General features: G+C 47.3%; 8 protein-coding genes across 45 annotated transcripts in view; 6 read left to right on the plus strand and 2 right to left on the minus strand.

The window, feature by feature from the left end:
- LOC102935850 (leukemia inhibitory factor) overlaps positions 1-799 on the plus strand; it is a 7,239-nt gene extending 6,440 nt beyond the window's left edge. The window contains exon 3 of the mRNA XM_007068540.4: positions 1-799. This exon is cut by the window's left edge and continues 1,086 nt beyond it. The gene's annotated coding sequence lies outside the window, so the exon portion shown is untranslated.
- A 53,084-nt stretch (positions 800-53,883) lies between these two features.
- On the minus strand, positions 53,884-116,396 carry HORMAD2 (HORMA domain containing 2). The gene is made up of 11 exons (XM_043529936.1): positions 116,325-116,396; positions 99,240-99,328; positions 97,776-97,920; positions 96,001-96,064; positions 94,355-94,391; positions 91,471-91,491; positions 89,970-89,996; positions 88,562-88,629; positions 83,716-83,867; positions 82,474-82,724; positions 53,884-55,629 (listed from the first exon to the last, which is right to left on the minus strand). The coding sequence occupies exons 2-11, from the start codon at positions 99,288-99,290 to the stop codon at positions 55,525-55,527; spliced, it is 921 nt and encodes a 306-aa protein (XP_043385871.1). The 5' UTR covers positions 99,291-99,328; positions 116,325-116,396; the 3' UTR covers positions 53,884-55,524.
- Positions 116,397-116,946: 550 nt separating this feature from the next.
- Positions 116,947-165,275, plus strand: LOC102938571 (acyl-CoA dehydrogenase family member 11). Of its 10 annotated transcripts, none has more exons than XM_037878731.2 (15): positions 116,947-117,650; positions 118,126-118,417; positions 124,513-124,745; positions 125,477-125,576; positions 128,145-128,262; positions 129,234-129,376; positions 129,518-129,667; positions 130,122-130,216; positions 133,735-133,834; positions 135,142-135,282; positions 137,553-137,645; positions 138,574-138,681; positions 144,289-144,460; positions 144,765-144,831; positions 145,160-148,298. In XM_037878731.2, the coding sequence occupies exons 2-15, from the start codon at positions 118,238-118,240 to the stop codon at positions 145,284-145,286; spliced, it is 1,827 nt and encodes a 608-aa protein (XP_037734659.1). In that variant the 5' UTR covers positions 116,947-117,650; positions 118,126-118,237; the 3' UTR covers positions 145,287-148,298. The 10 variants fall into 10 exon arrangements, 8 of the variants coding, with proteins under 8 accessions (XP_037734659.1, XP_043385869.1, XP_043385868.1 ...); XR_006286084.1 differs by lacking the exon at positions 116,947-117,650 and adding an exon at positions 140,866-140,947 and having other exon boundaries at positions 117,671-118,417; positions 144,289-144,651; positions 145,160-145,223; XM_043529934.1 differs by lacking the exons at positions 116,947-117,650; positions 145,160-148,298 and adding exons at positions 140,866-140,947; positions 165,224-165,275 and having other exon boundaries at positions 117,671-118,417.
- A 5,971-nt stretch (positions 165,276-171,246) lies between these two features.
- Positions 171,247-187,356, plus strand: LOC119563799 (HORMA domain-containing protein 2-like; the record flags this gene model as incomplete). Its single annotated transcript, XM_037878993.1, has 5 exons — positions 171,247-171,318; positions 172,659-172,726; positions 177,421-177,572; positions 178,564-178,814; positions 186,187-187,356. Coding segments are annotated over 5 exons (627 nt in total), but the record flags the coding sequence as incomplete, so codon positions are not given.
- A 16,217-nt stretch (positions 187,357-203,573) lies between these two features.
- Positions 203,574-457,576, plus strand: MTMR3 (myotubularin related protein 3). 9 transcript variants are annotated; one of them, XM_043529927.1, is made up of 22 exons: positions 203,591-203,726; positions 266,642-266,704; positions 283,300-283,380; positions 321,244-321,324; positions 323,058-323,147; positions 337,579-337,695; positions 363,315-363,397; positions 366,336-366,502; positions 399,690-399,786; positions 402,926-403,039; positions 426,494-426,699; positions 426,927-427,058; positions 431,266-431,377; positions 432,183-432,378; positions 432,736-432,921; positions 434,552-434,722; positions 436,024-436,169; positions 436,943-438,365; positions 446,860-446,970; positions 447,523-447,611; positions 452,009-452,035; positions 455,032-457,576. In XM_043529927.1, exons 4-22 carry the CDS (start codon positions 321,322-321,324, stop codon positions 455,201-455,203), a joined length of 3,642 nt encoding a protein of 1,213 aa, XP_043385862.1. In that variant the 5' UTR covers positions 203,591-203,726; positions 266,642-266,704; positions 283,300-283,380; positions 321,244-321,321; the 3' UTR covers positions 455,204-457,576. The 9 variants fall into 9 exon arrangements, with proteins under 9 accessions (XP_043385865.1, XP_043385866.1, XP_043385860.1 ...); XM_043529926.1 differs by lacking the exon at positions 266,642-266,704 and having other exon boundaries at positions 203,656-203,726; XM_043529929.1 differs by lacking the exons at positions 203,591-203,726; positions 266,642-266,704 and adding an exon at positions 256,839-256,862.
- A 27,648-nt stretch (positions 457,577-485,224) lies between these two features.
- Positions 485,225-531,928, plus strand: ASCC2 (activating signal cointegrator 1 complex subunit 2). 15 transcript variants are annotated; one of them, XR_005222362.2, is made up of 20 exons: positions 485,225-485,358; positions 486,632-486,681; positions 488,445-488,544; positions 489,418-489,576; positions 489,943-490,113; positions 492,923-493,052; positions 496,301-496,368; positions 497,605-497,715; positions 502,285-502,397; positions 504,094-504,168; positions 506,382-506,489; positions 512,193-512,261; positions 513,276-513,350; positions 513,617-513,803; positions 514,410-514,624; positions 516,337-516,456; positions 526,607-526,831; positions 529,268-529,370; positions 530,175-530,372; positions 531,189-531,325. XR_005222362.2 is itself a non-coding variant. In XM_037878633.2 (20 exons), exons 3-20 carry the CDS (start codon positions 488,464-488,466, stop codon positions 531,358-531,360), a joined length of 2,262 nt encoding a protein of 753 aa, XP_037734561.1. In that variant the 5' UTR covers positions 485,233-485,358; positions 486,632-486,681; positions 488,449-488,463; the 3' UTR covers positions 531,361-531,928. The 15 variants fall into 15 exon arrangements, 14 of the variants coding, with proteins under 14 accessions (XP_037734564.1, XP_043385879.1, XP_037734561.1 ...); XM_037878633.2 differs by having other exon boundaries at positions 485,233-485,358; positions 488,449-488,544; positions 530,175-530,254; positions 531,189-531,928; XM_037878631.2 differs by having other exon boundaries at positions 485,235-485,395; positions 530,175-530,254; positions 531,189-531,928.
- A 3,279-nt stretch (positions 531,929-535,207) lies between these two features.
- LOC119563759 (cytochrome b-c1 complex subunit 9) lies at positions 535,208-538,004 on the minus strand. Its single transcript, XM_037878492.2, has 2 exons — positions 537,801-538,004; positions 535,208-535,477 (listed from the first exon to the last, which is right to left on the minus strand). The coding sequence occupies exons 1-2, from the start codon at positions 537,939-537,941 to the stop codon at positions 535,430-535,432; spliced, it is 189 nt and encodes a 62-aa protein (XP_037734420.1). The 5' UTR covers positions 537,942-538,004; the 3' UTR covers positions 535,208-535,429.
- A 241-nt stretch (positions 538,005-538,245) lies between these two features.
- ZMAT5 (zinc finger matrin-type 5) lies at positions 538,246-564,713 on the plus strand. 7 transcript variants are annotated; one of them, XM_037878487.2, is made up of 8 exons: positions 538,326-538,463; positions 539,335-539,506; positions 541,832-541,879; positions 544,399-544,560; positions 546,072-546,134; positions 547,636-547,716; positions 558,454-558,556; positions 564,435-564,713. In XM_037878487.2, exons 4-8 carry the CDS (start codon positions 544,434-544,436, stop codon positions 564,562-564,564), a joined length of 504 nt encoding a protein of 167 aa, XP_037734415.1. In that variant the 5' UTR covers positions 538,326-538,463; positions 539,335-539,506; positions 541,832-541,879; positions 544,399-544,433; the 3' UTR covers positions 564,565-564,713. The 7 variants fall into 7 exon arrangements, 6 of the variants coding, with proteins under 6 accessions (XP_037734416.1, XP_037734415.1, XP_037734417.1 ...); XR_006286075.1 differs by lacking the exon at positions 538,326-538,463 and adding an exon at positions 563,522-563,686 and having other exon boundaries at positions 539,125-539,506; positions 564,435-564,499; XM_037878488.2 differs by lacking the exon at positions 539,335-539,506 and having other exon boundaries at positions 538,246-538,339.
- The last annotated feature ends 12,003 nt before the right edge of the window (positions 564,714-576,716 follow it).

The raw sequence follows: 576,716 nt of genomic DNA on the forward strand, positions 1-576,716 counted from the left end.
AGAGCAGTCTGGCAATGGCCCTCATGGACGCACCATTGCTTGGGTTGCCAAAAAGCAGGATGGGGAAAGCAAGAGGGAAGGACGTTGCCCTGGCCCCAGCGAGATGGACTGGGTAGCTCTTGTCCATCTTTGGGCCACCCTTTCCTCTGACTTCAAAGGGAAGCGAGCAGAGAGTTTGGTCCTTTGATTCTAGGAGGTTCTGCACTGCAGCTGGGAGTTGGGTTTCACTGCTTCTTCTTTGTCCCTCTCTAGCCCCCTCCCCCCCCGGGGCCTTTTTAAATCTTGATTAGAAACAAAGCTTTGGAACTGCTGGAGCACCAGGCCTGTCGCAGGAGCCCGGTGCTCCGTGAGACACACCTCCCGTACGCGTATAAAATCGCCAGTGGCAAGGATTTACGAACAGGGTCTGCTCAGCTGAGTCCAGGTTCTGCAGTAATGGGCGCCCTACAAGTTCTCCATTTCAGCCTAGAACCTGACTCTTTGGAGGGTGTCCCATGGGTTGGGCAAACTGTGGCATGCCCTTCTGTGAACCTGAGCGGAGGTCACACAGCCGCTGCAAAGTCCACACCTTCAGGGCTGATGTTAGGGGGTAGCAAGCAGGGCAATGGCCCAGGGCCCTATTCCACAGGGGGCCCCACATGGGGCAGCTCAGGCTTCAGCTTCTGAAATGTTGCAGAAATCCAGTGTGTGAGCAGGTAAGGAAGTGGGGTGGGAACCCACTCCTGAGTTTCTGCCCTGGGCCCCAGTGAGTCTAACACCATCCCTGCACACATTGTCTTTGTGAACGCCAGCATGAGACTCAGCCTTGCTCAGAGTTAACAAAGGAGAATGTCTCAGAGAGCAGGTCCAAAGCCCACTGAAATCCATAGGAATCTTTAATGGCTTCAGCTCATGCCAGGAGGCTGAGATTTTCCAGATTGCCTAAGGACTATGGACACCAATGGATGGTTTTGATAATCTCCTCCTGGCCTCTCCAGTCACACAGGCTTCCCCTTGCGCCCACACGGAAAGGGAACACCCCTCAGATCTCTCTGCCCTGGCTCCCCCTTGTGCACTATGCACCACATGGCAAATACAGTCTTGCAGGTGCCTGAATTCCTTCCTGGCTTATTTTCAAAGCGGCAACCTTTCTATCATGGGGCTGAACCATTTGGGGGCAGGCCTTGGGGTGCTTTTAAATCCAGTGAGTGAGTTTTCTCACAAAATTTCACTTAAAACAGAAACCAAAACTCCCTATCAAACTCAGTACCAACTTCCACCATGGCAGATGCTTGGTTTTTGAGATGCTTTTCCTCTTTGTGGAGGAAGAGGGTCTGTTTCTAAAGGAAGATATCAAGAGATGGGTTACTGGAAAACCAGAACCATTTAGCTCATTCTCCCCATCACACTCCTCCAAAAAAAGTGTCTGGGATCAGATAAAATGAGACCTGGATTTGAACTACCAGGATCTTGACAAAACCTACAGCAGCCCTAGTTTTGCCTGTCTCTGTAAGATAGTCAGAGCATCTGGAAGGAGCTAAAGGACACAGCTGACCTGTGTGATCTTCAGCTCAAGATTGGGTGTCCTTTTAAAAGATCTCCTCTAGTTCAACCTCAAGGAATTGGAGTCAATGCTGGATGAATCAGCTGGCTTGTGTTAGGCAGGAGGTCAGATAAGATGATCGTAACAGTCTCTTCTAGCCTTAAAATTTAATACAGTGAATTTCTTATTTATGGCCCATAACAATTAGAAGTGGGGAGTTGGACAGAACCATTGCACTACCTGAGCAATCTTGTAAACTCCCATCTATTTGTATTTCCTTGTTGTTACTTGCACACCGTATTAAGGCACTTGTCAGGTGAGTGAAAGGTGTGGTTACTTTGAAACAGACAGACTCTCTCTTCTGCACTGACATCTTCCACGCAGCTGGCTCTGCAAACTTGACTATTTACTGTGCATGGCTTGGGCTGTCAAACCAGAATGATGAGAAAGGCACTCCAATCGAAGGGCAGTTGCAAGGGGTGGAGGTGGGGGAGGGTGGGTCTTGAGGTGCTGGTTGGCCACCTACCATTTTGGATCATTCTCCCCAAACCCCAAGCAGCTGGGGGAGGGAACCCATAGTTTAGAAGGCTCAAATATCACTGATTTTGTTAAATCTTCACTTACATTTTCAGTGACTTCACCCCTGTAGTGAGGAAAAGGGCCTTTCTCATCATGAAGGGGCTCAGGCCACTGTGAATGTAATTAATAGTCCTTATAAAGGGCTCTGTGTCATGTCTAGATGAGCTGTTGGAACGTCGCAAGGGGAAGACAATAGTGCTGGTTCTCTCGAGGCAGCCGGGCTCTGGTGTCCTTATCACAAGCGCCTTCCTCCAGTGGGTCAGTGACCCCCTTGTAGAGTTAGGAGCTGACCAGCGCGGGTAAATCTGGCAGCCTTGGTTCCCCTTTTACTCTAGTGTAAATCAGCAGTGACACCAGTTCAAGCAGGGCAAGCGGGAGGGAACCAGGTCTATTAGCTAACGGACCCTCATGGTCTCCCAGCGGCAGACAAGGTTTGTTTATTCTCATTCACCTCATTTTACAGGTGATGAAACTGAGGCAGCACAATTTCAGCCTCTGCTTTTGGGAGTCCGACTTGAGACACCGAGAACCTGGTTTTCAGAGGTACTGGAACACGAGTGCAACTGCAGGTGAAGTCAGGGGATTTCCAGCACCTCTGAAAATCAGGGCTGGGTGCCTCCGGCTAGGCACAAATATCTTTCATTCTAACCCCCTCCATCAAAGTGCACTTTAAAGGCTGTATCACAAGTATTCTTACACTGACAGATGAATTCTGTATCCAGACCACAGAATTAGCTGTCTAGTAGATTCAGCCCAGAGCTGGGAGTAAAGAGCCCAAGTGCTAATCCCAACTGGACTGATCTGCACGACCGAGTTGCTGTAGCTCTGTGGACTCTGTTTCCCCTGTTCCTTACATTCGTGCAAATCACAGTTTGCACCTCTGCAGCGGGCTCAGACTCCATATGGCTTTGCTGTGCAAGAGGCCATACCTCACAGGGCTGGTGTGAGGCTATTTAATATTTGGTGACATGAGTGCTAATGATGATGACATACAAAACTATTGATGTGCTCCATTGTGACAGGGTAGTCTGTGTGTGTCATGGCGTCTGTGTGTCTGTAAAGCCTTATGGGAAGGTATGCCCCAGGCCACATATTTGACAGGACTTTTAATAAATAATAATAAATAATAATAATAATAATAAAATAATAATAATATATTGTATGATATTTAAATATTTATTTTTATACTTTTTAGAATGTCTTTTTTACAATAAATATTTTGAAACAGTCTCTTTTTTCCCCTGTGTTTTTCTTAGCACTCCCCTGTTGTGTTACATTTGTTACCTCTGGTCTTTCCCCAAACTGCAGTAATTGTAGAGCTGCGAATGCATCTCCTGCAATGTTGCATCTCAGCAATGCTGGATCAGTTTCTCTGGAAGCCATTTCATTATGATCTCGAGCCGAAGGCCACCGAAGTCCATGGGCATCTTTCTAGCCTTTGGAGCAGGTCCTCGGAGTCAGATTTTCAAGTGTTCAGCACCCACAATTGGGGCAGAATTTAAAAAGTGCTCAACATGGGGGAATATTCCCCATGGCCTGGCCCCTGAATAGGGCTGTAAAAGTTTCACATCCTCCCGCAGATGGGCACATGCTGGGGGCAGGGCAGAGGCTGGAGGGGGCATGCACTAGGTCATTCTTGGCAGCACCAGTGACCTTGGGCAGCCTGGGGGAGGCTTAGAACTGCTCCAGTTGCCTAAATTTAGTTGGGGATTGGTCCTGCTTTGAGCAGGGGGTTGGACTAGATGACCTCCTGAGGTCCCTTCCAACCCTGATATTCTGTGATTCTATGAAATTACACCAGGAGCTCTTGCAGACCCTGAAGCAGCTGGAAACCCAAGGGTCCAAGTGGCATAAAGCCACCTTTACCCTCCCTGTGTATCCAAGGGTTGGCAGGATCAGGCCCTTATCAGCTCTTCAGGAATGGGACCATGGGGCTGAAATCACTGGGGGCAGAGCTGAGCTTGGCACAGGAGCTGGCTGTTAGACAGCTGGCCATATGCCACCTCTGCACCACTATGTTGGGGGCCATGTCATCCCTCAGTGAGATTAGAACAGCCAGAGTTGCTGCCCTAACCTATGTCCAGTTGCTCACAGTCCAACAGACCTTTGCAACAGCTGGAAATAGCTGGAGAGTAGCTCTGGCCACACCCCCTTTCCTCTAGGACCACCCCTGTGCCAGAAGCTGCAGCAGTGGGTTGCAGAGTTGCCTGCCACTCTATGCCTGCCAGGACTCCCCCAGGCTGGGCAACCCCCCAGAGGGCACCGAATGGATTATGGCAGCTTTGCAGCTTCTTTACGCCATCAGAGGCAGTGTAAGCACTCCGGGACACCGAGGAGATTCAGGGCAGGAAGCAGCTAGCGTACTGCTGGCATTTCACAAATAATGCTGGTGCCAAAGGGTGGCTGCACAGCCGGGGAGGCCACAGGTGTTACAAAGCCCACAGGCCAGTGAGGAGAAACAAACCAAATCAGATTTAAAAAAAAATAAAAAATAACCACCTCAAAGGCTCCAGTCCCACCCTTGGAGAGGTTCATAAAAGTCTAACTAAACCCAGACCACCTAACTTTCAGACAGAACAATGATCCTGTGCTGGCCAATAAAATGGGATTGTATCACTTAACAAGAGGGTGATTATGAGCACAGTTGAGCAGGGTGATGAAACCCTCCTCCAGAGCCCATGCGGCTCCAGCCAAGCCTCCCAGGCATGAGACAAAGCGGATGAGCTAACATCCTGTTTGATCATCCCTCATGTCTCGGAGGAGCACAAAATCTCTCTCTCTTAATAACATGCCCCTTCAGGTTGTTCAGCCCAGGCTTTACAATCATAATTGCTCAGGCACACATCTGTACAGGCTGCCATCCGACCCAGAGCAATGCGAAGTCATTTATTCTTTGGCAGCCTCTGCAACTTCATCAATGCCCCGTGGCTCTCTTGCTGTTCTCAGAGAGCTGGCTGCTCTGTGTTACTACCAGCCTCTGTGGGTGGCAAGAAGCAACTCCCCTCTGTGCCATAGCACGAGCCGGCCACAGCTGGGGATTTTGGGATGCAGGGAATTTTGGCATTTATGAATTTGCTTTGAAACCAATTTGAAACCAAAGCAAATTTACCAATGTTTTCCAGTAAGCCGGAGATCCCCAAAAATGTTTCAGAAACACCAAAATATAGGTTCTTGAAACAAAATATGATACTGACATTCTAGTTAGCAGCCATGAAACTGACAAGAATGTCAATTTCACTTAGCAGCTCTGAGGCAGCTGGGACTTTCTGGGCTGGCAGGCTCCCCACTGGGGCTCCCAGGGCTGCTACCATGGAGTGCGGAGCCTGCCGGCCCCCAGAGTTCTGGCTCCAGTTGGGGTCCAGGGGCTGGCAGGTGTGGACCCTAAAACACTGGTGGGTTTCCATAAAGCTGCCTGTATTTGGCAAACTTTTTATCAAATATGTAATAGATCCAGCAAAATATTTTGCTAGAACAGAATTTTCCCAATGACACCATATTTCATCAGAAAATTTCCAACCTGTTCTAGTTATAGACCCTTTACCACAAATAACCACTGGAGATTCTCCTTTCTGGTGGTTGGGACCTATGCTTTGGTAGCTGGGGAGATCCGAGTCTACTTCTTCAGTCCCCATGAAGCCTAGTGATGCTTGTAAATTCCTAGATAGCCATGGATTAGTTACTATATGAAGGAGGAGAGGAAGGATGGACTCATGGTGAGCGCTCTGTCTTGAGCCCAGGTCTCTCAAGTCCCTGCTCTGCTGCAGACTTCCGTGCAGTCTCAGGGAAATCACTTACCCTATCCGTGCCTCAGTTTCCCAGCTGTAAAATGCACATAATAACCATGCCATTGTGGGGGAAAGGGGTTGTAAAGATAGACACACAAAAGATTATGGGTGCTCAGAGGGGACAAAAAGATAAAAAGAAAGAGGGGGCTACCAAACAGAAACTTACTTTGTATTTGGTTTTACGTTTACAAAGAGATGCCCCAGCCCAGGCTCTAGACCTAAGCAGCAGTCAGCAGACTGCTCACCACACTTAGCTTCCAAAGGAGAAGTGGTTCAGTTTTCCTGTCTTCCAGCACAAATTTCTGATTCAATCTTAATGCGCAGCAGTGGCCTAGGCAGCCACTGGATCCCTATAAAGAACAGGAGGACTTGTGGCACCTTAGAGACTAACCAATTTATTTGAGCATAAGCTTTCGTGAGCTACAGCCCACTTCATCGGACACATTCAGTGGAAAATACAGTGAGGAGATTTATGTACATAGAGAACATGAAACAATGGGTGTCACCATACACACTGTAAGGAGAGGGATCACTTTAAAGATGAGCTATTACCAGCAGGAGAGCGGGGGGGCGGGGGAGGGGGGAGCTTTTTGTACTGATAATCACTAAAAAGGTTTCCCTCCCGCCCCACCCCCGCCCCTGCTGGTAGTAGCTCATCTTTAGTGATCTCTCTTCTTACAGTAAAAAGAAAAGGAGCTTATCTAAAGTGATCACTCTCCTTACAGTGTGTATGATAATCAAGGTGGGCCATTTCCAGCACAAATCCAGGGTTTAACAATTCTTACAACTACAGTACCCACCTGCTGAAGAGAAGGAACAGATTGACAGAGCCAGAAGAGTACCCAGAAGTCACCTACTACAGGACAGGCCCAACAAAGAAAATAACAGAACACCACTAGCCGTCACCTTCAGCCCCCAACTAAAACCTCTCCAACGCATTATTAAGGATCTACAACCTATCCTGAAGGATGACCCATCACTCTCACAGATCTTGGGAGACAGGCCAGTCCTTGCCTACAGACAGCCCCCCAACCTGAAGCAAATACTCACCAGCAACCACATACCAGTAGTGCTAGGCAGAGACGGGCTCCACCTAACGAAGAGAGGGAACAGCATCTTTGGAAGCAGGCTGACTAACCTAGTGAGGAGGGCTTTAAACTAGGTTCACCGGGGGAAGGAGACCAAAGCCCTGAGAAAAGTGGCGAAGTGGGATACCGGGAGGAGGCACGAGCAGGAGCGCGTGAGAGGGGAGGGCTCCTGCCTCACACTGAGAAAGAGGGGCAATCAGCAGGTTACCTCAAGTGCCTATATACAAATGCAAGAAGCCTGGGAAACAAGCAGGGAGAACTGGAAGTCCTGGCACAGTCAAGGAATTATGATGTGATTGGAATAACAGAGACTTGGTGGGATAACTCACATGACTGGAGTACTGTCATAAATGGATATAAGCTGTTCAGGAAGGACAGGCAGGGCAGAAAAGGTGGGGGAGTTGCACTGTATGTAAGAAGAAAAGGAGGACTTGTGGCACCTTAGAGACTAACCAATTTATTTGAGCATGAGCTTTCGTGAGCCACAGCTCACTTCATCGGATGCATACTGTGGAAATTGCAGAAGACACCATGGTGTCTGTGTATATAATGTCTTCTGCAATTTCCACAAGTCCTCCTTTTCTTTTTGTGAATACGGACTAACACGGCTGTTACTCTGAAAACTGTATGTAAGGGAGCAGTATGACTGCTCAGAGCTCAAGTATGAAACTGCAGAAAAACCTGAGAGTCTCTGGATTAAGTTTAGAAGTGTGAGCAACAAGGGTGATGTCGTGGTGGGAGTCTGCTATAGACCATGGACCAGGGGGATGAGGTGGACAAGGCTTTCTTCCGGCAACTCGCAGAACTTACTAGATCGCAGGCCCTGGTTCTCATGGGAGACTTCAATCACCCTGATATCTGCTGGGAGAGCAATACAGCGGTGCACAGACAATCCAGGAAGTTTTTGGAAAATGTAGGGGACAATTTCCTGGTGCAAGTGCTGGAGGAACCAACTAGGGGCAGAGCTCTTCTTGACCTGCTGCTCACAAACTGGGAAGAATTAGTAGGGGAAGCAAAAGTGGATGGGAACCTGGGAGGCAGTGACCATGAAATGGTCGAGTTCAGGATCCTAACACAAGGAAGAAAGGAGAGCAGCAGAATACGGACCCTGGACTTCAGAAAAGCAGACTTTGACTCCCTCAGGGAACTGATGGGCAAGATCCCCTGGGAGAATAACATGAGGGGGAAAGGAGTCCAGGAGAGCTGGCTGTATTTTAAAGAATCCTTATTGAGGTTACAGGGACAAAACATCCCGATGTGTAGAAAGAATAGTAAATATGGCAGGCGACCAGCTTGGCTTAACAGAGAAATCCTTGCTGATCTTAAACACAAAAAAGAAACTTACAAGAAGTGGAAGATTGGACAAATGACCAGGGAGGAGTATAAAAATATTGATCGGGCTCGCAGGAGTGAAATCAGGAAGGCCAAATCACACCTGGAGTTGCAGCTAGCAAGAGATGTTAAGAGTAACAAGAAGGGTTTCTTCAGGTATGTTAGCAACAAGAAGAAAGTCAACGAAAGTGTGGGCCCCTTACTGAATGAGGGAGGCAACCTAGTGACAGAGGATGTGGAAAAAGCTAATGTACTCAATGCTTTTTTTGCCTCTGTCTTCACGAACAAGGCCAGCTCCCAGACTACTGCACTGGGCACCACAGCAAGGGGAGAAGGTGACCAGCCCTCTGTGGAGAAAGAAGTGGTTCGGGAATATTTAGAAAAGCTGAACGAGCACAAGTCCATGGGGCCGGATGCGTTGCATCCGAGAGTGCTAAAGGAGTTGGCGGATGTGATTGCAGAGCCATTGGCCATTATCTTTGAAAACTCATGGTTATCGGGGGAGGTCCCAGATGACTGGAAAAAGGCTAATGTAGTGCCCATCTTTAAAAAAGGGAAGAAGGAGGATCCTGGGAACTACAGGCCAGTCAGCCTCACCCCAGTCCCTGGAAAAAGCATGGAGCAGGTCCTCAAGGAATCAATTCTGAAGCACTTAGAGGAGAGGAAAGTGATCAGGAACAGTCAGCATGGATTCACCAAGGGCAAGTCATGCCTGACTAATCTAATTGCCTTCTATGACGAGATAACTGGCTCTGTGGATGAAGGGAAAGCGGTGGACGTGTTGTTCCTTGACTTTAGCAAAGCTTTTGACACGGTCTCCCACAGTATTCTTGCCAGCAAGTTAAAGAAGTATGGGCTGGATGAATGGACTATAAGGTGGATAGAAAGCTGGCTAGATTGTCGGGCTCAACAGGTAGTGATCAATGGCTCCATGTCTAGTTGGCAGCTGGTATCAAGTGGAGTGCCCCAGGGGCCAGTCCTGGGGCCGGTTTTGTTCAATATCTTCATAAATGATCTGGAGGATGGTGTGGATTGCACTCTCAGCAAGTTTGCAGAGGAGGAGTGGTAGATACGCTGGAGGGTAGGGATAGGATACAGAGGGCCCTAGACAAATTGGAGGATGGGGCCAAAAGAAATCTGATGAGGTTCAACAAGGACAAGTGCAGAGTCTTAGGACGGAAGAATCCCATGCACCACTACAGACTAGGGACCGAATGGCTCGGCAGCAGTTCTGCGGAAAAGGACCTAGGGGTTACAGTAGATGAGAAGTTGGATATGAGTCAACAGTGTGCCCTTGTTGCCAAGAAGGCCAGTGGCATTTTGGGATGTATAAGTAGGGTCATTGCCAGCAGATCGAGGGATGTGATCGTTCCCCTCTATTCGACATTGGTGAGGCCTCATCTGGAGTACTGTGTCCAGTTTTGGGCCCCACAGTACAAGAAGGACGTGGAAAAATTGGAAAGCGTCCAGCGGAGGGCAACAAAAATGATTAGGGGACTGGGACACATGACTTATGAGGAGAGGCTGAGGGAACTGGGGATGTTTAGTCTTCAGAAGAGAAGAAAGAGGGGGGATTTGATAGCTGCTTTCAACTACCTGAAAGGGGGTTCCAAAGAGGATGGCTCTAGACTGTTCTCAGTGGTAGCTGATGACAGAACGAGGAGTAATGGTCTCAAGTTGCAGTGGGGTAGATTTAGGTTGGATATTAGGAAAAACTTTTTCACTATGAGGGTGGTGAAGCACTGGAATGCGTTACCTAGGGAGGTGGTGGAATCTCCTTCCCTAGAAGTTTTTAAGGTCAGGCTTGACAAAGCCCTGGCAGGGATGATTTAGTCGGGGATCAGTCCTGCTTTGAGCAGGGGGTTGGACTAGATGACCTCCTGAGGTCCCTTCCAACCCTGATATTCTATGATATGATACCACACAACAGAACCACTAACCCAGGAACCTATCCTTGCAACAAAGCCCGATGCCAACTGTGCCCACATATCTATTCAGGGGACACCATCACAGGGCCTAATAACATCAGCCACACTATCAGAGGCTCGTTCACCTGCACATCTACCAATGTGATATATGCCATCATGTGCCAGCAATGTCCCTCTGCCATGTACATTGGTCAAACTGGACAGTCTCTACGTAAAAGAATAAATGGACACAAATCAGATGTCAAGAATTATAACATTCATAAACCAGTCGGAGAACACTTCAATCTCTCTGGTCACGCGATTACAGACATGAAAGTTGCGATATTACAACAGAAAAACTTCAAAACCAGAGTCCAGCGAGAGACTGCTGAATTGGAATTCATTTGCAAATTGGATACAATTAACTTAGGCTTGAATAGAGACTGGGAGTGGTTATGCATTATGCAAGGAAACCTATTTCCCCTTGTTTTTTCCTACCTTCCCCCCCGCCCCTCCACTGTTCCTCAGACGTTCTTGTTAAACCCTGGATTTGTGCTGGAAATGGCCCATCTTGATTATCATACACATTGTAAGGAGAGTGATCACTTTAGATAAGCTATTACCAGCAGGAGAGTAGGGTGGGGGGAGAGAAAACCTTTTGAAGTGATGAACACCCATTTTTTCATGGTCTGTGTGTATAAAACATCCTCACTGCATTTTCCACCGAATGCATCCGATGAAGTGAGCTGTAGCTCACGAAAGCTTATGCTCAAATAAATTGGTTATTCTCTAAGGTGTCACAAGTCATAGAATCATAGAATATCAGGGTTGGAAGGGACCTCAGGAGGTCATCTAGTCCAACCCCCTGCTCAAAGCAGGACCAATCCCCAATTAAATCATCCCAGCCAAGGCTTTGTCAAGCCTGACCTTAAAAACTTCCAAGGAAGGAGATTCTACCACCTCCCTAGGTAACGCATTCCAGTGTTTCACCACCCTCCTAGTGAAAAGGTTTTTCCTAATATCCAACCTAAACCTCCCCCACTGCAACTTGAGACCATTACTCCTTGTCCTGTCCTCTTCTACCACTGAGAATAGTCTAGAACCATCCTCTCTGGAACCACCTCTCAGGTAGTTGAAAGCAGCTATCAAATCCCCCCTCATTCTTCTCTTCTGCAGACTAAACAATCCCAGTTCCCTCAGCCTCTCCTCATAAGTCATGTGTTCCAGACCCCTAATCATTTTTGTTGCCCTTCGCTGGACTCTCTCCAATTTATCCACGTCCTTCTTGTAGTGTGGGGCCCAAAACTGGACACAGTACTCCAGATGAGGCCTCACCAATGTCGAATAGAGGGGAACGATCACGTCCCTCGATCTGCTCGCTATGCCCCTACTTATACATCCCAAAATGCCATTGGCCTTCTTGGCAACAAGGGCACACTGCTGACTCATATCCAGCTTCTCGTCCACTGTAACCCCTAGGTCCTTTTCCGCAGAACTGCTGCCTAGCCATTCGGTCCCTAGTCTGTAGCGGTGCATTGGGTTCTTCCGTCCTAAGTGCAGGACCCTGCACTTATCCTTATTGAACCGGATCAGGTTTCTTTTGGCCCAATCCTCCAATTTGTCTAGGTCCCTCTGTATCCTATCCCTGCCCTCCAGCGTATCTACCACTCCTAGTTTAGTATCAGCTGCAAATTTGCTGAGAGTGCAATCCACACCATCCTCCAGGTCATTTATGAAGATATTGAACAAAACCGGCCCCAGGACCGACCCCTGGGGCACTCCACTTGACACCGGCTGCCAACTAGACATGGAGCCATTGATCACTACCCGTTGAGCCCGACAATCTAGCCAGTTTTCTACCCACCTTATAGTGCATTCATCCAGCCCATACTTCTTTAACTTGCTGACAAGAATACTGTGGGAGACCGTGTCAAAAGCTTTGCTAAAGTCAAGAAACAATACATCCACTGCTTTCCCTTCATCCACAGAATCAGTAATCTCATCATAGAAGGCTATTAGATTAGTCAGGCATGACCTACCCTTGGTGAATCCATGCTGACTGTTCCTGATCACTTTCCTCTCGTGTAAGTGCTTCAGGATTGATTCTTTGAGGACCTGCTCCATGATTTTTCCGGGGACTGAGGTGAGGCTGACTGGCCTGTAGTTCCCAGGATCCTCCTTCTTCCCTTTTTTAAAGATTGGCACTACATTAGCCTTTTTCCAGTCATCTGGGACTTCCCCCGTTCGCCACAAGTTTTCAAAGATAATGGCCAATGGCTCTGCAATCACAAAGAAAAGTCCTCCTTTTCTTTTTGCGAATACAGACTAACACGGCTGCTACTCTGAAATCTGGATCCCTATAGAAACTCGTGCTTCCTAAAGGACTCAGGCCTGCAGACTGAACTCAGCATGACTCGCAGGACTCAAGCCCAGGCATATCCGGGCCCAGCTCCTCAGCCTAGTTTCAGTTCATCATTTTAGAAACACTGAGTCAGCCAAAAGCAGATAACAACATTTTATGATCCTACTGAAAGATAAAGCAGCACTAATCAGTGTGGCAAAACTTCCTGGTGCAAAGCAGAAGCAGGAGTCCTGGCCTTCCATGGTCACCCCGGTGACCTGCTCTCTCCTCATCACGCTGCAGAGGCAAATTGATGGCAGAAGGAAATATGTCTCCTGCCATGCCGCAAGCATGTTGGGCCAGCTCCGCCCCTAATACCGATGGATCCTGGACCTGACCCAAAGGCCTTATAGTCAATGGGAGTCCTTCCACTGACATCAAATAGTTTTAGATCTGGCTCAGAAAGTCACTTACTGTTGAAACATGAGATTTTCTTCAAGGGTTCACCAAACCTGGGAAACACTCACCATGGAATAGGCCACTGAGTGGGTCAAAGCATCAGACACAAGTGGAATGACTTAGCCCCAGAGAGAAGGAGTTCCAGTTTAAATAATCGACTTGCCCTTTACTGTGGTTAAAGAAATTCCTATAGTCCACAGGTGCTGCTAAGCGGAAGTTACCCAGAAGAGAGGAGCAGGAGCTTTTGAAAGATGTGATGTCAGATATGTGATGTCTGCCTGCAGAGAGGGCAATTATCCACTGGAGCCTCCTCCCCTACAGTGGGAGCAACTAGCCATTGGAACAACTCACCAAGGGATGTGGCTGGTCGCCTGCAGTCTCTGCAATGTTACTGGCTGCCTTCTGAAACAACATGCTGTGTCTAGTTCACCCACAAGGTATTGGGCTTGATAATGTCACTTATCGAGTAGGTGAGAGCAATTCCCCAAGCTACAGGAGTCACTGAGTACAATTCTCTGGCCTGTGCTATACAGGAAGTCAGGCTAGATGATCCCTTCTGGCCTCACCATCTATGAATCCATACATGGGATTCTTCAGGCTTGGGTGGAGTTTTAGGGTCTTTCTTCCAGAGAGCCTGGCTCAAGCCAGAATCTGGCTTAAAACATGCCTGGGCTGTGGTGAGAATTAGATCTGGAACTGATCTCCAAAACTTGGGGCGGTCTTTAAGGGAATTTAAACCAGATCCCTGAATCTAAGCACCCACCACTGCTGGAAGGTTCTGATTTGAAAGAGATCATGGATCTGAAATTCACATAGCCAAGGACAAGAAAACAAGATCTTAGTATTTTAGAAATTCACCTGTTCCAGAGATATTATTAATTAATTATTATTAATTATTATTATTATAGAGACCTCCAAATCAGTGGTCATAGTCCTCTCCTGGAAGAAAGTGGACTGCTCTCTTCAGGTGATGGGGGAGTAGCTGCCTTTCGTAGATGAGTTCAAGTATCTAGAGGTCTTGCTCACAAGTGATGGCAAGCGGGAGCGCAAAATAACTGGTGGATTGGGGTGACGGCAGCGGTAATGCGGGTGCTGTACCGATCTGTGGTGGTGAAGTGGGAGCTGAGTTCTTGGACAAAGCTCTCGGTTTACAGGTCGCTCTATGTCCCCATCCTCACCTATGGTCATGAACTTTGGGTAATGACCGAAGGACGAGATGATGGGTACGAGTGGTAGAAATGAGGTTTCTCCGCAGGGTGGCTGGGCTTGCTCTCCGAGACAGGGTGAGGAGCTCGGCTATTGGGGAGGGCCTCGGAGTAGAGCTGCTACTCCTCCGGATCAAGAGGAGCCAACAGAGGTGGTTCAGGCACCTGATAAGGATGCTCCTGGGGAGGCTTCCATTGGAATTGTACCAGGCATGTCCCACTGGGCATAGGCCCCAGGCTGACCCAGGACCCCCTGAAGGGATTACATCTCCGGGCTGGCCTGGGATCGCTGGGGAATCCCTCTGGAGGAGCTGGAATCTGTTTGCGGAGGAAAAGGAGGTCTGGACCTCCCTACTCTCCACGCTGCCGCCGTGACCCTCAGCAGGAAAAGTGGCGTAAAGGGAAAAGAAGAAGAAGATTATTATAGAGACAAGATGGGTGAGGCAAGATCTTTTACTGGACCAATTTCAGGTCAGACCAGAAGCAGAGCTCTGTGTAGCTTGAAAGCTCGTCTCTCTCACCAACAGAAATTGGTCCAATAAAACACATTACCTCCCCCACCTTGTGTCTCCAATATCCCAGGACAGCATGGCTACCACAAGACTATATAGGTCTTATTAGTACAGAAATTCCTCGAGACCCCAACCACGTCGGCGCCCCATTGTTCTGGGTGTGGAACACACATTTAGTGAGAGATGGGCCTCGCCCCACAGAACTTACAATCTTAAGTAAAGACACGACATAACTGGCAAGCGAAACAAATAAATGGGCCTGAGGAGGAAGTGAGGGCAGAGCCTCAGTAATTCAGCATGTTTTACTCAGACTAGCTACATCTTAAGCATTTATTCTATCACAAAGAAGGGGACAGGACATCAGGAGTTGAAGAGAAATGTAGAAAACATGGGCTGGATTCTGCCCTTGTACAGGGGTTAATCAGGAGTAATTCCATCAAAGATAAAGACAGATGTAACACTCATTGTGAGATCAGAAACAAGCCCTTTGGACTCATCCGAGATCGGTGTACAAAGCTTTCACAAGCGAGTGTTTAGACTCTTTGTAACGGAGACGGGCCTCAAAGCAATGACAGCAAGCAGCAGTGGGTAACACTCAGCGAGAGTGCTGAAAACAGAGAGGGACCACAGCTTCCAGTCCCTTTCCACAGAGATTACCTAAGGGCCTGGAAGGCGCAGAGGGCTGGAAGTGAGTTATGGAGCCTGTCATTGCTTTGTCATCTTAGAACTGGCAAAGAGTGCGGCTCTCACAGCACTTTGTGACCCCTTTGAAAGGGAACATCTACATGTCAAAGACCACCCTGCAAAAACCTGGCAGCAAGCCTCTGAGCCTGGGGCTACAGACCCGGGCTCACGCTGCAGCATTGCAAAAAGCAGTGGAGATGCTCCGGCTTGGGCTGGAGTTCGGGCTCAGAAACGAACCCACCTTACCGGGCTCCAGAGCCGGAGCTCTGCCCGACACTGGAACGTCTCCATCGCTATTTTTAGTGCTGCAGCATCAGCCCCACAAGCCTGAGCTGTAGGCCCATCATGGGTGGCAGCTGTCATAGGCTGGGGGAGGCTGTGCCTCCCCAAACAGCCTGGCATGGCCCTGCCCATGCTCCGCTCCCAGGCCTCCTACTGCAGTTCCCAGCACTCTTCCATGGCCCAGGCTGGCTGGGGCGGGCGGCCTGCCGCCGGGACTCGGGGTGACTGGTGCTGGGGCCTGGGCCGTGCTCGGACCACTCAGCACTCCAGGGCTGGGGGCGCGGCTGCCACGCTGTCTGGCGCTCCGGGGCTGGAGGTGTTGGGACTGTGCTGCCTGGTGCTCCAGGGCTGGGACGCTCAGGGGGCCCAGGGCTGGGGGCCGCAGTGGGGGTGCTCTGGACTCTTTTGGGGGAGGGAGAGGGCCTTGGGCAGAAGGGGAGGTACCGGGGCCTAGCCTCCCTCAATGTCCGGGTTCCCAGTGGCCACCCATGAGGACCAGTTCTGAGACTTGCTGCCAGGGGTTTTGACGTGTAATTGTACCCTTACAGGCCTAAGTCCAGCTTCTGGAAGGCAGATGCCCACATCCCACCTGACATTAAATTGATCCTTGTTGCTAGTTTTGCAGGTGAGATTAGGAATGAACGTGTCCCAGAGACTCAGCGATCAGACGCTTTGGTGCTGAATACAAACCCAGACAGACAGAACTCACCCCCAGCCCCTACAGATCATTCCCCAGATTAGGGTTGAGCCCGATTGTTGCATTGTGACTATACCTGCTCAGTGAAGGAGAAAAGGATTTCCAGTGGTGTCAATTCAGCTATTTCTTGGGGTGAGGGAGAGATTCCACTCCCTGTTTCCATGCCCTGCCCCACTGGGAACCCTGTCCTGTCCTCACTTGTGCCCCTCTCCTGCTGCAGGGACACGAGTCTCCCCTCTCTTCCCGACATAGTGCTAGCATGGGGGTGCTGCCAGGAGGAGCTGGGTTCTCGGCAGACTCCCCTGCACTCTGCTGCACAGAACAGACTCCCTGTGTGCTAATTACAGCTCCGTTTGGCCCCGCCAGCCCTCTCTCTGGGCAGAGGGGCAGCCCGCCAAATCTGAGTGTTGCTGCAACCCTGTGCACCAGGTCACAATGCCACTTGCTGAAATTTGGCCTTGCCACCCACTGTCTGTACGGAGGGGCAGCTAGGTCAAATTCCAGTGGCATTGCGACCATGCAGCCAGAGCCACGTTCCAGACAGCTCCAGCAGCGGCTGCATTTAAAAGTGTTCACGCCGTGGGCCGGCCCCCTGGTTCTGTGGCCTGTGAAACTTTGAGCAATTGCAAAAACCGGGGGGGAGGAGGGAGGGTGTGTGGATTCACCCTCCCCATCCCCCAAGATTACCACCCCTGCTTTGGTCCCGCAAGTGGCCTGTCTGCTACCTTTCACCATCACTAAAGTTCACTCCTCCTTAAAAAGGAAATCAGATGTGTGTGTGAGGTTGGGGACAAATGGGGCCAACTCTGCGAACAGAACATTCTGCTTCATCTTATGCCCTGAGTCAGCAACAATATCCTACGTTATCATCATCAACGGCAGCACCACAATCAGATAAAGTATCTGATCACAGCATGCAGTTATCTTGGCCTTGGCTGAAAAGAGAAAATGTAGAAACTTCTGCTACTGTCTCGGTAGCTTTTTGCCTCTGATGGGGTAGCATTAATAAGAACCGACTTTGCACAGAGGCTCTCAGCTATGCTGCATTTGAAGAGCAGGCCCTAGAAAGAGCAGAAGAGATCCAGAATGATCAAACGCACAGCAATAGCCCCAATTTTACTCATTAACAAGGTCTTAACGTGATTGGCCTAAGGTCACCCAGCAGGTCATTGGCTGAGCTGAGAAGAGAATTAAGGTCTCCTGAGTCCCAGTCCACTCTAGCTACTATGCCACAGTGAAACCTCACGCAACTTTCTCTGGCATAAAATCTGTCTTAAATGCATCCGATGAAGTGAGCAGTAGCTCACGAAAGCTTATGCTCAAATAAATTGGTTAGTCTCTAAGGTGCCACAAGTCCTCCTTTTCTTTTTGCTTAAAAACTGTAGCCCAAAATGCACCACACAGTTAAATGAAACAGCTACAAAGTTGGAACTGCTCACTGTGTAAAGTTAATCATGCTTAAGGCTGTGCAAGCCCTTTGCACGGCCTTAAATGTGACTTGCAAGGGAGAAAATAAGGGTGTTTTATCCTATTTTTCTTCCACATCATGGTGAAAGAAGGCCTGAATTAGTTTTTAATTTTTTTCTGCTTGGTTTTTACCTTAAAAAATCTCTGGAATTTCTACTCTAATTTTCTCTGTTTGCATTGGAGGTCTCCGTGGATAACTAGAGAACTTGAGTGGGTGCTTTCTCAGGGCAAAGATACTGAATCTTTCACCGAGTTCTTTTCTCCCAGCTGTTTGCCAGGTGTACGAGTTAAAAAGGTGTTAACAAAAAACAAAACAAACAGAAAACAAATTGTAAACTGTCTGATACCAAGGCCCATATTTTCAAAGGTATCTAGGTGCCCAAATCCCATGCGACCAAGGATCGGAGCCCAAATCTCTTCCCCCTCCTAATGAACCAAGTTTAACTTCGCTGGGATTGTGGTGTCATAATCCCTACTGATTTTTCATCCTTCCATAGAATCTGTCAAGGGAAAGCAGGAAGAGACAAGACCTGAACTGATACTAGCAAAAACAACGAGGAGTCCTTGTGGCGACCTTAGAGACTAACAAATGTATTTGGGCATAAGCTTTCGTGGGCTAAAACCCATTTCTATCAGATGCATGGAGTGGAAAATACAGTTAGCAGTATATATATAAAAAGATGGGAGTTGCCTTACAGAAAGTAATTTTCCCTCTGCTAGGTTTCAGAGTAACAGCCGTGTTAGTCTGTATTCGTAAAAAGAAAAGGAGTACTTGTGGCACCTTAGAGACTAACCAGTTTATTTGAGCATGAGCTTTCGTGAGCTACAGCTCACTTCATCGGATGCATAGCATATCGTGGAAACTGCTGATACTCACACCTTCTTGTCAACTGTTGGAAATGGCCGACGTCCACCTTGATTGCATTGGCCTCATTAGCACTACAAAAGTAATCAACTGTTGAGAACAGGCCACTTCCACCTTAATTGAATTGGCCTCATTAGCACTGACCCCCCACTCGGTAAGGCAACTCCCATTTTTTCCATATACATACTGCTTACCGACAGGTTTCAGAGTAGCAGCTGTGTTAGTCTGTATTCACAAAAAGAAAAGGAGTCCTTGTAGCACCTCAGAGACTAACCAATTTATTTGAGCATCCGATGAAGTGAGCTGTAGCTCACGAAAGCTTACGCTCAAATACATTGGTTAGTCTCTAAGGTGCCACAAGGACTCCTCGTTGTTTTTGCTGATACAGACTAACACGGCTGCCACTCTGAACTGATACTGTGACAAAACAAGATCAAACAACCAAAGCCAACTTTCCAGGCTTTCTGTATCAATCATAAAGAAGCAAAGAAAGAGGAGAGAGAAAAATGATGAGTCATTTCAGAAGAGGTTTGAAAACAGCAGCAAAGTCAAGATGCTTGAGAGCAGACGCCAAGAGCAGCGGCTGTGATGACGGCATGGAAGGTCAGAGAGAAGGTCAGTGCTAGACCAGTGAAAGGGAGTAAAGTGAAAATATGGATTTGATTCAACTCTTACTTACTCAGGTGTAAATGAGGAGTAACCCCACCACTGTCAAATTCACAATGGTGCAGCCCTTTGTGTGGACTTGCCTATTCTGGTTTAAGGGCAATGTGACCAGGTTTGCCTCTGCAGCGCCCCCTTGTGACCTATTTTGGCATGACTCAGCCAGCCGCAGGTCTCTGCTGGTAGGGTCTCTTGCAAGGCCCAGTGCAGCATTGTTTGAGCCCTCCAGCCCAGTCCCTTCTGGAGTATTAATGTCCACAGAAATCAGGACAAACCGCCTCTCAAACAGGGTCTTCGAAGGAACTTTTGGCAGGACCCCCCCTTCTAGAAGAGCTTTACAGAACCAGTACTTTGACTGGCTGCCAGAGTCTGGGTCAATCCCTGCTGGGGACAAGCCTCCTGGGGAAAACGGTCACAGCCTCTGTGCAAACAGGCTTCTGCAGAGCTCTGTTCTCATCCCTGCTTCACCCTGAACTGGGCTAGGTCTCGTCCTTCGCTGCAGGTGTAGCAGGGTGGGTCCTCAGGCTCTCATTAACCCTCTCCGTGCCAGTGTGGAGCCCTGACTGCCCCATCACACGCAATTTAAGTTTAGCTTAAACATGTTCCCAGTGGATTTAAGTTAAACTGAACTAAGTCTGGTTTTAGAGAAATAAGAGCATCATAGAATCATAGAATCTCAGGGGGTCATCTAGTCCCACCCGCTGCTCAAAGCAGGACCAATCCCCAATTTTTGCCCCAGACCCCTAAATGTCCCCCTCAAGGATTGAACTCACAAGCCTGGGTTTCACAAGCCAATGCTCAAACCACCAAGCTATCCCACCCTTGTCTCCACACAGCCCTTTGTATTGGTTTCATTATGTTAGTTTTAAACACACTCCGGTGGTTAAGCTGGCACCCTGTCATGTGGGCAAGCCCTTTGCATCATTTTCTAGCCCTACCAAGGAACACAGTCAGAAAATTAGCTGGGAAGGTGAAGGCTTCAAGAGCAAGAAAGAAAAGAAAGTGGAGGTAAGAAGTCTCTTTCTAGAGACAAAGGCGATGAAATAGTCATGGCCAAGATCTAATCTCCTTTTTGGCATTTTTCATACAATTTCATTTCTGTAAAGTCTCCATCTGCCTTTGCTGTGATCACTGATGCTGATACACAAAGTTTGCAGCAGAGTGGCATATCAAGGGTAGCGATGGAGGAACCAGCTGCTGGAGTTCCATCTTCCTTTGAAGCAGACTGGGACTTTGAAGCTGGAGGAAGAGTTCACCTGGTACAAAGATTGGCTTTCATCTACAAGTCAGAGTTCAGGTACCCTTCTCACAACCTGTCAACTCCTTACCCTGTAGATTTCCCATTCCATGCTACTGGCTCCGAGCTTCATTGCAAACCAAGCGCAAGGCCTTGTCTGCACTAACAAATAGAAATGTTTGTAGTCAAACCAAACTGGTCTAAGCACCAATAGTTAAGTGCATTCACACCAGCCATGCTGAATCAGTGTCAGTTTTGAGCCTTGCCATGCTGGTGGTATCCAGAATCGCTTCAGCTGCAATCTGGGTACCTGTCCCACCAGTTTCCCAGCCAATCTCCCAGAAGCAATGCATTATGGGAGATTTCAAAAGGCCTGGTGTGCCTGGAGAGGATGAATTGAACCATATCAGCTTGTCTGTGTCTGCACTAGCTCTACATTAGTTCAGACTGAAGCAGCTCAGCTTTAACTGGCTATTGAAAGATCTTTTGGCATATATTTGTGGGTTCTAGGGGCTTCACTGGATTCATTTTTTTAGGGTAGACCAGGCCCAAGGGTTGGACCTTTAATTTCCACTAGTAAAATCCTATTCAGTTATTTTCATAATAGACAAAGTTCTTTTCCCACATATTTTTCAACAGTTAAATTTAGCCCAGATGGTTTCTTCTGCTCAGTTCTTAGGCTGGTGTTTCCACAGGACAGCAGGTGTCTAATGAATACAATGTGTGACCATCTGGGAGCAAGGCAAAGCCATGGTGGGAGCAGAGATGAAGCAGGGATTGGGCCAAATCCATCCCTTTCTTGACTTCATCAGTGTTACACCCAAGGTGAATTTGGACCACTGTTTCCCTCCAGAAGGAGCTATTATTACAGATACTGTGGGCCACCCTGCCTTGTTAGAGATGAAGTCGCAGAACATTCTGGGCTTCAGGCTGCGTTAGGTCAGCCCAGCTTTGTAACTAGGCCATTTACAATGTGAGGAGGTTTTGACTGTTCATTTCCTTGCCTGGACATTCTGCCAACCCTGCACTCAGAACATGACGACACAGATCCTGGGACCAGCTGGAAACTGGGCCAGTCCCCAAAGTAAATTAGAGCAGCCTCAGAGCTGTTCTAATTTACCCCAGCTACCAATAGCCCTGAAGGGGTCACTCTGGGGATCACAGGGAATAGGGACATCCTGGCCTTACCCCTGCACTGGAGACAAGAGGGTGAAAAACAATAAAAGAAAATGCAGATATGGCAGAAGTGCTAAATTACATTTTTGTTTTAGTTTTCACCAAAAAGATTAGTAGCGACTGGACGTCTAACATAGTGAATATCAATGAAAATGAGGTGGGATCAGAGGCAAAAATAAGGAAAGAGCAAGTTAAAAATTAGTTAGACAAGTTAGATGTCTTCAAGTCCCCAGGGCCTGATGAAAAGCATCCTAGAATACTCAAGGAGCTGACTGAGGAGATCTCCGCCATTAGCGATTATCTTCAAAAAGTCATGGAAGACGAGAGAGATTCCAGAGGACTACAAAGGGCAACTATAGTGCCAATCTATAAATAGGGAAATAAGGACAATCCAGGGAATTACCGACCACAGAATCATAAAATATCAGGGTTGGAAGGGACCTCAGGAGGTCATCTAGTCCAAACCCCTGCTCAAAGCAGAACCAATCCCCAACTAAATCATCCCAGCCAGGGCTTTGTCAAGCCTGACCTTAAAAACCTCTAAGGAAGGAGATTCCACCACCTCCCTGGGTAACCCATTCCAGTGCTTCACCACCCTCCTAGTGAAATAGTGTTTCCTAATATCCCACCTAAACCTCCCCCACTGCAACTTGAGACCATTACTCCTTGTAATGTCATCAGCTACCACTGAGAACAGTCTAGATCCATCCTCTTTGGAACCCCCTTTCAGGTAGTTGAAAGCAGCTATCAAATCCCCCCTCATTCTTCTCTTCCGCAGACTAAATAATCCCAGTTGCCTCAGCCTCCCCTCATAAGTCATGTGTTTCAGCCCCCTAATCATTTTTGTTGCCCACCGCTGGACTCTTTCCAATTTTTCCACATCCTTCTTGTATTGTGGGGCCCAAAACTGGACACAGTACTCCAGGTCGAACAGAGGGGAACGATCACGTCCATAGATCTGCTGGCAATGCTCCTACTTATACAGCCCAGAATGCCGTTAGCCTTCTTGGCAACAAGGGCACACTGTTGACTCATATCCAACTTCTCGTCCAGTGTAACCCCTAGGTCCTTTTCTGCACAACTGCTGCCTACCCACTTGGTCCCTAGACTGTAGCAGTGCATGGGATTCTTCCGTCATAAGCGTAGGACTCTGCACTTGTCCTTGTTGAACCTCATCAGATTTCTTTTGGCCCAATCCTCTAATTTGTCTAGGTCCCTCTGTATCCTATCCCTACCCTCCAGCGTATCTACCACTCCTCCCAGTTTAGTATCATCTGCAAACTTGCTGAGGGTGCAATCCACACCATCCTCCAGATCATTTATGAAGATATTGAACAAAACCGGCCCCAGGACCGACCCTTGGGGCACTCCACTTGATACCAGCTGCCAACTAGACATGGAGCCATTGATCACTACCCGTTGAGCCCGACAATCTAGCCAGCTTTCTATCCACCTTATAGTCCATTCATCCAGCCCATACTTCTTTAACTTGCTGGCAAGAATACTGTGGGAGACCATATCAAAAGCTTTGCTAAAGTCAAGGAATAACATGTCCACTGCTTTCCCCTCATCCACAGAGCCAGTTATCTCATCATAGAAGGCAATTAGGTTAGTCAGGCATGACTTTCCCTTGGTGAATCCATGCTGACTGTTCCTGATCACTTTCCTCTCCTCTAAGTGCTTCAGAATTGATTCCTTGAGGACCTGCTCCATGCTTTTTCCAGGGACTGAGGTGAGGCTGACTGGCCTGTAGTTCCCAGGATCCTCCTCCTTCCCTTTTTTAAAAATGGGCACTACATTAGCCTTTTTCCAGTCGTCCAGGACTTCCCCCGATCGCCATGAGTTTTCAAAGATAATGGCCAATGGCTCTGCAATCACATCCGCCAACTCCTTTAGCACTCTCGGATGCAACGCATCCGGCCCCATGGACTTGTGCTCGTTCAGCTTTTCTAAATATTCCCGAACCACTTCTTTCTCCACAGAGGGCTGGTCACCTACTCCCCATGCTGTGCTGCTCAGTGCAGTTGTCTGGGAGCTGACCTTGTTCGTGAAGACAGAGGCAAAAAAAGCATTGAGTACATTAGCTTTTTCCACATCCTCTGTCACTAGGTTGCCTCTCTCATTCAGTAAGGGGCCCACACTTTCCTTGACTTTCTTCTTGTTGCTAACATACCTGAAGAAACCCTTCTTGTTACTCTTAACATCCCTTGCTAGCTATAACTCCAGGTGTGATTTGGCCTTCCTGATTTCACTCCTGCATACCTGAGCAATATTTTTATACTCCTCCCTGGTTATTTGTCCAAGCTTCCACTTCTTGTAAGCTTCTTTTCTGTGTTTAAGATCAGCAAGGATTTCACTGTTAAGCCAAGCTGGTCACCTGCCATATTTACTTTTCTTTCTACACATCCGGATGGTTTGTCCCTGTAACCTCAATAAGGATTCTTTAAAATACAGCCAGCTCTCCTGGACTCCTTTCCCACTCATGTTGTTCTGCCAGGGGATCCTGCCCATCAGTTTCCTGAGGGAGTCAAAGTCTAAGTCCAGGGTCCATATTCTGCTGCTCTTTCTTCCTTGTGTCAGGATCCTGAACTCGACCATCTCATGGTCACTGCCTCCCAGGTTCCCATCCACTTTTGCTTCCCCTACTAATTCTTCCTGGTTTGTGAGCAGCAGGTCAAGAAGAGCTCTGCCCCTAGTTGGTTCCTCCAGCACTTGCATCAGGAAATTGACTGTACACTTTCCAAAAAGTTCCTGGATTGTCTGTGCACCGCTGTATTGCTCTCCCAGCAGATATCGGGGTGACTGACGTCCCCCATGAGAACCAGGGCCGGTCATCTAGTAACTTCTGTTAGTTGCCCGAAGAAAGCCTTGTCCGCCTCATCCCCCTGGTCCGGTGGTCTATAGTAGACTCCCACCATGACATCACCCTTGTTGCTCACGTTTCTAAACTTAATCCAGAGACTCTCAGGTTTTTCTGCAGTTTCATACTTGAGCTCTGAGAGGTCATACTGCTCCCTTACATACAGTGCAACTCCCCCACCTTTTCTGCCCTGCCTGTCCTTCCTGAACAGTTTATAACCATCCATGACAGTACTCCAGTCATGTGAGTTATCCCACCAAGTCTCTGTTATTCCAATCACTTCATAATTCCTTGACTGTGCCAGGGCTTCCAGTTCTCCCTGCTTATTTCCCAGGCTTCTTGCATTTGTGTATAGGCACTTAAGATAACTTGCTGATCATCCTGCTTTCTCAGGAAAGCTTAACTCTGTACCAGTCAGCTTAACTTCTGTATCCGGAAAGATAATGGAGCAAATAACTAAGCAACCAGTTTGCAGACACCTAGAAGATAAGGTAATGAGTAACAGTCTGCATGGATTTGTCAAGAACAAATCATGTGAAAGCAACCTGATAGCTTGTGAATAGGGGGGATGTGGTATATCTTGACTTCAGTAAGCCTTGTGATACTGTCTCGCGTGACCTTCTCATAAAGAAACTAGGGAAATACAACCTAGACGGAGCTACTATAAGGTGGCCGCATAACTGGTTGGAAAACTGTTCCCAGAGATTTCAGAGTAGCAACCGTGTTAGTCTGCATCCGCAAAAAGAAAAGGAGGACTTGTGGCACCTTGGAGACTAACAAATTTATTTGAGCACAAGCTTTCTTGAGCTACAACTCACTTCATCGGATGCAGCCGTAGCTCACGAAAGCTTATGCTCAGATAAATTTGTTAGTCTCTAAGGTGCCACAAGTCCTCCTTTTCTTGTTCCCAGAGAGGTTCCCAGAGAGTTATCAGTGGTTCACAGTCATGCTGGAAGGGCATAACGAGTGAGGTCCCACAGAGATCGGTTTTGGGTCTGGTTCTGTTCAATATCTTCATCAATGATTTAGATAATGGCATAGAGAGTACACTTATAAAGTTTGTGGATGATACCAAGCTGGGAGGGATTGAAAATGCTTTGGATGATAGGATTAAAATTCAAAATGATCTGGACAAACTGAAGAAATAGTCTGAAGTAAATAGGCTGAAATTCAATAAGGACAAATGCAAAGTACTCCACTTAGGAAGGAACAAATCAGTTGCATGCATACAAAATGGGAAATGACTGCCTAGGAAGGAGTACTGCGGAAAGAGATCTGGGGCTCACAAGGTAAATATGAGTCTATATAATGAGCATTAGGGACTGGGGGGGAGGTGGGGGGAAGAGCTTGATTCACAGCCCAGAGCAGCTAGTAACAGCATCCTTTCAACGATGACCTCTTGCTGCGCAGTGAAGTCATGACCTCACTGAAGTCGATGGGAGTGGTTCTACTGGACTTCAGCGTGGCCAGGGTTGCACCCAACACTGAAACATTACAGCTAGTGCGACACTACAGGACTGTGCGGTTCCATCTGGGACTCTTGGAGCGGCTGGCAAACAAGGATCCACACAGGCTCCCCTTGGAAGTGGCAAAGCAGATGCCTCATTTCACAGCTGGCAATATTATGGCACCTCTCACTCCTAGCTAGAACTGCTCACCATTCAATGAGGCTCTTTCATTAATAATTTTCAAAACTGTGCATTTTTTGGCCATTTTTCCACAACAAATTCCAAAATAGTCCCGTTTTTCAATGCAAAAAAATGAATCCCCCTTTTTTCTCATTCCCCCCCATCCTTCTGACTTTTCCCCTACTTTTTTGCCTCTTTCCAGTGGAAAAGTGAAAAAAGGGAGAAATGGGTGGGGCAAAAAATCATGGAGCAGGTCCTCAAAGAATCAATCCTGAAGCACTTACATGAGAGGAAAGTGATCAGGAACAGTCAGCATGGATTCACCAAGGGTAGGTCATGCCTAACTAATCTAATCACCTTCTATGATGAGATTACTGGTTCTGTGGATGAAGGGAAAGCAGTGGATGTATTGTTTCTTGACTTTAGCAAAGCTTTTGACACGGTCTCCCACAGTATTCTTGTCAGCAAGTTAAAGAAGTATGGGCTGGATGAATGCACTATAAGGTGGGTAGAAAGTTGGCTAGATTGTCGGGCTCAACGGGTAGTGATCAATGGCTCCATGTCTAGTTGGCAGCCGGTGTCAAGTGGAGTGCCCCAAGGGTCGGTCCTGGGGCCGGTTTTGTTCAATATCTTCATAAATGATCTGGAGGATGGTGTGGATTGCACCCTCAGCAAATTTGCGGATGATACTAAACTAGGAGGAGTGGTAGATACGCTGGAGGTCAGGGATAGGATACAGAGGAACCTAGACAAATTGGAGGATTGGGCCAAAAGAAATCTGATGAGGTTCAATAAAGATAAGTGCAGGGTCCTGCACTTAGGACGGAAGAACCCAATGCACCGCTACAGACTAGGGACCGAATGGCTAGGCAGCAGTTCTGCGGAAAAGGACCTAGGGGTGACAGTGGACGAGAAGCTGGATATGAGTCAGCAGTGTGCCCTTGTTGCCAAGAAGGCCAATGGCATTTTGGGATGTATAAGTAGGGGCATAGCGAGCAGATCGAGGGACGTGATCGTTCCCCTCTATTCGATATTGGTGAGGCCTCATCTGGAGTACTGTGTCCAGTTTTGGGCCCCACACTACAAGAAGGATGTGGAAAAATTGGAGAGAGTCCAGCGAAGGGCAACAAAAATGATTAGGGGTCTGGAACACATGACTTATGAGGAGAGGCTGAGGGAACTGGGATTGTTTAGTCTGCAGAAGAGAAGAATGAGGGGGGATTTGATAGCTACTTTCAACTACCTGAGAGGTGGTTCCAGAGAGGATGGTTCTAGACTATTCTCAGTGGTAGAAGAGGACAGGACAAGGAGTAATGGTCTCAAGTTGCAGTGGGGGAGGTTTAGGTTGGATATTAGGAAAAACTTTTTCACTAGGAGGGTGGTGAAGCACTGGAATGGGTTACCTAGGGAGGTGGTAGAATCTCCTTCCTTAGAAGTTTTTAAGGTCAGGCTTGACAAAGCCCTGGCTGGGATGATTTAATTGGGGATTGGTCCTGCTTTGAGCAGGGGGTTGGACTAGATGACCTCCTGAGGTCCCTTCCAACCCTGATATTCTATGATTCTATGAAAGAACCCCAGAAAAAATTTTCACGTTTGATTTTTTGGGGGTCAAAATAGCAGAAAATTTTAACAGGACAATTTTTCATTTTTGTAAAAAGGTTGGGTTTTTTGTTGACAAAAGTTTCAAACACAAAATTGATCAGTTGCGCTCCTAGCGAACCATCCATCAAGACTGGGAGGCTCCAAAGAGAAGTGGGGGGTGTCCCTCCACACCTAGAGGGGAGAAAAGACTGAGTGATCCCAAAAGGGCTACCCACATCCAAATTATAGTACAGAATCACAGAATATCAGGGTTGGAAGAGACCTCAGGAGGTCATCTAGTCCAACCCCCTGCTCAAAGCAGGACCAATCCCCAACTAAATCATCCCAGCCAGGGCTTTGTCAAGCCTGACCTTAAAAACCTCTAAGGAAGGAGATTCCACCACCTCCCTAGGTAACCCATTCCAGTGCTTCACCACCCTCCTAGTGAAATAGTGTTTCCTAATATCCAACCTAAACCTCCCCCACTGCAACTTGAGACCATTACTCCTTGTCCTATCATCTGCCACCACTGAGAACAGCTGAGCTCCATCCTCTCTGGACTCCCCCCCCCACCCCCGGTACCCCACACCCTTCAGGAAATTGAAGGCTGCTATCAAATCCCCCCTCACTCTTCTTTTCTGCAGACTAAATAAGCCCAGTTCCCTCAGCCTCTCCTCGTAAGTCATGTGCCCCAGCCCCCTGATCATTTTTGTTTCCCTCTGCTGGACTCTCTCCAATTTGTCCACATCCCTTCTGTAGTGGGGGGCCCAAAACTGGACACAGTACTCCAGATTGTAGTAGAAACACTGAAGCAAAGAAAACCTTGGACCAACGAGCCATGTTTAATTTCAATCACAAAAGGGAAAAATGTGAGTTTGAATATGCTGACAGCATTTCTCAGACCCATGAAGGAATAATCATTTATGCTGTCTGTGCATGTTTCTTTGTGTGTACACGCGTGTGGGCATGGGCATCTGCATATGTTTGTGTGCATGCATAGGTGTTTGCATGTCAATGCATGTATGGATCTGTGTGCATGTGTGTGCCTGCCTGTGTGTACACATTGTTGTGTGCGTGTTTCTAGGTGGACATGTCTATGGTTGCATGTTTCTGTGTGTATTTGTGCGTGCAGGTGTCCCCGCACTTCAGAGTTTTGACTATTGCTTTTGATTTCTAAGAGGCAGAGGAGATGTTTGGCAGCTGTTTCTTGACACCTGCCCTCAGTGCAGCCTCCAGCCAGACAGTAACCATAACCCTGATGATCTAGCAGACACACTTCCCTCAGGGCTTTCCAATTGGGTTGCTAGTTTCTTAGAAACAAATGATATATTGACAGTAATAAATGTCACAAGAGCAACAACTGGCTTTACATGTGTCTGGGAAAACTCCCCCTCCAGAGGCATTTTCAGGAGAGGATGTTTATAAGCAATGTGCCAACATGCGGGGGAAGCCGACAAAAGGGAAAGGTGGTGCAGACACAGGAACAATGCACAATAGAAATGGGCCAAATCCCATGGTAAAGTTTGGCCAGGCACTCGCAGCAATTTAGGTGGGTAGTGGCAGAATGGGGCAGTCGCTGGCACAAATCTGGGAGAGCGTTGGGTGGACACTGGCAGAGACTCAGGCCAGCAATAGCCAAGTAGATCACACCTTTATTACAGCAGAGGATCCATGTGAGCAGAGACGAAAGGAAAGGAATCAATCAACTTCCAGTATTCCAACACAGGGCCATAACCAGCAGCGCCTGCCTTAATCTGTGAGAAAGCCAGTGTTGCAGGTGCTGGTGCTACGAGCAAGGGCTAGAGAAGCTAATCATTCTTTTGGCCATTGACTTGAAAATGTCTGCTCATGACAACAAAGGAGGAAGGCAGCCAGGGAGACAAACATACAGAGGGTGTGTCATTGGAAATGACAAAATTTTGTTTCAAAGCACAATCTGAATCTAATCTATCATCCATACCCCTCTATTCCCCCCCCCCCCCCCACTCATCTAGATTCATAGATACTAAGATCATAATGGTCCCTTCTGACCATCTAGTCTGACCTCCTGCACAATGCAGGCCACAGAATCTCACCCACCCACTCCTGCAAAAAACCTCTCACCTATGTCTGAGCTACTGAAGTCCTCAAATCATGGTTTAAAAGTGCCGAGAATCCTCCAGCAAGTGACCCATGCCCCATGCTACAGAGGAAGGGGAAAAACCTCCAGGGCCTCTTCCAATCTGCCCTGGAGGAAAATTCCTTCCCGACCCCAAATATGGCGATCAGCTAAACCCTGAGCATATGGGCAAGATTCACCAGCCAGATACCCAGGAAAGAATTTTCTGTAGTAATTCAGATCCCACCCCATCCCAATTATCTGGTCATTCCTCATGCTGCTTCCTCCCACATCCGTGCAGATGAGATTCCCTGATCTTTGTACTCCTCTGGGCCACTGGAAGAACCTATGATGCGAGCTCCTTGAGCACAAATGAGATACTTTGTATGTTGAGGCTCTATCCTTCAACACTGTAGTACGTGAGCACCTCCGGTTAAAATTAAACAGTCCCCTCTCTCTTTCCTGCCAGCAAGATACAGGCCTATGGCTTTAAATCAGTGAGAATGGGGACACTATTAAGCAAAAGCTTGGCAAATAAGTAGGTTTCAACCCTTGCAATATGAAATTGGGGAAGGCTGTAGACCTCATTGTGTATGTCTACACTGCAAAAAAACAACAAACCACCACCCAAAACACAATCCCCCCACAAGACCACAGCAGAGTCTCAGAGGCAGGTTGACTAACTGGAGCTTGCAGGGCTCACACTACTAGTCAGGGATTTCTTAGCAGCATCCAGAGGGGCCTGGCTCCATCAGTGGCAGCCCGCACGCGGACCAGCATGGTGCTTGGCACAGCTCCTTACCTGAAGGCAAAGTAGGGAAAACGAGAGAGCAGGGCACATTTTAGTTCCTACCCCTGACTCACTCCCATTCGATCGATCAGCAATTTGCCTAAAGCTTCCTCCCCTCACCCACTCTCTGTGCCACAGGGTCACCCCTGGGTGTGGATGTGGAGCTGCAGGTTCCTTGCCTCGGAGAAAAAGGGGACAGAAACATAGTTGCTGGGCTCTCAGCAGGGTGCGTGGCTGAGAGTAGCTCTGCCCCCGCTGGGAGGAAGTGCCGATAGCCTAGTCTAGAGGGACTTTAATGGAGCAGAAAGGGTGTAAGGGACAGGATGGTCTGGCCCCCTATGTGTAGCAGAATTGTTTTTTGACCACAGCCTCAGAAACCCCCAGTGGTTGAATGCTCCTTCTGGATAGTCACAGGAAGGCCTTGCATGTTCTTTGCGCAAACATGCACAGTGGTGTCAAGTTTGTTTCAGAGTCGCAGCCGGGTTAGTCTGTATCCGCAAAAAGAAAAGGAGGACTTGTGGCACCTGAGAGACTAACAAATTTATTTGAGCATAAGCTTTTGTGAGCTACAGCTCACTTCAGCGGATGCATGCAGTGGAAAATACACAGTGGGGAGATTTTATATACAGAGAACATGAAACAATGGGTGTTACCATACAGACTGTAAGGAGAGTGATCAGGTAAGGTGAGCTATTACCAGCAGGAGAGGAAAAAAACCTTTTGTAGTGATAATCAGGGTGGGCCATTTCCAGCAGTTGACAAGAATGTCTGAGGAACAGTGAGGGGTGTGTGTGTGCGAAGAATAAACATGGAGAAATAGTTTTACTTTGTGTAATGACACATCCACTCCCAGTCTCTATTCAAGCCTAAGTTAATTGTATCCAGTTTGCAAATTAATTCCAATTCAGCAGTCTCTCGCTGGAGTCTGTTTTTGAAGTTTTTTTGTTGAAGAATTGCTACTTTTAGGTCTGTAATCGAGTGACCAAAGAGATTGAAGTGTTCTCCAACTAGTTTTTGAATGTTAGAATTCTTGACGTCTGATTTGTGTCCATGTATTCCAGTTTAAGTTTATTTCAGACTCTGAAGTAGCCAGTGGGGTCCGACAGTGAGTCTTACACTGAAGCATAGTGCATCCAGGTCAAGTTACCAGCACCTTCCTGAGACTGGAGGTTTTTAAATACAGGTTGGACAAACCCGTCTCAGGTTACAAGGTCCTGCCTCGATGTAGGGGGGGTGGGACTCTATGACCTTGCAGGGTTCCTTCCAGGCTGATGTTTCTATGATATAGAGTGATGCCTCTATCGGAGCGGTCCAGCTGGAAGTCTTTTTGCTTCCAGCAATGTGATTCGTACACCAATACCATAGAACAGCTCTACTGGCTGGATTCTTCCCCCCCGAGCAAACGGTTTGGTTTTGGCAGTGCTGGATGGTTCCCGGGCTCCTGAGAACAATTTTTTGGGAAGAGATATTAAACTGCCTGCTCGAGGGCTTAAGCTGATCTCTAACTATTAGAGCTCAGGGTGAAACCAAGCGTGGAGGCAGATTACCCCACATCTGCTACTGTGGGGTTCCTCTGGCAGATTTGGTACTGGCCACTGTCAGGGTCAGACTAATGGACCTTGGATTGGATCCACCCCAGCAGTTCCTATATTCCCTTTTTTATTTCCTAACTGGCCTCAGAGGAAAATTTCCTCCAAGAACAGACTTGCCTTGCCGAATCCAGCATCCTTCCCCTGCTTTAGAATTTACTCTTACTCAGCAGTTATCAAGACTTCCTTGTCTTCTAAATAGCGCTTTGTCTCACAGCAGAGCCCAGAGCTAGCTGGGCCTCACTCCCCTCCCACAAGGAGTTGTGCTCTTTGCAAAGAGTTGCCTAGTCATGTCCTTTCTTTGATTGCAGCCGAGGTGCGTTCCTTGGGTCTGGGAACAGGCGAAATAGCTGGCGGGTCCTTGGAGGTCAAGGAGCCTTTCCCCCCGCCCCTCCTTCTCCTGTCCAAGTAGGCCAGTCCAGCTCCTTCATATTTTATACCTAGCAGTCTAAATTCTGGTCCCACTGAAGTCAATCACAACACTCTCATCTGGCTTCAATCAAACCAGAAGTGTATTACAACGCTGCTGCGAGCAGGTCTTGGAAAAAAAAAGTTACCAGATACCCACAGACCTAGCTAAAGGAGTAGCCCTGCTAGCCAGCAGTTGATAGGAAAGAAGAAGCTGGGAACCGAACAAGGTCCGGGGCAATGCTAATGAAATGCCCACGCTCAGTTGCTGAGAAGGTGCTGGGATTCCTGCGAAGGCACTGTCTTTTGCATCAGCCTCTGATGTCAGATAAGTTTGATGCCCCCACTCCTGTTGGCCAGTGCTAATGAAAGAAAGAGGAGCTAAGCCAGGTTGGGAGAAAAAAAAATTACCACAGAAAATTTGAAGTTTTTGTTGAAAAATCCCAAACCAATAGATGTAAGATTCTGATATGTCACTATGGTGCCTCACGGGAGTTGTAGTTCAGATGTCTCATGTCCCCATTCTCCTCTATGATCTCAACTCCTTGGTTGGACTGCATTGTCCATGATGCATCACGGTCTCCTCTGTTGGTGGGGGGAAGCATTGCATCATGGCAGTGCTGTATAATGGGAGATGTTGTGTGAATGGGAAGCCCTGCCATAACGGAGAATGGGAATCATGCGACAACTATAACGCCCATGAGGATCTGGGATGACATATCACATTCTAAATATTTTGGGCTTCAGTTCTTCTAAAAAAAAAAAAATATTCACAACCTGCCTCTTCCCAGTATCTAAGGCAGCCTGGGGGTCATGGGAAGCATCATTCCCCCCCGCCCTCCCCAAAGTCTGGGGCACAAAGCTGGGAGTTATGGGACTTGCAGCTGGGTGGGGACTGCTGCAGGGGTGGAGCATTCAGCCTCTAACGCAGTGTTTTTCAATCAGTGTTTTGCAGAGCCTTCAGGCTTAGGCAGCCATGAAGGTCACACAGTAAGTGAATGCCAGGCCAGTTACAAGCCCTGTCTCCGTCCTAGTTTCTAGCCACTGATGCCTCCCTGCACTGTCCATGTACCTGATTAATCCTTTTCTACCACACTTCGCTTGCAAAGCTCTTCATACCATACAAAGTTTTTTCAACACACACGTTCACTTGTTCCTCATTATATTATGTGCCAAGTGGGATCTTTTCTCAACTCCCCAGCAGTTCTTTCCCACACTCAGAGCTCTCAAGGCAACTGTGAAACAGGTAAGTTGCTTTATTTCTGGGGCTAGGCAGAGAGATGGTGGCCTATCCGTACTCCATGTGGAATGCTGTATGTATTGAGGGAGGTATATGGATCAACTCTCTAAGCTCCACTCTTATGAAACCCAAAGAAAATACCCTCTGTTTCTCAAAGGACTGCAGAAGTACTGAGTGTCAGCAAAATTTTCATCTCCAGTGAGATTAGCTAGTGATGCATAAACATTTGTTTGACTTCTGGTCTATCTACTCCAGTATCCCATCTCCAACAGTGGCCAGCACCAGAAGCTTCAGAGAAAAGATACAAGCAGCTCACAGGAAAACATGGGCTAATCTGCACCACATTTAGGTCCCTGCGGCTCTTGCAAATATATAAGATAGAGTGCACTGATAGAGAAAGGTGTGGATATTAAAATAGCATGGCCTAGTGGTTAGGGTGGAAGACTAGGACTCAGGAAACAATAGTTCAATTCCTGGTTCTAACTCCAGTTTGTTGAGTGACTTTGGGCAAGTCCCTTCCCCACGCCTTAGTTTCCCCTTCTGCAAAATGAGACAATGAGAGAGACCTCTTAGACAAAGTGCTTTGAAAACTACAGATGATATAGGGGCTAGATATTATTATTATTATTATTATTATTACAAAAGCTCTGCAGCAGGAATTCCTTGTGCATATTCTGCAACTGTTTTGTCACTCTTTGCGACAGGTCCAGATTTGAAATGCAGCCAGAATATACAACAGAGATTCAGACTAAAGATAAGAGACAGTGCAGACCAGAATTGTGCCCTATAAATAGAAATGCTGCCTTCAAAGAAAGGAATATCATCTTCCCAGAGCCCATTTCACAAGGCTCTTCTGGTATTTTAATGGTAGATTAAATTCTAAACAGGGTTATGTTAGTACAAACTCCAGACAAGTTTCCAACAGAACACTAAAGATTGGGGTTCTATTCTTGGGCCCATCACTGATGGGATGCCTGGTTCAGTGTCTCAGTTTCTCCATTTGTAAAATGGGGATGATACTTACCCTCCTGTACAAAGTACTTTGAGACCTATAGATGAAAAGGGAAGTGTTAAGGATTATAATGATCAGACAGGAGAGGAAATATCAAAGAATTAAAAGCCTGTGAAAATTCCAAATTTACACAGAAACAAAACTTCCTGACATCAAAAAGCATGAAGCATCAAAGTATGACTGAGCAAAGACCCTGGATGTAATGAATCTGAATCACTCAGCAATGGGCTGTCTGCATGTTGCTCTAAGATCACTACATGCCCTAGCAAGGCCTGAAGTTTTCTGCCAACAACAACAGCCACAACCACACGCAACAGACCACTGGAGTTTCCTTAGTGCTGAAGGAAACTGAACAGCAAACAGTTCACAGACAGACACTTCAAAGGCATCCTTGCATCAGCAAACCCACCCTTTACATTTCCGTCTAGATGTATTGCAGGTTTATGGAGTTTCACACTCTACTTGAGAAGCAAAGCATTTGAGTCATGAGATGTCTCATTGACCGTTACTCCCTTTGTCCAATAGGGAAGATTGCCAGGGGCAGAAATATCTTTGCAAGTGCCGACTCTGGCACACACTGGCACCACTGAAACATTCTCACTCGAGTCCATAATCAGGGCTTACATTATGCTCCCGTTGCTAGGCTCTGGGGAGCGTGTGTCTGGGACCCTTGACGTGATCTTTTTCAGACTGAAAATCCTGACTCATGAAGCCATGACGTGGAAGAGCTTGCTGTGTAAGCATGATCGAATTAGTAACATGACACCGGCTTGCTCCCAGGAAGCTGGAGGAAAGTAAATTTGTGTTTTGAGACATTTGTGAGACCCGAGTATTTTTTTTTACTGCTCTTAAGTGAAAGGGGAAGAACAGAACCCTCCACAATGCCTCAGTAGTAAATATCACCCCATTACAGACAATGTCTCCCTGTTTAGAGCAAAATGAAGCGAAAGGAGAACTGGAAAATGTGTTTTCCCTTTTGTGTTGCAATCAGTGGCTAATCTGCTCATCCTCCTCTCTGATGAGCAGCTGCCAATTTAACAGAGAAATGAGGACTTCCCATTGCTGGGAGCCAAATATATTGGCTCCTAAGGTCAGCCTAGGAAAGAGAATGCAGGCCAGCTACCCATGTGATTCCTGTTAAAGCAGCAGGTACCTAAACTTTGAGACTGCAACTTGCCACTGGGCCAAAAATTTCCTGTGAGTTGACATTCTTTAAAACCAAAAATAGATGCACAGAAGTAGAATGCTTCTGCCTTCCTTCCCAGAGATACTGCCTGCTGATTGCGGGTCAGATGTTCAAGAACGCCTGAGGGACTTCAGAGCCTCCCACCCAGAGTTCATCGGCAGCAAGCACTGATGGATGACCTCTCTTAGGCTCACCCAGCAGTTGCAGAATGGCTGGAGGACTGACCATGTTTGGTCCTCAGAACCTATTTCGGACACTTCTGCCCCAGAGTCACTGGCAAAACCTTCATGGAGTACTTTGAAAATGGAGAAGTGCGTGGTCCAGGATGTCAGGCCAAGTTCTGTTCTCAATTACCCTAGTGCAATCCCATTGCACCTCCAGTAAAGAAACCTGGGTAACGGGAAGAGAACACGACATGGAATGTTTGTGAAGGGAACAGTGATGTTGTGCTCACAGACCACTACACTTTGACTATACATAGTTCTTTCAGGATCTTTTCTGGGGCAGAACTTGGGCCTGATTCTCTCCAGTTTTACACTGGAACACCACCATTGGCATCCATGGAGATACCCCAGATTTACACCAGGGTAAATAGGAGCAGAATTTGGATTGTTGACCGTGTTCCTGGGCCACACTGCAGTCTCCATGTACTGCTCTGTGGGCAAAAAGTGTCTCCAGTTTCAGTTGATCTAGCCTCCCTTGCATAGGGGAATCTTCAGGTAGCATACAGATGTTGTATGCCACCCATCTCCCAGCTCTGTGCAGGGAGCATGGTCAGGGCTTTCCTATGCCCTGGGGATCCCTTAGTGCAATAGCCCCATGGAGATGACCATTAGCCACTGGCACATGTTAGAGCAGCCTTCATTTATTAATTTGCAGTCAGTTACACTTTTGCTAACCCAGTGAAGATAATGGGACTGAAAAGGAGTCACCGAGAGAAGGGTGTGATCTGCATAACTTTTACTCTTTTGCCATCGAGATGCTAAAGGAGCACTCAAAGGCTACAAGGCCATTGCGGAGAAACTAAATGAATTCTTTGCATTGGTCTTCATGGTTGAGGATGTGAGGGAGATTCCCAAACCTGAGCCATTCTTTTCAGGTGACAAATCTGAGGAACTGTCCCAGATTGAGGTGTCATTAGGGGAGGTTTTGGAACAAACTGATTAACTAAACAGTTATAAGTCACCAGGACCAGACGGTGTTCACCCAAGAGTTCTGAAGGAACTCAAAATGTGAAATTACAAGACTACTAAGTGTAGTTTGTAACCTATCATTTAAATCAGCTTCTGTACCAAATGACTGGAGGATAGCTAATGTGACACCAATTTTTTTTAAAAAGGGGCTCCAGAAGTGATCCTGGCAATTATAGGCCTGAATACGGTACCGGGCAAACTATTTGAAACTATAGTAAAGAACAAAATGATCAGACACAGAGATAGACATGATTTGTTGGGGAAGAGTCAACATATTTTTTGTTAAGGGAAATCCTGCCTCACCAATCTGCTAGAATTCTTGAGGGGGTCCATAAGCACGTGGACAAGGGGGATCCAGGGGATATAGCGACTTAGCTTTTCAGAAAGTCTTTGACAAGTTTCCTCACCAAAGGCTCTTAAGCGAAGTAAGTTGCCATGGGATAAGAGAGAAGGTCCTTGCATGGATTAGTAACTGGTTAAAAGATAGGAAACAAAGGATAGGAATAAATGGTCAGTTTTCAGACTGGAGAGGTAAATAGTGGTGTCCCCCAGGGATCTGTACTGGGCCCAGTCCTATTCAACATATTCATAAATGATCTGGAAAAAGGGGTAAACAGTGAGGTGACAAAATTTGCAGATGATACTAAACTTCTCAAGATAGTTAAATCCCAGGCAGACTGCAAAGAACTATAAAAGAATCTCTCAAAACTCAGTGACCGGGCAACAAAATGGCAGAGGACATTCAATGTTGATAAATGCAAAGTAATGCACATTGGAAACAATCCCAATATACATATAAAATGATGGGGTCTAAATTAGCTGTTACCACTCAAGAAAGATCTTGGAGTCATTGTGGATAGTTCTCTGAAAACATCCAGTCAATGTGCAGCAGCAGTAAAAAAAGCCAACAGAATGCTGGGAATCATTAAGAAAGGGATAGATAATAAGATAGAAAATATCATATTGCCTCTATATAAATCCATGGTAGTCCACAGCTTGAATGGTACATGCAGATGTGGTCGCCCCATCTCAAAAGAGATATATTGGAACTGGAAAAAGATTCAGAAAAGGGAACAAAAATAATTAGGGGTATGGAATGGCTTCCATAGGAGGAGAGCTTAATAAGACTGGGACTTTTCAGCTTGGAAAAGAGATGACTAAGGGTGAATATAAAATCATGACTGGTGTGGAGAAAGTAAATAAGGAAGTGTTATTTACTCCTCATAACAAGAACTAGGTGTCACCCAATGAAATTAATAGGCAGCAGGTTTAAAAAAAATGGAAGTATTTCTTCACAATGCATAGTCAACCTGTGGAACTCCTTGCCAGAGGATGTTGTGAAGGCCAAGACCATAACAGGGTTCAAATAAGAACTAGATAAATTTATAGAGGATAGGTCCATCAATGGCTAATAGCCAGGATGGGCAGGGATGGTGTCACTAGCCTCTGTTTGCCAGAAGCTGGGAATGGGCGACAGGGGGTGGATCACTTGATGATTACCTGTTCTGTTCATTCCCTCTGGGGCACCTGGCATTGGCCACTGCTAGAAGACAAGATATTTGGCTAGATGGACCTTTGGTCTGACCCAGCATGGCCATTCTTAAGTTCTTATGTACTAGAGTTGATGATTTGAGAAGTTAAGAGCCCAGCTCAATTCTCAAAGCCCACAGAGACTAGGTAAGGGGGAAGAATCAGTTGCTCCCCCCATTGTGTGTGAGATTATATATAAACTGAGCTCATTTGCTCTGGAATCATTGCTAAACATGGAAACCTATGATGTCATTTTATCATCATCAATATTGAGGTAGCTCCTAGAGGCCTCAGTGAAGATCAAAGTCTCATTATGCTAGGCACCTGTAGCAGGGTGACTACCCTGCTCCTGCCCTGAAGGGGTTAAAGCATCCCAGGAGAGGGCTGAGAGTGGGAAAAGCAGGCCGATTGGGAAAACAGTCACAGCTGTGGCCAGCTTAATCAGGGTCCACCTGGCCCTTTAAGAGGGCTGTGGGCCAGAAGTGAAGACAGACACTCTCTCTAGCTTCTGAGAGAGAGAGAGAGAGACAGACCGACCGACCAACCAACCAACCAACCAACCAGGCTGCTTGGGAAGCTAAGAAGGGTTCCTAGGGTGGAGCAGTGCTGGGGAAGGGCAGAGGGAGCTGGGGAGCTCTGGCCTAGCAAAGGCCCAGGCTGCAGGCCTAGTGAAAGGCTTATAAAAGGTACTGGGGCTGCAGAGGGGCAGCCCAGAGCCACGCAGAGGCAGCTGGTCCAACCCCCCTTGCCGATGAGGAGTGGTTCCTAGACTGCAGTCTGCCCCGGGGAGTGGGGGCTAGATGTGGCAGTGGCAGGTGAGGGTTGGGGGTTCCCCTGGGTGGGGAGACTCAGACTGTGGGTTACTGCTGGGGCGGAACCCTGATGAGGAGGGCACCGGGGTCCAGGAGGGACATGGGGGCCAGCAGCAGGCGAGACACCAGCCTGCCGAGAGTGCTCCTGGCCAGAAGAGCTAATTCCCAGGATGATGGACAGGAGGCGCCGCACTGGTGAGTTGTTGCCCAGAAACAGCACCACACAAACACGTGGTGGCAGATGGTTCCCTGCCCCAAAGAGCCTGCAGTGTAAATAGGCGCAACAGCCAAAGCATGAGAGTGGAAGTGATTCACTTGAGGTCACTGCAATGGGGTGCACTCACCTCGTGAGCACCCCCGTTTCAGTGCCTGCACTCTCTCGCTCCTTATGTGGTGGGTCTTTGGCAACTCAGCCCTCCAGCTGACTCTCACACAGTCTGTCTGAGATAAAAGCAAAGCAAACCCCTTCCAGGGTACAAGTCCAACTAGGACCTCTCACTGCCATATGTCTCCCTCAAGCTGTCCCTGCTCAGTGGTGCCCAGGTTTGCCTCCCTGGAGGCAATGTCTTTGCCCTCTCATGGCCTTTCTGGCTGCAGCTCTCCAACTGGACCGCTACAGTTAAGTTTCCCTTTTGAGGTGTCTCCATGTTCAGGCCACTTTCCCAGTGGCTGCTGGGGGGGACCCAGACCCACCCTCTACTCTGGGCCACACTGGGGTTCCAAAACTGTATGGAGGGCTAGGTAGGGAAGGCTGTGCCTCCTCAAAGAGCCTACCCCCCCATCCACCCCCTGACTGCCCCCCCTTAGAACTCATCACCCATCCAAACCCCTCTGCTCCTTGTCCCGACTGCCCCCTCCAAGGACCCCCTGCCCCAACCACCCTCCCAGGACCCCACCCACTACCCCCTGCTCAGTCTTCCCGCCCCCATCCACACCGCTGCCAGGTCCTCTGGGACTACCACACCTATCTAACCCCTGATTTCCCATCCCCTGACCGCCCCCCCACAACCTCCACCCCATCCAACCGCCCCATCCCCTGACTGCTCCCCTGCCCCTTATCCAACCCCTGTACTCCCCCCCCTTACCATGCTGCTCAGAGCAGCATGTCTGGCAGCCGTGCCGCCTGGCTGGAGCCAACCATGCCGCTGTGCTGCCCGGCAGGAGCTTGCAACCCCGCTGCCCAGGGTGCTGCAGCACAGCAAGCTTGTGGGAGAAGGGACAGCAGGGTAGGGGCCGGGGGCTAGCCTCCCCAGCCAGGAGGCCAAGGGCCAGGCAGGGTGGTCCCACAGGCTGGATGTGGCCTGCGGGCCATAGTTTGCTCACCTCTGCTTTAAATACACTGCACTACTGCTACCATTCCCTGGGCCACTTCCCTGTAGCTCCAGCACATTCTTCACCCTTACCTGAGGGCCGTGTCCTGGTGGCGTTCCAGCAACCAGCCTGGAGCACCATCCACTCTTCTCCAGCTCTAGCGAGGAACTGAGCTCACTCTGGCCCTGCAGCTCTTCTTATACTGACCTGCTGGGCCCTGATTGGCTGCTTCCCACACAGCTGCTTCAGGCAGCCAGGGGACCCCTCTACTGCCCCTTTCTGGGGAGGGTGTGGCAGGGCCACAAGGCCTCCAACAGGGGCCTCAGGGCCTAGTCCACTATCACACCCCTCCTCTTTCAGACAAGATTGAGGGGATGCTCTTGCAGATACGGTCTCTGCTTACCCAGTCTTTTGCCCTAGTTTAGCAGGGTATTTACTCTCTCCAACCTTTCCTGTCGGGAGAGTTCCTTTGCACATGGCCCCATTTGTCAGGGCTCTCCCTTCCTGGCCTCTCTTACCCAGGGAGCTTTAGTAGTCCTTGCCCTGGTTTCCCTGCTAGGCCTCTCTGCCTGGAGAGATTTGGCACTCTCACCCCAGTGGATCAGGGTCTTCTCCTCAGGCCTTTCTACCTGGAGATCTTTTATAATCATTGCCCCTTTTTGATCAGGGTTCCCACCAGGCCTCTCTTACCTGAAGAGATTTTCAAGTTCAGGCTCCTTTCTTAAGTAGCCCTGGGACAGGTCTTCTACTAATTTTGCCTTGCTTCCTCAGGGTACTTCTCTCCCAGGTCTCTCTACCTGGAGAGCTTTTAACCGTCCCCTTGCTGCAGTTAGTCAGGGTTCCTCTCAGACCTCTTTGTCTGAAGAGGTTTTCATTGTTCAGGCTCCCTGGTAGCTCCTTCTATTCAGGGCCAACCTATCTCAAAGTGGGCTCAATCAAAGTTACCGTTTGGCCATGTACCTCAGCCAAGGGAGGTGGTCTTTTTTGTCTGACATTAGGAAGTCCACCAGGTCAATATGAAGTGATCACAGCCTGGGGTCCCCATTTTTGTAGGTAGCCCAAATGGTGCATATAACCCTCCATAGTCACTGGATCTCACGGTGCTCAATTTACAAAGTCAATTCTTGAGGGAAGACCTGCCCTGTTAAACAAAATTACACAAGGAAAACATCTTTTCAGCAGCAGCTCCCTGGCTCCCCTGAGGGTTCTCATGGCTAAGGTATTAGATCTTTAATTTAGTACCACTGGCTCTGGATGCTTGAGCAAACTGGACATTCATGGATCGGATACCAGTCACAGGTCTAAGCAGATAATAGCTGAATACCAAATTTCCTATTGATACTATTTTCCTCTGAGCATTTTCAGCTGTCTTAGCCTGGGTATATCAGTGAAAGAGTGTGTGAGATCTGAGGCCGCTTCATTATATCAAGGACTTTGATTTCCTGTTGACAAGCCTAAACTTTCATCAGCACAAATAACCCCTCCCTGAGCCTCCCATAAAACACCTGAGTATCAAGAAGAGAACATGTCATGAAATGTTTGTGAAGGAAACAACCACGTTGCACTTATAAACCACAGCGGTCTGACCTTATGTGAGTCTGGCCTTTGGGGCAGATCCTGTGTTGTAAAGAGTGGTAATAAATGTTAACTCTAGTGACTATATATTTACGGGTGCATGCTCTCAGAGGCACCTCATCCAGGAAAGAATCCATTAAATACAAGAGGTGTTTTAACTGCATTAGCTGGGCAGACGGAAGTGTGTTCAGAACACAGGCCTTGGAGAGCAGAGAAAGCATTCTCCCTTTCCAAGAGAAGCCAGGGTTAACTGTACCATGAGTGCATCCTTATTATATATTATGATTTGTGTTACAGTAGCACTTAGAGTACACTACTGCAATTGTACTAAGTCAATGGAAAATTTTGTATATGACAAGATTGCCCTAAGTCTTTATTTAGCATGAAAGCAATGTGCCTCATTAAAGGCTATTTAGAAAACACCATGTTATGTTTGCTGGACTCTAAATTAGCTCCATAGGAAGTTATTGATGCCCAGGGAAATAATTTATTTATATATACATATACATACACACACTGTCGTATACATTCAAGGTGAGATTTTAAATGGGCATCCAAATCCATTACATGACTTTAAAAATTTTAGCCCATTTAAAGGAAGGGCACTTGACATGAATCAGCCTTGTAAACAGGTCATGGAAAAAGTACCATCTAAGATGCAAAACCCACTCCTGACCTGTACCATGACAGTGAGAAATCTAACGTTACTTTGCTTACCCTCCAAAAAACATGTATTCACTTTAGTCAAGGGTGTGTGTGTGGGCTTTTGATAGGGTAACTATGCTTCGCTGTAGGAGACCTTGATCCTAAAACTTCAAGAATGCCAACCCAGTCGGGCATGACTCAGGGATGCAGTATACAGCAGCAGGCCACAACTGTCTATATTAACTGCTGATTGGAAAGGAAAGATGAAGGGCACTGGAAATTAAAGTACCATTCAAAATACAGAGATGGACAAGGAACATAGTTCTTGAGACACAATTTTATCAGTTGAACTGTACGGATGAAAAACATAGGGGGAATTCTGATCTCATTTACATTCGTGCAAATCTAGAGGAATTGCTAGATATCCTCTAGATGTTCACCAATGGAAAGGAGAGCAGAGTTTAGTCCTTGATTAATTACTCAGGCACTATGGTGATCTGGTTTGTACTGCCACCTATGATAGTACTGTGCTTGGTAATAAAGAGCTCTGTCAAGTTCCCATTGAAATCAATGGCAAAGCTCTCATTCTCCTGTTCACTTCAATGAGAGCAGGATCTAAGTCTAAAGCATCAGCTTCTCTTACTTACAGGAGGTTAAATTTCATTTCTTCTTGCTAGTCTATTTTGAAAGCCTGAAGTGATCAGATTAGAGAAGCTTTTTTTTTTCCTTCCTTCTTTTCCAGACTAGCTCCCATGGAGCTGTGGAAATCCCTAAAAATTATTCAGTTTTCTTCAGTTGAAAACCACACATTTATACCTGCTGTATTTCTACTCTGTGATGCTGCAAGTAGGTGTATTTTGTTACTGAGTGCTAACTGTGCGTTATGATTAGCAGGGTCTCAAACCACATCCTTACACATTCAGCTTGACTTCCTGGCTAAGTCACACAAAGACGGTATTCTTCTTGTTAAATGCTACCCGAATTAGAGAGTGATTTTTAGAATCACCGAGGACTCAGACGTGGCTCCCACAGGTGAAGGATTTCCACACACACTTGGTTAAAAGGCCTGTGGTCATGACAGACCAAAAAGGGTTACCACTACTCACCAACTTTCTGAAAACCCTGTAGGAAACAGTCACTTTCGCCCTACTGCACTTTCCCAATACATTGGTTTTCTAAAATAACTGGTTTGTAACATTCACTAGAATTTGTAGCCCTTTGACAAATCAAAGGGAGGATGTTATCTCTGATTCTCTGTATTACTCATAGGGTTACTAGCATGGAAGTTACCCCATAAGCCAAAATACCAGAAAATGTACTAGTCTCCTCTCACTGCACACACAGCTGCTTTTAGCATTCATGGGGTTTATTAAATGCTGCCTAGGAGAGAAGAGACCCTTTGAAGCAAACTGTTACAGGGTAGTTTAGTTCACGAAGAGTCATGGACCTGGTACTACTAAGGAACTAGTTTTATGTTGGGGTGTAACACAGTTGATGACGACTAACATAGCATATTAAAATCAGTGATGGATCATTTAACTAGAAATGTGGTTGAAACAAGCACAAGAGAAGAGAGGTTTTAGCTTTAACGGGCATGACAAACTTTCTAATGAATAAAAATATATACATTGAATCACAAAGTTCCAAGCCTGTATTGGTGGGTCCCGCGCTTCTGGGCAGATTCAGTGGCCTCAAACTCGATAAGACCCCAGTGTGGCCTCCCTTTCTCAGTGTAGCAGCAAGAGTCACAGCCCCTTGAGTTACCTTCATGACCAGCCAGCATAGGAGATGGGAAGGGGGAATATCCCACAGTCTCTGTTGCTCCTTAGAGCTCAGGGAGTGCAGTTCAGCCTCCTGCCTGGACTGAAAGGGGAAACAGGACTCAAGGGGATCTCTTGAAAGTATGGGAGGGAGGGAAACCCAGACTCACCCTCTACTCTGGGCTCCAGCCCAGGGACCTGAATGGTAGTAGCTGTTGGTGGCTTTCCCTTCACCACTGACACTGCTTTGATTCCCTGGGCCACTTCCCCAGGGAATCAAAGGTCTCCTTTTCCTGTCTTCACCCTTACCTCAGGATTCAGCAATGTTTCTTCTCCTCCAGCTCCTTTCACCTGAGCTCTGGAGAGAGAGAGCACAGTGGAAAGAAAAGCTTTTAAGCAGTATGAGTGGGACTGAAATTGGTTCCAGCTGTCTCCATTAACCTAAGGGCCTTAACTGACCCTTTGCCAGTTAACTGGGGTCAGGTGCTGGCATTAGCCTAATGACCTGAACTGGTTAATTGGTGTCAGCTGTCTTGATTGGCTATCCAGGGACCTGCTCCTACCCTGGCTGCTCTCCCTGCTTTCCCCTCTGGCCTGCAGAAAGGGAGGTAGGAGGCCCCTGCTCCTTGCTGGGCCCTCCCTGTTGCTCCTCCCTCTCTGCTACCTGGTTGCTGGCTGGTGGATGCCCCCCCCCCTCCCCCCTTCAGGTTATGGCTGCTCCTGCTGCAGCCCTTTGTGGGGTGGGGGCTGCTGGCCCACTCCCTGGGAGAGGGGAGTGAGGGATCCCAGCCCCAGCTGGTGCTGCTGCTGTGGACACCGACACCAACACCACCCCCTGCGGAGGGTCCCTCATGCCTGGCCACCGGGCTGCCTGCTGGAGCCACGGCTGCTGGGCTTGCTGCCGGAACCTCAAGCTGGGGAAGAAGAGGATTGTTCGCCCCTTTCCCCTCCTCCCGCTGGCGTTTTCCCCTCCATCGCTGCTCACTATGGCTGCGAACAAGGCGGGTGCATTACTCTACAGGGGAGGCCTGGTGCTACCTCTGCCGGGCGATGAGGTACGTCCGGAGGGACTGCCCCCTGGCCTGGCATGGAGGAACGTCCAGGAGCTTGCTGGAGGATGTGGGCTTTGTGGCATCCTTCCAGGAGTTTTGGCTGGCCTGGCGCAGGCAGAGACGGGCCTTTCCCTCAGTGCAATGGTGGTGGGATGCGGGGAAGGTTCACGGCCGACTCTGCCATTGCTACACCCAGGGCGCCAGCCAGCAGAGGGATGTGGCGATAGAGCAGTTCAAACGGGAGGTCTTAGAGCTGGAGAGGCATCTGGCTGCCAGCCCTGGGGATCCATCCCTCTGTGGTGCTTGCTGGGAGAAGCGGGAGAAGCTCCAGGCCCTTGACGAATTCCGGGGCCCGGGATGCCTTTGTTCGATCTCACATCCATCTCCTGCGGCAGATGGATCGCGGCTCCTGCTTCTTCTACGCCCTGGAGAGAGAGGGGGGCGAAAAACCACATCCTCTGCCTTTTGGTACTCCCCTCGCGGATCCAGTGGAGATGCCAAAAGGGCCAGGGCCAGGGACTTTTATGCTGGTCTTTTCTCCTCGGATCCAACCAAAGCCGATGTCTGTGGGGTGCTTTGGGATGAACTCCCAGCAGTCAGCGCAGGCAAGCGGGACGGCTAGAGCTGCCTCTCACTCTGGCAGAGTTCTCGGAAGCCCTCCGCCACGTGCCCATGAACAAATCCCCAGGCATGGACAGGCTGACCATGGAGTTCTACAGTGCGTTCTGGGCCGTCCTCGGCCTGGACCTTGCCATCGTCTGGGCCGAGTCCTTGGGGAGCAGGGTCCTCCCTCTGCCATGCAGGCAAGTAGTGCTCGCCCTGCTTCCAAAGAAGTGGGACCTCTGCGACCTTAGGCATTGGAGTCCTGTCCCGCTCATCAGCACGGACTATAAGGTCGTGGCGAAGGCCATCTCGCTGCGACTGGGGTCCATGCTGTCAGATGTGGTCCATCCTGACCAGACCTACGCCATCCTGGGCCATACCATTTTCAAAAATCTTTATTTGGTCCGGTATCTCCTTGAGCTTGGGTGTAGGGATGGTCTGTCGTTCACCCTCCTTTCCCTGGATCAGGAGAAGGCGTTGGACCGGATGGACCACGGGTATCTCCTGGGCACTCTGCAGGCAGTCGGCTTCGGGCCCTGTTTCATGGGTTTTCTCCAGGTGCTGTATGCTTCCACGGAGTGCTTGGTCAGGCTCAACTGGAGCCTGACTGCACCTGTCAGCTTCGGGCAAGGAGTGCGTCAAGGCTGTCCGCTGTCAGGCCAATTGTATACTCTGGCCATTGAGCCCTTCCTCCGGAAGAGGTTGACGGGGTTGGTGCTCCGTGAGCCAGGGATGTGGCTGGTCCTGTCAGTGTACGCTGATGACATGCTCCTTGTGGTGCAGGACCCAGGCGACCTGGTGCAGGTGGAGGCATGCCAAGCTGTGTACTCGGCAGCCTCCTCTGCCCGGGTCAAGAGCTCTGGGCTGATGGTTGGGGCTGGGTGGCAGGCGAGCTCTCTCCCACCAGCGCTTCAGGCCATTCAGTGGCGCATGGGTCCAGTGCTGTATCTTGGTGTTTATCTTTCTGCCATGCATTCGTCTCTGCCGGAACTGGCACGATTTGGAGGGCAGGGTGGTTGAGCAGCTGCAGAGATAGGCAGAACTGCTCTGGTGCCTCTCCCTTCAGGGGAGGGCACTGGTGCTTAATCAGCTAGTCGAGCCAGGGGCATGGACAGAACACCCTGTGCCCAGCCCCGGGATTCCTGGCCCGGCTCCAGATTTTGGGCCGGGGCTGCACTGGGTCTCTGCGGGGATTTTGCATCCTCCTCTGGAGAAGGGAGGACAGGGCCTGACGTGCTTGTGCACACAGGTCCACGTCTTTCACCTCCAGGCCCTGCAGAGACTCCTTTATGGTGCAGGTGGCTTGGAGTACGTTGGCACACACCTTCCTCCGCCGCCTCAGAGGGCTCCGATATGACCGACAACTCCTTTATCTCCATCCGAGAGGTCTTCCGCGAGACCTCTCCGGGCTGCCGGTCTTCTACCAGGACCTCCTCCGGACCTGGAAGCTGGTCTCGGCGACCAGGTCCATGGTGGCCACTGGGGGGGGGGGGGGGAACCTCCTCACGGAGCCCCTGCTACACAATCCCCAACTCCGTGTGCAGGTGGCGGAGTCCCCCTCGGTGTGATAGAGGTTGGTCCTGGCGGAAGCTACCAGGATCGGAGACCTCCTGCACTACAACCTGGGGGGACTGGGTGGCTCCCTATGCGCTCGGTAGATGCATGGGCCTCTCCACCCTTAGCACCCCGGCACTTACTTCAGGAGGTGGAGGCAGCCTTATTGCCCACTTCTCGGTTTTTCTTTGAGCGGGTCCTGCGAGAGGGTATCCCCCGCCCGCCGGATCTCTTCATCGGGCCTCTGCCCCATGAGCCTTCAAGACCCCAACCCCTTTGTACCCGAGCTGGCTGCGCGATTTGCAGCCTGTTCATTTCCGAATGGCACCACAGGACCATCTCTATACGCTCGTGCTCCATGTTCTTCATTTCCCCACCTTCGTGTTCCACCCCGCTACTATGTGGTGGGACTTTTTACTAGCTGCAGGTGGTGAGGGACCCCAGTGGGCCAGCCTGTGTTCCACCTTGGTTCCACGGCCCACCAGGGACATTTGGCAGTTTCTTCATGGAGCTGTGAGCACTGGCGTATACCTGGCACGGTTCACCCCCCTTCCCGACGCCCTTTTTGCGGTGTGCAGGAGACCTTGACACATGTCTATCTACAGTGAGTCAGGTTGCAGCTCCTCTTCCGGCCCTTCCAGAACCTCTTGTTGAGGTTCTGGCTGCACTTTTCCCCGCACCTTTTTCTATATGCGGACCCCATCCATGGCCCACAAAGTCGCAGGACCACTTCGTCAACCTCCTCCTAGCCAGGGCCAAAGTGGCCATTTATAACACCAGGGAGAGGAGGTCGGCTGAGGGGGGTGGCCTGCGACTGTGGGGCCTGTTTTCATTCTTTGATCAGTTCCCTAGTTATGGCTCTTCGGCCCCCACACCCATCCTGTTTTCTTCCTTCGTTGTCTCACAACTCTAGCTGAGGTCTGGGCTCAGTAGAATCTTAGAATATCAGGGTTGGAAAGGACCTCAGGAGGTCATCTAGTCCAACCCCCTGCTCAAAGCAGGGCCGATCCCCAACTAAATCATCCCAGCCAGGGCTTTGTCAAGCCTGACCTTGAAAACCTCTAAGGAAGGAGATTCCACCACCTCCCTAGGTCACCCATTCCCTTCACCACCCTCCTAGTGAAACAGTTTTTCCTAACATCCAACCTAAACCTTCCCCACTGCAACTTGAGACCATTACTCCTCGTTCTGTCATCAGCTACCACTGAGAACAGTCTAGAGCCATCCTCTTTGGAACCCCCTTTCAGGTAGTTGAAAGCAGCTATCAAATCCCCCCTCTTTCTTCTCTTCTGAAGACTAAACAATCCCAGTTCCCTCAGCTTCTCCTCATAAGTCATGTGTTTCAGCCCCCTAATCATTTTTGTTGCCCTCTGCTGGACTCTTTCCAATTTTTCCACACCCTTCTTTTAGTGTGGGGCCCAAAACTGGACACAGTACTCCAGAAGAGGCCACCCCAATGTTGAATAGAGGGGAATGGGGCCTTTAACTGTGCCCACCCATTTCCCAGTACTCAATAGGACTACTCTTATATATATTGTGATGGACTCAGAGCAGAAGGATATAAGTGGCTTGGATAACTGCAACTTGCAGTAGAAAGTCATTGTTCTCGAATTTGATGGTAATCAGTGGTTTGTGGGGGAAAAAGAGAATCAGATAATACTGTGGAAATTAATCAAGAGACACATTATTTCTTATCTAGCCTAGATCAGCAGGGACCAAAAGTCATTACCATGTAATAACTGATTAGGGACCAATGTGAAGTGAGTCAGTGAGTCTCAGTTCAAGTTTGTTGTGGTCAAGTCTCCACATCACAAAAGCACAGCCCCATAACTGCTCCCTGGGCTGACAAGGAGGCCAAGGACTGAATAGAGAAGGAGGGTGATGAATTCTACTGACTTTAGTGTCAAAACTTCCAGGTTGACACATTGGTGGAACCCATGTTATAATTGCCCTGTGGAGAAATGAAGGACTCCAGTTAAAGAGTGTGTGTGTTTGGTTAGTGGGTGTGACGAGTTGGATCACAGAAACCCCCTTTGGGACTGCCACCTGATGTGTTGAGACTACCTCTGAGCCTGTCTTCCCTGGCACCTTGGGACTTCAGTGTTGTGCCAGACACGCTAGCCTGGTTGTGCCAGACATGCTAGCCTGGTACCCAGGTCTGACCCACGTCTTCCAAAAGCTGCAGACTTAACTGAAAACAGCTTAAGAAGTGCTCCTGTCTCCAGCACTCAGATACCCAACTCCCAATAGGGTCCAAAACCCAAATAAATCCATTTTACCCTGTATAAAGCTTATACAGGGTAAACTCATAAATTGTTCGCCCTCTATAACACTGTGACGAGGTTGGGACTCACCACCACAGCGCCTCCTGCTGTTCACTCTGGGAATTAGCTCAGTTCATGCAGAGTGCCCTCTGCCGGTGGCATCCCATCCATCTCTCACCCTAGATTGGGGTATCGACCCGCGTTGCTCCCAGCTTGTGGCGTCCTCTTCAGGACACTGCCCTCCAGCAGTGCCCACTGCTCTGGTCTCACCCCATTCCGGGGGGTTTGGTGTTATCAGCAGTCCTTCTCTTCACCCCAGCCACAATGGCCAACCACACCCCAAAGTCTAACCCCTTTTGGCAGGGGTCTGGTGAAGTCTGTGATGGCCACTCCTAACGGCCAGGTGGAAGTGCAAGGGGGAAGCAGGGGGATCCAGGCCCACCCTCTACTCTGGGTCCCAACCCAGGGACCCTTTGGTGGCCTTCCTGCCTGCCCTCCTCCTCTCCCTTTGTCCATCTCTCTCCCTGGGCCGTTTCCCCTTCGGCCCCTTTGCACCAGCTAGGCCCTTTTTCTCTGGGCCCGCAGCCCAGCAGGTACCAGGCAGGAGTTCCCTTCTGCTCTGCCTGCCTGCCTGCCGGCCTGGCCCTGGCCCTGGCCCTGGCCCTGGCGCTAGTCTCCTCATACAGGAGACTAACCTTCACCTTCTGAAGGCCTGGGCGAGACTGCCTGCTCCCTTCCTGGGCAGCCTTTATATAGGCCTAGCCTAGCCCTGATTGGCTCTCTAACAGGCCCTCTCTGATTGGCTGCTGCCTTGCGCAGCCGCTCTGGCCTGTTGTAGGCCAATCTGGCATGGGGGTGGGGCACCGCCCCACCACAAACACCAATAGAGAGATATGCACAGCTGTTTGCCCCCCCCCCCAGTATTAATACATACTCTGGGTTAATTAATGAGTAAAAAGTGATTTTATTAAATATAAAAAGTAGCATTTAAGTGGTTCTAAGTAATAACAGACAAAGTAAATCACCAAGTAAAATAAAACACGGAAGTCTAAGCCTAATACAGTAAGAAAACTGAATACAGATAGAAGCTTATTGAAACATCTCTGAGGGTAAGATTTTATCACAGACTGGATGCCTTCCTAGTCTGGGCCCAGTCCTTTTCCCCGGTACAATTCTTGTTCCAGCTCAGGTGGTAGCTAGGGAATTTTTCATGACTGCAGCCCCCTTTGTTCTGTTCCACCCTCTTGTATATCTTTTGCACAAAGCAGGAATCCTTTGTCCTTCTCTGGGTTCCCACCCCTCCTTCTCAATGGAAAAGCACCAGGTTAAAGATGGATTCCAGTTCAGGTAACATGATCACATGGAACTGGAGGACTTCATTACCCACTAGCCAGCACACAGGTACACAGGAAGACTTACAAATAAATAGAGCCATCTACAGTCAATTGTCCTGGTTAATGGGATCCATCAAAATTCCAAGCCACAATTAACAATGGCCCACACTTTGCATCGTTGCAATAGGACCTCAGAGTTATATTTCATATTTCTAGTTTCAGATACAAGAATGATACATACATACAAATAGGATGACCACACTCAGTAGCTTATAAGCTTTGTAATGATACCTTACAAGAGACCTTTTGCATGAAGCATATTCCAGTTACATTATATTCACACTCATTAGCATGTTTTCATTAAATCACATAGAGTGCAACGTCACAGTGGGCAAATCAGCTAATTACAAACAAGTGCAAAGTTATAGCCACAATACTGAAGGCCAGACAAAAATTTAGGTCCTTCAGATTTCTATGGTGGCATGTCTCTTGGATTAGGCATCAGTCAGTAAAACCCAGTTGGATGCTGGTGCAGGTTCAGCAATGCCTGGTATCAGCAGGCTTCTCTGTAGTCCACCTACCTTGTACAGAAGCAAGTGGAAAGAGGGATGTGATACCGTCCTGTTTGTAATGCATGACTCAGCTAGCTGTGGAGATGAGTTCAGTGGAGTACTCAGTGTTGTTCAATTTCAGATGCCCTTCTACTCCAGTCTGTACATTCCAGTCTAGCTTCTGGCTCTTCTCGGGGATATACTGGTCAGGCCACGCAAGATATCTTGCTGGCTTTAAATGAGGGTCAGCTGGCCAGTTTGGGCAGACTGGATTTCCCAGCAGATTTGTATATGACCAATCAAAGGTTGCTTTGGCAATTAAAAGAGGTTGCTGGATGTTTGGAACAGCTCGCAGTGGTTCCAGCAGTAGAGTCAGTTGATGGTGATGGACAATTGTGTGTCTTTGGCGAGGGAGTGGATAGGTGAGGTCCCTCACACATATGTCCCTTCTCCACTGGTCAACATACAGAAGGATGACTTCTAAACACTATGGACCAGATCCTCAGCTAGTGTAAACTGGAGTAGCACCACTGACTTTCGTGGAGCCACACTTATTTACACAAGCTGAGAAATGAGCCCTGTTGCCCTGGATTTGAGGGGTATATATACCCCAGAATGTGATCCAGCCAATTGCAACCATATTATGTGCACTCAGCCACTAAACGTTAATAAAATAAAACACCACATAGTTACAAGTTAATTTAAAAACAGGCTTTCGAAAGCAAGGTCACAACTATTAGCAGTTTTGCTAATCAATATTAAAAAAAAACCCCTAAAAATAAAAAAAAACTATAAATAAATAGCCTCAAGTCTAAATGCTTCTAATAAACATTTATTTAAAATTAATAAAGTAATAATTTAATAAAAATTGTTATAACCCATGTGTTTAATAAAAATTAATGATAAAAAGTTTAAATAATAAAGTGTACTTAAGCAGATCTCAGAAGCTATCCTGGCAAAGACGTTTTCCTAACATCTTTACTCCCTGGCAAGGAGGCGTTTGGCCAGCGCTAACCTGTCGTTAATTACTCAATACCCTGTCAAAATATAGGTAAATATCTAAAATGTTCTCAACCAGGGGTCTCAAACTCAAATGACCACAAGGACCACATGAGGACTAGTGCATTGGCCCGAGGGCCGCATCACTGGCATGCCCCCCCTTGCTGCCCTCCGGCCCCGCCCCCACTCCACCCCTTCCATGAGGCCCCACCCCTGCCCAGCCTCTTCCCACCCCTTCCCTGCCCTCATTCCAACCCCTTCCCTGAAGTCCCCACCCTAACTCTGCCCCCTCCCTGCCCCCAGGGGGTGCAGGAGGGTGCAGGGTGTGGTGGGGGCTCAGGGCAGGGAGTTGAGGTGCAGGAGGTGTGCAGGGTATGGCAGGGGGCTCAGGGCAGGGAGTTGGGTGTGGGGTGCAGGAGGGGGCTCAGGGCAGGGAGTGCAGGAGGTGTGCAGGGTGTGGCAGGGGGCTCAGGGCAGGGAGTTGGGGTGTGGGGTGCAGGAGGGGGCTCAGGGCAGGGAGTGCAGGAGGTGTGCAGGGTGTGGCAGGGGGCTCAGGGCAGGGAGTTGGGGTGCAGGGTGCAGGAGGGGTGTGGGGTGCACACCGCAGGGACATGGTTCCAGCCGCTTCAGGGAGCAGCGCGGGGCTCGCGGCACAACGGGATAGGCAGGGGGGAGCGTGGGGGGGGTGCACGGGGAGCTTGGCGGGCCGCACGAAAGAACCCCACGGGCCATGTGTTTGAGACCTCTGTTCTAAACCTATTGCTTATGTCTATGTATGCTTAAATCTAATACACTGCAGTGTTAAACAAGAGCATGCTTACTTGCATTACTCCTTAATCAGACAAAATCGCTAAGTTCCTCTTAATTTATTCCTTACACTGCCTAAAGTAAAATAGTTAAGTTGCCCCTGTTGGGGGTTCTGACAACCCCGGGTAACAGCTCTACATTCGAGACCTCACCCTCCCCTGATAGCTGAAAGGCAGGTGGGGTGTGAGCTATCCTACTTTGACTGGCATTAGACTGTGCTCATCACCATGGTATCTGAGCCGTTAAGTGGAATCTTTGCTGTGGTGGGTCCTTGGTTCTTGTCTCCATTGCTATCCATCCTAGTCTCTCTTGCTCCCCACCATGATAATAAACTGATTTAAAACCTTTTCCCCAGAGGGTTTTTTTTTTTTAATCGGTATGATCAGGACTGACCTCCGCTATTACATTCCCCCCCCCCCCGCATTATCTATTCATAGATTCCAGCACCAGAAGGGACCATTGTGATCATCCTAGACTGACCTGTTGTATAACACAGGCCAGAGAACATCCCTAAATTAATGTTCAGCATTGACAATGAACTCAGGGCTGTACAAGACACAAAATACAGATTCCTTACCCCAAAGAGCACAGAAACCACTTTGTATTGCTTTGGATCCTCTTACATTTGATTTGAATTGTAACCAGGGAGGCTTTTTATCATAGGAATGTTTTAAGTGTGCTATATTTCAAAATGGTTTACATCACACAACAGCCTAAGCTTCTTGGTATGAGGTGGGGTGATGCTTTAGAAATAAATTGATCATATAACTATAGCAACACTATTTGCAGAGTCAGAAGAAATTACTCAGTGGCATAAAATGTCTAGATAATTTATTTCCACAGATAATACAGATAGATAAAAACCCTCTTTTGAAAAACAAACCAGAACTATTCTCCGGAAATGGCAGGTTTGATGCAGTTAGATACAAACACTGAACCATATGACTTGTGCTACTTGCAGACACTGGCACCTTAGAGAGATCATCCTGAAATACTGCCATTGATGCTGGGGGCCAGGTTAGAGAGTGAGAAGGAACGCAGTCAGTGTGGGAATGAAACCCAGAGAAGCTGCCCAGGAGAGATCACTGGTCCTCAGCTTTAGAGCATCCAACAAGTATCTCTAATCTACAGCGCTCTGACAGTAACTTTTTTGTTATCTCTATTCAATAAAAGGTTTAAAACCAGAAGAGAGAGAGATAATCTATGTAAAAATAGAAATATGTACACTGTCTAGAGAGTTAAATATGAAGAGAAAAGATCAGCCATCTCTAAAAGAATGCATAAGGTGTGTTATAATCCAAACCAGCACATTCTAAAATATCCTATGCGCCACAGAAGCCATCAGTTCCTGCCTGCTGGAAGCAGCTGCACTGGCTCACTGACCTTCCTCTTCTTCCTTGGCCCCATCATCTCTTCCTGGCTAAATGCAAGGTCCAGGGTGTATGTCTGCAAGAACCACCAGAGAAGGAGGTCATGCTCATAGCACAGACTGCTGGGTGGTTTCTAAGCACAATATGAGACAAGAAAACCAAACTTCAAATCCCACATCTTACTTCAGGGATCCTTTTGGTTTGACTAGTTCAGCCTTGCTCTCTAGAAAGGAAATCGGGCAGGGAATCAAAACTAGTGTCCTGAACAACCTGGGCTGGTCGCTTTGTGAAGGCAGGAGGCTCAGCCTCACAGAGAGGGAACACATCTGGTAGCTCCTAGGAGCAGCATCCATTCCTCACTGCTGAAAGAAGATACAGGTACCAGAGAACTTTTCAGGGAGCTGGTTAGCGTTTGGGGTAAAAACTCTTGTCACCAAATTCATCTAGCCATTCAAACAAAGAGCAGAAGGATGCAGGGCCAGTGCAAGGATGTTTTGCGCCCTAGGCAAAACTTCCACTTTGCGCCCGCCCCCGCCCCCCAGCCCTGCAGCAGCTTTCCACCCCCCCTCGCCCTGAGGCGCTCCCCTGCAGCAGCTCCACGCCCCCCGCTCTGCCCTGGGGCGCCCCCCCTGCGGCAGCTCCCCGCCATCCCCTCCCTTGGCCCGGGGAGCTGCGTGCGGCAACTCCCCGCCCCAGCTCACCTCTGCTCCGCCTCCTCCCTGAGCATGCTGCTGCTCCTCCCACCTCCCAGGCTTGCGGCGCCAATCAGCTGTTTGGCGTGCACTCCTGGGAGGGAGAGAAGCAGAGCGTGGTGGCGTGCTCGGGGAGGATGCAGAGCAGAGGTGAGCTGGGGCAGGGAGCAGTTCTCCTGTGCGCCCCCCCCACCCCCGTTACTTGCTGTAGGTGGCCCTCCCCGCGCCTCCTGCCCCAGCTCACCTCCGCTCCACCGCCTCCCCAGAGCGCGCTTTTGGCCGCCCCCAACCACTTGGTGCCCTAGGCGACTGCCTAGTTCGCCTAGTGGTTGCACCAGCCCTGGAAGGATGGTATTCTTTATGTCTGCATGGACTAAACAAAAGGCAGCTAGAAACTGGTTCTTAGCAGGAGACATAGGGTATGTCTACATTGCAGTTAAACACCTGGCGGCTAGCCCGTGTCAGCTGACTTGGGCTCGTGGGGCTCAGACTGCAGGGCTATTATACTTCAGTGTAGACATTTGGAAGGACACTGAGGATACCTAGATACCATACCATATCAAAATACCATAGGGATTGGTGTAGACAGACAGACAGACCAAAAACTTCCTTACTCGTTTTCAGTTGCACTAGACACTTCAGTTGTACTTTTCAAAATAATGATCTCGCTTTGCACTCTCAGCTGCTTATGTAATTGTCCCTTATTGCCGATGTAAAGTGCACTCTTTAGTAATCTAGCCCTTACTGCTAGGAACTGAAGAGATGCTCCCAATACAACACATATTCAAGGCCACTAGTTGGCATGATGTGGTCATTGCAGAATTTCTCAGTCATATCATCAAGACTTTCTATCTAGCCCATGTGGCTTTGGAACAGAAATTCGTAACATGTAGGTATCTATGGTCTTTCAAACACGTGAAATACACAGATTACAGGTAGCATAAAATAGTCCAAACTTTCCCCCACTCCATGATTCACTCAATTTTTAACTGGTTTCAGAGTAACAGCCATGTTAGTCTGTATTCGCAAAAAGAAAAGGAGGACTTGTGGCACCTTAGAGACTAACCAATTTATTTGAGCATAAGCTTTCGTGAGCTACAGCTCACTTCATCGGTTTTTAACTTGTTTCTCTTTCCTCCTCTTCATTACCTAGCAAAGCAGAGACACACTTGCTAACAACTTCCTTTCTTAATTCAAGAATGGAAAAAACCAGAACCACAAAGTGAGGCAGGCATGCTCTAGGCCAGCAAAACTTCCACTGAAATCAAAAGGAAGTTTTTGCATAAGAAGGCAGCAATGATAGTGTTGCGAAGTTTGGTTGGAGGTATTCCTGGAGGTTTCATCAAATGACATAATCTTTAATTCCTGGAGACTCCAGGACAATCCTGGAGGCTTGGCAACTACAAGCAATGAACAGATCTCTAGGTCAGAGCCCCCAAGTTGAGAATGGCTTCTCAAATGGTCACTTCAAGCAGGTATTTATGCTCCTCCCCATGGAATCACTTTGTCCCATCTGCTTCCTTATCCCACACAAAAGGCACACTGTCAGGGTTCCTTCCCCACTCTGAACTCTGGGGTACAGATGTGGGGACCCGCATGCAAGACCCCCTAAGCTTATTTTTACCAGCTTAGGTTAAAAACTTCCCCAAGGCACAAATTGCACCTTGTCCTTGAACAGTACGCTGCCACCACCAAGTGATTTAGACAAAGAATCAGGGAAAGGACAACTTGGAGTTTCTATTCCCCCAAAATATTCTCCCAAGCCCTTACACCCCCTTTCCTGGGGAGGCTTGCGAATAATATCCTAACCAACTGGTTACAAAGTGAACACAGACCCAAACCCCTGGATCTTTGGACACTTACAAAAAAAAAATCAATCAGTTCTTAAAAGAAGAATTTTATTTAAAAAAAAAGGTAAAAATCCCCTCTGTAAAATCAGGTTGGAAGATAACTTTACAGGGTAACAAAAGATGCACAAAACACAGAGGAACCCCCTCTAGCCTTAGTTTCAAAGTTACAAAAAACAGGGATAAACCTCCCTCCAGCAAAGGGAAAATTCACAAGTTGAGAAAACAAAGATAAACTAATACGCCTTGCCTGGCTGTACTTACAATTTCTGTAACATGAGAGATGGGTTCAGAAGGGTTTGGAGGACATGGATTGATGTCCGGTCCCTCTTAGTCCCAAGAGCGAAGGAACACAGAAACAAAGAACCCAAAACAAAGCGTCCCCCCCCCCTCAAATTTGAAAGTATCTTTTGTTCCCATTGGTTCCTTTAGTCAGGTGCCAACCAGGTTATTTGAGCTTCTTAACCCCTTACAGGTAAAGAGGAATTTTAGGCTACCCTTATGGTTATGACAGGTACAGAGGGAAACTATTGGGTTAGTACATTCTCCCACTAGCCAGATGATGAATCAAAGGCGAGATTCCCAGTCAGCGGTGTAGGGAGACCCTCCGTCTGTGCTGCTCTTGCCATGGCAGGAGTAGGAGTCACATCACTGCTGACTGGTAGATCACAAGCGTGTTGTATTCCCTTCAGCAGAACCACAAAGCATTCAGGGGGAGTCAAGTTACTTCACCCAACATCAACTCTCTGCCGATCTCTGTTGCATCTGAAGAAGTGGTTTTTTACCCATAAAAGCTTATGCCCAAATAAATCTGTTAGTCTTTAAGGTGCCACAGGACTCCTTGTTGTCTCTGCCGATCTGCGCATCTTCTTGTGGGTCCTGAGGCAGAGCAAGCTAGTTAGTGAAACTCTTCCCACTTCTCTGATCCCACCTAGATTTCCCATGTCCCCTGGACTATTTTTAGGTGGAAGACAATGGACTGGGAGAGGAGTGTCCATGGGAGAATCCCAATGACTCCATGCAGCTGATTTTGTCTTTGCAGAGACCAGTGCAGCTTTGTTCCCCTTCACAACAGATAGCATGGGCAGCATAAGGATCTGAGTATGGAACTATAAAGATCTTTGCAACACCCCCAGAAGACAGACAAGTATTAACCCCATCCTTTAAAATGTGGAAATTAAATCCTAGTAAGGAAAATAGAAAGGAGCATAAACTCTGGAAAATGAAGTGTAAAAATATAATTAGAAAGGCCAAAAAGAATTTGAAGAACAGCTAGCCAAAAACTCAAAAAATAATAGCAAATTTTTTTTAAAATACATCAGAAGCAGGAAACCTGCTAAACAACCAGTGGGGCCACTGGACGATCGAGATGCTAAAGGAGCACTCAAAGACGATAAGGCCATTGTGGAGAAACTAAATGAATTCTTTGCATTGGTCTTCACGGCTCAGGATGTGACGGAGAGTCCCAAATCTGAGCCATTCTTTTTAGGTGACAAATCTGAGGAACTGTCCCAGATTGAGGTGTCATTAGAGACGGTTTTGGAACAAACTGATAAATTAAACAGTAATAAGTCACCAGGACCAGATGGTATCATCCAAGAGTTCTGAAGGAACTCAAATATGAAATTGCAGGACTACTAACTGTGATATGTAACGTATCATTTAAATCAGCTTCTGTACCAAATGACTGGAAGATAGCTAATGTGACGCCAATTTTTTACAAGGGCTCCAGAGCTGATCCCAGCAATTACAGGCCGGTAAGCCTGACTTCAGTACCAACCAAACTGGTTGAAACTATAGTAAAGAACAAAATTGTCAGACACATAGATAAACATAATTTGTTGGGGAAGAGTAAACATAGTTTTTGTAAAGGGAAATCATGCCTCACCAATGTACTAGAATCCTTTGAGGGGATCAACAAGCATGTGGGCAAGTGGGATCCAGGGGATATAGTGTTCTAAGATTTTCAGAAAGCCTTTGACAAGGTCCCCCACCAAAGGCTCTTAAGCAAAGTAAGCTGTCATGGGATAAGAGGGAAGGTCCTCTCATGGAACTCTTTGCCAGAGGATGTTGTGAAGGCCAAGACTATAACAGGGTTCAAAAAAGAACTAGATAAATTCATGGAGGATAGGTCCATCAGTGGCTATTAGCCAGGATGGTGTCTCTAGCCTTTGTTTGCCAGAAGCTGGGAATGAGCGACAGGGAAAGGATCACTTGATGATTACCTGTTCTGTTCATTCCCTCTGGGGCACCTGGCATTGACCACTGTCAGAAGACAGGATACTGGGCTAGATGGACCTTTGATCTGACCCAGTATGGCTGTTCTTATGTTCATTTTCCAGAGGAGGTTAAGAGTAAGATCTTGGAAAGTGCTGTGAATCTGTTGCTCACATGGGACACTATGGGGCTGAGCTGCTTCCACTAGTCCTAAGCCACTTATTCAAGTTCGCAAAAAGAAAAGGAATACTTTGGCACCTTAGAGACTAACCAATTTATTTGAGCATAAGCTTTCGTGAGCTACAGCTCACTTCATCGGATGCATACTGTGGAAAGTATAGAAGCATGCTTTGTGTGTATAAAAAGATCTTCTATACTTTCCACAGTATACATCCGATGAAGTGAGCTGTAGCTCACGAAAGCTTATGCTCAAATAAATTGGTTAGTCTCTAAGGTGCCACAAGTACTCCTTTTCTTTTTGCGAATACAGACTAACACAGCTGTTACTCTGAAACCTGTCATTATTCAAGTTCATGCAGCTGGGGATAGACCCCAAGTTTCCCAATCTCCAGATCCTAGCCTTACTACATGTCTATGCTTCTTCCCCAGAACAGTGCTCTCTCAGGGCCTAAACAGTTTAATGCAGATCCTACATAAAAGTATTTTTCTTTAACTAAAAAGTACACTGCTCTAATAGTACGGTGAAGAGCAGGAAAGCACTACCAATGAGAAAACAAACAGATCAAATCCTTCTGTAGCTGCTTAGTTTTAATTATTCAGATGTCTTGGAATGCATGCACTGGAACACCTGATGGGAAAGTCAGGGATATATGAATGTTATTATTTGTATTACAGCAGCTTACAGAGGCCCCAAGCTTGGTCCCACTGTGCTAGGTGCTGTATAAACTGAAGAGTGAGAGCCTGTCCCTGCCCCCATAAACTTACAATAGAAATAGACATGACAGAAAACGGGTGGAAAGGGAAAGACTTGTTCAGCAGCAGAGCTAGGACAGAACAGAGGTCTCTAGACTCTTAGTCCAGAGTCTTATCCACTAGATCATACCACCTCCTTGAACGTAAACAAAGGCACTACTATGTATTAACCTGCAGAATGCAATGCATTTCAGCACTGTACTGCGTGACAAGGTGCAATATTTCTTAGTGGAATTTTTTTGTGTAGAACTGCAGCTAAAATATGAATCATGACATTACTAATTTCAGGCATAAAATAGGGCAGCTGGATGTAGTCTGGGAAAAGGTATTATGTGAAAAATAGACTAGGGCCAGATTAAAGCCTTGTTAAAGTCAGGGGGGGCAGGGAGGATCTGGCAGCTGAGTAGCTGTGATCTGAACTACCATGCAGAGACCAGGATTGGGGCGCCATCCCCAGCCACACGCTGCAAAATGAGAGTCCAGTTCTCTACAGAACTGGTAGCATTATATCATCTTTGCCCCCCTCATATTCTAGGGTAGTCACAGACCTGCCAAGCCCTCAATGTAAGTTAAAGGTAACCTAGGGCTCCTCTAACTTATTTTCTGCTTCCCATAGCCCCCTGTGGATTATGGGAAGGAGAAAATAACTAGAGAACAGCAACATTCAGCCACACCCCCTCTTTTCCCTGGCCTGCCTGCATGCTAGGGGCTGAGAGTGGGGCTGGCACAGAGCCACCCTGTTTCATGCCAGCAGGGAAGTCCCTTACCCCGGAGTCCCAAAGTGTTCAAATCCAGGGAAGTGACTTACAGTCATCCCCTGGTAAATTAAAGAGCATTTCAGTGGATGCTAAGGAGAGTCATGCCCCATCACCTAAGCCTGGAGGACAGCGTCTACAGCACAGGTCCCGGAAGGTGTAGAACAGCAGAATGATCCTCAGGGATCTGTCATAACAGCAGATAATTTTCAAGGGGGGAAATAATCTCAAAAGTCCTTTAATTAAAGTAAGCTGGTCAAAGTGCTATACATTCTGTGTAATCAGCCGCAATTTATCCTGATTCACTGGAGCTGGAGTGCTCAGCCCTTCTGAAAATCAGGCCCAAGGCTCTTCAAACTGAGCCCAAAACCCAAGGAACCCAAAATCAATGGCCATTTTAATCTCTCTCACTACCTCACCTCTACAACGGGGGTAATTCTTATCTGCCTCACAGACAGGGATTAATCCATGCTTGCAAAGTGCAGTAAGAACGCTGGCTGGAAGATGCTACGGAAGCAAAAAGTGGTATTGCAAGGCTCAGTTCTGATCTATACCAGTTTACCCTGATGTGTCTTCACTGTCTTAGGTACTCCTGACTTATACCAGCATGGATGGAGACTCAGGCTTATTAGTTTTTTAAACCTATTCATGCAAGGGAGAGGCGGAAGAATGAAAGCCTGTCATTGCAGCGTTCCTATGGAAACTTGCCATCCTCGTGTCCCCAGTAAATTATGCCAAGACGTCACTGTCTAGAAGTGACTCTTCTTTTTTCCCTTGCTCATTGTGGTGAAAACACTATCATGAAAAACGAGTTCCTCTTCCACAGGCTGGGAAGCTCACAGACCTTATCTCTACCTTGAGGTTTCTCTTGTGCCTTTTAAGGGACTAAGGAACAGAATGTTCAAATGTAAAAAAGAAAAACAGGTTCAGAAGAAAAAAGTTCCAGATCCTCTCTACTCCCTCACCCAAGCCCTGATGGGTCTCCCAAAGGCAAATGGGGCTGCATTAATAATAATACCTACCTCTTATTTACCATTGTTGTTTGCAGTGGTATTGTAGCCATGTTGGTCCCAATATATCAGAGCCTAACAGAACTGAAGAAGAGCTCTGTACAGCTCTAAACGAAAGCTTCTCTCTTTCACCAGCAGAAGTTGGTCCAATAAAAGATTACCTCACCCACCTTGTGTCTCCGGCTCTTACCTAACATTTTTCATCTGTAGATCATTAGTACATCTGATTGCAAGATTGGGGCCCAGCTTTATGGCATTGTCCCCTCTTAGAACCATAGAAGATTAGGACTGGAAGAGACCTCAGGAGATCATCTAGTCCAACCCCCTGCTCAAAGCAGGACCAACACCAACTAAATCTTATCAAACTTCCATGCTGACCCACTGATGAACATTCTTCATGGCAACTTCCCTACTCAGCCCACAGGGGATATTAAAGTTAATGCTGAATCAGTCATTCTTAACTTTTGAGGGTTCCTCCAGAGGGGGTTTGGGAGCCAGTGGCCAGCATGTATATCATGAACATCTTGTGGAGACAGTGCTGCTGACAGCCAGTGGCAGAAGCTCTGCGCATCCATGTAGATGTCCTTCTGGCAGATCTCAGGAGATCTGAAGGTATCAGATCTAAATCCCACCAGCTCTACCTGGGAGCAAACCTCACTTCCCATTGTACAGATCACTAGGACACTCTTTCTTGCACCCTAGACAGGAATAATTAAGGTTAAGATTCTGTCATGGGTATATTAGTAGAAGTCAGGGTCAGGTCACAGGAAATAAACAAAAATTCACAGATGCCTGCAACCTGTCCCTGGTATTTACTAAAAATACCATGGGGAGTGGGGGGGGACAAATAGAGCCCTGCCAGGGACTTGCAGCTGCTCCAGCCCCACCACTGCTCCTGCAGTAGGAGCTGACTTAACCCTGGCTGCTGGTCTTGCAGGCTGCCAGCCACTGTTCTGGTGGTCCAGGGTGATGGTCAGCTGTTCCGGTGGCCCTGGGGACAGCTGCTCCTGCTCCGGCCGCACTGGGGCTGGCTGCCAGCAGCGGCTCTAGCCATCAGCTCATGCCCCAGGGGCTGACAGCCACTGCTCCAGTCCCAGTGGTGCTGACTCAACCCCAGCCACTGCTTCAGCCCTGCCCCAGAGGTCCCAGAAAGTCACAGAATCCATGCCCTCCATGACAGAATCCTATCCTTAGGAATAACTCATGCAGGGAATTAATGGACCTATCCAAGACACAGCTAAGAATCTGATGAGAACCAAGAGAAGCAGCCAGGAATTTCCTGACCTCACAGTGTTGTCTCGTTCCTCCCAGAATGGCCTAAGTTAACAGGAAGGGAAGAGGCAAACTCAGCTTTGAATTTCTCTTTGCACTGATTGGGTGCATGTAACCCCAGCTGTATTGGAAGAGAGATGTTCTGGGAAGTTCTCATCAGATACAGTATTGTGTTGATAAGGGGACTAGAGATAAGCTTTTTTTGCAAATGTTTAAGATAATGACGTTACTACAAAAAAAATGTTCTTCCATCACTCAGCTGAGATGCTGCAGCAGGAAATTTTCACCTTGCAATGGCTTTCTGTCCCCCACCTCTTTAAAAATTGTTTTCGGTGGGAAGATCATAGGACACAGACATCAAGGACATTATACAAGCCCGATCCAGGCAAAGGCCCATCTGTATTAGTGGGACTCACCATAAGCACAAAAATCTGCTTTCACAGATATAACTGTAAGATCACAGCCTTAGTCACTAACAGGATGCTGTCATTCTGTCTGATGGACATGGATGCTCCTTGTTATACTGTCCCCTCAATGAAAGGCTGCATTCCCACTGGCTTCAATAAGGGGTTAGTCCCTCAGGCAATCAGAAACAAGTGAATTTGAAATTAAAAGTTGAATAGTTTTCAAATTACAAAGGCACAGTGCAATTTTAAAATTAACCTATTTTTGTTTGCCCAAGTTTGTATTTGATTTGTTACTCCCCTTTTAACTGTTAGCAGAGACTTCCCAGAAACAGCAGCCTCCACTGTCTGCTGGAAAACGGAAAGATTTCTTAAGACTAGGTGGCAGAATTAAACAACGTTTAAAAAAATTAGGCCTTCATTTTGTTTGCTAAAACTCCTCGGGTCACTAGGAACCATTCCAAGGCCCCAAGGCACAGCTTGCCATATGAGAGAAAAACATGTGGAGATGTACACTCGGCTACCTTGTACTCACCTTCTAATGAGATCTCAGTCCAAGTGGTAGATGTATATTTGGTTGGATGGCTCTGATCTATCCTGCAAAAAGTTTGCTAGGGCCTTATTAGTAGTAGATTACAGTAGGGCTTTGTCAGGGTTCCCTCCACACTCTGAACTCTAGGGTACAGATGTGGGGACCCGCATGAAAGACCCCCTAAGCTTATTTCTACCAGCTTAGGTTAAAAACTTCCCTAAGGCACAAATCCTTCCTTGTCCTTGGATGAGTACTGCTGCCACCACCAAGTGAGTTAGACAAAGATTCAGAAAAAGGACCACTTGGAGTTCCTGTTTCCCCAAAAATATTTCCCCAAGCCCATTCACCCTTTCCTGGGGAGGCTTGAGAATAATCTACCAACCAGATAGGTAAACAAGGCGAGCACAGACCAGACCCTTGGGTTTTTAGGACACTAAAAACCAATCAGGTTCTTAAAAACAGAACTTTATTATAAAAACAAAATAAAAGCAGCACCTCTGTAAAATCAGGATGGAAGGTAATTTTACTGGGTAATCAGATTCAAAACAGAGGATTCCCCTCTAGACAAAACTTCAACGTTACAAAAAACAGGGATAAACCTCCCTCTTAGCACAGGGAAAATTCACAAGCTAAAACAAAAGATAATCTAATGCATTTCCTTGCTATTACTTACTATTTCTGTAAGTTTAGATGTATCATTCAGTAGGAGCTGGATTACTTGCTTGGTCTCTCTCTTTGTCTCCGGAGAGAACACACAAGCCCAAAACAAAAACAATCCCCCACAGATTTGAAAGCACCTTCTCCCCTTATTGGTTCTTTTGGTCAGGTGCCAACCAGGTTATTTGAGCTTCTTAACCCTTTACAAGTAAAGGAGGGATTTTATGCTACCTTAGCTGTATGTTTATGACAGGCTTCGATGAAGCAAACAAGATCAGGGCCTCATTGTGCTAGGCACTGTACATCCACATTGTAAGAGACAGTCTCTGCCTCACAGAGTTTACAATATAAATAAACAAGATGGAAAAAGCATGGAATGGGAAACAGTGGCATAGAGAGCTGACGCGACGCGCTCAGGTCACACAGCAGGCCTGGAACAGCAACCAGGCCTTGAGTCCCTGTCCAGTGCCCTAACTGTTAGGACAGTGGTTCTCAAACAATGGGGCGGGCCTCCAAAGGGAGGTGCGGGAATGTGTCAAAGGAGATGCCAGCTGTGTGCCCTTTTTTTTTTCTTAAGAGCTCCAGCTGTGAGTCCTGGGTGGCTGGGGCTTGTACAGAAGGACTGTGCAAACCAGGAAGGTGGGGATAAAGAGGACAGCTGGAGCCCTGCCATCCGGCTTGGGCTTTCCTTCCCCTCCCTCAGTCCCTCACTGGGAGGTGGTGGGGCTCCGGCTTTCCTGGGTTGGCAGCGGCAGCAGCGCAGAAATAAGGGTGGCAATGGGGCACTAAATCTGCTGTGAAAAGCGATACTGACAAATATCACTTTTCACATTGCCACTCTTACTTCTGTGCTGCTGCTGGCACATGCTGCCTTCAGAGCTGGGTGCCCGGCCAGCAGCTGCTGTTCCACTCTGCCTTCAGAGCTGGGGGTTGGTATCTGTCCTTGTGGGGGTTGGAGGGTAAACAACTGTAGACACAAAGAAGGGGGCCCCGATGAAATATTTTGAGAACCACTGAGTTAGGGTATACCTACACTGAAATAAAAGACCTGCAGACCAGCTGTGGCTGGCCTGGGTCAGCTGACTCAAGCTTGCGGGGTTCAGGCTGCAGGGCTATAAAATTGCTGTATAGACATTCAGGCTCAGACTGGAAGCTCTGAGACCCTCCCTACTCATGGGGCCTCAGAACCCAGGCTCCAGCCCAAGCCTGAATATCTACATTGCTATTTTTAGCCCCAGAGCCCAAGCCCTGTGAGACTCAGTTCCACAGTTTTACAGCAACAGAAACATACCCTAACGGCCTGATCTGCTGAATGCCTCTTAAAAGCTGTTGAGCACTCTGTTGGAATTGAAAGTACCAAGCATTTTTCAGGATGAAGCCCTCAGTCTCCACAAAAGACACAAACAATCAGACAGAGCCTTGAACTTTCTGAACTTCCATTCAAGAAAGATTAGGTGTTAAACATTTAATATCAAACACACAAATGTTTCTGTCGTAATATCTTTATCTTCCTACCCCAAGATATTGCCACCAATATGCTCTATGGATAAAAAACTTCAAAGAAACACGAGCACAGAGAGCAGTCTACTAAAATCTTCAAAAACACACCTTAATTTAACTGCAAGACCCCATTTCCATTAGCAGGTGTCCATATATGAAAACACTAGGTAGAAACTCTATTTCTTACCCCTCTCAAAGGTTGGTATCTACTAGAGCAGCAGTGGAGAGGAGCATGATATCAAAATATAGCATTGTGGACTAGATCCTCAGCTGATGAAAGTCAGCATAGCTCTATTAAAGTCAACGGAACTAGGCTAACATACACCCGGTGAGGATATGGTCCCATTTGTCTAACGCTAGAGGGTTAAGTAGGAAGAGAAGCTTTGGTTGGAAGCAGCAAGTTCTCGTTTAAATCCAAGCCTGTTCAATCATTGAAAAATAAAGAAGTAGTATGAAAAGTAAGTGAAGGGGCTTCTGCTTTAGATTCAATATGTGTAAAAGTCCTTCTGTAAGCGTATCCCTAAGGCCTTTATTAAAAAGTGTATTTATAGTCAGAAAAGTCCATCTTTTTGCTCTGTGTTTGTACAGCACCTAGCACAATGGGATCCTGGTCAACAACTGGGGCTCCTAGAGATTATCATAATGCAAATAATAAATAAAACAAAACAAAAATAATTAATAATAACAATGGCCTTTTCTTTTTCGACAGATCTGCACCCTGTATGTCTCCCTATGGACAAAAGTAAGACTTTAATACTTTTTAATCCTGCTTTCCCTTTACAGCTATGGGAGGGGGAGCTGGAATCCATCCCTATGAAGAGCTCATCTACAGATCAATGAATTCAGCTTTCAGTACTTCTCACTTGCTTTTTATGAGCCCAATTTAAGCCTTAATAGGGCAGCTCAATTGCACATTGTTACTTGTATGTGAATGTCCACTTTTCAATTGCACAAGCTTTTGACTTGGTGATGATGCACAAGACAGACAGAATGAAGCAGCTCGACTCAGATCCCAGGGTGAATTTGTAGGACTGGCAGTTAAAAAAATAACAGCACTCTGGCCAAGATTTTCAAAAGCAACTGGTGATTTTGGGAACCTCTATTTTTGGGTTTTCAACTTGTGACATTTTAAAGAGGCCTCATCTACTAAGGATGGGTGCTCAGCACTTTTTGAATACCCAGTCCTTACAAGATGTCTCAAGTTGGACACCCAAATATTGAGGTTTCCAGAATCATGTCAGTCACTTTTGAAAATCTTGGTCTCAACTTTTAGCTTGTAAAATTTGATCTGCAGTCACTGAGGGAAATCAGGAACCCTACAATACCATGTTTATGGTCACATTTATGGGCCTGGTTTATACTAAAACCCCCTCTGCACCATTCTGGCAGTGTCCTTAAGGAAGGTGTACATTATATTTATAGGCCCCTTTGCATTCTCAGAGCAGTGTAAAGGGGTATTAATGTAAATGAGAATCAGGTCATCAGAGAATAACCACAATAAAGACCTCAGGATTTCTTCTACAAGAGAACTCATCTGAAAACATTTACCTGACTGCAAAAAATAATCTGTAATAAGAGACTACTAATTCTAGGAAGCTGTCTACAAAACAGGATGCCTTCATTCACTCACCAATCATTATGTCTGATAAAATGATTGTGTCTGCTCATATCACCTACACTTGACCACATCTGGCAATTCTTAACCCACAAACTTCACTCAATACTCTGGCTTCCTGATTCAAGTGGAATCTATACTGGTCATTTGGTTTGCTTCCTTTCTACTCACACATTAAGAAGGGAAAGTCCCTTTGGTATGGAAAATAATGATGAATTCAAATTAGCAATGACTTTATCAGGACAATCTGCTTCTTCTGACTAGTGACCTGATTTCATTTTCCCCGAAATTGACCTAAAAACAAAAAATTGGCCAACTTCTAATCTTCCATGATGAATTTTTTGCCAATAAAAATGGTACTGAAGAGTCAATAAAGTGAAGAAACCCTTTGTTAAGCAGATTAGTGCAGTGCAGGTGGATTTGAGGGGTGAATATTCTTTAGACGTGTTCAATAGGTAGAGTGATTCCTCTGTTTTTTCAGTCACCAACGTTGTGGTTCCGAGCACCACCTTCACAATTCCTCGTCAACACCATTGCATGCAGACTAAAGTTCATCACACTGCATGAGGTATGTGTCTGATGCTATGAATAGAACATGATGTCACACTAAGGATGTCAGAGCATGATTCAGTAGGACAAAATGAGTTACCAACAAGAAGGCTCCTGTTTTCACACTGATGATGGAATAAACAACAATCAGAAGGAAACTGGAGGCTGTACTTCAGAGAAAGATGTGGTTAAAGTTTGATAAAGATAAACCTGGGCAGAGATCTTCATCTTTGAGAGACAAACAGATGGCAAATGTTTCAGACAGGGACAGTTTAGCTGCTGAAAGGCAAAGCTCTCTTGGTAGCACATTCTTATCTCTGAGTTAGAGAGTCATGGGTTCAAATTCCCACCCTTTGAATGAGATGTTAAGCTGAGGTCTCCACTTGATGTGTGGGTGAAAGATAGACATCCCATGGTCCATTATGATGAGAATATGCTCGTGGAGCACTTTTTGTATCACTCAAACTAACTCACTGTGTAAGGGCTTGGTCCTGCACCATTCAAGTCAATGGGAGTTTTTCCATTGACTTGAATTGGGGCAGGATCAAGCCCTAAGTTGTTTGGAGACTGATTGTTCAGTGGCTGGCACTCGTTTACCAACCGCGTTCGTCCCATGGTATCTGAGACATTGAACAGGAAAAATATTAGTTTCTTAGACATTCTGGTGAGTGAATATTGATTTTTCAATGGAGACCAGTGTACAGATCCCTAAGTATGAAATGTGATGTATAAAATCAAATTCTAGGCTCCTGATCAATGTTCAAATAAATGGGCTTTGTAAAGAAGTTTTCTGCAGTGCTTTGACAAACCTGTTATCTAAGAGACAAAGAACCAACAGAGCCTGTGGCCCACGCACTCCTTCTTGGGGTGGGGATGGGAGATCCAATTTTGGCCAGTAGATCCAAATAATCCTCAAACACCACTTGTGGTGGTGCATACATTCTTTGAGGAATGCTGCTCCACGATGCCCAGAGGGAATGAAACCAGGTTAGGCTAATGACCCCATCCAGTGTGGTATTCTTTCTCCACAATGGCCAATACTGGATGCTGTTAAGGAAAAGTTAGCACATGTGACTCCATTTTGGTTTGGGGCCCACCATTGTTTAAATGCCAGCACATCATACACCAGGAGGAGTGATCCTTAGATACTGAATCCCTGTGAAAATCCTCCTCCTTGTCTCCAGCCTGCCTTGACTCCCAGTATCTGGTTTTTGTCAGTCTCTAACTCCCTGTCTCTTGGCCTTGATGTGAGGCCTCCCATCCTGATAATAAAAGTTACCGATGCATGGCTTTAGGACCATGCTGTGTAATTAACATACTGGTATAGCACGAGGAATGCACCAAGCAGGGATAGGTGGTAGATAAGACAAGGGTTTGTTTATTGGCTAAGGTTTCCGATGCACGAGGGCAACATGCTTTGCTAAAAAGTATATAACCTTTGTATAATCTGTATTCAGGGTCCCCTCCTGGCTAGCAGGGGGCACCACGCTCGAGCGTAATAAACTTAGTGTCTTTTGGGAACTCTGCAGTTGTGGACTTTGTTTATGTGCCTCAGCCTAGATTCGAACTGTGCGTGTCCTATCAGGTGTAATTCGCAGCATTTGTGTGCGTGTCCTACCAGGTGTAATTCGTAGCATTTGTGTGCGTGTCCTACCAGGTATAATTCGTAACAATGCTCCAGAGAAATGTGCAAAAACTCTTGTAGAAGACAGTTATGGAATAAACTGCCAATGCGAAGTTTCTTTCATTGTTGTGTGCAGACCTGAAGAAGAGGTCTGTTTAGCTCGAACACTTGTCTCTTTCACTAACAGAAGTTGGTCCAATAAAAGATGTTACCTTACCCACTTTGTCTTTGTAAACCCCATCAGTCAGGGTTTATGCCCTGGGCCATGAGAGTTTATGTCCTTTACAAACTTCTATCCTATTTAATAAAATTGTTGATATTCTTAATCATATTTATGTTTCATTCTTCTTTAAAAACAATCCTACTAAGCTCCCAGGCAAAATAAAAGGACTCGGTAGTGAATTCCAGTTCTCCAGGAGTTTCTTAATGCTAACCACAAGCAAGCCAGAGTGATGCTCACCTGCTGAGAAGCCTTAGTGCAGAGTAGGCTGTCTGCCCCCTTCACTCCCATGTCTTCTTTTTTACCTAAAACGTAAACATTATAATGTCAGACGTGTCAACTTTAAAGACATTGTCCAGCAGCGTGACTGGATTTGATAGATCAAAATCTCATGGTGGCTTTGAAGTTGCACTTTGTTTTCAGACGGTGCTAACATTTCTTTCTCAGAAACAAACACACTCTGGTATATTCTCATCTCAATAAGAAAAGGAGTACTTGTGGCACTTTAGAGACTAACAAATTTATTAGATCATAAGCTTTCGTGGGCTACAGTCCACTTCATCGGATGCACAGAATGGAACATATAGTAAGAAGATATATATATATACACACGTACAGAGAAGGTGGAAGTTGCCATACAAACCGTAAGAGGCTAATTAATTAAGATGCGCTATTATGAGCAGGAGAAAAAAACTTTTGTCGTGATAATCAAGATGGCACATTTCAGACAGTTGACAAGAAGGTGTGAGGATACTTAACAGGGGGAAATAGATTCAATTTGTGTAATGACCCAGCCACTCCCAGTCTCTATTCAAACCCGAGTTAATGGTATCTAGTTTGCATATTAATTCAAGCTCAGCAGTTTCTCGTTGGAGTTTGTTTTTGAAGCTTTTCTGTTGCAAAATTGCCACCCTTAAGTCTTTTACTGAGTTGCCAAAGAGGCTGAAGTGTTCTCCTATTGGTTTTTGAATGTTATGATTCCTGATGTCAGATTTGTGTCCATTTATTCTTTTGCATAGAGACTGTCCGGTTTGGCCAATGTACATGGCAGAGGGGCATTGCTGGCACATGATGGCATATATCACATTGGTAGATGTGCAGGTGAACGAGCCCCTGATGGTGTGGCTAATGTGATTAGGTCCTATGATGGTGTCACTTGACTAGATATGTGGTCAGAGTTGGCATCGGGCTTTGATTCAAGGATAGGTTCCTGGGTTAGTGTTTTTGTTGTGTGGTTGCTGGTGAGTATTTGCTTCAGGTTGGGGGGCTGTCTGTAAGTGAGGACTGGTCTGTCTCCCAAGATCTGTGAGAGTGAGGGATCGTTTTTTAGGATAGGTTGTAGATCTTTGATGATGAGCTGGAGAGGTTTTAGTTGGGGGCTGAAGGTGATGGCTAGTGGCGTTCTGTTATTTTCTTTGTTGGGCCTGTCCTATAGTAGGTGACTTCTGGGTACTCTTCTGGCTCTGTCAGTCTGTTTCTTCACTTCAGCAGCTGGGTATTGTAGTTGTAAGAACGCTTGATAGAGATCTTGTAGGTGTTTGTCTCTGTCTGAGGGATTGGAGCAAATGCGGTTGTATCATAGAGCTTGGCTGTAGACAATGGATCGTGTGGTGTGTCCTGGATGGAAGCTGGAGGCATGTAGGTAAGTACAGCGGTCAGTAGGTTTCCGGTATAGGGTGGTGTTTTTGTGACTATCGTTTATTAGCACAGTAGTGTCCAGAAAATGGACACTCTGACAACAGTACATCAGAGAGTGCACTACAGAGCTTTTAATGTGCGGTAGCAGGGTCCACATGGCCAGTTAGATTTACACCCCATCTTGCCATTCACTAAGTCTCCATATAGACAAGCACTAAGAAATAAAACCTTACCCACAAGAACTACTCAGACTGAAGACAGGGTGGATAAAAATAAATGATTTTAAAAAATAAATAAATAAAACTGGATTTTTATTTAAATTGGATTTTTTTAATAAAATGCTTTTTGAGGAAAAAACCTATTAAAGATAGTTTTAACTAAGATACATTATAGCTCAAAGAGATCTCATCATAGAATAGGGATTATAAATTCTAATTCTATAATATGAGACAATATATTCATGTAATGTTTAAGAAAAGTTTTGTAAATGAGTTCCAATCGTTCATGGATTAGGTACTCAATCTTATGGAATGCTAGGGGCTTCTGTGTAGATTATTTAGGTTAATCTTTCTATCTACCCAATGGAACTCAGTGCTCAGTCTAGAAGATACCATCAGAGATGCTTAGTTTTTCAGTTCTCAAACGGTGGATTTGTGTCTCCAGAGATAACATGCTTGTTAACAGCAAAAATGTTTTAAAATAAAATAATAATATACAGAGTTGAGAAATAACAGACCTCAACCCTATTATCCCACTGCAAATTTGTGTACAGAGAGTCAATCCCTTACCTCTCTCTAAAAGTCCAAAGTTTCAAAAAGTTCAATGAATAGAAGATTGTTGAGGGCAGAATAGATCTGGAGAAGGAGAAGTCTGGATATAAATGTGAGAAGGGAGGGACAGGCAGTAGAAACAAAAGTGAAACTATTTGAGCAGCATATTCCAGAAGTCTTGAGATCTTTCTGAGTGTAGCCTTCATTGATTTGAGATCTATCATACTATTCTCTCACTAGAAGGGAAAACCTATAATGGCAGCAGGAACCATAAAAGAGACCCAGTTTGGGAATATTTTAATGAAGTTCCTCTACCTGTGGGTAAGACAGGCATGCATGCAAAATGCAAACAGTGCAACAAAGAAATGCAAGGCCAGGTTGCCGGAATGAAACAATATAATGAGAAGTGTTCCTTCTCAAGAGGAAGCTGCGTTGAAGATGATGAAAGGAACATGTCAGAACATGCAGGATCTTCAGGTTGGTAAACTTTTTTATTTCATACTTCTTTCTTAAGGACTGCCTGCCTTCCTTCTGGACTATTCTTGAATTCTCATGTTCGAGCAAAAAATATAGTTGTTACTCTATGGTATTATCATTTTAGATACAGTTGTGATAAAAAATAAATAGCTGAAATAGGCAGATCTTCCTTTTACAATTTCACCTTTAAAGTAGTACTGAGTGTCAGTGAATGCAATGAGTAATACTAAATGAGCAGTATGGTAATAATAATTAAACAACTGCATTGACTTATTTTGTTTAGGAGAATCCATCCTCAACATACACGATTCTGAAGACTATCCACCTTCAAGATAACCATCATTTTCTATAGTTTCAGAGTTATCTGCCAATGATCGTGTTTCAGTCACATCATGTATGTCACATAGCCACAGTATATCACCTGTAGCAAAAAGAAAAAAAAATCTCCATCATCCAGAAACAATCATAGATAAGTTTGTGATACGAACCAGCAGATTACAAAAAGACGTAATTGATGAAAAAAATGCCCAGTTTGTTTATACAACAAACTCTCCTTTCCCTATGATTGAGAACCCACACTTCATTAACATGGTTCAGTCATTAGGACCAGGATACAGTCCATCCAACAGAGCAGATGTCGCAGGCAAATTTCTGGATAAAGTGTATGAAAGAGAAATTGAGCAGTGTGCAAAAGGTCTGGAGGGTAAAATTGTTAACCTGAGTCTTGATGGGTGGAATAATGTCCACAATGATCCTGTTGTATGTGCTTGTGTGACAATAGAAGAAGGGAATGTCTTCCTTACAGAAACAATTGATACATCAGGAAATGCACACACAGCAGAATACTTACAAGAAGTAGCAGTAAAAGCTATAACAAACTGTGAAAAAAAAATTCAAATGTCTAGTATGCATCTTGGTCACAGACAATGCTGCAAATGTATCCAAGATGAGAAGAAATTATTTAGAAGAGAGTCCCAAGCTCATAACATAGGTTGCAGTGCTTATTTGATGCACCTCCTAGCCAAAGACTTTTGCAAAATACTTCAGTAACAACCACTTTGCAGCAGCTGCTCTGCAAAAAGCGGGAGGAACCAAGATAACTCCCCCACAGGACGTGCGATGGAACTCAGCAGTGGACTGTTCTGAGCACTAGATCAAGAACTGGCCTAATCTGATGACAGTTTGTGAACAAAATCGTGAAAAAAATAGATGGCCCTGTCACAGCCAAAGTTCCCAACATTAGGCTTCAGAGAAATGTTGAACATGTGCTGAGTACCTTGAAGCCTATTTCTGTAGCCTTGCACAAAATGCAGGGAAATCGCTGTTTTATTGATGACGCTACTGAAATTTGGAAGGAACTGAGTGAGATCTTAAAAAGAGAAATATGCAATGACAGAGTTAAATTACAAGCATTAAAAAAATGACAAGCACTATCTCTAGCTCATTTTCTTGCAGATGTAAACAGAGTCAGAATGAGCTCTACCCTGAGATCTGGTGGTGAGCTGTGGAAAAGGACTTCAGGGTCTGATCTCGTTTGCATGGGCACACCCACCCTGCCTAGCATGATGGACTGCTTGCCCAAATGGTCACTTTGGCTGCTGTGGGATCCTCCGTCTCTTTGTTTTTGGGGCAGGAGTAATAAAGTGTTGTTGTCCTGGTTACGTGACGTAAGTAGAACTGTACTTGGCATTTTATGACAGAGGGACTTGCCCTCAACTAAGTAGCACTTGCTAGGCGAGGGACATGGGTTCCAAAACCCAGTGAATTGAGAGAGGCTGGGGATAGGTATGTGTACCTGGTAGTGTGGGCCCCCAAATACTACTTTGACCCCTCCTCTCTCCACTGTGTAATAACAGAGCTAATTTTGGCTCCATTAGGAGTCTTGTTACATGCTGCAGAGCTGAAATCACTGATAACTAGGTCTAAGCATTAGACCTACTTTGAGCTAGTGGTGCACCAGCACTGAGGCTTCCCTACTACCAGCTAAAAATCACTGAGAGCTGAAATTGTTGAGAGCTGTGTTAAGTAGGGGGAGGGGCCTGAAGCCAAGTTGTGAGAGGCCACAGGACGGCTAGCACTGAGAGCAGAGTGGAGCAGACAGCAGGGCAGTGGCGGAGAGGCGCAGCTGGCGGCGAAGAATGCAGCAGAACCCATGGAGAGGAGTGGCATTTGGCTGTTTACCCCGAGCAGTGAGCATATAAGATGCCCCCCATACCTTCCTCCACTTCAACCCACGCTGGGAGGTAAACTGTGCATATGAACTTCTGAACTCTGGAGGGCTGCACTAACCAAGGACAGAAACTGGGGGGGGGGGGGGGGGGGAGTGTGACAATTGGTTTTTTGGACTTAAGATCCTGAGGGGAAAAGGACACTACCAAACTTACTTGGGGGTGGGACTTTTGCTCATGGTTGGTGTTATGAATCTTGTTTGTGGTGTTTCCCCAACGTAATGCCGCATTGTTTCCCTCCTTTATTAAAAGGCTTTTGCTACACTCAGACTCCATGCTTGCAAGAGGGGAAGTATTGCCTCTTAGAGGCACCCAGGGGGGTGGTATGTAATTGTCCCAGGTCACTGGGTGGGGGCTCGAGCCAATTCTGCATTGTGTTATAGAAACGGAACCCCTAGATACTGAACCCGGCCCTTGTTGCTGCCAACTCTGACCGGCAGAAGGGTTATACAAATTTTCTCAATACTTGGTACCAGAGTCAAACTTTAACTGCTGAAGAAGAAGAGTTGCTATGACATGGACATCCAGCAATCATCCCTCCATAATGCCAACTATAATAAACTTCAGAGCTAAGGGTGATGATGTTGGAAAGAAAGTCACACCAGTGAACTGGTGGAAATCACTTAAGCACTTGGATTCAGAGACTATTGAAGTGATAATCTCACTTTTAACAGCAGGAGCTTCTTCTGCCAGTGTAGAAAGAATATTTTCTTCCTTTGGACTAATTCATTCCAAACTGAGAAATCATTTGGGACCTGAAAAAGCAGGAAAGGTTGTTTTTCTTTTCCAGATTATGAACAAACAGGAAAATGAAGGTAAAGACGACTGAGTTAGCTGCAGAAGCCAATATTTAAAAAAAAGGAGTACTTGTGGCACCTTAGAGACTAACCAATTTATTTGAGCATAAGCTTTTGTGAGCTACAGCTCACTTCATCGGATGCATTCAGTGGAAAATACAGTGAGGACATTTATATACACACAGAACATGAAAAAATGGGTGTTATCATACACACTGTAAGGAGAGTGATCACTTAACCCACACACCACACAACAGAACCACTAACCCAGGAACCTATCCTTGCAACAAAGCCCGTTGCCAACTGTGTCCACATATCTATTCAGGGGACACCATCATAGGGCCTAATCACATCAGCCACACTATCAGAGGCTTGTTCACCTGCACATCTACCAATGTGATATATGCCATCATGTGCCAGCAATGCCCCTCTGCCATGTACATTGGTCAAACTGGACAGTCTCTACGTAAAAGAATCAATGGACACAAATCAGATGTCAAGAATTATAACGTTCAAAAACCAGTCGGAGAACACTTCAATCTCTCTGGTCACTCGATCACAGACCTAAAAGTGGCAATTCTTCAACAAAAAGACTTCAAAAACAGACTCCAACGAGAGACTGCTGAATTGGAATTAATTTGCAAACTGGATACAATTAACTCAGGCTTGAATAGAGACTGGGAGTGGATGGGTCATTACACAAAGTAAAACTATTTCCCCATGTTTATTTCCCATGCCTCCCCCTCACCCCCCCACTGTTCCTCAGACATTCCTGTTAACTGCTGGAAATGGCCCACCTTGATTATCACTACAAAAGGTTTTCTTTCCCCCCCCCCCGCTGGTAATAGCTCATCTTAAGTGATCACTCTCCTTACAGTGTGTATGGTAACACCCATTGTTTCATGTTCTCTATGTATATAAATCTCCTCACTGTATTTTCCACTGAATGCATCCGATGAAGTGAGCTGTAGCTCACGAAAGCTTATGCTCAAATAAATTGGTTAGTCTCTAAGGTGCCACAAGTCCTCCTTTTCTTCTTGCGAATACAGACTAACACGGCTGCTACTCTGAAACCAATATTTTAAGTTTCTCATGTTGACCTGGCTGACATAGTCTATTTAATTTTTGGTTTTTGTTTTTAAATATTTCATTTAACTATTTTAGTTAAAAACAACATTAACAAAAACAAACCTCATTTTAAAAACTTGAATGTTTAACTAAATTCACAAAAAGAAAAGGAGTGAGCTGTAGCTCACGAAAGCTTATGCTCAAATAAATTTGTTAGTCTCTAAGGTGGATACAGACTAACACGGTTGCTACTCTGAAACCTAACTAAATTCAAAATTCATATGCTTGTTTTGTTAAAATATTATATGTTTGCTATTGAAGAAAAAAATCCAGAATACATAATGTTGTTGTTTTAGTTAAATAAAGCAATTTAAATATCTGTTTGGTGATGTTCTCCTCCTAATACAGCATGGCAAGAAAATCCTTCAAATATTAATGATTAACCTGTTGAATTGGAGATAGTCCACCTCCCAATGACTTCATAAATATCTCCTTCAATTACCTTTGGTAAATGAAATAACCAAACAATCATTCATTTTCTGATATAGCTGTAAAACTAATCTGAAAAGTTTTCAAAATAAATCACTGTTTAAAAATGTATAGTGTGTACCTTCTAAAAATGAAACCTACATCTATTTCTGATTTGTGAAGAATATGTATTAAGGTTATAACAATCAACAAGAATGCACTTTTATGTAGAAATCCATGATTAAATCAAGTCTTCCTGACTAGTGATGTAAATCAATTTGATTTAAATCAAATCCACCCTGATTGAAGATCACTCATTCTGAACTTAAATGCTTTCAGTGCTTTCCCAATCCCACTTGCCCATCCTCAACTACATGCCCTGCGTGGAAATGTAACAAAGGGAAGATTTTCAAAAGAGGTCAGGGCCAGGTTTTTAAGAGGTCAGCACCAAAAGCTGGGGCCAGATTTTCAAAATTGCTCAGCTGCCAACAGCTCCCACCGTGACATTCAGAGGCAGATTTTCAGATCAACGTGCACTGAACTGTGACAGATTTGAGACGTGGGAAGTGTACGGAGTTCAACCAGTGATGCTGGAATGTGCCAGATGGGCATGGACTTTTGGGACAATAAGCTGTTTGAGTTCCCTGGGAATCCTTGGGGAATGGTTAGTGCAAATTCCACAACTGCATTTATGTAAAAACTCAGCCTTTTGAAGCTATGCCCTTTTGAAGCTATGACTGGTGACTACCTGTTCCTAGAGATCAAAGGCCTGAGCTGTATAAATAAGCTGCTGAACTGTCCAGGTGGGTCTGGTTCCTGATCTAAAAACTGACAAACATGTAACCAAAGGGGTAAACTCAGCGTAGGATTTGAAAGACTGACACATACCAGAGCCCTGTGTTGGAGCTGGGGGTGACCTCTGATAAGCTTTTAGAATGCATGTAGGTTCTTAAATTGTTTTTTATGTTTTCTCTGTAATGCTTTTTGCCCTAAGAATAAATGCAGTTTGTTTTGTGAAGGCTGGTTGGTGACTGGTGAACACTGTTATGGTCCCTAAAGAATGAGTAAACCACAGGTGCTGGACCCCAGTTAGACCTGCAAAAAACCACAGTGAGGTGCAACAAGACTGCAAGCCCAAACCCCCATCTGAAGGGAGAGAGTGGCAGGTCTCTCCCCAAGGAGAGGTGATGACTGGGTGCCCTCAAAAAAGACCAGGGGTGGCTAGGTGGGTGGGGGACAAAGGTGCAGTTAACCCAGAAAACTGTGACACCATACATATTTTGATTTGACATGAGGCTTCATAACTTTGAAAAGGTAATTATTTGTACACATTGGCCTCTCTCTTGTTTTAGGCCTTTGGAAGCGGAACAACTATACCAGAATAAAGTCACTTTTATTTCAGAATCCAGTAACCATACAGGGAGTTATTCCAGAATAGCTACAGGGGAATAACTATTAGCTATGTTGGCCAATAGCCCTGTGTAGACAAGCCCTTGTATTTGGACTGCAGACACTCTGGGGCAGGGACTGTCGCTTCTTAGGTGTTTATACAGCAACTAGCACAGTGGGTCCCTGCTCTATGTTTGAGGCTTCTAAATGCTATGTGGCAAATTGCTGGCGCGATTATGATGGGTCCCACGCTTCTTGTTCTTGTGAAGGGGGGTTCAGGGCGCAGTTTCCTGCCCCTGAACTAGGGTATCTACTGTCCCACTAGTAACCCAGAGAAGGGTAGTGGAGAGAGAGGGACCCGGGCCCGCCCTCTACTCCAGGTCCCAGCCCAGGGGCCCTAGGGATAGTGGCAAACCACTTGAATTAGTGCTTCCTTCCCCGGGCTAATTCCCCCTCCTGCTCTTCAGCTTCTGGGGTTCCTGCCCTCTCTCTGCACAAGCCGGGTGTCTCTTTACCTAGGGTCTTGGTCTTCTAGCCAGCCATGGCACTTCTCCAAACTCTCCTCTTCTTCAACTCCTCCAAACTGCACTCTGCTCCAACTCCTTCCCCCGGCTGATTGAAGCAGGGGGGTTTTATCAGGTGACTGGCTTCAGGTGCTCTAATTGGCTTCAGGTGCTTTTAATTAATCTATAGAAACCTTTCTTCCCTCTACAGGGAATAAGGCTTCTCCTCATCCTGGGACTTACATATCTCTCCTATATCACTCTCCTGCTGCCTTCTGGCCATGCTGAATCACAGCTACCAGAATAAAAATAATAACAATTATGTTTGTGACACGGTTAGGTCTGAGCTGTACAAGACACTAACGTGGAGAGAGAGACTCTCCCAGAAGATCTCATGATCTAGAAGACAGACGTGGGAGAAGTAAGGACACACTGGGAAATACAAAGAAGAGAACACTTTTTAAAAACACCACCACCACCAACTAGCTTTTATATTGCACTTTTCATCTGTAGATCTAAAAGCACTGAACAAAAGAAGTGATCATCATTATCCCCATTTCAGAAATGAGAGAGCCAAGGCACAGGGAGGTGAAATGACTTGCCCAAGATCACGCAGCAATCCAGTGGCAGAGCTGGGCATCGAAGAGCAAGTCTCCTGAATCCCAGTTGAGTGCTCTACCCACAGTAATGAGATGGAGAAGAAAATTATGTTATTTACCCAAGGAATTAAGGTTTCTCAAATTCTAAAGAAACAGGAGGTCAGTGGAAGAAGTAGAGACTAACGAAAACCAGGCCAAAATCTATTCTCAGTTATGCACATGCAATCCCACTGGCACTGGGCTCAAGAGAGGTAATTTAATGCCAGAAAAGGTACATGAGACAATTCTGATATGATAGCATTTTCATGTCCACTTTGCACTGATGGAAACGATGCCACAAGGTTCAGAGTAACGGAGATTCAGATCCCATGGATTTTAAAAAAAGATTTTTCAATCTGTTTACGGAAGGGGGTGAAGACAATCCAGAAAAGCTAGATTACTCGGCTAAAAACAATTAGCTCCTTGAACTGATCTCCTTCACAGATTCTCATGCTCAGATTGTGCACTCAGAACAAAAACCTGGTACAACTTACAAATCAACGTCAGGTCACTTACTACTGGGAAAATTTTAAAACACTGGTCCACACCTAGACCCAATGGACAAGAAGAACCAGGATGGGTCTATGGAGAAGTCACATTCAGAGACCATAAATTACAACTATGTAACCCAGTTCCCCATCATTCTGCCTTCCTTCCTACACTGCCAGCATGCAATCCTAGGAGTTGTACCAGTGATTTCAATGAGGCCATGATTTCACCCCCAGTGTTCAAGACTAGAGACATTATTACGACGTCCAAACCAAGAGTTTTAGCATCAGCAGCCGTTGTACAGGTTTTCACCCATAGATTGTAAAGCTCTTTACAAGGGTGGGTTGGTGTCTTTAGCCTCGTTTTGCAGATGGGGCAAATGAGATACAGAGAGAGGATGTGACTTGCCCGGTGAGTCAGTGCAATGTTGGGAAAAAAACGTTAGGTCTACGGACGTCTAGCACCCTGCTCATGGCACTACAGCACTGCTGCCATACCTCAGAATACTGCTAAGCAAGAACAGGTTAAAGCTGGAATTCTTAGAAAACGTCTCTCTTTTCAGGGGAGACTATAAAGGCAGAGCCCACTCCCCATAGTAACTGCTGGTGACTTGGAGCCATTTCCTTACCTTGGTAATACCCTCTTCTTCTTCGTCACAATCCAGCCCTTGATGGGAGATCTCAGTAGGGCCATTCTCCTGCATCAGGCTGCTTCCCAATGTCCTCATCCTCCTGCTCTCAGTTGTCACTCTTACTTTCAGGATATGAAACCCAGTGGATATGGACCCAACTTTCAGGTTGACAGGATCTCCATCAAACAACAGGTTATCTGGGCTGCTGTCTTCCTTAAAGCCAGGGGGCTGGTAATCATCAGGAGTTACTGCGCAGGAAAGAGGGTCCTCGGTTGATAGAGAGACTAAATTCTAAGCCACTTTAATCTGCAATAATGGACAAATCCAGAACCTAGCCCAAGTAATTAGACGCGGCTCTGGATAGATTCAATTGGGGTGTGAAGTGCAAAGGAAACATCGTCCCCAGGACATCAAAGCTTCTGCAGCCCAATGGCGAGAGAAGCCTCCACAAGTCTTTCTGCAGCCCCCTGTTGCCCAGATATACGTGGGTAACCCCACTATCTTCATATTCTCCCCTCATTTACATCATCTAACCCAGCTGAAGGCAGTGAGGTTGAAGAGGTGCAACTGGGCAGCATTTGCTCTACAGAATCTTTATTATTAGTGAAGATACACAAGAAAGAAAGAGACCAGTTTAATGTCAGATCGAAGTTTGCGGGGCTGGCACCTAGGAGGAAAAAATATCTTTTTATGCGTAAACTTGCAGTGGCTTGGTGGTCTAGTGGAAACCTCCTGCTTTGTATGCAAATTCAAATCCTGGCTAATCTCTTACAGAAGTGATAAAAATTCTGTCCTATGATCTATTATGCAAGATGTCAGACTAGATTATCATAACAGTCCTTTCTGGCTTCAAAGTCTATTAACAGAGCACATCTGATCCAGAGTCACTCAGAGATAATAAACTTGGGCCTCTGTGTTGCCATTTATACACTCACTTTCTGGAGAAATACCAGAAGTATTTTTGCTCCTCATACTGAGGTAAAGGGAAAGGATGTGTCCCTTTTCCATTGCCCAGCTGTATTTCTTACACCGTTTGTGACTATTTCCTTAAAAAGCAGGTGCCACATTTTTATGCACTGAATGGCACTATTCTGTTTTGCATGCTGTCTCATCACAACAGCTTTCTGGGTCCAGATTTCACCTTTCTAGCCTTTGTTCCCTTTTACGGTGGCATGCGTTGCTCATGGGAGCTAACAGGAGGGGAAATCAGCTCGACGGGGCAGACTGTTTTCCACTTACCATCACTGTAGTAGAAGAGTTTCATGGTGAGGATAATGTCATTGGGAAGGGGCCCGAGGTTCTGCATTAAGAGGTACAGCTTACGGATCAGCAGGATGCTACCTTTCTTAATCTCTTCACTGCTCACCCCCTTTGCAAAGCTCATTTTGGTGCTGTAGCCAAAATAAAAGAGCAACTGAATCATTAATGTCCAAACCCCAATTAAAAATATTCAGCTCCCACTGGTTTGTCTTCCACTACAGTAACAGAGCTTCAGTGCTTTCATGTAGGCCTAGCATGAATAGGGAAGTGACGCAGACCTTCAACAGTGGGAGATGGCATGAAGGAACACAATAGTCCAGAGTTAAGAATCGTGTAATTGACAAGTGAACAGATATTGTAACTGGGGCAATAAACTTCATTACACAAGCGTCATGATTCACTTGTTAGTACATGACTAAACTGGGCACAAGCAGCCACAATGCAAGTGCCTTTCACCTACTTGACTAGCTTCTAAATAATTTTCCTCTAAGGGATGGAGGGAATTGGGTGAGAATCACATGTACAACAAACTCAAAGAGGTTATGTTCAAGTCCGTCCTGTTCTAATTGAAGTGTGTTGAATGCCCTAACTTCAGTCCTAACATGACATGCTAGTCCAGGGATAAAATTTTCAAGCGTGCCTAAGAGACACAGGACCCTAACTCCATTGATTCTCAGTGAGACTTAGGCTCCTACATGTAGTTTATTCAAAGAACAGGACATTTTAATGAGGCCTGTAACCCATTTAGAAAGTCTTTGAGAGCATACAGGCTTGCTACCACAAGTTACAAAAAGTTGAGATGATTTAAGAAAAGGCTTTTTTCTGGAAAGATAAAAGGACGTAGCCCTAAGTATGTCTAGTGAGTAGAGTTTAGTGTCTGTAGGAGAATCTTGAAGCTTACGAAAACATATTGGTAAGGCAATAAATTATATGGAAGACCAAAAATGCTTTTGGTAAAAAATCTGGATGATGCCTTAGGAAACAAAGTATACAGAGAATGAACCATCAAATCTTGAATTTTGGTTATCCTGCCAGCCAAGGTGATGACTACCAAACACACAGTTTTAACAGAGAAGTAAAAATAGGAGCTGCGGGAACGGCGAACCGTTGACACTGGGAGCTGCGGGGAGCCGTGCCTGCGGACGGTCAACATAAACAAAATGTCTCGCAGCCCACCAGGGGATTACCCTGACGGGCCGCGTGCCAAAGGTTGCCGACCCCTGTTTTAGTGACTGCAGCAGTCATTGAACATACTGCAGCGTCAGACATCCAGTGAGGCTTGCAGAGCTGTCTTGGCCACCAACTGGCCTTCTGTAGCCACTGCCTTCCGTTCATCTATGGTCTCCTGAGGAGGTTTTTCAGACAGATGTAAAACCTTTCCCCTGAAGAAAATTGTTGTCAGCCAATAAGGCTTGATTATCAGCTATGCGAGTCTGCAAACTAGCAGATGAGTAAACTTTTCTCCCCAGAAGATCCATCTGCTTCGGCTCCTTGTTCCTGGGTTTAGTTTAGGGGGCCCAGGCAGCTTAGAGCTTTCCTAAGCTATCACTACAACCAAAGACCCATGGCCTGGCTGTGTGACAAAGTAGTCAAACGCCTCAAAAAGTACAAATGATCTGCCCTCTTAGATGGCAAACTCGAGAATGCCTTTCATTAATAGGCATGGTCCAACAACCCTGGGATACCGGGTGCAGGATGTCAATAAGTTATGTGACCTCTCCTGGACATTCTCCAGGAGAATCTCTAAAGTACCCACCATTCTTTTAAGGGGGTCCTTAAACGCCCTGACATTGCGTATTGTGGACATATCAGACAGAGTCATGGTCTTGTCAGATGGCCAGGGAACAGGTTGGTCCTCATAGTCCTCCATGAGGACTTCCTCACCAATTTTCAGGAGTTCCTGATGAGATGAATGAGACTCCCTAAAAGAATCCCTAAGGGAAAAGGGCAATTTTACTCTGGATCTCGATGAATCTCTTGAAATCCTGGGAGCGGGTTGGCTTCTCAAGGCCTCTCCCTTAGCCTAAAGGGAGGAGCCAATAAACCCAGGGTTCACGTAAAAGCAGGGGATAGCAAATGATTAAACAGGAATGGGAGTGAGGGTCACAGGGTCAAAAGCAGGAAGCCAGAGCGGGACGCTGAGCAGAGAACCCCAGACAAGGCCCACTGCTCCTCGAAGGTGACCAGGGAGCCAGTGGATGCGGCCAAGAGGAACTCTATGTGGATATGTGAGCAAAGCAAGAAGCGGAAGAACCCCACAGTCACAGAGCACTTCCCTGTCCAGCATCCTCCTCCTGGTATGGTGGATGGCCACTTTGGCCAGCGCCAGGAAGAAGATGACCAGGAGGTCTTGCAACTTCATGGGGCCACGGATAGGGTGTGCAGACATCAGAAGGTCCGGGGAAAAGTGCAGCCAGAAGCTGAGGAGAAGGTTCTGGAGGAGGAGCCAGAAAAGGGGCTGCAGCCTGATGCATTTGAGATAGATGTGCACCAGGATCTCCCTCATGCCACAGAAGGGGAAAGTGTCAGGAAGGGGGCTGTACTGCACCAAGTACATGCCTGTGCACACGGTTCTATGAAGGAGCCACCAACTAATATTCCCGGCGGGCCATGGAACCAAAGTGGCCCAGCAGGGCTCCTCACCCTCCACAGGTGGTAAGAGGCCCTGCCATTTGGTGTCGGGGCAGGAGACGAGGGTGAGGAAATTAAAAGTATGGAGCATGAGCATGTACAGCTGTGTCCTAGGCATGGTTCAGTAACGCAGAGGGGGCGGCAGGAGCTCGCAGGGGCAGGCACCGATGACAAGGTCCAGAGGGTCAGGGGCAGGCGGGAAGCATCCTCCCACAGGCTGGTTCTTGACACACATAAATAAGCAGTCAATGGAAGAGGCTGAGGTCTCCACAGAGACCAAGAGGGCCAGGTTTACAAACCACATGGGAAAGGCATATGATACTACAAATGTGGAAACCAGGGCATGAGACCTCTCTGAAGCACTCCTTCCAAGGCCATTCACATGTTGCTAGGTGAGGTGGAGACTTCCTAGAAGGGCTCCTGATGCCATGCAAAGATGAGGATGCAAATGTATAAAATTCCTTTCACAGAGGTGCTGATTCCTGAGGTGTAGAAGAGGAAGAGCCTCACATCTGACAGCATAAGAGATAGTCACCAACACCACAGAGGCTGGACACGGAAAAAATTTCATCTTCGGAACATTCGGCTGTGGTACCAAAAGAGTCCTGCATACTAGAGAAAAAGGACAGAAATCTAGCAGTGGGGACTCCTGTTCCAAAGTGATAGAAGGTGATGTCAAAGCCACTTTAGTGGATGAAGAAGGAAGCACCCATGACTCCAAGATATATGGTACTGATGCCCACAGTACCGAGATAATGTTGCCAGTCACCGAAGGTATAGGATGCAGTACCATAGCTAAGGAACATGATCCTCCCAGTCTTTGAAGGCTCACAATACCAGTGTGGTTTCAAAGGAGCCATTTTAGACAAGTCCTCTTCTTTGTTGGTACCAGGGATGGCAATCGATGCTGAGCCCTGTCTGGAGATCTTTCTTCTTTTCTGGCTCCGGCAGCAGGAACTACTGATTGACCTGAGGAGGACTGACAAGAAGACTCAGAGTGCTTGACAGCAGCATGAAGTCTTCTGAGGACAAAGATCTGTCTCCCAGAGAGATGTCTCTTACAGCTGAAGCACTCATTGAAACTGGTTTCAAAGTCAGAAGAGACTGTTCCCAAGGGGGTACCTCAGAGTCAGACACACTCCACGTAGATCTTTCCATTAAAAATAATTTTAAACCGGCATCATGAGCCCTCTGTATGTGCTTAGAAAGAGTTATAAATTGCACACTAGCTAGGGATATGAGACTCCCCTAAACACTTTCTAGATGCATCATGGGCAGGCAGAACAGTCCTGCAGGCAGGGCAGATTTTAAAGCTCAGAGACCTGTTCTCTGCCATCAGACTTATTCCTTGGTACTGAGGAAAGACTCATGGAAAGCAAAATTGCTTTAATTTATGTTTGTTTGTTTTAGCAGCAAGCTTAACTAAAACTTATCAAGAAAATACACTAACTCCAAGCTAACTACCTACAACCGTAAACTACTAAAATGCTAAGAGGAAGCAGGAGGACACTGTGGGCTGTGACTTGCTACCATGGGCAGTGAGAAAGAACTGAGTAGCTGTTGGGGCTGCCCCTCCTTTTACACCCTGCCGTAGGGGGCAGATGGGGCACATGTACAGCCCCAGCAGACACTGGCAGCTAAAAGATTCCAGGCTCACGCACACAGGGCACACGCACCTACAGTGGGAGCCGAACAAATGTTTGAAGAAGAACAATCCCCATGGTGTCGATATTATGCTGCACGCCAGGGTGGGTCATTGGCAGCCAGAGATCGAACGAGGGACCTCTGAATTTCAAAGCACGACACTCCTGCCTAAAGTACAACCCCCTGCTCAGTTAGCCAAGGCTGTAGTAGGCTCATCAAACTCTACGTGTGGCCCAGCCGCCACCAGCAGAGTGCTACCCAGAGTGGGTGTGGGATACATCGATCTTGTCCTTAATTCAGCTCTGCTGCATCGAGATGTTACAGCACATGTACTGTGATATGTAAGCTCATCAGCGCAGGAATTCAGATCCTGCAGGATGCTGAGTGCCCTTAATTTCCACTGAGTTCAATAGCAGATGAAGCCATTCAGCCCCTCGTGATATTGGAGGGGTGCATGATACAATCACAAGGGACAGTTTTCACTTTAAAAATGTTTTGATGAAGCAAATTTATCACTGTGTATTTTTCAGAAATAAAACAGAGCCATTACCTGAGGATGTCCATCTGGGGCCCGTCCTTTGTATACTTGAATTTGAACTGATACAGCTCAGTCACCCTCTAGACATTCACAAAGGGAGCAGAAAAAAACAAGTCTTTCAGCAACATGCTGCCAAAGAAAGCCCAAAAGATTGTGGAGGAAACTCTCTGGTGTCCATGCTTCCTCATTCCTACGCCTGTCTAGCAGCATCAAATTATTGACTAGGCTCCATTTTGATCTCAAAAATCATCTGCAGATTTTCTTAAAAGAAGCAAATACAAACCCACTTCTGGGCTGAGAAGAAACATGAGAAACTCCAACTCAAAAGGAAGTTGGAGGAGAAAAAGCAGGAGCCACTTAAAACAGGAGGCCATAACGCAAACGGCATGCGAACCAGAGCGTACACCAGTGACGCTATGGTTCGGGCTGGTCGAAAATTCCGCATCCAAATGGGTTTCCGATGGAACACTGGGTTTCTGACTAAATAATTTTTTGTCAAAATTTTTTGCCTGAGCACAGAAAAATGTCGATTTTGAAATGCTGCTGCAGGGTCTCATGGGAGCTGCAGTCCAGGTGCCTCTTGCTCCCATTTTCCTCAAGGGCCAGGCTCCCCAGCCAGACTACATCTGCGTGATGCACCCGGGCCACGCAACTGCCATTGCCAAGAGGGACCTGTGGTGCCCCCTGGCCACGCCCTTCCCTTGCCAAGAGGGGGCCTGTGGTGCATCATGGGAGATGCAGTCCTTCCAGGGAACTCGTAGAGGTGAATGGGAGCGCGAGGCGTTGGAACTACAACTCCTGTGGGACAGCGGCAGCAGATCAGAATGAAAATATTTCCGTTTTCGATATTTTGCTGAAAACTCAACATTTTCTGGGGAAAATAAGAAACCATCAACAGCTCTGGCTATAACACATTTAAAGGGCGTTTCGGTAAGGTTTTGGAGGGGGATAATAATCCCAGCCTTGGTAGCCAAGTATATGGAGTAAATTCTTGCTCTTCTTCCATGAGCCGCATTGCGGGGCAGTGGAACAGGAGTGGATGGGCAGAGGTCCCGTCTTTACAGGACAGATGACGACATAAGGAACAGTGTGCATTATCCCCAGCTCCTGCTTCTGGTCTTCAGCAGAAGGGAGCAAGGTCCTACCTATGCCCCTGAGCTACCCAACAAGCATCACTAGGTGCAACAGACAGGCCCACAGCCTAGTGCTCAACAGGGGCACTGGATCACCACTCTGCCTGGCATCCGAGTTGGTCTGCTGGGGTGAAGGAACAAGAGAAAGATGTAGCTTATGTCTCCTCGCTCAACCATGCATACCTGTCAAATCAAGGCAGAATTTAACCCTATGAGCCCATTCCAAATATAGTACAACTCACCCCTGCAATTGATTTCCCCCTAAGTAGAGCTTGACTACTCCTTACCTGTGGCTCCTTGGGATTGGTGTAAATCTGTTTTAAGAAAGTACAGTGAATGCATCTTTCTCTCTGATAAAATGCAGAGGTGAGACGTAATCAAACAACTGAATCTCTATCATGCCCTAAGAACACGGGGTATGTCTAGACTGCAATCATGGGTTGTGATTAGGGTGACCACCCATCCCTTCGCTTAAGCGATGTCTCCTGACCATTTTAAACATTAAAGTGATGCTTATCATAATTGCATTGTATACTGGAGGGCAGCAGAAATCTACACGTGATACGCTAAGGTAAATCGTGTTTCCCTAAAATGTCCCTTAAAATAAAGCGCTGTCCCTTATTTTTCGTGTGGCTTTCCCTTATTTCCATCCAACAAAGGTGGTCGCCCTAGCTGTGACTGCAGCTTGAGCTGATATACCCAACCTAGCTTTAATCTCGCTAGCTTGGGTATGGGAACAGTGAAGCTGCTGGTTTGGGACTGAGTTGTATAGCCCAGGCCAATGCTTGCAATGACGCAACTTCACTGCTCCGGGGGCAAGCTCTCCATAAAAGATCAAACCATAGGACCGTCTATACAATAGCCTTCCTCTGGCAGCAGCCAATACCTGTTGTTGCAGAGTAAGAAGGAAAAAACATCCATGATGTGAAATTTTGCAGGGCTCAGGGGAGATCCTGACCCTCACCAGCGATCAATGAATGCCCTCATGCATGAGGATTAGTTACCCGGATCTTCGCTACGGTGTCTAGAATACCTACAAGTGCTTTACAAAGGTATGTGTCAGAGGCTGGCCGTGCACAACCTCTGCAACACCAAGGGTGCCAATGGCAACTTGCCAGAAACCTGAGGGCTAAAGGGTTTGTCCCATCAATGGTAACAAGGAGGCAACTGAAGAGAGTGCTCATTGAGATGGGAAGGGAAGGAGGCAGTTGCCCATTTCTGTCTGGGGCATAGGCGGAAGGTAGCAGCAATGTGAAGCACATGGCAGTGCTTGTAATCAGTATCCTAGACCTGGGCTCTGATTACGCTACAGACTTCTGCTGGCACAGGTACATCAGCCGGGGGTGTAAAGAAGTCTCTACAGCAGATGCAAATATACCAGCAAAGCTGTGCTTTTACTGGGATAGCTTGCTTTGCTTGTGGGGGGTTGTTTTACTTTAGCTGGATCCACACTAGGAGCACTTTGCCAGTATTATATACTGGTGTTCCTATACCAGTAAACTGTTCCTAGTGTGGACATGGCCGTAGTGATTTAAGGATGAATATTCTGCACCACTGATGGAGGCAAAAGCTGCATCCAGCTAATGTTCCCATGCAACCTAAGACATTAACATTTATCTTGTGAAGAGAGAAGCTATTGCTCCAAACTGAGGCTAACTCCATTGCCATGAGCTCTTTAACGCTCCCTAAGTACGGACAGAGATGGGCAGAAGGGCCCTTGGCTTAACGTCTCATCCAACCACCGTGGAGGAAGGAAAACACCTTGCATTCATTTAACGGACGACTTACTGCCAGGACAGCCATATGTAACTGGAAGAGAAGATAAAAACCTAGTCAAAATCTAAGTGCCTCGAGTAATGAAGGACTAAATACATTCAATGGTTTGCAAGTCAGGGCTTTTCATACATTCCCTTGCTAATTCAGATGCACTTGGGTGCAACATCAGTGACACCCTGTGGCCAGTTTTATTAACTACATCAGGAGTCGGCAACCTTCGACACAAGGCCTACCAGGGTAATCCGCTGGCGGCCGCGAGACATTTTCTTTATGTTGACCATCTGCAGGCACGGCCCCCTGCAGCTACCAGTGGCCGCAGTTTGCCATTCCCGGCCAATGGGAGCTGCGGGAAGCGGCGGCCAGCACATCCCTGCAGCCCGCCGCTTTCCGCAGCTCCCATTGGTCAGGAATGGGAGCTGCGGGGGGCCGCATCAACGTAGACAAAACATCTCGCGGCCCGCCAGCGGATTACCCTGGTGGGCCGCGTGCTGAAGGTAGCCGACCCCGAACAACAATCACATTTTTCGAAAGATCTATAAATAAGGCCCTACCAAATTAACGGCCATGAAAAACACATCACAGACCGTGAAATTTGTCTCCCCCAGTGAAATCTGGTCTTTTGTGTGCTTTTACCCTATACTATACCGATTTCAAGGGGGGAGACCAGCATTTCTCAGATTGGAGGTACCTACCCAAAAGGGAGTTGTGTGGGGGTCACAAGATTATTTTAGGGGGGGAGTCATCGTATTGCCACCCTTACTTCTATGCTGCCTTCAGAGCTGGGCGGCCAGAGAGTGGCGGCTGCTGGCTGAAGGCCCAGCTCCGCAGGCAGCAGCGCCCAGGAGTGGCAATCCCAGACCAGGCCATCCTTCCTTCTGCGCTGCTGCTGGGGGCGGCTCTGTCTTCAGAGCTGGGCTCCTGGCCAGCAGCCGCCGCTCTCCAGCTGCCCAGCTCTGAAGGCAGCACTGCTGTCTGCAGCAGTAAGCTTAGCAGTACAGCACCACCCCCTACAGTAACCTTGCGACCCTCCCCTCACCTCCTTTTTGGGTCAGGACCCCTACAATTACAACACAGGGAAATTTCAGATTTAAATAGCTGAAATCATGAAATTTACTATTTTTTAAATCCCATGACCATGAAATTGACCAAAATGGATCAATCTGTGAATTTGGTAGGGCCCTATCTATAAAATAGCTGTACATCCAGTCTTGCCTCACAGTGTTCTCGCTTAACAGATTCCTTCTATTTAAAGCTACTTGATACTGGCACCCTTCTCTATTCAAGTCCAATGTAAGATCCCTTTTTTATTATGAATCTCACTGTTTTTACCCCACCTGCCATTAGCTACGAGGTTTCAGTCTTTGATCTCTGATATGGACTTCATCACAGACACCTAACACCTTGTTCACCTATGGACTGCACTATGGCAAGGAACTGTACTTGACACTAGCCTTGTAAACCACTTGAAAGCGTTGGCTAGAGAAAGCATTAGTTCACTTGCTGACTGAAACAAAGGAGCTGCCTCAGTAGATCAAACCAGTGACCCACCTGGCCTAGTACCATCTCCATGACGCTGACTAGCACCAGGTGCTTCAAAGGAATGTGCAAAAAACCTGGGAGTGGATAATTATGGAATAACTGCTCACAGGAGTTTTTTCCTAATCCCTATCAGTTAGAAGTTGATTTATGTGCTGAAGTATGAGGGTTTGAATCTCTTCTAAATGGTGGAGACCATTATCTATTTAAAGCTGACTGTTTGATTTGTCGGTAAGCAAGTATTTGAGTTCAGAACATTTCACATCATTTCATCTACGACAACAGTAGAATTGACATAGACAAGCGTCAGTCTGATCAGCAGTGCAGATATTGACAAGAATCCATCTGATTTAGGTAAGAGTCATTCAGATATAGATGACAGTCTGATGAACAACGCTGATACGCAGAGAGCAATCAGCACTTTGTATTTACAGGTCAGATTTTCCTCAGATTGCGTAAGTGAGGGCTGGGATTACTTAAAAATGTGCATTTACTCTGAAACCAGGTACTCAAGCCTTGTATTTGAAAGAATACAAAAAGGAAAGGAAATCTAAACTCAGGGCAGGTCTACACTTAAAAACGTTGCATTGGCACAGCCACACGCCGCCGTAGTGTTTAAGTCAAGACGCTCTTAGGTCTTCCGTTGGCAGAGCTAATCCACCTCCCTGAGAGGCAGTAGCTCTATCAATCGGAGAAGCTTTTCTTTCAGCATAGCGCTGTCTGTCTACATGGGGTGGGGGGTGGTTGGTTAGTATAACGATGTCGCTCAGGGGTATGGATTTTTCACACCCCTGAGCAATGTAGTTACACCGATATAAGTCTGAGGTGTAGACCTGGCCTCTGTATGGAAAACAGAGATGACAACAAAATGAAGAAAAAGGAAAGAGGAAAGAAAGGCAAGGAGACGGTAAAAGAAGGGGTGAAGGAAAGAGGGAGCAGAGAAGAATATGGCAAAGAACAAAGGCAGGGAGAGAGATTTGCTTTGACTGACAGAATCTGCATCCATCCATTAAAGGATGTGAATGTAGAACAGAGAATGCAGGGGAGAACCCTGCAGCCTGCAAATTAGTGTGGAAACCATTCACAACAAGCAGGTCTAGACACTAATAATGGTTACTACGCTACGCTACCCAAAGGAGTAAGAGTCCACGTCACAAACACACAGAGCAGCTTTCCTTCCTTCCCTGTGGCACAGATCTCTATTGTGTACTTGTTCTGTATGTACAGTTTCCACTGGGATCACTGGCGAATATATAGCAGAGATGCCCCCTGCAGGAATGCACAAGGAAAACTAGAGCGGAATTTTGCCCATTGTTAGTGAAGAAAGATTATATTACCAAAATATCAAACAAAAACTTACATAGTTCTTTTCCAAAGCATCAAAACAGCCCTGAATCCTGCCAGGAAAGAAATGTTAGTAACTAGTCATGCCAGTCTAGCAGCAGGAAATCCTCACTTATTAGATGGAGTTTAGAGTGCACATTTACAAGCGTTAAGCAGTACGGAGCTGACAGCATTTTTAGCTTGTAACGCCCTCTTCAGGTCACTCAGCAATTAAGGGTCTCTTCTCCCCTCCATATGTGTGCACAGTTTATACACTAAGGCTCTGGTCCTGTGAACACTTCTTACCAGGCGTCCTGGGACTACTCAGAATAGTAAGCCCTAGACTGGGTAGTAATGGCCAGATCGTTGGCCCCATTCTGGCCTCTTTGTGCTGATGGATCCAGCCAGCTGGGTGTTCCTTTGGCATAGCTCTGAGGAAGGAGGCATGGCTGGAGTGCTGCTGCAGTCATGATTTTAGGCTGCTCTAAACTATCCTGAGACAGTGCAGAACTGGCCCCAGGACTGGAGAACTGCATATGGCTCCTCTGCAGCCTCCTCATCTGAGCCTGGTGTTTACAGGACACAGCAGATAGCTGAGCCATAAGTATTTGCAGGATTGGGCTCTTACAGTATTGAAGCAACACAGAAGTGCTGAAGTGAGCTGTAGCTCACGAAAGCTTATGCTCAAATAAATGTGTTAGTCTCTAAGGTGCCACAAGTCCTCCTTTTCTTTTTACAGAAGTGCTACACTCCCTATAACAACTCCCTCTCCAGATAGGAAGGAGTAATGCCATGTTTCTGAAACCTGAAGAAGAGCTCTGTATACGCTTGAAAGCTTGTCTCTCTCACCAACAGAAGTTGGTCCAACACAAGATATTACCTCACCCACCTTTCTCTCTCTGTTTCTGAAATGCATTTATTAACGAGAACTCTAGAAAGCTAAGGGCCTAGTTATGCCCCCAGAAACAGACACAACTTCCACTGAAGAGAAAAAACGGCACATACTAGTTAAAAATCAATCAAGCATAAAAATCACTGAAAAACTAGAAATAGCAAATACGTAACCTATGGAAACAAGTAACCTCACAACTTTGTTTAGAGTGAGCCTCATTCCTCCCTTACCTGCTTTGTTTGTTCAGTTGAGGGCCTGACCCCGCTCTCATTGAGGTCAATAAGATCACATTTACATTGGAAGCTCGTTGGCGAGGGACCATGTCTTCATTATATACGGTGCCAAGCACACACAGCTTTTATAATAAATCAGTGGGCACTGCTTTGGCAAATCCAGTATCATTGGCCCTGAAGGATTTCAAATTTAGGAAGTAAAGGCCTGTGGTACAATGCCATATTGCTGTTCAGCATAATCTTATCATAGGACTTGTCTACACGAACAGTTAGACTGCGGAAAACTGAGATTAAATCAACCCCACGTAAGCTTGCTGCAGTCTAACTGCCTGAGTGCACCCTGCTGACGTGGGTTAACAGCTCTTTAATGCACCTTGAGCTCGTCCCATTTCAAAGAAGACTAGATCAAAGGGCTCCAGCAAACCGTCAATGCGTACCAGCAGGGTGCACACGGACATTGGAGTGCAGCAGACTAGTCCAGGATAGATTCATACCCCAGCTTGTCGTGGTCTAATTGTTCATGTAGGCAAGCCCTAAGTTTCACTGTTATTCACTTACCACTTGACTATCTGCAGTGACCCCAGGCAGCTCTTATCTTCCCGAAGGATTTTTAGACAGAGATCTGCAAAACAAAAGTTAGCATCTAGTTACAAAGCGTATCTGGAGCCACTGGGCAAACACTGAAATCAAGTCAGTCATCAACGTATGAAGTATTTTATCTGGAAACACTTCCTGAGCTGGAAGAATGGTTTTAACAGCATCCCAGGTGGGCTGACACAGGCTCACTGCTGTAGTTTACAATGCCAAAGACCTTTGCTGAAATACACTGAACTCTTCCAGGAAAAAGTACTGGGGTTACGGATTTACTGAGGGTGGCTTCATTTAGAAATGCCAGCAACTTCCTTTCTCCTCAATCCCCATTCTCATCTTATTCTGGCACTTCCCAACAGCACCCTCTAGTTCTGCACTCTAGTGTTCACTAACACACAAATAAGCTAAACAACTGTGCTCAAAATAAGCTAACGCTGTGACGTTTCCCCACCGGGCTCCTGTGGCCCTTTTGTCCTCCAAGTTTAGGAGTTAGGATCCACAAGCAGAAAACTCCTAAAGTTGAAGCCAATGCTGATAGGCCAACCACAAAGGTGAATTAATGCCTTGGGGCCCAATCCTGCAGATCTCTAAGGAATGAGTGGGTCAAATGTCAAGATTCTTGCGCAGAAAGGCACTTGAAGATCTGAAATCTGACCAGAAAGACTGATGACCTTTCGGATGGAAAAATCAAAAGTCAAATTTGGGATTTCCTCTTCCGTCCTCAGCAGGCCATAATGAACAAGTGACCAGATTTCAAGATACTAGCTCTACGAGCACACGGAAATGAACTGTACCCCATTTCACGCATAAATCAAGGATGATAAATCTATGAAGCTGGAAAATATGGAGTCACTCCCTCTCCCCACCTTCAGATCCTAACTTAATATAAAGATGCGGATGACTTAAAGTTTCATCATATGGTGTGACCTTGCCACAAGTCTCACAATACCTTGTGTTTTTCTTAAAGCCTCATCTCTGAAGCCACGTGATTATGTGAGAATCTCAGTTTTCATTTACAAAATCTCCAGATTATGGAGAAAAGCTTGAAAATCTGACCCCTGAGGCTCAAAAAACAGAAGGCAACAATAAAAAAAACACCTGACATTTATTATTTTTAAAAATCTAATGATTTTGAAGCCAGTCTCGTGATTCTGGGGGAGCCTGACACATGGTTTTGGAATGCTTGGGATTGGCAATATTGATGAAATTGCTGAGTAATGAATGCAACTGGAAAACAAAACAAACGCTGAGAGAAACAGCTGATGGTTGCCACTAGCTCTAAGGGTATGTCTACACTACCAAATTCGGTCAATTTTATAGAAGTCGATTTTTAGAAATCAATTTTATACAGTCGATTGTCTATGTCCCTACTAAGTGCATTAAGTTGGCGTAATGCATCCTCAATACCATGGCTAGCATCGATTTACAGAGAGGTGCACTGTGGGTAGCTACTTTTATTTTTAAAAATCTAATGAATTTTTAAGCCAGTCTCGTGATTTAAGCCAGTCTCTGTATCAGGGCTGCTGGATAAGGCCCATAGGCTCACATCCTGAAAGATATTTAGGTGCCTAATTCCCATTGATTTCAATAGAAATCTGGCACCTACATACCACGCACTGAGGATTTGGGCCACGGTCAGCAATGTTCCTACGAAAGACTGAACTTGTCAAATATGTGAACAGCACTGGACTAATCTGTACTGGGCAAAGATAATGCATAGAAACATGCATTGAAAACATTACCATCTAAATAGCGAGTTCCATATGAGCTCTCTGGGAAGAGCCCTCTTAGGTACGTTATACAGGAGACAGAGATGGCCAAAAGCCTTTTCACCAGCACCATGGACTGCTGGTCAGTGGCAATTTTGTGTGGAAACAACACTGATTCCTGAAAAAAGACAAAGACAAAAATATTATTGGTTTTAGACCCGTGCAAAGGCCCAGCGCTAGAGGGGAGAATCAGCAGGTTTAGAGGTAGTCTAAATTGGGGTAATTTTACCCTTTCTTTTGGTTTCCATAGTGTGTATGCCACTCACTTACACGTTGGTGGACTAAGTATAACTAGCTCAAGGAGCATCTAACACACTTAGCCCAAAGTTTATTGCTACACAAAAGCTTTCGCTGACAGTATTAATACATTGTCATACAGGCAGAGAACTATTGCCACAGTTCCACAGGGCTGGTGTCACCGAATTCCAGTGACAAAAAAGGGCTCTGAGGTCTACACACTGGAAAAGAAGCACTATTCCGGGGGCGGGGGGCGCTTCTCAACTGCTCAGATATTTTGACTCCAGAAGGCAGACACAGCCTGCAGAAAGGCTTCCAACAAAACCAGAGGTTATAGGCAAATCCGGTTTCTAAAAGAATGTGGGATTCTGCTTAGTAAGAGCTAAGCACTCATACACTTTTCCATGCCTAGGACTCTGTTTATTATGAATAAGTCTAAGATTTTGCCATGGGCAATAAATAAAAATTCATGGGGCCCGTGACTTTTCCTAAAAATAACCACACACGCCACGGCAGAGACGCACAGCCCCAGCTGCAGCCCCCACTGCGGGGCAGGGGCACACGGCCCCAGCAGCAGCCCCCGCCGCAAGCCGCGGGGCAGGAGCATATGGCTCCAATGGCAGCTCCCACCGCGAGGCTATGTGGGGAGCATAGCCCCGGCTCCAGCCCCAGCCACAGCTCCAGCTGCTGACAGCTTAAGAAGTCACGAAGGTCCGGTAAAGCCACGGAATCTGTGACTGCCGTGACCTCCATGACTAAATCGTAGCCTTAATTATGAATACTAAACATCAAGTAATGGTGACGATCTAGCGGTCCCTTCTGATCTTCATGACACCTGGTATTAACATGCAAAATCTCTGTGAAAAGGAGTCTCACTACCAGTTCATTGTCTTTTTCTCCTCTAGGGCGGCTCTGCATGCCCTAGGACTTTTACGTAGCCAAGCACCAGTATCCAGCACCTCAGCACCAATTCGCCTACAAATCCTCAGGCTGCTTAGCCAGCATCTTCTTGGCTACCCTGGTCTGGAGACAACTGCTTTCAAAACCCAACAAAGACACAGTGTAATCAGCACTGAGCACACTGCCTGCCCTGGGAGCAAGGGATGGGAACGGTAATCAAAGCTAGGTTTCCAGCTCTGCAGGGCTGAGTACTACTGGGCCAGCATGTTGATTAGTAACATTAAGTCCTAAATCCTGTACCTTGGAGGTTTTATGCTTCTGCCCAGTGTGTGAGAGCTGAGCCATGGCCATAGCATCTCAAAGTGCTGCCTTCCACATGCAATTAGAACCTGCAGAGAAATAGACATTAACCACTTGGCAAATACAGGATTCCTGAAATTTCTCATCTTCCTGAGCATAAGAACCAGACTGCATAAGAACTCTCCCCAGGACTGAAAGCCAAACTCTTGCCAGGACAGCTGAATGGTGTCAGATTGACGTCACTCTGTGCCACAGTTCGGAAGTTCACATGGCAGGAAGAACACCTCATTATCTATAAACAAACTGTCAATAGTACTGGAAATTCAGGGCCAGATCCACAGCTGGTGGAAATTGTTGTGGCTCCAGAGACTTCAATGGAGCTAGGCCAATTTACATCAACTGAGGATCTGGCTCTCTATCTCTTTGACAGAGGTGCTTTTGATCCTCATGCTGGTGCACAGAACAGTGCTACTGCTCAGAAATGCTGAGCCGACTCCCAGACAGCTGTTTTAACAATCCAAAGAGCATTGTGCTTTTAAAAGAGCACTGTTGAGCTGAAAGGAAAATATTAATCTTGACCCATTTTAAGCCTCTATCTGAAACATCCCACACATTTTTAAAATAATAGTAATCTCCATTTATCTTCCATAGAAATATAGCGATTTAATCCCCTTTTAAGTGAAAATTTTATCGGAGCCTTCCTACTGAGCCACTATAGATGTCTTCATAATATAGCATTTTTTACCTTCAAAATTCTTGACGAACATTAACAAACTAACGCTCACTACATTCCCCAAAGGAAGAGAGGCATCATAGAATCATAGAAGTGGAAGGGACCTCGAGAAGTCATCTAGTCCAGTCCGCTGCACTCAAGGCAGGACTAAGTATGATCTAGACCATCCCTGATAGGTCTTTCTCCAACCTGCTCTTAAGAGTCCCCAATGATGGAGATTCCACAACCTCCCTAGGGAATTTATTCCAGTGCTTAACCACTCTAACAGTTAGGAATTTTTTCCTACTGTCCAACCTAAACCGTCCTTGCTGCAATTTAAGCCCATTGCTTCTTGTCCTATCCTCAGAGGTTAAGGAAAACAATTTTTCTCCCTCTTCCTTGTAACAACCTTTTATGTACTTGAAAACTTTTATCATGTCCCCTCTCAGTCTTCTCTTCTCCAGGCTAAACAAACCCAATTTTTTAAACCTTCCCTCATAGGTCATGTTTTCTAGACTTTTAATCACTTTTGTTGTTCTTCTCTGGACTTTCTCCAATTTGTCCACATCTTTCCTGAAATGTGGAGCCCAGAACTGGACACAATACTCCAGTTGAGGCCTAATCAGTGCAGAGTAGAACGGAAGAATTACTTCTCGTGTCTTGCTTACAATACTCCTGCTTAGACATCCCAGAATGATGTTTGCTTTTTTTGCAACAACGTTACACTGTTGACTCATATTTAGCTTGTGATCCACTATGACCCCCAGATCCCTTTCCGCAGTGCTCCTTCCGAGGCCGTCTTTTCCCATTTTGTATGCGTGCAACTGATTGTTCCTTCCTAAGTGCAGCACTTTGCATTTGTCCTTATTGAATTTCATCCTATTTACTTCAGACCATTTCTCCAGTTTGTCCAGATCATTTTGCATTTTAACCAAAGAACCATAGAATATCAGGGTTGGAAGAGACCTCAGGAGGTCATCTAGTCCAATCCCCTGCTCAAAGCAGGACCAACACCAACTAAATCATCCCAGCCAAGGCTTTGTCAAGCCAGGCCTTAAAAACCTCTTAGGATGGAGATTCCACCACTTCCCTATGTAACTCATTCCAGTGCTTCACCACCGTCCTTGTGAAACAGTGTTTCCTAATATCCAAGCTAGATCTCCCCCAATGCAACTTGAGACCATTGCTTCTTGTTCTGTCATCTGCCACCACTGAGAACAGCCTAGCTCCATCCTCTTTGCAACCCACCTTGAGATAATTGAAGGCTGCTATCAAATTCCGCCCCTCAGTCTTCTCTTCTGCAGACTAAATAACCCCAGTTCCCTCAGCCTCTCCTCGTAAGTCATGTGCCCCAATCCCCTAATCATTTTCATTGCTCTCCGCTGGACTCTCTCTAATTTTTCCACATCCCTTCTGTAGTGGGGGGACCAAAACTGCATGCAATACTCCAGGTGTGGCCTCACCAGTGCCGATTAGAGAGGAATAATCACTTCCCTCAATCTGCTGGCAGTGCTTCTACTGTGACAGTTCACCCCATAAGGCTTTATGGAAATATGCTTATGAATGTATATATGACATAACTGGAATATGTTTTGTGCTACTTATGCCATGTAACATATCTCTGTAAAGGTTATGATCTACTGAATCTATTAATCCTGTTTGTATGCAGGTATCATTTTTGTATTCAAAGTTATGAATATTGGCTGTGTACTTGCTTGATTTTTAAGTAGCCTTAGTAAAGCATTTGGTCAGCTTCTTGAGAAAGGAATGTGCGAATTAAGTGCCCAACCAAGAAACACTTAATGAACAATGGATCTTGGAAGGCTCCAATCCACATAAAAAGTCTTCTGGAGACATTCAAGATAGCATGTGGGCAACGGCTGCTGCCTGTAAAAACTGAGTCATGCATGGACATGTGACTTGCCCAGGTGACTCCAAAACTCCATCTTGGAGCTGGACTTTGCATAGGAGAGAGGAGGGGGATCTCCACCCACAAGAGAAAGTCTATTTAAGCCCATGGGAGACCCCTCCATTTGGTCTTCAGCTGGCTCAAGAGAGAGCCTCTCCACCCCCAAGGATACCTGTGAGAAACTGGAACAAAGGACAGTAACTACTGGGGGTGTGAGTGATTGCTGGACCCAGACTAGAAGGAGACTAGTCTGTAAAAGGAAGCTTACTGGAACACCTCTGAGGGTGAGGTATTCAGTTTTCTCACTGTATTAGGCATTGGCTTGCATGTTTTATTTTATTTTGCTTGGTAATTCACTTTGTTCTGTCTGTTACTACTTGGAACCACTTAAATTCTACTCTCTGTATTTAATAAAATCACTTTTTACTTATTAATTAACCCAGAGTATGTATTAATACTGGGTGGGGGGGGGGAACAGCTGTGCATCTCTCTCTATCAGAGTTATAGAGGGCAAACAATTTATGAATTTACCCTGTATAAGCTTGATATGAGGTGTCAAGTTTCCTTCCCCACTCTGAACTCTAGGGTACAGATGTGGGGACCTGCATGAAAGACCCCCTAAGCTTATTTTTACCAGCTTAGGTTAAAAACTTCCCTAAGGTACAAACTTTGCCTTGTCCTTGAACCGTGTGCTGCCACCACCAAGCGTGTTAAACAAAGAACAGGGAATGAGCCTGCTTGGAGACGTCTTCCCCCCAAAATATCCCCCCAAGCCTTACACCCCCTTTCCTGGTGAAGGCTTGATAAAAATCATCACCAATTTGCATTGGTGAACACAGACCCAAACTCTTGGCCCTTAAGAACAAGGAAAAAGCAATCAGGTTCTTAAAAGAGAATTTTAATTAAAGAAAAAGTAAAAGAAAAACCTCTGTAAAATCAGGATGGTAGATATCTTACAGAGTAGTCAGATTCAAAACGTAGAGAATCCCTCTAGGCAAAACCTTAAGTTACAAAAAGACACAAAAACAGGAATATACATTCCCTCCAGCACAGCTTATCTTACCAGCCATTAAACAAAAGAAAATCTAACGCACTTTCTAGCTAGATTACTTACTAACTTAACAGGAGTTGGAAGGCTTGCATTTCTGATCTGTTCCCAGCAAAAGCATCACACAGACAGACAAAAGCCTTTTCCCCCCTCCAGATTTGAAAGTATCTCATCCCCTCATTGGTCATTTTGTGCCAGGTGCCAGCGAGGTTATCTTAGCTTCTTAACGCTTTATAGGTGAAAGGGTTTTGCCTCTGGCCAGGAGCGATTTTATAGCACTGTATACAGAAAGATGGTTACCCTTCCCTTTATATTTATGACATGGGGTAAAATGGATTTATTTGGGGTTTGGACCCCATTGGGAGTTGGGCATCTGAGTGTTAAAGACAGGAACACTTCTGAAGCTGCTTTCAATTCAGCCTACAGCTGTTCGGGGATGTGATTCAGACCTGTGTCTGGGTTTGCAGCAGGCTACTGGGTCTGGCTCAAACCAGGCAGGGCACTGAAGTCCCAAGCTGCTAGGGCAGGAAAGCAGGGGCAGAAGTAGTCTTGGCACATCAGCTGGCAGCCCCAAAGGGGTTCCTATCATTCAACCCGTCACACCTACTAATACAGCCCAATATGCCATTGGCCTTCTTAGCAACAAGGGCACACGGCTGACTCATATCCAGCTTCTTGTCCACTGTAATCCCCAGGTCCTTTTCTGCAGAATTTCCGCTTAGCCAGTCAGTCCCCAGCCTGTAGCGGTGCATGGGATTCTTCCTTCCTAAGTGTAGGACTCTGCACTTGTCCCTGTTGAACCTCATCAGATTTCTTTTGGCCCAAACCTCCAATTTATCTAAGTCACTCTGGACCCTATCCCTACCCTCCAGCGTATCTACCTCTCCCCCCAGTTTAGTGTCATCTGCGAACTTGCTGAGAGTGCAATTCATCCTATCATCCAGATCATTAATAAAGATGTTGAACAAAACCGCCCCCAGGACTGACCCTCTGGGGTACTCTGCTTGATACCAGCTGCCACCTAGACACTGAGCCGTTGATCACCACCTGTTGAGTCCGACAATCTAGCCAGCTTTTTATCCACCTTATAGTCATCCAATCCATACTTTTTTAACTTTTTTAACTGCTTCTCCACGTGGGCATCAATGATACTGCCAAGAATGACCTTGAGTGGATCACTGCAGACTACGTAGCTCTGGGAAGAAGGATAAAGGAGCTTGAGGCGGAAGTGGTGTTCTCGTCCATCCTGCCCGTGGAAGGAAAAGGCCTGGGTAGAGACTGTCGAATCGTGGAAGTCAACGAATGGCTACGCAGGTGGTGTCGGAGAGAACGCTTTGGATTCTTTGAACATAGGATGGTGTTCCAAGAAGGAGGAGTGCTAGGCAGAGACGGGCTCCACCTAACGAAGAGAGGGAAGAGCATCTTCGTAAGCAGGCTGGCTAACCTAGTGAGGAGGGCTTTAAACTAGGTTCACCGGGGGAAGGAGACCAAAGCCCTGAGATAAGTGGGGAAGTGGGATACCGGGAGGAAGCACGAGCAGGAGCGCGTGAGAGGGGAGGGCTCCTGCCTCATACTGAGAAAGAGGGGCGATCAGCGGGTTATCTCAAGTGCCTATACACAAATGCAGGAAGCCTGAGAAACAAGCAGGGAGAACTGGAAGTTCTGGCAAAGTCAAGGAAGTATGATGTGATTGGAATAACAGAGACTTGGTGGGATAACTCACATGACTGGAGTACTGTCATAGATGGATATAAGCTGTTCAGGAAGGACAGGCAGGGCAGAAAAGGTGGGGGAGCTTGTCACGGAGTCCCTGGGCGATACTCTGGAACTGCTCCCCATGAAGCCAGTCAGGACTCTGGGGCAGTCGCCTTTCTGTGAGCAGCCTGTCTTCATGACACACAGCTCACACAGCTTCCACCTTCCTGGGTCTGACCTCGGAGCATTCAGCATCCTCTGCCCCTCCGTGCGCTTCCCCCAGCGAGTCCGCTCAGGCAGGGCTCCTGGGGAAGTCAGAGGGTCCTGCACCCCAACTTCGCAGTCAGACGTGACTCTCAGCCAGCCAGTAAAACAGAGGTTTATTAGATGACAGGAACATGGTCTAAAACAGAGCTTGCAGGTGCAGAGAACAGGACCCCTCAGCTGGGTCCATTTTGGGGGGGGGGGGGGGGGGGGGCAGTGAGCCAGACAACCACGTCTGCACTTCACTCCATGTCCCAGCCAGCCCCAAACTGAAAGTCCCTCCAGCCCCTCCTCCTCTGGGCTTTGTTCCTTTCCCGGGCCAGGAGGTCACCTGATTCCTTTGTTCTCCAACCCTTTAGCTCTCACCTTGCAGGGCGGAAGAGCTCAGGCCATCAGTTGCCAGGAAACAGGGTGTTGGCAATTCTGTGTGTCCAGACTCCTGCACACACCTGCCCTCTAGGGCTCTGCAATGATCGTACACCCTTACCCCACCCCCTAGATACTTAAGAACTTCATAGGGGAACTGAGTCACCCCCACACTATTCAGAGGAAACATTAAGAACAGTCCCACTTCGTCACATCTCTCCCCCCTTCGAGATCGAACTGAGCGGGGTCACTTTAGCCAGTGACCTGGGGAAGTTCAAAGCCACCAACGTTCCCATGGATGCCCCAGCATCTCTCCCATTCCTTGGTAGGAGTTACACCAGGCCCTTCCAGTTTCACGCCCTCCCTTAGGTCGGGGGTGGTCAATAGCACTCACAGGCCGCATGTGGGAAGGTTTATGCTGCCCGTGCCCTTTGGCCACCCCAAAACCCCAGGGGGTCAAACTGGGATTGGGTCTTCTCCCCATCAAGCTGGCCAAACACAGCCACTTGGTTATAGGACGGTTTAACTTTCTTAACAGCTTTCACTTCATCTGAGACCTTCTCAAGGCTCTCCACACTGGATCTTTCAACAGGACAGTCAGTGGATCCATTCACAACAGAAAATTTCTGGCTGTTAGGAACTGAAACTGTCTTGATTAAATCACTTTCACACCCTTCAGTGGCAGTAAACTGCTTGCAAAGTCTCCATGAGGATTCCTTTCCCTAGGGCTTTTCTATGCAACAATTCACCCCTCCCAGAAATTCTGCTCTTACCCTCTTCACCTAGGGCTTGCTCTAGAGGAACACTTTCCTGAGCAAGAACAGACTCTTTCTGGGTCTCCCTTACATCCAGAATTACCTCTGGCCCATCCGGCGGATTCCTACACAATCCCCTTTCAGGCAAACTGACAGACTTCCTAGAGAAAAGGTCAGAAGCATTCTCCTTCCCTTTGCCACACACAAGTTCAGGAATCTTTTCCTTCTTGCTACAGGTTTCCACACCCTCAGTAGGTAACACAATCACACACCTTCATGCTCTCCTTGTGCCCTGGCTCGGATCTCACCCTGACTAGACAGAGTTGCGACACCCTTTCCCAACAAAACACTAGCAACAGGCAAAATACAAGCACCAGAATTGTCTGGGCTCTGGGATTTTACATAGACACTAACTGGATGCGACCTAGTTACAGGGCCATTCTCCTGAGCAGACCCAAACTTAGGACCCTTCCCTTCCTGGGCTTTAGCTGAATCCAGAACCAACTCTGAGACAACTGCACTATCCTCAACCATCACAGGCTGAAAGGCCCCTTCTGTCTGCTCCACAGACAAAGAAGAGCCGGACACACTTTCTCCTTTCCTAGACACACAGCTTGGGATCTCATTCCCCTTGTCCCAGCACACAAGGCTGGTCACAGACAACTGCTTGGAGATCAGGGTAGCTCCCTCCATAGGCAAGTCAATACCCCTGACAGACACAGGCACATTTCCTTCCCTGTCCCAATTCTCCACCCAGCTAACAGGTAAGGTCCAGGGACACTCATCTTCCACTCTCCTCGCCTTCCCACCCTGCTGACTAGACACAGCCATCGGCTCACAAGGCTGCCTAGGCTCATCCAGACTTTCCTTACCAACACCTTGCCACTCCCCACAGATCCCCTGCCCTGCCTGTGTCTCCCCCCACTCAGCTGGGGTCTTATCTTCCCCCTTTCTCAGCACTGCCCTTGCTGTCCCAGTGAGGGTAGGCAGCGAGCTCGCTGCTTTCCTCACAGCATCAGAGCCAGCGTGAGCCCCTTCTCCAGTGTGCAAGGGCGCAGGGAGCATCTCTCTGTCCCACCCAGCCCCAGGGGTCTGGTTACAGGCAGGCAGGTAGCCTGAGCCTAGCCGCTCCTCCCTGCTGCCAGCCAGGTCATCTGCATTTTCACTGACCATTTCCCTCTCCACCGATTGGTTCCCTGGATTCAAATTCAAACCCTTGGCAGTTACAGGAGCAGGGTCTGGATCCTGTCCCAAAGAGACACAGTCACCCCACAACAGGGTCTCGCAGCCGATATCCCGGAGAACCCCAACAACCAGCCAGCCTGACCCCTCCTGGGTCTGCACAGGGATCTGGGCAGTAGGCAGGGCGAGGGGCTTCATCCCTGGGACCCTTACCCAGCTCACACAGCCCCTCAGCATCTGAGGCTGCACCACCCAGGGCCTGACAACAGTTCTCTCTGTCCCAGGATCTCGCCACCCCAGGAATGTCTCCCCATTGACCATCACCTTCCGCTCCCCCTGGGGGTCCGAGGGGCCCGACCCCAGGAAACTCCACACAGACATATAGGTTGGGACCAGGAGTGGGAGCCCGTCCACCTCCCAACCCATCTGGCTGACGGAGTCTACGGCCTTGGGACCCAGCGAGGGAGCTAGACACCGGGGCTTTTCCGCAGGATCCCCCTGGTTCAAATCTCCAGCCTGCTCAAAGGCAGTGAGGTGGGCATCCACATCCCCCCCCTCCTTAACCAGGGGCAGCAATTTAGTCTCGAGGTTCCCTGCGGAGCTGGCCCCCCGGGGTCTATCCCCACTCACACCTGGGAGGTCCCCTAGGCCTCTCCGCTCCCCCACCGGCAGTTCATGCTGCTGCTGCTTCTGCAGCTCTTTCTCGGGCTCTCGCTGTCTCTCACAGTCCTCTTGCTCTCTCGGACTCAGCTCCAATCCCGTCCGTCTCCGATCCCCGGATGGGGAACCCGATCGTGAAGACCCTCGTCTAGTCAGGGACAGGAGTCTTGGCGATGCCTGGCTCCCACTCCAGCTCCTCCCAGATCCTGCTATAGCCCCATTTGGGTCAGGAATCTGTCCCTTAGAGCGGTCATCCTCCTCCAGCTGCACGATTAACTCTGCTTTGTTGAACTTTCCAATGTACAACCCTCTCTTTCTGCACAGGGTTACAATGTCCTTCTTAAGGAGATGGTGACAGGCCATCACTCTGCTCTTCCCAAGTTGTTGTGGACTCACGGGCCTATGTGCTCTCAGCTCCCCACGGTTTCCAGGGAGAACCCCTAGTGTGCCAGCCCTTCTCAAGGTCACCACCTCTTTGCCAGGGTCGAGCTGCAGACTCCTCCGCCCCTGGGACCGCTCGCTGCAATCCCCCGGGGGACCCTGTTACTGCAAAAGTCCTCCTCTCTGGTCACACACTTCCAGGAGTTAACCACCCCCTGAAACCGTCTCTCTCTGAATCTTCAGCACGCCTGGTCCCCGTCAATCCCCCTTCGTTTTACTGTTCCCCAGTCACTTACTGCAGGAAGCGCCGTCCACGGGGTGCAGTATATCCCACCGCTGCCACCAGTTGTCACGGAGTCCCTGGGCGATACTCTGGAACTGCTCCCCATGAAGCCAGTCAGGACTCTGGGGCAGTCGCCTTTCTGTGAGCAGCCTGTCTTCAGGACACACAGCTCACACAGCTTCCACCTTCCTGGGTCTGACCTCGGAGCATTCAGCATCCTCTGCCCCTCCGTGCGCTTCCCCCAGCGAGTCCGCTCAGGCATGGCTCCTGGGGAAGTCAGAGGGTCCTGCACCCCAACTTCGCAGTCAGACGTGACTCTCAGCCAGCCAGTAAAACAGAGGTTTATTAGATGACAGGAACATGGTCTAAAACAGAGCTTGCAGGTGCAGAGAACAGGACCCCTCAGCTGGGTCCATTTTGGGGGGGGGTGGCAGTGAGCCAGACAACCACGTCTGCACTTCACTCCATGTCCCAGCCAGCCCCAAACTGAAAGTCCCTCCAGCCCCTCCTCCTCTGGGCTTTGTTCCTTTCCCGGGCCAGGAGGTCACCTGATTCCTTTGTTCTCCAACCCTTTAGCTCTCACCTTGCAGGGCGAAAGAGCTCAGGCCATCAGTTGCCAGGAAACAGGGTGTTGGCAATTCTGTGTGTCCAGACTCCTGCACACACCTGCCCTCTAGGGCTCTGCAATGATCGTACACCCTTACCCCACCCCCTAGATACTTAAGAACTTCATAGGGGAACTGAGTCACCCCCACACTATTCAGAGGAAACATTAAGAACAGTCCCACTTCGTCACAGAGCTGCACTGTATGTAAGAGAGCAGTATGACTGCTCAGAGCTCAAGTATGAAACTGCAGAAAAACCTGAGTGTCTCTGGATTAAGTTTAGAAGTGTGAGCAACAAGGGTGATGTCGTGGTGGGAGTCTACTATAGACCACCGGACCAGGGGGATGAGGTGGACGAGGCTTTCTTCTGGCAACTCGCAGAAGTTACTAGATCACACGCCCTGGTTCTCATGGGAGACTTCAATCACCCTGATATCTGCTGGGAGAGCAAGACAGCGGTGCACAGACAATCCAGGAACTTTTTGGAAAATGTAGGGGACAATTTCCTGGTGCAAGTACTGGAGGAACCAACTAGGGGCAGAGCTCTTCTTGACCTGCTGCTCACAAACCAGGAAAAATTAGTAGGGGAAGCAAAAGTGGATGGGAACCTGGGAGGCAGTGACCATGAGATGGTCAAGTTCAGGATCCTGACACAAGGAAGAAAAGAAAGCAGCAGGATACGGACCCTGGACTTCAGAAAAGCAGACTTTGACTCCCTCAGGAAGCTGATGGGCAAGATCCCCTGGGAGAGTAACATGAGGGGGAAAGGAGTCCAGGAGAGCTGGCTGTATTTTAAAGAATCCTTATTGAGGTTACAGGGACAAACCATCCCGATGTGTAGAAAGAATAGTAAATATGGCAGGCGACCAGCTTGGCTTAACAGTGAAATCCTTGCTGATCTTAAATACAAAAAAGAAGCTTACAAGAAGTGGAAGATTGGACAAATGACCAGGGAGGAGTACAAAAATATTGCTCGGGCATGCAGGAGTGAAATCAGGAAGGCCAAATCACACCTGGAGTTGCAGCTAGCAAGAGATGTTAAGAGTAACAAGAAGGGTTTCTTCAGGTATGTTAGGAACAAGAAGAAAGTCAAGGAAAGTGTGGGCCCCTTACTGAATGAGGGAGGCAACCTAGTGACAGAGGATGTGGAAAAAGCTAACATACTCAATGCTTTTTTTGCCTCTGTCTTCACGAACAAGGTCAGCTCCCAGACTACTGCACTGGGCAGCACAGCATGGCGGGGAGGTGACCAGCCCTCTGTGGAGAAAGAAGTGGTTCGGGACTATTTAGAAAAGCTGGACGTGCACAAGTCCAGGAGGCCGAATGCGTTGCATCCGAGAGTGCTAAAGGAGTTGGCGGATGTGATTGCAGAGCCCTTGGCCATTATCTTTGGAAAATCATGGCGATCGGGGGAAGTCCCGGACGACTGGAAAAAGGCTAATGTAGTACCCATCTTTAAAAAAGGGAAAAAGGAGGATCCTGGGAACTACAGGCCAGTCAGCCTCACCTCAGTCCCTGGAAAAAGCAAGGAGCAGGTCCTCAAGGAATCAATTCTGAAGCACTTAGAGGAGAGGAAAGTGATCAGGAACAGTCAGCATGGATTCACCAAGGGCAAGTCATGCCTGACTAATTTAATTGCCTTCTATGACGAGATAACTGGCTCTGTGGATGAAGGGAAAGCGGTGGATGTGTTGTTCCTTGACTTTAGCAAAGCTTTTGACACGGTCTCCCACAGTATTCTTGCCAGCAACTTAAAGAAGTATGGGCTGGATGAATGGACTATAAGGTGGATAGAAAACTGGCTAGATTGTCGGGCTCAACGGGTAGTGATCAATGGCTCCATGTCTAGTTGGCAGCCGGTATCAAGTGGAGTGCCCCAAGGGTCGGTCCTGGGGCCGGTTTTGTTCAATACCTTCATAAATGATCTGGAGGATGGTGTGGATTGCACCCTCAGCAAGTTTGCAGATGACACTGAACTGGGAGGAGAGGTAGATACGCTGGAGGGTAGGGATAGGATACAGAGGGACCTAGACAAATTGGAGGATTGGGCCAAAAGAAATCTGATGAGGTTCAACAAGGACAAGTGCAGAGTCCTGCACTTAGGACGGAAGAATCAATGCACAGCTACAGACTAGGGACCGAATGGCTCGGCAGCAGATCTGCAGAAAAGGACCTAGGGGTTACAGTGGACGAGAAGCTGGATAGGAGTCAACAGTGTGCCCTTGTTGCCAAGGCCAATGGCATTTTGGGATGTATAAGTAGGGGCATTGACAGCAGATCGAGCGACGTGATCGTTCCCCTCTATTCGACACTGGTGAGTCCTCATCTGGAGTACTGTGTCCAGTTTTGGGCCCCACACTACAAGAAGGATGTGGAAAAATTGGAAAGCGTCCAGCGGAGGGCAACAAAAATGATTAGGGGACTAGAACACATGAGTTATGAGGAGAGGCTGAGGGAACTGGGGATGTTTAGTCTACGGAAGAGAAGAATGAGGGGGAATTTGATAGCTGCTTTCAACTACCTGAAAGGGGTTTCCAAAGAGGATGGCTCTAGACTGTTCTCAGTGGTAGCAGATGACAGAACAAGGAGTAATGGTCTCAAGTTGCAGTGGGGGAGATTTAGGTTGGATATGAGGAAAAACTTTTTCACCAGGAGGGTGGTGAAACACTGGAATGCGTTACCTAGGGAGATGGTGGAATCTCCTTCCTTAGAAGTTTTTAAGGTCAGGCTTGACAAAGCCCTGGCTGGGATGATTTAATTGGGGATCGGTCCTGCTTTGAGCAGGGGGTTGGACTAGATGACCTCCTGAGGTCCCTTCTAACCCTGATATTCTATGTTCTATGATAACTTCCTGGCAAGAATACTGTGGGAGACCCTATCAAAAGCTTTGCTAAAATCAAGATATATCACATCCACTGCTTTCCCCATATCCACAGAGCCAGTTATCTCGTCATCGAAGGCAATTAAATTAGTCAGGCTTGACTTGCCCTTGGTGAATCCATGCTGACTGTTCCTGATCACCTTCCTCTCGTCCAAGTGCTTCAAATGGATTCCTTGAGGACCTGCTCCACGATTTTGCCGGGGACTGAAGTGAGGTCTGTAGTTCCCCGGGTTCTCTTTTTTCCATTTTTTAAATATGGGCACTATATTTGCCTTTTTCCAATCGTCCAGGACCTCCCCAGATTGCCACAAATTTTCATAGATAATGGCCAATGGCTCTGCAATCACAACAGCCAACTCCCTCAGCACCCTTGGATGCCTTAGATCTGGACCCATGGACTTAACCTGTTCTTTCACCACTGAGGGCTGCTCACCTACTCCCCATGCTGTGTTGCCCACTGCAGCAGTCTGGGAGCTGACCTTGTCTGTGAAAACGGAGGCAAAAAAAGCATTGAGTACTTCAGCTTTTTCCACATCATCTGTCACTAGGTTGCCTCCCCCATTCAGTAAGGGTCCTACACTTTCCCTGACCTCCTTCTTGTTGCTAACATATCTGTAGAAACCCTTCTTGCTACCCTTCACATCCCTTGCTAGCTGCAAGTCCAATTGTGCCTAGGCCTTCCTGATTACATCCCTGCATGCTCTGGCAATATTTTTATACTCCTCCCTAGTCACCTGTCCAAATTTCCACTTCTTGTAAGCTTCTTTTTTCAGTTTAAACTCACCGAAGATTTCACTGTTAAGCTAAGCTGGTTGCCTGCCATATTTGCTATTCTTTCTGGACTTCGGGATGGTTTGTTCCTGTGCCCTCAATAAGGCTTCTTTAAAATACAGCCAGCTCTCCTGGACTCTTTGCCCCCTCATGTTAGCCTCCCAGGGGATCCTGCCTATCATTTCCATAAGGGAGTCTAAGTCTGCTTTTCGGAAGTCCAGGGTCCGTATTTTGCTACTCTCCTTTCTTCCTTTTTTCAGGATCCTGAACTCAACCATCTCATGGTCACTGCTGCCTACGTTGCCACCCAATTCTACTTCCCTGACCAATTCTTCCCTGTTTGTAACCAGCAGGTCAAGAGGAGCACAGCCGCAGCTGGTTCCTCCAGCACTTGTACCAGGAAGTTGTCCCCAACACTCCCCAAAAATTTCCTGGATTGTCTGGATCCTATCTTCCAAAGCACTTTCAACCCCTCCCAGCTTGGTATCATCCGCAAACTTTGTAAGTGTGCTCTCTATGCCATTATCTAAATCATTGATGAAGATATTGAACCAAACCAGACCCAGAACTGATCCCTGCAGGACTCCACTCATTATGCCCTTCCAGCTTGACTGTGAACCACTGATAACTACTCTCTGGGAATGATTTTCCAACCAGTTATGCACCCACCTTATAGTAGCTCCATCTAGGTTGTATTTCCCTAGTTTCTTTATGAGGTCATGCAAGACAGTATCAAAAGCCTTACTAAAGTCAAGATATACCACATCTACCACTTCCCCCCATACACAAGGCTTGTTACCCTGTCAAAGAAAGAATCATAGAATCTCAGGGTTGGAAGGGACCTCAGGAGGTCATCTAGTCCAACCCCCTACTCAAAGCAGGACCAATCCCCAATTTTTGCCCCAGATGCCTAAATGTCCCCCTCAAGGATTGAACTCACAACCCTGGGTTTAGGGGGCCAATGTTGAAACCATTGAGCTATCCTTCCCCCACAAGCCAGAAGATTGGTTTGACACAATTTGTTCTTGACAAATCCATGCTGACTGTTCTTTATCACCTTATTATCTGCTAGGTGTTTACAAATTGACTGCTTAATTACTTGCTCCATTATCTTTCTGGGTAAAGAAATTAAGCTGACTGGTCTGTAATTCCCCGGGTTGTCCTTATTTCCCTTTTTATAGATGGGCACTATGTTTGTCCTTTTCTAGTCTACTGGAATGTCTCCCGTCTTCCATGACTTTTCAAAGATAATTGCTAATGGTTCAGATATCTCCTCAGTCAGCTCCTTGAGTATTCTAGGATGCATTTCATCAGGCCCTGGTGATTTGAAGACATCTAACTTGTCTAAGTAATTTTTGACTTGTTCTTTCCTTATTTTAGACTCTGCTCCTACCTCATTTTCACTGGCATTCGCTATTTTAGATGTCCAATCGCCACCACCCTTCTTGGTGAAAACCGAAACAAAGAAGTCATTAAGCACCTCTGCCACTTCCACATTTTTTGTTATGGTCTTTCCCAGCTCATTGAGTAACGGGCCTACTCTGTTCTTGGTCTTCCTTTTGCCTCTAATGTATTTGTAGAATGTTTTCTTGTTTCCTTTTATATCCCTAGCTAGTTTGATCTCATTTTGTGCCTGGGTTTTTCCATTTTTGTCCATACATACTTGTGTTATTTGTTTATATTCATCCTTTGTAATTTGATCGAGTTTCTACTTTTCGTAGGACTCTTTTTTGAATTTTAGATCATTGAAGATTTCCTGGGTAAGCCAGGGCGGTGTCTTGCCATACTTCCTATCTTTCCTACGCGCAATTCCCAGATTGTGCCTCAGTTTCCCTGAGCGGTTAAGCCAACACCTTCCAACTTGGGGATGCCTACACTTACTCACCTAAGCCCATAATTAGATACCTGAGTAAGTGACCTGGCGCCTGATTCTGATCTCAGTTCACCATGAAATTTCCAGAGTCACTCACTGTAATCAATAGAGTTATTCCCAATTTACACTGGTATAAATAAAATCAGAATCTGGCTCCTGATTTTTAGTGCATTTTGATTTACTGTGGGGATGTCTTAGGTGTCTCAAATTGAGACAGTATACTGGCTACTTTTGAAAAGTGACATACCCAGGCCACAAATAGAGTCAATTACAGAGCCAGGATCAGAACCCCAGAGTTGCTGGGTCTCAGCCTTAGCTTTTCACCACTTTTTCAAAAGTTATCATTCCCAGCTCCAGATACACAGAGGAAAAGGCACATAGGGATTTCTGCGAAACACACGCTGGATCATATTGCCAATGGAACTAATCCTGATTACATCAGTAATGTGAGAGGAGAAGCCCAGTAAATGAGGCACATGCTCTTGGACCACAGGCTGATGTAGATTTTCTTTTACAGGGGGTAATTATTGGGCTTGGATGATCTGTGTAAAGTACGGGGCATAAAGGCACATGGCCAGATTCTGCTCTGTCACAACACTTGGCCCACAGGCAACACATGTTGGGAGGGCTTGAAAATTTGGAATCAATCCTTTAAATATTCAACTATGAAGTTCTTCCGATTGTCAAGGCCAAGTATTAAAGCAGGAAGGACTATTAGGCTACCTATTAACGCAGCAAGGATTAACCATGTGTCCACAGAGAGCATATGGAGAGGGACAAAAGGGGCTCCAAGTAGAGCTCCCATCCAACATATAGGTGTGTGTGCAGATGGGGAGCTGGGAGAACACTGCCCCCTCACGGAGTGCAGTAGAGTGGGACGGGTGCGGATCTAAGGGGGAATATCACCCCCCTCTGGGTGTGTTTGGGGGCCATAGGGATCCGGGGGATGCCGCCCCCTCAGAGCGTGGGGGGGGGCTGAGGGGGATCCGGGGGATGCCGCCCCCTCAGAGCGTGGGGGGGGGGCTGAGGGGGATCCGGGGGATGACGCCCCCTCAGAGCATGGGGGGGGGGCTGAGGGGGATCCGGGGGATGCCGCCCCCTCACAGTGGGGGGGGGCTGAGGGTGATGCCGCCCCCTCACAGTGGGGGGGGGCTGAGGGGGATCCGGGGGATGCCGCCCCCTCACAGTGGGGGGGGCTGAAGGGGATCCGGGGGATGCCGCCCCCTCACAATGTGGGGGGGGGCTGACGGGGATCCGGGGGACGCCGCCCCCTCAGAGCGTGGGGTGGGACTGATGGGGATCCGGGGGATGCCGCCCCCTCACAGTGTGGGGGGGCCTGAGGGGGATCCAGGGGATGCCGCCCCCTCACAGTGGGGGGGGCTGAAGGGGATCCGGGGGATGCCGCCCCCTCAGAGCGTGGGGTGGGACTGATGGGGATCCGGGGGATGCCGCCCCCTCACAGTGTGGGGGGGGGCTGCGGGGATCCGGGGGACGCCGCCCCCTCAGAGCGTGGGGTGGGACTGATGGGGATCCGGGGGATGCCGCCCCCTCAGAGTGGGGGGGGACTGATGGGGATCCGGGGGATGCCGCCCCCTCAGAGTGGGGCGGGGGGCTGAGGGGGATCCGGGGGACGCCGCCCCCTCAGGCTGTGTGTGGGGGGGTCTCGATGGCCCGGGCCCCTCCCGCAGCCGGTAGCTCACCAGGGACTCAGGAGCCTGGCGCCGCCCCGCGATCGACCGAGCGAGAGCGGAGCCCGCCCGGCCCCACACCCCGCCTCCAGGCCCCGTGCTCAGACCCCGCCCTCCAAGGCCCGCGCTCAGGCCCCGCCCCCTCCAGAGCCCCGCGCTCAGGCCCCGCCCCCTCCAGAGCCCCGCGCTCAGGCCCCGCCCTCCCCCGCCCCGCGCTTAGACCCCGCCCCCTCACCCTCCAGGCCCCGTGCTCAGACCCCGCCCTCCAAGGCCCGCGCTCAGACCCCGCCCCCTCCCCCGCCCCGCGCTCAGACCCCGCCCCCTCCCCCTCTCCGCGCTCAGGCCCCGGCCCCCAGAGCCCCGCGCTTAGACCCCGCCCCCTCACCCTCCAGGCCCCGTGCTCAGACCCCGCCCTCCAAGGCCCGCGCTCAGGCCCCGCCCCCTCCCCCTCTCCGCGCTCAGGCCCCGCCCCCTCCCCCGCCCCCTCCCTCGCCCCGCGCTCAGACCCCGCCCCCTCCCTCGCCCCGCGCTCAGGCCCCGCCCCCCAGAGCCCCGCGCTCAGACCTCGCCCCCTCCCCCGCCCCGCGCTCAGGCCCCGTCCCCTCACCCTCCAGCGCCCCGCGCTCAGGCCCCCAGCGCCCGCGCTCGGTCTCGGTTTCCCGCCCACCAGGGTTGCCTCTTCCGCTGAGTTCCGTGGGTCCCCCCCGGCCGGCAGGCAGCGGGCCCGGGCCGGGGGCGCGGGCAGAAGCAGCCTCCCAGGGCTCCCGCTCCGGGCGCCGCGCTGCCTCGGAGCCCAGGGCGCCCCTTAGTCCGCGTGCGGTTCCTTGCCCGCACCCCGCCACAAAGGGGTGAAATGGGGGAGGGTTCGACCCTGGCCACAGGCCTCCGCCCCGTCTCCCCAGCACCCCGGAGCAGGGGCTGCGGCCCGGGGCCCTGGGGCCTGGCCTGGGAAGCGCTGGGACGGGCTGGGTGCGGCGCCCTTGGGCCCAGCTTCTTCCCTCACCCTCTGCTCCGGTGGCCGCGGGCTCTGGCCGCTCGCCTGCCCTCGCGGAGCCCGGCCGTGACTTCGAGCCCGGGCGCGGGGCTGGAGCCGCCGACGCCACCGTCCAGGCACGTTGCTGCTGTCCTGTTTCCTGGCTGACCCGTCCAGACCCTGGGCCGGAGGACGGGTAAAGGGGGAAGGCGCTCGAGGCCTTTCCCTGCGGCCTGAAGTCCGGGCGGGCTCATCAGCTTCATGCCCAGCTGCGCAACTGGCCCCGGGAAAGACGCAAACGCCCGGGCGCCCGCCACAGCCCCGAGAAACAGGCCAACGAGCCTGGGAACGCGTTCACGCTGAGGGTGGGTTTTTGGTTCAGTACGTTGGTGGTGGTGCTGGTATTTCCCCTCCTCGTCTCTCTAATTGTGTGCACTTTGCGTTATTATCTGCAGACTATCACATCACATACTGTTCTCCCTAGTCCCCAGCTCTGAGAACTTCACCTGGCTTCCCCAGCTCTGGGAGTGTCACAAAGAGGCGGGTTCAAATCAGTGGTTTGACAGACAGGCAAGAAGAGCCAGCATAAATGTTGCCCACATGCACCCTTATTGGTGCTTCTCTCTCCTCCCTCTCCCTGACCTTTCCTCCACTCGGCAGCCAGTAGCTGCTGGAACCTCAACCCCAGAGGGAGGGGAAACAAGAAGAGTTCCTTAAGTTGCTTCCTGAGCTACTGAAGGGCTCCTGCGATTAAACGCAGACACAGTCCTGGACTGAGGACTGAACCCAGGGCAGTTCTGAACGCCAGCAATTGGACTAACCCCCTGTCATGTTCTGCAGGGTCAGGCGTGTCAGTCATTTATCTACGTGGAGCCCTGGCACCAATCACAAGCGGTGGAAGCTGGGCTGCCTCCTGCCTCGGTGCCCAAAGCTGAGCTGTAGAGGAGCCAAGATGTCGGCGGGTCACAGTCAGAAAGTTGAGACCTGGGACAAATGCACCTTGCAAGAGGTGAAGGTGCCATTTGCCAGGACTGAAATTGGGACCTTTTTCCAAGAGCAGCCCAGGATTGGAAACCAGTACCTAGAAGATGCTTTCCTTCAGCATTACTTGAAAACACGCCTGCCACCCCAGGTTTGACCTGTGTGTGTATGCGTTGTGTGCGCAGCACAACCCCCTGTTGCTGAGATTGTGGACAGCTTTTCAGGCTCTCGGTATCGTCGCAGAGTATAGGTGCTGGAATTAGCAGTGCTGGGGGTGCTGCTCCACCCACTGGCTTGAAGTGGTTTCCGTTATATTCAGGGTTTACAGTTTGGTTCAATAGCTTTCACACCCCCACTATACACATTTTTCCAGCTTTCCTGCTCAGGATACTTAACATGGGGAAATAGATTCAATTTGTGTAATAACCCAGCCACTCCCAGTCTCTATTCAAGCCTAAATTAATTGTATCCAGTTTGCAAATTTATTCCAATTCAGCAGTCTCTCGTTGGAGTCTGTTTTTGAAGTTTTTTTGTTGAAGAATTGCAACTTTTAGGTCTGTGATCGACTGACCAGAGAGATTGAAGTGTTCTCCAACTGGTTTTTGAATGTTATAATTCTTGACGTCTGATTTATGTCCATTTATTCTTTTACGTAGAGACTGTCCAGTTTGACCAATGTACATGGCAGAGGGGCATTGCTGGCACATGATGGCATATATCACCTTGATAGATGCGCAGGTGAATGAGCCTCTGATAGTGTGGCTGATGTGATTTGGCCCTATGATGGTGTCCCCTGAATAGATATGTGGACACAGTTGGCAACGGGCTTTGTTGCAAGGATAGGTTCCTGGGTTAGTGGTTCTGTTGTGTGGTGTGTGGTTGCTGGTGAGTATTTGCTTCAGGTTGGGGGAACTGTCTGTAAGCGAGGACTGGCCTGTCTCCCAAGATCTGTGAGAGTGTTGGGTCATCCTTCAGGATAGGTTGTAGATCCTTGATGATGCGTTGGAGAGGTTTTCACTGGGGGCTGAAGGTGATGGCTAGTGGCATTCTGTTATTTTCTTTGCTGGGCCTGTTCTGTAGTAGGTAACTTCTGGGTACTCTTCCGGCTCTGCCACTCCTGTGTTCCTATGTGTGGTTATTGTTGGTGCTGGGGGAGCCCATCTCCCTCTAGGGAAGCGTCTTCTGTTTCTAGTGGTGGAAACAGATCTGACTGTAGAAGTGATAATACAGATTTGTGAACACTTGGTTTCTGCATTGCTGATCTTCCCCATCACTGAAAGAGATGGAACTCCTCCATCTCTCTGTAAAATGCCCTGTAGTGTAAGGGATCATCTCTCTATCATCTCTGTGTTAAAACATTTCTAACACACCGGCCACTGGGCTATCCGAGCACTGAATACGGTTAAGCACTGAATGAGGCTGCATGGCAGTTAGCAAATTCTGCTTTGGACTAGATGGTTCGTGGATGATCCTAGTGGAAGAGACCATTAAAATGCTGCTGGGATGTTATGTTCTGTGGTCACAAACGCAGGGACAGTGATCTCTTTCTACCAGGTGGTAGGCAACACGCCTATTAGAACTCTTGGGCAACATCCTGAATTACAAAGGTAATTGTGGCAGGTCCGTTTGGAGTGCGTGTGAATTACCAGGCAGGTTGCCAATCTCTCCCCTCCTGGAGGGTGGGGACACTTTGCTTGGAGGTGAACAAAGCACAGCACTCTGGGTTTGCTGCAAGCTCATGATCATGTTTTACCTCTGTAACCCTTCTGCCCGTCAGAGTTGGTAGCAACAAGGGCCGGGTTCAGTATCCAGGGGTTCCATTCCAATAACACAATGCAAAACTGGCTCGAGCCCTCACCCAGTGACCTGGGACAAATATATACCACCCCTGCTGGTCACCTCCAGGAGGCAATACTTTCCCTCTTGCAAGCACAGAGTCTGAGTGTAGCAAAGCCTTTTAATAACAGAGACAAACAATGTGGCATTATGTTGGGGAAACACCACCAACAGGATTCATAACACAACCCATGAGCAAAAAACCCACCCCAAGCAAATTGGGGTGTGACCTTTCCCTTGGGTTCTTGAGTCCAGCAACCCAAAGTCCCAAAAGTCCAACACCCCAAAAGTCTCTGTCCCTGGTCAGTGCAGCACCAGAGTTTGAAAGTTTAACTGCAGAGTTTTACCTCCCAACCTGGGTGGAGGGGGGGTTTAGGGGCACCTTACGTGGTCCAAAGCCGATTGCCCCACCTCTCCATGGGGCTCTGCTCCGCTCTACCAGCCGTTCCACGAATTGCTCCTCTCTGCCAGCCACCCCCATGAGCTGCTCCAGGCATCCCACAAACTGCTCCTCTCCACCAGCCGTTCTGCTCTGCCAGCCGTCTCACAAACTGCTCCGCAATATATCTTCAGGCTCCCCCACTACTTAACACAACACTCAGTGATTTCACCTCTTAGTAAGTTTAGCTCTTTTATGATTTCAGCTTGTAGTAGGGGAGCCTCAGTGCTGATGCACCATTAGCCCAAAGTGAATTCAGCTCAGCAGCCTATAACTAGACTCCTAATAGAATCAAAATTAGCTCTGATATTCTACAGTGGAGATAGTGCAATTAGCATGTAAGACCCTCACTATGAGGCCCATATCACCAGGTATTAATACTTATCCCCAACCTCTCTCTATTCACTGGGTTTTGGAACCCATGACCCTTGCCTAGCGAGTGCTCCATTGTTGATGGTGAGTCCCTCCATCATAACAAAAGGCCAAGTACAGTTCCACTGTCCTTGATTCACATAATCAGGATAATAACTGTTTATTCCTGCCCCAATAACAGAGAAACTGGGGCTCCTACAGCAGCCAAACTGACCATCTAGGCAGGGTGGGTGTGCCTATGCAAATGAGATCAGCCCCTAAAGTTCTTTTCCACAACCCACCATGACTCACCACCAGATGTCAGGGTAGAGCTCATCCTGACTCTGCTTACACTTCCAAAGTCCCTGCCTAGTTAGACGCCTGGCACCGTTTGGAGACTTACCTACTGAGGTCATGCTCTGCTTCTTGACTGAGATTAACAGGTCGGGAGGCCCCAGGGCTCTTGCATTTTCAGGGAAAATTCCAGAACAGTTAAGCACATGCAACTTGGACTCTTAGACTGTGCCTGTAAGGCACAGGCCTGTTTTGGGGTCATGGAAGCCACCTGGCCCTACGAGGCCCTTGTCAGGGGCTGCCTGGGTGCCCCAAGCTGGCAGTACCACCTAGTGGCAAGTGTCCAGGGCCACTCTGCCTAGTGGCTATAGTCCCCGTTAGCATTGCCAAAAGGCAAGAGTCAAAATCCGCTCTGCCTAGCGGCCATAGTCCCAAGGCAGGGGGCTAGGGGAACCCAGGCTCACCCTACTCCACTGGGTTCTAACGTAGACCATATCCGTGGCCTAGGGTCTGGTACCCTTATTTACACCTGCAAGTTACTTCCTATCCCTGATCTCTGTACTTCCATTGGGGTCACAGTGTCTTGGGATCTCTCCTGGCTTCCTCTCTGGTTCATCTCTGGAGCCCCTTCCCCTGGTGATAGCGAGTTGTCACCCTTGGCTCCTACAGCTGATGGGCTTCCAGCGACTTGGCTAGGAGGCTCCATCCCAGCGGCTTCTCAGCAGGAGGTTGCTGCACCCGGCTGCTCTCCTCCTTGGTCCGGCGAGACGGAACGGAGTTGCTCCTTTTCGAATGCTCCCGCCCCTGGGAGCCTGCCCAGCCGAGCCAAGGGGGCGTGACTTCCAGTGTCCAGAGCAGCTCCTTAACCCTTGCCTCACCAGTGTGGGATTGATACACAGACCTCCAGGAGGTGTTAGCTCTCCCCTGATCCCCCGGGCACACAGCTTGATCCTTTAGGATGGGGTAGCCTGGGAGAAAACTGGTTGATATGAAGGATGGAGTATTCAAAGAGTTAACTGGAAAATATAGTATCCTGGTTATCCAGTTTGAAAGGAAAAATGAGAAAGAAGGTGATCATATAGGTGTGTTTTAATGAAAAGACAATATGTACTTTGGTACCAAGGAAAGGAAAAATGTAATGTTTGTATTTCATCAACATCCAATGCGAGGATGTCTTATTATTTCTCTACTCCGGCCCAGCAACTAAAGTCAGGTCTACGCTGTAAAGTTTTGTCACCTTAGTGATGTTGGGCAGGGATGTTTAACACCCTCCCCTCTCCCCCAGCTGATATAACTCTGCTTACAAAACCCCATTGTAGACACATCTGTGCTGACATAGCTAATGTTGTTCAGAGAGATGGTGCTGGCAGAACTCTTCCTTCTGTCAGCATACACAGCATCTGCACTAGGGAGCCCTGCTGTTACGGTGGCTGCTGTGACCGGATGCCCGGGGGAGCCAGCCGAGGTCACTATTAGGGTGAACTGCAAAGAATGGGGCAGAGAACTCCAAAGCTGGTGGAAATCTTAATACTTAGATTTACCAAGCCAGCACTAAACAGCTTCTGTTATACCTTTCTGGTAACTCAAAGTCCAAAACACAGTTCCCTTAAAGTGACCCAGCCTCAGGCCTCCACCTAGTTACCCAAGTCAGATAGGATGAAAATTGATGAAAATCTTATTTCGTCATATAAAAAGGTTCTACCAATCCCAAAGGATCGGACACATTATCTCCCAGATTAATGAATATTCCAGATCTTATCCAAATACACGCTTACAGCCAATTCTTATTAACTAAACTAAAATTTATTAAAAAAGGAAAGAGAGAGAGAGTGTTGGTTAAAAGATCAATATAACATACAGACATGAGTTCATTTCTTGAGGTTCAGATTTATAGCAGGGATGGTGAGCTTTGTAGTTGCAAAGAGTTCTTTTAGAATTTAGTCCATAGGTTATAGTCCAATGTCCAATATCATATCCAGGGTGTACCAGCATAACTGGGATCTCATCTTGCGACTCAAACTTCCCCTGATGAAGTTTAAGCAGATCTGAGATAAAAAGGATTGGGACGCAAGGATATTTTATACAATTTCAAGCTGCCTTTGACAGGTTGGAGTCCCTCGGGGAACAATAGGCCCTCATGTCCTAAGCATCGTCGTTAATTATTCACACAGATTAACATAAGGCAATTGCCCGTTTTTTCCACCATTCACTGATGATTTGCTATAAACTTTGAAGAGAGATGAATACAGCGATTTCCTATGTTTACAATTCATTTAAATGCTAGGATTTTCTTTTGATCTCTGAATTAACAGAATACAGCATAGACAGGGACTGTTGATTATATTGTTGACCACTACCTCATATATGTGTAAATATACAGAACCACAAACATTCTCTTCCCATATGGCTTTAAGTGTTGCATTTGAGTCATTTATTTTGCAGGACGTTTAACCCTTTCTGGCCATGCGTCACAGCAGCAGAGCCTGTGTAGTGTCAGGCCTCAGGAACTTCATCTCCATAACTATGTCCCTTCTGATAAAAGAGCCTTGCCCCATATTGGAGGGAAGAGAGATCCCTGCAAGGGCAGTGTCCGATGTCATACTGGTTAGGAGTACAGAAAAGATCAGCTCTTAGCAGGAAGAAGTCTTAGCTACTTCTATGGCCCCTGTTACCCTAGTACCAGCGTGTCTCACAAGCTTGGCAGTACTTAGCCTCACAACACTTCTGGGAGATAGGGCATCCTGATCCCCATGTTATAGAGAGGAACTGAGGCCCAGAGAGAAGTGACTTGTCCAGGTCCACACAGGGAATCGCTGGCAGAGCAGAGAATGGACCCTAGGGTCCCCAAGTCCCAGGCTAGGGCCCAAACTACTGAGCCATCTTCCTTTCCTCATCGAACAGAGCGGTCACTGCTCCTTCCTCTCCAGATGGCTCTGGCAGACTCTCCCGCTAGTGTCCCTGTTATCAGTAAATGAGTGCCTGTGTGCTGCTTTCTCAGGGCCTGGTGGACGTTAAATCTTTGTTGCCGTCTGGAAAATCCAGAGGGGCGGCCATGGGTGATTTGCTTTGCAAAAGGAGGGGAGAATGTGGAGGCAGTGTGACAGCGGAGTGACCCTCTGATCCCAGGCTAAGGGAGAGGCTGCTGTCCCAACTCATAAGAGATGCCACCGAAGGAGCAGCCCAGAGGGGACAGGGTGGGCAAAGAGATGGTTAGTGCCATCCAGGAACAGGGTCCATCATTTGCCTTGATGGACATTTCAGGGACTGCCTGCAGGTTCCTCACCCCACCGAGTGTGTTCTGAGGTCTCCTTGGGGCTGCCTTGCAGGTGCTGGAGAAGGTGAGTCTGGATCTGGAGAGGTTTGGGGCCCGTGTGGCAGCCGAGATTGACTCTCTGGGGCATGAGTGCGAGTTGAATCCTCCTGCACTGCAGCACTATGATGCTTGGGGGCGGCGTGTGGACCACATTGTCACTTGCCCAGCCTGGAAGAGGATGAAGGAGATTGCAGCAGAGGAGGGGCTGATCGCTGAGGCCTACGAGAGGAGATACTCCAACTGGAGGTAACCACATGGGTATCAAAACCACTACACAGGCTCAGGCATGTGCATCTTCCAGGGCCCAATCCTGTGCATGGTGCAGGTTAAGCCTCAAAAGTTGATGTTCAGCACATCACGGGATTGGGTCCCCCGTTTTCTCATGGGTAATAAATGCTGTATAGGCAGACTCACCCCTACCCCACTGGAAAGAACAGCAGTGTTTCTGCCCACTGTAACACACCACATCATCATTAATCAGTCCTTACTGCCTATAATTTTTCATAATCTTCTAACATGTCACCATGCTCCTTCATCAGTCTGGGGGCCTAACTCACCCACACACTCCAGCTTGTCACACACATACACTGCACGGAATACCCTGACATAAAACTGGAATAACACAGGGCTGGATCTGGCTCACCAGCAATTTTGAGGAGCTCCAGCCCCAAGAGAGAGCTCTCAGTTATTACCGTGCTCTAGAACTGCACTCCCTGCATGCTGCCTACCAGGGCACAAGCCTGGGGCTCATTTGTGTCCTGGTTCTACTAGCCCTTGGGCCAGGACTCCGGTTCCTACCCTGCCATAGACTGGTTTGGATTGGAGACTGTTCCTCTTCTACTCACAGAGCTGGGTGGTCCTGATACTCTCCAGTTTTTATGGCTGCACCCACTTCTCTCTCCAAACCGGGAACCTTCCTCCTCACTACGGCTGAATTGCTGTGCGGCACATTCATTCCTGATCTCTTTCTTTGGTAGCCGTGTGTACCAGGTTGCCAAGCTGTACTTATACGCGCCCTCCGCTGGCCTCTTTACCTGCCCACTGGCCATGACTGATGGAGCAGCTAAAGTCATTGAGGTAAGACCACAGCCAGTCGCTCATCAGCACAGGCTACTTCATTGCAGGTGTCTACATTTGTTGCAGAGGCAGCATGGCATCATGGCTAGGGTGCTGGACGAGATCCAGAAGAGCCGGGTTCTGTTCCTGGCTCTGCCACAGACCTGCTCGGTGGTTCTGAGTAAGTCAGTTCCCTGTTCTGTGCCTCAGCCCTGGTCTACACTACAAAGGGCCACTGGTGTCCCCACGTCCCTCATGGGCGTGACTAATCCCCCCGCGTGCTGTAGTTACACTGACCTGCGCCCCAGTGTGGGCAGGGCATGTCCCTGGGAGAGCTTCGGCAGCAGTGCAGCTGCACTGATGCAAGTTTCTTGTGTGGACAAGTCATTGGTGTCCTGTCTACTGAGATTTCAAGCTCGTTGTGCCAAGAAGTGCCCGTACTACGTTTGAATTCAGCACGGAGCACAGTGGGGTTCTGCTCTCCGACGAAGCCTCTAGCTCAGTGGTCTCCAACCTTTTTATGCCCAAGATCACTTTTGGAATTTAAGGGCAACCCAGAATCTACCCCGCCCCTTCCCTGAGGCCCCACCCCTTCCCCAAAGCCCCGCCCCATGCACTCCATTCCCCCCCTCCCCGTCACTCACTCTCCCCCACTTTCACCGGGCTGGGGTAAGGGTTTGGGAGGGGGTGCGGGCTCTGGGCCGGCGGCCTAGGGATTCACAGTGTGGAAGGGGGCTCTGGGCTGAACCTGGGGCAGGGGGTTGAGGTGCAGGAGGGGATCAGGGGTGCAAGCTCTGGGAGGGAGTTTGGGTGCAGGAGAGGGCTCTGGGCTGGGGAGAGTGTTGGGGTGCAATAGGGGGTACAGGGTGCTCTGGGAGGGGGGTCAGGGCTGGGGTTTGGGGTGCAGGAAGGAGTTTGGGGTGCAGGAGAGGGCTTGGGGTGCTGGCTCCAGGAGGGGGCTCAGGGCTGGAGGTTGGGGCGCAGCCTCCTGCTGGGCAGCATTTACCTCCAGCAGTGCAGCAAGGCTAAGTCAGGCTCTCTCCCTACCCCGGCCCCACGTCGCTCCCGGAAGGGGCCAACACGCCCCTGTGGCCCCTGGGAGGGGGCAGGCGGCACATGGCTCCACGCACTGCCCCCCTCTGCAAGCACCGCCACCACAGCTCCCCATTCCAGCCAATGGGAGCTACAGGGGCGGTGCTGGCAGGCAGGAGTAGCATGCTGAGGGAGACACCCCCCACCCCCAGCTCCCAGGGCTGCGGGGCACGCTGGCCGCTTCCGGGAGCGGTGTGGGGCCTGGGACCCACACTGTTCTAGCTGTTACTGTAATGCAAATAATAAATAATTACAATAAATGGCCTTCCAGGTACTTTCACTTCAAGGCCACAAGTCCCTGATTCTCCATTTCCTTGCACCTTGTTCAGTCACTTACACTTGTGCAAAGTGGGTGCTAAACGCCATGGCCAGATCCTCAACTGGTGTAATTAGCTGAGCTCCATTGACTTCCCAGGGCTGAGGATTTGGCCAGGTTTGCACAGGTGTCTGTGCCTACACAAGCTACAGAGCAGGGGAGAATCAGGCCCTGAGCCCACCAGCATAGCTTGGCCTTTGTACAGTGAGCAAATAATCCTAAGGGCCTTGTACTCCCTCCAGCTTGCTGTGCACTGGTGATGTACATTGCATCCTGGTGCATAGGCTGCTGCGGAAACTCTTGGGCCAAATCTCTAGAGGTGCTGAAGTCAGGGGGAGCTGAGGGTGCTCAGCACCTCCCAGGACATGTACCTGTGTAATGGAGTCTGGATCTTATCTCTTTACAATGCTACTCTCAGCCCTCTCCCATGGACATGCTGGGCCATTTCTGAGACTCTGCAGCAGTCACCAGACACTCAGGGACTCAGGACATTGAAAGATTCCCTGCCCTGTCTAGAGTTTGCCTATTCTGACCCAGAGACAGGTTCCTGGATGACCCTCTGCAGCTTGTGAAGACAATTGTTTCGCAGCGTTTAGGGCCAGAAGGGACCATTAGATCATCTAGTCTGACCTCCTGTATGTCCCAGGCTGCCACCACCACCCAGAGACGCCTCTATGGAGACTTTACTTAGACTAAAGCATTTCAGTCCTAAATTGTGTGTCACAGTGAGAGAACTGAAGACACGGAGGTGCCACCAGTGCCCAAGGCTCTGCAATGGCAGGAAATTGATTAGGTGGGATATGCCTGGGTGGTCCCAGCAGGTGATCCATGTGCCATGCTGCAGAAGGAGGTGGGAAAAAACCCATGGCCCTTGCCCATCTCACCTGGGGAAAAACTCCTTTCTAACCCCAAATCTGGATATCAGTGTGACCTTGAGCACATGAGCAAGACCCACCAGCCAGGAATCTGGAAAGAGGATTCTCTGTACCACCTCAGAGTGCTGGTCCGCCTGTTTGGTGTCCTGTCTCTAGCTGTGGCTGATCTCTGATGCCTCAGAGGAAGGTGGAATCCTCTCCCCGTTGACTCCATGAACGTTGTCAGTGAAATGTGTAGCTGGCCTTTCTGGATCTTTCTCTCAAGAAATTCTTGGTTTCCTCTCCCCCTCCCACTCCTGCCCCCAGTCTCTGGGTATTTCAGGGCCTCTAGCGAAAGCTTTTGGCCACCTGACATCACGCGACCCCAGGAAGTTCTGGACCTCTGGCCAGTGGATGACGGAACGCAAAGGAGGCTCTGATGTCGGTAGGTGTCACAGGTTGAAAGCATCTCCAGTGGCAGTGATCTGTATGGCCACATTTCTTTGATAACCGACAAGGCCAATAAGACCAGAGTGGGTTGTGTTAACAAGAACGTAAAACAACTGGGGCTGTTTTCAAAACCATGTAGTGGCTTAAAACCAAGGGAAACCATACATCTCCTCCCCCCCACCCCACCCCACAGATGGTCTGACAATCTGTCCTGTTGCCACAAACACACAACAAAACAGATCTTCCAGGCCACTACCACACACCCACTCAGCTGTCTAGAGCCATGGACCCTCCACAGAGAATGCCCTGCGCCCACCTCTGGAAGTTCAGCCCTGAACACGGGCAGCAGAGGTGTTCCAGCCAGCATCTGTTGTGATGGGACAGAGAACTCTGGAAGACGCTGTTTCAAGTGCTAGTCCCCCGCTCTTGTTCCCGTGCAAATGTTGGCGATATGGGGGGTTTAAGCATGCAGGGAAATCTCAACACGGCATATTGGAGACAGAGGACTCTGGGAGGGGAGTGTTCCCCTCAGCAGGATCCTGGAAGGCGAGGTGTAATTCCCTGTTGGGAGAAATTAAAGGGCCACCTGAAGAGTGAATGCTGTTGGGTGAGGCAAGACTGCAGGGCTCCTGGGTACAGAGCGCCCCTTGCCATTCTTGGTGGAATGGGAGCCCTGATGGCGTTGCATCACTGTGCCTATAAGTCATGCTGCATTCCTCTCCTGTCAGTGCTGCCAGTGTTTGCTATGGGCTGCTCACACTCTAGCTGGGCTCCTTTTCTAGGGAGGCGTGGGTATTCTACCCGGCTTGCACTTCACCCAAGGACAGTGAAGGGGATTAGTTGCTGATCCGTGTTTCATCTTGACAGCGTAGAGCAATCTGAGGAGGTGCTGCTTAAGCCACGAGCCAGCATTGCCTGTCACAGATGCTTCCCCTAAAGTCAAGATCTTGTGCTCTTTTTTTGCAGCTAGCGGCACAGAGTCAGTGGCCAGAGAGCAGCCAGATGGCACATATTGCCTCTACGGTTTTAAATGGTTTACATCAGCCACTGATTCAGACATGACGCTGACCCTGGCAAGGATCATGGATGCTCAGGGACGTGTAGAACAGGTCAGTTTCCCAGTGGAGCCCGGGGAGGTGGCAGATAAATTGTTTTCCTCCCCTTCCATTCTTCATCACAGCCAAATGCTCCTCCTTCAGCCTGTGTAGAACTCCCTGCAGTGAAGGGATCTTACATGTGCTTCTGTGCAGGGCTCCAGAGGCCTGTCCCTGTTCTTCTTGGAGGTGCGAGATAAGGAGGGGAAGCTGAACGGCATTGAGGTGCAAAGGCTAAAGGAGAAGCTGGGGACGAGGCAGGTGCCAACAGCTGAGCTGCTGCTGGATGGAGCCCAGGCACACCGGGTATGCCAGGGCAGCAGTGGGCAGATCACAATCCACGAGATAGGTGGCTCTCCCCTGCTCAGTGCGCTGAGCTGGCAGACACACACACGGTAACATGGGGGGGAGTTCCAGGCAAGAAGTCAGATTTTTCAGGTGACTGAGCCAGATTGGGGGGAGGGACAGCTCAGTGTGGGGGGACGGATAGATCAGTGGTTTGAACATTGGCCTGCTAAACCCAGGCTTGTGAGTTCAGTCCTTGAGGGGGCCACTTAGGGATCTGGGGCAAAAAATTGGGGATTGGTCCTGCTTTGAGCAGGGGTTTGGACTAGATGACCTCTTGAGGTCCCTTCCAACCCTGAGATTCTGTGATTGAGATGGAGGGAAGAGTCCATTTCCACCAGCCCATGGACACACTCCGCTCCCAAGGAGATTCATTGTGGGATTTATTCTAGCCTTTGTTCCTTGATGCTTTCAGATCTCTGCAGAGGGTCGGGGTGTGGCTTCCATTGCCAACATGTTGACCATAACTAGGATCCACAATGTCATCTCAGCAGTGGCTGGCATGAGGAGGTGAAGCCCACATGGATCTCCAGGCCCCTGGGGGAGCAGCCAGGCGGACAAAGGGGCTACGCTTTGCCTTGCTGCTATGAGCCACACTGGGCTGTGGTGTGGCTGCATCTGGGAGCTAAGTGCTGCCGGGAAGTGGGAGGAGAAGGTTGTTTCTATCTCACAACATCTTGGCTTTCAAACTTCCTGTTTGCAGTTTTTGTTTCAAGTAGGACTTCCTAATTTTGGCTCAGCTTGTGAGCTGCTCTGGGCAGCGTCCGCCCCTTAGCTCTGTGTTTGTAAGTGCCTAGCAGAGGGGGGTCCTAGGCACTACAGTAGGGCAGATAATAATTTCAGCAGAGCCTATGCAAAAAGAAAAGGAGTACTAGTGGCACCTTAGAGACTAATCAATTTATTTCAGCATAAGCTTTCGTGAGCTACAGCTCACTTCATCGGATGCATTCAGTGGAAAATACAGTGAGGAGATTTATATACACACACAACATGAAAAAATGGGTGTTGCCATACACACTGTAACAAGAGTGATCAGGTAAGGTGAGCTATTACCAGCAGGAGAGCGGGGGGGAGAAAACCTTTTGTAGTGATAATCAAGGTGGGCCATTTCCAGCAGTTAACAGGAACGTCCGAGGAGCGGTGGGGGGGGGGAGGAAATAAATATGGGGAAATAGTTTTACTTTGTGTAATGACCCATCCACTCCCAGTCTCTATTCAAGCCTAAGTTAATTGTATCCAGTTTGCAAATTAATTCCAATTCAGCAGTCTCTTGTTGGAGTCTGTTTTTGAAGTTTTTTTATTGTAATATTGTGACCTTTAGGGCTGAGATTGAGTGACCAGAGAGATTGAAGTGTTCTCCGACTGGTTTATGAATGTTATAATTCTTGACATCTGATTTGTGTCCATTTATTCTTTTATGTAGAGACTGTCCAGTTTGGCCAATGTACATGGCAGAGGGGCATTGCTGGCACATGATGGCATATATCACGTTGGTAGATGTGCAGGTGAACGAGCCTCTGATAGTGTGGCTGATGTGATTAGGCCCGGTGATGGTGTCCCCTGATGCATCCGATGAAGTGAGCTGTAGCTCACGAAAGCTTATGCTCAAATAAACTGGTTAGTCTCTAAGGTGCCACAAGTCCTCCTTTTCTTTTTGCGAATACAGACTAACACGGCTGCCACTCTGAAAAGTGCCTATGCAAGAGGCCACACTTGCTGGGCAACCTCCTGTCTTAAGAGTCGCAAAGAATGCCCCCAAATGTACGTTGTTCCCCTCAATAGCTCTCCAGGTGAAGAAATGTAAATTGACAAAGCTCCATTGACCTTCCTCCCGTAGGGGCTCTGAAGTGTTCCTCTGGCAGCTGCTCCCCCTCCCAATTCAGCAGGACATGTGGTGGCTCAAGCTAGATCCTGAGCCACTCTGGCTACTGTTGGTGTTATAGCAGCGCCCCGGGGCCCCAGTCAGAGATTGACGAGCATCCAGCACAACAGGGCACCAGCCACCTATGAATACGTGAGCCCGGCTGGATCCAAATGGGGGGATAGTGGAGGTTCCACTCCTGTCCCCACAGCTGGGGAATGGTGGAGAGAAGATGCTGCTGTCACCACGAGCTCAGGGGTGAGGCTGGGAAGGGAGGAGCGCAGCAGCACCAGGGACGAATGTGGCATGTGTATGCGGGTGTGGGGAGCCAGCAGTGGCTCAGGGACTGGCTGTTTCTCCTAGTGGTGTTGCTGGGGCAGCCAGGGAGTGCAAGAGAAGGGTTTGTCGCTGCTGCCCCTCTGAGTGGGATGGGGGAGGCGCGTCAGCATCCACTCAGGGTAGGAGCTCAGGAGGTAGTGGGAAGGTGTGAACTAGCAGGGGTAGAGGGAAAGACCATGACAAACTCCCCAGGGACCTGAGGGATGGTTGCAGCAGTAACTGAACTCAAGCCCTTCGTTCGTCCTCCTTGAGGATCATGCCAGCATCACATGGGCAATTCTTGCCTGAGCTGGCATTGAGACCGACATGGCAGAGCCATGTTAGACCCTCCCAAAGCATCCACTGGGGCAGGACTGGGGGCCAGAAACATCCTACAGAGAAACTTTGTGCTAGGACCCAGGCGGTGCCTCCCCCCACCCCTGCCATGTGGCCTTGGGGAGAAGACAGCCAGCCAGAGACTCCAGTGGGCATGGGCAGAAGCCGCCACGGCAGGCACCTCTGCACATTCCAGTTAACTCTGTAGGACCTTTACTGACTTTCTCTGCTTGGTGCTGATTGGTTGTTTGCTCCAGCCCTCCTCTTCCCCTCCCTCACCATCTCTTCCCCGTAGCGGCACTCCATGCCTACTTCTTACTCTCCTTCCCCTGCCCTGCCCCCTCCCTTTCACGGCACTAACACGCCATGTGCCACTGACGTGTTCTGCCTCCCCCCAGCCCACGTCTGTCTGGTCTACTGAGACTGGACGCAGTTCAGGGCAGGGACTGTCCACGACTCAGGACAGCGCCTAGCACAAGGGGCCCCCCTTCGTAGCTGGGCCTTTGGCAATACCGCCCTAAACATGATCACGAATAATAACTGGGAGCTAGGCGGTGTAACAGAGAGAGAGCCTGGAGCGCTGCGCCTAGTGCCAGACTTGAGGCCTGAACCGAAGGCTGTAAACCAAAGTAGGCCTGGCCTTGGCAAAAGAATAACACACTAAATATTTACGCAAATACCTTTCAGAAGGCTAGTACGGATACACCCCAATCTTGCACAAGCGCCGATGGTTTAACAGAACAATGAATAGGGATGTTGTGTCTGAGATATCAGGCACAAGGGGAGGTAACAAACATGTCATGAAACTGGCAGGGTGGTAGGTGAGTTGTTTGTCTCAGGCTGTAAATGCCAGGGTCCCTCGCCTGAGCCCTTCGTGTGGCCTAGGGGACAGCAGAGACTCTTGCTGTTGACTGAGCCACTCCTTGCCACATTTCCGAGCAGCAGCCGTGTCCGTCTGTATCCGCAAAGAGAACAGGGGGACTTGGGGCACCTTAGAGACTAACCAGTTTATTTGAGCATGAGCTTTCGTGAGCTACAGCTCACTTCATACTGGTGTTAGCATTCCTGTAACCATGGAGCCAGGGTGCTAGGACTGCAACTTGAGGGCAATACGCCAGGCCGAGTGCCTCTGTCACCGCAAGCCTCTCTTTATAAGTGACATCGAGGTCTGCTCAATTAGCAGGCTGCATTAGCTGCTAGTCCAAGGACAGATGCACTGAGCAGCCTAAACAGTATTACCAAGGCAACAGCATTCCAGCCTTCAGCACTTGACAACAGGCGGGTGAGCGGGAAGAGGTTTGCTGGGGTGATGGGGAAAAGTGAGCACTGCTGCGGGTTAGCTGTCTCCTAGGCTGACAATACAGTGTCACTTCCATCTGCCATGGCGGGGTTATTCTGCATCCCCAAGCTGTGAATGGCTCAAAGGGGAAGTTAGGAAATGCGTTTAATATATATGGGAATGTAAAGGCTGCAGCCACTAACCCTCCTTGCCTGACTGCCCTTTTGTCCCTAGGATGATTAACCTGGCCAGAGAGTATGCCAGCAAGCGGGTCGTCTTTGGGAAGCTCATCAAGGACCATCCCTTGCACATGCAGACCGTGGCCCGGCTGGAGGTAAGGCTTCCTCGCGCTCATCTGGCTCACCACTCACTCATACACAAGGCAAAGGTTCACCAGTGCTGCGGGGAGCTGTTAATCAGCAAGGCCAGCCTGCCACTGGTGTTCATAACCAGACTGCTCAGAGCTCTGTGGAGTTTTGTTACTGCTGCTCTCAAAGCTAGGGTGACCAGACAGCAAGTATGAAAAATCGGGACGGGGGGGGGGGGGGGTGTGTAATAGGAGCCTATATAAGAAAAAGACCACAAAATCGGGACTGTCCCTATAAAATCGGGATATCTGGTCACCCTACTCAAACCTGCTTAGGCCTAAGGGCTGCCAGAACTGGCTAATATCGATCCATGGCATATTAGACAGGGATGTAACACGTACTCCAGCAGGGTTTGAGCTGAGCAGGAATCCAGCCTCTCTACAGGAGCCTGGATTTACGCAGGCAGCAGGCAGGTGCAGCGCTGTTCCTCACAGAAGTGCATGGATGCCCATGTAACCTCAGTGCAGGCTATACCTTGCCTTAGGGCACGTAATGGAGCCTGGGACCTCTGGATCTCAAAGCATGAGCCTCAGCGGCCTGAGCTAAGAGGCTCAGCTCCATTAGCCAAGGCCATAGCTGGCTCATGAACTTTGACAGGAGACCCAGCCACCAGCAGAGGTGGACAGAGCACCCCCGAGTGGGTTTCAGCCATGTCCAAAATGGTCCCTGAGCAATTTGTGGGATCCCTGGTGCAGTACATGGTGCTGTATTATTTAAACTCTATGGGGACTGTAAGCACTTCAGAGGGTGGGTGCCTCCCACTCTGTGCAGCACCTGGCACAATGGGGCCCTGATCCTGCTCAGGAGCTCTAGGCCCTGCTGTAATAAAAATAAATAATAACAATACACAGACAAACAGGACTGAGGATCTGGAAGCGAGCTGGGTGCGAACCTGCACTCTGGCTCTGATGGCTCAGTCGAGCTGTGGAAGGGGTTTCAAACCTGGGTCTGGATTTAGCCGCTTGGTCCTTCTCTGCTTTACAGACATTAGAGGAGAAAATATTGTTTGTTATGGCAAATCACCAAAAAACAACATGCAGCAACGTATGGCCCTGCTCACTTCCCCAAACCCAACCAAACCTTCTGTTCCCTTCTTGCCCCGAGCAACGTAACATCATTCAAATGCTTGTCGCCGTGATGGGACAAGTTTCTCTTTCAGGGGCTTGGTAGTGATTCAGGGTAATTCTCCTGGTACAAGGTCAGTTGTGGTCGATGCATGCCTGTGCCCATAGGGATTGCACATGATTGCTCCCTGCTTCCCTTTTCCCTGTAGGTGGAAACTCGAGGGGCCTTTCTCATGCTCATGGAGATAGCCAGGCTGCTGGGATTAGAGGAGACCAAGATGGCCAGTGAGCAGGACCTGCATCTTCTCAGGCTGCTGACACCAGTCGCTAAGCTCTACACTGGGAAACAGGTATTGGGTGGCCACATTCGATCAGCCTGGGATGGGCTCTGTGCAGCATGTCACTGACCCCGGCCTGGACGGAGGAATGAGTTACAGGGAGAATACAAATTGCAGCCGCAATTCAGTGTCCAGCGCTTGGGGTAGAAAGAGGAAAACCTGCTTCTGCAAGGCTAGCAGAACAATAAAATGATTACTGCCATTTAGAGCAGGTGAGTTAATTAGCTGCTCTGCTGGGGGGAGTGGAGGTCAGCTATAGGGCAGGGGAGAGGCATGTTTCAGTCAGTGATTGGTGAATGAGGCACGTCACATTTCTGATCAGAACAGATGGAACAGTGGTGTGGGTTTTTTTTAAAGTGTGTGTACACCTGGCTGAAAAGATTTTGCTAAAATTAAAAAAGAGAATTCTCCTTTGGGCAGAGACCAAGCAAAGACAATTCATTCCCCAGAGGAATTTGTTTCTTGCAGTTATGAGCAATTGAAGAAGGGGCTTGGGTTTGTGTAGAAGTTCAGTTTCAACCTTAACTCTAGAGGTCTCTCCCGCTATTTCTCTCTCTCTCTAAATGTGTGCAGAAATTTGAATGGATCCACTTATCCAGGCAGGGAAGGAGGGAGGAAGGTAATTGTGTTTGTCTTGAAACAAATTTCTTTACTTCCAGGCACTATTTTTTGTATTATTTATTAATGGAGCATGGGGATTACTGTCTGCTTCTCAGGGCAACTTGCTGACCTCACACTGTTGACACTATAAGCTGCTGAACTTCAAGATTTTGACCAAGTGGCCCTTTGAGTAGGTGCCTTTCCCAACCTGCTCTACACACAGATCATTTCATGTACCATGTAAAACCCAAACTTGTCTCCTCCCAGGGGTTTGGCTTTATTAACACAGAAACCCTCAATAAGATCTTATGAGAATCCTATCAAGCCTACTCCCCAGGTCTGACTGCTCAGCCTACACCCTAGATCAGTGGCTCTCAACCTTTCCCGACCATTGTCCCCCTTCATAGAATCATAGAATATCAGGGTTGGAAGGGACCTCAGGAGGTCATCTAGTCCAACCCCCTGCTCAAAGCAGGACCAATCCCCAACTAAATCATCCCAGCCAGGGCTTTGTCAAGCCTGACCTTAAAAACCTCTAAGGAAGGAGATTCCATCACCTGCCTAGGTAACACATTCCAGTGCTTCACCACCCTCCTAGTGAAAAAGTTTTTCCTAATATCCAACCTAAACCTCCCCCACTGCAACTTGAGACCATTACTCCTTGTTCTGTTATCCGCTACCACTGAGAACAGTCTAGATCCATCCTCTTTGGAACCCCCTTTCAGGTAGTTGAAAGCAGCTATCAAATCCCCCCTCATTCTTCTCTTCTGCAGACTAAACAATCCCAGTTCCCTCAGCCTCTCCTCATAACTCATGTGTTCCAGACCCCTAATCATTTTTGTTGCCCTCCGCTGGACGCTTTCCAATTTTTCCACATCCTTCTTGTAGTGTGGGGCCCAAAACTGGACACAGTACTCCAGATGAGGCCTCACCAATGTCGAATAGAGGGGAACAATCACGTCCCTCGATCTGCTGGCAATGCCCCTACTTATACATCCCAAAATGCCATTGGCCTTCTTGGCAACAAGGGCACACTGTTGACTCATATCCAGCTTCTCGTCCACTGTAACCCCTAGGTCCTTTTCTGCAGAGGGTTTCTTTCAAGGGTCTGATTTGTCTTGCATACCCCAAGTTTCACCTCACTTAAAAACTACTTGTTTACAAAATCAGACATAAAATACAAAAGCGTCACAGCCACACTATTACTGAAAATTTACTTTTTCATTTTTACCATAATTATAAAATCAATGGGAATATAAATATTGTACTTACATTTCAGTGTATAGTATATAGAGCAGTATAAACAAGTAACTGTAGGAAATTTTAGTTTGTACTGACAATGCTAGTGCTTTTTATGTAGCCTGTTGTAAAACTAGGCAAATATCTAGATGAGTTGATGTTTCCCCCCGGGGGCACACAAAGCCCTGATTGAGAACCACTGCGGCCTAGATCCTCTCCCCAGAGAGTCCCTCCAAATCCCTTTATGTCCATGTAGGGTAACGAGTCACCTGCCTCACTGAGTCAGTATAACCCATTTAACCCCTTCCCCGCAGGATCAGCACCCAAAACTGTTTGGATGCAACGTGGTAATTAGCATGGAGGACAGCATGAGCAATTTCTCCTTCTGGGTCATTTGGATCTTGTAGTTCAAATCCTGGAGTCTTGTACTTTCTGTTCTGCAGGCAATTGCTGTTATTTCTGAGGGACTGGAGTGTTTTGGAGGGCAGGGCTACATGGAGGACACAGGCTTGCCAGTTGCACTTCGAGATGCCCAGGTAAGAAAACACGAACAAAGCATGACAGTTCTTCTCCATAGCTCCTCACTTGGTGCCCCTCAGGCATTCCCTCTGCAGCGCTGCACCACTGTCTGGCTCTCTGCCAAAGACAGATTTCCAAATGTATATGCTCATGCAGCTAGGCCTTCACTACCTGCCTAATGTCATGGCTCTTCTCTGCCCATTTGCCAGCCCCTGTCGGGCTCCCCTCAGCCTTGCTGTTGGACCCCACATCACCACAGAGCTCTAACACTGTGATAAAACAGACCAGTCTGTCATTGTTCTTCTCGCCTGATGGGCCATTCCCTGTCCTGTCACTCGTGATTGACTTCTGCTCAGGGGCGCTATTGAGCTGTCGGCCACATACTGACTTCCACTCGTATGGGTTCACCCCTCCCTTAGAGAACCGACCCCTCCTGCTTCACACCCCCTCCCCCCCGGGCTGCTCCCATAAACTTGCCCTCCCCCTCTCACCTCCCCTACAAGCCCTCCTCACCTCCCTTCACAGTTCATTCCCTCTTCTGCGTCTCCTCTTTGGGCTTTGCCATGCCACCCTCCCATACCCCATTCAACCTCAGCCTCATCTGCTCCTCACAGCTCTCTTCTCTCCCTCCCTTCCACTCTCACAGCACTGCATCTGCCTAGCCACCAGCCTTTAGCCCCGTCCTCCTTCCCCAGCCTTTAACCTCGTGTTCTGCAAGCACTGTGAAGCTCTGGCTTGTTCTCTCCCCCCCAGCCCCGCACATCTGCTCTTTCTGGCTCAGCAGTTCCACTTCTCCTTGCTCATCCACTCCCCTGACTCCATGCCTGGCAGCTCTACCCTTCGGTCCCTATGGGATGTGTGGAGGAGACCAGTCTGAGAGCTCCTGTCATTGGTAAGAAATCCAGATAACGGCTGCTTTTCCTGCCTGTCCCTCCCCCTTCACAGGTGCTGACCATCTGGGAGGGAACGACAAATATCCTCTCACTTGACGTGCTGCGCTCTCTCACCAAAAGCCAAGGCCAGGTGCTAGCTGCATTCTGCTCTGGAGTGCAGGTGTGTTCACTCGAAGCAACATTGATCATCCAGAGGTACCACCTCCCTGGACCCTCATTCTTGGCTTCTTGCTCCTACAGCAAGACCTGCCGGGAACACCACTGGCTTCAGAGTGCTGAGTTGATAGCATCCAACCAGGCATCTCCCCGACTCTCACTCAGTGCTGAGGCTGCTGCCGCCTGGCATCCCATGTTCCTTTCTTATGGCTGTGATTTGGGAAGGGGAAGACCCTGGGGGGATTTGACAGCTCTCCAATTAAGGCTCTTGGTTTCAACAACCGTGCACTACTTTATCCGTTGCATCCTTGAGCTGTAGGTGGTGAAAAAGGTTTGACTTACTGAACCAATTCTCCTGTCAACATTCCCCATGCCTGCATAGCCATCCCACAGAAGAGCCTCAACAAACAATGTGAAAAATGCCCCTAAGCTTTCTCTGGAGTGGACTGAAGCCCTTAAAAAGCCCACCCAGCTTTGCATTTCATTTGACACTATTCCAGTAGGTTTGAGTGACACCAAGCAAAGCATGGCTAAATGGCTGTCTTATTGCATCTCTCCATGCTGCAGCCAGCTGGGCCTGTCGAGGCTTATTCCACTTGGGGCTTCCAAGCTCAGATCTGTCTAGTCAGGAGACAGCAGGTCTTCTCTGCATCCAGGTACCAAGCACTATTGCATAGACTGGACTTCTAGCCTGGTTTGACATATGGGTGTTACACAACCTGTTTCTGAGCTGCCAGTGCCCCAACTCTCCTGGCCTCTAGAAATTGGGTTTATTTTGGGTTGTCTTTATATTACCCACTGTTTCCACTCACTGTCATACCACTCCCTGGCATCAGACTGTGGGGCTGCAGGAATCTTCACCTTTCATGCCACCTGTGGACTACCACTTTGGCCTGTGATGGCCTGTTTCTGTCTTCATCTTCCATGGCCTAGCCCTCCAACCAGGTCACCTCTTAGGGTCAGTCCCCTTCCAAGGTAATGAAAGTCCAAGTGAAAATTCCAATAAACATCCAAACAAAGATTCTTCTGCCCCTCCTGGGCTCTGCTGCAGTTCCCTGCTCCGGGGCCCTGTGCACTTCTTCAGCAGAGCACAGCCTCCCCTCCCACAGTGCTTCCCCTGCAGGTGCTGCTTCTCAGCAGGATTCCACACTGCCTCCCTTCCTGGGGACCCCGGCAACTTCTGCTAGGGACCTCCCTACTTCCAGACTGTCACTTCAGCCTGCCTTCCCCAGGGCCTTCCCAGGGAGAGGGAGCTCCTTCCTCTGCAGTCCACTCTGACCTTTTCACAGCAGGGGTCACTAGTTGTAATGAAGTTCCCAGATCAGAATCAGCTGGGCGATAACTTCTACCTCACAGGCAAGGCTGAAGACGTCTGTTAAAGGGCCAGCCAGCATGTGACACCCGCCTTTCAGGGAGATAGTTTAGCCCTCCATAAAAGTAATGGATTGTTACCATTCTAGGCACGAGTCTTGTTCCCTATTTTTACTGCCTCTCTTACTAGCCGGTACCATTTGGTTTAGCTCCATCCCTCATGTAGTTGTCTATAGGAGTTGGAATCCACTGCGAGTGGCATCTCTGGAGGAAGGAATATTGCTGGGAATCAGAGTAGCAGCCATGTTAGTCTGTAGCCGTAAAAAGAAAAGGAGTACTTCGGGCACCTTAGAGACTAACAAATTTATTAGAGCATAAGCTTTCGTGAGCTACAGCTCACTTCATCGGATGCCTTCAGTGGAAAATACAGTGGGGAGATTTTATATACACAGAAAACATGAAACAATGGGTGTTACCATACAGACTGTAACAAGAGTGATCAGGAAAGGTGAGCTATTACCAGCAGGAGAGCGGGCGGGCAGGGGGAACCTTTTGTAGTGATAATCAAGGTGGGCCATTTCCAGCAGTTGACAAGAACAGTAGGAGGGAAAATAAACAAGGGGAAATAGTTTTACTTTGTGTAATGACACATCCACTCCCAGTCTTTATTCAAGCCTAAATTAATTGCATCCAGTTTGCAAATTAATTCCAATTCAGCAGTCTCTCATTGGAGTCTGTTTCTGAAGTTTTTTTGTTGACGAATTGCCACTTTTAGGTCTGTAATCGAGTGACCAGAGAGATTGAAGTGTTCTCCAACTGGTTTTTGAACGTTATAATTCTTGACGTCTGATTTGTGTCCATTTATTCTTTTACGTAGAGACTGTCCAGTTTGACCAATGTACATGGCAGAGGGGCATTGCTGGCACATGATGGCATATATCACCTTGATAGATGCGCAGGTAAACGAGCCTCTGATAGTGTGGCTGATGTGATTAGGCCCTATGATGGTGTCCCCTGAATAGACATCTGGACACAGTTGGCAATGGGCTTTCTTGCAAGGATAGGTTCCTGGGTTAGAGTTTTTGTTGTATGGTGTGTGGTTGCTGGTGAGTATTTGCTTCAGGTTGGGGGGCTGTCTGTAAGCAAGGACTGGCCTGTCTCCCAAGATCTGTGAGAGTGATGCGTCATCCTTCAGGATAGGTTGTAGATCCTTGATGATGTGTTGGAGAGGTTTTTGTTGGGGGCTGAAGGTGACGGCTAGTGGCGTTCTGTTATTTTCTTTGTTGGGCCTGTCCTGTAGTAGGTAACTCTGGGTACTCTTCTGGCTCTCTCAATCTGAAGAAACTATACCATCTGCTCAAGAAACTCCCTGAAAAAGCACAAGAACAAATCCGCACAGACATACCCCTAGAACTCCGACCAGGGGCATTCTATCTGCTACCCAAGATCCATAAACCTGGAAATCCTCGATGCCCCATCATCTCAGGCATTGGCACCCTGACAGCAGGATTGTCTGGCTATGTAGACTCCCTCCTCAGGCCCTATGCTACCAGCACTTCCAGCTATCTTAGAGACACCACTGACTTCCTGAGGAAACTACAATCCGTCGGTGATCTTCCTGAAAACACCATCCTGGCCACTGTGGATTTTTTTTCTCTCCTTCTGGTAATAGCTCACCTTACCTGATCACTCTCATTACAGTGTGTATGGTAACACCCATTGTTTCATGTTTTCTGTGTATATAAAATCTCCCCACTGTATTTTCCACTGAATGCATCCAATGAAGTGAGCTGTAGCAAAAAGAGTGGCAGCTTAAACAGTTTTATGATGGATTCAGAAATACTTCGTTTCTAAAGGTCATTCCCTGCTTGACTACATCAGTCAGAAAAGTGACGGTAAAAATGGCCCTGTTGATGCTGCCCTCCTGTCAGTTATACTCTTATGGATTTAGAACAGGTAGGCAGGGAGGAAAGCAAAGCTGGAGTTGTTTCTGCCGTTGACATAATCACTGAAGCTGCTGGCTGAGTTCTCATTCTAGAATTTTTTTTCTCCTTATAACAGAAGAAGTGGAAAAAACACAGTTTGATTTTCCTGTACGTTGAACTTATACTGCTGGCAGTTAGAATAAAAATATCACCTGTAAAAAATTAGCAAATTAGAGATGAAAGGATTTGATGCAGAACACATATAGAATACAATCTGTGACTTTTCTGACCAGAACCATGCTTTGAAGCTGATCAGATTTTGGATCTACAGTACCTGGGTCCCTTTAAACACAAAACAGCATGACAGTTTAGGCGAGGGGTTGGCAACCATCAGGGTAATCCACTGGCGGGCTGCGAGATATTTTGTTTATGTTGACCGTCCGCAGGCACGGCCCCCCGCAGCTCCAAGTGGCCACAGTTTGCCATTCCTGGCCAATGGGAGCTGCAGGAAGCGGCGGTCAGCACATCCCTTCCCGCAGTGATATATTCCATCATGTGCCAGAAATGTCCCTCGGCCATGTACTTTGGCCAAACCAGACAGTCTTTACGCAAAAGAATAAATGGACATAAATCTGACATCAGGAATTATAACATTCAAAAACCAAAAAGAAAAGGAGTACTTGTGGCACCTTAGAGACTAACCAATTTATTTGAGCATAAGCTTTCGTGAGCTACAGCTCACCAGTAGGAGAACACTTCAATCTCCCTGGTCACTCAATAACAGACTTAAAAGTGGCAATTCTTCAACAAAAAAACTTCAAAAACAGATTCCAATGTGAAACTGCAGAACTGGAATTAATTTGCAAACTGGACACCATCAAATTAGGCCTGAATAAAGACTGGGAGTGGATGGGTCATTACAAAAACTAATTTCCCCATACTAATTTCCCCCTACTGTTACTCACACCTTCTTGTCAACTGTTTGAAATGGGCCACCCTCATTACCACTACAAAAGTGATTTTTCCTCCCTTGGTATTCTACGGTTAATTGAATCGTCTTGTTAGACTGACCCCCCACTTGGTAAGGCAACTCCCATCTTTTCATGTACTATGTATATGCTACTGTATTTTCCAGTCCATGCATCTGATGAAGTGGGTTCTAGCCCATGAACACTTATGCCCAAATAAATTTGTTAGGCTCTAAGGTGCCACAAGGACTCCTCGTTGTTTTTGCTTCTACAAAATGCTACTCTAAAATACCGGCTCCTCTTTGCATATCTAACCATTGTAACCCTTCGGTCATATTGTACTACAGCAGAAAAGCACAAATTGCAGAACTACTGGGGTAAAGATGTACAGTTCTGTAAAACATAGCACCCCAGACGCTTGGGCCGAGACCCAGTGTGAAATCCTGGCTTCACTAAGGTCCGTATCAAATCACCCATTGACTTCAAAGAGGCCGGGATTTCACACACACACACTGCAAGTTTTTCAACCCAATGACAATGGAAATGCAGATCGAAACTCAGTATCAGTAATATGGCGTAGTGATGTTCTAATGACATTTATATATTGGATACAAATACTTGTAACGTGAATCAAGAGCCCTTCTGAGAGCTCACCATGCGAGAGCATGGGAAACCCAGATTAAAGGCTACACTCGATCTCACACACCTAGGCAGCAATGAGCACACTGTATTATTAACAGGAAGCCAGTGTAGAGTGGTATTAGGCTCTCACCGCTGACCTTCCGTCATGATTTCCACAATACAGCTAGGCCACTGGGGAAATATCAGCTTAATCAGAGGAGCCAGCAAAGTCCCTTGGAAAAACCAGAGCTCTGCCGTCCATGCTCAGGGAGTTGAGCACAGGCCAGCTGCTTTGGGCTTTCCCACATATATGTGACTCGTAAGGGATGGATTCTTCAAACCTGCCTTTTAGCTCAAGGGGAGCTGTAGCTGCAGTCACACTCTGAACACAGCTCTAACATCTTCATGAAAGTGGAAATATTTGGATGTAAAACAGATCAAATGCAGTGGTGATCGGCATGTATAATTTCTGCCTGATACAGATATGTAATTACAGGGTAGCGTGTACATGAGTTGGTCTCCACATCTTGCTGGAATGCCAGCATGGTGGATCTGGCTCACCGTGTTTTTCAGTTATTAAACTAATGCTGCAAGTTTCCTTCAAACAATGTTCTCCTGAGTGCAGCTGAGCAGCGTTCTGTCAATGTTGGCTGGCGTGGTATTAGCTTCCCTGTGGCAGCCTCAGCGAGAATTGCAGTGGTTTGATCTCTTTCATTAGGATTTCAGCAGCTATGTTTCCCTACAGGAGGCACTCGATAACTTTTCCTGTAACTCCTTTCTTTGCAGGGGAAGCTGGAGCTGGCTTCCAGCATTTCAGAACTGGAATCTTCTGTGCAGCTACTTCAGGATGCTCTCAACAGGCTTGGCCAGTTCACTCAAAGAGTTGGCTCCAAGGGGGCAGCTGCAATGGAGCTAGCAGCAAGAGACTTTGCCTACACTCTGGCAAGGATCTACACAGGTAATGGAGAGAACTGACAAACAATCCCCTGCAGAGACTCCAAAATGACTCTGAATTAGTCCTGGGATGTTCAGTTTCACGGATGCTGGGGTAGGTTTCAGCTGGAGGAGATTGGTTTTCAAATGTTGTTGAACAGTGGTGGTGTAAAGAATGCTGGTTACTGCCTCCTTTTCGAGCAGAAGCAGATTCAGGTATGAACCAGCAAGATGCTGTGCTGGAGTAAGGAACACCTGACCCTTCCATTACACTTTGCTATTGGGATGGGAGTCTGGAAACATTTATACCTGATGTGTACTTTTTGTAGGGGCTCTCTTACTCGAACACGCAGCCGGGCCTGACGCCTCCTCCACAGACACCTACGCAGCTCAGAGGTAAGGAGAACCCCTTTCTCCAGCCCCTTTCTTCCAAGTAGATCCCCTAGGTATATTCAGCAGGCTAATGTGATCCGATCCCTTTCTAGTAGTCAGTCACCCCTTGTACGGAGACAGACCCAGAGCTCAACATCCGCTGCTGATGGAGACAAGTAACAGTCCTGCTGTGGTATCAGTGAAATCTGATCAATCCACTCCATGATGTTCCTGGGAATTGTCTGTCCACAGCATGCCTTTCTAGAGATTGTAACACTACTAGGGGCTAGGTTGCAACAGGTATTGTCTGTACAATGGCTTTGGTTAAAAGTTATTTGCATCCCCTACTCAGGTGGTGCAAACAGGATCTTTGCCCAGTAGACTCAGAAGAAAAAGCTGGCTGTTATGATGCTGAGGCAGCTTCCCGGGATACCTCCTTGGTTTATGAGAGAAGCCCAGTTTTGAAAGGAAAGCTATGACTTCACTGAAGCTAACTGAGAAAAACCGTGCCTCACTTTGGAAGAGAAATTGGATTACAATCCTGGCCAGTGCCTGGGGCATCCAGTACAAATTGCATTTGCTTATAGTATGCTTAATATTTAGGGTTATGCTAAACAAATTGACTATGACCATCTGAGTATCACCGATAGTCTCTTTCAGGAGGAGTTGAAAAGAAACGTGCTTAGAATGTTTTAGGCAAACACCTGGTGGTCAAATGCAGATCATGAATTTAATAAGCAGACTCTGAAGTGCTAATGAGTATTCTTTTCAACACTGAGACAAAGAAAAAAACCAAAGCTACATCTGAAGGTCTCAAACACAGAAGTCGCAAAAGTTTATAAAATGGGATTTTAGCTTTGCAACACGACTTCCCCACCCCCTCTCTCTGAGCCAACACCCTACATCTGCAATGCTGCCTCTAGCAGCTTTGTGTCAGTGAAGAGTTCCCCTCCACAAAGGCATTCTCCACTGGCCACTTTAGCCACACGAATCTGGCTCCAAGGCTGTAGCATAACTTGAGAACATAAGTCCCATCTACACTGTGATGTAACTAGGTTTCTCAACTCAGCAATTTTCATCTTAATATATGATATGGTCCTTTGTAATAGGTCCTGATTGCAGCTGGGTAGGACAAAGGACCATATCATATATTAAGATGAAAACTTTATATTATCCTGTAACTGAACCTAGAGCCAAGCTAGCTAACCATTGTGTAGTATTTCGGCTAGCTGTGCTTGTGATTTCCTCTTTAATTTCTTCCTTGTTACAAATAATTTTTGCTTTAACTTAAGATAATTGGATTTAAGATAACATGGAGACTTTAAGCTGGGAATGCCTCTTGTTGGGGGCCTTGGAAAATAGGACACTGACCTCTGAGGAAGCTGAGTCTGGAGTAGACATAATGGTTTGAGCATCTGGCCAGATGAGGAAAGATGAGATCCTCTTTCTCAGGCAATGCCAAAAAGAGACAGATATCGGTCAGCATGGTTATAGGAGGGTGCTTGGCAGAGTTCCAGTCACCCTGTGGATAGGTCTGAAAGAAATGGTTACATTTTATTAGTGAGGAAGTGTACACAAGGAATTGTTAAATAGAAACTTGATGCTATTGAGACATGCATGTCACAAGACAGCCTCATGCAGAGAAGTACCTTCGGGTAAGTCTACTCTACAAAATTAAGTTGACCTAAGTTATGTCGACGTACAGCCACCGCAGTAATTGTGTCTGTTTTACATGTCCACATGACGCTCCTTGTGTCGGCAGTGCACATCCTCACCTGGAGTGCTTGCACCAATTTAACTGCCAGTGTGGGACACTGTGGGACAGTTCCTGACAGGCAGTAACAGTCAATGTAAGCAACGCAGTGTCTACAATGTCACTGCGTCAACCTAACTATGTGACGGGTTGGATCACAGAAACCCCCTTGGGACTACCACCTAATGTGCCAAGACTACTTCTGCTCCTGCTTTCCCTGCCAGGTTGGGACTCCAGCACCCTGTCTTGCTGAGCCAGACAAGCCAGTCTGCTCCAACACAGACCCAGGGTCTGAACCATGTGCCCCAAAGCTGCAGACTTAACTGAAAGCAGCTTAAGAAATGTTCCTGTCTTTAACACTCAGATGCCCAACTCCCAATGAGGTCCAAACCCCAAATAAATCTGCTTATAAAGCTTATACAGGGTAAACTCATAAATTGTTCGCCCTCTATAACACTGATAGAGAGATATGCACAGCTGTTTGCCCCCCCCCCCCCCCGGGTATTAATACATACTCTGGGTTAATTAATAAGTAAAAAGTGATTTTATTAAATACAGAAAGTAGGATTTAAGTGGTTCCAAGTAGTAACTGACAGAACAAAGTGAATTACAAAGCAAAATAAAATAGAACATGCAAGTCTATGTCTAGAAAACTGAATACAGATAAAACCTCACCAATTCCAGTAAGCGTCCTTTTACAGACTAGTCTCCTTCTAGTCTGGGTCCAGCAATCACTCACGCCCCCTGAAGTTACTGTCCTTTTTTCCAGTTTCTCTCAGGTATCCTTGGGGGTGGAGAGGCTCTCTCTTGAGCCAGCTGAAGACAAAATGGAGGGGTCTCCCAGGGGTTTTAATAGACTTTCTCCTCTAAGTGGACACCCCTCCCTCCCCCTGTGTAGAATCCAGCTCCAAAATGGAGTTGTGGAGTCACATGGGCCAGTCACATGTCTATGCATGACTTAGAACTTACAGGTAGCAGCCATGGATCACATGCTATCTTGAACATCCTCAAGTAGACTTCTTATGTGGATTGGAGCATTCCAAGATCCATTGTCCCTTAAGTGCTTCTTGATTGGGCACTTAATTTGCACATACCTTTCTCAAGAAGCTGACCAAATGCTTTACAAAGGCTACTTAAAAATCAAGCCAGGACACACCCAATATTCATAACTTCGAACACAAAAATGATACCTGCATACAAATAGGATTAATAGATTCAGCAGATCATAACCTTTACAGAGATATGTTACATGGCATATGTAGCATAAAACATATTCTAGTTATGTCATATATACATTCATAAGTATATTTCCATAAAGCCTTTTGGGGGGCACCGGTCAAACTACATTGATTTAAGCGCTACGCCTCTTGTGAAAGTGGAATTATTAAGTCGCTGTAGTGGGCGAGTTACATCGGTGCAAGCTACATTGTAGCTTAGTAGATTACAGAGTTGGGTCGACGTAAGCTGCCTCTGTAGTGTAGACCAGGGCTTAGTGTATTAGAAGTTGAATTGTTAAGGTACAGTACTGAGCCAAACTTATCTCTATATGCTATTAAAAAATCCATCTTCGGTGAGATCAAATACATAAGGTAGCTGATAAAATTGCTTAGATCTTACATTTCAGTTGTAATTTTTTTTATAATCAGTGCAAGCAACTTAAAATGTGAAACCATTTCTTTGAACAAGATGGTTGAGTGATTTGGCTATTCTGCAATAAAGGAATTGGGAAAAAGTTAAAGACACATGCATTTGTCTTTTTAAAGTACATCTAGTGCTCAACATTTAAATGAGACAGAGCAGGTCCCCTCTCCATACCAGGTAAGTGGAACTCCCTGTTGAACTGAACTTCAACTTATAAAGAGGGCAGATGTGGGGAAGGAATCATAAATACACTGCCACTACGATAGCCTTTTCCCCCCACCCAAAAATTACAGTGACATGCAGTATGCTCATTGCCTTACCCAGCCCAGTGACTGTACCGCTAAATACAGTTAACTATTGTTACCAAAGACATGCTATTCCTTCGACAATGACATAGGTAACAACAAACTGTAGCCAGGAGGGTTCTATGCCTTCTGTGATAGTCACTTGTTGCTGAGTTATTCAAAGCCTCAGAAGGGCACCAACACTAATGTCAGTCTAGTTCCAGGAAGCTACTCTACAAAAGCGACTGCATAAAAAGCTACTGTGGGATGAGACAAGTTACTTCAATATGAATCTTGCTCCAGGCTCCCAGAATGAGAAAGATGCTTCCTACTGGTAAAGGAAAATAATCTTTGCCCTCATTAGAGCTCATTCATTTCCCTTGCACATGTGCCTTAATGGTACTGCAGTACACAGGACATAAGGTTTCCAGTTTTAGGTTAAAAATCAGTAAAACACCATCAAAGCAGACACGTAAGTGTCGTTACTGTGGAAAACAAGGGAAATAGCTGTATTATTTTGTATGAATATATGTACTGCAGTTTATCTGCTTGATATTCTGTCTGACTACACAGAGTCAAATGAAAGGGGTTGTTATAAGTAGCCAACAGGAAATGAAAGAATGGTGGAGATCAGACATCTGGGGTAAACACCTTCAAGGGAGTTAAGGTAACACGGGTTAGTTTATTTATTGGGAAGATCTTTTCTGGGCACCAGCAAATTCATACAGTTGTTTTGCCAAGGCCACAGCCTAGACCTCAAGAAGGACCGTAAACAGTTAAGAACCTTGTCTTAGAGAGGAAGGGGGATGGGGAGCAGGGAGACACACAGAGAACGCTGCAGGGGCTGTCGGGCTGTCTGTCCCAGGCCAGGAGAAGGGGTGTCTGGGCTAAGAAAAAAGAATAAATTTAGGTAAGACCCAGACATTTAGGTCTTTTGTTATTTTACCTTTTCTCTGCTTGCTATCTGCCTTTGGCCGAACAGATAATACTGTTTTGAAGAACCCGTTTTTCAGTCACTTCAGCCAGCTGTTGTCACAGGCTCCTAGAGGCTCGCATATGCCAAACAGAAGGGACGGTTGTGCTACAGTTGTAGCCAGAGGGGCTGACGCCCACACCCACTCGTGAGGCACGTCTACACTGCGAGCAGGGGTGTGTGATTGGGGCAGACGTCGGCCGTACCTGAGCTGCCTCGTGTCTCGGCAGCTCGGGGACTAGCATCGGCGAAGCTGAGGCAGCATAGGCTGTACAAGCGCAGTCAGGATCCTGGGTACGCCCGTGGGGTGTGTCCACACGACCCGCCGGATGGGCGGGCAGCGATCGCTCCAGCGGAGGTCGATTTAGCGCATCTAGTCTAGACGCAATAAATCGACCCCCGTGCGCTCACCCGTCGACTCCTGTACCCCACCCCCGCGAGAGGCGCAGGCAGAGTTGACGGGGCAGCGGCAGCCGTCGACTCAGCGTAGTGAAGACACCGCGGCGAGTAGGTCTACATACCTCGACTTCAGCTCCGTTGTTCACGTGGCTGAAGTTGCGTAGCTTAGATCGACCCCCAGGGTCGACCAGGCCTTGGACAGTCTGCACGTGCTGAACCCTGGGCTGCTACTGCTACCCCGGTTAGCTAGAGTCAGGCTGGCTCAGGTATGGCTACCCGTGCTGCAGTCACACCTCTGACCTCCGTGTAGCTCTGCCCACATGGTGCCATGCAGAGCGGGGTGAAAGTTCTGAAACCCGTCACCAGAGAGGTGTGCTTGGGAAGGACTCTAAGGGGGCTAAAGCACAGCTCACCCTGTACTCTGTGTGCCAGATCCAATATAAAATGACCCACATTTAACTTCTAGTGTTCTAGGAGTTCTTTACAGAGGTGGTTAACAGACCACCAAGATCCTGATGCTTGCTAGGGGGCCAGTCTCCTGGAGTGCAGGGCTTTGACAATCCATGTTAACTGGGAGCTTTGGCCTTCTTTTCCTTTTCTTTTTTTCGTGTGGCAGGGTTGGGGGTGAGGGAGGAGAGGGATTTTTAAACATAAATAAATAAAAGTTTAAGCCCTGCATATACACTGAGTTACAAAACACAAGGGACTGTACAATTGTCACTGTGTATGTAAATGACAAATTTATTAATATCTAAATAGTCACTTGGAGGTGACAGCAGAATAAATGGTGTTACAAACAAGTAATCCGTATGCTCTAACAATTTATACTGCCGCTAAGTCGCTCTCGGGTCTCAGATTTGCATGTGTTAAAATACGTAATGTTCTTAAAGCAACTGATCAGATTTCAGATGCTATTTAAATAAAAATTCCACTCCAAATGTATAATCAAATGCATCACCTATGACCACTGCAAGACAATTAATTTAATAATATAACCCTGGGAATTAGGTAAAAAAACATATTTCTTAAATAGTAAGATAAAATTTGAGCAGCATTTCAAAAATTTGAAAGTCCAGAGGGTGTGCTGACCTTAAAACCCCAAAAGCAACAATCTCTCAGCCCCGGAGCCTGTACTGCGAGCATAAAATGAAAGGATGGAGATCATTCTTTACCTCTCCCTAATGGGATGTTTGTACACTGTACAGTTATCCAGACAAATGTTGAGACTCAGGGTTATAATTCATCTTTTCCAAAAATAACTCACTAAGCAGCACTGACAAACATCCCCTGCTGGGTCACATCAATCAATGGAATCTAGCTAAAGATAACATTGGAGACAATGTAAATCTTGCTCTGGATCCTGAATGTGAACCAAACGCTCCAGAAACTGAATTTCATATAGCAGTGGTTGCAGCAGTTCCTGTACATCATCATCATTATCATCATGTTCCTATTACACCTCTGGCGTTTAGGGCAGTGATGAAGCTCCTCCACTCCTGTCTGTTTCTGGCAAGTCTTTCAATGGTTCCTCAGCTGTGCCCCTAGGTTTTTCAGCTTGGCTTCCACAGCTCTTCACCATGTTGTTTGATGGTGCTCAGATCCTCTTGGCTGAACCGTGTCAATAGATCTTTGTTTGAGATTGTTCTGGGCCAAAAGATATGGAGGATTTTCTGAGGCAGGTTGTATGGAATGAAGACAGTTTGGACATATCATACTTTCTCATTCCCCAGCATTCTACACTCTAAAGTAGTGTTGAAAGTCCGCAGCTCTGATAAATCTGAAGTTTGGTTTTGGCGTAGTATTTTGATGATCTCCAGCGTGTATTTAAGCTCCCGGAGGTGTTTCTGGCTTTATTGATTTTGTTCCAGATGTCCTGGCTTGTTCCACCATCCTCGCTGATGGTGCTGCCCAAGTATGTGAATGTTTCTACATTGGTGAGAACATAATCCTCTATCCGTACCGGTGATTGTGAGGCAATATTAAAGGTGATGATATCTGTCTTATTGCGGGTTTCAGATTAGCAGCCGTGTTAGTCTGTATCTGCAAAAAGAAAAGGAGGGCTTGTGGCACCTTAGAGACTAACCAATTTATTTGAGCATAAGCTTTCGTGAGCTACAGCTCACTTCATTGGAAAGCTTATGCTCAAATAAATTGGTTAGTCTCTAAGGTGCCACAAGCCCTCCTTTTCTTTTTGTCTTATTGCGGTTGATTTTCAGTCCAGTTTGCTGGCTGAATGCATTGAGTTGAGTTCTTTTTTCTTGTATATGACGTTGGGTATGTGACAGGAGAGTGAGATCATCTGCAAAGTCCAGGTCTTCAAGGGACAAGAAGAGTGTCCATTTAATGCCTCTTGGCATGTCTTCTGTTGTACACCGCATTACCCAGTCAATGGCAATGTTGAAGACGATTGCAGACATGACACACCCCTGACATACTCCTGTTTTGACTTCAAAACTGAGCTCACTGTGATCAACACTACATGTAAAATTGAAATAGAAGCTTTTGATGACGTTGATGATATGGAGAGGGATTCCATATGCCCGCAGAATGCGCCATAGGCTGGTCCTGTGAATGCTGTCAACAGCCTTCTCAACGTCTATGAAATTTATGTAGAGTTGCCGTTGCCATTCTAAGCAAAGTTCTATTATGTTTCGTAGAGTGAAGATCTGGTCTGTGCATCCACGCCCTTTCCGAAAACCAACTTGCTCTTTTCTGGGAACGCTATCAACTGCCTCTGATATACACTGGACTATGATCTTACACAGTACTTTGCTTGGCACAGATAAAAGTGTGATACCACACCAGCTATTACAATCACTGAGAGTTTCTTTCTTTGGTATCTTCATTATAACCCCATTGGTCCACTCATCTGGCACTTTTTCCCTTTCCCAGACTGATGTAAATAGAGGGGCCAGGATAGATGCTACTAATTTATGATTTACCTTGAACAATTCTGCATTCAAGTTATCCTTGCCAGGAGCTTTCCCATTTTTTAAGGATTTGATGGCTTGAATGATCTCTTCCTTTGTTGGGGTGTTTGTGTTGAGATCAAGATCTTCTTCTGCCTCCTGGATGTTTGCTTCCTCTTTAGGTGGCTCCCTGTTCAGCAATTCTTTTAAATACTCTGTCCAGTGCATTTCCTGTTCTTTTTCGGTAGTTAGTAGGTGTCCTTGTTTGTTCCTGATGAGAGTGTTTGTTGATGTCTGCCATTTACCACTGATAAGTCGCGTCATTTTGTAGACGGTTCCTTGTTCACCACAAGCAGCTGCATCCTCTGCTTGTATTACCAAATTATCAATATAATGTCGGTGTGCCTTGCTATACTGCTCGTGGTATTTGTCCTTTAGCTTCTGGGATTTTGTGTCTAAAACTTTTGTCTTCAGGGCTCATCTGGTTTCTATGGCATTCCATGTGCTGGGAGTAATCCACTCTTTCCTTCTCTTCTGCCTGTAGCCTAGACAGGCTTCCCTGCTCTGTTTATAAATTGCTGTTACTTTGTCCCACTTCTTGCTGTTCTCATCTGCATTCCCCTCCTCTTCATCAAGGTCTGCAAGTGCTTGAAACCTGTTCTTTAACTGCAGAATGAAGGCTTTCTGTATTTCAAGGGACTTTAACTTGTCAATATCATAACGCCTATGGCCCTTGTTTGGTGGACCCACACTTCTCAGTTTTAGCTTGATGGAGGCTGTCACAAGGTGGTGGTCACTGTCAACATCTGCCCCCCTTCTCACTTTCACATCTGTCAGTGAGCGTCGTCATTTGTCATTGATCATGATATGGTCAATCTGGTTCTTATCTCTGCCATTTGGAGAACACCATGTCAGCTTGTGAATTTCACGATGCTGAAATAGAGTTCCGCCAATGACTAGGTCATTCATATTATAGAAATCAACAAGCCTTTCTCCGTTTTCATTCATGGTGCCACACCCTTGTCTTTCCATTGCTCTGTCATTGTTTGTGTTCATAGAATCATAGAATATCAGGGTTGAAAGGGACCTCAGGAGGTCATCTAGTCCAACCCCCTGCTCAAAGCAGGACCAATCCCCAACTAAATCATCCCAGCCAGGGCTTTGTCAAGCCTGACCTTAAAAATATCTAAGGAAGGAGATTCCACCACCTCCCTAGGGAACCCATTCCAGTGCTTCACCAGCCTCCTAGTGAAAAAGTTTTTCCTAATATCCAACCTAAACCTCCCCCACTGCAACTTGAGACCATTACTCTTTGTCCTGTCATCAGCTACCACTGAGAACAGTCTAGATCCATCCTCTTTGGAACCCCCTTTCAGGTAGTTGAAAGCAGCTATCAAATCCCCCCTCATTCTTCTCTTCCGCAGACTCAACAATCCCAGTTCCCTCAGCCTCTCCTCATAAGTCATGTGTTCCAGTCCCCCTAATCATTTTTGTTGCCCTCCGCTGGACGTTTTCCAATTTTTCCACATCCTTCTTGTAGTGTGGGGCCCAAAACTGGACACAGTACTCCAGATGAGGCCTCACCAATGTCGAATAGAGGGGAACGATCACGTCCCTCGATCTGCTGGCAATGCCCCTACATATACATCCCAAAATGCCATTGGCCTTCTTGGCAACAAGGGCACACTGTTGACTCATATCCAGCTTCTCGTCCACTGTAACCCCTAGGTCCTTTCTGCAGAACTGCTGCCGAGCAGTTGTCCTTACCGACCTTGGCATTCAGATATCCCATAACGATAGGTCGTGGCGTGGTACTCTCTCTAACTCCGCCTGTAGTGTAAGCTAGAATTTGTCCTCTTTTCTTCATCGCTGTCATTTGTCAGAGCATAGCACTGAATCAGGGTGACATTATTATGTTTCCCTTTCAGTCTGGCTCTCATAAGTCTGCTGCTGATGGATTTCCATTCAAGCAGAGAATGCTCCACTCCCTTCTTCAAAAGAATGGCAACACCCTCATGGTGTTGCCCATCATGCCATCCAGAAAACAGCAAAGTTTCTCCCAAGGCTGTTGTTAATCTTCCTGATCCCATCCATCTGCTCTCTCTGACACCCAGGATGTGTAAGCTATAGCATCTCTTCTCTGCTGTGACATGAGCTAGCTTCCCTGTATCGTACATTGTCCGTATGTTCCAAAAACCAAGTTTGTTTCTCTCCCCCTCCAGCTTTTGAAAGTATCTTGTCTCCTCATTGGTCATTTTGGTCAGGTGCCAGCGAGGTTATCCTAGCTTCTTAACCCTTTACAGGTGAAAGGGTTTTTCCCCTGGCCAGGAGGGATTTTAAAGGTGTTTGCCCTTCCCTTTATATTCCCTTTATATTGATGACACCAGGGGTTCTCACAACAAATTTATTGGTGGCCTCAAAGTGCAGCCACCAACTCTCACTGGTGGCCGCACTAATATTTTCCTAAAATAATTAATTTTAGAAAAAACAATTAAATATGCACAGATTCACATCCCAATCATTGTAATGTATATTTGTAGGGTTTTTTGGCAGACTCAATAACAAAAATAATTCTGCCTCGCCCTTCACCCCACCCCCACCCCATCCAGGGCTTCGTGGGTCCTGGGGCTTGCTGTGGAAAATGATATTTGTATCTTTGTTAATATCACAGCACACTGAGTGGCTACCTGGGAGGCTATGAAACCTGATAAGTGATATTAACAAACATGCAAGTATCACTTTTCACAGATAGCTAGTAAATCTGCTGTGAAAAGTGAGACTTGCTTGTTTGTTAAATCACTTTTCTCAGTATGCCCCAAGACCCATTAAGCCCCGGCTGGGGGAGCTGAAGGGGGAGGCAGCGGGGGCCTGGGGCAATGGTGGGATGGATGCACGGCCAGGAAAGCAGCGAGGTCCTGGGAGGGGGGGATGGATACATGGCTGTGGGAGGCAGCAGGGGCCAGGGGCGATGGGGGTGGGTGGTGAGCCTGACTGTTGCGTGGCCAGAGCCAGGGCCTGGTGTCTGCTGCCATGCAGCCAGGGCCAGGGCTCAGTGCCCGCGGCCAGAACCCGGAGCTGGGGACGGGAACTGCGTGGCTGGAGCCAGGGATCAGAGCCTGCAGCCAGGCAGACGAAGCTGTGGGTCAGCACCCAGTGCTAGTGCCTGCCGCCGCACAGCCAGAACCCGGAGCTGGGGACGGGAACTGCGTGGCTGAAGCCAGGGATCGGAGCCTGCGGCCAGGCAGACGAAGCTGGGGGTCAGCACCCAGGGCTAGTGCCTGCCGCCACACGGCCAGAGCCCAGAGCTGTGTGCCGGAGCCCAGGTACGCGTGGCTGGAGCCAGGAGTCAGCGCTCACTGCTGCATGGCCAGGGCCAGGGTCGGCACCACGTGGCCAGAGCCTGGGAACAGAGCTGTGGGTCGGTGCCGGCTGCTGTGCAGTGGGGCAGGGGATCAGCACCAGAGGCTAGGCAGGAGTGGCTGGAGACCGGGGCCAGCGCTCACCACCGAACGGCCGCAACTGGGGGCCAGAGGCCGACTGAAGCTCTGCAGCCAGGGGTCAGTACCTGCTGCCCTGCAGCCAGAGCCAGGGGTTGGCGCCCAAAGGCCCATGCTTGGAGCCTGCTCCTGTGCAGCTGGGCTGGGGGTCGGCGCCTGTGGACAGCGCCTGCCATTGCGCAGACGGAGCTCGGGACTGGAGCCGGGAGCCAGCACCTGATGCCACACAACTGGAACCCGGGGCCAGAGGCTGAAGCCCTGCAGCTGGAGCCTGCCACCCAACTCCCATCCGCATTTGAGAAACGTTGCCTTAGAGTACATGGAATCAACAGATCTTCCACCACCACCCTAAGAGACGCATCTTTGTTAATCACCTCTGAACACAGCTGCATGGGGAGTCAGGCTCCAGTGTGGTATTTGCTTGGATGGGACACGCAGAGCTTCACACACTCCTGTACAATTTCCTGTCTCATGCAGCAATCACCAGACCCCTGTTGCGATGCGTTACGTAAGGGGTCTTGAGGCTTGGATCTTCCCTTTCAGTGGTGGGACAACACTGCCCCTCTGTGGCCAAATATGTAACTGTATGAAATATCCTGCAACGATTTGCTGGACACTGTCCCAGCCACTTTCTCTCTTCAAAGAAGAGCTCTCACACCAGGGGACACGCATCAGAATGAACGCATGGGTCCATCCGCTCTTCAGGGGGCTGGAAACTATTCTTGCCACAGGTGCCAGTTAAGAAGGTCTTCATGTTTAACCAGGGCATCCTCCGTCTCAGGCCCTGTTCGTTCAGCTGATCTGGCAGCAAGGTTGCAATGCTGTCATTGTGACACCTCATCCTTCTCTTTAGCAACAGGCACAGCTGTTAAAAAAGCAGGTCCCCAAAGCAGCCATTGCAGTGTTACAGACATAGGACTATGGTTTTATGGCAGGGTTGAGCGAAAGAAGAGACCTAACAGTGACAGAAAGAGCTTCAGTTCAATCACTGAGGGCCAGATTCTGCACCCTTTTCACCCTGAGTAATACCTAGCTTTAGAAGCAGTAGGATGACTTGGAACAAGTCACAGAGTCAGGTGCTACTCAGCATGGATAACAATGGAAGGATCTGGCACCCAAAGCTGAAAACCTGCAGTAGCCTGTGGAGCCAGTGCATGCCCCCATTCAGAGGGGAGTACAGCGGATGGAATAAGCCACACCCCCATTCCTTCTCTGTCCCATCCCCAGACTCCACTGGGGTTTCCTACAGAGCTGAGCTCCATGGCACAAAGAGAACATCAATTATCCTGCACAGGGTCTGCAAATTCAGCCCCCCTCTGCAGTGACCCCATACAATGCCAAGCTCTGGCCTTATTGTCCAAGGGCCAACACAAAGCCTAGTGACTGATATTGCAGGAGGGCAGACACAAGAACTCCTGATCTTTCATTCCAGTGGCAGACTGAAATGGATACATTCTTCTTCCTGAGGGGAACTTCTTTAAATGCCCTGCTCGCAAAGTGTAGTTAAATTAAGAGCAAGAGAAACAGAATGTCTTAGCAGAGTTTGCAGGCATCTCAGTGCATTCTCTATTCTCCTGGAAATTTTCACTTCAATGCAGACTTAACTCAGGCCCAGCTGTGGATTTTCCCCTTAACATTCTCTGTGTTCACACATATGCACTCCTCTGTCAGTCCTACACAGTGAGGTAGCCACCGCTCCCTGAGCCATACAGCAGCAATCATAGGACTGGAAGGGACCTCGATAGGTCACCTAGTCCTGTCCTCTGCACTCATGGCAGAACTAAGTATTATCTACTTGTATTACTACCCTGAGGTAACCACAGTGACAACACAGTCATAACAATCAAGACATGATGGTCCTCCAATCCCTTCCCATAAGTCCCGTGACCAGAACTCCATCTGCCTTTGCTTCACTACCTCGTCTCCTCTGCTCAGTGCCCTGCTTGTCGTTTCTTCAGCTTCGCACAACTCTGGTGTTTGATACAGCACAACAATGTCCACTACCATGCCTGTGCAACAGCCTGCAGCTACCAGAGCAGGCAGACAAGTTGTCCCACAACACCCTGCAAATGTGAGCTGTGACAGGGCAAGGCCAGAAGGCTATAGAAAAGTAGTGGGAGATAGATATATTAGCTCCAGGCTAAACAAATCCCTGGTACCAGGATAAGTGAAATGGCAGCTGCTCCAGGTCAATTAAGACACCTGGGGCCAATTAAGAACTTTCCAGAAAGCAGGGAGAAGGCTAGGTTGATTGGGACACCTGAAGCCAATCAGGGGCTGGCTGAAACTAGTTAAAAGCCTCCCAGTCGGTCAGGTGGGTGTGCATGTCAGGAGCTGTGGGAGGAAGTTGCGCTGTTGGAGAGACTGAGCAGTACACACCATATCAGGCACAAGGAAGGAGGCCCTGAGGAAAGGGTGAAGTGGAGCTTGAGGAAGTGAGGGCTGCTGTGGGGGAAGTAGCCCAGGGAATTGTACATGTCATGTTTCTAAAAGGTCAGCTACCATAGTTGATACTACTAGGGTCTTTGGGCTGGAGCCTGGAGTAGAGAGTGGGCCCGGGCTCCCCGCACCCCCACCTTTGCCCCCAATTAATCACTGAGACTGGGAGACAACAGAGACTGTGCAAGGAAGGATAATGTCTCCTCACCTCCCTTGCTGGCTTATGATGAAAATGGCTCAGTGGACTGTGACCCTTGTCTCTAGAGAGAGAAGGGTTACGTGCAGGGTCACGGTGAGCCTCTGAGGCTAGCGAAATCCGCCAGGAAATGCGGGACCCACGGAGGCAAGGACAGAGCTTTGTCACAGAGCGCACAGAGAGATGTGGTGCTGTGGACCGGGGATAGATGCCCAGATAGCTGCATTGTTTGTCATAGCCAGATGCAGGGCCAGTGCTGTTGGGGGGCATGACAACACAGCAATGTGGTCACCCTGTTGCAGGTTAGGCTACCATGGGTTAATTTAGCCCCTGATTGTTTACTCCATGCTTGGCATGCAGTGAAGGCATTGATAGCCTAACAGAACATAGGAGTCATGTCTTACACTAACCTACACACAAGACTCAAGGTACTGCTATGGGTACCCGCATAGCCCTACAATATGCCAACATTTTTATGGCTGACTTAGAACAACGCTTCCTCAGCTCTCGTCCCCTAACGCCCCTACTCTACTTACACTACATTGATGACATCTTCATCATCTAGACCCATGGAAAAGAAGCCCTTGAGGAATTCCACCATGATTTCAACAATTTCCATCCCACCATCAACCTCAGCCTGGACCAATCCACACAAGCGGTCCATTTCCTGGTCACATAAACACCACCCTATACCGGAAACCTACTGACCGCTATCCTTACCTACATTCCTGCAGCTTCCATCCAGGACACACCACATGATCCATTGTCTACAGCCAAGCTCTATGATACCACCGCATTTGCTCCAACCCCTCAGACAGAGACAAACACCTACAAGATCTCTATCACGCATTCTTAAAACTACAATACCCATCTGCTGAAGTGAAAAACAGATTGACAGAGCCAGAAGAGTACCAAGAAGTCACCTACTACAGGACAGGCTCAATAAAGAAAATAACAGAACGCCACTAGCCGTCACCTTCAGCCCCCAACTAAAACCTCTCCAACGCATCATCAAGGATCTACAACCTATCCTGAAGGACGACCCAACACTCTCACAGATCTTGGGAGACAGACCAGTCCTCGCTTACAGACAGCCCTCCAACCTGAAGCAAATACTCACCAGCAACCACACACCACACAACAAAAACACTAACCCAGGAACCTATCCTTGCAAGAAAGCCCGATGCCAACTCTGTCCACATATCTATTCAAGTGACACCATCATAGGACCTAATCACATCACCCACGCCATCAGAGTCTCGTTCATCTGCACATCTACCAGTGTGATATATGCCATCATGTGCCAGCAATGCCCCTCTGCCATGTACATTGGCCAAACCAGACAGTCTCTACATCAAAGAATAAATGGATACAAATCTGGCATCAGGAATCATAACATTCAAAAACCAGTAGGAGAACACTTCAAGCCTCTCTGGTCACTCAGTAACAGACTTAAAAGTGGCAATTTTGCAACAGAAAAGCTTCAAAAACAGACCCCAACGAGAAACCGCTGAACTGGAATTAATTTGCAAACTAGATACCATTAATTTGGGCTTGAATGGAGACTGAGAGTGGCTGGGTCATTACACAAATTGAATCTATTTCAATCTATTTCCCCATGTTAAGTATCCTCACACCTTCTTGTCAACTGTCTGAAATGGGCCATCTTGATTATCACTACAAGATTATCCTGCTGATAATAGCTCATCTTAATTAATTAGCCTCTTAGAGTTGGTATGGCAACTTCCACCTTTTCATGTTCTCTGTGTGTATATATATCTTCTTACTATATGTTCCATTCTATGCATCTGATGAAGTGGGCAGTAGCTCACGAAAGCTTATGCTCAAATAAATTTGTTAGTTTCTAAGGTGCCACAAGTATTACTGTTCTTTTTGTTAAACCCCTTTCACTTTTGCTGGAACATGCTCATGTCCCATCACCATTTTCCATCACAACTTCAAGACAAATGAATGCATAGTCAGGAAGCACCAGTAATGCACCTGTGCTTGATATATGGTTCAGCAATAAAGGAGCCTTGGGTTCAGTGATATACAGGGTTTTCACTCTGCAGCAGGAGAGCCGGAGAAATTTGTATAGTCGGGGGTTGAGAGCCATTGAACCAAACTGTAAACCCTGAATATAATGGAAACCATTTCAAGCCAGTGGGTGGAGCAGCACCCCCAGCACTGCTAATTCCAGCACCTATACTCTGCGACGATACTGATAACCTGAAAAGGTGTCCACAATCTCAGCAACAGGGGGTTGTACTGCGCACACAACCCATACACACACAGGTCAAATCTGGGGTGGCAGGTGTGTTTTCAAGTAACGCTGAAGGAAAGCATCTTCTAGCTCAGGGGTGGGCAAATTTTTTGGCCTGAGGGCCACATCTCGGTAAGAAAATTGTATGGCGGGCCATGAATGCTCATGAAATTGGGGGTTGGGGTGCAGGGGGGCAGCTGAGGGCTTTGGCTGGGGGGTGGGGCCAGAAATGAGGAGTTCAGGATGCGTGAGGGGGCTCCAGACTGGGGCAGGGGGGGTGTATGAGAACTCCATTTGGGGGTGTGGGCTGTGGGGTAGGGCTGGGGATGAAGGGTTGGGGTGCAGGAGGGTGCTCCGGGCTGGGACTGAGGAGTTCGGAGGGCAGGAAGGGGATCAGGGCTGGAACATGGGGTTAGGGAATCAGGGGTGCAGGCTCCGACTGGCGCTTTCCTCAAGCAGCTCCCAGAAGCAGCGGTATATCCCTCCTCCAGCTTTTATGTGGAGGCATAACCAGGCAGCTCTGTGTGCTGCCCTGACCGCAGGCACTGCCCTGCAGCTTCCATTGGCTGTGCTTCCGGGCCAATGTGCGCTGCGGGGGGAGCACTTGGGGCAGGGGTATGTGCGGAGCCCCGTGGCTGCCCCTATGCATAGGAGCTGGAGGGGGCACATGCTGCTGCTTCCTGGAGCTGCGCAGAGTGGGGCAAGCTCCTGACCCTGCTCCCCAGTGGGAGCTCGAGGTCTGGATTAAAATGTCTGGAGGGTGAGATGCAGCCCCTGGGCCGTAGTTTACCCACCCCTGGTCTATGTACTGCATTTAGAAAAACCGGACGTGCATAAGTCCATGGGGCCAGATGCGTTGCATCCGAGAGTGCTAAAGGAGTTGGAGGAAGTGATTGCAGAGCCATTGGCCATTATCTTTGGAAAATCATGGCGATCAGGGGAAGTCCCAGAAGATTGGAAAAAAGCTAATGTAGTGCCCATCTTTAAAAATAGGAAGAAGGATGATCCTGGGAACTACAGGCTGGTGAGCCTCACCTCAGTCCATGGAAAAATCATGGAGCATGTCCTCAAGGAATCAATTCTGAAGCACTTAGACGAGGGGAAAGTGATCAGGAACAGTCAGCATGGATTCACCAAGGGAAAGTCATGCCTGACTAATCTAACTGCCTTCAATGATGAGATAACTGGTTCTGTGGATGAAGGGAAAGCAGTGGATGTGTTATTCCTCGACTTTAGCAAAGCTTTTGACATGGTCTCCCACAGTATTCTTGTCAGCAAGTTAAAGAAGTATGGGCTGGATGGATGCACTACAAGGTGGGTAGAAAGTTGGCTGGATTGTCGGGCTCAACGGGTAGTGATCAATGGCTCCATGTCTAGTTGGCAGCCGGTATCTAGCAGAGTGCCCCAAGGGTCGTTCCTGGGGCCAGTTTTGTTCAATATCTTCATTAATGATCTGGAGGATGGTGTGGATTGCACCCTCAGCAAGTTTGCGGATGACACTAAACTGGGAGGAGTGGTAGATATGCTGGAGGGTAGGGACAGGATACAGAGGGACCTAGACAAATTGGAGGATTGAGCCAAAAGAAATCTGATGAGGTTCAACAAGGACAAGTGCAGAGTCCTGCACTTAGGATGGAAGAATCCAATGCACCGCTACAGACTAGGGACCGAAAGGCTCGGCAGCAGTTCTACAGAGAAGGACCTAGGGGTTACAGAGGACGAGAAGCTGGATATGAGTCAACAGTGTGCCCTTGTTGCCAAGAAGGCCAATGGCATTTTGGGATGTATAAGTAGGGGCATTACCAGCAGATCGAGGGACGTGATCGTTCCCCTCTATTCGACATTGGTGAGGCCTCATCTGGAGTACTGTGTCCAGTTTTGGGCCCCACACTGCAAGAAGGATGTGGAAAAATTGGAGAGAGTCCAGTGAAGGGCAACAAAAATGATTAGGGGTCTGGAACACATGACTTATGAGGAGAGGCTGAGGGAGCTGGGATTGTTTAGTCTACAGAAGAGAAGAATGAGGGGGGATTTGATAGCTGCTTTTAACTACCTGAAAGGTGGATCCAAAGAGGATGGATCTAGACTATTCTCAGTGATAGCAGATGACAGGACAAGGAGTAATGGTCTCAAGTTGCAGTGGGGGAGGTTTAGGTTGGATATTAAGAAAAACTTTTTCACTAGGAGGGTGGTGAAACACTGGAATGCGTTACCTAGGGAGGTGGTGGGATCCCCTTCCTTAGAAGTTTTTAAGGTCAGGCTTGACAAAGCCCTGGCTGGGATGATTTAGCTGGGATTGGTCCTGTTCTGGGCAGGGGGTTGGACTAGATGGCCTCCAGAGGTCCCTTCCAACTCTGTTATTCTATTATTCTATGATTCCAATCCTGGGCTGCTCTTGGAAAAAGGTCCCAATTTCAGTCCTGGCAAACGGCACCTTCAGCTCTTGCGAGGTGCATTTGTCCCAGGTCTCAACTTTCTGACTGTGACCCACTGACATCTTGGCTCCTCTACAGCTCAGCTTTGGGCACCGAGGCAGGAGGCAGCCCAGCTTCCACCGCTTGTGATTGGTGCCAGGGCTCCACGTAGATAAATGACTGACACGCCTGACCCTGCAGAACATGACAGGGGGTTAGTCCAATTGCTGGCGTTCAGAACTGCCCTGGGTTCAGTCCTCAGTCCAGGACTGTGTCTGCGTTTAATCGCAGGAGCCCTTCAGTAGCTCAGGAAGCAACTTAAGGAACTCTTCTTGTTTCCCCTCCCTCTGGGGTTGAGGTTCCAGCAGCTACTGGCTGCCGAGTGGAGGAAAGGTCAGGGAGAGGGAGGAGAGAGAAGCACCAATAAGGGTGCATGTGGGCAACATTTATGCTGGCTCTTCTTGCCTGTCTGTCAAACCACTGATTTGAACCCGCCTCTTTGTGACACTCCCAGAGCTGGGGAAGCCAGGTGAAGTTCTCAGAGCTGGGGACTAGGGAGAACAGTATGTGATGTGATAGTCTGCAGATAATAACGCAAAGTGCACACAATTAGAGAGACGAGGAGGGGAAATACCAGCACCACCACCAACGTACTGAACCAAAAACCCACCCTCAGCGTGAACGCGTTCCCAGGCTCGTTGGCCTGTTTCTCGGGGCTGTGGCGGGCGCCCGGGCGTGAGACTTGTGGCAAGGTCACACCATATGATGAAACTTTAAGTCATCCGCATCTTTATATTAAGTTAGGATCTGAAGGTGGGGAGAGGGAGTGACTCCATATTTTCCAGCTTCATAGATTTATCATCCTTGATTTATGCGTGAAATGGGGTACAGTTCATTTCCGTGTGCTCGTAGAGCTAGTATCTTGAAATCTGGTCACTTGTTCATTATGGCCTGCTGAGGACGGAAGAGGAAATCCCAAATTTGACTTTTGATTTTTCCATCCGAAAGGTCATCAGTCTTTCTGGTCAGATTTCAGATCTTCAAGTGCCTTTCTGCGCAAGAATCTTGACATTTGACCCACTCATTCCTTAGAGATCTGCAGGATTGGGCCCCAAGGCATTAATTCACCTTTGTGGTTGGCCTATCAGCATTGGCTTCAACTTTAGGAGTTTTCTGCTTGTGGATCCTAACTCCTAAACTTGGAGGACGAAAGGGCCACAGGAGGCCGGTGGGGAAACGTCTCAGCGTTAGCTTATTTTGAGCACAGTTGTTTAGCTTATTTGTGTGTTAGTGAACACTAGAGTGCAGAACTAGAGGGTGCTGTTGGGAAGTGCCAGAATAAGATGAGAATGGGGATTGAGGGGAAAGGAAGTTGCTGGCATTTCTAAAAGAAGCCACACTCAGTAAATCCGTAATCCCAGTACTTTTTCCTGGAAGAGTTCAGTGTATTTCAGCAAAGGTCTTTGGCACTGTAAACTACAGCAGTGAGCCTGTGTCAGCCCACCTGGGATGCTGTTAAAACCATTCTTCCAGCTCAGGAAGTGTTTCCAGATAAAATACTTCATACGTTGATGACTGACTTGATTTCAGTGTTTGCCCAGTGGCTCCAGATACGCTTTGTAACTAGATGCTAACTTTTGTTTTGCAGATCTCTGTCTAAAAATCCTTCGGGAAGATAAGAGCTGCCTGGGGTCAGTGCAGATAGTCAAGTGGTAAGTGAATAACAGTGAAACTTAGGGCTTGCCTACACGAACAATTAGACCACGACAAGCTGGGGTATGAATCTATCCTGGACTAGTCTGCTGCACTCCAATGTCCGTGTGCACCCTGCTGGTACGCATGGACGGTTTGCTGGAGCGCTTCGATCTAGTCTTCTTTGAAATGGTACGAATTCAAGGTGCATTAAAGAGCTGTTAACCCACGTCAGCAGGGTGCACTCAGGCAGTTAGACTGCAGCAAGCTTACGTGGGGTTGATTTAATCTCAGTTTTCCGCAGTGTAACTGTTCGTGTAGACAAGTCCTATGATAAGATTATGCTGAACAGCAATATGGCATTGTACCATAGGCCTTTACTTCCTAAATTTGAAATCCTTCAGGGCCAATGATACTGGATTTGCCAAAGCAGTGCCCACTGATTTATTATAAAAGCTGTGTGTGCTTGGCACCGTATATAATGAAGACATGGTCCCTCGCCAACGAGCTTCCAATGTAAATGTGATCTTATTGACCTCAATGAGAGCGGGGTCAGGCCCTCAACTGAACAAACAAAGCAGGTAAGGGAGGAATGAGGCTCACTCTAAACAAAGTTGTGAGGTTACTTGTTTCCATAGGTTACGTATTTGCTATTTCTAGTTTTTCAGTGATTTTTATGCTTGATTGATTTTTAACTAGTATGTGCCGTTTTTTCTCTTCAGTGGAAGTTGTGTCTGTTTCTGGGGGCATAACTAGGCCCTTAGCTTTCTAGAGTTCTCGTTAATAAATGCATTTCAGAAACAGAGAGAGAAAGGTGGGTGAGGTAATATCTTGTGTTGGACCAACTTCTGTTGGTGAGAGAGACAAGCTTTCAAGCGTATACAGAGCTCTTCTTCAGGTTTCAGAAACATGGCATTACTCCTTCCTATCTGGAGAGGGAGTTGTTATAGGGAGTGTAGCACTTCTGTAAAAAGAAAAGGAGGACTTGTGGCACCTTAGAGACTAACACATTTATTTGAGCATAAGCTTTCGTGAGCTACAGCTCACTTCAGCACTTCTGTGTTGCTTCAATACTGTAAGAGCCCAATCCTGCAAATACTTATGGCTCAGCTATCTGCTGTGTCCTGTAAACACCAGGCTCAGATGAGGAGGCTGCAGAGGAGCCATATGCAGTTCTCCAGTCCTGGGGCCAGTTCTGCACTGTCTCAGGATAGTTTAGAGCAGCCTAAAATCATGACTGCAGCAGCACTCCAGCCATGCCTCCTTCCTCAGAGCTATGCCAAAGGAACACCCAGCTGGCTGGATCCATCAGCACAAAGAGGCCAGAATGGGGCCAACGATCTGGCCATTACTACCCAGTCTAGGGCTTACTATTCTGAGTAGTCCCAGGACGCCTGGTAAGAAGTGTTCACAGGACCAGAGCCTTAGTGTATAAACTGTGCACACATATGGAGGGGAGAAGAGACCCTTAATTGCTGAGTGACCTGAAGAGGGCGTTACAAGCTAAAAATGCTGTCAGCTCCGTACTGCTTAACGCTTGTAAATGTGCACTCTAAACTCCATCTAATAAGTGAGGATTTCCTGCTGCTAGACTGGCATGACTAGTTACTAACATTTCTTTCCTGGCAGGATTCAGGGCTGTTTTGATGCTTTGGAAAAGAACTATGTAAGTTTTTGTTTGATATTTTGGTAATATAATCTTTCTTCACTAACAATGGGCAAAATTCCGCTCTAGTTTTCCTTGTGCATTCCTGCAGGGGGCATCTCTGCTATATATTCGCCAGTGATCCCAGTGGAAACTGTACATACAGAACAAGTACACAATAGAGATCTGTGCCACAGGGAAGGAAGGAAAGCTGCTCTGTGTGTTTGTGACGTGGACTCTTACTCCTTTGGGTAGCGTAGCGTAGTAACCATTATTAGTGTCTAGACCTGCTTGTTGTGAATGGTTTCCACACTAATTTGCAGGCTGCAGGGTTCTCCCCTGCATTCTCTGTTCTACATTCACATCCTTTAATGGATGGATGCAGATTCTGTCAGTCAGAGCAAATCTCTCTCCCTGCCTTTGTTCTTTGCCATATTCTTCTCTGCTCCCTCTTTCCTTCACCCCTTCTTTTACCGTCTCCTTGCCTTTCTTTCCTCTTTCCTTTTTCTTCATTTTGTTGTCATCTCTGTTTTCCATACAGAGGCCAGGTCTACACCTCAGACTTATATCGGTGTAACTACATTGCTCAGGGGTGTGAAAAATCCATACCCCTGAGCGACATCGTTATACTAACCAACCACCCCCCACCCCATGTAGACAGACAGCGCTATGCTGAAAGAAAAGCTTCTCCGATTGATAGAGCTACTGCCTCTCAGGGAGGTGGATTAGCTCTGCCAACGGAAGACCTAAGAGCGTCTTGACTTAAACACTACGGCGGCGTGTGGCTGTGCCAATGCAACGTTTTTAAGTGTAGACCTGCCCTGAGTTTAGATTTCCTTTCCTTTTTGTATTCTTTCAAATACAAGGCTTGAGTACCTGGTTTCAGAGTAAATGCACATTTTTAAGTAATCCCAGCCCTCACTTACGCAATCTGAGGAAAATCTGACCTGTAAATACAAAGTGCTGATTGCTCTCTGCGTATCAGCGTTGTTCATCAGACTGTCATCTATATCTGAATGACTCTTACCTAAATCAGATGGATTCTTGTCAATATCTGCACTGCTGATCAGACTGACGCTTGTCTATGTCAATTCTACTGTTGTCGTAGATGAAATGATGTGAAATGTTCTGAACTCAAATACTTGCTTACCGACAAATCAAACAGTCAGCTTTAAATAGATAATGGTCTCCACCATTTAGAAGAGATTCAAACCCTCATACTTCAGCACATAAATCAACTTCTAACTGATAGGGATTAGGAAAAAACTCCTGTGAGCAGTTATTCCATAATTATCCACTCCCAGGTTTTTTGCACATTCCTTTGAAGCACCTGGTGCTAGTCAGCGTCATGGAGATGGTACTAGGCCAGGTGGGTCACTGGTTTGATCTACTGAGGCAGCTCCTTTGTTTCAGTCGGCAAGTGAACTAATGCTTTCTCTAGCCAACGCTTTCAAGTGGTTTACAAGGCTAGTGTCAAGTACAGTTCCTTGCCATAGTGCAGTCCATAGGTGAACAAGGTGTTAGGTGTCTGTGATGAAGTCCATATCAGAGATCAAAGACTGAAACCTCGTAGCTAATGGCAGGTGGGGTAAAAACAGTGAGATTCATAATAAAAAAGGGATCTTACATTGGACTTGAATAGAGAAGGGTGCCAGTATCAAGTAGCTTTAAATAGAAGGAATCTGTTAAGCGAGAACACTGTGAGGCAAGACTGGATGTACAGCTATTTTATAGATAGGGCCCTACCAAATTCACAGATTGATCCATTTTGGTCAATTTCATGGTCATGGGATTTAAAAAATAGTAAATTTCATGATTTCAGCTATTTAAATCTGAAATTTCCCTGTGTTGTAATTGTAGGGGTCCTGACCCAAAAAGGAGGTGAGGGGAGGGTCGCAAGGTTACTGTAGGGGGTGGTGCTGTACTGCTAAGCTTACTGCTGCAGACAGCAGTGCTGCCTTCAGAGCTGGGCAGCTGGAGAGCGGCGGCTGCTGGCCAGGAGCCCAGCTCTGAAGACAGAGCCGCCCCCAGCAGCAGCGCAGAAGGAAGGATGGCCTGGTCTGGGATTGCCACTCCTGGGCGCTGCTGCCTGCGGAGCTGGGCCTTCAGCCAGCAGCCGCCACTCTCTGGCCGCCCAGCTCTGAAGGCAGCATAGAAGTAAGGGTGGCAATACGATGACTCCCCCCCTAAAATAATCTTGTGACCCCCACACAACTCCCTTTTGGGTAGGTACCTCCAATCTGAGAAATGCTGGTCTCCCCCCTTGAAATCGGTATAGTATAGGGTAAAAGCACACAAAAGACCAGATTTCACTGGGGGAGACAAATTTCACGGTCTGTGATGTGTTTTTCATGGCCGTTAATTTGGTAGGGCCTTATTTATAGATCTTTCGAAAAATGTGATTGTTGTTCGGGGTCGGCTACCTTCAGCACGCGGCCCACCAGGGTAATCCGCTGGCGGGCCGCGAGATGTTTTGTCTACGTTGATGCGGCCCCCCGCAGCTCCCATTCCTGACCAATGGGAGCTGCGGAAAGCGGCGGGCTGCAGGGATGTGCTGGCCGCCGCTTCCCGCAGCTCCCATTGGCCGGGAATGGCAAACCGCGGCCACTGGTAGCTGCAGGGGGCCGTGCCTGCAGATGGTCAACATAAAGAAAATGTCTCGCGGCCGCCAGCGGATTACCCTGGTAGGCCTTGTGTCGAAGATTGCCGACTCCTGATGTAGTTAATAAAACTGGCCACAGGGTGTCACTGATGTTGCACCCAAGTGCATCTGAATTAGCAAGGGAATGTATGAAAAGCCCTGACTTGCAAACCATTGAATGTATTTAGTCCTTCATTACTCGAGGCACTTAGATTTTGACTAGGTTTTTATCTTCTCTTCCAGTTACATATGGCTGTCCTGGCAGTAAGTCGTCCGTTAAATGAATGCAAGGTGTTTTCCTTCCTCCACTGTGGTTGGATGAGACGTTAAGCCAAGGGCCCTTCTGCCCATCTCTGTCCGTACTTAGGGAGCGTTAAAGAGCTCATGGCAATGGAGTTAGCCTCAGTTTGGAGCAATAGCTTCTCTCTTCACAAGATAAATGTTAATGTCTTAGGTTGCATGGGAACATTAGCTGGATGCAGCTTTCGCCTCCATCAGTGGTGCAGAATATTCATCCTTAAATCACTACGGCCACGTCCACACTAGGAACAGTTTACTGGTATAGGAACACCAGTATATAATACTGGCAAAGTGCTCCTAGTGTGGATCCAGCTAAAGTAAAACAACCCCCCACAAGCAAAGCAAGCTATCCCAGTAAAAGCACAGCTTTGCTGGTATATTTGCATCTGCTGTAGAGACTTCTTTACACCCCCGGCTGATGTACCTGTGCCAGCAGAAGTCTGTAGCGTAATCAGAGCCCAGGTCTAGGATACTGATTACAAGCACTGCCATGTGCTTCACATTGCTGCTACCTTCCGCCTATGCCCCAGACAGAAATGGGCAACTGCCTCCTTCCCTTCCCATCTCAATGAGCACTCTCTTCAGTTGCCTCCTTGTTACCATTGATGGGACAAACCCTTTAGCCCTCAGGTTTCTGGCAAGTTGCCATTGGCACCCTTGGTGTTGCAGAGGTTGTGCACGGCCAGCCTCTGACACATACCTTTGTAAAGCACTTGTAGGTATTCTAGACACCGTAGCGAAGATCCGGGTAACTAATCCTCATGCATGAGGGCATTCATTGATCGCTGGTGAGGGTCAGGATCTCCCCTGAGCCCTGCAAAATTTCACATCATGGATGTTTTTTCCTTCTTACTCTGCAACAACAGGTATTGGCTGCTGCCAGAGGAAGGCTATTGTATAGACGGTCCTATGGTTTGATCTTTTATGGAGAGCTTGCCCCCGGAGCAGTGAAGTTGCGTCATTGCAAGCATTGGCCTGGGCTATACAACTCAGTCCCAAACCAGCAGCTTCACTGTTCCCATACCCAAGCTAGCGAGATTAAAGCTAGGTTGGGTATATCAGCTCAAGCTGCAGTCACAGCTAGGGCGACCACCTTTGTTGGATGGAAATAAGGGAAAGCCACAAGAAAAATAAGGGACAGCGCTTTATTTTAAGGGACATTTTAGGGAAACACGATTTACCTTAGCGTATCACGTGTAGATTTCTGCTGCCCTCCAGTATACAATGCAATTATGATAAGCATCACTTTAATGTTTAAAATGGTCAGGAGACATCGCTTAAGCGAAGGGATGGGTGGTCACCCTAATCACAACCCATGATTGCAGTCTAGACATACCCCGTGTTCTTAGGGCATGATAGAGATTCAGTTGTTTGATTACGTCTCACCTCTGCATTTTATCAGAGAGAAAGATGCATTCACTGTACTTTCTTAAAACAGATTTACACCAATCCCAAGGAGCCACAGGTAAGGAGTAGTCAAGCTCTACTTAGGGGGAAATCAATTGCAGGGGTGAGTTGTACTATATTTGGAATGGGCTCATAGGGTTAAATTCTGCCTTGATTTGACAGGTATGCATGGTTGAGCGAGGAGACATAAGCTACATCTTTCTCTTGTTCCTTCACCCCAGCAGACCAACTCGGATGCCAGGCAGAGTGGTGATCCAGTGCCCCTGTTGAGCACTAGGCTGTGGGCCTGTCTGTTGCACCTGGTGATGCTTGTTGGGTAGCTCAGGGGCATAGGTAGGACCTTGCTCCCTTCTGCTGAAGACCAGAAGCAGGAGCTGGGGATAATGCACACTGTTCCTTATGTCGTCATCTGTCCTGTAAAGACGGGACCTCTGCCCATCCACTCCTGTTCCACTGCCCCGCAATGCGGCTCATGGAAGAAGAGCAAGAATTTACTCCATATACTTAGCTACCAAGGCTGGGATTATTATCCCCCTCCAAAACCTTACCGAAACGCCCTTTAAATGTGTTATAGCCAGAGCTGTTGATGGTTTCTTATTTTCCCCAGAAAATGTTGAGTTTTCAGCAAAATATCGAAAACGGAAATATTTTCATTCTGATCTGCTGCCGCTGTCCCACAGGAGTTGTAGTTCCAACGCCTCGCGCTCCCATTCACCTCTACGAGTTCCCTGGAAGGACTGCATCTCCCATGATGCACCACAGGCCCCCTCTTGGCAAGGGAAGGGCGTGGCCAGGGGGCACCACAGGTCCCTCTTGGCAATGGCAGTTGCGTGGCCCGGGTGCATCACGCAGATGTAGTCTGGCTGGGGAGCCTGGCCCTTGAGGAAAATGGGAGCAAGAGGCACCTGGACTGCAGCTCCCATGAGACCCTGCAGCAGCATTTCAAAATCGACATTTTTCTGTGCTCAGGCAAAAAATTTTGACAAAAAATTATTTAGTCAGAAACCCAGTGTTCCATCGGAAACCCATTTGGATGCGGAATTTTCGACCAGCCCGAACCATAGCGTCACTGGTGTACGCTCTGGTTCGCATGCCGTTTGCATTATGGCCTCCTGTTTTAAGTGGCTCCTGCTTTTTCTCCTCCAACTTCCTTTTGAGTTGGAGTTTCTCATGTTTCTTCTCAGCCCAGAAGTGGGTTTGTATTTGCTTCTTTTAAGAAAATCTGCAGATGATTTTTGAGATCAAAATGGAGCCTAGTCAATAATTTGATGCTGCTAGACAGGCGTAGGAATGAGGAAGCATGGACACCAGAGAGTTTCCTCCACAATCTTTTGGGCTTTCTTTGGCAGCATGTTGCTGAAAGACTTGTTTTTTTCTGCTCCCTTTGTGAATGTCTAGAGGGTGACTGAGCTGTATCAGTTCAAATTCAAGTATACAAAGGACGGGCCCCAGATGGACATCCTCAGGTAATGGCTCTGTTTTATTTCTGAAAAATACACAGTGATAAATTTGCTTCATCAAAACATTTTTAAAGTGAAAACTGTCCCTTGTGATTGTATCATGCACCCCTCCAATATCACGAGGGGCTGAATGGCTTCATCTGCTATTGAACTCAGTGGAAATTAAGGGCACTCAGCATCCTGCAGGATCTGAATTCCTGCGCTGATGAGCTTACATATCACAGTACATGTGCTGTAACATCTCGATGCAGCAGAGCTGAATTAAGGACAAGATCGATGTATCCCACACCCACTCTGGGTAGCACTCTGCTGGTGGCGGCTGGGCCACACGTAGAGTTTGATGAGCCTACTACAGCCTTGGCTAACTGAGCAGGGGGTTGTACTTTAGGCAGGAGTGTCGTGCTTTGAAATTCAGAGGTCCCTCGTTCGATCTCTGGCTGCCAATGACCCACCCTGGCGTGCAGCATAATATCGACACCATGGGGATTGTTCTTCTTCAAACATTTGTTCGGCTCCCACTGTAGGTGCGTGTGCCCTGTGTGCGTGAGCCTGGAATCTTTTAGCTGCCAGTGTCTGCTGGGGCTGTACATGTGCCCCATCTGCCCCCTACGGCAGGGTGTAAAAGGAGGGGCAGCCCCAACAGCTACTCAGTTCTTTCTCACTGCCCATGGTAGCAAGTCACAGCCCACAGTGTCCTCCTGCTTCCTCTTAGCATTTTAGTAGTTTACGGTTGTAGGTAGTTAGCTTGGAGTTAGTGTATTTTCTTGATAAGTTTTAGTTAAGCTTGCTGCTAAAACAAACAAACATAAATTAAAGCAATTTTGCTTTCCATGAGTCTTTCCTCAGTACCAAGGAGTAAGTCTGATGGCAGAGAACAGGTCTCTGAGCTTTAAAATCTGCCCTGCCTGCAAGACTGTTCTGCCTGCCCATGATGCATCTAGAAAGTGTTTAGGGGAGTCTCATATCCCTAGCTAGTGTGCAATTTATAACTCTTTCTAAGCACATACAGAGGGCTCATGATGCCGGTTTAAAATTATTTTTAATGGAAAGATCTACGTGGAGTGTGTCTGACTCTGAGGTACCCCCTTGGGAACAGTCTCTTCTGACTTTGAAACCAGTTTCAATGAGTGCTTCAGCTGTAAGAGACATCTCTCTGGGAGACAGATCTTTGTCCTCAGAAGACTTCATGCTGCTGTCAAGCACTCTGAGTCTTCTTGTCAGTCCTCCTCAGGTCAATCAGTAGTTCCTGCTGCCGGAGCCAGAAAAGAAGAAAGATCTCCAGACAGGGCTCAGCATCGATTGCCATCCCTGGTACCAACAAAGAAGAGGACTTGTCTAAAATGGCTCCTTTGAAACCACACTGGTATTGTGAGCCTTCAAAGACTGGGAGGATCATGTTCCTTAGCTATGGTACTGCATCCTATACCTTCGGTGACTGGCAACATTATCTCGGTACTGTGGGCATCAGTACCATATATCTTGGAGTCATGGGTGCTTCCTTCTTCATCCACTAAAGTGGCTTTGACATCACCTTCTATCACTTTGGAACAGGAGTCCCCACTGCTAGATTTCTGTCCTTTTTCTCTAGTATGCAGGACTCTTTTGGTACCACAGCCGAATGTTCCGAAGATGAAATTTTTTCCGTGTCCAGCCTCTGTGGTGTTGGTGACTATCTCTTATGCTGTCAGATGTGAGGCTCTTCCTCTTCTACACCTCAGGAATCAGCACCTCTGTGAAAGGAATTTTATACATTTGCATCCTCATCTTTGCATGGCATCAGGAGCCCTTCTAGGAAGTCTCCACCTCACCTAGCAACATGTGAATGGCCTTGGAAGGAGTGCTTCAGAGAGGTCTCATGCCCTGGTTTCCACATTTGTAGTATCATATGCCTTTCCCATGTGGTTTGTAAACCTGGCCCTCTTGGTCTCTGTGGAGACCTCAGCCTCTTCCATTGACTGCTTATTTATGTGTGTCAAGAACCAGCCTGTGGGAGGATGCTTCCCGCCTGCCCCTGACCCTCTGGACCTTGTCATCGGTGCCTGCCCCTGCGAGCTCCTGCCGCCCCCTCTGCGTTACTGAACCATGCCTAGGACACAGCTGTACATGCTCATGCTCCATACTTTTAATTTCCTCACCCTCGTCTCCTGCCCCGACACCAAATGGCAGGGCCTCTTACCACCTGTGGAGGGTGAGGAGCCCTGCTGGGCCACTTTGGTTCCATGGCCCGCCGGGAATATTAGTTGGTGGCTCCTTCATAGAACCGTGTGCACAGGCATGTACTTGGTGCAGTACAGCCCCCTTCCTGACACTTTCCCCTTCTGTGGCATGAGGGAGATCCTGGTGCACATCTATCTCAAATGCATCAGGCTGCAGCCCCTTTTCTGGCTCCTCCTCCAGAACCTTCTCCTCAGCTTCTGGCTGCACTTTTCCCCGGACCTTCTGATGTCTGCACACCCTATCCGTGGCCCCATGAAGTTGCAAGACCTCCTGGTCATCTTCTTCCTGGCGCTGGCCAAAGTGGCCATCCACCATACCAGGAGGAGGATGCTGGACAGGGAAGTGCTCTGTGACTGTGGGGTTCTTCCGCTTCTTGCTTTGCTCACATATCCACATAGAGTTCCTCTTGGCCGCATCCACTGGCTCCCTGGTCACCTTCGAGGAGCAGTGGGCCTTATCTGGGGTTCTCTGCTCAGCGTCCCGCTCTGGCTTCCTGCTTTTGACCCTGTGACCCTCACTCCCATTCCTGTTTAATCATTTGCTATCCCCTGCTTTTACGTGAACCCTGGGTTTATTGGCTCCTCCCTTTAGGCTAAGGGAGAGGCCTTGAGAAGCCAACCCGCTCCCAGGATTTCAAGAGATTCATCGAGATCCAGAGTAAAATTGCCCTTTTCCCTTAGGGATTCTTTTAGGGAGTCTCATTCATCTCATCAGGAACTCCTGAAAATTGGTGAGGAAGTCCTCATGGAGGACTATGAGGACCAACCTGTTCCCTGGCCATCTGACAAGACCATGACTCTGTCTGATATGTCCACAATACGCAATGTCAGGGCGTTTAAGGACCCCCTTAAAAGAATGGTGGGTACTTTAGAGATTCTCCTGGAGAATGTCCAGGAGAGGTCACATAACTTATTGACATCCTGCACCCGGTATCCCAGGGTTGTTGGACCATGCCTATTAATGAAAGGCATTCTCGAGTTTGCCATCTAAGAGGGCAGATCATTTGTACTTTTTGAGGCGTTTGACTACTTTGTCACACAGCCAGGCCATGGGTCTTTGGTTGTAGTGATAGCTTAGGAAAGCTCTAAGCTGCCTGGGCCCCCTAAACTAAACCCAGGAACAAGGAGCCGAAGCAGATGGATCTTCTGGGGAGAAAAGTTTACTCATCTGCTAGTTTGCAGACTCGCATAGCTGATAATCAAGCCTTATTGGCTGACAACAATTTTCTTCAGGGGAAAGGTTTTACATCTGTCTGAAAAACCTCCTCAGGAGACCATAGATGAACGGAAGGCAGTGGCTACAGAAGGCCAGTTGGTGGCCAAGACAGCTCTGCAAGCCTCACTGGATGTCTGACGCTGCAGTATGTTCAATGACTGCTGCAGTCACTAAAACAGGGGTCGGCAACCTTTGGCACGCGGCCCGTCAGGGTAATCCCCTGGTGGGCTGCGAGACATTTTGTTTATGTTGACCGTCCGCAGGCACGGCTCCCCGCAGCTCCCAGTGTCAACGGTTCGCCGTTCCCGCAGCTCCTATTTTTACTTCTCTGTTAAAACTGTGTGTTTGGTAGTCATCACCTTGGCTGGCAGGATAACCAAAATTCAAGATTTGATGGTTCATTCTCTGTATACTTTGTTTCCTAAGGCATCATCCAGATTTTTTACCAAAAGCATTTTTGGTCTTCCATATAATTTATTGCCTTACCAATATGTTTTCGTAAGCTTCAAGATTCTCCTACAGACACTAAACTCTACTCACTAGACATACTTAGGGCTACGTCCTTTTATCTTTCCAGAAAAAAGCCTTTTCTTAAATCATCTCAACTTTTTGTAACTTGTGGTAGCAAGCCTGTATGCTCTCAAAGACTTTCTAAATGGGTTACAGGCCTCATTAAAATGTCCTGTTCTTTGAATAAACTACATGTAGGAGCCTAAGTCTCACTGAGAATCAATGGAGTTAGGGTCCTGTGTCTCTTAGGCACGCTTGAAAATTTTATCCCTGGACTAGCATGTCATGTTAGGACTGAAGTTAGGGCATTCAACACACTTCAATTAGAACAGGACGGACTTGAACATAACCTCTTTGAGTTTGTTGTACATGTGATTCTCACCCAATTCCCTCCATCCCTTAGAGGAAAATTATTTAGAAGCTAGTCAAGTAGGTGAAAGGCACTTGCATTGTGGCTGCTTGTGCCCAGTTTAGTCATGTACTAACAAGTGAATCATGACGCTTGTGTAATGAAGTTTATTGCCCCAGTTACAATATCTGTTCACTTGTCAATTACACGATTCTTAACTCTGGACTATTGTGTTCCTTCATGCCATCTCCCACTGTTGAAGGTCTGCGTCACTTCCCTATTCATGCTAGGCCTACATGAAAGCACTGAAGCTCTGTTACTGTAGTGGAAGACAAACCAGTGGGAGCTGAATATTTTTAATTGGGGTTTGGACATTAATGATTCAGTTGCTCTTTTATTTTGGCTACAGCACCAAAATGAGCTTTGCAAAGGGGGTGAGCAGTGAAGAGATTAAGAAAGGTAGCATCCTGCTGATCCGTAAGCTGTACCTCTTAATGCAGAACCTCGGGCCCCTTCCCAATGACATTATCCTCACCATGAAACTCTTCTACTACAGTGATGGTAAGTGGAAAACAGTCTGCCCCGTCGAGCTGATTTCCCCTCCTGTTAGCTCCCATGAGCAACGCATGCCACCGTAAAAGGGAACAAAGGCTAGAAAGGTGAAATCTGGACCCAGAAAGCTGTTGTGATGAGACAGCATGCAAAACAGAATAGTGCCATTCAGTGCATAAAAATGTGGCACCTGCTTTTTAAGGAAATAGTCACAAACGGTGTAAGAAATACAGCTGGGCAATGGAAAAGGGACACATCCTTTCCCTTTACCTCAGTATGAGGAGCAAAAATACTTCTGGTATTTCTCCAGAAAGTGAGTGTATAAATGGCAACACAGAGGCCCAAGTTTATTATCTCTGAGTGACTCTGGATCAGATGTGCTCTGTTAATAGACTTTGAAGCCAGAAAGGACTGTTATGATAATCTAGTCTGACATCTTGCATAATAGATCATAGGACAGAATTTTTATCACTTCTGTAAGAGATTAGCCAGGATTTGAATTTGCATACAAAGCAGGAGGTTTCCACTAGACCACCAAGCCACTGCAAGTTTACGCATAAAAAGATATTTTTTCCTCCTAGGTGCCAGCCCCGCAAACTTCGATCTGACATTAAACTGGTCTCTTTCTTTCTTGTGTATCTTCACTAATAATAAAGATTCTGTAGAGCAAATGCTGCCCAGTTGCACCTCTTCAACCTCACTGCCTTCAGCTGGGTTAGATGATGTAAATGAGGGGAGAATATGAAGATAGTGGGGTTACCCACGTATATCTGGGCAACAGGGGGCTGCAGAAAGACTTGTGGAGGCTTCTCTCGCCATTGGGCTGCAGAAGCTTTGATGTCCTGGGGACGATGTTTCCTTTGCACTTCACACCCCAATTGAATCTATCCAGAGCCGCGTCTAATTACTTGGGCTAGGTTCTGGATTTGTCCATTATTGCAGATTAAAGTGGCTTAGAATTTAGTCTCTCTATCAACCGAGGACCCTCTTTCCTGCGCAGTAACTCCTGATGATTACCAGCCCCCTGGCTTTAAGGAAGACAGCAGCCCAGATAACCTGTTGTTTGATGGAGATCCTGTCAACCTGAAAGTTGGGTCCATATCCACTGGGTTTCATATCCTGAAAGTAAGAGTGACAACTGAGAGCAGGAGGATGAGGACATTGGGAAGCAGCCTGATGCAGGAGAACGGCCCTACTGAGATCTCCCATCAAGGGCTGGATTGTGACGAAGAAGAAGAGGGTATTACCAAGGTAAGGAAATGGCTCCAAGTCACCAGCAGTTACTATGGGGAGTGGGCTCTGCCTTTATAGTCTCCCCTGAAAAGAGAGACGTTTTCTAAGAATTCCAGCTTTAACCTGTTCTTGCTTAGCAGTATTCTGAGGTATGGCAGCAGTGCTGTAGTGCCATGAGCAGGGTGCTAGACGTCAGTAGACCTAACGTTTTTTTCCCAACATTGCACTGACTCACCGGGCAAGTCACATCCTCTCTCTGTATCTCATTTGCCCCATCTGCAAAACGAGGCTAAAGACACCAACCCACCCTTGTAAAGAGCTTTACAATCTATGGGTGAAAACCTGTACAACGGCTGCTGGTGCTAAAACTCTTGGTTTGGACGTCGTAATAATGTCTCTAGTCTTGAACACTGGGGGTGAAATCATGGCCTCATTGAAATCACTGGTACAACTCCTAGGATTGCATACTGGCAGTGTAGGAAGGAAGGCAGAATGATGGGGAACTGGGTTACATAGTTGTAATTTATGGTCTCTGAATGTGACTTCTCCATAGACCCATCCTGGTTCTTCTTGTCCATTGGGTCTAGGTGTGGACCAGTGTTTTAAAATTTTCCCAGTAGTAAGTGACCTGACGTTGATTTGTAAGTTGTACCAGGTTTTTGTTCTGAGTGCACAATCTGAGCATGAGAATCTGTGAAGGAGATTGTCAAGGTTCCTTCCCCACTCTGAACTCTAGGGTACAGATGTGGGGACCTGCATGAAAGACCCACTAAGATTATCCTTACCAGCTTAGGTTAAAACTTCCCCAAGGTACAAACTTTTACCTTTTGTCCTTGGACCTTATGCTGCCACTACCAAGCGTGTTAAACAAAGAACAGGGAAAGAGCCTACTTAGAGATGTATTCCCCCCAAAATATCCCCCAAAGCCCTCCACCCCCTTTCCTGGGGAAGGCTTGATAAAAATCCTCACCAATTTGCATAGGTGAACACAGACCCAAACCTTTGGCTCTTAAGAACAAGGAAAAAGCAATCAGGTTCTTAAAAGAGAATTTTTAATTGAAGAAAAAGTAAAAGAAAAACCTCTGGAAAACAGGAAGGGAAATACCTTACAGAGTAGTCAGATTCAAAACATAGAGAATCCCTCTAGGCAAAACCTTAAGTTACAAAAAGACACAAAAACAGGAATATACATTCCATCCAGCACAGCTTATGTTACCAGCCATTAAACAAAACAGAATCTAACACATATCTAACTAGATTGCTTACTAACTCTTTACAGGAGTTCTGACCTGCATTCCTGCTCTGGTCCCGGCAAAAGCATCACACAGACAGAGAGAGAGAACACTTTGTTTCCCCCCTCCAGCTTTGAAAGTATCTTGTCTCGTCATTGGTCAGGTGCCAGCGAGGTTATCCTAGCTTCTTAACCCTTTACAGGTGAAAGGGTTTTTCCTCTGGTCAGGAAGGATTTAAAGGTGGTTAGCCTTCCCTTTCTATTTATGACAGAGATCAATTCAGGGAGCCAATTGTTTGTAGCCGAGTAATCCAGCTTTTCTGGATTGTCCCTCTGCCCCCAGCCACCCTCACCTCCCCGACCCACCCCCCACCCGGCTGGTCCCTGCGCGCTGACCGGCGGCTCCGGCCCGTTACCGGCCAGTCCGGCTCTGACAGCTCCGCCCCGCCTCCCCCGGCCGGGCACTTCCGGGGTCAAAGGGCGCTTCCGCCACCAGCAGGAAAGGCGGCCCCGGCGGAGTCCTCCTCACTCCCTCAGGGCCACGGCCCCTCCGCCAGCCCCGGGCCTGGCCCCCGCCGGAGCCCGGCCGCCCTGCGCTCTCCCCGGCGGGGTGGCGCTAGCGGGGCGGAGGGGCAGCCACCCCGTCCCTGAGTGCCGGGTCTCTGAAGAGGGTCCCCTGGATCCCACCTGGCCCAGGGCCGCTGTGGGCGAAGGCTGACGATGCCCCGCGGGACGGGAGAGGCCAGGCGGCTGGAGATGGCGCCGTGTGCAGCCTCCATTCGCTGGGCTTCCCTCTGACGATGAGGCTGCTGCATGTCCCACCTCACCCACGGCAGGCTCAGCCCGTCCCTGGCCCATCGCCAGCAGGGCCCTTTGGCGAACCTTAGAGTCCTAGTAGTAGTATCCTAGAAGATCAGGGCTGGCAGGGACCTCAGGAGATCATCTAGTCCCACCCCCTGCTCAAAGCAGGACCGATCCCCAAGTTCTGCCCCAGATCCCGAAATGGTCCCCTCAAGTGTTGAACTTACAACCCTGGGTTTCACAGGCCACTGCTCAAACCACTGAGCTATCCCCCCCGACCACTGCGCCGCTTGACGGATGCTGCAAAGGGAACACAGCCCGGAACGCAATGGCTGCCGTTCACCTGACTCACAGACGGACCCAGCAGGGCCTGGATGGGCGCTTTGCCTCCATAGTCCTCATCCCTCAGATGCCCGCAACCCACAGGGTTTGCCGACATCGATAGCAGATATCGGAGGGGGAGCCATGTTTGTCTGTATCCACAAAGACACTCCACGCATCTGAAGAAGTGTGGTTTTTACCCACGAAAGCTTATGCCCAAAGAAATCTGTTAGTCTTTAAGGTGCCACCAGGCTCCTCGTTGTTTCAGGAGCAGATGTCTCTCTAGAATGACATGATTAGCTGAGCTTTCAATAGCCAGTCAATCATTAAGGGGCTTGATTCAGTGCCCAGGGAAGTCGATGGGACGTTTGTGTTTTTTCCTTGTGCGCCAGGGTGGTAGCACTTTCCCATATCTGTCATAGGCGCTGACTCTGTGGGTGCTCTGGGGCTGGAGCACCCATGGGGAAAAATTGGTGGGTGCTCTGCACCCACCGTCAGCTCCCCGCCCCGCCCCCCGCAGCCCCAGCTCACCTCCGCCTCCTCCCCTGAGCATGCCACGTGCCGCTTTTTCCCCCTTGCTCCCAGCACTTAGGCCGCGAAACAGCTGGGAGGGAGTGGGGAGGAGGGGGAACTCGGCGCACTCGGGGAAGAGGCAGGGATTTGGGGAAGGGGTCCAATAGGGGCAGGGTGGGGGCAGAGTTGGGGCGCGGACTTTGGGGAAGGGGTTGGAATGGGGGCGGGGAAAGGGTGGAGTCAGGGCGGGGGGGGGGGCGCAAGCGCCCACCAGCGCCTGGGAAAGTTGGCACCTATGATAGCTGTACCACCTCACTGAATGAAATAAAATCTCCAGCACCATGCTAGCCGCATGAGTAATGCTACCTAACTTCAGAGGCTTAACTGCTTCACTGCTGCTGAATATGCCTGGTATGTGAGCAAAATCCACGGCTGCAATTGTCCTCGTGTACTAAATGCTTCATGGTGTTGTGGTGTCTTTTCAGTCCCAGGTTAGAATGACAGCGGAAAGGGGATGCAGGAATGGAGCATCAGCTGCAAAGTGGATGAGACGTTACGTAATATAATAAAAAGAGATTTTTACAAAAAAAGGACGGTTAGATTTTTTTTTTCCTGTGGAAGATGACAATGCAGCCTGTTACTTATCCTTCTGAGTCTTTTCCAGTTCACTGGCAATGGGAAGGCTCTGAGTATAGCAATAATTTGTACATGTATAGTGCTTTCCACCTGAGGATCTCAAAGTACTTTGCAAACTTAAATAAGTTAAGCTTCCCAGCCCACATGTGGTGGGGGAGGCAAGTATCACAATTTGCAGATGGAATAAATGAGGCCCAGAAAATATGTGATTTGTCTAAGTTCACACAAAAGTCCGTGCCAGAGTAGGGAATACAGCTTAGACCTTCCATGTGACCTTTGTGTCTAAGAGCTTATGAACATGGGAAAGTTATACCAGTATAAGGTAAGGTGTGAATATAAACCAGTGTAGTTATACTGCTATAACACCTTGTGTGTAATATCAGAGGGCTGCCTTTGCTATAGCTTTTGTTGGAAGGATTTTAAACTAAACCAAATCAAGCCACTCTTATTCTGGAATAACTGGGCATATAGGAGTGTGTACTGGTATCACGATATTGGCTCAATTATGCCAGTGTAAGTATACTGGTATAACTGGCAAAACTCTCCTGTGTGGACGAGCCCAAAGGCAGAGAGAAACATCCAAAAGTTACTCAGCTTTCAGTTTCAGCAGTGTAGTTCTTTTGGGTGCAAAAAGCAAAAGGACAATTCTGGCTACAGCAGAAATCTGTAAGGATCTGATCCCACGCCCAATTTTAAAATAAAACTCCTTCCACTGTGGCAGACAATTGGAATATGACTTTTTCTCCCAAGTGTTTGTATCATGCAGATCGTAAGCCTGCGGCTGTGCTAGTACAAAGCAGACTTCGTCTTCGAAGCACTTTTGCAAACAATTAATTAAAGCTCCCAACCCTATTGTGAGGGAGGTATTATTTTACAGATGAATAAACAGGAACAGAGAGGTAAGTGTGGGAGCCATGAAAGTACTTAGGTGCCTAAAGCCTGTTTTTAGGCATAACTGTTATCGAGAAAAGTCCAACATGACTGCCGTTTAACCCTGTTGCAACTAAAGTCACTTTCCACCTAAGTTTTTGCAGTAAAAGTTTCCTAGGTGCCTACATTTCTGCCTCTGAGCAACCACACTTGCTGCCTCATTCCAGGCACCTAGCTCCTGCCTAAGCCCCAGAGTGATCCAGGCACCGGGGACCGATAGGTGTTTGGCCACCTAAGTTGCATCGAGGGCCTAATCCAGTAGGCGTGCTTGGAGGCCACCTGGCTCCACACAAAAGAACTGGAAAGAGGAGGTCATTCTAGCTCTTTCTCTGTCCCAATTCATATTAAATTAAAGTGGAACAGTTTCAATAGGAGATTGAGGGATGCCCCCCACATCAGCATCTTCCATAGCCTAGTGGTGGCAAATCCCTGTTCAAATCTTTTCTCCCACTCTGGCAGAGGAGGGACTTGAAGGGGGTGTCTTCTATAGTCTGACTGAGTACCCTAACTCCTGGGCTGAAGGTTACAAAGGGGGGCTGCCTCTTTCCCCGCACTCACGGCTGTTTCGTATGGAGTTAAGCAGCCGCTGATGGACCCCACACACCACGTGGTTGGGCGGCAGAATGCTTCTCTTCTCCAGGTTCACGAGTCGCAAGCAGAGCGAGGTGCCTCTTTGAAACCTGGACTGAGATGCCCAACTCAGAGGGGGGGGGACTCAGCACACACCCCTTTTGTCTGCATCCCCTATCGGCTAACTTAGGTGTTTGTATGGGAGCCTAGGCGCCTGCCTCAAGTTTGGTGGATCTCAGTGCTGTTCCTGTGATTTTCTAGGCACCCAGAAATTAGGTGCTGTGACGTTCAGTATTGCAGTCCCTGGGACCCCTTGTGATCATGGCCTAAGTGACTTTCTCTAGACCATAGAGGGAATTTGTGTTCAAGCCAGAACCAAAATGTTCTTGGTTGCCAGGCCTGTGCTCAGGGCCACCAGGCCACACTGTAAATTCCACCCTATTCAAATTATGACCTAATACTTGGTGATGGTGTTTAGATGGTTTTGTTTATCGTTCACGATTTTGGTTTGTAAAGAACAAATAGGCCGCCATGTTGGACAGCCTTTTTATTCCCTTCAGGAAAAAAAGGCGGGAAATCTAGTGGCTAGTTGCTAGACAATGAAAGGATTATCTAGGCTGGGAAAGAGCGGGAAGGCGTTGCTTCTCCTTTTGCTCTTACCTTGGAAAGAAGGGAAGCGGTCAGACACCAGTTATCCACCTAGATAACAGCTCACCTCGGAAGGGAAAATATGTAGATTATTGTTCGGGTTTATTATTTGAAGGGAAGCATCCATCCATGCACAGGGTTTTACCTTGAGTGGTTAGGGCTCTCACCTGCAGACAGGGCGTCGCAAAGGGGTTAGGGTGGAAGTTAGTTAGGCCTCTCACCTGAATCATTGTTGTTCATTGCCATTCTCTGCTGCGGTAGCTATTCCAATGGTGATCGTGGTCCGGAGAGTCGTCATCATCTATCGAGTCCCGGTCTCAGCAGCAGCTTCTGGACAGGGTAGAGAGAGCAGTTATCATAGAATCATAGAATATCAGAGTTGGAAGGGACCTCAGGAGGTCATCTAGTCCAACCCCCTGCTCAAAGCAGGGCCAATCCTCAACTAAATCATCCCAGCCAGGGCTTTGTCAAGCCTGACCTTAAAAACTTCTAAGGAAGAAGATTCTACCACCTCCCTAGGTAACGAATTCCAGTGTTTCACCACCCTCCTAGTGAAAATTTTTTTCCTAATATTCAACCTAAACCTCCCCCACTGCAACTTGAGACCATTACTCCTTGTCCTGTCCTCTTCTACCACTGAGAATAGTCTAGAACCATCCTCTCTGGAGCCACCTCTCAGATAGTTAAAAGCAGCTATCAAATCCCCCCTCATTCTTCTCTTCTGTAGACTAAACAATCCCAGTTCCCTCAGCCTCTCCTCATAAGTGATGTGTTCCAGACCCCTAATCATTTTTGTTGCCCTTCGCTGGACTCTCTCCAATTTATCCACATCCTTCTTGTAGTGTGGGGCCCAAAACTGGACACAGTACTCCAGATGAGGCCTCACCAATGTCGAATAGAGGGGGACAATCACGTCCCTCGATCTGCTCGCTATGCCCCTACTTATACATCCCAAAATGCCACTGGCCTTCTTGGCAACAAGGGCACACTGTTGACTCATATCCAGCTTCTTGTCCACTGTCACCCCTAGGTCCTTTTCCGCAGAACTGCTGCCTAGCCATTCGGTCCCTAGTCTGTAGCAGTGCATTGGGTTCTTCTGTCCTAAGTGCAGGACCCTGCACTTATCCTTACTGAACCTCATCAGATTTCTTTTGGCCCAATCCTCCAATTTGTCTAGGTCCCTCTGTATCCTATCCCTGCCCTCCAGCGTATCTACCACTCCTCCTCGTTTAGTATCATCCGCAAATTTGCTGAGAGTGCAATCCACACCATCCTCCAGATTATTTATGAAGATATTGAACAAAAATGATTATCACTCGTCCCGTGGTAATTCCTATGTGAAAGAGTGCATGCCCTCCTCTCATTCCTTTGTTCATCCCATTCCTTTTTCGGTTGTTTCAGTGGTGGTTTTCTGTAATTATTTTATATAAGCTCTGATAGATGGGCTATGCTGAGGGAATCTTGGGAGACTTCTGTTGGCTCCCCACAGGTTTCTGAAAGTAGGGTCCTGAAATAAATGACAAAATAATTTTCTCTAGACCGTAGAGGGAATTCATGTCCAAGCCAGAACCAAAATGTTCCTGGATGCCAGGCCTGTGCCCAGGGCCACCAGGCCACACTTCCCTAACATCTGTTTTCACAATAACCCTTTCATTGTAAAAGGGTGACACAAATGTTCACGTGGTATGAAAATAGAGCTGGTGTAAAATACAAAAATAAATGTCTCCTATTCTGTTACAGGAGAGCCACGGGGATCTGGTTACCAGAATGACAGCCAGTGCCTGTCACAATCAGATATCTGCAGTTAAACTTTCCACCCACTGATTTCTTAAGCTCTGTTTTCTCTCGGGTATTTGAGGCGATTCCTGTACAATACAAGCCTGACACTGCAGGACAAGTACCATTCTTGTCAATTAACACAGGCCCAACTGAAGTCAAAGAACAGGTTAGGCTTGTCAAGCTTATAAATGCACACTAAACCCAGAGGAATCAGACATTCCAGAACGAACCTTAACATTGGGGAACCTGTTACAAGCAGCCTTCTGGAGAGCAAAATATTTCCATTTCTGAAAGCTGGATTGTTGGCAGGTCCAATACACGTTTTTTAACCAGACACACGATTCTACTGTATTTGTGGAATTTCAACAAGTACTGTTGCAACTGGTGGTGTGAGGAGGAAGAAGAGAGATCTGATGGTGATGACTGGGTGCTGGTGGATGCTGCAGATAAAAACGTTGGGTTGCTGTTGGCATTCACAGAGCATCTCCATGGGGATTGGCGCTTCTGGGGCGGAGAAAAGAGCACTGACTGGTGGGCTGCATCGTAATGCAGGTTTGGGACGATGCAGAACTTTCGCATGCACAAGGCCATATTCCTGGATCTGTGTGCCGAGCTCATCCCAGCGCATGAACACCAAAAGAGAGCTGCAAGGACAGTGGAGAAGCAAGTGGCGATCACACCTTGGAAGCTTGCAACACCAGATTGCTAAGAGTCAGTGAGCAGTCAGTCCAGAAAATCCACAGTGAGGGCCAGTCTCATCCAAGTGTGCAAAGCCATTAAGCATCTCCTGCTCCACAGTACACAACAGCTGTTAGAAGAGCCAACCATGGAGCTGTATAGCTAAGGGAGGCCTAAAAAGAGCATTTAACAGTCAGCTATAGTGGTGTTGTGTGATACTTTTATGAATTAGTGAGCCTGGTGTGTAAAGATCTTAAATATGTCAAGGTTATTGACTCCCATAATCAACTTTGTAATGGCTCATTTATGCTTAGTATAAACTAATAAATATTCTCAGAGTTTCCAAAAATATAATTTTATTGTGTGCAAAGAGACAGGAAACAAAGTGCAAATATACAAGTTAAAAACAGTTTAGCAGCACTGTAAAAATATGACTAAGGCTACGATTTTATGACGGAGGTCGCAGAAGTCACAGACTTCCGAAGACCTCCATGACTTTACCTGCTGGCGGTTGGAAGCTACAGGGTACCCCTGCCACCCAAGGCAGTCGGGCGGACCCGGAAGCTCCCAGCCACTGTGGGCAGCAGGAGGGACCCCGCAGCTTCTTGCTGCTGCCGGTGCCAGAGGGCTCTGAGCAGCCAGGGGCAAGGGGGAACTCCACAGCTCCTGGCTGGCCCCTGCAGCTCCTGGCCTCTGGTGGTGGGGGACACCGCAGCTCAGGGCTGAGAGAGAGGGGGAACCTGGAGCTCCAAGCCCTCATGGTGCTGGGGGACCCCGGAGCTCCCTGCCAGGCCCCCACAGCTGCTCAGTGGCTCCCCATTTTGTGATGGATCTTTTTAGTAAAAGTCAGGGGCAGGTCACGGGCAATAAAGAAAAATTCACCGAAGCCGATGACCTGTCCCTGACTTTTACCAGAAAGATCCATGACAAAATCTTAGCCTTAAGTATGACCCATGCTTATAAAAATTATAAATATGGAAACAATAAACCTACAGGATGGCATATTAAATACATATAACAGTATTTCATTCCTGTTACAAAACATGTAGCACAAAGTGCGTGGTGGCTAACGCTGTGGCTATCACAGAGTGGCGTAGTCATGGTTCTCTTTGTTTTCCCCTGGCGTGGAGGGGTAGGGGGAAGAGTTCATGGCACATTGCCACATTGATGGGCATAGGGAGCAATGACCATGGAGTCTTCTCTGGATTGGAAAGGCTGCTGTGTCCAGGGTCTTTGGGCATGTTGCTCAGTAATGTCCCTGATCTGATCCAGGTTGAACTTTGGGGTGGTAAACAAGGTCATTCCAGCAGATCTCATGTGCCTTGGTAAGTGACACGAGGCAAAAGACAGCTGCAGAGAAGTTAAGTGACATGCCCAAAGTCACTCGGCCAATCAGTGTCAGGGTGAGACTAGAACTGAAAGGTTCTGGCTCCCAGGCCCTAACTCCAGACCACTAGACAATACTACCCATGAGAGCTGAGAAATACACTGTCTGCCTTCTACCCTTCAGCAAATTAAGAACCTGAGGTCACTTGAGTACTGGTCTGAAATTTGTTTTCCTCGGTGTACATGTCCTGTGTCCCCTCCATTGTATAGGCATAGGAAGGAGAGGATGGTGTAGGGTTAAATATCTGCATGATTTGTGTCAGGACATTAGGAAAAGCTGATGGTTTTATTAGCATTTGTAATGTTTCCATATTTAACATTTAATTATTAACATGCCAACATTTTCTTCCTGGAAAGTGTGGCTAGAGGAAACTCTTGGAAGGTTCAGTCGACTTCCCCTTCAAATAAGGCGACAGGTTGTTTGGAAAGCTGCAATCTTAGCAGCACTTTTGTCACACCGGTTAAATTATGGATTTTCAAACACGAATGATCAATCTTTAATATTATTTGGCAAACACCATGTGCACAAGCGTAAAATAAGTTCAGGCCAACTGAGGCTGGGCTTCCTCCACTCCCATAACTTGAGAGGGTTATCCTATCAGAGGTCTAGTGAATGAATATGCAAGAATCCAAATGTGGTTAAGATTTTGAAGATTAAGCTAATATTTGGCAACTGCAACATGATTCTTTGCAGCAACTTCTGGTTGCTTCAGTTTCTCTGTCAGAGCCTGTTCCGGACACCACTGAAGGCAATGGAATGTCTGCTGTTAACTCAGTGGGTTTCAGAGGAGGCCCAGAGGGCATGTCCACACTGCAATTAAAAACCCATGGCTGGCCTGTGCTGCCCACTGGCTCAGGCTAAGGGGGCTGTTTAACTGGAGAGTAGACATCTGTGCTTGGGCTGGAGCCCAGACTCTAGGTCCCTGAGAGGTGGGAGGGTCCCAGAGGTGGCAAACTCAAATGTCTACACCACAATTAAACCGCCCCTTAGTCTGAGTCAGTTAGCATGGGCCAGCCAGAGGTGTCCAGTTTCAGTGTAGGCGTACCCTGAATGTCCATTTTGATTCTTTTTCTTATCTGGTCATCTGTGTACTATGTGTTTGTCTTTCAATGGTGTTCTGAACTATTGAAGCTTCCCTTCAAATGCGTATGAATATTACAGGTAAATATATAGAATCATAGAATATCAGGGTTGGAAGGGACCTCAGGAGGTCATCTAGTCCAACCCCCTGCCCAAAGCAGGACCAATCCCCAATTTTTGCCCCAGATCCCTAAATGGCCCCCTCAAGGATTGAACTCACAACCCTGGGTTTAGCAGGCCAGTGCTCAAACCACTGAGCTTTCCCTCCATGTATGAGTTCTACTAATTGAATTGAATTCAATTTTATAAATGAATAGAATTCAAGCAATTCTACAAACAAACAAAAATACATTTGTTTACTTTGGTCTTTAATGCCTCATGATGTTGAAGCCATAGATCAAATCTAAGACATTATTGCATATCTAGGGAAAATCACCTTTCCAGTGATATAGGACAACCCTTAAATCCTGACAGTCCAAGGTGAATCTATGTGCAGCCACTGGCCCCAGTTTGTCTGTCTATCTATCTATGACAAAAGATTAAAAACAGCTCACAGACTGCTGAGGTCCACAGAAAAATTCCTTTCTAAGGGACTGATCCGAAGCCCACTGAAGTCATTGGGATCAGTGGGGTTTGGCTCAGACCCTAAGCGGAGAACTTCTTCAAACTATTGAACTTTGGAAAAAAAGGCTTTTATCAAAAGGGATCTTTCTTCTGAGATGATTCATAGGTGGATGGAAATTATTCAGGACTGAATGTAACCATTGAGATTATCAAGATGTCACAAGTCAAACCAGGGGAAGAGAGCCCTGGTTTCAGTAGCACAGTTAGGTTTTTGACAGATATATACCACTAATCTCCTAGACTCCAACTGAGCATTAAAAACACTCCTGGCTTGGCTGGTGATGAGGCACAAAAGCAGCATTTTCATTTCAAGAAATGTGACAAGCTCCAAGAGGAGGCTTGAAATACCGGACCTTCTCCAGGAATGCAACTACTTGAGGTCAGTCTCTTTCTGTCTCTGTGTCTCTCATGTGAGTTACAGTATGATGTTCTGTTTCTTGAAAGGAATGAAGTTTTCCAAAGTTTCTGCTTTGTCTCAAAGTCCAACTGAAGCTCCCAAATGACAACGCTGGTGCTGTTTAAAAGACAAGCCTCATTTATGTACATTCCCTGAAGAGATCTGTTAATGTGCTTTTCCTTAACTCATACTATCTTTAGTTGTGGGCCACGTGACCTTCCTCCTTGCATGTAAACATGGCAACTGTGTACTTGTCATCCCCTCTTTTTCAAAGGGAAACAATGGAGTGTTTGCAGAACTCGGCTGGACTTGTGCTGGTTATGGTTAGGTCAGAGAACCTCGGGAGTAGGAACCGGATGTTAGGTATAAACAAATTGAAAATGTAGCATATAAATGAGAAACTCAGGGGTTATAAAATGACTAAAGAAAAATTGCAGTGTAATCTCAAAAAGATTCTAACCCTGACATTAAATTACAAAGTAGTGAGAATTGGTCATCAAATTTTTTAAGCTGCTGAAACATAATGATAATAATTATAACAAATTGTTGCAGCCCAAGGCCTCACCATTTTTAACCTTCGCCCTACTTTTTCCTTTTTGGTCTTTATGTTAATGGTACATTTCTAAATAGGTTATAAAGGGTTAATAGATGTTCCAAGATGTTACAGTTTTTAATAGTATGTTATTGATTGTTATAAGCACATTGGTAGAAGGTGCTGTGACCAGATGCCTGGATGGGCCACACTGAGAATGCCACACTCAGGTCAGCCAGCAAGAAACAAGGCAGGCAATCTCCCAAAACTGGTGGTTTATTCTGTAATTACAGTCACCAAACCAGTATCAAAAGAGCTTCTGTACTATCACATTCGTTAACGAGTAGCCAAACACAGTCTCCTTTAGGCATTCCAGTCCTTAGCTCCTATCTAAGCAAAAAGGTCTAATGTAGTCAGAGGTTATTGAAAACCAAATTCACCATATGAGACATTCACTAATCCAAAGGATCACACACTTATCCCCAGGTCCATATGTATAGCAGATCTTACCCAAATATCATGCTGTCAGTCAATCCTTAGTAAACTAAAGATTTATTAGTAAAATAAAAGAAGAGTGTTATTGAATGGTTAAAAGATTATATACATTACAAATGCTTGCAAGGTCTTATATCAGATTTGTAGCCATGATGGATCAGTCTGCAAGCTTGCAAAAGTCTCTCTGGAATCATCCCAAAAGATTAGAACCAAATGCAGTTTAGATATAAAGCCTGATGGAGTCTTTCCATGCCCTTTCTAGGGTATTCCAAATTAATAACTACTTGGAAGATCTCAGTGCCACAGCTTAAGTTTTCCCTATTTACAGTTCAGCAGACTAGAGATGCAGGATCAGGACTGAGGTTTCACCTTTATAGCTGAAGCAGGCTGTTAAGAGTTTTCAGAACAGCATGTGACTCGGGATTCTTCTTTGTTGTGCGCACACTGACCCACCACTTTGAAGTTAACATTCAATTTCCTGTGCATACACAGGGATGCATTCGATGCAGTGAGCTGTCGCTCACGAAAGCTTATGCTCAAATGAATTTGTTAGTCTCTAAGGTGCCACAAGTCCTCCTTTTCTTTTTGCGGATACAGACTAACATGGCTGCTACTCTGAAACAGGTAATCTAGTTACACAATAAAACAACACCCGGGTATTCATTATAACAGAAACAGATAAGCTGAAGACAATGTAGATAATATTATTAGTTTCTTGCAGTATCTCACATTTTTTATCTTAAGGTTAACTGAACACAGGCGCATACATAATGTAAGGCAATTAAGACATGAAAAGGATTTAGCACTTAAAAGCTTTACGTTGGTAAACTTCTAACAGGATACAGATACACAGCCAAACACATTTAGCATCTACCCCTGACTTCTTTTACTACAAATGAATGGGTTAATGATTGCTGGTCTAGTAATGCCTCTGGTTAAGTTGTTCTGGGTCATACACAGGTTGGCTGGTCTGCCAGTGTCACAGGTGTTATAGGTGATAACATTTTCATCATTTTGTTATGACTTACGGGGTGCATATATGCATATAGCACTTCGGGATTCTCAGGTAGAAGGTACTATAGAATGTCTAAAGAAGTATAACCTTACAAACTCCAATCTTATGAACGACAGGTTATATGAACCAACGGGAAAAAATAAATCACATAACAAAAGTGATATGTCTTGTGTTTTGATTTTGTTCGTGGGGAGGGATAGCTCAGTGGTCTGAGCATTGGCCTGCTAAATCCAGGATTGTGAGTTCAATCCTTGCAGGGGTCATTTAGGGATCTGGGGCAAAGATTGGGGATTGGTCCTGCTTTGAGCTGGGGGCTGGACTAGATGATCTCCTGAGGTCCCTTCCATCCCTGATATTCTATGATATCAATGAAGAACAAGACAACATCCCTTCACGTTCCGATGCCTTCAGTGATTTGAAAGACACATGGAAAGTGATACAATGCAACTTATGCACCATGCCAACTGTAATTTTGAGATATTAAATTTTACAAACTTTTTGATTTTTATTAATTTCTTAATCCTCAATTAGTTCATACAATAGTTCTAGTCCAACCCCCTGCTCAAAGCAGAACCAATCCCCAACTAAATCATCCCAGCCAGGGCTTGTCAAGCCTGACCTTAAAAACTTCTAAGGAAGGAGATTCCACCACCTCCCTAGGTAACGCACTCCAGTGTTTCACGACCCTCCTACTGAAAAAGTTTTTCCTAATATCCAACCTAAACCTCCCCCACTGCAACTTGAGACCATTACTCCTCGTTCTGTCATCTGCCACCACTGAGAACAATCTAGATCCATCCTCTTTGGAACCCCCTTTCAGGTAGTTGAAAGCAGCTATCAAATCCCCCCTCATTCTTCTCTTATGCAGACTAAACAATCCCAGTTCCCTCAGCCTCTCCTCATAAGTCATGTGTTCCAGTCCCCTAATGATTTTTGTTGCCCTCCGCTGGACACTTTCCAATTTTTCCACATCCTTCTTGTAGTGTGGGGCCCAAAACTGGACGCAGTACTCCAGATGAGGCCTCACCAATGCCTAATAGAGGGGAACGATCACGTCCCTCAATCTGCTGGCAATGCCCCTACTTATACACCCCAAAATGCCATTGGCCTTCTTGGCAACAAGGGCACACTGTTGACTCATATCCAGCTTCTCGTCCACTGTAACCCCTAGGTCCTTTTCTGCAGAACTGCTGCCGAGCCATTCAGTCCCTAGTCTGTAGCGGTTCATGAGACTCTTCTGTCCTAAGTGCAGGACTCTGCACTTGTCCTTGTTGAACCTCATCAGATTTCTTTTGGCTCAATCCTCTAATTTGTCTAGGTCCCTCTTTATCTTATCCCTACCCTCCAGCATATCTACCACTCCTCCCAGTTTAGTGTCATCTGCAAACTTGCTGAGGGTGCAATCCACACCATCCTCCAGATCATTTATGAAGATATTGAACAAAACCGGCCCCAGGACCGACCCCTGGGGCACTCCACTTGAGACCGGCTGCCAACTAGACATGCAGCCATTGATCGCTACCTGTTGAGCCCGACAATCTAGCCAGCTTTCTATCCACCTTATCGTCCATTCATCCAGCCCATACTTCTTTAACTTGCTGGCAAGAATACTGTGGGAGACCGTGTCAAAAGCTTTGCTGAAGTCAAGGAACAATACGTCCACTGCTTTCCCCTCATCCACAGAGCCAGTTATCTCGTCATAGAAGGCAATTAGATTAGTCAGGCATGACTTGCCCTTGGTGAATCCATGCTGACTGTTCCTGATCACTTTCCTCTCCTCTAAGTGCTTCAGAATTGATTCCTTGAGGACCTGCTCCATGATTTTTCCAGGGACTGAGGTGAGGCTGACTGGCCTGTAATTCCCAGGATCCTCCTTCTTCCCTTTTTTAAAGATGGGCACTACATTAGCCTTTTTCCAGTCGTCTGGGACCTCCCCCGATCGCCATGATTTTTCAAAGATAATGGCCAATGGCTCTGCAATCACATCCGCCAACTCCTTTAGCACTCTCGGATGCAGCGCATCCGGCCCCATGGACTTGTGCTCGTCCAGCTTTTCTAAATAGTCCCGAAACACTTCTTTCTTCACAGAGGGCTGGTCACCTCCTCCCCACGCTGTGCTGCCCAGTGCAGTAGTCTGGGAGCTGACCTTGTTCGTGAAGACAGAGGCAAAGCATTGAGTACATTAGCTTTTTCCACATCCTCTGTCACTAGGTTGCCTCCCTCATTCAGTAAGGGGCCCACACTTTCCTTGACTTTCTTCTTGTTGCTAACATACCTGAAGAAACCCTTCTTGTTACTCTTAACATCTCTTGCTAGCTGCACCTCCAGGTGTGATTTGGCCCTCCTGATTTCACTCCTGCATGCCCGAGCAATATTTTTATACTCTTCCCTGGTCATTTGTCCAGTCTTCCACTTCTTGTAAGCCTCTTTTTTTTTTAAAGATCAGCAAGGATTTCATTGTTAAGCCAAGCTGGTCGCCTGCCATATTTACTATTCTTTCTACACATCGGGATGGTTTGTCCCTGTAACGTCAATAAGGATTCTTTTAAGGATTTCATAGGGTATGTCTACACAGCCGATGTTAAAATGCTGCCATGGCTGTGTAGTCGTGGCTCCAGCACTGGGAGAGAGCTCTCCCAGCACTGTAAGAAAACCACCTCTGTGAGGGGAATAGCTACCAGCCCTGGGAGCGTGGTTCCCAGCACTGTAGCACTGTCTACACTGCCACTTTACAGCACTGAAACTTGCATTGCTCAGGGGGGTATTTTTTCACCCCCGTGAGCGAAGAAAGTTTCAGCGCTGTAAGTGGCAGTGTAGACAAGGCCTCAGGTCATAGCCTCAACCGAATAGGTATTTCATTCAGCGACAAACTCTGTGATTTTACCTGGGAACAACCCAAGACTCAAATGGTATAGTTACAACCCAGATAAGAACAGGGTGTGAAAGTCACACTGACTCTTTCTCTTCTGTTTCAGTCTAATGCATTTAATCTTGTCAACAATTAAGCTAGGTAGGGACAATTTGTGCTGTCACCTCTCTCCCAGTGCCACACTGCCACAGCTGCAATCAGCAGAGATGCCTTGGCTGGTTCCCGTTCGATATAAAAGAGAGAGGGCGGCTGTGAAGCTCTGTACCTCGGGGGAATACCCAACCCCCATGTTCATCTTCATAAAATGATTGTGTGGTATCCATCTTCATCATCTGGACCCATGGAAAAGAAGCCCTTGAGGAATTCCACCATGATTTCAACAATTTCCATCCCACCATCAACCTCAGCCTGGTCCAGTCCACACAAGAGATCCACTTCTTGGACACTACAGTGCTAATAAACGATGGTCACAAACACCACCCTATACCGGAAACCTACTGACCGCTATTCCTACCTACATGCCTCCAGCCTTCACCCTGACCACACCACACAATCCATCGTCTACAGCCAAGCTCTGAGATACAACCGCATTTGCTCCAACCCCTCAGACAGAGACAAACACCTACAAGATCTCTATCAAGCATTCTTACAGCTACAATACCCACCTGCGGAAGTGAAGAAACAGATTGATGGAGCCAGAAGAGTTCCCAGAAGTCACCTACTACAGGACAGGCCTAACAAAGAAAATAACAGAACGCCACTAGCCGTCACCTTCAGCCCCCAATTGAAACCCCTCCAACGCATTATTAAGGATCTACAACCTATCCGGAAGGATGACCCAACACTCTCACAAATCCTGGGAGACAGGCCAATCCTTGCCTACAGACAGCTCCCCAACCTGAAGCAAATACTCACCAGCAACCACACACCACACAACAGAACCACTAACCCAGGAACCTATCCTTGCAACAAAGCCCGTTGCCAACTGTGCCCACATATCTATTCGGGGACACCATCACAGGGCCTAATAACATCAGCCACACTATCAGAGGCTCGTTCACCTGCACATCCACCAATGTGATATATGCCATCATGTGCCAGCAATGCCCCTCTGCCATGTACATTGGTCAAACTGGACAGTCTCTACGTAAAAGAATCAATGGACACAAATCAGATGTCAAGAATTATAACATTCATAAACCAGTCAGAGAACACTTCAATCTCTCTGGTCACGCGATTAAAGACATGAAAGTTGCAATTCCTCAACAAAAAAACTTCAAATCCAGACTCCAGCGAGAAACTGTTGAATTGGAATTCATTTGCAAATTGGATATAATTAACTTAGGCTTGAATAGAGACTGGGAGTGGCTAAGTCATTATGCAAGGTAACCTCTTTCCCCTTGTTTTTTCCTAATCCCCCCCCCACCCCCCCCCCACCCCCGACGTTCTTGTTAAACCCTGGATTTGTGCTGGAAATGGCCCACCTTGATTATCATACACATTGTAAGGAGAGTGGTCACTTCAGATAAGCTATTACCAGCAGGAGAGTGGGTTTGTGTGTGTGTGGGGGGGGGGGGGGGGTGAGAAAACCTGGATTTATGCTGGAAATGGCCCAGCTTGATTATCATACACATTGTAAGGAGAGTGATCACTTTAGATAAGCTATAGCCAGCAGGAGAGTGGGGTGGGGGGAGGTATTTTTTCATGCTTTGTGTGCATAAAAGTTCTTCTACACTTTCCACAGTATGCATCCGATGAAGTGAGCTGTAGCTCACGAAAGCTCATGCTCAAATAAATTGGTTAGTCTCTAAGGTGCCACAAGTACTCCTTTTCTTTTTGCGAATACAGACTAACACGGCTGTTACTCTGAAATTTGTCATGTTGGGTATCTTTGGAAGGCTCATAGAATATCAGGGTTAAAAGGGACCTCAGGAGGTCATCTAGTCCAACCCTCTGCTCAAAGCAGGACCAATCTCCAATTTTTGCCCGAGATCCCTAAATGGACCCCTCAAGGATTGAGCTCACAACCCTGGGTTTACCAGGCCAATGCTCAAACCACTGAGCTATCCCCCCATCCCTCCCTCATGATATACTGAGCATTGTTATAGTGATGTTATAGGTTGTAAAATTTTTTGTATATAGTTAGGAGGCTGAAAATGTGTCCTCATGGCTTAAAACAGGCCCAGGCAAAAACTCTCCAGGAGCAGAGAGGCAGTTCTCACCTCATCAGGACATGTATCTGACAAACTCAGCCCAGCCCCACAGGAACAAAGGATGCTGGCCTAGGCAACAACAAAAGGATCTGCTGAACTCTGAGTGAGTCACCCCCCTTCCTTTGGTCACTTTGGGATTGCAGTGAGGTAATGCTCACCTCACTCTGAAGCGGGGGGAAGGGAGCAAGCCAAGAGGGAAGAATGGACATGATAAAGGGAGAGAAGTTTGAAGTTTGACATGCTCTTCCTCTCTCTTCCAACTACATCTACAGACACCACACCAAGCGACTGAAGCGCTGATCAAAGGGGAGAGCCTGGCTGAAGGGCAACCAGCCAACCTGTGGTGAGAAGCATCTAAGTTTGTAAGGTTGTTGAAAGTGTTAAGATCAGCTTAGAATGCGTTTCGCTTTTATTTCATTTGACCAAATCTGACTTGTTATGTTTTGACTTATAATAACTTAAAATCTAGCTTTATAGTTAATAAATCTGTTTGTTTATTCTACCTGAAGCAGTGAGTTTGGTTGGAAGCACGTCAGAGACTCCCCTTGGGATAACAAGCCTGGTACATATCAATTTCTTTGTTAAATTGATGAACTCACATAAGTTTGCAGTGTCCAATGGGCATAACTGAGCACTGCAAGATGGAGGTTCCTAGGGCTGTGTCTGGGACCAGAGATATTGGCAACACATTCAGTTGCACAATCCAAGGAGCAGCTTACATGCCAGAGGCTGTGCGTGAACAGCCTAGAAGTGGGGGTTCTCACAGCAGAGCAGGGTAAGGCTGGCTCCCAGAGTCAAGGATTGGAGTGACCTAGCAGATCACCGGTCCAGATAGCACCAGAGGGGAACATCACAGCGGCAGATAGGGCGATCTCTGCAAAGGCTCTGGTGCTTGTTCCCCTCCTTGGTCTGACATAGCCCAGATTTGGTGACCTTCCAATCACACATCAAAAGACACCTGTTTGATAGGGTTTTTGGAGACAGCTTAGGGTATGCCTCCCAAAATGATGAAGTGGAGAAAGGAATTTTTTTAATAGGTGGCCAACTGGCTGAATTCTTGTTTGAGCAATGATTTTAATGCTGCTGGGATTATGTAGTTTTACTAATTTTGTGATAGGGTGCCTAAAGTATTTAAATATAAATGCATATTGTACTCCTTCCTGGGTAACCTATGAATGAGACAGCCTTGCCCCAACAGGTACCTGTCACCTTTCTTCCTCTCTTATCCTCCCTCCCAGCCCTGGTTTCATGTTCAGGTTTCTTTGATGTAGCTGACTTGTTATAATACCAAACATCTTCCCCACTCCCATACACAGTGATGCATGCAGGTATCTCTGCAGCAGAGGATAGTATCATTTTCCTTTTTATGCCCCGTCCATTGCATATTTTTTTAAAGTCATTTGCTGTTATAATCATTGCATTTGGGTATAAACAGGTTTAAGAGGCTGGTTTTTCCTCCTGTTACCTGTGTTCCTTTGAAAGTATATGGCTGACTTACAAATAACATTTGCATTCCCCACCCTCTAGACAATGGTTTATTGTTGGAAGAATCCCTTTAAAGATGGGTTTCAGAGTGGTAGCTGTTTTAGTCTGTATGAGCAAAAAAAACGAGGAGTGCTTGTGGCACCTTAGAGACTAACAAATTTATTTGGGCATAAGCTTTCGTGGGCTAAAACCCACTTCATCGGATGCATGCAGTGGAAAATACAGTAGGAAGATATATATACACAAAGAACATGAAACAATGGGTGTTGCCATACACACTGTAACGAGACCAATCAATTAAGGTGTGCTATTATCAGCAGGAGAAAAAAAACGTTTGTAGTGATAATCAGGATGGCCCATTTCAAACAGTTGACAAGAAGGTGTGAGTAACAGTAGGGGAAAAATTAGCATGGGGAAATAGTTTTTACTAATTTAATGGTGTGCAGTTTGCAAATTATTTCCAATTCTGCCGTTTCTCATTCCAACAAAAACCCCTCAAAACCAGACTCCAACGAGAAACTGCAGAATTGGAATTAATTTGCAAACTGCACACCGTTAAATTAGGCTTGAATAAAGACTGGGAGTGGATGGGTCATTACACAAAGTAAAAACTATTTCCCCATGCTATTTTCCCCCTCCTGTTATTCACACCTTCCTGTCAACTGTTTGAAATGGGCCATCCTGATTATGACTACAAAAGTTTTTTTTCTCCTGCTGGTAATAGTCCACCTTAATGGATTAGTCTCATTACAGTTGGTATGGCAACACCCATTTTTTCATGTTCTCTGTGTGTATATATCTTCCTACTGTATTCTCCACTGCATGCATCCGATGAAGTGGGTTTTAGCCCACGAAAGCTTATGCCCAAATAAATTTGTTAGTCTCTAAAATGCCACAAGTCCTCCTTTAACGATGCTAATTAACCTCCTTTCAAATGTTTACTATCCCTGAGCAAAGGCCCTAACCTAGAAAACCATTTCACTGCATGCCTTGCATCTCAGTTCATAGATTCCAAGGCCAGAAAGGACCATTGTGATGGAGGTTCTCAAACTTCATTGCATTGCAACCCCCCTTCTGAGAACAAAAAATTAGTACATGACCCTGGGGAGGGGGGGCCGGAGCTTGAGCCCTATTGCGCCAGGTTGAAATCCTCAGGCTTTGGCTTCAGCCTCTGGCTCCAGCAAATCTAACACTGGCCTTGGTGACCCCATGAAAATGGGGTCCCGACCCACAGTTTGAGAACCGCTGTAGGTCTGACCTCCTGTATCACATAGACTGTAGCATTTCTCCAAAATAATTCGTAGAGCAGATCTTTTAGAAAAACATCCAATCTTGTTTTTTAAAATTGTCAGTAGGAGACAATTGGAATGTGGATAGATGGAGAATCCACCACAACCCTTGGTAAGTTGTTCCAATGGTTAATTACCATCACTGTTAAAAATTTACATCTTATTTCCTGTCTGAATTTGTCCAGCTTCAACTTCCAGCCATTAGCTCTTCTTTGCTACATTAAAGGACCCATAGTGACACAGAAGCATTTAGGCAAAGGGTCTCCTGTCCTTTGCAAACAACTGTCACCTCAGACCTGACAAACTCACTACACCAAACACATGTCTTACAGGATATTTATCTGTAAAGAGTAATATGTAAGGTATCTACAGAAAGTTCATAATTTGTCAAGATTCATAATCATTGTGATATGTATGTATGGGTAATATTTAAGGAATAATGTATTTATATTGAAAGTAGGCTTTAGGGACTGTCTGGGAGTAAAAATTAGTCACCAGGGGATAATGTGTCTCGATGACAGCCCATTCAGGCAGGAGGGAGTTGTCACCTGGCCCTCTTTACCAAGTAATGCAATGTAAGGCTCAATTGTTTAGCCTTTCTCAATCCCAAGATTTTCAATGGAAAACCAGAAACAACTGCAAATAGTTGAAAGCTCTTGAAGGTAGACATGTTTCAGAGTAGCAGCCATGTTAGTCTGTATTCGCAAAAAGAAAAGGAGTACTAGTGGCACCTTAGAGACTAACCAATTTATTTGAGCACAAGCTTTCGTGAGCTACAGCTCACTTCATCGGATGCATATGCTTATGCTCAAATAAATTGGTTAGTCTCTAAGGTGCCACTAGTACTCCTTTTCTTGAAGGTAGAAAATAATCTTTACAAAAAGGCGGGGGTTTACTCTGTCTACGAATAGAAACAAAAATCTGTTTCAATGTAAGAGAGGAGGGAGAAAGATCCTCTGCAAGGAATGAGGTGTTAAAAATTGCATCCTGGTTACGTACAGCGCTGCAGCGCTTCTGGTGAAGACGCTCTATGCCGACAGGGGAGAAGCTGTCCTGCCGACATAGCATTGTGCACACGTGCACTTATGTCGGAGTAACTTATGTCGCTCAGGGGGGTGGTTTATTCACACCCCTGAGTGACACAAGTTAGCCGACATAGGCTGTAGTGTAGAAATAGCCTAACTGAGCTTTTCGGGGGAAATCTACTTTATTAGTCAGGAAAGGAAATGATTGATAAGTGTAGATCCAGGTTTGCATTTGATGTGTTTTGCCTTGTAGCCATTTATTTCCATCACTCTCTCTTGTTTCTAGTACTTCTTTCTTAAATAAACCTTTCCCCATGTAGACAAGGCCTATGATTCTATTCTGGGAGGCAAGGGTTAATAAGCAAAGATCAAAATCAGCTGGAGTCCATTAACCTTCCAGGAGACCACCCTGGTGGTTCTAAAAGGAGGAAGGGGAAATTAATTGCTTGGCTGGTGAGTCAAACAGCTCCTGTGATGGGGAAAGGGTCTCTGAAGCAACTACTTCATTTGTTCACTTTAATCCCAGAGGAAAGGGACTTTGGGATTTTGTAGCCTTAATCCTGAAGAAAGGATGAATACAGGTTTCTCCTTCTCCCCCTCCCACCCATAAGGAAAGGAAAGGAAACGAAAGGGGTGGGGGGGTTAAGTTGCCTGAACCTTTTCCTTAGAGGAAAGGTGATTTTGAAATTGCTTGTCTGGTCCTGGAAGAGGGAACTTTAGAAGTGTTTTCAACCAGCCTAAGAAGAACCTGTTTATTTTAGTTCCATAGGTTGCCTGTAATTCTTTTTGGTTGAAGGACTTTTTGGAAATGGGCTCATAGGACTACAGTCTGGTATGTGTAGTATGAGTACCTTTGGTGGGGATTTAATGGCTTGGGAATCAACACTGGTTTCAGTCAAGAGCCTTAACAAAGTTCTAATTCAAATCTGGTTTAATTGAAGGTCATTACTATCTGCTCTTTGTTCATTATTTATCATCCTCTGTGAAATGTGGGTCTCAGTTTATGTCTTGGATAGGTGTCTATATTACAAAACCACAAACACAAATAACCCCTTCTTTAGAGTTCTGTAGAGAAGGAAAGGCTTGAACTAAGCTGTGGAAACAGAATTCCTCTTTCTACCTTGGAGGGGGGAGGACTAAATAGGGCAAGTTAAGGGAAGGCCGTCAATTGAGTAGGCAGGTTCCAAAGCTCTTGGTCCAGCACCTTCCACCAGCAAGCAGTTACTTCTAAACTTTGTATTTAGCAATCTATAGTTAACTTTATTTTATTTGTATCCATGTCTTGCAGATTGTTCAGAGGCAGAGATTTTGTTTAATATGCTGGGGAAATTGATAAAATCCCTAGCCTCTTCTCACAATAGCCATCACTTATTTGTAGAGCTGATAATACTAGGCACTTATACAAACATAAGACCCTCTATCCTGAAGCATTTATGTAAGCTAGCAGGTAGAGACCAGAAAGCAATGAGCTGGTAACTGGTCAGCATGATGGGTAGTGGCTATAGCGCACCAGTTGGCTGACTATTATTGCGGGGTTTTGTAGGCCTCATGGCAAAGGAGACTGTTTTAACTGGTTTGTAATGTGTGTGTGTCCGTCCGTCCGTCCAGTGGTGTTGGAAAAGTTATGGAGACAGAACGATAGGACTGATGTTATATGGCAGTGGTTCTCAAACTTTTGTACTGGGGACCCCTTTCACATAGCAAGCTTCTGAGTGCGACCCCCTTATCTAAAAAAGTGTTAATTTATATTTTACACCATTATAGATGCTGGAGGCAAAGCAGGTTTGGGGTAGAGGCTGACAGCTGGTGACTTTCCCATGTAATAACCTGGCGACCCCCAGTTTGAGAACGCCTGCTTTGTGGAATACACTACAGTTGGGAGAAGAGAGACCATCTTGCAAACTTGTAGTGACTCTTGGACAGGTTTCTCCCACGCAGGGATTCGGGGTGCTCGGGAACCAGGGGAGGAGACGTCACGCGAAGCGCCCCGGCCGCAGAGGGCGCGCGGCGAGCGAGGGCCCCGCCCGGCTCCTGAGGAGACCGGCCTCCGTCCCGCTCGGCGCCGGAGCCCCTGCTTTCCCCTCCCGCCGCGAACGCCGCTCGCCGCAGCAGCTCCGCCGGGGGAGCGCGGGGCCCAGCCGCCGGCGCCTGACGCGCCGCTGCGCGGGACCGGGACGGGGCCGCCGGCCAGGGCGGGGAGAGCGCGGGGCGCAAACAGCGCGCGCGCCGCCGCCGGCCCCGCCCCTCGCCCTGGCCGCGCGCGCCCGTGCCCGCGCGCTGTGCGGCCGCCATGTTGTTGTGGTTGTGAGGAGGCGCTGGCCGCGCAGAGGAGCCAGGCGACCCGGACCCGTCGCTCCCGCCTCAGGCAGGCGGCCGTGCCCCGGGGCGCTCCGCGCCATGCCCCGTCGCACGGTAAGGAGACACGCGGCTGGGACAGCGCGGGGCCTCCACCGCCTGGCGGCCGCCGGGCCGGGCCTGGCAGGGGAGGGAGCTTCCCGGGCTGTCAGCGGCGGCGGAGCGGGCTCCTCGCGGGGGCCGGGAGCTGCGGGCCAGGCTCGGGCCCTCGCTTCTTCGTCCGTCCCTCACGCCACTCCGCGGGGCCCTGGGCTCCCGCCCTTCCCCCTCTCGTGCCCGGAGTGCGAGCCAGGCTGCCGCTCGCCCCGGCCCGGGCACGCCCCTCCCCGCGTCTCGGCTCGCACAGGCGGCTCGGGCTTCCTCTCCGCGCCGCGGGCAGAGCTGCCCCTCGGAGGGGCGCGGGGCTCGGGAGAGAGGCTGCCTCGGGCAGAGCCTTCTCCTCTGCCGCCGCGAGCCTCTTCTGAGGGGAGGTTGGCGGAGCGGGGAGGCACGGGCCGGCCGCCCGCCCAGCCGCGTCCCTTCAGCAGCGGCCCTGGGGTCCCTTAAAACCCACCGGGGTTCTCCGCGCCTGGCTTTCCCCGTGCTCTGCGAGCTCCTGCGTCCTGTGTGCGCGCCTGCGCTGGGGTCGGAGGGCTTCTCCTTCCCCCGGGTGCAGAGGTGGGTGGTGTCCAGGCTTCCTTCCCTCCCACGTGGCAGAGACACGCCTGTGCCTCCTCCAGAGCAGAGTCTCTCCCAGCCTTTTCAGACTACTGTACCCCTTTCTGGAGGCTGATTTGTCTTACCTGCCCCCAACTTTCACCTCACTTAAAAAACTACTTGCTTACAAAATCAGACTAAAAATACAAACGTCTCACAGCACACTGTTACTAAAAAAAAATGCTTACTTTCTCATTTAACCATATAATTATAAAATAAATTGGAATATTAATATTGTACCTACAGTTCAGTGCATGGTATAATGTAGAGCAGTATAAACAAGTCACTTTATGAAATTTTAGCTTGTACTGACAATGCTAGTTCTTTTTATGCAGCCTGTTGTAAAACTAGGCAAATATCTAGATGAGTTGATGTTCCCCCAGAAGACCTTTGCATACCAATAGGGGTACATGTATCCCTGGTTGAAAACCCCTGCTTTTGAGGGAGATTGGTGTGTGCCTCTTTATGCATTGGGCCTGTTTCTCCCCCCTTTGCTTCCCCACTGTACCACGGATCCAGGCTCAAGTGGGGATTGCTCAGGTTTTTATTGCCTACTGTGTGTGGAGCCCTGACTGCCTCTCCCACTGACCTGAACAGAGGTAACTGTTCCCATGTGTCAGGGGAATCTAAGCAGGCACTTCCTGCACTGTGTGGGGAGCCTGAGTGAACTGTGGAGCCTGAGCTTCTCCTGTATCAGAGATGTCCCTTCTCCCATCCTCTTCCTTGAGGGAGCCAGGACTTGGCTTCCCTTCCCTTCCCTCCCCGCAAGAGACCTCCCATACTTTCCCATCAAATGTCCGAGTTCCCCACATGATAGATGCCACTCTGGTGAGAGGAGAAGTCAGGTTCCTCAACCCTTTCACTTAAGACATCACCTTTGTGTCGATTTGCCTCTTCCTGACAAGACATGATTTCCCTTCATTCCTTCCACCCCACCTCCGCAGATATCCCTCTTTTCCCCTTGTTTGGTAAGCCTGTGATCCATGCACACGTGGTAGGGATGCAGGTTTTGGTTCAGAAGAAAGAACGGACCTCCTGCTTGTCTTCCTGAATCAGATCAAGGAGTGTTGATGTGGTGAGGTGTGTGGCACAGCTTGGTTCTGATGGTGTAGATGAGGGAATATTTGGGAGTGGCTGGGAAAAAGTATTAGCAGAGTACAGGAATATAAGTGCAGAACTATGCTATTTTATGGGGTGCTATTGTGAGGGGCCATTTGGGGTGGAAAGGAGAGAATGCTTCTAGAATTTTATATGAGGCGCAGGATTGTGGCCCACTGCTTGTTCCTGAGGCAAGTGCTAAATTACTGTGGTGTTTGGAAGGGCAATGCTCTGTTTTCTTGGGAGGTTGGGTTTGAAAGGGGACACTTCCAGATTGAGTCTTGAGAGGTAGCTGTGGCATCTCAGTGGTGAGAGTATCATCTGATCCACATGGATTTTGGGAGAGGCAGTGACAGAGAGGTTGGCTTTGAATTATAAACACTGGGGCCTCCTGCAGATTATCCTTAGTTCAGGTAATAGAGAAGATTGGGGAGGGGGAGAACCTCTAAAATAGTTCATGTCAAATATTACAATATGCGTCATGTTGGTTTAGCATTTTAACATAAAGCTCTAGTATTTCTGTATGTTATGGAGCTTCTCTAGCAGTTGCTATGTAGTCCCCCTTCCTACATTCTCTAAAGGGATTTAGTTCTTTAGCTTGCTTATTTTTCCTGAAAACATAAGCCTAGATTTCTCTCTCTCTCTCTCTCTCTCAAGTGTTGATGTATGATCCTACCCTGGAGCTCCCATCTGCATTGTTACACTGCTTTAAAGATTCAAAGACCAGTGTTTAAGTGGTTTTCTCTTATGCAAGGAATTATGTTGTGCAGACTGAAAAGGAGTAATTGTGGCACCTTAGAGACTAACCAATTTATTTGAGCATAAGCTTTCGAGAGCTACAGCTCACTTCATCAGATGCATGTAGTGGAAAATACAGTGGGGAGATGTTATGTACACAGAGAACATGAAACAATGGGTGTTACCATACACACTGTAACAAGAGCGATCAGGTAAGGTGAGCTATCACCAGCAGGAGATTGGGGTGGGGGGGGAAACCTTTTGTAGTGATGATCAAGGTGGGCCATTTCCAGCAGTTGACAAAAACATCTGAGGAACAGCTCTCCTGCTGGTAATAACTCCCCTTACCTATCACTCTTGTTACAGTGTGTGTGGTAACACCCATTGTTTCATGCTCTCTATGTATATAAAATCTCCCCACTGCATTTTCCACTACACGCATCCGATGAAGTGAGCTGCAGCCCACGAAAGTCCATGCTCAAATAAATCTGTTAGTCTCTAAGGTGCCACAAGCGCTCCCCCTCTTTTTACCCATCTTCAATTACACATCTTCTGGACCCCGTCCCCAGGAAGTGTGCCCCACGCTTTAGGAAATGCTAACTTAATTCATGACTTGTCAAACTGAAGACCTTGGCTATGAAGTGTTCTCTCCTTGTTCCTCCTAATGCAAATTCTTTAAACAAGTTTAAGCCGGTGTACTTTTCAAGAGAAGATGTGTAATTGAAGATGGGTAAAAAGAGGGGGAGTGCTTGTGGCACCTTAGAGACTAACAGATTTATTTGAGCATGGACTTTCGTGGGCTGCAGCTCACTTCATCGGATGCGTATAGTGGAAAATGCAGTGGGGAGATTTTATATACATAGAGAGCATGAAACAATGGGTGTTACCATACACACTGTAACAAGAGTGATCAGGTAAGGTGAGTTATTACCAGCAGGAGAGCTGTTCCTCAGATGTTCTTGTCAACTGGTGGAAATGGCCCACCTTGATCATCACTACAAAAGGTCCCGCCCCCCCCCCCCCCCCCCCCCGCCCTGCTCTCCTGCTGGTGATAGCTCACCTTATCTGATTGCTCTTGTTACAGTGTGTATGGTAACACCCATTGTTTCATGTTCTCTGTGTATATAACATCTCCCCACTGTATTTTCCACTACATGCATCTGATGAAGTGAGCTGTAGCTCTCGAAAGCTTATGCTCAAATAAATTGGTTAGTCTCTAAAGTGCCACAAGTACTCCTTTTCTTTTTGCAAATACAGACTAACATGGCTGTTACTCTGAAACCTGTCGTTGTGCAGACTGTGAATGATGTGTAATATTCCTCATGGATTGTATTTTCTAAATGGACAACCAACCTAATTCTCAAATTACTGAGGGACAATCTCCACTCATTGATATATTTTGCTTTGCACAACCAAATCTCTGTACAAACTTTTCATGATTGATATACCTGAGTATTTGGATTCTAATTTCCAAACTGTTAAATCTGTTCACCTAGATTTGGGTTATTGCTGATTATGTACTCTATGTAGCATATGACATTTAAAAAACTAACGTTGTATTTGTGGATAATCTAACTACTATACCCAGATGTACAGACACTCTTCCCAACCTATGTACTATGTCATTTTTTTAAGCATTAGCTTTAATAAAATTTTTAAGTTTGCTGATGGTGGTTGCAGCTTGATAGAAGTCCATTTAGATGGGTTTGAAAACAGCAGTATCTCATTCCAGAAGATTGGGTATCTCCAAGTTGCTGAAGGTAGAGGTAAAATGCCAAATTATCACAGTATCATCTTTTATGTCATTGAGGGTGGTGGAGAGAGGCACCTCTCCAAGAGTCTAAGGAGACTGGAGGGAACAGTGCTGTGTGGTGGTTTGCCAGGTTTTTGCTGTGAAGGGGGCAGTGCCAGGGTATGGTGCTCCTATTTCTATGTTACCAGAGTTAGATAGGGAAGATCAGTAAGTGCTGTGCCATTTCATGTGCTGGTAAACAAGGTATTTCTGTTACTAGGGGGATGGAAAGGGTGGAGCATTTTAAAAAGCTCTACAGGGTGTATAGGGAGGGATGCAAAGCTGAGGAGGAATGCAAAACTGATACTATTGTGTTTTCAGAGCAAAATTGCAGTTAGGTTTATGGGATCACCTTATCAGGTATGAAGAAGAGACATGACATCTCTTCTCTTGATAGTTTAAATTACAGACCCTGTATTCCAGGGCATGTGACTCCAACTGGTACAATATTGCTGATTATATCAGAAGAGATGGTATTTTAAGCGAGACCTGAAGGTTCTTATGAGTCCTTGTAGATATGCACTGATTTCTTCTTAATTTTGTCTGTAGTTATCTTAGTTAATAAAGTGTTACTTTGGTTCAGAAACAAATTTTGATTTAAGTATCCATGTTTATATCACCCACATGTTCTTTACTATACTTGTCTACACTTATTACAAAACAAGTCATAAAAATTCAGCATTTGAATTTTATTTTGTGCCAAACGTTTATATTTTGCTAGCTGCTTTGTTTAGATTGTGTGAAGAGTTGGAGGCTGACAAGTATTGATTTCAGAAAAATGTATTTTGTTTGAGAGTCAGCTGTAGCTTTACCCCTTTAGAAAATAGCCTGACCAGTGATCCCCGGAAAACTGTAAATATAACTTTGTATTGCTCTGGAAACTGCAATGGGGTATGCATTGAACTGAGGAAATATGCTTCTATCTCTGTAATTCCCTGTGTGGTGAAATCAAATACTGTTAGTTATCGAGAACTTGATATCTTTGGTGTGATGCCACAAAATTACTGGTAGGTTGAGGGTAGTTGCCAACAGACACAAGGGTTGTTTTGTACTAATTCAAACACTTGAAAAATTAACTTGGCAGTGAAAGGCTTTTCATGGCAAGTATGGGTCTGAAGACATCAGAATTCAAGGTTTAACTTCTTTGGGGTGGGGTGGAAAATTTCCTGCCCTTATGCTGGCAAAATATACCTTCCAAATGCAAACTGAATATAGACTGGCACAGTGATCTGCCTGAGACTGCAGAAAGCCCCAGGACCTCTGCTTGTAGTTCTGGCAAAGAACAGTAAAGTGAGAAGAAAAGGAGTACTTGTGGCACCTTAGAGACTAACCAATTTATTTGAGCATAAGCTTTGAAGTGAGCTGTAGCTCACGAAAGCTTATGCTCTAATAAATTGGTTAGTCTCTAAGGTGCCACAAGTACTCCTTTTCTTTTTGCGAATACAGACTAACATGGCTGCTACTCTGAAACCAGTAAAGTGTACTTTATTCATACTGTTGTGGGTAGCAGCTGGGAAACTGTCAAGAATAATTTTTTTGTGCTCCAGCTGCTCAGGAAAGCTATGAGTAGCACAGCACTTGGCAATGGAGGCTGGAGGAAGTGTAGAGTAACAGAGATTTGTTTCCTTTTACTGTTAATAGGGTCTGGTGGAGGTTTAGAGTGGTGGAGACTCATGTAGCAGTCAGGGAAGTTCTACAAGAAAATAACTCATTCTCCCTTCCGGTTGCCGGGCTAGCAGTGTGGAGGCCTTAAAATGTCCCACCTACTGGCCAGAAGCTGAGATGAAAGGCAGAGTCACCTAAGTAGGATCCAGGGGACAGTAACTTGATAGGAATCCCTCATCATCCTTCAGCTTAGTCTCTGGGAGAAGTCTGCACATTTTTCTTGCCATTTCTTGGCAAGTTTCTTGTGTGCTGGGACCTGGAATCGTCATTTTGGAAGCTATGGTGTTGGGGAGAGGAGGGCTAGATCTTAATTAGCCTTTTTGAGTCTTAATTAGTTTTTGTTACTCTCTTCCCTTAGTTGCCTCTCTTAGAAGGCTGACGTTTCACTGTTCCAAGAACAGAGCTGTTTCCTTTCGTTTTTATTTCCGTTCTATTAAAAACAATTACAGGTGTAATTTGCCTGTAACGAAACATAATCCAGTATACAAAAATCTAACGTATAGATGCCACATCAATTCTTGGAAAAAGGTACTTCAAAATCTGTGACCTGCAGAATTTGAGGTTAATAGCAGATGGGTTGGCACATAAATCTAGCAACAGTGGGTCAGGTTGTTGACTGGAACCATATAAATCCCGCTTCAGTGTTCTCTCAGAATTAATATTTATTTGGATAACAATACTGAAGAGCAATAACTAATTTAAACAAATCCTGTTTTATCAAACATATGGAAATTAACAAAGTTAGTCTCCACAGAACCTGGCTTTGGCGCTCTGATAGTCTCTAAAGGTTCAGTGAACATGTATATGTACTTCAATGAGACTCTGAAACTATGCTGTCACTAACCTCATATTTATAATGGATAATATAGCATTGAGTTTGTGGATTCATTCAAACTGTTTGACAAGAGATTCTTTGAACATGATTTAGTTTTATAAAAGCTCTTGGAAGAGGATGGGCAAGCAGAACCAGACCATAAATGACTATTAACTAATTGCCTATGTTTAAAGCTGTACAGTTGAGTTTGAATTTAAATTTGATACAGCTTGGGATTGAAAAGTATAGTAACAGGACACTTGGTGGGGGATATCTCAGTGGTTTGAGCACTGGCCTGCTAAACCCAGGGTTGTAAGTTCAATCCTTGAAGGAGCCATTTAGGGATCTGGGGCAAAAATTGGGGATTGGTCCTGCTTTGAGCAGGGGGTTGGACTAGATGACCTCCTGAGGTCCCTTCCAACCCTGAGAGTCTATGATACTTACTTACAAAATGAAAAAATGTTGAAGTGGTTGTTGGAGTTTATCAGAGTATTAGATATTAGTGGAACTGGGAATAGAGAAATTTGTGTGCAGTATGTGTTTGGGGTTGGCCTTTTTACACAGGAGTAGGGGAGAGTAAAATATTATAGAAGTAAGAAAAATATAATTGTAAAACACTGTAGGGGAGTTCAGAGGCAAAGGATGGTACCTCAAACTACTTAACTAATATTTTTTTTACATTGATATGTCCCTTTAGCGGTAATGAAACATGCCTCTGAAAAGAGATTTATCACTGTGATGTTCTGTACCTAAGGGGAACCCCCTGAACCCCCATGTTCATCATCCTTATAATATGATTTTGTGGTATCCAATGCAAACGTCTTCGGAAGGCTCATGAAGAGCTGAGCATTGTTATAGTAATGTCATAGGTTGTAATTTAATGTATATAATTACGAGGCTGAAAATGTGTCCTCACGGGGATTGGTCCTGCTTTGAGCAGGGGGTTGGACTAGATGACCTTCTGAGGTCCCTTCCAACCCTGATATTCTATGATTCTATGGTTTAAAACAAGCCCAGGCAGTTCACACCTCATCAGGGCATGTATGGGATAAGCCCAGCTCAGCCTCATAGGAACAAAGGATGCTGGCCTAGGCAACAACAAAAGGATCTGGTAGTCTGAGTGAGTCACCCCCCCTTCCTTTGGTCATTTTGGGATTGCAATGAGGTAATGCTCACCTAACTCTGAAAGGTGGGGAGCAAAGCCAAGAGATTCATAGATTCATAGATTCATAGATATTTAGGTCAGAAGGGACCATTATGATCATCTAGTCTGACCTCCTGCACAACGCAGGCCACAGAATTTCACCCACCACTCCCACAAAAAAAAACCTCACACCTATATCTGTGCTATTGAAGTCCTCAAATTGTAGTTTAAAGACCTCAAGGAGCAGAGAATCCTCCAGCAAGTGATCCGTGCCCCATGCTACAGAGGAAGGCGAAAAACCTCCAGGGCCTTCCAATCTGCCCAGGAGGAAAATTCCTTCCCGACCCCAAATATGGCGATCAGCTAAACCCTGAGCATATGGGCAAGATTCATCAGCCAGATACTACAGAAAATTCTTTCCCGGGTAACTTGGATCTTACCCCATCTAAAACCCATCACAGGCCATTGGGCCTATTTACCATGAATATTTAATTACCAAAGCCATGTTATCCCATCATACCATCTCCTCCATAAACTTATCGAGTTTAATCTTAAAGCAAGATAGATCTTTTGCCCCCACTACTTCCCTCGGAAGGCTATTCCAAAACTTCACTCCTCTGATGGTTAGAAACCTTCGTCTAATTTCTAATCTAAATTTCCTAGTGGCCAGTTTATATCCATTTGTTCTTGTGTCCACATTGGTACTGAGTTTAAATAATTCCTCTCCCTCTCTGGTATTTATCCCTCTGATATATTTATAGAGAGCAATCATATCTCCCCTCAACCTTCTTTTAGTTAGGCTAAACAAGCCAAGCTCCCTGAGTCTCCTTTCATAAGACAAGTTTTCCATTCCCAAGAGGGAAGAAGGGACATGATAAAAGGAAGAGATGTTTGCCATGCTCTTCCTCTCTTCCACCTACATCTACAGACACCACACCAGCGCTGATCAAAGGGGCAAGCCTGACTGAAGGGCAACCAGCCAGCCTGTGGTGAGAAGCATCTAAGTTTGTAAGGATGTTGAAAGTGTTAAAAGCAAAACACATTCTAAGCTGATCTTATTTCATTTGACCAAATCTGACTTGTTGTGCTGTAAGTGTTTGTTTATATCTATTGTAGTTAATAAATTTGTTTGTTCTACCCTGAAGCAGTGAGTTTGGTTGGAAGCGTGTCAGAGACTCCCCTTGGGATAACAAGCCTCATACATTGACAAATTCATATAAGCTTGCAGCGTCCAGAAGGAACAACTGGACACTGCAGGATGGAGGTTCTTAGGGTTGTGTCTGGGAGTGGAGATATTGGCTAGTGTAATTAGGTTGCACAGTCCAAGCAGTGGCTGGCCAAAAGTGCTCACTCAAGTAGCTGTGAGCAGCTTACATGCTAGAGCAGACAGCTAGGAGGGCAAACTATGGCCTGGGGGCCGAATCCAGCCCCTCAGGGCTTTGGATCTGGCCCACGGAATTGCCATGCCCGTGGCGCCACGGGCCCTGCGCCACTCTCAGAAGTGGCCGGCACCATGTCCCTGGGGGAGCGGGGCAGAGGGCTCCATGTACTGCCCTTGCCTGTGGATACCTCCCCCGAAGCTCCCGTTGGCCAGGAACGGGGAACCGCAGCCACTGGGAGCTTCGGGGGAGGTACTCACAGGCAAGGGCAGCACGCTCAGCCCTCTTCCCCCCGTCCCCCAGGAGCTGCAGGGATGTGCTGCTGGCTGCTTTGTGGAGCGGCGCGGGGCCAGGGCAGGCAGGCAGGGAGCCTGCCCTGGCCCTGGTGCACGCCTCTGCTACCCCGAAGCCGCTCCAGGTAAGTGGCGCCGGGCTGGAGTCCTAACCCCTTCTGCATCAGCACCTCAACTCCCTGCCTTGAGCCTCTGCCTGCACCTCAACCCCCTGCTGCACCCTGCACTCCTCCTGCACCCCAACCTCTGCCCTGAGCCCCCTGCCGCCCCCTGCACTCCCGCCCTCAGCTCCCTCCCGCACTGTGCATTTCCTCCTGCACCCCAATCCCCTTGCCCTGACCGCCTTCCTGCACACCGCACTCCCTCCCACACCCCGCACTCCCTCCTGCACCTCAACCCCCTGACCCAGCCCTACATTCATGGTCCTGCAAGCAATTTCCCCACCCAGATGTGGCCCTTGGGCCAAAAAGTTTGTCCACCACTGAGATAGAGGTTGTGAATGAACAGCCTGGGAGTGGGGGTTCTCGCAGCAGAGCAGGGTAAGGGTGCCTCCCAGAGTCAAGGATTGGAGTGGCCTAACAGATCACCGGTCCGAATAACACCAGGGGAACGTCACAATCACTGAGCAATAAAAAGAAATGTGTACAGTGTTGTTGTCTTGACTCAAAATCAAATGAAATTGTTATAGGGTAAAATAGAAAATAGACTCCTGGTTTCAATTTCTACTTTAAAATATAAATATCAATTAAAATGTTTCGTGAGTTTGCTCCTATGCTGCCAATTGAAATCTTCACAGGTTCGCAAAAATACCTGTAAAATTGTAACTAGAAAGCAGTAAGGAATCATGAAGTCAAGGGACCTAGATCTAAAGGAGACTTTCAGGCTCTAGTACAGAAACAATCAGCAGGTAAACTTGGAAGAAAATATCTAATTTGGCTTTCTTGCTTGCTTGTCCATCATGTGTTGCTGTGGTTTTCAGTGCTCTCGCCCACCTTTTTAAAAAAGAGATTTCTCTGTCATTACTCTCTTTTAACTTCTGTAGCTCTGCAGACTGCCTTGTGTTATGTTTATCTTTAAAACAGTGTGAGTAGTCATGAACTTCCTTACTGGTGATGCTGGTGTAGTCTTCCTGTTTCTTCTGTGATATTTTCTTCAGATTGTCTTCCGATGTATATGAATAGTGCGATATTGACTTGTTGGGGATGTGCATCAGATTCTGTTTAGAGGGATTAGGAGACTAGTCTCAAAACACAAGCTTTAGTATAACTTTTTGTCAAATAAAAGTAGTCCTATGTTGCTACTGCAGTTTAGAGGCAAAGTGCTGAGAGATCCATGTTCATATAGTTCTAGATTGTTTTGGACCATCACTGGGGACAGAACTGGAAAATGAGATTTTTATTTGGGGAACTGGTATGCAGAATTAAGTGAACATCTGAAATTATGCACACAGATGGGTGAATGCTACTTTGAGATCAGAAAATAATCCCCAATTTTGTAGAGGTACATCCTAGTTTGAGGGCTTAGTGTACTTCTGCTCTTGTTCCTCTATTCTGTTGCCACAGCTTTATTGTTGACTAAATGATTAATATATCTAAAAAATGAAGCTATTCACAAGTTTGTCTGAATTCCCTACTTCTCCTTAAACAAATCCTTACCTTTTGTTTTCATAAACATCCATTTTTTTTAATGGCTTGGGCTTTTCATTCATTTAGAAATGTTTGATAAACCATTACATCTGATTTCTGGTGTGTCTTGGAATTTTAATTAGCCATCCAGTGAATCAATGTACATATTAACTGCTACAGGAAAAGGCTTGTCTTGAAGAAATGTCATTAATGAGCTGTGTGCAACAGCTTCTGAATTTGTAAGAAGACTATATACCAGAATACTCGTGCTTTGTTTCAGCAACTTTTTTCTTGATGAAGCTTTGTGAGTAATCTATACATCATACAGTGCCACGAGCAGGGGTTGAAATTTTTTTACCCAGTACTTACTGGATGGGGGGCAAACTGTCATCCTGTTCACAATTTTATTATTTTAAATTGTATACATTCAGGTTTTAAGTTCTCATTTCTTGCTGTGCATCATTATCAAAATCCCCCCCTTTTGTCTCTCCCTGCTGCATAACTTTGTCCATGCTGTCTCTAGCTTTATTTGTATTGCAGTAGCACCTAGGGACCCTAATGAGACCAGGGTCCTACTGTGCTAAGCACTTTACAAACCAAAGATTGTGAGATCCTCTGATCAGGAACTATCTAGGCTTAAATGCCACTACTAGGCTTTCTCTCTCCTTCCATATTTTTTCCAGCCCATCAATCTGAATCCTTTCAAAGGCTTCTACCATCCACTGAGTTAGGTTCAAGTTCCTGGTCTTCCCCTACAAGGTCCTAAGTAATGTTGACCTTGCATAAATATGACCTCTTCTCTCCCACATTTTTGCCTTTGCCTCTTGTATTGTACAATCACATTCACCTTGAACAACCTCTTCTGTTGAAATCCTTCTGCCCTGACCTTGTTTATATCTGTTCCACTTTCTCCCCCTACCTCAGTGCCATCTTTCTCTTTCCCAAAGAATGATTTGAAGTCCTTTTCTCCTTTGTAAGGCTTACATAACTTGCACTATAATAGGAAAAAACTAACTTTTAGTTAGATTTTTTTTTTTTTTTGGTTTGGGGATTCCAACTATCTTCCAAGCCTATTTGTAACTTAGCTAATAACGGACACTGTAGAGTATGTCCCTTTTGTGGGCTGTGTACCCTGGGAGTGAGAGAACGTAGTGTTGGACTAATTAATACTCGGGGTTCCTTTATGAATTTAGTGAAAAAATTGAATATTTTCATCGTTTGTACATTGGTGAAGTGGTCACAATTCATAATGCGAGGAAAACTAATGGACCCCCATCTTGAAATAGTGGAGAAACATAACCGAGGCCAGAAGAGATTGATGTAAAAAGGCTAACAAAATCATTTGTCTGAATGGAGTCCTGCTAGGCATCTCTTCTAATCCATCTGATTCTGAGATGAAACCTGGAGTGGTGTACACACATTTGGACATATTAGAGAAGATATCAAAGTGAAACAGTAACAGAAAAGGGCAATGAGGATAATAGCTGCAGGAGCTGTAACTGAGAGTTTGGGAAATCAGATGTATATTAGTGGCATTAATTTTATACTTAAGTGGGATTGCAAAATTTTAGGAAGGAATAAAAATATTCCCTCTTCTGTGTGTAGTGAGGATGATTAGACCCTTGGCCTCTAAATGCTTTTCCTTTCCCCAGCTGGTATTGAATAGCTCCCTCAACCACTATATGTGGCCTTAGTCATAGAAGTGCTCCTTACCAGCCATGTGGAGAGGACAGAACTGTCTTGCAGAGGAGTGGGGGGAAGAATTTAAAACTGAAGAATCTGTAATATTGAGTTATGGAGGGGAATAGGGATAAATTTTCTGCGGAAAAGGACCTAGGGGTGACAGTGGACGAGAAGCTGGATATGAGTCAGCAGTGTGCCCTTGTTGCCAAGAAGGCCAATGGCATTTTGGGATGTATAAGTAGGGGCATAGCGAGCAGATCGAGGGACGTGATCGTTCCCCTCTATTCGACACTGGTGAGGCCTCATCTGGAGTACTGTGTCCAGTTTTGGGCCCCACACTACAAGAAGGATGTGGATAAATTGGAAAGAGTCCAGCGAAGGGCAACAAAAATGATTAGGGGTCTAGAGCACATGACTTATGAAGAGAGGCTGAGGGAGCTGGGATTGTTTAGTCTGCAGAAGAGAAGAATGAGGGGGGATTTGATAGCTGCTTTCAACTACCTGAAAGGGGGTTCCAAAGAGGATGGCTCTAGACTGTTCTCAATGGTAGCAGATGACAGAACGAGGAGTAATGGTCTCAAGTTGCAATGGGGGAGGTTTAGATTGGATATTAGGAAAAACTTTTTCACTAAGAGGGTGGTGAAACACTGGAATGCGTTACCTAGGGAGGTGGTAGAATCTCCTTCCTTACAGGTTTTTAAGGTCAGGCTTGACAAAGCCCTGGCTGGGATGATTTAACTGGGACTTGGTCCTGCTTTGAGCAGGGGGTTGGACTAGATGACCTTCTGGGGTCCCTTCCAACCCTGATATTCTATGATTCTATGATTCTATGAAATGATAGTTTTCCAAGCTATCCTTGTAGAGTGGAAGGGAGGGATGAAAGTCACCATGCAGCACACTGGAGTTCCTCTTATGTGACCATTAATACCAAAATTGCATGAGGCTGTATGTCTTAAATTCCTCTTCAGAGTTCCAGGCAGCAGAGAGTTCATGAGCTGAGATCAGCTCCCAGCAAACTGTCTGCTGGTTTAGCCTTGTCTGTCCTATCCTACAGACTGGGATTCTTTCCTGGGGCTTCTGCACAACTGCAAGCAAGGCTCTGAAGTGTCACTTTCCCCACAATCATGCACTCTACTTAAAACCCCAATAGGAAAAGAGGAGATCAAAACCTTAATGACTGAGGTGTTCATCAAGTGGCTAACATGAAGCTATATTCAAAAGGGTAATATGAACAAAACTAAGAGCATGAACTGACAATACAGTAACAAAGGACAGGGCATGAAGGGAGTTTAAGAGCAGTTTATTTGCACAGAAGATAATTGTGTAGAACAAACTATTCATGATTGCTGTTCCTGTTGTGACCTTTAATATATTTTAAAAACAGACAAATACAGGTTCATCTGCACAGTACATAGATGGGCTGATCATAGTTTCATTTTTATCCTCAGATACTGACATTAAATTAACGGTAACTTTTCAGATTGTAGTTTTGGATGCACAGAGGGAGTAAGCAACTGTCTTCACCAATTGATCCACTGTCCAAATGACTTTAATTTGATGGGTAACAATCGCCTTTTAGCACTTTAACTTGAGTATGGAACTGGGGCCCAGTTGTGGCATCCTCCAGCTTTGGTAGCAGATCCTGGAGAAATAGTTGTTTTTTCTCTAGGGTGTGCTGGTGTGTGCGGACTGGGATCCTCACTTCCAGCAGACTTCCTCATGCTCTCAGAAGTGGTTCCTGGAAGAAGAGGCCCATAGCAGCTTGATCACTTCCTTTAATCTCTTGTGGCAGCACTGGATCTAGGAGAGTGTGCCAATGGCATCTCTGTTCATTGAATTTGAATTGGCAAATGTGTTGAAACTTATACCAAAAACAGATGTGGGATGCCACATAGCTCTGCCAGCCTGGTTATAATAAATAATTTAGGGCATTTATCTGGTCAAGTGTATGATGATTGAGACCTCTGCATTCACATATGGTCAACACTGATTTGTTACAGCTAATCAAATTAGCTACAGTGTAGTATGTGTAGAGCACATGCTGTTCTCTTTTGAATACTTTCAATGCCATTACACTATTAATGAACTGCGAATCTTCAAAATAACCTACTTAAAGTTTATAAGGAGGACTAGAGGTGACTTTCATGAAAATCCATTTCTCCAAAGATGGAGACTACTGGGTTCAGCTGCACGCACTGTGTCCCAAAGGCAGCTTTGCTGAAAAGTTTTTCCTTGACCTGTATCAGAAGGGGAAGATTCTCCGAGCAGTAGCAGGGTTTCTTGGCTGAGCAATAGATCTACAACAGAGCAGGACTGTTATACTAAGCCCTGGTCTGTCTACACTACGAGTTTAGGTTGAATTTAGCAGCGTTAGATCGAGTTAATCTTGCACCCGTCCACATGACGAAGCCATTTACTTCGACTTAAAGGGCTCTTAAAATCGATTTCTGTACTCCTCCCCCAACGAGGGGATTAGCGCTGAAATCGACCTTGCCAGGTCGAATTTGGTGTACTGTTGTCGCAATTCGACGGTACTGGCCTCCGGGAGCTATCCCAGAGTGCTCCATTGCACTGCTCTGGACAGCACTCTCAACTCGGATGCACTGGCCAAGTAGACAGGAAAAGGCCTGTGAACTTTTGAATCTCATTTCCTGTTTGGTCAGCGTGGCAAGCTGCAGGTGAGTGCAGATCTCATCAGCAGAGGTGACCATGATGGAGTCCCAGAATTGCAAAAGAGCTCCAGCATGGACCGAACGGGAGGAACGGGATCTGATCGCTGTATGGGGAGACGAATCTGTGCTATCAGAACTCTGTTCCAAAAGACGAGATGCCCAAACGTTTGAAAAAATCACCAAGGGCATGAAGGACTGAGGCTATAACAGGGACCTGCAGCAGTGCCATGTAAACTTAAGGAGCTCAGGCAAGCCTACCGAAAAACCAGAGAGGCAAACGGCTGCTCAGAGTCAGAGCCCGAGCCCCATACATGTGCATTCTAGGGGGTGCAGCCACCACTACCCCCCCCCCCCCCCCCCCCGTGCTTTGACTCCGTCAGTGGATTATCATGCAACAGGGATGCACATTTTGGGGACAAGGAAGATGATAGCGCACAGCAAGCAAGCAGAGAAACTGTTTTCCCCGAGAGCCAGGAACTGTTTCTCACCCTGGACCTGGAGCCAGTGCCCCCCGGACCCGTCAGGTGGAGAAGGGACCTCTGGTGAGTGTAGCTTTGTAAATATAATACATGATTTAAAAGCAAGCGTGTCTAATGATTAATTTGCAGCCAGTACAGCTACTGGAAAAGTCTGTTAACATGTCTGGGGACGGAGCGGAAATCCTCCAGGGACATCTCCATAAAGCTCTCCTGGATGTACTCCCAAAGCCTTTGCAAAAGGTTTCTGGGGAGGGCAGCCTTATTCCATCCTCCAGTGTAGGACATTTTACTACCCCAGGCCGGTAGCACGTAGTCTGGAGTCATTGCATAACAAAGCATGGCAGTGTATGGTCCCGGTGTTTGCTGGCATTCAAGCAACATCCATTCTTTATCTCTCTGTGTTATCCTCAGGAGAGTGATATCATTCATGGTCACCCGGTTTAAATAGGGGAATTTTATTAAGGGGATATTCAGAGGTGGCCGTTCCTGCTGGGCTGTTTGTCTGTGGCTAAACAGAAATCTTCTCCGCTGTTAGCCACGCGGTGGGGGGAGGGGTGAAGCGATCATCCCAGAGAATTGGTTGTGTGTGGGGGGGTTTAGTTGGGTTTGTGCTGCATGTTTACTCGAAAATCGCAGCCCCTCCTTTTAAATTGCCAGCCCATTTTAAATGGCCAATCCAATGGCTGTTTGGTATGGGAAATGAGGACGCTGCTGTTTGAAACCATTCCCACATGTTATGAAGGTTAAAGAAGCCAAAAGACTGTGGCTTACCATGGCTGTCTGCAAGCCGAATTCAGTTGCCCGCCTGCCCTGCGTGTGTGATATCTCACACCAAACCGGCAGACCCTCAATATAAGAGGCAAAATGTGACCTTGTACTGAATACACATATGCTATGTAATGTTAACAGGAAGGTTCATCCTGAAAGAGTCTACCCATTGTTCTCTAAAATTTATTTTTTTAACTACTACTTTCCTTTTTTTTTTCCCCTCCCGCAGCTGCAAATGTTTCAACGCTCCCCCTATCACTTCCGTCCCAGAGGCTAGCGAAGATTAGAAGGTGAAAAAAAACACACTCGCGATGGGATGTTCTCTGAGCTCATGCAGTCCTCCCACACTGAAGGAGCCCAGCGGAATGCATGGAGGCAGACTATGTTAGAGTCCAGGACAGCACAATATGAACGCGAGGACAAGTGGCAGGCTGAAGATAATAAGTGGTGGGTTGAAGATGATAGGTAGTGTCAGCTTGCAGACAGAAGGCAGGAGTCAATGCTGAGGCGACTGGAGGGTCAAACTGATATGCTCTGGCGTATGGCTGAGGTGCAGGAAAGGCAGCATGAGCACAGACTGCCGCTATAGCCCCTGCATAACCAACCGCCCTCCTCCCCAAGTTCCATAGCCTCCTCACCCAGATGCCCAAGAACATGATGGGAGGGCCTCCGGGCACCCAACCACTCCACCCCAGAGAACTGCCCAAGCAACAGAAAGCTGGCATTCAATAAGTTTTGAAGTGCAGTGTGGCCTTGTTCTTCCCTCCTCCCCCACCCTTCCCGGGCTATTTTGGCAGTTATCCCCCTATTTGTGTGATGAATTAAGAAAGAATGCATGAATTTGAAGCAACAATGACTTTATCGCCTCTGCAAGCGGTGATTGAAGGGGGGAGGGGAGGGTGGTTTGCTTATGGGGAAGTAGAGTGAACCAAGGGGCCGGGGTTTTCATCAAGGAAAAACAAACAGAACACAAAGTAAAACTATTTCCCCATGTTTATCCCCACCTCCCACTGTTCCTCAGATGTTCTTGTCAACTGCTGGAAATGGCCCACCTTGATTATCACTAAAAAAGGTGTCCTTCTCCTCAACCCCCCCCCCCCCCGGTAATAGCTCACCTTAAGTGATTGCTCTGGTTACAGTGTGTATGGTAACACCCATTGTTTCATGTTCTCTATGTATATAAATCTCCCCACTGTATTTTCCACTGAATGCATCCGATGAAGTGAGCTGTAGCTCTCGAAAGCTTATGCTCAAATAGATGTCATAGAATCATAGAATAACAGAGTTGGAAGGGACATCTGGAGGCCATCTAGTCCAACCCCCTCCCCAGAGCAAGACCAATCCCAGTTAAATCATCCCAGCCAGGGCTTTGTCAAGCCTGACCTTAAAAACTTCTAAGGGAGGGGATTCCACCACCTCCCTAGGTCACGCATTCCAGTGTTTCACCACCCTCCTAATGAAAAAGTTTTTCCTAATATCCAACCTAAACCTCCCCCACTGCAACTTGAGACCATTACTCCTTGTCCTGTCATCTGCTATCACTGAGAATAGTCTAGATCCATCCTCTTTGGATCCACGTTTCAGGTAGTTAAAAGCAGCTATCAAATCCCCCCTCATTCTTCTCTTCCGTAGACTAAACAATCCCAGTTCCCTCAGCCTCTCCTCATAAGTCGTGTTCCAGTCCCCTAATCATTTTTGTTGCCCTTCGCTGGACCCTCTCCAGTTTATCCACATCCTTCTTCTAGTGTGGGGCCCAAAACTGGACACAGTACTCCAGATGAGGCCTCACCAATGTCAAATAGAGGGGAACGATCACGTCCCTCGATCTGCTGGCAATGCCCCTACTTATACACCCCAAAATGCCATTGCTCTTCCCTCTCTTCGTTAGGTGGAGCCCATCTCTGCCTAGCACTCCTCCTTCTTGGAACACCATCCCATGGTCGAAGAATCCAAAGCCTTTTCTCCGACACCACCTGCGTAGCCATTCATTGACTTCCACGATTCGACGATCCCTACCCCGGCCTTTTCCTTCCACGGGGAGGATGGACGAGAACACCACTTGCACCTCATACTACTTTATCCTCCTTCCCAGAGCCACGTAGTCTGCAGTGATCCGCTCAAGGCCATTCTTGGCAGTATCATTGGTGCCCACGTGGAAAAGCAGGAAGGGGTAGCGGTCCGAGGGCTTGATGAGTCTTGGCAGACTGTCCCTCACATCGCGAATCTTAGCCACTGGAAAGCAGCAGACTTCTCTGTTTTCCCGGTCAGGGCGGCAGATAGATGACTCAGTCCCCCTGAGGAGAGAGTCTCCGACCATCACCACCCGCCTCCTTCTCTTGGGAGTGGTGGTTGTGGAACCCCCAACCTTAGGACAGTGCATCTCATGCCTTCCAATCGGCGGAGTCTCCTTCTGCTCCCTTCCCTTAGATGTATCATCTGGGCCACTCCCAGCAATGGTACCTGTGGAGAGAACATGAAAACGGTTACTTACCCGTATCTGCGTTGCTGGTACATGGACGTTCCCCCTTCTTCTTCTGGAGGTCACATGTTGCCAGATTTCTTCACCATCCTCCTGTCTGCGCTGCGCAGCCTGCTCTGAATCTTCAGAACCTTGTGCCTGTAGAAGCATATCCTGACGTCTGTCCAGGAAATCTTCAGTTTCTCTTACGCAACGCAGGGTCGATACCTGTTGTTCCAGACCTTGAACCTTCTCTTCCAATATGGAGACCAGCTTGCACTTTGTACGCACAAAGTCGCTTCTGTCCTCTGGAAGAAAGACAAACATGGCACATCCAGTGCAGGTCACAACAGTTGAACACCCCCCATCCATATTACCTTCCTTCTATGAGCTTCCTCAGGAGATGCAGTAATTACTCAGAGAAGTCGTTAGGGTGTAAGCCTCAGTGGGCTCACTCCAGGCAAACTCCCAGGCAAACTCCTGCTGTTTGCTGTTCTGCTGTCACCCGCTGCTCAGCTGGTTCCCCGCCGCTCAGCTGGTTCGCAGAGCGCCGGCTTTTTTAAACAACCAGGCTCACCTGAAACAAACGCTCACAACTCCCGCCCTTTTCAGCCAACCAATCAAGCACTCACTCAAACTTTCAAGTTTGAGTTAGTCTCTAAGGTGCCACAAGTCCTCCTTTTCTTTTTGCGAATACAGACTAACACGGCTGCTACTCAGAAACAGAACTGTAACATCGTAGCTTGGCCAGTCATGAAACTGGTTTTCAAAGCTTCTCTGATGCACAGCGCACCCTCCTGTACTCTTCTAACAGCCCTGGTGTCTGGCTGCGCGTAATCAGCGGCCAGGCAATTTGCCTCACCCTCCAACCCTGCCATAAACATCTGTTCCTTACTCTCTCAGATATTGTGGAGCACACAGCAAGCAGTAATAACAATGGGAATATTTCAGAGTAACAGCCGTGTTAGTCTGTATTCGCAAAAAGAAAAGGAGTACTTGTGGCACCTCAGAGACTAACCAATTTATTTGAGCATAAGCTTTCGTGAGCTACATCCGATGAAGTGAGCTGTAGCTCACGAAAGCTTATGCTCAAATGAATTGGTTAGTCTCTAATGGGAATATTGGTTTCGCTGAGGTCTAACCGAGTCAGTAAACTGCGCAGGCATGCTTTTAAACATCCAAATGCACATTCTACCACCATTCTGCACTTGCTCAGCCTATAGTTGAACAGCTCCTGAATACTGTCCAGGCTGCCTCTGTATGGCTTCATGAGCCATGGCATTAAGGGGTAGGCTGGGTCACCAAGGATAACTGTAGGCATTTCAACATCCCCAACGTTTATTTTCTGGTCTGGGAAGAAAGTCCCTTGCTGCAGCTGTTGAAACAGACCAGCATTCCTGAAGATGTGAGCGTCATGTACCTTTCCCGGCCATCCCCCGTAGATGTTAGTGAAACTTCCCTTGTGATCCACCAGTGCTTGCAGCACCATTGAAAAAGTACCCCTTTCGTTTTATGTACTGGCTGCCTTGGTGCTCCGGTGCCAAGATAGGGATATGGGTTCCGTCTATTGCCCCACTACAGTTAGGGAATCCCATTGCAGCAAAGCCATCCTCTATGACCTGCACGTTTCCCAGAGTCACTACCCTTGATAGCAGCAGTTAAGTGATTGTGTTGGCTACTTGGATCACAGCAGCCCCCACAGTAGATTTGCCCACGCCAAATTGATTCCTGACCGACCAGTAGCTGTCTGGCATTGCAAGCTTCCAGAGGGTTGTCGCCACTCGCTTGTGAACTGTGAGGGCTGCTCTCATCTTGGTATTCTTGCACTTCAGGTCACGGGAAAGCAAGTCACAAAGTTCCAGGAAAGTGCCCTTATGCATGTGAAAGTTTCGCAGCCATTGGTAATCGTCCCAGACCTGCCAACACTATGTTGTCCCACCAGTCTGTGCTTGTTTCCAGGGCCCAGAATCAGCGTTCCATGGCATGAACTTGACCCATTGCCACCATGGTATCCACATTGCTGGGGCCCATACTTTGAGAGAAGTCTGTGTCCATGTCATCATCACTCTCCTCACTGCACTGCCGTCGCCTGCTTTTGCAGGTTCTGGTTCTGCATATACTGCTGGATAGTGCGTGTGGTGTTTAGAACGGTCATAACTGCCGCGGTGATCTGAGCGGGCTCCATGCAGGAGAATAGAGTGGCAGCGGAAGTGGCGGATGGATGATGATGCTGACAGCAGTATGGCGCCTGCACTGAAAAAGTCATAAAACGATTGTTGGCCATTTCTTTCACGGGAGGGGGGAACAAGGGGTAGGCTGGCAGCAGATGGTGCAGTACAACTGCTAGCTGTCATAGTCTCCTGGGTGCTCGCAGTGATGCTGGCTGGGAGAGCAGCCTGAGGCAGAATGGCCCCCTCAAGGATTGAGGTCACAACCCTGGGTTTTGCAGGCCAATGGTCAAACCACTGAGCTATCCCTCTGCCAATATTCCAGGCAGGACGGAATCTCCATTAGACAAAACTTAAAGAAGAGAATGACCTGAGTCACTCCCATTTATGTCCAGGCACCCCTGATCGACCTCACCGAGGCTGGCCCAGAGCATCCAGGCGACGACGAGGACCGCTACCAGTCATAATGCACCATCTGCTGCCACAAGGGAATGAGCTGCTGCTGTGTAGCAATGCAGTCCCACGTCTGCCAGCACCCAGGAGACGTATGGTGACGTTGAGCTGAGCAGGCTCCATGCTTGCTGTGGTATGGCGTCTGCACGGGTAACCCAGGAAAAAAGGCGTGAAACGATTGTCTACCGTTGCTTTCTCGGAGGGAGGGAGGAGGGGCCTGACGACATGTACCCAGAACCACCAGCGACAATGTTTTTTGCCCCATCAGGCATTGGGATCTCAACCCAGAATTCCAATGGTCGGCGGAGACTGCGGGAACTGTGGGTTAGCTACCCACAGTGCAAGGCTCCGGAAGTCGACGCTTGCCTCGTTACTGTGGACGCAGTCCGCTGACTTAATGGTCTTAAGTGGGGACACACACAATCAACACTAAAATCGATTTCTAAAAAATCAACTTCTATAAATTTGACCTAATTTCATAGTGTAGACATAGCTTAAGACGAGTAATTTAACTTTACTAAGGCTGGCTGATCCTGTTGTGTTTAAAATGTTTTGATTTACATCCCCACCACATGTGAAGGTAAACAATCATGCGTCCTTGTTGGATGTTAAATGAACATATTTGTAGCTGCAGAATTTTTGGCTTTTTTCATCATTCCCATGTAACCTATTAAGCAGCCTTTTGGCATTTTCTAAAGAATGGATAAATCTAACTGCACTACATGAGTGAATATTCCGTGTAATGATCAGAAAGGCAAACTCTCTGAAATCTCTGAGCATATTGGGTTTTTGTCTTTCAATTATGTGGTGGAATGTGGATCTGTTAGTCATGAGTCTAAGCAAATAGCATATTTGGGGAAAGTTCAAGTACTGAATTTTCTCAGTCACCACTGCTGTTCATACTGCTGGTGACAGCAAATTCCAGTCAATGGGTCATTACGTTCTGGTTGGATACCCATTATAATTAAATCATTCTCTTTGTCTATGTTCAGTGAACCTTCTTTATTAGACTAACTCTCACAGGAAGATAATGTACCTTTTCATTTTGGAGAGAGTCCTAGTGGTGTCTCTTTGGCGGGGCAAGGTAAACATTTTGATGTCTGTGTTCTGCCCACTGACATTCCTTGTAGATTTTGGTTTGTGGATTATAGTTTGGGTACATGGTGCTGCATTGTACAGTACAGTAGTTTGTTTGTGTGGGTGTTTTTGCTTTGGACTGGAATCTTGGTTAATCCCTTCATACTCCAATGCGAGCATCATATGATTTGGAGGTGTTTGTTTAGTTCACACAATGCTGCAGAGCTTCTCCTTTTCCTCTAGTTTTGATCTATTTGAAAAAACTGAAAATCTGGGAATCTTCAGTCATGGAAATATCCACATCTGTTGAATTCTTAAGAAGTTCTCAGTGATTCATGTTGCTTTGGGGTTTCACTCATGTTTCAGATCTCTCCTGTTTGTAAAAACCTGCATCTCATACAATCATCTGTGATGCTAACTTTCTTAGCATTGCAAAACTAGAGTCTCCTCAGTAAAAACATCTAAACTGGACTTAAAGGGGAAATTTAATTGAAGTCTGGCTCCGTTCATATGTCACAAATTTGTAGTATTTCACGGTTCAAAAAAATTTCCCTTTTCCAGAAAAAGAAGCAGACCTGCCAGGTGAAAGGAATATTAAAAAAAAAATGTAGTAAAGAGGTGTGATAAATATTATGTGACACCTTTAAAATCCTGTTGCCATAAATAGGTTTGCACAGATGTAACTGAGTGAAACTTGGTAAACAAGTATGATGCATAAGGGAATACAATCCAGCTCTTGTGTTGGCTCTGGAGTTCTAGGAAGAGTAAGGCCATGTAGCAAGCTTACACAGCTGTATGCTATAAGATCACTTGTGTAGCCACTCTCTGCCGACGGGAGAGAGCGCTCCTGTCAATATAAAACCACATCAATGAGCAGCAGTAGTGATGTCGGCGGGAGAAGCACTCCCACCACGCTGTGCACACTACCACTTATGCCGGTAAAACTTACATTGCTTGGGGTATATGTGTATTTTCACACCCCTGAGTGACAAAAGTTTTGCCGACATAAGTGGTAGTGTAGACATAGAATCATAGAATATTGGGGTTGGAAGGGACCTCAGGAGGTCATCTAGTCCAACCCACTGCTCAAAGCAGGACCAATCCCCAACTAAATCATCCCAGCCAGGGCTTTGTCAAGCCTGACCTTAAAAACCTCTAAGGAAGGAGATTCCACACCTCCCTAAGTAACCCATTCCAGTGCCTCACCACCCTCCTAGTGAAATAGTTTTTCCTAATATCCAACCTAAACCTCCCCCACTGCAACTTGAGACCATTACTCCTTGTCCTATCGTCTGCTACCACTGAGAACAGTCCAGATCCATCCTCTTTGGAACCCCCTTTCAGGTAGTTGAAAGCATCTGTCAAATCCTCCCTCATTCTTCTCTTCTGCAGACTAAATAATCTCAGTTCCTTCAGCCTCTCCTCATAAGTCATGTGCTCCAGCCCCCTATTCATTTTTGTTGCCCTCTGCTGGACTCTTTCCAATTTTTCCACATCCTTGTAGTGTGGGGCCAAAAATTGGACACAGTACTCCAGATGAGGCCTCACCAATGCTGAATAGAGGGGAATGATCACGTCCCTCATCTGCTGGCAATGCTCCTACTTATACAGCCCAAAATGCTGTTAGCCTTCTTGGCAACAATGGCACACTTCATTGACGTAGCCTAACTTTGCTTGGAGTACCTTCAATAGTGGGTTCAACTCCTAGGACATCTCTGAACACTGAGGCTGCTTTTTTTCTATTTTTGTGTGTGTTTAAAGTGTAATTAGAGTATGGCTCTTAAACTGAAGTAAATGCAGATCTTGGTGGGAGACTCTAGTCCATGTGCTTTGTACCTTGCTCGCTATGCCAACTGGAGAATCTCTTGCCTTTCCAACCAATGTTTCATTACAGGGCAATTTAAGAGGAGTTTTTCAGGTTTCAACCACTCTGCTATTCTGACCGCCCTCCAGTGTTTGCATTATTGTATAGACAATTTTTCTGTGAGCAGTTGGGAAGGTTTACAGTAGAGAACTGTTCTATGCAGTCCATCCATTCACCTCCTGCCCCAAAAAAGGAACCATTCCAAACTCTGATCTTTGCTTACTCTGTCATAATACTATTTGTAGTAGCAAGCTGACCCTGAAACTCCTGTTAGCCTGGTTCATTATGTTGCTGTCTTTCTCCTCTCTGAGCCTTGCATTAAGGAAATGCCTAAGTTGATATTTTAAACTGAATAAAACTTTTTACTGTTAAACTCCTGAATCCCTTTTTTAAATAGTATATATTCAGCAAAACAAGATTTATAGTTGTAAAAGACTTTTGGCTCTGCTCAGTCTGTTTATCCTTCATTCTTCTATATCTTTAATGACAGCATGGTTTTGTGGCACAGACTCTAGTGTTTTCTGCGTTTCATTTTCAATGTGAGTTTTACTCTCATTTTGTGTCTCTTGGTTTAATATGTATTGTTGATGTACAGATGGAAGTTCATGTATTGGTTGGCATAATAGTAGTGTTATTCCATCAGCTCATTGCTTGTTTGCCTTTCTGACAAATGTAAACCTTGGAGAATTGTCACTTATGTGGCGATAATCATGTTGTCCTATCTTTGTCTCTAAATTTACAGCTTTATAGAGAAATAGGGCTGTTCTCATCTCACAAGTACTTGGCTATGATTAAAGGAGACCATTCTCTGAGTTGTGTAGAATTCTGACACCACCAAGATCTGGTCTACACACCAATTTTGTACTGATGCAACTATTTCTATTTCAGAGTAACAGCCGTGTTAGTCTGTATTCGCAAAAAGAAAAGGAGTACTTGTGGCACCTTAGAGACTAACCAATTTATTTGAGCACAAGCTTTCGTGAGCTACATCATGCATCCGATGAAGTGAGCTGTAGCTCACGAAAGCTTGTGCTCAAATAAATTGGTTAGTCTCTAAGGTGCTACAAGTCCTCCTTTTCTTTTTGCGAACTATTTCTATTGGTGTTTTTTAAAAAAACAAAACAGCAATATAACTACAGTCCTTAGTGTGCAGTTATATTGGGGTAAAGATACCTTATACGATTATAATGGTCCCCCCCACCTTTTTTTTTTTTTTTACAACAATAGCTATACTGGTATAAAGCACTTTTTAAAATGATATAACTGCATCCACACTGGGAGGGTGATTGTGACCTAAAACTAGAGTAGTAATGTAGAACAAATTAGTTGTGTGGGACTGAAAATACTAGAAATATACGAAGTGAAGTAGGTGGCAAAATGCATCAGCTACAGAAGTTGATGGGACAGCAAAGAATACATAATTAGTGGGTCAATTCACTTATAACATTTAGCTGTCCCAAAATGCTGTCATGTTAGCAGCAAATTTGAACAAAAAGCAACTTGTTTTGACATGTAGATATGTCTAACAGCATTCCAAATGTCTTTTGCTTCACATGTTCATATGAAAACTGCTCTCCCGAGAGCCAGATAAGGAGCTAAATAGCCTAGTAGGGTTAAAAGCGGCAAAGAGTCCTGTGGCACCTTATAGACTAACAGACGTATTGGAGCATAAGCTTTCGTGGGTGAATACCCACTTCATCGGATGCATGTAGTGGAAATTTCCAGAGGCAGGTATAAATATGCAGGCAAGAATCAGGCTAGGGATAACGAGGTTAGTTCAATCAGGGAGGATGAGGCCCTCTTCTAGCAGTTGATATGTGAACACCGAGGGAGGAGAAACTGCTTTTGTCATTGGCTAGCCATTCACAGTCTTTGTTTAATCCTGAGCTAATGGTGTCAAATTTGCAAATGAACTGAAGCTCAGCAGTTTCTCTTTGAAGTCTGGTCCTGAAGTTTTTGTGCTGCAGGATGGCTGCCTTTAAATCTGCTATTGTGTGTCTAGGGAGGTTGAAGTGTTCTCCTACAGGTTTTTGTATATTGCTATTCCTAATATCTGATTTGTGTCAGATATTACGTAAAAGGATAAATGGACACAAATCAAATCCCCGGGGCCAGCTGCACTGGCCGCTGCTCAGGCGGCCCCGGGGCGAACCACCCTGGCAGTTGCAGAAGTCACAGAGGTCAGGGAAAGTCATGGAATCCGTGACCTCCGTGACAAGACATGGAGCCCTTGTTATGATGGGGGAGGAAATAACTTGTTGTAAAGCCACCTAAATACATACCACGTGCAATCTAAAGGAATAAGTTGTGTACTGTTGTGCCCTGTATTTAATTGTAACACGTTGCCCAGCTTTCTAATATCTTAAAAATGCTATGTTTCAGAGTAACAGCCGTGTTAGTCTGTATTCGTAAAAAGAAAAGGAGTACTTGTGGCACCTTAGAGACTAACCAGTTTATTTGAGCATGAGCTTTCGTGAGCTACAGCTCACTTCATCGGATGCATCCGATGCATCCGATGAAGTGAGCTGTAGCTCACGAAAGCTCATGCTCAAATAAACTGGTTAGTCTCTAAGGTGCCACAAGTACTCCTTTTCTTTTTAAAAATGCTATGCTATTCTAGCCTGTCCCAGCAGCTTGAATGTGTGACTGCCACCAGAGCCGTGGTATCCAGTGCTGTTAACAGGTGGCTTCGCAGACCCAATACCTCACAATAATCATGATAGTCTCATTCCTTGAGGTAAAGCTATTTAGAGCTATTGGACAGAGCAGAAGTTGAAGTTACAGATAGCGCTCCGAGTCTCAAAACAGAATTCAATCCCTACTATAAAAGCAGGCATTCCTTTCAAAGCTACCATGCTTTCCACTTTGAGATACCCACTGTAACAAAGAGCAAAGAAACAGATCTAGGGGCATTGGATAGCTACAGTGTAGCCAGATAATCCCCAATTCTAAAATGATGGCTGACTTCCACCTACACTATCTGTCTGATGGCTTGGTTCCCCAGAAGTTGATTTTTAATCTCCATTTTATTAAAATAAATAGCAGTCAGGACTTTGCTGGGCCTTGTGTCCCTGAACATGTCAGGACCCCAAAAGTTAAGATGACAATCCTGAAGTTCACCTTGATAGTCTTTCACAAGGTTGATCAGAGACAGACCTGGAGAAAGTTATCTTCACCGTTGCTTTGGTACACTCAAGAAATGCCTCATGTTTTCCCACGGTCAGAATTACTCCCAGTATGTAGCTGTAGCTTTCAGCCTCACTAAATCAAACAATTAACAAAATCTTAGCTGCTGTATTCGTTGCTCTCAGAGAGGGATCCACGTTCACCCATTATTTGCTGATTTTTTTCAGAAGATCACTGTTATGGATACAGACCTTCTAAGACACACGTTGCTGTTTTTTTTTTTTTTTTTTTTTCCAGACTGTGGCTTCTTGATCAGTTTTCAAGTTACCTTACTTGTTTTCAAATAATTTAGCACCCTAGGATGCTCATCTTGGAGAGATGTCTCAAGATACTGTTAACAATTCATCAGCTATGCTTCCAACAATGATCCACTGTAAAAGCATAGAATCTCCTTTCCCCAGCTATTTGGGCTCACCTCTCCTTCAAACTATCAACTGCTTCCCACCCTTAGCTCACATAATGGAAAATAAGTTTTTTGGGTAGGTGCCCCATCAAGCCTTTGAAAACCTCACTGTGATGGATGAAAGTCTGAGGACGTATGTCCATGTAGTCCAGAAACCATTGTCACCCTAGAGAAGACTTCAGGAAGCTCAGCTGGCTAATGGGCTGAGCAATGAGCTTCTCTGTACAGAGGTACCAACACACTAATCATGGTGAATACCATGGTGACGGCATTGTGGATCACCAAATATGACTGCCTTATATAAGATAGGAAGCAACTGTTTTTTAATTGATGAAGAGAAGCCATTCCAGAGCTGGCTGGCTGGCTGATCAGACAGTAGGTTGACGAAGACTGTGAGGAGCACTTTGAGACTCATGAAAGCAAGCAGGCCTAAGAAACTTTGACATCTAAAATCTGTTCCTGTCCCTCCTTACACAAGAGCTAGGTGAATTGGCTTAGCAGTTGACTTTGAATTCATTTTCTTTTGTCATATTCTGGGAGGGGGAGAACGATGAGGATGGGTGTCTGGGCAAGTTTCTCTAGCATGAAAGTGCTAGTTTGCTCACAAAATAAAGCTCTTTCCAAAACATTAATGTAAACAAAAGATGGTTGTTTGAATGTTTGTTTGTGTGGGGCAAAATTGACACTAGTATAAAATGTTCAGATGGAATTGCAATTCAGGAGTAACTAACCAGCTTATGAATAAACTGTTCACAATTTTTCCAGCTCCACTTTAGGGGAGAGGGTGGGGCTGGGCTACATTTTATATAACAGCCTAGTAAAAATATCCTTGAGTTGAAAAAGTGATAGTTTGGGACAGTAGTGTGCTCACTTATATTATTTTTACTGGTCACTTGAAACCACTCTTTTGAGGCTTACTTTAATAAAAGTTAATATTTAGATGTCTGCCATGCTCAGTGAAAATATGCTATCTGAACATTTTATCTATTTGTCAGAATGTTAAATGTGAAATGGACAAGCTGTGCTTTCATTTTTTAGTTACTGCTTACACAAATGAAGAGTAAAACTTCTTGTCCACGGACCCTATATTAACAGTCTAAGTGAATGTTTATTGATGGACAACATGCAGGGACTTCTGTAATTGCATTCACGCTCTCTTGCAGTGTGAGGTGAAACCCTGTCCCACCACTAGGAAATGTAACTAAGGATAACCATCTAATATCTGGGCATACTAAGGTACTAAAAATAAGGTTACCCTCCCTGCTATATCTACCCTTTTATGAATAGGACCTAGAGACCTTAAGAGCTGTGAATCTCTATGCTAATGGTTTCTGTATAAATTATTTTTTATTCTGTTTGAGGCCATTTAGCAGTATTTATAGATTTGGCCTGCTAAGAGATAAGGCTGTCACACTGTTCTCTTGATATCCTGGAAGGGACTTGAGTATGCTTTTTGGCCTCTGTTCAGAAACATGCTACAGAGCATAGACAATGAATGCAAAGTGTTGATAATCCAAACTTGTTTCCTTAAGCAGTGGGGAAGGTCACCAGGCCTAAGAAAATCTGGTCTGAGCCAGTCTTGTGGGACTCTTGACACAGTTTCTTTTTCTTTTGGTGTTTATAGTAATAGTTCTGCTACTGTTGGTCCTATTTTGTGAGAGAGAGAGCATGCAGTAGAAATGTCATACCAAGCCGCTGTCTTCCTACCATACTGCTCTTCTTTGGGGTTCCTCAGTCTGTAAGGAGTTTTGCTGTGTTGTCCAGTATAATGCTGTGAAAAGAGATCCTGTCTGCTTTTTAAGTCTGTCTTATCTTCTATCTTAATTTTTTGTAGGCAACAGAGAAAATGGATTGGTTAGTTCTAAAATCAGTCAAAATATAACTAAATCCCAGTCTTTTCCTCTAATTACTATTGGCATAATCCTCTTCAAGGTTTTAAAAACCATCAACAAAAAAATCCTCTGATGGTAGTCAGAGATAGGCTTGAAAGACTGGATAGGGCAGGTGCACCCAGGAGCACAACAGGATCAATCTACATTCAGTTCACATTTGGAAGGCTTCTTTCATAACGAAAAGAGATGGAAACCTAAACTTAAAAAAAAATAAAAATTTAAATCTTAATTCTGCAGAAACTGATAGTTTAGCACCCGGTATGGAATGTTTCCCTCTGACTACTGGTGAGTGTCTTTTTTCCAAACCTAGCTCTTTACATGTGAATTTTTTTATATGTAACTTGGATGCTGGCAGGCTTTTTCCAGTAAATATCTTCCACAGAAAAGGTTGGCTGCATCAGAAAAAACATTGCTGTTAATACTCAGCTTCTATTTGGGCTGGCTTTGCAAAAGGTATGTCTTCAGAATTGAAACAGATATAAAAGCAAGAACAGACTGTAGCTAAAAAACACTTTAAAATTTATTACAAAAGCATGTTTAGTAAGAATAATGACAGGTTTCAGAGTAACAGCCGTGTTAGTCTGTATTTGCAAAAAGAAAAGGAGGACTTGTGGCACCTTAGAGACTAACCAATTTATTTGAGCATGAGCTTTCGTGAGCTACAGCTCACTTCATCGGATGCATACTGTGGAAATTGCAGAAGACATTGTATACACAGACACCATGAAACAATACCTCCTCCCACCCCACACATCAAAGTGATGATCACTTTAGATAAGCTATTACCAGCAGGAGAGTGGGGTGGGAGGAGGTATTGTTTCATGGTGTCTGTGTATATAATGTCTTCTGCAATTTCCACAGTATGCATCCGATGAAGTGAGCTGTAGCTCACGAAAGCTCATGCTCAAATAAATTGGTTAGTCTTTAAGGTGCTACAAGTCCTCCTTTTCTTTTTAGTAAGAATGTCATAACCCAGTCCAACAAATAGGAAGAGTCAACTTCAAGAATAAAGTGTATTGTGGACCGAGGCTTCACACCAGGAATACAGGTTAAGGGAATGCTTTCAGGTAGCATAAGTCCCCCAGATCTAGCTTTTTGGAAACAAGTTAAACTTACAAAACCTAAACTATTTAAAAATAGTGAATTAAATGTTTACATTCCAAACACTGCAGCAGCATTTTATTTCACATGAGCACCCGAAAGTGAAATTTACTAGTCTTTTTTCATCCAAGCTGAGGGAGAATACAAAATATATAAACAGCATAGTCAGCAAAATAAGTTAAATGTTTAAAGCTTTCAGTTTTAACTGGGAATTGTAAACATCTGTGGCTTTGTTATGGGAACTTTTTGCTTCGCACTGTAGCTTTAACTTGAAATGGCCTTTATCTTTTAAAATTCTTTTACACCTCATAGTACACACAATAAATTCTGATCAGTTTCTCAAAACCTGTAACTGTTTAAAAAGTTAGCTTTTTTGCACTTCTGTTTGTGGATCTCAAAGCACTGCAGCTCTGGTGAGGTAGGTAAGAGTTACTGCTCTGAACAGATTAGCAAACGTGTACTGATACTCTGTCCAAAGTCTGTCAGTCTGTGGCAGATCTGGGAATAGGAACCAAATCTCTCAGCTTTAATCATGATCGATCCTTCCTTCCTCTTCACTACTTAGTTTTGTTCCTGCTTACTATTTCACTTTTTTTCTCACCCCTCTCAATTTTGTCCATTTATGTTTTGGAGACTTGTTCAGACATCTGTGGCATGGTTTGGTGGCCATTCTCTTTCTTCAGATGGGTTGATATCTGTGAACAATCAAGGAGATTCCTTCAGTGTCTCCAACAACAAGTTAGACAGAACACCACTTCACATCTTCTCTGCTTAAACATCTGTTTCAGTTAGAAACTCTATTTCTGACTTCAATTTGTTGAGCAGTTTTGCTTCCACCTAGGGTTAGCTGTGAAATTTCCTGAGTTATACTAATAGCACCGGCGTGGCTGCATCAGCACTGGTTCATCTGGTTCACCTCGCTTCTGGAAATGTCCATAGTGGCCCCTCTCACCTTACCGCTGGTTCCCAACCTGATCACACAGGACCAGGGCCGACTCCAGCACCCGAATCTGGAATCGCTCCACCTTACAGCCTGGATGCTCCATGGCTAAGTGCCGCAGAGCTGTCTTGTTTGGACCAGGTCAGACAAGTCCTCCTGGGTAGTAGAAAGCCCTCCACCAGGGCTACATACCTGGCCAAGTGGAAAAGGTTCTCCATCTGGGCAGAGCAACGCAGTCAGTCGCTGCTCCTCGCCCCCATACCGTTTATACTGGACTACCTCCTTCACCTAAAAAAACATCAAGACCTGTCCCGGTCATCAATAAGGGTCCACTTAACTGCTATCTCCGCCTACCATCCGGGGGCAGATGGTCTCTCGGTCTTTGCAAACCCTATAGTCAGTCATTTTCTCAAGGGTTTGGACAGGCTCTTCCCGCACACGCGTCAGCCTGTCCCTGCCTGGGACCTCAATTTAGTCCTCTCCAGGCTTACAGGCGCTCCATTCGAACCTCTGGCCACCTGCTCCTTGTTATATCTTTCGTTCAAGGTCGCGTTCCTCGTGGCAATTACCTTGGCTCGACGGGTCTTGGAGCTCAGGGCCCTCACGTCTGAGCCCCTTACACAGCTTTTCATAAGGATAAGGTCCAACTCAGGCCTCATCCGGCTTTTCTCCCGAAGGTCATCTCCCATTTTCACATTACCCAGGACATCTTCCTCCCAGTGTTTTATCCCGGGCCACACTCCTCCAATAGGGAGCGCAGGCTACACTCACTGGATGTGCGTAGGGCCTTAGCCTTCTACGTAGAGAGAACTAAGTCATTCCGGAAGTCCATCCAACTCTTTGTAGCCGTGGCGGACAGAATGAAAGGCCTCCCGGTATTCTCTCAGCGCATATCGTCGTAAGTCACGTCCTGCATTAGGGAGTGCTACACCCTGGCAAAGGAGCCCGCTCCGCAGATAACCCCCCTCCTCTGCGGCGTTCCTGGCGCAAGTCCCTATTCAGGAAATTTGCAGGGCAGCTACGTGGTCCTCGGTACAAACATTTACGTCGCACTATGCAATTACACAACAGTCCAGGGACAATGCGGCTTTTGGGCGAGCTGTGCTCCATTCTGTGGATAACTCCAACCCCACCTCCTGAGCTGTAGCTTGTGAATCACCTGCTTGGAATGGACATGAACAATCACTCAAAGAAAAAACGGTTACTCACTTTCTCATAACTGTTGTTCTTTGAGATGTGTTGTTCACGTCCATTCCAATACCCACCCTCCTACCCGTCTGTCGGAATAGTCGGCAAGAAGGAACTGAGGGGTTGGGGGTTGGCAGGCCCCTATACTAGGCGCCATGAAGGCGCCACTCCAGGGGGCACCCAGGCCGACCCTACACACACTGCTAGGGGAAAATCTTCCAGTTGGCGTGCATGCGGCACGCACACACCTGCTTGGAATGGACATGAATAACACATCTCGAAGAACAACAGTTATGAGAAAGTGAGTAACCGTTTTTTCTGCGTATGTTCAGCTTGCGCTTCAGTGTAATAAGGAGTGGTGTGTGGGTTTTTTTGTTTTTTTGTTTTTGTTTGTTTTAATTTTATTATTTAATGAATAGCAACCTTGCATTAGACTTGTGCTTTGCATGCTTTATGGAGGAAAGCTTGGCCTTTAGTGCATTCTCCACACTGGTGGATAGGCTTTTGCAAATTAGAAGGTGGAAAAGTCATGGAAGAATTCTTCTGTCATCCTAGCACTGTCGGAACCAGTGTTTAGGTCAGCTTAACATCTCTCAGCAGTGTGGGTTTTTCACATCCACAAGAGACATAGCTATGACAGCTTTTCAGTGTAGACCAGCCACAAGGTTAGTATTTGGGTTAATTCCATGTTAGGTAAGGTCAGGTCTACACTATAAACTTGTTTTTTAAAACTGGTATAGCAGTGTGTTAGGGGTGTGACTTTTTATTTGTGATACTTATATTTGTAGAAGTAGTTATACCAGCATAAAAATGATTTTGCTGGTATCAGCTTATTTTGCTCACGGAACCAGTAACGGTATAATTGCAGAAGCATTCTTTTTTATTTGTATAAGCTGCATCGATGCAAGGGAAGGTTTTTGTTGGTATAGCTTACTCCTGGGGGAATTCTGTGCCAAAAAAATTGTCTGTGCACAATATTTTAAAATTCTGCATTTTTTTTGGAAAAATAACTACATAATCATGCCAGTTTCATGGTAATTTCAAAATACTTACCAGCAAGCATGTCCGTAACAATACACACACACAATTTTTTCCCCCAGGAGTAGACTATTAAAGAAACCCCTATGACAAACTAGTTCCAATACACCCGAACCCCCCCCCCCCCCCCCCCCCCCGAGCCTAGCTGCAGGGCCCCTCCAACCTAGAGCCCAGCTCCTGCCTGCCCCCCAGCCCAGACACCTGTGTGCTCCCCCACCTTCCGAGCCCAGCCACCCTATCTCCCAGAGGCCAGGGATCCAGAGGGAGAAACAGCCTGATGCTTGGTTCCAAGCTTCTATGGAGTTTCCTGCATGCCACTGTCTCATTCCCTCAGGGCTTGTGGGGAATTGCAGCTGCTAGAAACCCTCTAGGTCCCCCCAGCAGTGTCTTCTATGTGCAAGCTGAGCTCTACTGGGTCCAGCAGCCCTTAGTGGTGGCCAGCAGCACTGCAGCTCATTTCTGTTCAAGAAAGGAAATTCTGTGCTCACATGAATTTCTGCAAAATTCTGCATTGCGCACTGGCACAGAATTCCCCCAGGAGTTGTAGCTGTACCAACAAAACTACTAAGTGTAGATTAGGCCAGATTAATGGAGTGGTTCCATAGTATCTGACTGGTTCAGTCACAGAGCCCTTGGGGGCTGTCACCTGACGTACTGAGATTACTTCTAAGCCTGTTTTCCCTGCCAGCTTGGGACTTCCAGAACCCTTGTCTTGTTGAGCCAGGCATGCTAGCCTGCTGCAGCACAGACCCAGCTCTGGTCCACTCCCCCACAGCTACAGACTTTAACCAAAAACTTCTCAGCAGGTCACCTATCTCCAGCACCCAGACACCCAGCTCCCAATGGGATCCAAACCCCAAATAAATCGATTTTACTCTGTATAAAGCTTATACAGGGTAAACTCATAAATTGTTTGCCCTCTATAACATTGATAGAGAGAGATGCACCCCAGGTATTAATCACTTACTCTGAGTTCAATAATAAACAAAAGTGATTTTATTAAGAATAAAAAGTAGGATTTAAGTGGTTTCAAGTAATAACAGACAGAACAAAGTAAGTCACCCAGCAAAATAGAGCAAAGACATGCAAGTATAAGCCTAATACGTTAAGAAACTGATTACAGGTAATATCTTACCCTCAGAGATATTCCAATAAGCTTTTTTCACAGACTAGACTCTTTCCTAGCCCGGGCCCAGTCCTTTCCCCGGTACAGTCCTTGTTAGTTCCAGCATACATCTTAGGTGGAAACTAGGGATGTTCTCATGACTGGCAGCCCCTTTTGTTCTGTTCCACCCCCTTTTACAGCTTTGCCACAAGGCGGGAATCTTTTGTCTCTCTGGGTCCCCACCCCTCCTTCTAAATGGAAAAGCACCAGGTTTAAAATGGATTTCCGTATCAGGTGACACGTTCCCGTGTCCTGTGAGCAATGTTCCCTCTAATTTTTGGCAGGCCATGTGCGCAAAAAATTTCTTCTGTGCAAATTTTTGAAGCAGAGTTCGAATTTGTGCGCCATGAGGCAAATGCGTCCAAGCGAGTAAAATGTTTATACATTATATGTATATATTATATATGTGGAATCTGGCTGTGTTGATAGATGGCGAGCGAGCAATGTCAAAAGTCGTCCGTAAATGATATTTCGGCCTCGCTCCGATGTATTTCATTTTTTGTGTGTGCGGGGTTTAGGATCTGTGTGCGCACGCACACGCGCACAGCTTAGAGGGAACAGTGCCTGTGAGACCCCAGCCTCCATTCTTCCAGGGCTGGCCCGTACATACCCAGGAAGATTTGCAAGTAAACAAAGCCATTTACAACCAATTGTCCGAGTTAGTGGGAGCTATCAAGATTCCAAACCACCATTAATGGCCCCCACTTTGCATAAAGCATATTCCAGTTACATCATATTCACACTCATAAGCATATTTCCACAAAACATTATGGAATACACCATCACAGTATCTTCAGACTGAAAGGTGGAATTGTTTTTTGCAGACTGCTTAGAAGTTTTGTTTCGGGGTGGTCCAGGAAAGGTGTGCTGGTTGCCAGAAAGTAACGTAACATTGGGCTGGAGAGGTTAGATAAGGAATTACTCTAATTATTGAAGCCACTAGCAATGGCACTTGATTCTGTACAGGAGAACTTATATTCATTTTCAGAAGCTGTTGAAGTGTAGAAGATAAAAACTTTTGAAAAGTGACCTGTAGTTACATACTGATGATGATTTAGTTGGGGATTGTTCCTGCTTTGAGCAGGGGGTTGGACTAAATGACTTCCTGAGGTCCCTTCTAACCCTGATATTCTATGATTCTATGTTAATAACAGCGTTCTGAAAGTGTTCTCACCAGGCTTTTAAAACTTATAATTTTTCAGTAAATATGACAGGTTTCAGAGTAACAGCCGTATTAGTCTGTATTCGCAAAAAGAAAAGGAGTACTTGTGGCACCTTAGAGACTAACCCAATTTATTTGAGCATAAGCTTTCGTGAGCTACAGCTCACTTCATCGGATGCATCTCTAAGTCTCTAAGGTGCCACAAGTACTCCTTTTCTTTTTTTCAGTAAATATGATCTTCACATGTGCCAATTTCTACTCAAACAGAAAAAGCCATACTTCTTGAGATGTAGAAGAGATTTATGTTGAAAATGGGCTTCTTTCAACAGTAATTCAACTGCAAGTGAAGTCTCCCTTCATTTCAAGTAATAGTCTCAATGAAATATTGAAAAATTAACAGATATTTAGTGGTGCATGAGTAAATGTTCTTGGAGAAAAGGAGGTTGTGATTGTATAAGTACTGTCTCAGTCAGTCACTGCTTCAGCTTGTTCTGCTGTTTGAATGAATCTTTTAATTGTTTGTCCCTAGTATTGAAAGATTAAAAGTTTAATGGGAACTGTTATGTAGATTGTAAGCTCTTTGATGCGGGGGCCATCAGTTTGCTTTCTGTTTGTACAGCAGAAAGCATAATGGGGTTCTAGTCCTTGACTAGGACTCCTAGGTAATACAAATAAAGTTACAAAGTTGGCTTTCCTTAAATATATAAGTGTGAAAATCTTGAAAGCATTCTCTGATTTTGAATTGTATATGGTGAGAACTGACTTTTATTATGGACTGTAATTATGTATTGTATTGCATTAAATAGATGTTGATGTCTTACACTGAATAAAATGTTACATTTTTAGACTTGTGCTGATTGAAACTCTAAGGAATTTTTCAGTGTTAACATAAGTAATTGTTCCCTTTGCCTCTACAAATCCTGAAATTGATGGTGCAGGTGGACTGTTAGTTGTAGGCCTGGGGCTAAAAGCCTTTTTATGTTACTTCAGATGTATAAGAAGTTTTGAATAAAATTACACTTTATAGGTCCAGGTTCTAAAACACTCACTCATGTAAGTAGTCCCATAAAGCGACTTCAAAGATGCTATTGTAAAAATAAACCATAGACCAAAATGCTCCACTTCCCAGACTTCTCCCCTTGCAGACAGGATGCAAACACAGATAACACAACACAGATGTAAATTATGTTGCTTAATGCACAACTGGAAGGTGATCATATACAAAAGTAATGAGGATGTAAGGCATTTGACTTGGTACTGCATGACATTTTGATTTAGAAACCACCAAGCCATATAAAATTGCCTAAAGGAAGTTTTGCTGTGTTTTTCAGTCTTTTGTTACCCTGTAACGTTATTTTTCCATCCTGATTTTACAGAGGTGATTTTTACCTTTTAAAAATAAATAAATAAATAAAATCCTTGTTTTAAGAACCTGACTGATTTCTCTATTGTCCTGAGACCCAGGGGTTTGGGTCTGTGATCACTTTGTAACCAGTTGGTTAGGATATTATTCTCAAGCCTCCCTAGGAAAGGGGGTGTGAGGGCTTGGGGAGATATTTTGGGAGAATAGGAACTCCAAGTGGTCCTTTCCCTGATCCTTTGTTAAATCACTTGGTGGTGACAGCATACCCTCCAAGGGCAAAGAATTTGTGCGTTGAGGAAGTTTTAACCTAAGCTGGTAGAAATAAGCTTAGGGGGTCTTTCATGTGGGTCCCCACATCTGTACCCTAGAGTTCAGAGTTGGGAGGGAACCCTGACAAGCTCTAAATCTACCACTATTTATCTTAACAAAGAAAAGCTTAAAAGGGTGGTGTGATTAGTCTTATAAGTATTCTTCCCCGGGGAACCAATAACTAACAATGGGCTCTTCAGTCTAGCAGCAGGAGGTATATAACATGATCCGATTGCTGGCAGTTGAAGCTAGACAAATTCAATTGGAAATATGATGTAAATTTTTAATGGTGAGAGTAATTAACCATTGGAACAGTTTACCAAGGCTCATAGTGGATTCTGCATCAATGACAATTTTTAAATCCTGATCAGGTGTTTTTCTAAAAGAACTGCTCTGGAAATTATTTGGGGGAAGTTTATAGCAGGGGTTCTCAAACTTCTTGCAGGCATGATATGATCCTTTTTTAATTAACTATTTCCTCCAGGAACCCCAGACAGCATAGAGGATGCCATTTTTGAAGAGAAAAATGGTATCCTCAGTACAGTGTGACTTTGCACGCACCCTATGTATGAGGTTACACTGCATGGACCTTGTATGTATGGTGCATGCAAGGTCATGCTGTGTAGAGCAAAATGGCATCTGCTGTGCCCTAGATAGCACCATGACCCCATTTGGGGTCACAACCCAGTTTGCAAAAAGAAAAGGAGTACTTGTGGCACCTTAGAGACTAACCAATTTATTTGAGCATGAGCTTTCGTGAGCTACAGCTCACTTCATCGGATGCATGTTTGGAAACTGCTCTTCTATGGACAGTGTTATGCAGGAGGTTGAAAAAGATGTCTGGCCTTTGAATCTATGAAAAATCAAATAGAACTTCAAAAGTTCTTTTGTAAAGCCTTTTTCTTCAAAGCATGTATCTTGCTTTTTCTTGTCTGTAATACTACATTTCTGGCCTACTGTTTTAGAAAATGTTTGTATTTTGATTGTTCCTGTCTTGGAGACTTAACTTCACCAAGGTCTCTTAGCACTTGTCTACTGCTTTCTTATCTTATCTTGGTAATGGACAGATGTCAGGATAACTGTAACCAAGCAAGAGTGTGCAAAGGCTTTTAAATCTTTTATAAGCAAGAATATCTTCTATAACCAAGGATCTATTAGAAGCTGAGAAACTGGGAACAATAAAATAGTTTTCTCTGTTGTCTGTACAAATGGGATGCTCTTGTAGATGTTCAGCAGCAACCATCTGCAAAAGCTTATCACTGATTCTTCCTCCTAAAATGGATACATTTTAGAGTTTAAAAAAATGAAACCCTCAGACTTAAGTTCACTCACTGTTAATAGGTGAGTCAGTATGGCTAGTCTTCTGGGCCACGAGAGAGCTCAGTGCGCTCTGCTACCTACCTACTATTCCATTATGGGTGAAGGGAGTAGGTTACACAAGTAGTGGATTCTGTAATAGTAGCTGGTGCATTAGACCCTTGTAAGCCAGCATAATGACAAATTTCAACCTTTATGTACTGGACTAAATTTTTTTGTGCTGAATTTTTTTTTGTCAGAGTCTCATCAAGCTCTGTATGAACTGTTACTGTGGCAACATGGTCATAACATTTTTATGTATATAAAGTACATGTAAATATGTACATAACATATTTATGTATATAAAGGTGACAAAAATGGTGGTTTAACATGAGTTGGTCACCCTTGTGTAAAACATATACTTTCTCAAATAAACACATTTTAGTTTAGAGTATGAGCTGAGCTAACCAGGCTCCTGGATATCCGGTTCTGAGAGGAAAAACTTACATTAAGAAAGATCACAATCCTTGATGTAGGCCTGGTTTATATCACTAGTTAGTTACAGCTGCTGTTGAACTGTGCTTTAATACAGTTCATATCTTAGAGCTTGTCTATATTTGAAATGCTACAGTTGCACAGCTGTAATGTGCTATAGCATTTCAGAGTGGATGCTGCCTTTGCCAATAGTAGGAGTTCTGTTGGTGTAGGTAATCCCATCTCCCTGAGAGGCAGTAGCTAGGTTGATAGAAGAATTCTTCTGTCAACCTAATGCTGTCTATATTAGGGATTAGGTTGGTTTAACTACGTCACTCAGGGGTATGGGTTTTTCACATCCCTGAATGATGTGGGTGGGTGACCTAACTTTTTAGTGTAGATCAGGTCTCATCTAGAGGGATCCTTAATGGTGCAAGTGACCATTACATGTGTAACAGCAACCCCTTGGAGACTGATAGTTGAATAATTTGGATTTGGGTTCTGTTCTCCAGTCCTAGCCTGATGGGGTGTGCTACAGGTTAACCTGACTCGGAAAATGAATCTTATGTTGGCAAATTAGTAAACTTCATCCAGACTTCGGCTGTCATATAGGTGGCAGTGGGGGGTCACATTTCCTGTATGCTCTCTGATTCTGAAAGTACCACAAAAGTTATGACAGTTAACAGCCAAGATGCTAGGGACCTGCTAAAGTCCCCTCAAAACTACAGACAAAAGGGAGCTTATGCTACCCTATGAGTCCGCTATACTAGCTGGGACCTTAACCTTGTTATGTAGTCAGGCTAAAGTCTGGAACAGGTTTAGGCCTTCAGCACAGTTATAGGGAGCTCTGGAACTAAGTTGTAAGCAGGTCCCTGAAACATTAGCAATGCTGGAAAATAAATTCAAACTTCCTTAGGACAGGCAAAGCTTAACTGTTCAGTGCTGAGTCTGCCATCTTTTCAGGACCATCCTAGCTACTTCTGGTCAGTCGCTCTCTTGTATGCAGATGTTAGCAATTGAGGTCCAGGTTCCTTAACCAGAGAATGGCTTTTATATCAACCGAGGCTATGTGTTGGATACTGCCCTCCAGATGTCAGGTTGGGCACTCTTCCATACTTGATCTATGGTCTGCAATGCTGTCCTACAAGTCATAGTGTGGGGAGGAAACCATGCCAAGCCAATGCATGACTGTGACAACTCTGATTGAGCAAGAGAGTAGTCTTGTGAGCCTGGTTCAGGATCTACCTCTGCTTTGCCCCTAGTTGTTATCAGGGGCTCTTAAGACCCAGTTGCATGCCCAGCCTTCACTGAAGGAAGATGTTGCAGGGAATTACTTGTTCATCTTAAGGTTTGGAGAAAAGAAAAATAAATCTTCAGCACTATTTTATCCTTTTGAAGCTTCAGAAATGAGTCTGCTACCCCATGCAGTGTACTGAACATGAGCTGAACACGTGAATGGTCTGCTCTCTGCCCCCCCCGCCCCCCCCCCCCAGCCTTGGTTTTGGAAATGAAATAAGGCATTTTCATACAAAAGTTCAAACAGGATGAGAAAAGTGATTCCAGTGTTAAATGTAGCCTCCACTGGAGTACTGTCGAACTGAGCCCCGTAAACATTAGTTGAATTGACTTTAGGTAATAGTAAAAAGAAAAGGAGTACTTGTGGCACCTTAGAGACTAACCAATTTATTTGAGCATAAGCTTTCATGAGCTACAGCTCACTTCATCGGATGCATACTGTGGAAAGTATAGAAGATCTTTTTATACACACAAAGCATGAAAAAATGGGTGTTTACCTGTAGCTCACGAAAGCTTATGCTCAGATAAATTGGTTAGTCTCTAAGGTGCCACAAGTACTCCTTTTCTTTTTGCGAATACAGACTAATACGGCTGTTACTCTGAAACCTTTAGGTAATAGAAAGTAGACCATGCAAAAAGATGCCTTTGACTCCCTCTGTGCTCCTCCCCACTCTAAATGCAAATCTGTCAGGGCCCTTCATTCCCGATTCTGATCTAATCCCACTTGTAAAAATCACAGGCTGTGGGAAACATTGTAAACATTATTCCTCTCTAATTAAATATATTTGGTTGCACACAGCCTTAGGGGGGAAAAAGCCACTAAATTCTATAGCAAATAGGCGCATGACTGCTTTCTGAATTCAGCATTGTGCTGAAGACTTTAGTTCTTACATTTCTTCTCTCAACTATAAATGTGTGGAGGAAACAAAATCCAGAATCCTCTACTTTTTGAAAGTATGGTTTTTGGTCTGTGTTCTCCTCAGTGGTCATGATGTAGACGGGGAAGGAGTAGAGAAAATCAGTGGCGGCTAGGAATCCACGACTAATCCTGGTCTAAACCCCAGGGATCTCTGGGCATATTTTTAGTGGGGTTCTCTCCTACACTAGCAGCACAGCCATCACCTCACCAGAGTTATCTGCTGCCTCTGATGGGTGTCAGAGTACAGAAGGAGTATTAGTGTTTGTTAATGGGGAATCCTGAAACCACTGACCATGTGCAACTTGACTTCAGTGTAATAAGGGGTGGCCTTGCTGAGTGAAGTAATAACAAGTATATTAGATTCTGGAAAGTATAGATTAGGGAATTAAGAAATCTAGTGAGTATGGGGTCAGGAAGAGGAAATATTAAAATAGGTACATGTGGAAGGAAGCTTGGAAAATCGCACTGTAATTAATTGATATTAGGACAGGTGAAGAGAATCAGAATGACTCTGTAGTCTGGTGATTAGAACATGCACCTAGGATGTGGGAGACCCAGTTAAAGCCCCTGCTTGAAGTGGGGCTCCAACATCAGGCGACTGTGCTACCACTGGGTTATGCTGTTGTGGGTCTCTCTCCATTTTAAGTAGGAGAGAGAGAAAAAGACCCACACCAGCATAACCCAGTGGTAGAACACTCTCCTGCAGTGTTGGAGCCCCAGTTCAAATCCTTTCTATATTTGGGGTGGGGAATTGAACTTGAGTCACCTCCATCTCAGGTGAGTGCACTAATGACTGGGTTAAAGCTTTCAAGGGAGATACCATCTCTTGCTCTTCCAACTATTTTTGTCAAAAAGCCTTGAAATCTAAAAAAAAAAAATTTAATAGGGTCAAAACTAAATGTTTCAATTTGACTCAACTATTTTTACTTACTATAGATTGCCCCTCCTGTGCCCCTAACCTCTGCACTGTGCCTCCTGTGCCCCAGTCCCTGCACCCCCTTCACTCTTACCCTCTGAACCTTCCTGTTAGGGGCTTATTCCTTCACCCACTTACTTCCCTGGTCCTTCTCGCATGAACAGAGAGCAACAATACCCGAAGTCCAAAGGTGCAAACAATTCAATGTTTATTGGGGTGAACTTCCAGCAAGCATGATTCCAGTTTCCTTCCTTCCCAGCTCTGACACCACAGAGCCTTACACCTGTGGCCCTGTTCCCATTCCTGCTGTTAGCCAAACATGATTCCAATTCCCCCCCCATTCCCTGTTCCCATTTCCCCCTTTAGCGAAACATGATTCCAATTTCCCCACCCCCATTCCCTGTTCCCATTCCCCCACACACACCTACTCACTTCCTGATTGATTGCAGACTATATAGTAAAACTTGAGTTCTGCTTAGCTATCCCTTAACCAGTCATTTTCCTGAAATTTAACTAACCAATCCTAACATATTGTAACATGATTATTTAACCAGTTATATCCCACCACCTTAATTAGTTTACACCCAGCAAAATTAATTATACAGCAGACAGGAACAATCACAGAACCAGGCAGAGATTATACAGACAAACAATGGCAAAGTGGGAACTATAATGACAAAACAATACAGAAGTGAGAATTTCACATCCCAGCTATTGATAAGTGAGTTCTTGCCAGACAGGATGCTATCAAACTAAGTTTCCTTTTACATCTTCTAGGCACTTCCCTTTCTTTGGAGGCAATAGGCATTATCAGGACAGGATTGTATCTTAACAGCCCAATAGCACCTTATTTCAATGTGACTAGGTTGGAATGTTAGGAGGTGACCTGTCGCTTCCCAGCTTATGGCTGCCTCTGTTGCTTAGCCAAAGGCCTTAGCCTAAGAACAGGGCCTCAGACTGTCACAGTAAGAGAAGGACATTACACCAGCAGACAGTGATTTTGATTCTTTCTTTTATACCTCTATAACTAGCCAAGTGATAAGAATGCACCTAGATTCTTAGAGTATAGGCCTTTACAGACAGGCCTGAATATCTATATCCTAACAAAAAGAAAAGGAGCCACAAGTACTCCTTTTCTTTTTGCGAATGCAGACTAACACGGCTGTTACTCTGAAATATATCCTAACACTCCCTCCTGTACCCCTAACCCTTGCACTGTGCCCCCACCCCTGCACTGTGCCCCCTTCACCCGTAACCCCTGAACCTCCCTCCTACGCCCCTAATCCCTGTATTGTGCCCCATTTACCCCAACCCCTGCCCCCATCCTGCACTCCTAACCCCTGCACTGTTTCCCCTGCACCCCAACCTCTGCATCTCCCTACTGCACCCACGCGGGGAAACTGGCCTGGATTCTCGGAGCCGCTGGCATTGTTGCTCATTCCCTGCTTGGACTGCTGCTCCTCCACCCTGCAGACCCCTAAGGGACTTGGGTAGGGGGAGCAAGGAGCTATGTCAGGGCTCCCTGCATCAGGGTCACTTTCCCCGCCTGGGCTGCATAAGGAGCGGGCAGGAGAGCAGCAGCTCCTGATGCCTCACAGCACAGCCCAGGTGGGGAAAGTGACCTGGATGCAGGGAGCCCTGGTGGTGAGTGTGTGTGGGTGTAGGTGTAGGAGCACGCTTTAAGAAAGCCGTCAGGGTCTGGAGCCTGAAGTCTTGTTCAGACACAAGTTGCTGCCAGCAGCTCTGGACCCAGAGAAGCAACAGCACACACAGATTCCCCCTGTCCCATCACTCCAGCTCAGTGGAGACTGGGTACATGGGGAGGGGGACACCCTGACATTAACCCCCTCCCCCACTGCACAGTAGACAGGAGGATGCTTCCAGTCCAGAGTGGCCTGGGGCGGCTCCAAGGGAGGCCGGGGAAGGAGCAGAGGTGGCTGCACATGGCAGTGGAGTGGGGTGTGTCGGGGCCGGGGGGGGGGGGGGGGAGCATGGCACCTCTGCTCCGGAGAAGTCACCTGGCTCAGCTGGTCGTCCAACTGGCCCCTGCAGCTTGGTTCCCTCCCCCCACTCCAGATGCTGCTGCCTCCGCCTGCCTGCTTGCTGCCTCGCAGGTCAGGTAGGAATCAGACAAATCCTGCGCATGGTGGCTGCCCTGGGCCACTGCCTGGACTGCCCACCCCCAGGGCTGGCCCTGCGAAAAATCCGTTATGCATCCAACTCTTGTAAAATGGTTTTCTCTGAGTTCTTTTGTATCAGTTAGAGAACCCTTCCATTGAGTTTTGAAAGCTTTTAACCAAAGTTTGTGCATTTGTTCTTTCTTATTACTGCAGTTAGTTTGGAGTATTCCTAAAGCTCATTTTGATTAATTCCAAAGCAATGAGAAAAGGTACAGGATTTCCTGTACAGTTTTTGATCTGTCTCCATGTTGTGTTAAGTGGTTTTTAACCCTGTTGGCCCGCACTGATTCATTTTATTTAGATTTTTTTTCAGAAGCCTTTATCAAGGTAAAGAGGAACTGCCAGGGAAACCTATATTGTATTCATATGAAAAAACAGAAACCGCTAATTCTGAGGACCCCAGGCTTTTCACTCTTCGTATGAATTGAGTTAATTTTGTATGTTGTCTTCTATAACAATAGTATTTCTGAAACACATTTAAAATTAAAAGAATTAAAACAGGACAGCAGTTATTAAATTACATAAAAACAACAAGAAAAGGCGTACTTGTGGCACCTTAGAGACTAACAAATTTATTTGAGCATAAGCTTTCGTGAGCTACAGCTCACTTCATCAGATGCTCAAATTTGTTAGTCTGTAAGGTGCCACAAGTACTTGTTTTCTTTTTGCGAATACAGACTAATATGGCTGCTACTCTGAAACCTGTAAAAACAACAGTGATATTGTTAACCTTTTGACTCGGTGGTTAAATTTAACAGCAACATGAAATTAGGAAGCAGACCTAGTTACCAGAATAATCCCAGTGCCATTCTAAATATACCTCAATGTAAACAATGCCACTACCTCACCAAAATAATTAATTATGAAACAAGAACTTGACTGTAGAAAACAAGTACATCATTACATGAATATTAGCAGTGTGATGCTCTTGCAGAAAAGGCAGGTATCATTCTGTGATGAATTAACACGAGTGTTGTATGTAAGATACGGAAGGTAATTGTTCCACTCTACTCAGCATTGGTGGAGCCTCAGCTAGAGTACTGTGTCCAGTTTTGGGTACCAGACTTTGTGAACAAATTGGAGAGATTCCAGAGGAGAGCAACAAAAAAGATAAGAATTTTAGAAAACATGACATATGAGAAAAGGTTGAAAGAGTTTGGCATGTTTAATCTAGAGAAGAGAGGCTCTTGGGGAGGGAGAGGGAGAACACAGGCTTCAGATATTTCAGAAGTTGTTATAAAGAGGATGGTGATCAATCGTTCTCCATATCCAGTGAGGGTAGGACAAGAAGGAATCTATTTAGTTTGCAGCAAGGGAGGTTTAGGTTGGATATTAAGGAAAAATTTCTAACTATGCAGATAATAAAGCACTGGAACAGGTTATTTAGGGAGGCTGTAGATTAGATTCCTGTCCTTGGAGGTTTTGAAGAACAGGTTAAACAAACATCTGTCAGGGATGGTCTAGATATAAGTAATCCTGCCTAAGTGTGGGGGGATGGACTAGATCAGTGCTACTCAAAGTGGTGGTCCGTGGACTGGCACCAGACCGCAAGCCATCTGCTGCTGGTCTGCGTGCACATTGGAAAAAAAAAATTGCCGGTCCCCCACATCAGATAGCTTGAGAAGCACTGGACTAGATGACCTCTTGAGATCCCTTCCAGCTCTACAGTTCTGTGGTTCTTTTCCTCAGGTCTGTAGGAAAATCAGTGATGATATTTTTCTACAAAACAGTACAGGTGACTTAGCTATGTACAAGATTTGAAGTTCTGTTGCATTCCATCTGTCTTACACTTGGTGGTATACAAAGTGTTTTTTCTTTGGTTTTAAAGCCAGTTTCTTCAACTTCAACAGTACTTGACAATATGTTAATTTAAAGACTCCTTTTTAAGTACAGGCAACCAGAAACACCAGCATTTTTACAAAGAACATATGTGGATTTGTGTCCTAGGGTCATGCAGGAGACTGAAAATTAAGTTTTCACTTTCAGAGTTTCCTTCAGAGTCTTCCTTGGAGATGGTGTGATGGTAGCAGGGATGCTGTACCACAAAAAGACTTGATCTGTGTGGATTTCAGAGGTGCAGAAGGTGGCCATCTCCCTGTAAAACTATCTGGCTCCACCATTGGCAATTTCCTTCAGAACCAGATCCTTCTTGCATTCTTCTTCCCCCCACCCATCCTCCCAAAAAATGGTCAACAGTACCAACAGTATCGAGGAGAACAGCTGGCAAGCTAATATTGAACGGATCCTTTTAATTTACTCACTGAAGTCCTATGGGTTTGGTTGGCCTATTTTTATCTCCCTAATTGTGGCTCTCATCCCCCTTAGAGTGACTTCCCCTTCATACCACTGCTATCTTTATTCACCTGCATTTTATCTGCTTTATCCACGCAGTGGACAGTGTGGTGTGATTTTTTGTTTTTCTTCCCCAAAGGTTTCAGTATATATATCCTGAAATAACTTTTTAGGAAGGATGGATTTTCAGAGTCAGTATGAAATTATCAGTGACTGTTCTTTTAGAAAAAAGAAAAGGATGACTTGTGGCACCTTAGAGACTAACAATTTATTTGAGCATAAGCTTTCGTGAGCTACAGTTCACTTCATCGGATGCATTCAGTGGAAAATACAGTGGGGAGATTTATATACACAGAGGACATGAAACAATGGGTGTTACCATACACACTGGAAGGAGAATGATCAGGTAAGGTGAGCTATTACCGGGGGGGGATGGGGGGGACCGACCTTTTGTAGTGATAATCAAGGTGGGGCATTTCCAGCCGTTGACAAGAAGGTCTGAGGAACAGCGGTGGGGGGGAACATGGGGAAATAGTTTTACTTTGTGTAATGACACATCCACTTCCAGTCTTTATTCAAGCCTAAGTTAATTGTATCCAGTTTGCAAATTAATTCCAATTCAGCAGTCTCTCATTGGAGTCTGTTTTGAAGTTGTTTTGTTGAAGGATTGCCACTTTTAGGTCTGTAATCGAGTGACCAAAAAGATTGAAGTGTTCTCCGACTGGTTTATGAATGTTATAATTCTTGACATCTGATTTGTGTCCATTTATTCTTTTACGTAGAGACTGTCCAGTTTGGCCAATGTACATGGCAGAGGGGCATTGCTGGCACATGATGGCGTATATCACCTTGGTAGATGTGCAGGTGAACGAGCCTCTGATAGTGTGGCTGATGTGATTAAGCCCTATGATGGTGTCCCCTGAATAGATATGTGGACACAGTTGGCAACGGGCTTTGTTGCAAGGATAGGTTCGTGGGTTAGTGGTTCTGTTGTGTGGTGTGTGGTTGCTGGTGAGTATTTGCTTCAGGTTGGGGGGTTGTCTGTAAGCAAGGACTGGCCTGTCTCCCAAGATCTGTGAGAGTGATGAGTCGTCCTTCAGGATACGTTGTAGATCCCTGATGATGTGTTGGAGAGGTTTTAGTTGGGGGCTGAAGGTGATGGCTAGTGGCGTTCTGTTACTTTCTTTGTTGGGCCTGTCCTGTAGTAGGTGACTTCTGGGTACTCTTCTGGCTCTGTCAGTCTGTTTCTTCACTTCAGCAGGTGGGTATTGTAGTTGGAAGAATGCTTGATAGAGATCTTGTAGGTGTTTGTCTCTGTCTGAGGGGTTGGAGCAAATGCGGTTGTATCGTAGAGCTTGGCTGTAGACAATGGATCGTGTGGTGCGTCCTGGATGGAAGCTGGAGGAATGTAGGTTAGTATAGCGGTCAGTAGGTTTCTGGTAGAGGGTGGTGTTTATGTGACCATCGCTTATTAGCACCGCAGTGTCCCGGAATTGGATCTCTTGTGTGGACTGGGCCAGGCTGAGGTTGATGGTGGGATGGAAATTGTTGAAATCATGGTGGAATTCCTCAAGGGCTTCTTTTCCATGGGTCCAGATGATGAAGATGTCATCAATGTAGCGCAAGGTAGAGTAGGGGCATTAGGGGACGAGAACTGAGGAAGCATTGTTCTAAGTCAGCCATAAAAATGTTGGCATAATTTGGGGCCATGTGGGTACCCATAGCAGTGCTGCTGATTTGAAGGTATACATTGTCCCCAAATGTGAAATAGTTATGGGTGAGGACAAAGTCACAAAGTTCAGCCACCAGGTTTGCCGTGACATGATCAGGGATACTGTTCCTGATGGCTTGTAGTCCATCTTTGTGTGGACTGTTGGTGTAGACGGCTTCTACATCCATAGTGGCCAGGATGGTGTTTTCAGGAAGGTCACCGATGGATTGTAGTTTCCTCAGGAAGTCAGTGGTGTCTCTAAGATAGCTGGGAGTGCTGGTAGCGTAGGGCCTGAGGAGGGAGTCTACATAGCCAGACAATCCTGCTGTCAGGGTGCCAATGCCTGAGATGATGGGGCGTCCAGGATTTCCAGATTTATGGATCTTGGGTAGCAGATAGAATACCCCAGGTCGGGGTTCCAGGGGTGTGTCTGTGCGGATTTGTTCTTGTGCTTTTTCAGGTTCACTTGTGCTTTTTTTTTATATCTGTTAAATACTCACTCTGTTTTTTTCTTGTTTTCTAATTAACCTTTTTTTAAAAAAAACCTCAGCTTCCTTAGCTCGGTTGGTCTGAGACACAAGGTTTTGACTTGTACAAAAGTCAGTAATTCATGGTGGTATTCTGGTTCCTAGTCCTTTGCTGAAAGCATTAGTACTTAGCCAACACTAGCTATCAGGTAATCCCCACAACTATTTCAACTGTTACTCTGAAGGTCTTGCACCAAAGTGAGATGAGCTGGAAAGTCATAGTACTACTGCCATGCTTTTTTAAAAAGAAAAAGCTCTTGGTACAATAGTCAGGGTTTTTTTCCTGAATGATCACAGGCTGGAAAGGAACAGCTTTTCATTCTGCAGGTCCACCAACCTGACAGTGAGAAATGAAACTTGCATGTGGATATATGTGTCCATATCATTTTTAAGGGAAAGGTAGCAGATTTGTTAGTCTCTGAGGTGCCACTAGTACTCCTTTTCTTTTTGCGAATACAGACTAACACGGCTGCTACTCTGAAACGTAGCAGATCACGTATCCAGAATAAACTACAGTGATCCCATTTGTTCTAAGTTTATTTGTACATAAAATGAATGGTGTTACACTGAATAAATACAAAATGAAATTTACACATTTAGCCAAAAGACATCACTAGCTAGTGGGAGTCAGATCACCCACCCTCTCAGAAGGACTGACTGGATCAGAGATTTCCAACAGGTACTTCCTGTACATAAAACTACCTACAGATTAGGAGGGCAGATTAGAAGAATTTAATGTACTCTGGGATCTCTTCATTGCATTAACTATTGTAAAAAGGTAGTTCTGACTCTCTCATGACTGACCTGCAACTTTGAAGAAAAACTGGCTCGTTTCATTCTTTTGAACTTAAAGTATTGAAATTTCATACTTAGTGTGACAGATGTGGAATTGCTATGTATTAATGTATGAATACTGATATAATTTTGTGAACATTGTATGTGACCTGATCAGTGAGGTAAAATTACTGTATAACTGTGGTGGATTATTGGAATATCCTATATGAATGTATTGATCTGTCTTAATGGGTCTGTGGTAAGAAGAAAGGAACACAATAGAGCTAAATAAGGACACCCCAGTACACACTTGAAAAACAATGGGACAAACTGTTAGTTTCAAGGTGCCAGTCTCCATCAATATGCATGCCTTGTTTGGCAAAGCTAGGAGCCTGGAGATCAAAAGAAAACACTTTTATAAAGTCCTTCACAGAGTAGGGAGGGTGTCACTTGCCAGAAGCTGTCTAGGGAGATAAGCTGCCAGAGTGAGAGAGAAAGGGAGGGACTCTGCTGAGAGAGTCTAAAGCAGTTCGGCCTTCCTGGATCCAAGGAATGGTAACCCTTAAGATAAAGCTAGATATGTTTTATTGTTTTAAGATTTCTTTTTTTCTGAACTGTTTTTGTTCTAAACAAATACTGTACTTTAAGGAGGCTGCCTGGTCGCTGTATAAACAACTGTCAAGAATTTCAGGGTATCAGCCTGTTAGGCGTGCTAAGGAGATCATAGGTTAGTACCAGGAGTCTACTACCTAGAACAGTGGTCCCCAAATTGTGGGATGCGCCCCCACAGGGAGACATGGAGGAATGTTAGGGTAGGTATGGCAGGGCCCTGGCTAGCCCCCACGGGGAGTGGGGAGGGAGGACCACCCAGCCCTGTTCTGCCCCAAGGCTGCCCCACTTCCAGCCCCAGCTGCAGCTCTAGCCACTGCCTCGGCTCCTGGCCCCGGACCTTCGCCTCAGATCTCGACCCTAACCTCGGCCCTGCTCCTGGCTCTGGCCCCATCTGGAGCTCCGGGCCCCTGAGGTCCTAGCCTCCGGCTCTGACCACTGCCCACATCTGGCTCTGACTGCAGCTCCTGACCCTGGCCCTGCTCCCAGTCCTGGCTCCCAGGCAGGGAGGGCGGGGGGAGAGACAGATATATTTTGTTACGGGTAAGGGGAGACGTGACAGAAAAAGTTTGGGGACCATGATCTAGAAGCTGGTCTGAGAATTGGGAGAATTCCATCCAGAGCTAGATGATGACTGGAGCCCTGAGACCAGAAGGAGGGGAGGGTGCTCTCAAAGAAACCAGGAGGGGTCAGAGGTGCAATTAGGTTGGTAACTGTGATTCTTGGTATTACTATTTTTGTAGTACTATACCAAGTTTCAAGTGATTTAAGATACTCAGAGCTATAATGTTACACGGATTCTTAATTTTACCTCTGTGCTTTTTTAATATTTTGCTATGTGTTGGGGCAAGAGAATGACAGAGTTTGATTTTAGCCTGGGATTTTAAAAGCGCTTTACTTCAGTGATATTTGGGGAATCTAACTCCCTCAGTCTCCTTTGAAAGTTCAAGTCTTAAACACTAATTCTGGAATGTGCCTTTCGTTTAAAACTCTGCAATGAAACTCAATAAAAATAAATAATAAAAATCCCTAGGTAGAGTCAATGTACCTTGTTAAAGAAATCCTGCAACTTTTGTTCTGTTTTTGAAATAAAGGATTGTAACTCTGCATTCAAGTGAACAATAAGTTTGTGTATCTGTAAAAAGAAAAGGAGTACTTGTGGCACCTTAGAGACTAACCAATTTATTTGAGCATAAGCTTTCGTGAGCTACAGCTCAGCCTGCATTCACACATTCAGTGGATCTGAATGCATCCGATGAAGTGAGCTGTTTGTGAGAGAGAGGAGGGGAAGTCAATAAGAAAACAAGTTATTTTAAAAAAATGACTTCGTGTTAGGACTACAGTGGGTGCTTTTATAAAATAAAACATTAACAAGCTTCAGTGGACTGCTTTGTAAACACTTTAACCTTTCATAAATACCAAGTAATTGGGCTACATGCAGAAATGATGGTGGTTTGAGGTAATTCACCCTCCACCACAAGAGTATATGATATATGTGTTTAGGCCGGTTTAGTGATTACAGACCCTGTTGATGTAGTTAGATGAGGATCCCTATGCCTGCCTCCAGGCTTTTCACACCAGCCTATGTGGGTATACAGCCACACCCGTTTTTCATAGCCATGCAGTCTGCTGCTCCCCCATACAGCCCCAGTCCAGGGTTTAAGCAGTATGAAGGGCCTTCACTTGGTCTTTTGCACCACAAATGAATTTTAGCTGTGGAGAAATTTAAAATACCTTAACAGTATCCATATTAAAAAAACTAATTTTTAATCCAGTAAATGTTTGTCATTGAAGTGTAGTATATGATTTGATACCTGCACTATCCTTGAAACATGTGAGTAACAAGAATATAGTTTGCCATAGTTGCCCTGGATTTTAATCCTTTTTTATTTTAGGGCTTGTGTATGCGGTGTGGCAATGTGTATGACGGGTCTGATTTCTAAAGTGCACTAAAATGTACATTAATTGATCGGTGTAGACCCTGCTGATGTGCACTAAAAATTCCTTAGTGTGTTTTAATGTAGCAATAGACAAGCCCTCATTAATTGACTGTCAAAAATCTCATGTATGTTCATCCCCCTAAAGTGTCATTCATGATCTTCTTAGAAGCCACTGAATGAAATGCAAGTTAATGAATAACACAATAGAAATTGTTTCATTATACCCATGATGGAAAAGAGCCATCTAATTCATGGACGTGATGTCAGACTTGAGAGTCAGCCAGTTAGAAACTTATTCATGTTTCCACTGCTCAAACAGCTGCCTCTCTGGTGGCATTCCCAGGGCAAGCTACTCAGCCTGCATTGACAGTTCAACCCAGGCTGCTAGAGTGTTAGCACAAAGCTGCTCTGGTGTCAGTTTTAAGAAGAGCTAAGAGGAATGCACAGAAGTATTGTTCAGAAGCTTGAAGGAAGTTGGCATTGAAGAGAGGGAATGGAGCCATCTGTAGTGGAACAGGGAGGGTTGTAGAAGAAGGTCATGTCTGTGACAGTTTTAACATGGATCAAGCAAGAATAATGCCACTTTTTTCAATTATTAGTTATTCCATCATGATTTTTATAGTGTTAGGAGGCAAAGATAAAAAGCTGTCCCACAAATCCACCCTCAAAATGTTCCATCTTTTTCATAATAGTACAACCTTTCTATATACTTTTTTCACCAGTCGTCAAAGATAGACCCTTTTATCTCAAATAAGTTTTTAAAGAGGTGAGAAGCTTGAAGTATGTGTTTTCTCATCAGACTCTAACTTGAAACAGATATTATAGGTGGATTCGGTAGCAACACACATTGTTGACTAACATTTTCCATTATAAGACCCTGTTTTTACTTGCTTACAACTTGTCAGAACTTGAGTTGTTCAGGCTGAAATTTTCAAAGTTGGGTGACTGCCTCAGGCTGATTATATATGTAAAATAAGGGTTCAGCAAAAGTGGTCTAGCCATTCTGAGAATGAAGTTAGGGAAAAATGTTACAAAATTCTTATAATTGTGTTGAGACACTCTAGCTTAGTGCCCCTGTGCTTGGGAGCAGAGATTCAAAATTTGGCAGAGAACCGCCTTTTGTCATTCCTGAGAAAATCCACCCAAATTTGTCTGAATTGTTAGCCTCTGAAAATTTTCATTTGCGTGTGCTCAGTAGATGTTTGTTTGAGACTAGCAGCAAAACTGTCCAAATGTTCCATCTCCACTGAGCATGTCTCACCCCCAAAGAGGTTACTGGACATGCCCCAGCCTGGGGCTGAGCAGAACATTTCCTGCAAATGCTCATCCTGGATGAGGGGGCACACTGTGCTGCCAGGCACCAGAACTGAGAGCAAGGAGACTGTATCTCCTGTCCTGTCAGTACTTCCACTGCTAGTGCTCATGCTGTGTTTGAGGAGAAGAAGGATGCAGTCTGATTGTCGTGCAGGAGTGGAGAGGGGACAGATTGGTTGTGGGACAGGAATAGCAGTGGGTGGGAATAAGGATGGGGACAGGAGCTGAAACAGAACAGATCTGGCTGGGGGACATAGAAGCAAAGGAGGATAGATACAGGGAAAGGGAGGTAGGAACAAACGGGATATGAAGGGGCGAGAGGATTTATATAAACTCTCTTCACCAGAATCTGGAATAGAACACAGGGTACTTGAGTCTCAGTATTCCTCTGCTGTCCGCAAATATTTGTGAAACCCACTGGCAAAGTATAAGTCTGATCGTCCTTTAGTGGCTGATGCACAAGGAGGATATCAACCTCCTCCTCCTCCTATGGCTTATGTGTTAGTTGCCTGTGCTGTAAATCTGAAGGTTTTTACCATACTGATGAGTTGTGTGAGGTTGTTGTGATTCCATATGAGATGGTTTTTGTTAAAAAAAAAACTTGGTAAATTCATTTTAAAAAACTACATTAAAAGCATATTAAAGTTGCAAAATCAAGCATTCAAAAGTTAGGAATTTCAGAATTATAGTTGCTCGTACAAATTTAATTTCAGTCCCCTTGTGTGCTTGCATTATAATACAGCTGTTAATTACATGACCTGTTTACATGTTTTTCCACAGGACCTCTGCCTTTTTGAGTGGTGTTCAGAGATTGAATCAGGGTCATGTAGTGAATGAGGCTGTTGTCTGTAAGACCACTGCCTTATTTTTTGTGGAAACAGGAAAGTATGAAGTGATTGGTGGAGGCAACGGGGAGAGAGGTGGTCTTGTCTCATGGTTAAAACATGTGATTGTCATCCTGGAGAACTGGAATCTATCCTTGCCTCTGCCATGAAGTTCCTATATGATGCTGGCTGTAGTGCGGTGGTCACCCTGCTCCTGATGTAAGAAGAGTGAGAACAGCTGGGGGAAGCTGAGTGAGTAGCTGACCACAGCTGTGGCCAGCTCAATCAGGGCCCAGCTGGCCCTTATAAGATGGCTGGGGGCCAGGTGCTGGAGGAGCTGTCTCTCTTTAGTCCTGGAGGGAGAGGGCCTAGCTGTTGGGGAACATATGGTACCTGAAACTGGAGCAGTGCTGGGGAATAGGGTAGGGGAGCTGGGGAGCTCCAGCCTGGTAAACCCCCAGGCTGCAGACCTTGGTGAAGGTCTATACAGGTACTGGGGTTGCAGAGGTGCAGCCCGGGGTTAGACAGAGGCAGCTGGCCGAACCTCCTTGCCAATGATGAGTGGTCATGACAGACTGCAGTTTGCTCCAATGAGCGGGGGCTAGATGATGATGGCAGTAGTCAAGGTGGGTGAGAGAGTTGGGGTTTCCCTGAAAGGGGAAACCCAGAGCGTGATAGGGTACTGCTAGGGCAGCACCCCAAGGTAAAAAGCACCGGGGTCCGGAAGGGACACAGGGGGCCAGCGGCAGGCGAGACATCGGCCAGTAGGAGGCGCTCCGTACGCTGGAGAGCTAATTCCCAAGATGACCAGCAGGAGGCGCCGCACTGGTGAGTCGTTGCTTCGCTACACTGGCCTAATCATTTAAATCAAAATTTTCCACAGATGACCACTGAGTGTTCCTCATTTTCTGGGTGCCCAACTAGAGACATGATTTGTTGAAGTACTGAGCACTCAGACCTATGGGAGCTATGCTTTGAACATATAAAGAGCTGTAAAAAATGTGAGGTACTCTGAAAAACCTAAATATCTTGATTTGGGCACCGAAAATTAGTGGACAGTTGAGACAGTTATTCTCTGTCTTAGTTTCTTGTCTTTAAAATGGGGATAGCACCATCACTTTACCTCACAGAGACGTTGCAAAGATAAATTCATAAACATTTTTTAAGCACAATTGGGCTAAGGTAATGAACATCAGATGAAGCCCATGAGGAAATATCTTTATTCAGTGCAGAGTATCAATAGTGTGAAGTAATTAAGGCATGGGTTCACACATTGAATGATGAAGATAGAAAGAAATAGCTTCCCGTTCAGTTGAGCACTGTCCATCCAGGGCATTGAGTGAGGCAAGGGTCCTGTGGAAAGAATGGTATGTGATCATTAAATACTTTAGGCATACACACAAGAGGGCTGAATTAAAAGTTGTACAGGCAACCTTAATTTCTGGCATTCCTAACTTTTTGAGAGCTTGACTTCATAACTTTAGTATTCTTTAATTTTTTTTAGTGTATGTAAAACAGAAATTGAATTATTCAGAAAATGTGTATTATGGTGAGTCGTTGCAGTCTCATTAATATACAGATCTCATAGACTTTTCATGCAGCTTTGTGCCTCTGTGTATATTTGCTTCTATTAAGAACATGTTGTGATAGTACCCATAACAACACTAACTTGTAGTACAAAAACGCATCACAAAAGCATGTCCACCCAGTCCTGGATCCTTTCCTGTGCAGCAGGTTCTACAAGTTAGTGTTCAGATATGTTAAGATATGTTCAGATATTGTGTAACAGGAAGTGAAATCTGGAAGCAGTGAGTAGGTCTCTGTGTTCATGTCTTTCCCAGTAGGTCTGATATCCTTGGTGCTGAAATGGTAGCTGGAAGAAATGAATACATTCAGTTTACTAATTTTAATGCTGTATTGAGATTGACCATAGAAATTGCTGGTAGCAGAAGTGCTAGTCTATGATTTAAACAATTATATGAATGGAGGTTGTACTTTGAGAGAAAAAGACAAGATTGTGGAAAAATGCAGTTGTACAGGTATCACAATTTCAGATCCAGTTGACAAAAGTATACTTCTAGGTTAATGGAAAAGAGATACAGTCCATAATGGAAAAGAAATGCAGTCCATGTGGTATTTTAAGAGCTAATCTGTTCATTGATTCTAATTTGGTTTACAGTCTACTTAGAAGAATTTTCATCCAGGACCATTACTTGGCATGCTTTAGAACAGTGGTTCTCAAACTGTGGGTCGGGATCCCAAAGTGGGTCTTGAGCCCATTTTAATGGGGTCACCAGGGCCAGCGTTAGAGTGACTGGGACTGAACCTGAAGCCTCAGTGCTTTAGCCCCAGGCAGTGGGGCTTGGGCTTGGGCTTGGGCTTGGGCTCTGTCTGTGCTCATCCCCGCACTACCTCCGTCCCCTGGTCATGTAGTAATTTTTGTTGTCGGAAGTGGGTCGTGGTTCAATGAAATTTGAGAACTGATACTTTAGAATATAATATTTGGGTGGCAGATTGTTCCCAGGGCAATACTGTACAAGCATTGTTGGTTTCTGATGTAGATCCAGAAATAAGTGTACTAAATTTATATAGAAAAATGTAAAACCAGGGCTAAGAAATTAAGTAATCCTTTTAGTGTATTATTGGATGTGTTTCTGCAGTGCTGTTTTGCTTATATATAATAGAAGCAATTTTTCTTAAAATTCTGATATACTATAGGTTTCAGATGGGTAGCCGTGTTAGTCTGTATCAGTACACCCTAATTGAATTGGCTTTGTTATGACCCCCCTGCCCCCCCTTGGTAAGGCAACTCCCATCTTTTCATGAGTTATTTATTTATTCCTGCTTACTGTATTTTCCACTCCATGCATCTGATGAAGTGGGTTATATCCCACGAAATCTTATGCTCAAATAAATTGGTTAGTCTCTGAGGTGCCACAAGGACTCCTCGTTGTTTTTACTGATATACTGTACTCCCTCTGGAACCCGCTGGATTACTTTCACTTAGAGATGGGTCTGCAAGTTCATATGCCAATCAAAATAAAAGGCTATTGGACTATGCAGTCTGAGTTGCTATTCTTCTTTATTCTTCATTTATGTCAATGGAATTTGAAGGATTCCTTGTAAGTCAGAAAAGATCCTAACAGGTTACTTAGAAAACCCTAGTTCTGTGACCTTTCTTTTCTGCTTTTTGTCTGTGGATTTATAAGAGAGGAGGTTGATAGTTTTAATAACTTGTTGCTGAAATGTAATCCTACAAACTAGGCAAATAATGTAGGCAAAATAATAAAGGAGTCTGGTTTTCAGTTTAAATCAATTTTCACCAGAAAATAAAATGTATACCATACACTTGGAAATAAAGGCAGCCATTTTGTAAATTAAAATCTTTCTCAAAAAAAGTGCCGGATGCCTTTTTCTTGTGTGGGGTGGCCTACGTCATTTTGTTGTACTGCATCTCCCAATGCAAGGTTGTGGCAATGTCTCACTGTATGATCTTTAAACAGGGACTTCTCGTCATTATTTCATATAAACAGGGTCTGAATTTGGTTTCCAGTGCCATGTCCATATCATTCAATAACCAGGATGAACTACAAGATGTCACATTGCAAATGCATATAAAACATAACAAGACCAAATGCTGCTGACTAAGGGTCTTATGCTGCCACCAGTGAAGTCAGTAGTTCACTGTTGTCTTCACCAGCAGCAAACCATTAATTGTAATACCACTTTTTGTCAGTTTTATACCCAAAAATGGAATAAAGTTGATGAACTTCTGCAGTTGGGATCAGCATGCTGAAAAATATCTGTAAATGTTTAATCTGTAGCATCAATATATAGAGAATTCTCATTTTGAGTTCTCTTATGATGAATATAAGAATGGCCATACTGGGTCAGATCAAAGGTCCATCCAGCCCAGTATCCTGTCTACCGACAGTGGCCAATGCCAGGTGCCCCAGAGGGAGTGAACCTAACAGGTAATGATCAAGTGATCTCTCTCCTGCCATCCATCTTCGCTCTCTGACAAACAGAGGCTAGGGACACCATTCCTTGCCCATCCTGGCTAATAGCCATTAATGGATTTAACCTCCATGAATTTGTCCAGTTCGCTTTTAAACCTTGTTATAGTCCTAGCCTTCACAAAGCATGATGAGTGCCTGCCCGAAAGGAGGGAGAGGCTATGTATTGTGCCCTAAAGAGTGGTCTCTGTTGGACTAGTGAGGGAATTTGATTACATGGCTGAGGATCTTCCACTTATAAAGCTTTGCCTTGAGTCTCAGATACTTAAATCTAAGCATTTTAAAGTTATCCTAGACTAATTTTAGCTGCCATGATAATACATGGTGGGGTGAAGTGGAGAGGTCATTTCTCAAATAGTCGTGACTTAAATCATAGTTTTGCAGATAAAAATCAACACCTTGATTGCACCCGTAAGTGAATAAGAATCCACTTATTAAGAATAAGAATCCAGTCTTAGGAGTTGGAAGATTCATGTAATATGCTGTCTGTGGATAACAAGCAGCCACATTCTGCACTTTAAAAAATATTTTATCAGAAAAATAAACCTCACTGTTTCTTGATCCATGTTAATCTTTAAAATGTACACAGTCAACTTAAATTTGGACCAGAATTTCTTTGGTTTAATAAAAAAACCCCAAAATCCAAAAGAAATATTTTCAATTAAAAAATAAACAAATATATCATTCTCTTGCAATGTTGGTAACAAACACTGAAGCACTAAGAACCTGAGAGTTAAATTCACTGTGAACAGTGAAACTGACTTCATTGATTTTCATTGTTCAAAGTGAGTGGCAAAAGTACACAAAGAACATAAATAGTGAAAAGTAAATTGGATTTTAAAACTATGTTCACTTTTAAGTATCTGAGGTGTTGCATAGGTAAAGAGAGTGTCAATTTAAAAATCATATATTGTAAAACAGTGACCCTTTAAAGTGACCTTCAGTATAAGCTTGGCGTTATGGCCAGACCTGCACTATTTTGCTGGTATTCTATTCCATGTAGCTGATATTGGTTTCCACAGCCTTGCTCTAAAATTAATATACACATTAATATACTACTAGCCATGGGTCAATAGGCATATGAAGGGTGGATCCCAACCGGTGAGGACCAGAGACTGTCCTCGTGAGAAGCCAGATCTTCAACTGCTGTGGTGAGCAGTGGGATTCTTACTAGAAGGGCTTGTAACATTTATCGGACACTTATAAACTGAGAGATACAAAGATGAGGATGGATGCAGTGCTTCAGCAACAAGATTCAGCATTTGACACCATAGTGAATAGCTCAGTTACCCTGCCACCATTTACTGGGAAATGGGAAAGGGGCTATGATTTCTACTGTGATGCTGTCCCTGGGCCCTAACTGTGGACTCTCTTTCATCTAACCCTTTGGCTGGTAGATGTCTGAAATCTAAGTCTTCCCTCCCTCCCTCACTTTCCTTTTTATCTGCCGACTCAGGTAGACAAGATGGCATGGGTCACCCTCTACTCATATTTGTGAAGTATTCTTCACAACCATAAGGGTTAGAAGCTTAATTTTTGTTTTGAAAGAAATGATAAATTCTAAACACATAGATGGTAGGCAGGTCCCAGCCATTCTCCAAAGAAAGTGGTTATTCAGACTTTGTCTGCCAAGGTGTTGTTCCTAGGCTGGGTATTTCCATACCAGCCTTTTGCTGGTAGGTTTCTGAAACTTGAGTTCCTCTTTCTGCCCTAGTCCTCCTGGCTGATGGAATGGAGAAGGGTGTTTTTTTATTTTTTTTTCCTTAAACCCCCTCCTCCTTTCTACACACTCCAGAGTTTCCTGTCTTATAGGGGAGAGGGTCTTCTGCTAGTCTAGCTCTTTATTTTCTTGTTGAGGACAATTTTAAAAAAAATGCTGGAAAAACATGCTGTACCTAAATAGGCTGGCCTGAATATGCATTATATGCCCATTATTGGCCAGCCAGCCGTATTTGCTCAAAGGTTTAGATCCATCAAGGGTAGCAGCATCCTCACCTTGTCAACCCCAATGAAGTGCTAACGTCATTTATATTAAGAAACCAGAAACATAGATGTGAATTATTCAACTTAAATTTTTCCTCTATATCAAAAGTGGTCTTTATTTATTTCTTTTTTGTTAAAAACATATGCAGTTATGTAGGGAAAGTAAAAATGGACAGATGTTTCCTTAGCTATCCTTTGCTGGACTTCTGCAATTCATGTTTCCTGTAAATTTCATAGTAATGTTTAACTACACATATAGCACATTCCCTAAATTCAGAATTACATGATAAATCATGGTTCTTAACCAGTGGGTTGTGACACCAAGGATGGCTATGAGCAGATTTCAGGGAGTCACGAACATCCTTCCTTTCTTTATTGCTAGGTGAGAGGGGAGTCCCAAAACGTATGGAAGGGACGGAGGTTCCAAATCTTTTCTGTTGTAACATGAAGGTCACAGAAAGGATAAAGTTGAGACCCACTGGACTTAATGTTCCACAAAAAGCTAATTTGATTTATTACATAGGGCTGTAAGAGCACTTGACAATATTTAATTGATAAATATTACAGTTTATCAAAGTTAAATAATTCAGTCAGTATCTTTAAAGTCTCTAAATGCATATTTACTTAGCCCTAATTGCTCAAGTAAATAATGGGTCTTCAAGAATCACTTAAAGTGAATCCATGAATGTAAATTTGAGTACATAAATATGCATTTTACAAAGGTGCCCTAAACACACTTTTTAAAAGTACCATTGGAAGGTTTGGAAACTTACATTAATTCCATTCCCACAGAAATTGGACAGACATACAAACTGTTTAAATAGTAAAGGTTTGATTAAGCTTTCTGAATCCAGGAAATTTAGATTTTACACTGATCCTCTGGTCAGTCTAAATTTCTGACTTTGTTAATTTAGCTCAGTTTACAGATGTTTGTATATTGGTACAGATTTCCCCTTTCTCCCTACTGTTGTCATAGGGTCCCTTGTATATTTGAATTGTTGACTGCTGGTAACTGTTTTGTTTTTTACCTGCAGTACCTACTGAACGTGTATTTTAGTTGAAGAATTCCACATTCAGATTTGTTGTTTAAAAATGATATAGTCAGTTTGTCACACTTGCATCTGAAAATATTGTACTTTTTCCCATTGCAAGTAAACTGTAAGATTACTGTAACTAAAAGAGATGGGAAAGAAAGAAAATCCACTTATTTTTCTTTTTTCAGTTTGCTTCCATTGTGCATTTTGTGTATAGTAAGTTTAACTAATGATGGAGCATGCCTTTCTTTCAGCCTGCAAGAGGGTGTTTACCAGTGATAGCAGCAGCAGAGTTTAAACTGAAGCTGTAGTGACAGGTAAGCCGCAGGCAGCTTTGTGCACAGAGAGAAAAGAAAACTGGTTAGCCCTAGCACAATTAACTTGAGCTGGTGTTGCTCTCAGATCTGCCTTAAAGATCTTTCAAACACAAGCAGAGGAGCAGAAAAACTGTGTATAACAGGGTTAAAAAAATAATTAGGACAGTGTTTAAAGAGTGCTATATCAGAAAAAAAAAAAAAAAGTTGACACTGTGTCTTTATGAAAAACTTTTCCTTGTACGCTTATATATGACACGGTCACATGCATACATTTCTGTTTAAAGGAGATAACAGATACCTATGGTTAAAAGAAATGTTCCTGCAGCGCTTTTAGAATTGAAGCAGGTCAAGCAACTGATGATGGACTCTTGGCCTTTTTATTGTAAGCTCACAAAAGCTTATGCTCAGATAAATTTGTTAGTCTCTAAGGTGCCGCAAGTACTCCTTTTCTTCTTACTATGGAGCAGGTATTTGGACTGATTTCTAGCAAACAGAACTGTCTTAGGGATCTTAATAGAACCAGCCTGTTGCTTGGTTAATTTCCAAAATGCAAAATTTAACTACTAAGTTAATCAGGCTAGTAGATGCTCTTGTGATTTCACACTTACTGGCTGTTTGTACCAACTTTTTCCCTGTGAAAGTGACTCTTGACTAATGCAAGGGAAGAGAGAATTTTTGTTTTTAAATTTTATGAAAAGAGAATCCAAATTTGTTTTCATTTCTTAGCTCTTGACTGTTTTTCATCCAGCTTTCTTGTCTGTACATTTTGACTAAAACGATGTAAATGCACAGTAGTATGTAAATACTTTGTAGTGGCTTTGTCCAGGCCAAGCATACTTTTTCATCTATGCTTACATACAGTGGCAACCTTTTCTTTCTGTTATGGTCCTTGTTCCAGTTAGATGCCTTTGTCATCCCCAAGTTGCATTACTGAAATGTGCTGTTGATGGGGCTGGCTGTACCTGAAGACAACCTAGAAGATTTTGCTCTTACAAAAGACAGCTCTGTACTTTCGTAACCGTTCCATGCAGGGAGCAGGAGGTCTATGGATTGTGCTGGCATCCAATTTGTTTCTGAGTGTAATTCAGGATGTTGATCTTGAACTATAAATCCTGCTATGGTTTGGGTATTGGGGTGCAGATCCTCAGCTGGTATAAGTGAATTTATACCAGCTGAGTGTCTGCACCGGGTACCTGAAATACTGCCCTTCTCTCTCCTTGTTTTATCTTGACATTTTGCAGCAGTTGTCATACTCAAAGTACCTGTCCGCAGATTTGTACTACACAGAGTGATAGGGCAGGACATTCTTAGTAGTGGACCTTCAGTTGTGGAACTTCTCTTTCACTAAGCAGCACCGCAGTCTGACACAGCCAGCTTAATTTTCAGGTCATGCTCAACTGTTTGTTCAAGCTTCTTCAGGGAAGTGTTGAGAAAGTATTCTTTAATTTGATCGATGGTACAAGTTTTCACAGAAGTCCACTACGAAAATTAATTAGAAAAATAGTAAGGAAAATACTACACTAGGAAAGTGCAGTAATGAATTTCATTATCCTAGAAAATATTTTTACAGTATTTCTTAGCATGTCTGAATATTTAAAAACTAGCAGTATTAGTTCCCACTTTAAAAAGAGATCAGATTGTTTCATTTCATTAAGAGGGCCAGAGTTGGTAAATCAAGATATTATTAGTTCTTAGAGGAAGCTTTTCCTTACTGGAAACCTGGCTGTGTCCTTATTTAAAAAGAATAATTAGAATGTGCTAGAAGAGGACTCAAAATACATACTTCTATTGTGTATACATCATGAGTTATAGGGTGATTACTTACTTCACAGTTTGTAGAACAGCTCTAGGAAGCTGAGTTACTTTGAGCACTGGATGTCCCTACCAGTAACTTTGACTGTACAATTAAATTATTATGCATCTTCTGTAAATACCCTTGCGATGTTTTAGCATGTTATTTATTGATCAACTTATAGGTGCAATGTACCATGCAAACACACTAAACAAATTGCAAGGATTCACTAAATCTTAACAGTTAGACCCTTTTTGAAATTAGAAAGGGACAGTGCAAGCAACATCCAGAGTGATTGACAGCTTTATAAAGTGCCGGTGCTTAGTCAGTCACATCGCTTGAAATGATTAACATTTCTGACCCTCTAATTTAGAAGAGTGTGCCTTATCCATTGAGTAAAGTAAGTAATAGACTGAGATTGTACCACTGTAAAAATGGGTGCCAAAATGGGAGCTATGGGTTGTTCAGCATTTGTGAAAATCAGGCCACTTATTTAGGTGCCTGAATATGCATTTGTAAGCCCCTTACTGTAGGCATCCATTTTTTAAAAACTTGGCCTAAGCCCATCCTCCTAAAAATAGCTTTATGAGGAAAGCTCCTACAGGCAACCTAGGACTAGGTACTGACAAAGTCCAGAGGACTCCTCAGAACAAAGTGGCTTCAGGGGCCCAGAATTCTTAATTTAGTTCATTTTCAGATGTATCATATTGGGTTACTTTAGTCCCACTTCTGTGCTGCAGTGGGTTCAAGTGAAATAAAAGCTACAGGAAGTCTGCTCTGGTGTGCGCTGCATGCTGCTACTGCAGAGAGAAGCATTTTAGTAAATCTCTCTGTTCAGTTCACAGAACAGAAGAGGACACAGAGTGGTATTGGAGAGATGGAAAAGACAGTTACTTGTGGGCCTGCAGGTAGCAAGCTGTTCCTCCCCGATCCTCCTCTATAGGTTGATCATCTTTTTAGAGAGAGAAGGTGAGACACCGTGGTTGGGGGCAGAGATGGCACAGGGAACTACTTTGGTGGGGAATGAGGGAGGTTGGTGGAGAAGTGGGAAGAAAAAGGGGTATCTTCTTTCCTCTCTGCCTTCCTTCCCCTCTCAGAATGCAAATCTGGGACACTTCACAGTAAAGGTCAGGGTGGGAGAAAGTGTTTGTTCCTCTTTCCACTCCTTTACTTTTCTCTCATACTTTTACCCCTCTCCCTTCATCTTAGCTGTACCCGGCTTTGTCTCTTAATTGTTTCTGTCGGTACCTCCCCCGTCCCCCCACCAATCACCAATTGACTCCAGTTGCCCCTATTTAACCCATCCTATCCTCTTCTCACCTTAGAGCCTTCCCAAGCCCCTTCAGTTCCCTCCAACCTAATCGCCATCTGCTCAAAAACGTCCCCCAATTTATATACCTATACACTAAGATCAGATCCCCTCTTCTCCTGTCTACAGCTTAGAACTACCCACACAGCTCTGAAACTTTTCCTACCTGACATCCCCAGGCACAGAATGCCAGCACAGTGTGAAGGGAGCAGAGAGGGAAAACACAGACTAGAGGACAAGGGAAAAGGAGAAATAACAGAATAGATTAATAAAGAGTAAATTAGACCTCCAATGCCCTGTGGATATGCAGTTCGTGTCAGGGAAATTATATCCGACTTTGTACACAAATGCTCACATTTACAATACAATATTCTGTTGGCTTTTAAAATGTTGGATGAATGAAAACAGCAAATCAGAAGAGAGGATGTGAAATTTCAGAGGGGAAGTGAATTGGGTGGATTTGATTTAAATCAAATTGAAGTCAGGAAGACTCTATTTAATCATGGTTTTCTACATAAAAGTGCATTCTTGTTGTTTTTTATAACCATAATACATATTCTTCACAACTCAGAAATAGATGTAGGTTTCATTTTTAGAAGGTACACACTATACACTTTTAAACAGATTTATTCTGAAAACTTTTCAGATTAGTTTTACAGCTATATCAAAAAATGAATGATTGTTTGGTTATTTCATTTACCAAAGGTAATTGAAGCAGATATTTATGAAGTGAGTGGGAGGTGAACTATCTTCAATTCAACAGGTTAATCATTAATGTTTGGAGGATTTTCTTGCCATGCTGTATTAAGAGGAGAACATCACCAGACAGACAAATAAAACAGGTTTCAGAGTAACAGCCGTGTTAGTCTGTATTTGCAAAAAGAAAAGGAGTACTTGTGGCACCTTAGAGACTAACCAATTTATTTGAGCATAAGCTTTCGTGAGCTACAGCTCACTTCATCGATGCATCCGATGAAGTGAGTTGTAGCTCACGAAAGCTTATGCTCAAATAAATTGGTTAGTCTCTAAGGTACCACAAGTACTCCTTTTCTTTTTACAAATAAAACAGTTTAACTAAAACAACAACGTTAAGTAGTCTGGATTTTTTTATTCAACAGCAAACATGATATTTTAGCAAAAAAAGCATATGTCCCTCCCTTCTCACATTTTTCTCCAGACTTCTTCTCCTTGTCCAGTTCTGTTCCACCCCCCCGGAATCTTCTATTCATTGATCTTTTTGAAACTTTGTACTTTTAGAGAGAGGTAAGGGATTGACTCTGTGTACACAAATTTGCATGGGGACAATAGAGTTGAGGTCTTATTTCTCCCCTCTATATATTTATTTAAAAACATTTTTACTGTTAACAAGCATGTTGCCTCTGGAGACACAAATCCACAGTTCGAGAACTGCAAAACTAAGTATCTCTGATGGCATCTTTTAGACGGAGCACTGAGTCCCATTTGGTAGATAGAAAGATTAACCTGTATAATCTATAGAGAAGCCTGTGGAACCCCGTAAGACTGGGTCCCTAATCCATGACACTCATTTACAAAACTTTTCTTAAACATGACATGAATATATTGTTTCATACTATAGAATTTATAATCCCTATTCCATGATGAGATGTCTTTGAGCTATAATGTATCTTAATTAAAACTGTCTGTAGATGGGTTTTTTCCCTCAAAGCATTTTATAAAAAAAAATCCTATTTAAATAAAAAAAAATCATTGATTTGTATTCACCCTGGAAGTGAAGGATTCTTCCATTTTTCTGCCCTAATGGAAGCTTGAAGGTATTGGGGTGTCTTTCCCCAGTGTTGAGGAGGATGCAGGAGAATCCTGGTACACGGGGTCTTAACTCGAAATAGAGATTTTTCTCTAAAATATCAAAGTAAAGTGGATCTTAGTGTAATCCCATTTAAGGTTGAAATAATTGTTTATCATGTGATTATTTGTAGGAAATAATAAATTTGGAAAAAGTATAGATCCCTTCTAATGCAGGATTCTGCCTTTGCTCTCCCTTTCCATTGCAATGGTAAATTTCAAACTGCATCTAGCTGTTAGGTAATATGATAGTAGTGGTCTGGGCTGTGCTTTTGTCTGACTCTTCTCTCATTTGAATCTTTTCTTGCTGCCTGAGACTTGAGAATTTTCTCCATTGGCAGTTGCTTCTGAATTCCATTTCTTAGGGGGATGTGAGAGGTAATCTCAAATTTCAACCAGCGTGCAAAGATAAATGAAGATAATCAGATTAATCAAATGACATTTTTCTAAAATGTGGATTAATGCCCAACCCTAACTAGGGATTGGGGGGAGTGAAGGAAACTATCATATCCCCATTTTCACAGAGTTCTACAGAGAGCCAAATCAGTCACCACTAATGCTTTGAGATTAGCAATGCCTGGATTTAATCTTGAGTAACTGTTGAGAGGGACTTCACCAAAAGAAAAGCTGGATGAGCAAGCATTTTAGAGAGGTGTTTAAGAAAAAGCAGAAAGCCTACAAAGAGTGGAAGATGGGAGGGATTAGCAAGGTAGCTTTCCTTGCTAATCCCTATTGAGGTCAGAACTTGTAGGGATAAAGTGAGAGGCCAAAAGCCATGTAGAGTTGGACCTTGCAGAGGGAATTAAAACCAATAGTAAAAAGTTCTATAGCCATATAAATAAGAAGAAAACAAAGAAAGAAGAAGTGGGACCACTAAACACTGAGGATGGAGAGGAGGTTAAGGATAATCTAGGCATGGCCCAATATCTAAACAAATACTTTGCCTCAGTGTTTAATGAGGAGCTTAGGGATAATGTAGGATGACAAATGGGAAGGAGGATATGGAGGTAAATATTACCACATCCGAGGTAGAAACCAAACTTGAACATCTTAATGGGACTAAATCGGGGGGCCCAGGTAATCTTCATCTGAGAATATTAAAGCCCATTAGCAAACATTTTTAATGAATCTGTAAACTCAGGGGTTGTACCGTATGACTGGAGAATTGACAACATAGATCTTATTTTTAAGAAGGGGGGGCGGGGAAGCGATCTGGGTAACTACAGGCCTGTTAGTTTGACATCTGTAGTATGCAAGGTCTTGGAAAAAATTTTGAAGGAGAAAGTTAAGGACATTGAGGTCAATGGTAATTGGGACAAAATACAATGGTTTTACAAAAGGAAGATTGTGTCAAACCAACCTGATCTCCTTCTTTGAGAAGGTAACAGATATATATATATATATATTTTTTAGACAAAGAAAACGCAGTGGATCTAATTTACCTTGATTTCAGTAAGCCATTTGATACAGTTCCACCTGGGGAATTATTAGCTAAATTGGAAAAGATGGGGATCAGTATGAAAATTGAAAGGTGGATAAGGAACTGGTTAAAGGGGTAACTACAACAGGTCATACTGAAAGCTGAACTGGAAGGAGGTTACTAGTGGAGTTCCTCAGGGATCGGTTTTGGGACCAATCTTCTTTAATCTTTTTATTACTGACCTTGGCACAAAGCTGGACTCTGCTAATAAAGTTTGAGGATGACACAAAACTGGGAGGTATTGCCAATACAGAGAAGGACCGGGATATCATACAGGAAGATCTGGATGACCTTGTAAACTGGAGTAATAGTGATAGGATGAAATTTAATAGTGAAAAGTGCAAGGTCATGCATTTAGGGATTAATAACAAGAATTTCTATTATAAACTGGGGACACGTTACGTGGAAGTAACAGAGAAGGAGGAGGACCTCAGAGTACTGGTCGGTCACGGGATGACGGTGAGCCGTTAAAAAAGCAAATGCGGTCTTGGGATGCATCAGGCGAGGTATTTCCAGTAGAGATAAGGAGGTGTTAGTACTGTTATACAAGGCACTGGTGAGACCTCATCTGGAATATTATATGCAGTTCTGGTCTCCGATGTTTAAGAAAGATGAATTCAAACTGGAACAGATACAGAAAAGGGCTACTAGGATGATCTGAGGAATAGAAAACCTGTCTTAGAATCATAGAATCATAGAATATCAGGGTTCGAAGGGACCTCAGAAGGTCATCTAGTCCAACCCCCTGCTCGAAGCAGGACCAAGTCCCAGTTAAATCATCCCAGCCAGGGCTTTGTCAAGCCTGACCTTAAAAACCTCTAAGGAAGGAGATTCTACCACCTCCCTAGGTAACGCATTCCAGTGTTTCACCACCCTCTTAGTGAAAAAGTTTTTCCTAATATCCAATCTAAACCTCCCCCACTGCAACTTGAGACCATTACTCCTCGTTCTGTCATCTGCTACCACTGAGAACAGTCTAGAGCCATCCTCTTTGGAACCCCCTTTCAGGTAGTTGAAAGCAGCTATCAAATCCCCCCTCATTCTTCTCTTCTGTAGACTAAACAATCCCAGCTCCCTCAGCCTCTCCTCATAAGTCATGTGTTCTAGACCCCTAATCATTTTTGTTGCCCTTCGCTAGACTCTCTCCAATTTATCCACATCCTTCTTGTAGTGTGGGGCCCAAAACTGGACACAGTACTCCAGATGAGGCCTCACCAATGTCGAATAGAGGGGAACGATCACGTCCCTCGATCTGCTCGCTATGCCCCTACTTATACATCCCAAAATGCCATTGGCCTTCTTGGCAACAAGGGCACACTGCTGACTCATATCCAGCTTGTCGTCCACTGTCACCCCTAGATCCTTTTCCGCAGAACTGCTGCCTAGCCATTCAGTCCCTAGTCTGTAGCGGTGCATTGGATTCTTCCGTCCTCAGTGCAGGACCCTGCACTTACCCTTATTGAACCTCATCAGATTTCTTTTGGCCCAATCCTCCAATTTGTCTAGGTCCTTCTGTATCCTATCCCTCCCCTCCAGCGTATCTACCACTCCTCCCAGTTTAGTATCATCCGCAAATTTGCTGAGAGTGCAATCCACACCATCCTCCAGATCATTTATGAAGATATTGAACAAAACCGGCCCCAGGACCGACCCCTGGGGCACTCCACTTGACACCGGCTGCCAACTAGACATGGAGCCATTGATCACTACCCGTTGAGCCCGACAATCTAGCCAACTTTCTACCCACCTTATAGTGCATTCATCCAGCCCATACTTCCTTAACTTGCTGACAAGAATACTGTGGGAAACCGTGTCAAAAGCTTTGCTAAAGTCAAGAAACAATACATCCACTGCTTTCCCTTCAGCCACAGAACCAGTAATCTCATCATAAAAGGCGATTAGATTAGTCAGGCATGACCTTCCCTTGGTGAATCCATGCTGGCTGTTCCTGATCACTTTCCTCTCATGCAAGTGCTTCAGGATTGATTCTTTGAGGACCTGCTCCATGATTTTTCCAGGGAGTGAGGTGAGGCTGACTGGCCTGTAGTTCCCAGGATCCTCCTTCTTCCCTTTTTAAAGATTGGCACTACATTAGCCTTTTTCCAGTCATCTGGGACTTCCCCCGTTCGCCACGAGTTTTCAAAGATAATGGCCAAGGGCTCTGCAATCACAGCCGCCAATTCCTTCAGCACTCTCGGATGCAACTCGTCCGGCCCCATGGACTTGTGCACGTCCAGCTTTTCTAAATAGTCCCTAACCACCTCTGTCTCCACAGAGGGCTGGCCATCTCTTCCCCATTTTGTGATGCCCAGCGCAGCAGTCTGGGAGCTGACCTTGTTAGTGAAGACAGAGGCAAAAAAAAGCATTGAGTACATTAGCTTTTTCCACATCCTCTGTCACTAGGTTGCCTCTCTCATTCAGTAAGGGGCCCACACTTTCCTTGACTTTCTTCTTGTTGCCTAACATACCTGAAGAAACCCTTCTTGTTACTCTTGACATCTCTTGCTAGCTGCGGCTCCAGGTGCGATTTGGCCCCTCCTGATATCATTCCTACATGCTCCGAGCAATATTTTTATACTCTTCCCTGGTCATAGTGTCCAACCTTCCACTTCTTGTAAGCTTCTTTTTTATGTTTAAGATCCGCTAGGATTTCATCGTTAAGCCAAGCTGGGTCGCCTGCCATATTTACTATTCTTTCGACTCATCGGGATGGTCTTGTCCCTGTAACCTCAACAGGGATTCCTTGAAATACAGCCAGCTCTCCCTGACTCCCTTTTCCCCTTCATGTTAGTCCCCCAGGGGGATCCTACCCATCCGTTCCCTGAGGGAGTCGAAGTCTGCTTTCCTGAAGTCCAGGGTCCGTATCCTCTGGCTTACCTTTCTTCCCTGCGTCAGGATCCTGAACTCAACCAAACTCATGGTCACTGCCTCCCAGATTCCCATCCACTTTTGCTTTCCCCCACTAATTCTACCCGGTGTTGTGAGCAGGAGGTCAAGAAAAGCGCCCCCCCTAGTTGGCTCCTCTAGCACTTGCGCCAGGAAAATTGTCCCCTACGCTTTCCAAAAACTTCCTGGATTGTCTATGCACCGCTGTGTTGCTCTCCCAGCAGATATCAGGAAAATTAAAGTCACCCATGAGAATCAGGGCATGCGATCTAGTAGCTTCCGTGAGCTGCCGGAAGAAAGCCTCATCTACCTCATCCCCCTGGTCCGGTGGTCTATAGCAGACTCCCACCACTACATCACTCTTGTTGCACACACTTCTAAACTTAATCCAGAGACACTCAGGTTTTTCTACAGTTTCGTACCGGAGCTCTGAGCAGTCATACTGCTCCCTTACATACAGTGCTACTCCCCCACCTTTTCTGCCCTGCCTGTCCTTCCTGAACAGTTTATAACCATCCATGACAGTACTCCAGTCATGTGAGTTTCCCACCAAGTCTCTGTTATTCCGATCACGTCATAGTTCCTTGACATCACCAGGACCTCCAGTTCTCCCTGCTTGTTTCCAAGGCTTTGTGCATTCGTATATAAGCACTTGAGATAACCTGTTGATCGCCCCTCATTCCCAGTATGAGGCAGGAGCCCTCCCCTCACAGACATTCCTGCCTGTGCTTCCTCCCGGTATCCCGCTTTCCCACTTACCTCAGGGCTTTGGTCTCCTTCCCCCAGTGAACCTAGTTTAAAGCCCTCCTCACTAGGTTAGCCAGCCTGCTGGCAAAGATGCTCTTCCCTCTCTTCGTAAGGTGGAGCCCGTCTCTGCCCAGCACTCCTCCTTCATGGAACACCATCCCATGGTCAAAGAATCCAAAGCCTTCTCTCCGACACCAGCTGCGTAGCCATTCATTGACTTCCACGATTCGACGGTCCCTACCCAGGCCTTTTCCTTCCACAGGGAGGATGGACGAGAACACCACTTGCGCCTCCAACTCCTTTATCCTTCTTCCCAGAGCCACGTAGTCCGCAGTGGTCTGCTCAAGGTCATTCTTGGCAGTATCATTGGTGCCCACGTGGAGAAGCAGGAAGGGGTAGCAATCCGAGGGCTTGATGAGTCTCGGCAGTCTCTCCGTCACATTGCGAATCTTAGCCCCTGGCAAGCAGCAGACTTCTCGGTTTTCCCGGTCAGGGCGGCAGATAGATGACTCAGTCCCCCGGAGGAGAGAGTCCCGGACCACCACCACCCGCCTCCTCCTCTTGGGAGTGGTGGTCGTGGAACCCCCAACCTCAGGACATGGCATCTCATGCCTTCCAACCAGCGGAGTCTCCTTCTGCTTTCTCCCCCCAGGCATATCATCTGGTCCACTCTCCGCAATGGTACCTGTGGAGAGAACATGAAAGCGGTTAGTTACCTGTGTCTGTGTTACTGGAACCCGGACATTCCGCTTTCTTCCTCTGGAGGTCACATGTTGCCAAGCTTCTTCACTGGCCTCTTGGCTCCTCTGTGCAACCTGCTCTATATCTTTAGAGCTTTGTGCCCCTAGAAGCATATCCTGAGTTTTGTCCAGAAAATCCTCAGTTTCTCGTATGCAACGCAGGGTCGTTATCTGTTGCTCCAGACCTTCAATCTTCTCTTCCAATATGGAGACCAGCTTGCACTTTGTACAGACAAAGTCGCTTCTGTCCTGTGGAAGAAAGACAAACATGGCACATCCAGTGCAGGTCACAACAGCTGAACCCCCCCCTTCCATATCACCTACCTACTATGAGCTTCCTCAGAGCAGTTGGCAAGATGTAAGCCTCACTGGGCTCACTCCAGGCTAACTCCCAGGCAAACTCCTGCTGTGAGCTGCTCTGCTGTCCCCCGCCGCTCAGCTGGTTCGCCGCCGCTCAGCTGGTTCGCCGCCGCTCAGCTGGTTCGCGAAGCTCTGGCTCCTGTCTTCTGAAAGGAGACTCAAAGAGCTTGGCTTGTTTAGCCTAATCAAAAGAAGGCTGAGAGGAAATATGATTGCTCTCTCTAAATATATCAGAGGCGTAAATACCACGGATGGAGTAGAATTATTTAAGCTCAGTATCAATGTGGACACAAGAACAAATGGATATAAATTGGCCATCAGGAAGTTTAGACTTGAAATTAGATGAAGGTTTCTAACCATCAGAGGAGTGAAGTTCTGGAACAGCCTTCCAAGGGAAGCAGTGGGGGCAAAAGACATACCTGGCTTCAAGACTAAAGCTTGATAAGTTTATGGAAGGGATGATATGATGGGATAGACTAATTTTGGCAATTAATTGATCTTCAACTATTAGCAGTGGATATGCCCAATGGCCTGTGATGAGATGTTAGATGGGGTGGGATCTGAGTTACTACAGAGAATTCTTTCCTGGGTGCCTGGCTGGTAAGTCTTGCCCACATGCTCAGGGTTTTGCTGATCGCCCTATTTGGGGTCGGGAAGGAATTTTCCTCCAGGGCGGATTAGCAGAGGCCCTGGGGGTTTTTCACCTTCCTCTGCAGCGTGGGGCACTGGTCAGTTGCTGGAGAATTCTCTGCACCTTGAAGTCTTTAAACCATGATTTGAGGACTTCAATAGCTCAGACATAAGTTAGGGGTTTGTTACAGGAGTGGGTGGATGAGATTTTGTGGCCTGCGTAGTTCAGGAGGTCAGACTAGACTATCATAATGGTCCCTTCTGACCTTAAAGTCTATGATTCTATGATAAAACCTTGTAAAAGCTCTTGAATTTGTAGACCTAAAATATATATTTTTTTTTCTTGGTGAAGCTGCTCATCTAGGGAATTTTGTAGAAAGGCAGGAATCCAAGTGAAGTAAAAGGCTCTTTAGGTAGTATCTGAGTTACAGAAATCGCCTAAAACCTGAGTTTGGAGGAAGGAAAATCAGTGTGGCTGAATGCTCTTTGTTCATTCAGCCCATTTGTTCACAGGTATATGTCTAGCTACTGGCCCAATGGATGCTATTTTCTAAACTGGGAAACTAACTCCCTAACTAATCCAGGGAGGTGTATCACAGAGAAGAACAGTGCTAGAATAAAACAGTGCGGGAATAAAACAGCAACTATTTCCTGAAAGCCTCCTGCTTTCCCTCCCTATCTGTGTTTTAGGATTTTCTTTAGATAGCAGCCTCGATATATACAGTTGCAGGAGAAACTCTTGGGTATAGGCCTGCAGATTCAAGGGTCTCTAATCTGCTCCTGTGGTTTTCAGCTCAGCCACGAGACCACATGGCGCCCAATCCCAGAGCTTTCAGCACTCCAAGGAATATGTAGCCCTCTGATGTTTTGAGGACTAGGAATAAGAAGCTGTGAGACGAATAGGAGTAAAAGGAAACAAGCGCAGGGGAGAAATAAACAGAAAAGAAGGAAAGTTGAGAGTAAGGAAAACAAAGTGGACAAATAAAGGAGAGAAAGTTGCAGGTGCCATGGACAAAAAGAAAGGGGGGAGGTGCCAATTTACCACACTGCCAATGGGTGTGTGTGTGTGTGAGCCACTCCATTAAAGTATTTAAAAATAAAGAACTACTCATATGAAACCATATTTACATAACATTAAGTTGCGACATAACATGGCACAGTCAAAGCAGAAATGCTATACTTGAGCAAGCAAAAAAAACCCAAACCCTTTCTTAAAGATGATTGTCAAAGAAAGAAACAAAATTGTGCGTTGTCTTTTTTGCTGAAGGCTAAAAAAGATTTGGATTTGTGTGGGGGTTTTTTTTTTTTTTTCTTTTTTCCTTCCTCCTTTCCAAAAGCTCTTCCCCTCACTCTGTCTTGCCTTGTAAATATTAGGAATGTAAAATTTTGCCTTTTGAGGTTTTTGCTGGAGGTTTCTTTGGAGGTTCAGAGAAGTGGATTGGGAGCTTCCCGGGCCTTTAATTGACAGGGCAGATGTGTTTAAATTTTTAACTAAGAGATGTTTTCTCCCAGCAGTTTGTCAGAATTTGAGTTAAATAGATGTTAAAGGAAAGATTAACTAAAAATTCCATCTCTTCATAATTCACTGCCATGGTATTTGTGATGTCACAATGCTACTATTTCTTCTGTTTTTCATAGAGTCTTCCAGGAACAATGGGGTAAACAAGACCTAAACTTCTACTTGTAATAAACAACTAGAATAAAAACAGTTTGGCAGGTGGGTGAGGGTGACTCTTTCGTAACTTCTTTATACATCTCAAAGAAGAAAAACAAAGAGATACAAACTTACTACTTTTCCTTTACAAGTCATCTTTAACTTCTTAGGGCTCAATCCTATGCACTCTTACTCATATGAACAATCCCACTGAAGCCAATGACAGTACTTGTTGAAGCTGGACTTCTGCCGGAGAATAAGGTTTTGTACAGTCATGCCCCTTTTTTATGCACTCAATTGTGCCTATGTATTGCAGATAGCAAGAGACTGTCTCTGAAGTTTTTAGCCTCATGATCATTAAATTAATCATATATTTTAAGTACGTCATCTAGCCAGAGTGTGCATATAGGAAATTAACACATCCCCATTTTTAACACAGTTAAGACATATCAATCAATAGTAGTGTACTATACATTATCACAGTATTATAGACTAGAGTATCAAATGAGATATGGCTTCTTTATCCCACTCTGGTGGGGCAAAAAGGCCAGAATCTGAACACAAATTGCTAGCAGAAAATTCTCTTGGTGGCATGAAGCGGACCCAGCTGGCTCCTGTGCCATCTGCCCTTTACTCCATTGTAGAGGCATATCATAGATGATAGGGAAGCATCAGGGGAGGGTAAGTAGTGGAGTTATGCCTATTCTCCACTGCTATAGTGTCCTTAATGGTATAATTTAAAGCAGCTATGTAGCAGCTCTAACTCTCGGGGTGGGACCAGCACAGACACCCCTTTAGAATTTGGGAGCTGTAACTAGTTTTCTGGCCCTTTTATCTCATGGGTCAAATGGAACTTGCGTGCCAGAGATAATCTGTCAGTATTAACTTTAACTTTATTATGTTAAAAATAAATCACCAGCTGCACAGCTAGTCACTCTCATACATCAGAAACTGAGACTGTTACCCTCTCTGCTGGTTGGTATTTGTAAGATAGCTTAATTCAGAGTGGTGTTTCTTGGTATAGCCTGTTGTTTTTTGGCCCAAGTTGCTGACTTAGGAAGTGATAATATTTTAGCTGCTTATCTGTGACCAGCAGCCTTACAGAGGAATGCTAATGAATCTGTCATGAGGTAGTTTCCAAACACTGCCAGAAATAAATTTCTGTAACAAACTTGATTGGTCTCCATTGTGCAACTGAGCAACTGTAGAACTGAGCAAAAAGAAAAGGAGTACTTGTGGCACCTTAGAGACTAACCAATTTATTTGAGCATAAGCTTTCATGAGCTACAGCTCACTTCATCGGATGCATACTGTGGAAAGTATAGAAGCATGCTTTGTGTGTATAAAAAGATCTTCTATACTTTCCACAGTATGCATCGGATGAAGTGAGTTGTAGCTCACGAAAGCTTATGCTCAGATAAATTGGTTAGTCTCTAAGGTGCCACAAGTACTCCTTTTCTTTTTGCGAATACAGACTAACACGGCTGTTATTCTGAAACCTGTAGAACTGAGCTTTGTGCAGTAAGCTTGACTTGCTAATCAGGCTGTGTTACCTCTGCTTCATATGTCACTGCTAACCATCATCAATCATAAAGACCCTAGAATTGGAAATTAACCTGCAGTTTTGCTCCATTGTGCAAGGCATAATAAAATACAGTTTCTCAGTATCCTACTTTAACCTGTGTGTTTTAACAATTGTGATTATTAGTGGCACATTTATCCTCTTTTATCTACTATCAAGATAAAACATTGATACTGCAAGATTTTTTTTATTGTAGCTAAAAGTTAATGTAAGTCTGTGTTCTTCTCTAAAGTGCATTGACTACGTACTGTTTTAAAAATCCTTGTGCTTGATAGATTTTGCTCCTATGTTTGTCTTTTTATTTTTGTTTTTCAGTTTTCTCTCCTCCCAGCACCTCAGACCTAAAATTAGATATCCCTGTTTTTTGTGAACTGAAAGTATTTTCTTTTTTTATTCTTTCCTGTTCAAACCACTAACTAATTTAGACAATGCATATATAAGAAAATAGAGATTTTTAGCTAGAATCTAATTGAGGGGTATATCTCCATTGATAGAATGTCGCATTGATAGACTGTTACCATTGGTAGAATGGTATTTTTGTTTAATTTTGATTTTCCTTGCTCATAGGCCCCTGGCATGCCATTAGGGTGGTTTCCAAGTTATTGTAAAGAACACAAGCAGTTCACTGGGTGCATGGAAGTGGTATTCCATCTGTTTGGTACTTGCATACTTCTAGAAATGGCTGGTTTGAGACAGGAGTTTTAATTTTGGGGTTCTAGTATTCAATTTAGCATACAGTTTTTTAGCCTCATGTGATTTCAGTTGTCAGAGTAGTCATTCAAATGTGATGAAAGATGCGTGTGGATCCTAGGTGAAGTCATTGCCTCATTCCTATGTAGATTAGACCTTTCATCCCTATAAAGGCTGGGCTTTTGCATAAGTGGGGCAGAAATATTTTACATTCAAAGCTATCTGTTTGCACAGCTTTAGGTAACTTAAAAAAATTGGGATTAGGAAGAAACTTCTTATATGGACGTAATTGGCCACTTTGGGGTTTCTTACACTCTCTAACGCATCTGGTACTAGGCATGGTCAAAGAGAAGAAAACAGATTAATTGGCTACCCATCTGATGCAGTACGTCCTCTCCCATTAATAGTTTTTGTTTTTTAATTTTTTGGTAAAAAGCCAAATCTATTGTAAGATTTCTGTACAAAGAGAGGTTGGGTCTGGTGTAGATATTAGCTTTCCTAAAGCCTGTTGCTGAATAATATCTTCTGATACTTCCCTGTTGGGAAGAGGGTTGAAAAACAGTTGAGAAACCTTATGGGCAGCTTTTCTGACTCATTCCCTTCCAAGAGTCAGACTTTAACCGGAACTCTGTGTGCTTCATAAATCTATATGACCCCTTCAAAGCTTGTTGCTTTCACCAATAGAAGTTGGTCCAGTAAAGATATTACCTCAACCACCTTCAGGTATATTGAGATCTGGCTAGTTATGAAGTTTCATCCAGTAGCTAGCAGTTGTTGACTTTTTCATTTTTAAACTGGGAAGATTTGTGTGGTAACTGAGTTTGTTTTAATAGCCTATTTTTGAAATAAAAAATGCTTTTTTGATTGAAGACTTCTAAAGCACTGTCTTTGATTTTTGCAGCTTTCAAGGTGAAGTGTCAGAAAAACAACATCTGAAACTTGCTGGGACAAAGAACACTCATTTGTTACCTATCACTATTTGGTAAGTTTATAGATTTTTATCTAGACAAGTTTTGCTGCTGTTTTGCACAGCTATGATTGATTAGTCTGTTCAAGAAATAAGAGGCAAACTAAGGTCAACATCCTAAGACATTGGGCAGGATCCAGTAGTAGTGGGTTTTTTTTTTTTTTTTTTTTCCTGTTTGTTTGGTTTCTTTTTTTGCAACTGTGGAACTTACCACAGAATTGTGCTCCAGAATCTTCCACTTTAAAAAAAAGTTTTCTAGCCCTTTTGGCTGTGAAAAAAATCTTCCAAATGTGAACCAGTATAGTTTTCCTGAGTCTTTATTAACAGAGAAATCTAAAGATGGCAACATAAATGTCAGTAGTGCTAACCACTTCACTGCTGAACAGTTTTGCAGAATCATTCAGCGAATTTTAGATGCAGTGGTAGACATCAGGGAGAGGGCAGTAGGACAGTTACTGGTAAGGGTTGCTGGGAGGGGAAACGGGAAATTCAAGCCCCTCTCAAAAATAATTTCAAGCCATCTCTGCACTCATGTAAAAGAGGGTAAAAAAGATTTATTCTCTACCCAGTGTCAGTTGTCTCACCTGCCTCTTAGGCCATGTCTACACTACCACTTATGTCGACAAAACTTATGTCGCTCATCTGTGCGGGGGAAAAAACCCACCCCCCTGAGTGACATAAGTTTTGCCAGCATAAGGGGTAGTATGCACAGTGCTATGTTGGTGGGAGAGGTTCTCATCGGTACAGCTGTGCCATTGTAAGCTTGCTAGTGTAGACATGGCATTAAATAAAACCCAGACCATCTCCTGGAGTGCTTAACGTGCCCACCTTGCCACTTTTTTTTTTTTTTAATCAAAACCTTCAGTTTCCTACCTGCAACTTCTACAGTACACTTACAGGTTGTTAGAACAAAAATATGCATCACACTGGAAATTTTGTGGGTAGTACAAAATCTATTAATATCAAAATAATGAAATTCAGGTGCAGGGAAGGAAGGGAAAGAGTATTAAATACTGGGGTCTCTGTCCCTTTTTCTTTCTCTCTTACTTTCCTTTGCTCTCAACACTAAGCAGATATCTTTTAAATATGAGAGTATAAACTTTACTAGGCATCTTGCTCTTTCAGCTAGGACATGCGGATGGAGAAGGTAACAGGAGAAACATAAACACCTTACTTCGTCAGAAACATAGTTACAGTAGAATGGATAGCCCCATACTTTGAAAACTTTATATCCTTTTGATTGTCAGAACTGGTGAGCCACAGAATGAAGTTTTATTTTTAACAACAAGGATTAGTTTTACTAGCAACCAGCTGTCTAGGAATAGGGATTTGAATTTGAGAGTCAAGTTTTCTTGAACAGTCAGGACCTAAACTATATTGGAGAATTTTCATCTGATTTGGGGGAAATGTTATTAACGCACAGTAAACTACTGGAGATTTGCTAGCTGTAGTTAAACTAGACTGGAACTTTTACTCCATTCAGTTACTAATCAGGGAAGATTAACTCTGGTCCTGTGTGAAAGGTGGTCTTGAGAATGGATTTCTTTGAACGGTTTGTGCTAATCTCATTCTGTACTGAATTGCCCTGGAATGTGGCATGATGTGTGGATTGACATCAGTGAAATCCAACAAAGCTGCCTGTTGAGAGAGGACTAAAGTTCACAGAAACAAGGTTTCATTTTCAGAGTATTGCTGATAATTTTTACAGCCAAATCTTTTTCAGCTATTTATTTTACAGTTCAGGATCCTACTTCTAGTGTCTAGAAATATCTTGCTTGTTTCCAGGCATATGACACTTTATTGAAAACCTGCTCACTGTTTAATTCATCTGATCTTTAGCGGTGAGAACTGCTAAATCAATTCTGATCATAGTGATTTAACACAGTTTTCTGTAACCTGGATCTGTAAACTACTAGTGTTCAGATTTTTCAGCCAGAGGGTCAATCATATTAATTCAGAAAGGTCAAGGGGCCACAGTCAATACTTTTGGACAGATTCTCTGGCCCACTTTTCTCCATTTGCATCCCTCAGATGGTACAAAGGAAGCTGAACCCACCCCACCATTCCCCACAAGTTTTCCGCTGGTGATTCACCTAATGGGATGGCATTCCCAGAGGGTGTAGTGCCTGCATATTTGTTTCCCTCCTTGTCTCTTGGGGACTGTCGCAGAGCAGGTGTGCCCAGTCCGCTTTTGGGATGGGGTAAGAGTTGTTGTAGCCCCACAGCTGAGTCTGCGTGATCACTCTGGGTCTCGGGGTAGTGGGGCTAATGGCCAAAGTGAATATGGTTGCCCTCTTCTTCCAGGCAGTGTGACCCCATGGCCAAAGTCTAAATGGTTGTCCTCAGGTGCGGGCTGCGTGGCCAAATGGCCAGAGTCTATATATAAGACTACAATTTAGTCATGGGTGTTTTTAGTAAAAGTCATGGACAGGTCACGGGCAATAAACAAAAATTTGCAACCCATGAGCTGTCCATGATTTATACTAGAAATACTTGTGATTAAATCTTGGGGGGAGGTGTGGGGGGCTGCTGCTGGGTGCGGGGCATCCAGGGAGCTGCTGCTGGGGGCGGGACAGCCAGGAGGGACCGCTGCTTGGGGGAACCCGGGGACAGCGACACCAGCTTCTGGGGACCGTGGACAGCAGCTGCTCCAGCCAGCGACTGTGGCTGCTCTGGCTGTCCGGGGACCGCTGCCAAGGCCAGCGAACCGCGGCTGCTCCAGCTGGCCGGAGTCAATACAGCCAGCCTCCCTATCGGGATAGAGTGACCTTCTGTCTGGAGTCAATATCTCTTTGTGGCCTAGCAGCCAAAGTCGATATGGCTGCCCTCTTCAGCAGGGCTGAGTGGCCTAGTGCCCTGTTGGGGGAGTGGGCCACCACCTAGGGGGGTGGTGGTAGCCAGGGTAGGGGGATCTGGGCTCTCCCTGCTCCACCAGGTACCAGCTCAGGGCCCTGGCAGGGGGGAATATAACCAAAGCACGCTAATGCCACCCAGCACAATGAGTAGTCCCCCTGAGCTACTTCCTACCCTGTCCCTGGTACAGTGGTCCAGATATTGTCAGGGTCTGTGGGCTCCGTCAGCTTGTGCAGCTCTCAGCAACTCCGACACTCTTTGGGTGTCCGCCTGGGTTTTGGCACCTCGGCATCTGTCACCGGGGCCTCTGCAGTTTTCAGGCTGGAGCCTGCAATGTGCATCCTCCCTTCTCAGCAGTCCACCCAGAATGAGCTGGGCTGCTCCCTTTTATACCTGGTCTCCAGCTGGAGCATGCCCCTCAGGGCTGAGGGGGCATGGCCTCCTTGTCCCAAAGGGAGGAGTTAACCCCTGCAGTACCAGTGCGGGGCAGGCATGTTCCGTCACAGGGACCATAGCCAGCTGTTCTAAATTAGAACAGATCCCAGGCTGCTCTGACTTGTGCCAGAACTGACACAAAAAATCAAGGTGTTGTTTCTCAGCGTCTCTTTTTCTCTTTCCATGTGCTGCCCTGCTTTACTGTAGTTTGTGTTGGGAAGGTGGAGCCATCCTTTGCTAGTAGCTCCCATAGGATCAGTGAGAACTATCCTGCTCTCTCTGGGGGCACTCACAGATTGGCAAGAATCAGGCAATGGAACCACCTGCACTCTCCTGCAGTGCAGCTCGTGGGCCTTCAGGGAAGCTGATGAGGTGCTGCAACAGGAAGGAAACAGTAGTTTGTGAGTGCTTCAGCCCACGTGCACCAGAGCTGCTGCTGGGGTTATGTGTGAGAGGCAGTTAAGGAAATGGTGCCACCATCCTCCTCTCCATAGAGGCTGATTTAAACACTGTAGTTCAAAAATCACAGGACACAGCTCAAGGAGCACATTTCAAGTTGCTTTCAAATACATATTTTCTTCTGAACTTCTTTTGGGTAACGATTTAGTCACAAGGGCCACATGTAGGACAACCACTACTGTAGACTACATGATGACCCAGGCTCAGCAGCCCTCTAGGTGTACAATTTTGAAAGACCATCTTAGATTAGCCAAGAGGATCAGCATCTCTTCCACTTAACACAACTGTTAAAGGAAATCTCAAAACAAAAATAAATTCCTTAGCCAGAGACAATTCTTTAAGGGAATAAAAGAAGCACACTGTTTTTGAAGTAAATATATAAGATCAGGACAGCTACAGACATGTTAACCATTCATTAATACATTAACAAATCTACTCTTACAGCCCCTGTGTGAGGAAAGTCAATATCAGCTCTGTTTAGGATTTTCAACAGTGCTGAACATGGGCCAAGCACTACTTCCATTGAATATTTGGGAGTTTTACTATTGGCTTTAATGGTAGAGTTAGACCAGTGCTGAGTGCTTTTGAAAATACCACTCTGAGTGTTGAAGTGCCTGCTCGAGAGGCCTTGGAGTGTAATGGACTAGGCATGGGTCTGTAGATATACACTCTTTGGGGCAGGGACCATCTTTGTGGTCTGTGTTTGGACAGCGCCTACGACAATGGGGGCTGGGGTGGCCTTTGGAAAAGTCAGTTAACATCTATGAGCCTCCTTTCTCTCATATGTAAAACAGAGGTAATGCTGTTTACCTATTCCATAGGGTTGTTGTGAAGTATAACTATGTCTACATAATGCAAGTGTTAAGGCCAGTTAGTGGCATGGGGGGTGGGGGGGGAGACACAGCTTGGCTGTTGGCCTCTAAAAGAAGCATTCTTTCTCAAAATGGGGGTCACAGCTCTGAGGAGGTTTGTAAACAGGTATCAGGCGGCCACAACCACCCTGAGATTTTCAGACTACTAAATGGAAGAGTGGTCCCAGGTACAGGGGTTGAGGGGAGGAGGAGAAGTTGATATAGAGAGAAGATTGAAAATGGAGCTGGGGATGAGGGGGTTGGGGTGTGGGCTGGGGGTTCAGGCTCTGGGGTGGGCTGGGGATGAGGAATTTGGGGTGCAGGAGGGGCTCTGGGTTTGGGGGACTCAGGGCTGCAGCATAGAATTGGGTACAGGAGGGGGTCAGGGCTCTGGGCTGGGGGTGCAGGCTGTGGGGTGGGGCTGGGGATGAGGGGGTTGGGGTATGCGGGGCTCAGGGCTGGGGGCAGGGGATTGGGTGCAGGCTTACTCTGGGCGCTCCCCGGTCAGCGGTGCCGCGGGGGTGCTAAGACAGGCTGCAGCAAGTCTGGTTCCAAGGTGAAGGCGTGCCAGCGGCTCTGTCCTGCAGGCACCGCGCATCCCCCTCCCCCCAGCTCCCATTGATCGGGGTGTGTTTGGGGGCCATTGTTCTAAGGCCATGTCTACACTTACAAGCTTACAGCGGTATAGCTGTACCAATGCAGCTGTACTGCTGTAAGAGCGCTCCTGTAGCTGCATTATGCTGACGGGAGAGAGAGGTCTTCCATCAACCTAATAAAACAAGCTCAATGGAGTGGCAGTAGGTATGTCCACGGAAGAGCATCTGCCACTGACATAGCGCTGTGGACATGAGCACTTATGCCAGCAAAACTTACGTTGCTCAGGGGTGTGTTTTTTCACACCCCCTGAGCAACAAAAGTTTTGCCGACATAAGTGCCAGTGCAGACATGGCCTAAGTACCTTTCCCAGACCTGAGGAAGAGCTCGTGTAGCTCAAAAGCTTTGTGTCTCTCACTGACAGAAGTTGATCCAATAAAAGATATTACCTCACCCACAGGGAAGTTGTTTGTAGCCTATAGCGATTGCTAAGTTCAACCAGTATAATTGCTACAGTTGGACTGTGAGGGAATTTGCTTTTAGTGATAGCTGAAGTAATTTCAGACTAATAGCTCACTCTGGATTTTAGGACCATAATAGTTAGCGATGAAAAAGAGTTATTAGATCACATTTTTCTTCATATAAATAATTTAATTTGGTAGGTTTTTAAAAATAAATGGGGTGAACCACACCAAGTACACGACCGTTCTCAAGGCTCCATGAAGGAGCTGCCAACTGATATCCCCGGCAGGCCTCAGGACCAAGGTGGAATATAGGCTGGCCCACCGGGGCTCCTCACCCCCCAGAGGTGGCAGGAAATCCCGCCATTTTGTATCGGGGCGGGACGCGAGGATGAGGACGTGAAGGGTGTGGAGCATGAACGTGTATAGATGTTTCCTTGGTGCAGTCTGGAAGCAGACGGGCTGCAGCTCGTGCAGCTGGCTCACGGTGAAGGGCAGGGGGGGTCGGTTGGGTCCACGGGGCAGGGGGCCTGATGAAAAGGTCTGGTGGGCCTGGGGTGGAGGGTGGGCGGGGCTTGCCCTCGTGCAGGACCCAGTCGAGGTAAACCTGAGCAGCGGGCGGCAGACCGACCCTCACCTCCTGAAGTACGTGCTGGGGAGTACGAGGTCTGGAGAGCCCCATGCGCTGAGCGAGCGTCTGGGGATCCAGCCAGTCTCCCTGGTTGTAGTCCAGGAGGTCTCCGACTCTGGTAACTTCTGCCAGGACCAACCTCTGGTGCACCGAGGGGAACTCCGCCACCTGCACACGGAGCTGGCGATTGTGTAGCAGGGGCTCCGCGAGGAGATCTGCCTCCTTGGTGGCCGCCATGGACCTGGTCGTTGAAAGCAGTTTCCAAGTCCGGAGGAGGTCCTGGTAGAAGACCGGCAGCCCGGAGAGGTCTCGCGGAACACCTCTCGGATGGAGATAAAGGAGCTGCGAGTTGTATCAGAGCCCTCGGAAGCGGCGCAGGAAGGCGTGCACCAGTATGCTCCACGCCGGACTACATGCACCATAAAGGAGCTTTTGCAGGGCCTGGAGGCGGAAGACATGGACCTGAGTGTGCAGACACTTCAGGCCCTGCCCTCCCTCCTCCAGGGGTAGAAGGAGAACCCCTGCAGAGACTCAGTGCAGTCCTGACCAGAAGAACTCCAGAATCTATGTCCACAGGTTGGCCAGGAAACCCGGGGCCAGGACCAGGGTGTTGAGGCGGTACCCAGAGCAATGGACAGGACTAGTTGATTAAGCACCAGCGCTCTCCCTCGAAGGGAGAGGCACCGGAGTAGTCCCTGTCCATTTCCAGAGCCACTCTATCACCCTGCCTCTAAATTTTCCGAGTTTTCTGGCAGAGAGGGATGCGTGGCAGAAAGGTAAACGCCGAGATAGAGCAGCGGACCCGCGTTCCACCGGATGGCCTGAAACGTGGGTGAGGAGGGAGCTCGCCTGCCACCCCATCCCCAACCACCAGGCCAGAGCTCTTGACCCAGTTGACCCGGGCAGAGGAGGCTGCCGAATAGATGGCCTGGGAAGCCTCCAACCCGTGCCAAGTCACCCGGGTCCTGGACCACAAGGAGCACATTGTCGGCATACACTGATAGGACCAGCCGCAGCTTCTGGCTCCCGTAGCACCAACCCTGTCAACCTCCTGCGGAGGAGACAGAGGAAGGGTTCGATCGCCAGAGCGTACAGTTTGGCCCGAGAGGGGGCACCTGTGCTGTACTCCTCGCCCGAAGCTGAACGGTTTTGGTCAGGGTCCAGTTGAGCCTGACCAGACACTCTGTGGAGGCTTACAGTACCCGGAGAAAACCCACAAACTGGAGTCCGAAGCCAAACGCTCACAGAGTGCTCAGGAGATACCCGTTGTCCACCCTGTCGAACGCCTTCTCCTGATCCAAGGACAGGAGGGCGAATGGCAGACCATCCTTATGCCCAAGTTCCAAGAGGTCCTGGACCAGATACAGGTTGTCAAGGATGCTGCGGCCCAGGCTGGTTTAGGTCTGGTTTGGGTGGACCACATCCGTCAGCAGGGACCTTAGCCGCAGTGAGATGGCTTTTGGTACGACTTTGTAGTCCATGCTGAGGAGCGAGATGGGATGCCAGTTTCTTAAATCACGGAGGTCCCCCTTCTTCGGCAATAAGGTGAGCACAGCTCGCCTGCATGAAAGAGGGAGGACCCTGCTCGGCAAAGACTCGGCCCAGACGGTGACTAGGTCTGGGCCGAGGATGTCCCAGAACACGCAGTAGAACTCCCCGGTCAGCCCGTCCATGCCCGGAGATTTATTGGTGGGCATGCGGCGGAGGGCTTCCGAGAACTCGGCCAGAGTGAGAGGCAGCTCTAGCCGGTCTCGGTCGTCTGCGCTGACCATAGGGGGGTCGTCCGAGAGCACTCTGCAAGCGTTAGGATCAGTCGGATCCAGGGAGAAAAGACTTGTGTAGAAGGCCCTGGCCCTCCCGCACATCTCCACTGCATCCATGAGGGGGGTGCTGTTCTCTGCAGAAGGCAGGTGACATGTTTCTTGGCCCCCTCTCCCTTCTCCAGGGCATAGAAGAAGCGGGAGCCGCGATCCATCTCCCGAAGGAGACGGATGCAGATCAAACAAAGGCGCCCCTGGCCAGATGATCTTTGAGGGCCCGGAGCTCCTCCCGCTTCCTTCCCCGTCACGCTCCTCAGAGGGGTGTATCCTCGTGGCTGGTGGCCAGACACCTCTACAGCTCTAGACCTCCCATCCAAATGCTTCGATTGCCACATCCTTCTGTCGGCTGGCGCCCCCGGGTGTAGTAACGCAGAAGAGCCGGGCGCGCACCGTCCACAGGCCCACCACCGCCGCACCGAAGGAAAGGCACGCCGCTGCCCTCGCCAGGCCAGCCAGAACTCGTGGAAGGCCGCCACGGAGCGCACATCCTCCAAAAAGCTGTTGTTGAAATGCCAATAGGCCGGCCCCAGCCTCTCTGCTCAGAGAGAGGCCGTCATGGTGGCTAGATGATGATCAGAAAACGGGGCCGGCCGGATACTGGAGGAGTGGACCTGTGAAAGGTGGAAACGTTAAATAAATGCGGTCCAACCGGGAGTGGTGCCACCGATGGGCTTCCACCCGGACAAAGGTGAACGTGGAGATGTCGTCCAGGTGGTGGTCGCGCCAGACGTCACCAGGAAGTGATGTTCAGCTATCTCCCGGAGGACGTCTGTGGCTGCTGGGCACTGCTCGGTCCTTGAGCGGTCCCGCTCCTCGAGGGTGGTGTTAAAGTCCCCGCCCAGGACAAGGCACTCGCAAGGATCCAAGGTGCCGAGGAAGGCTGACGCCTGCTAGTAGAATTGCAACCACTCCGGGCCCGATGTCGGGGCATAGACAGAAGGCTCAGCATCGGTGCCCCCCTTTCTGGTTTTCCGGGGGGCCTCCGCATCGGTGGGAAGGAGCGGAGCTCGAGCCTTCCGCTTCCCTGTACTAGGGCCCAGCCCTCCATGGCATCACCCTGGGGGCTGGTTAGCAGGGGGTTGGGGCAGGGGCGATGACTCAGGGACTCGGGGAGGTAGCGGTGGGGCAGCACTGGGAAGGGAAGATTCCCCCTGGGGCAGGCCCTCTCCCATGACCGGCGGTATCCCTGCTGCACTCTCCTCCACAGGCCCTGCCAGATTTCAAGCAGTGGAGGCGGGGCTCTCCCACTCATCTGGGCATAGCGGGGGAGGTGCCCCTTGGGCCCGAGCGGGAGCAGTGGTGGGCTGGAAAGGAGGAGGAGTGGCTTCAGGTGCCGGACAGCCAGGGGCGCCGGCGATTATGGGGCAGGCGCCCTGCCAGGGCTCAGGGGTCCCAGATGCCCCTCCTTGCTGGGCCAAGGGGCAGTCCCCCTGGACATGTCCCATATCCTGGCAGAAGTAGTACCGGGCCTCCCCCCTAGAGTAGTGCACCTGGTGATGTCTGGCCTCGCCACGGGAGCAGCTGTAGCAGCAGGGAGAGCCCAGGCCTAGCAGCAGCAGGAGTAGGAGCAGCAGACCTCTCCCTCCTTGCCAGATGGCTACAGGAGAGTAATTTTTTTTTTTTTTGAGTCAAAAGATTGTTTTTTTTATTTGCATAACACACTTACAAAGTAAAAACAGCAGCATATGCAATGTGTAACATAGCAACCAATTACAATTGTTTTCTCATTAGCTTCAGGGGTGGGAAGTGTTCAAGCTTGCCTGGGCCCAGAGCGGGGGGCTTCCTCGACTCTTGTGGTCTTCCACCCTTCCGAGTTACCTGGTGGCCCAGAGCGAGGGGGCTTCATCGACTCTCGTGGTCTTCCACCCCTTCGAGTTACCTGGTGCCACGCCCGAGTGTCATGAACAATTCCCTTCTCTGAAAGCACCCAACAAGAGGGGCAGGCTGAGGGGTGGACAATCCGGGGGGGGTGGGGCACGTGCACCCACGTGTGAAAGGACCCCCTCCAAGGTCGTGGTGTCTGCAGCAGCTGGGGCTGGGGTCCCTTACTCTCTCCCCCAATCAAAGGGTCAGACAAAGGGACCCGGACGGGGACACCGAGCAGAGAACCTCGGACAGCGCCCACCGCTCCTTAAAAGCATCAAGGGAGTCGGTGGACGCCACCCAGAGGAACTCCGCCCGGATACATGAACGGACCAAGGATCGGAAAACGCCCCCACAGTCACAGGAATCTCCATTGGCCAACCTCCTCTCTCTGGTTTTATAGATGGCTGTTTTAGCCAGGCCCAGGAGGAGGTTAACTAGGAGATCCCGCGACTTTGTGAGGCCATGGATGGGGAGTGCATAGATAAAAAGGTGAGGGGAAAAATGCAACCAAAAACGTAATAGGAGATTTGTGAGGAGCTGGAACAGGGTCGCAGCTTGGCCCACTCCAAATATACGTGCGCCAGGGTTTCCCTCACATCACAAAAGGGACAAGTATCTGGGACGGGGGTGAACTGCGCCAAGTATGTGCCCGTGCTCAGCTCCACGAAGGAGCCGCCAACTGATGTCCCCGACAGGCCTCGGAACCAAGGTGAAATATAGGCTGGCGCACCGGGGCTGCTCACTCTCCAAAGGTGGCAGAAGGTCTCGCCATTTTGTGTCAGGGCGGGCCACTAGGGTGAGGGTGTGGAGCATGAGCGTGTATAGATATTTCCTTGGCGCGGTTTGGAAGCGTACCGGCTGCAGTTCATACAGCCGGCTCGCAGTGAAGAGGTGAGGGGGTCAATTGGGTCTGCGGGGCAGGGGTCCAATTAAAAGGTCTGGCGGGCCTGGGGTAGAGGGTGGGCGGGGCGTGCCCATGAGAAGGACCTGGTCGAGGTAAGCTTGAGCAGTGGGCGGCAAAGCGGCCTTCGCTTCCTGAAGTACGCGCCGGGGGGTGCGAGGTCTGGAGAGCCCCATGCGCCGGGCGAGCATCAGGGTATCCAGCCAGTCTCCCCGGTCGTAGTCCAGGAGGTCTCGGACTCTCATGACTTCTGCCAGGATCAAGCTCTGGCGCACCGAGCGGGACTCTGCCACCTGCACACGGAGCTGGGGGTTGTGTATCAGGGGCTCTGCGAGGAGATCTACCCCCTCGGTGGCCGCCACGGACCTGGTCGTTAAAAACAGTTTCCAAGTCCGGAGGAGGTCCTGGTAGAAGACTGGCAGCCCGGAGAGGTCTCGCGGAAGACCTCCCAGACAGAGATAAAAGAGCTGCCGGTCATATCGGAGCCCTCGGGTGCGGCGCAGGATGGCGTGCGCCAGTGTGCTCCACGCCGAACTGCCTGCACCAGGAGCCTCTGTAGGGCCTGGAGGCGGAAGACACAGACCTGAGTGTGTAGACGCTTCAGGCCCTGTCCGCCTTCCTTCAGGGGTAGACAAAGAACCCCTACAGGGGCCCAGTGCGTTCCTGACCAAAAGAACCCCAGAATTGATGTCCGGAGGTTGGTCAGGAAACCCGGGGCCGGGACCAGGGTGTTGAGGCGGTACCAGAGCATGGACAAGACTAGTTGATTAAGCACCAGCGCTCTCCCTCGGAGGGAGAGACATCGGAGTAGTCCCGTCCATTTCCGGAGCCGCTCTATCACCCTGCCCTCTAAATTTTCCGAGTTTTCCGGCAGAGAGGGATGCGTGGCAGAAAGGTAAACGCCGAGGTAGAGCAGCGGACCCGCGCTCCACCGGATGGTCTGAAGCACGGGTGGGAGGGAGCTCGCCTGCCGCCAGTCTCCTACCGCCAAGCCAGAGCTCTTGACCCAGTTGACTCGGGCAGAGGAGGCTGCCGAATAGATGGCCTGGCAAGCCTCCACCCGTGCCAAGTCGCCCGGGTCCTGGACCACGAGGAGCACGTCATCGGCGTATGCCGACAGGACCAGCTGCAGCTCTGGCTCCCGCAGCACCAACCCTGTCAACCTCCTGCGGAGGAGACAGAGGAAGGGTTCGATCGCCAGAGCGTACAGTTGGCCCGAGAGGGGAAACTCGTGCCGTACTCCTCGCCCGAAGCTGACCGGTTTGGTCAGGGTGCAGTTGAGCTTAACCAGACACTCTGCGGAAGTGTCCAGCACCCGGAGAAAACCCACAAACTGGGGTCCGAAGCCAAATGCCTGCAGAGTGCTCAGGAGGTGCCCATGGTCCACCCTATCGAACGCCTTCTCCTGATCTAGGGTCAGGAGGGCGAATGACACACTGTCTCTACGCCCGAGTTCCAAAATGTCCGGAACCATAAATAGGTTATCAAAGATACTGAGGTCCGGTATGGTGTAGGTCTGGTCTGGGTGGATCGCGTCCGCCAGCACAGACCCTAGCCGCAGCGAGATTGCTTTCGCTATGATTTTGTAGTCCGTGCTGAGGAGCGAGACGGGATGCCAATTTCGTAAATCGCAGAGGTCCCCCTTCTTCGGCAATAAGGCAAGCACAGCTCGCCTGCACGAAAGAGGGAGGACCCCGCTCTGCAGAGACTCGGCCCAGACGGTGACTAGTTCTGGGCCGAGGACGTCCCAAAACATGCAGTAGAACTCCACGGTCAGCTCGTCCATGCCTGGAGCCTTATTAGTGGGCATATGATGGAGGGCTTCCGAGAACTCGGTCAGAGTGAGAGGCAATTGTAGCAGGTCTCGGTCGCTCGCGCTGACCGTAGGTAGCTCCTCCCAAAGCACTCTGCAAGCGCTAGGGTCGGTCGGATCTGGGGAGAAAAGACTTGCGTAAAAGGCTTGGGCCCTCCCGCACATCTCCGCCGGTTCCGTGAGGGGGGTGCCTTCTTCTGCCAGGAGGCAGGTGACGTGTTTCTTGGCCCCCCTCGTTTTCTCCAGGCATAGAAGAAGCGGGAGCCGCGATCCATCTCCCAAAGGAGGCGGATGCGGGATGGAACAAAGGCGCCCCGGGCCCGATGGTCCTCGAGGGCCTGGAGCTCCTCCTGCTTCTCACGGCACGCTCAGCAGAGGAGCGGGTCTTCGGGGCTGGCGGCCAAATGCCTCTCCAGCTCTAAGACCTCCCATTCCAACTGCTCTTATCGCCGCATTTCTCCATCGGCTGGTGCCTCGGGTGTAGTCGTGGCAGAAAAGCTGGGCACGCACCTTCCCCAGATCCCACCATCACCCCGCCGAGGGAAAGGCACGCCGCTGCCCTCACCAGGCTAGCCAGAATTCCCGGAAGGAAGTCACGAAGCCTTCATCCTCCAACAGGCTGTAGTTAAAATGCCAATGGGCCGGCCCGGGCTCTCCGCACAGAGAGAGGCTGTCACGGTGGCTAGGTGATGATCAGAAAATGGGGCCAGCCGAATGCTGGAGGAGTGGGTTCGTGAGAGATGGAGGCGTGATAAATAAATGCGGTCTAACCGGGAGTGGCTCGACTGATGGGCTTCCACCCGGACAAAGGTGAACGTGGAAGTGTCATCCGGGTGGTGGTTACGCTAGATGTCCACTAGGGAGTGATGTTTAACTATCTCCCGGAGGGTGTCCGCGGCGGCCGGGCTCTGCTCGGTCCCCGAGCGGTCTCGCTCCTCGAGGGTGGTATTAAAATCCCCTCCCAGGACCAGGCACTCATGAGAATCTAAGGTGCCGAGGAAGGCGGACACCTGCTGATAAAATTGCAGCCGCTCCGGGCCCGATGTCGGGGCATAGATGTTAACGAGGTTAACCACGAGCCCTTCTATGCGGACCCGGAGATGCAGCAGGCGACCCGGCACGGCCTCGGCGACCCCTAGCACCTCGGGCTGTAGGTTGTGGGAGAACAGGGTCGCCACTCCAGCCTGCCGAATCGTGGAATGGCTAAAGTAGACCCTGTCCCCCCACTCCAGCCGCCAACTGTCTTCGGCGGTTGGCTCTGTATGGGTCTCCTGCAGGAAAATCACAGAGTACCCTCCCTCCCGAAGGAAGGAGAGCACCTGGGACCTGCGGAGAGCCATCCTACAACCCCGGGTGTTCAACGTTGCGATGGTGAGAGGTGTCATTGGGGGGGGCCGGGGGCGATCCTCACTGGCAGGGATGCTCGCATCCCCCAGCGGGCTGCGCAACAGTCCGTGACCCATCCCGTAGGTGAGTAATTGGTCACGGAAGACGTGGACCTGCCAGTAGGCCTGGCATCCTGCTTCCCCGTCCCTTTAACCTTCCCCATAAGGGCCCTTGTGGCCCGGAGGATTTGAAAAAAATCCCCCCATCGCTGGAGAGCAAGCTGTACCTTGTTGCGGGAGCCACGGACATCCTCTAAAAACTTCCGCAGCTCTCCTCGCAGCTCATGGAGGGGTGGGCTTACGGTTTCCCAGTTGTTCCCCGGCGGGGCCCTTGGTGCAGCCCCGTGGTCCACTAAAACGGACAAGCAGGGTGCAGACCCCCGATGGGGTGCCTGATGGGCTGGAGCTTCTAGGCCCGCCTCAAGCTCTGGGGCGATAGGGAGCGGTGGAGGGAAAATAGCAGCTCCTAATGGGGCTGGGCAGGAGAACACAAAGGTCCTCCCTGGGGGTCATCAGTTGGGAAAGGGAAGGAGACAGCCCCAGTGGCGGCAATAACATTGCAGGTGGTAAATTGGATAGGGGCAGGGGCAGGGGCAGAGGCGAGGTTCTGGGTTTCGGGAGGCAAGCAGCTGGATGGTGGTTCCTCCCGATCAGACTCAAGGGTTAAGGGGATGGGGAGGGAGCTCTCAGTGATACCGGGCGCGGGCTCTATGGTGGATTTAGCGGCCACAGCATCAGGAGGTGGATTATCTTCTGTTGGGCCCCTGCCCGGGAAGGAAATCGATTGCTCCGCACCAACGGGGGGTGCCCCTGGCGACTCGTGTCCCGGCCGCGTGGCGCCGGCTGTCACCTGAGCAGGCTCGGTGGTCGTCAGCGGGGTGCCATCAGCGGCCGGGTCAGTGGAGGAGTCCAGGGGCTCCTCGGAGGTGGGAGCAGAAGTAGCAGTTAGGGGGAGGGAGCATGGGGAAAAGAGGGGTGCAGTGAGGTTGCCCAATCGAGGTTTGCTGGCAAAAGGTCGTCCTCCCCCTGGGCGAGCCGGGGTCAGATCTAGGGCCTCCATCTCCTCGAACATGGAGGAGAGAACACTTTCCGTCACCCCGGGGTTCTCCCACGCTGGCACCTGGCACGACGGTTGCCTGAGGGTTCATGGGGGCTTCAGGTAGTGTCAGGACAGAAGGGGCTTCCTCAAGGGTCTCGAGGGGAGGGTCCTCCCGTGGAGGGGAGACACCTAACCCTCCAGTGCTACCGTGTCTTTCCCGGCTGACACTGGTGGATGGGACGCACTCGTGGGCAAAGCGGAAGGTGGCAGCATCGGTACCGCCCCTTCCTGGTCTTCCGGGGGGCCCTCCGCCTCGGGTAGATGAAGCGGAGCTCGAGCCTTCCGCTTGCCTCGCTTCCCCTGGACTAGGGCCCAGGCCTCCATGGCATCATCTGGGGCTGGTTAGCAGGGGTTGTGTCAGGGGGTAAAAGGCGATGGCTCAGGGACTTGCGGTGGGGGGGAACGGTGGGGCGGCATAAGGGAGGGAGGATTCTCCCTGCGGCAGGCTCTCTCCCATGCCTGGTGGTATCTCTGCCACACTCTCCTCCATAGGCCCCGCCAGATTGTCAGCAGCGAGGGCAGGGCTCCTCCGCTTGTCTGGGCGTTGTAGGAGAAGTGCCCCTTGGGCCTGAGTGGGAGAAGTGGTTGTCCGAAGGGGGGGGGGGGTGGGTTCGGGTACCGGGGGGGGGGGGCGGGTTCGGGTACCAGGTGGCCAGGGGCGTCGGCAATGACAGGGCTGATGTCCTGCCGGGTCTCGGGGATCCCAGATGCCCCTCCTTGAAGGGCTAAGGGGCAGTCCCTCTGGCCATGCCCTGACGCCCGGCAGAGGTAGCACCGGGCTTCCCCCGTGGAGAAATACACCCGGTACACCCCCTGGTGGGGGACTAGGAAGGGCCCCTCGAGCACCTCTCCGTCACACGCTGCCGACGGCAGTAGAAGCTGCACTTGCCGGCGGAAGGAAAAGATGTGACGGAGGGTGGGGTCCTTGCAGCCCAACGGGAGAGGGCTGATGACAGAAACAGGTTTCCCCAGGATGGAAAGGGCGGGTAACAGGGCAGCATTGGGGAGAAAAGGAGGGACAGAGGTCAGGACCAGGCGGACGCCCAGGTCCTCTAGGGGGACAAACACCCCCCCCCCCCCCCGCCTCGCCTCTGTCCACTGTCTCCTGGGCCGCAGCCTCCGATGCTAAGAAGAAGACGACCTTCCCATACATTTTGGAGGCCGCCACAATGGCCGAGGGCCCCACCACCCTCACCAATGCCCGCACGTAGGTCTCCACGTGGGGGAGGCGGGCACCAGGAGGCATCGGACACCGTGCTTCCTTGTCATGGTGGGGAAGGGGCCCCAGCTGCTGTTGATGGTGGCGGACGCGGTGGGCAGGAGAGATGACGAGGCGGCAGGCGGGGGGGCTGCTGCCACCCGGGCATACGTCCTGGGGGGTGAGGGAGGGACACCCGCAGAGCTGGTGGAAGGGGCAGTGGGGAGGGACGCCGTGGTCAGTGGCGGGGCTGCAGCAGTGGGGGTGGCCCCTGCCATGGAGGGCCTGGTGGTTTTAGCGGGGCCCTTCCCCTTCTTCTTGCCCTGGCCTTTCCCGCCGGCTGGGGGGGCTCCCCTAGAGTCTGGGGAGGCGGTGGGCATGGCAGCAGTGGAGGTCACCTTGGTGCCCTCCATTGCTGATGCCCCAGCGGGAGCGGTGGCAGGTGATTAACAGGAGTTGGGGTCAGGTAAAAAGGGACAGGCTGTAGGATGGGCAGTTCAGGGGGTGGGGGGGGCACATGAACCACTGTACGCTTGTCCAGAGAGTCCTGTTTGGTTGCTGGTGCTTCTGGCCCACACGGTGGAATCAGGGCGAGCAGCTAAGTCCAGAGGCAGATGTTAAACAGCCAGCAATGACGGTGGAGGAGGCAGTTGTGAAGATGGTAGTGTGGGGGTTGGGAGGACACAGATGGATCAGGGGGTAGCTCTGTACCACACCCCCTGTGTCCCTACAAACACAGTCACGACACAGTCAAGGCCTCCCCCCACACGAGAGCACAGTTTGAAAGTTACTCAGTCTTGGGCCCCCTCCACGGCGATTTGTAAGTTCCCCGGGTGGTGTTCCTCTGGTAGACAGCTGTTTGTCTGTTCCGGGTTTTCTTTTTTGCATTCTAGAAATGCCGGAGCAAGTGATAAGATTCCTCTCAACCGGAGACGGGTCTGCAGACAAACAGCAAGTGGCTGGGTCTGGAGCCTGGGTCCTTCCACTCCCCCCCTCTGGGGAAGTGGGCCGGCAGGCCCCCCCCGGGGGTAGTTTCAGCTGGAGCAGAAGCAGCATCCGAGGGAGGGAGGGAGGGCGGGCGGGAGCTAACAGCCAGCCGGCAGCCGGCCAGCACTCTAGCAACAGCGGAGAAAGAAAAAAAACAACAAAAGGAAAAGAAACGGGGGAGAGTGTCTGGCCCGGTCAGGGGGGAAGCCAAAAGCAGGGGCAGAAAGCAAGGAAAGCCAGAGGGCAGCAGCTGGAGAGCAGGCTAAGTAGGTCCCTTTTCCCTGGGTAAGGTAACAATCAGGAACCTTGTGGAGACAATTAAGACAGACAGGCTGATTAGAACACCTGCAGCCAATTAAGAAGCTGCTAGAATCAATTAAGGCAGGCTAATCAGGGCACCTCGGTTTAAAAAGGAGCTCACTTCAGTTTGTGGTGCGTGTGTGAGGAGCTGAGAGTGAGAACGTGTACTGTTGGAGGACTGAGGAGTACAAGCATTATCAGACACCAGGAAGAAGGTCCTCTGGTGAGAATAAAGAAGGTGTTGGGAGGAGGCCATGGGGAAGTAGCCCAGGGAGTCGTAGCTGTCACCCAGCTGTTCCAGGAGGCACTCTAGCCAGCTGCATTCCACAGGGCCCTGGGCTGAAACCTGGAATAAAGGGTGGGCCTGGGTTCCCCCCAGACCTCCCAACTCCTGATCAGACACAGGAGGAGTTGACCTGGACTGTGGGTTCCACCAGAGGGGAGGTTTCTGGGCTGTTCCCCGACCTACGTGGTGGATCAGCAGAGACTGCAGGGGTCATTCTCTTTTTCCCCATGCTGGCCCGTGATGAGTTATCTGAGCGAATGGCAGATTTGAGCCACGAAAGTGGCCAAACTGAGGGCTGCCGTGAATCTCTAAGGCTAGCAAATCTGGCCATAAGTGTAGGACCCACCAAGGTAGAGGAGGAACTTTGTCACTACACACACGGGCCTGGGTTCCCCCCAAACCTCCCAACTCCTGGTCAAATACAGGAGGAGTTGACCTGGACTGTGGGTTCACAAAAACGGTCAAAGTGAGGGCCGCTGTGAAGCTCCAAGGTGAGCAAATCCTCCAATAAGCGCAAGACCCACCAAGGTTGAGGAGGAACTTTGTTACGTGATGGTACCAAGAATTTTAGACCAAATGTAGCAAAATGCATTGTTGATGAAATTCAGTAAAGCTCTTATCTTTCTCATTAGCAATTTATTTATCTACTAGTTGTGCTTGGACTCTTTTGGGGGCGGGGGGGGGGGGGATGATGTATACTTGACTATTGAATGAGTAAGCTAACAGTGATTTTATGGGTAGAAAAGGAGAGACTCAGAAATCTTAATTTTAAAACCCATCCTCAAGCATCATGACTCTTCTTCTCCTTTGACATTTAGGATATGCAGCAGGGTATACCGTGCTCAGTTTCTTTTGTTGGGAGATGCATTGAGGCAGGGATGGTCAATTATTTTTTTGTCAAGGTCCAAATTTCTTGGTCAAGGCTCAGATTCCAGAGAAACATTTTTCACGCTGCAATAATAACAAATAAGTGAACAACAAGGTTTTGTGGTCTATTCAAAAGCATCTGGCCGTCCAGATTTAGCCCCCAATCTACCTCTTGACTACCCCTGGTGATGCAGGGGTGGTTGAACAAGCAAGGTCATTATTTAGTTAAGTGGTATTTTAGATTCAGCTGAATAGGTTTTTCACTTTTTGGATCTTTTGTCCTTGATTTTATGTATTTAGTTAACTGCATAGAGCTATTGGGATAGGCACTTACTAAATAAAGAAGAAATGTTTTCATCTCTACCTGTACTCCAAAAATTGATCTGTTGCCCAGGACCTGGGCATGTGCCAAGAAAGGCATAACAAGAACCAGTGTTTGGAATGTGAAGCCAGACAAATTCAAATAAGAAATAAGGCAAAAAAATTTTAACAGTGAAGGTAATTACCATTGGAAACTACCAAGGAAATTGGTGGATTCTCCATCTGGATGCCTTTCTGAGGAAGATATGCCTTAGCAAGTTATTAGGTACCATACAGGCATAACTGGGTGAAGTTTAAAGTTTAATATACAAGAGGTCAGACTAGATGATCTACTTATCCTTTTTGGTTTTAAACTCTGAATATTCTCTTAAGTTACTAATGGACTGAAAAGGACTTCATCATCCTCATATGAAATAAGTAAATCATCCTGCTTGCTTCCAGATACAGAACAAAAATATTTATTAACACTAAAGTTTCTCTAATTTCTGCATTGTTGTTAATAATTTTATCTCCTCCATCTAGTAACAATTTCTTTTGTTTCTCCTTATTGTCCTTAACCCTGGCAGGCATGATTTTCCACGTCTTTAGCTTTCTTTATCCATTTTCCACACCTCATAACTTCTAATTTATATTGGTTGCTATGTATTTCCCATTTTTTTTTCCTATTAATTGTTTTTTCATTTCTAATTTCTGCTTTCAGGTCACCACTGAACTAGGATGGGCTTTTAGCTAAAAATTTCTCCTCTTTCTTGATTGTGGAATCATGGGTTTTTTGGCCATGAAATAAACTCTTAAAGAATTCCCGATTTTCGTTTACATTTTTCTGTGTAAAATTTTCCTCCCAGTCAATTTTGTCATACATTTTCTCAGCTTTGAGAACTTGGTGTTTATACAGCTTCTAGGATAATGTGGTCCTCATCTTATTACTGGAGCTCCTAGATGCTATAATACAAATAATAAGAATATCACATTCTGGAGTGCAGTCCAGACTAGTGTGGGATTTTTTTTTTGTTGTAAAATAGCGACTTTCATGTCTGTAATCGCTTGACCAAAGAGATTGAAGTGTTCTCCGACTGGTTTATGAATGTTATAATTCTTGACATCTGATTTGTGTCCATTTACTCTTTTACATAGAAAGTTGCTATTTTACACCAAAAAACTTCAAATCCAGGCTCCAGCGAGAAACTGCTGAATTGGAATTCATTTGCAAATTGGATACAATTAACTTAGGCTTGAATAGAGACTGGGAGTGGCTTAGTCATTATGCAAGGTAGCCTATTTCCCCTTGTTTTTTCCTCCCCCCCGATGTTCTTGTTAAACCCTGGATTTGTGCTGGAAATGGCCCACCTTGATTATCATACACATTGTAAGGGGAGTGATCACTTTAGATAAGCTATTACCAGCAGGAGAGTGGGGTGGGAGGAGGTATTTTTTCATCCTTTGTGTGTGTGTATATAATAAGATCTTCTATACTTTCCACAGTATGCATCCGATGAAGTGAGCTGTAGCTCACGAAAGCTTATGCTCAAATAAATTGGTTAGTCTAAGGTGCCACAAGTCCTCCTTTTCTTTTTGTGGATACAGACTAACACGGCTGTTACTCTGAAACCTGTCTTCTGACAGTGGTCAATGCCAGGTGCCCCAGAGGGAATGAACAGAACAGATTACTTAATGATTATCATCCCATCGCCCATTCCCAGCTTCTGGCAAACGGAGAGCTAGGGACATCATCCATGTCCATCCTGGCTAATAGCCATTGATGGATCTATTCTTTATGAATTTCTCTAGTTCTTTTTTTAACCCTGTTATAATCTTGGCCTTCACAACATCCTCTGGCAAGAAGTTCCACAGGTTGACTGTGCATTGTGTGAAAAAATATACTTCCTTTTGTTTATTTTAAATCTGCTGCCTATTAATTTCATTTGGTGACCCTTGGAGTCATTGTGGATAGTTCTCTGAAAACATCCATTCAGTGTGCATTTGCTTTTTGACTGCCAACAGAATGCTGGGAATAATTAAGAATGGGACAGATAATAGGACAGAAAGTATCATGTTGCCTCTATATAAATCCATGGTACGCCCACATCTTGAATGTGTGTGTGCAGATGTGATCGGCCCATCTCAAAAAAGATATATTGGAACTGGAAAAGGTTCAGAAAAAGGGCAACAAAAATGATTAGGGGTATAGAACGGCTTCTGTATGAGGAGAGACTAATTAGATGGGGACTTTTCAGCTTGGAAGAGACAACTAAGGTGGGAGTATGATAGAGATCTATAAAATCATGATGGGTGTGGAGAAAAATAAATAGGGAAGTGTTATTTACTCCTTCTCATAACACAAGAAGTAGGGGTCAAATGAAATTAATATGCAGCAGGTTTAAAACAAATAAAAGGAAGTATTTCTTCACACAACGCACAGTCAACCTGTGGAAGTCCTTGCCCGAGGATGTTGTGAACGCCGAGACCATAACAGGGTTCAAAAAAAGAACTAGATAAATTCATGGAGGATAGGTCCATCAATGGGTATTAACCAGGATGAGCAGGAATGGTGTCCCTAGCCTCTGTTTGCCAGAAGCTGGGAATGAGGGACAGGGAATGATTACTTGTTCTGTTCATTCCCTCTGGGGCACTTGGCACTGGCCACTGTCGGAAGACAGGATACTGGGTAGATGGACTTTCGGTATGACCGAATAGGGCCATTCTTATGTATAGTTGGGATGTTTTCCAATGTGCATTACTTTGCATTTATCAACATTACATTTCATCTGCCATTTTGTTGCCTAGTCACCCAGTTTTGAGAGACCCTTTTGTAGCTCTTCGCAGTGTGCCTGGGACTTAACTATCTTGAGTAGTTTTGTATCATCTGCAAGTTTTGTCACCTCACTGTTTACCCCTTTTTCCAGATAATTTATTAATATCTTGAATAGGACTGGTCCCAGTACAGACCCCTGGGGGACACTATTTACCTCTATCCATTCTGAAAACGGATAATTTATTCCTACCCTTTGTTTCCTATCCTTTATCCAGTTACCAGTGCATAAGAGGACCTTCCCTGTTCTCCGAAGACAACTTACCTTGCTTAAGAGCCTTTGGTGAGGGACCTTGTCAAAGGCTTTCTGAAAATCTAAAAAGAAAAAAGGAGTACTTATGGCACCTTAGAGACTAACCAATTTATTTGAGCATAAGCTTTCGTGAGCTACAGCTCACTTCATCAGATGCATACAGGTGAACGAGCCTCTGATATCACCTGCACATCCACCAATGTGATATGCCATTGTGTGCCAGCAATGCCCCTCTGCCATGTACATTGGTCAAACTGGACAGTCTCTACGTAAAAGAATAAATGGACACAAATCAGATGTCAAGAATTATAACGTTCATAAACCAGTCGGAGAACACTTCAATCTCTCTGGTCACGCGATTACAGACATGAAAGTTGCGATATTACAACAAAAAAAAACTTCAAATCCAGACTCCAGCGAGAGACTGTTGAATTGGAATTCATTTGCAAATTGGATACAATTAACTTAGGCTTGAATAGAGACTGGGAATGGCTAAGTCATTATGCAAGGTAACCTATTTCCCCTTGTTTTTTCCTACCCCCCCCCCCCCCCCAAGATGTTCTTGTTAAACCCTGGATTTGTGCTGGAAATGGCCCAACTTGATCATACACATTGTAAGGAGAATGATCACTTTAGATAAGCTATTACCAGCAGAAGAGTGGGGTGGGGGAGGTGTTTTTTCATGCTTTGTGTGTATAAAAAGATCTTCTATGCTTTCCACAGTATGCATCTGACGAAGTGAGCTGTAGCTCACGAAAGCTTATGCTCAAATAAATTGGTTAGTCTCTAAGGTGCCACAAGTACTCCTTTTCTTTTTGCGAATACAGATTAACATGGCTGTTACTCTGAAATCTGAAAATCTAAGTACACTATAGTCACTGGATTCCGCTTGTCCACATGCTTGTTGTCCCTCTCAAAGAATTCTAGTAGATTAGTGAGGCATGATTTCACTTTACAAAAACCATGTTGACTCTTCCTCAACAAATTATGAGGATCTGTATGTCTGACAATATTGTTCTTTACTATAGTTTCAACCAGTTTGCCCAGTACTGAAGTCAAGCATACCGGTCTGTAATTGCTGGGATCACCTCTGGAGCTCTGTTTAAAAATTGGCATCACGTTAGCTATCTTCCAGTCACTTGGTACAGAATCTGATTTAAATGGTGGATTACAGACTACAGTTAGTAGTCCTGCATTTTCACATAAGAGTTCCTTCAGAACTCTTGAGTGAATACCATCTAGTTCTGGTGACTGATTACTGTTTAATTTATCAGTTTGTTCCAGAACCTCTTCTAATGACACCTCAATCTGGGACAGTTCCTCCGATTTGTCACCTAAAAAGAATGGCTCAGGTTTGGGAATCTCCCTCACATCCTCATCCACAAAGATCGATGCAAGGAATTCATTCAGTTTCTCTAAAATGGCCTTATCATCCTTGAGTACTCCTTTAATACCTTGATCGTCCAGTGGCCCCACTGGTTGTTTAGTAGGCTTCCTGCTTCTGATGTATTTAAAAATTTTTTGCTATTACTTTGGCTAGCTGTTCTACACATTCTTTTTTGGCCTGCCTAATTATATTTTTACACTTCATTTGTCAGTTTATGCTTCTTTCTATTTTCCTCACTAGGATTTAACTTCCACTTGTTAAAGGATGCCTTTTTGTGTCACACTGCTTTTACTTTGTTGTTGTTTCGCCATGGTGGCACTTTATTCTCTTACTATGTGTTTTTTAAATTGGGGTATACATTTAAGTTGAGCCTCTATTATGGTGTCTTTAAAGTTTCCATGCAGTTTGCTGGGATTTCACTTTTGGCACTGTACCTTTTAATTTCTGTTTAACTAATTTCCTCATTTTTGTGTAGTCCCCCTTTCTGAAATTAAATGCTACAGTGTTGGGCTGCTATGGTGTTTTCCCTGTGTAACAGGGTCCTCTGCCTGCCCCTCTTCTTAGGGCCCGCTGACTGCTCCAGTAAAACTCAGAGAGGCTTCCTGTTATGCAGCACCCGTGGCTTTATTTACACACACAGTTCTCCCACCACCAGTGATGAGCTAGTTACAAAGCTTACAGGGTTAGTTCCCTCTTTGGCTAACAGTCAGCCCACAGCCAGGAGACTGTCCCTTCTCCTAGCAGCCCCTTCATACTGGCTCCCAGCCCTTATAACTGCTGGCTTGTCAGGCTCACAGGTGGAGCCAATCCCCAGGCCAGGCATCATGCCTGTTACACCAGCCCCAATCTATTTCTCTTGATTGGAGCTGGCTGAGCAGGGGCTAATAAGGTGCTTTTGCAGCAGCACCTTGCTACACCCCACCACAGGGATGTTAAACTTAATTATATTATGGTCACTATTACCAAGCGGTCCAGCTATATTCATCTCTTGGACCAGATTCTGTGCTCCACTTAGGACTAAATCAAGAACTGTCTGTCCTCTTGTGGGTTCGAGGACTTGCTGCTCCAAGAAGCAGTCATTGAAGGTGTCAAAACTCTCTGTATCCCATCCTGAGGTGACATGTACCCAGTCAATATGGAGATAACTCAATAATAAATGGGGGATTTTAACTTTTTATTTTAATAGCCTCTCTAATCTCCCTGGGCATGTCAGTCACTATCACCATTCTGGTTAGGTGGTCAGTAATATATCCCTACTTCTATATTATTATTAGAGCATGGAATTACTATCCATGGAGATTCTACAGTAGTTTGGTTCATTTAAGATTTTTACTTCATTTGATTCTATGCTTTCCTTTCACATATAGTGCCACTTCACCACAAGCACGACCTGTTCTGTCCTTCCAGTATATTTTGTATCCTGGTCCCATTGATTATCCTCATTCCATCAAGTTTCTGTGATGCCTATTTTATCAATATCCTCATTTAATATGAAGCACTCCTAGTTCAGCCATCTTATTTAGACTTCTAGCTTTGACGTGTTTTTAAAGTGCTTATATATCACTTTTCAGCTGTCTGCCATTACATGATGTAATTGAATGGGACTTTTCGTTTGACTGACTGTTTTTCATCAGATCCTACCTGTATTTTATAGTTTTCCATCCTCTCCTCCCTAGTAGCACATAGAGAATCTCCATTAATAGTTCCTCCCCAAGGGATGTCTGTCCGAACCATGTGCTCATCTGCATTTGCTGGCTTTCCTCCAGCCCTTAGTTTAAAAACTGCTCTATGACCTTTTTAATTTTAAGTGCCAGCAATCTGTTTTGGTTTAGGTGGAGCCCATCCTTCCTGTATAGGCTCCCCCTTTCCCAAAAGTTTCCCCAGTTCTTAATAAACCTAAACTCTCCTCTCTACAACCATTGTCTCATCCACGCATTGAGACCCTGCAGTTCTGCCTGTCTAACTGGCCCTGTGCGTGGAACTGGAAGCATTTCAGAGAATGCTACCATGGAGGTCCTGGACTTCAATCTTGTACCTAGCAGCCTAAAATTTAGCCTCCAGGACCTCTCTCCTGTCCTTCCCCGTATCATTGGCACGTACATGTACCACTGGCTCCTCCCCAGCACTGCACATAATTCTGTCTAGATGTCTTGAGAGATCTGCAATCTTTGCACCAGGCAGACAAGTCACCATGCGGTTCTCCTGGTCATCGCAAACCTAATGTTTCTAATGATCAAATCTCCCATTACTAATACCTTGTCTCTTCCTAATAACCGGAGTTTCCCTCCCCCAGAGAATTATCCTCTATGCAGAGGATACCACAGCATCATCTGGAAAGAGGGTCCCAACTATGGGAATCCTTTCCTTCTGCTCCAGTTGTATGTTCTCTTTCCCTGAGACTTTTGTTGTCCTCCACAGAGGCTCTCAGACCGGGGGTGGGACTGTTCTAACTGAATCCCAGAAAGTCTCATCTGTGTACCTCTGTCTCCCTTAGCATCTCCAATTCAGCCTCTCTGGTCTTCAAAGCCCAGACATGGTCTCTGAGGGCCAGGAGCTCCTTGAACTGACTGCATACATACGCCACCTGCCCATAGGGCAGGTAATCCTGCATGCTGCATTTGGTGCAATAAACGGGATAGGACCCCACTCTGTTTGCTGCACTTCTGCCTGCATTCTCTTTTTACTCCTGAAGCTTGTTTCTTTGTTGTTGTTTTGTTTTTATTAGGGGGTGTTTTTGGCTTTAACGCTTAAAGAGTTTAAGGAATGTTAAGTGTATCTAGCCCCCCTCACACTCTCCCTGTAAACTCCCTTGCAAAACTCCCCTGATAGCTGCTCCTGTTCACTAGCTCCTCTGGCCACTTAGGAGCAGGCTTTTTAAAGCACTGGTCTTCCTGAGTGGCCCCACCCCTGGTTAAGGGTTGATGGGGGTTAAAGGGCTTAGGGATCAAAGCCTTGTCAAGAAGCTCTCAGCCTTGCCTAGCAGAGCGCTAGGCTCAGCACACACAGTCAGCACATGTCCCCCAAACAAACAGACTACATGGTATATTTCAGTCAAGCAGCAAGCACACCACAAACTCAAACACACATACTACAGACAACAAACTTACCTCAAGGGTCACTCCTTCACCTGGAGAACTCCCTCACAAAAGTCACCTGTTAGCCGTTCCTGTTTGCTAGCTCAAGTCATGATCTGCCCCCAAACTCCAAAGGACTGGTTCCTTTGTCATCTTAGCTGAAAAGATAAGAGAGATAAATAGATTGGGGTGGTTTTGCCCCTCGCTTTTATAGTCCCGTCCCCCTTTGAAGTAGGTTCTTCTGAGGATTACTCCTCAAAGCACAGTTTATTCAAACAGTAAAGAAGGCTGTATGGAGTCTGGAGTGAAGGTGCCCCCATGCTCTTTCTTCTCCCCTGTGTATGTTGAAATGCAAATTTGCTTTTGCAGTCTCAAAGACCCTGTTTACTACTTATATGTAAATTGAAATAAACATTCCTTTGTTTAAGATAGACCAGCTTAACCACTCCTGCCTAATCAGGGCTACATGGGTTTGTACTGTGCTACCAGCATCATACAGGGAGGATTCATAACTTTACATATAATGTTGCTAGATACATTTCACTATGAAATTATTGACCAGCGAGTTATTAGTTTTCAGATGATACCTCATAAGGGATATTTTGTACAAAGAGTAGTATAAAAGTGTGTATGGTGTGAATACAGGGTACATTCAGTCACATACAGTAACTCCTCACTTAACGTCGTCCCGGTTAACGTTGTTTCATTGCTGATCATCTGGAGAACATGCTTATTTAAAGTTGTGCAATGCTCCCATAAGATGTTGTTTGGCAGCCACCTGCTTTGTCCACTGCTTGCAGAAAGAGCAGCCTGTTGGAGCTAGCTGGTGGGGGCTTGGAACCAGGGTGGGCCGGCAGCTCCCCCATCAGCTAAGTTCCCTGTGCGGCAGCTGCCCATCAGGCTATCAATTGCCAGGCAGTTCAGCTGTCCCACACCCCACTGCCATGTGCTGCTCCTGCAAACCTCCTGTTTGCTGTGTGGGGGCAGGGGAAGAGGGGTGCTAATATCAGGGTTATTCCACCTCCACAGAGCAGGGGGGGATATGACAGGGCTCAGGACTGAGGGAGCTTGCTGGCAGCAGCTGCTGTCTCACTTGCTGATCTATTTAAAAAGGCAGTGTACTTAAAGTGGGGTCAGCGTACTTTAACGGGCATGCGCGTCTTTCTCACACACACACGGTGTGAGTCTGTCTCTCCCTCACACACAGCACGTGTATCTCTGTCTTTCTCTGCCATGCGGTGTCTCTTCTCTCCATTTGTGCTGCCTTGTAGAGTGTGAGGCTGCATTAACAACACTGTGTTAACCCTTGAGGGCTCAGCTGAATGCTAATTCATCATTTAGCAGTAAGGCATTCCCTGGGAAATATCCCACCCTATGACTCCCCCACCTCAACCAAGCTTCACAAACATGATTACTGTGTGCGTATTAAATTGTTTGTTTAAAACTTATACTCTGTGTGTGTGTAGTGACAAAGTTCCTCCTCTACCTTGGTGGGTCCTGCACTTATTGGCAGATTTGCTTGCCTTAAAGATTCACAGCAGCCCTCAGTTTGGCCACTTTTGTGGCTCAAATCTGCCATTCACTCAGATAACCTCATCACTGGCCAGCATAGGGGAAAAAAAGAAGAATGACCCCCACAGTCTCTGCTGATCCACCATGTAGGTCAAGGAACAGCTCAGAGACCTCCCCTCTGGTGGAACCCACAGTCCAGGTCAACTCCTCCTGTGTCTGATCAGGAGTTGGGTAGTTTGGGGGGAACCCAGGCCCACCCTCTACTCCAGGTTCCAGCCCAGAGCCCTGTGGATTGCAGCTGCCTAGTGTACCTTCTGGAGCAGCTGGGCAACAGCTACAACTCCCTGGGCTACTTCCCAGTGGCCTCCTCCCAACACCTTCTTCATCCTCACCACAGGACCTTCCTCCTGGTGTCTGATAACACTTGTACTCCTCAGTCCTCCAGCAGCACGTCCTCTCACTCCCAGCTCCTCACACACCTCTCCCTAACTGAAGGGAGGTCCTTTTTAAACCCAGGTGCCCTGATTAGCCAGCCTGTCCTAATTGTTTCTAGCAGCTTCTTCTTAATTGGCTCCAGGTGTCCTAATTTGCCTGCCTGCCTTAACTGGTTCCAGCAAATTCCTGCTTGTTTCAAAAAACTGCCCCATCACCTTACCCAGGGAAAAGAGATCTACTTAATCTGGGACTAATATATCTGCCTTCGACCAGTCTTCTGTAGCCATCTGGCCTGACCCTGTCACAAATAAATATATAAAATATCTTTTGTCTGGCAAAAAACATTTCCCTGGAACATAACCCCCCTATTTACATTAATTTTCTGGGGAAATTGGATTTGCTTAACATCGTTTCGCTTAAAGTAGCATTTTTCAGAAACATACTACAACGTTAAGCAAGGAGTTATTGTATGTATTACTGGTTAGGTTTGTTCTCTGATTGCCCATATTGAGTATAATCAGGTCATGAGTACTGGTCCCTAAGCAACCACCAATCATAATGAAGTGTAAATGAGTTAGTTTCTTGGGCGACGGGTATAATAGGCCAGGGGAGGCTCAGCGTCCCCGGTGCTGCCGCCACTGCTGGACCACTGGTATCAGGGTTTGGGGGGAAAGTTTTTAATTTATTATGACCCACACAGGTTCCAGGGCACGGAGGAGGCCACTCCGGAACCTGCATGAGGAATAGCAAAAGCTTCTTCCGGAGAAGAGAAACTTTGCTGCACACTTTTCTCCAGGTGGCTTGGGGTAGGGGAGGGGAGGGGAGGAGAGGAGAGGAGAGGAGAGGAGAGGAGAGGAAAGGAAAGGGGCGGCGTGGCTGCAGCTGGCCCGGGACTCCAAGCAGGGCAGCTCGGGACTTCAGCCAGGTGTCTTGGGGCTTCGGACGGCTCCTGGCTTCTCCGGCTTGGGACTTCTCTGGCCAGATGTGTATGTCTCTCTCGGGTAGGGTAACCAGACAGCAAGTGTGAAAAATCGGGACGGGGGTAGGGGGTAATAGGCGCCTATAGAAGAAAAAGCCCCAAATATCAGGATTGTCCCTATAAAACAGGGACATTTGGTCACCGTAGTCTCGGTCTCAGGCTGGAGGTGGGGGGAAGGGTTGGCAGCAGGGACGGAGCCGGGGCTAGTCTCCCTGAAGGGGGGCTCCACCCGCCACCCATGGTTACTTTGTGTTGGGCACAGTACCTTTTGTATTAGAAAATTACCATCATCATAGGTGATCCCTTGATTCAAGGATGATCTCTATCACAGCTTTACAGATGGTTCCTGAGATGACTCAAGAGTCTGATCCTGGAACCACATATCCGCCCGCAGAAGGTACAAACATTTCCTGGTGGGTCAGCTGCCTGCTTGAGAAAGTTTTTTCTTTTTTCTTCCTTCTCTCTCTCTTTTCAGCTTTGAGTGCAATGCGCTTCTCCTCGAAGCAGTCCATTGCCTTATGGAGGATGTGGTGCCATTGAGGTCGGTCGGTGGCTTGTGATGTCCACATCAATTTTCTTGAGATACGCTTTCAGTGTGTCTTTGTAGCGTTTCCTCTGACCACCTCGGGATCTCTGACCATGGGTGAGCTGAGAGTAAAGGACTTGTTTTGAGAGGCGAGAGTCTGCCATCCACATACAATGTCCAGCCAGCGTAATTGGTGCATGAGGATCATGGCTTTCAATGCTGATGACATTGGCTTCAGTGAGGGTGCTGGCGTTAGTGCAGAGATCTTCCCACTTGATGCGATGGATCTTCTGGAGGCATCGTTGGTGTACCTCTCCATATTCTTGAGGTGCTGTCGACAGGTCACCCCAGGTTTCGCATCCATAAAGGAGTGTTGGAATAAGATTGTCTTATAGACCTGGATCTTGGTGTCCTGCCATAGGTTCTGTCCATGAAAACACACTGGAGCAATTTCCGAAAGGAAGCACTTGCGCAATGGATTCTGCGCTGGATCTAACTTGTTGATTTTTGTATTTTGAGTAAGTTGGCTACCAAGGTACAGAAGTGTTCGACTGTCTCCAAAGTCTGTCCCTCGATGGTGATTTGTTGTGGGTCACGTGCAAGGCCTGAGGCAGGCTGATGGAGCATTTAGTTTTCCTCAATATTGAGTGAGAGTCCTAGGCTTCGGTAAGCTTGTGCAAATAAATCAAATGTGGGAGTCTAACGTTTTTGTCAAATCAGCGAAGGCCATGATTTTGCTCCTGAGACTTTTCCTGGATTTGGTGGGCAATGAAAATCATGTCAGTTGTCCTGCGGGATGGTCTAAAACCACACTGAGATTCCAGCAATTATTTCCTCGGCAAGGGGAAGTAATTGGTTTAGGAGGATTTCCCTGCTGTAGATAGCGAGGCATTGCCTCAATTATTTCCACACTCCGATTTATCTTCTTTCTATAATTCTTCTTTGAATGACCTCTGCATATTCCCACTTGTAGGTGCCTGCCGTGCGAGCTTCCAGAACCATCTGCAGGTCCAGCCAAAGCCTATGTTGGATGGGCATCTTGATGGTCCCTATTGTATTCTTCTAAGGGGTTATGCGCCCGGAGCTGGAGCTTTTCAAAGTAGTATTGCTTGTCGGTCCGCACATGCACCCTTGTACCGCCTCGTGGTTTTGCCAGAGGCAATGAAGGGCAGGGCGGCACTGCATGGTCCAAGACAGAGCTTCTGCTTGCCTCTTGTCCTTGGTGACGCATTTTCCAAACTTTTTAGGAAGACTGTTTTTACTCTTGATCATAGTTAGGGTTTTATTGTTTTTGCAATAATTTTCTAGGTCCTGGAAGTTTTATAGGATTAAGAACTTGGGACACTGCTTTGGCAGTTTTCCCGCCAAGTAATCGCCTCCACCTCTCTTCCAGCACCCGCGTCTGGGTACTGGATTATGCCAAAGATGTTGAGATTCAAAGTCTGTACTTCCTGCTCTCACTCGTTTTCCATCAGTGATGAGCACCAATGCTGTTTGAACTGTTTGGGGGAAAGCCCACACAGGGTCTAGGTGCAGTATTTGCCTCTCCTTCCTTGCGCATGGGTTCGCAATTGGATCCTGGCCAGGGAACCCCCTCTGCACATTGACTTGAACAATCTAAGAGAACTCCCCCTACTGCGGAGCTTTGGTCCGGCTCCTTTGGTACCAGTGCTGTGGACCCCACGCTAGGGCCTATCCATGAGCCATGGAAGCATGCACATAAGCATGGCAGTAAGTCTCCAAATCCAAGAAGGATGCTGTACCCTCTACGAGTTCTGGCCACAGACGAGTGACACGTTCCAAGGCTCACAAGAATGACAAGAAGTCACACTGTTCACCATATGCTCCAGTCCTGGACCTGTGTATCACTCCTGCTTCTGCTCCACCTGTATCCTGTGAATCATGGGGTCCTGAGACAGATCCCGTTACTGTTCCACAGCTACAACAACTAACAAGTAATGAACTATTTACAACTAAAAACAATGAAGACTGAAGTGGACACTGCCAAAATCTCTTGGCAATGCAAAAGTGACCATTGTTCCAGCTAGCTGTCACTGGCGGTAAAAAGGAACTGAGGAGGTGGGGGGTTGGCAGGACCCTATACTGGGTGCCATGAAGGCGCAACTCCGGGGTGCGCCCAGGCCGACCCTATGGATGCTGCTAAGGGAAAAATCTTCTGGGTGACGTGCATGTGGCGCGCACACACCTGATTGGAATGGACATAGAATCACAGAATATGAACAACACATCTCTAAGAACAACAGTTACGAGAAGGGCGAGTAACTGTTTTTTTCCAGGGAAACTCAGAAGTGCTCCTGGACCTCACAAACTGTTTGCCCTGAAAAAAGAGTGAGGTTTCCATGTGTTGTTTGGAGGGCCCCACCTTCTGCATTAGGTCTACCACCTGCTGGCCATACCCCTTTAATGCATGCTGTCGATGGCTCCATCAGCACCACCAGTTGTGCAGGACTCCAGTTCCTCTGAGTCAGAGGATTTGGATGTTCGACATGGTCTGCAGCTTCCAATCCAGATATATGACTACCAGAGGGTTGTGGCAGCACCGTGGCAGTTCCCTCCTTTTACTGCAGCCAAGGAGCCACTGGTATCTGGCTCCTTGCAAGCAGACGGACTCCAAGCTGCAGAGCCTAAAGGACTCCAGATCTACCTTGAAGTCCTTAGGGTATTTATACACTGGCACCACAGGAAAACATTGTAAGCCTCAACCAGCCTCTCAATTCCTTGTCACCTGTCTGGCAGCACTCTCACAGGGAGAGGAGTAGGGGCTTTAGGAGAATACTTCCTCCCCAGTCTTCGTCCGCGTCTGTGCCTGCTCCCCCAGATGCTCTGGTGGGTCCAAGATGGGACGCTCAGGGCTGACATACGAGGACAGAACTTGGATCCAGCCTCCCTAGTATTTGCAGAACGCTTATTTCCATTTCTATCAGGGGTGGGCCCCGTATTACAACGGACAATTGGATGCTGAGCAAGATAGCGGTGTGATATACCCTTCAATGCATTTCCCCACCTCCCCTTCCCTCTTCAGTGATCCTTCTCATGAGCAGCTTCTAGCCAAAGAGATGCTCCTAAGGGTGGGAGCTGTGGAAGAGGTTCCACCGGTGTTAAGGGGCTGAGGCGTTCTGCTCCAGATATTTCCTAATCCCAAAAGCCAACAGTGGTCTCAGACTGATTCTGGATCTGAGAAATCTCAACAGATACACTAAGAAGCTAAAGTTCCGCATGGTCTCCTTGGCTTCCATCATCCCCTGCCTGGGTCCAAGGGACTGGTAACACCGCCTTCAATTTGAAGGACGCTTACTTCCATATCTCGATTATTCAGGGACACAGAAGGTTCCTTAGGTTCATTGTGAACCATGTGCACTACAGTATGCAGTTCTCCCATTCGCCTGTCAGCAGCCCCTCGAGTGTTCACAAAGTGCATGTTGATCGTTGCAGCCTTCCTGATGAGACAAGCAATTCAAGTCTACCTTGACGACAGGCAACTCAGAGATCGGACCAAGGTCCAAGTGGAGTCTGATATAAAGTTAATCCAGTCAACGTTCCAGGACTTAGGTCGGCTGATAAAATGTGCCGAAGTCTACCCTTCTCCCCAGTTCAAATGATAGAGTTTATCGGGGAAATCCTCGACTCTGTCCAAGCCAGAGCCTTCCTCCCAGAAGCAATAGTGGTTCCAAGCAATAGTGATGCTTATAGAGAGCCTCAGAGATCACCCCATCACAACAGCGAGGAACTGCTTGAAGCTCCTGGACCACATGGCCTCATGCATCTGTGTGGTGCAGTACGCAAGACTTGGACTACGACCTTTCCAGGTGTGGCTGGCATCTGTGTACTCACCAAACCAACACCATTTGGACACAGTTATCACAGTTCCGCCATCGATGATTTCCTCCCTCAACTGGCAGCTAGACCCATTGGCGATGCACATGGGAGTCCCATTTTCATGGCCCCAACCATTAGTGTCTCTCGTTACTGACTCTTCAGCGATGGGCTGGTGTGCTCACTTGGGTTCCCGTCAGAACTCATGGCTCTGGAAGAGCTCTCGCTGCACATCAAAGTCAGGGGTTTCAGGGTGGTTCGCTTGGCTTGCCAGGCATTCCAGCCCCATGTGGCGGGCAAGAACATGTCAGCTCTTACAGACAGCACAATGACTATGTTTTATATCAATAGGGAGGGAGAAGTGCACTCCTCTCACCTGTGCCAGGAAGCACTTTGCTTGGGGACTTTTGCATAGCCCACTCGATCCACCTCGAGGCCTCAAATCTGCTGGTTTCGCAAATGAGCTAGCCGATCACCTTATGAGATCCTTCTCCAACCACCACAAGTTGGTCCATTCATCCAGGTATCGTGAAACCATTTTCCAGAGGTGGGGGACCTCCCCAGATAGATCAGTTTGCAACAAAGCACAACAGGAAGTGTTTCCAGTTCAGCTCCCTCCTGGGTCACAACCCCAGATCTGTTGCGGACACCTTCCTCCTCCCTTGGATGGGACATCTCTTCTACATGTTTCCTCCCATTCCTCTTATACACAAGGTCTTGCTGAGGATCAGAAGGGACAGAACGTGAGTCATCCTGATAGCCCCTGCCTGGCCCCGCCATTGGTTGGCCACTTTCCTAGACCTCATTGGTGGAGTTGTCAATTCTTCTACCTCTGTGTCCTACACCTGATCTCTCAGGACCACATCTGCCTGCATCGCCTGAACCTCGAGTCCCTTCATCTGACAGCGTGGAAGCTCCATGGCTGAACCCCGCAGAACTACCATGCTTGGGGCAGGTCCGCGAGGTCCTACTAGAGAGCAGGAAGCGTCCACTAGAGCGACTTATCTGGCAAAAGTGTAAGAGATTCTCGCTCTGGTCTATGCAGAAGGGTCTCTCACCTACACAATTATTAACACCATTCATTCTGGACTACTTACTACACCTGAAGCAACGAGGTCTAACTGAGTCATCTGTTAGGGTCCATTGGCTGCAATCTCAGCTTTTCACCCGTGGGTGAATGGCCATTCCGTGTTTTTCCAGACAACATCTGTGATTGGTTTTTAAGGGCCTTGAGAGATTGTAACTTTCAGTATGCAAACCAATCCATCCCTGGGATCTCAAAACTGACAGGACCCCCATCTGAGCCACTGGCAACATGCTCTCTGCTCTAGCTGTCCTGGAAGGTGACCTTCCTAGTGTCCTTACTTCTGCCAGAATAGTCTTGGAGATCCGGGCCCTCACTTCAGAACCACCATACATGTATTCTCAAGTACAAGGTCCAATTTTGTCCTCATCCAGCTTTCCTTCCAAGATGGTTTTCAGAGTTCTATAGTAACTAGGGTATCTTCCTGCTGGTTTTTTGTCCGAAACCACATACCAACAGGGAAGAGCACAGGCTCCACTTGCTAGATGTCAGATATGCACTGGCCTTCTACATAGAAAGGACTAAGCCATTTCAGAAAACTACTCAGCTATTCGTAGCTGTTGCAGAGGGGATAAAAGGTCTTCCCATCTGAGCCCAGAGAATTTAATCATGGATCGCATCCTGCATCTGTACATGCTATGACTAGGCAAAGGTTCGTGCCCCACCAGCCCTAACAGCATATTCCACAAGGGCCCAAGCATCTCTGGCAGCATTTGTAGCACAAGTTCCTGTCCAGGACATTTGTAGAGTGGCAATATGGTCATAAGTTCACACTTTCGCATCTCATTACGCCATCACCCACAGACTAGAGACGATGCTGGATTTGGCTGAGCACTGTTGCAGTCAGCATGTCAATAACTCTGAACCTTACCGATGAATGATACCATTCTTCAACCAGCACGACGCACCATGTGGCATGCCCCGGCCACATTTGCCCTCAAACTTGAAGGGGACTGAGGAAAGGTACCGTGTCTCCATCAAAGGTCTGATTTTTTATTTTCACACCATCCACCTAACTCCCTGTGATCCAAGCAGCCACACCCATGCTCCACCCTGACAGACAGGGAGGGCAAGAGGCTGGACCTTATGGGTCAAAAGGTCTTCTCAGCTGGACTGCAGTTCTGGATCTCTAACTAAATGGACTTTATCAACTATGGATGGTGGGGTTTGCAGATTAATTACCTCAGCAGGATCATTTATAACAGTGACAACAGTGCCATAAATGCGTGGGATGGCTGCAGATACCACAGGCTCAGATCCGTTCAGCAACCCTGCACCCAGCTCAAAACCACTCTTTCCTCAGTCCTCATCATCAGGCTCAGTTTCCCCATAGACTCAAAATCCTTCTGTCCCCCACCTCCAGCTCATCTTCCACAGTGTATCCCCTTCTTCCACGTCTCAGAACCTCTTCATACCAGTTGGGGGTCCTGGAGAAGCAGAATCTGAGACAGTAGAAAGAGATCATATTTGCTGGCAAGAGAGGACTGTATATTCTTGTCTTTGAGAAGCTAACTTGAGTTAGCCCCTCAGGTGCCTAGTCTCCCCAGTCTGAGCCTGCCGTGTCAGTGCCTGTAGCCCGTATGCACTACCCTAGGACTCAAGTGAAGTTGAAGCAGCTAAAGTTGCATCAAGAGTTCCACAGTGGTGGTAGATGGTACTGCACCCTGCAGAGCACAAAATCACTATAAACCAGGGGTCAGCAACTTTTCGGAAGTGGTGTGCCGAGTCTTCATTTATTCACTCTAATTTAAGGTTTTGCGTGCCAGTAATACATTTTAACATTTTTAGAAGGTCTCTTTCTATAAGTCTATAATATATAACTAAACTATTGTTGTATGTAAAGTAAATAAGGTTTTTAAAATGTTTAAGAAGCTTCATTTAAAATTAAATTAAAATGCAGAGCCCCCCCGGACCGGTGGCCAGGACCCGGGCAGTGTGAGTGCTGCCTTCGGCACGCGTGCCATAGGTTGCCTACCCTGCCATAGACACAACAGTTGCTTTTTAAAAAAAATCTGTCTTTAAACCTGTCAGTGTCTCTTTAAAAAAAATTAATTCAGAGTCTGATTAATATGGGATATATGGACCCTTGCTCATGCAGGAATCCCATTGATATTAATGGGACTATTTAGGTGCAACAGAGGTAGTAGGTCTGGGTTTTCCTTTCTCCTTGGGCATTTTTGCATACTGGAATGTCTTGCTTTTGAAATACATGCATCCACTGCTGTTTTGTGGTCGTCCCCCCCAGTAAATATTCTGTAGAATATACAGAGTGCAGTTAGTGATATTGCAATGTCATTGTGTTTGTGGGCTAGTAAATTCAGTATGGCTTTCTTCATCAACCACAGTGCTGAAACTTCCATATATAAATGTAAGTGCCGATGAGCTTCAGCACTGTTAAACGCTGAACATATTTTAATGTATATTACTTCTATCCTTTTGTGTCACGTGAGTAGGAAAATCCATAATATATTTGTATAAAAAAATAAACAGATGGGAAGAGTCTGCATCTACAAATGACTGAGGAATGTTCTCAGGGTAGCCTGGAAAGCCATATGTTTAATTTAAATTATACAAACAGATTAGTCTAATTGTTACATTCAAACTATTATTCTCCTGGTGGTCTGTTCACTGGTGATTATTGAGAATGCATTAATGTAGCCAGGCGTATTTCATAATGGTGTGTGCTTGTAAAGCAAGTTAGTTTGTATTGACTTTATCTGTTCATTGTTGTATAATTGCGGTTTTCTTCTAGCTATTCTTTCTCTTTAAAGTTAACTTGCATTTAAAATAATTTATTTGCCACCAGAAGATAAAATGAATTTGTCCTCACATTTACACTTTGCTATTTTGTTTTCCAGCTTTTATTATTACGGAAAGAAGATCCTCAAAGTGTTGCGAGCAAAGACGAGGATTTCTCCTCCTATCCTGGGCCTGTCATGGTAAGCACATGGGTTTTGTCAGGACTGACCAAAACAAAGCAGACTGCCGCACAAGAAGGATAAGAGTTGGTACTGTGTGATAATAAGAGATACTGTTCTCAGTACCTCACAGACTTGTCACTCCAGGCTTCTGGTTGAATTGAAAGGATGGTTTTCGTTGCCTTTTTATTTATCTTTGAGCAATTTGTATTTTAATTTTCTGATGATAGTCATCATTATTCCATGTGTACCATCTGCCAGTAGTCTGGCGTATAAACTAAGGCAGTATTCTTCCATCCAAATTCAGATTAATTAGCCATGTACTGTTCATGGCATTTAAGTCAGATTTATTGCAAGGCTGTTTGAAATTAATTTGCTAGTGCATTTTACTGATATACTGTGTAGAGCGAGGCTGTTTAAATTGTGCAGGAAAGATGCAGATTTGTGTAGTATAAGGACTGAGTTCATTTCTGTAAGGCGGGCATGGTTCTCTCCCCGCCTGTCAGGGAGAGAGACCACGCCGCCTTGCTGCAATGCTCCTAGAGCAACTCCATTCAGGGGGAATTAGCCAGCAGTTAATAGGCCCTAGCCTTCAGTCCAGACTGGGTATCAGTTGGGTCTGTTAGCTCCAGCACTCAGCCTGAGCGGGGCAGCACACATTTAATGGGTCTGGCCTGCAGTCGGGCCGGGTGGCAGCAAGTCTATGGCCCAGAGCCCTCACTCAGGGTGGGGCAGCAGTCAGGTAAGGGGGCTTTGGCCTGCTGTCAGGCAGAGCAGCCCAACACAAAAAAACAGTCTCAGAGGAGTTCAGCTCTTTGATGGGAGAGCCAGCTAAACCATCTGGGGTCCTAGCTCAGGTGGGGCGTCAGACTAGTGCAGGCCTCCTGGCCTAAAGGTGGGGAGGCTGCCACCCCTGACGGTCAGGTGGTAGGGGGATGCAGGCCCTCCTACTCCACTGCGTCCCAGCCCAGGGCCCTAACGGTAGCAGAGTGGGCCACCATTGGGTCAGCGGGGAAATCCGGCCGCAACTTACTGGCTGGCTTGCAGTCAGTAACACAGCCAAACCCTATTTGGCTTCCCTGGGCTCCTTCCTACACTCCCACTTTGGGGGTACCTGGGTTCCAGTGTTGTCATTGATCTCTCTGGGGTAAACAGCGAGTGGCAGCCCAACAGCTCCCTGGAATCTGGCAGCTCCGGCAGTCTCTGACACTGTAGCAGCCTCCATCAGGTCCGAGCTCCAAGGGTTGGGGTTGGGGTGGGGCGTGGGAGAGACGTCCTGCTCCTCTGGCAGCTCTGCCCCAACTGAGCTAGAGGGCCGGTCTTTACATTTCCAGTTCCTGTCCTGCGCCTCTGCTTCCGGTGGGTGGCCGCTGATACCTTGTTTCTGCCCACCAGAGGGCAGTCATGGTTCTCTCCCCACCCGTCAGGAAGGGAGACCTCGCCCCCCTCGCTACAATTTCCTAAATATTGCATTTAAAATTGAAAAGGAAATACTTTGCTTCATGGTTTTGTGTTTAACAAAGGAAAGAGGTCCCAAACCTGTGTTTTACATTGTAAAGTTGTGGGCCACTAGTAATGTAAAATTGCAACTATTATGTCACTTCTGTGGGTCACTAGTAGCTGAATTCTCATAATAGTTCATAGTGCCTAAACCTTTCATTGGTCACTGGGAACTCTTCATGCCTTTTGTCAATGGAGAGGTCTGCTGTGAATGGGTAGCAGTGTTGAAATTAACTGTAGAGTTTTGTTTCTAGGATGAAGAGACTCAGCACAGCCTTGAATGCATCCAGGCTAATCAGATCTTTCCCAGGAAGCAGCTGATACGAGAGGATGAGAATCTTCAGGTAGTCACTGGATCACTCTTTGCTTTTACTGCACTGGAAGGTGTGCAGATCTGTTATTGCTCAGTCTAATCAAGATCACACAGTACAACAGCTGAGCTATTTGAGTTGGCCTCTGGCATAGAAGTTTCATCCAAAGTTCCACACAGTGATAGGGAAGATAATAGTTTAAGAAAATATAAATTTTCTTTTGAAGCATATCACTGTGCCAGACAGAGAGACCGTGCATTGTGTTGTCCAAAGGGTTTCCTTAGAGTTTCTGAAAATTATAGCCAATGCTCATTAAGCTTACTCAGGGACTTTTCAATCACTTAGAAATTTTAATTTCTCCTCTTACACCCAAATCTAGTAACGGATTTATTTTTTAATAGGAACTGTTTATGTGAAATGTTGGAATTATTTGTTTATCCATTTTTGTTATTGGTAAGACAAAAAGTCTTACAATGCATAAAGTGTTTATTTTCAATTTCTAATAACTCCAAATGTTGTAAGGAGTTTTCATCACCTGGCTTTTAAACTGATTTAGTTAAACTGGTGGCAAGCCCCATTTAGACACACTTATTTCGGTTTAAGAGTGATTTATTTCAGTTAACTTAAACCTATTCCTAATATCTTTAAACTGATACAGACCAGGTTTGTGTCAGTTTAAAAGTGTTCACACAGCCTTTTGCCCTGGCTTAACTAAATAGATTTTAAATTCATAGATTCACAGATTCCAAGGCCAGAAGGGACCATTGTGATCATCTAGTCTGACCTAGAATCATAGAATCATAGAATATCAGGGTTGGAAGGGACCCCAGAAGGTCATCTAGTCCAACCCCCTGCTCAAAGCAGGACCAAGTCCCAGTTAAATCATCCCAGCCAGGGCTTTGTCAAGCCTGACCTTAAAAAACCTCTAAGGAAGGAGATTCTACCACCTCCCTAGGTAACGCATTCCAGTGTTTCACCACCCTCTTAGTGAAAAAGTTTTTCCTAATATCCAATCTAAACCTCCCCCATTGCAACTTGAGACCATTACTCCTCGTTCTGTCATCTGCTACCATTGAGAACAGTCTAGAGCCATCCTCTTTGGAACCCCTTTCAGGTAGTTGAAAGCAGCTATCAAATCCCCCCTCATTCTTCTCTTCCGCAGACTAAACAATCCCAGCTCCCTCAGCCTCTCCTCATAAGTCATGTGCTCTAGACCCCTAATCATTTTTGTTGCCCTTTGCTGGACTCTTTCCAATTTATCCACATCCTTCTTGTAGTGTGGGGCCCAAAACTGGACACAGTACTCCAGATGAGGCCTCACCAGTGTCGAATAGAGGGGAACGATCACGTCCCTCGATCTGCTCGCTATGCCCCTACTTATACATCCCAAAAATGCCATTGGCCTTCTTGGCAACAAGGGCACACTGCTGACTCATATCCAGCTTCTCGTCCACTGTCACCCCTAGGTCCTTTTCCGCAGAACTGCTGCCTAGCCATTCGGTCCCTAGTCTGTAGCGGTGCATTGGATTCTTCCATCCTAAGTGCAGGACCCTGCACTTATCCTTATTGAACCTCATCAGATTTCTTTTGGCCCAATCCTCCAATTTGTCTAGGTCCTTCTGTATCCTATCCCTCCCCTCCAGCGTATCTACCACTCCTCCCAGTTTAGTATCATCCGCAAATTTGCTCAGAGTGCAATCCACACCATCCTCCAGATCATTTATGAAGATATTGAACAAAACGGGCCCCAGGACCGACCCCTGGGGCACTCCACTTGACACTGGCTGCCAACTAGACATGGAGCCATTGATCACTACCCGTTGTGCCCGACAATCTAGCCAGCTTTCTACCCACCTTATAGTGCATTCATCCAGCCCATACGTCCTTAACTTGCTGACAAGAATGCTGTGGGAGACCGTGTCAAAAGCTTTGCTAAAGTCAAGAAACAATACATCCACTGCTTTCCCTTCATCCACAGAACCAGTAATCTCATCATAAAAGGCGATTAGATTAGTCAGGCATGACCTTCCCTTGGTGAATCCATGCTGACTGTTCCTGATCACTTTCCTCTCCTCTAAGTGCTTCAGGATTGATTCTTTGAGGACCTGCTCCATGATTTTTCCAGGGACTGAGGTGAGGCTGACTGGCCTGTAGTTCCCAGGATCCTCCTTCTTCCCTTTTTTAAAGATGGGCACTACATTAGCCTTTTTCCAGTCATCCGGGACTTCCCCCGTTCGCCACGAGTTTTCAAAGATAATGGCCAAGGGCTCTGCAATCACAGCCGCCAATTCCTTCAGCACTCTCGGATGCAATTCGTCCGGCCCCATGGACTTGTGCACGTCCAGCTTTTCTAAATAGTCCCTAACCACCTCTATCTCTACAGAGGGCTGGCCATCTCTTCCCCATTTTGTGATGCCCAGCACAGCAGTCTGGGAGCTGACCTTGTTAGTGAAAACAGAGGCAAAAAAAGCATTGAGTACATTAGCTTTTTCCACATCCTCTGTCACTAGGTTGCCTCCCTCATTCAGTAAGGGGCCCACACTTTCCTTGGCTTTCTTCTTGTTGCCAACATACCTGAAGAAACCCTTCTTGTTACTCTTGACATCTCTTGCTAGCTGCAGCTCCAGGTGCGATTTGGCCCTCCTGATATCTTTCCTACATGCCCGAGCAATATTTTTATACTCTTCCCTGGTCATATGTCCAACCTTCCACTCCTTGTAAGCTTCTTTTTTATGTTTAAGATCCGCTAGGATTTCACCATTAAGCCAAGCTGGTCGCCTGCCATATTTACTATTCTTTCGACTCATCGGGATGGTTTGTCCCTGTAACCTCAACAGGGATTCCTTGAAATACAGCCAGCTCTCCTGGACTCCCTTCCCCTTCATGTTAGTCCCCCAGGGGATCCTACCCATCCGTTCCCTGAGGGAGTCGAAGTCTGCTTTCCTGAAGTCCAGGGTCCGTATCCTGCTGCTTACCTTTCTTCCCTGCGTCAGGATCCTGAACTCAACCAACTCATGGTCACTGCCTCCCAGATTCCCATCCACTTTTGCTTCCCCCACTAATTCTACCTGGTTTGTGAGCAGCAGGTCAAGAAAAGCGCCCCCCCTAGTTGGCTCCCCTAGCACTTGCACCAGGAAATTGTCCCCTACGCTTTCCAAAAACTTCCTGGATTGTCTATGCACCGCTGTATTGCTCTCCCAGCAGATATCAGGAAAATTAAAGTCACCCATGAGAATCAGGGCATGCGATCTAGTAGCTTCCGTGAGTTGCCTGAAGAAAGCCTCATCCCCCTGGTCCGGTGGTCTATAGCAGACTCCCACCACTACATCACTCTTGTTGCACACACTTCTAAACTTAATCCAGAGACACTCAGGTTTTTCCACAGTTTCGTACCGGAGCTCTGAGCAGTCATACTGCTCCCTTACATACAGTGCTACTCCCCCACCTTTTCTGCCCTGCCTGTCCTTCCTGAACAGTTTATAACCATCCATGACTGTACTCCAGTCATGTGAGTTATCCCACCAAGTCTCTGTTATTCCAATCACGTCATAGTTCCTTGACATCACCAGGACCTCCAGTTCTCCCTGCTTGTTTCCAAGGCTTTGTGCATTTGTATATAAGCACTTGAGATAACCTGTTGATCGCCCCTCATTCCCAGTATGAGGCAGGAGCCCTCCCCTCACAGACATTCCTGCCTGTGCTTCCTCCCGGTATCCCGCTTTCCCACTTACCTCAGGGCTTTGGTCTCCTTCCCCCGGTGAAACCTAGTTTAAAGCCCTCCTCACTAGGTTAGCCAGCCTGCTGGCAAAGATGCTCTTCCCTCTCTTCGTAAGATGGAGCCCGTCTCTCCCCAGCACTCCTCCTTCATGGAACACCATCCCATGGTCAAAGAATCCAAAGCCTTCTCTCCGACACCACCTGCGTAGCCATTCGTTGACTTCCACGATTCGACGGTCCCTACCCAGGCCTTTTCCTTCCACGGGGAGGATGGACGAGAACACCACTTGCGCCTCCAACTCCTTATCCTTCTTCCCAGAGCCACGTAGTCCGCAGTGATCCGCTCAAGGTCATTCTTGGCAGTATCATTGGTGCCCACGTGGAGAAGCAGGAAGGGGTAGCGATCCGAGGGCTTGATGAGTCTCGGCAGTCTCTCCGTCACATCGCGAATCTTAGCCCCTGGCAAGCAGCAGACTTCTCGGTTTTCCCGGTCAGGGCGGCAGATAGATGACTCAGTCCCCCGGAGGAGAGAGTCCCCGACCACCACCACCCGCCTTCTCCTGTTGGGAGTGGTGGTCGTGGAACCCCCAACCTCAGGACATCGCATCTCATGCCTTCCAACCAGCGGAGTCTCCTTCTGCTTTCTTCCCCCAGACATATCATCTGGTCCACTCTCCGCAATGGTACCTGTGGAGAGAACATGAAAGCGGTTAGTTACCTGTGTCTGTGTTACTGGAACCCGGACATTCCGCTTACCTCTTCTGGAGGTCACATGTTGCCAAGCTTCTTCACTGGCCTCTTGGCTCCTCTGTGCAACCTGCTCTATATCTTTAGAGCTTTGTGCCCCTAGAAGCCTATCCTGAGTTTTGTCCAGAAAATCCTCAGTCTCTCGTATACAACGCAGGGTCGTTACCTGTTGCTCCAGACCTTCAATCTTCTCTTCCAGTATGGAGACCAGCTTGCACTTTGTACAGACAAAGTCGCTTCTGTATACCTCCTGTATAACACAGGCCATAGAACTTCCCCAAATTAATTCCTAAAGCAGATCTTTTAGGAAAACATCTGAACTTGATTTAAAAATTGTCAGCGATGGAGAATCCACCGTGATCCTTGGTAATTTGTTCCAGTGGTTAATTACGCTCACTGTTAACATTTTTTTGCCTTACTTTCAGTCTGAATTTGTCTGGCTTCAACTTCCAGCCATTAGATTGTGTTATACTTTTCTCTGCTAGATTGAAAATCCCATTATAAAATATTTGTTACTTGTAGACTGTAATCAAGTCACCCCGTAACCTTCTCTTTATTAAGCTAAATTGATTTAGTGCAGATGACACTAAACTGGGAGGAGTGGTAGATACGCTGGAGGGTAGGGATAGGATACAGAGGGACCTAGACAAATTAGAGGATTGGGCCAAAAGAAATCTGATGAGGTTCAACAAGGACAAGTGCAAAGTCCTGCACTTAGGACGGAAGAATCCCATGTACTGCTACAGACTAGGGACCGAGTGGCTAGGCAGCAGTTCTACAGAAAAGAACCTAGGGGTTACAGTGGACGAGAAGCTGGATGAGAGTCAACAGTGTGCCCTTTTGCCAAGAAGGCTAACGGCATTTTGGACTGTATAAGAAGGGGCGTTGCCAGCAGATCAAGGGACGTGATCATTCCCCTCTATTGGGCATTGGTGAGACTGCATCTGGAGTCCTGTGTCCAGTTTTGGGCCCCACACTACAAGAAGAATGTGGAAAAATTGGAAAGAGTCCAGCAGAGGGCAACAAAAATGATTAGGGGGCTGGAACACATGACTTACGAGGAGAGGCTGAGGGAACTGGGATTATTTAGTCTTCAGAAGAGAAGAATGAGGGGGGATTTGATAGCTGCTTTCAACTACCTGAAAGGGGGTTCCAAAGAGGATGGATCTAGACCAGAGGTGGGCAAACTACGGCCCGCGGGACTGTCCTGCCCAGTCCTTGAGATCCCAGCCGGGGAGGCTAGCCCGGCCTCTTCCCTGCTGTCCCCCTCTCCCCTGCAGCCTCAGCTCGCCACACCGCCAGCGCTCTGGCCCACTGCTCCTGCCAGGCAGCGCGACAGTGTGGCTGGTTCCAGCCAGGCGGCGTGGCTGAGAGCTCCTGCTGTGCAGCGCGGCAGCATGGCTGGCTCCAGCATGGTAAGGGGGTGGGGAGCGGGGGGATTGGATAAGGGACAGAGGGTACCGGAGGGCAGTCGAGGGACAGGGAGCAGGGAGCGGTTGGACGGGGCAGATGTTCTGGGACGGGGAGGCGTTCGGGGACGAGGAACAGGGGTGTTGTATAGGCGTGGGAGTCCCAGGGGACCTCTCAGGGCTGGGTGTGTTGATAGAGGTTGGGGCAGTCAGGGAGCAGGGGGTGTTGGATAGGGGGTGGGGTCCCAGGGGAGCCGGTTAGGTGTGGGGGTCTTGGGGGAGTAGTCAGGGGTCAAGGAGCAGGGGGAGTTGGATGGTTCGGGGGTTCTGAGAGGGACAGTGAAGGGGTGGGAAGTGGGAGGGGGCGGATAGGGGGCAGGGGCCAGGCTGTTCGGGGAGGTACAGCTTTCCATACCCAGCCCTCCATACAGTTTCGCAACCCCAATGTGGCCCTCAGGCCAAAAAGTTTGCCCACCCCGATCTAGACTGTTCTCAGTAGTAGCAGATGACAGAACAAGGAGTAATGGTCTCAAGTTGCAGTGGGGGAGGTTTAGGTTGGATATTAGGAAAAACTTTTTCACTAGGAGGCTGGTGAAACACTGGAATGCGTTACCTAGGGAGGTGGTGGAATCTCCTTCCTTGGAGGTTTTTAAGGTCAGGCTTGACTAAGCCCTGGCTGGGATGATTTAGTTGGTGTTGGTCCTGCTTTGAGCAGGGGGTTGGACTGGATGACCTCCTGAGGTCTCTTCCAACCCTGATATTCTATGATTGAGCTCCTTGAGTCTATCACTATAAGGCATGTTTTCTAATCCTTATATCATTCTTGTGACTCTTCTCTGAACCCCCTGCAATTTATCAAAATCCTTCTTGAATTGTGGCTACCAGAACTGGACACAGTATTCCAGCAGTGGTCGCACCAGTGCCAAATATAGAGGCAAAATAATCTCTCTCCTCCTACTTGAGATTCCCCTGTTCATGCATCTAAGGATTGCATTAGCTCTTTTGGCCACAGTGTTGCACTGGGACTCATGTTCAGCTGATTATCCACCACAGCCCCCAAAATCACACCTCTAGTTAAACCAGTGCAACTTTGTTTTGTGTTATAAAGCAGAAGTATAATTTTCAACAAGGCAGGTAAAAGGAGCAAGAGCATATGATTTTACAAGTTTACAGTGAAAAAAGGCAGACGCTTAATTTTTAAAATGAAAGTTTAGAATCTGAAGAATCTCAAGAAGTCCTGAAATCACAGGATTTGTAGATTTTTCTTCTTACTTCTAATTTTCTGCTGTGCTTGATAATAAGACAGGTTCTTTTTTTGTCGGTGAGAAGGAGGGCGGGAGTTGAAAGAGTTTGCTGTGTGTTTCAATCAGAAAAATGTATGCCAAATTTGGATATTTTAGTTCATACATATTTTTAATTACTCATAAGCAAATAAATTTAACACTTTTCAGCCTAAAATGTCATTGTACTCTGAAAAGTGACTGTAAAAAAGACATTGGGGTTGTCCCAGGTTTACTGTCTTAATGTTTTGGTAAGCATATATGTGTCATGACCCATGGGTCTTGAGCCCAGGCCTGCAAAATTCATGGGAGCAGCCATGTTCCAGCCCTCCATCCAGCTGGGAATAGTTTACCTGAGGCCCATTAAGCCCAGCCTCAGTGTGAGGCTCTGCCTCTGAGGCTTGATTGGCAGAGTCCCAGAATGGCTGATCGGCCCACTGGCCCTACTTAATCCAGCAGCAGGAATAAGAAGCTGTCTGAACAGGTGGGCTTCACCCTGCTGTGTACTGTATGCTCCTGCTCCCTTCTCCTGTCCCTGCTTCCTGCTCCCCTGGCTTGATTTCCTAGCATTCTGAACCAGCATGACTCCTGGCATCTGACTTGTGGTTTCTGACCTCCAGTTTGTCTGCTGCTTTAACCCCCTGGTATCTTGACCTGGTCTGACTCTTGTTCCTGTCTTGTGGGTCTGATCTTCAGTTTCTCTCCTGCTTCTGACCTCCAGGTATCCTGACCCAGCCAATTCTTGACTCCTGACATGTGACTGCAGACTCTGGTTCTGACTACTAGGTCTGGCCGCCCATGACCTGTTTGTAACAATGTGTTCTTGTTTTACAAGTAATAAGATATTCCTCACCAAGTGATTGTCTATATGTATTCCATTTCTGGTACACCTGTGCCCGATGCCCTCAAAAGCATAGAATCATAGAATATCAGGGTTGAAAGGGACCTCAGGAGGTCATCTAGTCCAACCCCCTGCTCAAAGCAGGACCAATCCCCCACTAAATAATTTTGAATAACAGTGTCCATTCTCATTGCTTTTCCCCACCAAGATGCTGATGACAGACACATCCTCTCTTGAATAGGGAGCTTATCTGGATCAGCTTCAGATCCAAGGTCATTGGTCCCTCAAGAAGTGAATCTCTTCACAAAAGTCCGGGAACTACTTGCTGTTCACCTAGCATGCTTAGCGTTCCTATCCCTACTTTGAGGAATCACCATACAAATACTGATGGACGATGCTATAGCAATGTACTTCGTCAACAAGAAGGGGGAGCATGCTCCTTACCTCTCTGCTAGGAAGCAGTCCTTCTTTGGGACTGGCGCATCAGGTCACACTGGTGTCCCTTCACCTTCTAGGCCTACAGAACTCCCTAGAAGATCAGCTCATTAGATCAGAGGTTCTCAAACTTCATTGGATTGTGACCCCTTTCTGACAACAAAGTTATTACATGACCTGGAGGGGGGAGGTGCGGAGCCTGAGCCCTCCACCCCGAGTAGGGGGAGAGGAGGCTGCAGCCCAAGCCCCGTCGCCCTGGGTAAGGGTGGAGTTTGGGCTTCAGCTCTGGGTCCCAGCAAATCTAATACTGGCCGTGGTGACCCCATTTCTCACTTTGGGGTCATGATCCACAGTTTGAGAGCCATTGCATTAAACAATGAAGAATTGTAGATCAGGAACTCCATTCTACAAGACATCTTCTGCAAATGGAGACACCCAAGGGTAGACCTGTTTGCCACAGACCAAAACAAGAAGTGTCAGATGTTCTGCTCCGGGGTTGGAGAACCAGCTCAGGCTCTCTGTCTGATGCCTTCATCTTCTCTTGGGCACCAGAACTCATGTATGCATACCCTGCCATTCCATTGATACTGAGGGTTCTGAGGAAGATCTGGCAGGATGTAGCTCTGATGATAATGCTAGACCAGGTCCAGGCAATTTTGGTATGTAGACCTGATGAGCCAGTCAACACAGCCTCTGATGTGAAATCCAACCCGTACCTGGCCTTCAGAGCCTGATCCTTGACATCTACACAGCTGTTTTTAGCGCTGTAGCATGAGCCTGAGTCTGTAGACCTGAGCCTGAGGCTTGCTGCCATGGGTTTTAAAACACAGTATAGGCATACCCTTAGTGGCTATAACTTCAGCCAGAAGAATAGGAGAGGCCCACTCCCTTACAGGATCACCATATTGACTATTCCATAAGGACAAAGTGACTTTAAGCGTCACCCAAGGTTCTTGCCTAAAGTTGTCTCAGATTTTCATCTGAATCAAGTTATCCACCTGCCAGTTTTCTTTCCCTCCCCTCATGCTAATCAAAGGGAAGCTAAACTACACTACATAGATATTGTCAGGACTCTCCTGACAACAAGATCTTTCAGGAATTCTGGCCGGCTTCTGACCTTTGCTGACAGGATGAAAGGTGAGCTTATATCCGCACAAAGACTAAATGGGCTTCATTCTGTACTGGAAATTGCTAAATGACAGTGTGTTTGGATTCAAGTACACAGATCAGGGCCTATTCCACCAGAGCTCAAGCAGCTTCTCCAAGAGACATTCCAATATCTGAGATGTGTTGAGCAGCTGCCTGGAATTCAGTTCATATTTTCTTCCAGCACGACTCCTGGGTAGAGAATTCCAGATCTGATATTTGCTTTGACAAAGCTGTCTTAAGTTATTGTCTTAGTAGATTGAGTTGCCGTCATCAGGACATACCTACTTGTAAGTCACCAGAAGTGGAATTTATTTGGACAATCTCTCAAAGACAAAAGAACAGTTCCTTGCTCACATGCGTTCTGCGACCTGCCCTCCTTCCTTAGAATCATAGAATCATAGAATATCAGGGTTGGAAGGGACCTCAGGAGGTCATCTAGTCCAACCCCCTGCTCAAAGCAGGACCAATCCCCAATTAAATCATCCCAGCCAGGGCTTTGTCAAGCCTGACCTTAAAAACTTCTAAGGAAGGAGATTCTACCACCTCCCTAGGTAACACATTCCAGTGTTTCACCACCCTCTTGGTGAAAAAGTTTTTCCTAATATCCAACCTAAACCTCCCCCACTGCAACTTGAGACCATTACTCCTTGTCCTGTCCTCTTCTACCACTGAGAATAGTCTAGAACCATCCTCTCTGGAACCACCTCTCAGGTAGTTGAAAGCAGCTATCAAATCCCCCCTCATTCTTCTCTTCTGCAGACTAAACAATCCCAGTTCCCTCAGCCTCTCCTCATAAGTCATGTGTTCCAGACCCCTAATCATTTTTGTTGCCCTTCGCTGGACTCTCTCCAATTTATCCACATCCTTCTTGTAGTGTGGGGCCCAAACTGGACACAGTACTCCAGATGAGGCCTCACCAATGTCGAATAGAGGGGAACGATCACGTCCCTTGATCTGCTCGCTATGCCCCTACTTATACATCCCAAAATGCCATTGGCCTTCTTGGCAACAATGGCATGCTGCTGACTCATATCCAGCTTCTCATCCACTGTCACCCCTAGGTCCTTTTCCGCAGAACTGCTGCCTAGCAATTCGGTCCCTAGTCTGTAGCGGTGCATTGGATTCTTCCATCCTAAGTGCAGGACCCTGCACTTATCCTTATTGAACCTCATCAGATTTCTTTTGGCCCAATCCTCCAATTTGTCTAGGTCCCTCTGTATCCTATCCCTGCCCTCCAGCGTATCTACCACTCCTCCTAGTTTAGTATCATCCGCAGATTTGCTGAGGGTGCAATCCACACCATCCTCCAGATCATTTATGAAGATATTGAACAAAACCAGCCCCAGGACCGACCCCTGGGGCACTCCACTTGACACTGGCTGCCAACTAGACATGGAGCCATTGATCACTACCCGTTGAGCCCGACAATCTAGCCAACTTTCTACCTACCTTATAGTGCATCCATCCAGCCCATACTTCTTTAACTTGCTGACAAGAATACTGTGGGAGACCGTGTCAAAAGCTTTGCTAAAGTCAAGAAACAATACATCCACTGCTTTCCCTTCATCCACAGAACCAGTAATCTCGTCATAGAAGGCGATTAGATTAGTCAGGCATGACCTTCCCTTGGTGAATCCATGCTGACTGTTTCTGATCACTTTCCTCTCATGTAAGTGCTTCAGGATTGATTCCTTGAGGACCTGCTCCATGATTTTTCCAGGGACTGAGGTGAGGCTGACTGGCCTGTAGTTCCCAGGATCCTCCTTCTTCCCTTTTTTAAAGATTGGCACTACATTAGCCTTTTTCCAGTCATCTGGGACTTCCCCCGTTCGCCACGAGTTTTCAAAGTTTTCCTTGTTACTGTGGAGTTCTGTATTCCCTGAGTTCTATTTTAGTGAATAAATTGAAAGGCAGTTGTGGCTGCCCCTCCCTTTATGCTTCCAGAGGGCATTCAGGTTGCAGGCATGGCCCCAATGGACATTGCTCTTCCAGAAGATTCCAGTCTTACCCACATGGGGTGCATGTGCAGCAGAATCATAGGACTGGAATGGACCTCGAGAGGTCATCTAGTCCAGTCCCCTGCACTCATGGCAGGACTAAGTATTATCTAGACCATCTTTGACAGGTATTGTCTAACCTGCTCTTAAAAATCTCCAATGATAGCGATTTCACAACTTCCCTAGGCAATTTATTCCAGTGCTTAACCACCCTGACAGGACATTTTTCCTAATGTCCAACCTAAATCTCCCTTGCTGCAATTTAAGTCCATTGCTTCTTGTCCTATCCTCAGAGGTTAAGAAGAACAATTTTTCTCCCCCATCCTTGTAACAACCCTTTATGTACTTGAAAACCATTATCATTTCCCCTCTGTCTTCTCTTTTCCAGACTAAACAAACCCAATTTTTCCAATCTTCCCTCATAGGTCATGTTTTCTAGACCTTTAATCATTTTTGTTGTTCTTCTCTGGACTTTCTCCAATTTGTCCACATCTTTCCTGAAAGATGGCACCCAGAACTGGAAACAATACTCCAGCTGAGTCCTAATCAGCGCAGAGTAGAGCGGAAGAATTACTTCTTGTGTCTTGCTTAAAACACTCCTGCTAATGCATGCCAGAATGATGTTTGCTTTTTTTTGCAACAGTGTTACACTGTTGACTCATATTTAGCTTGTGATCCACTATGACCCCCAGATCCCTTTCCGCTGTACTCCGTCTGAGGCAGTCATTTCCATTGTGTATGTGTGCAACTGTTTTGTTTCTTCTACTTTGCATTTGTCCTTATTGAATTTCATTCTATATACGTCAGACCATTTCTCCAGTTTGTCCAGTTAATTTTGAATTTTAAGCCTATTCTCCAAAGCACTTGCAACCCGTCCCAGCTTGGTATTGTCTGCAAACTTTGTAAGTGTACTCTCTATGCCATTATCTAAATCATTGATGAAGATATTGAACAAAACAGGACCCAGAACCAATCCCTGCAGAACACCACTCATTATGTCCTTCCAGCATGACTGTGAACCATTGATGATTACTTTCTGGGAATAGTTTTCCTACCAGTTATGCACCCATCATATAGTAGCTCCATCTAGGTTGCATTTCCCTAGTTTGTTTATGAGACGGTCATGCGAGACAGTATCAAAAGCCTTACTAAAGTCAAGATATACCACATCTTCCCCCCATCCACAAGGCTTGTTACCCTATCAAAGAAACCTATCAATTTGGTTTGACACAATTCGTTCTTGACAAATCCATGCTGACTGTTACTTATCATCCTATTATCTTCTGGATGTTTGCAAATTGATTTCTTAATTATTTGCTCCATTATATTTCCAGGTTCAGAAGCTAAGATGACTGGTCTGTAACTTCCCGGGTTGTCCTTATTTCCCTTTTTATAGATTGGCACTATATTTGCCTTTTTGCAGTCTTCTGGAATCTCTCCTGTCTTCCATGACTTTTCAAAGATAATCGCTAAAGGTTCAGATATCCCCTCAGTCAGCTCCTTGAGTATTTTAGGATGCATGTCATCAGGCCTTGGTGACTAGAAGACATCTAACTTGTCTAATTAATTTTTAACTTGTTCTTTCCCTATTTTAGCCTCTGATCCTACCTCGTTTTCACTGGCATTCACTATGTTAGAAGTGCAGTACATGTAGACAATGAACATCTCGAGAACTGTAGTTACTATAGGACAGCTGTTCTTATTCTAGCTGCCAGTCCTGCAAGTTCAATTTCAGATCTGAGATTCAAGCTGAGTTTTCCTTCTTGGTCATCACCACTAATAATAAAAGTTCTTCATGTAAAATTAGACGCTGCATAGTCCCATTCTCTGATGGGTTTGTGCCAATGTAATCGATTGGAGCTTAGTAAACAGCGCATTTCCTGGTGTACAAGAAGGAATTAAATATTTCTCTTAGCTATATTGGTTCTGCATGGTTAACAAGAACAAAACTTTTGTGACCCTAAGTAAGCAAATATGACTGTGAGTATACACAGGGCGCAGTTTCGTTGAGTACTATTTTTATATTGTCTCTTTTCAGAGCACAATTGCATGTAAAAAATGATACATAGTTTTAGTTCTTTCATAACTCAGACATCTCAAGGGATTTTGCTCAACTTCCAAAAATATTTCACCTTTGGGCTGAGATCAAGCATGGAGATTTTGAGCCCCAAAGTAGATTATAGAATATCAGGGTTGGAAGCCCCTGAGCAAAGCAGGACCCATCCCCAACTAAATCATCCCAACCAGGGCTTTGTCAAGCTTGACCTTAAAAACCTCTAAGGAAGGAGATTCCACCACCTCCCTAGGTAACCCATTCCAGTGCTTCACCACCCTCCTAGTGGAAAAGTTTTCCAAATATCCAACCTAAACCTCTCCCACTGCAACTTGAGTAAGAATATTACTCCTTGTTCTGTCATCTGCTACCACTGAGAACAATCTAGATCCATCCCTCTTTGGAACCCACTTTCAGGTAGTTAAAAGCAGCTATTCTATCCCCCCTCATTCTTCTCTTCTGCAGACTAAATAACCCCAGTTCCCTCAGCCTCTCCTCATGTACTCCAGACCCCTAATCATTTTTGTTGCTGGATTCTTTCCAATTTTTCCACATCCTTCTTGTAGTGTGGGGCCCAAAACTAGACACAATACTCCAGATGAGGCCTCACCAATGCTGAATCATTGTGAGACAATTGTGTATGTTAAAACAAGGCTACAATGGACATCTGCACAAAATCGTAACTGGCTTTCACTGCCAGTTGTAACAACCTCACATGTACCATGCAGTGTTTCAAACCCCGTTTAGGGAGCGCGAACAGCTTGAGTGGACATTTGTAAGCAGTTGTACCTTTGTAGCACATGGTTTTCTAAAGGGCTTCTTTCTCCATTCTGAAGGTCCCTTTCCTTGAACTTCATGGTGAGAGCACAGAGTATGTGGGACGAGCAGAGGATGCCATCATTGCACTTTCTAATTACAGACTGCACATCAAATTCAAGGAGTCTGTTGTGAACGTAAGTTTTATTCATATTACTGCCATGATACAGGCATTCAGAATGGATTCAGATATTGTTCACTCTGCTTATGTGTTATAACCCTTCCACTCCTGTGTATATCTTGTCTATTTAGATGGTTAGCTCTTTGGGGCAGGGGCTGTCTGCTACTCTGTGTTTGAATAGTGCCAAGCACAGTGAACACCATTCTTGATTGGTCTTCAGGCACCATCACAGTAACCGTGATTAAGGCTACAAATCTGTCATGGAGGTAATGGAGTCTGTTGTTTTATGAGACCTCCGCAACTGTGTGCACTGCTACAGGCTGGGGACCAACTGGTTAAGCGGCAGTTCTGCAGAAAAGGACCTGGGGATTACGGTGAACGAGAAGCTGGATATGAGTCAGCAGTGTGCCCTTGTTGCCAAGAAGGCCAATAGCATATAGGGCTGCATTAGTAGGAGCATTGCCAGCAGATCGAGGGAAGTGAATATTCTCCTCTATTCGGCACTGGTGAGGCCACAACTGGAGTATTGTGTCTAGTTTTTGGCCCCACACTACAAGAAGGATGTGGACAAATTGGAAAGAGTCCAGCGGAGGGCAACGAAAAGGATTAGAGGGCTGGAGCACATGATTTATGAGGAGAGGCTGAGGGAACTGGGATTGTTTAGTCTGCAGAAGAGAAGAATGAGGGGGGATTTGATAGCAACTTCCAAAGAGGATGGAGCTAGGCTGTACTCAGTGGTGGCAGATGACGGAACAAGGAGTAATGGTCTCCAATTGCAGTGGGGGAGGGCTAGGTTGGATATTAGGAAAAAACTATTTCACTAGGAGGGTAGTGAAGCACTGGAATGGGTTACTTAGGGGGGAGGTGGTGGAATCTCCATCCTTAGAGGTTTTTAAGGCCTGGCTTGACCATGGCCTGGCTGGGATGATTTAGTTGGGGATCGGTCCTGCTTTGAGCAGGGGATTGGACTAGATGACCTCCTGAGGTCTCTTCCAACCCTAATCTTCTATGATTCTGTTGAAAATCCTAATAATTCAGCCCCACGTGGCAGGGCTCGGGCTTCAGCCCTGGGCGGCGGAGCTCGGACTTCAGTATTGCTGTAGTGACTATGTGTATATTACTGTGTATATTTCCATGATTTATTGATCTTTGCCCGCATCCTGTCCATGAGTTTTATTAAAAATACCCATGCCAAAAACTTAGCCTTAACCATGATTAATAATAATATGGGAATTCAGAATGAAGGGTACAATGAACCTTCTCTTTAGGTTACCTGAAGGGGATAAAACAGGTTAGGATGGTGAGAGCATTCTCTACAGAGAAGAAATTCATACTTAGGGCACGTCTACACTGGCAAAGTTACAGTGCCAGCAGTTAGAGCGCTGCTCAGAGAGCGCCAAAGGAAAACCGCTGTTGTGTGTTCACACTGACAGCTGCCTGCACAATAGCGTGTTCACACTTGTGGCACTATTTGGAGCAGTGCACTCTGGGCAGTTATCCCACAGACCACCTCTTTGTCTTTTGCTGCTAAGACTTGTGGGAAGGCGGAAGGGGTCATGGGGTATCCAAATACCCCGTGATGCATTGCTTCGCATTCCAGCAATCCCTGTGCTTCCGTCTGCTTTTGGCGCCGTCTTTCAACGGTTTGGGTGCTGTGCGCCCTGCCCTGCCTCTTTCTGGGTGCAGGAATGGATCCTGAGCTGTTGACAAGAATGCTGTTCGCACTGACTAACACATCACGAGTGGTAGTGGAGTTATTCCTTAAACTACAAAGGCAAGAGGAGTACAACATTGATCTCGCCACACGTAGTAGCTATGACACGAGAATTCTTGTGGCATTCATGGAGGTGCTGACCACAGTGGAATGCCGCTTTTGGGCTTGGGAAACAAGCACTGAGTGGTGGGATCACATTGTGATCCACGTCTGGGATGACAAGGAGTGGCTGCAGAACTTTCACATGAGGAAAGCCACATTCATGGGACTGTGTGAGCTTGCACGAGCCCTGTGGCGCAAGGACACGAGAATGAGTGCTGCCCTGTCACTGAAGAAGTGCGTGGCGACTGTACTGTGGAAGCTGGCTACTCCAGACCGCTACCCATCGGTCGCTAACCAGTTCGGAGTGGGAAAGTCGACTGTTGGAGTTGTGTTGATGCAAGTGTGCAGGGCCATTAATTGCATCCTGCTCAGAAAGACAGTGACTCTGGGCAATGTGCGTGAGATTGTGGATGGCTTTGCACAAATGGGCTTCCCTAACTGCGGAGGGGCGATAGATGGCACGCACATTCCAATTCTGGCACCAGACCATCTAGGACCGAGTACATTAATCGCAAGGGGTATTTCTCAATGGTTCTTCAGGTGCTTGTGGATCACCATGGGTGTTTCACAGACATTAATGCAGGCTGGTCCGGAAAGGACACATGCATCTTTCGGAAGACTGGCCCGTTCAAGAAGCTGCAAGCAGGGGCTTTCTTCCCGGACCAGAAGATCACTGTAGGGGAAGTCGAAATGCCCATTGTGATCCTGGTAGACCCTGCCTACCCCTTAATGCCGTGGCTCATGAAGTCATACACAGGGCAACTTGACAGCAGCAAAGAGTGGTTCAACAACAGGCTGAGCAAGTGCAGAATGACCGTGGAGTGTGCATTTGGCCGTTTTAAAAGCCCTTGCGATGCCTGTATGTGAAGCTGGACCTGGCCGATGACAATATTCCTATGCTTATAGCCGCGTGCTGTACGCTCCATAATATTTGTGAAGGGAAGGGTGAAAGCTTCACTCAGGGCTGGACCACAGAGGCTCAGCGCCTGGAGGCTGAGTTTGAACAGCTGGAGACCAGGGCTATTAGAGGGGCACAGCGCAGGGACATAAGATCAGGGATGCTTTGAGGCAGCAATTTGAAGCTGAAAGCCACTAATATTTGTTGCTATGCTCCGGATTGCAGTGCTTGTAATGCTAGGAGGTGATTGGTGTGCATGATGCAAGAAGAGGCCTTAACATAACTTTATGTTGCTTTGCAGTGCTCTTTTTGCTTTCACTTAATAGAATAAAGATTGCTTTCAAACAAACACAATTCTTTTATTGAAAGACAGCAAGCAGAGGAGAAAGTCAAATGAAGAAAACCATCAGCAGGGAGGGGGATGCGGGAATGGAAGGAATGGGGGAATGGAAGGTCTCAAGAGGAGGAGAGGTCCCGGGACTGCGACAGATTTGTGTATGTCCAGGGATCATACCCAACCTTCTCCTTTGGAGTACGATGCAGCAGGTGCTGTACTTCAGCAGGGCCAAACTGCAGATGGATGGGTGTTGAGTGCAGTGGGTATTGGGAGTCCACAGGGCTGGACTGTGAGGAGGGAGAAATGGAATGCTGCGGGTAGAGAGTGGAGCCAGGAGGTTGATAAGAGTGTGTTGGCAGGGGAGGACGCATGGGAAAGAGTTTTGCGACAGTGGCTGCAGGGGAGGGTGGGCACGGAGCTGCTCGGTTTGAAGAGCTAGTATTGCCTGGAGTGTGTCTGCTTGGCGCTCCATAACCGCTCCAAGAGCCGCTCCGTGGCTTCTTTCTGGTGTGACGTGTTCTCCTTGTGTTCCCTCTTCTTGCTGTCCCGCCACTCCTTCGATTCCTTTTTCTCGGCGGCAGAGTGTATCATAACCTCACGCATAACGTCCTCCTTAGTTCTTCTTGGACGCTTTCTAATTCTTAGCAACCGTTCTGCCACTGTTAAGGGAGGCTGGCCTCCCAAGGTCATCTCTGTGAAGTTTAAATACAACATTACACAGAAGCAGTATTGTTTGCAACACAGACAACACTGTTTCAGTGCTTTAAAATACAGCCAGTACTCACACACCTGACACTAACTGGCTGACCCCAGGCAAGCACCCACAAGCCACAAGACCCCCCAAAATGGTGAGTAGCCGCAGGGGCAGGGTAAATCACTGTTCCTGGACCCTGCTGTACACTGGGCATGTGGCTCTTGGGCACTTGGGGAGAGCCAGCACTGTAGGGGGGCCCTGATAATCATTCCTGTCCCCACACTTTCCACAGGAGGTGATCATTATGGAAGATATCTCGCTGCTGAGGGTGAGCAGGGAATCAAGAAAGGGTCTTCTCGAAGTCTGCAGCTTCCGCCCTGGCCCCTATGCGGCTAGCCTGTGTGCAGCTATGGTCCCCCCGCACCCAGTGACGGCACAGTGGCGCAGGAAAGCTACCATTAATGGGGCAAGAAACAAAGCAGCTCTGCTGAGGAACCTGTGGGAGCAGATTGCCCAGTATCTCCATGAGAGTTTCCTGGAGATCTCTGAGAGAGATTCCCGTGAAGTGAGGGAGTGTATTAACAGCCTGTTCTGCCACTCAAACTAGGCATGAGATGGAGACAAGCCTGCTTTCTGCAACCCTCCTGCCCCCAACAACTCGCTTCAGCAATTCCCAAAATCAGATCCACTTACCAGGGGCCTCCTCTCCTGTTTGCGCTTTGCCAATATCCGACTGCTGTGACTGGCTAGGCTCCTCCAGGGTAGAAAAGAGCTCCCGACTGCCTGCATCTCTGGCCTCCGAGTCATCCTCTGCCTCTGGTTCCCCCTCTCCCTCTTCATCCAAGATTGCCTCCTCCTGGCTCGGTCCACTCTTGACTGGCAACGAAGCCAAGAAAGTATCCACAGGGGACTTTGCAGTGGAGGTGGGGTCACCATCGAGTATTGTGTCCAGCTCTTTGTAGAACCAGCAGCTCATGGGCCCAGCACCGGAGTGGCGGTTTGCCTCTTGTGCCTTGTGGTAGGCGTTCCACAGCTCCTTCGCTTTGACCCTGCACTGCAATGTGTCCTGGTCATGGCCCTTTTCTATCATGCATTTAGAAATCTGTCCATAGGTGGTATAATTCCGACGGCTGGAACGCAGCTGTGACTGCACTGCCTCCTCTCCCCAAATACTGATGAGGTCCAGCAGCTCGGCATTGCTTTAAGTGGGGGATCGCCTGGTGTGTGTAGCAGGCTTGGGCCACCTGGAAAGATGCTCTGAGACCACTGCATGCGTCACCGAGCAGACAGGAAGGGGACTTTCAAATTTCCAAAGGAGTGTCTGGGGTGGGGCTGACGGTTTGTCACCTGAGGGTAGAACAGTAGAGTTCACACTGATGGCCAGAGAGGTGAGAACAGGCATTGTGGGACACCTCCCAGAGGCCAGTTGCAGTGCTGTAACCACCACGGTGTCTACGCTGGCGCTGCAGCGCGGTAGCCACGGCGCAAAAAGCTCTACGCCTCTTGTCGAGGTGGTTTTCTTAGAGTGCTGCATCTGCGCCGTTTCTGCGCACTCAGTGGCTTGGCCATGTGACGCCTCGGGAGTTACAGAGCTCAAAGCTGCTTTACTGCGCACAGACTTGGCAGTGTAGATGGGGCCTTAGGTACTAAAAGATGAAGCCTAATTTTCAGAGGTGCTGAGCACTCAGCAGTTTCTGTTGACACCAGTAGAACTATGGATGCTCAACATCTTTCCAAATCCTATTTAGGAAGCTTGCTTTAGGCACCCATTTTTGAAAATGTTGTCGTGTGTATCCATAGTTTTTATGCAGTCTTTTAAGTTAATAAATATAATGCTGACAAATAATCTGTGTAGTCTGACTGGCTAAAATATCAGCCATTAATTATATAGAACTACCTGATACTTGGCACACAGCGCAGAAGCATACACATTACACACTTGCGATAAAACGAAATCAGCAAAATAAATAAAAGTACCAAAATGCTTAATTTATGAACCACCTCTCTAGGCATTTTGTTAGGGGGCTTATTCCTTCACCCACTTACTTCCCTGATCCTTCTCGCATGAACAGAGAGCAACAATACCCGAAGTCCAAAGGTGCAAACAATTCGATGTTTATTGGGGTGAACTTCCAGCAAGCATGATTCCAGTTTCTTTCCTTAGTATCCTCCTTCCCAGCTCTGACACCACAGAGTCTTACACCTGTGTCCCTGTTCCCATTTCCCCCTTTAGCCAAACAGGATTCCAGTTTCCCCACTCCCATTCCCTGTTCCCATCTCCCCCTTTAGCAAAACATGATTCCAATTTCCTTACCCCCATTCCCTGTTCCCATCTCCCCCACACACACCCACCCCCTCCCACCCATGCCCCCTCACTTCCTCATTGACTACAGATTATATAGTAAAACTTGAGTTCTGCTTAGCTATACCTTAACCAATCATTTTCCTGAAATTTAACTAACCAATCCTAACATATTGTAACATGATTATGTAACCAATTATATCCCACCACCTTAATTAGTTTACACCCAGCAAAATTAATTATACAGCAGACAGGAACAATCACAGAACCAGACAGAAATTATACAGACAAACAATAGCAAAGTGGGAACTATAATGACAAAACAATACAGAAGTGAGGATTTCACATCCCAGTATTGATAAGTGAGTTCTTGCCAGACAGGATGCTGTTTCCTTTTACATTTTCTAGGCACTTCCCTTTCTCTGGATGTGATAGGCATTGTCAGGACAGGATTGTATTCCTAACAGCCCAATAGCACCTTATTTCAATGTGACTAGGTTGGAATGTGAGGATGTGACCGGTCGCTTCCTAGCTTATGGCTGCCTCCGCTGCTTAGCTAAAGGCCTTAGCCTAAGCACAGGGCCTCAGACTGTCACAGTAAGAGAAGGCCCTTACACCAGCAGACAGTGATTTTGATTCTCTCTTTTATACCTCTAGAACTAGCCAAGTGATAAGAATACACCTAAATTCTTCGAGTATAGGCCTTTGCAGACAGGCCTGAATATCTATATCCTAACACATTTCCTGAAGATTGCCTGGCTGGAGTTAATGTCATTGACTGCTGCCAGCTAATCAGGAAATGCCCATTGTTGAGCTGGTTGTTAAACAGCATAAGTAGTAATGTTATTTTAGTGCTGACAAAAAACAAAGAAATTCAAACATAAGTTCGACACTTGTGCTCCACTCAGTTAATTGTAGTACATGTCACAAAGTAATCTGGGACATCTGCTGTATTTTTTGGATACATAACTTTGGTTCATGATGGTATGTCAGCTTTATTTTAGGATGGTATGTTAGTCTTAACTTTGAGTGTTTCTTTTATCAGTTTGTGCCAGAGCCAATAATGTTACTTAATTTTCTTTTTATCATTTTCATTTTCCAGTATTCTAAAACTAAAGCTTCACGCAAATATATATTATACTAGGTAGCTTATAATAGCTCTAATAATGTACATATGATTTGTGGATTTCTAACAACTACTCCAAAGACATAATTGACGGGGTAAATTTTTTTAGTTCATGAATTGTGGACATGAGAAACTTTACAGGTATATTTGTCAGACTAGCATAACTTTCATCCATGTACTCTGTCCATGAGCTAAAAATAGCGGTGCCAGGATTTTGGGGGAAAGTGTCTTTGTTTTTCTGGGTTTAGTATATTTTTCTCATTATAAGGGCAAAAATTTGCAATAAGGGTCAGATCTTCAGTTGCAGCTAAGGAGCACACAAGGCAGAGATGTATGTGTGTGCATGTGCAGAAAGTTAGTGTAAAGTTCATTTTTCATTTTGGAGCCAATCTTTTAATGTAAATTAGGAGCAACCCTTGGGATGCTCTAAGTTGCTACAGCTGTTAATAACCCACAAGGAGCAGAATGACAGCCAGGGATCAGCAAGACCTAGGAAAGCCTCAGCTGCACCCCTTTTTGCTTCTGCCAAGCCACCCTCTCTCCTCTGTGCCAGCAGCAGAAGGGGAGGGGTGACATAGGAGCTACACTGCAGAGGATTCCCTGACACTGAATGACCCTCCTGGGGTCACATAAGCTAGCTCTGTGGCTTCACTGCACCCAAGAATGTAATCCTGTGGGTATGTCTACACTAGAAATGTAAGTTGACCCATATTAGTCAACCTAATTACTGAAGTGGTTAATGTCCACACTACCCTCTTTGGGTCGGTGTGGTGTGTCCCCTCACCAAGGAGCGCTTCCACCAACCTAAGAAGGGCAGTGTGGGGAGCTGAGAGCCCAGTCTCTCAGCTCTGCAGGCAGCTCCCTGCTGGGAGCCTGGCTGTCTCACCGGGTCCCGGAATCCCGGTGGGCTTCCCCCGCTACTACCCCATTCCCTGCTGGGAGTGGGGGAAGCCACCCAGGGCTTTTCCCCTCCCCTTTCCTCACCCAGAGCTGTGGGAAGGCCCCCAGGGTCTTGCCCCCAGGGAGCAAGGTCCAGCTGCCCTCGTTTCCCTCCCAGCCTGCTCCCCCTTTGCCAGGCAGCCTTTGACATGGTTGCCCGATTCCCAGCTGAGAGCACGGTCTATTCTCCCCTGCCTCCGAACCAGGAGCAGGAGGATGGGGAGGGATGGGGAAAGCCTCCAGGGCTTCTCACCCTGACTCCCCGCTGGCAGTGGGGTGGGGAGAAGCTGCCTGTGGATTGCTTTGTACCACCTGATTGTTTGCCTCATGGAGGCATATTCTCAAACCCCATTGCTGTGTAGACTGGTAATCCTGGGGCCTTATTGGGGGCCACCTCCAGAGTTTTTTTTATTTACCCTCCAAATAAACCAAGGATCTCTGGCAGTCCAGAGAGCCTTGGTTTGGACTCCTCCAGATCATTTGACTTTACCAACAGTGATACCTAAGGAAGGAGGTGGCTGTCTGAGGAAGAAGATGAGGAGGTGGCTCCTCTCTTTGATCAGAAGCATTTGCAAATGGACTATGAACCTGATTTACCATCGGCTGAACACGTGGGGATGGCTTCAGTCTCCTTTCCTCTTGAGGACGCTACGCAGTTCCATGACTTGGTGGATCATGTGATGTCCACTTTAAATTTACCTGCAGTGCCTGTGGAAGAGACTTCGCACCCAGTGTTTGATATCATTTGGGCTACTTTGAGGAGTAGACTATCCCTACGCATTTTGGATGGGTTGCTACAGCCAGTTAAATTCATGTGGACCATGCCTGCTTCTTGCCAACCTACTTCTAAGAAGGCTGACAAGTTGTATCAGATACCTCTGAGGGGGTTTCCTACTTTCACACCCACCCTGTCTCTTAGTCACTTCTGATGGCTGTTGCCAATAACAGGGTTAGAGCTGGACTATCACATTCCACCCCAGCTGATAAAGAGAGGAAAAGGATTGATTAGTTGGAGAGAAAGGTGTTCTCCTCATTGTCTCTCAGTATTGGAGTGGCAAATTATTAGGCAGTCGTGGCCCGTTACCAATTCCATTTATGGGAAAAGATGACATTTTTACAGGACTTGACTAATGACAGAGAAAGGTTGGTGAATGCTGTCTTAATAGAGGGCCAGAATGTAGCCAAACATGCACTCACAGCCTCTTTGATTCTGCTGCCAGAGCACTGGCGTTTGCTATGACCATCAGGAGGCACTCATGACTCAGTTCCTCCTCCCTAGCTATGGATACTAGAATTAAGCTGGAGGATCTTCCTTTTGAAGAGGGAGGCCTTTTCAGTGAAAAGAAAGACGAATTGCTGGGAAAACCAAACGACAGAAGAGTGAGGGCTCACTCTCTGGGTTTGATTCCCTCTGCTGGAAGGAGGCTCTCCAATTCTAGTTTCTGATACCAGAGGCAGTCTTACCCCACCTTCTTTATCTCTTGACAAGCCCTGGAAGGCTGCAGGTACTGTTAACATCCCTGGTAACTATAAGAAAAAACCTTTCAAATCAAAGTCCAAATCTAAACAAGTCACTTCCTCATCAGCATCATTGTTGTGGAATAACAAGCCTAAATTTTGATGGGGATGATCAGGATTTGAGAACCAGCCAGTCAAGACCAATCTGTCCTTCTCTTTGGAGACAGGCTATTCCACTTCATCAACCAATGGAGGCAAATTACATTGAACCAATGGGTTCCAGAGATTGTAGAAAGGTGCTGTGATATACAGTCCCCCCATCTCCCCTACCGCTTCCTCTTCAGGGACGCCTCTCATGAGGCAATTATTATTGCAGAAGTAGAAAAATTGCTTCTGATAGGAACAGTCAAGGAGGTTCCTGAATACCTGTGCTGTCAGAGGTTTTATTCCTGCTATTTTTTGGTGCAGAAGAAGGATGGGGGGGGGGGGGGGCTAGGCCAATACTGTATTTAAGGGATTTAAACATATATATTTGGAAATTTTGGTTCTGCATGTTGACCCTGGCCACTGTAATCCCTTTGATGTTGATCATGGATTGATTTGTGACTAGATCTAAAGGACATGTATTTTTATATTTCTATTTGTCAAAATTGTCTGAAGTACCTTCCCTTTTGTGGTGGCTGGTTGCCACTTCTAATACAGTTTGCTCCAGTTTGGCCTTTCCACGGCACCCAGTGATTTTACAAAATGTCTCTCTGGTAGTGACTCGTCTGAGGAATCAGGATATTTTTGTTTTACCTCTGTTTAGACCAGTGGTCTCTAAACTTTTTGGATCGCGCACCCCCCAGGGCCAGCTCTAGGGAAGCAAAAAAGAAGAAGAAGAGCTGCCGCCGGCGTGCCGCCGAAGACGGAGTGGGGAGAACCGAGATGCCACCTAGGATGGAGCGGGGAGAGCCGAGCTGCTGTCCGTGTGCTGCTGAAGAATCAAAGATCCAGGAGCGCTGCTGCCGCCATGCCGGCAGCGCTCCTTTGGCAGCGAGCTCCTCCTGCCGCGCACCCCCAGGGATGATCTTGCGCGCACCCCACTTTGGAGACCACTGATTTAGACAACTGACTACTAAAGGCTTCTGTGTGCAAGGATCTGTTATAGCTACTGTTGGAAGACAGGATGCTGGGCTAGATGCACCATTGGTCTGACCCCATTCTTATATCATCTTCATGACCAGTCTCTTTTCAGACCACAGGTTCTTCTCAACTGCCCAAATCTGATCCTCTGCCTTCACAAAGGATTCCCTTTACGGGTGCCATACTGGACTCTGGGAAGGAGAGCTTTTCTGCCACAGGAAAGATTTATCAATATGAGCGAGTACCCGTTCCAGATTTGGCGGTGTCCCACCCAGAGAATAAATTTCTCCCTGAGTCTCATGGGTCTTATGGCAGCCACTACTTGCAGGACAACACTTGACGTCTTGGGTGTATAGACCAAGCTGGGAGAGTCTTCAGGTGTTAATCGTCCTGTGTCAGAATATCATATTCCTTAGACTGACGGTCAGACAGAACAAATATGCTAATGGATAAACAATGGGTCCATCCTGGACAGTGACTTCAGAAGCATCAACCAGGGTTGGGGAGAGCATCTAAATCAGGGGTGAGCAAACTTTTTGGCCCGAGGGCCACATCAGGGTGGGAAACTATATGGATGGCCGGGTAGGGAAGGCTGTGCCCCCCGAACAGCCTGGCCCCTGCCACCTATCTGCCCCCTCCCACTTCCCACCCCTTGACTACCCCCCTCAGAACCCCCGACCCATCCAAACCCCCCTGCTTCTTGTCCCCTGACTTGCCCATCCCAGGGCCCCCTGCCCCAAACTCCCTCTCCCCCCCCACGGGATCCCACCCCCTATCCAATCCACCCTGCTCCCTGTCCCCTAACTGACCCCCAGCCCCTATCCACCCTCCTGCCCCCTAACAGGCCCCCCGGGACTCCCACACCCTATCCAAGCCCCCCTGTTCCCTGACTGCCCCAGAACCTCCGCCCCATCCAACTGCTCCCTGTCCCCTGACTGCCTCCCGGGACCCCCTACCCAACCGCCATGCACGCGCTGCTGCCACCCCCTTACCATGCCACTCAGAGCAGCAGGATCTCCCAGCCCCGCTGCCCGTGCAGCGGCGTGGCTGTGGGGGTGGAGGACAACATGGGAGGGGCCAGGGGCTAGCCTCCCCAGCCGGGAGCTCAAGGGCCAGGCAGGACGGTCCCACGGGCCGGATGTGGCGCGCGGGCCGTAGTTTGCCCACCTCTGATCTAAATCATTTGACAGTTCAGGGGTACTGGTCTTTTCAGGAGAGATCCCTGCATATCAGTGTATTGGAACTGAGAGCTGTTCATTGGCTCTCAAGTCTTTCCTCCCCCACCTGCAAGGGAGCATTGTGCAGGTGGGGATGGATAATACACTGGCATTGTATTCCATCAACAGGCAGGGTGTGCCCACTCCGCTTCCCTGTGCACAGAGGTGATAAATCTTTGGGATTGGTGTATTTGTCATGACATTTATCCTGTGGCCCTGTGTCTAGCAGGGGAAAATAATGTAGTTGCAGACTGTCTAAGCAGATAGTTATGCACGAATGGTCCCTGAGGGTACATCTGCAGAGGGATAAAAGACTTGTGACGTGGCTGCCGCTGGTCCAGGTTAGCTGACTGGAGCTCATGGGGCTTGGGCTGTGGGGCTAAAAATTGCTGTGTAGACAGTTGTGCTCTGGCTGAAGCCCAAGCTCTGGGACCGTGTACCATTGCAGGGAAATGTCTACATATCAATTTTTCAACCCGGAGCCTGAGCTCTGTGAGCCTGAGACACCTGACCCAGGCTAGCAACGGGTTTTTATGATCTGTGTAGACGTACCATATAAGATCAGTTGGTTCTGACTTTATTCTCCAGCTGGGGTCAACCAGACGTGGACCTATTTTGAAGCAAGGGTCGATAGAAAGTGTTGCATCTTGTGTTCCAGAGTGGGCAGGAATAGTCAGTCCCTGTTAGATACCTTCCTTTCCCACTGGGGGAAGGGCCTGATGTACACTATTTTCCCCTTCCCATTGATTCAGATGGTGGTAAGGAAGATACCTCAGGACAGGGTGTAGGCATGTGTGGCCCTCCCTCGTTCTCAGTCTCCAAGAGAGACCACACCTCTTCGCTCTCACCCCTGGAATAACAGTCTTAGACAAGGGGGAAGTTAGCAGTCTTGGGACTCGATCCCTCCGGAGGGGTAGAGCAGCGAGTGGTCTAGGGGCCCAAGACCTCAGGCAGGGCAGACCAGTGAATAATCCAGCGACCCCAGTCCTCAAGCAGGGCGGCGTACCACACAAAGAGTCTAAGGTGTTGGCAGGGTCTAAGCACCCAGCAAACAGTCTAGGGGGGCTCAGGCAGATGGTAGACTCCCACAGGCCTCCTGGCCAAAGGTGGGTTTGCTGCCATCCCAGGGGTGGGGTGGCAGGGGTTGGGGGATGCACCCGATTCCACTGCATCCCAGACCAGGGCCCTAACAGTGGTGGAGAGTTCTGCCATTCGGTCAGATCCCAGCAGGGATCCAGCTGCAACACGCTGAACTGGATTCAGGCAGCAACCCAGCCGGACCGTAGTCGGATGTCCCTGAGCCACTTCCTATCCTTCCCTCAGTGTGTTCCTGGATCTCTGGGTTGCCCTCTCGGTTATCCTGTCGTGTCCCCCCATGCTCTGGGAAGATGAGGTACAGGGGAGGGGGACACCCTGACATCAGTCCCTCCCTCCCCGTGCTCTGCACAACAAGCAGGAGGCTCCTGGGAGCAGCTAGTCAGGGGCTCCAAGGCAGAGGGCAGGAGCAGCACAGCAGTGTGGGGGGGGGACACCTGAAGTGCGCGGCACTTGATAGCTTGGTGGGCGGCCGTGCGGCCGCGCAACTTAGAGGGAACTTATATTGTCACTATGATAAAATAAAATTGAGGGTCTGAGTGGTTTATGGGATTGATAATAGGAAGTAGATAAAGGCTTTCACCTCTAGGTCACCAGTTTAATTCTAGCACATACTAGTACTGTCTGAAAATAATTATCATCTCACAGCTGTCGTGTGGCATGCAAAATTGATGGGTGGTCTGATCATTTCCTAGAAGATTGCTTGCTAGCCTTGTTATAAAATGTATTACCACAGCGAGAACTCAGCTTAGCATCTCAGCAGAGAAGCCAAGGAGTGAACCCCCTACAAACTAAGAGTTTGTCCCTAGAATTGGCCACTGGATCAGGGCATGTGTAAATGCTTGCACTGCCCCTGCGTGTCTGTGGATAAATACAGGATTTAATTTGCAAAGACTGTCAGTTTAGCATTTTTCATGAATGCCACTACACAGTTGGCTGTCATGGGGGTGCCAAAAGCTTTGGTTGCATGATAAGATTACCAGTGATGCGTATAGACTGAATTTCCAGCCAGACCGGCTTAAGGACTGAGTTAAGAGAGTGATCCAGGTGGCGCTCAATGCAATGAGGCTGTACCATTTGGGGATTTTCCTTGTTGATGATGATCAGCACTGAAAGTTTGTTTTTAAACCAAAACCTCACTGTTTATGATCAGAAATGAGTCTACAAAATTATGTTGGTATTTCCATATTTATTGTGCCTCAGTGACTTTCCTATCCGGTCGGTTCAGTTTACAAGTTACAATAGTTTACTGCCAGTCAAAACTGCAGACTCCACCTGATACCTCAAGTGATGTTAGTTCTGCTTCATATATCATCATTAATCATAAGAATTCAGATGACATTTATATTGATGATGTAAGAGAGAGACTAGAATGCTTATTCTTCTGCAACAGAATTTGGTCTTCTCTGCTAACCTAGTGCTCTGGGCAGAAAGGTCTTAACATGGAGGATAGAAGCTAAACGCAATGATTAGGCACCATTTTTAGTGTCATAGTTTGGGACAGTAAGAACTTCAGCTATATCTGCACAAATGATGCATCTATGATTTGAAAGTGCTGTGTACTGTTGACCCTACTTATCTCTATTCTTTCCCATTGTTGTTTTTTTTTAATCAGAATTGCTCTTTAAAGAAGAACTGATTAACCATAGCAAGGGGCTTTTCATAACTTGCAAGTTTACTAATTTTGTAAGCTTTACTTTAATTTTGAGCGTATCATATTGTCAGAGAGTGGCTGGTCCTTCAAGGCCCCAATCCCACCTGTGACAAGCTTCACTCATCTCCTCAGGTAGGTCATGTAACTGGTGGGTCAGGAGACCCAATCAGACCTGCAGTAGATCAGGAAGAGGTTGGGAGAGCAAAGGGGGGGCTGCAGGTGGATGGTGGCAGATGTAGAAATACTCTTGCATGTGGGGAAGACACCAGCTCAATATGTAATGGGGGTGCACCTATCCTGTAGCACCACCTGTTGGCCAAGTGTGGCTCTGCAGCACTCTGCCTCTGTTTCCCCTTTACTCAGGTTCCTCAATAACTCTACAAAGGCTTGTAGCCAATCAATGCCCCTTTTGCGGGTCAGGTTTATTAACATAAAATAAACACAAAAATAAAGTCTTTTCTGCCCCAGTCTCACAGTGGGTCTGTCTTTTTAAAGTTCCTTTTTTTCACCGTAGTCCCATGCTGGGCTACAACCCCTCCTTCTTGAGGGTCTGCCTTTCTGCTCTCCGAGCACTTCTTACCGGTCATTTGACCTTGTCTGCCTTCTCCACAGGCCTCCTTCCCCAGCAGTGTCTCCCATCCTGACTCAGTGTCCTGCAGCAGCCTTATTACTCCCTGCAGCATCTACAAGCATCTACCAAAACACCCACCTACAGCCCCTTCTTTCCCCAGCCTCTTCCTTATTTACCATAGGCCTGATTGGGTCCCCTGACCCACCAGCCATATGATGAGATAAGCTTGTCACAGGTGGACTGAGGACCATCTCCTTTAAGGGGCCACCACCTTGTGACTCATACATTCCAATTTCTTTAAGACTTAATATCCTAAATTAAATGTTGGTACTCTGAATGAGCTAACAACCTTCCCGCCTCACCGATGAGAAATACATCTATGTACGAGACAGGACCTCTTACAAAAGTACCCGCTTGTAGCATGTTATGTTGGATGCAGTATTCTCAGATGGAATGAATTCCCAGAGCCTGATTTCACAGCTGCTGTATGCAAGCAACTCCTACTGACGGTAGTGGGAGTTGTTCCCATGCAGCAGCTGAAGAAGTGGCCCCTCAGTGAATGCAATATGCATGCCAATTCTTGGACTTTTGCAAGGGGCAACTGTGTGGAGAAGATGGAATCCAGTTAAAAATACCAAACCCAGTTTTTGGCTTTTATCTTAATCTTGGTTTTTTGTTTACAATTCAATAGACTGTCTGTCAATCTGATGCTTGTGACATCTCAGTAAGTAGTACAATGCTTCTAGATCACTTGCTGCACCTATGCTTTGAACAGTTAAAAAATGTGTTGATGATGCTCACCTTGCAACGCAGCAGAGAAGGGCTGTATGCATGAGTCCTTTCAACAGATAAATTGGTAGATCAGCATAGCCATAGGAACATGGTATTTTAAGTGTAAAAAGAAAAGGCCCGCAGCAGACCATACATAAACTGATGAAACTGTGACTGTCAAAATTGTTGACTTATATTCAACCAAGGGCTCATTAGTAAATTCAATAATGGTACTTTGAGTGCACATCAAAACTTGAATTCCAGGGCTGATATCTCTTGATTGGTTTTTCTTAAAGAAAGGCTGGAACCTATGACTCCTGAGAGCATTCTGCTCCAAAAAAATAAAAATTCTGCACATAATATTTTAAAATTCTCCAAATTTCTGCAAATTGTATTTGTCAAATAAATGTGGAGGCTCCAGCATGGCATTGGGGAGCACAGGCCACTGGCTTCACAGAGGTGGGAGATCATGTGCAGCTCCTCCTCCCCTGCCGCCACCCCGGGACACAGACTCAGCGGTGAGGCTGCACCCAACCCAAGGACCACCCACTCCACCCAATCCGCAGAAACACCCAAGGGTCCTGCCTCTCCATGCCAGGTACACCAGGTATGGGCAGGCAGGTTCAGCAAGGCAGGATCCAAGTGTGGAGGGACTTAGTGTGGGGGATCCAGGTGTGGGTTGAGAGGGTTCTGTGTGGGGCAGTCTGGGTGTGGAGGGGATCTGGGTGCACAGGGGCTTGTTGGGGGACCTTGTGTGCAATGGTAATGCAGGGGGGGTACAGGTGAAGGTGGTTGGGGCTCAGTGTGGGGGTGTCTGGGTGTGGGGGGCTCAGTGGGGAGTCCAGATGCTGGGGAAGTGGGACTCAGTGGGGTGGAGATCCAGATGCAACTGTTTGGGGCTCGATGGGGTGGGGATCTGGGTGTGGGTGACTCGTTGGGGAGGTCTAGGTGTGGGGGGCTCATCTGGGGGGTTCTGAGTGAGTGGGGGTGAGGCTCAGCGGGAGGGTCTCGGTATGAGGGGGTCTGGATGTATGGGGGTTGTGTGGATGGGGGAGCAGCTCCCTACACAGGGATTCTACCTGCTGCAGCTTAGGAGCAATGGGTGCAGGAAGCGCGTGGGGGGACTTTGCAGAGCTTCCTGCAGCCGGGGGAGAAGTCTGGGGGTGGGTCTGACCCGGCCCTGGATGCCGTGCAGGGGGAGAGAAGTCCCATCCCCCCCAGCCCGCACTACCAGCTGAGCCCAGCACAGGATAGGAATCACCAACCAGTTGTTCCTAAGTCCCGCCTCCTGCCCCACAGTGATTTACCTCTCTGCCAGTTGCCCTGGGCACCCGAAACATACTGCTGAGGAGAGTCCCATGACTGCTCTTGTGGCTTCCCTTTGCTTCCCCATCTGAAAGTAGTAGGACAAGAAGTAATGGGCTTAATCTGCAGCAAGTTTAGTTGGGGATTGGTCCTGCTTTGAGCAGGGGGTTGGACTAGATGACCTCCTGAGGTCCCTTCCAACCCTGATATTCTATGATTCTAAGGGAGATTTAGGTTAGATATTAAGAACTTTCTAACTGTAAGGGTAGTTAAACACTGGAATATGCTTCCCAGGGAGGTTGTGGAATCCCCATGTCTGGAGGTTTTTAAACACCAGTTGGGTGAACACCTATCAGGTTTTGGTACTAGGTCCTGCCTTGGCACAGGGGGCTGGACTTGATGATGTATCAAAATCCCTTTCAGCCCTACAATTCAATGATCTATGAAGTCATAGTGGCTGAGTGGGAATTATTTTGTAGTTTTAATTATTACATGAATCTCAGTGTGGTCTTTCCCTGACCTTCACCTTTACTTGAAAGTTGGGTCAGTTGATGTTTTCAGATTTTCCCCATTGTATTTGTGTATTCTTCTTCGAGTGCTTGCTCATATCGATTCCAATTAGGTGTGCGCACGCCACGTGCACGGCTGTGGGAGAATTTTTACCCTAACAACACCCAGTGGGTCGGCTGTGGAGCCCCCGGAGTGGCGCCTTCATGGCACTGGATATATACCCCAGCTGACCCAGCACCCCCTCAGTTCCTTCTTATCGCCCGTGATGGTCGTTGGAACTGTGGAGCTCGGCTTTGCTACTCTCCACTCTCCCTAGCGTTCACCCTATAGTTTGTTCATAGTTTGTTGTTATAGTATTGTTATAGATTAATAGTTGTACTTCTAGTTATTGTATAGTAGTTTGTATTAGTGGGGGAGAAGGGGGTTTCCCCTCCTCCCTGTACTTGATTGGGCTCATGCCCAAAGCTCCAGGCATTAAGCCCTGTGGATCCTGCTCCAAGCTCATGCCAATGGGCTACCCCCACAATTCTTGCCTGAAGTATCTAGGGGAATCTCACTAGGCGGAGAAGTGCAGGATTTGCAAAAGCTTTCGTCCCCGGAATAAGAAGGAGCGGGACTTTCGTTTGAGACAGCTCTTTATGGAGGCGGCTCTTAGTCCTCAGCCTCCAGCGGCGCGGCAAGACCTGGTGCCGAGTGCTTCAGTACGCAGTGCCCCGGATTCAGCTACAGGAACAGTATCGCGGTCGGACTCTGATAGAGAGCCTCGGCACTGAGGTTCCCCGGCACCGCAACCAACATCTTCAGCCCGGCACCGTTCTCACTCGCCTGGTCAGAAGCGGCACCGGAAGCCGGAAAAGGCTGGCCCACCTCAGCAGGCACCACCCTTTCCGGCTCCGCCTGCAGAACCTCATCCCACAGCAGAGCGCCTGGGGACACAGGTGACGGCCTTGGTACCGCTGACTCCGGTACCAAGGACGGAGCTGTTGAGTCTAGTGCAACTGCACTCCCCGACTCACAGCGTGGTTGAGGTCCAATTGCCATCTACACCAGATACCTTTGCGGTGGCAAGGGATCTGATTGCCTTGACTGTATTGGCATCCCCTCAACAGACCAAGGCACCGCCACCTCTCCATGTGGCACCATCCGGGGCAAGCCGACTCTTATTCACCTGCCGACGCTGTTGGTTGAGCCTCTGTACCAATCCTGCTCCCGATGCCGTTCCCGCTCCCGACGCCGCTCGCAGTCCCAGCACCGCTCTCCATCGCAGCGCTGGTCATACTTGCGGCACCGCTCCGACTCCCGGCACCGGTCACGACACCGTTCCGTCCGCCAGTTGCCATCCAGGAGTAGATCCCGGTCCTGACGCCGGTCATAGTTGTCGAGACGCAGGTCCAGATCTAGGCGCCGGTCCAGGTCCCGGCACCGATCTAGGTCCAGATACCGCTCCCCAGCATCACGGCTCCATTCTTCTCCATCTCGGCACCGATCTCCAGCTTCGCGGTACCAATCAACTTCGTCTTGTCGACGTGATTCGGCGCAGATCCACTCAGCACCACCGTGGCCATCGCATTCCGCCTCTCTCTCATCAGGGTCTGAGGCAGGGTCATGCTTCTCAGACCACCACCACTCGGATCACGGCCTCCTAGGCTTAGGGGCGGATCAGTGGAATGCGCAAGAACAGGGCCCCGCCCAAGGGTCCACCCACTGGCCCTTTTGGACACCCTGGGTGTACCACCAGGCCCAGGGTGCTCCCTCTGGGGCTTCTCGCTTGGCCCTGTCTGAGCCGCAAGTGTCTGAGGCTTCTGCCAGCCATCCTGCTCCCGGAGGCATGGAGACAGTGGCATCGTCCTTACAGGCGCCAGCTCCTCTTCCTCCAACTCCCTGCCCGAACACTGAGGTCGCGGAACTGGAGCAGCGGGGCACAGCTCAGCAAGAGGCCCTGGATGACCCTCTCCCTCCTATGGCATCCTCCTCATCTTCGCCCGATGAGGCTGTGGCGGGGACTGCTATATCGGGTCGTCTCCCCCCCCCACCCCCCCCGATAGACCTCCGCGCCCACCAGGAACTCTTGTGCAGGGTGGCGCAGAACATGAATCTGAAAGCAGAGGAGGTGGTTGAGGTGGAGGACGCTGTGGTTGACATTTTGTCCGCAGAGGCTCCTTCCAGGGTGGCCTTACCACTTATCCGGACCATTCAAATCACGGCCAGAACAATCTGGCAAACACCCACCTCCATTCCCCCAACTGCTAAGGGGGTGGAGCGGAAGTATTTCGTTCCCTCCAAGGGATAGGACTGTCTCTGCACTCACCCACAGCCCTGTTCACTGGTGGTGGCCACATTGAATGAGAAGGAGTGTGGTGGTCAGCAAGCCCCGGCACCAAAATCGAAAGAGGCCAAGCGGCTCGATTTATTTGGGCGCAAAGTCTCCTCCTCGGGGGCTCCAGCTCCGGATTGCGAACCAGCAGGCTCTCCTGAGCCGATACTATTTTAACTCTTGGAACTCCATGATGAAGTTCAAGGAACTGGTTCCTCCGGAGTCCAGAGAAGAGTTTGGGGCTCTGGTAGAGGAGGGCAAAACGGTGATGCGAACTGCTTTGCAGGCCTCATTGGACACCGAGGACTCTGCTGCTTGGACCGTCTCTTCAGGGATAGCAGTGAGGTGCATTTCTTGGCTGCAAGCTTCTGTCTTCCCACCAGAGCTTCAGCAAACTTTGCAGGATCTCTCCTTTGATGGAGCAGGCCTGTTCTCAGACAAGACAGACTCGAGGCTTCAAAGCCTCAAAGACTCTAGGGCCATAATGCATTTGCTGGGGATGCACACACCATCTACCCTGCGGAAACCATTTAAACCGCAGCCTCAATGCTCCTACCCTCCTCCTCGGCCGAGGCAGGACTTCTATAGGAGACGGGGGTGTGGTGGCAGGAGAAAACCCTCCAACCACTAATCCGGCCAGGCCCAAGGTCCTTCCAAGCCCTCGGTGGGTCCCAAACAAAAGTTTTGAAGGGAGACCTACGGACAGTGTACCAGACCTCACTCAGGATCCTACCCCATTCTTGAATCGTTTATCCCGTTTCCATCATGCCTGGTCCCTTATTACCACGGACCGTTGGGTTCTTTGCACGGTGGAAAGGGGATACTCTCTCCAATTTTCATTCTCCCCACCCTGTCCCTCTTCAGGGACCCCTCTCACGAGCAACTCCTTATCCAGGAGATGCAGTCACTCCTTGCCATGGGAGTGATCGATGAGGTTCCAAGGGAGCTAAGGGGCAGGGGGTTCTACTACCATTACTTCCTAATCCCCAAGGGAAAGGGCAGGCTTCGGCCTATCCTGGACTTGCGTGGACTCAACAAATTCATGGTAAAGTTAAAGTTCCACGTGGTCTCCTTGGGCACCATTATACCTTCCCTGGATCCTGGAGACTGGTACACCACCTTCAACATGAAGGACACGTATTTCCACATCGCGATTCATCCGGCTCAGAGATGCTTTGTCCGCTTTGTTGTCAACCGCGAACATTATCAGTTCACGGTCCTTCCCTTCTGCCTCTCCACGGCCCCCCGGGTGTTCACCAAATGTATGGCGGTAGTGGCAGCCTTCCTTCATCGACGATGGATACAGGTATACCCATATCTCGACTACTGGCTCATCCGAGGGCATACCAAAGAGCAGGTGCAGGCTCACCTTCAGTTCGTCAGACACGTTTCAACGGTTAGGCCTGCTGTTCAACGTGGCTAAGTCAACGCTAGAACTGACCCAGAGGATGGAATTTATCAGGGCAGTCCTAGACTCCGTGCGGGCTCGAGCCCTCCTTCCGGATGCTCGCTTCCTTGTCAGGCCTTATCAGGAGCCTTCAAAGCTTCCCAACCTCAATGGCAAGAACATGCTTGAGTCTTCTAGGACACATGGTTTCCTGCACATACGTGACCAGACATACCAGACTACTGCTCTGCCCTCTTCAAGCCTGAATGGCATCGGTCTACCGCCCAGGTCGAGACAGCGTGAACCTGGTGGTCACCGTTCCAGAGCGGATCCTGGCCTCCCTCCAATGGTGGCTAGACCCAAGGGCAGTATGCGGAAGAGTCCCCTTCCACACCATTCAGCCTTCCTTGTCCCTCGTCACGGACGCGTCAGCCCTGGGATGGGGCACGCACCTCAGGGACATCCAGACGCAAGGTCTATGGGCCCCATCCGATATCTCTCTCCATATCAATGTATGGGAGCTGATGGCGGTGCATCTTGCGTGCCAAGCCTTCCGGGAGTGGTTGCATGGTCGTTGCGTGGCGGTCCTCACTGACAACACTACGGCCATGTTCTACATCAACAAGCAAGGGGGGGTCTAGTTCCTCCCCCCTCTATCAAGAGGCCATTTGACTGTGGGAATTCTGCATAGCCTACTCCATTCACCTGGTGGCGCTGTTTCTCCCAGGGGTCCAGAACATGTTGGCGGACCACCTCAGCAGGTCCTTCCAATCCCACAAGTGGTCGCTTCACCCTGATGTCATCCACTCCATCTTTCTAAAGTGAGGGTTTCCCCAGGTCGACCTGTTTGCCTCGCGCAGCAACTGGAAGTGTCTGGCATTTTGCTCCCTCCAGGGCTGCTACCCGGGCTCTCTCACAGATGCCTTCCTACTCCCATGGACAAGCAGGTTGTTTTATGCATTCCCGTCGTTTCCCCTTGCACACAGGGTCCTGCTCAAGGTGCGCAGGGACAGATCACGACTGATTCTGGTCACCCTGGCACGGCCCAGGCAGCACTGGTACACCACGCTGTTGGAAATCTCGGTGGATGCCCTGGTTCCACTGCCTCTTTTTCCGGACCTGATCACTCAGGATCATGGCTGCCTCTGTCACCCCAACCTACGATCCCTCCACCTCACAGCGTGGATGCTGCATGGCTGAGCTACTCTGTTCTCATTTGGTACAGCAGGTTTTGTTGGGTAGCAGGAAACCTTTCACTCAGGCCACATATATGGCTAAATGGAAGTGATTCTCATGCTGGTGCACTCACCGCAGCACGCCCCCCCCTCCAGGCATCCGTGCCTCTCATTTTGGACTGTCTCCTGAGCCTGAAACAGCATGGCCTGGTGATATCATCCATCAGGGTTCACCTGGCAGCCATTTCGGCTTTCCACCCAGGAGCGAATGGCCGATCTGTCTTCTCCAGCCCCATGGTCAGTAGGTTCCTTAAGGGCCTGGACCGTGTCTACCCACAGGTACGACAGCCAGTCCCCACGTGGGACCTGAACCTGGTCCTCTCCAGGCTTATGTGGGCCCAGTTTGAGCCGTTGGCCACCTGTTCCCTCCTATACCTCTCTTGGAAAACAGCTTTCCTCGTCACTATCACTTTGGCAAGGCATGTATCCGAGCACAGAGCTCTTACTTTGGAACCACCTAACACGCCCTTTCATATCAACCATATCAATCTTTCATATCAACCAGAACATTTTTCTTCCGGTTTTTTACCCCAAACCGCATGCTACTCGTCAGGAACAACGGCTGCACTCCCTAGATGTTCGTAGGGCCCTGGCCTTCTACACTGAGCGTACAAAGCTGTTAAGGAAAACAACCCAGCTCTTCGTCCGTGGCGGAACGGATTAAGGGCTCCCAGTCTCATCCCAGCAGATCTCCTTTTGGATCACTTCCTGTATCCGTGCTTGCTATGATTTGGCCGATGTTCCGACCCCGCCCCTCACCACTCACTCTACAAGGGCCCAGGCTTTCCTGGCTCAAGTCCCAATCCAGGAGATCCGCAGAGCCGCTACTTGGTCTTCAGTTCATACTTTTATCTCTCACTATGCCATCATCCGACAAGCCAGAGACGATGCGGTGTTTGGTAGAGCGGTCCTACAACCCACGGTACTTCACTCCGACCCCATCGCCTAGGTAAGGCTTGGGAGTCACCTAATTGGAATCGATATGAGCAAGCACTCAAAGAGGAAAAGACAGTTACTCACCTTTGTAACTGTTGTTCTTCGAGATGTGTTGCTCATATCCATTCCAAACCCACCCTCCTTCCCCTCTGTCGGAGTAGCCGGCAAGAAGGAACTGAGGAGGCGCTGGGTTGGCTGGGGTATATAATGAGGCGCCATGAAGGCACCTGGTGTTGCTAGGGTAAAAATTTTCCGACAGCCGTGCGTGCGGCACATGCACACCTAATTGGAATCGATATGAGCAACACATCTCAAAGAACAACAGTTACAAAGGTGAGTAACCGTCTTTTACTATTCTTTTTCCCCCAGACATAATGTTTCCATTAAGCCACAGTCAGCGTCAGGAATTCAGAAACTCAGAGAAACTTTATTTAATTTTGATAATGTTTTCCAGAGTTCTAAAGTGTTGCTAATGTTTGAAGGGAGATAACTAACTATAGCAGAAATAGTTGAGAAACCGAGATACTGCGAGAGCATGATGCTGCAATACCCTCTATACTGTGACATTGTTGGGCTTCGATAGCAATGCATGGCTGTTTTTTTAAAAGTTGCATCTCCGCTGCTATATTTAGAAAGACCTATTGTATGGTGTACTGCCTGCAAATATAACGTATGGCTCTTTGAAGAGTAGACTAACTGCACTGAGTGAGTCTGATTTGCAGTGTGCTTCAGCATGAGAAAAGAGCTTGATGGAAACGAAAGGTCATCTGGGAGAAAGGATGGGAGAATAAGGAAAAATAACTTGGCAGGGAAGAGTTTTATAGGGAGAGTAATAAAGGATGGGAAGAGGGGCTGAAGAGGAGATGAAGGTGGACAAAGACTAGAGGATGGATTGTACAGAAAGAAAAGGAAATGAAATTGATATGAAGGGTTGCCTGGAAGAAAGGATGACAAATTGCTTAGAAGGAAATGTGGAAGGCTGTGTTACTAAATAAGGCTTGTCAAAAGGGAAGAGACTTGTTGCTGGAGAAAAGGTGGGTTGGAAGGGAGTAGAACAGAAGAATGATTTTGAAAGAAAGAGGCAAGAAATAGTGTAGAGTTGGTCTTGTAGACTGAGGAAGGAGGAGTAATAATGAGTGGTCATGGTCTGGAGGGTGGGAAGAGGAGACAGTTAGCAATGTAAGGGGCATAGGGCATTCAGTGAGGAAGGGTTGTCTATGTAAGATTAGGTTTGGAAGGAGAGTTGAGAAGGAAGGGATGAACAGGTACAGAGATGGACAAATTCTCTGAAAAGGGGAAATCACCTGGATTGTAAACACTCTTTTGGCACCTAGACTGTAATCTCGTATTTGTAAAGTGCCATGCAGGTTCATGGTGTTTTACAAATAATTAATTATAAATAAGGGTATCTGGTCAAAAAGGGAGGACTTAGAAAAGCTGCTCCAATTTAGAATGAAGCAGGGTTTTCACATCAAATATCCCCATCTCTTCATTTATTATATGCAACCTTCATGATAATCCTCCGACTTGCTAGCTAAAGTCAATGGGAGAATGACTGGAAGCATCCATAGGGTAGAGAAATGATATTCTCCCCATTCTATAGGTGGGGAGCTGAGTCACTGAGACTAAGTGACTTTCCCAAGGTCACACAGAAAGCCTGTAGCAGGGCAGGGAGTCTCCTGAGCTCCAGACTAGCACCCATGCCTTCACATATACTCTCTATCCTTTAGTCTTCGCCATGATATAACCTGTGGTCTCAGCTAAGAAACAATAGAGTAAGGAACTTTCTTACATACAGCAATACACTGCATCAGAACTATTGATTTAGTTAAATTTATAGCTCTCTTTCTCCACAAAGCCCTCTAATAAGCTGCTATGGGACATGCTCAGAAACTGCAGTGTCAGTGTGTTTTGGAATAAGGTCTTTTAATCTTTTTAATTACAGGTTCCATTACAGCTTATAGAAAGTGTTGAATGCCGAGATATATTTCAACTTCACTTGACTTGCAAAGACTGCAAAGTTATCAGGTATGTACAAACTACTTTGCAGGTGGAAGGGTTGCTTCATTTGGGAAAGTATGAAATCTAAGCAAGGTAACCTTGCACTTCTTCAAATTACGGATGGCTGCAACATTTTAGGGGATATGTTTCCCCCTCTTCTGTGCACATGCTTTCTTTAAAAGATTCATTCTGTGTACTGTAGCTGAACATTTTAGGAAGGAGGGTCTGCTCTCTTATAGTACAATATATTTGTTAGAAATTTTTACTACTCTGGAAATTGATCAGCCAAATAGCTTTGGTTGTAGAGATGTTCTAGCCCTATGGAGCAATCCATTTTTAAAGATTATTTTGAAATTAATGTCTATTTCATGTAGTTTTTCCCAATGTAACAATGGTCTTACCAAGATACAAAACTAGACACAAATCAATGAATTGTACAGCTTCTTAGACAAAAACATTAGATCCCAAACTGGCTATTTGGGACTCGAATCTGCCGCACCTTTGTGCTGCTGTTCAGGGATGAGGGAAGGAGTAAGGACGGCTCCCCTCATGTAGGCCATGTGAGAGTTAGTCAGAGTTGCACTTCCAGCACTTGTGGGAGATATGGGGGAGAACTGGGAAGAGAGGGTATAGGGATGAGGCAGATCCATGGCTAGAAACTAGTGATGGGGTGATTTTATATGAATGTGTCTACAGAGTGCAGAACTCCAGGACTCAGAATCTACGAAGTCAAGACCTTAATTCATTTAGGGGACACAACTGCTGTATTTAACCATCAGTGCAACTGGGGTATTATCTGGATGGCATTCATATGAAATTGGTACTAATCACCCCACCACTAGTTTCATTTAAACATTATAATTACAAATGAAAAGACTTTCCCCATGAAAAATATAGTTTGCATGTTTTAAACCTAAGAGTAAATTTTATTTATGTACTCTGGGGCCACCTGTTTATAACTGTAAACTCCTTAATACTTTTGTACAAATTTGGGCAAATCCTTATTTCACTGTGCTTGTTCTGAGTCTTATTCCATAGTGGACAGGTACCAATTTGGAAATGCTAAGCTGCTGTTGTAATTATGGAGTATTATTTCACAAACTAGTGGCTCTTGTGGTCAGGGTACTCTAATTTGTCTTCCATTACTGTTTCTTTCCTGCTGTAATGTGAAAACAAAGCTTGAATGAAAGAAGTATTGTTTATACTTGCCCTCTGGCAAATTATTGGTAAGAAAGTTTAGCATTTGAGGGAGGGGGAGAGAGGTGTAAGACTACAGACACTGGGACTAGTCCACCTTGGTTTGAAATAAGTGCATTGTTTAAAGGGAATACAGTATTTACTCTGTATCTTATCAGAAATGTGTTTTTGTTTGTAGGGATACATATTAATGTATTACAATTTGTTATAGATTTCTGTTTTGACTCCCTTCTGAGGTCCTGATTCAGCAAGATACTTTACACACATTCAGGAGTCGGTGGCAACTTTAAAGACTAACAGACTTACTTGGGCCTAAGCTTTTGTGGGTGAAAAACCCACTTTTTTTTTTTTAACCCATGAAAGTTTATGCCCAAATAAATCTGTTAGTCTTTAAGGTGCCACCAGATTCCTCATTGTTTTTGTGGATACAAACTAACACAGCTACCCCTCAGATACTTAAACACATTCTTTACTTTGAGTAGGCTCATTGAAGTCAATGGGACTACTCATAAGTTTAGACATGTGCATAAGTCCCTTTATGAATTAGGACCCGAGCAACTAGGAGAAGATAACTATGGTTTATTTAATAATCCCAAAATTATGCTCTTTATACATAGGGCCCTACCAAATTCACAGCCATGAAAAACAGGTCACAGACCGTGAAATCTGGTCTTTCGAGTGCTTTTACCCTGTAGTATACAGATTTCACGGGGGGGGAGACCAATATCTCTCAAATTGGGGGTCCTGACCCAAAAGGGAGTTGTAGGGGGTTCACAAGGTTATTTTTTGGGGGTTGTGGTATTGCCACCCTTACTTCTGCACTGCCTTCAGGGCTGGGTGGCCAGAGTGGCAGCTGTTGGCTGGGTACCCAGCTCTGAAGGCAGTGCCCCACCAGCAGCAACGCAGAAGTAAGGGTGGCAGTACCCTACCATGCCACCCTTACTTCTGTGCTGCTGCCTTGAGAGCTGGGCATCCAGAGAGTGGCAGCTGCTGACTGAGGGCCCAGCTTTGCAGACAGCAGCGCAGAAGGAAGAGTGTCAATACTGTACCATGCCATGCTTAGTTCTGCGCTGCTGCTGGCGGTGGTTCTGCTTTCAGAGCTGGGCTCCTGGCCAGCAGCCGTTGCTCTCCAGCTGCGCAGCTCTGAAGGCAGCACCACCACCACCAGCAGCGCAGAAGAAAGGGTAGCCATACCACAACCCCCTCTACAATAACCCTGAAGCTCCCACACACACACAGTATTCCTTTTTGGGTCAGGATCTCTACAATTATAACACTGAAATTTCAGATTTAAATAGCTGAAATTGTGAAATTTACTATTTTTAAAATTCTATGGCCATGAAATTGACCAAAATGGACCATGAATTTGGTAGGATTCTATTTATACATATGGTTTAATTTGACTTCATGTTTGATATATCTTTCAGTATGATGTCAGCAAGAATCACAGACCATTTTCTTTTAAAAACCTGTATTTACAAATGAAGAATTTTTCCCTGGTTATTGTCCCTGTGGAAATTCAGAGAGCCAAAACATAGGCACATACAAAAGAAATAAGGTTATGGGGGAAGGACAACTCCCTAGGATAATTACATTACTATCTGAATAATTATGTTTACTATCCATTAAAGTTTACACAACAGCATCTGAAATAGAAAGAACAGTTCATTCTCATCTCTGGTTTTCACCAAAGTTAATCACTCATTGCATTTTATGACCAGATCTCTGCATGAAAAAATTAATAAATGTATGTTTGGTTCTGGGACAGGTGTCAGTTCTCTACCTTTGAGCAATGTCAAGAGTGGCTTAAGAGACTGAACAATGCCATTCGCCCTCCTTCGAAGATAGAGGACCTTTTTTCATTTGCATACCATGCTTGGTGTATGGAGGTGTATGCCAGCGAAAAAGAACAGCATGGGGATTTGTGCCGGCCAGGTATGCAGAAACACTTTGCGTATCTCAAGAGATACTTTGGCCTTTAGATGCCCATCTTCTGCCCTTTTATCTTGTGATTCCTGGAATACAGAATTTGTGACCTTCCAAAGAAGTGTATTGACAAAGTGTGAATTCTGTGCTAATGTTACCCTTTACTTGAATACCCGGTTTAAACAACTTCACATGAACAGTCTAACTGAAGTATTGTATTAACTTTATTTGAGCATAAGCTTTCGTGGGCTAAAACCCACTTCCTACTGTATTTTCCATTGCATGCATCTGATGAAGATCTATTACATACACACACACACACACACACACACAGGAAAAAAAAAAAAAATGGATGTTACCATACCAACTCTAACGAGACTCATCGATTGAGATGGGCTGTTATCAGCAGGGACTCTGCCATATACATTGGCCAAACCAGACAATCTTTACGCAAAAGAATAAATGGACACAAATCAGGCATCAAGAATTGTAACATTCAAAAACTAGTCAGAGAACACTTCAGCCTCCCTGGTCACTCAGTTTCAGACCTGGAAGTTGCAATTCTCCAACAAAAAAACCTTCAAAAACCAGACTCCAATGAGAAACTGCAGAATTGGAATTAATTTGCAAACTGGACAGTTAAATTAGGCTTGAATAAAGACTGGGAGTGGATGGGTCATTACACATAGTAAAACCATTTCCCCATGCTATTTTTCCCCTACTGTTACTCACATCTTTTTGTGAACTGTTTGAAATGGACCATCCTGATTATGACTACAAAAGGTTTTTTTCCCTCCTGCTGATAATAGCCCACGAAAGCTTATGGTCAAATACATTTGTTAGTCTAAGGTGCCACAAGTACTCGTTCTTTTTGCTGATACAGACTAACACTGCTACCACTCTGAAACCTGTATTAACTTTGTGCTCTTATAAAGTGACCCTTCGCCAGTCCAACATTGGTATCATGTGTCAGACTTCTATGTGTGCAAACTCTTAACATCTGTGCTCACCAAGGCTTTAAAGATAAGGGGTGGGGAGGAGGTGCTGTGTATGAGTTAACCAAGCAGAGTTGGTGTATGAGAGTTGTGAAGGATCCTTTTGCCCCTTGAAATCCAGGTTTGAATCCTCACTCATGTCCCAATTAGAATTGAGTTTAATTTCATTCTGGTTCCCATTTGTACCCCCTAAAAACCTCAGTTTAACAGAGTTAAATGTAAATGGCAATTTCTGTTCAATTGTGGTCCAGGATATTGCCAGTCAAGTTTAATATAAAATTGCCACTGTCATGTGGAGAGAGAAAATGGGAGAGAGTTATGCAGGCTTTCTTCAGCCAGCACTTGATTTTCATGAATGCTGCACTCACCTATAGGTTAAAATAGAGAAATAGCTAAACAAAAGAAAAAACAGACCTCTTTCTTCCAAGCTGAATATTCCAGAGTAGAAACAGTGGTTTGAGTAGTGGCCCTATGGGTTCTCCACTGTAGGTGTGCTTGCATCCCTGCACTGCAGATCAGAGAACTTCCCTAGCAGTGTCCATTAGGCCCATGCATGCATGTCTTCCCTCCTGCCCTGCCTTGGGGCTAGTCAGTACACTCCAGCTAACCCCCTCAGTTCCTTCTCATCTGCCCCTGGCTAGAGATGGAGCTATTCACAGTTCGTTAGGACCATTACTTTTGATTTGCATCACTATAGTTAGACTCCTAGTTCTTAGGCTGTGTCTATGCTGCCACTTTCAGTGCTAAAACTTGTGTCATTCAGGGGTGTGAAAAGACCCCCCCCCCCAGCAACAAAAGTTTTAGTGCTGAAAAGTGCCAGTATAGACAGCACTTTATCTTGGTGATAAAGTTACCACTGCTCATTTGGAGTGGGTTTTATTTAATTGCCAGGAGAGCTCTGCCTTGGCAATAAAGTGATGTGGGCAGTGTAGACAGCCTTAGTTGTAGTCCCCCCCTTATCTTTACTCCCTGGAAGAAGGGGAAAAAAAAAAAAAACCCACCACCAAATAGACTTCTCCTGATTCCTCCCCCATTGGGACACTCCCTCTAATGGGGTATGCCTGGTTCACTGGGCTTCAAGAAGTGCCTCCTGAAGAGGTGATCCCTGTTGCAGATAAGCAGTCAAGAGTGCACTCACTGTTTTGGGGGAAGACCACATTCAACAGAAGTGTGCTTTCTGCCAGAAACTTGGGCCCTGGTCTCATAAGGGCAGTGACCTCAGACAGAAGATTAGCTTAATGGAGGCAGCTCTCCAACTCATGACCTGCACCATGAGTCACCTGACAGACATGAGTCTTCCCACCTAGCCCTCAACATCTAAAGGCTGTGTGTCAAAGAAACAAGCTGCTGACCCCTCTCACAAATGGTCAAAAACAGAGCCGGAAGTCCTCACCGTGTGTCCCAAGACAGCTGTAAGTGCTCTCCGGAATGCTAGGTATCCTCAGTACCATCGGCACTGAGACCATCTCAGGCTGGAACCCATGGCTCATGAAAGTCCTCAGCGGCAGGTACTATTGACAAACCCATGGACCCAATGAGCGTGTGTGTACCAAGTCAATGGCACCAAGGGACAAGGACAGGAGAAAGCACTCCTCTAAAAAGTGGGGCTGTTAAGCAATTTAAAAAACTGATTAATTGGGCAATTAAAAAAATTGCCCTGTTAACAGAATACAATTTAAATTTTTTGATGTTTTCTACATTTTCAAATATATTGATTTCAATTACAACACAGAATACAAAGTGTACAGTGCTCACTTTATATTTATTTTGATTAAACATTTGCACTGTAAAAAAAGTATATTTCAATTCACCTAATAAAGCACTGTAGTGCAATCTCTATCATTAAAGTTGAACTTACAAATGTAGAATTATGTACAAAAACCCTGCATTCAAAAATAAAACAATGTAAAACCTTAGAGCCTACAAGTCCAATCAATCCTACTTCTTGTTCAGCCAATCACTCAAACAAGTTTGTTTACATTTGCAGAAGATAATGCTTCCCACTTCTTGTTTACAATGTCACCTGAAAGTGAGAACAGGTGTTTGCATGGTACTGTTGTAGCTGGTGTCACATGCCAGATGTGCTAAAGATTCATATGTCCCTTGATGCTTCAGCCACCATTCTGGAGGATGTGTGTCCATGCTGATGACCAGGTTCTGCTTGATAAGAATCCAAAGCAGGGCAGACCAGCACATGTTCATTTTTATCATCTGAGTCAACTGTCACCAGCAGAAGGTTGATTTTCTTTTTTGGTGGTTTGGGTTCTGTATTTCTGCATCAGAGTGTTGCTCTTTTAAGACTTCTGAAAGGATGCTCCACACCTCATCCCTCTCAGATTTTGGAAGGCACTTCAGATTCTTAAATCTTGGGTCGAGTGCTGTAGCTATCTTTTACATTTTGTCAAATTTGCAGTGAAAGTATTCTTAAAATGAAAAACGTGTGCCAGGTCATCATCTGAGACTGCTACAATATGAAATATATGGCAGAATGAGGGTAAAACAGAGCAGGAGACATACAATTCTCCCCCAACGAGTTCAGTCACAAAATTAATGCTTTAAAAAAAAAAAAAAAAAGACGCGTCAGCATGGAAGCATGTCCTCTGGAATGATGGCTGAGGCATGAAGTATATGAATCTTTAGTGCATCTGGCATGTAAATATCTTGCGACACAGTTACAGTGCCATGAGAATGCCTGTTCTCACTTTCTGGTGACATTTAAGTGGGCAGCATTATCTCCCGTAAGTGTAAACAAACTTGTTTCTCTTAACGATTTGCTGAAGTAGGACTGAGTGGACTTTTAGACTCTAAAGTTTTACATGGTTTTGTTTTTGAGTGCAGTTATGTAACAAAAAACCTTACATTTTGTAAGTTGCACTTTCATGTGCAAGAGATTGCACTAGAGTGCTCGTATGAGGTAAATTGAAAAATACTCTCTCTTGTTTTTTACATTGTAAATGTTTGTAGTCAAAAATGAAGTGAGCACTGTAAACTTTGTTGTAACTGGAAATATATTTGAAAACATAGAAAAACCATCCAAAATATGTAATTTCAATTGGTATTCTGTAGTTTACCAGTGCAATTAATTTAAGTTAATAGTGTGAATTAATTGCAATTAAAATAGACAGCCCTACTAAAAATAGAGTGTACACACAATCCTACAGTGGTAGTGTCAGAGCCTCATTCAGCACCAGAGTAACTGGTCTGGGCAAGATTTCCTCTGTCTCCTTCCTGCCCCACCCCCACCCCGGTACCACCAATGGCACCAAGTCAGTGCTGCTGGAATTCGAACACTAGGGACCTCCGTGTATCGGACACAGAGTCCCCTCTTCTCAGTGTCTGAACTTCCACACCAAGTCTTTGACTGGCATAGAAGTCTTCCCTGCTGCCCTGTCATGCTCCTCTACTCTAGTGAGTGCTCAGATACTGAATCTAATGAGGTGGCATCACAGTACTCCAAATATCAACAGCACCTCGAGCATAACCTCAGATGACCCTACTGCCACCACCTTGGTACAGCCACCCTTGGGCGCCACTCCAGTAGCCATACTGGGAGCATTGGGCTGCATATTGCCACCATGGTTCATTAGTTTCTTGCACCACCTGAGAACCCTTAAGGCACACCCTTTGGCTGCAGCTTCCAGAGCTTTGGAAGAAATCATGGAGAAACACAAGGGCGCTGCTGAAGAAGTGACCCCAAGGACCATATCCTCCTCCTCCTCCCTGGATGAGGCCATCATGCCTCCTCCACCATCTCTGGAGGTGGACTTTTGCCTCTTGCAGGACCAAATACCACTAGGGGAAGTCAAGGACACACATCATTGTCTCCTTGACATCCTCCATTCATCCTCCTCAGATATCTCCCTATCCATTAACAAGGCCATTCTGGACCTGCCAAGAATCATCTAGCAGACCCCAGCGTTGGTGGTGCATACTTGCAAATGGGTAGACAAAAGATATTATGTCCCAGCGTGGGAGATAGTTCCTCTTCTCCCACCTTCACTCAACTCCATTGTGGTGAATGCTGTTAATTCCCATGGCTGTCAATACTCAATGAGGTCCACTCCTTGTGATAAGAGCTGGAAGTGTTTGGACCTTTTTGGAAAGAAGGTGTACGCCTCAGCCATGCTTCAGTTTCAAATCAACTACCAGGCCCTGATGGTGAAATAAGATTATGTAAATTATTCTAAACTGATTTTACTGAGCAGCTGCCTGAGTTACATCGCAACCAATTTAAGGCCATTATTCAGGAGGGACAGTTAATAGCAAAAACAATGCTACAATCTGCCGTCGATGCAGCCAACACAAGAACCAGGTCCATCTATGGCAGTGGTGATGCAATGTGTGTCATGGCTCCATCCCTTGGGCTTCCCAAAGGAGGTACAGTGAACCGTCAAAGACCTTCCCTTTGAAGACGCTAAACTCTTTGCAGAAAATATTGGTGCCTCTCTTCACACCCTGAAGGATTCTTGAGCCACTCATTTGCTGGGCATCTGCACACTAGGACAAAAGAGAAAGTTTAGTCCACAGCCCCAGCACAAACCACACATCTCCCAATATCCAGTTCAATGCTAGTACAAGCTGCAGAGGAAAAATACATTGTCAAGGTTTCAGAGTAGCAGCCGTGTTAGTCTGTATTCGCAAAAAAAAAAAAAAAAAAAAAAAGGGACTTGTGGCACCTTAGAGACTAGCAATTTGAGCATAAGCTTTTGTGAGCTACAGCTCATTTTGATGAAATGAGCTGTAGCTCACGAAAGCTTATGCTCAGATAAATTGGTTAGTCTAAGGTGCCACAAGTACTCTATTTTCAAGGTGTAAACCGTCTGGCCTGCAACGTTCCTTGTCCCAGATGTCTATGTCCAATTACCAATTTTGATGTGTTGGTCAAGGCATCAATAGACTCCCCCTCTCCCTCCCCCCCCATTGCTGCACCAGCCACTGCTATCCACCATTTGGCTTCCGGTTGGCAGTGTTCTGCAGCACCTGGGAACACATAACATTGCAAATGCTCTAGGATCCATCATTCCAATGTGTACTCTATCCATTTTACTTCCCTGCCCCCTCCACAACACCCTTCTCTGTATCTCTTTAGGGACCCTTCTCACAAGAGAGTTTACTATGACAAGAGGTAGATTGTCTTATCCAATTAGGAGCCATAGAACCAGTACCTCAATATCTACAGGGAAAGAGGTTCTACTCTTACTATTTCCTGGACCTCAGAGCTCTCAACAAGTTTGTCAAAGCTCAAAAATTCAAGATGGTCACTCTAACAACGATTATTCCAGCATTGGAACAGGTTTTCAGCCCTTGGCCTTCAGGATGCCTACTTTCATATTTCAGTTCTACTGACTCAGATGATTTCTAAGATTCACTCTAGGATAAGACCATTACCAGTACAGGATACTCCCTTTGGACTATTATTGGCCCCAAGAGTATTTTCCATTATTCCCTCAGCATTGGCTGCACTCTTATGCTCCCAGGGGACCATGATTTACCCTCCTCAGAGCCTGATCTCTTCAAGAGACTCACTGAGTCACCAAAGCTGCAATGCACTTGTTTACAGACCTGGGCTTACAGATCAATGCCCAGAAATCAATCCTCATTCCAGTGCAACACCTGGAATTCATAGGGGCTGACTTCGAGTCATTACAGGTCAGAGCTCTCCTTATCTCAGATTTCTCTCCCTGGCCACACCCATAGAGACTGTTCAAAATAGCCTGCAAATATTAGCCAGAGACCGCCTCCAACTCTTGGGGCATATAGCAGCAGGCACAGGAGTAATACCACATGCCAGGCTTCACGTTATGCCTTGAGATGTGGTTCAGCTGGGTTTACAGACCAAACAGGAGCAGACTAGACCAGAGTTCCCCAAACTATGGGGTGTGCCACCCTAGAGGGAAGCAGAGGAATGATTGGGGTGTGCATGTGAGCACCACCCAGCCCCTGCCCTACCCCTCAGCTCTGCTCTGGCCTGGTTCCCAGCCCTGGGCCTGGCTCCATCCCAAGCCTTGGCCCTGGCTGCAGCTCCACACCCAGCTGCAGGCCTGTTTGCAGTTCTGCTCCTGGCCCCAAACCCATCCCCTGTAGCAGCCCCTGCACCCCTGTCCACCCCAGCCCAGCCCCGCTCGGGGGTGGATGGGCGCAGGCAGGAGTAAGCAGGGGCTTGACCGTGAAAAGTTTGGGGGCCACTGGACTAGACAAACCCCTGTCACTATCCACCAGGGTCAAACTACTTGGGCTGGTGGAAAGACCCAGCAAATGTTTGCGAAGGGGTTCCCTTTTCACAAAGCCCTGCATTATTGCTTTCCACCCCTGCTGCATTGCTCATGGGGTGAGGTGCACATCTAAACAGCCTCATGACACAAGGCAAGTGGTCACCCACAGAGAGAATTCCCTGAGCTAAAGGTGGTCAGGAATGTCTGTGCCCACTTCCTCCCACTGATCAGAGGACTGCACACGAGAGTCCCAATGGACAGTCTAGCCTGTATATACACACACACACACGACATAAATTGACAAGGAGGAGCCAGGTTGCCCTCGCTCTGTGCAGAGGCAGAGAGACTATGGAACTGGTGTATTGCCCACAATGTCACATTGTCAGCAGCTTACCTCCCAGGCACACAAAACTCAATAGCAGACCATCTTAGTCGCAGATTCCCACACAACCACAAGTGTGAGACCCAGTAGCACTTTACGATCTATTCAGGCGATGGGGGATGCCAACCACAGATCTGTTTGCCACTAACCTGAACGAGAGATGTCCACACTACTGCTCCACAGCAGGGATAGGACAACACTCCCTGGGTGATGCTCTCCTCCTGTCCTGAGATGGGGATCTTCTCTATGACTTTCCTGCCTACTGTCGAAAGGCCTGCTGAAAACAGACGGAGAACACGTCATATTGGTTGCTCCCACTTGGCGGAGACAGACCTGGTACTCTTACCTGTCACAGCTTGCCACATGCCCACCAGTCTGTCTCCCAGTCACTCCATACCTCCTCTTGCAGAACAGGGGACATCCCAGGTTGGAATGTACCCTGTCAAAGAAAACTATAGGTTGGTTTGACATGATTTGTTTTTGACAAATCCATGCTGACTTACCTATCACCTTATTGTCTTTGAGGTGTCTGCAAATTGATTGCTTAATTATTTTCTCCATGATCTTTCCAGGTATTGAAGTTCCCTAGTAGTTCTGTTTCCCCAGCAAGCATGGGTGCAGTCTACTGTTAATTTACTCCTTGATTAACTTTTACTGGTCAAACTCCTTCTCTGAAAGCGTAAGCTATCGGGGGAGAAAAAAATCCACTGGATCCTATTAATTCTCATTTTATCCTTTGTGACAATTTTCCCTTCCCCTGCAGTTCACTTATTACTGGTGAGAGTTGTTTTTGTACTTTAAGTGTTGAATTATAGCTAGAGTGGATTAGTGGCAGACACACAGAGTTGGGGGTGTAATGGAGGAAATTGCTTCAGTACTTATTTCTTTTTATGGAGGTGCCCCAATGGTGTAATAAGTGCAAGAATGCTAAATTGTGCTGCTATGTATCCAAATAGCATAAAACAGAAAAATAGAATTCTAAAACATCATGCATGGAGCATTAGAATAGATTATGGCTCAAGATGAACTATAAAAATCTGAAAGGCACAGACCCATTAAATACTGGTCTTAATCTTCCCAGTCACAGGAAATTGGGTCTCAGGTGAGACCCAGGCGTCTCAGAAAGAGGATCCTCCCATTCTTTGAGAGATGCCCCTGTGGGTTCTCCACTCCAGGTGTTGGTGTGTCCCTGCCCCTTTGCTCTGAGATTGACAGCAGTACTCATACCGGTCATGCACATGCAGAGACTGCCCCATGCACTGAGTGTGCCTTAATAGTATGCTTACACGACCGGTCTCCTCAGTTCCTTCTCTACCATCCCTGGCCTGAGACGGAGCTCAGCAGACTCCTTAGAGACCTCTCCCTTGTTCAAATATCTTCCTTGTTAGTTAGGGAGAGAAAGATAGGAGAAGTGGTATCTAATTACTACTGGGAAAACAAAACCCCCAAAACCCACTTCTTGTTCCTGTCAGTGGCAGCCTCTTCTGACATGCCTGGCTCCCCAGGGTTTAAGCACTGCTCTACCTGCAATGATGCCATCCCTCCCTCAGATGGCCATTCAAAATGTATAAAATGTTTAGGGGAGTGCCACATCCCCCCAAAATGTGCCTACTTCAGCAAGCTAAAATCCAGGACACGTAAGGACAGGGAGCAGAGACTAAAACTGCTCTTCCTCCAGAAGTCCTTAGGAGGAGTTTCAGACCCAGGCACCGACTCCACTGCATGTCGCTGCCCCCCCCGCCCCCCCCGCCTCAAAGAAAGAAAAGAAACCCTCAAAAAAGGCACCCTCTCTCACCTGCAAAAGGTACTTCAGCGGAGAAGACTTTCCTGGGCAGGTCTACAACCTCCCTCCTGGTGCTTCCCCAGCTGAGCACTTTTGACGCTCTGGGCTCCTCTGGCGCCACACGAAACCCGCCTGTGGCTGGAGCACAAAGCTCTGGTGCAGAGGCTTCCAGTTGCCTGCCTCTCATGGCACCATTTGGCACCGTGATGGAAGCAGTTCCGACACATGTTGACATGCTTGACCTCCTGCAGGCTATTCTTGCTCTCCCAGCACTGTCATCCTCTGAGCTGGCCAGCAGTGAAACAAGGTTCAGGACACAGGTGCAGAGGAGCCTTTCTTCACAAGAAGTTCCTCTTGCATAGCCCTCACTTCAGAGGGGCTACAGCACTGCAATTCATTGAGTCACAGGACCTGCTGGTGTCACCTATCTTGCAGTCACCCATCTTGCAGTCACCCGTGCTTAACACTTCTCTCCAAATGCTCAGCCAGGGTCCTGACAGCCTTCCTCCAACGTTGAGGAATCTGGACTGTAGGGAGAATTTTCACCCTATCAAATCTCCCGTTGTCAGACACCAACCAATAGAGGTCATAGAAAAGTTACCTCATCCTACTCTTAGGCTCCTGCCCTGTGGTGTGTAAACCCCTGGATGGCACAACCCATGCCCTTCCCACCACAGTGGCAATATTGGGCTCCATGGACACCTTATCCTTGAGACCACACTCGCTATGCCACCACAGCCAGGCGTGACACCTGTCTGGTACTGCCAGTTGACTAATCTGCCACTGGCTTAAGACACCAGGCAGCACTGTCACAACTGCAGGATCAATCATGACCTGCCTCCAACCCAGTGGTTACACCTGATGAGGCATTACTCCCCCCCCCCCCCCGAGATCTTTGGATGACTTCTCAAACTTTCGAGATCTTTTTAAAAGACTTGCCAATCCGTTAAGAATTAACCTGGAGGAGGTTCCTGAACAGCAGCATGAGCTAACGGACATCTTGCAGCCCTCTTCTTCTAGGATTGCATTACCGATCAACGCGGCCCTTTTGGAACCTGCTATGGCCATCTGGCAACCTCCCGCTGCAAGCCTACCTACCTGTAAGCGAGCAGATCGGAAGTACTTCATCCCTTCCAAGGGCTCTGAATTCATTTTCACTCATCCAGCGCCAAACTCGCTGGTAGTAGATGCAGTCAACCAAAAGACCAAACACCAGTTTCCCTGCTCCACCCCGTCCGACAAGGACGCAAGGTATACGCATCCTCCACGTTACAATTTCACATTGCTAATTATACAGCTGTTCTGGCAAAATATGACCACAAAAATTACAATAAATTCATGGACTTTATTGATGACATTCTGGAAGAAAAGAAAAATAATTTACAGCCCTAGTTTCCGAGGGACAAATCATCTCCCGTACCACTCTTCAAGCAACCCTCGATGCAGCCAATACTGCAGCAATATCCACTGCTACAGCAGTAGTGATGCCCTGAGGTTCATGGCTCTCCTGCTCTTCCTTTCCTTGAGAGGTCCAGAGTACCACTGAAGATCTTCCCTTCGATGGCAACAAACTCTTTGCCTCCACGACGAACTTCATTCAATGAGGGACTCAAGGGCAACTCTCCGGTCCCTAGGAATTCAAACCCCTATGACCAGAAGACAATATAGATCTCAACCTTACCAGCGTCCACGCTACCCCACATACACCCAGCAATTCCATAGATCGCATGAGCAATGGCAACAGCAATGCCAGAGACCCAGTCACCAGCGCTGCTGTCCAACTCATCGGCAGCGTCTCAACGCCCTCTGACTAATAAGCAAATTTGAAGCCTTCATTGAGGATGTAGAAAACAACGTTCCCACTTCAGCACTTACACTGCCTGCCCCTATTTTTGGACACCGCCTATGACCATTCTTCCATCAATGGCAGAACATTACCACCGACAAGTGGGTTATAGAGGTAGTCACAATTGTCTGTTCCATCCCTTTCCTATCCTTGCCTCCTACCCCCCCCCCCCATCCCTCTTCAGGGACCCCTCTCACAAGCAACTGTTCCTCCAAGAAGTACAAGTGGAAGTCGTGCCCAAACAACACAGAGGGAAGGGTTTCTATTCCCATTATTTCTTAACAGAAAAGAAATCTGCGGGATGGCGACCGATCCTAAACCTCAGGTGGCTCAACAGTTTTATCTAGAAGCAAGAGTTCAAAATGGTGACCCTCACTACCATAATCCCAGCGCTGGAGCAGAGCGATTGGTTTTTGGCCCTCGACCTACAGGACGCCTATTTTCATGTGACTATACATCCAGCCCACAGATGTTTCCTTCGTTTTACCCTTGGCTTGACACACTTTCAATACAGGGTCCTACCCTTTGGCCTATCCACCGCCCCCCTTGTTTTTTCCAAGCTCCTAGCTGTAGTAACCACCTACCTCAGGAAACAAGGGGTCATGATACTTGCTTATTTCGACAATTGTCTCCTCAAAGCCTCAACGCTCGATGAAGCTCTTCGATTCACAAAGCTCGCCATTGCTTACTTTGTCCCTCGGCCTACAAATAAATAAACACAAATCCAGCTTATCTCCTACCCAGCACCTGGCGTTCATAGGCGCACACCTCAATCTCTCCCACCCAACTGTTCCAACACCATAAAACTCCTGGCCACGAAACTTTGCAACAGTCCTCAGGTCACTGCTCAAGACTGTCTACAACTCTTAGGTCACATGGCCTCATGCACTTTTATGGTCAAAAATGCATGACTATACATGAGGTGCTTCCAAGCTTGGTTGGCCACGGTTTACAGACCGAATGTACATGGTCTAAACAAGCCTCTAGCCATACCTTTCAGAGTCAAAGACTCTCTCCTGTGGTGGACCATTCCCTCCAACCTCTGCTCAGGAGTCCCTTTTCTCCAGGATGCGCCATCCCTCATAATGACTACCAGTGCATCCCTTACAGGGTGGGGTGCACACATGTCCCACCACATAGCCCAGAGGCTATGGTCTTCAACCGAAACCTCCCTACGCATAAATGTCCTAGAGCTTCAAGCCATACGCAACGCTTGCTGTCACTTCCTCCATTGATTTGGAGCCAACATGTTCGGATAATGACAGATAACATGAGGGGAGGGCTCCTGCCTCATACTGGGAATGAGGGGCGATCAACAGGTTATCTCAAGTGCTTATATACAAATGCACAAAGCCTTGGAAACAAGCAGGGAGAACTGGAGGTCCTGGTGATGTCAAGGAACTATGACGTGATTGGAATAACAGAGACTTGGTGGGATAACTCACATGACTGGAGTACAGTCATGGATGGTTATAAACTGTTCAGGAAGGACAGGCAGGGCAGAAAAGGTGGGGGAGTAGCACTGTATGTAAGGGAGCAGTATGACTGCTCAGAGCTCCGGTACGAAACTGTGGAAAAACCTGAGTGTCTCTGGATTAAGTTTAGAAGTGTGTGCAACAAGAGTGATGTAGTGGTGGGAGTCTGCTATAGACCACCGGACCAGGGGGATGAGGCTTTCTTCAGGCAACTCACGGAAGCTACTAGATCGCATGCCCTGATTCTCATGGGTGACTTTAATTTTCCTGATATCTGCTGGGAGAGCAATACAGCGGTGCATAGACAATCCAGGAAGTTTTTGGAAAGCGTAGGGGACAATTTCCTGGTGCAAGTGCTAGGGGAGCCAACTAGGGGGGGCGCTTTTCTTGACCTGCTGCTCACAAACCAGGTAGAATTAGTGGGGGAAGCAAAAGTGGATGGGAATCTGGGAGGCAGTGACCATGAGTTGGTTGAGTTCAGGATCCTGACGCAGGGAAGAAAGGTAAGCAGCAGGATACGGACCCTGGACTTCAGGAAAGCAGACTTCGACTCCCTCAGGGAACGGATGGGTAGGATCCCCTGGGGGACTAACATGAAGGGGAAGGGAGTCCAGGAGAGCTGGCTGTATTTCAAGGAATCCCTGTTGAGGTTACAGGGACAAACCATCCCGATGAGTCGAAAGAATAGTAAATATGGCAGGCGACCAGCTTGGCTTAATGGTGAAATCCTAGCGGATCTTAAACATAAAAAAGAAGCTTACAAGGAGTGGAAGGTTGGACATATGACCAGGGAAGAGTATAAAAATATTGCTCGGGCATGTAGGAAAGATATCAGGAGGGCCAAATCGCACCTGGAGCTGCAGCTAGCAAGAGATGTCAAGAGTAACAAGAAGGGTTTCTTCAGGTATGTTGGCAACAAGAAGAAAGCCAAGGAAAGTGTGGGCCCCTTACTGAATGAGGGAGGCAACCTAGTGACAGAGGATGTGGAAAAAGCTAATGTACTCAATGCTTTTTTTGCCTCTGTTTTCACTAACAAGGTCAGCTCCCAGACTGCTGTGCTGGGCATCACAAAATGGGGAAGAGATGGCCAGCCCTCTGTAGAGATAGAGGTGGTTAGGGACTATTTAGAAAAGCTGGACGTGCACAAGTCCATGGGGCCGGACGAATTGCATCCGAGAGTGCTGAAGGAATTGGCGGCTGTGATTGCAGAGCCCTTGGCCATTATCTTTGAAAACTCGTGGCGAACGGGGGAAGTCCCGGATGACTGGAAAAAGGCTAATGTAGTGCCCATCTTTAAAAAAGGGAAGAAGGAGGATCCTGGGAACTACAGGCCAGTCAGCCTCACCTCAGTCCCTGGAAAAATCATGGAGCAGGTCCTCAAAGAATCAATCCTGAAGCACTTAGAGGAGAGGAAAGTGATCAGGAACAGTCAGCATGGATTCACCAAGGGAAGGTCATGCCTGACTAATCTAATCGCCTTTTATGATGAGATTACTGGTTCTGTGGATGAAGGGAAAGCAGTGGATGTATTGTTTCTTGACTTTAGCAAAGCTTTTGACACGGTCTCCCACAGCATTCTTGTCAGCAAGTTAAGGACGTATGGGCTGGATGAATGCACTATAAGGTGGGTAGAAAGCTGGCTAGATTGTCGGGCACAACGGGTAGTGATCAATGGCTCCATGTCTAGTTGGCAGCCGGTGTCAAGTGGAGTGCCCCAGGGGTCGGTCCTGGGGCCCGTTTTGTTCAATATCTTCATAAATGATCTGGAGGATGGTGTGGATTGCACTCTCAGCAAATTTGCGGATGATACTAAACTGGGAGGAGTGGTAGATACGCTGGAGGGGAGGGATAGGATACAGAAGGACCTAGACAAATTGGAGGATTGGGCCAAAAGAAATCTGATGAGGTTCAATAAGGATAAGTGCAGGGTCCTGCACTTAGGATGGAAGAATCCAATGCACCGCTACAGACTAGGGACCGAATGGCTAGGCAGCAGTTCTGCGGAAAAGGACCTAGGGGTGACAGTGGACGAGAAGCTGGATATGAGTCAGCAGTGTGCCCTTGTTGCCAAGAAGGCCAATGGCATTTTGGGATGTATAAGTAGGGGCATAGCGAGCAGATCGAGGGACGTGATCGTTCCCCTCTATTCGACACTGGTGAGGCCTCATCTGGAGTACTGTGTCCAGTTTTGGGCCCCACACTACAAGAAGGATGTGGATAAATTGGAAAGAGTCCAGCGAAGGGCAACAAAAATGATTAGGGGTCTAGAGCACATGACTTATGAGGAGAGGCTGAGGGAGCTGGGATTGTTTAGTCTGCAGAAGAGAAGAATGAGGGGGGATTTGATAGCTGCTTTCAACTACCTGAAAGGGGGTTCCAAAGAGGATGGCTCTAGACTGTTCTCAATGGTAGCAGATGACAGAACGAGGAGTAATGGTCTCAAGTTGCAATGGGGGAGGTTTAGATTGGATATTAGGAAAAACTTTTTCACTAAGAGGGTGGTGAAACACTGGAATGCGTTACCTAGGGAGGTGGTAGAATCTCCTTCCTTAGAGGTTTTTAAGGTCAGGCTTGACAAAGCCCTGGCTGGGATGATTTAACTGGGACTTGGTCCTGCTTTGAGCAGGGGGTTGGACTAGATGACCTTCTGGGGTCCCTTCCAATCCTGATATTCTATGATTCTATGATCGCCTGCATGTTCTATGTAAATAGAGAGGGAGGAGCTTGCTCTCACTTGATTAGCACAGAAGCTATGAAGCTCTGGAATTGGTTCCTTGGGAACAACATCTGGATATCTACCTGGGGCCCTGAATACCACCATGGACAAATTAAGTGGACGCTTTCCCTGGAATCACAAATGGGAGATAAACAAGACAATCTGCAACATATTCTGCATTTGGGGCTATCCAACCCTAGTCCTCTTTGCAACTTCAAAGAGCAAGAAATGTCCTGACTTTTGCTCCAGAGTGGGACTGGGCAAACATTCATGATCTCATGGGATCAGGACTTACTGTATGCATTCCCTCTCCCCCGCCCCCGATACCAGTTCTCCACAGAGTTCAGACAAAGATACGAACAGATTGTGCCACAGCAATTCAGATCGCCCCGTCATGGCCCAGACAACCATGGTTTCTGTTCCTCACCAGAATGTCAATTCACCCACCGATTTTGTTGCCCCTCACTCCGAACCTCCTATCTCAGCAACATGGCCAATTTCTTCATCCCAGCCTGTCCATGCTTCACCTCAAAGCTTGGTTCCTACATGGTTCTCTCAAAACAAACTAGCATGCTCTGAGCATATTCAAAGAGTACTCGTATATAGCAGAACACAATCTGCTTGCATCACCTATCTCTGAAAGTGGAAGTGATTCACACAATGGTGCTCAACCAATCAAATTCCTCCTACTCCTGCACCTCTTCTGTTCATACTTGACTACCTATTAGGCCTTAAACAATTTGGCCTCTCTTTCAGCTCCATCAAAGTCCACTTAGCTGCTATTACAACTTGTCATGACAAGATTGATGATACCTCTGTTTTGCTCATCCAATCACCAAGTGTTTTCTCAAAAGGGCTCCAATCACTATATCTGGACATTAAACCTCCTACCCCTCCATGGGACCTTCACTTAGTATTAATCTGCTTAACTCAACAAACATTTGAGCCCCTAGCCACTTTCTCCCTCTTACACCTCTCTATGAAAACAGCATTCTTAGTGGCAATCACCTCTGCCAGATGCGCAGGAGAAATAGAAGCTCTCATGGCAGACCACCGTACACACTGTTTTTTAATGACAAGGTTACCCTCCAACTACACCCCAAATTTCTTCCAAAGGTGCATTCGTCATTCCATGTCAATGAGCTGATACACCTACCAACCTTCTCTCCTAAACCACATGCAAACTCTTTTGAATCCACAATGCATACATTAGATGTATGCAGAGCTTTGTCCTATTTGGATAGGACCAGGCCCTTTAGGAACTCTTCCAGACTGTCTCCATTGCGGAGTGATCCAAAGGGACACCTATTTCTACCCAGAGACTTTCCAACTGGATCTGAGTGTATCCGACTGTGCTATCAGATAAAGAAGGTTACTCCTCCAGCTGACATCAGAACTCACTCCACTAGATCCGTAGCTAACCCCGTGGCTTTTCTACACAAAGTTCCTCTGGCTGACATCTGTAAAGTGGCCGCTTGGACTTCTGAACACACATTTGTTAAGCATTATGCCCTTACTCAAGACCCTCTCTGATATACGATTGGGCAGAGCTGTATTATCTACTGCATTCCTACCGGATTCAAAGTCCCTACCTCCTTGAGATCTACTCCAGGTGACTTAAAAGCAGTGTAAGAAGGGGAGGAGGTTATTCACCTGTGCGGTAACTGTCGTTCTTCGAGATGATTGGCCCTGTGGGTGCTCCATCCTCCTCCTCTACTTTGGATTTGGGGTAGCCTCTGTGTAGAGGAGGAACTCCATTAATTACTATGATGTTTTCTTCTCACTCCATATCTCACACAGATCTTGGGACACAGACCAGTCCTTGCTTACAGACAGCCCCCCAGCCTGAAGCAAATACACACCAGAAACCACACACCACACAACAGAACCACTAACCCAGGAACCTATCCTTGCAACAAAGCCCGTTGGCAACTGTGTCCACATATCTATTCAGGGGACATCATAGGGCCTAATCACATCAGCCACACTATCAGAGGCTCGTTCACCTGCACATCTACCAATGTGATCTATGCCATCATGTGCCAGCAATGCCCCTCTGCCATGTACGTTGGTCAGACTGGACAGTCTCTACATAAAAGAATAAATGGACACAAATCAGACATCACAAATTATAACATTCAGAAACCAGTTGGAGAACACTTCAATCTCTTTGGTCACTCAATTACAGACCTAAAAGTTGCAATTCAACAAAAAACTTCAAAAACAGACTCCAATGAGAGACTGCTGAATTGGAATTAATTTGCAAACTGGATACAATTAACTTAGGCTTGAATAGAGACTGGGAGTGGATGGGTCATTACACAAAGTAAAACTATTTCCCCCTGTTTATTTCCCCCACTGTTCCTCAGACGTTCTTGTCAACTGCTGGAAATGGCCCACCTTGATTATCACTACAAAAGGTCCCCCGCTCTCCTGCTGGTAATAGCTCACCTTACCTGATCACTCTTGTTACATTGTGTATGGTAACGCCCATTGTTTCATGTTCTCTATGTATATAAATCTCCCCACTGTATGCATCCGATGAAGTGAGCTGTAGCTCACAAAAGCTTATGTTCAAATAAATTTTGAAGTCTAAGGTGCCACAAGTACTCCTTTTCTTTTTACAGGTAGGAAAACAATTGTAGGCTCACGAAGAAGAGTATCCGCGCTAGCAGGAAAGGTTTTGATACTGTACAAACTGATGCAATAGAAGAAAGTTGTTCTTTCCCACAAGAATCTTAAGTTTTTAGGCTAGATGGCTTCATTCATATTTTCTGTTGGCAACAGCTTGGCTATATATTCTCCACAGGAAGCAGTGTTTTATGTAAGTGGTGACTGAAATATTGCTCGCTCTGTGAAGCGTCACCAGATCATAACTACAGACTTTGTCAGTTAAGGAAGCTGAGTAGTTCATATGAAACATAAAAGCATATTGAAACCAGGAAATTTGAAAACTCTCAGGCTGGCAATACATAAGAATGGCTATACTGATTCAGATCAATGGTCCATCTAGCCCACTATCCTGTCTTCCAACAGTGGTCAATACCAGGTGCTTCAGAGGGAGTGAACAGAACAGGTAATCATCAAGTGATCCATCCCGTCACCCATTCCCAGCTTCTGGAAAACTATGGCTAGGAACAATTCAGAGCATGGTTTTACATCCCTGCCCATCCTGGCTAATAGCCATTGATGGACCTATCCTCCATGAGCTTATCTAGTTCTTTTTTGAACCCTGTTACAGTCTTCGTCTTCACAACATCCTCTGGCAAAGAGTTCCAGAGATTGACTGTGTGTTGTGTGAAGAAATGCTTCCTGTTTGTTTTAACCTGCTGCCTATTAATTTCATTTGGTGACCCCTAGTTCTTGTGTTATGAGGAGTAAATAACACTTCCTTATTTATTCTCCACACCAGTCATGATTTTTTAGACCTCAATCATATCCCCCCCCACTTAGTCATCTCTTTTCCAAGATGAGAAGTCCCAGCCTTTTTAATCTCTCCTCATATGGAAGCCATTCCATACCCCTAGTCATTTTTGTTGCCCTTTTCTGTACCTTTTCCAATTCCAGTATATCTTTTTTGAAATGGGATGACCACATCTGCATGCAGTATTCAAAATGTGGGTGTATCATGGATTTATATAGCAGCAATATGATATTTTCTGTCTCATTATCTATCCCTTTCTTAATGACTCCAAACAGTCTGTTTGCTTTTTTGACTGCCTCTGCACATTGAGTAGATGTTTTCAGAGAACTTTCCACAGTAACTCCAAGATCTCTTTCTTGAGTGGTAACAGCTAATCTAGACCCCATTGTTTTATATGTACAGTTGGGATTATGTTTTCCAGGGTGAATTACTTCGCATTTATCAACATTGAATGTCATCTGCCATTTTGTTGCCAGGTCACAGAGTTTAGTGAGATCCTTTTGTATCTCTTTGCAATCTGCTTGGGACTTAACTATCTTGAGTAGTTTTATATCATCTGCAAGTTTTGCCACCTCAGTATTTACCCTTTTTTCCAGATAATTTATGAATGTTGAATAGGACTGGTCCCAGAACAGACCCCTGGGGAACACCACTATTTACCTCTCTCCATTTTGAGAGAGGACCATTAATACCTACCCTTTGTTTCCTATCTTTTAACCAGTTATCAATCCATGAGAGCACCTTCCCTCTTATCCCATTGTAGCTTACTTTGCTTAAGAGCCTTTGGTGAGGGACCTTGTCAAAGGCTTTCTGAAAATCAGAGTACAGTACATCTACTGGATCCCCTTGCTTGGACTGAAAAGAATTCTAGTAGATTGGTGAGGCATGATTTCCGTTTACAAAAACCATGTTGATTCTTCCCCAACAAATCATGTTCATCTAGGTGTCTAATAATTCTGTTTTTACTATAGTTTTAACCAGTTTGCCCAGTACTGAAGTCAGGCTTACCGGCCTATAATTGCCAGAATTGCCTCGGGAGCCCTTTTTAAAAATTAGCTATCCTCCAGTCATCTGGTACAGAAGCTGATTTAAATGATAGGTTACAGACTACACTTAGTAGTCCTGCAATTTCATATTTGAGTTCCTTCAGAACTCTTGGTGAATACCATCTGGTCCTGGTGACTTATTACTGTTTAGTTTATCAGTTTGTTCCAAAAGCTCTTTTAATGACACCTCAATTTGTGAGAGTTCCTCAGATTAGTCACCTAAAAAGACTGGCTCAGGTTTGGGAAATCTCCCTCACATCCTCAGCCGTGAAGACCAATGCAAAGAATTCATTAAGATTCTGTGCAATGGCTATATCTTCCTTGAATGCTCCTTTAGCATCTCAATCATCCAGTGGCCCCACTGGTTGTTTAGCAGGCTTTCTGCTTCTGATTTACTTAATTTTATTGTTACTTTTTGAATCTTTGGCTAGCTGAATTCTTTTTTGGCCTTCCTAATTATATTTTTACACTTCATTTGCCAGAATGAATTCATTTTATGCGCCTTCCAATGTTCCTCAATAGGATTTAACTTCCACTTTTTAAAGGATGCCTTTTTGCCTCTCACTGCTTCTTTTACCTTTTTGTTTAGCCATGGTGGTACTTTTTCGGTCCTCTTACTATATTTTTTAATTTGGGGTATACATTTAAGTTGAGCCTCTATTGTGGGATCTTTAAAAAGTTTCCATGCAGCTTGCAGGGATTTCACTTTTGGCACTGTACCTTTTAATTTCTGTTTACATAACTTCCTCATTTTTGTTTAGTTCCCCTTTCTGAAATTAAATGCTACATGGTTGGGCTGCTGTGGTGTTTTCCCCTGTACAGGGATGTTACATTTTATTATGTTACGGTCACTATTACCAAGCTATATTCACCAGACCCTGTGCTCCTTTTAGGAGTAAATTAAGCATTGCCTCTTCTTGTGCGTTCTAGGACTAGCTGCTCCAAAAAGCAGTCATTTAAAGTTGCTTGACACCTTATCTCTGCATCCCATCCTGAGGTGGGATATACCCAGTCAATATGGGGCTAGTTGAAGTCCCCCATTATTATTATTATTAAGTTTTTTATTTTTATAGTTTCTCTAATCTCCCTGAGCATTTCACAGTCATTATCACCATACAGGTCAGGTGGTTGGTAGTCTATCCCTTCTGCTATATTCTTATTAGAACATGGAATTACTATCTATGGAGATTCTGTGGTACAGTGTGGTTCATTTAAGGTTTTTACTTCATTTGATTCTATGCTTTCTTTCACATAGTGCAACTCCTCCACCAGTATGACCTATTTTTGCCTTCGGATATATTTTGTACCCTGGTATTACTGTGTCCTACTGATTATCCTCATTCCACCAAGTTTCTGTGATGCCTGTTATATCAAATATCCTCATTTAATACAAGGCACTCAAGTTCACCCAACTTAGTATTTAGACTTCTAGGATTTGTATACAAGCACTTAAAAAAATAGTCACTTTTTAAGCTGTCTGCCATTATGTGATGTAATTGAATGAGACTTTCATTTAACTTTCTCATCAGATCCTACCTGTATTTTATCATCTTCCATTCTCTCTTCCTTAGTTGGATACAGAGAATCTCCATTAATAGATCGTCCCCTAAGGGAAGTTTCATTAATAAAGAATACATCATTAATAAATCAGGGACAGATGTTTCCTTAAATGTTTGTTGCCACGATAAATACCTTTTGTGGCACCATTTGTTCAGAGATCCCAAACGAGTCAAACTGTTCCATATATATATAGATAGATGTGTCAGGATCTCTTGAACCATTACTGAAATGCAGTCACCTCTGAGGCTGTATTTAAAAACAGCAATATGGTAGGCACTTACTGTGTGACCAACCAAATGAACATTCACTCCAGGAGAAAAATGGAATATTTAACAGTATTGCACTGCACACAGTTTCTAACCAACAGTAGCCAACATTTCAAGTAGCTGTGTGAAGTAGAGTCTGCATCAGGTTCTGTAGATGGGACCTATATCACAATATAATATATGAGCTGTTTTCAAGATAGGCATTACCATGGGTAGTTTGTCATATGACAGTGCCGAAGGGTGAGGAACTTCATGGCAAGATCCTATCCAGTACAGGAAAGGTGGTATGTTTAAGAAACACTAACTTGAAGGTCATTTATATCTTTTTCTCTTTTCCTCATCCTATTTCTTAGTATTATTTTGGGTTGAGAAGTGATCATCTTTCTACAAAGATGAGAAAGGAAAAAGGAAGTAGTATTACAAATATACTACAGAATTTGTAGTATGAGGTCTAGTCTATATTCAGAGTTGTACCAGTTTAGTTGCAGGTGTGATTTTAAACTGATTGTTAAACTAATGCTAAATCCTGTGTGGACACTCTTAATTTGATTTAAGCCAGACTATATTAAATTTATATTAACCCAGTTTCTCAGAACCATGGAGGAGATACTTAGGAAGATACTGATTATTTTCACCATGTCAACACTTTCAGAGAAAACAGAAAATTTTAAGGCTAAAGATTTCATTTAAGAGGGAGAATAGAGAATCACCAATTTTATATCACGTTGATGAGTTTAAAAACAAGAATCAACCAAAATAAAAATGTTTCCATTCTCCAATCGAGGCTCCTGCCACTAAAGTTACTGAAGTTTTATTAAAAGAAAATGAGTACTTGTGGCACCTTAGAGACCAACTCTAAGGTGCCACAAGTACTCCTTTTCTTTTTGCAGATACAGACTAACACAGCTGCTAGTATGAAACCTGTAGTTTTATTGGTTGCTCTAAAGGACAATTACCAGTCTGCACCTTGGGCCTGTGGCAGGACTTTTAAAATACTGATGGGTGCATCTAGCTAAAAAATTCTCATCTGTTATCCAGTCAGTCCTTCTGCATGTGAAAGCTTTCTCAAGGCCACTTTCTCAAGACAGCTGATAATTATATCTGACCTCTGTGCTGAAGCAGCGTCCCACATATTGAGTGATATGATCACTGCTCCAAAAAAGAAAGTTAGAAAAGTTAAAGTTCAGGGCTAAGAGATAAATGTGATGGAGACTGCCAACCGGTTTGATTTCATTTACTAGTTTTCCACCTGCTGGATTAGAAAAGGCCAAAATTGTAATGTCTGTCATAATAAGAAATCTGCAAAACTACAAGGTTGCTGGGCTTTACTTTATATGTCAGAATTGATCCCGTTCTGCTCTCTGTATTGGTAATAAGGACTTTATAACTTATTTCTTCTCTTCACATGAAATACAACAAACTCAGAGGGTTAGTGCAAATCAAGTTCTATTGAAAGTGATGCTGGAGTCTTTACCTCTCTGTAGCAGATTGCTGACTCACCGCCACAGCATCTCCTTCTGGTCAGTCCGGGAATTAGCTCAATTCCAGCCTCAGAGCACCCTCTACTGGCCTGTGTCTCACCTGCCTCAGGCCCCATGTCCCTCCCGGTCCCTGGTGCCCCTTACCCTGAGGTGCTGCTCACAGCAGTGCCCCCACACTCTGGGTCTCCCTTCCCAGGGGAACCCCCTCCCCCTATGCCCACCTTGCCTGAGTGGCTACTGCCAGTCATTCTCTAGCCCCCTTTCCCTGGGGCAAACTGCAGTCTGTAATGGCCACTCATCATTGGCAAGGGGGTTGGACCAGCTGCCTCTGCCTATCCCCAGGCTGTAGCCCCAGTACCTGCTTAGGTCTTTAACAAGGCCTCAGCCTGGGGAGTTGCCAGGCTGGAGCTCCCAAGCTGCCCCTGGCCCCTGCCCCTGCCCCTGCCCCTGCCCCTGCCCCTGCCCCTGCCCCTGCCCCTGCCCCTGCCCCTCAGGGAGCTAGGTCCTTCACACTCCCAGGCTGGAGTGAGACTGACCCAACTCTTCCCTTAGCCCTTATACTGCCCAGCCCCGTCCTGATTGGCTGCCTCAAGCCTGCTCCTGATTGGCTCCCCAGGGCAGCCCTTTCCCAGGGCTGTTTTTAACCCCTTCTAAACCAGAGTGGGGTGACTGCCCTGCTACACTCTCCAAGATGGAACCTAGGTAAAGTTTCCTTTTCGTTCATTTGGAAATGATAGGGATTCTCTGTAGCCTTCGCTTGGAGTGATGCTTGTGTGTTGTCCACCTAGCAAAATAGTCCTAGGCTTGCAGAGCTTAATGTAGTCACAGTAGGCTAGATATCATCAGTCTTCTCCCAAAACCAATACATTTTTGGGAGGGGGAATATCCTAAATTTTTTTTTTTAAATAACTGCTTGTTAGTTATATGTTGATTTCTTTTTCTTTTAGTTATGACAGTAAGTATCTCCATAAGTTCTCCAGTTGAGAATCAGTTGTAGCTAATTATACACTTCCATTGTACGTATTTAGAAAAGAGGCTTAGAGGAAAATTAGGTGAATTTGCTGAATGTTAGTATTAATGAAAATGTAGTGAAAGGTGGACAGACATTTTGCATTTGCCTCCTCCAGTACATCTCAATGATGGCTTGGTATCCTTGTTATTCTAGGGCAGGGGTGGGCAAACTACGGCCTGCAGGCCAGATCCGGCCCCTCAGGGCTTTGGATCCGGCCCACTTGATTGCCACCCCTGCGGTGCCACGCCGTTCCAGGAAGCGGCCACACCACATCCCTGCAGCCTCTGGGGTGGCAGAGAGCTCCACATGCTGCTCTTGCCTGTGGGTACCTCCCCCAAAGCTCCCGTTGGCCAGGAACAGGTTACTGTGGCCAATGGGAGCTTTGGGGGAGGTACCCACAGGCAAGGGAAACGTGGAGCCCTGTGCCCCCATCCCCTCCCCCAGCTGCTGCGCAGGGACGTGGTGCTGGCTGCTTCCTGGAGTGGTGTGGTGCAGGGCCAGGGCCGGGGCAGGCATGCAGGGAGCCTGCCCTGGCCCCGGTGTGCCGCTGCCACCCCAGAGCCGCTCTAGGTAAGCGGCGCCGGGCCGGAGCCTGAACCCCTCCTGTACCCCGCACCCCAACTCCCTGCCCTGAGCCCCCGCCACATCCCACACCCCTCCTGCACCCCAACCCCCTGCCCGAGCCCCGTCCTGCACCTCAACCTCCTGACCTGAGCCCCCTCCTGCACTCCACACCCCTCCTGCACCCTAACCCCCTTCCGTGAGCCCCCTCATACACCCTGCACCCCTCCTCTGCCCCAACCCCTTGCCCTGAGCCCCTTCCTGCACACCGCACCCCCTCCCACACCCTGCACTCCACCCCCAACCCCCTGCCCCAGCCCTGCAATCAATTTCCCCACCCAGATGTGGCCCTCGGCCCAAAAAGTTTGCCCACCCCTGTTCTAGGGCCTGATCCCTGAAGTCAGTGGAAAAACTCCCATGAATTTCAGGAGCTTTGGATCAGTCCCCTAGTACTATAACTTTCTTGATCAGAGTCTGTGTGATGCCAAGTTTTGTAGTGTTGACAAATGATTAGTAGGGACTAGATTGAATACACAAAACTTGTTTCAATTTTGTGACCTATAAAAGAGTAATTGCCATATCAAAAGACCATTGGTTCATCTAGTCATATATGCTGCTCCAGTTCTGGCTTATATCTAATGTTTCAGAGATAGTCAATAAAATGCCATTCTTCTTTGAGCGCTGTCCCTGTAGGTGCTCCACTCCAGGTGACGGTGCTTCCCAGCGCTGGTGATCGGAGATCTTCGGTAGCAGTGCCTGGTCGGGACGCACTCGTTCAGCTGCTGTCTCATGATCTCGGTAGAGTCAGCCTGAGCGCGCACGTCCCGCACCCCTCTCAGTTCCTTCTCAGCCGTCCTCGGCTGAAGATGGGACTCAGGGCAGTGCTGTTCCTTTTCCCTGGTCTCTGAAGGAAACAAGTATAAAGACATAGAAATAGTTAGTAACATCTCAGTTATTTCCCTTCCTTTAGAATAGTTACTTAGTTTAAAAAACGAAACAAAAAAAACCCTTCCTTTTCCTCAAGTTTGTCTCCCGTTGAGACACTCTCCCCTGGCATTCCTAGTGCAATAATGCCAGGGTCTTCAGGATTCAAAAAATGTGCTTCCTATCAAGACTCTATACCAAGGTCCGACGGACACTCACATTGTGTGAAGTCCTCAGCGAGACACACGTCCCTGCCAAGTGTGTCCATTGTACCATCCTCAAAACCAGGGCTCATCATGACAGGGACCTATGGCCGAAAATGCTCCTGATGGAGAAATCCCTACAGCCATCTGTGGAGACGGGCAATAGCAAACGCTCTCCCTCACGCTCCCCGGCCAGGTCGGAACCAATTGGGAGCACGGCTTCACCCTCCCAGGCGAAGAGGCAGGAAGCCCAAGTGTCTCCGTGCAGAGACTTTCAAAAGGTAAAGGGTCTCCTGCGAGATCCTTACCCTCATTGCTGACAGTGCCAAAGGCAGGTGCCTCCGACCGTCCCAGCACCTCAGCCACAGCTCCCGTGGAGCGCAGAGGCAGGGACCTGACTTCCTGTATCGGGAAGGTCTCCTCGGCACCAGTCCCCTCGGCACCAAAAATAGACCCAGTTCCAACAGCGCGTTCTGCCCCGGTGCCCACAAAAATGTTGGCACCAAGCCCGCCTGCCAATCCAGCAGCAGCAGTGGACCTCCCGCAGGGCCCTACAAACGGCCCACAGCACTGGGGAAAGCTAAACAGAAGTCCGTGCGCACTTCTGAGCACAGATCATGCTCAGCAGGATCACAGCCCAGGGAGCAGCAGCAGCAATTCTTAAGTCAGGATGACCTCAGCCTGACTCTCCGCTCCTTGATACAGTGCTCACTCTTTGACCAGCCGCTCTCCCCACCTAACCTGGCTACCTTCAATGACAGGGAGCCTGATATGCAGCAGCAGGCGGAGTTCTCCCCACTTGCCTCTCCTCCTCCACCAGAACCTTTTGCACCTCAGGTCACGGCTCACAACCACCAGCCTCAGTTTCCCTACTTTGCTCCCCTCTCCCGTGGGTGGCACCTAACTTCTCTTATCCCATGCCTTGGCCTCAGTGGCACCCTTGGCCAGCTCCTACTGCCACTCGCCCTCATGCTTCTTCCACCAGACCACAAGCTCCTTCTGCACCTCTATCTCCAGCTCTGTCTACTTCTAGAGCGCCTGAACACCCCCACCCCCCACCCCAAGAGGTGGGCTGTGGACCATACCCTGATTCACCGACTCCTAACTCTCCATCAGCTCCAGACAGAGCCTTCATGCCTCTGCCTCCACAGAATGTGGACGACTTTAAACAATTCCAGGAACTTTTCAAGAGGGTGGCACTCAGCCAGGACATCCCCTTAGAGGAGGTCCAGGAGACACAACACAGACTCTTCAAAATCCTCCAACCCTCTGTGCCCTCAAAGATCGTGCTCCCCATAAATGAAGCCCTCATAGAACCAGCTGACACCCTCTGGCAGACCCCAGCCTCTATCCTACCAACTTGCAAAAAGGCTGAACGTGAATATTATGTTCCTGCTAAGGATGTAGACTTCTTATTCTCCCATCCACAACCGAATTCTCTTGTAGTGGATTCAGTGACACACTGGATGAAACAGCCGCACTGTCGGCCCACCGCGCAAGAGAAGGACCTCAAACGCCTTGACCTCTTGGGCCGCAAGGTTTATACCTCCTTCACTCTGCAATTCAGAATTGCAAACTATTCCACCCTACTTGCAAGCTACGACTTCGACAATTTCAATAAACTCTTTGATTTTATCTCCCATATCCCGGAGGACAGGAGAGCAGAATTTAAGTCAGTCCTTGTCGAGGGCTAGTTGGTCTCCAGAACAGCCCTACAAGCATCTTTACGCATGGCGGACACAGCAGCCCACACGACCGCAACTGCAGTGGTTATGCACAGATCTTCCTGGCTGTCTGCATCCAGTATCCCCAAAGACCTGCAGACCAAAGTGGAAGACGTCCCCTTTGATAAAGATGAGCTTTTTTCCAAAAAAAAAAAAAAAAAAAGAAAGAAACACGACTAAGTCTTTCACACTATGAAAGACTCTAGAGCAACCCTGCTTACCCTGGGCATCTTCCCATCCCTTCCCAGGAGACAACGGCATAAACCTTATCAGAGGCCACTCACACAACGATGTCACTGGCCCCGCCCAGACCATACGATATAGCCAGGAATCGCGCTAGACCTCGTAGACACAGACAAAACCAAGCGCAACCAGCTACCTCCCATCCACTGGGAAACAAACAATAATTCTGAAGTGTTGGTCAAGGGTCTGCGCGACCACGCCTTGACTCCACCACCTATTTGCCCATTTGGCTACCGCCTCCAGGCTTTCCACCATGCCTGGCAGCAGATCACACAGGACCATTGGGTCCTGGATATAGTTCAGTCCGGTTACTCCATCCCTTTTATATCCTACTCTCTTACCATTCCCCCTTCCCTGTCCCTCTTCAGAGACCCCACTCATGAGCACCTACTTCGCTTAGAAGTGGCTCATCTTCTACAGCTAGGTGCAGTGGAGCCTGTGCTGACACAACATCGAGGAAGCGGGTTCTACTCCCATTACTTTCTGACCCAGAAGAAGAGTGGGGCATGGAGGCCTATACTAGACCTATTCTGACTGAACAAATTCGTACGTGTACAGAAATTCAAGATGGTCACACTGGGCACAATAATACCCGCGCTGGAACACAGCCTGGGTCACAGCCCTCGACCTACAGGACGCCTATTTTCACATATCCATTCATCCAACCCACAGCCGCTTCCTGCGATTCTCGCTCAGACATGAACATTTTCAATACAGGGTACTCCCTTTCAGACTTTCCACAGAACCAAGAGTATTCTCCAAGACCCTAGCCGTAGTCGTAGCCCACCTCTGCAGACACGGGATCATACTCTTCCCCTATCTAGACGATTGCCTCATCAAAGGCAACTCATACGACGAGACACTACGAGCTACCCATTTCGCCATCTCCCTCTTCCACAGCTTAGATCTGCAAACAAACTTCCAAAAATCCACCCTGACACCTACATAGCAGATTGAATTCATCGGAGCTCACCTGGACTCAATCAGAACCAGAGGCTCACAGCCACACCACAGATTCCTCGCTATTACACATCTCATACTCACGCTCTCTGTTCGTCCCAAGATACAGGCAAGAATTTGCCTACAGCTCATTGGCCACATGGCAGCCACCACCTTCGTGGTCAAGTACGCCAGGCTGCACATGAGATGTCTTCAAGGTTGGCTCAACTCAAACTTCAGACCCAGCAGACACAGCTTCTGCATGATGCTAACTCCTCCAGCGAATGTAATAGCTTCTCTACAATGGTGGACAAGACCAGAGAACCTCTACATGGGCGTTCCCTTCCAGCAACGCTCCCTGGCACTCATGCTCACCACGGACGCTTCCCTGATCGGTTGGGGAGTGCACCTGGGGAGACCCATGGCACAGGGCCGTTGGTCCCTGCCAGAGATGCATCTGCACCTAAAGCTCCTAGAGCTCAGAGCAGTGAGACAAGCCTGCCTTCACTTTCTCCCCCTCATAAAGAACAAATCTACCCGGGTCCTGACGGACAATATAGCATGTATGTTTTAAATCAACAGATGCGGGGAGCACGATCGCACTCCCTATGCGTAGAGGCCATCTGGCTATGGAATTGGTGCATACAACACCACATAGAAATTACCGCTTCATACCTACCTGGATGTCACAACACTACCGCTGACACACTCGGCAGACACTTTTCCAAAAAAAAAAAACCGAATGGGAATTATATCCCATGATACTACAACTGCTCTTCTGTTGGGGGAGGGATAGCTCAGTGGTTTGAGTATTAGCCTGCTAAACCCAGGGTTGTGAGTTCAATCCCTGAGGGGGCCATTTAGGGATCTGGGGCAAAAATTGGGGATTGGTTCCCCTTTGAGCAGGGGGTTGGACTAGATGACCACCTGAGGTCCTTTCCAACCCTGATATTCTATGATTATCCCACTGGGGCACCCTATCAATAGACCTCTTTGCTACAACCCAGAATCGCAAATGCCACCTATTTTGCTCCAGAGCGGGATTTGGGACTGCATCCCTAGGAGATGCGTTCCTCATCCTGTGGAACAACTCTCTCATGTACGCCTTTCCACCAATCCTTCTGATACACAGGGCTCTACACAAGAGCAGAGATGACAAGGCCCGGGACAGACTTATTGCCCCAGCTTGGCTGAGACAGACATGGCATCCTTACCTGCTCTGCATGTCCATCCGTCTTCCACGGACTCTCCCCAACAGACCAGATCTGCTTTCTCAGGACAATGGCCAGCTTCTTCACCCACAGCTCCAGAAACTCCATCTGACGGCTTGGTTCCTTCATGGTTCCAGACCCACGAACTAGCCTGTTCTGAGCAAGTCCAAGTATGTCCTTCTGCATAGTGGAAAAGACTCCACTCGTAAGACTTACCTGCAGAAGTGGAAACGCTTCTCCATGTGGTGCTCCCAAAAATACTTGACACCCCATACCGTGACCCTCCCTAACGTTCTAGACCACCTTTTGAAACTAAAACAGGATGGGCTATCGCTCAGCTCCGTCAGAGTACACCTCACAGCCCTCACCACCTTCCATGATTTGCTGGATGGATATTCACTCTTTCTCCACTCTACTATAAAATGTTTTCTCACAGGCCTGCAAAATCTCTACCCTGAGATTTATCCATCGACAGCTGCCTGGAATCTCAGCCTAGTTCTTCACTGTCTTATGAAACCTCCCTTTGAGCCCTTAGCTACCTCATCTCTTCTCCACATGTCTATGAAGGTAGCTTTCTTGGTTGCTATAACATCAGTAAGGAGAATAGGGGAAATAAGCACCCTGATAGCCTACCCTCCCTACACAACCTTCTGTAAAGATAGTTACCCTGCGACCCCATCCTAAATTTCTCCCTAAGATGGTGTCCACCTTCCACCTTAACCAACCAATATACTTACCTGCATTCTATCCCAAACCTCATGACACTCTGCACGAAGCAGCTCCACATACCCTCGACGTTAGACGACCAATCGCCTTTTATCTGGACAGGACTACACCATTTTGTAAGTCCCCGTGGCTATTTGTCTCCACTAGTGAGAGATCAAAGGGTGGGGCTATCTCTAAGCAACGCCTTTCCAAGTGGATCTCTGACTGCATCAGATCCTGTTACTGCATTCAGAATGCCCAACCACCCAAAGGCATCAGAACTCATTCTGTGTGAGCTATGTCAACATCCTTTGCCTTCCTCCATAATGTACCTATTCCTGATATCTGTAAGGCAGTCACGTGGACACCCTGTGGGTGCTCTACTCCCCGCCCTCCTTCCCTCTACTTTGGAGTACTATTCTGACATCACGATAGAGAAGGAACTGAGGGGCGTGCGGGACACACGTGCTCAGGCAGACTCTAACGAGACCACGAGACAGCAGCTGAGCGTGTGTTTCGTGACCAGGCACTGCTACCAAAGATCTCCGATCACCGGCACTGGGAGGCACCATCACCTGGAGTGGAGCACCCACAGGGACACACATCTCGAAGAACCTCAGTTACTGAAAGGTGAGTAACCTTCTCTTATACACCCAGCTAATTTTGTAATATTGTTGTACAGGGAGAAGTTTTCTTCCTGATCCTGTCTAATATTTAGCTTATAACTTGACACATAAAAGAGATATCATTATGTATTTTTTTTTATCGTAGTGTAACTGTAGATGTTAGGCTTTGGCTCTCATACATTTTTTATTCTAACTAAGCTATTTGCCATTATATTTTAATTTGTCTTACAAGTATTTAACCAAGAAAATATAAAAATGTAGGTTTTTAGAAGTATGTAACATTAATTTTCATTTTTACAGGTGTATAACTATTTCTTCAAGTATCAATGTGTTCTGAATTGTGTAACAGATGTGTAATATGTATGGCACTTAATTTTCAATTTTCTCCTTTTGTTAATAGATCCTTTGTCCCATGATGTAGTGATACAATAATTGAAAGTGTTTGATCATGAATAGACTTTTAGAATTGTTCTATCTAGTGATGGTCAGGCATTCATTGGATTTAATATATTTTGTAGACCTAGAAGTCTCTACAAATTCTCTACAAATCATCTTCTTCTGCACCTTGTATGAAAAGGAAGGGGACTTGTTAATATACTGATACCTTTTAGCTACATCAACCTTTCTGGCTCTGATTCACTTTTTTATTCTCTTGAATTTTTTTTCAACTGTATTGAGGTACTTTTTCAAAAGGCGCTATACAAAAATATATTGTAAACATTCCAGTTGCCATAATGTATTGATTTAGGAATTTCTATGGCCCTCATGGCCCTCATTACAGTAATATCTAAGAATCTGACAATTGTTAGTGAACTTTAACCTCAGAACACCACTGTGAGGAAGGGATGCGAAACTGAGGCTCAGGGTAAATTAAGTGACTTGTCCCAAGGTCATACAGGAAAGGCTGAATTGGGAATTGAGCCAAGGTCTCTTGAGTTCCAGGTTAGTGCCCTACTGCCCTATCCATTAGACCAGGGGTTCTCAAACTTCATTGCACCGTGACCCCCTTCTGACAACAAAAATTACTACATGACCACAGGAGTGGGTACTGAAACCTGATCCCACCGGCGCCCCACAGCCCTGGATGGGGGGACTAAAGTCAAAGTCCAAGGGGCTTCAGCCCTGGGAGAGGGGCCTGTAACCTGAGTCCCTCCACCCAGGGCTGAAACCCTCAGGCTTTGGGTTCAGCCCCAGGTGGTGGGGCTTGGGCTTTAGCCCCCATGGTGGTGGGGCTCAGGCTTCGACTTTGGGCCCCAGCAAGTCTAACGCCAGCCTTGGCGACCCCGTTAAAACAGAATCATGACCCACTTTGGGGTCCTGACCCACAGTTTGAGAACCACTGCATTAGACCATCTGTTCCTTCCATCTGGGAATCAGGCAGACCAGAGCTTAGTTTATTTCTCATTGATACAAAACTCTCCTGCGCTCTGGAAAGGAGACATTAATAGAACTTGTCCCTCTGTGGTAGATTGTATTCTGGACTTCATTAGAGCATACTCATCTAAATTATACTTGTTTTTCCTAATGTGTTTGAATCTGGTCTGCTATTTACACAGAAGTTTGGTGTTTCCAGTATGAACCTACAGGGACTTAGACACAATACTGTTAAAAAAAAATTAGTTATTCTTTACTGTGTGAAGAGTCAGTTACTGAGGGTCATCATGGGAAACAGTTTTACTCTTGCTTCATACGGATTTTTCAATGTGGGGGTTAAAAATGTATACAGCTTTCCTGCTGCACAGTGCCTGTTACTTTCCTGTTTCCTGAATGAGTGTAGTTGTGTGTTTCTCAACCTATTTTGGAAAGTAGAAACCTTTCCTTGTGCTTCTGATTTATTTCCTCTGTCTGCCTTTGATATCCAGGGGAGCATGTAACTTCGAGGTTTAAAAATGAAGTTGAACGGATGGGTTTCGATATGAACAATTCCTGGAGGATATCCAATATCAATGAGAAATACAAGTAAGTTGTATGAATCTCTGTAGACTGTTGCTTCACAGCCAAGTGCCCTGTCAAAACACTAATCCTCATGTAGCAGATCACTGGAATGTTTTAAAATGGAGAAGTTCTGCAATGAAAGAAAATCTGCAAAAAGGGAAAAATAAGCTTTTGCCCTTTTTGCTGATTTATGTATTTATAAAGAATGCCTTAAAGTGGGCTTTCAAGTATATATATTTTTTTAATTAGAGATATCAGGTCTTGATTTTCTGTTGTTCTTGCTGGAAGACTCCGTGGAGGACAGGAGAACTATAGGGACTATAACATTACAAGAAAGTGAAACCTGACCAAATGAGAAGGGAAATTATTCTTATTCAGACTGTTTAAAATATTTTGCTTTATTAGCAACTGTTTTCCTCAAACACCTGACAAAGACGGGGAAGAATCAATCTTCCACAAAGATTCTAACACCAGGCCTTTGAACTGAGATCTGAGAAAGTTCCACTCCAGTTCTCTAGTTTCACAGGAAGTCCTCCAACAAAACTGGGAGGCAAGACTAGATATTCTTGACATGTGTAAGATTTTTTAAAAAAAGAAAAGAGGCCTTTTTTATTTATACATCGTAAAGAAGCACAATGGGGGAAAACCATAATTTTTTCCCCTTTGGCGTTTTTAGAGTCTGAGGTGTCAATTCAGGAAAGCAGTCCTGTTCAGGAAAGCACTTATGCATGTACTTAAGTGCTTTTCTGAATAGAAATAAACTTAGGCACATGCTTACGTGCTGCCTGAATTTGGGGAAAATGCATGACTTATTTTTGTAATTACTTCCACTTCTGTTACCCTTATTGGAAGAAATATTTTCAGTTCCCTGCAATTTATCTCAAGCTGTGGAAGACATTCTTTATGGGCTCACAATTTTCCCCCTAGAAATCTGCTTAAATTTGGATGAGAAATGAAATGCAATTTTAAAACATTATGGTAAGAGTTCCCAAGTGATGGTCTGTGGACAGTGTTATCTGTGTAGAGCTGGCTGGCGCATCGTGGCTGTTTCTCCTTGTCTCCTGCTGCTTCACAGTTATACAGGCTTTTGTTACAAAGATGAGTTAGGCAGTGTCAAGGTTCCTTCCCCACTCTGAACTCTAGGGTACAGATGAGGGGACCTGCATGAAAAACCCCCTAAGCTTATTTTTGCAAGCTTAGGTTAAAACTTCCCCAAGGTACAAACTATATCACCTTTTGTCCCTGAACTTTATTGCTGCCACCACCAAGTGTCTAACAAAATATAACTGGGAAAGAGCCTGCTTGGAAACGTCTTTCCCCCCAATATCCCCCCAAGCCCTACACCCCCTTTCCTGGGGAAGGCTTGGTAAAAATCATCACCAATTTGCATAGGTGAACACAGACCCAAACCCTTGGATCTTGAGAACAAGGAAAAAGCAATCAGGATCTTAGAAGAAGAATTTTAATTGAAGAAAAAGTAAAAGAATCACCTCTGTAAAATTAGGATGGTAAATACTTTACAGGGTAATCAGATTCAAAACATAGAGAATCCCTCTAGGCTAAACCTTAAGTTACAAAAAGACACAAAACCAAGAATATACATTCCATTCAGCACAACTTATTTTATCAGCCATTTAAACAAAACAAAATCTAACGCATATCTAACTAGATTGCTTATTAGCCCTTTACAGGAGTTCTGACCTGCATTCCTGCTCTGGTCCTGGCAAAAGCAACACACAGACAGAGAGAACCCTTTGTTCCCCCCCCAGCTTTGAAAGTATCTTGTCTCCTCATTGGTCATTTTGGTCAGGTGCCAGCGAGGTTATCTTTAGCTTCTTAACCCTTTACAGGTGAAAGGGTTTTTTCCTCTGGTCAGGAGGGATTTAAAGGTGGTTAGCCTTCCCTTTCTATTTATGACAGGCAGCCTGTAAAAGCAGCTAGAGACAAAGATGTTCTGTCATTCCAGAGTTCTGATTGGTTAGAATTATAACCTTGCTGTTATAGTTCATTCTTGGAAGGTTCCTTTCAACCGCTGGTCAGATTGGGGCGGGGGGTGGGGGAGGAAGTGTTGGTATTCTCTTATACTCACTGAGATTCAGTGAGAATCCACGCATAGTAGATTGAAAAAAGAAAAGGAGGACTTGTGGCACCTTAGCGACTAACCAATTTATTTGAGCATAAGCTTTCGTGAGCTACAGCTCACTTCATCGGATGCATCCAATGAAGTGAGGCTGTAGCTCACGAAAGCTTATGCTCAAATAAATTGGTTAGTCTCTAAGGTGCCACAAGTCCTCCTTTTCTTTTTGCGAATACAGACTAACACGGCTGCTACTCTGAAACCTGTCATAGTAGATTGAGTTGATCTTCAAAATATGAGTATCCTTTTTTTGCTTGCAAGTTTGGGTTAGTGGTTAAGTAGTTACCAAAGTTGACATTTATATAAACATCATTTGTCTAAGAATTAATATCCTATAGTAATGAATGGGAACTGTTCACACCTCTCCAAGCTAATCTTACAGACACTTTGTGTAACTCTAGCACACATCACTCTTTTCACTAAATTCTGGAGCAGAAGATGGCAGCCCACAGGGAAAAGTGCCATTTTGCCAAATCACCACAAATCAGCACAATCCAGTTCCTACCTTCCAAAAGGTATTGATAGGTTGATACGTTGGTTCAGTTTTACACATATATCCTCTGCTGACCAACTCTGCCAGGCCATAATGACTCCATTCCTAGTGGCTTTGTGATATGAGCTTATAGAAGAGAGTGGAATTACTAACTCTTTGGTTTTGAAAGATGGGGAATTTCTCTTCTGTTTTGATGTGTTCCTGGCAGCTGGAGTTCAATACCATTGGGTTATAATTTTCCTAAGGAAACACTGGATCAGATCCTCAAATGGTGAAAGCAACACTGCTCCATTGATATAAGTGGAGCTATGCTGACTTACACCAGCTAAGGTTCTGGTCCACTGTATTCTTTAATGTCTGATAAAGAGGATTGTAGCAGCATATATGATTGATCAGGAGCTCACAAATAGTATGGCTTGCGAAATGAACAGCTCTTCGTTTGCTTGTACAGCCTTTTATTTTGTATTGTCAGTAGGTTATGTATCTGCTATTTGTCTGCTGCATTTAACCATTCACTTCCTCTTTCCACTCAGACTCTGTGGTAGCTACCCACAGGAGCTCATAGTTCCCGCTTGGATCACAGACAAGGAGCTGGAGAGTGTGGCAAGTTTTCGGTCCTGGAAACGTATCCCGGCTGTGGTTTACAGGTGAGACTCCAGACCAGGAGCATTCACTGTCACCAAACTGAGGACTGGCGCTTTTCAGCAAATAAAACCTTAGCTTACTTGGAACTGGGAATCTCAGCTAGTAATGAAACATGCTCAGGGTGCTAATGTACCAGGGCTCAAAATGAGTGCAAGAAACTACAATGAAAGTAATGAACATTCAGTAGATTCTGTAAATAGTAGGAAATACAAGAGTTACAGCAGTATATGGTGCCTCTAGTTTCTGAATATGCATTATCAGAAGGGTTGTAATGTTGTGTGTGCATGCATGAGAAAGCTTTGCTGTATTCTGATTCCTGTTACTCTGTAACTCTTCCAGCTATGAATTACTAATACCCTCACCATCAACTTTGTTGTTGCAGAACTCTTACATCAGACTTCAGCGTGTAACTCACCTTGTCAGTTTTTGATTCCCCCCCCCCCCCTTTTTGGTTTTTACACCCCATACAATACTGGCGACACACAAGGGCTCTGGAAAGAGATTAAGTGCTTGTGTTGACTGACACTTTCGGCTATTTGTCTCTGGTAGATCTGTGATACTTTGTAAATACTGTAAGTTTTTTTCCTTGCCAGTCTTTCCAGGAGCTTTCAGTGGAGTCCTTATGCAGCATCTATCTTGAGCAGTTGATTGTGGTAAATTAGAGATTAATTTGATTAGATATGTTACAGTCCCCTAAATCTCTGTAATGCTTCCTGTGTGTGGGGTCTTTACATTTCTACAATTACCTCCATGTTATACACTCTGTGTATATAACCCTTCCTGTTTGACTAATGTCCCTATGGGTGCTCCACTGTAGGTGTGCTTGTGTCCTGCATTGTGGATCAGAGAACTTCAGTAGCAGTGTCCATTATGCCCATAGTGTGCGCTATCTCTCCTGGTGCACGAGGCTAACCCCCCTTACTTCCTTCTCAACTGCCCTGCTAGAGATGGAGCAGTCCATTTCTGCCATTACCTTTCTTTTACATTTCTATAGCTAGTTGTCTCCCCAGTCGTAGTTGTAGTTTTTCTCATTTTACTTTCTTCTCAAACAAAACAAAAAGACTTTATTGTTCCCCCCTTTTCATCAGGGATCCTTCCGCCAATGGGGTATGCCCGGTTCACTGGGCTTCAAAAAGTGTCTCTCATGCAAGAGGTTATCCCTGTAGCAGGCAAGCACTCCTGGTGCATATGCTGCCATTGGGAAGGCCACATTCCACAGAAGTATGGTCTCTGCCAGTAACTCAGGCCCAGGTCTTGCAAGGACAGGCAGTTGAGACAGAAGATCATCTACATAGAGGCAGCCCTCCAGTCCTTCCCGGACCCATGCCAAGAGTCCCCTGGCAGACGTGACTCTTCCCCACAGCCCTCAACATCCAAGGACCTGTGGGTTGAAGAATCAGTCACTGACTCCTTTCGTAAGTCATTGAAAAAGATAGTAGAAAGTCCCAGAGTGAGCCCCAAGTCAGCCTTAAACAATCTCAAGCACGTTCGGTACCATCAGCACCAAAGACAGTCCCAGCCTGGTACCATGGCTCACAAAAATCTGGAGTGGCAGGTGTCGTTAATATGCCTAGGGACCTGAGGGTACAGGCACAGAGTCAACGGCACCAAGGACAAAGACAGGTGCCAGCACTCCACTAAGAAGACACTGCCATACACGTGGTTCCATCAGTACTGTCATCAGTGCCCCATACAGCACCGGAGCAGTTGGCGTGGGCAAGATCACCAACCCCCTCAATACCGCCAGTAGCACCGAGTCGGTTGGTGCTGCTGGAATTCTGGCTCTTGAGAGACCTCTATGTATCGACGTACTGGTGTCTCCTCTTCTCGGGACCGGGACCCTCGGCACCGAGTCATCTTCTGGCATGGGAGTCTTCCCCGCAGCCCTGCCATGCTCCTTGAGCAGACCCTCAGACAGCCCACTGGGTCTTGGAAATTATTTGCACTGGTACTCCATCCATTTTATCTCCTTACTCCCTTGACAACACTCTTCCCTCTCCCTCTACAGTGACCCTGCTCACAAGAGTTTAGTACGACAAGAAATAGATAGCGCGATAGAACCAGTACTTCTATGAAGCAAAGGTTTTTATTCTTACTATTTCCTAATACCCAAGATGAAGGGAGGTTGGAGATCCATACTAGACCTCAGAGCACTCAACAAATATGTCAAAGCACAAAAATTCAAGATGTTCACTCTAGTAACGATTATTCCACCGCTGAAAAAGGGAGACTGGTTTTTGGGCCCTCACCTTTAGGACGCTTACTTTCATATCTCAATCCTGCCGTCTCACAGACGGTTCCTCAGACTTACCCTAGAACATGACCACTGCCAGTACAGAGTACTCCCCTTCGGGCTGTCATAAGCTCCAACAGTATTCTCCAAGGTTCTCTTAGTAGTGGCAATGCACTTATACTCCCAGGGGATCATGATTTACCCCTACCTGGATGATTGTCTCCTCAGAGGCTTGCCAGTTCACCAGATCCACAGTAGACGTGGTAATGGAATTGGGCCTACCGATCAATTGCCAGTACTCAACCCTCACTCCAGTGCAGCTCCTGGAGTTCATAGGCACTGACCATGACTCATTACAAGCCAGAACCCTCCTACCTCAGCACAGATTCCTCTCTTTGACAGTACTCATAGAGACTGTTTAAAACAGCCCACAAATGTCAGCCAAACACCGCCTCAAACTTTGAGGCATATGGCCATGGGCACCGCAGTAGTACCACATGCCAGATTACACATGCGATGTCTTCACTTGTGGTTCAGCTCAGTCTACTGACCAAACAGAGACAGGCTAGACAAACCCCTAGATAAACTCCCTGTCACTACCCACCAGGGTCAAAAACTCCTTGGAGTGGTGGAAAGACCCAACAAATGTCTGCAAAGGAATTCCCTTTTTGCAAACCTCTCCGTCTCTGCTTCTTATCACCAACGCATCCCTCATAGGATCAGGTGCGTATCTAAGTGACCTTACAACACAAGGCAGGTTGTTATCCATGGAGATAGCCCTCCACATCAAATCCCTCGAACTCAGGAGGCCTGCACCCATTTCCTCCCACTGATCAAGGGATTAGACACGAGAGTCCTAACAGACAACATAGCATGTACGTACTGTATAAATCGACAAAGGGGAGCTAGATCACTCTCCCTCTGTGCAGAAGCAATGAAACTATGGAACCGGTGCATCTCCCATGACGTCATACTATCAGCAGCTTACCTTCCAGACACTCAAAACTCAATAGCGGACAGTCTCAGTTGCAAATTCCTACACGACTATGAGTGGGAGATAAACACAGCACTACTTCATGACCTATTCAGGCAATGCGGGACACCACGCACAGAACAGTTTGCCACTTACCTGAACAAAAAATGTCCGTACTACTTCTCCAGAGCAGGGATGGGGCAATGCTCCCTGGGTGATGCTCTCCTTCTCCCCAGGGCAGGGACCTTCTCTATGACTTTTTCCATTCCCCTTACTGGCAAAGGTCTTATTAAAAATAAAAAGAGAAGGAACACACATTATATTGATTGCTCCTACTTGGCTGAGACAGAACTGATACCTTTACCTGTCACAACTCACGACATGCCTGCAGATCTCTCTGCAATGCATTCCAGGCCACCTCTCACAAAATGAAGGATGCACTCTAAATCCCACCTGAGAATTCTTCGCCTCAAGGCATGACTCCATGGCTCAAACGTATAGAGAGCTCTTGCTTGAAGGAGGTACAAGAGGTATTACTATATAGTAGAAAGTCCTCAACACACCATACTTACCTACAAAAATGGTCCAGGTTTTGAAATTGGTGTACTTTCCATCAAATCTCCCCAACATCCGTCACTCTTCCGAAGATCCTAGACTATGTACTGACTAAAATATTCGGGACTATCTCTCAGTTCACTCAGGGTCCACCTGGTGACTATAGCAGCTTTTCACCGTCAAGTAGAGGGATACTCAGTGTTACCACACCCGACCACTAAACGATTCCTCAGGGGATATAATAAACATTTCCCCACAACCCCGACATCCTACCCCCTTGTGGGACCTGAACCTGGTATTGAAACACTTGATTAGACCTCCCTTCGAACCCATGGCCACCTGCTCGCTTACACACCTTTCAATAAAGATGGCCTTTCAGATATCAATCACCTCAGCAAAGACAATAGGAGAAATATCAGAGGGATAGCCATGTTAGTCTGGATCTGTAAAAGCGGCAAAGAGTCCTGTGGCACCTTATAGACTAACAGACATATTGGAGCATAAGCTTTCGTGAGTGAATACCCACTTCGTCAGATGCATGTAGTGGAAATAGGAGAAATGGCAGCTCTGATGGCACATCTCCCCTATACAATATTTTTTCGGTATGTGTAGGCCACATCCAAAATTCATCCCTAAGGTAACCTCCCCATTCCACATGAACCAATTGATTGATCTTCCCACTTTCTACCCCAAGCCTCACCATGACAACAGGGAGGCTATATTACACACACTAGATGTCAGGAGAGCGCTAGCCTTCTACCTGAATAGGACGAAGGCTTTCAGGAAGTATCTCCTAAACTTTTCCTCTCTATTGCGGAAGGATCTAAGGGCTCAGCAGTATCAGCCCAGAGACTCTTCAAGTGGCTCTTGAAGAATGTTATCAGATCTGCAACATGACTCCGCCAGATAGTATTTGCACACACTCCATGAGGTTGATCTCCTCTGTCACCTTCTTCAAGAATGTCCCTATCTCAGAGATCTGAAGAGTGACGACATGGGCATCAGTCCACACCTAAGCAGAACATTATGCGATCACTGGGGACTCCGCCTCCAATACCATCTTCCACTCCACAGTATTTTCATCTGTAACTGACCCCCCTGCAAAGCCCCACCCCTCCAGTGGGGATACGGCTCAGGAGTCACCTACAATGGAGCACCCATAGGGACACTACTCGAAGAGGAAGTTATTCACCTTGTGCAGTAATGATGGTTTTTCGAGACGTGTTGTCCCTTTAAGTGCGCCACAACCCACCCTCCTCCCCTCTACTTCGGAGTTCTTGTGTATGACCCTGCGGTAGAGAAGGAACTGAGGGGGATTAGCCCGCATGCACTGACTAGCCTGGTGGCGGGGCATGAGGGGAGACAGCGTATATGCGGGCCTAACGGACACTGCTACCAAAGTTCTCTGATCAGCAGCGCAGGGATGCAAGCACACCTACAGTGGAGCACCTATAGGGGGACGCATCTCGAAGAACCATCGTTACTGCACAAGGTGAGTAACTTCTTCTCTTTATCTGATAAAGGGCATTGAACAGCCTGAAATATACTAGGTACCTGTTTGTTTGTTGTTTACTATTACCACAGAAATTATGTAGTAGAGGAAAGGGAAGTGATTTGGAGAAACAGGTGATTTTTCCATGACACCCTCTGTTCTGCTTGCTGCAGCATTGATGGCTGGATTGACAGCCTGACTTATTGCTGAGGCTTACTTTGATTTATATTTAAAGAAATGAGTACTGGTATTCTTTTGATTATGAATGTTTTATCACTCTGGGCAGTTATGGTGCTGTATGGATCACAAAGGAGATTTTCTTATCACCATACAAAACTTCTCCATTGCCTACTGCTGGTTTATGTATCAGATGTTCTCTAGATACAATAAGATTTCCCTGGATAAAAATCAGAGACCTTGCCCTAATACTGTTGCAGACATGGGGTAGTTGAAGAAGTTGTTAAGGAAGTTGCTGGTTTCATAAAACTTTCAGCTACCAGCTGTTCAATTCTGTTACTAAAAAAGGAATCTCAGTAGTGATTGCCTAATAACTAACTGACCAGTCAGGAAGTTCATTCTGTCTTGGAGAATTTTTCTTAGTATTTCTGAATTTTCATACAAGATAAGGTACATTCATCTCATGTTCACACTGAGGTGTGAAGAACAACTTGTGTCTTTTTAATTCCAAAGAAATGTTGAGAGAACATTGAGCATTGACAGCAACCCCTCTTCTTGGCAGCATGCACCTCAGATAGAGGCTTTTTTTTTTTTAAGTGACAACTTAAATTCTGCAGAAACTGATTGTGCCACCAGAGGCGTGATGGTGCTGTATACCACAGAGTACTGGCTCTAGTCTTCCCCAGATTCTAGCCTGGTCATTTGGGAATGAAATCGCCTCATGTACAGAGCAGTCCAAGGGAAACATCATTCAGACTATTCAGAATATACAGGGGCAGATCCTTTGTTGGTGTGAACTGACATAGCTCCATTAAGCTAGGTTCACCAGGGGAAGGAGACCAAAGCCCTGAGGTAAGTGGGGACGTGGAATACTGGGAGGAATTACGAGCAGGAGAGCGCCAGAGGGAGGGGTCCTGCCTCATACTGAGAAAGAGGGACAATCATCGAGTTATCTCAGGTGCCTATACACAAATGCAAGAAGCCTGGGAAATAAGCAGGGAGAACTGGAAGTCCTGGCACAGTCAAGGAATTGTGATGGAATAACGGAGACTTGGTGGGATAACTCACATAACTGGAGTACCGTCATGGATGGATATAAACTGTTCAGGAAGGACAGGCAGGGCAGAAAAGGTCGGGGAGTTATATTGTATGTGAGAGAGCAGTATGACTGCTCAGAGCTGCAGTGTGAAACTGCAGAAAAATCTGAGAGTCTCTGGATTAAGTTTAGAAGCGTGAGCAACAAGGGTGATGTCGTGGTGGAAGTCTGCTGTAGACCACCGGACCAGGGGGATGAGGTGGACGAGGCTTTCTTCCGGCAACTAATGGAAGTTACTAGATCGCAGGCCCTGGTTCTCATGGGAGACTTCAGTCACCCTGATATCTGCTGGGAGAGCAATACAGCGGTGCACAGACAATCCAGGAAGTTTTTGGAAATTGTAGGGGACAATTTCCTGGTGCAAGTGCTGGAGGAACCAACTAGGGGCAGAGCTCTTCTTGACCTGCTGCTCACAAACCGGGAAGAATGAATAGGGGAAGCAGAAGTGGATGGAACCTGGGAGGCAGTGACCATGAGATGGTCAAGTTCAGGATCCTGACACAAGGAAGAAAGGAGAGCAGCAGAATACAGACCCTGAACTTCAGAAAAGCAGACTTTGACTCCCTCAGGGAACTGATGGGCAGGATCCCCTGGGGGAATAACATGAGGGGGAAAGGAGTCCAGGAGAGCTGGCTGTATTTTAAAGAATCCAAACCATCCCGATGTGTAGAAAGAATAGTAAATATGGCAGGCAACCAGCTTGGCTTAACAGTGAAATCCTTGCTGATCTTAAACACAAAAAAGAAGCTTACAGGAAGTGGAAGATTGGACAAATGACCAGGGAGGAGTATAAAAACATTGCTCAGGCGTGCAGGAGTGGAATCAGGAAGGCCAAATCACACTTGGAGTTGCAGTTAGCAAGAAATGTTAAGAGTAACAAGAAGGGTTTCTTCAGGTATGTTAGTAACAAGAAGAAAGTCAAAGAAAGTGTGGGCCCCTTGCTGAATGAGGAGGCAACCTAGTGACAGTAGGATGTGGAAAAAGCTAATGTACTCAATGCTTTTTTTGCCTCTGTCTTCACGAACAAGGTCAGCTCACCGACTACTGCACTGGGCAGCACAGCATGGGGAGGAGGGTGACGAGCCCTCTGTGGAGAAAGAAGTGGTTTGGGACTATTTAGAAAAGCTGGACGAGCACAAGTCCATGGGACCAAATGTACTGCATCCGAGAGTTGCTAAAGGAGTTGGCGGATGTGATTGCAGAGCCATTGGCCATATCTTTGAAAACTCATGGCAATTGGGGGAGGTCCGGGAAGACTAGAAAAAGGCTAATGTAGTGTCCATCTTTAAAAAAGGGAAGAAGGAGGATCCAGGGAACTACAGGCCAGTCAGCTTCACCTCAGTCCCTGGAAAAATCATGGCGCACGTCCTCAAGGAATCAATTCTGGGCACTTAGAGGAGAGGAATGTGATCAGGAACAGTCAGCATGGATTTACCAAGGACAAGTCATGCCTGACTAATCTAATTGCCTTCTATGGCAAGGTAACTGGCTTTGTGGATGAGGGGAAAGCAGTGGATGTGTTATTCCTTGACTTTAGCAAAGCTTTTGATACGATCTCCCACAGTATTCTTGCCAGCAAGTTAAAGAAGTATGGGCTGGATGAATGGACTATAACGTGCATAGAAAGCTGGCTAGATCATTGGGCTCAGTGGGTAGTGATCAATGGCTCCATGTCTACTTGGCAGCCAGTATCAAGCGGAGTGCCCCAAGGGTCGGTCCTGGGGCCTGTTTTGTTCAGTATCTTCATTAATGGTCTGGAGGATGGCGTGGACTGCACCCTCAGCAAGTTTGCAGATGACATTAAACTGAGAGGAGTGGTAGATACGCTGGAGGGTAGGGATAGGCTAACGGCATTCGGGGCTGTATAAGTAGGGGCATTGATCATAGAACCATAGAATATTAGGATTAGAAGAGACCTCAAGAGGTCATCTAGTACAACCCCCTGCTCAAAGCAGGACCAATCCCCAACTAAATCATCCCAGCCAGGACTTTGTCAAGCCTGACCTTAAAAACCTCAAAGGAAGGAGATTCCACCACCTCCCTAGGTAACCCATTCCAGTGTTTCATCACTGTCCTCGTGAAAAAGTTTTTCCTAACATCCAACCCAAACCTCTCCCACTGCAACTTGAGACCATTACTCCTTGTTCTGTCACCTGGTACCACTGAGAACAGTCTAGATCCATCCTCTGTGGAACCCCTTTCAGATAGTTGAAAGCAGCTATCAGATCCCCCTCATTCTTCTCTTCCACAGACTAAACAATCCCAGTTCCCTCAGCCTCTTCCTCATAAGTCATGTGCTCCAGCCCCTAATCATTTTTCTTGCCCTCTACTGGACTCTTCCCAATTTTCCACATCCTTCTTTTAGTGTGGGGCCCAAAACTGGACACAGTACTGCAGATGAGGCCTCACCAATGTCGAATAGAGGAGAATGATCACGTCCCTCATCTGCTGCAATGCTCCTACTTATGCAGCCCAAAATGCCATTAGCCTGCTTGGCAACAAGGGCACACTGTTGACTTATATACAGCTTCTTGACCACTGTAATCCCCAGGTACTTTTCTGCAGAACTGTCGCTTAGCCAGTCGATCCCCAGCCTGTAATGATGCATGGGATTCTTCTGTCCTAAGTGCAGGACTCTGCACTTGTCCTTGTTGAACGTCATCAGATTTCTTTTGCCCCAATCCTCCAGTTTGTATAAGTCACTCTGTACCCTATCCCTACCCTCCAGCGTATCTATCTCTCCCCCAGCTTAATGTCATCCGCGAACTTGCGGAGGGTGCAATCCATCCCATCATCCAGATCATTAAGCTCAAATCTTATTAGCCATAGGATAATCCACACTGGAGAGAAACCCTATAAATGCTTGGACTGTGGGAAGAGCTTCAGTCAGCGCTCAGGCCTTATGAGCCATGAGAGAACCCACACAGGAGAGAGACCCTATAAATGCTTGGACTGTGGGAAAAGCTTGAATCGGAGCTCAAATCTTACTGCTCATATGAGACTGCACACTGGAGAGAGACCCTATAAGTGTTCGGACAGTGGGAAAAGCTTCAGTCGGAGGGCACATCTTATTAGACATGGGAGACTCCACACTGGTGAGAAACCCTATAAATCTGCGGTTCTCAAACTTTAACAACCCGAGGACCCCCCTTTTGATTTAAAAATTTTCAAGGACCCCCGCAAGCCCACCACTCAGCCACAGGCTCCGCCCTCACTCCACCCCTACTCCCAACCCCCCACCCCTGCCCCTCCTCTTCCCTGCCTCTTTCTGCCCCCTTCCCCCAAGCGCGCCCCGTCCCCACTCCTCCCTCTCCCGCCCAGTGCCTCCTGCACACTGCTGAACAGCTGTTTTGTGGCATGCAGGAGTCACTGGGAGGGAGGGGGAGGAGTTGATCAGCGGGGACAGCAGCCCCGGACATGACTCGTTGACCCACTGGAGTACCCTTGCGGACCCCAGACCCCAGTTTGAGAAACCCTGCTATAAATGCCTGTACTTCAGGAAGAGCTTCATTTATTGCTCAAGTCTTAATTAACCATGAGAGAAACCATACAGGAGAGACCCTATAAATGCTTGGACTGAGGTAAAAACTTCATTCAGCTCTCAGGCCTTATTAACCATGGGAGAATCCATATGGGGAGAGACCCTAAAAATGCCTGCAGTGTGAGACGTTTCAATGCACCATAAGCCCTTATTATACGTCAGAGAACCCATACAGGAGAAGAACCCTATAAATACTTGGATTGTGAGAAAAGCTTTAATCACTTCACCTCTGAGAACCCACACAGGAGATAAAACCTATAAGTGCCTGCACTGTGGGAAAAGCTTCAGTGAGAGCTCAAATGTGGAAACAAGAATAAATGGATATAATAAACTGGCCATCAGGAAGTTTAGGCTTGAAATTAGACGAAGGTTTCTAACCATCAGAGGAGTGAAGTTCTTGAACAGCCTTCCAAGGGAAGCAGTGGGGGCAAAAGACATATCTGGCTTCAAGATTAAACTTGATAAGTTTATGGAGGAGATGGTATGATGGGATAACATGATTTTGGCAATTAATTGATCTTTAACTATTCATGATAAATAAGCCCAATGGCCCTTGATGGAATGTTAGATGGGATGGGATCTGAGTTACTACAGAGAATTCTTTCCTGGGTATCTGGCTGGTGAATCTTGCCTACATACTCAGGGTTCAGCTGATCGCCATATTTGGGGTCGGGAAGGAATTTTCCTCCAGGGCAGATTGGAAGAGGCTCTGGGGGTTTTTTCGCCTTCCTCTGCAGCATGGGGCACGGGTCATTTGCTGGAGGATTCTCTGCACCTTGAAGTCTTTAAACCATGATTTGAGGACTTCAGTAGCTCAGACATAGGTGAGAGGTTTATTGTAGGAGTGGGTGGGTGAGATTCGGTGGCCTGCATTGTGCAGGAGGTCAGACTAGCTGATCATAATGGTCCCTTCTGACCTTCAATATCTATGAATCTATAATGAAGATGTTGAACAAAACTGTCCCTAGAACAAACCCCTGGAGCACTCCGCTTGATACCTGCTGCTAACTAGATATAGAGCTGTTGATCACTACCCGTTGAGCCCAACGATCTAGCCAGCTTTCTATCCACCTTATAGTCCATTCATCCAATCCGTACTACTTTAACTTCTTGGCAAGAATACTGTGGAAGAGCGTATGAAAAGCTTTGCTAAAGCCAAGGTATATCACATCCACCGCTTTCCCCATATCCTCAGAGCCAGTTATCTCATCATAGAAGACAATCAGGTTAGTCAAGCATGACTTGCCCTTGGTGAATCCATGTTGACTGTTCCTGATCACCTTCCTCTCCTCTAAGTACTTCAAAATGGATTCCTTCAGGACCTGCTCCATGATTTTTCCAGGGACAGAGGTGAACCTGGCCGGTCTGTAGTTCGCCAGATTCTCCTTCTTCCTATTTTTAAAGATGGACACTACATTTGCCTTTTTCCAATCATCCAGGACCTCACCTGATTGCCATGAGTTTTCAAAGATAATGGCCAATAGCTCTGCAATCACATCAGCCAACTCCCTCAGCACCCTCGGATGCATTGTAAATAGTGCATAACTTGTTCTTTCACTCACCTCCTCCCCATACTGTGCTGCCCAGTGCAGAAGTCTGTGAGCCGACCTTGTCTGTGAAGACTGCAGCAAAAAAAGCATTCCAAATCATCTGTCACTAGGCTGCCTCCTTCATTCAGTAAGAGTCCCATACTTTCCCTGACCACCTTCTTGTTGCTAACATACCTCTAGAAATCCTTCTTGTTACCCTTCACATCTTTCGGTAGCTGCAGTTCCAGATGTACTTCCTGATTACACCCCTGCATGCTCAAGCAATATTTTTATACTCTTCCCTAGTCATCTGTCCAAGTTTCCACTTCTTGTAAGCTTCCTTTTTGTGTTTAAGCTCACCGAAGATTTCTCTGTTAAGCCAAGCTGGTCGCCTGCCATATTTGCTATTCTTTCTACACATTGGGATGGTTTGTTCCTGCACCCTCAACAAGGCTTCTTTAAAATACAGCCAGCTCTCCTGGACTCCTTTCCCCCTCATATTAGCCTCCGAGGGGATCCTGCCCATCAGTTCCCCGAGGGAGTCCAAGTCTGCTTTTCTGAAGACAAGGGTCCCTATTCTGCTGCTCTCCTTTCTTCCTTTTGTCAGCATCCTGAACTTGACCATCTCATGGTCATTTCTGCCCAGGTTGCCACCCACTTCTACTTCCCCTACTACTTCTTCCCTGTTTGTGAGCAGCAGATCAAGAGGAGCACGGCTCCTAGTTGATTCTTCCAGCACCTTCACCAGGAAGTTGTCCTCAACAGTCTCCAAAAACTTCCTGGATTGTCTGTGCACCGCTGTCTTGCTCTCCCAGCAGATGTCGGGGTGATTGAATTCCCCCATGAGAACCAGGGTCTGTGATCTGGAAACTTCTGTGAGTTGTCCGAAGAAAACCTCATCTACCTCATCCTCCTAGTCTGGTACTCTATAGCAGACGCACACCACGACATCACCTTTGTTGTTCTTGCCTCTAAACTTAACCCAAAGACTCTCAACAGGCTTTTCTCTAGATTCATACTGGAACTCTGATGTCACTGGTAGGCTTCAAACTTACTTTAAAATTGTAAATACAGTAACTCCTCACTTAACTTCATCCAGTTAATGTTGTTTCATGGTTAGGTTGCTGATCTGTTAGAGAACATGCTCGTCTAAAGTTGTGCAGTGCTCCCTTATAACGTTGTTTAGCAGCCACCTGCTTTGTCCACTGCTTGCACAAAGAGCAGCCTGTTGGAGCTAGCTGGTGGGGGTTTCAAACCAGGGTGAGTCGGCAGCCCCCCTATCAGCTCCCCTAAGTTCCCTTGCAGCAGCTTGCCGCAGCAGGCTAACAATTGCCGGGCAGTTCAGCTGTCCCTCCCCCCACTGCCCTGTGCTGCTCCTGCCCTCTGCCATGGAGCTGTTCCCAGGAGCCTTCTGCTTGCTGTGCAGGGTGGCGACAGAGGGGTGCTAGTGTCAGGGTGTCCCCCTCCACCTGCTTCTGCACCCCACCTCCACAGAGCAGAGAATGTTGGGGCTTTTTTATCCCAGAAAACTAGGATTCCTGATTATAATGGAAACGTGTTTTCTCTCTGCATGTGGGTGGTACCTTTTGTAAATCTGGCTACATTCCAATGGCCTCTCCTTTGCTTCTAGTAATGATTGCTGTTTTTTCCTTTCTATATATGAATTTTATTTGAATTAATTACAGAAAGAGCTATCGAAATATACATTTAAAGTGCAGTGTGCCTCCACTCCTCCCAGAGTATATTATAATCTTAGGGTATGGCAAATGTGAAGCCTAAACAGGTTGTTCGAGTTTCTTTAAACATTTAGCATGAAGCAGCCAGTGCCAGCTACTGGTTTGGTCTAGCAGGGACACTACAGTGTTTATTACCTGTAACAATCAGTTGCCACAAATTTAATAGCCCCGGGAACACATTTTAAACAAGTTCATTTCATCTGCCTGAACATGTCTCAGGGTATGTCTACACTGTAGTTAGACATCCATGGCTGGCGCAGGACAGCTGACTCGGGCTCACAGGGCTCGGGCTAAGGGGCTGTTTGATTGCAGTGTAGACACTCAGGCTGCAGCCTGAGCTATGGGAGCTTCCCACCTCACAGTGTCCTAGAGCCTGAGCTCCAGCCTGAGGCCTAGTGTCTGCACTGCAGTTAACCAACCTGGAATCAAAGCCCCGTGAGCCTGGCACAGCCCAGCTGCAGGGTTTGAATTGCAGCATGGACATACCCTAAGAGAGGTGAGGTCTAGGCCAGGGGTTCTCACAACAGCTTTTTGGTGGCCTCAGAGTGCAGCCACTGGTGGCCGCACTGACAATTTTTTCCTAAAATACTTACCGGTAATTAATTTTAGAAAAAACAAATATGCACAGATTCACATCCCAATCATTATAATGTATATTTGTAGGGTTTTTTTGGCAAACTCAATAACAAAAATAATGCTGCCTCCCCCTTCAGCCACCCCGTCCAGGGCTTAATGGATCCTGGGGCTTGCTGTGAAAAGTGATATTTGTATATTGTTAATATCACAGCACACTGAGTCGCTACCTGGGAGGCTATGAAAAGTGATAAGTGATATTAACAAACATGCAAGTATCACATTTTACAGACTTTAGTAAGTCTGCTGTGAAAAGTGATACTTGCATGTTTGTTAATATCACTTTTCTCAGTAAGCCCCAGGACCCATTAAGCCCTGCATCGGGGGGCCAAAGAGGGAGGCAGCAGGGGCTAGAGGCAAGGGTGGGATGGATGTGGGGCCTGAGGGCAATGGGGGGGGAATGGATGCAGGGCGAGGAAGGCAGCGGGGCCTTGGGGGTGGGGTGGGGGTTGAGGGATGGATACATGGCTGTGGGAAGCAGCAGGGGCCAGGGGCGATGGGGGTGGGTGAGGAGCCCCACTGTTGTGTGGCCAGAGCCAGGGACTGGTGTCTGTTGCCATGCCGCCAGGGCCAGGGCTCAGTGCCCGCGGCCAGAACCTGGAGCTGGGGATGGGAACTGTGTGGCTGGAGCCAGGGATTGGAGCCTGCGGCCAGGCAGACGAAGCTGGGGGTCAGCACCCAGGGCTAGTGCCTGCTGCCACACGGCCAGAGCCCAGAGCTGTGTGCCGGAGCCCAGGCGCGCGTGGCTGGAGCCAGGAGTCAGCGCTCGCCGCTGCGTGGCCAGGGCCAGGGGTCGGCACCACGTGGCCAGAGCCTGGGAACAGAGCTGTGGGTTGGCGCCGGCTGCTGTGCAGTGAAGGCCGGGGATCAGCACCGGGGGCTAGGCAGGAGTGGCTGGAGACCGGGGCCAGCGCTCACCACCGAACGGCTGGAACCGGGGGCCAGAGGTCGACTGAAGCTCTGCAGCCAGGGGTCAGTACCTGGCTGCCTTGCAGTGCCAGAGCCAGAGGTTGGCGGCCCAAAGCCCCATGCTTGGAGCCTGCTCCTGTGCAGCTGGCCTGGGGGTCGGCGCCTGTGGACAGCGCCTGCCATTGCGCAGATGGAGCTCGGGACTGGAGCCGGGAGCCAGCACCTGATGCCACACAACTGGAACCCAGGGCCAGAGGGTGAAGCCCCGCAGCTGGAGTCCAGGGCCGAGTGGCCAGAGCTGGGCAGGAGGGTGGTGTGGGGTCAATACCTGCTGCCCCAGTGTCTGAGCCTGGGGCCGCACGGCCAAGTTCCTGAATTCCCACTACTGGAGCCTGCCACCCAACCCCCATGCCCCCAAGGTGGGTCATGAATTCACCTTGCTCCTGCACCTTTGTGCCCCACCTTTCTCAAGAGGAAGTGCAGGACGGCACATCCAGGAGCAGCAAAGCCCTGGTCTACACTACGAGTTTAAGTCGAATTTAGCAGCGTTAGATCGATTTAACCCTGCACCCATCTACACAAGGAAGTCATTTTTGTCGACTTAATGGGCTCTTAAAATCTATTTCTGTACTTCTCCCCGACAAGGAGATTAGCGCTGAAATCAACATCGCCTGGTCGAATTTGGGTTAGTGTGGATGCAATTCGACGGTATTGGCCTCCGGAAGCTATCCCAGAGTGCTCCATTGTGACCAATCTGGACAGCACTCTCAACTCGGATGCAGTGGCCAGGTAGACAGGAAAAGCTCCGCAAACTTTTGAATTTCATTTCCTGTTTGGCCAGTGTGGCAAGCTGATCAGCACAGGTGACCGTGCAGATCTCATCAGCAGAGGTGACCATGGAGTCCCAGAATCGCAAAAGAGCTCCAGCATGGACCGAATCGGAGGTACCGGATCTGATTGTTGTATGGCGAGATGAATTCGTGCTATCAGAACTCCATTCCAAAAGACGAAATGCCAAAATATTTGCAAAAATCTCCAAGGGCATGAAGGACAGAGGCTATCACAGGGACCCGCAGCAGTGCCGCATGAAACTTAAGGAGCTCAGGCAAGCCTACCAAAAAACCCAAGAGGCAAATGCCCGTTCGGGGTCAGAGCCCCAGACATGCCGCTTCTATGATGAGCTGCATGCAATTCTAGGGAGTGCCCCTACAACTACCCCACACCTGTACGTATACTCCTGCAAGGGAGTCTCACACAACAGGGATGAGGATTTGGGGGACGAGGAAGATGACGAGGAGGGGGAGGTTGAAGATAGCGCACACTAGGCAAGCGGAGAAACCATTCTCCCCGACAGCCAGAAACTGTTGATCACCTTGGAGCCAATACCCTCCCAACCTGGGCTCCCAGGCCTTGAAGGCGGAGAAGGCAACTCTGGTGAGTGTACCTTTGTAAATATAATACACTGTTTAAAAGCAAGCGTGTTTAATGATTAATTTGCCCTGAAGACTTGGGATGCTTTCGTGGCCAGTACAGCTACTGGAAAAGTCTGTTAACGTGTCTGGGGATGGAGCGGAAATCCTCCAGGGACATCTCAATGAAGCTCTCCTGGAAGTACTCCTGAAGCCTTTGCAAAAGGTTCTGGGGAGGGCAGCCTTATTGCGTTCTCCATGTTAGGACACTTTACCATGCCAGGCCAGTAGCACGTAGTCTGGAATCACTGCATAAGAAAGCATGGCAGCGTGTGGTCCCGGTGTTTGCTGGCATTCAAGCAACATCCGTTCTTTATCTCTCTGTGTTATCCTCAGGAGAGTGATATCATTCATGGTCGCCTGGTTGAAACAGGGGAATTTTATTAAGGGGACATTCAGAGGTGGCCGTTCCTGCTGGGCTGTTTGCCTGTGGCTAAAAGAAATCATACCCCCTGTTAGCCACGTGGTGGGGGGAGGGGTGAAGTGATCATCCCAGAGGATTGGGGGGGGGGGGGGGTTAGTTGGGTTTGTGCTACACATTAACCCGAAAACATCAGCCCCTCCTTTTAAATGGCCAATGTGTCTTTTTCAATTTTACTCTCCTCTTTTTTTCCTCCCGCAGCTACAGATGTTTCAACGCTGCCACTAGCATCTCTGTCCCAGAGGCTAGCGCAGATAAGAAGGTGAAAAAAATGCACTTGTGATGAAATGTTCTCTGAGCTCATGCAGTCCTCCTGCACTGAAAGAACCCAGCAGAATGCGTGGAGGCAGACGGTGTCAGAGTCCAGGAAAGCACAAAATGAACGCAAGGACAGGTGGCGAGAGCAACAGGAGACGTGGTGGGATCAAGAGGAAGGGTGGCGGCACCATGATGAGAGGAGGCAGGATGCAAGGCTGAGGCTACTGGAGGATCAAACTGATATGCTCCGGCGTATGGTTTAGGTGCAGGAAAGGCACAGACCGCCACTGCAGACCCTGTGTAACCAACCACCCTTCTCCGCAAGTTCCATAGCCTCCTCACCCAGACGACCAAGAACACGGGGTGCGGCTCCGGACTCCCAGCCACTCCACCCCAGAGGACTGCCCAAGCAACAGAAGGCTGGCATTCAGTAATTTGAAGTGCAGTGTGGCCTTGTCCTTTCCTCCTCCCCCACCCCTCCTGGGCTACCTTGGCAGTTATCCCCCTATTTTTGTGATGAATTAATAAAGAATGCATGAATTTGAAACAACAATGACTTTATTGCCTCTGCAAGCGGTTGTCAAAGGGGGAAGGGGAGGGCAGTTGGCTTACAGGAAAGTAGAGTGAACCAAGGGGGCGGGTTTTCATCAAGGAGAAACAAACAGAACTGTCACACCGTAGCCTGGTCAGCCATGAAACTGGTTTTCAAAGCTTCTCTGATGCGCAGCGCACCCTGCTGTGCTCTTCTAACTGCCCTGGTGTCTGGCTGTGCGTAGTCAGCGGCCAGGTGATTTTCCTCAACTTCCCACCCCACCATAAACGTCTCCACCTTATTCTCACAGATATTGTGGAGCACACAGCAAGCAGTAATAACAGTGGGAATATTGGTTTCACTGAGGTCTAACCGAGTCAGTAAACTGCGCCAGTGCGCTTTTAAACGTCCAAATGCAGATTCTACCACCTTTCTGCACTTGTTCAGCCTATAGTTGAACAGCTCCTGACTACTGTCCAGGCTGCCTGTGTATGGCTTCATGAGCCATGGCATTAAGGGGTAGGCTGGGTCCCCAAGGATAACTCTAGGCATTTCAACATCCCCAGTGGTTACTTTCCAGACCAGAAAATAAGTCCCTTGCTGCATCTGCTTCATGCAGACCAGAATTCCTGAAGATGCTAGCGTCATGTACCTTTTCCGGCCATCCCACGCTGATGTTGGTGAAACATCCCTTGTGATCCACCTGTGCTTGCAGCACCATTGACAAGCACCCCTTTCGGTTTATGTACTGGCTGCCAAGGTGGTCCGGTGCCAAGATAGGCATATGCATTCCGTCTATCGCCCCACCACAGTTAGGGAATCCCATTGCAACAAAGCCATCCACTATGACCTGCACATTTCCCAGAGTCACTACGCTTGATAGCAGCAGCTCAGTGATTGTGTTGGCTACTTGGATCACAGCAGCCCCCACAGTAGATTTGCCCACTCCAAATTGATTCCCGACTGACCGATAGCTGTCTGGCGTTGCAAGCTTCCAGAGGGCTATCGCCACTCGCTTGTGAACTGTGAGGGCTGCTCTCATCTTGGTATTCTTGCACTTCAGGGTAGGGGAAAGCAAGTCACAAAGTTCCATGGAAGTGCCCTTATGCATGCGAAAGTTTCACAGCCATTGGTAATCCTTCCAGACCTGCAACACTTGTGGTCCCACCAGTCTGTGCTTGTTTCCCGGGCCCAGAATCGGCTTTCCATGGCATGAGCTTGCCCCACTGCCATCATGATGGCCAAATTGCTGGGGCCCATGCTTTGAGAGAAGTCTGTGTCCATGTCCTCATCACTCTCATCACCGCGCTGCCATCACCTCCTCGCCTGCTTTGGAGGTTCTTCATAGAATCATAGAATATCAGGGTTGGAAGGGACCCCAGAAGGTCATCTAGTCCAACCCCCTGCTCGAAGCAGGACCAATTCCCAGTTAAATCATCCCAGCCAGGGCTTTGTCAAGCCTGACCTTAAAAACCTCTAAGGAAGGAGATTCTACCACCTAGGTAACGCATTCCAGTGTTTCACCACCCTCTTAGTGAAAAAGTTTTTCCTAATATCCAATCTAAACCTCCCCCATTGCAACTTGAGACCATTACTCCTCGTTCTGTCATCTGCTACCATTGAGAACAGTCTAGAGCCATCCTCTTTGGAACCCCCTTTCAGGTAGTTGAAAGCAGCTATCAAATCCCCCCTCATTCTTCTCTTCTGCAGACTAAACAATCCCAGCTCCCTCAGCCTCTCCTCATAAGTCATGTGCTCTAGACTCCTAATCATTTTTGTTGCCCTTCGCTGGACTCTCTCCAATTTATCCACATCCTTCTTGTAGTGTGGGGCCCAAAACTGGACACAGTACTCCAGATGAGGCCTCACCAATGTCGAATAGAGGGGAATGATCACGTCCCTCGATCTGCTCGCTATGGCCCTACTTATACATCCCAAAATGCCATTGGCCTTCTTGGCAACAAGGGCACACTGCTGACTCATATCCAGCTTCTCGTCCACTGTCACCCCTAGGTCCTTTTCCGCAGAACTGCTGCCTAGCCATTCGGTCCCTAGTCTGTAGCGGTGCATTGGATTCTTCCATCCTAAGTGTAGGACCCTGCACTTATCCTTATTGAACCTCATCAGATTTCTTTTGGCCCAATCCTCCAATTTGTCTAGGTCCTTCTGTATCCTATCCCTCCCCTCCAGCATATCTACCACTCCTCCCAGTTTAGTATCATCCGCAAATTTGCTGAGAGTGCAATCCACACCATCCTCCAGATCATTTATGAAGATATTGAACAAAACCGGCCCCAGGACCGACCCCTGGGGCACTCCACTTGACACCGGCTGCCAACTAGACATGGAGCCATTGATCACTACCCGTTGAGCCCGACAATCTAGCCAGCTTTCTACCCACCTTATAGTGCATTCATCCAGCCCATACTTCCTTAACTTGCTGACAAGAATACTGTGGGAGACCGTGTCAAAAGCTTTGCTAAAGTCAAGAAACAATACATCCACTGCTTTCCCTTCATCCACAGAACCAGTAATCTCATCATAAACTCATTCTGGTTCTGTATATGCTGCATGATAATGCATGAGGTGTTTACAATGCTCATAACTGCCGCGATGATCTGAGCGGGCTCCATGCTTGCCGTGGTATGGCGTTTGCAGGAGAGCAGAGTTGCAGGGGGAAGCGGTGGTTGGATGACCAGTTTTGCAGACCTACTGCACTGTCTGCTGCCAGGACACAACAGCTGAGTGGGCTGCACGCTTTCTGTGGTGTGGTGAGAAAAGAGCAACTGAGCAGAGTTGCAGTGGAAGCGGTCCTGCGAGACCACCAGGAGAGCAGAAGAGCAGAGTGCCAGCAGAAGCGGTGGATGACAATGGTCATATAGAAGACCTGCGAGGTGGATTCATAGCATCAGGAGAGCAAAGTGGGAGTGGAAGTGGTGGATCACGATGACGGTTAGCAGTCCTACTGCACCGTCTGCTGAAAGCAGTATGGCGCCCGCACGGAGAAAAGGTGCGAAATGATTGTCTGCTGTTGCTTTCACGGAGGGAGGGGCAACTGACGACATGTACCCAAAACCACCCGCAACAGTGTTTTTGCCCCATGAGGCACTGGGAGCTTAACCCAGAATTCCAGTGAGCGGCGGGAACTGTCGGATAGCTACCCACAGTGCAACGCTCCAAAAGTCGACGCTAGCCTTGGTGCTGTGGACGCACTCCACCGACTTAATGCGCTTAGTGCATTAGTGTGGGGACACACACAATCGACTGTATCAATCTAAAAAATAGACTTCTGTAAATTCAACCTAATTTCGTAGTGTAGACATACCCAAAGAGGGAGGGAAAGGGGCTGATGCTTTGCTTCCCCACCCCCATCACTGCCCAGGAGGCTATCGTGGTCTAGAGGCAATGGTTACAGACCTGGAAGTTCAGGTAGGGCTTCTTTAGGGTATTATAGATCTGCAGGTTTACTTTAGATTTGGCCTAATGAGTCAAGACATTTACAGGCCTACTGTTTCATTCAGTTTGCTGGTTAGAAGGGATTAAAAACCTCTTGGTTCAAGTGAAGCTTGTTTTTGGCAAGAAAACTGGTAAAATACTTTCCTTTAATGTGCCCTAAGAAGCTGAAACTAGAGTTGATGCATGTATGCTTTTCAAATGTGGATTCTGGCTCTGACAGTGCTCCTTGGCATGTGTGGCCTTGCTTTAGGGCAGGGTTTCTGAAACTGGGGGTTGGGACCCCTCAGGGGGTCATGAGGTTATTACATGGGGGGTCGTGAGCTGTCAGCCTCCACCCCAAACCCCGCTTTGCCTCCAGCACTTATAACGGTTTTATAAATTAAAAACACTTTTTTATATATTTAAGGGGGGTCACACTCAGAGGCTTGCTAAGTGAAAGGGGATACCAGTACAAAATTTTGAGAACTACTGCTTTAGGGGAACCTGGTTTAAGGAATGTGTATCTGCAATTTTCCTGAAATGAAATAGAAATAAACTCTATGTAGATAAGTAGTAGTGTGATCCAGTAAATACAGTACTAAACTAGTAGTCAGAAGACGTGTCCTGTTCTTGAATTCTACTTCTGCTTCTAATTCTACATTTGCAAAATGGTAGTAACGATACTTAAACCTCCTTTGTTAACATTCATAGAGATCCTTTGAATACAAAGTATTATTAATGAAATTCAAGGAGAGTTTTGTAGAGAATGTCTAGCCAGATGTAAACCTTTTGGATGGATGGAAGTGAGAGTATGTATTCCATTGGCTTGATTTAGTGGGTGTTGGTCCTGCTTTGAGCAGGGGATTGGACTAGATGACCTCCTGAGGTCTCTTCCAACCCTAATATTTTATGATTCTATGATTGGCAGCAGTAGGATGCACCAGCACTTAGAAAGTAAAAAAAAGGCAAATGTCATTATATTTAAAAAAACAAAACACTTTTTTGACTGTTTTGTTTATGCAGGCAATGGAAGTGGTTCTCTGGAAGCTTGTTTTCAAAACAACGTGTTTGTGGTGGTCAGATGCCTTCCCTTTATATCAAAATCTTCACTTTATTTGTAATAAAATTGAGTATTAGTTGAGACTTTAAAGTAAACTGTTGTTCATATATACAAAGATTATATAGACTTGGAGAAATTTTATTGTAAATAAACAAAACTAATTTTACTATGCGTTTGTCATTGCCCAGTAAGCACCAGATAAACAGCCACTTTCAATCACTCCTTTCTTCCGTGATCTCACTATCACATGACATCCTATATTGATAGTGTCACCTCTCTCCCTGACTTTCTAGTCCTCTGCACCATTATGCATACACACATCCAGTTCCAGGACCCTGCAAACCCTCACTCACGCAAGCAGTCCTTACTCATGCACATCCATCCACTTAGGTCAATGGAACTGCTTGAGTGAGGAAGGACTAATCACATGAGTACAGGTGTACGGACTCAGGCACTTAATTTTCCATCATGACACTATTTCTCCTTTTGGCTGATCTGTCCTCATGAAGCACGTGAGACGTTTAGTTGCAACACAACACTGCATACAGGGAAATCTTGTCTCTGCAGCACCATCACCAGCCTGGTACCAGAAGCCCCCAGATTCAGGAAATGTCTGTGTTACTTTTTAAACCATTCTTGTCATGTTGTGATCAGTGTTGAGAGGCTACAAAGGGAACCCCATCCACCTGCTTTATGTCAGAGAAATGGTAGGATCTATCATAAAGGAATCTTGAGAAAGGGGAGTAGTCCTGGGAGAGGGAGGGCAGGGAAGAATGTAAGATGGAAAATTCCCCTTGTGCTTTTATAGTCTCCAATCTGGTTTCTCTTATGATTACTTAGAAGCATTTCTCTTCACTGACGGGAACATGGAGGGTATGTCTACACTGCAATTAAAAATCTGCAGCTGGCTTGCGCCAGCTGACTCAGGTTTATGGGACTTGGGCTGCAGGGCTGTTTAATTGCAGTTTAGAAGTTTGGGCTTGGGATGGTCTCAGTGCTCGGGCTGAAGCCTGAGCCCAAACATCTACACTGCAATTAAACAGTCCTGTAGCCAGAACCCTGTGAGCCCGAATCAACTGTCACAGGCCAGCTGCAGGTGTCTAACTGCAGTGTAGCCATATCCCTGGGCACCAAGATTGACTTATGTTGACTGTTATATTTAATCTTTTCATATTACAGCAATTGACTCAAATATCCTACAAGTGTGGAACACGTTCCTATGGAGCATCCTTCAATTATATATGAATCTGTAGGGTATATGTGCCTCTAGAACATTGATATGATTTAAAACCCTGCAGCAAGCTAGTTAATTCCTAATGTTCTATGTGGTTTAGTTTCTACTGATTCTTTTATTTAGGGCGCTAATATGATGGCTATAGTTAGCTGTTCTTACTCTTTCCTGTGTAGGCACCAGTGTAATGGGGCAGTAATTTCCCGTTGTGGACAGCCCGAGGTCAGCTGGTGGGGCTGGAGAAATGCGGATGACGAACACCTTGTCCAGTCAGTGGCCAAAGCATGTGCCTCAGACTCTAGGTCCAAAAGCAGCAAATTAATGAATGGAAACTGTTCCAGAGACTTCTCCAATGGAGGGGACCTCTCCGATGTGGAATTTGGTGAGCTCACAAGCCCCTCCATTTCTGAAATGGCTAGAGCTTTGTATGTGAGTGTGATCTCCTGTGTATAGTATAAGATATGTGGGGTTGCCTGTGTGTTTACAGAGTGTGTAGGATTCCTCTATACACAGTGCATACATATTGTGGTTCCTGCATGACTGTTTGTTGCAGATAGTGTCAGAAGTATTTGTTTAATTACTGTTCGGTTGTCCTTTTTCTTTCCATAGATTCCTCAATTTCTAATGCTTCAGGAGCAGAAAGTTTGGCCATCCAGCCTCAGAAGCTTTTAATCTTGGATGCACGTTCTTATGCAGCTGCTGTGGCTAACAGGGCCAAAGGTGGAGGCTGTGAGTGCCCAGGTAAGTAATGTTTGCTCTCAGATCAGTTTATATGAAGGTAATCAAAAGGACAGATACACATTTAAAGGGGCATGGGGCTTGTCTACAGTGAGGGGTTTTGCACCACGTAGTGTAGTTACAACACTGTTGCAAGCCTTTAGAGTCACATGGATGCAAGTCACAACTTTTTACACTGGTGTAATGCATCTGCATGAAAGTTTGTATCAATATAGCTATCATGGAGCATGAAAACCCAGTGTAGTCAGCCTGTACTTACTTCAAAGGGACAGATTTAGTTGCCAGATGATGCTGTGCTTCAAAGCATAAGACTAAATCAGTAACAATATACAATTAACACTGAACTATGTACAGTATGTTGAATGGTCTTTCTTCACTGAATCAAATATTTAAGATTAAATGCAATATAAAAACACACTAAAGATTAATATGTAGATTAACTATAAAAATACAAGAGAAAAACCAAAACAAAACTCAATAAACCATCATGGGTAATAGTGTTGCAGGATTGTTATACGTGAGGGAAACTTGTTTACAGAGACACAGCACTCTTAGTATTTCTGGAACAGTTCCCATATTCAAATGTAATTGAAATACATATTTATCCTGCATTTGTGAAGTTTACCCAGGATTATTATATTCCATGTTCTTTATCGCCATTTGTGAATTGTGGGTAGTATGAGCAGGAAGCTTTTTGATGACCATTAGCAAATGGGAATATATCCTGGTTAAATTCCATCATTGGAGAATATGGGAAAATACCAGACAGGAAAATTACAGGTAGGAAAGGCAAAGCTGTTTCAGTAATATCTAAGATGGACCTCTGAGATCTTTGACCAAAATAGCTGCACTTTGGGGCATAGTTGCCCGTGGTGAGAGAGATCTTAAATGTCCATATAGCTTTCAAAAAGTATAAAGGAGCTCATGATTAATTGAATGAACTATCTAAATAGAAAGCACAATGCAGTACAGCAACTTATCTTGAGTTTCAAGATGAGGATGCTTGAACAGTTTGTAAGGAATTTTCAGACAGCTATGTTAGCTTCATTAGATTTGATACTCAAATCTTGCTCACATTTTTAATAAAATACAGTCAATCCAACAGTACACTCTGGAGATGAAGTCAGAATACAACCATTAAGTGTAACAGCCTTTGTAAGGAGCAGTTTGTTGGCCTTTCACAGACCGTATGCTTTATCTTCAAATATTGCTGACTTTTAAAAAATAGTTTGGTTAATGTCTTCATGGCTCAGAAGGGGCCACATTATCCCTGGCTTTAGCATGGTGATTAGAGGTGGTAGAGAAAAGGTGCCTTCTTCCCCGCTCTATGCAAGGGCTAGAGATTGTGCGCTCCATGCACTCATAGGATGCAATCCATCCCAAAGAGGTCCCTGAACAAGAGGGGCCCTCTGCACAGCCTTTGGAGCTAGCAAGGCATGGCTGGGGGCGGGGAGGGCACATTCCAGGAAATGGTTCATCCTGTGCTGGGTGGATTTGATTTATTTAAATCATAATTTAAATCACTAGTCAGGAAGACTCGATTTAATCATGGTTTTCTACATAAAAGTGCGTTCTTGTTGGCTGTTATAACCTTAATACCTGTTCTTCACAACTCAGAAATAGATGTAGGTTTCATTTTTAGAAGGTACACACTATACATTTTTATACAGTGATTTATTCTGAAAACTTTTCAGATTAGTTTTACAGCTATATCAGAAAATGAATGACTGTTTGGTTATTTCATTTACCAAAGGTAATTGAAGCAGATATTTATGAAGTCATTGGGAGGTGAACTATCTCCAGTTCAACAGGTTAATCATTAATATTTGGAGGATTTTCTTGCCATGCTGTATTAGGAGGAGAACATCACCAGACAGACATTTAAATTGTTTTATTTAACTAAAACAACAACGTTAAGTGTTCTGGATTTTTTTCTTCAACAGCAAACATAATATTTTAACAAAACAAGCATATGTCCCTCGCTTCTGACATTTATCTCCAGACTTCTTCTCCTTGTCCAGATCTATTCTGCCCCCAACAATCTTCTATTCATTGAACTTTTTGAAACTTTGCACTTTTAGGGGGAGATAAGGGATTGATTCTGTGTACACAAATTTGCAGAGGGACAATAGAGTTGAGGTCTGTTATTTCTCACCTCTGTATATTATTTATTGATTTTAAAACATTTTTGCTGTTAACAAGCATGTTACCTCTGGATACACAAGTCCACAGTCTGAGAACTGCAAAACTAAACATCTCTGATGGTATCTTCTAGACTGAGCACTGAGTCCCATTGGGTAGATAGAAAGATTAACCTAAATAATCTATACAGAAGCCTGTGGAACCCCATAAGATTGGGTCCCTAATCCATGAACTATTGGAACTCATTTACAAAACTTTTCTTAAACATTACATGAATATATTGTCTCATACTATAGAATTAGAATTTATAATCCATATTCCATGATGAGATATCTTTGAGCTATGATGTATCTTAATTAAAACTATCTTTAATAGGTTTTTTCCTCAAAAAGCATTTTATCAAAAAAATCCGATTTAAATTTAAGAAATCCAATTTTTTTTATTAAAAAAAAGTCATTGATTTTTATCCCCCCTGATTCTGTGCACTCCCCTACACATCAGGGAATTTGGTGGGGAGCGGAAGTTGGTGCCTCCTGGAGCTCCACTTGGGGCAGTACTTCTCTACCCCATTCCCAGTGTAAGCCACTGGCTAAATGGCACAATCTGGTTCTAAAGCATTAGCCTGTAAGTTCTGGGATATGCGTACAATATTATTTATGTTCGGATCAGCAATTAACCCTGTTGAATTTTGCGGATCTCTCTCCTCAGTTTGTAACAGAGTAAAAGAGTGTAAGGTCAAAGAGTTGCACGCAATATTTACTGTCTTGCAAATTGCACCAAATCGTCCAGGCTGTGTGGGCTAAAGGATAGATCTCCAGGAGCTCTGGGATCCAATTTATGTGGACCATAGATGCAACCACAAGGTTAGAGGCATTTGTTAAAGTCCTCTGTTTGTGTGTCAGATGTGCCTGTGGTCCAGGAAGAAGACCATACTAGTAGGCCACACTTGACAGAACTGCAGCCTGATATTATTTAAAGTCCATTCCCTCAGGACATAGAATGTATTTCATACGGGGCAGTTTATTTAATCTGCTATCAGCTGGTGAGATGCATAGTACAGAGGTAAGATAAACTTAGGGATGGTGTAAAGGGCATGATCCTGAAACATGCTGATCCTGAGCACTTCTTATGAGTAGGGTGCCCTATTACACTGATCCTGCCAACCCGTCTCGGGTGAGTAGTTTGAGTATAGACTACAGGTTTGTCCAGAGGATAGCTCTTAGGACTTGCACAAATAGTCCCCTCCATTCTCTGTCTACTGCAGCCTTGAGTGTTTCTCATCTGAGTGACACTTGTCACTTCCACACAGTAGATGGGGTGAAGTAAGTAACCTCTTTGGTCTTCCCAAGAGGTATGGGGAAGTGAATCATCGTTAATGTTAAGGTTTAAGGACAATCATGAATTGACAGTTATTTTCAGATTGCTCTGTCTTTTTAGAGCATTGTATAACTTCTAGTAGTGTAATACCACTACCCCTAGGGGGAGCTGTCTGTGCACTGCTTCTTGTGGTATGAAATGGAACAGTAAAAAAACAAATAAATAAAAAAACCTCAACAATCTTTTGCCAATAGACCTCTCTCTGGACCTAAACACCACTACTCTCCTGGTCCTGGCCCTGGCCCTCTGCTTAATAGACATTGCCAGACATATACCAAATTGTGTGCTAGTTCTGTTATGGTCTAAGTCAATTTGGAAACCAGTTCTGCAGAGGTGAAAAAATAATGCATTAACCTGTTGTTTCACCTAACAGCAAACAGCAAGGAAGATTCATATGTCTGCACAGTGACTTAGATTTTCATCATAAATTCAGTAGAGAAACAAGCACATGTATTTTCTTTATAGTGTCACAATAGTTACCAGCACTTTCAGTTTTACCACCGTTTGTTGTAATGTCTGGAATACCAGCAGAAGTCAAAGCACAAATTTTTGTCTACAGGAAATTGTGCTAAACAGCACTATTTCATCAGTCCACAACTGCAGCAGTTTGTTTTTATAGAAAAGCTGCTTTTTTAACTTAATATTCATGTTGTTTTTAATTCCTCCTCTTGGTTTTTACAATTTTCTACAGAGTATTATCCAAATTGTGAAGTGGTGTTCATGGGAATGGCAAACATCCATTCTATCCGGAAGAGCTTTCAGTCGCTGCGCTTGCTCTGCACACAGATGCCAGACCCAGGAAAGTAAGTGGGCATTTGAGGTTTTTTTCTTTCTTAAATTATATTTTTGTGTCTAACTCTCATTCTTCCCCTGATATTTTCTAGACTGAATTAAGCAGGTGTTTGTTCTTCCACAGCCTTCTCTTTGTAAATATGCTACAGTTATATTTTTCACTTCATATAGCTTGAGCAAAAGCTGACTCATTCATTCTAAAATGGAGATAGCAAATGAGACTGGGATCAAAATTGGATCCTTTACTTTAATATTCGAGTGTATAACTGCCAGGTGGGCTTGGTTAGTCTCACCTGTGCATCCTGCAATATTTCAGCTTTCCCCTAATTTTCTAAAACTGCTATTGTAACGTGCTATCTAACCCCAGAAGTGTGTAGCAATCTTAATTTCCTTTGAAAGGCACTAGTGTTGCTCCATGAACTTACCACATGCCTAATATCCTTACCCTGGAGATCCAGCCCATCATTTCCATGGTATAACTGACCTCCAGTGACAATACCTGAGGGGTCTTCTGACTGTGAATCTTTCCCAGAATGCTGCAGCATTTCAACCCTCTTTCCTCTAACAGTTTCTCCTGGTTCTTCATTTGGTGCCACGAGCCTTTCACATTCACTAAGTAGACTGTCTGTATTTCCTGCAAACTTGTGAGAGCATTAACAAGACAATTTAAGTGAAAAATAGATTCAAGGAAAGCACTCATTGTTTAGTACTATAATAGGAGTTTAATTATGATCACTCTGATTTTTTTTAATTCAAAGATCTCAGCTGGGAAACATTAAAAAGAGCACAAACTATCCTCCTTTGGTTTTTCTTTAGTTGGTTATCAGCACTGGAAAGTACCAAATGGCTGCAGCACTTGTCTGTGCTTCTGAAATCTGCACTATTGGTAGTGCACGCAGTAGACAGAGACCAGCGACCGGTCTTGGTGCACTGCTCGGATGGCTGGGACCGAACCCCACAGATAGTGGCACTGTCCAAACTGCTGCTAGATCCGTATTACAGGACCATAGAGGTTTGTAAACCATCCATTGATGCATGGGAGGGAGGCCAAGTTTGGGTTTCTTTGCAGATTAATAGGGAAGGCTATGCATGATTGAACTCAGGTTTCTTCATCTGGAAAAGTACAAATGTTATCACCAGTCTTGCTGCATCTGATGGATGCTATTGAGTGATATAGTGGGTTAATTGTGAAGGGAATTAAATAGAAGAAAAGCAGGTTGAAAAAAAAACATGATTAATTCTGAAAAGAAATCAGGTATATTAAGCATGAATACTTCCCATGAGAAGTCTCAGATAGTGTCCTGGAAAATTGTTACGTTTGGATTGACAAAAAATCTGGAGACCTTCAAGTACACTTTCTTTCCTGCAGGGTTTCCAGGTGCTAGTGGAGATGGAATGGCTGGATTTTGGCCACAAGTTTGCAGATCGCTGTGGCCATGGTGAGAATTCGGATGACCTAAATGAGCGCTGCCCAGTATTTTTGCAGTGGTTGGACTGCGTCCATCAGCTCCAGAGGCAGTTCCCCTGCTCTTTCGAGTTTAACGAAGCATTCCTTGTGAGTTGTGGCTTGAGAGATTACTGTTTTATGAAATACTTCTAAACCAGTAGACAGAGCTAACACACAGAATAGCCCTGAGGGGTTTCCAATTTTCCCATCTACCTTATGCCACAGTGCAGCCTAATAAGGAGATGTGACAACTGTTGAGCCTTGTCTGGCAGACAAAACCACTAGTCGTCATGGAATCTGCAACCGGTTCTCTCTGAAAGCAGGGATGGGGCCTTCTAGGACTTCCTTTAAACTTTAAATAAAGAAAGAAATCATGTCCTGGATTCAAATGTCCACAGAATAGGGACAGCACAGGTAATGGTAATGCAAACTTCCCCAGCACTTCTCCACTACGCTATTTCATCCTCACCTGGAGGGGATGTCTCTTAAGAGCAAGAAGGAGTTTCTATTCTCTTTTTCTGCTGAAATTGCCTAGAAAGTGTGGCTTTTCTGATATTGACAACTGTCCTCTGAGAAGTTTGGCTAAGACTACTGAAGTCACATCTCAAGGCCACTGTCAAAGTCAGATTCAGGACTCACATAATTTGTCAGACCACTCTGTTTATTAGCAAAGCGCTTTGCCAATGCACCCAGATATGTGAGCCCCTCTCTGAGGCTCAAGCTAACTTATTTATACAGCTAAGCCAAAGCCAATTTAACATAAGAGACAAAAGGAAGCAGAAACTGACAAATATACATACATATCTTATTTGCATACTAACGTTTACCAATCTCCTAGCTCAGTAGGAACTCTGAGTTAATTAGTTTGAGAACCCATTGTCTCACATTCCTTAATGTTTCTCTTCCTGACAACTATATTTCAACAAACCCTTCAAGTAGCATTTCTTTAATGAATTATAATTTCAATATAATTCATTCTACTTTCACACCACCAAGCCAGTCACACCGTAATTGTTAGTCACTAACTATATGGATGGATTTGAACTGGCAACCTAGAGGAGAAAGTTTCTATAATACTTCACCAATCCCTTGAGCATTTCCATCTTCCGGTGTTTTTAGAGCTGATTGCCCTAATCCAGCAAACCAGTTAAGCATGTGCTTAACTTTTAACACAAATAATCCTGTTTGAAGTCAGTTGGAGCATTAACATCTTAAAGATAAGTACATGCTTAAGGGCTTTGCTGGGTTGACGCTATAGTGTGGAGTGAGCTACAATCTAGACTGGGTGAGCTTTCTGTGTCTCCATTTGTGCCACAAGACAGAAGATAACCTATTATTACTGCCAGCTCTGTGCTTTTCTACTTTACTGATGCTATGTGACAACTGTATCAAAAATTCCCTTCTCTCCCATATCCTCCAGGGCCCTGGTTTCAGTATGTCAGTTTTAGACACAGCATGTAAATAAACATGCAACCGTTATGTTATATTTCCTCCTAACATTTTATATAATTCAAATATGATGGTGCATCATAGAGAGGAGCCCATTGTGCTGGTATGTTCTTGTCATTAGCTTTCTAAGAAGGCATGCTAAATAGATTTATATGGCATCCTCCACAAAAGCCTTACATATACAGCCTCATGTGAATGGTAGATTCATTGCCTCTTAAGCGTGAAAATTATATCTTTCACATACACCATATGTGCTGCCATGTGACTCTGTCTGTATTGGTCTGTACAGGTCAAATTGGTGCAGCACACCTACTCTTGCCTTTTTGGTACATTCCTGTGCAACAATGCGAAGGAGCGAGGAGAAAAACATACTCAAGAAAGGACGTGTTCTGTCTGGTCTCTGCTGCGGGCAGCAAACAAAGCCTTCAAAAACCTGCTTTACTCCTCCCAATCAGAAACTGTATGTATCATTTATTCCCCACCAGCTATGGGAGAGTCCCTTTAGGGATTCTGCATTACAAGTGTCGGAGTGGGGGAAAGTGACTGTCCCAAAAATATCCACCTCAAGGAAGCATCCCAGTTATTCCTGTGGGTGATGATTTGACTGCCTGTTCCACGAATGTACTGCCTAGAGATAACTGTGAAACTCCTTGCCAGAGGATGTTGTGAAGGCCAAGACTATATAACAGGGTTCAAAAAAGAACTAGATAAGTTCATGGAGGATAGGTCCATCAATGGCTATTAGCCAGGATGGACAGGGATGGTGTCCCTAGACTTCTGTTTGCTAGAAGCTGGGAATGGGCAACAGGGGATGGATCACTTGATGATTACCTGTTCTGTTCATTCCCTGTGGGGCACCTGGCATTGGCCACTGTCAGAAGACAGGATACTGGGCTACATGGACCTTTGGTCTGACCCAGTATGGCCATTTTTATGTATATGCCTCAGCTTGCCCACTGGATAAGTTACCATTTGAGTGCCATAGCAAGGGTTTGAATAGCCTTAGCTTCACCTCTGCTATGCCATGCACTCCCACACCATCAGAGCCATCTTTCTGAAGAACTTACTTTACATTGTCTTCAGCAGACCACTGGGACATACCAAATGCAGCCATAGAGAGTATCTCTATATCAGATATATGCTGTATTCCTTGTAATAAAATATTTTGTGTGCTTGACAAGATATGGTTACCAACAAGAGATCTCTGTCAAGTTACACTTGGGGGATAAGGGTTGTGTCATAAAATATCTTAAACTCCCAGAGAATTTTGTCAAAAAACTGGCATAACAAAAAATGTTATGGAAGTCTTTGCACATATCTAATTTAATCACTTTCATGTTTTCAGTTAGTTCTCCCATAGTAATAAACTCTCACAAGGGACTGGGGGGGAGAGGCACAGTCATCTTTATGTATATTTGATAGAAGAATATATTAGGCATTCAGATAGTGTGGTGATGGACATGCCATAAAAACCTGTAGAGAACAGTTAAAATGTCAGTGTTTATTGAAGTAAAGATTTTTCTAAGTTATTTAAACCCTTCCCCTCCCCAAATCCCCATATCTGAAGGCAAGGGTAACAACTTGATCGCTATGAGTAAATTATTAAAAATGCCATTGTTGCTGCTTAGACCCCAAATTATCTGGGGATCCAGTACAATCTCTGGACTGCGAACCTGAGCTGTAAAATTAAAGTAGCAAAAGTCCTGGAGAGAGACAGGTTAACATTCCTAAACATGAACATGCCATATTTTCTCATTTTAGGTGCTGTATCCCGTGTGTCATGTCCGTAATTTAATGCTCTGGAGTGCTGTTTACCTGCCATGTTCTTCCCCCTCCACCCCTGCGGATGACACCTGTGCCCCTTACCCAGTTCCAGGCTCCAGCCCTGAAGATCAGTCTCTGGGCAGGTGAGGCTAGAGCCCAGAAATCCCATCCTGTAAAGTAAGATCAACAGAGAATGTTGTGGGATTTAAGGAGAGGAGCACTTGGTGTGGGAGGGAGGTGCTTTTTCACTATTTTCGTGGTGGGACTGTTTAAATGGCTAACAAAAACCCCTGTGTGGTCATTTCAGTTTTGAAAGTATTCAGCTTCCTGGATTGTTGTGTAACAAACACATCAGAGCAGAAAATAGGTTTGGAATAAATTAACAGAAAAAACACAGTTCAGTATACGGAGTATCCCCCAATAACATCCCAGGTACTGTCCCCAATGGCATAATGTATTCTGCTTTAGTATATTGCCTCTGTATTGTGGAGGTCAGAATACCATGGGATATAGCACCTTCAGGGCTGCCTTGCATTCGTTTGCACACTGCTTTTTTTCTTGTATTACATTCATGTAACTACAGCTTCCCTTGTCTTTAGAGAAGCCTTTTCCAGTAAAATGATTCTGGGTGCATGCTAGTTAGGAAATGGAGCTTTGGTGTGGAGGGGTGATTCTGGGAATGTCTGAAGATTAGTCAAAGAAATTTTCTTGATGGAGAGAGAAGGCCTGGAAGGTGCTGGAGCAGCTTTGAACCACAAATTATCAGACTGTACTGTTAGATAATATCATAGTGCATTGCAGAACTCCACAGTATTGAGTAGCTGGTGGTGATTTCAAAATGGGGAAGCTCATTAATAACCTTTGTAATTAAACATTTTAAAAAGTAACTTCTGATTCTGATTTTTTACCTCTGTAGGCTACCAAAGACAAGATCGTTTGACAATCTGACAATGGCCTGCGACAGCAACATGCCTACAACTAACCGACGTAGTAGTGATCCCAGCCTAAATGAAAAGTGGCAAGAGCACCGTAGGTCCTTGGAGCTGAGCAGCCTTGGCAACCCAGGGGATGATCCATTTGATGAGGACAGCCTGAGCAAACAAGGCAGGGCTCTTGTTGGAGCAGAGCTTTCAGTTGCAGCGGGCGTGGCAGAGGGACAGATGGAGAACATTTTGCAGGAGGCCACCAAAGAGGATGTTGGTCTGGAGGAGCTCTTGAGGGGTACCCTAGAGACAACAGGCAAAGAGGATGTGGATGAGGTTATCCTGGGTAAGGAGAACAGAGCTGAAAATTTTGATGGGTATATTGATGGCCTCTGTGAGAAGACTGAGGTGGATACAGATACGTTAATAAACAATCCAGTGTCCAATCCACATCCAGTTTCACAAGGTTCTTCTGAGCTTAAAGGACAACAGGAGGAGCCTATGGATTTCAGTAACGGTATCCAGAAGTTACCTCAGATGAAAGGACTACAGACTGTCCCCTTGGAGAGTACTGTAAGTAGTGACATTCAGAAGAATGTGGAGGAAGGTGTTAGTAGACTTCATATAGAAGCAGAGAGCCCTTATAGTACTCCAGAGTCCAGCCCTCCATTGCCCATCACAATCCAACATGCGGCAAAAACATCCAACATGGAAAGTTCTACTGAAACTTTAACAGAGATTGGAGCAAAGCAAGAGCTGATTCAGAAAGGCCCTTGCCATGGACCTTGTCTGATGGACAACAATGCTGAGGAACTTTTTCAAACGACTGAAAACAGACCTGAGGGGGAAAACATGATAGAGCTACACAGACTGGGAACAAAAGTAAACAGGACTTCTAACAGCAGCAACACACACAGCTCAATGCCTTCCCCTTGTGCCTTGCCTTTAGCTGAATGTAAAGATGAGATTGTGTGTAATGGGGAGCTGGAGACTGAGAACATGGTGACAGAGAAACCTGCAGCATTTAGTATTACCCAGAAAAACCCTGCAGCAAATGGACACTGTATGAATGGAGAGGATGATAGGATCAAAGCCTCTCTGAGGCGGCAGGTCTCTACAGCTAGTTGTAGCTCTGCCCAGTTTCACTTGAGGAACTTGCACCATAAGTGGGTGCATGGCCATTCTGGGAGGCAACAGACAGTTAGCAGCCCAGACCAACCCACCAGGAGCCACTTGGATGATGATGGGATGCCAATCTACACCGATGTTATCCAGCAGCGCCTGCGTCAGATCGAAACTGGGCATCAGCAGGAAGTGGAGATATTGAAGAAGCAAGTGCAGGAGTTGAGGAGCCGGTTGGAGAGCCAGTACCTGAATAGCTCACTACGTTTCAGTGGTGATTATGGGGACGAAGTGGTAAGTGTAATGGTAATTCAGCCACTATTGACAATAATGGATTGGTTAATCACATTTCTGGAGCCCACAGTACTAAGTCAGCTGTTTGGTAAGAAGTGTTGTTTGGTTAGACAGTGAATTTTGGTTATGGTAATTTTTTTTTAAAAAGTTTTAGTCATGCTGAGTCCTGCCGTGAGTGCAGGGGACTGGACTAGCTGACCTCTCAAGGTCCCTTCCAGGCCTATGAGTCTATACTGAAAAGGACATGCTGTTCTCACTTTCAGTTGCAATCTCTTTATCATGAAAGTGCAACTTATAAATGTAGATTTTTTTTTTCACATAACTGCACTCAAAAACAAAACCATTTAAAACTTTAGAGCCTACAAATCCACACAGTCCTACTTGTTCAGCCAATCACTAAGACAAACAAATTTGTTTACATTTGCGGGAGATAATGCTGCTCGCTTGTTATTAACGTCACCTGAAAGTGAGAACAGGCATTCGCATGGCATTATTGTAGCCGGTGTTGCAAGGTATTTATGTGCCTGATATGGTCATTATTCATATGCCCTTTTATGCTTTGACTTGTAGATGTTTTCTTTTTTTTATCTTTTTTACAGTGCAGATATTTGTAATAAAAAATAGTAATATAAAGTGAGCACTGTACACTTTGTATTGTGTTATAATTGAAATTAATTTATTTAAAAATGTAGAGAAACATCCACAAATATTTATAATAAATTTAAATTGGTATTCTATTGTTTAACAGTGCGATTAAAACTGATTAATCGCAACTATTTTTTTTAATCTCGTGATTATTTTTTTTAATAGTTTGACAGTCCTAATTTACACACACTTTGGGTGTGCTGTGGAATGAGGCTAATCACGGTGCCTTTACCCAGTTTTTGCTGTGCTCATAAAATGGTTGAGAGAACCTTTTAAACAATTACATATAATTTATTGAGCTAGATCTATAGGACTGGCTGGGATAATTTAGTTGGGGTTTGTCCTGCTTCAAGCAGGTCTCCTGAGGTCTCCTGCAACCCTAATCATCTATGATTCTCTGACTGGCTCTTTGGTCCTTGGCATAATTCACAAGGAGGCTGGTGCAAAGGTGGTTGTTCTGGGAGCTGGGAGCCACTGAGGCACAGGGATATGGGCCATGTCCCCTTCCCTCAAAGGTGTGGCCTAAAAGTAGGCTCAGTAGCGGTAGTGACCTAAAGTTGCTATGCTGCCTCTGCCACCCGGGGATTTCCCTTACAGAAAGAGGAGTCTTCAGGTGCTGCTAAAGCCAGTTTTTATGGCTTTGCCACATTAAAGCTTCTTAGCCCTGGTCTACACTATGAGTTTAGGTCAAATTTAGCAGCATTAGATGGATTTAACCCTGCACCCGTCCACACAAGGAAGCCATTTTTGTCAACTTAATGGGCTCTTAAAATCTATTTCTGTACTCCTCCCCGACGAGGGAATTAGCACTGAAATTAATATCGCCGGGTCGTATTTGTGGTAGTGTGGACGCAATTCGACGGTATTAGCCTCCGGGAACTATCCCAGAGTGCTCCATTGTGACCGCTCTGGACAGCACTCTCAGCTCGGATGCAGTGGCCAGGTAGACAGGAAAAGCCCGCAAACTTTTGAATTTCATTTCCTGTTTGGCCAGTGTGGCAAGCTGATCAGCACAGGTGACCGTGCAGATCTCATCGGCAGAGGTGACCATGGAGTCCCAGAATCGCAAAAGAGCTCCAGCATGGGCCGAATGGGAGGTACGGGATCTGATCGCTGTATGGGGAGATGAATTCATGCTATCAGAACTCCATTCCAAAAGACGAAATGCCAAAATATTTGCAAAAATCTCCAAGGGCATGAAGGACAGAGGCTATCACAGGGACCCGCAGCAGTGCCGCGTGAAACTTAAGGAGCTCAGGCAAGCCTACCAAAAAACCCAAGAAGCAAATGCCCGCTCGGGGTCAGAGCCCCAGACATGCCGCTTCTGTGATGAGCTGCATGCAATTCTAGGTAGTGCCTCTACAACTACCCCACACCTGTATGTAGACTCCTGCAAGGGAGTCTCACACAACAGGGATGAAGATTTGGGGGACGAGGAGGATGACGAGGAGGGGGAGGTTGAAGACAGCGCACACCAGGCAAGCGGAGAAACCATTCTCCCCGACAGCCAGGAACTGTTGATCACCCTGGAGCCAATACCCTCCCAACCTGGGCTCCCAGGCCTTGAAGGCAGAGAGGGCAACTCTGGTGAGTGTACCTTTGTAAATATAATACACTGTTTAAAAGCAAGCGTGTTTAATGATTAATTTGCCCTGAAGACTTGGGATGCTTTCGTGGCCAGTACAGCTACTGGAAAAGTCTGTTAATATGTCTGGGGATGGAGCAGAAATCCTCCAGGGACATCTCAATGAAGCTGTCCTGGAAGTACTCCTGAAGCCTTTGCAAAAGGTTTCGGGGGGGGGGGGGGGGGGGGGCAGCCTTATTGCGTTCTCCATGTTAGGACATTTTACCAGTCTGGAATCACTGCATAAGAAAGCATGGCAGCGTGTGGTCCCGGTGTTTGCTGGCATTCAAGCAACATCCGTTCTTTATCTCTGTGTTATCCTCAGGAGAGTGATATCATTCATGGTCACCTGGTTGAAACAGGGGAATTTTATTAAGGGGACATTCAGAGGTGGCCGTTCCTGCTGGGCTGTTTGCCTGTGGCTAAAAAGAAATCATACCCCCTGTTAGCCACGTAGTGGGGGGAGGGGTGAAGTGATCATCTCAGAGAATTGGGGGGAGGAGGGTGGGTTAGTTGGGTTTGTGCTACACGTTAACCCAAAAATATCAGCTCCTCCTTTTAAATGGCCAATGTGTCTTTTTCAATTTTACTCTCCCTTTTTTTCTTCCCACAGCTGCAGATGTTTCAACGCTGTCACTAGCATCTCCATCCCAGAGGCTAGGGCAGATAAGAAGGTGAAAAAAATGCACTTGTGATGAAATGTTCTCTGAGCTCATGCAGTCCTCCTGCACTGAAAGAGCCCAGCAGAATGCGTGGAGGCAGACAATATCAGAGTCCAGGAAAGCACAAAATAACAGGTGGCAAGAGCAACAGGAGAGGTGGCGGGATCAAGAGGAAAGGTGGCGGCAGCATGATGAGAGGAGGCAGGATGCAATGCTGAGGCTACTGGAGGATCAAACTGATATGCTCCGGCGTATGGTTTAGGTGCAGGAAAGGCACAGACCGCCACTGCAGCCCCTGTGTAATCAACCGCCCTCCTCCCCAAGTTCCATAGCCTCCTCATCCAGACATCCAAGAACGCAGGGTGGGAGGGCTCCGGGCACCCAACCACTCCACCCCAGAGGACTGCCCAAGCAACAGAAGGCTGGCATTCAGTGATTTGAAGTGCAATGTGGAGTGAAGTGCATTCTTTCCTCCTCCCCCACCCCTCCCGGGCTACCTTGGCAGTTATCCCCCTATTTTTGTGACGAATTAATAAAGAATGCATGAATTTGAAACAGCAATGACTTTATTGCCTCTGCCAGCGGTGATCAAAGGGGGGAGGGGAGGGCGGTTGGCTTACAGGAAAATAGAGTGAACCAGGGGGGTGGGTTTTCATCAAGCAGAAACAAAGAGAGCTGTCACACTGTAGCCTGGTCAGCCATGAAACTGGTTTTCAAAGCTTCTCTGATGTGCAGCGCACCCTACTGTGCTCTTCTAATCGCCCTGGTGTCTGGCTGCGCGTAATCAGCGGCCAGGCGATTTTCCTCAACTTCCCACCCTGCCGTAAACGTCTCCCCCTTACTCTCACAGATATTGTGGAGCACATAGCAAGCAGTAATAACAATGGGAATATTGGTTTCACTGAGGTCTAACTGAGTCAGTAAATTGCGCCAGCGTGCTTTTAAACGTCCAAATGCAGATTCTACCACCATTCTGCACTTGCTCAGCCTATAGTTGAACAGCTCCTGACTACTGTCCAGGCTGCCTGTGTACGGCTTCATGAGCCATGGCATTAATGGGTAGGCTGGGTCCCCAAGGATAACTCTAGGCATTTCAACATCCCCAGTGGTTATTTTCTGGTCTGGGAAGTAAGTCCCTTGCTGCAGCTGGTTCATACAGACCAGAGTTCCTGAAGATGCAAGCGTCATGTATCTTTCCCAGCCATCCCACGTTGATGTTGGTGAAATGTCCCTTGTGATCCACCAGTGCTTGCAGCACCATTGAAAAGTATCCCTTTCGGTTTATGTACTGGCTGCCAAGGTGGTCCGGTGCCAAGACAGGGATATGGGTTCCTTCTGTGGCCCCACCACAGTTAGGGAATCCCATTGCAGCAAAGCCATCCACTATGACCTGCACATTTCCCAGAGTCACTACCCTTGATAGCAGGAGCTCAGTGGTTGTGTTGGCTACTTGGATCACAGCAGCCCCCACAGTAGATTTGCCCACGCCAAATTGATTCCTGACTGACCAGTAGCTGTCTGGCGTTGCAAGCTTCCAGAGGGCTATTGCCACTCGCTTGTGAACTGTGAGGGCTGCTCTCATCTTGGTATTCTTGCGCTTCAGGGTAGGGGAAAGCAAGTCACAAAGTTCCATGGAAGTGCCCTTATGCATGCGAAAGTTTCACAGCCATTGGTAATTGTTCCAGACCTGCAACACTTGTGGTCCCACCAGTCTGTGCTTGTTTCCCGGGCCCAGAATTGGCGTTCCATGTCATGAGCTTGCCCCATTGCCAGCAGGATGGCTAAATTGCCGGGGCCCGTGCTTTGAGAGAAGTCTGCGTCCATGTCCTCATCACTCTCATCACTGTGCTGCTGTCGCCTCCTCGCCTGCTTTTGCAGGTTGTGGTTGTGCATTTACTGCATGATAATGCATGAACTGTTTACAATGCTCATAACTGCCGCGGTGATCTGAGTGGGCTTCATGCTTGCCGTGGTATGGCATCTGCAGGAGAGAAGGAGAGCAGAGTTGCAGGGGAAGCGGTGGTTGGATGACCAGTTTTGCAGACCTCCTGCACCGTCTGCTGCCAGGACACAACAGCTGAGTGGGCTGCACACTTGCCGTGGTATGGCAAGACAAGAGCAGCCAAGCAGAGTTGCAGCGGAAGCGGCGGATGACAACGGTCATATATAGGATCCTGCAAGACCACCAGGAGAGCAGAGTGCCAGCGGAAGCAGTGGATGACGACAGTCATATGGAGGACCTGCGAGGTGGATTCATAGCACCAGGAGAGCAGAGTGGAGGCGGAAGTGGTCATTCGATGATGACAGTTTGCAGCCGTACTGCACCGTCTGCTGAAAGCAGTGTGGCACCCACATGGAAAAAAGGCATGAAACGATGGTCAGCCGTTGCTTTCACGGATAGAGGCTCAACTGACGACAGGTACCCAAAACCACCCGCAACAATGTTTTTGCCCCATCAGGCATTGGGAGCTTAACCCAGAATTCCAATGGGTGGCTGAGACTGCGGGAACTATGGGATAGCTCCCCACAGTGCAACACTCTGAAAGCGGACGCTAGCCTCGGTACTATGGACTCACTCCGCCAATTTAATGCACTTAGTGGGGACACACACAATCGACTGTATAAAATTGCTTTCTAAAACATCGACTTCTATAAATTCGACCTAATTTCGTAGTGTAGACATACCCTTAAACAGTTAGAGTAGGACCTGAATCTGGAGCATAGTTTGATTGTAGTATGTTTGCTACAGCTAGACTACATCATGTATGTAGTTGTTGCAACATTATGGGTACTATACAAAGATTACAAATTGTGTAGTATCCACAAGTTTGTAATTGTAAATATGAAATGCATAGGTAAAGCAAATACATTTTTCACATGTGGGTGTGGTGAAATTTTTAAATTCGCTTCAATCCTCCTCCCCCTACCTATTTTTGCCTACTCCTCCTGTTTGAATTAAACTGCAGTAACAAGACTTTAAAAAAGAAGCCAATGCACCTGCCTCACTCTGCTTCTTGTTGGTAGCGTAGCTTCAAAAAACAAACGTCAGGAGCCACTGGAACTTTGAAGCCCCAATACCAGCAAGCAGCTTTGTTTGTGGCTTCTTTTTTCAGAGGCCTGTCAGTTAATTTAGAGAAGGGAAGAGAGAAGAGCTAGAGAGAGGGAAGTGGAAAGCAGCAGAGAAGGGATGGGGGGGAGGATGGAAAGGATGAGGATGGTAGGGGAGGCATAAGGGAATTCTCAGATTGTAAACTCCTTGGGGTAGGGACCATGTCTTCCTATGTGTTTGAACAGCAGTTTGAACGTTGGGATACTGATCCTGAATGATGTCTCTGAGCACTACCACAGTAGAAATTATAATAATAATGAAAACTTCACTCTCTATACACACATGTGGTATGTCAAGTATTAGAGGGGTAGCCGTGTTTGTCTGTATTCACAAAAACAACGAGGTGTCTGGTGGCACCTTAAAGACTAACAGATTTATTTGGGCATAAGCTTTTGTGCATAAAAAACCCCACTTCTAGGTGCCATCGGATGCTTCGTTTTTTTAAATGTAGTGTGTATATTTCATTTACATTTACAATACTTAAAGGTTTTACTTCTGGGGGGAATTCTGTGCAAAAAAATTAAAAATTCTGCACACAATGTTTCAAAATTCTGCACATTTTATTTGTCAAAATAACATTATATAATCACACCAGTTTCAATTATTTTGATAATTTATTTCAAAATATCTGTCAGCAACTATGTCTATAACAATACAGACAACAACAAAAATTCCCCCAGGACTAGAGAGTTAAAGAAACCCCTATGACAACCCAGTTCCTGCTTCTCTTCCCCCTCCAGCCAGGGCCCCAGACACCTTCACCCCCTCCCTCCCAGTGCCCAATCACGGGGTGCCTCCTCAGCCCAGACACCTACATTCCCTACCCCCCAGAGCCCAGCCACAGGTCGTCCCCCCAGCCCAGAGATTTACACCCCCTATTCCAAGCCCAGACACCTGCACCCCTAACCCGCCAGAGCCCAGCTGTAGGGCACCACCAGCCCAGACATATGCACCCCCTACCCTCACAGCCCAGCTGACAGATGCCCCGCATCCCATATACTCACAAACCCAGAGCCCAGGGATCCAGAGGAAGAAACACCCTGATGCTGGGTCCTGGGCTTGTATGGAGTTCCTTGTAGTGCACGCCACGTCCTTCTTTCAGGGCGTGCCGGGGACTGCAGCTGCCAGGAACCCTCCAGCTCCTCCTCCCCCTTCCCCTGGCAGTGTCTTCTATTTGTGAGCTGGGGAGCAGGGCTCTGCTGGGTCCAGTGGCAGCGAGCAGCTCTGCAGAACCATTTCTGTGAGGGGAAAAAGGACATTCTGTGCAGAACATTAATTCTGCACAAATTCTGCATTGCGCAGTGGCGCAGAATTCCCCCAGGAGTAATGTTTATAAGCATTCTTTGGAAGTGGCAAAGGGATCTAGTTGACACAGGGGCTGGATAGTCCCAGGTGCATTCATTTGGAAAGACTTGCATCAACTTCTTGGGCTATTGAGGTTGCAACTAATATAATAATTGCTAAATACTGATATTGTGAATGCTAGGTCTGCTGAGCATCATTCAAAATGGTCTTCTCTCATTAGCTGGAATTTGGGTTCCTGACAGAAATGTGACCCACTGGCTTAATTCAAAGTATTCTTATTGAGATAAGGGCCTTCACAATGTATAACTTGAGGGCAGATTGAAATGGATTTTCAAAAGCACTTAGGTGCCTATTTACATCTTTAGGCACCTACATACCTTTACAAACCTGGGTCCTAGTCTCTACCTTTTATTTCTGCCCGGTCTTGATAGATATATTCTCTAAGCTAGCATCAGAGGTACCAACTCTCCAGCACTGAAAGGTGGAGAACAAAAGTTCTTGAATCTCTCATGTCTGGAAGAGCTGTCGTGTGTGTCCTTTGACCAAAGTCAGTTGAAATAAAGTTCAACCTGGCAAGAAAGCATCAGTCCACTTGTGGAAGTGGGCTCTAATCCTTACCTCCACATGTTTGATTTTAACTTGCATCTTCCCAAAGGAACTATCAGAAACAGCAAGGCATATATATTATAAATATTGCTTTTTAAAGTGAAAGAGCTTTGGAAAGGAGATAGGTCTGAGAAACTGGATTGACAGGGTACAGCTATGAGATTTGTGAGGTGCCCACTGTTAATCATGTGCTATGTGTCCGGAATCTTGCACGTACACCGCAGCAGGTAGATTTTAACCCCATGTCCTGGCATTAAAGGGATAACAATTTCATTCTGTCCTGTTGCAGTACACCATTACACAAGCAAACTGCCTCACTTGATGCACATTTAGTCCCATCCCAGATAGAACTCTTGTCTGTACTGGCACAACCTAAATTATAGGTATGAAAGTATACTTGACCTGAGCCCCTCCAGTCCAAGCATAATCTATCTTTTCCTAGCAGGAGGTGCACAGATTCTCCCTTCCCAACTGTTTACTTCTGGTTCATGTGGAAGTGGGAGTATGTGCAGGTTCTGTTCAGCTGTGTTTGTTTGCCAACAGACTTCAATACCCGACTCGGAAAGCAATCTGGATCAGAACTGCTTGTCTCGCTGCAGCACAGAGATTTTCTCTGAAGCCAGCTGGGAGCAGGTGGATAAACAGGACACAGAGGTACAGACTAAAACCCTGTCTGATATGCCTATGCTGTGATATTCCTCCCTCTTTCCTTCTGTTAGGACATGATTCTCCATAACATGGTTATACTACAGCCCCATGGTCACACACCAGTTCTTGTAAACTATCCCTGTTGCCCTCACTTATCTCTAACACTTCAAATATCTGTGCCAAGGAGCCCTCTGCTGTCAGGTGTCTGAACAATTTTTGAGAAACCAAGGAAAGACAATAGCTGAAGGAACCCTGAACTAACACATTCCCTGTAAACATGTATGGTTTGGGTACCTTTTGAAGTATAGAAAGAAATCAGTGAGCTATACATTAGAGGACTTCTCTGTGTGGCTGGAGGGAATTTGGTGGATCAGTTTCTGAGGAGAAGTTTTCTGTCTTCTCTTTCTTTCATTATTGCCAGGATTGAATCTGTTCAATTTAAGTAGCCAGGGGCACATCCATCTCTGTGCTCTTCATGGGCTTTATAAGCTCAGGCCAGACTGGTTTTTCAAGGGCTGTCTCCTTGACAAATTTGTCTTTGTGTTCTGTGTTTCACAGGTGACTCGATGGCTTCCAGACCACCTAGCTGCACACTGCTATGGCTGTGACAGTACATTCTGGCTTGCCAGCAGGAAGCACCACTGCAGGTAACCTGTCCATAGAGAGTTAAATGTGAAAGGGGAAGCAGCTGAACAGCGAGGCTGTCTGAGTTGAATTGACAATTTTGTTTCTCTTAAATTAGGAAAGACTAGGAAGGATGTCTGGATAAGAGAAATTCTAGAGTAGGAGGACCATACGTGCTGCTGAAGCAAGGAATCCAGCCTTCTCTGGGGGAAAAAGTCTGGTTTTGCTCCTGGGTCTCAATTTATTTGCAATGTCTATTTCGAAAGCCAAACCTGCTATCAGCTCCGTACCCGTTCAAAGAGTCAGCTTCCTTTTCCCTTAAATTGTGATTCAGAGACAGTCTGCTTTTTGCAGGCATATTTTTTTAAGTAAATGTAAGTGTTATAAAATATTGTCTACACCTTTTCCCATTCAGTACAATCAACATAGGAATCACAACCTTTTCAGGTTTCAGAGGGGTAGCCGTGTTAGTCTGTAACAGCAAAAACAACGAGGAGTCCTTATGGTACCTTAGAGACTAACACATTTATTTGGGCATAAGCTTTTTTGGGCTAAAACCTACTTCATCAGATGCATGGAGTGAAAAATACCGTAAGCAGTATATATATCACAGCACATGAAAAGAGTTGCCTTACTAAGTGGGGGGGTCAGTGCTAATAAGGCCAATTCAATTGAGGTGGAAGTGGCCTGTTCTTAACAGTTGACAAGAAGGGATGAATATCAAGAGAGGGAAAATTACTTTTGTAGTGCTACCGAGGCCAGTGCAGTAAAGATTGTATTCCACTGAGGGTTATGTGCATGCAACTGAAGCCAGAACGTTTCAAAGTAATATCGCTCGTTGATCCACATATGCACCCTTGCACCGCCTTGTGGTTTCACCCAAGGTGATAAAGGGTAGGGCAGCATCTCCTGTTCCTTCTCAGTGCCGTGTAGTACAAGTCGGAGCTTCTGCTGTCTTCTTGTCACAGGTGATGCGTTTTCCATACTTTCTAGAAAAACTGGTTTTTTTACTTCTTGTTCATAGTTAGGATTTTATTGTATTTTTGTAGTAATTTTCACCACATCAGCGGTTTTCCCACTAAACAATCCCCACCTCACCTCCCTTTCAGTACCCGGGCCTGGTAATAGCTTATGCTGAAGACGTTAAGTCTGCGCTTCCTGCCCTTGCTCATTTTCCATCAGCGACAAGCACCAACACTGTTTGTGCTGTTTGGGGGGAAGCCCACACTGGGTCCAGGTTCAGTATCTGCCTCTCCTTCCCTGCCTCTACACAAGAAGGCCGAGCTCTCCACCTCAAAAAGCACCTCATGGAGGTCGCTATGGGGCCATAATCAGATCCTGGCTGGGGAACCCCCTGTACATTAGCCTGAACAATCTGCCATGAGTACCAGTGCTATGGACCCCGCGCCAGAGCATAGCCATGAACTTCGGACGGTACACAAAGCAGTTACATGTGTTCGTATCAGCTATCCATTATTGTCACATCTTCGTCATGTTGGACAACACCACCACAGTATACTACATAAACAAACAAGAGGGCATGAGATCTCCAACGCTGTGTACGGAAGTGGTATGCTTGTGGAAATGCTGCATTGAACATCCTATCCTTTTGTCAGCAGCCTACCTTCCTGGTACCTAGAATGTGATTGACGATACTCTCAGAAGGAGCTTTGTAACCAACCACGAATGGGAGTTACACGACATAGTAGTCGCGGACATTTTTGGTTGCTGGGAGACTCTGATCATGGACCTCCTTGCATCCCACACCAACACCAAGTGCACTCACTATTGCTTAAGATGGGGACTTGGTGCCTGCTCACAGGGCAATGCTCCGGTCATTGACTGGTAGACTAGACAAATTATGCCTTTGCCCCCTTACCACTCCTACTGCACGTCCTCCACAAACTGTGGCGGCAGAGAGTAACAGTCATTCTGATTGCTCCATTCTGGCGCTGCCTTCTTTTCTGCATGTCAAAACATCCTCCGCTCCTGCTCCAGGCATTTCCGGAACTGCTAACACAACACAATGGCAGACTCAGGCACCCCGATTCATGGATGCTTCACCTGACAGCTTGGTTTTTGGATGGACACGTCTGTTAGCACAAGAATGCTTTTTGCCAGTACAAGACATCCTTTCCAGTAGCTGGAAGGACTTTATGAGATGCTCCTATCAGGCTAAGTAAGCGTGTTTCATGTCCTGGGTACAACAACAAAGCCTTGCCTCCGAAGCTGTGGGCATCTCAATGCTCTTAGACTATTTCCTCTGTCTGAAGACCTCAGGGCTCGCTCTCAATTCCATCAGACTGCACGCAGCGGCTATTAGCATTTTCCACCCTATGGTGGAGGGGCATTCAATTTTTACCCATCCCTTGATGGCCTGATTCTGGAAGGGCCTTATATGTAAATACCCACCCAGTCAGCCTATCACCCCTCAGTGGGACCTCAAACTAGTCCTTACCTCATTAATGAACTCTCCTTTTGAAAGTCTGGCCTCCTGCCCCCTTTCTCTCCTCTCCATGAAGGTTGCTTTCCTCATTGCTATTACCTCAGTGAGGAGGGTTGGCAAACTGTGGGCCATGATGGGAAGACCCTCCTTTCACCATATTCCATAAATACAAGGTTTCAGTGCAACTACATCCCAGATTTATTCCAAAAGTGGTTTCCCAACTCCACCTCAACCAACCCATCTGTTTACCTACCTTTTCCCCAAACCACACACCTCTCATGAGGAACAGCGACTCCAGTCCCTTGATGTACATAGGGCCCTGGTCTTTTACCTATAAAGGATGAAGCCATTTCAAAAGTTAAGGGACAGGCCATCTCCACTCAGAGAATCTCCAGGTAGGTCTCAGGATGTATTATACACTGCTACCAGTTGTTTGGATGATCCCCACCTGAGGGATACGAGTCCATTCCATGAGACTGCAAGCATCAACCACAGCCACACTCCACGTTGTGCCCCTTGCACACATAGGTAAGGCAGCCACGTAGAGTTCGGTACACACCTTTTCCTCTCACTATACTCCAGTATATGATTCCATGATGGACGCCTCTTTCGGTGCAGCGGTCCTCCATTCCACGGTTCTGTCATCTTCCTCGCTCCTGCCTCCTATATAGGTACTGCTTGTTAATCACCCTCAGTGGAATACAATAGGAACTGTCACTCAAAGAAAAAGGCGAGGTTACTTACCTGTAACTGGGGGTTCTTTGAGATGTACGGTCCCTATCTGTATTCCAATCCCACCCTCCTTCTCGTCTGTTGGGGATCTGGTATGTCTGCGGTGGAGAAGTAACAGGAGACACGGTCGGTCTGCCCTACCCTTTATCGCCTCAGGTGAAACTACAGGGTGGTACAAGAGCGCATGAGCAGACCGACAAGCAATACTACGTCGACAAGCTACAGCTCTGGGCACCTGGTGTGTGCGCATAACCCTCAGTGGGATACAGTTAGGGACCACATACCTTGAAGAACCTCCAGTTACATGCTTCAGGGAATGAAGATGTATCCCTATATTACCGAATCCTGTTGTTGGATATTGGAGCAGACAAGATGCTCAGAGAAGATAGCACTTAAACAGATGGTGATCATCTGTTTTTGATGCTGTATTGCCCTTTGAAGCAGCAAGGAGTTAAACCATCTGCTGTGCTTTGTGTCCATTTTTATGTTTTGTTCCATTTTGTCCTCTTAAGAAGATAAACAAACCCAGTAAAGAATGAATAGAATAAGTTGAGCAGTTTTGATTTTCCCAGGATTCCTCATCTGTATATATATGACTTACAGCTTCAGATGAAAAATATAAATGCTAGGTATTAAAATTACATACATCTGACATATTTGGTGAGAGCTGAGCTCTGCTGTTTTCCTCTGTCCTTTCTCTAGTGGGTTTGCTTATTTTAATTCTCATTGCAAAGAGTTTCCCATTTAGCAATGACACCTTGCTTCCTCTGTCTCCCTGGAATCGCTTTGCCATTTAGCCTACAACTTTCCAGGCCTAGGCTCTAGAGGGCTCCTGTTCAGTATGTACACATTGGACACGCCTAAGGACCCTGGGAACTATAATCACTTCAGGGATTCAAGTTTTATTGCAAATTGCCATTTAGTTCCTGCATTGCATGACATTCTAAGTGTTTCCAGCCTGGTTGGAACAAGCTACCCGTATTGGTTGAGATGGCTTTCAAGGGACTAGTAAGAAATAAGTGACCTACAACAAGAAGATCAGTTGTTTTCATATCTTAATGTTTCATTAATCCTGCTGCACAGGGTGGACCTACTCACCCTGTCCCTGTGAGAGCGAAAATGAGGTTGAAAACCACATATTCTGTACCCTTGAGCAAGTTAAAGAAACTTCAGTGTCCGTTGTTGGCACCATTTGCGTCTTTTACTAGTTTCCCCTCTGAGCTCTTTCTCCCCTCCCTGCAGGGACATTGAACGTGTTGATCAAACCTGGTGAGCATTTGCAACAGCCTCTGTCTGTTGTCTATCTGCATTTCTTTCATAACGTCTCCAAACTAACTTTATTTCCCCCTCCCCCTCATCTTTGTTCTTCACTTGTCCAGAAAACACCAGAAATGAGCCCTGGGTGGATAGTATAGCCTGTCAGGTGTTCAGATTCATATGACTCTGATCAGGCAGCTCTTTCCACAGAAAGGCATTTAGGACTCAGTTTTTTGTTACGTAATCCACATCACAGTTCAAACTAACTCCCACTTCGTGAGTCATTTGTCTGAGAAAAAGAAACAAATTCAGACTGGATATAAGGCATACATTTTTAATAGTGCGAGTAATTAACCCTTGGAACAACTTACCAAGGGTCATGGTGGATTCTCCTTCATTGACAATTTTTAAATCAAGATTGGATGTTTAAACCAAACCTTGGATCTGCGCTAGGCATTATTTTGGGAGAGATCTACAAGTAGTTATTCAGAGGATCAGACTAGATGATCACGATGGTTCCCTCTGGCCTTGGAATCTGTGAATGCTTCACTTCTAATTGCAGGGAGCAGCCTACAAATGTAGTTGTTACCAGTTTATTTCAACCCTTTTCCTGTATGTCTGAGTATTTTGTGAAGTGTGAATAATATAGGAGAGTTCTGGTGTGGCTGTGCCATTTTAGCAGTAGTAAAAAATGCCTTAGGGAAAGCAAGTAAGTAGAACCTGGTGGAGGAAGGGTAAGGGTAGATGTTCATTACTTGGTGAGAGAAGGTGGGAGTGATAGCAGGATTTTGGGAAAGCAAAAGTCAGATTGTCTCTCAGAGGAGGAATATGACCTTTTCCATTGAGCCGCTGGTGTCTGTTAGAGAGGAAAGATGGATGAGATGGAATGAACCTCTAGCAGAGTACAAGGCACACAGTGTGACAGGTTCTACTGGCCCTTCAGGAGTTAGGGGGAGAATCCTAAGAGAAAACAGATCAGGTGTGTGAGACAAGCTGCTGATCTAAACAAATAGATTTAAAAAAATGGTTTGCTGCTTTTCTCCAGAAACCCATTTCGTTCTAGTCTGTCAAAAGTAAGTTTCTGCTGGATAATTGTCCTTTCTGCAGCAGAGCTGTAGCATATCCGAACTGCTTTCCTGCCGTGCTTCTCGGTATTGCAGTGCATGAAACTGTTTTCACTCCCGCAGTTTTTTCTAATAGCAGTTTCTAATGGAGTCCGTACGAAGACTTCAAAACCCAGTGTACGAGTCTAGCCAAAGGGAGTTTCCTAGTGCTAAGGTTAGAGCTTTATAACCAGAAGCTGCTGTGCGCAGCTGGAGAAATTAGCCCATTGAGGTGAGAAATGGGATTTCCCTTTGCTGTCTGTCACTGCACCAGTTACTGGCATCAGGAAATCTTGTCTCCTGGCTTGGAAAGATTAATCAAGGCTGCTAGACACATGCAGACTTTTCTGCCCATCAGTCTCTTGGCAACAGGAAATCAAGATCTCCCCCCATAAGCCCCCAAGGGCACAAAATCCTAACTCCAAAGAGTTAATGAGAAAAACATAAGCCAAGCAGATAAACTCTGGAAGCTTCTGTGTAGAATTTGAAAACTTCAGATCCCTGAAGTACAGTGCTAACACTTTAATAATGCCTGCCTGGTTGTGGAGGGAAGGGGTTGTGAACTATAGTGGTCATCAGATTAGAATGATCAGAGCCAGGATTTGGGCGGATGGAGGTGGGGGTGAAGAACTTAATCATTTTCAAGATTCCAAATTTATCCATGACTCCCCTGAGGTGCATGAGCCAGCATGCCTCCGCCAACTGACACCTGACAGGAATGTGAATAAGACTGCTTGTTCTACTGCATTGTTATTGTCACTTTCTAAGCATGGAATACACGGCTGCTCATCCCAAGGAATACACGGCTGCTCATCTCAAGGAATACACGGCTGCTTATCCCAAGGAATACACGGCTGCTTATCCTATGGCTTTGCATGGTTCTGGTTGATATTCACATTTTCTGTGTGCAGAAGTATGATGCTGCTATGGTTCCGCTGAGCTACAACCATTGCAGCACAGATCCTTATTGGATCTTGGGGGTAGTGGGTAGACTACATTTGTCAAAGTTTTATCGTATTTTATCTGGCCTATACTTAAATCTTCCAAAGCATATACGTGTAAGAAACAAGAAAAAAGGCTTAGTTACCCCTTTGTACTCTCACTTACCAGAAAGGAATACTGTAGGGTTAGAGAATTATGGGGACATGGAGCCTTTCACCTTTAGGTCACTGTTTCAAATATGGACAAGACTGGTAGTAAACAAAAGCTTCACCATCCAACAGCTCTTTGGCCTTCTTCCACTGAGTTGGGGTCTCAGTCCAGTTCCTAGTGCACCCCACAATTGAACATGGGGTAAAATTTTCAAAGTCACGTGACTTAGGCTGTGTCTACGCTAGCACTTACTGCGGTGTAACTTCCATAGCTCAGGGGTGTGTGAAAAAGCTCCCCGTCCCCTGAACGATGTAAGTTACACCGACCTACGCTCCGGTGTAGACAGCGCTGTTGGTGGGTTACATTAGGGAGTTTACAGCTGTGCAAGCTACATCAGTGCAGCTCCGCACCTGTAAACTCTCTGGTGCAGCTGCAGCCTTGGGCACTGGAGTCCCACTGAAAATGGGACTGAGCTGCCTAAGTCACTTGGGGTTAAATTCCAAAGGTACCTGAGTCTTAGTAGAAGCCAGTGATTGGATCCCAAATTGGAGACAGTCTCTTATCATCTTTAGAGGTGGTCCCATGGGGTGAAACACAGGTGTGGCTGGAAGGGGAAACTTGCCCTGTCTCTGCCTGTGCTCTGTTGTCTAGAGAATAACTGCAGTCTCCAGAGCTATCAGTCTGACCCCTTTCACTAGCACTTAGTTCACCTGAAAAGGCATACTGTAATATTAGAACTTGTCTCCCTAAATCAAGTTGCTTCTAATTGTTTTTTCTTCCATTTCTCTTCTCTCTTTCTGTTCTTGATCCAAGGAATTGTGGGAATGTGTTTTGCTCCAGTTGCTGTAACCAGAAGGTGCCAGTTCCCAGTCAACAGCTCTTTGAACCCAGCAGAGTCTGCAAATCTTGCTACAGCAGCTTGCATCCCAGTAGTTCCAGCCTTGACCTTGAACTGGATAAACCCATTGCTGCCTCTTCAAATTGAAGCTCCAGCCTAGAAGGAAGGGTGAAAGAGGCCATGCTGACTCTTCTCCTAAACAGACATGCTTGGTGGGCAGAGGCTGGTGGGACTGGAGAAGCCGTGCACTTTGGAGTTTGGGCATGGATCACTGCTCAGAGGGACAGAACTCCAGGACATACCACTGGATTGTGGAATTCTTCTTTTCCAGCTATTCCCCCCTTTCCTTTTTATCCTGTTAGTGGGGGGTGTGTGAGTGTGTGTGTGTGTGTGTGTATATAATTTTTTTGTTTGTTTTTGTTTTTCTGGAAGACTGGGGAAGTGGGAAAGGGGCTGGGACCAGGTCTCCCTCATGCTTCTAGCTGCGCCACTGTTGAACCGTGCTGCAGACAGACGTCTCAGTTTTATGGAGGAAAGGAGAGGAGGGGAATCAGTCCAGAGGCAGAGTGGGAATACCTGTAGTGTTAGTGCTAGTGCTTTCAGTCACTCCTATTACTTCCAAACAAGAAACTGCTGTTTGGGAACCTGTTGCTGCTAGAAAAAATGGGACTCTCTTTCCCAAGCAAGCACTCTCCCTCTGTTCTTAGAGCGGGTTTAGTTAGCCTCACGGCATGAAAGGGGAATCAGTCGCCCACTACCATACTCAGCGGCTCTGTATTTACATATGTAATCCACGTGTTTTCTTGCTGTTAGCCAAGCCGGCTGTGGCTTTGAGTGGAAACACCTGGGCACCTCTGGCAAAGGAAGGTGTGTGCTTGTTTGAGGGAAGTGAAAGGGAAGGGCATCGAACGGCTTCCTGTTCAGGACTGGTTTTACACTGGTGTAACGTTCTGGAAATGTAACTCATCATAAAGAAAGCCGTGTTGGGGAAATGAGGAGACCTTTAAACTACTACCCTTGTCCCATTTTTTTAGAATCGTTGATCCAGAATGCAGAGCTGGTTCGTTGATCGGGCACTCGCTGTGGTGCATTCAAACATAGACTGAATGTCACACTGATGATCAAACTCACACTTTAATGAGAGATTTCAAAGCAACTGTGATATCTTGCTGAGTAAAATTTCATTGGCCTGAGGCTGCCAGTCAGTGAAAGTAAGTGCATTGATGCTTGTCATGTCTGTGGCACATTTCCTCCTTTTCATTCTGTGATCTGTATGCTCTAGACATGATAATCCTGATCAAGCATCTAATCAAGAACCAAAACAAATCATGGATTTCCCCCCCTAATTTGAAAGCAATTTTTTAAATCACCTCATTAAATTGTGAGTCTCTTGGATATCTATTTCTAAATGAGAACAGTTGGTACCCACACGTACCCTTTTCCTTTTGATACAGTATGCATAATGCAGTTTGGAAAAGGAAGAAAAGTACTTTATAATGTATAATATATTGTCTAGGGTAAGCTGTGACAGCTTCTACTTCTGACATGTTCAAGCAGAACAAATTCCCTTGGAGTATGTAAAAGTTTTTGAGTACAAAGGTGCAAGGAATTATAATGGGTCTTGGGCTAGAGGGGTACTTGCCTTCAGTAGAACATCAAAATGACAACTCCTAGAGTGAATTTCATAAAGAGAGAAGCATCTCTGAATACCTGGTAGAACCTTAGGGGAAAGACTTGTCAAGATATTTTATTCTTGATGCCTGAACTTTCCACACTGCTTCAGTGTAAGCTGAAGATTTACAAGATGAAAATGAATGTTCCAAGATACTGGTTTAGCATAGATATGCTTAGCGGGCAGGATGTCTGGTGACAATGCTCTTTGGCTCCTCCCTGGTACATGTTTTGAAACACTTGGAAATCATCAGCAGGGGAAGAGCAAAGAAAAATCTAGGGTCTCCAATTTGAGTTTTATCAAAAATGAATTATTCCTGTGAAAATGCAGTAAAAATCCTGACTAGAACTGCTACAGCGGTTACAGTTCCTGGTACAGCTGAGAAGGTTGCAACAGAAACCAGGGTAATATACAGCTCCTATCTCGCTGGCTTTTCCTTTGAGGCTGGTGGTTAGAAGCTTGACCTGAGTGGACATGGTGTAGTTCTACACATTAACATTGTGTCATTTTGTGGTGCAGAGTCAGGAATAAGTCAGACTCTGCAGTTCCTAATGACAGGTGCCAAGAGGTTATGATACGGGTTTTTTGGGTATGTGATATATAGTGTGAATAAATGCTTGCAGCTCTTAGTCTTTTTTGATCAATGAAGCACTTTTTTATTAATATTATTTTTCTTTGTATGTAAAGGGGGAACCAAGATCTCTCCATAGCTGTATATATAACCCTTCTCTCCTAAGGAGGAGTAAAGTGCTCCTATATTTTTCATTTTTGTCAAAGCAAGAAGTAAATACTTTAGAATTGTTAAATATATAAATAAAGGTGAATAAAGTTTAGAGTTTTGCATGGGAGCATTTGCTAATACACCTCCTAATTTATTTTTCTTGCTGTCCTTCGTAGGTGAAATATTTGAGGTTTAACAAACACCTACAGACCTTTCATAAAGGAGCTTGTCATAAGCCTCCTCTTGCTTTCTTTTCCACGGAGAGTCTTTGCTAGGAGCACACTGGTGCTCTTAAATTTAGAAGAAAAATATTAAACTTATGTTTTCATACCAGAAAAACTATGGAGCATCAGGTATTGCTCCATAACAATCAATACAGTTTTCCCTTGGGCAGGAGTATTGTGTGTTAAGAGAATTAAAACTACCTTTGTACCTCAGATTTCTCTTACCCTGAATGGACCATCAGATTTCAGAGTTTGAGTCAATAATTTTATTACCACAACCATATCAGTGCAGAATGGCCTAGGTCACCAGAGTCTTCACATCCGATTTCAGTGGGGTTTGGAAACAGGAGATCTGTGCATTTCTACCCTCTGCGGTAACCATGCTGTAACATTTACCATTTGACAATGTTGGTGGGGAAGTTAAGACTTGGTTCTTACTTGCAACCTTTCTCCTTATTCTCAATGTTGATGGTGCAGCTGTGGCTCTTTGGGAACAAACCAAACGGACTCAGGTTTAATGCTGAAAACTCTCTTAATCTCTCCCAAAGGCGGAGAACTCATCTGCTAGTTCTGCAAATCTAACCTACTGAGGGGCCTGAGTAGTGTCCCTCCATTAGGGCAGCTAGTTCATGTCGGCGCCCTAGGCTTACAACACACCTGGCACTTTCCATCACACAAACTTACATTCCTTTTGGTATTTTTATCTTCCATATTTTAAGTCACAGAAGGGATTGTTTTATGCTGGGGCAGTCGCGGGCCACCGTCACCCCCCTCAACAGCAGCAGAGTTTGGGTGTGGGAGGGGGCAGGGGATGGGGTGAGGCGAGTGCTGGGAGGCTCCCTGGAAGCAGTGACATAGCCAGGCAGCTCTGCCCTCCTCTGCATGCAGGCACCTCCTCCCACACAGCTCCCATTGGCCACGGTTCCCGGCCAGTGGGAGCTGCAAAGCCAGTGCTCTGGACTTAGCACAGAGAGCTGTCTGACCACACCTTCGCCTAGCAGCTGAGCAAGGGGGATGTTGCTCCTGCAGACCTGGGCCGCCCTCCCACAGCATCCCCCCGGGCAGTCCCCCCACCCGCTCAAGTTTTAATCTGGAGCATATAGTAAAAATTATGGACAGGTCACGGGCTGTGAATTTTTGTTTACTACCTCTGACCTGTCTGTCACTTTCACTAAAAACACACTGACTAAAACTTAGCCTTATGCACTATTAAAAACGAGTAAGGGAACAAAAGGGAAGAAGGCAGATCCGGGGAACTACAGGCCAGTCAGCCTCACCTCAATCCCTGGAAAAATCATGGAGCAGGTCCTCAAGGAATCAATTCTGAAGCACTTAGAGGAGAGGAAAGTGATCAGGAACAGTCAGCATGGATTCACCAAGGGCAAGTCATGCCTGACTAACCTAATTGCCTTCTATGACGAGATACCTGGCTCCATGGATGAGGGGAAAGCGGTGGACGTGTTGTTCCTTGACTTTAGCAAAGCTTTTGATACGGTCTCCCACAGTATTCTTGTCAGCAAGTTAAAGAAGTATGGACTGGATGAATGGACTATAAGATGGATAGAAAGTTGGCTAGATCGTCGGGCTCAACGGGTAGTGATCAATGGCTCCATGTCTAGTTGGCAGCCGGTATCAAGTGGAGTGCCCCAAGGGTCGGTCCTGGGGCCGGTTTTGTTCAATAGCTTCATTAATGATCTGGAGGATGGTGTGGACTGCACCCTCAGTAAGTTTGCAGATGACACTAAACTGGGAGGAGAGGTGGATACGCTGGAGGGTAGGGATAGTATACAGAGGGCCCTAGACAAATTCAAGGATTGGGCCAAAAAAATCTGATGAGGTTCAACAAGGACAAGTGCAGAGTCCTGCACTTAGGAAGGAAGAATCCCATGCACTGCTACAGACTAGGGACCGAATGGCTCGGCAGCAGTTGTGCAGAAAAGGACCTAGGGGTTACAGTGGACGAGAAGCTGGATATGAGTCAACAGTGTGCCCTTGTTGCCAAGAAGACTAACGGCATTTTGGGCTGTATAAGTAGGGGCATTGCCAGCAGATCGAGGGATGTGATCGTTCCCCTCTATTCGACCTGGAGTTCTGTGTCCAGTTTTGGGCCCCACACTACAAGAAGAATGTGGATAAATTGGAAAGCGTCCAGCGGAGGGCAACAAAAATGATTAGGGGACTGGAACACATGACTTATGAGGAGAGGCTGAGGGAACTGGGATTGTTTAGTCTCCAGAAGAGTGAGGGGGGATTTGATAGCTGCTTTCAACTACCTGAAAGGGGATTCCAAAGAGGATGGCTCTAGACTGTTCTCAGTGGTGGCAGATGACAAAACAAGGAGTAATGGTCTCAAGTTGCAATGGGGGAGGTTTAGGTTGGATATTAGGAAAAACTTTTTCACTAGAAGGGTGGTGAAGCACCGGAATGCATTACCTAGGGAGGTGGTGGAATCTCCTTCCTTTGAGGTTTTCAAGGTCAGGCTTGACAAAGCCCTGGCTGGCATGATTTAGTTGGGGATTGGTCCTGCTTTGAGCAGGGGGTTGGACTAGATGACCTCCTGAGGTCCCTTCCAACCCTGATATTCTGTGATTCTATGATAACAGCAGGTTTTCAGTTACATATCAGAATTTGCTTTTATTTAGCCCCTTTCATACTTGAGTTACTTCAAAATGCTTTTCCAGTAATATATTCTGTAATGCAATGACTGTAGACTTTATGTGCTTACCAACTACCAACCAATTGAATGTTATCATTGGATGTTATTTTCTGGTTATGGAAAGACCATTGGACAGGACACTAGAATTATCCCTTATTGTCAGAAAGCGCCAGAGGATCTTTCATTTTCACCTGGAGTGACCCCAGAGTTGGGCAGAAGAGTCTTCAATTTAAAGACTCCAAAAGGACCTTCCAACTGGTTAGCCATCCTTGCTTCACTGCATTGTCATCGTTGGATAGAAGTCCATGTCCTAGTGGACACCTTCTGAAGAGCATTCATTCCTTTTCGCCTTTGATAGAGCTCAGACACAGAGTAAAAATCCAAAATCAGTCCAAAAATACAGTAATCATGTTATCACAATCTATGCTGTAATTTTTTTTAAAGGATGTACAAATACCCTTTGTAAGCATTGCTTGTGGATAGCCTCAAAGCGGCTATGGGAAAAGACAGTCCTAAGAGCTCAAAGAACTGTCACATGAAACAGTACCATAAAATTGGACAATGGCTACCCCAACAGCCACTTATGGAAGGTTTGAATAGAGAGAGTGCATTATATAAAAGTAGAATTCATGACAAAGCAAGGTCATTATGGGGTCCAATTAGTTCAAAGCTTAGGTTTCTGATCATAGAATCATAGAATCATAGAATATCAGGGTTGGAAGGGACCCCAGAAGGTCATCTAGTCCAACCCCCTGCTCAAAGCAGGACCAAGTCCCAGTTAAATCATCCCAGCCAGGGCTTTGTCAAGCCTGACCTTAAAAACCTGTAAGGAAGGAGATTCTACCACCTCCCTAGGTAACGCATTCCAGTGTTTCACCACCCTCTTAGTGAAAAAGTTTTTCCTAATATCCAATCTAAACCTCCCCCATTGCAACTTGAGACCATTACTCCTCGTTCTGTCATCTGCTACCATTGAGAACAGTCTAGAGCCATCCTCTTTGGAACCCCCTTTCAGGTAGTTGAAAGCAGCTATCAAATCCCCCCTCATTCTTCTCTTCTGCAGACTAAACAATCCCAGCTCCCTCAGCCTCTCCTCATAAGTCATGTGCTCTAGACCCCTAATCATTTTTGTTGCCCTTCGCTGGACTCTTTCCAATTTATCCACATCCTTCTTGTAGTGTGGGGCCCAAAACTGGACACAGTACTCCAGATGAGGCCTCACCAGTGTCGAATAGAGGGGAACGATCACGTCCCTCGATCTGCTCGCTATGCCCCTACTTATACATCCCAAAATGCCATTGGCCTTCTTGGCAACAAGGGCACACTGCTGACTCATATCCAGCTTCTCGTCCACTGTCACCCCTAGGTCCTTTTCCGCAGAACTGCTGCCTAGCCATTCGGTCCCTAGTCTGTAGCGGTGCATTGGGTTCTTCCGTCCTAAGTGCAGGACCCTGCACTTATCCTTATTGAACCTCATCAGATTTCTTTTGGCCCAATCCTCCAATTTGTCTAGGTCCTTCTGTATCCTATCCCTCCCCTCCAGCGTATCTACCACTCCTCCCAGTTTAGTATCATCCGCAAATTTGCTGAGAGTGCAATCCACACCATCCTCCAGATCATTTATGAAGATATTGAACAAAACCGGCCCCAGGACCGACCCCTGGGGCACTCCACTTGACACTGGCTGCCAACTAGACATGGAGCCATTGATCACTACCCGTTGAGCCCGACAATCTAGCCAGCTTTCTACCCACCTTATAGTGCATTCATCCAGCCCATACTTCCTTAACTTGCTGACAAGAATGCTGTGGGAGACCGTGTCAAAAGCTTTGCTAAAGTCAAGAAACAATACATCCACTGCTTTCCCTTCATCCACAGAACCAGTAATCTCATCATAAAAGGCGATTAGATTAGTCAGGCATGACCTTCCCTTGGTGAATCCATGCTGACTGTTCCTGATCACTTTCCTCTCCTCTAAGTGCTTCAGGATTGATTCTTTGAGGACCTGCTCCATGATTTTTCCAGGGACTGAGGTGAGGCTGACTGGCCTGTAGTTCCCAGGATCCTCCTTCTTCCCTTTTTTAAAGATGGGCACTACATTAGCCTTTTTCCAGTCATCCGGGACTTCCCCCGTTCGCCACGAGTTTTCAAAGATAATGGCCAAGGGCTCTGCAATCACAGCCGCCAATTCCTTCAGCACTCTCGGATGCAATTCGTCCGGCCCCATGGACTTGTGCACGTCCAGCTTTTCTAAATAGTCCCTAACCACCTCTATCTCTACAGAGGGCTGGCCATCTCTTCCCCATTTTGTGATGCCCAGCGCAGCAGTCTGGGAGCTGACCTTGTTAGTGAAAACAGAGGCAAAAAAAGCATTGAGTACATTAGCTTTTTCCACATCCTCTGTCACTAGGTTGCCTCCCTCATTCAGTAAGGGGCCCACACTTTCCTTGGCTTTCTTCTTGTTGCCAACATACCTGAAGAAACCCTTCTTGTTACTCTTGACATCTCTTGCTAGCTGCAGCTCCAGGTGCGATTTGGCCCTCCTGATATCTTTCCTACATGCCCGAGCAATATTTTTATACTCTTCCCTGGTCATATGTCCAACCTTCCACTTCTTGTAAGCTTCTTTTTTATGTTTAAGATCCGCTAGGATTTCACCATTAAGCCAAGCTGGTCGCCTGCCATATTTACTATTCTTTCGACTCATCGGGATGGTTTGTCCCTGTAACCTCAACAGGGATTCCTTGAAATACAGCCAGCTCTCCTGGACTCCCTTCCCCTTCATGTTAGTCCCCCAGGGGATCCTGGCCATCTGTTCCCTGAGGGAGTCGAAGTCTGCTTTCCTGAAGTCCAGGGTCCGTATCCTGCTGCTTACCTTCCTTCCCTGCGTCAGGATCCTGAACTCAACCAACTCATGGTCACTGCCTCCCAGATTCCCATCCACTTTTGCTTCCCCCACTAATTCTACCTGGTTTGTGAGCAGCAGGTCAAGAAAAGCGCCCCCCCTAGTTGGCTCCCCTAGCACTTGCACCAGGAAATTGTCCCCTACGCTTTCCAAAAACTTCCTGGATTGTCTATGCACCGCTGTATTGCTCTCCCAGCAGATATCAGGAAAATTAAAGTCACCCATGAGAATCAGGGCATGCGATCTAGTAGCTTCCGTGAGTTGCCGGAAGAAAGCCTCATCCACCTCATCCCCCTGGTCCGGTGGTCTATAGCAGACTCCCACCACTACATCACTCTTGTTGCACACACTTCTAAACTTAATCCAGAGACACTCAGGTTTTGATCCACAGTTGAGGTTTGGTGGTGGCAATGCGTATGGCAGTAAGCCAAGGGTACTTCACCTAGTGGTTAAGAACATGGTACCAGATTGCAAAAAGGGAGTAAGGACCTGTCTATGGGGGAGCGAATCCTGATATGGAAAAGATTTTGAACCATTGTCAACCATTTTGTGGAGGTGCCAAGAGCAGTAACCATGAGCAAGTATGCTGAGCTGATTCAGGGGTCCTTTAATGGCACCTAGGAGTGCCTTGTAGACAATGCTTGCCTCTTACATAGATCCTGGGTTATAACAGACTATTGGTACAGCAAGTGAGAGAATTTACCAAGGTCCCTCTAGCACAGGGGTTCTCACAACAAATTTTTTGGTGGCCTCAGAGTGTGGCCACCAACTCTCACTGGTGGCTGCACTGACAATTTTTTCCTAAAATAATTAATTTTAGAAAAAATTAAATATGCACAGATTCACATCCCAATCATTGTAATGTGTATTTGTAGGGTTTTTTGGCAGACTCAATAACAAAAATAATGCTACCTCCCCCTTCAGCCCCCCCGTCCAGGGCTTCGTGGGTCCTGGGGCTTGCTGTGAAAAGTGATATTTGTATCTTTGTTAATATCACAGCACACTAAGTCCCTGCCTGGGAGGCTGTGATAAGTGATATTAACAAACATGCAAGTATCACTTTTCAGAGATGGCTAGTAAATCTGCTTTGAAAAGTGATACTTGCTTTTTTGGTCATATCACTCTTCTCAGCAAGCCCCAGGACCCATTAAGCCCTGCATGGGGGGGCCAAAGAGGGAGGCAGCAGGGGCCAGAGGCAATTGTGGGATGGATGCGGGGCAGGGGAGGCCCAGGAATTTGGGGGGGGATGGCTGCGGGGCCATGGGAGGCAGGGGAGGCCCAGGGCAATGGGGAGAATGGATGCGGGACAGGGGGGCCACAGGGCAATGGGGTGGTGTGGATGCAGGAACAGGGAGGCAGGGGGTCCTGGGGCAATGGGGGGGGTGGATGCAGGGCTGGGGAGACTGCGGGAGCCTGGGGCAATGAGGGGGTGTGTGGATGCCGGGCAGGGGGGCCCCAGGGCAATGTGGGGGTGGATGTGGGGCCAGGAAGGCAGCAGGAGACCAGGGCAATGTGGGAGAATGGATACATGGCCATGGGAGGCAGCAGGGGCCAGGGGTGATGGGGGTGGGTGATGAGCCCCACTGTTGTGTGGCCAAAGCCAGGGCCTGGTGTCTGCTGCTATGCAGCCAGGGCCAGGGCTCAGTGCCTGCGGCCAGAACCTGGAGCTGGGGATGGGAACTGCGTAGCTGAAGCCAGGGATCAGAGCCTGCTGCCAGGCAGACAAAGCTGTGGGTCAGTGCCTGTTAGGGGCTTATTCCTTCACCCACTTACTTCCCTGGTCCTTCTCGCATGAACAGAGAGCAACAATACCCGAAGTCCAAAGGTGCAAACAATTCAATGTTTATTGGGGTGAACTTCCAGCAAACATGATTCCAGTTTCCTTCCTTAGTGTCCCCCTTCCCAGCTCTGACACCACAGAGCCTTACACCTGTGGCCCTGTTCCCATTCCTGCCATTAGCCAAACATGATTCCAATTTCCCCACCCCCATTCCCTGTTCCCATTCCCCCCACACACCCACCTGTTGCGGTTCAAATACAAGACAGAGCATGGCTTTAAGCAAGCAAGCAGGCTGGTCTGCCGACGGGCTGGTCCACCTGTCAGCTCTCCACCCTCTCTTTTATTTCTCTCCCTCCTCCTGCGCATTACATGCTCCAACAGATAAAAGGGATACACTGGCTTTGTTTAATATTCTTATTTACCAATTTCTATCTACCACATTCCTTGCTCTTGGGCCTTGAGCCCAGTCTGGGAGGCTTCCCACGGTTCATGTCCTCTGGGCGAGATTCCAAGGTTCATGCCCTTGAGAGGAGCCGTGTGTGCACTGCTCCTACATAACACTCCGGGTGTGCCCTGAATGTTGCCAAGTGCATGAACCCTGCATGAATGCTACATCCCCTCCTTTTTTGTTTATTTGTGCTCGGCCATCTCATGGTAGCCATCAATTTGCTTTTGCAAGCCAATTAACTCCCGGACAGACAAGGTCATAACTCGTGGAGCCCGCCAGGGCAGTTCTCGACAAAGCCTTAACAAAAAGGAAATACATTGCACACAGCAACAGCAAAAAATAAGCCCAAGAAGGTAAAGTGTAGTTGGCCGGGCCCCAATTAGCCATGCTAGAGTACTGGGAAGAGAGGTTCGCGTAAGCAGCGAGCATCATCTCATTCCCTATTTCCTCAGGGTGATGCCATACTGGAATAAGGCACGTACCTAACAGTTCTTCAGCTGCTACAAAATCAGATAAACAAAAGTGGGTAACATTTGCTATTGAAGCCAATCTTTCCCATAGGTTATATGTCATTCGGGCCCGTAACGGAGGAGGCGCTCCCGAGCCAACCCCTACAGGAAATAGCAGGCACATAAGGCACACAATCTATACAGAATTATATACAGTGATTTGGGCGAGAATGGCCACAAACAGAGTCTCAGGAGTCTCTGGCTGTTGGTTTGCTGCCAGTCTTCGTTGAGCTGCGGCGACCAATGGTTTTACTGCTCCCCATGTCACGGGCTGGCTTGGGACACTACGTCTCCTCCGTCTCCGTCCCGCCATTGTCAACCCGGGAGGCACCGCGTTCTCCTCCAAGGTCAGCTGAAACTCCGGTATGGGGTTCGACAGCCCCTGGTGCCATGCCATGCTGTTTCAGTGCCGGTCGCACACACTGGCCGGAACCCACAACGGTCCTGCAGGGAGAGACACAGCAGCATATCCCCGACCCCAAGTAATTAAAGGCACTGGGCCCAACCATTGCGGATCGGGCAGCTGACGGTAATAGACACGCGGTCTTTCCAGTACCTCAGACTTATGAAAATGCCGATCCGCGGGGGTCTGCTGATCTGTATTCAGTGTTAAATTATTTCAAGTAAACAAAAGGACATGCAATTGTTGCTGAATGTCTCCTAAGGTTCGGAGACGCAGCTCCCCTTGTTTTAATTGTTTGTCGAGCAAGGTTTTTAGCGTGCGATTTGCACGTTCAACAATGGCTTGGCCTGTGGAATTATAAGGGATCCCGTGTTTGAGACGGACGTCCCATTGGGCACAAAAGGTGGAGAGGGCTGTGGAGCAATAGGCTCGGGCATTATCCGTTTTGATCTGGCTCGGGCGACCCATAACAGCAAAACAGGCTAGCAAATGGTGAATAACTTTGGGAGTGGCTACCCCACGCTGTGGGGTCGCCCAGAGGAATCCCGAATAGGTATCAGTGGAAACATGTAAAAACGAATAGGGGCGGAATTGTGGCACGTGAGTGACATCCATTTGCCACGGCTGGTTCGCTGCGGTACCTCTGGGGTTAACGGCATAAGAAAAGGTAGGGGCAGCAGCGGCACAGTAGGGGCAGGAACGAACAATAGAACGTGCATGATCAGCAGGAATAGGAAACTGTCGGGCCAAGACAGAGGCAGACTGATGAAAAAAGGAATGGCTTTCAATGGGGTCAGAAAAAAGGGAATTTACCTGACCACGTAACGTGCGATTGGCGCGCGCATTGCCTTCAGTAAGTAGCCCAGGCAGAGGGGTGTGACTGCGAATATGAGCAACAAAATAAGGGAAATTACGAGTGGAGATAAGATATTGCAAAGACAAAAACAGGCGAAGGAGGTCCGCATCAATCTGAGGGGTAATGAGGGCAAGGGGTAAATGATCAATTACCTGATAAACATAATGGGTGTCCACAATTAAATTAAAGGGACAATCAGCAAAAAGTTGAAAGGCCAAAATAACAGCAACCAATTCTGAGCGCTGCGCGGAACGCTGAGGCAGCGTAAAACGAGAATGCCAACGAGGGGGGTCACCTAATTGATAGGCGACAACACCGCGACGTGGAGAGCCATCAGTAAAAAGAGTGATAGCTGAAACAATAGGTCGAGAGCGGCTAAGACGATGTACGATTAGTGGCACCTTTTGTGTAATCACCAACCGAGGGTCTTTTGGGGGATTATAAGAGATCTCTCCCACAAAATTGGCTGCTAGCCTGCAGGGGGCGGGCATTAGGGTGTCTGTGTGTTTGCGTCAGGGAAGCCTGGCTGTTTAAAAATAGCCAGAGCCTCGCGAACCAGCTGAGCGGCAGCGAACCAGCTGAGCAGCGGGGACAGCAGAGCAGCTCACAGCAGGAGTTTGCCTGGGACTGGTAAGTATCCGAGTGTGTGTGTTTGCTTGCTGAGGAAGTATCCGAGCGTGTGTTTGCTGGGAGGGCAGGGAGAGAGCCTGAGTGAGTGTCTGATTGGCTGCTAGCCTGCAGGGGGCGGGCATTAGGGTGTCTGTGTGTTTGCGTCAGGGAAGCCTGGCTGTTTAAAAATAGCCAGAGCCTCGCGAACCAGCTGAGCAGCGGGGACAGCAGAGCAGCTCACAGCAGGAGTTTGCCTGGGAGTTCGCCTGGAGTGAGCCCAGTGAGGCTTACATCTTGCCAATGTCTCTGAGGAAGCTCATAGTAGGTAGGTGATATGGAAGGGGGGGGTTCAGCTGTTGTGACCTGCACTGGATGTGCCATGTTTGTCTTTCTTCCACAGGACAGAAGCGACTTTGTCTGTACAAAGTGCAAGCTGGTCTCCGTATTGGAAGAGAAGATTGAAGGTCTGGAGCAACAGGTAACGACCCTGCGTTGTATACGAGAGACTGAGGATTTTCTGGACAAAACTCAGGGTAGGCTTCTAGGGGCACAAAGCTCTAAAGATATAGAGCAGGTTGCACAGAGGAGCCAAGAGGCCAGTGAAGAAGCTTGGCAACATGTGACCTCCAGAGGAAGAAAGCGGAATGTCCGGGTTCCAGTAACGCAGACACAGGTAACTAACCGCTTTCATGTTCTCTCCACAGGTACCATTGCGGAGAGTGGACCAGATGATATGTCTGGGGGGAGAAAGCAGAAGGAGACTCCGCTGGTTGGAAGGCATGAGATGCGATGTCCTGAGGTTGGGGGTTCCACGACCACCACTCCCAAGAGGAGAAGGCGGGTGGTGGTGGTCGGGGACTCTCTCCTCCGGGGGACTGAGTCATCTATCTGCCGCCCTGACCGGGAAAACCGAGAAGTCTGCTGCTTGCCAGGGGCTAAGATTCGCGATGTGACGGAGAGACTGCCGAGACTCATCAAGCCCTCGGATCGCTACCCCTTCCTGCTTCTCCACGTGGGCACCAATGATACTGCCAAGAATGACCTTGAGCGGATCACTGCGGACTACGTGGCTCTGGGAAGAAGGATAAAGGAGTTGGAGGCGCAAGTGGTGTTCTCGTCCATCCTCCCCGTGGAAGGAAAAGGCCTGGGTAGGGACCGTCGAATCGTGGAAGTCAACGAATGGCTACGCAGGTGGTGTCGGAGAGAAGGCTTTGGATTCTTTGACCATGGGATGGTGTTCCATGAAGGAGGAGTGCTGGGCAGAGACGGGCTCCATCTTACGAAGAGAGGGAAGAGCATCTTTGCCAGCAGGCTGGCTAACCTAGTGAGGAGGGCTTTAAACTAGGTTCACCGGGGGACGGAGACCAAAGCCCTGAGGTAAGTGGGAAAGCGGGATACCGGGAGGAAGCACAGGCAGGAATGTCTGTGAGGGGAGGGCTTCTGCCTCATACTGGGAATGAGGGGCGATCAACAGGTTATCTCAAGTGCTTATATACAAATGCACAAAGCCTTGGAAACAAGCAGGGAGAACTGGAGGTCCTGGTGATGTCAAGGAACTATGACGTGATTGGAATAACAGAGACTTGGTGGGATAACTCACATGACTGGAGTACAGTCATGGATGGTTATAAACTGTTTAGGAAGGACAGGCAGGGCAGAAAAGGTGGGGGAGTAGCACTGTATGTAAGGGAGCAGTATGACTGCTCAGAGCTCCGGTACGAAACTGTGGAAAAACCTGAGTGTCTCTGGATTAAGTTTAGAAATGTGAACAACAAGAGTGATGTAGTGGTGGGAGTCTGCTATAGACCACCGGACCAGGGGGATGAGGTAGATGAGGCTTTCTTCCGGCAACTCACGGAAGCTACTAGATCGCACGCCCTGATTCTCATGGGTGACTTTAATTTTCCTGATATCTGCTGGGAGAGCAATACAGCGGTGCATAGACAATCCAGGAAGTTTTTGGAAAGCGTAGGGGACAATTTCCTGGTGCAAGTGCTAGGGGAGCCAACTAGGGGGGGCGCTTTTCTTGACCTGCTGCTCACAAACCGGGTAGAATTAGTGGGGGAAGCAAAAGTGGATGGGAATCTGGGAGGCAGTGACCATGAGTTGGTTGAGTTCAGGATCCTGACACAGGGAAGAAAGGTAAGCAGCAGGATACAGACCCTGGACTTCAGGAAAGCAGACTTTGACTCCCTCAGGGAACAGATGGCCAGGATCCCCTGGGGGACTAACATGAAGGGGAAGGGAGTCCAGGAGAGCTGGCTGTATTTCAAGGAATCCCTGTTGAGGTTACAGGGACAAACCATCCCGATGAGTCGAAAGAATAGTAAATATGGCAGGCGACCAGCTTGGCTTAATGGTGAAATCCTAGCGGATCTTAAACATAAAAAAGAAGCTTACAAGAAGTGGAAGGTTGGACATATGACCAGGGAAGAGTATAAAAATATTGCTCGGGCATGTAGGAAAGATATCAGGAGGGCCAAATCGCACCTGGAGCTGCAGCTAGCAAGAGATGTCAAGAGTAACAAGAAGGGTTTCTTCAGGTATGTTGGCAACAAGAAGAAAGCCAAGGAAAGTGTGGGCCCCTTACTGAATGAGGGAGGCAACCTAGTGACAGAGGATGTGGAAAAAGCTAATGTACTCAATGCTTTTTTTGCCTCTGTTTTCACTAACAAGGTCAGCTCCCAGACTGCTGCGCTGGGCATCACAAAATGGGGAAGAGATGGCCAGCCCTCTGTAGAGATAGAGGTGGTTAGGGACTATTTAGAAAAGCTGGACGTGCACAAGTCCATGGGGCCGGACGAATTGCATCCGAGAGTGCTGAAGGAATTGGCGGCTGTGATTGCAGAGCCCTTGGCCATTATCTTTGAAAACTCATGGCGAACGGGGGAAGTCCCGGATGACTGGAAAAAGGCTAATGTAGTGCCCATCTTTAAAAAAGGGAAGAAGGAGGATCCTGGGAACTACAGGCCAGTCAGCCTCACCTCAGTCCCTGGAAAAATCATGGAGCAGGTCCTCAAAGAATCAATCCTGAAGCACTTAGAGGAGAGGAAAGTGATCAGGAACAGTCAGCATGGATTCACCAAGGGAAGGTCATGCCTGACTAATCTAATCGCCTTTTATGATGAGATTACTGGTTCTGTGGATGAAGGGAAAGCAGTGGATGTATTGTTTCTTGACTTTAGCAAAGCTTTTGACACGGTCTCCCACAGCATTCTTGTCAGCAAGTTAAGGAAGTATGGGCTGGATGAATGCACTATAAGGTGGGTAGAAAGCTGGCTAGATTGTCGGGCTCAACGGGTAGTGATCAATGGCTCCATGTCTAGTTGGCAGCCGGTGTCAAGTGGAGTGCCCCAGGGGTCGGTCCTGGGGCCGGTTTTGTTCAATATCTTCATAAATGATCTGGAGGATGGTGTGGATTGCACTCTCAGCAAATTTGCGGATGATACTAAACTGGGAGGAGTGGTAGATACGCTGGAGGGGAGGGATAGGATACAGAAGGACCTAGACAAATTGGAGGATTGGGCCAAAAGAAATCTGATGAGGTTCAATAAGGATAAGTGCAGGGTCCTGCACTTAGGATGGAAGAATCCAATGCACCGCTACAGACTAGGGACCGAATGGCTAGGCAGCAGTTCTGCGGAAAAGGACCTAGGGGTGACAGTGGACGAGAAGCTGGATATGAGTCAGCAGTGTGCCCTTGTTGCCAAGAAGGCCAATGGCATTTTGGGATGTATAAGTAGGGGCATAGCGAGCAGATCGAGGGACGTGATCGTTCCCCTCTATTCGACACTGGTGAGGCCTCATCTGGAGTACTGTGTCCAGTTTTGGGCCCCACACTACAAGAAGGATGTGGATAAATTGGAAAGAGTCCAGCGAAGGGCAACAAAAATGATTAGGGGTCTAGAGCACATGACTTATGAGGAGAGGCTGAGGGAGCTGGGATTGTTTAGTCTGCAGAAGAGAAGAATGAGGGGGGATTTGATAGCTGCTTTCAACTACCTGAAAGGGGGTTCCAAAGAGGATGGCTCTAGACTGTTCTCAATGGTAGCAGATGACAGAACGAGGAGTAATGGTCTCAAGTTGCAATGGGGGAGGTTTAGATTTGATATTAGGAAAAACTTTTTCACTAAGAGGGTGGTGAAACACTGGAATGCGTTACCTAGGGAGGTGGTAGAATCTCCTTCCTTAGAGGTTTTTAAGGTCAGGCTTGACAAAGCCCTGGCTGGGATGATTTAACTGGGACTTGGTCCTGCTTTGAGCAGGGGGTTGGACTAGATGACCTTCTGGGGTCCCTTCCAACCCTGATATTCTATGATTCTATGATTCTATGAAAATAACAAAGAGCAACCTGCCAGGCCAAGGAGGTGTGGGACAAGGAATCAAATTCACTACATGACAAGGGGAACACAATGGCAACCAAATCAGTGCCTGTGAGTTGCACTGCACGGTGGCGGGCTTTACGAACAAGGTCGGACAGGGCGTCTAAATAAGGATAAATATTCTGAGGAGGAGTGGAAGACAAATATATCCACTCTATGATAGAGACGGCTGTGTCTGTACGAGGTACAAACAGAGCCGCAGTGGGCGTATGAGGGGTGGCAAGAAGAACCAACCGCAGGCGACGAACCTCAGTGAGTCTATCCACGAACTGCTGACTCAACACTGCATTGATCTGTCGAATGCAGGCAATGTGCTCCTCAGTGACGGCGATAACTGCGCCCAGTGCCCGAGCTCCACGGAGGAGCTCGAACAACGGCTGCAGCATCGATGTGGGGAGACGGAAGTAGGGTCGAATCCAATTTAAATGACCCAAAATTTGTTGTAATTGAACGAGGGTTAGGGGTTGGGGTAGAACCACTTCCGGGCGAACAGGGGCAGCATAGGTTTGTAAAACCTTATGCCTGAGATATTGGTAGGGATAAGAGCGTTGGATTTTTTCTGGTGCCACTAACAGGCCATTTTGGCTAAGAATCTGGGACAAATATTCAAGCTGTTGTGCCGTGACCTGGGGACCACTAAGCAAAATGTCATCCATATAATGGTAGACCTTTAGTGTGGGGTATCGGGCACGAAAAGGGGCGAGGGCCCGATCCACAAAAAGTTGACACAAGGTTGGACTATTTTGCATTCCCTGGGGCAAGACCTTCCACTGATACCTTTGAGAGGGTCGCTGATTATTATATTCTGGTACCGTAAACGTGAATTTTTCGTGATCTTGTGGGCAAAGGGGGATTGTGAAGAAACAAGCTTTTAAATCTAAGACACAAAGCTGATTGGTTTGAGGAATTAAATTCGGGTTTGGCAACCCAAACTGCAAGGGGCCCATGGGCTGGATGCGTTTATTTATTTCCCTTAAATCATGTAACAGCCTCCATGCACCAGATTTTTTCTTAATAACGAACACCGGGGTGTTCCAAGGACTAGTGGAGCTCTCCAAGCGCTGTGCATGCAAATGTTGTTGCACAAGTGAATGAAGCGCTTTCAGCTTTTCTAGGGGGAGGGGCCACTGGTCAATCCATACGGGCTCTAAGGATTGCCATACCAAGGGTAATGCGGAGGGCAAGGTGGGTGGGGGAGGGTTTTGGGCCATTATATATTAATATTGACGGTGGTGTCCAGCTTTACAAGTAAGTCACGGCCCCAAATATTGAGGTGGACAGGGAGCACAAAAGGGCGGATTGTAGCAAGGGCACGACCTCCTGGTTTAGAGACCGTGACCCAAGACAAACTTTGGCGCCCAGGTTTGCTACCCCTGATCCCCCACAACTCTTTAGAAGGAACTGTTGGCCAACTGACCGGCCAATCCTGATCACGAATCACTGTAACGTCAGCTACAGTGTCCACCAGCCCTGTAAAAGGAAAATTATTTAAAAGAAGTGTTAACTGAGGTTTCGAGGGGCGGAGCGACATTGTTAGAGCAACAAGTTGGGAGGACGTGTCGTGAGGCGGCGACTGAGACAGCGTCGATCCAAAGCTGCCTCCACCCTGGGCTCGATCCTCTGCGGCTGGCACCTGATAGGGGACTAAAATCAATTGTGCAATTGACCGTCCACGCGGGAGCGACTGCGGAAGATGGGTCCACACCTGAACCTTAATAACGCCGGTGTAATCGGCATCAATGACCCCTGCGATGACAAAAAAACCCTGTTTCCCAGCGTGTGAGCGAGGGAGAATCAGACCCATAAATCCGTCAGGGAGAGGTCCCGTCACCTGTGTAGGTATGGCGCAACCCTCCCCCGGCAACTGAAAATCAGCGTCCTCCTGCATAATCAAATCAAGCCCTGTACTTCCAGCAGTCGCCGCCCTCATGGATCCTATGGATTTTAAGGCAGAGGGACAGTCGTCTGAGTGGGGAACACCCCCGTTTGGCCCTGGGTTCGGGGGGGACCCGTCGTGCGGTTTCCCGACCCGCTACGACACTGATTAGCCCAGTGATAGCCCTTCCGACACTTGGGGCACTTCTTTGAGGGGCGGGCGGGTGCCGGCGATGAGCGGCACTCCCGCTGAAAGTGACCCTCCTTACCACAGCGGTAACAACACTTCCCCTCCTTCCCGCTTTTCCGCAGGGCGGCGGCCATAACCCCAGCTTTATGTGCTTGGGTTCCGATGTTTTGGCACGCCCGCAGCATGTCCGACAGCTCTAGAATGCCAGCGGCTTGTGCCTCCTGGAGAGCACGGCGGCAATCCTCGTTCGCATTTTCAACCGCCATTTTTAACAGGATCTCCTGAGCTGCCGCAGGGTTATCCACCTGTCGGAGGATAGCCTCCTGCAATCTGTTGGTAAAATCCATAAAGGACTCTGATGCACCCTGACGGATACTGGCAAAGCTTTTGATAGGCCTGCCTGAATCCGGGACCTTCCGGAAAGCATGCTGGGCGCAGGTGGAAATAATGGGGAAGACGGCCTGAGGGAGTTGAGACTGCAGCTGAACAGTAGCAAACGGGCCCTCCCCTGCCAATTGCTCATAAATGATACCTTGCTCTCTATAGACCTGGGCTTGGCGTTCCGCCATCTGCCGATACTCACTAAGCCAAATAACATACTGACTGGGCGTCAGCATCATGCGCAACGGCGCCTTCCAATCTTCAGGGACCAGGGTATACCCAGTACCTAGCCCTTCAAGGAGACGACGTACATATGTACTAGTGAGGCCGAACTCGCAAATCGCTTTCTTTACCTCTCTGATCACCGAGTAAGGCAAACTGACCCAGTTTGCAAGCTGGTTGCCCTGGCCATCATCCTGCCAGGTCACCGGGCAAACTCAGACCAGATCAGCTAATTCCTCTGCTGTAAGATCTGGGCGAGTATTCGCTGTGTGAACCATTTGTTGCACCAGCGAAAGCCCCTGAGCAGACGCGGATGACCCCCCCGGGGGGCCCCGGAGCATGGGGCCCCACGGGGGGATGGTAATCACACACCGGCTCCGGTGGGGAAGGCCAGGGAGGCGGTGGTAATTGAGGCACTGGGGGCGAAGCAGGGGGAGGGATGGCTGCAGGAGTGGACGGGGGTGGCGAGATCGGCAGCCCCTCTGTTGGCGCGGGAGAGGGTCTTTCCGAGGCGACACGCTGTATCGCGTCGCGGCAGAGGTGCCAGGCATGTAAAGCCTGCACGGGCGCCCGAGGCTCTTTGTGCAATGTCTGGCCCAACCGCTCCCAGTGCGCTAGCTTAAGGGTTCCGGCTTCAGGGTACCACGGGCATTGGGCACTCACCTCCTGTAGCAGGAGAGTGAGTTCTCGAGTGGGGCAGTCATGCTGAGCCTTACGCAGCAAATACTGTAGCTCATTGCGGTGTTGCACTTGCAAAGCAGAGAGGGAGCTTCCCATACTTACCACGACGAAAAATACTCACCGGGATCCGCGAAGCGGATGAGTGACGTGTCTGAAACCCTTGCCGGGCGAGGTGAGTGCTGAGGGCCCCACGTTTGGGCGCCAGTTGTTGCAGTTCAAATACAAGACAGGACAAGCTTTAAGCAAGCAAGCAGGCTGGTCTGCTAACCAACTTCTGCCTGTCAGCTTTCCACCCTCTCTTTTATTTCTCTCCCTCCTCCTGCGCATTACATACTCCAACAGATAAAAGGAATACACTGGCTTTGTTTAATATTCTTATTTACCAATTTCTATCTACCGCATTCCTTGCTCTCGGGCCTTGAGCCCAGTCCTGGGAGGCTTCCCACGGTTCATGTCCTCTGGGCGAGATTCCAAGGTTCATGCCCTTGAGAGGAGCCGTGTGTGCACTGCTCCTACACAACACTCCGGGTGTGCCCTGAATGTTGCCAAGTGCATGAACCCTGTATGAATGCTACACCCACCCACTTCCTGATTGATTGCAGACTATATAGTAAAACTTGAGTTCTGCTTAGCTATACCTTAACCAATCATTTTCCTGAAATTTAACTAACCAATCCTAACATATTGTAACATGATTAAAAAGAAAAGGAGTACTTGTGGCACCTTAGAGACTAACCAGTTTATTTGAGCATGAGCTTTCGTGAGCTACAGCTCACTTCATCGGATGCATAGCATATCGTGGAAACTGCAGAAGACATTATATACACACAGAGACCATGAAACAAAACTTCCTCCCACCTCACTCCCCCGGGGGAGTGAGGTGGGAGGAAGTTTTGTTTCATGGTCTCTGTGTGTATATAATGTCTTCTGCAGTTTCCACGATATGCTATGCATCCGATGAAGTGAGCTGTAGCTCACGAAAGCTCATGCTCAAATAAACTGGTTAGTCTCTAAGGTGCCACAAGTACTCCTTTTCTTTTTACGAATACAGACTAACACGGCTGTTACTCTGAAACCTGTAACATGATTATGTAACCAATTCTATCCCACCACCTTAATTAGTTTACACCCAGCAAAATTAATTATACAGCAGACAGGAACAATCACCGGACCGACAGAGATTAAACAAACAATGGGGAAATGGGGACTACAGTGATAGAACAACACAGAAGTGAGGATTTCACATCCCAGCTATTGATAAGTGAGTTCTTGCCAGACAGGATGCTATCAAACTAAGTTTCCTTTAAATCTTCTAGGCACTTCCCTTTCTCTGGAGGTGATAGGAGTACAATCCTGTCCTGATAATGCCTAACAGCCCAACAGCAGCTTATTTCAGTGTGACTGGTGAGGAGGTGACCAATCGCTTCCCAGCTTATGGCTGCCTCTGTTGCTTAGCCAAAGGCCTTAGCCTAAGAACAGGGCCTCAGACTGTCACAGTGAGAAACAGCCCTTACACCGGCAGACAGTGATTTTGATTCTCTTTTTCTTTTATACCTCTGTAACTAGCTAAATGATAAACATACACCTAAATTCTTAAAGTCTAGGCCTTTGCAGACAGGCCTGAATATCTGTCTTCTAACAGCACCCAGTGCTAGTGCCTGCCGCCGCACAGCCAGAACCCGGAGCTGGGGACGGGAACTGCGTGGCTGGAGCCAGGGATCAGAGCCTGCAGCCAGGCAGACGAAGCTGTGGGTCAGCACCCAGTGCTAGTGCCTGCCGCCGCACAGCCAGAACCCGGAGCTGGGGACGGGAACTGCGTGGCTGAAGCCAGGGATCGGAGCCTGCGGCCAGGCAGATGAAGCTGTGGGTCAGCACCCAGTGCTAGTGCCTGCCGCCGCACAGCCAGAGCCCAGAGCTGTGTGCCGGAGCCCAGGTACGCGTGGCTGGAGCCAGGAGTCAGCGCTCGCCGCTGCGTGGCCGGGGCCAGGGGTCGGCACCACGTGGCCAGAGCCTGGGAACAGAGCTGTGGGTCGGCGCCGGCTGCTGTGCAGTGGGGCAGGGGATCAGCACCAGGGGCTAGGCAGGAGTGGCTGGAGACCGGGGCCAGCGCTCGCCACCACACGGCCGGAACCGGGGGCCAGAGGCCGACTGAAGCTCTGCAGCCAGGGGTCAGTACCTGCTGCCCTGCAGCCAGAGCCAGGGGTTGGCGCCCAAAGCCCCATGCTTGGAGCCTGCTCCCATGCGGCTGGGCTGGGGGTCGGCGCCTGTGGACAGTGCCTGCCATGGCGCAGACGGAGCTTGGGACTGGAGCCGGGAGCCAGCACCTGATGCCACACAACTGGAACCCGGGGCCAGAGGCTGAAGCCCCGCAGCTGGAGTCCAGGGCCGAGTGGCCAGAGCTGCAGGTGGGGGGTCAGTACCTGCTGCCCCATGGTCTGAGCCTGGGGCCACATGGCCAGGTTCCTGAATTCCCACTGCTGGAGCCTGCCGCCCAACTCCCATCCCGCCAGGTGGGTCAAGAACTCACCTTGCTCCTGCAGCGTTGTGCCCCACCTTTCTCCAGAGGCAGTGCAGGGCGGCGCATCCAGGAGCAACAAAGAGGGAGGGAAAGGGGCCAATGCTTTGCTTCCCCGCCCCCATCACTGCCCAGGAGACTGTCGTGGCCACACGAAAAACCCCTGGTGGCCGCATTTGAGAAGCGTTGCTCTAGAGGCCAGTATTGGTCCCCAAGACATTAAGTCCCCACCAAAGGTACTCGTACTACACATACCAGACTGTCGTCCTGTGAGCCTGTTTGCAAAAAGTCCTGCAACCATAAAGAATACCAGGCAACCTATGGAACGAAAATAAACAGGTTCTTCTTAGGCTGGTGGAAAAAAACGTCTAAAGTTCCCTCTTCCAGGACCAGACGAGCAATTTCAAAATCACCTTTCCTCTAAGGAAAAGGTTCAGGCAACCTAACCCCCTGCCCCTTTCCTTTCGTTTCCTTTCCTTATGGGTGGGAGGGGGGGAGGAGAAACCTGTATTCATCCTTTCGTCAGGATTAAGGCTACAAAATCCCAAAGTCCCTTTCCTCTGGGATTAAAGTGAACAAATGAAGTAGTTGCTTCAGAGAGCCTTTCCCCATCACAGGAGCTGTTTGACTCACCAGCCAAGCAATTAATTTCCCCTTCCTCCTTTTAGAACCACCAGGCTGGTCTCCTGGAAGGTTAATGGACTCCAGCTGATTTTGATCTTTGCTTATTAACCCTTGCCTCCCAGAATAGAATCATAGGCCTTGTCTACATGGGGAAATTGACCAGCATAGGTTTTCCAGAATAAAGTACTCCAATAGCTCCACATGTGGACGCTATTCCAGAATAGAATAGCTATTCCTGAATATCTTATATACACCATCATTGCCAGGAGGTGCTGGAGATGGATTGGCCATGTGCTTCGGATGGAAACTGATTCCATCACCAGAGTAGCAATAAGATGGACACCCGAAGACAAGCGAAAACAAGGCCTCCCGAAAACAACATGGCGAAGAGCTGTGGAAGCTGAGCTGAAAAACCTAGGCCATAGCTGGGGAACCATTGAAAGACTTGCCAGAAACAGACAGGAGTGGAGGAGCTTCGTCGCCGCCCTAAACGCCAGAGGTGTAATCGGAACAAGATGATGATGATGACGTATGCGCCTGTGTTCAGTTAACCTTAAGATAAAAAGTGTGAGATACCTGCAGAAAACTAATAATTTTATCTACAGTGTCTTCAGCTTATCTGTCTCGGTTACAATGAATACCGGGTGTTGTTTTATTGTGTAACTGTGCACAGGAAATTGAATGTTAACTTCAAAGTGGTGGGTCAGCGTGCGCACAACAAAGAAGAATCCCGAGTTGCATGCTGTTCTGAAAACTCTGAACAGCCTGCTTCAGCTATAAAGGTGAAAGCTCAGTCCTGAGCCTGCATCTCTAGTCTGCTGAATTTTATAGAGGGAAAGCTTAAGCTGCGGCACAGTGTTCTTCCTTTCAAGAAACGGAACATCGTCCTGTAACTCCCATGAGAAACACAGAGACAGAAGGAGACTGACCTCAAGTAGTTGCATTCCTGGGGAAGGTCCGGTATTTCAAGCCTCCTCTTGGAGCTTGTCACATTTCTTGAAATGAAAATGCTGCTTTTGTGCCTCATCACCAGCCAAGCCAGGAGTGTTTTTAATGCTCAGTTGGAGTCTAGGAGATTAGTGGTATATATCTGTCAAAAACCTAACTGTGTTACTGAAACCAGGGCTCTCTTCCCCTGGTTTGACTTGTGACATCTTGATAATCTCAATGGTTACATTCAGTCCTGAATAATTTCCATCCACCTATGAATCATCTCAGAAGAAAGATCCCTTTTGATAAAAGCCTTTTTTTCCAAAGTTCAATAGTTTGAAGAAGTTCTCCGCTTAGGGTCTGAGCCAAACCCCACTGATCCCAATGACTTCAGTGGGCTTCGGATCAGTCCCTTAGAAAGGAATTTTTCTGTGGACCTCAGCAGTCTGTGAGCTGTTTTTAATCTTTTGTCATAGATAGATAGACAGACAAACTGGGGCCAGTGGCTGCACATAGATTCACCTTGGACTGTCGGGATTTAAGGGTTGTCCTATATCACTGGAAAGGTGATTTTCCCTAGATATGCAATAATGTCTTAGATTTGATCTATGGCTTCAACATCATGAGGCATTAAAGACCAAAGTAAACAAATGTATTTTTGTTTGTTTGTAGAATTGCTTGAATTCTATTCATTTATAAAATTGAATTCAATTCAATTAGTAGAACTCATACATGGAGGGATAGCTCAGTGGTTTGAGCATTGGCCTGCTAAACCCAGGGTTGTGAGTTCAATCCTTGAGGGGGCCATTTAGGGATCTGGGGCAAAAATGGGGATTGGTCCTGCTTTGAGCAGGGGGTTGGACTAGATGACCTCCTGAGGTCCCTTCCAACCCTGATATTCTATGATTCTATATATTTACCTGTAATATTCATACGCATTTGAAGGGAAGCTTCAATAGTTCAGAACACCATTGAAAGACAAACACATAGTACACAGATGACCAGATAAGAAAAAGAATCAAAATGGACATTCAGGGTACGCCTACACTGAAACTGGACACCTCTGGCTGGCCCATGCTAACTGACTCAGACTAAGGGGCGGTTTAATTGTGGTGTAGACATTTGAGTTTGCCACCTCTGGGACCCTCCCACCTCTCAGGGACCTAGAGTCTGGGCTCCAGCCCAAGCACAGATGTCTACTCTCCAGTTAAACAGCCCCCTTAGCCTGAGCCAGTGGGCAGCACAGGCCAGCCATGGGTTTTTAATTGCAGTGTGGACATGCCCTCTGGGCCTCCTCTGAAACCCACTGAGTTAACAGCAGACATTCCATTGCCTTCAGTGGTGTCCGGAACAGGCTCTGACAGAGAAACTGAAGCAACCAGAAGTTGCTGCAAAGAATCATGTTGCAGTTGCCAAATATTAGCTTAATCTTCAAAATCTTAACCACATTTGGATTCTTGCATATTCATTCACTAGACCTCTGATAGGATAACCCTCTCAAGTTACGGGAGTGGAGGAAGCCCAGCCTCAGTTGGCCTGAACTTATTTTACGCTTGTGCACATGGTGTTTGCCAAATAATATTAAAGATTGATCATTCGTGTTTGAAAATCCATAATTTAACCGGTGTGACAAAAGTGCTGCTAAGATTGCAGCTTTCCAAACAACCTGTTGCCTTATTTGAAGGGGAAGTCGACTGAACCTTCCAAGAGTTTCCTCTAGCCACACTTTCCAGGAAGAAAATGTTGGCATGTTAATAATTAAATGTTGAATATGGAAATATTACAAATGCTAATAAAACCATCAGCTTTTCCTAATGTCCTGACACAAATCATGCAGATATTTAACCCTACACCATCCTCTCCTTCCTATGCCTATACAATGGAGGGGACACAGGACATGTACACCGAGGAAAACAAATTTCAGACCAGTACTCAAGTGACCTCAGGTTCTTAATTTGCTGAAGGGTAGAAGGCAGACAGTGTATTTCTCAGCTCTCATGGGTAGTATTGTTTAGTGGTCTGGAGTTAGGGCCTGGGAGCCAGAACCTTTCAGTTCTAGTCTCACCCTGACACTGATTGGCCGAGTGACTTTGGGCATGTCACTTAACTTCTCTGCAGCTGTCTTTTGCCTCGTGTCACTTACCAAGGCACATGAGATCTGCTGGAATGACCTTGTTTACCACCCCAAAGTTCAACCTGGATCAGATCAGGGACATTACTGAGCAACATGCCCAAAGACCCTGGACACAGCAGCCTTTCCAATCCAGAGAAGACTCCATGGTCATTGCTCCCTATGCCCATCAATGTGGCAATGTGCCATGAACTCTTCCCCCTACCCCTCCACGCCAGGGGAAAACAAAGAGAACCATGACTACGCCACTCTGTGATAGCCACAGCGTTAGCCACCACGCACTTTGTGCTACATGTTTTGTAACAGGAATGAAACACTGTTATATGTATTTAATATGCCATCCTGTAAGTTTATTGTTTCCATATTTATAATTTTTATAAGCATGGGTCATACTTAAGGCTAAGATTTTGTCATGGATCTTTCTGGTAAGTCAGGGACAGGTCACCGGCTTCGGTGAATTTTTCCTTTATTGCCCGTGACCTGCCCCTGATTTCTGTTGTAGCCAGAATTGTCCTTTTGCTTTTCGCACCCAAAAGAACTACACTGCTGAAACTGAAAGCTGAGTAACTTTTGGATGTTTCTCTCTGCCTTTGGGCTCGTCCACACAGGAAAGTTTTGCCAGTTATACCAGTATACTTACGCTGGCATAATTGAGCCAATATCGTTATACCAGTACACACTCCTATATGCCCAGTTATTCCAGAATAAGAGTGGCTTGATTTGGTTTAGTTTAAAATCCTTCCAACAAAAGCTACAGCAGAGGCAGCCCTCTGATATTACACACAAGGTGTTATAGCAGTATAACTACACTGGTTTATATTCACACCTTACCTTATACTGGTATAACTTTCCCATGTTCATAAGCTCTTAGACACAAAGGTCACATGGAAGGTCTAAGCTGTATTCCCTACTCTGGCACGGACTTTTGTGTGAACTTAGACAAATCACATATTTTCTGGGCCTCATTTATTCCATCTGCAAATTGTGATACTTGCCTCCCCCACCACATGTGGGCTGGGAAGCTTAACTTATTTAAGTTTGCAAAGTACTTTGAGATCCTCAGGTGGAAAGCACTATACATGTACAAATTATTGCTATACTCAGAGCCCTCCCATTGCCAGTGAACTGGAAAAGACTCAGAAGGATAAGTAACAGGCTGCATTGTCATCTTCCACAGGAAAAAAAAAATCTAACCGTCCTTTTTTTGTAAAAATCTCTTTTTATTATATTACATAACGTCTCATCCGCTTTGCAGCTGATGCTCCATTCCTGCATCCCCTTTCCGCTGTCGTTCTAACCTGGGACTGAAAAGACACCACAACACCATGAAGCATTTAGTACACGAGGACAATTGCAGCCGTGGATTTTGCTCACATACCAGGCATATTCAGCAGCAGTGAAGCAGTTAAGCCTCTGAAGTTAGGTAGCATTACTCATGCGGCTAGCATGGTGCTGGAGATTTTATTTCATTCAGTGAGGTGGTGCAGCTATCATAGGTGCCAACTTTCCCAGACGCTGGTGGGCGCTCGCGCCCCCCCCCCCGACTCCACCCTTTCCCCGCCCCCATTCCAACACCTTCCCCAAAGTCCGCGCCCCAACTCCGCCCCCACCCTGCCCCTATTGGACCCCTTCCCCAAATCCCTGCCTCTTCCCCGAGTGCGCCGAGTTCCCCCTCCTCCCCACTCCCTCCCAGCTGTTTCGCGGCCTAAGTGCTGGGAGCAAGGGGGAAAAAGCGGCACGCGGCATGCTCAGGGGAGGAGGCGGAGGTGAGCTGGGGCTGGGGGGGGCGGGGCGGGGAGCTGACGGTGGGTGCAGAGCACCCACCAATTTTTCCCCATGGGTGCTCCAGCCCCAGAGCACCCACAGAGTCAGCGCCTATGACAGATATGGGAAAGTGCTACCACCCTGGCGCACAAGGAAAAAACACAAACGTCCCATCGACTTCCCTGGGCACTGAATCAAGCCCCTTAATGATTGACTGGCTATTGAAAGCTCAGCTAATCATGTCATTCTAGAGAGACATCTGCTCCTGAAACAACAAGGAGCCTGGTGGCACCTTAAAGACTAACAGATTTCTTTGGGCATAAGCTTTCGTGGGTAAAAACCCCACTTCTTCAGATGCGTGGAGTGTCTTTGTGGATACAGACAAACATGGCTCCCCCTCCGATATCTGCTATCGATGTCGGCAAACCCTGTGGGTTGTGGGCATCTGAGGGATGAGGACCATGGAGGCAAAGCGCCCATCCAGGCCCTGCTGGGTCCGTCTGTGAGCGCGGGGCACGGCAGCGCGGGAGAGGTGGGGGGCAGTGGGGTGGGTGGGGGAGCAGCGGGGTGACTGGGGGCAGGGGGACAGTTGGGGGGCAGCGGGGTGACTGGGGGCAGCGGGGTGGGTGGGAGCAGGGGGACAGTTGGGGGGCAGCAGGGTGGGTCGGGGGAGGTGGGGGGCAGTGGGATAGGTGGGGGGGCAGCGGGGTGACTGGGGGCAGGGGGACAGTTGGGGGGCAGTGGGTGGGTGGGGGGGCAGCGGGACAGTTGGGGGGCAGCGGGGTGACTGGGGGCAGGGGGACGGTTGGGGGCAGCGGGGTGGGTGGGGGCAGGGGGACAGTTGGGGGACAGTGGGGTGGGTGGGGGGGCAGCGGGGTGACTGGGGGCAGGGGGACAGTTGGGGGGCAGCGGGGTGGGTGGGGGCAGGGGGACAGTTGGGGGGCAGCGGGGTGGGTCGGGGGAGGTGGGGGGCAGTGGGGTGGGTGGGGGAGCAGCGGGGTGACTGGGGGCAGGGGGACAGTTGGGGGGCAGCGGGGTGGGTGGGAGCAGGGGGACAGTTGGGGGGCAGCAGGGTGGGTCGGGGGAGGTGGGGGGCAGTGGGATAGGTGGGGGGGCAGCGGGGTGACTGGGGGCAGGGGGACAGTTGGGGGGCAGTGGGTGGGTGGGGGGGCAGCGGGACAGTTGGGGGGCAGCGGGGTGGGTGGGGGAGCAGCGGGGTGACTGGGGGCAGGGGGACGGTTGGGGGGCAGCGGGGTGGGTGGGGGCAGGGGGACAGTTGGGGGGCAGTGGGGTGACTGGGGGCAGGGGGACAGTTGGGGGGCAGCGGGGTGGGTCGGGGGAGGTGGGGGGCAGTGGGGTGGGTGGGGGGCAGCGGGGTGACTGGGGGCAGGGGGACAGTTGGGGGGCAGCAGGGTCCCTGGGGGGCAGCCCGCAGCGGCTGCGGAGCCCAGCGTTGGGGGTTCAACCCTGGCCGGGGCCACGTCGGGATCCGGGCTCGGAGCGGGGTGGGACGGGGGGACCCCCGAGGGCCCTGCCAGCCCGGCTCTTCTAGGGCAGCTCGCCCCGGGGCCCTGCTGCGATGGGCCGGGCCGGGCCGGGCGAGGCGGGAAGCCCCCGGGGAGAGCGCAGGGCGGCCGGGCTCCGGCGGGGGCCAGGCCCGGGGCTGGCGGAGGGGCCGCGGCCCTGAGGGAGTGAGGAGGACTCCGCCGGGGCCGCCTTTCCTGCCGGTGGCGGAAGCGCCCTTTGACCCCGGAAGTGCCCGGCCGGGGGAGGCGGGGCGGAGCTGTCAGAGCCGGACTGGCCGGTAACGGGCCGGAGCCGCCGGTCAGCGCGCGGGGACCAGCCGGGGGGGCCGGAGCCTGTGGGTGGGGGTGACTGGGGGCAGGGGGACAGTTGGGCAGTGGGGTGGGTCGGGGGAGGTGGGGGGCAGCGGGGTGATTGGGGGCAGGGGGACAGTTGGGGGGCAGCAGGGTGGGTCGGGGGAGGTGGGGGGGCAGCGGGGTGATTGGGGGCAGGGGGACAGTTGGGTGGCAGCAGGGTGGGGGGGCAGCGGGGTGATTGGGGGCAGGGGGACAGTTGGGCGGCAGCGGGGTGGGTCGGGGGCGGAGCCTGTGGGTGGGGGTGGCTGGGAGGAGTGGGACAGTTGGGCAGTGGGGTGACTGGGGGCAGGGGGACAGTTGGGGGGCAGCAGGGTGGGTCGGGGGAGGTGGGTGGGCAGTGGGGGGGCAGCGGTGTGGGTCGGGGGAGGTGGGGGGGCAGCGGGGTGACTGGGGGCAGGGGGACAGTTGGGCGGCAGCAGGGTGGGTCAGGGGAGGTGGGGCGGCAGCGGGGTGGGTCGGGGGGCGGAGCCTGTGGGTGGGGGTGGCTGGGAGGAGTGGGACAGTTGGGCAGTGGGGTGGGTCGGGGGAGGTGGGGGGCAGCGGGGTGACTGGGGGCAAGGGGACAGTTGGGGGGCAGCAGGGTGGGTCGCGGGAGGTGGGGGGGTGGGTGGGGGGCAGCGGTGTGGGTCAGGGGAGGTGGGTGAGCAGCGGGGTGATTGGGGCAGGGGGACAGTTGGGGGGCAGCGAGGTGGGTTTGGGGGCGGAGCCTGTGGGTAGGGAGGTGGGGGTGGCTGGGGGGAGTGGGTCAGTGGAAGGAGTTGGGGGCAGTGCCTGCATGTGGAAGGGGGTGGGGTAGGGGTGTTTCTTTAACAATATGTGTGATCTGTGTAACATCAGTGCAGGTTTGCAGCCACTTTCACAAGTCACTGGAGCTGTACCACCAAGTCCCTTATTTTAATCAGCATTGTTGTGTTATTTGATGCAGCATATGAGGGACAATGTGACCTCTTGTCCCCCAGGTGTCTCCTGTCCTCTGCACCTGAGGGTACATCCCCTGGGATCCCTCAGGAGATGCGTGACAAATAGCATTTCAGTGTGACAGGAATAAGACTCTCAATGGAGAGCAGTTCAGTCTCCCCTTGGCAGAGTTGCTTGGCTTTTACACTAGTCCCATCTGCTGATGCAGCCCCAAAGCTATACACAGGGAGTTGTGTCCTCAAGGCTTAAACCAAAGCGCATAGAAAAATGCATATCTTAGTCGTCTTTTTCCTGTTTAGCTCAACAATCTTTTGGTCAGCAGTCTAACTTTCGTCGGTACTGAGCATCGGTAAGTCCTGTTGACTTCAGCTAGAGTTCTTGGTGCTTAGCACTTCAGAAAATTAAGCTGCTGTTTGTTTGTTTTTAAAGGTATGTGTATAGTAGATTTTTAAAAACAGTTTTTAGAAATGTAAGTCCACAATTTTGTGTCAAAGACTAAAAAATAACGTAATTTGTCTCACAATAAAAGCAATATCCTTGTGGTTTTTCAGCCTCAGTGATATATCATAGAAATGTGAAAATTCCTGCATAGCTATATTTTTAAAACACTGGTGTGAAGCTTACCATTTTAATTGCTTTTAGAATGCTGTAAATAGTTCTCTCCCCCAGCCCCCCACGCGCAAGTACCACAGTGGTTGTATATTGGGATTAGCATGGTGAAATATATTTGTTGTTAAATAGGTTTTATAAGAAATCCATTTGTCATAAGATCCATTTATCTAAAAGGTTAAACATTAAAGGTTTTGTCATCTAAAATTTCAGGTGGCAAATGGACAAAAGCCTCAGCCTTTCAGGGTATGTCTACACTGCGCCTAGGAGCAAGTCTCCCAGCATGGGTACACAGATTCACCCTAGCCAGGCTCAAGCTAGCGTGTTAAAAATAGCAATGTGGATGTTCTGGCACAGGTGGAACCTCGGGCTTTCAAGCCCATCTGATCCCAAGGCTTCTGAGCCTGAGCTCCAGCCTGAGCTGGAATGTCCACTTGGGCATTTTTAGTGCAGTATCTTGAGCGCGACTAGTGCAAGTCTGTCTGCCTGGGCTGGAGGTTTACTTCCAGCTGTGGTTGAGATATACCCAGAGTCTGTCATTTCCAGCTTACGCTTGGATGCTGCACTTGGATCCATTTGGGTGAACATGGCATAAGTGTGGTTCTGCCTGAGGATAAGGGTCCACAGACGTGCATCTAACTTCAGGATCAGGGTCTTAAACTTTAACTTGAATACAACTTTTTAACAGCATTTGAAATAAATGATCGTACTTTTATAAAACCACAGAAATTAAAGTACAAAAGCTTTGTTGAGCTTGCAGTTTCCAAGCTTTTTAATATTTGAGATTTTTAAGGGTGTTTTTAATGGTACATCTTCTCTTGAATTGCCATAGCAAGGTTTTTCATTTAGTAGAACTAATTTTATAATAACAGTATCTGTGAGAATACAGGGGCTTGTACGGAATCAAACAAGCAATGGGCATAAAAGAAAAGTGAAAGCTCGAATATCTTTTCTAGTCTAATCTCATGTCCTTAAAATATATATATTATGTATATAATCATTTAATAAACTTGCTTCATAAGAACACAGAATCTTCTTTTAATAACATGTTAGCAGGATGTCTTATGACCACCCTTAGAATTTCTGAAATCTGGACATAGACTATGGCTACAGGGCTCTACACAGGAAAGGTCTTAACAGGACTTTTCAGTAACCATATGAGAATTTTAAGCATTTACACAAAAGAAACTACACCAACAAAAATTCTTTTTGGTGCTCCTGTGGATGTCTTTGTGAGTGCTTGGTGTAAATGCTGTAAAGAAAATATGGCTGTACTCTAAGTCATGGGGAGCTGCTTTTTCTGTGCCTATGCACCTAATCGTTGGATGTCTCCTGAAGTCTGATGTTTGGTGGTGTAAAGGTTTCCTTTGTTTTGATGTGGTTCCAGACTCTAGGGGTGCTTTTTATAGAAGGGGTGCATTTTAAACCTGTCTTGTTTTGTTGTTGGTTAATTGTTTCTGTAAACAGTTCCTCATATTGCTTTTATGTTGGTGTTTGTCAAAGACAGAGAGATCTCAGCACAATGCCAGTATTGCCCTTGGATGAACTCCAGCTTAGAGAGACGGATCCAAAGACAGGGAAACTGAGGACCTTACCAGCATTGGTGAGCTGTGTAGTTTTTTAAATGAAAACATTCAACAAATCATTCTCTCATTTCAAGAAGCGACTTTAGCAAAACTGGCTCTGGGACCAAAATACAGTGAAACCCAAACAGCTTCCCTATAGGAGGAGGTTTTATTTGAAGTGAAATTGAAGTCTGCATGTTGTCGTTCATTGAAACTATTTGGGGCTTTTGTTCTGTGGTGTGTCCAAGTTTATTATAAACGTAGTCTTCATTCCGAGAATTGCTTGATGGATAGTGTTGATATTCCTGTAGTGGAGAGGAAACTTACTGATATTTGAAACTCAGTTTAGAAGTTTAACTCTGAGGTGGAGCATCAGTGTTGGTTCCTCTGTGCCACCACGTTCTGTGCCCTCGCCCATGTGAATTTGCAACCACAGGCTGAAGTCAGAGCTCAGTGCAATGCAAGCTGCGCTAAAGGACGATAACCTGTTTGATTTCTGTATTGGATAGTCCAATCAGCTTGACTGTGGAAGGTGCTGAAGCATCGGTATTGAAAGGGAGCAACATTTCAAAGGAATGACTTTGAGCTGCTGCTGTTTCTTTTGGAGGTGTGGGAGAGTTGCTTGTCAGTGATTTATCTGAATGGGATACAAGGAGCAACACATACTGAACTGTGCAGGATTCTGAAAATATTATTGAAAAATAAGGATGATGCAGAACCACTGATCTGCAGTGTTTTAAAGATTAAAGAGCGGGGAGACCTGCCAGTGAACATAAGAGGATGGATTCCTGATAACCACATACCAGTTTCCTAAAAATATGAGATATGTCCCTGCCTGCATAAATGGTTAAGAGGAATTCTTGTTGCTTGGTCCCTGGTTTGTTAATACATTGTCTTTTTGCTTTCTGTAGCATCCAGAACTGAAAGCTGATCGGTCTTTTGTGCTATATAAACCACCCCCTAAAGTCAGAGACCCTGCTCTAGTGGAGGAGTTCTTGGAACGAGCAAAGTTCATTGCAGATGATCTGAACTGGCTTCTGGCTTTGCCTCATGATAAATTTTGGTGCCAGGTAACATTACTGAATAGATAATAAATAAAAACCTGTGACTTATATGAGTGCTTAGAAAAATAAGTAGGTTTAATTCATGTATCTGATGAAGGCTCATAATTGCCTTTTGTTGCTCGTACCCAAACATCTTAATTTTGGATCGTGTAACATTAAGATTGTAATATTTCCTTAAAGATTTTTGATAATGAATTTTAAAACTGTTAGTTTGGAATCAATGGACCATGGACTCCTCTGAACACCTTTGATTTCTTTGGCTTACTGTTGAATTTAAATACCATGCACTGCATATGTGTCATGTGATGTGGTGTACCACTGTGCATACTTCATCTTTCCCTCTCCCCATTTGCCTTTGTTCTGTTGTATTAGGTCATATTTGATGAGACACTTCAGAAATGCCTGGATTCATATCTGTGCCATGCCCCTCGCAAGTTTGATGCATCGTTGGATTTCCCTCTGGAGGTGAATGACATCCAAAAATGCCTTCATCGGAGTGTCTTCCTAACCTTCCTCAGAATGTCCACTCACAAGGAGTCCAAAGTAAATACCTCTTCTTCTTACCCTCACTGCACACTGTATGGCTTACAAAAATTGATAGACATTTTGGGAAACAGACTGTGTTTCCTATTCATCTCTCCCGGCTGCCTTCCTTTTTTAGTCCCTATTTTTCTCATTCCAATAGTTTCCACAAAGATAGTCCACCAATCAGCAAAGGACAGAACTATCTTAAGTGCGTAATGATTTCATTAATCTGCTTCACAAAGGAAAATGCTACTCTTAATAATAGGTTAGCAAGGTGTGACATTATAAATGGGTAGTATAAGAGAATCTACAGTAAGTTAGCCTTTGCAGGGCTGCATGAAAGGTGTGAGAGACTGTCGGAGGCCCCTGTAGCCATGTGTTGGTGACCACTCTCATGCCACCTGCTGCCCTGGTCCAGGCATCAAGTCATGCAACCCAGACTGAGACTTCTCCCATTGTACTTTCTCCAAATTTCTGCCTCTCCCTATGGTTGATTTAAAATTGCATCCAATTACAGTTTTCTTTGCATCATAATGAAGGGTGTGTGAGTGCAATGCTCATTAGCAGAGGTGGAAGTTTCACAAGGGCCTTAAAGAAACTCATTCTGTACTCAGGTTTTAATAATTACTGACCTGAAATCCTCCTTGGTTTATGTCAGGGTTCCCTCCCCTCCCCCCCGACTCTGAACTCTGGGGTACTGATGTGGGGACCTGCATGAAAGACCCCCAAGCTTATATTTTACCAGCTTAGGTTAAAACTTCCCCAAGGCACAAATTCCTTTCCTTGTCCTTGGACGGTATTGCTGCCACCACCAAGTGATTTATACAAAAATTCAGGGAGGGGTCACTTGGAATCCCTGTCCCTCCAAAATATTCCCCCAAGACCCTTCACCGCCTTTCCTGGGGAGGATTGAGAATAATATACCAACCAATTGGTTAGCAATATGAGCACAGACCAAACCCTTTGTCTTTAGGACACTGAAAATCAATCAGGTTCTTAAAAGAAGAACTTTATAAAGAAAAAGTAAAAGAATTACACCTGCAAAGTCAGGATGGAAGGTAACTTTACAGGATAAATAAAAGGATTTAAAACACAGAGGATTCCCCTCTGGCTCAGCTTCACAGTTACAAAACAGGAATGAAACTACCTTTTTAGCATAGGGAAAATTTACAAGCTAAAACAAAAGATAGCCTAATGCATTTCCTTGCCTACTTACAATTTCTGTAATTTTAGATGGATCATTCCAGGTATATTTTCAGGAAATGTTGTACCTGCTTGGTCACTCCCTCCGTACAGAGAGGGAACAAACAAAGAGAGCCACAAACAAATTCTCACCCCAGATTTGAAAGTATCTTCATTCCTCATTGGTCCTTCTGGTCAGGTGCCAACTAGTTATTTGAGCTTCTTAACCCCTTACAGGTAAAGTGATTCAGTATAGCTGCCAAGGAGGGATTTTATGCTACCCTTTTCTTTATATTTATGACCGTTTATTTTAAGAATATGCATTGTCATGATGGTGAGTTTCAGTCTGTTTTGAGAAAAGATCTCAGTGTGAGTGTTGGAGGAGTGGGAAGTGAACAGGTGAAAGAAGTGCTGTATCCTGTAGTTAACATCACTTCAATAAAAGTACTCCATACTTCTGCAGAGCCTTTCATCTGAGAAGGAATACTGTACAGACATTAATCAATTAAACCTCACAGCTCCAATGAGGTAGCTAAGTATTTGGGTAAATTGAAGTCAATGGTTTGCCTGTTGCCACATAGCAAATTAGTGAGAGTGCTAGAAATAGAACCCAGCAATCCTAACTCCCTGTCCAGTGTATTAAGTGGGAGAACACATGCTTTGGATGGATAATGTTTGCCATCATAAGCAAATCTTTGTTTTATTAGTCATTGTTTCCACTATTATTCTTTAAATTGCATACTTCTCCATTTCAGAAGCAAAGAGAATTTTAGTTTGAAGACCTTTGTCATTTAGAATTTTAAAAACATTTCCAGCCTAACATGTTAGTTACATGAGTTACATCTGGAAGATGGATTTGGTGTAGGGGTTTGGAGCACAGAGATGTAAATCAGGAGTCCTGGGTTCTGTTCCTATCTGTGCCACTGATGAAGTGACCTTAGGCAAGGAACTTAATTCCTCAGTGCCTTGGCTTCCAAATCTGTAAAATGCTTGCCTACCTCAAAGGGGTGGTAGTCTTGATATCTTTGAGGTGCTTGGGTTAAAGATGTTGGACAATGTATAGATATTACTGTAAATGCTTTAATCCTTGCAGAGTTAGGATTACCATACATCTGGACATTTTTTCTTTTTTGATTCTCCACCCTCTGTCTGAGTGGATTTTTCAAATAAGAGGCAACGTCTGGATTTTTGTGACCTAACTAGCTGATGTTGCATCTCAGAAAGTGCTGTCTCCATTCCATGATTGGTCCCTGCAGCTGATTGGTTACTTCCTTGTAGCCACAGCTGCTGGATCCTGCCCACCCAGGCCCCAGCTCCCAGCCTTGGGATGGGGGAGAGGCTGGGAGGTGCTGCATCCTGGGCCCACGCCAGTTACCCTGCCACGGTGATAGGGAGTGACACTGCCCCCCACCTTGAGAGTGAGGTTGCAGGAAACCCCTGAAGCATCCCCCTCTTCCAATACACACACACCCCTCCAGCATCCCCCAGATATCCCCTCCTCCCAACTCCATCTCCCACATTGTCTTCTTTTTGGGAACCTGAAATATGGTAACCCTATGCAGAGTAGAATATGGATTCTCTTTCAAGTTGTTAGAAGTTTATTTTGTCTTTTTTTTTTTAATCTGGTTTCTCTTGTTTTTAATAGGAACACTTCATCACACCTTCTGTTTTTGGAGAAATTCTTTACAATAACTTCCTGTTTGACATCCCTAAGATTCTGGATCTGTGTGTGCTCTTTGGGAAAGGAAATGGCTCCCTACTTCAGAAGATGATTGGTTAGTCAAAGCTGGGGGCAGCTTGTTGCTTGAGGCTTTCTAGTTGTTCTCTGAAAGGCAGGCATTGAAGGGGGTGGGATTGCTACTGAGTGAAGCAACCTCAGAACAAACTCTTCCTTATAAAATAAGAAATTGGGATTTCTGAATAAGACAGTTTTTCTTTTACTTTCTTGTGAACCATTTTTATTTATGGGTGATGTGTGGAGGGGATTACACTTTGCTGTTTGGGAGAGCTAGGTTTGTTTCATAGTCCCTCTTGCTTCCTAGGGTAGATCTGCTACAGGGTCTCTTTATTGCTCAACAGTAACTCCTCTGGCTAGTTAAAATGCAGCTCTGAGACTGTAAAGGGACTCTGTACTTCCACAAGGAACATGGAAGATCCTGGGGGAGAGGAGAAAGTCCAGAAAGCCTTATTCTTTGCAGGATGAGGGAAGGGGGAGCAGTCTGACTGCTAAGATTGGTCCTTTTGCTCCTGTAGCTGGCAGCTAGACAAAACACACAATGTGATTGTTCTGTGACTACAGAGAACTTGAACTGGAAAAACAGAACTTGATTTTCATAGAGTCCCTGTTAGTTGCAAAGTATCTCAAAGCACTTTACCAACTGAATTCATCACTGCTCTGCCTGTGTCTGTGTCAGCAAACACAGCAGCAATTATATGTTTAGCAAAAGCTCAGCCTTGGACATTAGAACCTGTTTTATGGTCAGAGGATGAGTTGGTCTGGACACTGCATTTATCCCTATTCTTAGCTTCCACCTTAGCATCCTTAGCTTCCATCTGAGCAGGGCTGGTGGAGCACGTAGTTTTGGATACAATAAGATCTAGAATCCTTCATCTAAAATTCAAACCCAGGCTGTTCTGAAGTTTGAATAATTTAACTTTTTTCCTTCCTTTGAAAGATGGCTATTATTGGATTTTTCATTCAATCCAAGCTAAAATGGGAAGTATGAGAAATCTTGTGACACAGGCTGTTCAAACAAGATTTTTGCCAAATTTCCAGGCCTCAGCGCTTTGATTTTTGAATGCTGATCTTTCTCCTCTTTTTTTTTTTCTCTTTTTTCTTTCCAGGGTCTCTTGACATAAGCTCACTCTACTGTGCCCCAAATGCAGGAGACCCCCCCCAAAAAAGGCCCTTTAGAGGAGTTATCAAAGTGTTCTTTTTTCTTTTCTTTTTTTTTAAGTCTAGGTTTCAAAAACCTAGTCTAAATGGTACATGCAATTACTGTGATTGTGTGTGCAACAGCAGTAATTGTGCACATAGATGTCCTGTGACATGTCTACCTGGCTGTTTGTGTATGCAATCATGGTATCTGCATGTGCAATTCAGGTGTGCAAATGCATAAAATCAGATTTTTCTTGTCCTTATTCTTCTCTGTGAAACATTTTTCACAGGTCTTACACACATGTGTAAACTCTGCAAGAGGTTTGTCCTTGTGGTGGAATCATGGTAATCTGTACAGCATGTCTGGTAATTCCTGGAAAAAGGGCAATCAATGTCTCTCCACTACTCGGTTAAGATTTACAGCACTCTGCTATTCTGCAGAATATTTTGAAAAGATAATGAGAGCAATACCTAGTCTTATGTTATTAAGATAAGGCCTCGTTACCTTTAAAAAATATGCTACAGAACATTTGCTGGCGTACATGGAATTAGCAATTAAAACTCAACTACAGCTGTCAAATAAAGGAACTAGGAGCATTTAGTGATATTATTTACTGACTCAACCAACCGTGCAGTGCTTGAATCGTCTAGCGTCTTGGACAATGTGTTCTAATGAACATTCTCATTACCAGCCCTCCAAAGGCTCTTAAGCAAAATAAGATGTGATGGGATAAGAGGGAAGGTCCTCTCATGGATTGGTTAAAAGATAGGAAACAAAGGGTAGGAATCTATAGTTAGTTTTCAGAATGGAGAGAGGTAAATAGTGGTGTCCCCCGGGGGTCTGTACTGGGCCCAGTCCTATTTAACATATTCATAAATGATCTGGAAAAAGGGGTAAGTAGTGAGGTGGCAAAATTTGCAGATGATACAAAACTGCTCAAGATAGTTAAGTCCCAGGCAGATTGCGAAGAACTACAAAAGGATCTTTCAAAACTGAGTGACTGGGCAACAAAATGGCAGATGAAATTTACTGTCGATAAATATAAAGCAATGCACATTGAAAAACATAATCCCAACTATACATATAAAATGATGGAGTCTAAATTAGCTGTTACCACTCAAGAAAGAGATCTTGGAGTCATTGTGGATAGTTCTCTGAAAACATCCACTCAATGTGCAGAGGCAGTCAAAAAAGCGAACAGAATATTGGGAATCATTAAGAAAAAGCGTAGAAAATAAGACTGAAAATATCATATTGCCGCTATATAAATCCATGATACTCCCACATCTTGAATAGTGCGTGCAGATGTGGTCGCCCCATTTCAAAAAAGATATATTGGAATTGGAAAAGGTACAGAAAAGAGCAACAAAAATGACTAGTGGTATAGAACAGCTTCCATATGAGGAGAGATTAATAAGGCTGGGACTTTTCAGCTTGGAAAAGAGACAGCTAAGGGGAAATATGATTGAGGTCTATAAAATCATGACTGGTGTGGAGAAAATAAATAGGGAAGTGTTATTTACTTCTTCTCATAACACAAGAATTAGGGGTCACCAAATGAAATTAATAGGCAGCAGGTTTAAAACAAACAAAAGGAAGTATTTTTTCTCACAATGCCCAGTCAGTCTGTGGAACTCTTTGCCAGAAGATGTTGTGAAAGCCAAGATTATAACAGGGTTAAAAAAAGAACTAGATAAGTTACTGGAGGATAGGTCCATCAATGGCTATTAGCCAGGATGGGCAGGGATGGTGTCCCTAGCCTCTGTTTGCCAAAAGCTGGGAATGGGCGACAGGGGATGGATCACTCAATGATTACCTGTTCTGTTCATTCCCTGTGGGGCACCTGGCACTGGCCACTGTTGGAAGACAAGATACTGGGCTGGATGGACCTTTGGCCTGATCCAATATGGCCATTCTTACGTTCTCCAGCTGTACTGAACTGTTAGGAGATGGTCAGCTATATAGGAACAAGCACTGTACTTGTGGTGGGTATAGGTCAATAGTTCCACCCTGGGTGGTTACAAGTCTTATTTTTAGAGAAGATGCTGTGGATAGTACATAAGGACGTTGCTTGGTGTGAGGCTGCTTGTTGGGCTGAACGTTTGAATTAATCTGGAATGGATTTTTTCCTCCTCTTCTTTCAGAAAACATCTTCACTCAGCAATCAAGTTACTTCAGGGACTTGAATGAGACGGTGCCCACAATCCTACAGGTACTGCCTCTTTATCTGGCTTGGGGTGGTTTTCTGAGCCTCCAGGGGAGGCTCTGACACAGTCCCAGGAGGCATAGTTGCAGGCTGGAAGAATTGTTTGTGTTTCTTTGTATTTGATCCCCTGAATTATACCAGCCGATGTTAGATGGCTTTTATCTACAATGTTTTACTCACAGCTAACCCCCTCACATCCTACCTATTTATGACATTATCCTTGCTGCGAATCCTTGGGACTTCCTGTGCTAGATAGTTCATATAGGAAGTGCCCATTTCCCCCTGCCCAAATACAAGAGACTGAGACATTTACACTAGTGATCACACCCAGTAAGCTCACAGGAGAGAATGAAAATATCTTTGGAACCAAGATACATAAATTGCTCCTATACAGATATTAGCCAGGTCCAATGTTCTGAGCTTTCGTTGCTCTGAGCAATAAGAATTTCCCCACACTGACTGGGCTATGCTCATATTTAATTTGAATATGAATCAAGGTACCTTGGCATCATTGCAATGGGAAAATTTGTGTTTTAGTCCTCAAACAAATAAATTTTAAAAAGTAATTTTGTCGAGACAGCTGGGATGGCTTTCTGTTCTCTCTGGTGTCTCCATCTCCATCACGCTTCGGATGTACTAAATTCAGCGGTCCAGGAGCACTTGTGTGAGAGACGGTGTCACGTGTAAAAGTGCTCTGTGATGCCAGATTATCCATTCAAAACAGTTATTTGAAGGGCAGTGAAGATTCTGCCCATTGTATGTGGTGTATGTCTTGAAGCAATTACTTTGGGTTTACAGAGCTCTGCTTTGCATACTGTGTGTTAGATGTTTTGTTAATTAACACTATCACAGAAAGAGCATCGGGATATTTGCATGCACGCATTTACCAGTCCAAAGTCCACTTGGTGATTTAAAGGAAAAGCAGTATAAATCCAAATATTCAACTTCAAAAATGCCTGTGGCCCCTCTGTTGATCTTATAGTCTGCTCTGTTGGAGGGAGGAGGATGGCAGATCTCCAAAGATGCAAATATAATAGAGTTGTTTCTTAAGTTCTAGGCTGTGAGAAAAAGATACAGATAAATTTGTCCCTGCTTTCAGGTTAGGCAGCTCTCCATTGTGTGTAAATAGCAATGTCTTTTGTTCAGTTCAGCTGACAGTCATAAAAGGACTGCTGACAAGATAGAACACACTGGGTGCATTTGCCTGTCTGATGTAATAATGGTTTGCTCTTTGTGATCCAGGTGTTCAACAACGTTCTGCAGGAGTGTGGCTTGCAATGTGATGGGGCCTCAGCCAAGCCCCAGAAATTGGAAGAAAGAGTCAAAGTGACTCCTAGTACCATGCCTCTCCAGGTGGAGTTATTGCTGTAATCTTTCCCGCTGTGTACATAGCTTTTTTGCTAAGCTAACCACAGACTGTTAACCCCGCATTGAGTCAAATGGTTCCCAGATACTTAGGTCTCATTAAGCATATGGCTCCTAGACATTGTTTCAGTGCTTATCATGTGACAGAGTTCCATATTCTTTGTTCTTCTATTCATTTTGGGTTGCCTTTCCCCCTATAAATTCTGGTATGACCTTTATTTTGTTTCCTTTCCAACCCCTGCTAAGCAGTGTGAAAGGGAATATTACGAAATAAAGCAATATCAAGGGATCTGAGTAACTGAAAATCGCTTTATGGTGACGATCTTGCATTAAAATAGCCCCTTCCTTCAAAATTATTAGTTGTATAGCCGTGGGGCAGGGAAGGGCCCCATTGGGCTAGGTGTTGTACAAGCGCATATTAAAAGAGTTTATAATCTAATGTAAATCTCCAGACATTTTAACAGTACAAACCATATATAGGATTAGTTTTCAAACTGTGAGGCGCACCCCCCCGTAGGGGCATGATGAGGTTATCAGGGGCACGAGGTAGGTGTGGGGTTGCAGCTGGCTAAGTGTCCGGGAGAGGGGAACAGCAGGGAGAGCACACAGGGAGTCCCGGTAGTAGTGGTGGAGTGCAGGCCTACCCCAGACTCACACCACGCTACCCTGCCCTGGCAGCAGCCACTTCCTCCCCTCTCTGACTGCTGGGGACTACCTGCGTGCTGTCCCCACTGCTACCCTGCCCACAGGGCCCAGATGCCTGGCTGGCCACAGCTCCATGTGTTTTTAAATCCTCTGAAGCCTGCAGGAGTGAGGGACTCTGGACTTGCGGGAGGGAGGGTGAGGAACCCTGGTTGGATCCACGCCATGCTGCCATGGTGTCCTCTGGAGATCATAGAATATCAGGGGGGTCATCTAGTCCAACCCCCTGCTCAAAGCAGGACCAATCCCCAACTAAATAGTCCCAGCCAGGGCTTTGTCAAGCCTGACCTTAAAAACCTCAAAGGAAGGCGATTCCACCACCTCCCTTGGTAACCCATTCCAGTGCTTCACCACCCTCATAGTGAAAAAGATTTTCCTAATATCCAACCTAAACCTCCCCCATTGCAACTTGAGACCATTACTCCTTGTTCTGTCATCTGCCACCACTGAGAACATCCTCTTTGGAATCCCCTTTCAGGTAGTTGAAAGCAGCTATCAAATCCCCCCTCACTCTTCTGGAGACTCAACAATCCCAGTTCCCTCAGCCTCTCCTCATAAGTCATGTGTTCCAGTCCCCTAATCATTTTTGTTGCCCTCCGCTGGATGCTTTCCAATTTTTCCACATCCTTCTTGTAGTGTGGGGCCCAAAACTGGACACAGTACTCCAGCTGAGGCCTTACCAATGTCGAATAGAGGGGAACGATCACGTCCCTCGATCTGCTGGCAATGCCCCTACTTATACATCCCAAAATGCTGTTAGCCTTCTTGGCAACAAGGGCACGCTGTTGACTCATATCCAGCTTCTCACCCACTGTAACCCCTAGGTCCTTTTCTGCAGAACTGCTGCTTAGCCACTCAGTCCCTAGTCTGTAGCAGTGCATGGGATTCTTCTGTCCTAAGTGCAGGACTCTGCACTTTTCCTTGTTGAACCTCATCAGATTTCTTTTGGTCTAATCCTCAAGTTTGTCTAGGTCCCTCTGTATCCTATCCCTACCCTCCAGCGTATCCACCTCTCCTCCCAGTTTAATGTCATCTGCAAACTTGCTGAGGGTGCAATCCACGCCAACCTCCAGATCATTAATGAAGCTATTGAACAAAACTGGCCCCAGGACCGACCCTTGGGGCACTCCACTTGATACCGGCTGCCAACTAGACATGGAGCCATTGATCACTACCCGTTGAGCCCGATGATCTAGCCAGCTTTCTATCCACGTTATAGTCCATTTATTCAGCCCATACTTCTTTAACTTTCTGGCAAGAATACTGTGGGAGACCGTATCAAAAGCTTTGCTCAAGTCAAGGAATAAGACGTCCACTGCTTTTCCCTCATCCACAGAGCCAGTTATTTCATCATAGAAGGCAATTAAATTAGTCAGGCATGACTTGCCCTTGGTGAATCCGTGCTGACTGTTCCTGATCACTTTCCTCTCCCCTAAGTGCTTCAGAATTGATTCCTTGAGGACCTGCTCTATGATTTTTCCAGGGACTGAGGTGAGGCTGACTGGCCTCTAGTTCCCAGGATCCTCCTCCTCCCCTTTTTTAAAGATGGGCACTACATTAGCCTTTTCCCGGTCATCCGGGACTTCCCCTGATCGCCATGATTTTTCAAAGATAATGGCCAATGGCTCTGCAATCACATCCGCCAACTCCTTTAGCACTCTAGGATGCAGTGCATCCGGCCCCATGGACTTGTGCTCATCCAGCTTTTCTAAATAGTCCCGATCCACCTCTTTCTCCACAGAGGGCTGGTCACCTCCTCCCCATGCTGTGCTGCCCAGTGCAGTAGTCTGGGAGCTGACCTTGTTCGTGAAGACAGAGGCAAAAAAAGCATTGAGTACATTAGCTTTTTCCACATCCTCTGTCACTAGGTTTCCTCCCCCATTCAGTAAGGGGCCGACACTTTCCTTGACTTTCTTCTTATTGCTAACATACCTGAAGAAACCCTTCTTATTACTCTTAACATCTCTTGCTAACTGCAACTCCAGGTGTGATTTGGCCTTCCTGATTTCACTCCTGCAATGTCCTGCTGACACCTGAGTGGGAGCTGTCTGCTCCCCTCAGTCACTTCCCGGATGGGTGAATGTTGGGGGTGGGGTGGAGTGAGGGCATGTTATGTGACTCCCATGTTGAAGGGGGAGCACAGCAAAAAAGTTTGGGAACCTCTGATGTAGAAGAATCATAGACTTTAAGGTCAGAAGGGACCATTATGACCATCTAGTCTGACCTCCTGCACAACGCAGGCCATGGGAATTTCACCCACCAACTCCTGTAACAAACCCCTAACTTATGTCTGAGCTATTGAAGTCCTCAAATCGTGGTTTAAAGACTTCAAGGTGCAGAGAATCCTCCAGCAAGTGACCTGTGCCCTGTGCTGCAGAGGAAGGCAAAAAACCGCCATGGCCTCTGCCAATCTGCCCTGGAGGAAAATTCCTTCTTGACCCCAAATATGGCGATCAGCTAAACCCTGAGCATGTGGGCAAGACTCACCAGCCAGACACCCAGGAAAGAATTCTCTGTAGTAACTCAGATCCCACCCCATCTAATATCCCACCACAGGCCATTGGGCATATCTACCACTAGTAGTCGAAGATCAATTAATTGCCAAAATTAGGCTATCCCATCATAACATCTCTTCCATAAACTTATCAAGCTTTGTCTTGAAGCCAGATATGTCGTTTGCCCCCACTGCTTCCCTTGGAAGGCTGTTCCAGAACTTCACTCTTCTGTTGGTTAGAAACCTTCGTCTAATTTCAAGTCTAAACTTCCTGATGGCCAGTTTATATCCATTTGTTGTTGTGTCCACATTGGTACTGAGCTTAAATAATTCTTCTCCCTCCATGGTATTTATCCCTCTGATATATTTAGAGACAGCAATCATATCTCCCCTCAGCCTTCTTTTGGTTAGGCTAAATAAGCCAAGCTCGTTGAGTCTCCTTTCAGAAGACAGGTTTTCCATTCCTCAGATTATCCTAGTAGCCCTTCTCTGTACCTGTTCCAGTTTGAATTCATCCTTCTTAAACATGGGAGACCAGAACTGCACACACTATTCCAGGTGAGGTCTCACCAGTGCCTTGTATAACGGTACTAACACCTCCTTATCTCTACTGGAAATACCTCGCCTGATGCATCCCAAGACCGCATTTGCTTTTTTGACGGCCATATCACATTGGTGGCTCATCGCCTTCCTGTGATAGACCAGTACTCCGAGGTCCTTCTCCTTCTCTGTTACTTCCACGTAACGCGTCCCCAGTTTATAACAGAAATTCTTGTTATTAATCCCTAAATGCATGATCTTGCACTTTTCACTATTAAATTTCATCCTATTACTATTACTCCAGTTTACAAGCTCATCCAGATCTTCCTGTATGATATCCTGGTCCTTCTCTGTATTGGCAATACCTCCCAATCACTTCGGCTGCCACTGAAAATGGACCATGTCAGCTCCTTAAGTTCAAACACTAATGTTGTGCAACCATTTAGGATAGAAGGGGAAGAATACTGTATCCAGCTGGAGTTCCAGAGGGACTTAAGGAGGTAAATTGCCATTATGCAAAATGGGATTTGGCCAGGACCCCCCTAATTTAACAAAAGTGCCTTAGAAACTTTAATGAGCATCAGTAGTCAGACACTTTCATTATGCCTTCTGAGGGAGAAAAGGGCTAATATAGTTATTGTCCTAAATTTTTGTGGACTATCTTATTTGTGCCGTGAGCTCAGACTTTCTTCCCACCCTCAAAAGAGCAGCTTTTCCATGAACTCAGTGCATTAGCACTAGTCTCAGAATGTTAGGCTGCCAGGACAACTCGATGTGACTTTTTCCTCTTTTTGGATAATGAATAGTTCTTTCTCTACCAGGCATTGAAGGATATCGTGCTGTACTTGTGTGACACTTGCACCACCCTTTGGGCCTTTCTTGATGTCTTTCCCCTGGCCTGTCAGACTGTCCAAAAACATGACTTCTGTTACAGGTACGTGTCTAGTTCCTGACAGCTTGGCTTAGTGGAGTATAAATGCCGAGTGTGCTGTTTTGTCCTTTCCCTTTACATTTATCATTAAAAGAATAGGCTGCTCAGTTTATTCTGATGGTAGAGTAGTCTTTTGGTGAATAAAACAGGTCACTACAGGGGTTGCCCAGAGTTTCCCCAACTGAGGAGTACCTTGGCAATTCGCCAGGAGGTTGGCTTGCACCTAATTTCCATAAAATGGACCAGATTGCAGCCGCTTCCTCAGTAATATTGCAGTGTGTCCTATAAAGATTTCAGGGTTTATCACGCCATCGTCATCTGGGTGTAGGCAGCACTGTGTACAGGGATCGGTGGTCTCTGCAGGCTGTCCCTTTAATAAGGATGTGGGCAACCACACGCTAAGTCAGTCACTTTGGCCACAATTGCCTTGATTGTGGATATTAATGATGATGTAGATTTAAAAATGTGGCTCATTACATTTGGTAACGTAAGAGGTTTTAAGCTCTAAAAAGTGTAGGTTGCTGGAGGGTTATCCCCATTGTATGTCGTCATGCTATTTACAGTAGTCAGATTATTGGACTGGTGGTGAATGTTTAGACTGGCCAAACAGCTGCACTATGGTGATTGGTAACCCAAGGGGAAAAAACAGTTGCTTTTAGTTCTGTTGTTGTTGTCTGAAATACACTAAAATGGCCCTGCCCTCTTTTAAGGGGATAGCTGCATTTTATTAATGCACTGTCAATCTGGACTAATCACTGGTTCTTTGGGGTATGGCAGGTGAATACTGATTTGCATGTGTCCCTTTCTGAGAATCTAAAAGGTTTCTAAATCAGCCTCTTGTCACTCTTGCTAATCTTCTGTGTCCCAACCTAGAAGTATGAACTGGTTTCTGCTATGTTGTTAAATTGGTGTCCTTGAGGCATGTTAACATCTTGATATGAGACCAGTTATGAGCAGTGTGTGTCTATCCTCTACACACCATTTTGCAGTCTTAGCCTCTGTACAAAGAACTATAAACCATCAGTTGTAAACCCCTAGCAAATCATGAAGCAAACCCAGTTGTTTCTCGGTGAGGGCAAGTATATCTGCATCCCATGATGCTTTGTCTCTAGGTAAAAATGGTGTGTGAGGGCTGTCTGGCTTTCAGAACCAGGTACTAGGCCAAAGTGGTTCCTTTGTTCCTTCCCAAGACCCAGAAGGAGCATGTGTTCTCTCTCCCTGCAAATGGGACCAAGCATGTCTGCCGTCAAAGCCTCTGTGTCTAGCTCCCCTGATCTCTGCAGTATTGGAAAGAGGAGATCTAACAGAAGTAAGAAGGGAGTTCAGTTTGGGTGCATCAGTCTGTCAACTCTTCATGGGCTGCAGATGTGAGTGCAGAATGCTCTAGAGTAGCTCAGACCATTTGCCTAGTCAGCAGCAGGATGCTTTGAAACCATCTCATTCGGCTGCAGCTGTAGCATAAGTGCTGAACAGATCCATAGGGAGCTGCTGTTTGCCAGCCTCACATCTGTTTAGTTGTGTTTCTGGGAATAAGCTATAATGAAACAAGGGTCAGAGCGGGAACTGAGGATCAGCGCTGGAACTGCTAGTAATGAGAGACTGGAGATATCAATATCAAGATGCCCATTTGATTTGTTTTTTAATGAAGTGTTCTAAAAACATCTGTTGACAGTTCTTGTTTTATTACATGTTTTTGCAGACTGGCTTCATTTTATGAACTCGCGTTTCCTGAGCTGGAATCTGCAATTAAGAGGAGGACATGTGAGGATAAGAGGTAAAAAGTGCAGAGAAGATTTGCTCATTCTTTTCAGAGAGAACCACCCCTACACTAAATTAAAACACTATTTCCCCTTCCACATCCATCCCCTTAGTCTCTCTCTGCCTTTCTTGGCTTCTTCTCAAGAGTCCTGAAGAAGAAGCTTTTCTGACTTCAAGAAAAGCCTCTTTCCCATCTGGTGGGATTTTTAATTAAATCCTTCTCTCCTTTCTAGGGAGAGGCTCTGCATAGTGCACTATCCCAAAGTAGTTGCATCCTAAACCTGTAATAAAGTGCAAGCATGTAAAAGAGCCGGTATACTTCCATTCATAGATTTGCCCCAGTGTGTTTGAAAGCAGAGTTCTTGCTAAGGTGGTTTAAATACCGTTTGCTTAGCTAGTGAGAACCAAGCGTAACAGTGCTTAAAAAATGTTTATAGAGCAACTTTGTTTAGAATATGTATTCAAACAGATTGTGACATGGTTCTGTCTGCTCCTTGCAGCAGAGACAGACTGTGGGCTTGTTTACATGAACAGTTAGATCAGGGTCTCAGACTTTTATATGGCTGACCCCTTTCACACAGGAAGTCTCTGAGTATGACCCCCCTTATAAATTAAAAACACATTTTTTATATTAACGTTATTATAAATGCTGGAGGCGAAGCAGGGTTTGGGGGTGGAGGCAGACAGCTCGCAACCCCCATGTAATAACCTTGTGACCCTCTGAGGGGTCATGACCCCCAGTTTGAGAACCCCTTAGAGCAGGGTTGGGCAAACTTTTTGGCCCGAGGGCCACATTGGAGTTGCGAAACTGTATGGAGGGCCGGGTAGGGAAGGCTGTGCCTCCCCAAACAGCCTGGCCCCCATCCCTTATCTGTCCCCTGACTGCCCCCCTCAGAACTCCTGACCCATCCACCCTCCCCCCCCCCCGGGCTCCCTGTCCCCTCACTGCCCCGACCCCTATCCACACCCCTGCCCCTAACCGCCTCCAGGGACCTCACCCTCTATCCCCCCCCCCCCCCCCCCCCCCCCCGCTCCCTGTCCCCTGACTGCCCCGACCCCATCCACACCCCCACCCCCTGACAGCCCCCCCCCACTCCCTGTCCCCTGACACCCCCCCCAAACCTCCGCCCCATCCAACTGCTCTCCGGGATCCCCTGCCCCTTATCCAACCCCTCCGCTCTCCACCCCTTACCATGCTGCGCTGCCCGGCAGGAGCTCTCAGCCCCGCTGCCCAGCTGGAGTCAGCCGCGCTGCCGCGCTGCCTGGCAGGAGCGGTGGGCCAGAGTGCTGGTGGTGCAGCGAGCTGAGGCTGCGGGGGAGGGAGGATAGCAGGGGAGCGGCCGGGGGCTTGCCTCCCTGGCTGGGAGCTCAAGGGCCGGGCAGGGTGGTCCCATGGGCTGTAGTATGCCCACCTCTGCCTTACAGTCTGGCAAATTGGGGTGTGAATCTACCCCATACTAGCCTGCTGGAGTCTGTCTGTGTGCACCCTGCTGATATGTTTAACAATTCATTAGAGTGCTTTGATCTAGTCCAGTTTCAAATTTCAGAGTGCTCGCCGTGTTAGTCTGTATCAGCAAAAAGAACGAGGAGTTCTTGTGCCACCTTAGAGACTAACAAATTTATTTGGGCATAAGCTTTTGTGGGCTAAAACCCACTTCATCAGATGCATGCAGTGGAAAATAAAGTAGGAAGATATATATACACAGAGAGCATGAAAAAATGGGTGTTGCGATAGCAACTCTAACGAGACTAATAAATTAATAGCAAAAAGAACGAGGAGTACTTGTGGCACCTTAATTGATAAGTCTTGTTAGAGTTGGTATGGCAACACCCATTGTTTCACGTTCTCTGTGTATATGTATTTTCCACTGCATGCATTGGATGAAGTGGGTGTTAGCCCACGAAAGCTTATGCCTAAATATATTTGTTAGTCTCTAAGGTGCCACGCGCATGCCTCGTTCTTTTCTGAGTTTCAAAGAAGACTAGCTCAAAGTGCTCTAACAGACTGTTAACGCATGTCAGCAGGGTGCACAAGGTCAGTTAGAGGGTGGCAGGCTAGTGCGGGTAGATTCACACCCCAGCTCACCGTGCTCTAATGGTTCATGTAGACTCAGCTAATGCAGCTTCTCCTCCAAAGTGGGCAGGGCCCATGCCTCAGAGATGGGTTTTTTTCTTGTGTTGAGACTAACCCCGTGCTCTTGCACTCTCTCGCTCTTCCTCTCTCTGAAGCTTACTGGCTGACTTGTGGAGGAGGCTTTCTCATTCCAGGAAGAAGGTGGTGGAAATCTTTCATATTCTCATTAACCAGATCTGCCTCCAGCCCATCTTAGAAAGCAGGTACAGGCACTTTATCTATGTGGCTGAGACTGTAGGCTTCTCTGGTAGGGTGCTATCCTTAGGAGTAACCCCGGTACTTAATTGCTCTGTTGAAGAGTCCTGAGATTTCCAGCCTTACTGGTGAATTATTTATGATTTATATTGGGGTAGTGCCCAAAGGCTCCATTGGGATCAGAGCCCTGTTGTGCTGGGTGCTGTACAAAGATCTAGAATGAAACTGTCCCTGATCCAAAGCATTTACAAACTGGGCTTTGTTTTGACCCCTCCAGAGTGGGGTAAGGCCATGTCCTAGTGAACACGTTCTTGTTGGCTACAGGATATTTTGTGACTTCTAGGCTAGTGCTTAGATATCATGGGGCTAAGCACCTTAGCAACACCTAAAACACACAGAAATCCACATGGTGTTGTAGCTCATTGAAAAGAATGTTTTTAAATCTAGATATGGATGCTTTTGCCCTTATTCCATTTTCACCCCAGTGAAAAGCTAGCGTGTAATGGTCCTCATCCCTAGATCTCCAAGTGCTGTACAAAGGGGGGTGAAAAACGAGGAGTACTTGTGGCATCTTAGAGACTAACAAATTTATGTGGGCATAAGCTTTCGTGGGCTAAAACCCACTTCATCGGATGCATGCAGTGAAAAATACAGTAGGAAGATATATATATATACACAGAGAACATGAAACAATGGGTGTTGCCATACCAACTGTAACAAGACTAATCAATTAAGGTGGGCTATTAGCAGAAGAAAAAAAACTTTTGTAGTCATTATCAGGATGGCCCATTTCAAACTGGTTGACAAGAAGGTGTGAGTAACAGTAGGGGGAAAATAGCATGGGGAAATAGTTTTTACTTTGTGTAATGACCCATCCATTCCCAGTCTTTATTCAAGCCTAATTTAACCATGTCCAGATTGCAAATTAATTCCAGTTCTGCAGTTTCTCGTTGGAGTCTGTTTTGGAAGGTTTTTTGTCGGAGAATTGCGACTTTCAGGTCTGAAATTGAGTGACCACGGAGGTTGAAGTGTTCTCTGACTGGTTTTTGAATGTTATAATTCTTGACGTCTGAATTGTGTCCATTTATTCTTTTGCATAGAGATTGCCTGGTTCGGCCAATGTACAATGCAGAGGGGCATTGCTGGCACATGATGGCATCTATCACATTGGTAGATGTGCAGGTGAAAGAGCCTCTTATGGTGTGGCTGATGTGATTAGGTCCTATGATGGTGTCCCCTGAATAGATCTGTGGACAGAGTTGGCAACGGGCTTTGTCGCATGGATAGGTTCCTGGGTTAATGTTTTTGTTGTATTCCTTTCCAAATACAACCAGATGGACATCATACCAAAAGGACTGAAGGTAAAAAATCCTTTACAATCTACATACCACACAGACTATGCTGAGAGATTGTGCCACACACTCTCAAAGAAACTGCGGAACCACCTGATCAACATCCAATACAGCAAACAGGGAAAGATTAAGAATGAGCTCTCAAAACTGCATAATCTCATAAAAAGCCAACCTTCCACACAAAGTTCCTCATGATTGGACTTTACAAAAACTAGACAAGCCATTTACAGCACACACGTTGCTTCTCTACAAAGGAAAAAGGACACTAAACTATCTAAACTACTACATGCCAAAAGGGGCCACAACAGTGGTTCCCTTAACTCACCCAACAATATTGTTAATCTATCCAGCTCTACTCTTAGCCCGGCAGAAGAGTCTGTCCTATCTCGGGGCCTGTCCTTCTGCCCCTCCACCCCCACGAACACGATACAGTTCTGTGGTGACCTGGAATCCTATTTTTGATGTCACCGACTCAAGGAATATTTCCAACACACCTCTGAACAGCACACTAATCCACAGAAACCTTCCTACCAACACTACAAAAAGAAGGATTCTGTGTGGACTCCTCCTGAAGGTCGAAACAACAGACTGGACTTCTACATAGAGTGCTTCCATCAATGTGCACTGGCTGAAATTGTGGAAAAGCAGCATCACTTGCCCCATAACCTCAGCCATGCGGAACACAATGCCATCCACAGCCTCGGGAACAACTCTGACATCATAATCAAAAAAGCTGACAAAGGAGGTGCTGTCGTCATCATGAATAGGTCGGAATATGAACAAGAGGCTGCTAAGCAGCTCTCCAAAACCACAGTTCTACAGGCGATTACCCTCTGATCCCACTGAGCATTACCAACAGAAACTACACCATTTGCTAAGAAACTCCCTGAAAAAGCACAGGAACAAATCTGCACAGACATGCCCCTAGAACCCCAACCTGGAAATCCTGGACGCCCTATCATCTCAGGCATTGGCAGGATTGTCTGGCTATGTAGTCTCCCTCCTCAGGCCCTGCACTACCAGCACTCCTAGCTATCTTCGAGACACCACTGACTTCCTGAGGAAACTACAATCCATCGGTGATCTTCCTGAAAACACCATCCTGGCCACTATGGATGTAGAAGCCCTCCACACCAACATTCCACACAAAGATGGACTACAAGCCGTCAAGAACACCATCCCCGATAATGTCACGGCCAACCTGGTGGCTGACCTTTGTGACTTTGTCCTCACTCACAACTATTTCACACTTCGGGACAATGTATACCTTCAGGGGACAATGTATACTGCTATGGGTACCCGCATGGCCCCACAGCATGCCAACATTTTTATGGCTGACTTAGAACAACGCTTCCTCAGCTCTCGTCCCCTAATGCCCCTACTCGCGCTACATTGATGACATCTTCATCATCTGGACCCATGGAAAAGAAGCCCTTGAGGAATTCCACCATGATTTCAACAATTTCCATCCCACCATCAACCTCAGCCTGGCCCAGTCCACACAAGAGATCCACTTCCTGGACACTACAGTGCTAATAAGCGACGGTCACATAAACACCACCCTATACCGGAAACCAACTGACCGCTATACTTACCTACATGCCTACATCTTTCATCCAAACCACACCACACGATCCATTGTCTACAGCCAAGCTCTGCGATACAACCGCATTTGCTCCAATCCTTCAGACAGAGACAAACACCTACAAGATCTCTATCAAGCATTCTTAAAACTATAATACCCACCTGCTGAAGTGAAGAAACAGATTGACAGAGCCAGAAGAGTACCCAGAAGTCACCTACTCCAGGACAGGCCTAACAAAGAAAGTAACAGAACGCCACTAACCGTCACCTTCAGCCCCCAACTAAAACCTCTCCAGCGCATCATCAAGGATCTACAACGTATCCTGAAGGACGATCCCTCATTCTCAGAGATCTTGGGAGAGAGGCCAGTCCTCGCTTACAGACAGCCCCCCAACCTGAAGCAAATACTCACCAGCAACCACACAACAAAACCACTAACCCAGGAACCTATCCTTGCAAGGAAGCTCGTTGCCAACTGTGTCCATGTATCTATTCAAGGAACACCATCATAGGACCTAATCACATCAGCCACACCATAAGAGGCTTATTCCCCTGCACATCTACCAATGTGATATATGCCATCATGTGCCAGCAATGCCCCACTGCCATGTACATTGGCCAAACCAGACAGTCTCTACGCAAAAGAATAAATGGACACAAATCAGACGTCAAGAATTATAACATTCAAAAACCAGTCGGAGAACACTTCAACCTCCTTGGTCGCTCAATTTCAGACCTGAAAGTCGCAATTCTCCGACAAAAAACCTTCCAAAACAGACTCCAACGAGAAACTGCAGAATTGGAATTAATTTGCAAACTGGACACGGTTAAATTAGGCTTGAATAAAGACTGGGAGTGGATGGGTCATTACACAAAGTAAAAACTATTTCCCCATGCTAATTTTCCCCTACTGTTACTCACACCTTCTTGTCAACTGTTTGAAATGGGCCATCCTAATTATGGCTACAAAAGTTTTTTTTTTCTCCTGCTGATAATAGCCCACCTTAATTGATTAGTCTCGCTACAGTTGGTATGGCAACACCCATTGTTTCATGTTCTCTGTGTATATATATATATCTTCCTACTGTATTTTTCACTGCATGCATCCAATGAAGTAGGTTTTAGCCCACGAAAGCTTATGCCCAAATAAATTCGTTAGTCTCTAAGGTGCCACAAGTACTCCTGTTTTTTTTTTCTTTCTGATACCGATTAACACGGCTACCCCTCTGAAAGGGGGGGGTGAGTATCCTCATTTAACAGAAGGGGAAATTGAGGTACAGAGAGGTGAAGTGGCTTACTTAGGGCCATGTGTGCTGAGTCACGGGAAGGATCCAGACCCTGGGACTTTTAGGTCAGTGCCCTTTCCGCTGGACCATGCTGCCTCTACACTGTTGGAATGAATGTTTGTAGACAACCTGCACCGAGCTGTTGATGTCACTGCAGCCCCTCTGATACTTGAATACTGACCCCAAATTATCATCAGTACAATCTGTTCAAGGAGATGACATTCCGGTGATTGAGGTGGAGCTGGGTTCAGTTCCCTGTGTGACCCTGGGCAAGTCACTTAGCCTCTCTGTGCCTCAGTTCCCATCTGTAGAACAGGGATAACAGTCCTGCCTTTCCTCAGAGGATAAGTGCGTTGAAGATTGTGAGTGCTCAGGCACAGTACTGCGGTAATGGTTGGGGGCCATATTAATACCTTAGAATTCAGGGGTTCTCAAACTTAATTGCACTGGGACCCCCTTCTGACAATAAAAATTACTACGCGACCCCAGGAGCGGGGACCGAAGCCTGAGCCCGCCTGAGTGCTGCTGCCCCAGGTGGGAGGGCCAAAGCCCCAGCCCCACCTCCTCAGGAGGGGGACCAAAGCCGAGGTCCAACCTGAGCCTCACTGCCCAGGGCTGAAGTCCTTGGGCTTTGGCTTTGGCCCCGGGCCCCAGCAAGTCTAAGCCAGCCCTGGTGACCCCATTAAAATGGGGTCGCAACCCACTTTGGGGTCCCGACCCACACTGCCTTAGGTAGATGGCAGCAACAGCAGCAAATGACAGAGCTGGGTAGTCTGGGCTGTCAGGAGCTGGGGTTATTGTGCAGATGACACATCCTGCTTCTAGAGGAGTATCTTTATGGCACCAATACACTGGCAGGAGCATTCTGTGAAGGGGCAGCTTTCAGCCGTCACATCAGTTTGGCTTCTGTGGTGATGCTCAATGCACCGGAACCAAGTGGAGTTTGAGACTGTACAATAAAGTGGGCTTTGTTTGGCATATGCCCTCACACAGGTGAGCAAAAGAGAGATCACACATTGTCTGGGAGGTTCTGTGCTATAACCTTATATGGAAGGGTCAGTCTTGCAGGAATCTCAATGTAATTAGGAATATAAGTACCTGCCCCTCCCCTCCGCTCCCCACTCCGTTTTCACTTCTTTTAGGGTCACACACTGCAATCTCGCTTGCCTTGCAGTATGGTTGCAATCCTATCAAAAGTCCTATTTCCTTAAGACCAAGTTCAGCTTGCTGAAATGGTCACTGAAGCCTCATGAGAAGGCTGGGTTAGTTTCATGATTTGCTGCTTTTTAAAACTAAAAGTCTCAAAAAATCCCACTGGAATGAAATCTGTTGAACAAGTGGGATTTGCTGTGATGTAAGCGTGGTCCTCAGATGTGGCAAATATGGCTAGCAAGGCAGGTCACGGAGGTTCAGAAGGAGGAATGTGATGTTCTCAAAAGTATAGCTCGGAATTCAGTTTCTCACTGTTCCATGGCGTCCTCTCTTACAGCTATGAGAATATTCAGCCCTTTATTGAAGAGTTTCTGCAGATCTTCACCTCAGTGCTTCAGGAGAGGAGGTAAATCCAAAAGAATGGGACCCAAAGGAGGAATAACTGTCCTCCCATATCTGTTCCCAGGACTAAAAGTGCGGAAGACATTGGTATATGAGGGACTTTGATGCATGTGGGAATTAGAAATCTTTCAGTCTAGTTAGGAAATGTTCTGTAAGAGAGAATTAGAACAATCTTTATTGTAGTGTTGCAGAGGATGCTGTGTGGTGCCAGAGGCCGTTATAATGCTTTGCACTTCTCCAGCACCTCTTGCTGTAGGCTCTCAAAGTGCTGTATGTATGTTAAGTATCAGGGGGTAGCCGTGTTAGTCTGTATCCACAAAAACAACAAGGAGTCTGGTGGCACCTTAAAGACTAACAGATTTATTTGAGCATAAGCTTTCGTGGGTAAAAACCCCACTTCTTCAGATGCAACAGATCTTTCTTCAGATCCCACTTCTTCAGATGCAACAGATCCTTCTATGTATGTTAGTGAATTAACCATCATAGCTACCTTGTCAGGTTGTGAATAACATACAGGTTGTGAATGTATGTTAGTGAATTAACCATCATAGCTGCCTTGTCAGCTACCTTGTCAGACAGTTATTTATCCCCAGTTTACAGATGGGGAAACTGAAGCACAAGTTTAAATGACTTGTCCAAGGACACACAATGAGTCAGTGGCAGAGATGGGAATCCAACCCAGATTTCCTAACTCCCCCAGGTCAGGTGTTTTAATCACAAAATTGTGCTCCTCTCTAACTGGGCATTGGGTCATTGGAGGGTCACAGCATCATGTTGAGGGTTATAATTGGCTATTGCGGTGCGGGGAGGTTGACTGGATTATGATGGAATGCAAAACTAGGCCTGGCGATAGACTCTGGAGTTTGTTTCTGGGTGTGAGATGAAGTGTCTGCAAGGTCGTGGGGTTCATGACTGCGTGCTGATGAGGTTACAGCAGTGCATTAAGGATTGCAGCAAGGGAGCCCTGCAGTTCATTCACTCCTCAGTTTGACTGCTATACTTGCTTTTGTGTTTTCAGGTTTCTTCGTGACTATGATGAGCTGTTTCCTGTGGCAGACGATGTGAGTCTGCTTCAGCAGGCATCCTCTGCCTTGTATCCTTTTCTCTCTGCTGGTGGACACTGCACTGTGTTTTAAAAATTTGGTGGCTGTTGTTAGCCCTGTCTACATTGGCACTCTCACACTGGCTACCTCTGATTAAGCTGCACCAGTGCCAGCAATGGTGGGGAAGCTGTTAGAAAAAGCCTAGTGTAGGCACAGATTTGGAGTCTTCAAAGAGCACATAACTACTCACATGTGGTGTCTGAACAGGTGCATCTGGACTAGAGAACAGAGAAATGCCCTTAATGCAGTCTTGTAGGGATGACACCCGGACAGCATATATCCTCCAAGCAGTGGAAAGTGCCTGGGAAGGTGTGGAGAGGAGAAAAACACCAGTCATTAAAAGCCCACCTCCACCAATGGTACCTGATGGAGCTTCAGCAATGGTGGAAAATGCTCCTAAGGACTCAGAAGGGCTTGATGGTGCATACCACTTGGAGTATGATGTGAGTATGGAGCTGTGTGGACAGGAAGGGTAATGGTTCTCCCCCACCGTCTCTACTGAACTGATTGTGCCTTGGTGGGGCAAGGAGTCTTGTTTGTTTCTTGGCTCTTAGGCAATGGCTGTATTCCGAATCCAAATGGACGAATCAAAACTGAATTGCTCCCGCCTGTTCAGTGCAGCATGGTGAAGAATAAGCTCGGTAATGAGACAAGCTGGGTTCTACTTTTGGCCCTGCCATTGGCCTTGGACAGATTGCTTAATTCCTTTTGTCTTGGGTTTCCTATCAACGTAATCCACCTAGTACTCATACGGCTCCCATCACTGACGTATCTGAGCCCTTGAGTTGTTTGTAAAGCATTTTGAAGCTATAATGCATCATATACCTGTTAATATTATTTGAGGAAAAGATGCTGTAAAATATCCCAGCTCTCTCTGATTCAAAGAGCAGCATACCTAATTCTGTACTTGATGGACTCTGCCTAGGGCCCCATTTGGATTCTATTCTCATAACCCTAACTGCTCTCCTTCCCGGTTTCCATGCACACATGGCCTCTCTGTATTGTGATCCCTTTTCAGTAATTCCACCCCTTATGTTTGGTATGTACAGTGTGCTGGAGCAACTGCAGCACCCGCTGCCAAGGTCTCAGGGGTGGAGTTGGATTCTTTGATCTCTCAAGTGAAAGATCTGCTGCCTGACCTAGGGGAAGGCTTCATCTTGGCCTGCCTGGAGGAGCACAGCTACAGTGTAGAGCAGGTGATCCACAACATCCTGGAGGATAGGCTGGTACCATCCCTGGACAAACTGGAGCGAACAATGCCAAGGTGGGGATGAGGTTTTCGTATGTTTGATGCTGTTTTATTTCCAGTTGTGGGTTGTTAAAGGGACTGTTCTGCGTGATGGTTACTAACCAACGTGTGCCTGGGAAAAGGAATGAGCGTGTGTTTCCCTCGGCAGGTAGCTGCAGTGCTAGCGGCCCAGTTCTGTCTGCCACTGAGCCTCAGTCCTGCCTCTTCCCCTATTTCCCTGTAGGGGCCAGAGGTTTTTCCACCCTGAGTTGTTGTACAACAGAGGCTGGGTCATGTGTTATGAAGAGACACACAGGATTGTCCACTGGACACTAAAATGAGACCTGTCAAAATCACGTCGTGCAAGACAATAGCTTAGCCCTGTACTAGGTAGTGCCACCACTTTTTTATACAGCAAACCCCAAATCCATTACCTGCAAAAGTTACTAAGTTGCTGCAGATGGCTATGGTATGGTCCTTCATGAGTAAAATCCCACCAGTCCTGCACGAAGGGAGTATTTTCAAAGAAACTAATTCAAGTGGAATTCACCCTGCAGGGCAGAGTAGTTAAATTGTAAGGTACTAGAATTGTACTCTGTGCAGAAATTGAATTTTAACCAAGGAGAAATTACAATTCAAATCCACTTTTATCAGAGTCCACAGAGCTGCCTAGCCTCTGCTGCCTTCTGTATGTTGCATGTGGGGGCTTAGGAATCATCCTCAGCAAGGGAACCCGCTTGGTTTTAGCTGCCTTTGCAGCTGTAGAATGTGCATGTACTATGGCAGCAGTTTCCAGCCGTGGTCCAGGATGCGAATGGTACGCAATGCCCAGTCACGCTCCAGAAAGGCGTTAGCTGACTGGGTCTGGTAGGTCATTCAGCAGTGATGCACTTTAAAAAAAAAATGCAATCCTTATCAGAACAGTGACTATATAAAATGGTGGTTTTGTACATAACACTCTGCTTTTTATTCTCTTTTAATCAGATCTGCTGACTTTTCTGGCACAAACTACTCTGTATTTCTGTTAGCACTGCAGAGCTAACACGGTTACGGGAGACTGGGTGGATTCTGTTTTGTCTCATGCATCATCAACAAAATTGTCAGCTAAGCGGCAAAGGCAGAATTGTAATTCCTGGTGATCTTAGAACAGAGCACAGCTGAGTTTTTTCAGATTCCAGGCTGAGTCTACAGCACCAGAAAAAATAAATGTAAAGATAATCCTCTTTTGACTTGTAAATTGAACAAATTTAATCTGGAAATATTTGAGACAGAATGAATATGGATCCATAGGGAGACCTACCTTCTGAAACCATCCTTAACAAATTATTGGGATCTCCTCTAAAGTGTAGCCCAATACATACATACAGTGTTGACTTTACCATGTCACTTTGCTGAGCATAAGCATGCTTCAGTATTGAATACTCCAGTTTTGTCCATTCTTAAAAGAAGGATTTTCTCCCTTTGCTTTCTCCTAAATGGGTTTGAGCCTCCCCATGGAGATCAGCCACATGGTTTGAGACTTCTATTCTAGACCAGCATAGTATTGGATGTTACACAGGGGCTGTGAAACAGAAAATGACTGGAGCTATTGCAATCTGATGCTGTTCAGTTTTGTACTTTGTGCTGCTATGTATGGTTAAGGGATTGATGGAGTAATGGAGATCATGGCAAGAATGCACATCGACTGAGAGAATGTGGCCCTTCTTAGCTTTATCTTAGTGGCTTCTGTTGTGTCTCCTTTCTGACAGGCAGGTGAAGACAGAACCAACCCCTCTGGTTACTTCTCGATACAACATCTTCCAGGACGATGAGTTTGATATATTCAGCAGGGACTCAGTGGACATGTCCCGGGTACAAAAAGGCAGGAGGTGCGTATCACAGCTACAATCAGTTCTTTTGGACAGGGTGGTATAAATGTCCATGGACTTACAGCAACAAATTCGATTAAGAAAATCCCATTGCAGTCCTCTGACAGTATATTTGTATGTCTGAGGCCAACTGGTAAAGTTATTTTCCTGATCACGTGTCCACAAGCAGCTAAGGCTAGAGATTTGGTTGGTTTTAACAAGAAAACATCATTGTCCCAATTTTTGGGCTGTGATCTCATTCTCGCTAGGAAATTAAAATGAAATAGTGCTGTGGTCTTTTTCTCTATTCAGCTTGTACCGTTTGACACTACAGCGCCATACTGCTTTTAACATCTGACTATGGTTTGGACTTCTATGTTTTGTTTTCTTTTCTCCATAAATTGCAAGGCCACTACTGTCACCAGTCTGAGCTCTGTGAGTCAGAAATGAGGCTAGGTAAAATTTGTTTCAAATTCAAGTACAAATATCAATAATGTCCATCTGGTTTGAAATCTAGCTCCGATAACACAATCTCAGTAATCTAGTTCCTCCACTAGGAGTTCCTGCCTCTGTTTCTCACATTGCTTAGCATGCAGTGCTGTGTCATGTACTTTGTTTGTTTAACCCAGTGCTTTTGATATTACCCTCTGTTGATTCAGGTTGTTGGGGATTTTCGCCTCAAAAGCCCAACAGAGTGGATCGATGCGTTCAAGGCATTATTCAAACATTTCTTTTAAATCAGCCAAGCCTGTGTGTGGACCTGTCTTTAGATCTATACATAGCTGGGGAATGAAAGATCGATTTGTAAATTAAACCGTCTGGCTGTGGCAGCATCAGCTAAGTTTGCAGCTCCAAGACTGTAACAAAGTCTTGGAGGAAAGGTGGGTATGCTAATACCTTTTATTGGAGGAAAGTCAGTTCCCTCCTTAAGTCCAATCAGACTGTGATTTGCAGCAGCAAGTAATCAAATTATAGCTTCTTTTACTACAAATCCTACTCTGGCTTGGCTGTGTCAAGCTGTCCTGCATATAACAATCTGCTCTTTGTACTCAAGAGAGTGAGGACCAACCTCAGGGCAGACTGTTAAGAACCAGGGCACAAACTCCAAATTGGCTGAGTTCTATACTTCGATTTCACCAACCAGTTATCAGATGTAAACTCCTCAGGCTCTATAACAGCCTAAACATGAAGTCACAGACAGTGCCCTTGCTGCCAGGTAAGACTGCCTTTGTGATAGACGGGCCCTTGCACCAAGTATCACAGCAATATGTAGGGCAGGTCCACACTTCAAATGCTGCATCAGTGCAGCTGCAGCACTTAAGTGAAGATGCTCCTACACCAATGGGAGAGCGTCTCCCGTTGTCATAGTTAATCCACCTCCCCGAGAAGCGGTAGCTATGTTGATGGGAGAAGCTCTTCCATTTGGCAGAGCGCTGTCTACGTGGTGGTGGTGGGGGTTTAGGTCAGTATAAGTATGTCACGCAGACTGTGGATATTTCACACCCCTGAATGACCTAGTTATAATGCTATAGGTCTGTAGTATTGACCTGGCCTTAGGCTGCTCCCAGTCCCAAAGGACCAGTTGCTTACCTCAGGTCAATTGCATCTTAGATCTCACACCAAAGACAACACTCATAGTCTATCCTATAATAAACTATATACAGATTTAAGAAAAAAGGAAACATGAGAGTTATTTAAAAGGTTTCAAGCAGGGGAACGTAGGTGCACACAAACACAGGTGCACACAAATTAGTTCCAATCTTAAGTTTCAAAAAGTAGTAGAAGCTTCTATAATAAGCAAGATCTCTGTGTTCTTTAGGGCTGACCCAGACTGGGCATTGGGGTTCTTTTGCTGATGCCTAGTAATCCTTGCCTGCCCCCTGCCCTCTCCTCAAGTCACAGTAGCAGAAGTTAGGGGGTTTTATTCCCTTCCCCCATCTGCTTCGAGCTGCTGCTTCCAGCGATGAACTCAGCTGGTGGGAGGAATTCACTTGTGAGACTCATCTTCCTGGGGCGGGAAGGGTGAAGAGTAAACAGCAAAGTTGTTGCTTCTGGTTTAACATTCCCCTCTGATCTGCCTGGTGTCAGTGGGCCTTCCTTGCGGGGCAGGACAGACCACCTTCTGTTGGAGACCAGCATTTCACACTAATCAGTGTCTCTCTTCTGTCTGAGACAAGGTGGGTGAGAAGTGGTCCAATATAAGGTATTACGTCACCTACCATGTCTCTCTAATATCCTGGGACCGACATGGCTACAACTACATCTCTCCTGTCTGGTGACTTACACAGTTATCAAGGCTTACAGTGCAAATGCTCAAATATTACCTTACAATCTGGGATACAGATGTTATAAGTGAGTCCAGCTACGTATTGGTCAGTATTGAAGCACGGGGATCTTGGCCTTAGTTGGCACCTGATCTGCCAGCATCACAGGCTGTCAAACGAAATTGTTGCTTGCCTCGCTGGCCAAAATACCTACCTCTGAACTGTCTAACTACAGCTGGAAAATCCCCAGACTCAGGTTATGTCTGCACCTGTACCATTACAGCAGCACAGCTGCAGTGGTGGTTTAAGTGTAGACATTCACTACAACGTCAGGAGGGGTTTTCCTATCACAGTAGTTAATTCACCTCCCTGAGAGGTGGTAGCTACACCAGGGGCTAGGTCGTCTTAACTGCATTGCTCAGGGGTGTGAATTTTCACGCCCCTGAGCAATGTAGCTGGGTTGACCTAACTTTTTAGTTTTTAGAGTAGCAGCTGTGTTAGTCTGTATCCACAAAAAGAAAAGGAGGACTTGTGGCACCTTAGAGACTAACAAATTTATTTCAGCATAAGCTTTCGTGAGCTACAGCTCACTTCATCGGATGCATGCAGTGGAAAATACACAGTGGGGAGATTTATGTACACAGAGAACATGAAACAATGGGTGTTACCGTACACACTGTAACAAGAGTGATCAGGTAAGGTGAGCTATTACCAGCAGGAGAGCGGGGGGGAGAAAACCTTTTGTAGTGATAATCAAGGTGGGCCATTTCCAGCAGTTGACAAGAACATGTGAGGAACAGCTGGGGGGGGGGGGGGGGGGGGGGGGGGGGGGGGAATAGTTTTACTTTGTGTAATGACCCATCCACTCCCAGTCTTTATTCAAGCCTAAGTTAATTGTATCCAGTTTGCAAATTAATTCCAATTCACCAGTCTCTCGTTGGAGTCTGTTTTTGAAGTTTTTTTTGTTGAAGAATTGCCACCTTTAGGTTTATAATCGAGTGACCAAAGAGATTGAAGTGTTCTCCGACTGGTTTTTGAATGTTATAATTTGTGACGTCTGATTTGTGTCCATTTATTCTTTTATGTAGCGACTGTCCAGTTTGGCCAATGTACATGGCAGAGGGGCACTGCTGGCACATGATGACGTATATCACCTTGGTAGATGTGCAGGTAAACGAGCCTCTGATAGTGTGGCTGATGTGATTAGGCCCTATGATGGTGTCCCCTGAATAGATATGTGGACACAGTTAGCAACGGGCTTCGTTGCAAGGATAGGTTCGTGGGTTAGTGGTTCTGTTGTGTGGTTGCTGGTGAGTATTTGCTTCAGGTTGGGGGGCTGTCTGTAAGCGAGGACTGGCCTCTCTCCCAAGATCTGTGAGAGTGATGAGTCGTCCTTCAGGATACGTTGTAGATCCTTGATGATGCGTTGGAGAGGTTTTAGTTGGGGGCTGAAGGTGATGGCTAGTGGCGTTCTGTTACTTTCTTTGTTGGGCCTGTCCTGTAATAGGTGACTTCTGAGTACTCTTCTGGCTCTATCAATCTGTTTCTTCACTTCCGCAGGTGGGTATTGTAGTTTTAAGAATGCTTGATAGAGATCTTGTAGGTGTTTGTCTCTGTCTGAGGGGTTGGAGCAAATGCGGTTGTATCGCAGAGCTTGGCTGTAGACGATGGATCGTGTGGTGTGGTCAGGGTGAAAGCTGGAGGCATGTAGGTAGGAATAGCGGTCAGTAGGTTTCCGGTATAGGGTGGTGTTTATGTGACCATCGTTTATTAGCACTGTAGTGTCCAGGAAGTGGATCTCTTGTGTGGACTGGACCAGGCTGAGGTTGATGGTGGGATGGAAATTGTTGAAATCATGGTGGAATTCCTCAAGGGCTTCTTTTTCATGGGTCCAGATGATGAAGATGTCATCAATATAGCGCAAGTTGAGTAGGGGCGTTAGGGGACGAGAGCTGAGGAAGCGTTGTTCTAAGTCAGCCATAAAAATGTTGGCATACTGTGGGGCCATGCGGGTACCCATAGCAGTGTCGCTGATTTGAAGGTATACATTGTCCCCAATTGTAAAATAGTTATGGGTAAGGACAAAGTCACAAAGTTCAGCCACCAGGTTGGCCGTGACATTATCGGGGATGGTGTTCTTGACGGCTTGTAGTCCATCTTTGTGTGGAATGTTGGTGTAGAGGGCTTCTACATCCATAGTGGCCAGGATGGTGTAATCAGGAAGATCACCGATGGACTGTAGTTTCCTCAGGAAGTCAGTGGTGTCTCGAAGGTAGCTGGGAGTGCTGGTAGCGTAGGGCCTGAGGAGGGAGTCTACATAGCCAGACAATCCTGCTGTCAGGGTGCCAATGCCTGAGATGATGGGGCGTCCAGGATTTCCAGGTTTATGGATCTTGGGTAGCAGATAGACCTTACCTGATCACTCTCGTTACACTGTGTATGGTAACACCCATTGTTTCATGTTCTCTGTGTATATAAATCTCCCCACTGTATTTTCCACTGAATGCATCTGATGAAGTGAGCTGTAGCTCACGAAAGCTTATGCTCAAATAAATTTGTTAGTCTCTAAGGTGCCACAAGTACTCCTTTTCTTTTAACTTTTTAGCGTGGACCTGGCCCCAGGTTATCCCCCATCCCTCCCATCGCCATTCACCACATTCCACTGATCAGAGCACCAACAGACATCACATGCATGTGAGACTCAGCAATGCTCTGTGTCTTCTCCCAAACCATTCCCTGCTGGCTGACCTCAGCTATGCCAGTGGACACCAACCGGTCGATCGCAGTCGACTGGTCGATCCTAGAGGATCTCGCAGTCGATCGTGATCTCTGGTGGTGCAGCGGGGTGGCACTAAGGCAGGGTCCCTGCCTACCCTGGCGCCACGCCACTCCTGGAAGCAGCAGCAGCCAGCGCGGCCCCAGGGGCGGGGGGGCAGGGGTCTCCCTCTGCGCGCTGCTCCTGCCGGCAAGCACCGCCCATTGGCTGGGAAAAGGGAGCTGTGGCCAATGGGAGCTGCGGTGGCGGTGCTTGTAGAGGGGGAAGCGGGCGGAGCAATGTGCCCCCCCGCCCCACCAGGGGCCCAGGGGTGTGTTGGTCCCTTCCAGGAGCAGTGTGGGGCCGGGGTAGGCAGGGACCCTGCCTTAGCTGTAGCCATGCTGCACCACTGACCAGGAGTCGCCGGAGGTAAGTGCTGCCCGGTGGGAGGCTGCACCCCAGCCCTGAGCCCCCTCCCAGAGCCAGCACCCCATACCCCCTCCTGCACCATGAACCCCCTCCTGCATGCCAAGCCCCAGCCCTGACACCCCTCCCAGAGCCAGCACCCCATACTCCCTCCTACACCCCAACCCTCTGCCCCAGCCCGGAGCCCCCTCCTGCACCCAAACTCCCTCCCAGAGCTTGCACCCCTCACCCCCTCCTGCACCCTAACTTCTTGCCCCAGGCTCAGCCCAGAGCCCCCTCCCACATTGCGAACCCCTTGGCCTCGGCCCCAGCCCAGAGCCCGCATCCCCTCCCAAACCCCTATCCCAGCCTGGTGAAAGTGAGTGAGGGTGGGGGAGAGCGAGTGACGGAGAGAGGCAGGGATGGATCCTGGGTTGCCCTTAAATTCAAAAAGTGATCTTGGGTATAAAAAGTTTGGAGACCACTGAGCTAGAGCCATTCTTTTCCCACCTGTTTGTCAGCACACGTCTTTTGCTCATCTCAGCCCCTTCACCCTCCACCTTGCGGAGACAGCTCAGATTTCTTGTGCCCTGCTGCTCCTTTGGTTCCCCATGTTGCTGTGGCCATCACTCTGCTCTCCTGGCTGTGTCTTCACTGCAAAATAGGTGTGTTTTTTAGATCAGTTAAGCTAAGGCTGGGAGTTTGTCACGGAGGTCATGGATTCCGTGACTTTTCATGACCTCCATGACTTCTGCAGCAGCCGGTGTGCCTGGCTCTGGGGCAGCTTAGGCAGCCCTTGCGCCGGGTGCACTGGCCGCTGCTGGGGCAGTCTCGGGCCCCCGCACCCCACATCTCTTCCCCACAGCTGAGTTTGGGTGTGGGGGGGCAGGGGGTTGGGGCAGGGTGAGGCAGGCGCTCGGTGGCTCGCCGGAAGCGGTGATATCCCCCTCGCTCAGCTGCTCGGCGGAGGCGTGGCCAGGTAGCTCTGTGCGCTGCCTCCGCCCAGAGCACTGGCTTCGCAGCTCCCATTGGCCGTGGTTCCCCTGCCCCCTCCCACACCCAAACTCTACTGCTACTGGGGTGGGGGGGAGAGGAGGCGCAGAGCCAGGTAGGGAGCCTCGCAGCCCCACCAACTTCGCCCCCCCAGCACCAGCGCGGGTCCTCGGCCACGCACCGCCACCTACGTCTCACCCCCAAACAGCTGGACCGCCCTCCCAAGGGGCCCCTGGGCAAACACCCCCCCCCCCCCAAGTTTTTTTCACTGGTGTTTTTAGTAAAAGTCATGGACAGGTCATGGGCTGTGAATTTTTGTTTACTGCCCGTGACCTGTCAGTGACTTTTACTAAAAATACCCATGACTAAAACGTAGCCTTCGTTATAGCCCTTTTGATGTAAAATCCAAGTGAAGGTAGCTTTTGGTAGCTAGTTGGGATCACCCATATGCCCTCCACCTAGGGTTGACCTTGGCTTGGTACGTCAAGGTAAAAAATACAATGTCTTATCTTCACTAGGAATTTATATCGAGATAGCTGTTTTGATGCCAAAACCATGCCTGTTTCATGGTGAAGACAGCCTCTGCCTCCCCTGGTCTCCTTGTCTTGCAGGCAGAAAACTTGATACTTGCCCAGGCTTCTGAGCAATAGGGTTTTCTCCAGCCTCATCTGAGGCCTGATTTGGGTCTCAAAGATCTGTACTCTTTGTGCCTCCCTCCTTAAAACCAGAGAGATGTAATTGTGGTGCTTGCTCTTTATCTAATTAGAGTTCTGTTGTTGTTGTTTAACATGATATTGCACCTGAAGACCACAACCTGGCTGGGCCCCATTGTACTAGTTCAGGGGTGGGCAGACTTTTGGCCTGAGGGTCACATTGGGGAATAGAAACTGTACGGCGGGCCAAGAATGCTCACAACATTGGGGTTGGGGTGCGAGGGGGGGTACAGGCTCTGGGGTGGGGCTGGGAATGAGGAGTGTGGGGTGCAGGAAGGTGCTCCAGGCTGGTATTGAGGGGTTTGGAGAGTGGGAGGGGGATCAGGGCTGGGGCAGGGGTTTGGAGCGTGGGGAGAGGCTCAGGGGGTGCAGGCTCTGAGTGGCGTTTACCTCAAGCTGCTCCCGGAAGCAGTGGCATGTCCCTTCTCCAACTCCTATGCGGAGGCACGGCCAGGCGACTCTCTGCTGCCCCGTCTGCAGGCACCGCCCCTGCAGCTCCCATTGGAGCGTGTAGGAGCTGGAGTGGGGCCATGCTGCGACTTCTGGGAGCCGTATGGTGCAGCCCCGACCCAGCCCCAACTGTAGCAGGGCCAAGCCGTGACATTGATGAGAAAGCTGCTAGTTGCTCAGGCTGTTACCCCGGGGTGGATGGGGACTTCTAGCTAAAGCCTCGTTGCCCCCTGGGCTCCTGGCTCCCCGCTCCCAGACGGGCTGTGCCCTCCCAGCTCTTCGCTGGGAGCCCAGCTACACTGAGGCTCCCTGCTGGGAACCTGGCAGCTGTCTAGGCTCCAGGCTCAGAGCTCAACGGCGGGAACCCGGGTGGCTGTCTTACTCCCAGCGGGGAACTGAGAGCCTGGGGGGCAGCCGGGGTCCCAGTGGGGAGCAGAGAGCTGAGAGCCCAAGGCAGGACAGCTAGGCTTCCAGCGGGGAGCTGTGAGCACAGGGGGGCAGCTGGGGTCCCAGCGGGGAGCTGCTTGTGGAATTGAGAGCCCAGGCTCTCAGCCCTTCTTAAGTTGGTGGAAGCACTCCTGGTGAGGATGTGTACGGACAGAAGGAGGGCAGTGTGGACATGAACCACCACAATAATTACTGTAGTGCTTGTAAGTTGACCTATGTTAGGCATGGTCTACACTTAAAGGTTAGGTCAACATAGCTATCTTAGTCAGAGGTGTGAAAAAACCACCCCCGGACCGACACAGCCATGCCAATCTAACCCCTATGGTAGATGCAGCTCTGGTGACTGAAGACTGGATATGTTGATGGAGCGAACTTGGTTCGGGGAGGTGGCGTCCCTACACCGAGGGAGAACCCCCTTCCGTTGGTGTAAATTGCATCTATGGTATGGTGCCATGCCAGTCTAGAGCGGCGGACGCAGCTCTGCTAGTACAGTCTGCGTAGTGCAGACACAGCCTCGCGTGCTTCAGTGCAGCTTTGTTGCAAAGCCATCAGGTCGTCTCAACAGAAAACAATTCTCAAATGCTTAGTCAGCCTCATTGCTGAATTCCAGCAGGAGCTCCCAGCCCATCCTGCACAGTACACGTCAGTAAAGCCAAACATTTGCAGGGTCATTTCGAACTGATTGTAACTAAATTTAAGCACAGCAACAGAAACAGTGGTAGAAGCAGTGATTCATGGAGTAAGGGGAAGCAAACATTATCTAATTTGGGGATTCTGAATAGGAATGGAATTGATGGTCAGGGCAGAGGATGGCTTTCCCTACGTTTGCAAGAATGTCACAGGAACCTGGCAGTTCTTGATATACCTGTTCATCAGACAGGTTCCTCCACAAGTAATATGAAGAGACTATGCAGATCCTGAATGAATTCTGGATTCAGATGTGAATTCCTCCTCAGGCTTTGGGAGCTGCAGGTTGTCCCGAGTAGACTGAGAAAGGGATTTCCCCATAAGTCTGCAGTAAGTTCTCATATGTGGTTTACAACCTCAGCATCACAAGGTCTTGATCACTGTACAGGATCAGTGGGTGCTCAGCATGTCTGAAAATCCGGCGTGAGGTATCGGGTCCCCGTGCAACTGAGGCATGCTAAATCAACGGCTGTATTTGAATATTGGCTGTACCTCTGTGTCTTGATTTCCCTATCTATAATATAGGTCTAACTCTAATATTACTTGCCTCACAGGGGTTGGATGAGGCTTAATTGATGGGTATTTAAGTGATTTGAGATATTTAGATGAAGTGCAATAGGAACGCAAAGTGGTGTTATTGTGGGGCTCTGATTTCCTGGCTGAGGCAGATCTCCCTGCTTGGTGGTTTTTTCTGCTGTCCTTTCCCCTCTGAATCCTGCTTTTCTAGCCCCTGTTTAGTGCAATACTCATCATCTCTCTGTGTAACCTTGTGCGCTCCTCATCTGTTTGTTTGTATTCAGCTGCTTTCTCTCATCCTACGCTTAGGCTGGAAGTTCTTTGACTTGAGGGAGGTGTACAGCACCTAGCATAAAAGCAGTGCTGAGCCCTGGTTTGTGCCTTTGGGCGCTGCTGCCATACGGATACTTCACCACCATGAACCAGTGCTGCTGCAGCCTGGTGTTAAAGGGCACTATGCACCTGGACATGGTGCCACTCAGCTGCGACAAGTTCCAGGCCCTGACCACTTGTAGTTTTTCTCGGTCCATGGTACTTTTGGCGAGAGTTTGGTCCTGGTCAACTTCCAGCTTGAGTAATTGCATTTGGCCATTCTTAAAATCTCCTCTGCAGTCTCCGCCAGAGGTGGCAATCTCCATTCCTGTTCTGACCTGTTGCACAATCTTGCTGGGTGCTGTTAACAGCTGTTGTGTTCAAACCAGAAGTGGCTGTTTTCATTAGTGGGTCAAATGATCCTTTTGCATCTCCGATACTTACCTCAGGAGGGGAAGCAGTGAGGCTTATGTTTGTGAGCTTCTTTGAGATGAAAGGTGCTAGAGCAGGATGAATAAAATGTAATCACCAGATGGTGCTTCAATTTCCATTTATTTAGAGTTGCTCTTTACAGCTAGATTTTTTTTAAACTGCCTTTATTTCTTTCTGCCCCCTCCACCGCCGTGCAGGAAGGACAAAGATACGACAAAAAGTTTACTGAATGACAAGCGCCTGATAGCTGCGCAGAAGGAACGCTACAGCCAGTACAGTGTGATCGTAGAGGAGGTCCCTGAGCAGGAGGGGGAAGCCCAGTTCTATAGGGTTGACTATGAGGATGAATACGACGACACCTATGACGGCAACCAGGTGGGGGCGAACGATGCTGACTCAGATGATGAGCTGATCAGTAGGAGGTGGGTACAGCATCTTTGGCCAGCAAGGAGAGGATGGTTGGTGTGTCCTGTAAGCCACGTGTCTGCACACTGGCACAGAGCCTGGGTGAAAAGGCTTGTCCTGCACACAGGTCTCCACTGCCCATGCTTCTGCTCTCACCCCAGACAGAGGGGCTCGGAGACACCTCTCTGCTCTTTCTGCTCCCAGCCTGGAGGAGGGGTTTCCGGGTCTCCCCTTTCCCCTGCTGGCCAGGAAGCTTCTCCCAGCCATGGGAACAGGGAGTTGTCATGCTCCCCCTTCCTCCTGTACCCCTTCCCTCTCTCCATGTGTGGAACCAAATGCTGCCGGAGCTCAGTTTTAAAACCCGAGCGGGAGGCTTTGCTCAGAGAGGTTAAGCTTGCACTGAGAAAGTCCTTCACTCTGCACACAGAGGGGAGCGCTGGTCATTGGGGACAGATGGTGTGAACTGGCCTCTTATACCTGTTTCTCCCCCCACCCCAAGGCAGAAAAGCCACTGGGCAAACAGTAAGAAAAAGCTGGCCCCTGTTCTTGCTTGTTTGGCAATTCCCTCCCCCCTTGGGCACAGGCTTTTCTGTGATCTAGTGATTAGAGCATGCAACTGAGAGTTCTGGGCTCCACTCCACTGCCTCGGCATGTGACCATGACCTCTCTGTGCCTCAGACTCTCCATCTGCAAAATAGAGCTAATACTGAGCTGGCTCCCAGGGTTGTGAGGGTTAGCTGAGGTTTGGAACTCCAAACATTAATTCTAAGAGCGTGGCTAGAGATGCGTTGGGAAAAGGAATGAGATTTTGACAGACAACCAAGTATGCACACCCACTCTTTCTCCCTATATCTCCATCTTTTGGAAGCTGTAAGCTTAACATTTCTCTGTGATTTACAGAGTAATTTTCCATCCAAAACAGCATTTTCAGGAAGCAGGAATTGTAAGATGTTAATAGACAGAGCTAACCCCATTTAAAAACAAAATATTGCTCTTCTCTACTTTTTTCTTCTTCTGGAATCTTCCTAAAGAGTTCTAGAGACTTGAATAAAAACTTTCTTACAGTTCACCTGTAACACCTTGGGGCTTTGTCTTCAGAAGTTGTGAGCACCCACCCTTCCCACTGGCTTTTCTGGGAGGTCTGAGGGTGCTCAGCACTTCTGAAGACCAGGCCTGGGCGTCTGATGTAAAACCAAGGCTGTTGTGCTTTTGATTGTAAGTTTTAATTTCCACAGATTTAAAATCAAATGGAATCCTTTAGAAGAACTACATTAGAGCCAGAAATAAAGGGATAGTTTTTCTCTTCTTCGCTCCAGGCCCTTTGCACCGCTTGAGATGTGCCAAGGGGCCATAAAGCCAGTGGGTTTTCTCCTGTGTGAAGGACTCCCCAGCTGGCGCAGTGCCAGCATAATGGGTGCAACTGAGGATCAGTGGGATAACCTCTGACCAATCGCAGCAGTTTTAAAGTGGGGACTGTTTTGAGCAGATACCTGATTTTAATATGGTGGCGCACAAGGTGAGCTGATATGCCTACATACAACCCCCAGCCCCATCGCTGTCTGTGTGCTGAGGTCTAGAGAGAATTAACCATCAAATGCCATTGCTCTTTGCACAATGCTTTCTGGGTGGTCTCCTAGAGGAAGGCATGTTTTCTTTTGTGCAGCTCTGTTGTCCCTTGCATGTCTCAAGTCTTTCTGCCTTTCTCCTCTCCCTTGCAATTCACCCAGTGCATGAAATGCCATCCTATCCCTGCCTCGAGGTGGCACTGGATAGTAAGTGTTTTAAACTCCCTTTTTAATTTAGATTTGACAGATGTGAAAAGAACATTCTACAGGGAACTGAAGATGTGCATGTATAAAAAGGGAGAACTAAACAAAATACACAGCCCCAAGTTCAACTTGGGGTAGTGTTGCTGCCTGTCCAGGTTTTCCCAGGATCATCCCTTTTCTGAGATAGCTGTCCCAAGAAATCTGTAAGGGAGCTCAGTACACACAGCCAGCTGGCCAGTTTTATGGCCTCAGGATCATCCTGGATGTCTGGATTTTTTGTACATCAGAGGTGGCGCATGGGGGAGATCTCCATTGACCTCTGTGGAATGACAATCGGGCTGCGTCAGTGTAAATGATCCTACAGGTGATGAAGTATTAAATATGAAATCAAGGATACACGTTCCACTAAGACACTTTTCCCTATTAGTCTATATTCACCAATTGCAGATCTCCCGGAAGTCATTGGACCATGGCAAATTCGTCATTGGCTGCTCTCTTTCTTTCTAGATTTGCTAATTCAGTCCACTTGCTTTACAAATTAGGCAGGTCCATAAAAGCTGTGGATTTCACTTCTTGAAAGAACTGCCCTTCTGTAATTCAGAAGTGTCTTTAAAATATTCTAGTATCAGAATTGCCCAGATGAAATAGTACTGAATCTGTCACCTTTCTCTCTCAAATTCCCAGGCCATTTACCATCCCTCAAGTCCTGAGACCCAAAGGACAAGAGGAGGAGGAGGAGGAGGAGGAGGAGGAGGAAGTGGAGGAGACTGAAAAGGAAACAACAAAGGTTACTAGCTTAATTTGTAGGCTGATGGGAATTGGCACTAAGTTCTATTGTGTGCCCTGTCTATTTCACCTGCTGAAGCCCTGACCAGTGACAGTGTGGAAAGGGTTTAGTTTTCCAGAACATGAATCTGTTCGCACAGCATTGAGGCAGCTCTGCTTTTCTGGACTGTGAGGTGTCCCCCGAGTACAATTGCCCACAGCCTCCCCACCTAGGCATGTCACATGACTCTCACTCCTTGGAGCGGTGTGCATGCCTCTCTGGAAGAGAGGACAGTGTGTGTGGGGGCAGAGGGGAGGATCGTTAAGGCTCTATTATTTTTATGGTTGTCATGGATTTAATGGAAATTGGGGGGGACGGATAGCTCAGTGGTTTGAGCATTGGCCTGCTAAAGCCAGGATTGTGAGTTCATCCTTGAGGGGGCCATTTAGGGATCTGGGGCAAAAACTGGGGATTGGTCCTGCTTTGAGCTGGGGGTTGGACTAGATGATATCCTGAGGTCCCTTCCAACCCTGATATTCTATGATTTGGCTGTGATGGCGGGGGGGCTAAAATTTCAATGAAAACACTTGCAATTCAAATTTTTGGATGCTTTTCACTTTGATTAATTTGGCATCTCACCTCAGTCGCTCCCTGTCACTGATCCTGGGGGACTACTTGGCTGTAATTAATAACTTGAGCTGAGGGATGCGGGGGACTCTCCCCACACCAGATAGCCACAAGAAGTCAGGCTTGTGTAGCTCCCCAAGTCGTGCTGAATGCTGGTAAGACGATAATGAGATTAAAAACTTTATTTCCATCCCACAGCAGGACCATTTTGTGCAGGACCCAGCAGTGCTGAGGGAGAGAGCTGAAGCCAGACGGATGACTTACCTTGCAAGGAAAGGGTAAGACAGAATCCCTCTCCATGGGTGAATCATGGCTCCATTGAAGCCAGTGGGAAAACACTCCGACTGTTACACCTGGTCAGAATATTCCTGCGTCCCCAGGGCTCCAGCCACAATGGTATGTTGCATCTTGAGTTGACGAGAAGCTCCAGGTCTTAGGCTATGTCTACACTGCACTTTCATCATTAAAACTTTTGTCACTCAGGAGTGTGAAAAAAACAACCCCGAATTACAAAAGTTTTAATGACAAAAAGCGCCGTTGTGGACAGCGCTTTGTTGGTGGGAGACGCTCTCCCGGGGTTGAAGCTGCCGTCTGTTGTTGGGGGTGGTCTTGTTTGGTCGTCAGGAGAGCGGCTACACGACGTACCTTACAGTGGCCGCACTGTGGTGAGGTGTTCAGGGTACACATGGCCTCAGGTTTGCTTTCAGAAATGACCGTCCATCTTTTGAAAAGGTTGCTGGGAGTGACCCATTTCCAACATCTTACTCAGCTTCCACTTCGCTGCCTAGAGTGCAGCTACACCAAGTGGCAGGGATGCCTGGCAAGTCCCCTCGCTGGCACAGCAATGCTACGGCTGCAGTTATATGGGGGAAGGGAGAGCAGGAACCTGCATAAGATTAGTAAGATTTTGGGGTACAGGAGCTTTCTAGATCCTCAGTAACTACCACAGGGGATGTCTGGACAGTACAAGGCTTCAGTGCAATATCTGGCTGGCTGCTGGCATGCTAAAAGCAGGAAGAGGGAGCTGTCATCACATGGCTGGTGGATAATGTTCAGATACTATAGAAGCGCTGCATAGCTCACTCATCAGGGGAGATGGCTGGGTGAATGGACTCCCCACAGGATCCTTTGTCTTAGAAGGAGAAATTAGATTTGTGATCCTGTGTGCCTTGTGCAGAACTTGTGTGATTCCCATTTTTATCTATACTTCAGGTACAAGTATGACAACACCCCGGCTGTTGTAGGGAATGTCAAGGGGCATGGACAGAGCCGGGATACAGTCCAGGAGCGAAAGAAGAAGGAAGCCAACAAAGGGGCAAGAGCTAATCATAACCGCCGAGTCATGGCTGACAGGAAACGGAACAAAGGCATGATTCCTTCGTGAGGGACTCTTAGCCCAAGGCATTGCGTTGGATTCAGGCCTTCACTTCTGAGGGCCTCCTGATCTTAAGTTACGGTGCAACACCCAGCCCTGCAATGTTAACTGGGATCAGCCAGCCCCTGGGAGAGCTTTCCGTTTACGAATAGGAACTGCCCCTCAGGCAGGCTTGCTGCTGTGCTAGTTGTCAATACAGCTAATGCAGCAACCGCCATTCAGGATTTTTTAAAACTATTTGTAATGATTCTGTGAGAACTTTATTTTCATATAAGAAACATCCCCCCACCCCCACCTGCCTGGGGCATCCCGTCAGCACAGCTAGGGGCACTTAAAACGAGCACTACGACTGGCAGAGTGAGGTTTGCTGGCGCCATTAGCTACAGCTGCCCACTCCACACGTTGCCTTATCCTGCAGGAGACGCATGGGGTGCGTAGAAACCAACACACAACGGCCCATTCCTGTTGCCGACAAAGCCCTAGGAGTTCAGCTGTATGGTGATGTACTTTAAATTCCTCTCCCTCCAGCGAGAAATGTATGTAAAAACATGCAGATAAAGAATTGGAATCTTTTGGCTTGGTGTTTTATACAGTTTCCGTCAATGAACCCTATCTAATTTAATCTGTCTATATCTGTTAGCAGTGAACTATCATATGTCTGCAGTTAGGAGCTTGTTTAATGAAGTGAGATGTGCAGTGGATATGCCTGGACCAAAGCCCCTTTGAAATGCATTCATTATCAAGGCAGCTAAAGCATGATGATTACAGTATGCAAATGAGGGGAAGGCATGCAGTGATTTGCGTCTGCAGTCACAGTCCCCATAGCTACCTGTCGCCACTCGTTAAGCAGAACAGCTCAGATCATACCTGTCATGGGGACTGCTATGAGCTAGTAGTAAATAGCAATCTCTGCCTGCTGACAGAGGGCTCAAGAGAAACAATCTTGTCATAGAAAACATCGCTTCTACAGAATGAGACTGTTCCTCAGGTCACTTTAATCTATTTGTAAGGTGCTCAGATACCATGGTGAGGGCTACCTTACAAGAGCCTAGACAGACATTGGAGATTGCGCTAGCTGTCTGTGATACAAATATCATTAACAGTTGTCACTAAATATCTGCACATTTAAAACGTGTTCTGCTCACCAGCATGTAAACTTATACTGTTTATTTTCAAATGTAGGATGAGTACATTAGCTCCCCACAAAAACAGGTAACAAATGGGTTGTGGTAGATTTAACCTGCTCCAAAGAAAGTCAAGAGCAATTTATTTTTGGTGTATTCCTGCTACTGAAAATGCACTGAATTCTAAGGTTTCCAGCATTCTAGCCCTTGTTTCCGCATGTGTAGTACATGTTGCTTTTCTCCAAATACTGCAGAAGGCAGCCTTTCGTATTAAGCTTTGTATGCACGTCCCTCACTGCCAAGTTATACGCAGGGGGAGGAGACTGTACAGCTATGTGACTAGTCCTCTAACACTGAGGTTGCTTTCAGAAAGGATGGAAATGGCTGTCACCATTATGCAAATAGATTAAAGCCCCTCAATGTTCACAGGATAAGAATTTCTGCACTATTCAACAGCCCACTAGGACATGGGGTAAAAGGAATTAATTTAACACTTGTGCTTTCCCATTGTCATGGGAAACTACTTAACCCCTGTACTTTCAGTTATCCCCTTGCCTAATCATTTGCTTTTTGCCAGACTTGCTACCACACCTCCCCATCTAATATGGATTCATTGCTGGTAACTCTAGCTTCAAGGCTGCTGAAACCACCAGCACTAGTTCAGCATAGCATGAAGCTATCGGCACTGCAGGTAGAACTTACACTAGAAGCAAATGTGGGTTTGGAGGTTTTTTTAGGTTATGAGATTACCCCAGCAGGCCTGAATCCTACCCCCTAGGATGCCTCTATAAAAGTAATCTAGGGCTGCTACGAGTCTACAGCAGGCATTTTTACTCTACCAAATATTGGCAAATCCTCCTTACCCAGCAAGTGTAAACAGCACCCATTGTGGTTAATCTGTTTTCAAAAAAAGAAGAGGACTTGTGGCACCTTAGAGAGTCTCAAAGGTGCCACAAGTCCTCCTTTTCTTTTTGCGGATACAGACTAACACGGCTGCTACTCTGAAATCAGTCTATTTTCAGTATCCATAAAGCTTTTCTCCAGTTCATGCTACTGCTGTAGCAAGCTCCATTCCACCTCACAGAGTCATCCATCAGCAAAACATCAACTGCACATTATTAGTGGAAATGTAACAAGTAGAAAGACAGTTCAAGTGTAAGCTGTGTACGACTGGCAGCCAGCTTGGTTTGTACAGTACTGCACTGGACGGACAGGAGGTAGCTGTTTTCTATCATCCCCATGCACTAAAACCAGATTCCCACTGGACTACTTTTAAAGGAATCAGGTAGTTAGATACTTTGTAACTTCAGTTCCTGTGAAGGAAGAGGGTTTTTGGAAATAGGCAGCAAGGGGTCATGGGAACTGATGGCATTGCTATGAGTTAGGATGAGAGTGCTTCCCACTACAGACAAAGGCACTAGTGCTGCTCCACCTAGCAGGCTAAGACTAGCACCCTGACACAAAACAAAGCAGGGCAGCTTGGGCTAGCTGCTTGCATACAATCCCACCCAACACCCCTGCTACAGGCTCATAGCATGGTAGTCTACCTATTCTGGGAAACATTTTGCCTGCTGCTGTATAGACATGGCAATACTATAGTGAGACTTAATCTCTAAGGTGCCACAAGTACTCCTTTTCTTTTTGCAAACAGAGACTAACAGGGCTGTTACTCTGAAACCTATAGTGAGACTGTAGCTATGTCCCTTCCCATCGCTTGCTTTTTACCAGTCCCCCATGATGATATTTAGCTTTATGCTCCCGGGGCAGGCACTATCTGTTTAGCACCTTATGTTTGTATCAAACAGCAAAAGACGCTGCCGCCTGCACCCCACTCCAGCATACTCCTCACGTAAGCGGAAAAGGCTGAGCAGAACGCTTAAGACCCAGTCGCTACAGCCCTCCCAGCATGCTAATGCAGAGCTCCAGTCCGACGCTACATTTAAAATGAGTTAGTCTCTTTTCAAGAGCTTATAGTGCTCACAGATGTGAGTAGAATACACCAGCTGCACATCCTATTTACAACCCCTTCATTTTAGCCCTTCTTCCCCAGGGTTTTTTTGTTTATTTTTAAAGTGCAGCTCAGGCCAGCTGTCTGAGCACAAAGCAGCACTTCTCACTGAACAGTGAAGGATATTTAAAAATTAAGATTTTAATTAAAATCAATACTACTGAGGCAGCCATCTTGCTGAACAAGTGCATATTATTTGTCAGCAAGCAAAGGCAAGATGGTTTGTCTGACATTAACAAAGATACAGCCCCAAAACCAGGTAATTTGATTACTAATTACTGTAGAAAAGATGTTTAAATAAAGAGACTAAAGTGCTGAGTACAACCAAGAGCTAAGTAAAAGATGGGTTTGAATGCTGGGGGAATAACTTTTAAATAAAGTGCATTAAGAACATTTGGAGATACCATTTCTGGTTAGAGAGATTGGCTAGCTTTGCCTGCCTGTTTAAGGCTATTGCTCCTGTCTGTACATTGGTCTGAGTTATAAATTGGAACATTTACCAGGCAGAAGCAATAAATATTGACAAAGGCCTTCAGCTGTATATGTGCTTCCACTTTTTAGCTTACACTAAAACCAAACCACTTATGATTTTCCATACTAGTGCCACAGAAATAAGGCTTTATATGCCTCGTTAATTTAGAGCCCTACATCTTGTAGTTAACAATAAACCCTTATTTACATATGGAGCACAGGGGACGTTAACTGAACATGGAAGCACAAGCGGTATAGGTTAGTGAGTTTATTAGTTTAACAGAACGTTTTAACACAACAGGAGTAAATCCTAAAGTCCATCAAGGTTTCTTCCACAGATGAAGCTGGTGATGTACTCCAGCTCAGATTTCTTCAGTCAGAAGCCCATTTTCATTCTTGGTAACTGGTATCGGGCAACTGAAGAGTTTGCACAAGGGGATACAGACACCCCTGCATGGCTCCTGCAGCTCTCACTTCACTTTTCTTGGGTCTCATACTTGTGCTTGATGTGTTTCCACAGTTTCTGCATTTGAAAAAACAGAAACAAGAAGTCTTATATATGTGTCCCAGTGATGATGGGCTGAATTTTTACTTTCAGCCAAAGGGAATGCCTACAAGTGAGGAACACACTGAAGTTTCCTGCCATTGCTGTCCCATTTGGGGTCTTGCCCTTGACAGCATATCCAAGTGGCACTTGTTTGGGTGACCACTTTGGCACATCCACACAATGCCTTACCTAGCCAGATCAGAGCACTCCAGGAATACCAAAACACTTATTCCACAAGTCACAGCACACACTTGAAACAAGAGTTCAGGGGTAACTTCAAGAGGGAGAATTGCACTGTAGAGTGGAATTATTAGGATAATGGATCCCATCTTTATTCATGAAGCTGCCTCTTGCAGTGGACTGGCAGAATGAGACCAGGTCCCCTTCCTCTCAAGTCCCAGCATACTTTCTACCATTTCTTCCTTCTATTTACACACACTTTTCTGTATTTTGCTTAATATTTTTATAGTAGCTTTGCTCTTTTGTTCTATGGCCCCCATGTACCCAGTCACCAGAGGAGAGTATGATACTTGAAGCAGAAGCATCTATTGATGCCTCTTTGCCACATGTATTTTCCCAGGTGAGCGCCACAAGAGCCTGGAACAGTGCACGGATGCCTCAGCCTGGGGCCCCATACTCAGGATCTGCATTAGGCAAGCCACAGTAGCAGGAAGGGAATGTAGGTAGCTTTCAAGTGTATTTTTATAGGGAGGCAGTCTAGGATCATACAACTTTGCAGGTTCCTATTGCTGCCCTACTCTGTAGCCTTACAGGTTAAGAAACACCAAAGTGTTGCAGCTTCTGGCTCCCCATTCACACTAAGGAAAAGCCACTGTAGTCAACAAAGATTCAAGCTGGACCCAAAACAAGGTCTTTGGCCCAACCATCACAACCAACTGGTACAATAAATACTTGTAAGATTCCTGTTTGTGGGCAGAAAGTATCAGAGCATTTCTAATGCCTGGCCTAGACAGGATCATAGCCTCTTTAAAAGAGGAAGTCAGCATACAACCCTAGATGACAAAAAATACCCTAAAAATTAACTGAATTGCTCAAGAAAGTAGCCAAAGAAATACATGATTCCAGTTGGATATCAGAAGTTTCATCTGGCTCCAAACTCCTGGAAGGGACAAGGAAATGTGCAAGTCATACACACTTTATATTTGGCTGTAATTTTGTATTTTGCACAAACTCTGGATACTTTTAGAGTTAAAATACATACTTTTTTAAACCACAACTTGGTATGCTAAGGGGACAGTTACAGATCGCTGGAGGATCAGGTAATGTGTGTATCACTTATTGCCATGGAATCTAAGCATTAATTAGGATTTTCCTGTCCATGGATGCAACTTAACTACAATAATGACAGGTTTCTCTAAGGTGCCACAAGTACTCCTTTTCTTTTTACAACATGACTTGATTTCTCTCTTCTCCTGCTGTGGCGAATGCAGATGGCTTGGGACAGCCCTGCAGACTGGCAACACACCCCTTGACCTACACTGCCGGCAAAGGTGCAGCCACCTTTCTCCTGGAGCTAGACGCCAGAAATAGGAAACTGGAGACAGTCAAGAAGCAGGAGAAATTCAGTCCTTGTTTTAAGCCCCCGATGCTACAATAAGAAAAGGAGGACTTGTGGCACCTTAGAGACTAACCAATTTATTTGAGCATAAGCTTTCGTGAGCTACAGCTCACTTCATCGGATGCATACTGTGGAAAGTTTAGAAGATATTATATACACACAAAGCATGAAAAAATACCTCCTCCCACCCCACTCTCCCGCTGGTAATAGCCCATCCAAAGTGACCACTCTCCTCACAATGTGTACGATAATCAAGGTGGGCCATTTCCAGCACAAATCCAGGGTTTGTTACAATGCTACAATGTCTCTGACCGTCTCCCATTAGGGCCAAGGCAGCTGGGGAAGCCCCAGGGGGCGGCGGGGGGGAGGGGAGAGCTCGGCGGTTTGAGCGCTGGCCCGCGAAACCCAGGGCTGCGAGTTCAATCCCTGAGGGGGCCGCTGGGGATCGGGGCAGGAACGGGGACTGGCCCCGCTCGGAGCCGGGGTGGGACCGGGTGGCCCGGGGAGTCCGGGACAGGAGCGTGCGGGACCAGCGGCAGCGCGGCCACGGGGGCGAGCCCGAGGCCGCGCCGCTGGGCCGGGGCCTCCCCGCGCAGCCCCCAGCGCCCCGGGCGGGGAGGGCGTCACCGGCCAGGCCCAGGGCAGCCGGCGGCCGGGGCTCGCGTAGCGCACGGGCCGGCCTGACCTTGGGCCGCCCCGGCCCGGCCCCGCGGCCCTCACCCCGTGGTTGAGGCGCTCGTAGAAGGCGTCGGCGCCCTGGTCGAAGGCGCGCTCGAAGAGCACGGCCCCCAGCGCGACGGTGAGCGCGAAGGCGGAGGTGCGGCGGAAGAACACGCTGTACAGCCGGGAGCGCAGCGGCATGGCGGCCTCCTCTGCCTCCGCCCGGGCTAGCGCAGGCGCGGCCTCCGCCCGGAAGTTATAGCGGGGCTCAGCGGCCTGCCGCGGGGGACCATGGGGCTTGTAGTGCGGCGTCGCGCAGCTCCACGGGGGGGGGGAGTGGGGGAACCCGCCTCGGCCTCGGCCTCGTTCTCGTTCTCGCTCTCGGGGGCAGACGCGGACTGCATTTCCCGGCCTGCACAGCGCCACGCTCACCTCTGGCCGTAGTGCCCTCAGCCATGAGACCTCTGGGAGATGTAGTCCCTTCGCTCGAAGGCGGGCGCCGGGCGCGCGCTGGTGGCGGTAAAAAACGACGAGCCCCAGCAGGCCGCGCGGGTGCGCGCTCAGGGCGGCGCCGGAGCTCGGGCTGGGTCCGTGTGCGGGTGAGCGGCCGGGGGGCGGGTCAGGGCAGCAGGCCTCGGGGAGCGCGTCGGCTCCGGGCCCATCGCAGGGCGGCCTGGCTGGAGGCCTGTCCCCTCCACGCCCCCTCGAGCTCTGCCCCCCCAGGTGGGCCCCCCTCGAGCTCTGCCCCCCCCCAGTGGGACCCCCCTCGAGCTCTGCGCCCCCAGGTGGGACCCCCCTCGAGCTCTGCCCTCCCCAGTGGGCCGCCGCCCCCTCGAGCTCTGCGCCCCCCCAGGTGCCCCCCCAGGTGGGACCCCCCTCGAGCTCTGCCCCCCCCAGCCGGCCGCCCCCTCGAGCTCTGCGCCCCCAGGTGCCCCCCCAGCGGGCCGCCCCCCCCCAGGTGGGCCCCCCTTGAGCTCTGCGCCCCCAGGTGCCCCCCCAGGTGGGCCCCCCCATGAGCTCTGCCCTCCCCAGCAGGCTGCCGCCCCCTCGAGCTCTGGGCCCCCCCATGTGCCCCCCCCCAGCAGGCGAGCGGGCCCAATGCACCCTTACCGCCCCCTCGAGCTCTGCGCCCCCAGGTGGCCCCCCCCAGCAGGCTGCCCCCCCCCGGTGGGCCCCCTCGAGCTCTGCGCCCCCAGGTGGCCCCCCCCCAGCAGGCTGCCCCCCCCAGGTGGGCCCCCCTCGAGCTCTGCACCCCCAGGTGGCCCCCCCCAGCAGGCCGCCCCCCCAGGTGGGCCCCCTCGAGCTCTGCACCCCCAGGTGGCCCCCCGCAGCAGGCCGCCCCCCCCAGGTGGGCCCCCCTCGAGCTCTGTGCCCCCAGGCGGGCCCCCTCCCCCGGCGGGCGGGCCCGATGCACTGTCAAGGCCAGCGCACGACGGCGCGCATCCGGCTGGGGCTCTCGCGGCCCCGTGCCGGGCTGGCGTGAAGGGCTGTGTGAGTAGCGGTGGGTCAGGCCCAGCGACCGCACAGAGGGAAGGTGGACATGCTGGGGATTTGAATACGTTTAACACAAAACAGGTCTTTATAATGTTAGCAGGACCTAAAGTACCTCTTACATGGGGAGGAGTAATGAAACCTGCAGCCAAACAAAGAACGGCCTCTGGGTTTAGCGGCTTCAGTGTGTAGGGCTCGGCTTGCGACAGTGGGGGCTTGAGGCTATTTTGGAAGTGTTGGGTGCCCACAACTGCAACTGGATGTCGATGGAAGCTGTAAGTATGTACAGCATCTCTGACAGGGCCAAGCTGTCTTGAATTGGGCAGCCCAGATTGCACCCGAGATCAGTAATACTGACATTTTCAGCACAAGTTTATATAGACCATCTGCATATTGTGTTTTACACAACACAACAGGCATTCTTGGTGATCGTCATACCGACAGAAAGAGTCTTGAATTCTACATGAAACAGCACCACAGATCATGACACTGGATTGCGATGGGTGATGAGCAGAGCTGAGAGAAATCTGTGAGGAAAGAACATTGGCTTCTGGAAATAGACGCCTAGGGTTAGAAGGGACCACAGGGGAGGCGTGTTAGATTTCATATATTGTGGGTGTGTGTGTGCACACTTATGCAGCTGTTTTTTATCGATCACACGTGAAAGTAAGAGTTGTTATCGTTCGAGAGCAGAGACTTCTGGTAGAAGGCCCAGGAAAAACGTTAATTTTGCGGCCTGGTGCTGCGTCTACTTTAAATCATTGGAAGTTCTGCCATTTACTTCAGTGATTGCACGAGGAGGGTGAAGTTGCTTAGAATACATTTTATTGGAGGAGTTCCAGTTCCCATTTGCCCTCTGCTTATTTATATCAGAATGGTTCATTTTAAAAAGGGGAGCAGTTACACATTACCCCCATCAATTCAAACCTCAGCAGGACAGAGGTAAATCTGGGTTTAGAAGTGGGTGGGGGAGGGGTATCTGGGGCTACGTTCAAGCAAACTCAAAGGAAGAGGGGAAAATTCCCTTTAAAACCTCCCCCTCTCTCCCAGGGTTTCTATTTAATGAGTATTTAAATTGAATTTTAAAATGAATCTTAAAAACTGACATTTTTTCTGTGTTTCAGTCGTGTCAGCAACCTAGAAATGGAGTCCTGGCTGCAGAGCCATTTGCTTTCCTTGATCTTGTGCATAGTTTCTGCTGAGATCAGTGGAGGTTTCTTGTGTGGACCAAGGCCTCTGTCCGTGTCAGAGACACGGAGAAAAGCTGGAACGTTGCCCAAGAGGTTTGGACACCCAGTTCCCATTAATTATCATGGGAATTAGGTGTACCTGTCTATTCGATGGCTTTGAAAACTTGGCCACGATTTTTCAGTGGTACCTGCTGAGCATCACTTCTGTTAAGGCAATTTTCCTAATAAACCTATAAGCTATTCTCACTTGGCTGGATTTTGATCACAGTTATGCTGGTGTGACTCCTGACTAAATCCATTGAAATTGGTGGAGTTATTCTGGATTTGCACTGGTGTAAGTGAGATCAGAATCTGTCCTCTTTTCAGCGTGGAGAGATGCTGGCAGACTCCACTGGTTTCACTTGTTACTATAGAGATCTGAACATATTTAAATTGGCAGCTGGGTCTCATAGGCTTGATACTTGGCTTTAATTGACTTCATGTCTGCCTAGATACCCTACCCAAGGTGGCTGAAATGGCCCTGAGCCTGATTATGAGGAAGCAGGAAATTGAGAGAGAGGCCCAGAAGCAATTTTCAGAGTCCAGCACAAAAAAATCCGTTACACCCAGATAAAAACAAATCAGACACATGTTCTCTTCTGCATCTCCTTCCCCCTCCTTGGATTGCATGCACCTGTAAATGAAATCAGTGAAACTCCCCTTAGAGAGGAAGGGTGTGAGATTATGCAATGTACCTTGGATCTTTTCAACCACCCAGCACATGTGGGTATGCCAATCGCTGCACTCATTGGATTGTGCTGTTGCTTTTTGAAAAAGTTGCTCTGAAAAGATTTTAAACTAGAACAATATTATTTTAAAATGGGGTTAAGGCAGATGGACCTCTGCACCCGTATAGGCTCCTTGATGTTGGTGTGGTGGCTCCACAGAGATCTAGGGGTCCACTTTGCATGGATCCAATTGCAAATATTACATTAAAGGAGAAAAGCCAGGTTAAAAAATATTAAGCAGAATTAATATTAATTATTACAATTATTAATAACAACCAAGATTATTAAAACTGAGAGAATTCTTTCTATTTGTACTTTTAACCAGTAATGCTGTTTATTTTGTATTTATGCTTCATTCAGTAGGGAGAGTGGAAATAGCTTAGTCAATATCACTTTTAGTTCTAGTCATTTTCACTTTGATTCCCAGGCACTAGGCCTGTGCTGAAGAGTCTGGATTGCAGCACTACAGAGGATTGTTAAAATCCAAACAAATAACTGTTGTAATTGAAATTTTATGAAGAAGATGAAAATATTTATTGATCTTGCTCCTTGTAAAAAACATTTTGTCGTGTCCCCTCTCCCCCATTATTATCGAGTATCCGGTAACCCTCTAATAGGTCTTTATTACATTTTTTCCCCATAGTTTGACTTGATACAAGAATTCAGGAGCCAGTACCGCAAGGGATGTAAGGTTTGTAGAAAGTAGCATTTGCTGAAATTTATAAAAGTTCTCACTCTTTGCTGCTGCTGTTTATTTTGGGAATTAGTTTCTGCAGTTATGGGGCCAGAATGATGAAAAATGCAAATAAAGAAAAGTAAAGATTTAAATTAATTTTCCCAGGGTCAGATGCTTTAATGTTTTCTGGACATAAAATTTGCACTGAACTCCATGGATATTTTGTGTGTGGATCCATTGCAGAAATCAAGCTCATTTTCCCTGATCTGAGATCTGGTTTTGAGCAAATTGGAGTAAAAATAGAGTTCAGAAGCAGGGGGTGGAATCTAGAGTTTGGGTGAATGTCAGCTGCTGGCATATCTCCTGGAATCAGATGTCCGAGGGCTCTGAACACAGAAACTTAAAAACAACAATAAAATCCTTGAGTGACCCTTTATGTGGTGGAAAGCTGAAAGAACTTTCCCCTACAGATCCCAAAAGCTGTCTGGCTGCTGAGATATGCCTAGTGCCAGATTCCACAGTTGGCTACAAAAGTTTGTATTGCGTTAGGTAGAAGAGGGTGACAAATGGTAGGTAAACGGGGATTAACTGAAGATGGGTTGTGTCTTCCAGGACTGCAGAGCAGAGCTTCAGGCTTCACCCCTGCAGAGCTTAAGAGCTCACCAGGGTTGCACCTCATGGCCATCCAAGCCATGGTAGCACTTTACTAGCAAGGGCTAGACTTAGCCATCATTCTGGTTGGTTTCCCAGTAGGGTAATCAGAACCTGAGAGAGAGACACAGACAACCCCATCTGGCTTATTCTTATCCTTGTATTTTACCATCCATCATGTACCTAGAGAACAAAGAGTGATGCATAAAGAGGCATTTATATTCAGTGCATCTGATCCTCTTGCCTCGAGGTGGGGGTTTATTAGAGTGTGATTCCTCCAGTCCCTTGTATCTGTGCAGTGGCTGGCACAGGCATTGAAGAATCTTTCACTGGGAGTGAATGAAACAGACAGGGTTCCTTTCTCAGGCTCTGAGAGGCCGATAGATTGACTTTGTAGCAGTGATTTGTTTTGCCCTTGAGGTGCTCCTGTGGCTGGCTGACATGAAGGCTTGGCAGGATCTGTTCTAGCGCCAATGCCCAGCCTTCCCTCAAAGGGATCACCTGTTGATGGCATTGTTCCTGCTGACTCTGGAAAACCTTCTGGGGGCTCTGGTCCTGGCCATCTTTGGTTTTTAAGTCTTTATTTCTTGTGCTAATTTCTGTGCCTCGCTTTTCAGAGACTTGGTTGCCAACGTTTCTGAAGCTGTGTAGGCATTTTCAGAGTCTATCTACCGAGCTGTCCATTTTAGGCATTTGTAAGGTGTCCATCGTGTTCCAAGAGAGGCAGTGTACAGCTGCTACTCGTTGAGATCCTGTACTGCGCTTCCAGCAGGCACAGTGCAGCGGGAGACGGGGTACAGGTGGTGTAAGCCATCTTTGCACCATCGGAATTTTGGCCTGCTCTGGGGGCTGATGTGGCCCCAGCATAAATTAGAGCAGTCAATTCCTGTTATAATTTTTAGATCTTGCCAATGGACCATAGCATAACATCCCTATAGTGTTCAGTGCTACGGAGACTCATTTGACATGCCCCTGCCCTCCACCAGCCTTTTCCCCGTGCCAAGGCATGTGAGGGAGAGGGGCTGGGCAGCGTCACGTTATATGTGGTAGTTCAGTGCAGTGTCTGTGCCAGGGAAATTCTCTCCCAGCAGGCTAGGGGTTTTATATGATCCTTATTTGCTTCCAGGACAACTGCACAGGAGGTGCAGTGGAAGGGAGAATCCGTCTTGCTTCAACTTGAAGGTCTAGGAATGAAATCATTTGGGGGGATAAATTTGGTCTGGAAGGAGGAGAAAAGAATGGGGAGAGACTAATCCTGCATGTTGTAAGGCAGCATTAAACTCTAGCTAGATCAGCACTGGACTAGGCAGTGCCAGCACGGGCTAATTCCTGGGATCATTCCAGCTCCCCAGGGGTAACCGCTTCACCACACAGGGGCTGCTGGGCAGCTTGTGGAGGTTCTCTGGCATTGCTACTTGGACGATCTGGACTCCTCACAGCAGAGAATCCTAAGGGTAGGAGCAGTGCTGTGAGGAGGCAGTTCAGTGCCCAGTGTGAGCAAGCATGTTTGCTTGCCCTGCTCTTTTTTTTTCATTATTTTTCTGCCCCTGCAGATTTGCACCTTGGCGGTTGCCCCGCTCACCCTGCCCTGGTTACAGCCCTGGGAAGGAGGTGTGTTTAGCCAGCCTCCCACTGCTTAGGGAGTAAGAGACCATGGAAGGAAGCCTCCCATGCAGCAGTGCTGAGCATTATCCACTAGGCCACTAGACTCAGAGCTGCCATGTCTTGCATGCATTAGTTTAAATTAGCCTGTCTCACCCCTTCCTCTCTGTCCCTCTCAAGTGTACGCCTCCAGCGGGTACACATCCTTGCCCTTTGGGAGCAGTAGCTGTAAGGAAATGAACACTGCACAGCACTGACATCTGCCTGATGCTGTTTTCCAGGCAGCACTGACCCTGCTCCGCCCAGTGGAGGATAAATGGGGAAGAGGTATTTCTGTGACTACTGCGACCGATCCTTTCAAGACAATCTGCACAACAGGAAGAAGCACCTGAACGGGGTACAGCACCTGAGGGCCAAGAAGGCCTGGTATGACCTGTTCCGAGGTGGGTCCTGCCAGCCGAGTCGAACCTTCTCCCAGGAGGGTGGTCATGGGAGGTGGTCAGTAAATAGGGCTGGATCAGCATCAGTAATCTGTGTCCAGCATCATTCAGTGTGTCACAGGACGCCTCCCAGACTTGGTGGTATGACTGGCAAATTATTTCTGAGGCAGCAGTATCACACTGGGAAGAATCCTGGGTGTCCAGTGAGATTTGAAATGAGATGGAAAGAACCAGGAAGTCTTCTCCAGATAGTAGAAGTGCAAAGGGGAGGGCTCTTGCACCAACAGTGGTGAGGCTGAGAGAGGAGGCATGTGCTGGATGAGGGGTGTAGAGAGAGAGTGCTGGAGTTAGGTGGTTTGTGAAACCCCAGAGGGCTACTGTGAACTGAATTGGGAGCTGGGGGTGGCAGGGATGTGTGATGGGGAGAAAAGGTGCTGATTTGTGTGTATGGGGGTTCCGCGGCCATGCGGGAGGGTGAAACTGAGGGTTTGGACAGAAGAGGCAGACGCGGGTATGTAGTTGTGGTGGAAGATGCAGCTGCAGCCCCAGAGATGCCCTTGTGCCTTGGGGAAATCACACGGCCTTTGCTGGGGCTCCCATGGGCCAGGAGTTAGAGACTGCCTCAGTCGGATAAATCACCCTTGTTGCTGGGTCAGGCACAGCATGGCGCTGATGGGCTTGGGCTGGGCAGGAAGTTTGCCTAGTTCGGTTTGGGTTGTGGAAGTTTAGATGACTATTGCTGAGCTTGGAAGGTCCACCGGGGTCCTGCCAGGGCAAGCTACCAAATAGCCTTACCGCTGTGTTCGTTGCCAGGCCTATCTCCTGCTGCTGTCCCAGTGACCCACCCCAATCCTGATTTACAGGGGTCACCTTCCTTTTGGCTATCAAGGACTCCTATCTCCAGACTGAATATAGCCCGGGCAATAGTAGCTACAGTTTACATTGAAATCTGAGGGAGTTGCCTCGACCAGGGCTCAGCTTGGCTCTCCAGGCTCATTCACTGCTAGGGGTTTCCAGGGCACAACCTCAATAGTCATTAAGGGCCACTTTTCCCGTGGTGTGCCCTGGATGTCCAGCATGAAGTGCTGGGGGCCCAGCTTCCAGAACTGCTGCGCATCCCCCATTACCACCAGTTTGAACCAGAGTCTGTCTCTGTCCCATGAGCTTTACAGACTATCTTTGCTCTGGCCTCATGCTTGATTTTCTGCTGTGTATCTGGGGAGGAAGCGTGTAGCAGAAAGAAAACAAGATCTTCCAAAGCCAGTGAGATGCAAGGGAGGAGCCTGCAGACAAGGAACGTATTAGTCATCAGTTGTCTTATAATGAGCTTTCCATGGCTGTTGCTCACGGCGCTCATGTGAAAGGGCTGCTCGCCGGGCAGCTGATGTGCGTGTGATTCTGGTGGGCTGCAGGTCCTTATGCAAGATGACCTTTCACCAGGTGGTTGATGTGCATGGTTTTCGGGTGAGATGGCTCTACTCATTCCCATCTCTCTCATTCCTTTCCTTCCCCAGATGCTGCTGCTGTCTTGCTGGAGGAGCAGAGCAAGAAGCCCTGCAGGAAGTTTCTGCAAACAGGTTAGGTTTTTGCATGGTGTCTTTCCATACAGTGATAACTAGGGTGTGCTAGCTCAAAAAATCTCTCTGCTAGCCAGGTCAGTGCTGCTCTAGGTTGGCCGGGAAGTTGTGCCTAACAGAGTATGGCGTGGAGCAGCGGGGTGTGCCTGTGTGGACCCCCATGTGCACACGCATGTAAAAAGTTTTACTCCTGACGGCATTCTGTGGCAAAAAATTAAAAATTCTATGCACAGTATTTTAAAATTCTCCAAATTTTATTTGTCAAATAAGTGTGGAGGCTCCAGCATGGCATTGGGGAGCACAAGCCACTGGCTGCACCGAGGTAGGAGATCACTCTGCAGCTCCCACCAGGATGCAGACTCAGCCATGAGGCTACACCTAACCCTAACCCAGTGAAAGGACCAGGCCGGCCCCAGAAACATCCCAGGGCCCTGCTCCTCTGTGCCAGGTGCACCAGGTGTAGGCAGGCAGGCTCAGCAAGGCCAGGATTCAAGTGTGGAGGGGATTAGTGTGGGGGGATCTAGGTGTGGGTTGAGAGGGCTCTGTGTAGGGCAATCTGGATGTGGACAGCTCAGTGCGGGATCCAGGTGCAGAGGGGATCTGGATGCTCAGGGGTTTGTTGGGGGGTTCTGGGTGTAACAGTAATGGGACTCTGCAAGGGGGTCCAGGTGAAGGTGGTTGGAGCTTAGCAGGGGTGGGGGAGGGGCTAGAGCTCAGCAGTGCCATCTGGGTGTGGTGGGGGGTCCAGATGCTAGGGGTGTGGGGCTCAGTGAGGTTGGGGATCCAGGTGCAGCTGGTTGGGGATAAGTGGGGTGGAGATCCGGGTGACTCGTTGGGATGGTCCAAGTGCAGAGGGAGTGGGGCTCGGCAGGGGGGTTCTGGATGGGAGTGAGGCTCGGCAGAAAGGTCTGAGTATGAGGGGGTCTGGATGCATGAGGGTTTGGCAGCTGGAGGAGCAGCTCCCCGTACAGTGATCCCTTCCCCTGCAGCTGAGGAGCAATGGGCCCAGGGTGGGGGGGAGTTTGCAGACCTTCCTGCAGCCTGGAGAGAAATCTGGGGATGGGTCTGACTCGGACCTGGGATGCTGTGTAGGGGAAGAGGAGGTCCCATCCTCCCCAGGCCAGCCAGACAAGCAGCTGACCCTGGTGCAGGGTAGGAGCCACCAGCAGGGTCTTCCCCAGTCCTGCTCCCTGCCCCACAGTGATTTACCTCTCTGCCGGCTGCGCTGGGCACCCAAAGCATACTGCTCGGGCGGGTTGCATGACCACTCTTGTGGCTTCCCTTTGCTTCCCTGTCAGAAAGTCAATTTTCTGCGGAGAAGCAAAGAAATCAGTGGGGGACGTTAATTCTGCGCATGCGCAGTGGTGCAGAATTCCCCCAGGAGTAAAAAAAAGGGAAGGCTGGAGGCTGTTTGTGCAGATGCATGGGGGAGACGTTGCCTGTTCCTATGCTATTTGGAGTGAGCCCTGCTCTAACTGCCTGCATTTGGGTCTTGTTCCAGGGCAGTGTGACTTTGGGTTCAACTGCAGATTCTCTCACATGACTGAGGAGGATCTGGAGAAGCTGAACGCACAGGTACAAGGTGAATATTGGGAGAAGGGAAGATGGAACAAGAAACTGCCAAGTGATTTGTGAGAAGGACCGTGAGCCCTGGCTTTAGAGTGTTGCTGGGGCACAAGGGGGCACAGAGGAGCAATTGTGCAATGACAGCCTGTGGGACTGGGCAGCTGCATGGAATGATCAGTGCAGACCTGTGCTGCCGGCCCCCCCCAGCCCCTCCTCACCATCCGAGCCTGTAACATTACTGGCGATGGGGCCACTTCGTATATGGATTCTTTCCCTGATTTCCTGGCACAGGGAGAGACCTGTGTGTGTTACTGTTCAGAGCTATCGCCCAGTAATGGGCATGGGAAGGTGGCTTTCTGGGCCATGTGGGTTCTCTGCAGCTTGGCTGGGAGAGGGCTTTGTTAGCCAGCTATATGAGTTGTCACCAGCAGGGGGCACCAGTGCATCACATCCCCCCAAACTCTCAAACTTTTGTGGTTCTCCCCGGTCCCTCCCCACAATTAAAGGGAAACTGCTCCTCCAAACCCCGGGAAAGATTGGCCTAGGGTTAGCTGGCTCCTCTATGGAGCATGCACAGGGACCTGGATTTAGGGTTTCTGCTTCTGGGGGAGTGGAGTTTGGGATGGGGTAGGGGACTAGAAAGAAGATGCTGGGGGGCTGCTCCCATTGGCCAGTCTTGGGGGGAGGCCATGGCTTTTCCATACTGTGATCCCAGATGATCCCCATCCCATCTAGCCCTGAAGAGAGGGAGGGCGGCTGCAACCGCTACTGAGGATCATGACCTCCCCTGGCTAAGAACCCGAGGGTCAAGCATTGTTGACTTCCTCCAAGCCAATCACTTGCCCAGGCTTCCAGGAGAGGTCGAATATCGCATTGATAACAGTCCAGCAGGGAACGGCCTCAAGTTGGCAAGCGGGGGGCTGCTAATTAGGGGGGGATTCTTGGGACCCCTGGGCTTTGCTCTAGATTTGAAAGAGTGGGAGGGAGAGGCCTGGCTGTGGCTGAGTCAGGCTGCATATACCCAAGGCTTCTCTATGAATCATTGGCAGTCAGTAAAAATCCCTCCACAGGAGCCATGTGGGGGATGGAGAGAGCCAGCCACGGTTGCTACCCCCCTCCCCACCCCCCCCACCCCCTAAAAAAAGCAATGCCCATCTCGCCTCCTTTTCTCTCTGCTCCTGCATCTCTGGGCGGTCGGGAAGTCAGTTCATGTGAAAGAACCTGTAAAACTCCAGCCATTTAAGGTTATTTATAGCAGCAGGGAAAGCAACCGCCATGGGTGGTGGGTGCCATAGGCTGGGGGAGGCTGTGCCTCCCCAAACAGCCAGACATGGCCCTGCCCAGCTCTGCCCCCAGGCCCGGCCCTCTTCCCCCCTCCCCCCCACTTCCCGCTCCGCATGTGAAGGCGGCAGCTCCAGTCCCCCTGTGCGGTGGCCCTCCCGGCGCTCCAGGGCTGAGGGGGCTAGCCTGGGCCTGGCGGCTGCGGGGTAGCGGGGCTCTGGGCTCCAGCAGGGGTGTGTGGAAGGGGTGGGGCTGGGGGCTAGCCTCCCCCAGCCAGCGGTTCATGCACTGCCCATGGCAACAGCTGTCCTGAGTGGAGCCACAGCGGGGAGGGCAGGATCTGGCAGGGCTGAGTGCCAAGTACATTTGTTGTTGATTATTGATTGGATGAAAGTGGGGAATTGAATTGACCGGCTAGGGGGACTCCTTGGAACCCTTGCCCCTGGCTTTACAAACCTAATCCTTGAATTAAAGTGATTCCACTGCAAGGAGCGAGCAGCATAGATGGCTAGAGACAGGCAGGGCTCTTATCTAGACTTGGCAGCATTTGGAGGAGTGCTGTATAAATGCCTGGCTTCAGGGCTATGCTCCCCTTGCTCCTGGGAGCAGTTTGTCATGTCAGTGGAAATCCTCTTGTGAGTAAAGGCTGGCCATGTGAGCTGGTTTGTGCTGTGATGAGAGACCCAGGGTGGTTTAATCTGACAAGGGCTGACAGGGAATCTCTGGAGATGGTTTTTAAGGCTGTGAATGAAGGGCACAGTGGAAGAGAGGTGGGATCTGGTTGGAGAGCACAGCTGCATGGCATGCAGTCAGCCAGCAGGATTCACAGGCTTGGGACATCGGGGTCAGATACTGTAGCTGGGCTTGGAAAATGGAGCCAGATGTCGGGAGAGTTTCAGAGACAGGGTAAAGTGGTGTTAATGCTAGGGGTCAGGTGGGAACAGACTCCAGTTAACCAAGTGTATCAGCCATGTGGAGTAGTCAGCAGTGCCTTTCAGGAGTGCGGAGGCCAGGCCAGGATTTAGGACGGCCCTGCATGGCGGCACTAGGTAGCACAAGGCTGTGTTTGTCAGGAAGCTAGAGAGTTCCATAGGGTCTGTGTATCTGTCCCAGTAAAGAATTCCCTTTACATCCATTTTAAAGAACAGCATGGCCAGCAGGCCCCAGTGCCCAAATCAAAGGACGCCAAGCGCCCTGATTTGTTTGGGCGCAAAGTTTATTCTTCGGGGGGACTTCAGCTCAGAATCGCTAATCAGCAGGCACTCCTGAGTCATTACAATTTTAACTCCTGGAACTCCATGCTGAAGTTTAAGGAGTTAGTATCTCCTGAGTCCAGAGAGGAGTTTGGGGCTTTGGTGGATGAGGGCAAAACAGTGGCATGGACCTCGCTGCAGGCCTCCGCTGCATGTACTTTTTGTCCTCAGGGATCCAGATGAGGCATATCTCCTGGCTGCAAGCCTCCGGCCTGCCACCGGAGCTTCAGCAAACACTGCGGGACCTCCCCTTTGCTGGAGAGGGCCTGTTCTCGGAAAAGACCGACTCAAGGCTCTATAGCCTTAAGGATTCAAGGGCGACAATGAAGTCCCTGGGCATGCACACATTGGCTACCCAGAGGAAACCCTTCAAACCCCAGCAGCCACAACAACCTTCCAATCATCCTCCTTGGCCAAGGCAGGACTTCTGTAGGAGGCAGGGACATAATGGCAGGAGGAAGCCCTCCAACCCCCCCGTCTGGGCAAGGCCAGGGCCTGTCCAAGCCTTCTTTGGGCTCAAAACAGGCTTTTTGAAGGGATGCCTGAGGACGGTGTACCGGACCTCGTTCAGGATCCTACCCCACTTTTCTTGAATTGTTTATCCCATTTCCACCGTGCTTGGTTTCAGATAACCAGGGACCGCTGGGTCCTCCGCATGGTGGAAATGGGATATTCTCTCCAGTTTTATTCCTCCCAGCCCTCCTTCCCCATCCCTCTTCAGGGACCCTTCTCACGAGCAGCTCCTTATTCAGGAGGTGCAGATGCTCCTCGCCATGGAGGCGATCGAGGAGGTCCCGAGGGAGCTAAGAGGCAGGGGGTTTTACTCCTGATACTTCCTAATCCCCAAGGCAAATGGGGGGCTTCGGCCCATTCTGGACCTGCGCGGACTCAGCAAGTTCATGGTAAAGTTGAAGTTCCACATGGTCTCCTAGGGCACCATTATACCTTCCCTGGATCCTGGAGACTGGTACGCCGCCCTCGACATGAAGGACTCGTATTTCATCCGGCGCACAGACACTTCCTCCGCTTTGCGGTCAACTGCGAACACTATCAGTTCATGGCCCTCCCCTTTGGTCTCTCTACGGCCCCCTGAGTGTTCACCAAATGTATGTGTGTCGGTCGTGGTGGCCTTCCTTCGTCAATGGTGGATGCAGGTATACCTTTACCTCGACAACTGGCTTATCCGGGGACGCGCCAGAGAACAGGTGCAGTCCCATCTCTGCTTGGTCATGGGCTCATTTCTTTGGTTGGGCCTTCTCCTCAACGTGGCAAAGTCGACCCTGGAACTGACCCAGAGAATAGAATTCATCGGGGTGGTTCTGGACTCCATGCAGGCGTGAGCCCTCCTGCCAGACGCTTGTTTCCAGGCTATAGTGGGCCTCGTCCGGAGCCTTCAGAGCTTCCCAACCTCGTCGGCAAGAAGTTGCCTGAGTCTTCTCGGCCACATGGCTTCCTGCACATACGTGACCAGGCACGCCAGACTTCGACTCCACCTGTTACAAGCCGTTCCTTCTCCCTCTGTCAGGAGGCCATTTGACTGTGGGAATTCTGCATAGCCCACTCCATTCACCTGGTGGTGTCCTTTCTACCCGGGGTCTAGAACACGCTGGCAGACCACCTGAGCAGGTCCTTCTGCTCCTACCTGTGATCACTTCAACCAGATGTCTTCCACCCCATCTTCTGAAGGTGGGGGTTTCCCCAGGTCCACCCGTTTCCCTCCCGCAGTAATCGGAAATGCCTGGTGTTCTGCTCCTTCCAAAGCCGCGACCCGGGCTCTCTCACAGATGCCTTCCTACTCCTGTGGACGAGTCGACTATTTTACGCCTTTCCCCCATTCCCCCTTGTGCACAGGGTCCTGCTCAAAGTGCAGAGGGACATGGTGTGAGTGATTCTGGTGGCTCCGGCGTGGCCCAGTCAGCATTGGTACACTGTGCTGTTAGAGCTCTCTGTGGACACTCCAGTCCCATTGCCGCCTCTTCCCAGCCTGATTACTCCAGGTCCCGGTCGCCTCTGCCATCCTGACCTGCAATCTCTCCACCTCACAGCATGGATGCTGCATGCCTAAACCCTTCAGAGCTTCTCTGTTAGGAGAGTGTACAGCAAGTACTGATGGGCAGCAGGAAGGCCTCCACTCGGGCCACATATATGGCTGAGTGGAAGCGGTTTTCATGCTGGTGCGCTCAGCGCAACACGCCTCCCCACCCCCAGGCACCTGTGCCTCTCATTTTAGAGTATTTCATGGACCTAAAACAGCAGGGCCTGGTGGCATCGTCTGTCAGGGTTCACCTTGCAGCCATCTCGGCTTTTCACCCGGGTGCAAATGGCCAATCTGTCTTCGCCAATTCCATGGTTGGTAGGTTTCTCCAGGGCCTGGACCATCTCTATCCCCAGGTTCAACAGCCAGTTCTCACATCAGACCTTAACCTGGTCCTCTCCAGACTCACGGGGCCTCCGTCTGAGCTGCTGGCCACCTGCTCCCTCCTCTATGTCTCCTGGAACATGGCTTTCCGTGTCGCTATCACGTTGGTGCGGCATCTCCGAGCTCAGAGTCTTTACCTCAGAACCGCCTTACACGATCTTCCATAAAGATAAGGTGCAGCTTCGGCCTCACCCAGCTTTTCTTCCCAAGGTGCTGTCAGCCTTCCATATCAGCCAGGACATTTTTCTCCCAGTTTTGTACCCAAAACCGCACACCAGTTGCCAGGAGCAGTGGCTACAATCCCTCGATGTCCGTAAGGCCCTTGCCTTCTACATTGAGCGCACAAAGCCGTTCAGGAAGACGACCCAGCGGGTCTCTTCATGGATCACGTCCTGCATCCGCTGTTGCTCTGATCTGGCTGGTGTTCCAACCCCACCCCTCACTGCTCTCTCCACAAGGGCCCAGGCCTCGTCGGCAGCTTTCCTGGCCCAGGTGCCGATCCAGGAGATCTACAGAGCCGCTGCTTGGTCCTCAGTGTGCACTTTTGCTTGGCACTATGCCATCATCTGGCACGCCAGAGACAATGTGGCATTTCATAGAGCGGTCCTGCAACCCACGGTACTTCACTCCGACCCCACAGCCTAGGTAAGGCTTGGGAGTCACCTAATTGGAATCGATATGAGCAAGCACTCAAAGAGGAAAAGACGGTTACTCACCTTTCAGAGTAACAGCCGTGTTAGTCTGTATTCGTAAAAAGAAAAGGAGTACTTGTGGCACCTTAGAGACTAACCAGTTTATTTGAGCATGAGCTTTCGTGAGCTACAGCTCACTTCATCGGATGCATAGCATATCATGGAAACTGCAGAAGACATTATATACACACAGAGACCATGGGGTGGGAGGAAGTTTTGTTTCATGGTCTCTATATACATAATGTCTTCTGCAGTTTCCATGATATGCTATGCATCCGATGAAGTGAGCTGTAGCTCACGAAAGCTCATGCTCAAATAAACTGGTTAGTCTCTAAGGTGCCACAAGTACTCCTTTTCTTTTTACTCACCTTTGTAACTGTTGTTCTTCGAGATGTGTTGCTCATATCCATTCCAAACCCGCCCTCCTTCCCCTCTGTCGGAGTAGCCGGCAAGAAGGAACTGAGGAGGCGCTGGGTCGGCTGGGGTATATATCCAGTGCCATGAAGGTGCCACTCCAGGGGGCTCCACAGCCAACCCACCGGGTGTTGCTAGGGTAAAAATTCTCCGACGGCTCTGCACGCGGCACGCACACACCTAATTGGAATGGATATGAGCAACACATCTCGAAGAATAACAGTTACAAAGGTGAGTAACCATTTTTTATGGAAAAAGAAAAGGAGGACTTGTGGCACCTAACAAATCTATTTGAGCATAAGCTTTCGTGAGCTACAGCTCACTTCATTGGATGCATTCAGTGGAAAATACAGTCTCTCCACTGTATTTTCCACTGAATGCATCCGATAGCTCAAATAAATTTGTTAGTCTCTAAGGTGCCACAAGTCCTCCTTTTCTTTTTGCGAATACAGACTAACACGGCTGTTACTCTGAAACATGTCATTTTTTCTGGCTTATCTCTCTTTGTAACAGATGCTGATGTCAGACGTTGAGAAAACCCAGCTTGACTCTCTGATTCCAGATGAGCTTTGCAACACTGTCACTGTGCGAGTCAAAAGCTGATAGCTAGATCTATTCCTCCCCTTTCCCCAACTGAACAAACCTGATCTGGAAGCCACATGGAGAGAGAAGCTAAATCTGGAATCCCCTCATAGCGTCGTTAGAGAGGCACTTTTCTCACTACAGCCACTCTTTAATTGGTTGTCGTTAGGCTCTTAACCGAACCCCCCAGTCTTGCTGTCATTGCCGCTGTCCACTTGGCTGTGTGCTTGGTACATGCATTTTTATCACTGAGGCAGATGGGCTCAGAACCTTGCCTCTCAAGCTTAAACTGTAGATTCTGGCAAATCCACCTCAATTCTTGGGAGCATCCCAAATGCACTGGCACCTAGGATTGTCCCAGGCAACACGGGATTGGGGAGGGGAAGGCTGCACAGGAAAGTTGGTTTAGAGGCTTGGATTTGACAGGTGTGCAGAGAGAAGGACAGAGCTAAATGTGTCTGATCCCTGCTGCCTGAGAATCAGAGCACCTTGGTGCAGACACTCATGCTGTTGAACATGTAGCTAGCTGGATGTTTTAATGTGAACACCAGGGGCCAGAGTCTCATCTCACTTAAACCAGTGGAGATCTGGAGTAGCCAATGAGTTAGTCTGGATTATTGTGGGGTAACGGAGAACAGACTCTTGCTCGTGGGTCTGCGGAGTCTCCCTGCTCCCATTCTGACTCAGCAGAGCTGAAGTCATGGAGATGCTTTGGGGCAGTTTATTCCATGAGTGCCACCTGCTGGCTGAATAGTAGAGCAGCTTTGACAGAGGCCACTCTCCTGGCTGCTCTGAAAAGCATTGTTGAATAGAAGAAGTGGGGTAGAAAGGCAATCCCAGCACAAGGCAGATGCAGGAGAGAAACCTGTCTAAGTACTTCTGTTACCCTCATTACCATGTATCCAAGCACTGCACAATCACAGGTAGATTCATCTAAGTAGGAAGTGTTATACCCATTCTGCAGATGGGGAAACTGAGACCAAAGGACTAGCCCATAAATGTCTGGTGCGTCGTTGGCTGAGCCATGAACTGAACGCAGGGCTCCTGAGTCCCAGTCCAGTGCCCTGTATACTGAACTATCATTCCTACCTCCCCTGTGCACCCCTTCTGATCAAGCCTTTGGTTTGGGACCATTCTGGGTGGCCATTCTAAACAGGGGATCCTTCCTCACTCTCCGGGGAGAACAGCAGAAGAACATTGAATCATAGAATATCAGGGTTGGAAAGGACCTCAGGAGGTCATCTAGTCCAACCCCCTGCTCAAAGCAGGACTGATCCCCAATTAAATCATCCCAGCCAGGGCTTTGTCAAGCTTGACCTTAAAAACCTCAAAGGAAGGAGATTCCACCACCTCCCTAGGTAACGCATTCCAGTGCTTCACCACCCTCCTAGTGAAAAAGTTTTTCCTAATATCCAACCTGAACCTCCCCCACTGCAACTTGAGACTATTACTCCTTGTTCTGTCATCTGCTACCACTGAGAACAGTCTAGATCCATCCTCTTTGGAAGCTGCTTTCAACTACCTGAAAGGGGGTTCCAAAGAGGATGGATCTAGACCGTTCTCAGTGGTAGCAGATATCAAATCCCCCCTCATTCTTCTCTTCCGCAGACTAAACAATCCCAGTTCCCTTAGCCTCTCCTCATAAGTCATGTATTCCAGTCCCCTAATCATTTTTGTTGCCCTCTGCTGGACATTTTCCAATTTTTCCACATCCTTCTTGTAGTGTGGCGCCCAAAACTGGACACAATACTCCAGATGAGGCCTCACCCATGTTGAATAGAGGGGAACGATCATGTCCCTCGATCTGCGGGCCATGTCCCTCAATCTGCGGGCAATGCCCCTACTTATACAGCCCAAAATGCCGTTAGCCTTCTTGGCAACAGTCCACACTGTTGACTCATATCCAGCTTCTCATCCACTGTAACCCCTAGGTCCTTTTCTGCACAAGTGCTGCCGAGCCATTCGGTCCCTAGTCTGTAGCGATGCATGGGATTCTTCCATCCTAAATGCAGGACTCTGCACTTGTCCTTGTTGAACCTCATCAAATTTCTTTTGGCCCAATCCTCCAATTTGTCTAGGTCCCTCTGTATCCTATCCTTACCCTCCAGCGTATCTACCTCTCCTCCCAGTTTAGTATCACCTGCAAACTTGCTGAGGGTTCAGTCCATGCCATCCTCCAGATCATTAATGAAGCTCTCCAGCAAAGATCCTCATCGCTGCATTTAGAGTGACACACAGCCAGTGGGATCAAACCAATCCCCCTTAGCAAAGGCTGCGAGTTCCGGGTATGGGAAATTATCCCTCTCCAGCTGCTCACTGTGTAGCACGTTGTCCTCATTAAATTTCAGCAGGCAGATGAATAATTGCTTGCCACCATTAGGATGGAGCGATTCTTCACTCTGCTGGAGTGATACTAATTTCACACCCTGTCTGGAAATGTATAATGTTTTGCTTAAAAGCATAACGTAGGATGTCTTGATGCTGAGCAGGCATCTTGCGGAAGGGGCCAAGGGGTGGCACAGGCTGTTTTTCTCAGGAAGTTAGAGAGCTCCCAGGGTCTTTCTGTCTGTCCTTTATGTCCATTGTAGCTTAGTCTTGGTGCTTCTGTACCACTACTGGCCACTGCCAGAAAGGCGAGACAGGACTGGATGTTTTTGTTTCCTTTTGTTAATTTCTGAGTCTTTTAAAAAGAAAAGGAGGACTTGTGACACCTTAGAGACGAACAAATTTATCTGAGCATAAGCTTTCGTGAGCTACAGCTCAGCCTGCATTCACACGTTCAGTGGATCTGGATGCATCCGATGAAGTGAGCTGTAGCTCACAAGAGGTTATGCTCAGATAAATTGGTTAGTCTCTAAGGTGCCACAAGTCCTCCTTTTCTTTTTGCGGATACAGACTAACACGGCTGCTACTCTGAAACCTGAATGTTTTAAAGCTGCACTCCCAGTTCCATCAGCTGGAAACTTTAACCTAGGCTGCAGACTCCCGGAGCTGTGAGCATCTAGCAGGTTGTCTCTGCCTTGCCCGCTGTCAGGGTGTGATTGTGTTGTTAATGTCAGCACGGAGGATTAGATCCTGGCCCATGCCATGTCCCCTTCATGCTGTTCTGGGGGCACAAAGCTGCCCTAATGGGGCAACTGGGGATTCCCCCAGTGTGGGGCATTCTCAGAGCCATGCTAGCTGGCTCCGTACTACATGCTCTCTGGGCATAGGGCGCGTGCCACAGGAAAGGGTGTAACTGGATGCCATTGTACTCTGGCAACCTCCAGCTGGCAGAACAGTGCCTAGGGAGCTATTATCAGATGGGGTAAACTAGAGCAATCTTGAGGCTGCTCTTATGCTGGGGCTGAACAGACTCTTGGCAGCCCAAGGGATCAAGAGAGTGCAAAGGTAACAGTCACTTTCACCCCCTCCTCTTGGCTGGCTGAGCAGAGGTTAAGGAAGGTTAGCCATCTTTCTCCACCCCCCCCTCCCCCCCCCCCTTGAAATTGTGCTATGCTTTGAAATATCTGCTGCTGGCCCTGGTCAGAGACCGGCTGCTGGACTAGACTGACCATTGATCCAGCAATCCCTCTGGCTCTGGCCTGCCCCCCCGAGTGTTTGGGATTGTGATGTGTTGAGCAACAAATTCCCCAAGAACTCTGAACCTTTTACACCCCTCAGTTTGCTAACTGCATCAATTGATACAAATGCTCCCATTGCAGCCAGCTAGCAAGGGCTGAGGTGTCTGGTTACTTCCTTGCCAACTGGCTAGACAGGTCCTTGGAAATCTATCAGGGCTGCGGGTCAGCAGAGGCTAAGTGCTGCAGGAGAGGACACTGACACCCTCCCAGATGCGGAGGCTGTCACACTCTCTGAAGAGCTGGGCATGTCAGTCTCCATGGCTGGGCATGTGTCTGCAATGGATGCTCCTGGGTATGCCCCTGGCCATGGCGAAGCCAAGCATCCAGATGCAGGTGGCCAGTGGGGAGGAGGGACCGGATTGTACTGGAGAAACTGTTGACTCCGCTGCAGGGAAAGTGTTGCAGATAATGAGCAGTGGGTTTAATGGAGTGAACGGATTGCCGGGCTGGCGCTGACAGAGCCCTCTCTACCTTCTCTCCCCCAAACAGAGGAAAGGAGATCAAAGGAGGAAGGAGCAGAGGTCCCAGCTGGCACAGTCGAGGACTGGCTGGAGAAGAGAGCAAAGAGGCTGAGTTTTGCTCAGAGCAACAGGTATGTGAGGCTGGCAGTTCCCCCGCCCCAGTCAGAAGATGGTCCCATCCTTCACCCCAGCCTCCTTGAATATTAAAGATCGTGGAGGTTAGTCAGAGCAGAGTCTAAGCTAGTGGACTGAGGGTGGGAGCTGGGAATCAGGAGACCCCGCTGGTGAGTTGCTGTGACCATTTGGGCAAGTCACTTAAAGCCTGGGTTTCAAAGCTATGCACATATGCTTGGTGTATGTCGTACCTACCCGCTTATGCAAAACTGGACTGGCACGCACAGATCGGGGATGTATGCACTTGTAAACTGTGGATGGGTCCCGCTGTTGTGGGGAACTTTCCTGACTTGTACACACTGCCTTGGTGGAATGGGCTAGCAAAAGGATCGGAGTCCTCGCTCCCACTCCCTTTACCCAGGGGTCTGCCTGACCTCAAGGGCTCCCTTTCCACTCTCCTGTATGGCAGAGTCCTCGTAACCCTGACAAGGTTGGGATCAGGATTCCTGGGGCGCTTGACTCCCAATCTTGTGGTCACTTAGGGCATGGGCTAGGGTGTCCCCACTCCAGGGTCCTCTCTGCACTCTGGACACTTCCCTGACCCACTGATCATTACATGTACACCTCTACCCCGATATAACGCAGTCCTCGGGAACCAAAAAATCTTACCGCGTTATAGGTGAAACTGCGTTATATCGAATTTGCTTTGGCCTCGAGCATTTCCGTTTATTAATAGTCACTTCCCGCCCCCTGACTGACCCCTCAGAACCCCTGACCCATCCAACCCCCCCGCTTCTTGTCCCCTGACTACCCCCTCCAGAGACCCCCGCCCCAACCACCCCTCCCAAGATCCCCCCCCCGAGACCCTCTGCCCCTTCTCCAACCCCTCGGCCCCGGCCCGGCACCCTTAACACGCCGCTCAGAGCAGCGTGTCGGAGCCAGATGCGCTGATCTGCCGGAGCGCGCAGCGCTGCTTTACTGCGTTATATCCGAATTCGTGTTCTATCGGGGTAGAGGTGTAGTTCAAGCAAATACAATTTATGAAACAGCAATCAATTTAAATAATAAGGAAAAAATGGGAAAGGCTAAAGATCAGCCCGTCCTGTGGCATGAGGACATCGCAACCAGTGTCGCTGGAATGTCAGGGAAGTTCAGTCTGCCACTCACATATGCCAGGCCTCCCTCCCAGGCCCTGGCTGTGCTGCAGGGATACTGCGGGTCGGACACTCGCTCTGGTGGTGGCCACACACCCTCAGGCTCTAGATGGCAGGACCCTTCTTCCCAGTGTTGGCCCCCACTTTGGGGTTATGATCCCCCTCCAGATCTGGCCTGCAGGGCCTCTTCGCTGGGGCGGGGTCTCTCTGCGCTGGGCCCACTGTCCAGGGTCCCCCTCGCTCTCCCCAGCTGCTCGCCACACCTGGCTCCAGCCCCCTGGGCTGCTTCTCCGGACTCTCTGGCTCTGGTTGCTGCAGCTCTGCTCCCAGCATGGATCTGCTCTCTGGGCTGCTTCTGTGGCTTTTGCTGCTATGGCTCTGCTCCCTGGGCTGCTTCTCTGGTTCGCTCTGGCCGGTGTGGCCCTGCTCTCTCCTTAGCTGGGCTCCATTCTGTTCCAGACAATTCTAGCTCACAAAGAGGACAGGACTCCTGGCCTCCTGATTCCCCCATTAGCCTGCCCGCCTTGTCAATCAGGCTGACCTGGAGCATTGGCCTCTCCTCATTGTTTCTGGGGACTGTCAGTCTCAGGATCCTGATTTCCCATAGACCCTGCCCCTTTCTTTTGGTACCGGGAGCTAGCCAACCAAAAAACCCCACTGAGTTTTAGTAAGGGGCCAACAGTCCCCTTACACACTCATGGCTTTGAAAATCTCAGCCTTGCTCTCTCTCTCTCTGCCTTAGTTTCCATGTCTAATGTGAGCTAGTGATATTTCACTCCCCTTTGCAAAGAGCTTGGAGATCTCTGGCTGGAAAATGCCACTGAAGTGCTGTGTGTCATTAACAACCCGAGTTCTGGGGACAGACTGCTGAGCCCAGCTTGGGGACAGCTTCTCTGCCCTCTGCTTGTCCTCCCTGCACAGCCCCTGCCTTCTGGTTTGCTAGCAGTGGAATGGAACCAGCCTCTCCCAGTGGCATTCTGACAGCCTGGCATTGCCCGTTTTCTTGCTCACCTGACTGTGCCGCAGGCTTAATTGGCTGTTGCTTGGTCAGGTGCCAGATCTCTTTTGTTCTTTTCTGCTTGCTCTTGTCCCTTCCGCATTGGTCTGGGCATGATCTTCCTTGTGGAAGGTTTCTAGGTATGCTGCTTTCCTTTTATCCCATCTGTCCCCTTGGCTGCTCTTAGCCCTTCAGCAGAACCTGCTTGCAATGAATAACTTTGGCACCCATGCAGTGCGGTCGCCCCTTGTGTTTGTCCTGTTCAGAGCTTTGCAGTGCCAGGTGAAATGGCCACGAACTAGTCCCTGTCTCCCTGGTCGTTAGAAGCAGGCAGGGGGCATGGGATGCTGGGTGTTTTGTTTGTTGAGCTCCTCTTTGCTCCAGTAGATGCTGCTGGTGCATCTGCCAGTCGGGAGCTGAATATCATTCATGTAAGAGCTTCACCTTCAGACCAACATGGCAAATGTCTGTTCCTACCAGCGACACTCACCCACACAAACAGCCACAGGATGCTCAGCAGCCCTTGCTATTTTGCTGTCCTGAGCAACTGTGTTCTGTTTTGTCTGGGAAGGAGCCTTCACTTTCCACTCTCAGATTCTTCACAGGGCGTTGACACGCCCAGCTAATGTGTGGGCGGCCGAGAACGTTGGCAACAGGGGCAAGTAGCCCATTTCCCTGTCTTATCCTGGGAAGGGTCTTTCTCTTTCCTCTGCAGTGTGGAGCATGGAGCACTAGCTGGAATCATCTGGGCACATCTCACTTCATCAATTCCCTGCTGTTGCTGGGGCCTTGGGCATTGGTGGCACCTTGGTCTCTCATGTTCTCTGCCTGTGGACTGAAATGCTTTGGTTTAACTGAAGGCATTGGGTTCAGTGTAGGGGTATCTGGGGGAGATGTAATGGCCTGTGCCACACAGGAAGTCAGACTTGATGATCTGGTGGTCCCTTCTGGCCTTAAACTCTATGAAACTCACAGAGAGGTGACCCATTCTCTGAAAGGGTCGGACAGTGCAATGGTGGGTACGTGGAGTTGAAACACACGTGCTCTCCAGCACCTGCTTCATTTAGCTAGTGATTTGTGTGGCTGCTGGTGTCCGTAAAGGCCATCCAGCTCTTTTTAAAATGAGACTAAACTGTAGAGAAAGTGCCTTGGGGAGCAGTCTGCATTGGCAAAGAGATAGGACTAGGGGATCCAGCAGGCTGTTTCCATCTCACCTACCAGGGAGAGCAGCTCGGGGGATGATGGAAAAGCTCTTGGCAGCAGCGTGCTCCTGAGTGGTCTGAGCAGCTCCAGCGTCCCCTGCTGATGTGCCTCAGTCCATGACCTAGGGGTGGGAAAGGGGAGCTGAGCTTCTGTCTCCATTTGCTCTGTGTCCTCTTGGCTGAGGTAACACCATGGGCCTCTGATCCTGCGGGAAATGACTGGAGACCCACCAGCTTGTCTCACATAATCCCCCCAAACAGCCACCCATTTGCTTCTGGCTGGCTTGGCTTTGAAGTGGTGATGATTATACAAGAGGCTCCCATCTGATCCTTATTGCCTGAGCCATGCAGTTCTCTGCCATCCTTTGGACAGGGAGACTGAGGTGGAAGGAAATCCATGAATAATTGTATCTAAGGTACATATATGGCCCCCATCAGCATGTAGTTATCTTCCCAATGCCCCTGTAATATCACCACTGAACAGATGGGAAAAATGAGGCACGGAGAGGCTGAGTGACTTGCCCAAGTTCATACAGAGAATTGAACCCATGTTTCCCAAGTTTTAGGCTGGCACCCTAACCACTGAGCAACCCTTCCTTTCCGGAAGGCCTGCCTCCCACACAGGTCTTGGACCAATAGAACCATTTTGGTTAGGCCGGCGACTTTTTTTTACCAGTATGGTTAGATGGGTACAAGCTCTAGAGTAGATGTGGTTACACTGTGATAAAGGGGTCCTGTACCGCTATAGTTTATTCCCCCTCCTGTATGGGTATAGCTGTACCACTGTGTGCACTCTTACACTGGTGTAACTGTGTCCACACTAGGGGTCATGTGGCATTAGCCACACTGGCCTAGTTAAAGCAGAACAGCTTTTGTGTGGCCTAAATGTAGCAAAAGCAAAGTTACCACCAGACGCTGAAAGCATCTGCAGTGTCATCCAAACTCCAGAATAAGCTCCACCAAGGGGATGTAAACATTAACCCGAATTGTAGGCCTGGAGGAGACCCCCAGAGGTCATCTAGTCCAGTCCCCTGCACTCAGGGCAAGACTAAGTATTATCTAGACCATCCCTGAATGATTGTTCCACTTAGATCGCATGGAAGGCAATGCACTAAACGTTAATAGTCAATTCCAGCACATGGTCTGGGCTCTGACGGGGGCAGGGGAACTGCGATTCTCTGGATAAGCACTATTATGTAAAGGAGCTTGATTACATTCATCCTGGCATAACAATTAAAAAGAGATACATGAGGATCAGAAGTAGAAGCCCCTGAGAATCAGTGAAAGCAGCTGTCAGGACTCATGCTGGAGAACAAATGAGTTGTCCTTCTGCACTGAGGAATTGCTGGAAAGGGGGCAGGTTGCCTGCCAATTGAAGACTTAAAGGGCCAAGCGCATCCCTGTTCCAGAGATAATGGAGTGACACCTCAGCTGGCTTTGGCCCTTGATGTGCAGAATGATTGATTATCCTCTCCAGAGCGCAAGAGGAGTTCAGCTCTGGCCTGGGAGGGGAGTGCTGTGCTTTGGGCAGAGGGGCTGCCTGCTAGTGTTAACTGCAGATCTTCACCCGTTCAGGCTGCAAGTGCAGAGCAAATGCCACCTGCAGTGGTGGTGACTCTCTCTCTCTAGGATGTGCTGGCCCCAAACCCCCACCGTAACAAACAGACCAGCCTGACACCCTCCCGCCCTTCCTGCAGAGCTTTGGGAAGCCAGCTCCCTGGAGTGCTGGAGGCTGGCATGCCTAGGGGGAAGAGTCAAGGCTGGGGCATGTGACTGTATATGAGCTGTATAGCTGTGAGTGGAAGAGTAGGTCATATTAAGTAGCTTAACTTTTCCCATCCTTGCTTGTCTGCAGCATCCTTAACTGATATACAACAGGGAGAGGGGGTGTGAATGTGAATTTCCCAGTGGCTAGATCAGGAAAGGATCTCCCACCCAGCAGTGGGGCCTGTCACAAAGCACCCAGTCGTTTCAGCAGCTCCTCTCTGCTTGCGCAGAGGTCTTTGCACGGGATTATTGTGGCAAAGATGGGGTACAGGTTGGAACTAGGAGAGCAGTAAAGCAGTGTATACAGGGATAAATGCTGCTTTTTCATCCCTTGCTCTTCACTGTAAAATGTCCCAGCTTTGCATTCCTCTGTCTTCCCATTTCCCCACCAGCTCCCTTCCCCAGCAGAACACTTCCCTCTGCCCTCTCTTCTTCCCATGCTGCCTCCTGATCAGAGTCCCAGGGTTTCCCTTGGAAAGGCCTATCAGGGAAGGTTGGAGGGATGTATGGGTAACCTGTAGCCCCTCTGCTTATTTTGTTCACCAGCTGCTGCTGTGTGGCTCAAATCTCCCAAGTGTCAGATTTCTACCAGCTTCCCAGACAGCCCTATGACCCCTAACTCTTCTGGAGGTTCATTTCTTGTGGGGGGGGCAGGACTGGTGGCCATTGAAAAACTAGGCTGATAACTGAGTGTGGGGGGTGGGCAGAGGGAGCACCACCATGACTCATCCTGGCTGGATCTGACCTAATGCTGCTATTTCTTTCTCTCACCCAGTTCCCTGACAGAGAAGACATTGGTTTTTCAGTACCCCCCTGGCTGGCCTCCAATACAGGACCTTCCCCCATCCCTTCAGGCACCGCCCCCTGGAGGATGGCCAGTCTTACCCAACCTCCAGTGGGGATGAAGGCTGCAGGGGGGTGAGATGGAAGAAAGAGGGGTAGATGTGTGGAGTTTTGCCTCATGGAGGGGAGAGGTGGTCTGTTTGCTGTAGGAAATGTTCAGTGTTACTTCATATATTTTTTGTAAATGAATAAAAGTCACTTGACTCAGCAATGGCTGGTCTGGGTGTGTGGCCTACTGGACCTGGTGTATTCCCCCATTGTGGTCTTTTCCATCTGCCCGTGGGTTGAGCTGACCATCTGGAACTTGTGTCCTCTCTGCTGAAATTGACTAACCTCTCAGAACCCTAGCTTGTGTATCCCCTGCTCTGCATACAGGATAATTCCCACAAGGCAGCAGGGTTTTCCTGCCCCTTGGTGGGGATAAGCGTGCAAGGCCTTTGCTAATGGAGATTAGAATGAGCCCCATCCTGTGGCCTTTGAGGGACAGTGCCAGCTCTACCTACCTGTGCAAGCCCCAGTCGTGTGGCTGCAGTAGAGGCAGATTCCTGATGAGGGTCAAGCCAACAAACCTGTGGTTAAAGTGGCATTAATGAGGCAGTGTGTGCTTCTTTCACAGTGATTTTTGTCTTTTAATAGTCTGTTGGGCCTAGAGTCTAGACATTCAGCTAATGAGCTCTCCAGAACTGGAAATGCCTGGATTGTTAAGAGCCATATGCCGGGGAGAGCAAAGTGTGTTAGTTCCTACCTCTCTTGCTGTTTAGCTGTATTGTTTCTTCAGGAGTCCAGCAGCCAGTTCCTATGGTGACCTGTGAAGGGAGGAAAATTGGGTTTTTGCCCTTGTTTAATTCTTTGGGACAAAAATGGCTGGAGAGGTTTTATTTCCCCCCCAAGAAATCTTTTTTACAATAAAAATTCAGATCCTGTCTAGGTGGGAAGCCTCTCTAGTGCTAGGAGAACTGGTGGAATGGAGACGAGAACCAACTTGCTGTGATGTGCACAACAAACTTGAGTACGATTAGACAAACTCATGGGTAAGGATAAAGTATTAAAATAAGTTTAACTACAGAAAGATAGATTATAAATGATTATAAGTGGTAGGCATAAAGGTCAGAGAGTTTCCTTAAAAAAAAAAAAAAGTAAACACGCATTCTAAATCCTAAACTTTCAGACGAAGCAATATTTGAATCAAGCAGTTTTTCTCACCCCACTGGATGTTTAGGCAGGTTATAGTTCTTAATACACAGGCTGAATTTCCTTCTCAGCCTGGGACCAATCTCCTTAGTTCAAAGTTGGTCTTCTGAGCATTCTTGTTGCCTTCAGTGTAGGTGGGGGAGGGGAGAGGTGGTCTCATGATGCCACTGTCCCTTATTTTATACTCTTAATTCATGTCCCAGGGAAGATACTGGCCCAGGCACGTCCTGGGGAGCCTTGCTGAATCACAGATTTGAGCAATCCCTAATGTGTGGTGCTTGCACTACTGTCTCTTACAGAACTGTAAATCTCTTGTTTACAGTTCCCCTGCTGGTCAATGGCTTGTGATGGTCACTTAATATCAGTTTGGGTGTGGGTCACCACCTTTGTTGTCACTGGAGAACTAGCAGTGGGTATCTCCCAAACTCACAACACATTACAATAACAACCATATAGCAGGTTTCAGAGTAACAGCCGTGTTAGTCTGTATTTGTAAAAAGAAAAGGAGTACTTGTGGCACCTTAGAGACTAACCAGTTTATTTGAGCATGAGCTTTCGTGAGCTACAGAGCTGTAGCTCACGAAAGCTCATGCTCAAATAAACTGGTTAGTCTCTAAGGTGCCACAAGTACTCCTTTTCTTTTAACCATATAGCAGAATCTCATGCCTTCATACACACTCACACTAGACATTTTGTCAGAACAATTAGTTTCAGCAGATCATGACCTTTCATATAGTCTTACATGGCATGCTTTGTATGAATTACAACCATATACAAATGAATATGGGGGTTACAGGGTGCTACTCTGAGGTGCAGTGTAGCATACATTGCAACACTTATATTGTGTCTAATGATTTTATTACATGGAGTGAAATCTCTCTATACACACATTTAATGGCCCAGGAATGTCTACTAATATTCAAAACAGCTGGACAGATATGCTGGTTTATTTTTTCAGGTGAATATACTTTCTCAGTCTCCAATAAAAGGTAACCAAATATCTAAATATCCCTCTGTCGTCTGTCTGTCTTGCTGACAAGCACCAATTTTTAAAGAAGGTCTTTGCCAGTCTCCTCTGCCCATCTTTAAAAAGGGGGGAAGGAGGAGCCGGGGAACTATAGACCCGTCAGCCTGACCTCAATACCTGGGAAGCTACTAGAGTAGTGTTTTTCAAACTTTGGGTCGCGGCCCATCAGGCACTGGGTGGCTCTGGTCAGCACCACCGACTGTGACGTTAAAAGCCCCGGTGCTGCCCAGCTAAGGCAGGCTAGTGCCTACCTGTTTGGACACTGCGCTGTGCCCCGGAAGCGGCCAGGAGCGGCTCTGGGTTCTAGGCAGGGGAGCATAGGCTCCGCACGCTGCTCCCGCCCCGAATACCAGCTCCGCACTCCAATGGGAACTAGGGGGGTGAGGGCATTGCCTGTGGGCAAGAGTCACGTGGAGCCGCTTGCATGCCTCTGCCTAAGAGCTGGACCTGCCGCTGGCCTGTTCTGGGGCTCAGCGCAGTCCTTGGTGCCAGGTCAGGCGGGAAGCCTGCCTCGCACCCCAGCTGCGCCGCTGACTGGGAGCTGCCAGAGGTAAGTCCGTGCCCCAATCCCCTGCCCCAGCCCTGAGCCACCCCAAAACTAGAACCCCTCATCCCAGAGCCTGCACCCCCAGCCCAGAGTCTTGACTCGTTCCTGCATCCCTGCCCCAGCCCAGAGCCCTCCCACACCCTGAACCCCTCCACCACAACCCTCTGCCCCAGCCCTGAGCCCCTCCCACACCCCAAACTCCTCATCCCCAGCTCCACTGGGTCATGGGCATCAATTTTCTTCAGCTGGGTCCCCAGAAAAAAAAGTTTGAAAGCCACTGTACTAGAGCAATGTATAAAACATTCAATTTGCGAATACCTGGATGATGAAGGGGTGATCCCTAGCAGCCAGCATGGATTTACCAAGAACAAATCATGCCAAACCAGCTTGATTTCCTTCCTTGACAGGGTGTAACTGGTTTGGTGAACAGGAATGCAGTGGAGATAATATATGTGGACTTCAGCCCAGATTTTGACTCAGTCCTACATGACCTTCTGATAAGTAAGCTGGAGAAATGCAGGCTCAGCAGAGCTACTATTAAGTGGATATATAATTGGTTAAACAACCACAAACAGAGTAACTATTCATGGAATGATGATGAATTGGAGGGAGCTCTCAAGTGGGATTCCACACGGATCTGTTCTGGGCCTGGTGTTTAACATCTTCATTAATGCCATGGATGTAGGACTAGAGGGCAGACTGACTGAGTTTGCAGATGACACAAAGCTGGGGGGGTTGCTAATGCTTTAGAGGACAGAGCTAAAATTCAGAGGGATCTGGATAAATTGGAGAACTGGGCTACAGACTACACAAAGTTCAACAAAGACAACTGTGAGATGCTACACTTAGGGAAGAAAAACCAAAGGCACAAATACAGAATGGCAGGGGCAGCAGGTTTGTATAATTTTTGGTGGTGCCCAGAACAGGTTTCCCCCCTTGTAAGCCAATATATATTTTTTAAAATAATGTAAAAATGGACCGGAAACAATAAGCGTTTGTTTACCTATATTGCACGATATCACTATCGTAATAAAAATTGATTCAAGATTAACAACTTTATTAATACTCTTTTGAATACAGAAACAACCAAGTACCCTTAGATCAATAACCCTAAAGGCAAATACTTTCTAAAATTAAAACCAAATGTAGCCCCTTCTTTTACGATGTTCTTCAGGAGGCAGCAAACACTTTTAGTCGTCGTTGGTGGGGGATAGGTTTGCCCCTTGCCAAGCGTGGGGCAGGAGTGGTGACTGCGGGTCGGGGGGCAGGATGTCACCAGTCCGATACTCCCCCAAGCCCCAGCTGCTCAGGTCCAAACTCCAGGAAGCCCCCTTGGAGTCGGAGTCCTCTCCCAGTGGGTGCTGGAGGGGAGGGGGCCGTCATCACATGCACCCCTCCGCAGGCGCAGCAGCCACCCCGGCCTGCCGCCGGTGCTGCTCTCTTTGCTGTAGCTGGCAGCGGTGGGAGAGGGAGTCCAGCACGGAGTGGCAGGGCAGCTGCCTGCTGCCCAGGGCGCAGGCAGGGATGCTCAGGTGAGGTGCAGGGGAGGGGCTGGGGGAGAGATCTGGCCCTGAACTTTGGTGGAGCCAGGCCCCCATGCTCTGAATATTGCTGGAGCTTGGGCACCACGGGCCCAAATCATTTGCTGCCCCTGCAGAATGGGGGATAACTGGCTTGGCAGCAGCACTGCTGAGCAGGATCTGGGAGTTGTGGTGGATCACACCCTCCACATGAGTCAGCAGTGTGATGCTGTTACAAAAAAAAAAAAAAAAAAAAAAAGGCGGTTTCAGGCCGCATTAGCAGAGCCGCAGCATGCAAGTCACAGGCGGGGATTGGTGCTGGCGAGGCCTCCGCTGGAGGCCTGTGTCCAGTTTTGGTCACCAATGGATAGAAAGGATGGAGAGAAACTGGGAAGGATCTGAGAGGAGTGACAAAGATGATCGAAAAGCTGGAATGCAGCCATACAAGTAAAGGTGGAAGGAACTGGGTATGTTCAGTTTGGAAAAGAGGAGATTAAGGGGGGACCATTATAGTGGTTTTCAAATACTTGAAAGGCTGCCATTAGAAAAGGTGGAGAAAAGTTGCCCTCTCTTGCCACAGAGGGCAGGGCAAGCGGCCATGCGTTCAAGCTACAGCAGAGCAGATTTAGATCAAAGCTCAGGGAAAACTCCCTAATCAACAATGGAACAGACGCCTAGGGAGGTCGTGGAAGCGCCTTCCCTGGAGATTTTCAAAAGGAGGCTGGAGAGCATCTGTCTGGGATGGTTACAGACACAACAACTCCTGCATCGTGACAGGGGTTAGACTAGATGACCCTTGCAATCTCCTCTAACCCTATGGCTCTAGGATTCTGTGAGCAGCTAGGAGACAGCTGGAAGGGCTTTGCTCTCCCACTTGGTCTGGTTGTGGGGTGAGAATGGGGTTCGTGCTGAGCAGTCTACAAGTGCACCACATGCACAGAATCCCCCAGTTTCCTGATCCCAGCAGGAGTGTGCTCGGACCTGAGAGGAAATGGATGAGGAAGGGACCTAAAATTGCCACTTCATCCCACCCCCTCCACATGCTGAGGGCAGCAGGCTGGACCCATCCATGGTGCCTGTATTCACTGTCCCTTTCATGCAAGATGTCACCGTGTTTCTTGTGGAAATGGGCTTAGGCCTCTTGATTCCTACTGACTTTTAGGTGACTGGAATGAAAAGGGGCTGGACAGACATCCAGGGATGAAGATGCAGCTGCCTGGAACAAAACTGCCCTCTGCAGACCACGCCCACGCCTGCTGGTATCACTGCATCTGCAACCTCCAGAATTTAGGGGAGATCAAGGGACAGAAGAGATCAGTGGCCTGGCCGGTGCACACAGTGGGGAGGCAGACATCCCCCTGTTACCGCCTGCTGTCTCCCCTCCAAGCCTCAGAACTGGCAGCCTGAACTTAGCTGGCCACCTGTCTCTCGCTGCTGGGAAAGAGGTGATGCACTCTGGTCTGTGGCTACAGCCCTTCCAGCCTCTGCTTTCCTGGGGAAGGAAGGGGATAGATTAGTGCTGTGATGGAGCCAGCCCTCCATGGCTGCAAGCGTGGAGACAGCAGGACTCTGGAGTAACCCTGCTATAGTTATACTAGGATAAAACTAACGTTAGGAAGATGTGGATCAGGCCCTTTGGCTCTGCTCTCTCATGGAGCCAGTCAGGTCAAGCTAAAGCCTAGTCCTAGAGAGATGGCTGGCAACCCAGAGAGCCCAGTCTGGAGCAGTCTTTCCATGCTGGCAGCGCCCTGGTGCAGCCTCTCTCAGGTCACCGGGAGAAGAGCAGTTTGGGCCACACGGCGCACACCAGGAGGGTATGTCAGGTTTGGCTGCATGGGGAGGATGCAGATGCTGGTGAAGGAACAACAGCGGCTGGGGCCAGGATCTTGGCCAACTCCTGTCTTGATGGGTGCTGTGCTCGTGCTGTGATGTCCAGGAGCTCGGCGCTGCACAAACGAGTGGATGCTCATGGGAAGCCATTAGCCTGACCCAGTGCCCATGACGTCTAGGGCTCTCTGATGCTGGTTAGTTCGTTAGGAACCAGAGAATTGCCATAGCAGGGAACAACCCACTCATCTCTTGTCTGACAGGCCAGCTTCAGAGGCAGGTGCACGAAACCCCACCGCCAGCAGTTGTGGGCTAACCAACTCCCAAGGGACATTTCTTCCTCCCCTCAGGCAGTTAGAGGCTGGTTTGTGCCCCTCTGTAACGAAACCCTGCTGTGCGCATCCTCCCTATCAATGTCTCAGCCTTTCCTGGCCCTTGTGAAGCTCTTGCCTGGTGTTTGGAGAGCGGGTGATGTGCAGGCCAGTCGCTGTGATCCCAGCTCCTCCCTCCTCTGCAACTTTACAGCATCTGGTGTCATGGGGCTAGTGGGTGGGGCTATGTGCCAGACTCCCCGTGCTCTGGCTGTGCCGTCTTCTTTTTTAGTAGGTAGAGAACGTGGCCCCACTCTCATTCCCTCCTGGGGCTGGCGTCTCTCAGCGTTAGCTCTGGCTTTGTTTCATGCTTCGATTCCCTTTGTTCTGTTTCCCTGGATCAGCCCGCGGGAGAACGTGTGGGCTCCTTTGTCATCCAGGCAGGCTGCTCACCTCTTTTTGCGCAATGGTTTGGGAGTCAAATATAAGGTCAAGGTCTCAGGCCTGATCTCTGAGGTGCTCCATGGCCTGAGCCCAGCATATTGAAGAGAGCCATGAAAGTGCCATGATGAGGGCTGTGGTCAGCAACCCGTGGCACCATAGGACTCTCTACCATAAGGGTCAAGCTCATGTGTGCAGGATCCAGAGCTTTCTTGGAGGCTGGTCCCAGACTGTGGAATGAAGGCCCAGCCCACACCACACATGCCTTCGGCTCCAAGTGCCAGGAGCACCTCCCCAGCTCGCGTTCGCTAACACACAGGGCAATGTGTGTGTGTTAACAACCCCCTCCCAAAACACTGCACTGCACTGCACACCCCATCCTCCCTTGCTGAGAGAGACGCTACAGCAGGCCAGCTGCTCTTCCCCATTGCGCAATGCATGGCCGAAAGGTCTCCGACCCTCCAGAGCAACAGGCAGGAGGAAATAGGAGCAGGGTCATTCTCCCAAGCTCACAGTGTGAGTCCATTCAGGTCCCGCTGCAAAGCCCCGTCCATTCCCCTGGGGATTCTTTCCTGAGGCTGTGGGGTGCACACAGAGCCTGGCTCTCTAGCCACCATCTCACAGGCAGTGCTGCCTCATAGCGCCATGAAGGGTCTCCCTAAATCCTGGCCTGAGCAGTCAACACACACAACACAGCAGTCGTGCCCCCATTCATCCTGACACCCCAACCAAATTATCTAGAGGGGCAGAAAGTCATTTGGCTTGCTTAGGAACACACTCACCATGCACTGGGGAGTTTGTCCCCAACTCAGAGAGTGAGAGTCCTCTGGATAGGGCAGCATGGGGAGTGGGCGGAAAATTGAGAGAGAAAGGAGGATTAAAATGGGAGGGGAGGAAAAGCTCAGTGTGGGGAAACTCTTCTAGCTTCTGTTGCCTAAGTCTGCTACCAGCTGCTGAGCAGGAGAGGGAGGATGCAAGTGGTTAGGGCAGTAGCGGAGACCTTGGCTGACCTGGGTTCAATTTCCTGCTCCACTGAAGGCTCCTTAAGCCCTGGTATTTAAAGATACTGTGACAAAGCTCTGAGCCTGTATTGGTGGGTCCCGCGTTTCCAGGCGGATTCAGTGGCCTCAGAAGCTGGCTAAGGCCCTCAATGTGACCTCCCTTTCCCAGTATAGCAGCAAAGGTCCCAGCTTATTGAGCTACTGTAACCATAGGCCAGTCTGGGAGGTGGGATACCCACAGTCTCGGTTGCTCCTGAGAGTTCAGGAGGCGCAGTTCGGCCTCCTGCCAAGACCAAAGTCTGCTTCCCCTCTCGAGGGGATCTCTGCAGAGCATGGGGGGAACCCGGGCCCACCCTCTACTCTGGGTTCCAGCCCAGGGCCCCTCATGGTAGCAGCTGTTGGCCGCTTTCCCTTCACCACTGACGCTGCTTTGATTCCCTGGGCTACTTCCCCATGGTCCCCTTTTCCAAGCTTCAGCCTTACCTCAGGATTCATTGATGCCTCGCCTCGCCTCCTCTCCTCCAGCTCCTTTCACCTGGGCTTTTTTCTAGTAAAATGGAAACAAGAGCTTTTAAGCAGTATGAGCGGGACCTTAATTGATTCCAGCTGTCTCCATTAGCCTAAGGGCCTTAACTGACCCTTTGCCAGTTAACTGGGGTCAGGTGCTGGCATTAGCCTAAAGACCTTAACTGGTTAATTGGTGTCAGGTGTCTTAATTGGCCTGGAGTAGCCTTTGTTTGGCTATCCAGGGAACAGGGATCTACTTCTTGTGCGGCTGCTCTCCCTGCCTTCCCCTCTGGCCTGGAGGGAGGCAGGGGGCTCCTGCTGCTCGGCCCTGGGCCCTGGCTGTTGCTGCTTCTCCAGCTGCTTCCTCTCCGCTACCAGGTTGCTGCCTGGCTGGACCCCCCCAACCCTCAGTTGCTGCTACTCCTGCTGCAGCCCCTTGGGGCTGGGGGAGGGGGGGCTGCTGGCCTGCTCCCCAGGGGAGGGGAGTGAGGGGCCCCAGCCCCAGCCGTTGCTGTGGACACCATCACCATCACTACTACCGCCTGGAAAGGGTCCCTCCTGCCTGGCCACCGGGCTGCCTGCTGGAGCCACAGCTGCTGGGCTTGCTGCCTGGGAGCGGCTGGAGCTGTGAGGTGGGGGAGAAGAGGTTCCTTGGCTGCTGGGGGAGAGACTCTGCAAACCCCGTGGGTGGGCTCCTAGACTGAGTAACTTTCCAACTGTGCTCTTGTGGTGGGGGTGTTGACTGTGTTTGTGAGGACACTGGGGGTGTGGCATGGAGCCTGCCCCCCCAATCCATCTGTGTCCCCCACCACCACTGCTGCCCCCTCCATCGCCCCCACCGGCCGCTTACCATCTGCCCCAGCTCCTGCCTCTGGGACTCAGCTGCTTGCCTGGCTTGCCACGCACCCTTTTGCCACCATTTGGGCCTGGAGCAGCAACCAGCCTAAACTGCCTCTTTGCAAGTGCACGTGAGTGCACGTCCCCCTCCCCTTGGACTGACTCCCCCCCAGCAGACCCCCAGTTTTTCCCCTTATATTCTATCAACCATGCAAGGTACTAACAAGCTTCAACAGGACTTTATTTTCAAAGTGGAAATCTCTTTACCAAGCTGCTGCTGCACCCTCTGTAGCTTTCTCCCAGCCTCTCAACTCCTCCCCAGTTCTTCCTGTTTCCTGTCCTTTCAGACTCCCAACAGCCAGCGCTCACAATTCTAACAATCACAAGCAACATCTAAACACCACATTCCCGCCTCTCTTAAGAAACTCTCCCAATTAAAATAAACATTATTGTTCTAACCACAGGAACAAATATGAAACAAGACACAATACTGTTGGCAGAAATATGACACTGAAAACACTGTAGATGCTACATAACCTAGTCTCTAGTCCAGACAGGTGGTCGTCTGCGTCTGACAGGCCGTCTCTCAAGCCCCGGTTCCAGGCCAATGTCTTGTTGTGTTGGTACTACGGTGAAGTCATCCAATGCAGACCGGGTGTTGGTATAATCTCCTCTTGGTGCATAGGCAGGTGCAAGATAAGAAGCATTCCATACCCGCCCATCAGAAAGTCGATAGGTGTAAGGTCCCTTCTTCTCTATGATTTTAAGAGGAGCTGTGGATTTATGGTCCCCTTTGCATAAAATTCCAGGTTTTTGTATTCTAACGAAGGAACCACACTCAAACTTTGGTTCCTTAGCACCCCGCCGCTTGTCTGTGAAAGCCTTAGACTTTGCTTGGTTCTGTTCAACTGTTTTTCTCATATCATCCTTGTCTGGGGCATCAGGTCGTGCCTTTAACAATCCAGCAATGTTCAGTTTAGTATTCATCTGTTTCCCATGCAGTAACTCTGCAGGTGATCTTTGCATTGTGGCATGTTGTGTAGCCCGGTATGCTTGCAAGAAATCAGTAGTGAAGGATATTCACAACCGCCCTTCCAGTTTAGCTGTTTGCAAACTCTCTTTCAAACTTCTGTTAAATTGTTCGATTTCCCCATTGGCTTGAGGGTAATATAGGGATGACCTTCTGTGTAAAATGTTCCTCTGTGCTAGAAAAGTTTCAAACTCAAGGGAAGTAAATTGACTACCATTATCTGAAACCAGTTCTTTGGGGTTACCTTCCCCGCTAAAAAATGAAGAGAGGAACTTAATTACTGTAGCAGAAGAGATCTGTGATGTAAACGCTACCTCAGGCCTTTTCCTGAAATAGTCTATTAAAGTGATGGCATAATGGCAGTCAATTGGAGCAGTATCAAAGGGTCCAACAATGTCAAATCGCCACTTTTTCCCAAGCAGATTCAGGAAGAGGAACAGGCTGTAATAGAAGGGTACATGTCACTGCTGTCTTATCATGCATTTGGCAAGTGACACAGGATTTGATGAGTGCTTCAGTTTGAGAGTCCATCCCTGGCCACCAATGCAGATCCCGTAGTCGTTGTTTGGTTCAGACAATTCCTGGATGAGTATCATGTGCCAGGTGTATGAGTTTTGACTGTAATTCTTCTGGCACAAGGAGCCGCTGTGTACCTCGTAGCACACAGCCATCAAACAAAGAAAGTTCATCCGGAACTCTAAAACAAGGCAGCAAAACTGGGTCAAGGTTTTTATGGTTACTGGGCCATCTTTGTCAGAAATTCCTGTAGTTTTTGTTGAATTGGACACGCTGAACAAGCAGCTTGAAATTGTTCTCTTGTAACTGCAGTGAGAGCACTTGTAATAAGCGCAACCACGACATCCTCATCCTCCGGTGGACCATCTGGTGAAGGCAAAGGCAGGAGAGAAAGGCGATCAGCGACCACGTTTTGGTTTCCAGGCTTATATTCCAGTTCATAATTGAAAGAGAGTAATCTTGCAGACCATCGAGCAATACGGTATCCTGCTCTTCCCAGTCCTTTCGTGGTGAGCAATGTCGTCAAAGGGCTGTGGTCTGTGCGCAACTTGAACGTGCGGCCCCACAGGTAAGTTCTCCATTTTTCAGTAGCCCAGACACAAGCAAGTGCTTCTTTTTCGACTGTAGTCATGCATTTCCTCTCAGCATTACTTAGTGTCCTTGAAGCAAATGCAACCGTCCTCTCTGTGTTGTCCTCTCGCAGTTGTGTGAGAACAGCCCCAAGGCCATAATCAGAAGCATCAGTAGTTACAATTGTGGGCAATGAAGGACTGAATAGTGCAAGTACTGGACTATGTACCATCAAGTCTTTCACCGTTTCGAAACTAGCTTGTGCATCTGTTATCCACCCTAAGGTTGAACTTCTCCCTAGTAATTCCCATAACAGTTCAATGACAGAAGCATAATTGGGAATGAATTTTGCATACCAGGAGGTAAGACCAAATAAGAAACGTAAGGTTTGCAAATCTGTTGGAGGAGGAGCATTTGAAATTGCCAGGATATGATCTGGATCAGATTTTAGTCCAGCCTGTGAAATTGTGTGCCCCAGAAAGGAGAGTTCAGTTTGTCAAAATTTGCATTTGGACCTATTGAGCTGGAGGCCTGCTGTGCTGATGCAGTTTAGTACAGACTACAGGTTATTGTCATGCTCCTCAGAAGTATTTCCAAACACGAGACTATCATCCAGTTAGCACTGAACTCCATGTTGATTCTTCAGAATCAATGACATCATTTTTTGAAAAGCACTTGGGGCAGATGCAAGACCGTATGGAACACGTTTAAAACGAAAGAGTCCCCCTCATGTGTAATAGATGCTGTGAGGTCTCTGCTATCTTCATGCAACATAACCTGGTGGTATGCACTCTGCAAATCAAGAGTAGAAAGCATCTTTGCTCCACGGAGTTCTGCAAATACTTCTTCTACGTGAGGAAGAGGATGGCTGTCAATCACAATAGCTTTA

The sequence above is a fragment of the Chelonia mydas genome, chromosome 15 (genome assembly GCF_015237465.2).
Source record: "Chelonia mydas isolate rCheMyd1 chromosome 15, rCheMyd1.pri.v2, whole genome shotgun sequence".
In the NCBI taxonomy this organism is placed as follows: domain Eukaryota; kingdom Metazoa; phylum Chordata; order Testudines; family Cheloniidae; genus Chelonia; species Chelonia mydas.

Coding starts and splice junctions, on each gene's coding strand:
- HORMAD2 (XM_043529936.1), bottom strand. CDS start 99,290: ATGGCCATGGCTCAGCTCTCACACACTGGGCAGAAGCATAAAACCTCC. Junction 88,630..89,969: donor CCAATCCCAAGGAGCCACAG/GTAAGGAGTAGT, acceptor GTGAATGTCTAG/AGGGTGACTGAGCTGTATCA. Junction 83,868..88,561: donor CCCCAGATGGACATCCTCAG/GTAATGGCTCTG, acceptor TTTTGGCTACAG/CACCAAAATGAGCTTTGCAA.
- LOC102938571 (XM_037878730.2), top strand. CDS start 118,115: ATGTTCTGCAGGGTCAGGCGTGTCAGTCATTTATCTACGTGGAGCCCT. Junction 124,746..125,476: donor AGGAGATACTCCAACTGGAG/GTAACCACATGG, acceptor TTTCTTTGGTAG/CCGTGTGTACCAGGTTGCCA. Junction 129,668..130,121: donor ATGGAGCCCAGGCACACCGG/GTATGCCAGGGC, acceptor TGATGCTTTCAG/ATCTCTGCAGAGGGTCGGGG.
- MTMR3 (XM_043529925.1), top strand. Junction 337,696..363,314: donor TCAAGGAGTCTGTTGTGAAC/GTAAGTTTTATT, acceptor TTTTAATTACAG/GTTCCATTACAGCTTATAGA. Junction 366,503..399,689: donor TGGGGATTTGTGCCGGCCAG/GTATGCAGAAAC, acceptor TTTGATATCCAG/GGGAGCATGTAACTTCGAGG.
- ASCC2 (XM_037878633.2), top strand. CDS start 488,464: ATGCCAGTATTGCCCTTGGATGAACTCCAGCTTAGAGAGACGGATCCA. Junction 526,832..529,267: donor GATGAGCTGATCAGTAGGAG/GTGGGTACAGCA, acceptor TCAAATTCCCAG/GCCATTTACCATCCCTCAAG. Junction 530,255..531,188: donor ACTTACCTTGCAAGGAAAGG/GTAAGACAGAAT, acceptor TCTATACTTCAG/GTACAAGTATGACAACACCC.
- LOC119563759 (XM_037878492.2), bottom strand. CDS start 537,941: ATGCCGCTGCGCTCCCGGCTGTACAGCGTGTTCTTCCGCCGCACCTCC. Junction 535,478..537,800: donor ACGAGCGCCTCAACCACGGG/GTGAGGGCCGCG, acceptor TTTCAAATGCAG/AAACTGTGGAAACACATCAA.
- ZMAT5 (XM_037878488.2), top strand. CDS start 544,434: ATGGGGAAGAGGTATTTCTGTGACTACTGCGACCGATCCTTTCAAGAC. Junction 544,561..546,071: donor CTGGTATGACCTGTTCCGAG/GTGGGTCCTGCC, acceptor TTCCTTCCCCAG/ATGCTGCTGCTGTCTTGCTG. Junction 547,717..558,453: donor GCTGAACGCACAGGTACAAG/GTGAATATTGGG, acceptor TCCCCCAAACAG/AGGAAAGGAGATCAAAGGAG.